At 45.3% G+C, this 574,879-nt stretch overlaps 1 protein-coding gene, 1 long non-coding RNA gene and 1 pseudogene across 4 annotated transcripts; 2 read left to right on the top strand and 1 right to left on the bottom strand.

Moving 5' to 3' along the window:
- The first annotated feature begins 88,303 nt into the window (after positions 1–88,303).
- SLC25A38 (solute carrier family 25 member 38) lies at positions 88,304–366,988 on the top strand. 3 transcript variants are annotated; one of them, XM_063940320.1, is made up of 6 exons: positions 88,304–88,595; positions 88,859–88,940; positions 200,908–201,087; positions 201,478–201,646; positions 203,068–203,234; positions 286,607–286,884. In XM_063940320.1, exons 1-6 carry the CDS (start codon positions 88,423–88,425, stop codon positions 286,694–286,696), a joined length of 861 nt encoding a protein of 286 aa, XP_063796390.1. In that variant the 5' UTR covers positions 88,304–88,422; the 3' UTR covers positions 286,697–286,884. The 3 variants fall into 3 exon arrangements, with proteins under 3 accessions (XP_063796390.1, XP_063796391.1, XP_063796389.1); XM_063940321.1 differs by lacking the exon at positions 286,607–286,884 and adding an exon at positions 221,363–221,461; XM_063940319.1 differs by lacking the exon at positions 286,607–286,884 and adding an exon at positions 366,474–366,988 and having other exon boundaries at positions 88,307–88,595.
- A 55,699-nt stretch (positions 366,989–422,687) lies between these two features.
- On the bottom strand, positions 422,688–422,806 carry LOC134960484 (5S ribosomal RNA; annotated as a pseudogene).
- A 149,795-nt stretch (positions 422,807–572,601) lies between these two features.
- On the top strand, positions 572,602–574,751 carry LOC134958014 (uncharacterized). The gene is made up of 3 exons (XR_010186832.1): positions 572,602–572,682; positions 573,182–573,269; positions 574,555–574,751. It is a non-coding gene; the product is annotated as an uncharacterized LOC134958014 (long non-coding RNA).
- The last annotated feature ends 128 nt before the right edge of the window (positions 574,752–574,879 follow it).

Below are 574,879 nucleotides of genomic sequence, written 5' to 3'. Positions count from 1 at the left end.
CCAACACAACGTTAAGATCCCAGGGTGCCACTGGTGGCACAAAAGGGGGCTGAATATGCAGCACTCCCTTAACAAATGTCTGAACCTCAGGCAGTGAAGCCAGTTCTTTTTGAAAGAAAATGGATAGGGACGAAATCTGGACCTTTATGGACCCCAATTTTAGGCCCATAGTCACCCCTGACTGTAGGAAGTGCAGGAAACGACACAGTTGGAATTCCTCTGTAGGGGCCTTCCTGGCCTCACACCAAGCAACATATTTTCGCCATATACAGTGATAATGCTTTGCTGTCACGTCTTTCCTAGCCTTTATCAGCGTACGAATAACTTCATCCGGAATGCCTTTTTCCGCTAGGATCCGGCGTTCAACCGCCATGCCGTCAAACGCAGCCGCGGTAAGTCTTGGAACAGACAGGGCCCTTGTTGCAGCAGGTCCTGTCTGAGAGGCAGAGGCTATGGGTCCTCTGTGCGCATTTCTTGCAGTTCCGGGTACCAAGTCCTTCTTGGCCAGTCCGGAACAATGAGTATTGTTCTTATTCCTCTCTTTCTTAGTATTCTCAGTACTTTTGGTATGAGAGGAAGAGGAGGAAACACATATACCGACTAGTACACCCACGGAGTCACTAGGGCGTCCACAGCTATCGCCTGAGGGTCCCTTGACCTGGCGCAATATCTTTTTAGCTTTTTGTTGAGGCGGGACGCCATCATGTCCACCTGTGGCAGTTCCCATCGCTTTGCAATCTGTGTGAAGACTTCTTGATGAAGTCCCCACTCTCCCGGGTGGAGGTCGTGTCTGCTGAGGAAGTCTGCTTCCCAGTTGTCCACTCCCGGAATGAACACTGCTGACAGTGCTTGCACGTGATTCTCCGCCCACCGAAGAATCTTTGTGGCTTCCGCCATTGCCATCCTGCTTCTTGTGCTGCCCTGGCGGTTTACATGGGCGACCGCCGTGATGTTGTCTGACTGAATCAGCACTGGCCGGTTTCGAAGCAGGGGCTCTGCTTGACTCAGGGCGTTGTAAATGGCCCTTAGTTCCAGTATATTTATGTGTAGAGAAGTCTCCAGACTTGACCACAGCCCTTGGAAGTTTCTTCCCTGAGTGACTGCCCCCCATCCTCGGAGGCTTGCATCCGTGGTCACCAGGACCCAGTCCTGTATGCCGAACCTGCGGCCCTCGAGAAGGTGAGCACTCTGCAGCCACCACAGAAGAGACACCCCGGCCCTTGGGGACAGGGTGATCAGCCGATGCATCTGAAGATGGGATCCGGACCACTTGTCCAACAGATCCCACTGAAAGATCCTCGCATGGAACCTGCCGAAGGGAATGGCTTCGTATGAAGCCACCATCTTTCCCAGGACTCGCATGCAGTGATGCACCGATACCTGTTTTGGTTTCAGGAGGTCCCTGACCAGCGATGCTAATTCCTGGGCCTTCTCCACCGGGAGAAACATCTTCTTCTGTTCTGTGTCCAGAATCATGCCCAGGAAAAGCAGACGCGTCGTAGGAATCAGCTGCGACTTTGGAACATTCAGAATTCAGCCGTGCTGTTGCAACACTTCCTGAGAGAGTGCTACGCTGATCAACAACTGCTCCCTGGACCTCGCCTTTATGAGGAGATCGTCCAAGTACGGGATAATTATAACTCCCTTCTGCCGAAGGAGTATCATCATTTCGGCCATTACCTTGGTAAATATTCTCGGTGCCGGGGACAGGCCAAACGGCAACGTCTGGAACTGGTAATGACAGTCCTGTACCACAAATCTGAGGTACTCCTGGTGAGGTGGGTAAATGGGGACATGCAAGTAAGCATCCTTGATGTCCAGCGACACCATAAAATCCCCCTCTTCCAGGCTTGCAATAACCGCTCTGAGCGATTCCATTTTGAACTTGAATTTCTTTATATAAGTGTTCAAGGACTTTAAATTCAGAATGGGTCTCACCGAACCGTCCGGTTTCGGTACCACAAACATTGTGGAATAGTAACCCCTTCTCTGTTGAAGGAGGGGGACCCTGACAATCACTTGCTGGAGGTACAGCTTGTGAATTGCCGCCAGCACTACCTCCCTTTCCATGGGGGAAGCTGGCAAGGCTGATTTGAGGTAACGGCGGGGGGGAGTCGCTTCGAACTCCAGCTTGTATCCCTGAGATACAATTTGTATAGCCCAGAGATCCACCTGTGAGCGAACCCACTGGCTGCTGAAGTTTCGGAGACGCGCCCCCACCGCACCTGGCTCCGCCTGTGGAGCCCCAACGTCATGCGGTGGACTTAGTGGAAGCAGGGGAGGACTTTTGTTCCAGGGAACTGGCTGCATGGTGCAGCTTCTTACCTCTACCCCTGCCTCTGGCAAGAAAGGATGCACCCCTGACCCTCTTGCCTTTTTGGGAACGAAAGGACTGCATTTGATAATACGGTGCTTTCTTAGGCTGTGAGGAAACCTGAGGCAAGAAAGTGGACTTTCCAGCTGTCGCTGTAGACACGAGGTCCGACAGACCGTTCCCAAACAATTCCTCACCCTTATAAGGCAAAACCTCCATGTGTTTTTTAGAATCAGCATCTCCTGTCCATTGCCGAGTCCATAAGACCCTCCTGGCAGAAATGGACATAGCATTAATTCTTGAGCCCAGCAGGCAAATGTCCCTCTGAGCATCTCGCATATATAAGACGACGTCTTTGATATGGCCCAGGGTTAGCAAAACAGTATCTCTGTCGAGGGAATCTATGTCGTCTAACAGAGTATCTGTCCACGCTGCTACAGCACTACACATCCAGGCTGAAGCAATAGCAGGTCTCAGTAGAGTACCAGAGTGTGTATACACTGACTTCAGGATAGCTTCCTGCTTTCTATCCGCAGGCTCCTTTAGGGCGGGCGTATCCTGAGACGGCAGGGCCACCTTTTTAGATAAGCGTGTCAGCGCCTTGTCCACCCTAGGGGATGTTTCCCAACGTAACCTGTCCGTTGGCGGGAAAGGGTACGCCATCAGTAACCTCTTAGAAATCACTAATTTCTTATCAGGGGAACTCCACGCTTCTTCACACAATTCATTTAATTCATCAGATGGGGGAAAAGTCACTGGCTGCTTTTTCTCCCCAAACATATAAACTCTCTTGGTATTAACCGGGTTACTCTCAGAAATGTGTAACACATCTTTCATTGCAATAATCATGTATCGGATGGCCTTGGTCATTTTAGACTGTAAATGTGCCTCATCATCGTCGACACTGGAGTCGGACTCCATGTCGACATCTGTGTCAACCATCTGAGATAGAGGGCGTTTATGAGCCCCTGACGGTTTCTGAGTCGCCTGGGCAGGCGCGGGCTGAGACCCCGGCTGTCCCAAGGCTGCAGCGTCATCAAACCTTTTATGTAAGGAGTTTACATTGTCATTTAAGACCTTCCACATATCCATCCAATCAGGTGTCGGCCCCGACGGGGGCGATACCAAACTTATCTGCCCTTGCTCCGCCTCCACGTAACCTTCCTCATCAAACATGTCGACACAGCCGTACCGACACACCGCACACACACACAGGGAATGCTCAGACTGAGGACAGGACCCCACAAAGTCCTTTGGGGAGACAGAGAGAGAGTATGCCAGCACACACCACAGCGCTATATAACACAGGGATTTTCACTGCTAATAAGTGATATACCCAATAGCTGCTTTTTTTGTATTCTTTGTGCCTAAATTTATGTGCCCCCCCTCTCTTTTTAACCCGTCTTGTACCTGGATACTGCAGGGGAGAGCCTGGGGAGCTGCTTCCAGCGGAGCTGTGAAGAAAAAATGGCGCTGGTGTGCTGAGGAAGAAGGCCCCGCCCCCTCAGTGGCGGGCTTCTGTCCCGCTTTCAGTGTAAAATAATAGCGTTTTTTTTTTACATATATACAGTGCTAGACTGTATATATGTATTTCTCTGACGTCCTAGTGGATGCTGGGACTCCGTCAGGACCATGGGGATTAGCGGCTCCGCAGGAGACAGGGCACAAAAATAAAAGCTTTAGGACTAGGTGGTGTGCACTGGCTCCTCCCCCTATGACCCTCCTCCAAGCCTCAGTTAGGTTTTTGTGCCCGTCCGAGCAGGGTGCAATCTAGGTGGCTCTCCTAAAGAGCTGCTTAGAAAAAGTTATTAGGTTTTTTATTTTCAGTGAGTCCTGCTGGCAACAGGCTCACTGCAACGAGGGACTTAGGGGAGAAGAAGTGAACTCACCTGCGTGCAGGATGGATTGGCTTCTTAGGCTACTGGACACCATTAGCTCCAGAGGGATCGAACACAGGCCCAGCCATGGAGTCCGGTCCCGGAGCCACGCCGCCGACCCCCTTGCAGATGCCGAAAAGTGAAGAGGTCCAGAAACCGGCGGCAGAAGACTTTTCAGTCTTCATGAGGTAGCGCACAGCACTGCAGCTGTGCGCCATTGTTGTCAGCACACTTCACACCAGCGGTCACTGAGGGTGCAGGGCGCTGGGGGGGGGGCGCCCTGGGCAGCAATGATAATACCTTGTTCTGGCTAAAAATACATCACATATAGCCCCTGGGGCTATATGGATGTATTTAACCCCTGCCAGGTCTCACAAACACCGGGAGAAGAGCCCGCCGAAATAGGGGGCGGGGCCTATCTCCTCAGCACACAGCGCCATTTTCCTGCACAGCTCCGCTGCGAGGAAGGCTCCCAGGACTCTCCCCTGCACTGCACTACAGAAACAGGGTAAAAAAACAGAGAGGGGGGGCACTTTTTGGGCGATATTGATATATTAAGCTGCTATAAAGGAAACAACACTTCTGTAGGGTTGTTCCTATATATTTATAGCGCTTGGGTGTGTGCTGGCAAACTCTCCCTCTGTCTCCCCAAAGGGCTAGTGGGGTCCTGTCTTCGATAAGAGCATTCCCTGTGTGTCTGCTGTGTGTCGGTACGTGTGTGTCGACATGTATGAGGACGATGTTGGTGTGGAGGCGGAGCAATTGCCGGTAATGGTGATGTCACCCCCTAGGGAGTCGACACCGGAATGGATGGCTTTGTTTATGGAATTACGTGATAATGTCAGCACGTTACAAAAATCAGTTGATGACATGAGACGGCCGGCAAACCAGTTAGTACCTGTCCAGGCGTCTCAGACACCGTCAGGGGCTGTAAAACGCCCTTTACCTCAGTCGGTCGACACAGACCCAGACACGGACACCGAATCTAGTGTCGACGGTGAAGAAACAAACGTATTTTACAGTAGGGCCACACGTTATATGATCACGGCAATGAAGGAGGCTTTGCATATCTCTGATACTGCAAGTACCACAAAAAGGGGTATTATGTGGGGTCTGAAAAAACTACCTGTAGTTTTTCCTGAATCAGAGGAATTGAATGAAGTGTGTGATGAAGCGTGGGTTAACCCCGATAGAAAACTGCTAATTTCAAAGAAGTTATTGGCATTATATCCTTTCCCGCCAGAGGTTAGTGCGCGCTGGGAAACACCCCCTAGGGTGGATAAGGCACTCACACGCTTATCAAAACAAGTGGCGTTACCGTCTCCTGAAACGGCCGCCCTCAAGGATCCAGCTGATAGGAGGCTGGAAACTACCCTGAAAAGTATATACACTCATACTGGTGTTATACTGCGACCAGCCATCGCCTCTGCATGGATGTGCAGTGCTGGGGTGGTTTGGTCGGATTCCCTGACTGAAAATATTGATACCCTGGATAGGGACAGTATTTTATTGACTATAGAGCAATTAAAGGATGCTTTTCTTTATATGCGAGATGCTCAGAGGGATATTTGCACTCTGACATCGAGAGTAAGTGCGATGTCCATATCTGCCAGAAGAAGTTTATGGACACGACAGTGGTCAGGTGATGCGGATTCCAAACGGCATATGGAAGTATTGCCGTATAAAGGGGAGGAATTATTTGGGGTCGGTCTATCGGATTTGGTGGCCACGGCAACAGCCGGGAAATCCACCTTTTTACCTCAGGTCCCCTCCCAACAGAAAAAGACACCGTCTTTTCAGCCGCAGTCCTTTCGTTCCTATAAGAACAAGCGGGCAAAAGGACAGTCATATCTGCCCCGAGGCAAAGGAAAGGGTAAGAGAGTGCACCAAGCAGCTCCCTCCCAGGAGCAGAAGCCCTCCCCGGCTTCTGCAAAGCCCTCAGCATGACGTTGGGGCTTTACAAGCGGACTCAGGGGCGGTGGGGGGTCGACTCAAGAATTTCAGCGCACAGTGGGCTCACTCACAGGTGGACCCCTGGATCCTGCAGGTAGTATCTCAGGGTTACAGGTTGGAATTCGAGAAGTCTCCCCCTCGCCGGTTCCTAAAGTCTGCTCTGCCAACGTCTCCCTCAGACAGGGCGACGGTATTGGAAGCCATTCACAAGCTGTATTCTCAGCAGGTGATAGTCAAGGTACCCCTCCTACAACAGGGAAAGGGGTATTATTCCACACTATTTGTGGTACCGAAGCCGGACGGCTCGGTAAGACCTATTCTAAATCTGAAATCTTTGAACCTGTACATACAAAAATTCAAGTTCAAGATGGAGTCACTCAGAGCAGTGATAGCGAATCTGGAAGAAGGGGACTTTATGGTGTCCCTGGACATCAAGGATGCTTACCTGCATGTCCCAATTTGCCCTTCACATCAAGGGTACCTCAGGTTCGTGGTGCAAAACTGTCATTATCAGTTTCAGACGCTGCCGTTTGGATTGTCCACGGCACCTCGGGTCTTTACCAAGGTAATGGCCGAAATGATGTTTCTTCTGCGAAGAAAAGGCGTATTAATTATCCCTTACTTGGACGATCTCCTGATAAGGGCAAGGTCCAGAGAACAGCTGGGGTACGTAGTAGCACTAACCCAAGTAGTGCTGCAACAGCACGGGTGGATTCTGAATTTTCCAAAATCTCAATTGACCCCGACGACACGTCTGCTGTTCCTGGGAATGATTCTGGACACGGTTCAGAAAAAGGTGTTTCTTCCGGAGGAGAAAGCCAGGGAGTTATCCGAACTTGTCAGGAACCTCCTAAAACCAGGAAAAGTGTCTGTGCATTAATGCACAAGAGTCCTGGGAAAAATGGTGGCTTCTTACGAAGCGATTCCATTCGGCAGATTCCACGCACGAACTTTTCAGTGGGATCTGCTGGACAAATGGTCCGGATCGCATCTGCAGATGTATCAGCGGATAACTTTGTCTCCACGGACAAGGGTGTCTCTTCTGTGGTGGTGCAGAGTGCTCATCTGTTAGAGGGCCGCAGATTCGGCATACAGGACTGGGTCCTGGTGACCACGGATGCCAGTCTGAGAGGCTGGGGAGCGGTCACACAGGGAAGAAACTTCCAGGGAGTGTGGTCAAGCCTGGAGATGTCTCTTCACATAAATATACTGGAGCTAAGAGCGATTTACAATGCTCTAAGCCTGGCAAAACCCCTGCTTCAGGGTCAGCCGGTGTTGATCCAGTCGGACAACATCACGGCAGTCGCCCACGTAAACAGACAGGGCGGCACAAGAAGCAGGAGGGCAATGGCAGAAGCTGCAAGGATTCTTCGCTGGGCGGAAGATCATGTGATAGCACTGTCAGCAGTGTTCATTCCGGGAGTGGACAACTGGGAAGCGGACTTCCTCAGCAGACACGATCTACACCCGGGAGAGTGGGGACTTCATCCAGAAGTCTTCCACATGATTGTGAACCGTTGGGAAAAACCAAAGGTGGATATGATGGCGTCCCGCCTCAACAAAAAACTGGACAGGTATTGCGCCAGGTCAAGAGACCCTCAGGCAATAGCTGTGGACGCTCTGGTAACACCGTGGGTGTTCCAGTCAGTGTATGTGTTTCCTCCTCTGCCTCTCATACCAAAAGTACTGAGAATTATACGGCACAGGGGAGTAAGAACGATACTCGTGGCTCCGGATTGGCCAAGAAGAACTTGGTACCCGGAACTTCAGGAGATGCTCACGGAAGATCCGTGGCCTCTACCTCTAAGACGGGACCTGCTTCAGCAGGGACCGTGTCTATTCCAAGACTTACCGCGGCTGCGTTTGACGGCATGGCGGTTGAACGCCGAATTCTAAGGGAAAAAGGCATTCCGGAAGAGGTCATCCCTACCCTGGTAAAAGCCAGGAAGGAGGTGACTGCACAACATTATCACCGCATTTGGAGAAAATATGTTGCGTGCTGTGAGGCCAGGAAGGCCCCGACGGAGGAATTTCAACTGGGTCGATTCCTACATTTCCTGCAAACAGGATTGTCTATGGGCCTCAAATTAGGGTCCATTAAGGTTCAAATTTCGGCCCTGTCGATTTTCTTCCAGAAAGAATTGGCTTCAGTTCCTGAAGTCCAGACTTTTGTAAAAGGAGTACTACATATACAGCCCCCGGTTGTGCCCCCAGTGGCTCCGTGGGATCTTAATGTAGTTTTGGATTTTCTCAAATCCCATTGGTTTGAGCCACTCAAATCGGTGGATTTGAAATATCTTACATGGAAAGTAACCATGCTACTGGCCCTGGCTTCAGCCAGGAGAGTGTCAGAATTGGCGGCTTTATCGTATAAAAGCCCATATCTGATTTTCCATTCGGACAGGGCAGAACTGCGGACGCGTCCTCAGTTTCTGCCTAAGGTGGTTTCAGCGTTTCACCTGAACCAGCCTATTGTGGTGCCTGCGGCTACTAGCGATTTGGAGGATTCCAAGTTGCTGGACGTTGTCAGGGCATTGAAAATATATATTTCAAGGACGGCTGGAGTCAGAAAATCTGACTCGCTGTTTATACTGTATGCACCCAACAAGCTGGGTGCTCCTGCTTCTAAGCAGACGATTGCTCGTTGGATTTGTAGCACAATTCAACTTGCACATTCTGTGGCAGGCCTGCCACAGCCTAAATCTATCAAGGCCCATTCCACAAGGAAGGTGGGCTCATCTTGGGCGGCTGCCCGAGGGGTCTCGGCATTACAACTCTGCCGAGCAGCTACGTGGTCGGGGGAGAACACGTTTGTAAAATTCTACAAATTTGATACCCTGGCTAAAGAGGACCTGGAGTTCTCTCATTCGGTGCTGCAGAGTCATCCGCACTCTCCCGCCCGTTTGGGAGCTTTGGTATAATCCCCATGGTCCTGACGGAGTCCCAGCATCCACTAGGACGTCAGAGAAAATAAGATTTTACTTACCGATAAATCTATTTCTCGTAGTCCGTAGTGGATGCTGGGCGCCCATCCCAAGTGCGGATTGTCTGCAATACTTGTACATAGTTATTGTTACATAAAAATCGGGTTGTTATTGTTGTGAGCCGTCTGTTCAGAGGCTCCTACGTTTGTCATACTGTTAACTGGGTTCAGATCACAAGTTGTACGGTGTGATTGGTGTGGCTGGTATGAGTCTTACCCGGGATTCAAAATCCTTCCTTATTGTGTACGCTCGTCCGGGCACAGTATCCTAACTGAGGCTTGGAGGAGGGTCATAGGGGGAGGAGCCAGTGCACACCACCTAGTCCTAAAGCTTTTATTTTTGTGCCCTGTCTCCTGCGGAGCCGCTAATCCCCATGGTCCTGACGGAGTCCCAGCATCCACTACGGACTACGAGAAATAGATTTATCGGTAAGTAAAATCTTATTTTTTATGCCAAAGGTACTTCAATTGCAGCCCAGGGCGCCCCCCCCCCCTCCCCCAGCGCCCTGCACCCTACAGTGACCGGAGTGTGTAAGTGTGCTGGGAGCAATGGCGCACAGCTGCGGTGCTGTGCGCTACCTTAATGAAGACAGGAGTCTTCAGCCACCGATTTCGTCGTCTTCTAGCTTCTGTTCTTCTGGCTCTGCAAGGGGGACGGCGGCGCGGCTCCGGGAACGGACGATCGAGGACAGGTGCCTGTGTTCGAACCCTCTGGAGCTAATGGTGTCCAGTAGCCTAAGAAGCACAAGCTAGCTGCAAGCAGGTAGGTTTGCTTCTCTCCCCTTAGTCCCACGTAGCAGTGAGTCTGTTGCCAGCAGAAGCTCACTGAAAATAAAAAACCTAATAAATACTTTCTTTACTAGTAAGCTCAGGAGAGCCCACTAGGAGCACCCAGCTCTGGCCGGGCACAGATTCTAACTGAGGTCTGGAGGAGGGGCATAGAGGGAGGAGCCAGTGCACACCAGATAGTACCTAATCTTTTCTTTAGAGTGCCCAGTCTCCTGCGGAGCCCGTCTATTCCCCATGGTCCTTACGGAGTTCCCAGCATCCACTAGGACGTCAGAGAAAATAGTATTTTAATTACCTACCGGTAAATCCTTTTCTCATAGTCCGTAGAGGATGCTGGGCGCCCGCCCAGCGCTTCGTTATCCTGCAGTGGTTATCTGGTTCAGTACGACTTTGTTCTTAGTTGCGTACTGCCTTGTTACTTGGGTTAATAATGTTTCAGCTGTTGCTGAGTTTCAAGCTAGTTAGCTTGGTTTGCCTTGTTGTGTGAGCTGGTGTGAATCTCGCCACTATCTGTGTGTAATCCTTCTCTCGAAGATGTCCGTCTCCTCGGGCACAGTTTCTAGACTGAGTCTGGTAGGAGGGACATAGAGGAAGGAGCCAGCCCACACTCTCAAACTCTTAAAGTGCCAGTGGCTCCTAGTGGACCCATCTATACCCCATGGTAATAATGTGGACCCCAGCATCCTCTACAGACTACGAGAAAAGGATTTACCGGTAGGTAATTAAAATCCTATTTTTAAAAGCAGAAAAGGTGACTTATTACTCTGAATTTGGGTCTTTCACTTGCATATTATGGAAGTAAAAATTAGTACCAACAATGGGATTAATATTGCAGAGCTAAACATGTCACTATAAGGTTGCTGTACAAGTTATTGCTTTTCTAAAATATATAAAAATCTGACATATTAAACATATCTGATCATTCGAACAAGACTATAACTCGTAAAATGAGAAAATGAGCTAGTATTAGAAATGCCTACTCTACATGTAATAGTCTAGACTAGTTCTAATTCCATTCACTCCTCTCAGTCTTAGAGCCAATGAGTGAAATTATAAACTACATGAACTAATCTTTTGAGTGAACTATATCATAATAAACTAATCACCACATGAAACTAGATTTCCCATCACTACCTGGCTCATGGTTCTCACTGAGGGGAGGGGAGGAGAGTCCACATCCTACCTCGTCGTCACTACAGAAGCCTCCTCCTCCTTGCCATCACTGGAATCCTGCAGCTACACTGGACTTACACCTCTATGTCTGCTTCTGCTGTGGTAACCAAAAGCGAATAGAGATTTTTTTAGAAAAGTTGGTAATATTTTTTTCTTTATTACACAGTAGTTCTTTTCTTAACATAGGAGTCTGTCAGCACTGCTCAGACAGCGCAGCTCCCATCTTCCTTGCGGTCACCTCAGAGCTCCCTAACAGTCTGTAGGTTCTCCCTTTTATAATCTCAGCTGCCCGTTAGAGAACCTTTCCGCTCAATCCACATGCCGGCTTCTCTCCATACACTGATTGCACCCCCCTTATCTTTAGTCATGGAAGAGTCCCTTTTCTACGCAGCCGCACAGTTAACCTAGTACTGGCTATTCTGTAACAACTCCTCTACATGAGGGGGATTAATTAGTAAATATAACTTTCCTCTGTGATGGCAACTTCACTCCTGTACCATCCCTCTGTGAGGGGTACCTGAGTAAACCACAAACTTTAACACTTCTATATTAAATATACCCACAAAACATTTATAATTGTGACACAAGCACTGTTTATACGATTTCACAAATAATCACTTCTGCAGTGTTTCAGTGCTTAATGGGGTGTCACAAATAGGGTTAATGAACAGTATCAAGCAGTGAGAAGAGTGCAGTAGTTTCCCATAGCAACCAAACAGCTAACCAAAATAAGCAGAGAGAGAGAGTCTCATAAAACATAGCCCTAACTACCTGTAACTGTTTTTTTAAATTATTTATATATATATATATATATATATATATATATATATATATATATATGTTACAGGGGCTCTGCAACAACGTTAGCTCTCCAGGGATCAGCTCTTTTTATCACAGCTGCATTCACCCGTCCCCTCAGACTTCCATTAGCTAGTTACAAAGGGGTTTGGGAACCAGGCAGATAAAGCAGGAACATGCCAATTGCTCTGTTCCATGGAGCTGATCCCCAGGGAATTTAGAGTACACACTGCACAGCATGATAAGTTAATTCATGGACATTGCAAATGATAGTAATGCTTGCTAATGGCCCTCATTCAGAGTTGTTCGCTCGCTAGCTGCTTTTAGCAGCATTGCACACGCTAAGCCGCCGCCCTCTGGGAGTGTATCTTAGCTTAGCAGAATTGCGAACGAAAGATTAGCAGAATTGCGAATAGAAAATTCTTAGCAGTTTCTGAGTAGCTTCAGACTTGCTCAGCCATTGCGATCAGTTCAGTCAGTTTCGTTCCCGGCTTGACGTCACAAACACACCCAGCGTTCGCCCAGACACTCCCCCGTTTCTTCAGACACTCCCGCGTTTTTCCCAGAAACGCCAGCGTTTTTTCGCACACACCCAGAAAACGGCCAGTTTCCGCCCAGAAACACCCACTTCCTGTCAATCACAGTACGATCACCAGAACGATGAAAATCCTTGTTATGCCGTGAGTAAAATACCTAACTTTTGTGTAAAATAACTAAGCGCATGCGCTCTGCGAACTAATCGCAATATAGCGAAAATTGGCAACGAGCGAACAACTCGGAATGACCCTCAATGTACATGACATCACCATAGGCGTGCGCAGCACGTTTTATAAGGGGGTGCATGACTGTAGTGGCGTGCCTAGCACCGCCTACTGGGCATGCCTAGCACCGCCTACCGGGCGTGCCTAGCACCATATATTAGCAGTCAGAGAGAAAGAAGGAGTAAAAGAGAGAGGTGAGACAGGGGTTGAGAGAGAGAGAGCCAGGGTAGAGAGAGAGGGGGTACAGATGGCACTGTGTACCTCTTTCTGTCCCCATGCCCCCTAGTACAAGCATTACTGTATGTGTCCCCTTTCAGTAAAAGAGGCATTGGGTACCTGAGGCAGTGGCGGGTCCCCTTTCAGCAGCAGTCCCCTTCTTCTGGTTTCCTGGTTTCCGTTGGAGTGTGACGTTGGGCAACAGCATCAGTGAGGAGAAGAAAAGGTGAGAAGAGGGGCTGAATCGCCTGCTCCTGCTAGTACTGCGTTGACAGTGCTGCTGCATGCCTCTTCAATGCACCACGCTGCCGCAGGTCCCTGCTTTAAAAAATAAATAATTTTTTTTTATATATATATATATATATATATGGAAGAGAGAGAGAGAGAGAGCAAGAGAGAGAGAGAGAGAGAGAGAGAGAGAGAGAGAGAGAGAGAGAAGTGGCACAAACAACATGGGTTTGGAAAGGGCCAGTCTGCCTTCTCCCCCTTACTGGATCAAACAGTGCCTCCAGTCACCCCACACACACATTGTCCCATCCAGTCACCACTCTGCCCCCCCCCCATACTCGCAGAAATAAATATATATATATATATATATATATATATTATAGTGGTCAAAGTGGAAATTTTTAAATGTGCGCGCCAAGGGTGTGGCCACTCAAAATGGAGTGTGCCCTTTAGTGTAGCTTACCACACCATATAACCCTTATACACATTATGCATCACAATAGTAGGAGCCCTTATACCATCTAGTACTGGTGCCCCTTTCACATTATAGCACACGGTATGAGCCTAAATTCACATTATAGCACATGCTATGAGCCAAAATTCATATTACAGCACACAGTATGAGCCAAAATTCATATTACAGCACATGGTATGAGCCGAAATTCACATTATAGCACATGGTATGAGCCGAAATTCACATTATAGCACATGGTATGAGCCGAAATTTACCGTTATGGTAAGAACTTACCGTTGATAACGGGATTTCTCTTATGTCCACAGGTATCCACAGGATAACAGTGGGATATGCTGGAGCGACAGCGGAATTGGCACCAATCGGTCACAAGCTTTCTGGCCTCCCAGGATGCATCGGGGCTTCTCCATATAATCCCGCCCACTGACTCAGTCAAATCAGTTCTTTCCACAGCAATTTAGGCAGGAGCATCAGGCAGAAACCTATTTAGGCGATAAGAACACACACACACCCTTCCATGCAAGAGGGAAGAGGTTTAGTGATTGTCAAGATCCTCAAATCAGGTGCGTCAGGGTGGGACCCCTGTGGATACCTGTGGACATAAGAGAAATCCCGTTATCAACGGTAAGTTCTTACCATAACGGTAAATTTCTCTGGCTGGGTCCACAGGTTATCCACAGGATAACATTGGGATTCCCAAAGCCAGTTTAGTGGTGGGGACGCTCCTGATTAGACAGGAGAATCTTTCGCCCGAATTCAGCAAAAGTATCCACGGCATAATGTCTAATGAAAGTGTTAATAGAAGACCTATGTGGCTGCCTTACCAATCTGTTCTGCTGAAGCACCCTATTGTGCTGCCCATGAAGGACCTACCTTACGTGTAGAGTATGCAGAGACATTAGCTGAAGTAGGGAGATGAGCACGAGAATAAGCTGCTGAAATTACCATTCGGAGCCCTCTTGCCAGCGTCTGTTTACTAGCTGGCCATCCTCTTCTAAATCCATAGAGGATGAAGAGATAATCTGTTTTTCTGATGGCACTAGTACGATCTATGAAGATTCTTACCCGGACCACGTCCAGCGATGCTTCTCCCGCAGAAAGTCCCGATACCTGAAAAAGCTGGGACTACAATCTCCTCGTTAAGGTAAAACTTTAAAACCACCTTCGGAAGATAACCAGATTTATCTGGAAATAATATTAGAAAAGGAGACTTACACTACCGTGCTCCTAAATCTGACACTCTTCTAACTGGCACCCTTGCCAGTAGAAAGAGCACTTTAGCCGTTAACCCTTCAAGATCTGCTCTCTTAAGTGGTTTAAACAGAGGTCCCTGAAAGATTTTAAGAACTAGATTCAAATCCCAGGGAACTGCAGGAGGAATGAATGGAGGTTGAATGTGTACAATTCCCCGAAAGAAAGTACACATAACCTGTAAGTCAGCATCTTTTCTCTGAAACTACCCAGTTAATGCTGATACTTGAACTCTCAAGGAAGGTACTTCCAACTCCTTATCCAATCCTGCTTGAAGAAAAATCCAAAATCCTGGATACTTTAAAAAGATCTTGGATTCAAACTTCTTTCACTATACGAATGAATACATACGAGCTTAAGAAGGTTTTTCTTGCTCTAAGCATAGTTTGAATTACTTGTTTTGAAGATTCTCTAGCTTCTTAAGATAGAGCTTTCAACAGCCACGCCGTCAAAGACAGACGATCCAGATGGCGGTGACAACAAGGACCCTGCATTAGCAGATCTGGACGTTGAGGGAGCAGTATTGGTGCTTCCATGGACATCCTTAGTAGATCTGTGTACCAATGCCTTCTGGGCCAAGCTGGAGCTATTAGAATTATTGCTCCTTTTGCTTGCTTTATTTTTCTCACTACCCTGGGTAACAGGGATGTTGTAGGGAACAGATATGCCAGATGAAATTTCCATTTCACTGACAGTGCGTCTACAAGGACCGCTCCGGGATCCTTTGTTCTTGATCCGTACCTTGGAACCTTGTTGTTTAGACGCGACGCCATGAGATCTAACTCTGGCAGACCCCATCTGTTTACTAGAGTCTGAAACACTTCTGGGTGTAATGCCCATTCGGTTTCCTGAATGGAGTGTCGACTGAGAAAATCCGCTTCCCAGTTCAGTACTCCTGGAACAAACACTGCTGACAATGCTGGAAGATGGAGCTCTGCCCACCTTAGTATGGGAGTTACTTCCTCCATCAATCTTTTGCTGTGAGTTCCTCCCTGATGATTGAGGTACGCTACCGCTGTTGCATTGTCTGAGCGAATCTGGACCGGTCTTCCTTGCAGACTGTCCTTTGCCTGAACTAGCGCCATATAAATGGCCCTTATTTCCAACAGATTTATTGGCAGGCGACTTTCCCTTATGGTCCATTTTCCCTGGAACCAAAGGTTTTCGAACACCACTCCCCAGCCTTGAAGACTGGCATCTGTTGTCAGGACTTGCCATTCTTTTATCCAAAAGGGTCTCCCCTTGTCTAAATGATCTGTCTGTAGCCACCACGCTAGAGACCTTTTTAGGTTTACCGGAAACTTTATCATCTGCTTTTTTATTGTCAGATGATTTCAGTTCCATTTGGTCAGAATAAGGTGCTGTAAAGGTGTGGAGTGGAATTGTGCATATTCCACCATGTCGAAGGTTGACACCATCAGACCCAACAGTCGCATTGCTGCATGGACTGACATTGTCTGAGTGTGCAACGACTCCTGAGTCATGACCTGCACCTTGGCAATCTTTTTCTCTGGCAAGAAAATTCTCTGTAGACCTGAGTCCAATATGCCCCCCCAAATGAACCATCTGTTGTGACGGAATCAGAGACAACTTTTCCCAGTTTATGAGCCACCCGTGTCTCTGTAGACAAACTACTGTCTGTTGAAGATGGCTCAAAAGTAATTCCTGCGAATGTGCTAGGATTAACAAGTCGTCGAGGTATGGAAATATTCTTATCCCCTGCTTGCGAAGATAAGCTGCCATAACCACCATAACTTTGGTAAACACCCTGGGTGCTGTTGCAAAGCTTGGAATAAACTATCAGTATATTTTTTAGATTGTGGGAGGAAACCGGAGTACCCGGAGGAAACCCACGCAGTGGTGGGAAACGAACCCATGACCTCAGTTCTGTGAACCAGTAATGCTAACCATTACACCGTCTGTACTGCCTGGAGGATGGCAAACCTGAGGTAACATTGATGAGACCGTGCTATAGGCACATGTACGTAAGCATCCTGTATCCAGAGATACCATGTAATCTCCCAGTTCCATGGCCAAAATTATGGAGCGTAATGTTTCCATGTGGAACTTTAGAATCCAAATGTATTTGCTTAACCTTTAGAGATTGAGGATTGGTTGGAACGACCCATTCGGCTTCTGAATCAAAAAAAGATTGGAGTAAAAACCCTGTCCCCGTTGCAACGGGGGTACTGGGATAATTACACCAGACTGAAGCAATTTCTGAACTGCTTCTTGCAAGGCCCTGGCTTTCGATTCTATTCGAGTGCTAGTGCAAAAAAATCTTTGAGGAGGCTGCTTCCTGAATGGGAAACCCTAACCGAGAGACACCACCTTCTGCACCCAAGTATCTGTCGACGACTGTTGCCATATGCGTACAAACTGAAAGAGTCGGCCCCCTACCCTGGAATCCTCCAGGCAGAGGCACGTCTCTTCAGGCTGATGGTTTCTGTTCAGGCTTGGAAGCTGGCTTTCTACTAGCCCATTGCTTCCTACCCCTGGCTGATCTATTGAACTGGGGTTGCTTAGACTCCTCTTTAGCCTTTGCTTTGCCTTGCCATCGAAATGGCCGAAACTTTGAACCCCTAGTCTTAGGGTTATAACTAGCCGGAAATCTGACCTTTTTGGATTCAGCTTCCGATTCTAGAATATCTGACAATTGTTTTCCAAACAATATATTACCATTGAAAGGCAATGCTTCCAACTCTTTCTTGGATTTTGCCTCTGCTTTCCAAGCGCGTAGCCAAACTGCTTTACAAGCGGCTACTGTCAAGGCTGATGCTTTAGAAGCAATCGTACCCATATCAAATGCTGCTTCTTCCAAATATTGGGCAGCTTGCCGTATACGACCTAGATGAGACTCCTGCTCCCTGGTAGGAGGGGCGAGGCCATTCTCTAGTTCCTCCCCCATTCCACCATTGCCCTTGCAATCCAAGCCGAGGCCATAGCAGGCCTTACCACTGCTCCTGATAGAGAAAATATATTTTTCAAGAAGCTATCTACCGTTCTGTCAGAGACATCATTTAGTGAGGTAGATGACAATGGCAAAGCAGATTTATGCACAAGTCGCAGTACATGTGCAACTATTCTAGGAGGAACTTCTTTCTTTTTGAACAGTCCGCAGCTGGAAAGGGATAGTAAGAATCCCTAAAACAGTTAACAAAACTGCTCCAGGCAAGGCTTGAATTTACACCCTTTAGCATTGCTGGAGCACTGTTTAAATACAGGTGCCTTAGATTTAGACACTGCTTTGGCATCAATAAGGTCAGCTATATCTGATCATCATATGGGGTATTGGAATTCATCTTGTGTAGTCTGTAACATGGATGTATCTACCCTGATTACCCATCTGTTCTGCTGTTTAATAGCCTGGCTATTTGTAAAAGCTGCCTGCATGGGTTACTAGTGTAACCTATTCCCCTGCTTTGGGTAGAACTGCAGGTGCTAATCTTTGCCAGCAATTGCAAACAAGGTCTGTGCGACCACACCCCTCTAGCAGGGTGTTGCCCCTCATAAGTAAGATACTGAACTATTCCATGCAAAATCACCATACCAGATAAGCATGTTAAGGCTGTAGGGTCACTTTTGCCGCTCACAGACAAGGTAAATAATCAATTTTTACAAATACTACACTCTTTTGTGACTGAAAATCACTTATATAGATATAGAACTGATATCAATCTGACCACAATTATGCCTGATTTGAGGTTCAGAACAGAACTGACAACACTTATAAAAGTCAGCACACATACTAGCAGTCAGTCACATGTTAAAATATTAGACATTGTCATATGAGAATACAATCACCATCATAATAACTTACAAGTAAGTGGGATAACTGAATTTCTGTTTTAAACTGTTTTTTTTTTTTTCAAACATAACATGCAGAACACAGTAATGTACAGGTCTCATATGCAATATGTACCAAAATTAACAATTCATACTAACAAGTAGAGAGAATTTTTAGTACTGTATACCCTTACTCCATAGAGCGGGATACAGGGAGACTCACCACACTTCCATATCCACAAATACGCTTGCAAGACGCTGAGTGGATTTAGACACTACTGATGTACACTACCGCTCCTGATAACTGATGAGAGTCACGGACGCTCACTAACGGACACAGACGCTCAGTGAATGCCACGTGTATGCAGACGCTAAGGTCTGCGACTCGGTCTAGGCGGGATCTCTGGTGTACACAACTGCAGCGTCTAAGCTGCGACCGAGTACCCTCGTGGTAGCGTCTGAGACGGAAGTGAGGTAATTCAGTTCATGGACGGGAGACGCGCGGAAACTGGTCATGAACTTGGGGGAGCGGCGACCAGGAGAGCGTCTGATTCCGCCGTTGACTTAAACCTAGTCCTGGCGCCTATGATCCCTAAAGCATAGCGTTGTCGCAACTGAGAGTGTTCGGCGCATCAACACACTGTTTGTAGTCTCCACCAAATGCAGTGTAGCTGTGTCCGGACCCCCTAGTAAGAGGAAACTGATGACTTACCTTCTCCCCATGCTCCGGCCACAGCCTGGTTACGTCTGCTGGACCTGCTAGAATCATCCGACACAGACGCCCTTCGAGACAGCACTGTACCGCGAAGGTAAGCGTTGTTGCGACCCTGTGGGGAGTTGTTGGAGCGACTCTTTCTAGTATGCGTATAAGACGCTATTAAGAAAAGTCACTCAAGAAAAAATAAAACCATAGTAAGACTATAAAAATAAAATAATAAAAAGCTACAGGCTGCTATAACAAACTGATTTGACTGAGTCAGTGGGCGGGATTATATGGAGAAGCCCCGATGCATCCTGGGAGGCCAGAAAGCTTGTGACTGATTGGTGCCAATTCCGCTGTCGCTCCGGCATATCCCAATGTTATCCTGTGGATAACCTGTGGACCCAGTCAGAGAAATTCCCATTATAGCACACCTCATGAGCTGAAATTCACATTATAGCACACAGCATGAGCCGAAATTCAAATTATAGCACACAGTATGAGCCGAAATTCACGTTACAGCACACATCATGAGCCGAATTTCACATTATAACACACAGCATAAGCCGAGATTCACTTTATAGCACACAGCATGAGCCGAAATTCACATTATAGCACAACAGCATGAGCCGAAATTCACATTATAGCACACAGCATGAGCCGAAATTCACTTTATAGCACACAGCATGAGCCGAAATTCACATTATAGCACAACAGCATGAGCCGAAATTCACGTTATAGCACACAGCATGAGCCGAAATTCACATTATAGCACAACAGCATGAGCTGAAATTCACACTATAGCACACAGAATGAACCAAAATTCAAATTATAGCACACAGTATGAGCCGAAATTCACATTATAGCACAACAGCATGAGCCGAAATTCACGTTATAGCACACAGCATGAGCTGAAATTCACACTATAGCACACAGCATGAGCCAAAATTCACATTATAGCACACAGCATGAGCCGAAATTCACATTATAGCACACAGCATGAGACAACATTCACATTATAGCACACAGCATGAGCTGAAATCACATTATAGCACACAGTATGAGCCAAAATTCACATTATAGCACACAGTGGGGTATATTTACTGAGCTCCCGATTTTGACCGATTTGGTGTTTTTTCTTCAAAGTGTCATCTCAGGAATTTACTAAGCACAAATCACGGCAGTGATGAGAGCATTCGTATTTATTTGGAAGTTCTAGTAAAAAAATACGAATGAATACACCTTCGGTCAAACGCGGCTGTTTAGGTATGAATCACGGTCATTTACTAACCATTCATATTTGTAATGTGTAACGTGAAAATGCATTTGCGGTCGTGAAAAAATACAAATCGTAAAAAAGTCCTAAAAAAAGTAGACCTGCTTTTGATAAGCGTGTTTACATGTGTATTCAATTATCCTGTCACAACTGAGGGCTGGAGACCGTGACTGGGAGCCTCAGTTGTAGGGGCTGATGGGTACTTAAATTTAGGAGGAGCTATGTGACTCCTGGACATACGTATTGACAGCAGCAAAGAATGCCCGAGGGCGTGACCACGACAACTGGGAATTCCTTAAGTGCTTTTATTAAATAAAAAGTCAAATAACGTGCAAAAGAATAATAGAAAGTCACACGTGATAATTAGGTTCACAATCGGTAAAGGCCAGTAACCTGGAATATGGAAGAAAGTCCTGTAAACAATAAATGAGGCTGGGGTTCGCTGGAAGATGAGGAATGAAGCTGGGGTTCGCTGGAAGATGAGGAATGAAGCTGGAGTGCGCAGGAACTGAAGAATGAAGGATGATTATTGCAAAGCAAAAGTTCAAACACAGGAATTCAAAGTAGGCTGTAGGGGGTTAACACTGGAGAGTCGGGTTACACAGCAGAGTGTAATCACCAGGGAAGTCAGGCTGGTCTGCAGAATGGAATTGCAGGAGAAAGTCTGTAGTGAAGCTTGTAGGCTGGAAACACTGTTGACAATGAAGGCACTGACAATCTTTTGGGAGCTGGGACCGGATATTTATACCTGCTGCATAGCAGGGATTGGCTGAGCAATTATGACAAGGCTCCAGCACCGTGGATAGGAGGAATAATGTCATGTGACTGGAGTCTAACATGGCTGCGCCCATGAACAAACAAAGAAGGGGAATTAAGTACTATAGGAAAGGTGCAACACTGGCGATGTAGGCCGCAGTAGCAGAATAACATGCGCCCAGCTGCGCGCGGCGGTCAGCAAGACAGGAGTGGCAGCAGAGGCCCATGGAGGACGTACATCCAGAAGGGAAATGGTGTCTCAGTATCCGGATCGTGACAGTACCCCCCCTTTTAGGAGTGGCCCCAGGACACTTCTTAAGTTTACCTGGCCATCTGGAATGGAACTTCTGGATGAAGACTTGTGCCAACTTGAAAGTGGGGAATCCATGACAGAATCCATCGAGGGATGAGCCCACGGACGATGAGGAACAGACAAGGAAACCAGTTGCCTAGTGGGTGACTGGTGGGATACTTTGTGCTGGGCACATTTTGGGCAGGAGGCCACAAATTCAGCAATGTCCTTTTTTAGGGTCGGCCACCAATTTGACCTGGAGACGAATTTTAAGGTCTTGCGTATGCCCGCGTGTCCGGCAAAGCGAGAGGCATGTGCCCGATGCAAGAGCTTCCTCCTGAAAGCCGGCTTCACAAAATTTTTCCCTGGCGGGGGCATAGAGTCCATCCTCACTGCGGAGAACGCCACTGGATCAACAATACAATGCTTGACAGTAGACTCAGACTCATTTTCTTGCTCCCGGGAGCGGGAAAGGGCATCAGCCTTGTGATTCGGTGACCCTGGACAAAACTGTAGTTTGGAGTCTTGGCACGGAGGAGACAGGACATCAGAAGACTTGTAGGAGGATAGACGAACTGGAAGCTCTTTTTGGAGACAGGTCTCAGAGCAGGAAGGACCCCATGCCAGGATACGGGTCGACTTCCAATCAACTTGAGGATTATGCAGACGTAGCCATGGAAGGCCTAGGACCACAGGATGGGTGGCCCTGGGGATAACCTGGAAAGAAATCAACTCTGTATGCTGATCCCCTACCTTCAGACGGACAGGTAGGGTCTTGGAAGTAATCACCGCATCAGGAATCCTACTGCCGTCCACGGCAGTTAGAGATATCGGTGATGACAGTGTCTCAGTGGGTAGAGACCACTGCTTAACGAACCTCTCTGTAATAAAGTTTCCGGCTGCTCCAGAATCCAATAAGGCAGTGAGATTCTTAGTACGCTGAGCCACCTGCAGAGAAACAGAGAGATTGCAGTTACTTGGAAATGGAGAGAAATTCATCACTCCTAGCTGGTCTTCTCCTTGGTGGGCTAGGACTTGAGGTTGTCCCGGACGCTTGGGACAGGACTTGATAACGTGAGAAGATTCGGCTCAGCAAGACGTCTACTATGCTCTGCCTGAGATAAACGAGAGCGACCTATCTGCATAGGTTCCTCCCTAGACGGAGATGGCTAACGAGGAATGGAAACAGTAGGAATCTTGGGAAATGTGGATCTTCCTCGTTCAACAGCCCTTTCACGGAACCGTAAATCGACCTTAGTGCAGAGGGAAATGAGCTCGTTTAAAGTTAAAGGCAAGTCTCTAGCAGCGAGCTCATCTTTGATACGCTCGGATAGCCCTCCCCAGAAGGCTGCATAAAGAGCGTCATCATTCCAGGAAACTTCAGATGCCAAGGTCTGGAATTGCACCAAATACTGACCGGCAGTTCGCGTCCCCTGACGCAGTCGAAGGATCTCTGAAGAGGCTGATGTCACTCGACCTGGCTCATCGAAAATTCGTCTGAACGTTGTCACGAAGTTAGCATAGGATGACAACAGAGCATCAGACCTTTCCCATATAGGTGAGGCCCAGTCTAGAGCGGCACCAGTGAGTAGAGAAATAAGGTATGCTACCTTAATGCGGTCAGTAGGGAAACTGCTGGGTTGCAATTCAAATTGGATCTCGCACTGGTTTAGGAAACCCCTGCAGGCTTTAGGGGATCCATCATATTTAGCAGGAGTCGGCAAGTGAAGATAGGGAGCAGGAACAGGTATGGTGGGTGGGGACACCACCGGAGGCGCTGGAGTCAGCACACTGGACGCCCCTGATCCACGGAGGGCCGCTTGAATTTCATCCAGCCGGGAGGAAAGGTCCTGGAGACAGCGACCAACATGGCCTACAGCAGCCTCCTGACGTTCAAGGCGGGTTGCCAATTCTTGAAACAGCCTAAGCGCTTGGGCCTGGTCTCCGGCTGGATCCATTAGGTCAGTGCTTACTGTCACAACTGAGGGCTGGAGACCGTGACTGGGAGCCTCAGTTGTAGGGGCTGACGGGTACTTAAATTTAGGAGGAGCTATGTGACTCCTGGACATACGTATTGACAGCAGCAAAGAATGCCCGAGGGCGTGACCATGACAACTGGGAATTCCTTAAGTGCTTTTATTAAATAAAAAGTCAAATAACGTGCAAAAGAATAATAGAAAGTCACACGTGATAATTAGGTTCACAATCGGTAAAGGCCAGTAACCAGGTATATGGAAGAAAGTCCTGTAAACAATAAATGAGGCTGGGGTTCGCTGGAAGATGAGGAATGAAGCTGGGGTTCACTGGAAGATGAGGAATGAAGCTGGAGTGCGCAGGAACTGAAGAATGAAGGATGATTACTGCAAAGCAAAAGTTCAAACACAGGAATCCAAAGTAGGCTGTAGGGGGTTAACACTGGAGAGTCGGGTTACACAGCAGAGTGTAATCACCAGGGAAGTCAGGCTGGTCTGCAGAATGGAATTGCAGGAGAAAGTCTGTAGTGAACCTTGTAGGCTGGAAACACTGTTGACAATGAAAGCACTGACAATCTTTTGGGAGCTGGGACCGGATATTTATACCTGCTGCATAGCAGAGATTGGCTGAGCAATTATGACAAGGCTCCAGCACCGTGGATAGGAGGAATAATGTCATGTGACTGGAGTCTAACATGGCTGCGCCCATGAACAAACAAAGAAGGGGAATTAAGTACTATAGGAAAGGTGCAACACTGGCGATGTAGGCCGCAGTAGCAGAATAACATGCGCCCAGCTGCGCGCGGCGGTCAGCGAGACAGGAGTGGCAGCAGAGGCCCATGGAGGACGTACATCCAGAAGGGAAATGGTGTCTCAGTATCCGGATCGTGACATATCCATTAGTCACACCTGAATGTTTGGCCCTATAAAAGGGTCCCAGGCACATTTTGCATAACTCTCACTCTGAAATGGCTGCTGCTGTGTGTGCTACTGATTTTCTGGTTGCTGGGGGATACCTGAGACTGCTCCTTGAGTCTTCAAGAAATCAGGGCCAGGTAAGTGAACATGGTCAGCAGGTTGTACAGGTGCCGCGGAGGCTGCGCCGGCCTCGTTTTTTTAGGGGGCGTTTAAACTTAAACGCATTGTCTGATGATAGGGTCATACAGATGTTTTGGCTAAATAGAAACAACATTTTCCGTCTGTATGACCTTGTCAAACTGGACCTAGACATATTAGAGGGAAAGAAAAGACAAAAGAAATCCTTTTTGGGAGCACTCTTATTTGAAAATTATTACAATATTAAATCATGATATGCAGTAGGATAATGTGAATATGAATAATCTAAAACTTAACATTTATTCTGTTCCTTAAAATATTGACCAGTATGGTCTTCTGTTCATAGAAATATCGACCTATTTGGTTCAAATAATTAGTATCTCTATCTAAATTTTCAAATAAAGAGATAGAAAGGTGAAAATATGGGTTAAAATAGTGAGAGTGACCAGCATAGAGTTGCTCCACCAGTGTTGTTCAATTGAAAATGTAGGTGATCATCTTGATGATATCCACAGTGCCTGGTATTCCTGAGTGGTCACCCTTCAGAGTACTAGCCAGGTCTATCCTATCAGCTTCCGAGGTTGAAGATCGGGCTACTTTCAGGATAGTACGACCTTGAATGGTAAGATGATATATGAAGGAAGAGAGAACCCACTTCTGCTGTCTGTACTCTGCCTATTATGCGTCACTGGAGAAATTTGCCCCAGGCTTTTCCAGATGAGAGAGTGTTGGAAAAAAGAATCAAGGGTTATCTTTAAATGGAATAGAATCCAGTGCAAAATTTTCTTCCCCCATGATTGGGAGATAGAAAAAGGGAAGAAAGAAGGAAACACTTCTGCTTTCTGTTGTGACAGTAAATGTACGCTGAAAAGGGCAGAACCCTAGCCAGCACTGCTGTCAACCAGATGAGAGAGTGATGAAAAAAAGAGGAAAGAGTGTGGCACAACTGAATTGTTTAATTACTATATAGTCTGAAGAACAACAATAATTGATCTAATAATTCTAAATGAGGAACTGGACTATTTTCACACACTATAAGGTTCAGTTGTATTGCCTGGGTATTAGTTATTCAGCAATTAGTAGTGATCTAATAGTCAAGGCAGGAGTATTGATATCTGTGGAGATGAACGAGCTGTTATTCACCTAGAACACAATAACATGGTGGATCATTTATAAAAACTCTGGTCTCTCACATAAAATGAAACAATGTTGCAAAGACATCCTCAATCATCTGATATATAAACTTAATTCATTAATCAAATGCGTTAGATCTATGTTGATTACACAGAACAGTATCCACACATACAAAAGAGTGTTCAATTGGACTCATTAGATAACACAATATGGTACAAGATGTATCATCAGAAATAATTATTTAGGTTAAATCAATTCAATTCAAGAAATCGACTTGTCCTCTAATGAGCCAAATATAAATTTAAACAAGTTCAGACATTTTGAAAATACTAATCACTAAAAAGGTATCAATGTACATGAACTCTAATCTCTCACATAAACATGAAACACTGTTGCAGAAGCATCCTCAATCAATTATTAAGCAGAATTAATTCATTAATCAAATGCAATGGGTCTGTGTTGATTTCACAAAGGAAATATATCCACATGTGCAGAAGTGCTCAATTGGACTCGTTAAATAGCACAGTACAACAAAAGAAATATCGTCAGAAATGCTTAGCTAGATCAATTAATTCAGTTCAACAAAAATTCATTGATTCATTTATCTTCTGATGAACCAAGTAGATCAATGCAGGTTCTGACACTTTGAAGAATGTTAATGAAAAAGAAAATATCGATGTACATGTATCCTTAATTTATATTCATAAGATATCATATCACTTTGTTGCTAGAGGTATGTAAACAGAGATCATAGAGCTGATTGATTCACATAATTCATTCATCAGATAGCAATTTGGATCTGTAGAGATTCAAGCACTTTTTAAATGCTGATCAACAATGTGAGCAGTTCTAAATCAGAGTCTCTTGCAAGGAGAATTTGCAACATATGTAACAATGTAATAAAGCACCTAAGTGGTGAAAAGAAAATATCAATGTACATGTATCCTTAATTTATATTCATACAATATCATATCACTTTGTTGCTAAAAGTATGTAATCAGAGATCATAGAGCTGATTGATTCACATAATTCATTCATCAGATAGCAATTTGGATCTGTAAAGATTTGAGCACTTTTTAAATGCTGATCAACAATGTGAGCAGTTCTAAATCAGAGTCTCTTGCAAGGAGAATTTGCAACATATGTAACAATGTAATAAAGCACCTAAGTGGTGATAAAGGGGTATGTGTAAATAAACATAAGTCCCAGGTGGTGATCCTAAGCATAGAATAAGGGAGAAGGGAGGAGGAAGCAGGAATAATTATAGCTGTGAATGGGCACTAAAGGGTGACGAGCATTGCGTAACCAGTCGCCGCTCCAAGTATGTTTGGATGCCGGCGTTTAGTCAGTCTCCTCTGCTCCTCTGCTGCTTCGGCATAGCCTGCTTCCACTCGACCTCATGCACCTCTCATGTACACAGAGGTGCAGCGGCTACCCGAACCGAAGAGGGGGGGCGTGGCCGCACAACGTCCTTAATGACGTCAGAGTCCCGACGTACGTTTCACCGCTGGGCTTGTTCACGGGAGCCTCAATCCCACAAGCCCAGCCCTGACTTTATAAGGGAAAAACATGAGTAATCAAATGGTAATTAGAATCAAAAACAACTTGATCAAATGAAATCTCTTCAATTCATATATAGTTTATACTCCAGAAAGATCCCAAAGAGGTAGATAAGTTACAGCCCGTACATGGCGCTGGATTTCATCTGTGTATTCAGAATATGAATCTAGAATAGATCAATCTTAGTTGATAGGTGGATTGATATAATGATTGAAATGACAGACAGATCCAATTTAATTATGATGTAGTTATACCGAGAAGCCAAGGAAAATAAATGTTTCTTCATTGAAAACACTTTTTTAATTATTATGCTTGTTAACTCTGATAGAACAATAATGAAGGCCATATATATGCACACATACAAGAGTGAATGTGGAAGGAGATTATAGCTAATAATAATACATGAGCAGAACTACATGAAATAGATGTCAGAATGACTGGCTCTTATGAAGCTACTAATAGAAGAGAGCATGTGTATGTGGGCATAGGTCAGAGTCTCCAAACACGTAGAATCGGCTGTTGTAAATAAATCAATTTTATGTTTTATATTTTATGTTTTATACTTAGCTCAATTTTGAATCTATAAGTTTATTAAAAAAAAATTATTATATATAATTGCTAATTAATTATTGGGGCGCACTATATAAGTGAACATCAATCAACAAACAGCCAAAATATATAACATATAAAAAAACATTGTCTGATGATAGGGTCATACAGATGTTTTGGCTAAATAGAAACAACATTTTCCGTCTGTATGACCTTGTCAAACTGGACTTAGACCCTGAGACAGCACGCTCTCGCTCTGTCTCAGGCCTGCACAAACTCCTGGCTGTGTTGCACTTTATGGCTACTGGGAGCTTCCAGGTTGTGACAGGCGACGTCATTGGTATCTCCCAGCCCACCTTTTCAAAATATTTGAATCAGGTGAGTTGAAATATACATACACGTCTATGTCTAAGTGTTGCTTCTGTTAGGTCTTAGAACACAGTATTGTATTGATTACAGATCATGACACTCACCTTATATTTATTAATGTCCACTCAGGTTTTGGATGCCTTGGAACCCCATATAGATGCCTCTATCTGCTTCCCTACCCAGGAGTCGCAGTGGCATGCAGTCAGGGTAGCTTTCTATGAGCTTGCTGGCATGCCCAATGTGCTGGGTGCCATAGATTGCACACACGTTGAGCTGAGACCACCTAGGGGCAGGCAATATGTCTTTACCAATCGGCATTCTTGCCCTGGTTGCAGGTTACCCTGGCGGCTGCTATGACTCCTTCATCCTCAGTCAGTCATCCCTCTTTGATAAATTTGAGGACGGACAAATGCCTGATGGCTGGCTGCTGGGTATGTTCCAAGTGTGTTGTGTGTATGTGTTAACTTAAAACTCCTGTTTTTTTTAGGTGTTTTTTCATAATACACATGTACTAATGTTGGCTATATCTGTATTTCAGGTGATGGTGGTTATGGCTGCTACTCTTGGCTACTTACTCCATTGTCCCAACCTGATTCTCCTGCTGAACACAATCACAATCATGCACATAAGTCTACGCGGAATGTGATAGAAAGATGTTTTGGGGTGCTGAAATCTAGGTTTCGGTGTCTGGATAAATCTGCTGGGCTTTTGTTGTATAGTCCCTCAAAGGTGACTAGGATTGTGTTCTGCTGCTGTTTTCTTCATAATCTGTGTTTGACCCAACATCTGCCACATGTTGATGAAGAAAACAGCCAGCAAGTAGGTGAGTTAGAAACATCTGGTGACAGTGTGAGTACAGATGTAGGGAGGCAGGTAAGGCAAGAAGTTATTCAGCGTTATTTTACCGGTAAGTATTGTTTAGTTTAAAATAACCTTGACTAACCACTTTTATTAAATGTATTGTAGGTGTGAATGTTTTTTTTGTTGCGTTAGTGTTTTTTTTTTATACTGGTCTGTACATTTATACTGTAATTTGAATAACTTACAGTGTCACTCATTAGCCCATTAAACCATACACATTGCGTCTTTTAAAATAATTTGCTTGGACACAGGCATTTTTGGGTAAACAATAACAAAAAATGTATTTAGTTACAAACATTTGATGCATCCTTCCTTATTTTTTTTTGTGTGTGCTGGGTGCAGAGGATTGACCAGGTTCGTTGGCCCGTGTTCTGCTGGAGCGTCTAACAGGGGAGGTTACTGGGGTCTGGCTTGGTGTAGTAGTTCCGGAGCTTGAGCTGACTTGTTGGGATGCCAACACATTAATGCTTTGGCTGAGGTTGTGTATGCTTGCATTCAGTTGGTTATTTGTGGCAGTGTTGCTGGCAATAATTCTTGATAAATTGTCGTGGACCACTTGGTTGTGTTGTATTATTTGGATTAGGGCTTGTTGCTGCCGCTGTTGTTCATCGATGATTCTTGTTAAATTGGCAAGCATTTGACTGTTGTCTGCCCTCATTTGTTCCATTGAATTTGCTATTCTGCCAACCTGAACTATCAGTCTGCCTGAGTTCCGACTGATGCGAGGAAGATGATGGGGCAGACTGGCAAGGTGTTGGGTGTGGGTGTTCAGGCAGGCATAGTTTTGTGCCTGTTGTGTGGCCCAAGTGTTCCAAAATTCAGGGGACATTTGTTGCTGGGGTGGTGTTGGCATCAATTGGGGGCTAACGGATGTTTGTGGTGTTTGTGTTATGTCCTGCTGCGGGGTTGGCTGGGTAGGATCGATGGGCTGCAGGTGTAGTGTGTAGGTAGTCTGCTGGTCACTTTCCTGCTGTGCGTCCTTGACCATGATGGGTGGTTCTGTATGGGGTTGATAACAGCCACTATTTAGCAAAAATAATATTTCTTTGCTTGACCAAAACATGGCTTACTTAATAATACTCATGTTGAAAATGTTACAGAGTTTGTGTGCTCAAATTACCTAGGAATCTTACCTTTTGAAACACATATGTGCCTTCTAATTTACAAAACTCAATTGTAAAATTAATTTGTTAGTTCTCGGACTCTAAGCCATAATGAATTTGCAAACACGAAGAACTTTCGCCATTTTACATTAATGCATTTCCAGATTGTGTATGCCCCTTCCTTTTGTGAAACACACACAATGCATAAAATGTGTTTTGTTACACACTCATAAATTGATAAAGCCAGTCAGTGTTGTGTGTGTAACTTTTTTTTTTAAACACTTAAAAAAAAAAAAACACATGTAAATGTCTTAAGGTGGCCTATGTTTCGAAATGGAGATGTTGGACATGGCAAACATTTGGATTAAAGATTACATTTATGTTGCTGGGTTTTTTTTTACAATTAAATAACAATAAATGGTTGCTATGGCCAACATCACATCTGAAAATGTAAACTAAAAAATAAAAAAATAAAAACATGTGCTTGTTGTTTGTGATTATTGCCTGGAATAAGAAATGACACAAATATAATATTTTTGACACTACACAAACAGTGGTGCAGATGAATTAACCTGGAGAAGACCTAAGGATTTAAAAAGCCAATGATATGTGCAAGGTGATAAAGGCACAAGCCAAACAGGGATGAACAGAATTTTTAATGTTTTATTTTACACTTTTTCTGCATAGAACACCTTGCACATATCAGTGGTTTTTCAATTCATTATGCCTTATCCAGGTTAATTCAAGACCACACTGTTTTAAATTTTTGTGACAATTATCTTTTATGTTTACTCACCAGACAGCTGAGGTGATTGTGGCTCCTCGCTTTGTGGACTCGCCAAAATTGCCTGTGGTGGCAGGGGCAACACTGCGGAGATGCGCCGCTGGGGTGGTGATGATGGAGCCGCAGACTCAGCCTCAAGACGACGTCTCTTGGTTGGCCTCCTAGGCACACTCACCGAGCCCTGTGATGGGCGCCTTAGTGGAGGGCGGTTTGCAGAAGAAGAACCTATGTGATAAGAGAAACATTAATATTTTGATCTTCTATGTGTTTGCTGAATATGTGATTACAGTGAATTCTTACCTGCATTCCCACCATCTGCATCACTTGGCAGTGTTGGCTGTGGCCTGGCTGTGGTGCTTCTCTGGCGTACTGTTTCTAGCTAAAGGATATATCTGGTAACTTATGCAGAGGGCTGACCACTGTTTCTAGCTAAAGGATATATTTGGTAACTAATGCAGAGGGCTGACCACTGTTTCTAGCTAAAGGATATATTTGGTAACTAATGCAGAGGGCTGACCACTGTTTCTAGCTAAAGGATATATTTGGTAACTAATGCAGAGGACTGACCACTGTTTCTAGCTAAAGGATATATTTGGTAACTAATGCAGAGGGCTGACCACTGTTTCTAGCTAAAGGATATATTTGGTAACTAATGCAGAGGGCTGACCACTGTTTCTAGCTAAAGGATATATCTGGTAACTAATGCAGAGGGCTGACCACTGTTTCTAGCTAAAGGATATATCTGGTAAATTGTTAAGTGGATTAATATCTGTAGTCAGCAAAAACTTTGTGTTTGACTGGGTTTAGTGATCTCACATTTGGTAGTGATTAACACCTTTTGGAGGAGGGTTGCTGTGTGGGGGAGGGGGTTGTAATCAGAAAGGAAGTGTTTGTAGACTTATTTAGTCAGTATAGCATAGGACACCAGGCCTATTAGGACGCTGCAGTGCCTAGTATATGAAGTGGCTAGTTATTAAGTGGCAGCTAATATCAATAGCAGTGTTATACCTGTGTTAAACCGAAGGAAAACAGAAGGCAAACAAACTAACAAGATAACAGAAGGACTGCATTACCACAAAACTCTGGAACTTTATGTGGCCTCTCCTCGCCTCAAACATGAGAACACCAAGACCAGGCTTACCACCTCTCTGGCTGAGAACATCAAGTCTGCCCCTGGGCCTAACCATCAAGATGAACAGGGAACTGTGGGGGAAGAGGACCAGGATCAGCAGGGACATCACCATTGCGTCTGAGTATGCCCCCCACATTCTCCTTCCCACCCGTACTAAGATCTGATCAAAATGTTATCCCACTCCTACTTCTGCCACTAGTTACCTGCTATTGTGTTTTTGTTTTGTTTTTTCTTTCCTCTTCATTGCTCGCTTCCACCCCACCATGTGTTTTCCTGTAATGTGTACCTCCACTGATTGCACACCTTTCCATTGTGCCCTACATGCAGGGTACATCATACTACTACATAAGCATCAGTTTTCCCATATATGAACTTGGCCCTTGTATGGCTCACCTTCCACAGTGTAACCTCCAAAGTGCGCCCAACATGGCTGCCCCATATGGTACACTTGTGGATGGGATGAAAAATACATGGACCTTGTGGTTTTGTTGGAACCCTACTCTAAACTGTAGGACTCTGAAATCACCCCCATTTTGTGTCATCTCTTCTAGGGGTAGACTATTCCACCCTGGGTAATCCTACGCGGAGCGCCCAAGATGGCTGCTGCACTTGGTACCTGTGAGGGTGGAATACACAACCCTTGGAAGTTATTACTCAAAATACCTGCACCAATCCTGCGTTATGCTTTCTGTGGGCTTAAGGTTTTTCTTTTATGTCTGTGTTGCTTATCTATTGTTGTATTACTCAAATCCTCTGTATCATGTGTATTGTTTTTGATGTCTGTAAAGCGCCTTGAGTCCTGTTGGAGAAAGAGCGCTATATAAATAAAATTATTATTAGATTATTATTATTATTACTGTTGAAAAATGTGAAAAAACCTTATGAACATACTTTGATTTCTCATTGTTATCTGAAATTCCTTATTGTGATGTAAACATCTGGAACCTAATGATAAGTAAACAATTTTATGTTTAATCTTTATTGGATGACTTCATTGGGTGTGTATCCTTTAAATAAGATTCAATTACACTAATTAATCCATACACAAAGCCAAATAATGCACAATATTATAATGTTTTTTTTTTATAAAAACATAGCTTGACTCAACCACAATATTGCACGCTAAGCTTCCAATTTTTAAACAACAAATACAACACTAGCCTCAAATATCTGCATAAAAATGTATTTGTCTAAAAAATATGCCTATAAAAAATATTAAAAAAGGACAACACACAACAACACACAATAAACAGAAATGCAAAGAAAGCATTTATTTGGTTTAAAAAAAAAAAACATCAGTTATGGACAAGCTGGGCCTCTGAATATGTAGTAAAACTACACATACCAGCATGCACTGCAACAGATGTAGCATTCTCTATTATCAAAACTGAGGCAATGCATGATGGGACTTGTAGTTTGCCAACACCTGTAGAGCCACAGGTTGCCCAGGCCTGCACGACATCACCAACACAATGTAACAATTAACAAACTGACAATCAGAATTAGCAGGATTAAATTACAAACAACAAATGACAACACACAGATGTTAACACTTTTAAAATTTTAATAAATACTCACCATCCTGCCTTGGCCGGTCAGAATCCCGGACATGAAGCGCACCAACCACTTCGGGTGGAATAAGGGACCACACAGGCTCCTCCCAATCCCGATAAGAAGCACGGAAGGGGTGTCCACCCCCGGTTTGGTGGGCTGATTTGGCCTCCTTGGCCATCTTTGCCTTGACACGGCGCTTTATATCATAAAAGCGCTTGCGACACGTGTCCTCAGTCCGCCTCACCACACCCTCACTATTCACTGCCGCAATGACTTTCCCCCACAGTACAGGACACCTTGGCAGCATCATGGCCAAACAACTGCCGATGATGCCTCATCAGCTCCCGCACCAAAGCCATGTTTTCAGCATAGCTGAATTTGACATTGCGCCCAGTCTTTGTAGTGGTGCGTGGCTGCGGAGCCACAACACCATCACTATCACTGGAGAACGCAGCAACAGGCACCCCCTCCTCCTCACTAACCTCCTCCACCTCACTCACCTCCTCCCTCTCACTAACCCCCTCCACCTCACTCACCTCCTCCCTCTCACTAACCTCCTCCACCTCACTCACCTCCTCCCTCTCACTCACCTCCTCCAACACACTGATCTCTGACTGGGACATAATCCCGACAAACTACAAATAACACCGAGAAAAAAACCCAGAAAACACACTCCTCCACTACCACTACACACCACACACCCAACACACACACACACACACACACACACACACACACACACACACACACACACACTCACTCACAAACAATTACAATAGACTTGGAAAAAAAAAACAAGGACAAAAAAGTAGACAAACTTTGAAAAAACTACACAAGTATGACAAGACTACTTACACACACAGTACAGCACTCAACAATCGCAAAAATCCGCTACAAATCCACCAAAAACTCCACAAAACTCACCAACTCCTAACACACCTTCCTCTCTCCTCTCCACTAGCTAAACCCACGAGGTGCGGACGGTTTGGGGCGTTTTTATAGTAATGTGCACAGACACTCCTCCATCACGAATCAAACCAATCACGGACGAGTGACAAAAACGAAACTTAAGAAAAAAATGCGGCCGTGAACGGACAAACACTGCCGTGACTAAAATGTGACGCAGTCGTAAAAAAACCACATAACACGGCCGCAAACCCACTAAATCGGCCGCATTCTACCTAACAAAACTACTAATGACATCGACATGGCAAAACACGAAGTAGAAAAATACGACAGCTTAGTAAATTAGTCGTAATAAATTCAAAAAGTTGCAAATACACACTTTCGATGTCATTCGTGTTAGATCTTTAACCTCAGTCGGGAAAATACGAATTTTAGTAAATATACCCCAGTATGAGCCGAAATTCACATTATAGCACACAGTATGAGCCGAAATTCACATTATGCCACACGGAATGAGACAAAATTCAGGGAGAGTAACAGCAGAGACATAGGTACAGGGAGAGTGACAACAGGGACAGGGAGTGTGACAGAGGAACAGGGAGATGGACAGCAGGGACATAGAGAGAGGGAGAGTGACAGAGAGAGGGACAGCAAGAGCATACAGTAGGGACTATGGAGAGAAAAGGCAGCAGGGTAAAATTACCTATTGAACAGCCTTGGTTCGGAGGAGGCTGTGGTCTGTGGTGCGGTGGATGAGGATGCTGTGGTCAGCGCAAGGTGGAGGAGACTGTGGGCGTTGGAGATGATGTGGAGGAGGAGGCTGTGGTAGTTGGCGGGGCGGCAGAGGAGGCTGAGGGCGGTGGTGCAGCGGAGAAGGAGGCAGAGGGCGGAGGCCTTTGGTGGGCTTCATATGACCGCAACTATTTCAAATCTGCTGCGGAACAGCAGCCAAACAGGAGTGGCCGAGCCTGATCGGCTGCCGGTTTAAGAGAGCTCTGTGACCAGCGGATGCAGGGATCTTCAGTCAGTGTTCAAAGTGCCGGTATGCCATACCAGTGTATACCGGCCCACTTCGAGTATATATATATATATATATATACTAGGTGCTTCATCGCGCCCTACGGGTGCTCTTCACACCGTCGCAAGGGGCTATGCCCCTTTAACCCTTGCATGCCTATATGGGGTTCAATATTTGTATTATATGGAGTATTACCTGCATTCCTTTGTTAGTGGTTAAATATTGCACAATGAAAGGGCGTGCGATGGTGAAGGAGGTGCAGCCCCTTGCGACGGCATGAACAGCACCTGCAGGGCATGATATACAGAATGACCGAGTGCGGGGGGGACTGCGGGTGGGGGAGAGACAGAAGAGTGGGGGCTGTAGATGGGGGAGGGGTCCGGAGGCACTGCAGGTGGGGGAGGGGCAGGGGTGCCACGGGGGAGAGGCCGGTGCAGGGATGTTGCGGATGGGTGAAGGGTTCCGGAGGTGCTGTGGGATGGGAAGGGGCGGGGATGCCGGGGGTGGGGTAGGGGGTCCGGAGGCACCGCGGTGGGAGAGAGGCAGGTGCGGGTGGTGCGGCGGACGGGAAAGGGGGTCCGGAGGCGCTGCAGGTGGTGGAGGGGCAGGTGCGGAGGTGCCGTGGGTGGGTGAGGGGGGGACCGCGAATGGAGGAGGGTGTCTGCAGATGCTGTGGATGGAGGGGGGCAGGTGTGGGGGGAGACATATATAGGAGGTGGATGATGGAGGGGGTCTGGAGGTGCTGTGGGTGGTGGAGGGGTGGGGGAGTGGGAGCCGCTGGTGGTGTAGGGGGTCTGGAGGCACAGCGTGTGGGGGAGGGGTGGAGTGTCGCATGTGGTGGAGGGGAAGGTGCGGAGGTGTGGTGCATTGGGGAGGGGTCTGGAGGCGCTGCGGGTACTGTACCTGCCAAAAAGGTAGTTGGAGGGTATGCAGTAACAGGGCCAGGACAGGGGTGACAGGGTCAGAACAGGGGTGACGGGGCCAGGACAGGGGTGACAGGGCAAGGACAGGGGTGACGGGGCCCGGACAGAAATGACAGGTACAGGATAGGGGTGACAGGGCCAGGGTAGGGGTGACAGGGCCAGGGTAGGGGCGGCAGGACCAGGATAGGGGTGACAGGGCCAGGATAGGGGTGACAGGGCCAGGATAAGGGTGAAAGGGCCAGGATAAGGGTGACAGGGCAAGGCCAGGGGTGACAGGGCAAGGCCAGGGGTGACAGGGACATGACAGAACACAGGGCACGGGAGAGATTGGTATTAGGGACAAAACAGTGGTGACAGACAGATGTGTCTTACCAGAGTCACTGCTGCTGGCTGCTGCTGTTCCACTCCAACCTGTTTGGATCTGCTGCTGGTGGAGACTTGGCATGGTTGACTCTCTCAGGCTGGAGTCCTGCTTCCTCTGCCCGTCCGCATCCCTCCCCCCCACTCCTCAGTCACACACCGCGGACCTCGCGCGGCTGCCGTGCACTGTGGTAAGGGGAGACTGGGAGTGACTGGTTAGCCCCCAGGAGACGCTGCGGCTGGAGGGAGGAGAGGGTCATAGCATGCACCCGGCGCGGACCTCGCAGCTGCCGGGCACTGTGGTAAGGGGAGACTGGGAGTGACTGGTTAGCCCCCAGGAGACGCTGCGGCTGGAGGGAGGAGGGGGTCGGAGCCTGCAAGCAGCGCGGACTTCTGCAGCGCTGCCCGCCGGCTAAAGTGTGTGAAGGAGCTGGGCGCACCGCACTGCGGGCGGCAGCGCTGCAGCTAGCAGTGGGGTTGCCGGGGCTGGAGATAACAGAGGCAGTATGTAACCTGCACAGCGGCAGGTGCCCCACAAAACTGCAGCTAAGAAGCGTGGAATGTGCCAGAAAGTGACCCTGCTGAGTATGCTGATGTGGGGGGTCAAGCACACAGTGAGCCGGTGCCCGTCTGTCTGTATGGCATACCCCCTCACACACCCCCATACCTCCCAACTGTCCCATTTTTTGCGGGACAGTCCCACTTTTTTGGGTCTGTCATACTGTTCCACCCGCGGGCCGCAGTGTCCCGCGGTGGGGAGGGGGGGGTCAATTGGGAAGCTCCTGTACTCGCTGTTTGCTTAGCATGCACACAGCGTCTATTTAGTGGAGACAGAGGGAGAGGGGGCATCAGGGGGTACGGATTAAGGGTGGGCCCAGGGGGTACGTACCCCGGGCCTCACAGTTTTAGGGGGGGCCCCAGCTGGAGTAGCTCTGTCCCAGCTCTGAAGCTCCCCCGTCCTGCCAGTAACAGCAGCAGCATTGTCCTACAGTCAGCACACGCTGCTGCGTGTTGGCAGGTCTGTGGTGTTGCAGGGAGGCAGCAGCCTCCCTGCTTTCTTCTGCCTATGCGGGTGTGTAGGGGGGAGCAACCACCCTCTCTGGATTTACCCCTAGCTGAGGGGCCAAAATCCCATTAAAAAAAAGTCCAGGAATTTGCATAAGGGGGCGTGGCCACGAGGACCGCAATTAGGCCACACCTCCAAACCTACAGCAGGCACAGCAATGAGATAGGGTTCCTGGGTGGGATGTACTAATGTACATCGCCGCCCATCGCCTCCCTGCGCCACGATGCTGATCGCATATGTACTAACATATGCGATCAGCATTGCGGAGGACAGCTCTTCTGATAAGAGCTGTCCTCCGCGATGCGCAGCGGCAGCCTGACTTCCGGGGTTCGGCCCCAGAAGTCAGTCTGCGCATGCGCGTGGTGACAGGGGGCGGCCGCAGGGCATGCTGGGAGGGATCCGATCGGATCCATCACACAGCGCCGCAGAGAGAAGCCCATAGGCTTCTATGGACGTACGCCAGCTAAAGCTGGCATACCCCGCCGCGGCGCTGTCCTGCCGGCCGGGGGTTAGTACATCAGGAAAATGCGGTAAACAGGGAGTTTACCGCATTTTCCGCTAAGTACATCCCGCCCCCTGTCTCAAGTGCCCTGGGCCCCCCGGACTCATAATCCGCCGCTGAGGGCATGCCAGCAGTTCACAGAGAGCTGGGCATGCCCCCTCACTGACAAAAACAGGGGCGTGGCTCACGATCGCGGGTCCACCCACAAAGCCACGCCCCCTTTCCCGTTGGCTATGCCCCCTTTTTGCAGTGCGTGTGTCCCTCCTGCCTGAAGAAAGTTGGGAGGTATGCACCCCCCCTGCCTGTGCCATGCCCATACCATCTGCTCCTGCTCCAAGTCTCCTATAGATTTGCCCAGATCTGTGACTCATTTGACTAACTCCACCCAGTGTTTTGACTCCGCCCAGCATTAGCAAATGAAGCACAAAGTCACAGATCTGGGCTATTATATAGGAGATATTATAAGGGCACGGTCGTGCCCCTATATTAAGGCTGAATCGAACAAACGGAATTCTCCCATAGGGAACTTCTGAGATGGGGTCATGTGTCCTACATGTCGCCCTCTTCGCCTTGCGTGTCCCTTTCCCCCGTTACTGACCTGCGCCCTGCATGTCGCTTTCCACCAGTACTGTGCCATGCATGTCACCCCCCCGTACAGTCCCTGTGTGTTGCTCCGCCATACAGTCCTCTGCGTGTCGCCCACCCCTATACTGTCCCCTGCGCCCTGTGTGTTGCCCCCATACAGTTCCTTGTACCCTAGGTGTCACTCCCAATACAGTCCCCTGCTCCCTGCGTGTCATCCCCCCTTACGCAGTTCCCTGCAGCCAATGTGGCCCCCTTTTCAGTACAGTCCTCTGCACCCTGCGTGTTGCTTTCCCCATGTCCTGTGCCCTGCACGTCGTTTTCCCCAGCACTGTCCCCTGCGAGCCCCCCCCCTTACACGTACAGTCCTCTGCGTCCTGAATGTCACCCTACCCCCGTACACTCCCCTGCGTGTTACCCCCACCCAGGGCCGGTTCCGGGGCTTCTGGCGTCTAGTTTCCCTTCCCAGCGGCAGCGGCAGCAGGGGGGCAGTGGGCAGTGGGGGGCACACAGCAGCAGCCCTCAGGATGGCGCCCTGTGCCCTCCGGAAGGCGGCGCCCCGGGCAAAAGTCCTGCTTGCCCGTGGCAAGATCCGCTACTGCCCCCACCCATACAGTACTCTGTACCCTGCCTGTCGCCCCCGTACAGTCCCCTGCATGTCGCTTTCACCCAGTCCTGTGCCCTGCGTGTCCCTTTCCCCTGGTACAGTCCCCTGCGCCCTATGTGTGTCAACCCCACCATACAGTCCCCTGCGCCTTGCGTGTTGCCCACTCCTGTACAGTTAGTCCCCTGCACCCTGCGTGTTTGTTATGATTCCAGCACTCTGGTCTGAGGAGATTTTATAACAAGGACCTGAGCACTGGAACGTAATGCTGGGAAAGGAAGCGGGAATGGAAAATAGCCCCTTGCGCCCTAACTCCGTTGTCTCGCCCGTGCTGTCAGAAATCCCTTGCGAGACTATGGTTGCTTGAGCCCATGGCAGCCGCGTTTGAAGGGCGGATTACGTCTGCCCAACTCCGATGCCCCCTCAGGTTTTAATGGGAGACAAAGGGAAATCCGAGACAGGGTGATAACAAGGGGCCCTCTAACTCAGCAACAAGGCCAGGGGCTACAAGGTAACTTAAAACTAGAATATGTGCGGAAATACCGCCAGGGAAAAGGACAACCAAAATACCACTTGTCCACTCTCCTACCCGGCACCGCCGAGTTCCGGAGAGGACTTGTGGAAGCGGAACCCTCCGCAAATGCTCCGAAACAGAATACAAAAAATATAGCGGGCTGAGCCGCAGCACACGGCAGAGCCGCAACTCACGAACACCACACGAGATTCTCTGGCGACCGTGGCGGACGATAGAGAACCAGAGACTTCTTGGGATGAGATGATAACTCCAAGATTCGGGAACTCTGAAGACAGGAATGACCGGACACAGCAGGACAGGAACTGACGTTCAGCAAAACTAAGCAGCATGCAGGAAGCTATTACCGGCGTCTGTGTGAAGCACTGAGAAAGTATTTAACAAGGAGTCCTCCAATCAGATGTTACAGAGCGAGATTATCAACATGCCGTGCAGCTGCCAGGCTGCACGAGCAAAGACAAGTGTGTGTGTGATTATTTGATTGACCCTGCAACGGGGAACGCGGTCCGCCCGTGGCGTCCCCGTTGCTAGGGTCCGGGCGGCTAAGCACGCCTGGCGTCCCTGCGTTGCTAGGGAGCCGGCGGCTACGCATGCACGGCGTCCCAGCGTTGCTAGGGACCCGGCGGCCAGCCCGCTCGGCGTCCCTAGTAGCTAGGCGCCGGGCCGCGAGGACATCGCAGACCCCGGCGCCTAACAGTACCCCCCCCCCTGAGGAGGGGTCAAGGAACCCCTAAAGCCAGGTTTCTGAGGAAATTCTCGAAAAAATGCCCTCTTGAGCCTAGGGGCATGAAGATCCTTGTCCAGGACCCAAGACCTTTCCTCCGGACCATAGCCTTTCCAGTGAACTAAAAAATAAAGCCGACTCCGGGACAATTTAGAGTCAAGAACTTTCTCTACCAAGAATTCCTGTTGTCCCCGTACCTCCACTGGAGATCTACCCTGAGAGATCCTCCGAGGAAATCTACTGGAAGAAACGTATTGTTTCAACAGGGAACAATGAAAAGTATTTCCAATTTTAAGAGATCTTGGTAAACGTAGCCGAAAGGCAACTGGGTTGACCTTCTTACTAATAAGAAACGGTCCAATAAATTTGGGTCCCAGTCTAGCCGAGGATTGTCGAAGCCTGATGTTGCGAGTCGACAACCACACCTTATCTCCCACCTTAAAAGTGCAAGGACGTCGGAGCCTGTCAGAAAATTTCTTCTCTCGGAAGGCCGCTTTCCTGAGAGCAAGGTGCACTTTTTTCTAAATTGCTCTGAGATGGGAGGTCAAGGTTAGCGAGGAGACTGGAGAATGATGAAAAAAAGAATTGGCTCTGGGGTGAAAACCAAAAACTGAAAAGAACGGAGACTCTTTGGTGGAGGAATGACAAGAGTTATTGTAAGCAAATTCAGCCAAAGGGAGAAACTCAGACCAATCATTCTGGAGTTTGGCTGAATACAGACGCAAATATTGTTTTAATGACTGGTTGACTCATTCGGTTTGCCCGTTAGACTGTGGGTGATAACCAGATGTTAAAGACAGTGTCATCTTCAATGAGGCACAAAAACATTTCCAGAACTGTGCGATGAATTGTGGACCCCGATCAGAAACAATATCAGTGGGCAACCCATGAAGCCTGAACACATGGCGGAGGAACAAGCTGCCAACCCTTGAGCAGAAGGCAATCGGGGAAGAGCGACAAAATGAGCCATTTTACTAAAACGGTCCACTACCACCCAAATGACTCGGAATCCGGCTGAAAGGAGAAGGTCAACCACAAAATCCATGGAAATATGAGACCACGGCCTGAGAGGAACAGCTAAAGGCATGAGTTGCCCGATAGGCAACGAACGAGGAACCTTATGCTGTGCACAAACCTGACATGAATGAACGAATTCCTTAACGTCTTTAGAAAGACTAGGCCACCACACTGAGCGAGAGACTAACTCCAATGTCTTAGTGATTCCCGGATGCCCTGAGACTTTGCTGTCATGAAATTCAGTTAAAACAGTGGCTCTCAAAAATTCAGGGACATAAAGACGACCAGCAGGAGTAAGTCTAGGAGCTTGGTGTTGAAGCTGGTTTAACTGGGTAAATAAATCCTGAGTGAGGCCTGCCCGGATGACTGAAGATGGAAGTATGGAGGTAACAACAGGATTGCTATTGTGAACCAGAAGAAAGCTACGTGACAGGGCATCAGCTTTTGTATTCTTGGAACCAGGCCTGAAAGTAATTATAAACCTGAAACGAGTAAAAAATAATGCCCATCGTGCCTGCCGAGCATTAAGCCGTTTAGCTGACTCAATATATTGCAGGTTCTTATGGTCAGTCAAAACCGAAATAGTATGTTTAGCTCCCTCCAGCCAATGCCTCCACTCCTCGAAAGCCCATTTCACCGCCAGTAACTCCCGATTACCAACATCATAGTTGGAATCAGCGGAGGAGAATTTCCTGGACATAAAGGCACAAGGATGTAACTCCAGAGACTCCGGATCCTCTTGAGAAAGGACAGCCCCCACTCCAACCTCTGAGGCATCAACCTCCACAACAAAAGGCAATTCCGGATTAGGATGTCTGAGGACTGGAGCCGAGACAAAGGCTTGTTTCAAGGCCTGGAAGGACAATTCGGCTTCATGCGACCAGTTGGTAGGATCCGCCCCTTTTTTTGTAAGAGCTACTATGGGAGCAACCAGGTCAGAAAAAGAATGAATGAACCTCCTATAATAATTCGCAAACCCTAAAAAGCGCTGAATTGCTTTTAAATTAGTGGGTTGCGCCCAATTAAGGATAGCCTGGAGCTTCTTTGGTTCCATGGAAAATCCCTGAGGAGAAATTATGTACCCTAAAAAAGATACTTCCGTGACGTGAAAATCACACTTCTCCAGCTTGGCATACAAATGATTCTCACGTAACTTTTGAAGAACCAGACGCACCTGGGTAACATGTTGTTCCATAGATTCAGAAAAAATCAAGATGTCGTCTAAATAAACGACCACGAATTTCCCTAGGAAGTCATGGAGAACATCGTTAATAAGGTCTTGAAAAACCGCTGGAGCGTTAGACAGGCCGAACGGCATCACCAGGTATTCGTAGTGACCTGACTGAGTGCTGAAAGCCGTCTTCCACTCATCCCCGGATTTAATTCGGATGAGGTTGTAAGCTCCTCTAAGGTCAATTTTAGAAAAAATCACAGCAGAACGTAACTGATCAAAAAGTACAGAAATCAACGGCAAAGGATAGGTGTTTTTAACGGAGATCTTATTCAGGGCTCTAAAATCAATGCATGGTCTAAGCGAGCCATCTTTTTTCTCCACAAAGAAAAAACCTGCACTGAAAGGAGATTTTGATGGTCTAATAAATCCCTTCTTTAAGCTTTCCTGAATATAATTATTCATGGCCGTAGTTTCTGGCCCGGACAAAGCATATAATCTCCCCTTTGGCAAAGTGGCACCTGGAACTAGCTCAATTGTACAATCACAAGGCCGATGGGGAGGCAGAATATCCGCATTGCCTTTAGAGAAGACATCGGCAAACTCTTGGTATTCCACAGGAATGAGCTCTGGAATGATTGCTGCAACTCTGACTGGATACGAAATACATTCCTTAGCACAAAATGTACCCCATTGGGAAATCTCCCCGGACCGCCAATCAATGGTGGGATTATGAAAGGCCAGCCAGGGGTGACCCAGAACAACAGGAACTGCCGGGCAATGTGTAAGGTAAAATTCAATATTTTCGGAATGTAAGGCTCCTACGGTAAGTACTACTGGAGGTGTACGGTGAGTAATTATCCCATTAGAAAGCGGACCCCCATCTAAGCCGTGCATGGTGATACATCTATCTAATGGTAACTGCGGAATGCCTAAGGCCTTAGCCCAAGTTAAATCCATAAAGTTTCCTGCAGCTCCACTGTCGACAAAAGCCGACACCAAAAAACTGAGGCTGCCAAAGGAAACCTTAACGGGGACTAAGAGAGAGTTGTTCGAGGAGATAAGCTGCAGACCTAAGTGAACCCCCTCACAATTCACTTGGTCAAAGCGTTTCCCGACTTGTTCGGGCAATTACGAGCAAAATGTCCCTTACAACCACAGTATAAACAAAGACCGGAATTTTGTCTTCTGGTTTTTTCTTCAGGAGACAGCCGGGAGAGACCCATCTGCATGGGCTCCTCGACGTCCTCTGGAATGGAATATACACATGGACTAGACCTTACAGATGCTCCTCTTTCAGCCCTCCGCTCACGGAGATGACGATCAATCTTTATAGCAAGCTCCATAAGTTTATCGAGAGTCTCAGGAGCGGGGTACTGGAGGAGGCTGTCTTTTATAGATTCAGATAAACCGAGGCGAAACTGACTGCGCAGGGCAGGGTCATTCCAGCCACAGTCGTTCGACCAACGGCGAAATTCGGTACAATAAACCTCCGCAGGATTTTTTCCTTGTTTGAGAGCGCGCAGCTGACTCTCAGCGGACGCCTCTCTATCTGGGTCATCATACAAGAGCCCTAAAGACTTAAAAAAGGCATCTACAGATAACAACGCAGGATCCTCTGCTCTTAAACCAAATGCCCAGGTCTGAGGATCCCCCTGGAGTAAAGAAATAATAATCCCAACCCGCTGAGATTCATTACCAGAGGATGTTGGTCTTAAACGAAAATAAAGTTTACAGGATTCTTTAAAATTAAAAAATTCTTTTCTATCACCGGAAAAACGGTCGGGCAAATGCATCTTTGGTTCAGAGACTACCTTCGGGGAGGCTCGCAAAAGATCTTCCTGCGATCTCACCCGAAGAGAAAGATCCTGAACCATCTGAGTAAGTTCTTGAATCTGGTTTACTAAGAGCTGACCGGGATTCGGCCCTAAACCTGACGGATTCATGAGGCCGATAAACTCTCACAAAAACTGAATGAGAAAAAATTAAACCCAGTTTAATTTTAAGTTTTGGTTGGGCCGGTAATAATGTTATGATTCCAGCACTCTGGTCTGAGGAGATTTTATAACAAGGACCTGAGCACTGGAACGTAATGCTGGGAAAGGAAGCGGGAATGGAAAATAGCCCCTGGCGCCCTAACTCCGTTGTCTCGCCCGTGCTGTCATAAATCCCTTGCGAGACTATGGTTGCTTGAGCCCATGGCAGCCGCGTTTGAAGGGCAGATTACGTCTGCCCAACTCCGATGCCCCCTCAGGTCTTAATGGGAGACAAAGGGAAATCCGAGACAGGGTGATAACAAGGGGCCCTCTAACTCAGCAACAAGGCCAGGGGCTACAAGGTAACTTAAAACTAGAATATGTGCGGAAATACCGCCAGGGAAAAGGACAACCAAAATACCACTTGTCCACTCTCCTACCCGGCACCGCCGAGTTCCGGAGAGGACTTGTGGAAGCGGAACCCTCCGCAAATGCTCCGAAACAGAATACAAAAAATATAGCGGGCTGAGCCGCAGCACACGGCAGAGCCGCAACTCACGAACACCACACGAGATTCTCTGGCGACCGTGGTGGACAATAGAGGACCAGAGACTTCTTGGGATGAGATGATAACTCCAAGATTCGGGAACTCTGAAGACAGGAATGACCGGATACAGCAGGACAGGAACTGACGTTCAGCAAACCTAAGCAGCATGCAGGAAGCTATTACCGGCGTCTGTGTGAAGCACTGAGAAAGTATTTAACAAGGAGTCCTCCAATCAGATGTTACAGAGCCAGATTATCAACATGCCGTGCAGCTGCCAGGCTGCACGAGCAAAGACAAGTGTGTGTGTGATTATTTGATTGACCCTGCAACGGGGAACGCGGTCCGCCCGTGGCGTCCCCGTTGCTAGGGTCCGGGCGGCTAAGCACGCCTGGCGTCCCTGCGTTGCTAGGGAGCCGGCGGCTACGCACGGCGTCCCAGCGTTGCTAGGGACCCGGCGGCTAGCCCGCTCGGCGTCCCTAGTAGCTAGGCGCCGGGCCGCGAAGACATCGCGGACCCCGGCGCCTAACAGTGTTGTCCCCTTCAGTATAGTCCCTTGTGCTCTGTGTGTCGCCCCCTTCAGTACAGTCCCCTGCACACTGCATGTTCCTTTCCTCCGGTACTGTCCCCTGCACCCTGCATGTCACCCGCCCCCCGTACAGTACCCTGAGCCCTGCATGTCACCTCCTGTACAGTCCCCTGTGCTCTGCATGTCACCTCCCCCGTATAGTCCCCATGTGACCTGCGTTACTCCCCTCCCTGTAAAATCCCCTGCGCCCTCCGTGTTGCTCCATGTGCAGTCCCATGCGTCCTGCATGTCAGTTCCCGCATAGTCCCCTGCGCCCTGCATGCCACTCCCCCGTACAGTCCCCTCTTCAGTACAGTCCCCTGTAGCCTGAGTGTCGCTTTCCCCTGGTACTGTCCCCTGCACCCTGCATGTCATCCCCCCTTCAGTACAGTCCCCTGCATGTTGCTTTACCCGGTACTGTCCCCTGCGCCCTTCAAGTCACCCCCCCTCCCTGTACAGTCTCCTGCATCCTGCATGTCGTCCTACCACTGTACATTCCCGTGCATGTTGCCCCCACACCCGTACAGTCCCTTGCACCCTGTCTGTTGCCGCACCCTTCCTGTACAGTCCCCTGGCCATGCATGTTGCCCCACTTACAGTACCCTACGCCTTGCATGTTGCCCTCACTGTGCAGTCCCCTGCTCCCTGCATGCCGAGCCCCTCAGTACAGTCCCCTGCACCCAGCGTGTCGCTTACACCCGGTACTGTCCCCTGCAATTGCGTGTCACCACCCAGTACAGTCTACAGTCCCCTGCGTCCTGCATGTCGCCCTACCCCCTTAGTCCTCTGTGTGTCACCCCCCGTACCGCCTGCGTGTTGCTCCACTGTACAGTCCCCAGCGCCTTGCGTGTCACCCCCTGTACAGTCCCCTGTGTCATGCGTGCAGCCTCCCCATACAGTCCCCTGTGCCCCTCGTGTTGCCCCCCTGTACAGTCCCCTGCATGTCGCCCCCACTCTTACAGTCCTCTGCTCCCCCCCCCATAAATCCCTGTGCCCTACGTGTTGACCCCCGTACAGTCCTCCTGCACCTTGCGTGTCACCGCTCCCTAACAGTCCCCTGCACCCTGTGTATCGCCCCCTATACAGTCTTCTGCTCCCTGTGTGTTGCCTACCTGTATAGTCCCATGCGCCCTGTGCATTTCCCCACTGTATAGTCCCCTGCGCCCTGAGTGTCGATCCCCCATACAGTCCTGTGCCTGCGTGCCGCCCCCCGTCCGGTCCCCAGCACCTTGCTCGTTGCCCCCTTCAGAACAGTCCCCTGTGCCCTATATATATATATAATTTCTCTTACGTCCTAGAGCAGCGGTGGCCAACCCGCGGCTCTTTCATTCTCTGCATGCAGCTCTATCCGTTACCGGCCACCGCTGCCCGACACAGCCTGGAACACTTGGTCTCCGGCTGCGGTGATTATCTCAATTCAGTGCTGGCCCGTGAGCCAATCAGTGCTCACAGTACGGCAGCTAAGGGTCCTGATTGGCTGCCGTACCGTGAGCTCTGATTGGCTCACGGCCCGGCGCCGAATTGAAGATAGTCACCGGCGCCGCTGGAGAGTGAGGCTGAGGGGCAGGAGAGACGCATGCTGTGCTCTCCTCCCCTCATATGCAGCAGCGTGGTGAGCAGCTCAAGGGGGGGTGCACTGTGGGGGCATATCTGGCACTGCAGGGACATATGTGGCTGGAACTGGGGGCATATCTGGCACTGCAGGGACATATGTAGCTGGCACTGGGGGCATATCTGGCACTGCAGGGACATATGTGGCTGGCACTGGGGGCATATCTGGCACTGCAGGGTCATATGTAGCGAGCACTGGGGGCATATCGGGCACTGGGGGCATATCTGGCACTGCAGGGCCATATGTAGCGGGCACTGGGGACATATCTGGTACTACAGGGTCATATGTAGCAGGCACTGGGGGCACATCTGGCACTGCGGTGACATATGTAGCTGGCACTGGGGGCATATCTGGCACTGCGGGGACATATGTAGGTATCACTGGGGCATATCTGGCACTGCGGGGACATGTGTATCTGGCACTGAGGGCATATCTGGCACTGCAGGCATATATGTATATGGCACTGCGGGCATATCTGGCATCGTGGGGCATATGTATTACTGGCACTATGTGGCATATCTAGCACTGTGGGGACATGTGTATCTGGCACTGTGGGGACATGTGTATCTGGCACTGGGGGTACATGTATCTGGTACTGTAGGGGCATATGTATCTGGCACTGTGGGGGCATATGTATCTGGCACTGTGGGGGCATATGTATCTGGTACTGTGGGGCATATATTTATCTGGCACTGGGGGCATATATGTATCTGGCACTGTGGAGCATATGTGTACCTGGAACTGTGGGGCACGTGTATCTGGCACAAGGGTCACATATGTATATGGCACAGGGGGCACATATGTATCTGGCACTGTGGGGGCACATATGTATCTGACACTGTGGGGACATATATGTATCTGGCACTGTGGAGGCATATATTTATCTAGCACTGTGGGGGCACACATGTATCTGGCACTGTGGAGGCACCCGTTTGGCGTTTTTATATGTATGTGGCACTGTACTGGGGTATTATATGTATGTGGCACTGTACTGGGGCATTATATGTATGTGGCACTGTACAACATGACTAAAAATGGGGTTATGACACAAGGTCATACTCCTACAAACGTCATACCGAAAGGTGTTCGCACAAAAATGGGGTGTGGCTTTGTGACAACTAGGCCATGCCTTCATTTTTGTGCGCGCGCCCTCGGCGCGTGCATGATAGTGGCTCTTCCCCTTGACTACAGATCTTTTCTGGCTCTTTGACTCTGACTGGTTGGCCACCCCTATCCTAGAGGATTCTGGGGTTCCATTTAGTACCATGGGGTACACACACATACAAACACGCAGCACCTGACACACACATTTACACACAGCACCTGACACACACACCCACGTAGCATTTACGCAGCACCTGGCACACATGCACATATACACAGACGTAGCATTTAACAAACAGACACACATATACACGCACCGCACCTGACACACATACATGCGTGGCGGCACCACAAACACACACACACACGTACATATGTACATGAGTGGCACCTGATACACACACGCGGCCCCTGAAACACACTCACATATATATATATATATGTATGCATGCCACCTGACACACACATATATATACATATATATGGCATACCATATCTGTATTGCGCAAGGAACACGTCCATTAAGGCGTCAGCATAAATTATTGGAATTTCATTGCTTTTTGTAGTTTGAATGGAAGAGTTACAACAGGTTTCTGAAATGCCAGATCATGTGTAAGAAGCCTTAATGGGACATGTGAAACCATAAGGTTTTTTGTCTATGGCATATATATATATATATATATACACAGAAGGAAGTCTGGCACTCCTAGTTGCAGTGTGTAACCTTGGTCGGTGCCCTCACAAATACATGGATATACATAGAAGAAGGTGCAGCACTCGGCTCTCAATAAATATAGCACAGTCCAATATTAGCTTAACAACGTTTCAGTGCCTCCGCACTGTTGTCAGGTTTATTAAGAATAAATGTACAAACATACCTTTATAACGTTGAAACACCCCAGTGAAGGAGCGGGACCACGCAACCGTCCGGCGGCCGTGTCTGATGACATCATCAGTTAGAAAAAATGTGCACACCCAGCAAGCTGTGTTGCCGTGGCAACTATGAAACAAACGGAGAATCAATCAAAAATTCTAGTTCATGTATGACAATAAATAGCAGATATGAACATGCCAATCTATACCAGAAATATGCAAATACCAGGGCATGATAACAATGCTAAATATTCACAATGGGGGAAACGTCAATACCTCTTACAGAAAACAAGCGTAATTAATAACATCATTGAGGCCTTTAGGTGTAACCACATCAAGACGAATGATCCACCGTGTTTTGCATTGTAGCAATTTACGGGCCCTATCTCCCCCTCTTTTAGACAATGGCACACGAGTGCAGTTGGGCGTACCACAGGGGAGGTGCCCAGGACCGTAGACCCAAATTTAGAAGCCGCAGACGCCCAGATGCTGGATTAGAAAACACCAGTGAAGGTAACTCTTCAAGTGAGGTGGAGGGTACAAGCAAGTCAACATCTCATCCAACACGTAAACCCCCTTTAGGGGTAACCACCCGGGCCAAACATGCCCCTTCAAAAAAAGAGCAACCCGTCGCGGCGGCCAGTGGGCAAGGCAAGCAAAAAAAGACATGCAGCAAGAAAGCATAGTCTTTAATTTGTCTACACGGATCTTGACTTTGGATGAAATCAGTGTATTAAACAAAGGACTTTCATATGTGCCAACCAATGTCTTTGACACCTTCAACAGCCAGGTGGATCTTTATCATTTCAGTCGACGATTACGCCTGAAAGAATTCTTTGGTCCTGACTCCCTGAAACTCCATGAACCAACTCCTGTGCACAAGCCATCAGCTTTTGATCCACAATCTGCGAACCCTGCCATTAAGATCTTCACTTCACATATGAGCAATTTTGTGGAATCTATTTCCCAAAATACCAAAGAAGTTGCACACAATTTGTCTACAGCAGAAAGAAAAGCACTTCGCGACTTGGGGGGATACCAGGACATCGTGATCCGCTGTGCGGATAAAGGTGGAGGTATCGTAGTGCAGGATTTGGAAACGTACAAATCGGAAATATACAGACAACTATCTGAACCTCTGGTATATCAACAATTACAACAGGACCCCACTACGGTTTTCAAAAAGGAATTAGATGATATCCTGACTGAAGCAGTTTCCAACAATCTGATTACCAAAAGTACACAAGACAGTCTGACTCAAGAATGGCCTAAAATTCCTGTTCTCTACACAATTCCAAAACTCCACAAGAATGCATCTTCACCACCGGGTCGCCCTATCATTTCTGCTCGCGACTCATTATATTATGGTGTTTCTCAATATCTAGATTTTTATTTACAGCCTTTAGTGCAAAAAGAACATACCTTCCTTAAGGATACCACTGCGTTTCTTTTATTGTTGCAATCCCTCTCTCCATTACCTGACAGAAAATTGATGTGTACCATTGACGTCACAAGCCTCTATACCAGCATTCCGCAAAAAAGAGGCATAGAGGCAGTCCGTAGGTTTTTGACACACAACACTAACTATACTGGACCAGACATCAATTTCTTCATGACACTATTGGAACTCACTTTATCTAGAAATTATTTCGTCTTTGACGGAAAGTTTTTTGCACAAACAGCAGGTTGTGCTATGGGGTCATGTGTGGCCCCTAGTTTCGCCAACATTTTCATGTATGATATTGAAAAATGTTTATTCTTCAGTAATAAGGAAATCTCAAATCATATCTTTGCTTTTTGTCGTTACATCGACGATATTTTTATGTTATGGTCTGGGTCAGAAGAGTCGTTTGTTGAGGCCATAACTCATATCAATCAGTTAGATCCTGATATTAAATTCACATATACAATGAGCTTCTCCGACATACACTTTTTGGACGTGGCAGTCCATCAAGATGATGGCAATTGACTACACACTTCTGTGTACTTCAAAGACACCGACCGGAATACAGCATTACATGCGGATAGTCATCATCCGCCGTCGATGAAATGGGGCTTGCCCTATGGGCAATTTCTCAGAATTTTTCGCATCTGCAGCAGTAAGACGGATGCTGAAACACAGATTGATTTGATGATAATCAAGTTTTTACAGCGGGGTTACCAACTGAAGTTATTGAAAGAAGCAAAAAACAAAGTATTGGCTCTAGATAGACAACAGATGTTATTGAAACATTCTAAAGATCCAGTGCAGAACAAAGTCATTTGGACACAAGACTATTCTACTAGTAGTCCCGAACTCATGAAGAAAGCCAGGACGATCTGGCCTATTATCTCTGATGACAAGGCATTACCTATGATGAGAAAGCAATCCATCCTTCCTTCATACAGACGTGGTAGGAACTTGAAGGATATAGTGGTACACAATGACATTACTCACTTTACCCCAGTTAAACCCACTCATTTTCTGTCTCGCAAACCTGGTAATTTCAGGTGTTTAGGATGTACTACCTGTAGTGCTCTGGAGGTCGGTGACACGTTTAGACATCCACGATCTGGGAAAACATTCAAGATTAGGTATCCCTTGACCTGTACAAGTCGCTACGTTGTCTATTACATCCGTTGCCCATGTGGAAAATTCTATGTGGGCAAAACAACTAGGCAATTTAAGGAGAGAATAGCTTTACACCGCTCCGCGATACGAGCGGCATTAGATGGAAAAGGGTCGGAACAACCGGTGGCTAGACATTTTAAGGAATGCCAACATAGTCTAGCCACCATCAAGTATAAAATGATTGACTGGATACCCCCCAATATTAGGGGTGGCAATCGTGGACGCCAGTTGTTGCAGCGAGAGTCCAGATGGATCCATTGCCTTCAGACTGTCCGACCACATGGTCTTAATGAAATTCTGTCTTTCTCTAGCTTTTTAGGATAATTCTACCGTGGCATTACAGTATTCAGTTATAGTAATTCAAGTAGATTTGCATATAGTATGTCATATATTACAGCAATATATAATTATATATCATGCATCATTAATTTCCTAGATCCATGTGTAATATCCTTAGACATTTCTAACTTTAGTATATTACAGTTGTTCAGATGGATGTTTTACAATGGGAGATATGCTATGCGGTCCAGAGTTAGCGATTATGTTCTTCCTCACGGAGGTGTCATTTATTTGTTTTTGTTTTAGTTCATCACCATGGTGATGGTTTTGCACGCTGCGGTCCCCGCCCCCAATGGGATGCCGGTCCGTAGGCGCCGACGGGAGCCAGTGACGTCATCGGTCCACGACGGGTGCGGGTGCGTACAGCCAGCACGAGGTTTGGGTAAGGTATATATGTCTGTTTGTTGTCTGTATCTGGTTGTCTTGAAAAAAGAAGTAAAATTCTGAAACGTTGACTGCCCACCAGCTTCAGCTGTCTATTTGTTGAATATATCTAGTCTCCGTGAGTGCCGTCCAGCTGGCTTGCTTGCATATATATATATATATATATGTATATATATATATATATATATATATATATATGTATATATATATATACATATGCATATACACACAGTGCCAGATTAAGGCCCACCTGGGCCTGGAGCTGAAATTTACAAAAGGCCTAATTGTGTTCGGCAACAAGGGATATGGCTAGTGATATGGGGGGCATGGGGTGCAGTGATCGCGCTGAGCGAAAAAAGTTGTGGGTCCCAGGGACTCCTCACTTTAAGAAATTGGGGTCCTGCTCCGCGGTTTCTGGGTCCCATCACAATTTATGCATTATAGGCAGTGCTGGGGGAAGGCAGCAGTTGGGGTAGAGCTGGGGGTTGAGACAGGGAACACTTGGGGCAGGGAGGGGGTTAAGGGCAAGCATTGCTGGGGGTAGTGAGGAGGTAAGAGCAGGCAACAGTTTGAGAAGTGCTGTGAGGGGGTAGCAGTTGGGGTAGAGGGAGATAAGGGCATGCTGGAGAAGGTAAGGAAAGACAGCAGCTGGGGCAGTACTGGGGCAATGCTGGGGATAGGAAGGGTGTAAGTGTATGTACTGGGGGCAGTACTGGGGATAGTGGTAGATTGCAGCTGGGGCAGTATTGGGGGCAATGAGTGGGTTAGGGGCAGACAGTACAGTGGTAATGCTGGGGGTAGCAAGGGGGTAAATTTGGAGGGTTGAAAGTACACTTTGTAATTATACCAGTAAATCACGGTGAAAGGTAGTTTTTTATTGCAGCAGTAACTGGCAACAGAAAACCAGAGGTAGAGGGTGATGCCTTGTGGAGACAGAGAGGGCCAGGAGAGAGGGTGATGGGGAGATAGTGATGCAGGGGAGAAGCAGAAGGTGAGGCAGTGGGTGACAGGGAGAGGCAGAGGGTGACGGGAGATTGTGATATTGAGAGGCATTGGGTGACATCCGGGTGTGGGTGACATAGAGGATAACGGGGAGAGGCCGTTGGTGACAGGGGAGTGAGGTGACAAGTAGGTATAGGAGGAGACGGAGAGGCAGTGGGTGACAAGAAAGGGTGATGGGGATAGAGAGGGTGACGGGGAGAGGCAGTGGGTGACAGTGTCATGTCTCCTCTATGCGTGCACAGATGAAGCTTGGGCGTATGCTCCAGCTGCTCCAATTGCGATGGATATGGAACAGACCTAAAAGGGGAGGTAATGGGGTAAGGGACCAGAGATAGGGGGACAAGACAGAGCGGTGGGGATGGAGCCATGATAGAGCAGGGGTAGGGGGGTATGCGGGACAGAGTGAGTTGGGGCAGACACTGGGTGATGGGCCTAATATGCTAATATGCAAAATGTTTCTACATAATAATTAGAACACTGTCAGGATAATTATGGAACCACTGCCTGCTACAATGTCTCACCTGGTGAGTGCACCCCCAGGGCCCCAGCACCCTCAGCTATTCCACTAACTCCAGATGGTGCGAATGCAGCAGTAGAGTCTTCCTCCAATTCTCCCTGAGCTTGGCATTCATGCTGCCTGCTCCGAGTCCTCTCACTCCGCGTCCTGCAGTATCAGATAGAGCAGCAGCACTCCCATCCACACAAACAGTGAACTGGAGCGAGCTACTGCACAGTGCACACAGCTCCTCAGCGACAGCCAGAAGGCTGCAGTGTCGTAAGTTTATTCCCATTGCCCGGAGGCAAATTAGAGTTCGGTGCCCTACAAACGTCATACCGAAAGGTGTTCGCACAAAAATGGGGTGTGGCTTTGTGACAACTAGGCCATGCCTCCATTTTTGTGCGCGCGCGCCTCGGCGCGTGCATGATAGTGGCTCTTCCCCTTGACTACAGATCTTTTCTGGCTCTTTGACTCTGACTGGTTGGCCAGCCCTATCCTAGAGGATGCTGGGGTTCCACTACCCCCCCCCTCCCACACAACTATCTCCCTATTATAGCTATCCCTTCCTCACACAGACACCCCCTCCGCACACACAGCTTTCCCCCCTTAGCTCCCCAGAAACACACATATAGCGCACCACCCTCACACAATCCCCCATCACAAAGCTTCTCCCCCTTCCTGCTGCTCCTTATATACCCTCTGCCTGCTCCCTCCTGACTGGTCAGTGGACATCCTTAGGTGACAAAATGGGATGGGGCTCACTCACCAATCTGCCTAATTTCTCTTACGTCCAAGAGGATGCTGGGGTCCACAATAGTACCATGGGGTATAGACGGGTCCACTAGGAGCCATTGGCACTTTAAGAGTTTGAGAGTGTGGGCTGGCTCCTCCCTCTATGCCCCTCCTACCAGACTCAGTTTAGAAAATATGCCCGGAGGAGCCAGTCACAGCTAGGGGAGCTCTACAGAGCTTCTCTGGAAAAGTGTATTTTTATAGTTTTTTTATTTTACTGGGAGGCTGCTGGCAACATCCTCCCTGCTTCGTGGGACTAAGGGGGGAGTAGTGTCCACCCTGCGGGGTCTGAGCCACTATCTCCACTGACAGGACACTGAGCTCCTGAGGGGGATCGAACGTTCCCCGCTGCTACACGGAGAGAGAGGCCGGACATGCTGCCGCTGACAGAAGGGTGATGCGCGGTGCTGCTGCTAGCCAGGGCAGTGTGAGCTAGGGGACACGCTGCAGGGGAAGAGCAGAGCGACACAGTGGGAGCCGCCAGACACAGCCGGAGAGGAGCGGAGCACGTGAGGCTGCTGCTGATTACCACCGCTGTGTGAGCACCAGACAGCAGGAGGAGTGCAGAGCAGCGCCAGACCGAAGGATCGGGGAGAGCACGGACAGTCACAGGTACTGCTATATAGACAGTTCTCCTGGCCATGCATCCCCTTGTTTTGACAGAGGACATATTGCAGGGACACAAAAACTCTACAACAGCCCCATTGTGAAGCAGTGCCTCCGCAGCGGCAGCCTACAATTTGTGCCTGATCTGCCGTTTTGCCACCTAAGACACGCTGTGCATCCCAACTGTGCTCTATAACCACGGAACCACCACAGTGCCTTGGCCATTATAGTCATTACCCTGTTCAGGGTCGTTATATGGGCACACAACTATACATGGGCAGAGACACTGACCTTAACGGAGTAGCTCTAATCCATCCGATTTGCTTTTCCGTGGATACAAAGATCTTTCAGCACCATTTTCATTGTTGCTGTTAGAGATGAGTGGGTTCGGTTTGATGAGATCCGTACCCGCCCCCACCCCCCCGAACTTCACGTGGTTTTCACGGGTCCGAGGCAGCCTCGGATCTTCCCGCCTTGCTCGGTTAACCCGAACGAGGCCGAACGTCATCATCCCGCTGTCGGATTCTCGTGAGATTCGTATTCCATATAAAGAGCCGTGCGTCGCCGCCATTTTCACTCGTGCATTGGAGATTGAGCGGAGAGTACGTGACTACATTCTCTGCCTGAAAAGCTCAATATCTGTGCTCAGTGTGTTGCAAATATCTGTGCTCAGTGTGCTGCATTGTGGTGACCACCAATATATTATAGTAGTACAGTACAGTAGGCCATTGCTGTATCTTCCAGCTCCGTGTCAGACTCAGTTCTAGACAGTATCCTGATCAGTGCTCAATATCTGCTGCATTGTTATGTGACCAGTATATACTATATATAATATTGTGAGGTGTGAGGAGTTCAGAATAGACTGGAAATGAGTGGAAATTATGGTTATTGAGGTTAATAATACTATAGGATCAAAATTACCCCCAAATTCTATGATTTAAGCTGTTTTTGAGGGTTTTTTGAGAAAAAACACCTGAATCCAAAACACACCCGAATCCACCAAAAAATTTTAAGAGAGGTTTTGCCAAAACGCGTCCAAATCCAAAACACGGCCGTGGAACCGAATCCAAAACCAAAACACAAAACCTGAAAATTTCCGGTGCACATCTCTAGTTGCTGTGTTATATTACAAATAATCCATCCTGCATACATTCCTACAAATACTTACCTGACGTCTCCCCAGGAGATCATTATGAAAGTGCAGGTGTTCTTTTAAAGCGGAGACACTGGCCTCAAATGCCAACCAAGGTGCAGGAACTGAACGTTATTGTATGAGGTGCAGCACCACCCTATGGACAGTATAGGTAGTGCACCAAAATTACTGTCAGGACATTTCTTACTCTAAAATTTGAAGTGGTTCATTACATTTTAATGATTGCCGTTTGATGTGATATATATGATTGTTTGACCAAGCCATTGCCTTTGAAATACATAAGCTGTAGTTGCTGTTATAGACACTAGAGGAATTGGGGTATTGTAATGATGTCAAACCTATGCAATTGTTTCTAACAAGAATTGAGTTACAGCGGTGACTGATAGCTTTCCGTTCAATAAATAGTTGTCACCGTCTCTCTGTGTGGTGGTCCTTGAGCATACTGTGTTTGGGTTGTCCTCCCGGGGTCCACCTTGTCCTTCTGTCCCAGGTATACAGGTGACGTGAAGAATAGTTGCTGGTCTCAACATCGTTGAAGGGTGAATACGGCTGACCACGAACACGACTGAACTTCAGATACGAACACACTCCACCCACTTTACCATGATATCACATATACAGGCTGTGTAACCTATTAAGGTACACAGTCAGCCCTGGTTGGGGTCTCCCATTACCTTAAAAGTGCTGTGTGTGGGTTGGCTCCAATCTCTGTGTCTCTCTTGCCATTCTTGGGGGTGAAACTCTGTCTAGCCTCCCCTGTGTGTGTGTGGAGTGTTTGGGGTCTCCATTTAGCTATGTCCAGGTACTCTGTGTCATATTCTGCAGAGGATATGTCCTCTCAGGATGATCACATTCCATGTAATCAGGATTGCACTGTTTTAGCACAGATACCAGGAAGCCGGCATGAATGGTTATCCTCTATCAAATCTATGATTTCTCAGATTTCTACTAGGGTTGCACAGAATGAATCTGCAACTCAGGTTTTACAGAATTCTATTGCAGTCTGGTCTGATTCTGTTACCTCAGGACCCCACAAACGTGCTCTTGCCCAGATTATGCAAGGTAATATGGATACCGATTCTGACACAGCAGACGGTGATGGTGATGTGCTCAGGGGGGCCGCATCTCTTGCTAAAGGGGTGCAGTTGATAGAGGCTTTGTGTTGAATATTGCTGATACAACTCCTGAGCAGGTTGAGGAGGCTTACTTCACTGACAATAAGAAAGCCTTGCTAACCTTCCCTGCGTCCAAAGAATTAAATGCTATTTTTGAAAAAGCTTGGGAAAACCCAGAGAAAAAATTCCAGATCCCTAAAAGGGTTCTGATTGCTTTCCCGTTCCCTGAGGAGGATAGAAAAATATGGGAAAACCGACCCATAGTGGATACATCTGTATCCAGAATCTCTAAAAATGTGGTTTTACCAGTTCCAGGATCAACCGCCTTAAAGGAGCCGGCTGATCGCAAAGTTGATACTACGCTCAAATCCATATACACGCTTCAAGGGCAATACTATGTCCTACTATTGCCTGTGCATGGATTTCCAAACCTATAGTAAAGTGGTCAGGCACGTCACTTGAGGATTTGGATACACTGGATAAAAGTGATGTTGAATTGTTTTTACGTAACATTCAGGATTCTGCAGTATTTATGGTGGAATCCATGAAAGACCTGGGTTCCATGGCTGCAGGGATATCTTCCATGTCTGTCTCTGCTCGTAGGGGACTTTGGCTGTGCCAGGCGTCTGCTGATGCGGAATCCAGGAGAGGTGTGGAGACCCACCCTACACATGTCAGGCTCTCTTTGGGGAAGCGTTGGATGCGTGGATTTCCACGGCTACAGCAGGTAAGTCTCCTTTTCTTCCCTCAGCTGCACCTGCTACGAAGAAACCCTTTTCTTCAGCTACATCTCAGTCCTTTCGCACTGCCAAAGCAAGAAAGGCCAAGCCATCCAACACCTTCTTTAGCGGAGGTCGGGCAAAATCCAAGAAACCTGCTGCGGAGTGTTCCCAGGAACAGAAACCTACTTCAGGTACGCCAAAGTCCTCAGCATGACAGTGGACCATGCAGCCTGGAGGTGGGGCCGGTGGGTGCGAAACTCAGGCATTTTACTCACGTCTGGGTGTCGTCCGGCCTGGATCCCTGGGTGAAAGATATTGTGGCCGGGGGTACAGGCTGGATCTTCAAGATCTCCCTCCTCACCGGTTCTTAAAATCAGGCTTGCTAGCTTTGCTGGCAGACAAGGCTATCCTACAGGAAGCCATCCAGAAGTTGGCGGAGGCACAGGTTATTATACCAGCTCCACCCCATATGCATGTAACCCCTATTACGTGAATATTTAGTTATGGTTACTAATTTATCTACACATATACAGTGCCTCCACCCAAGTTTATGTTAGATATATGTATATCTTGCTGGGGTAAATTTGGGAAAAACCCCTAAACAACGTGTTGTTATTTTATATTTTTCAGATACCCACGTACCTTCGATTTCTACGATTCTCTTCTAACACCATCACATCAGGTAAGTAATCACAACTCACTGAATTCCTTTTAGTATAATTAAAATATTTATGTATCCTATAACATCACAAGACTATCCTAAATTAATATACTCTAAATATACAGTATTATTTTTATATATTATAACATGACTCATTAATATAATATATATATATCCATACTCATCCAATTCATATTAATACATTTAATTATTATATTGAAACAGATGAATGAAAGTTAATGTCCCAGTCCTGCCATTTATATATATATATGCATATATATCTATCTGTAGGAGCTCTTGCACTTTCTAGTTGTATAGTCTAGGTATAATGGTTTCTTGTTCTAAATGGGGTGTGAACTCCTTTCCATCGATATTTAAAAGAACGAAATATAACTCATTCCATTGACCATATCCATATTATTTGTTACATTCAGATGAAAGCTACTTGTAACACTGTCTTCCTGGTCTGCAACAAAGATGATACTAATGTATCCATATAAATTACTCCTTCAAGGTAAATACTACCATTCAGCAGAGAGGTTATTTCCTTTTCTATCCACTAGATGTCACTGGTGCTGTACTCCTTTATCTTTTTCCAAGTGATAGTTAATCTGTGAATATACCTAAGCCTTTGACGTTGATATCTCTCTAATAATCCTCTTTGTGGGTATCCAACTGCTGACTAATACCGTCTATAATGTATTAGGAAGACTCCTTACTTGAAGAGGTTTGTTATAACTATGGGATGTGTGTAATTATAGGTAGTCCAAAATACTTAATAGTTACTGGCTTTACCATCCCTTTGTTCAGTTGAGTGTACTAGCTATTGTATATACTTCAGGTAACTTATTACACTCACTCCATTTTCATATTACTTGTAAAATCAGTGCATTAAACTCTCTTTTTCGTGTGGTATGGTTTGTTGAGTTAAACTGTTCTCAATACAATAGCTGAGAGTCTGCGTGTGAGGACTTTGTTCCCTCTTGAGATAGTTAATCAACAATAGTTATTAATTCACAGACCTTAGTTGTCTTCACAATGAGCTCCTGCTCATTGCCTTTTCTTTTCAATACTGGCCACTCCCCCTTTCACTCTCATGCGTGGCCACTGTAACTAGAGAGGTCGCTAATACTATGTATGGGGCAGTCAGTTGCCCACACCAGTCAGGATCCACCTCTGGGGAACGGGGCTATCACTAACGCTGCGGCTGTATCCCATACTATCGGGAATATTGGGGCAGGCACCAGCAAACCGGAGTACACAATGGGTAGCGCTTCCTAATGCTATATGGGAGGCGGTTTGTAAGGGGGATCATCTATGAGATGGCTCCATCAGCTAGGGATAGACAGCAGATGCTGGTCTAATTTACAGAGGTAACTAGGCGGCCACTAACAGGCTCTAGTGTAAAGTGCTACCCCCGGGAGGGAGGTGTCGAGGAAACACCTTGTCGCTTATGAGCTCAGATGGCTGCTGATAGGTAAAGTTCCCTGAGGTGGGCAGCGCCAAATAGGGGGAGTGTTAGCCGAGGTGGCTCCTCACGTCGGAGCCTAGGAGGCAGTTAATAAACAAAGTCCCGGAGATGGGCAGCGGCAACAGGTGGAAGGTGTTGCGGAGGCGGCGTCTCAGCTCGGAGCTCAGGAGACGGCTGAATGGCACAGTCCTGGAAATGGGCAGCGGCAACAGGTGGGAGGTGTTGCGGAGGCGGCGTCTCAGCTCGGAGCTCAGGAGGCAGCTGAATAGCAAAGTCCCAGAGATGGGCAGCGGCAACAGGTGGGAGGTGTTGCGGAGGCGGCGTCTCAGCTCGGAGCTCAGGAGGCGGCTGAATAGCAAAGTCCCAGAGATGGGCAGCGGCAACAGGTGGGAGGTGTTGCGGAGGCGGCGTCTCAGCTCGGAGCTCAGGAGGCGGCTGAATGGCAAGTGTCACTGTGGGGGCAGCGCTGGCAGGTGGCAGTGTAATACCGAGGCGGACCCTATCCCCGTGATACCCATACCTGTCCTAGCGGGGGGGCAGTAAACGCTGAGTGACCAGAGAGTCCGTGGGTCAACAGAGGGGTGAGTGTTCTTACCATGATGTACCGCTACATTGTCCGGTCTCTGCGGCGCTCTCCTTCTTCATCCCCACAGTAGACGGCCTCTCCTCCTGCTGCTCACCTCTCGTCCCCTTCGGCGGGTGTCGGCAAACCCGCTTCTTCGCTCTGTCTTCAAGCCGCTGTTCTTCTCCAATCTTCCGGTGCTTTATCTCCGGACTGAGTCACCTTCTTCTCCCCCGCTCCTGCTGAATGTTCACAGCACAGCTCTTTGAAGCAGGGCAGGGAGAGAAAGAAGTCGCGCTCACCAGAAGGGCACCAATCTGTCCCGTAATGTACCGTTATCCTTCCTTTTATACTGGTTACAGGGGGTCTCGAGAGCTCTCCTTTTCCCGCTCAGGTCGCGAGACACCCCTCAATCCTCCGGTCTCGTGCTCCCCCATGAGTGTATTCAGTCATAGTTATCTAATCCATCTCTGACTGAGGCTCGAGACAAGGGTCTTTTCCCGCTTCATAATAAGCATGGCATAGTCTTAGTTACCTCACCACAGGTGTACAATAAATTCCTTCAACATAGCATTATAATCACATATATATATATATATATATATATATATATATATATAGATATACATCTTTAGTCAAATAATGATCAGGTTTACAATAGTCAATATTATATTGTGTCAAAATATATATATTAACCGTTAAGGGTCACATTTCTCCCCCTGGTGATCTGGTAAATACTAACGCTAACTGGAAACTGAGGATAATTTCAAAGATCACCACCATATTCGATTATACTAATTTACTGAATTAACATATAGATATACAGGTTAAAGGATTGGTAGTGGTTAACTAGTTACATGTCTCCTCTATTTAGTATACCCAAAATAAGGCCAGCAATGTACAATATTGGACTGAAGAAGTAAAGGTTTATGAGTTGGATATCCTAACCGGTCATAAGTAAAAACGGTTGGAGGTCTACGCAGTCTTTGTGGTCTAGGACGGCATCTCTCTCCCCCAACTACTGGGGGTTCCATATCTAACCTAGTAGGAGAACAAGTAAATAAGTCACTTCCTTGTGGAGCTAGATTGGGGCTATCATTAAAGTCACTCCAATCATCCTTAATAGGTGTATTTTCTTCATCGGGAGGTGATATATCTTTGAATACTGGAGAAAATTGTACTTCTTTTTCAAAAGAAGCACTTTCCGGACTTCCATGACTATAAAAGTATCCTAATTCGGTTGATGGACATTCATCCACACTATTTTCTTCAACGGACATAGGAGAAGAAGCTGGAGTGAGTTGATTACTATCCTTCAGGTCAGAGCTATTTTCCCTTTCTAGGTCACTTGGAAAATATACATCCTGTCCAACGGGTAACAAATGATTCCGGTGATAGGTGAGTATTGGTCCATCACCTTTTTCTGAGGTAAGTCTATACACCGGAATATCAGGTAACTTTTCCACAATTCCGTAAGGAGTCTCATGCCACTTATTCATTAATTTTTGACGTTTTGGACTTCCAAGTCTTCTAAGGAGTACTCTGTCTCCTGGAAGTAAAATATGTTCAATTACTTTCTGGTTGTACAGTCTCTGATTCTTTTCTCCTTGTTTCTTAGAAGCCAGGGTAGCAACTTCAAAAGCTTCATTAAGTTCTTTTCTGAGTTTCCGGACATATTGAGTGTGAGAGGATGAATTGACCTTATGGGGAGATATTCCTAGACTAATATCGATTGGCAATCTGGCTTCTCGCCCAAACATAAGTACATAGGGGGAATACCCAGTGGCCTCATTTTTGGTACAATTATAGGCATGGACAAGATGAACTATATGATGTTTCCACTGCAGTTTAATAGAGTTCGGTTGAACCTTTCAGGCTGAGGGTCTCCCTGGGGATGATAGGGAGAAGTACGTGACTTCCTTATTCCACAACATTCACATAGCTCTTTAATGAGATTACTTTCAAAGTCACGTCCCTGATCTGTGTGAATTCTGGCTGGTAGCCCATAATGAACAAAAAACTTTTCCCATAGGGTTTTAGCAACGGTTATAGCTTTTTGGTTTGGGGTCACAAAAGCTTGAGCGTATCGAGTGAAGTGATCGGTGATAACCAGTACATTGCTGTCTTGTCCATTGGGTCCTTGAAAAGATAAGAAATCAATGCATACCAGTTCTAATGGTCCAGTACTACTTAGATTTACTAATGGAGCTGCATGCATAGGTAAGGTTTTTCTTAAAATGCAGTTTCGACACTGTTTGCAGTATTGTGCGATCTCGGCATTCATTAGAGGCCAATACATTCTATCACTGATAAGGGCTTGGGTTTTATCATATCCTACATGGCCATGGTTATCATGTAAGGAGGATAAAATTAAAGGAACAAATACTGCAGGAAGGACCAATTGAAATTTTACTTCTCCATTAGCTCTTAGAGTCTTGCGATACAATATTCCTTGTCTAAATATTAATTTCTTTCTTTGTTGGATTAGGGTCTTTAGAGAATTTGACAGAGAACTGAAACTGGTGCTTAAATGACCTGTCTGCAGATACTTGATGATCACTGATATAGTGGGATCATGATGTTGTTCCAGTCTCATTTGTTCCTTGGTGATCATTGGCAGATGTTTTATTTCAGCTTTATTTATCCAACAATACATGGAGGGAAGGACTGTTTCAGATGCTCCCAATGTGCAAACAGTTGCCTTGTAGTAGGTGTTCAGGGTTAGGTTGTCTGCTGACATAGACTACTAAGGGCTGGTGCAGGTACCTCCACCCAATCATCATTATCGCTGGTAGTTGGGGAATGAGGTATTCTTGACAAAGCATCTGCGTCGGTATTGTGAATGCCAGGCTTATATTTTAGGGTGAAATTGTAGTTGGATAAGGCAGCCAACCATCTATGACCCGTGGCATCTAATTTGGCTGTTGTATTTACATATGTAAGCGGATTATTGTCTGTATGAACAGAAAATTTGGCCCCATATAGGTAGTCGTGAAACTTATCAACAATAGCCCATTTAAGTGCAAGAAATTCCAGTTTGTGCACTGCATAGTTTTTTTCACTATTAGATAGTCCTCGGCTGACATAAGCAATAGGTCGACATTTATCCTGTTGTGTTTGATACAAGACTCCCCCCAATCCCTCAAAAGAAGCGTCAATGTGTACTTCATACGGTAACTTTGGATTGGCATACGCTAGTACCGGTGATTGTGTTAAACAAGACTTCAGTTGTTGAAATGCAGCTTCACACTCAGGCGTCCATCTATCACCAAAATTTTCTTGTGGCTTAAAGTACAATCTTTGAGTAGTAAAACTTTTACTGGCCTTGTTTTTTCCTACAGGGGGATATCCCTTGGTCAGTTCAGTGAGGGCCCGAGCTATTTTGGAATAATTGGGTACAAACCGCCTATAATACCCACAAAATCCCAAAAAAGAACGTAGATCTTTTAGATTGGCTGGGCGAGACCATCCCTTCACAGCCTCCACTTTGCCAGGGTCAGTAGATATTCCTTCTCTGTTCACGACATGGCCTAGATAGGTCACTGTACTTTGGCACATTTTGCATTTGTCTATGGATAACTTCAACCCGCGTTGATGTAATCGGTCTAAAACTTTCAAGAGTCTATCATTATGTTCTTCTAGTGTTTTTCCAAACACAATAATGTCATCCAAATATACAATCACTTCTCGGTAGCACATATCCCCAACTGTTTGTTCCATGGTGCGTTGGAAAGTAGCTGGGGCTCCTTTAATCCCTTGGGGCATCTTCAGGAATTCAAAGAAGCCAATGGGACAAATAAATGCAGTTTTAGCGCGATCCTCCGGATGCATCGGAATTTGATAATATCCACATCTGAGATCCAGAATAGAAAACCACTGGCTTCCTTGGAGACAGTCCAACGCTTCTTCTATTTTAGGAACAGTATATTGATCTACTAAAGTCCGATTATTTAAGGTACGATAATCAATACATAAACGGATATCTCCATTTTTCTTTCTAGCTACTACAATTGGTGAGGCGTAGGAACTTTCGGAGTCAGCAATGATGTTATTCTCCAACAGATGCTTTAAATGCTGCCTAACGTCATCAAAATCAGCAGGAGCCAATCGACGAGACCGTTCTCTAAATGGACTCTCATCTTGTAGTTTAATTCTATGTTTAATGCCAGTAGCTGTCCCTAAATCCCAATCTCCAACGGAGAACACAGATTCACGATGGATGAGATGTTGCAATAGTTGGTCTCTTTCTACTTGTGAAATGTCACTGCCGACGAAACAATGTTTCAACTTATTTAGAAAAGATTCATCCTCTACTGAGAATGTTATATTATCTTCTGGAACTATCAGAGAAGTCGACACCTTCATTGTTGTTCCATAAACCTGGCAGATATCTGTTTTCTGAATGTCCTCCTGAAGTCTTGCTTGCTCCATACACCAATCAGATAATGTCCTGAATAAATGGGAGTTGGTTCCTACAATAACAGTTACCACCCCTTGATCAGAAGGAGGGTCAGGACAAACTAGAGCCAGAAATGGGAATGATTGCTTAGGATTTCCTAATTCCATGGGAAATTCAATTTGGGTAACAACATATCCTAAATATGGGTATTTTTGATTACTTAACCCCCATATTACTAGTCCATCAAATGCTAAAATGGGAAGGTGGGATAAATGTTGCTGGTACCAACTTTCAAAAATAATGGATACTTGTGATCCACTATCCAGTAATACATTGCAGGGCTGTCCATCAATAATTGCTTGTACCATGGGAGCCTTTCCTATAATTCCATCTGGAATTACATTAGACCACTGGGTACTCCCCATTGCACACACTTTTACAAGTTGGGCGTCGATGCGGGGTTCATCGGCGTCCCGTTGGAGTTTTCCGTCATTGTTGAAGATCTTTCTACCCTAGAGGGGTTCCGTCGTATACTTCCCACTTGAATGCATTCGAAAGCTCGATGACCAATCTGTCCACAATTATAACAAGTGAAGTTGTTGTAATTACTCCTATTATCATTCCTCCTATTGATCCCCCTTCCTCTTCCCAGGGGAGTTATAGCAGGTGATGCAGATAGATTGGTTTGGAGGGTAATCAATTGATCTAGTTTCCTATTTTGTTCTTCCATTAAGTTATATAATTTTTCAGATGCTAAGGCATTTTCAGCTACCGGCAATACTACTTTGACCCGTTTCACATTTTTTTCTCTATTTTCAATCTGTACTTCCTCCAATTTCACTTCCTTAATCAATTCTCCTAACGTGAAAGGAGGACTCCTGGCCAGACTACACCTCAATCTCTGTGCTACCGGATTGCTGGTAAGAGCTCCACGCAAAAGATGTCTCATCCTCCATTCATCTATATCTTTAGTTTCTATCCCCCCTTTATCCAATAGCTTATACAGGATTTTATCTATTCTATAGATATATTTAGTAAGAGATTCATTTGGTTCTTGATAGGTATGATTTAGTCTTGCCAGAATATCACCAACATCCTCTAATGTTCCGAATGAATAATCTAAGGCCTCAAAGTAATCTTTTAGGGTGGAGTTTGGATTACTTCTTCTTGTAGCATGGATAATGCCCATAGCTGGACCCCTCAAACTCTCAACAATCCTCTGTTTTTTTATGTGTTCGGGGCATCTCCATTCTTCCGACTGTTGAGTAGCTGTCTCTTTCCAAGTATCATAGTTTTCCTCTCCTGCGGGTACTGGCATAATTCCTGAAAATATTCGTAACCTTCTATATCCTCCCTCGTAGTGCCATCGTTCAAAATGACTAACTACTTTATCCATGACTGCATCTACATTTTGTTCGGTACCATCTTCACCTCTAGGAATGTCTGTTTCTGGCTCTCCAGCTATAGAATAACTACCTCCTGTATTCCCTCCTTCTCCTATATTGGTTCTGCTATCACACTCTACTGTGGCTTCTTCACTGAGATCATGGGGAATCATAGGCCAAATAACTTTCAATCTTCTACCTGGCACGTTCTCTAGCATAATGTTAGCAGGGATTAAGGATGGATCTAATTCATTACTGTTAGTTAATAATACAGCACATGACGTTCCCAAATTACCTCGCCATTTATCACATATGTGTGGGTCCTTAATCCCATACCATTTCTTCACTTCTTTAAGTACCTCCTCATCAGATATATCTACTAAATTTCCTCCAATACCCACACTACACTTAAGATCCACCCTCCTCCTTTTACCCCAATTATATATATCCTCTCCATTTATGCACTCCATGTTCGATCTCAGCAGTAGTCTCCAAATGTAACCCCTATTACGTGAATATTTAGTTATGGTTACTAATTTATCTACACATATACAGTGCCTCCACCCAAGTTTATGTTAGATATATGTATATCTTGCTGGGGTAAATTTGGGAAAAACCCCTAAACAACGTGTTGTTATTTTATATTTTTCAGATACCCACGTACCTTCGATTTCTACGATTCTCTTCTAACACCATCACATCAGGTAAGTAATCACAACTCACTGAATTCCTTTTAGTATAATTAAAATATTTATGTATCCTATAACATCACAAGACTATCCTAAATTAATATACTCTAAATATACAGTATTATTTTTATATATTATAACATGACTCATTAATATAATATATATATATCCATACTCATCCAATTCATATTAATACATTTAATTATTATATTGAAACAGATGAATGAAAGTTAATGTCCCAGTCCTGCCATTTATATATATATATGCATATATATCTATCTGTAGGAGCTCTTGCACTTTCTAGTTGTATAGTCTAGGTATAATGGTTTCTTGTTCTAAATGGGGTGTGAACTCCTTTCCATCGATATTTAAAAGAACGAAATATAACTCATTCCATTGACCATATCCATATTATTTGTTACATTCAGATGAAAGCTACTTGTAACACTGTCTTCCTGGTCTGCAACAAAGATGATACTAATGTATCCATATAAATTACTCCTTCAAGGTAAATACTACCATTCAGCAGAGAGGTTATTTCCTTTTCTATCCACTAGATGTCACTGGTGCTGTACTCCTTTATCTTTTTCCAAGTGATAGTTAATCTGTGAATATACCTAAGCCTTTGACGTTGATATCTCTCTAATAATCCTCTTTGTGGGTATCCAACTGCTGACTAATACCGTCTATAATGTATTAGGAAGACTCCTTACTTGAAGAGGTTTGTTATAACTATGGGATGTGTGTAATTATAGGTAGTCCAAAATACTTAATAGTTACTGGCTTTACCATCCCTTTGTTCAGTTGAGTGTACTAGCTATTGTATATACTTCAGGTAACTTATTACACTCACTCCATTTTCATATTACTTGTAAAATCAGTGCATTAAACTCTCTTTTTCGTGTGGTATGGTTTGTTGAGTTAAACTGTTCTCAATACAATAGCTGAGAGTCTGCGTGTGAGGACTTTGTTCCCTCTTGAGATAGTTAATCAACAATAGTTATTAATTCACAGACCTTAGTTGTCTTCACAATGAGCTCCTGCTCATTGCCTTTTCTTTTCAATACTGGCCACTCCCCCTTTCACTCTCATGCGTGGCCACTGTAACTAGAGAGGTCGCTAATACTATGTATGGGGCAGTCAGTTGCCCACACCAGTCAGGATCCACCTCTGGGGAACGGGGCTATCACTAACGCTGCGGCTGTATCCCATACTATCGGGAATATTGGGGCAGGCACCAGCAAACCGGAGTACACAATGGGTAGCGCTTCCTAATGCTATATGGGAGGCGGTTTGTAAGGGGGATCATCTATGAGATGGCTCCATCAGCTAGGGATAGACAGCAGATGCTGGTCTAATTTACAGAGGTAACTAGGCGGCCACTAACAGGCTCTAGTGTAAAGTGCTACCCCCGGGAGGGAGGTGTCGAGGAAACACCTTGTCGCTTATGAGCTCAGATGGCTGCTGATAGGTAAAGTTCCCTGAGGTGGGCAGCGCCAAATAGGGGGAGTGTTAGCCGAGGTGGCTCCTCACGTCGGAGCCTAGGAGGCAGTTAATAAACAAAGTCCCGGAGATGGGCAGCGGCAACAGGTGGAAGGTGTTGCGGAGGCGGCGTCTCAGCTCGGAGCTCAGGAGACGGCTGAATGGCACAGTCCTGGAAATGGGCAGCGGCAACAGGTGGGAGGTGTTGCGGAGGCGGCGTCTCAGCTCGGAGCTCAGGAGGCAGCTGAATAGCAAAGTCCCAGAGATGGGCAGCGGCAACAGGTGGGAGGTGTTGCGGAGGCGGCGTCTCAGCTCGGAGCTCAGGAGGCGGCTGAATAGCAAAGTCCCAGAGATGGGCAGCGGCAACAGGTGGGAGGTGTTGCGGAGGCGGCGTCTCAGATCGGAGCTCAGGAGGCGGCTGAATGGCAAGTGTCACTGTGGGGGCAGCGCTGGCAGGCGGCAGTGTAATACCGAGGCGGACCCTATCCCCGTGATACCCATACCTGTCCTAGCGGGGGGGCAGTAAACGCTGAGTGACCAGAGAGTCCGTGGGTCAACAGAGGGGTGAGTGTTCTTACCATGATGTACCGCTACATTGTCCGGTCTCTGCGGCGCTCTCCTTCATCCCCACAGTAGACGGCCTCTCCTCCTGCTGCTCACCTCTCGTCCCCTTCGGCGGGTGTCAGCAAACCCGCTTCTCCGCTCTGTCTTCAAGCCGCTGTTCTTCTCCAATCTTCCGGTGCTTTATCTCCGGACTGAGTCACCTTCTTCTCCCCCGCTCCTGCTGAATGTTCACAGCACAGCTCTTTGAAGCAGGGCAGGGAGAGAAAGAAGTCGCGCTCACCAGAAGGGCACCAATCTGTCCCGTAATGTACCGTTATCCTTCCTTTTATACTGGTTACAGGGGGTCTCGAGAGCTCTCCTTTTCCCGCTCAGGTCGCGAGACACCCCTCAATCCTCCGGTCTCGTGCTCCCCCATGAGTGTATTCAGTCATAGTTATCTAATCCATCTCTGACTGAGGCTCGAGACAAGGGTCTTTTCCCGCTTCATAATAAGCATGGCATAGTCTTAGTTACCTCACCACAGGTGTACAATAAATTCCTTCAACATAGCATTATAATCACATATATATATATATATAGATATACATCTTTAGTCAAATAATGATCAGGTTTACAATAGTCAATATTATATTGTGTCAAAATATATATATTAACCGTTAAGGGTCACATTTAAAACAAAGGTTACTATTCGAACCTTTTCGTGGTACCGAAATTGGATGGTTCGGTCAGGCCCATTCTGAACATAAAGTCGCTAAACCCCTTTCTGAGGGAGTTCAAGTTCAAAATGGAGTCTCTAAGGGTGGTGATATCAGGTCTGGAGGAGGGGGAATTCCTGGTATCCCTGGATATCAAGGATGCGTTCCTCCACATTTCGATTTGGGCGCCGTATCAAGCTTATCTCCGATTCACACTGTTGGACTGTCATTTTCAATTCCAGGCCCTGCCATTCAGCCTCTCCACAGCACCAAGGGTATTCACCAAGGTGATGGCGGAAATGATGGTTCTCCTCCACAGATAGGTGGTGAACATTATTCTATATCATCATCCAAGGAGAAGCTGTTACAGTCTATTGTTCTCACGACCCATCTACTCAGGGAACACGGTTGGATCCTACATCTTCCAAAATCACATTTGGAACCCACCTGGAGGTTGTCCTTTCTGGGAATGATCCTCGACACGGAAGTGCAGAGGGTGTTTCTTCCAGAGTAAAAAAGCGTTGGTGATACAATGGTCTGGGATGTCCTGAAGCCAGCCAGGGTGTCGGTTCATCAGTACATTCGCCTTCTGGGGAAGATGGTGGCCTCTACAGTATGGGAGGTTTCATGCTCGGTCCTTCCAACTGGATCTCCTGGACAAGTGGTCGGTATCTCATCTACACATGCACCAGAGAATACGTCTGTCGCCAAAGGCCAGGATTTCACTCCTCTGGTGGCTACAATTACCTCACCTTCTGGAGGACCGCAGGTTCGGGATTCAGGACTGGATCCTTCTAACCACGGATGCAAGTCTCCGGGGCTGGGGTGCAGTCACTCAAAGGGAAACCTTCCAAGGAAGGTGGTCAAGTCTGGAAGGCGGCCTACCGATAAACATTCTGGAACTAAGCCATCTACAGCGGTCTTCACCACATAGCCCATCTTCTGAGAAATCGGGCCATTCATGTGCAGTCAGTCAATGTGACAACAGTGGCTTACATAAATCGACAGAGCGGTATGAAGAGCAGAGCTGCAATGTCAGAGGTAACAAGAATCATCCTCTGGGCAGAAAAACACGCATTGGCGCTGTCAGCAATCTTCATTCCGGGAGTAGACAACTGGGAAGTGGACTTCCTCAGCAGACACAATCTCCATCCAGGGGAGTAGGGTCTCCTCCCGGAGGTGTTCAAGGAGGTAACAGATCTTTGGGGTGTACCTCAAATAGACATGATGGCCTCTCGTCTCAACAAGAAGCTTCAGCGATATGGTTCCAGGTCGAGGGACCCGCAAGCAGTGGCGGTGGTTGTCCTAGTGACTCCGTGGGTGTTCCAGTCAGTGTACTTGTTTCCACCACTCCCACTCATTCCAAGAGAGAACAAGGGTTCAAGCAATCCTCAATGCTCCAGACTGGCCAAGAAGGGCTTGGTACGCGGATCTTCTGAATCTACTGCTAGAAGAGCCGAGGCCTCTTCCTCTTCGGGAGGACCTGCTGCAGCAGGGGCAGTTCACCTATCAAGACTTACAATGGCTACATTTGATGGCATGGTGGTTGAACGCCAGATACTAGCTCGGAAAAGCATTCCAAACAAGGTTATTTCTACCCTGATACAGGCTAGGAAAGGAGTAACGGCTAAACATTACCATCGTATTTGGAAAAAATATGTATCTTGGTGTGAGTCCAAGAAGTTTCCTACGGTGGAGTTTCAACTGGGACAATTTCTCTTCTTCCTGCAAGCAGGTGTGGATATAGGCCTGAGGTTAGGATCCGTACAGTTCCAGATTTCAGCCCTATCCATTTTCTTCCAGAAACAGTTGGCTTCCCTCTCTGAGGTTCAGACTTTTTTGAAGGGCGTTCTGCACATCCAGCCTCTCTTTGTGCCACCTTCGGCACCCTGGGATCTTAAAGTGGTGTTATAGTTCCTCCAATAGGATTGGTTCGAGCCTCTACAGGAGGTTGAGGTCAAGTTTCTCACATGGAAGGCTGTCACTTTGTTGGCCTTAGTTTCTGCTAGAAGTGTTAGAGAAGACACCACTTCTGAGAGAGACACTCAGTCGCCAGGTAGGGGGAGTATGTGGGCTGCCCGATCACTGTGACCAGCAGTGATCAGGACACGCTGGAGGCGGAGCTGCAGCTGCAGGGGGACCGACCGAGACTCAGGTGGCGATTAAATGTGGAGATTGGAAGGAGCTGCTGGCAGTGATTGGATGTGGAGACAGGGGGCGCTGCCGGTGGTGATTGGCTGAGACAGGGAATGCTGCTGATTGGTTGGGGAGTCAGAGCGTATCCTGCAGGACCCGCTCATATTTCAAAACTGAGTCCCTCACTGCCTATAGCACATAAAATACACACACACACATACAGTACAGACACACACACACACACACACACACACACACACACACACGTACACCACCTCAACACACACACACACACACACACACACATACCCGTACGTACACACCACATGCACTTACAGTACACACACATGGTACACACTACACACATACTGTACACAGACAGACACACACACACACACACACACACACACACACACACACACACACACACACACCTGCTGCACATACACACACAGCCTAGTTGCCAACTTTCCATCATTCTGCAGGAGACTCCCTGAAATAGTAGCAATCTCCCTCACTCCCTGAATAGTCCATCAATCTCCCTGATTGCACCTTACCCCTATTAAGTAGCTGATACACTCTTGGAAAAAAAAAAAATCAGTGATACATGCATTTTAAACAAGGTTTCTTGTGGGCCACTTACAGTATTCGGCACCTGTCGTAAAACACAATACACGCACAATTGCTGAAAAATATCAGTGTTTTTCGTCAACAAGTAGATCCAAATGTAAATGAGCCCGAAAGTTTGTAAGTCATTTTCATGACACGCCTCTCAGATGTAGCAGTACACGTCAGCGCTTATAGGTGTTACTTTCACATCTCCCTGAAATGCTTTTACTTTCACATCTCCCTGAAATGCTTTTTCAAAAATAGGCAAGTATGACACACAATACACCAACTCACCACCACATATATACAAACATACAGTATACACACACACACACACACACACACACACACACACACACACACACACACACACACACACACACACTACTGCTGCTTATATACACACACACACCACCACATATATACACACAGCAGAGTACACACTACATACATATAGTACACACACACAGGCCCGCCATCAGGGGGTGCTGTGGGCACAGTAGTCCTGGGCCTGGCCTCTCTAACAGAGAGGAGGGGGCCAGGGCTGCTCATGCTGCCGTCCGCCCCGCCACTTTGCTCCTCCCCCTTTTCGTGCCCGAGATCTTACAGTCACAGGAGGGGGAGAGGACGCTGCAGGCATCAATTGTAAGCTCCCCTCCCAAAATAGCCGCCGCCCTATAGGAGGCTCCTCTAGTATCTTTAATAACTGTCTCCTCTGGGGTGGCGGCCATTTTGGGATGGACGTTTTCAATTGAAGTTTGCAGCATCCTCTCCCCCCTCCTGTCTCAGTGTCAGAACTCCGTTATGAAAAGGGGTGGGGCTAACATAATGGAGGGGGCGGGGCTACACGGAACCAGGCTGACTGCTACCACAGGTCACAGGAGAATGCTCTGCAACCGCTCCTGTGAAAGGTAAGTTAGGGAGAGTGAGTAAGAGAGATAAAGTGTGTGTATGGGTGTGTGTGTGTGTGTGTGTGTGTGTGTGTGTGTATGGGTATGTGTGTATCTGAGTGTGTGTGTATCTATGTGTGTGTATGACTGTTTATGTGTGGATGAGGGCGACAGAGCAGCACAGATGGAGAGGGGTGAAAGCAGTTCAGATGAAAGAAACAGTGTCACGGATGAGGGGACAGAGCAGCATGGATAAGAGGAATACAGTCCAGACATCGGAGGTCGCAAGTATTTTCACCTACCCTTGGTGGGTGGCAGCTAGGCCTAATCCTTGGGGTTAGTGGCTAGGGCTAACCCCCCATCCCACCCTGGGTCATAATCTTAACAGTGACCCCGATACTTACCATCATGATGTCGGTGATGTCAGCTACATGAATTGGGTAAGATTTGTGAGGATAGGGGGGAGATTATGCAGCATGTATGGGAAGGGAGACAGAGTGGTGTGGATGAGGGGCAACAATGCATATGGGTTGAAAACACTGTCACAGATGGGTAGAAAACAGGTGCAGATGGGAGAGAAGACAGTGTGGCGTGTTTGGGAGGAGGTAGAATGACATTGAAGAGGGAAACACTGAGCAGCGCAGAGAGAAGAAAATGGTGGTACGGACAAGGTACAGACTGGCAAAGTTGGGAGAACACAACAGTAGGGATTGGGGAAGACAAAGCGGCATAAAAGCGTATAGTGGAAGTAAGTGTAGATGCATAGACCATAGATGGGGTATTATCATTTTAGAAATTAACCAAGATGTTTGAGGGAACTAAATGTGTAGACTAAATGAGATGGATGTATGGAGTAAGAAGGTTGTTGGAACAAGGTGGGATTGTTGTGGTGACTGAATGGGATGGTTGTGGGCACTGAGTGGGATGGGTGCACCACATAACTGCCCCGACCTTCAGTTGCATAGACTGCATTTGTGTATTCCAATGAGCACACAAATCTGTGAATTAGCAGCTCCACCTTTGTGTGAGGGACAGCAATCTCACTCAGTGAGAGTGCTGAATCTGCATTTACCCACAGGCTGTGATGGCATACCATATCTGTATTGTGCAAGGAACACGTCCATTAAAGCGTCAGCCTTAATGAATGGAATTTCATTGCTTTTTGGAGTTTGAGTGGAAGAGTTACAACAAGTTTCTGAAATGCCAGGTCATGTGTAGGAAGACCTTTGATAAAGCAGCAGCCAGCTGTGAAACGCGTCAGATGTGAGCCTGTGTCACCTTCACTGAATACCTACCACCGCTTGGACCTCTGAGGACTCTGCCAAATAGCGCTATTTGCACCCATATCCACTAACAAGGACCGAACACTTTACCACTACGCACTACTGGTGAGGACTTTCCTGTTGTATTGCCACACTACTGGGACAGTTATTCCTCCAGCGTTGTTATTACAAGCACTTCGGCCCGGGGATTGTGCCACAACCCCAGGATACGGGACATTCAAGTGTGCGGGTCCCAGGGGGACATTGGACCAAGCGGCAAGTGAATGACATCATATGTATGGTGACTATGAGCTCAATAATGCAGTGAGACCTATCTTATTTTATCTGTTATTTTTATTGTATTTTAAATATTAAATCATATTGTAATTTTTGACAATCCATCTCAGTCAGCGCTGTCTCTCTTTTTTCGGTTTTTCTTGTTTGTATGATGGTATAGGTGTGACTAGCCTATCCAGACAGCTGCTTAACACATATTATTGGAACCACAGCTTGAGCGCCCCTTCCAACTTGATTGGTTATTTCTATTCATGTGTAGGAAGCCTTAATGGGACATGTGAAACCGTAAAGTTTTTTGTCTATGGAATTTCATAGCTTTTTTTCAATTTATTATTTTAATTCAGAAATGTAATATTTCACTGTAAAAATTAAAATATACATTTGGGGCCAAATGTAATGGAGTGCGATTTTTCAGATGTCTAATAAATCGCATCAAATGCCACATTTGTAAAGTGTGATTTTTTTCACCAAAAATTGCAAATGTAATAGGGTGCAATTTATGGGGTAAAAACGGGAGTCGCATGCTATGTTTCACAATTTTTTTATTAAAGAAAACATGCGGTTTTTAGTAATAAAAACATGCATTTTTTAAGACATGTTTTCATTACTTTATGCACTTAGCCAGTAGCGTGCATAGATCAGTATGATCCATGCATGCTTCTGTTTGGAACAGTAGAGAAATAGTTAAAAATAAAAAAATAAAACATGCAGGTTCCCCCCAAAAGCATAAAAAGCCCTGGGCTCTTTGAGTCGGTCCTGGGTGCAGAAATATGGGAAAAAAATTGACTAGGGGTACCCCGTATTTCAACAACCAGCACCGGGCTCTTGGACCGGTCCTGGCTCCAAAAATAATCCAGCACCAGGATCCACTAGCTAGGGAGGTAATTCTTCTCTAGCTGGCGCAGGCTTCTTCTTAAAGAAGAAAGATGGTGGCCTGCGGCCGTGTATTGACTACCGGGGTCTGAATGACATTACAGTGAAAAATCGGTACCCTCTGCCGCTTATTACAGAGTTGTTTGACCGCGTCAGTGGAGCCACATTTTTACTAAGTTAGATCTAATGGGTGCTTATAATCTCATCCGAATCCAAAAGGGAGACGAGTGGAAGACCTCTTTTAACACCCGTGACGGACATTATGAGTACCTCGTCATGCCCCTCGGTCTCAGCAATGCTCCAGCGGTATTTCAACACTTCGTGAATGAAATCTTTAGGGACATTCTTTATCGACATTTTGTGGTTTATCTCGATGATATCCTTATCTTTGCGAATGATCTGGAGGGACATTGGTTCTGGGTAAAAGAAGTTTTGTCCCGTGTCCATACTAATCATCTATATTGCACACTGGAAAAATGTATCTTTGAAGTTAAATCCATCCCATTCCTGGGGTATATTGTGTCCAGTTCTGGCCTGGAGAGGGATCCCGAGAAGCTTCAAGCTATTCAAGATTGGCCGATTCCTGTAACCCTCATAGGCATCCAGAGATTTCTAGGTTTCGCCAACTATTACAGGAAATTTATTAGAGATTCTCCACCATCGCAGCACCTATTACTGAGCTTACAAAGAAAGGTGCTAATCCTTCCAAGTGGTCAGAAGAAGCCGTTCAAGCCTTCCATCAGTTGAAACAGAGGTTCATCTCTGCTCCAGTATTAAAACAGCCAGATACCAGCTCACCCTTTACCCTAGAGGTGGATGCCTCTTCTGTTGGAGTAGGCGCAGTCCTGTCTCAAAGAGCAAATGATGGTCATCTACACCCCTGTGGGTTTTTATCTCGGAAGTTTTCCCCGGCCAAGCGTAACTATGCCATTGGTGACCAAGAGCTTTTGTTTATCAAACTTGCACTGGAGGAGTGGAGATATTTGTTAGAAGGCGCTTCTCATACCATCACCATTCTGACAGATCACAAGAACCTTTTGTATTTAAAAAACACTCAGTGTCTTAACCCTCGTCAAGCCAGGTGGGCACTCTTTTTCTCCAGATTTGACTTCAAGGGGGAGATTCAAATGTTTGAAAGGTCAGTTGGGAGTCTGTTTTTTCCTGTCTAATAGACAGGAAAAAAAAGACACCCAACCAACTTTTCAAACATTTGAATCTCCCCCCAAATTTCAGTTTTGTCCTGGGTCACAGAATCGAAAGGCTGATGCCCTCTCCCACTCTTGGGAGCCAGAAAATGAGTCTGAGTCTATTGACAAGCATTACATTATTGATCCAGTGGCATTCTCCGCAGTGAGGATGGACTCTATGCCCCATCAGGGAAAAGTTTCGTAAAGCTGGCTTTCAGAAGGAAGCTCTTGCATTGGACACATTCCTCCCGCTTTGCCGGACACGCAGGCATTCAGAAGACCTTAGAATTCATTTCCAGATCATACTGGTGGCCGACCCTGAAGAAGGACATTACTGAGTTTGTTGCGTCATGTCCAAAATGTGCTCAACACAAAGTGCCCCGCCAGTCACCCGCTGGGCAACTGGTTCCGTTATCTGTTCCTCATCGTCCGTGGACTCATTTATCTATGGATTTCATCACGGATCTCCCTAAGATGGTTCATTTCATTCCTCTCACCGGTCTTCCGTCAGCTTCCAAGTTGGCACAAGTCTTCATCCAAGAGATCTTCAGATTACAGGGTCTTCCAGAGGAGATCATTTCCGACAGAGGTGTTCAATTTGTGGCCAAGTTCTGGCGAAGTCTCTGCCAGGCTCTCCAAGTCAAATTGAATTCTCTACAGCCTATCACCCCCAAACCAATGGGTAAACTGAGAGGGTGAATCAGGACTTGGAGGCCTTCCTCCGTATCTATGTTTCATCTTCCCAAGATGATTGGGTTCAACTTCTTCCATGGGCTGAGTTTTGCCACAACAATCAGTACCATTCTTCATCTTCCTCTACACCATTCTTCACCAACTATGGGTTTCACCTGAAAGTTCCTAAGACATTCCATGTTTCACTCCTCAAGCCAGTAATTCTGAATTACTTTCACTCAGCGCTACCCTCTACTCCCAAAGTCCAGACTCAACGTGGTGTTGAGTATGAGGTTGCCAAGATCTTAGATTCACGCCTCAGATATGGTCATCTTCAATATCTGATTGATTGGAAGGGCTATGGTCCTGGGGAACGTTCCTGGACGAATGCATCAGATGTCCATGCTCCTAAATTGGTCCGGAATTTCCATGCCAGATTTCCTTGGAAACCTAAGAGGTGTCCTGTGGCTTCTAAAGGGGGGGGGGGGGGGGGTGCTGTCACGATCCGGGTGTCTGGTCGCCATTTTCTTCCTGTTAGGTGTTTCCTGAGATTGGCTCAGCGTGCCAGGCCCGGGTCATAACTATGTTTGGTTTTAAATTTCATTTCTGTGTTACCCGTAGCGCCGGCTCAGCGGCATTCTTAGTGTTTTCACTTAGCTTAGTATGGCGTTCTCAGCCCCGTCGCGGCGGGCACCGCCGCACCCGTCATCCTGCAGCATGGAGACTGAGTGTGGCATCCTCTGTGAACCGCGGCCGCTGCTGTCATCCCTGTGGCCGCTGCGTGTGTGGCGTGGAGTCTTCTGCTGCCGCGGCCTCCGCCGCCATTGTTGTTTGGCACATGGTTCTTTCCCCTTCAAACTCTGTCAATGGGTGCAGCCATGTTGGATAAAGTCACATGTTATCCTTTACCAATCCGCAGCACTGCTGGTGCCTGTGTCAAGTTGTCAACCAATGCCTGTTCACCAGTGGGTATAAATATCCTGTCTCAGCACCGAGGAAGTGTTCAGTGCTTCAACTGTCTTCCAGTCTTCAGCTTCACTAGAGACTGTCCTTTATTATACTCTGCAGTACAGCCTGACTCCCCTGTGTCTATTCTCTGTGGTGCAGTCTGCTTCTCCTGTGACAACTCTCTCTGGTGCAGCCTGCTTCTCCTGTGACAACTCTCTGCGGTGCAGCCTGCTTCTCCTGCGATAACTCTCTGCGGTGCAGTCTGCTTCTCCTGTTATAACCCAGTGATGCTGCCTGACTTTTCCTGCTATTGCATCCTGAGTTGGCAGAGTATATGTTTTGGCTAACAGTAGCTATTCTCCAGCAGAACTCTGTTCACATTGTTCACATTATCCCACACTACAGCTAAGTGCTGTTCCTGCGATCTCTAGCATCATTCTACTAATTCTTCAACGTTCTCAAGCATCATTCTACTAATTCTTCAACGTTCGCAAGCATCATTAAATACCTTCTACTACTTGCTAAGTTACTGGTCTCAAACCAGTAGGAACCCAGAGACTCTCCCAATTATTATTGTTGTGTTGCACTTTTCTTGACTTTTATTATTTAATAAAAAACACTTAAGCTACTTTCAGCTGTAGTGGTCACGCCTTCGGGCTTTGGTGCTGCAGCTCCTGCTTATGTCTAGGAGTCCCATCTCACCTCCTAAGTTTAAGTACCTGTCAGCCCCTACAATTGAGGCTTCCCGCTACCAACACCAGCCCTCAGTTGTGACACTAGAGGATGAACACATCCTCTTTCCGTTCCAGAAACTCAAGCCATGAGTGAATATATAAAAGAGAATCTAAAAAAAGGATTCATTCGTCCTTCTTCATCTCCAGCAGGGGCAGGGTTTTTCTTCATGAAAAAGAAAGACGGAGGACTATGTCCCTTTATTGATTATAGAGCATTTAATGGAATTACCATCAAAAACAGCTACCCCTTACCGTTAATCACGGAACTGTTTGACAGAATTAAAGGAGCCAGTATCTTTACCAAATTAGATCTTTAGTATCTTGTGATGCCCTTCGGATTAAGTAATGCCCCTGCTGTGTTTCAGAACTTTGTCAATGAAATATTTTGAGATGTTTTGTATAAATACGTGGTAGTTTACCTTGACGACATTCTGATTTTCTCTCAAGATTTAGCCTCTCATCGTCAACAGGTAAAAGAGGTCCTTCAACGCCTACGACAGAATCATCTTTTTATGGGAAGTTGTCTAAGTGTACCTTTGAAGCTCCTTAGATGCACTTCCTCGGGTATATAATCTCTGGTTCAGATCTTCGAATGGACCCTGTTAAATTGGAAGCAATAGAGAACTGGTCTCTTCCTATATCACTCAAGTCTGTTCAACGTTTTATTGGCTTCGCCAATTATTATAGTAAATTCATTAGAGGGTTCTCTACCCTGATAGCCCCAATTACTTGCCTCACACGGAAAGGCGCAAATCCTTTCCAAAAGATTAAACAAGCTTTCATTTCAGCTCCTGTGTTACAGCAACCAGATATCAACAGACCCTTCGGGTTGGAAGTAGACGTCTCAACAGTTGGCGTTGGCATGGTGTTGTCCCAAACCAGCGACGATGGTAAGACTCATCCCTGTGGGTTTGTCTCCCGTAGATTTCTACCTGCTGAGATAAACTACACCATCTGTAACCAGGAGCTGCTGGCAATCAAGCTGGCCCTAGAAGAGTGGAGGTATCTTCTGGAGGGCGCAAGGTTTCCTATTACCATCTTCACCGACCATAAGAACCTTCTTTATTAGGAAGCAGGGCAGTGTTTAAATCCTCGTCAAGCAATGTGGGCTTTATTCTTTTCTCGTTTTAATTTCAAGTTACAGTTCCGTCCTGGTTCTCAGAATGTTAAGGCAGATGCCTTGTCACGCTCCATGAGTTCCATGGAGGAATTTTCTGAACAAGAATCTCATCCAGTTCTCGATCCCGTAGTATTTGCTTCCAATGAAGTGTATCCCATTCCGCCTACTGGCAAAATGTTTGTTTCTCCTGAGCTCCGCCCAAATCTGCTGTCATGGGCTCATATTTCTAAGTTTACCAGACATCCTGGGGTCCTAAAGACTTATAAGTTTTTGTCTCAGTCCTATTGGTGGCCTCATATGAAAGCTTATATTCAGGATTTCAAAGCTTCGTGTCCCAAGTGTGCCCAGCAAAAAGTTCCTCATCAGTCTCCTGCTGGTCAACTGTTACCTAACTCTATACCAAGTCGTCCCTGGTCTCACCTGTCAATGGATTTCATCTCAGACTTACCTCCCTCCAAAGGGTATGATACCATCTGGGTAGTGGTTGACAGGTTTTCAAAGATGGCCCATTTTGTTCCACTCATGGGGTTGCCTTCTGCTCCAAAGCTCACACAAATATTCCTACGTGAAATCTTCAGGTTACATGGAATCCCAATGGAAATTATATCTGATGTGGTGTTCAGTTTGTGGCAAGATTTTGGACGGTCTTATGCTCTGCTTTACAAGTTAAACTCAAATTCTCTACAGCATATCACCCTCAAATGAATGGGCAGACCGAAAGGGTAAACCAAGAGCTTGAAACCTTTTTGAGACTTTATATTTCCTCATCACAGGACGACTGGATAGATTTATTGCCGTGGGCAGAGTTTGCTCATAACTTCCGCTACCATGCAGCCACCCATACTACTCCTTTCTTTGTAGTTTACGGTCAACATCCCAGAGTTCCAGATTTCCAAGATCTTCCAGTGGTTTATGTGTCGGCAGCCACTTCAGCTCTTCAGCAGTTCTCTCAGGTTTGGGCAAAGATTAATCTTTCTCTCAAGAAAGCATCTCGACAGTACGTGACCTTTGCTGATCGGAAAAGATGAGCAGTTCCCAATTTAAAGCCAGGTGATAAAGGTGGTCATTCCCAGTTGTTCGCTCGCTAGCTGCTTTTAGCAGCATTGCAAACGCTAGGCCGCCGCCCTCTGGGAGTGTATCTTAGTTTAGCAGAATAGCGAACGAAAGATTAGCAGAACTGCTACTAAACAATTCCTTGCAGTTTCTGAGTAGCTCCAGACCTACTCCTAGATTGCGATCACCACAGTCCGTTTAGTTCCTGGTTTGATGTCACAAACATGCCCTGCGTTCGGCCAGCCACTCCCCCGTTTCTCCAGCCACTCCTGCGTTTTTACCTGTAATGCCTGCGTTTTTTAGCACACTCCCTGAAAACTGACAGTTTCCGCCCAGAAACACCCACTTCCTGTCAATCACACTACGAACACTCGAGCTATGAAAAAACGTTGTTCGAGCTTGTGCAAATCTTCAAAGTTTTGTGTTAAATTAGTGAACGCATGCGCGCTGCGTACCATGCGCATGCGCATTTTCCACCTAATCGCTCCATTGTGAAAAACGTCAACGAGCGAACTCGGTATGACCCCGGTTATCTACTCGTAATCTCCGCCTTAGAGTTCCCTCTATGAAGTTTGCTCCGCGGTTTATTGGTCCATTTCCAGTTGAACAAGTGATTAATCCAGTGGTTTATAAGCTGGAATTGCTTCCTTATTTGAAAATCCCAAACTCATTTCATATCTCTCTCCTTAGACCCCTGATGCTTAACCATTTTTAGAAAGCTCTTCCAGCAGCTCCAAGAATCCAAACTCATCGTGGGTGTTGAGTACGAGGTTGAGAGAATCCTGGACTCACTTTGTCGGTATGGTCGTCTACAGTACCTGATTGACTGGTCCTGAGGAGAGGAGTTGGGTTAACGCCACTGATGTCCATGCTCCACGGTTAGTCCAAGCTTTTCATAAACTGTTTCCCTCCAAGCCTCGTGGGTGTTCGGTGCCCACCCATAAAAGGGGGGGGGGGGTACTGTCAGGAATCAGCATTCAGTGATGTCTCACTTACTGGCGCGCTGGTGTGCAGGCCTCCGGAGGTTACGGCCCCAGTCTGCGGCTGTATGAGCATCCTGTCTGCGGAGCGCAGTACCCACTATTGTGGTGAACCCCGAAGTCCATTCTGCAGGTGCCCTCCTGTGTACCGGCCATCTGTACAGCATGGGCGCCGTCATGACACTTGCGGTCAGCTGACCGGAGAGCACCCAATACTGCGCTGTGATTGCTCACATGATCCAAGTATTCAATGACTGCCGACCAGGAGGTATAAGTCCAGAGCATTGGCTCAGTCTCATCACCTTGGACAACGCGGCGCATTGCTGCATAACGTCTCCTGGTTCCAGTCTCCAATCTCCAGTTCCAGTTTCCAATCTCCAGTTTCCAGTCTTCAATTTCCTGTTTTCCAGCGATCTCCTATTTCTGGCATCTTCAAGTGATCTCCCAGTTCCAGTATTCCTGTGGAACTATAGGTCCCAGCATTTACTTCAGCTCCAACTTCTGCTACAGTCAGCCTCCACCTTTTGCAGTAAGAGGCTTTCTTCAGGTGCTATTCATTATCCTCACCTGTGTATGGTTGACTTGCATTCAGCATTGTGCTATGGCATCTGGCACTTAATACAACCACTTCATATGTGTTTCAAGTTGTCTTTTGCTTAACCTTGCTTGGTTGTGGACTTTGCATTACAAACTGAGTGTGTGGAGTATCGTTGCTAGTTTCCAAACCAACTGTGGGAGTGATCACCATCTGATTGCTATACTAGTTTCCAGACTAGTTCATTGCCTGTATTTCATTGCCTAATTACTGCACTGGTTTCCAAACCAGTAAAATACCAATAATAATGTGACCAGGGCCGGTTCTTGCCCTTGCGGCGCCCCGGGCAAAAGTTAGGGGCGTGGCTTAACATGGGGGCATGGTCAGTCACGCCCCCCATTTGTAGCGCCGCTGAAAAAAAAAAGAAAAAAAAAAAGTATACTTACTGTACCCCGCTCCTGTTTCCAGACCCTGCAGACCGGCGCCGCTCTTCTCCTCGGATCTATGGGAGAGACGTCAGTCATGACGTCTCTCCCATAGCACAGCATAAGCGCTAGAGGTCAATTATGACCCCTAGCGTCTATGCCACAATGCTGTGCGGTGCGCGATGACGTCATCGCGCACCGCACACCAAAGGTCCTCTCCGTGAAGGGAAACTAGACGCTTAGCGTCTGATTCCCTTCAGAGCGGGGGAGGACCAGCGCCACAAAGGGAAACCAGACGCATAGCGTCTGGTTCCCTTCTCACAGCGGGAGGGGGGGCACAGCGGGGGGACACTGCTGGGGTACACACTGACAGTGGAGGATCTTGCCATGGTGCGGCGCCCTCCGGATGGCGCCGGCGCCCTCCGGAAGGCGGCGCCCCGGGCAAAAGTCCTGCTTGCCCGTGGCAAGATCCGCCACTGAATGTGACTATCATACTGGAACCAATGATGTGACTATCGGACTGGTATAGAGGATAAAACTATCGGACTGGAACCAAATGATGTACTTGAGTCAGGCTGGAACTGACAAGAGCTAAATACTGAGCTGGAATAAGCAGATGGAAGGCTGAAACTGAGAAAAGCTTTGTGCTGAGCTGGAATCAGCAGGCGTTATTTAGGCTGGAACTGAGGATTGCTTAGAGCTGAGCTGGAATCAGCAGATGTAACTTAGGACCTTATTCAGTAAGGATTGCAAATTCTGCTAAAAAGCAGTTGCTGCAATCAAATAGTTGCCGCCCAGAAATAGAGAAGAAACGGCGATTGCAGAAATTGCGAATACATTGCAATATGCAGGCTGATCGCAAAACCATACACAATTACCGGTACATCGAAGATTTTTCCTATCTGCGCCACGAAAGGTTGTACACAATTCTTGTGACACCAGAGGCTGGAAGTGGTCATCGCTGACGTCAGAGGCCCTCCTTAAAAATTCCTGGGCACGCCTGCGTTTTTTCAGACACACCTAGAAAACGTCAGGTTTTCACGCAGAAACGCCGACTTCCTGTCAGTCAAACAGTGGCTGCATTGCGATCATGATCTGGACGCAATGTCTGTTGCCATTTTTGCTCACGCGTGCGCAGTGCCAACGCTGTGCTTGCTCAGTCATTCGATAATCGGCCAGATTGCGAATCGCAAATTTTACAATCCTTACGGAACAAGGTCCTCAGTCAGACTTGAACTGACGAATAACACAGACTGCGGACTAAGGGCCTACTTCAGTAAGGATCGCAAATTCTACTAATTACCAGAATTTGCTATTCTTTTCCTAGCATGTTGGAGGCTGCCCATTGCAGGGCAAGGCCGCCCAGCATGCTGACCGCCACCCCCCCTAGATGAAGCAGAAACTGCAATTGCCTTGCAATTTCTGCTTCACCGTAGAAATTAGTGAAGCCTCCTGCCGGCACAGCTTATCTTCGTCCGCAGGAAGCCCGCTGCGTTCTTCTCGATCGCGGCGGCTGCGTGTGACATCACGCAGCCGCTATGATCACGTCCCCGGCACACTCCTGTTTGTCCGCCTCCGCCCCATTCGCACCGCACCGCCCCCGCAATGCTCCGCCTCCTCCACTGCGATCCAACCTGAATTAGACCCTAACTACAGATAGCAGAGACCAGAAGTTCGGAGCTCGGGACGCTGCTATGTAAGCGACACTGTTCAAGGCACTGGTAACTTATCGGGACTTCCCTTTTATCCCCCTTGGCAGGGCTGTTTCTAGCCAATTTGGCTCCCAGTGCGAGATTTAAAAATGCGCCCCCCCATGACATAAAGAAATGTGCCCCCCCCTCACACACACCTAGATGGAAAAAAAAAACTTGCGCGCTCCCGACAAGGGTGCGTGGCCTCATCTAAATGGGTGTGGCCTCATTTAAATGGGCATGGCCTCGTCTGAAAAGACTACCTCACAATCCAGTTTTTGACCCTGCTCCAACAGATCACGACCACCACAGGAAAAATAAATTCTACCATATTAAGCCCCACACAGTAATGCCCCCTGCACCATATTATGCCACACACCGCAATGCCCTTGATACATTAAATCCCCACATTACGGCAGGCAAGAGTCCCCATTTCACACATTACGGCAGATGTCCCCATTTTACACATTGAGAGAGAGAGAGAGAATACTTACAGAGGCGATTACCGCTCTTCAGCCTGCCTCACCAGTTGCTCCTCGCGCCGGCCTTTCCCTCTTCCTAACTCGAATCCCCCTCTGTACTCCGCTTGAATGGGGGGAGTTTCGCGGAGTGACGTTGTTGCGTCGATATGTAACAATGCAACCGCGTCATTCCGTGAAACTCCGCCCCCCGAGCGGGTTACTCGGGGAGAAATAGGAGAGGGAAGCAGGGAGCCACAGTTAGTGCCGCGGCGGGCGCCCAGTGCGGTTGCACTGCTCGCCTGCCCCAAGAAACGGCCCTGCGCCCTTGGCCAGCGGTGATTGGAGAGCGTAATCAGATGATTGCTGTGGAGGCTGTGATTGGAGAACCTTTAGTCAGCTGACCGCAGGTGTCACTGTAGCGTCCAGTGTCCGGAAAGGCAGGAGAACAGCAGGGTTCACATAATGGGGTACACTGAAGACAGCATCAAATCCTTGGAGACTGGCAGAGAGATTGTACACCTGACCTCTGCAGGTTAACACTCCATCGCACTGGTAAGAACTGTCGAGTCATGCACCGATTCGTGGCACGCTCCTTAGGCATGCTGGGTCTATGACATCGGTTCCACACTGTGATAGTGACACAGCTCTTGATATTATAAAAGTATTTCCACCGTTACTAAAGTATGTTTATCCAGAAATGTCCATTAGTTGTATATTCTTTTAATTCAATGTGTATAGTTGTACATTCTTTTAATTCAATGTGTTCATACATATTTGTGTCCGCCGAATGTATTTGGATGTCATTTCTGGGTTTCCAGTAACTCATAGGCTGCCATTTCCTGGTTATTGGAACACATTTGGAGTGCATTACAATCACTTTCCGGTCCCTAGTGAATTGGCAGCCAAGCAACATGAAAAATCGACCAGTAAGGACAAATAAAAGTAATAAATCATTTTTAAAACAATTTTAAATATTTTAACTAATTGTGCAATAGTTCAAAAGTGCTGGATTGTTGGTGACATATAAGGCAGACTAATATTGATAATTAAATGTCTTATAATACAATATTACCAACCAAACAAAACTATAGGATTTAATATTATTTAAAATTATATCCATAGCGTCATATCTCTATAGAAATACATTAGGGTTATACATACTGTATATTAATATAAGAATCCATAATATATGATACAATCATAAACAAATGTTAGAAAAGCATATTCAGTGTTATTAAAGTTTTAACCACATTCTATCTATCTATCTATCTATCTATCTATCTATCTATCTATCTATCTATCTATCTATCTATCTATCTATCTATCTATCTATATTATAAATATAATTTTTATTATATTTAAAATACACAAATATTACTACAATGAATACTAAGAGAATACTATTTTTGGTATGTAAAAAAGGCTACAAAAACAGGGAATTCTCCAGTGAGTGAGTAAAAAATAAGTAAAACACAATCACGTGGTTTACTGTTGTCAAAAAATGATTCCGGTCACATGACTTTGACGTCATCTTTTTCTCCCCTGTTTTTTCATTCGTACTTCTTCCGTAAGACACCGCAGCCATCACCCAGTGTTGGCGAAATGGGTACATAGGGTCGCCGGGCATAGAAAGGAGATGGCTGGAGAGACCCTGGCGCCCGGTAACCGGCTCACCTCTCCCTCTCAGATGCACCCGGTCTGTAAGGCTTTTGTTTGCGGCTCGCTGAGCGGCACTTGTTCCACACTCCTCTTCCAGCCTCTTGACCTGGTGAAGACTCGGCTACAGACACAGCAGCTCTCAGCCCCAGGGTATAAACAATAAATAACTTTTCTAGTAGAGAAGCAAAGTGGATTATTAGTGGCGGGTTTAGTTGTTTAATATACAAAACATTCGATCTTTTAGATTTAGAAATAGTTTACTCAAAAGTAACTTGGCAGTCTCGTGCTAGGGTACGTGTGTCTGAATGTCAACATTATTTAGGGCAGACACAGCATTATCTGAAATGGGGCACGGGGTGGGTGTTTTTTTCTGTGGATCCATGTAACAATACTAATCCTTTGCTTTCATGCAGGAGAAATGTTGGAATGGTACATATTTTCCTCAAAGTAATTCGTAATGAGAACTTTCTGGGACTATGGAAAGGCGTCTCTGCGGTAAGTAACTAGTATGTGGTTGATCTTTTGTTTAACTATTATTATTGATATGCAGCTAGCTGTTTGTGAAGATTATATTGTAGTGTGCATGAAAGTAATATCGCAGGACAATTTGGTTCATTTTTAGGATTACGCAGCTGCATGACTTTATTAGCGATTATTTATACCCCTTTCAGTCTGCCACCTATGAACAAGGGTTATGGGCTCATGAGCGCGCGTATCTCGTGTTCAGGTGCGGTCTGAAAGGTGCCAGGGTTGAAATACTGGGTCGAGCGACCCGGTATTCCAACTCTGCTAGCGAGCAGGGTTGGTCTCGTGTTCAACCCGGCTTGCTGTGCTGTGTGAACGGGAGCCAGGTTGATCCGACCCGTTTCCAGTTCACTCTCTATGTCCAGGCGGCGCTTGGTGATCGTGTTCTCCAAGTGCCGTGTCACCACTGACGTCACCACCCGGCAATATGCCGGTTTGAGTGCAGCAGGGTGCATGAGGCGGGTTGCACCCTGGGAGCTCCCGAGTCAGGCTCCTGGGTGCGACCCGCCATACGCGGTCTGAAAGGGGTATCATTTAGCGTAGATGTGTTCCTGTGCACATCACTGCTAAATATGGTAACCCAACACTGCCGATTTTCCTGTGTACCTATATGGAGTTTAAGTGAAAATCTTTGGTGGTGGTCATGAGGTACCAGATAAACAGTGGGAATGCTGCCACCTTTCAGCCATAGCAATTTGTGGCAAATCAAATCCCAGCTGATCATAGGCCAACACTGCAGTGTGACTGGATCAGTGGCGGCTGCTGCCTGTGGGCTGTAGCGCCAACCAAAGTGTGCAGGGCGGAGCTGGCCAGCCCATATGAACATATAACACATGTGAAGTTGTATGTAAAATACGGGTGGTATTCATGTGACCGGCGGTCACATGACCTACTCCACCATCCCGACCCCTCACTATCCCGATGGTCGGCATGCCGACCAACGGGGACTATTTCTACTCGTGGGTGTCCACGACACCCATAGAGTAGGAATAGAACCCGTGGCGACCGTAAGGGGCTTGCTGCACTCGCCCCTCCCCGTCGGGATCCTGGCGTCGGTAAGCTGACCGGCGGTCTCCTGACCGCCGGTCAGCCATACTACACCCGTAAAATACTGTAGGTGCTGGCTTCCTTACCTGGGGATCGACAGACACTGCAGCACTGAACACAGGCTGAGCAGTGTGTGCCTATCTATTGTCAATAAGTCTGCACCCAGACTCCGGTGAAACCAACCAATGGGTGTCTGGGGCAGGCTTATTGATAATAGACAGGCTGAGCAGTGTGTGCCTGTGTTCAGTACTGTGGCTGCTACCGATCCCCGGGTAAGGAAGCCAGCACATGTTACATATTTGATACCCCGTTAGTGTAATTACCTGTAATGATATATATTGGCATCACTGTGCATGTATGTACATTTATTAAAAACACTGTTGGTACACTAAAGTTCCTGAAGATACACAGGTATCCCTCTCAGAGGGGAGAATGAGGGTCCGGGTTATACAGAGCAGGGTGCGTAATCTGTCTCTGAGGAGAGAGGTGGAGTGATTTAGGCTGGGGTTGAATTGTCATGTTAGGAGAACTTCTGAGGGAGTAGGCAAGAAGATTATTCCCTGGTCAGAGAGGTGGTTCTCCCTCTGAAGGACAGCAAAAGAAGGTGGCACAAGCCCATGTAAGCCAAGTCTGGGAGTGTGGCATTACAGTGATTGACGGCACCAGCCAGAAACACAGAATTCCCCCAGCTAACAGCTGCTGACGACCCAGACCTCTTATAAAGGCAATGGGAGAGGTGTTTTGAGTGACTGTCCTGACAGACTGGAGCCAAGCACAGTGTCTATAGAATATGTTCTGGGCTATGTGAGTAAATAACTTTTCTCCCCTGCAATCCTGGCAGCTGTGGAGATGAGCTGCATTTTTAAAGCAGATGAGCGATCTGTAATAAACTGTTACAACTACACCAATCACCTAGTGTGGCAGCTTAACCACTTGTCTGGCATGGTCGCATCAGATGCAAGCACACCAGCAAGTGCCTTATCTAACCTGGTCGCACAGGATGTGACCAGTCAGCTACACAATGGGGGTAATTCAGAGTTGATCACAGCAGCAAATTTGTTAGCAGTTGGGCAAAACCATGTGCACTGCAAGGGGGGCAGATATAACATTTGCAGAGAGTTAGATTTGGGTGGGTTATATTGTTTCTGTGCAGGGTAAATACTGGCTACTTTATTTTTTCACTGCAATTTAGATTTCAGTTTGAACACCCCCCCCAAATCTAACTCTCTCTGCACATGTTATATCTGCCCCCCCTGCAGTGCACTTGGTTTTGCCCAACTGCTAACAAATTTGCTGCTGCAATCAACTCTGAATTACCTCCAGTGTTTGCAGCTGCAGGGAAGAGAAACTTCCTACTGCTGCTGTAAAAGGGAGTGGTCCACAAGCGCTGCTAGTATTATAAGGAGATTTTTTCTTACCAATCCCCTGGAGTTTTTGGAAGTCCTATATTCTCCACAGGATTTGAAGAAGAAACGAGAAGACAGCATCAATGGCATATATATATGCTGACTTTTCCATATAGCCAAGAAAAACCCTTCAACTGACCTCATTAAAATGAGATGCGTTCATCAAAAGGCTTCTTTGGGTCTTCATATATGTATCCTAATTCACAGGAGTAATGCATACGGTATTGTATCCCATAAGAAAGACACTCGCCTAGGCAATATGCCCTATGTTCATTCAAAGGTATCTTTATCTGTAATCTTCTACGACAGCGTTCACCACAACGTATCATGACCCTCACACCATTTTTTTTTTTTTTTAACAGAGAGGAACTACCACTATTTTTATCGTGCTTTTAGGTGTTGTTTTTATGTGGATTCAAGTTTTGTTTTTTTTATGTAAAAATAAATATTTTATTGGACATTCTTGAACTCGCTGCGGAGCGAGTTCAAGAATGTCCAAAAAAATATTTATTTTAACATTAAAAAAAACTTGAATCCACATAAAAACACCTAAAAGCATGATAAAAATAGTGGTAGTTCCTCTCTGTTAAAAATAAAAATGGTTTGTTCCAATCTATACTAGAGGTTCCCAAACGCGGTCCTCAAGGCACCCCAACAGTCCAAGATTTAGGTATATCCATGGGTCAGCACAGATTGTTAAATCAAATTGCTGAGGTGCTAATTAAATCACCTGTGGCAATGCATGGATACATTGAAAACCTAGACCGTTGGGGTGCATTGAGGACTGCGTTTGGGAACCTCTGCCCTAGGGTGTTCTAGGCATCCATCAACCCTTTAGAGAGTAGTAATTCTCTCCGGGGAAAATTAACCAAATAAACACCCCAAATCAGGTAAGTATCTGTGGGATAAAATATCAAACCTTGGGTCTCCACTCCAAAACCAATGCGTTTCTGAACACTTTCCTTCCTCAGGGTGTATAGTAGAACAAACCATGTCAGCCATTTTATACCATCTGGCTAGATCATAAGGTTTGGCCCACCAATAGGATTCATAATCTATAAATATAAGGTTTCTGTATATAAACATGCTCCGCACTTATTGGACCTTACATATAAACATTCTAGAAAATATTTTTTTCATATGAGAAAACAGTAATAAAATCACAAATCATATTAAATTGGTAAATTGCAAATTCTTCCATGGATTAACTCTGTGGTTCTCAAACTCGATCCTCAGGACCCCATACGGTTCACAATTTCCATGTCACCCAGCAGGTGCACTGTGTATCACTAACTGTCGCAGGTGACCTGCAAAACATGAACCGTGTGGGGTCCTGAGGACCGAGTTTGAGAACCTGTGGATTAACTAAACAATACTGTCTTAAGGGGGGTACACACGGAGAGATCCGTGCTTAAAATCTAAGCAATCTTGCTAGATTGCTTAGATTTTAAGCACGGATCTGCCGTGTGTATGCCCCCCAGCGATAGCGATGCGTGGCCCCGCGCATCGCTATCGCCGGTGCTAGATTGAGCCTGCATGCAGGCTCAATCTAGCGGGTCGCTCACTTCACCGTTGTGTGAAGTGAGCGGCTCCCCGTCGGCTTTCCCCCTCGCTCAGCACATCGCGCTGTGCTGAGCGGGGAGAGAGATGTGTGCTGAGCGGTCTGTGTTAAGATCGCTCAGCACACATCTCTCCCGTGAGTACCCCCCTTTAATGTCCATATAGTAAATGCTTGTTTCCCGATCCGGATTCAGAGTCCACTTTTTACACTGGCGCGTTATCCAGAGATGCTCCCAGAATGCACCAGTGATGGTCCCACAATCCTCTGTACCAGTCTTGTCACCATTGGCTGCACACACTGTGTATTGGTCTCCATAGCAGCGGCACGTCCACACTGTATTATTCTGTATTCATATTATCAAAACCCGCAACCTGGAAGTCAGTGCCGCACTTCCGGTAGATGGAACGCAAGCCAGAAGTGCTGATGTGGCAAGTGGAACGCATAGCGCACAGCATCTCATCCGTTCCCCGTTTTACACATGCAGCCATGTAAAAGATAAGAGCACCACATTAGAAATATATTCATATTCTTATGGTAATCAACATTCAAGAATACTATATAAAGGCACACAGTAATGTAGATCACATAACAGGATTTCCATAATTTATAATACACACAGCTGAATTACAAGAACCACTTAGTTTCAAATTCTACATTTAGGACCTTGGGAACAAGGGTTCTAAGCTCTTAAATAGTTCTCATTTCAGCTTTTGCTATTTATGAGCTAAGAACCCTTTGTGTACGTTCTAATAAATATTCATGATTCTCCCCTTTATGTGATCTTGTTGGAATAAAAAAATAATACAAAATGTTTTCGGCATGACAGCGCTTCATTACTGTGTTTTTTTTTGCCTTTATATAGAATTCTTAAATGTTGATTACCATAAGAATATGAATATATTTCTAATGTGGTGCTTTTCTTATCTTTTATATGGCTGCATGTGTAAAACGGGGAACGGATGAGATGGTGAGTGCTATGCGTTCCACTGGCGCATCAGCACTCCCAGCTTGCGTTACATCTACCGGAAGTGCGGCGCCTTGACTTCCGGTTGCGGACTTTGATAATATGACTACAGAATAACCCGCAGTGCGGTCGTGCCGCTGCTATGGAGACCGGTACACAGTGTGCTCAACCAATGGGGACAAGACTGGTACAGAGGACTGTGGGACCATCACTGGTGCATTCTGGGAGCATCTCTGGATAATGTACCAGTGTAAAAAGTGGATTCTGATTACGGATCGGGAAACAAGCATTTACTATATGGACATTAAGAAAGGATTGTTTAGTTAATCCATGGAAGAATTTACAGTTTACCAATCTAATATGATTTGTGACTTTATTACTGTTTTCTTATATGAATGAAATATTTTCTAGGAGAAAGCGAGTTCTAGAATGTAAGGTCCAATAAGTGCTGAGCATAGTTATATACAGAAACCTTATATTTATAGATGATGATGATGATTCCTATTGGTGGGTCAAACCATATGATCTAGCCAGATGGTATAAAATGGCTGACATGGTTTGTTCTACTATACACCCTGAGGAAGGAAAGTGTTCCGGAATGTGTTGGTGTTGGAGTGGAGCCCCCAGGTTTGATATTATTTTATCCCACAGATACTTACCTGATTTGGGGTGTTTTTTTTTGGTTAACCTCCCCCGGAGAGAATTACTACTGTCTAATGGGTTGATGGATGCTTAGAACACCCTAGGGCAGAGGTTCCCAAACGCGGTCCTCAATGCACCCCAACGGTCCAGGTTTAGAATGTATCCATGCATTGCCACAGGTGACTTAATTAGCACCTCAGCAATTTGATTTAACCATCTGTGCTGAGCCATGGATATACCTAAATCTTGGACTGTTGGGGTGCTTTGAGGACCGCGTTTGGGACCTTCTGGCCTAGGGTATAGAGTGGAACAAACCATTTTCTTTTACATCCTAGAGGATGCTGGGGTCCATATTAGTACCATGGGTATAGACGGGTCCACCAGGAGCTATTGGCACTTTAAGAGTTTAATAGTGTGGGCTGGCTCCTCCCTCTATGCCCCTCCTACCAGACTCAGTTTAGAAAATGTGCCAGGAGGAGCCGGTCACAGCTAGGGGAGCTCTACAGAGCTTTCTTAGTAAAAGTTTTCTTAGTTTTTTATTTTACAGGAAGGCTGCTGGAAACAGCCTCCCTGCATCGCCGGACTGAGGGGGAAGAGCAGTGTCCGCCCTACGGGGTCTGAGCTACTGTCTCCGCTTACTGGACATTGAGCTCCAGAGGGAATAGATCGCTTCACGCCACAGGGGAACGCTCACCCCAGCAGCATGCCGCCATCCCCTTGCGGTGCTGAAGTGTGGCGAGTGAGTCACCGTTCCCCTCAGCGGTACATAGGTGGGGCGGCCTGAGCCAGCGCCTGACCCTACACTGACCATTTCAGCCTGTCTGGGTCTGCGGATCTCAGCCAGCACACAAAAATCTCAGGCCAGTATAATCTTGAAGAGTGGGAAGACAGTGCCATTAAGGGGCGGAGCTTCTCAGAGCGGACCCAGCAGCGTTTCTCTATCGTCCTAGTGGATGCTGGGGTTCCTGAAAGGACCATGGGGAATAGCGGCTCCGCAGGAGACAGGGCACAAAAAGTAAAGCTTTAGGATCAGGTGGTGTGCACTGGCTCCTCCCCCTATGACCCTCCTCCAAGCCTCAGTTAGATTTTTGTGCCCGGCCGAGAAGGGTGCAATCTAGGTGGCTCTCCTAAAGAGCTGCTTAGAAAAGTTTAGCTTAGGTTTTTTATTTTACAGTGAGTCCTGCTGGCAACAGGATCACTGCAACGAGGGACTTAGGGGAGAAGAAGTGAACTCACCTGCGTGCAGGATGGATTGGCTTCTTTGGCTACTGGACATTAGCTCCAGAGGGACGATCACAGGTACAGCCTGGATGGTCACCGGAGCCTCGCCGCCGGCCCCCTTGCAGATGCTGAAAAGAGAAGAAGGTCCAGAATCGGCGGCAGAAGACTCCTCAGTCTTCTTAAGGTAGCGCACAGCACTGCAGCTGTGCGCCATTGCTCTCAGCACACTTCACATGGCAGTCACTGAGGGTGCAGGGCGCTGGGAGGGGGGCGCCCTGGGAGGCAATGTAAACCTATTTTTTGGCAAAAAATACCTCACATATAGCCTCCGGGGGCTATATGGAGATATTTAACCCCTGCCAGAATCCGTTGAAGAGCGGGAGACGAGCCCGCCGAAAAAGGGGCGGGGCCTATCTCCTCAGCACACAGCGCCATTTTCCCTCACAGAAAGGCTGGAGGGAAGGCTCCCAGGCTCTCCCCTGCACTGCACTACAGAAACAGGGTTAAAACAGAGAGGGGGGGCACTAATTTGGCGTTAGAAATATATAAAAAGATGCTATAAGGGAAAACACTTATATAAGGTTGTCCCTATATAATTATAGCGTTTTTTGGTGTGTGCTGGCAAACTCTCCCTCTGTCTCTCCAAAGGGCTAGTGGGTCCTGTCCTCTATCAGAGCATTCCCTGTGTGTGTGCTGTGTGTCGGTACGTGTGTGTCGACATGTATGAGGACGATGTTGGTGAGGAGGCGGAGCAATTGCCTGTAATGGTGATGTCACTCTCTAGGGAGTCGACACCGGAATGGATGGCTTATTTAGGGAATTACGTGATAATGTCAACACGCTGCAAGGTCGGTTGACGACATGAGACGGCCGACAAACAATTCGTACCGGTCCAGACGTCTCAAAAACACCGTCAGGGGTTTTAAAACGCCCGTTTACCTTAGTCGGTCGACACAGACACGGACACTGAATCCAGTGTCGACGGTGAATAAACAAACGTATTCCTTATTAGGGCCACACGTTAAGGGCAATGAAGGAGGGGTTACATATTTCTGATACTACAAGTACCACAAAAGAGGGTATTATGTGGGATGTGAAAAAACTACCTGTAGTTTTTCCTGAATCAGATAAATTAAATGAAGTGTGTGATGATGCGTGGGTTCCCCCCGATAGAAAATTATTGGCGGTATACCCTTCCCCGCCAGAAGTTAGGGCGCGTTGGGAAACACCCCTTAGGGTGGATAAGGCGCTCACACGCTTATCAAAACAAGTGGCGGTACCGTCTATAGATAGGGCCGTCCTCAAGGAACCAGCTGACAGGAGGCTGGAAAATATCATATAAAAGTATATACACACATACTGGTGTTATACTGCGACCAGCGATCGCCTCAGCCTGGATGTGCAGAGCTGGGGTGGCTTGGTCGGATTCCCTGACTAAAAATATTGATACCCTTGACAGGGACAGTATTTTATTGACTATAGAGCATTTAAAGGATGCATTTCTATATATGCGAGATGCACAGAGGGATATTTGCACTCTGGCATCAAGAGTAAGTGCGATGTCCATATCTGCCAGAAGATGTTTATGGACACGACAGTGGTCAGGTGATGCAGATTCCAAACGGCACAAAGGTGTATTGCCGTATAAAGGAAGAGGAGTTATTTGGGGTCGGTCCATCGGACCTGGTGGCCACGGCAACTGCTGGAAAATCCACCGTTTTTACCCTAAGTCACATCTCTGCAGAAAAAGACACCGTCTTTTCAGCCTCAGTCCTTTCGTCCCTATAAGAGTCATATTTGCCCAGGGATAGAGGAAAGGGAAGAAGACTGCAGCAGGCAGCCCATTCTCAGGAACAGAAGCCTTCCACCGCTTCTGCCAAGCTCTCAGCATGACGCTGGGACCGTACAGGACCCTTGGATCCTACAAGTAGTATCCCAGGGGTACAGATTGGAATGTCGAAACGTTTCCCCCTCGCAGGCTCCTGAAGTCTGCTTTACCAAGGTCTCCCTCCGACAAGGAGGCAGTATGGAAAAAAAATTCACAAGCTGTATTCCCAGCAGGTGATAATCAAATTACCCCTCCTACAACAAGGAAAGGGGTATTATTCCACACTATATTGTGGTACTGAAGCCAGAAGGCTAGGTGTGACCTATTCTAAATCTAAAAAAATTTGAACACTTACAAAGGTTCAAAGCAAGAGGGAGTCACTCAGAGCAGTGATAACGAACCAGGAAGAAGGGGACTATATAGTGTCCCGGGACATCAGGGATGCTTACCTCCATGTCCCAAATTTGCCCTTCTCACTAAGGGTACCTCAGGTTCGTGGTATAGAACTGTCACTATCAGTTTCAGACGCTGCCGTTTGGATTGTCCACGGCACCCCGGGTCTTTACCAAGGTAATGGCCGAAATGATGATTCTTCTTCGAAGAAAAGGCGTCTTAAATTACGCCTTACTTGGACGATCTCCTGATAAGGGCAAAGTCCAGGGAACAGTTGGAGGTCGGAGTAGCACTATCTCGGATACTGCTACAACAGCACGGGTGGATTCTAAATATTCCAAAATAGCAGCTGATCCTGACGACACGTCTGCTGTGCCTAGGGATGATTCTGGACACAGTCCAGAAAAAGGTGTTTCTCCCGGAAGAGAAAGCCAGGGAGTTATCCGAACTAGTCAAGAACCTCCTAAAACCAGGAAAAGTGTCAGTGCATCATTGCACAAGGGTCCTGGTAAAAATGGTGGCTTCCTACGAAGCAATTCCATTCGGCAGATTTCACGCAAGAACTTTTCAGTGGGATCTGCTGGACAAATGGTCCGGATCGCATCTTCAGATGCATCAGCGGATAACCCTATATCCAAGGACAAGGGTGTCTCTCCTGTGGTGGTTACAGAGTGCTCATCTTCTAGAGGGCCGCAGATTCGGCATTCAGGATTGGATGCTGGTGACCACGGAGGCCAGCCCGAGAGGCTGGGGAGCAGTCACACAAGGAAAAAATTTCCAGGGAGTGTGATCAAGTCTGGAGACTTTTCTCCACATAAATATACTGGAGCTAAGGGTAAATTTATAATGCTCTAAGCTTAGCAAGACCTCTGCTTCAAGGTCAGCCGGTATTGATCCAGTGGGAAAAACATCACGGCAGTCGCCCACGTAAACAGACAGGGCGGCACAAGAAGCAGGAGGGCAATGGCAAAAACTGCAAGGACTTTTCGCTGGGCGGAAAATCATGTGATAGCACTGTCAGCAGTGTTTCATTCCGGGAGTGGAAACTGGGAAGCAGACTTCCTCAGCAGGCACGACCTCCACCCGGGAGAGTGGAAAATTCATCGGGAAGTTTTTCCACATGATTGTGAACCGTTGGGAAATACCAAGGTGGACATGATGGCGTCCCGTCTGAACAAAAAACGGGACAGGTATTGCGCCAGGTCAAGAGACCCTCAGGCAATAGCTGTGGACGTTCTGGTAACACCGTGGGTGTACCAGTCGGTGTATGTGTTCCCTACTCTGCTTCTCATACCTAAGGTACTGAGAATTATAAGACGTAGAGGAGTAAGAACTATACTCATGGCTCCGGATTGGCCAAGAAGGACTTGGTACCCGGAACTTCAAGAGATGCTCACAGAGGACTTATGGCCTCTGCCGCTAAGAAGGGACTTGCTTCAGCAAGTACCATGTCTGTTCCAAGACTTACCGCAGCTGCGTTTGACGGCATGGCGGTGGAACGCCGGATCCTAAGGGAAAAAGGCATTCCGGAAGAGGTCATTCCTACCCTGGTCAAAGCCAGGAAGGAGGTGACCGCACAACATTATCACCACATGTGGCGAAAATATGTTGCGTGGTGTGAGGCCAGGAAGGCCCCACGAAGAAATTTCAACTCGGTCGATTCCTGCATTTCCTGCAAACAGGAGTGTCTATGGGCCTCAAATTGGGGCCCATTAAGGTTCAAATTTCGGCCCTGTCGATTTTCTTCCAGAAAGAATTGGCTTCAGTTCCTGAAGTCCAGAAGTTTGTCAAGGGAGTATTGCATATACAACCCCCTTTTGTGCCTCCAGTGGCACTGTGGGATCTCAACGTAGTTCTGGGATTCCTCAAATCACATTGGTTTAAAACCAGTCAAATCTGTGGATTTGAAGCATCTCACATGAAAAGTGACCATGCTCTTGGCCCTGGCCTGGGCCAGGCGAGTGTCAAATTGGTGGTTTTTTTCTCAAAAAAGCCCATATCTGTTTGTCCATTCGGACAGGGCAGAGCTGCGGACTCGTCCCCAGTTCTCTCCCTAAGTTGGTGTCAGTGTTTCACCTGAACCAGCTTATTGTGGTGCCTTGCGCCTACTAGGGACTTGGAGGACTCCAAGTTGCTGGATGTTGTCAGGGCCCTGAAAGTATAGGTTCCAGGACGGCTGGAGTCAGGAAAACTGACTTGCTGTTATCCTGTATGCACCCAACAAACTGGGTGCTCTTGCTTCTAAGCAGACTATTGCTAGTTGGATGTGTAATACAATTCAGCTTGCACATTCTGTGGCAGCCCTGCCACAGCCAAAATATGTAAATGCCCATTCCACAAGGAAGGTGGGCTCATCTTGGGCGGCTGCCCGAGGGGTCTCGGCATTACAACTTTGCCGAGCTGCTACTTGGTCAGGGGCAAACACGTTTGCAAAATTCTACAAATTTGATACCCTGGCTGAGGAGGACCTGGAGTTCTCTCATTCGGTGCTGCAGAGTCATCCGCACTCTCCCGCCCGTTTGGGAGCTTTGGTATAATCCCCATGGTCCTTTCAGGAACCCCAGCATCCACTAGGATGATAGAGAAAATAAGAATTTACTTACCGATAATTCTATTTCTCGGAGTCCGTAGTGGATGCTGGGCGCCCATCCCAAGTGCGGATTATCTGCATTACTTGTACATAGTTACAAAAAATCGGGTTATTATTGTTGTGAGCCATCTTTCAGAGGCTCCACTGTTATCATACTGTTAACTGGGTTCAGATCACAGGTTGTACAGTGTGATTGGTGTGGCTGGTATGAGTCTTACCCGGGATTCAAAATCCTTCCTTATTGTGTACGCTCGTCCGGGCACAGTATCCTAACTGAGGCTTGGAGGAGGGTCATAGGGGGAGGAGCCAGTGCACACCACCTGATCCTAAAGCTTTACTTTTTGTGCCCTGTCTCCTGCGGAGCCGCTATTCCCCATGGTCCTTTCAGGAACCCCAGCATCCACTACGGACTCCGAGAAATAGAATTATCGGTAAGTAAATTCTTATTTTTAACGTCCTTTTCCTGCCTGCAGTCGGATGCAAGTGGAAGATCAGTCCCTCCAGTGCAACTCCAGCTATCTGTACGGTACCAGAAGGGAGGGGAGGCTGTGTAAAGGCTGTGTCACCTATTAAGGGACACAGTCCGCGCTGGTTTAGGGTCTCCCTATACCTGTAGTAGCGCTGTGTGTGGGTTGGCTCCAATCTCTGTGTCTCTCTGCCATTCTTGGGGGGGAAACTCTGTCTGCCCAGTATCCTTTGTGTATGTGGGGTGAGTGGTGTGTATTAGCAAACATGTCTAGAGACTCTGTTTCATATGCTGCAGAGGATTTATCTTCTCAGGAAGATCCCATCCCATGTAATCACGATTGCACTGTTGTAGCGCAGATCCCAGCTAGAGAACCGGAATGGTTAGCCTTTCTTAGGGGGACTATTTCTCAGATTTCTGAAAGGTTTGCAAGAACTGAGCATGCAACTCAGGTATTGCAATCCTCTATGGTTGTATGGTCTGATACTGCTCCCTCAGGGTCCCCCCGCGGTACATTCTCACAAACGTTCACTTGCCAAGATTATGCAGGATGACACGGACACCGATTCTGACACTGCAGATGGTGAGGGGGATGGCATCACTTGCAAAGGGGGTGCAGTTGATGATTGAGGCCGTACGGGACGTGTTGCACTTTTTTGACACAACTCCTGAGCAGGTTGGGGAGGCCTTTTTCACGAATCGTAAAAAGGCCCCTCTCGCCTTCCCAGCATCTAAGGAATTAAATGCTATCTTTGAAAAAGCCTTGGAAAATACGGAGAAAAATTCCAGATCCCTAAGAGGGTCTTGGTTGCTTTTCCCTTCCCAGAGGAAGATAGAAAGAAGTGGGAGTCTCCGCCGATAGTTGACGCCTCTGGCTCCAGGCTGTCAGAACAGTTGGTTTTACCAGTCCCGGGATAAACCGCGTTGAAGGACCTGGCAGATCGCAAGGTGGATGCCTCAGGGGCTATACTGCGGCCTACTATTGCCTGTGCGTGGATTTCTAAAGCTATAGCCAGGTGGTCAATCACTCTGCAGGAGGACTTGACTACGATGGATAAAGGTGACTATTTATTTTTATGTAATATTCAGGATTCTGCAGGTTTCCTTGTAGATTCCATGAAGGACCTGGGTTCCATGGCTGCAGGGATCTCCTCCATGTCCGTCTCAGTTCGCAGGGGTCTCTGGCTGCACAATGGTCTGTGGACACGGAATCCAGGAAAAGTGTGGAGGGCCTACCCTATACAGGTCAGGCCCTCTTTGGGGGGAGTCGCTGGATGCGTGGATTGCCACAGCTACCGCGAGTAAGTCACCTTTTCTTCCCTCAGCTACACCTGCTCTGAAGAAACCCTTTTCTTCAGCTACATCACAGCCCTTTTCGGCCTACCAAGCCCAGAAAGGCCAAGCCATCCAACACCTTCTTTCGGGGAGGTCGACCTAAGTCCAAGAAACCTGCGGCTGCAGGTTCCCAGGAACAAAAACCTGCTTCAGGTACACCAATGTCCTCCGCATGACGGTGGACTGCATTCCCCGGAGGTCGGGCCAATGGGAGCGAGACTCAGGCATTTCAGTCACATCTGGTTGTCATCTGGCCTGGACCCCTGGGTGGAAGATATTGTGTCCCAGGGGTACAGGCTGGAATTTCAAAATCTCCCTCCTCACCGATTTTTCAAATCAGACTTGCCAGCGCTGCTGGCAGACAGGACTTTCCTGCAAGAAGCCATCCAGAAGTTGGTGGAGGCACATGTCATTGTGCCAGTACCATCTCATATGCAAAACAAAGGTTACTATTCGAACCTTTCGTGGTACCGAAACCGGATGGTTCGATCAGGCCCATTCTGAACTTAAGAGAAACCTGTACACAGGTATTGAGGGCGCTGAAGTAGGAGATGCCTCGGTAAGCTGCAGCCCAAAAAATGGGGAAGTCACTCCCACAGAATTACAGAAATGGAAGAGGGGTGGAGGCTGCGCTCATATATCAGTACATAACCATAATATAAAATATCAAGACAATTTAATACAAAACATAGTAATGCATACATACAACAAAGAGTAAAAAATGGTGTGAATTCATATACAGTGGTTTAAAATTAGATATTACCATAGATATCCGGTCAGGACTGAAATAAAACTAAATTGAGGGAATGCCTTTGAAAAAGCTGCAGGCTAAACGCAGCGAAACGTGTTAGGTGTTGTCAGATTATCAGGACGCTTTACTGAATTGGAAACCGAACCAGCCCCGGATTACCACCTTTGAATTACAAGAGATCCAGAGACATTTTGGCCTATTACCGTATTGCATGAGGGACCTATTCACCAAAAAGACATTGCTAAACCATCATTCCTCTAACAGTAAATTGCATGCATCTCTAAATGGATTAACTCTGCAAAGAGACTCTTGTTGCACTGAACTATTAATTCTACAGGGGCTCCATCAATTTAGTTTTATTCCAGTCCTGACCGGATATCTATGGTAATATCTAGTTTCTCTAACGTCCTAGTGGATGCTGGGGACTCCGTAAGGACCATGGGGAATAGACGGGCTCCGCAGGAGACTGGGCACTCTAAAGAAAGATAAGGTACTATCTGGTGTGCACTGGCTCCTCCCTCTATGCCCCTCCTCCTGACCTCAGTTAGAATCTGTGCCCAGCCAGAGCTGGGTGCTCCAAGTAGGCTCTCCTGAGCCTGCTAGTAAAAGAAAGTATTTGTTAGGTTTTTTATTTTCAGTGAGCTTCTGCTGGCAACAGACTCACTGCTACGAGGGACTGAGGGGAGAGAAGCAAACCTACCTATCTGCAGCTAGGTTGCGCTTCTTAGGCTACTGGACACCATTAGCTCCAGAGGGTTCGAACACAGGCATCTGTCCTCGATCGTCCGTTCCCAGAGCCGCGCCGCCGTCCCCCTCGCAGAGCCAGAAGAACAGAAGCTTGAAGACGGCGAAATCGGCAGCTGAAGATTCCTGTCTTCATTTAAGGTAGCGCACAGCACCGCAGCTGTGCGCCATTGCTCCCAGCACACTTTCACGCTCCGGTCACTGTAGGGTGCAGGGCGCTGGGGGGGGGCGCCCTGGGCAGCAATTGAAGTACCTTTTTGGCATAAAATACATATATACAGTCAGGCACTGTATATATGTAAAAAACCCCGCCATTTTTTCACACGGTAAGCGGGACAGAAGCCCGCCGCTGAGGGGGCGGGGCCTTCTTCCTCAGCACACCAGCGCCATTTTTTCTTCACAGCTCCGCTGGAAGCAGCTCCCCAGGCTCTCCCCTGCAGTATCCAGGTACAAGAAGGGTAAAAAAGAGAGGGGGGGCACATAAATTTAGGCGCAAAAGACATAAAATCGGCAGCTATTGGGTAATCCCTTTTCTCTAACGTCCTAGTGGATGCTGGGAACTCCGTAAGGACCATGGGGAATAGACGGGCTCCGCAGGAGACTGGACACTCTAAGAAAGATTTAGGACTACCTGGTGTGCACTGGCTCCTCCCCCTATGACCCTCCTCCAAGCCTCAGTTAGATTTCTGTGCCCGGCCGAGCTGGATGCACACTAGGGGCTCTCCTGAGCTCCTAGAAAGAAAGTATAGTTTAGGTTTTTTATTTTCAGTGAGACCTGCTGGCAACAGGCTCACTGCATCGAGGGACTAAGGGGAGAAGAAGCGAACCTACCTAAGTGGTGGTAGCTTGGGCTTCTTAGGCTACTGGACACCATTAGCTCCAGAGGGATCGAACACAGGACCCGACCTCGTCGTCCGTTCCCGGAGCCGCGCCGCCGTCCCCCTTACAGAGCCAGAAGCAAGAAGGTGGTCCAGAAAATCGGCGGCTGAAGACTTCTGTCTTCTCCAAGGTAGCGCACAGCACTGCAGCTGTGCGCCATTGCTCCTCATGCACACCACACACTGCGGTCACTGATGGGTGCAGGGCGCTGGGGGGGGGGCGCCCTGAGCAGCAATACTAACACCTTGGCTGGCAAACTGGCACCATATATAGCCCCAGGGGCTATATAGGTGCTTTTTAACCCCTGCCAGAACTTTTACATTAGCGGGAGAAAGCCCGCCGAAAAAGGGGCGGAGCCATCTCCCTCAGCACACTGGCGCCATTTTTCCCTCACAGCTTCGCTGGAAGGAAGCTCCCTGGCTCTCCCCTGCAGTCCTGCACTACAGAAAAGGGTAAAAAAGAGAGGGGGGGCACAAATTAGGCGCAGTATAACTATATTTATGCAGCTATAAAGGGAAAACACACTTCTATAGGTGATATCCCTGTGATATATAGCGCTCTGGTGTGTGCTGGCATACTCTCCCTCTGTCTCCCCAAAGGGCTTTGTGGGGTACTGTCCTCTGTAAGAGCATTCCCTGTGTGTCTGCTGTGTGTCGGTACTGCTGTGTCGACATGTATGAGGAGGAAAATGATGTGGAGGCGGAGCAAATGCCTGTGAATGTGGTCACCCCCTGCGGGGTCGACACCTGTGTGGCTGGACTTATGGAAGGAATTGCGTGAAAGTGTCAACTCCTTACACAAAAGGTTTGACGACATAGGACAGCCGGCTACACAGCTTGTGCCTGTTCCAACGTCTCAAATGTCATCAGGGGCTTTAAAACGCCCGCTAACTCAGGTGACAGATACAGACGTCGACACGGATACCGACTCCAGTGTCGACGATGATGAGACAAGTGTACCCTCCAATAGGTCCACCCGTTACATGATTGAGGCAATGAAAAATGTTTTACGCATTTCTGATAATACCCCAGGTACCACAAAAAAGGGTATTATGTTTGGTGAGAAAAAACTACCAGTAGTTTTTCCTGCATCTGAGGAATTAAATGAGGTGTGTGAGGAAGCGTGGACTTCCCCTGATAAGAAATTGATAATTTCAAAACGATTGTTGGCAGCGTACCCTTTCCCGTTAGAGGATAGGTCACGTTGGGAAACACCCCCTAGGGTAGATAAGGCGCTGACACGCTTATCAAAGAAGGTGGCACTACCGTCTCCGGATACGGCCACCCTGAAGGAACCTGCTGATAGAAAGCAGGAGGCTACCCTAAAAGCTATTTACACACACACGGGCATTATATTACGACCAGCGATTGCATCAGCTTGGATGTGCAGTGCTGCTGCTGCGTGGTCAGATTCCCTGTCAGATAATATCGATACCATGGATAGGGACAATATTTTGCTGACGATTGAGCATATAAAAGATGCAGTCTTATACATGCGTGATGCACAGAGGGATATTTACCGGCTGGCATCAAGAATAAGCGCTATGTCCATTGCCGCCAGAAGGGGGTTATGGACTCGGCAATGGGCTGGCGATGCCGACTCAAAACGGCACATGGAGGTTTTGCCCTATAAGGGGGTGGAACTGTTTGGGGATGGTCTTTCGGACCTCGTGTCCACAGCTACTGCTGGGAAATCGACCTTTTTGCCACAGGCTGCCCCACAGCAAAAGAAAGCACCGTATTATCAGGTACAGTCCTTTCGGCCCCAGAAAAGCAAGAGGGCTAGAGGCTCATCCTTTCTGCCGAGAGGCAAAGGTAGAGGAAAAAAGCTGCAACACACAGCTAGTTCCCAAGAGCAGAAGTCCTCCCCTGCGTCCGGTAAGTCCACAGCATGACGCTGGGGCTGCTCAGGCGGACCCGGGTACGGTGGGGGCCCGTCTCAAAAATTTCAGCACACAGTGGGCTCTCTCACAGGTGGATCCCTGGGTCCTTCAAGTAGTACTTCAGGGGTACAGACTGGAATTCGAGACGTCTCCCCCCCGCCGTTTCCTAAAATCTGCCTTACCGGCAACTCCCTCTGCCAGGGAGGCATTGTTGGTGGCATTTCAAAAACTGTATTCACAGCAAGTGATTGTCAAGGTACCCCTCCTTCAGCAAGGAAAGGGTTACTATTCCACAATGTTTGTGGTACCGAAACCGGACGGTTCGGTGAGACCCATCTTAAATTTAAAATCCTTGAACACTTATATCAAAAGGTTCAAGTTCAAGATGGAATCGCTCAGGGCGGTTATTGCGAGCCTGGAGGAGGGGGACTACATGGTCTCCCTGGACATCAAGGATGCGTACCTACATGTCCCCATTTACCCTCCTCACCAGGAGTACCTCAGATTTGTGGTACAGGACTGTCACTATCAGTTCCAGACGCTGCCGTTTGGGTTATCCACGGCACCGAGGGTCTTTACCAAGGTAATGGCCGAAATGATGATACTCCTTCGCAAGAAAGGAGTTTCAATTATCCCGTACTTGGACGATCTCCTGATAAAGGCGAGGTCCAAGGAACAGTTGATAGTAGGGGTAGCACTTGCTCGGGAAGTGCTACAACAGCACGGCTGGATTCTCAATATTCCAAAGTCACAGCTGGTCCCGACGACACGTCTTCTGTTCCTGGGAATGATTCTGGACACAGACCAGAAAAGAGTGTTTCTTCCAGTGGAAAAAGCCGAGGAGTTGTCATCTCTAGTCAGAGACATCCTAAAACCGGGACAGGTGTCGGTACATCAATGCACACGAGTCCTGGGAAAGATGGTAGCTTCGTACGAGGCAATTCCATTCGGAAGGTTCCACGCAAGGACTTTCCAGTGGGACCTGTTGGACAAATGGTCCGGGTCCCATCTCCAGATAAAACAACGGATAACCCTATCGGCAAGAACCAGGGTGTCGCTGCTGTGGTTGCTGCAGACGGCTCATCTACTAGAGGGCCGCAGATTCGGAATACAGGACTGGGTCCTGGTGACCACGGACGCCAGCCTTCGGGGCTGGGGGGCAGTCACACAGGGAAGAAATTTCCAAGGACTATGGTCAAATCAGGAGATTTCACTTCACATAAATATTCTGGAGCTAAGGGCCATTTACAATGCCCTAAGTCAAGCAAGACCCCGGCTTCAGAACCGGCCGGTGCTGATCCAGTCAGACAACATCACGGCGGTCGCCCATGTAAACAGACAGGGCGGCACAAGAAGCAGGAGGGCAATGGCAGAAGCCACAAGGATTCTCCGATGGGCAGAGAATCATGTGTTAGCACTGACAGCAGTATTCATTCCGGGAGTGGACAACTGGGAAGCAGACTTCCTCAGCAGGCACGACCTCCACCCGGGAGAATGGGGACTTCATCCAGAAGTTTTCCCGAATGCTGGTCAACCGTTGGGAAAAACCACAGGTGGATATGATGGCGTCCCGCCTAAACAAAAAGCTAAAAAGGTATTGCGCCAGGTCAAGGGACCCTCAGGCGATCGCTGTGGACGCTCTAGTGACACCGTGGGTGTACCAGTCGGTTTATGTGTTTCCTCCTCTGCCCCTCATACCCAAGGTACTGAGAATAATAAGAAGGCGAGGAGTGAGAACTATTCTCGTGGCTCCGGATTGGCCAAGAAGGACTTGGTACCCGGAACTTCGAGAGATGCTTGCAGAGGACCCTTGGCCTCTGCCGCTCACACAAGAGCTGCTGCAGCAGGGACCCTGTCTGTTCCAAGACTTACCGCGGCTGCGTTTGACGGCATGGCGGTTGAACGCCGGATCCTGAAGGAAAAAGGTATTCCGGAGGAAGTCATCCCTACCCTGATCAAAGCCAGGAAGGATGTCACCGCAAAGCATTATCACCGCATTTGGCGGAAATATGTTGCTTGGTGTGAGGCCAAGAAGGCCCCAACGGAGGAATTTCAACTGGGTCGTTTCTTACACTTCCTGCAAGCAGGTGTGACTTTGGGCCTCAAATTGGGGTCCATTAAGGTCCAGATCTCGGCCCTGTCGATTTTCTTCCAGAAAGAACTGGCTTCACTTCCTGAAGTTCAGACTTTTGTCAAGGGAGTCCTGCATATTCAGCCTCCTTTTGTGCCCCCAGTGGCACCTTGGGATCTCAATGTGGTCTTGGAATTTCTAAAATCACATTGGTTTGAGCCACTTAAGACTGTGGATTTAAAATATCTCACGTGGAAAGTGGTTATGTTGTTGGCTCTGGCTTCAGCCAGACGGGTGTCAGAATTGGCGGCTTTGTCCTGTAAAAGCCCCTATCTGATTTTCCATATGGATAGGGCAGAGTTGAGGACTCGTCCTCCGTTTCTCCCGAAGGTGGTGTCAGCTCTTCACTTGAACCAACCTATTGTGGTGCCTGCGGCTACTAGGGACTTGGAGGATTCCAAGTTTCTGGACGTAGTCAGGGCCCTGAAAATGTATGTTTCCAGGACGGCTGGAGTCAGGAAAACTGACTCGCTGTTTGTTCTATATGCACCCAACAAGCTGGGTGCACCTGCTTCTAAGCAGTCTATCGCGCACTGGATTTGTAGCACTATTCAGCTGGCGCATTCTACGGTGGGACTACCGCAGCCTAAAAATGTGAAAGCCCATTCCACAAGGAAGGTGGGCTCATCTTGGGCGGCTGCCCGAGGGGTCTCGGCTTTACAACTATGCCGAGCTGCTACTTGGTCAGGGGCAAACACGTTTGCAAAATTCTATAAATTTGATACCCTGGCTGAGGAGGACCTGGAGTTCTCTCATTCGGTGCTGCAGAGTCATCCGCACTCTCCCGCCCGTTTGGGAGCTTTGGTATAATCCCCATGGTCCTTACGGAGTTCCCAGCATCCACTAGGACGTTAGAGAAAATAAGAATTTACTCACCGGTAATTCTATTTCTCGTAGTCCGTAGTGGATGCTGGGCGCCCATCCCAAGTGCGGATTGTCTGCAATACTTGTACATAGTTATTGTTACAAAAATCGGGTTGTTATGGCGAGCCATCTGTTCAGAGGCTCCATTGTTATCATACTGTTAACCGGGGTTCCTATCACGAGTTATATGGTGTGATTGGTGTGGCTGGTATGAGTCTTACCCGGGATTCAAAATCCTTCCTTATTGTGTCAGCTCTTCCGGGCACAGTGTCCTAACTGAGGCTTGGAGGAGGGTCATAGGGGGAGGAGCCAGTGCACACCAGGTAGTCCTAAATCTTTCTTAGAGTGCCCAGTCTCCTGCGGAGCCCGTCTATTCCCCATGGTCCTTACGGAGTTCCCAGCATCCACTACGGACTACGAGAAATAGAATTACCGGTGAGTAAATTCTTATTATTATAGTGAAAATCCCTGGGTTATATAGCGCTGTGGTGTGTGCTGGCATACTCTCTCTCTGTCTCCCCAAAGGCCTTTGTGGGGTCCTGTCCTCAGTCAGAGCATTCCCTGTGTGTGTGCTGTGCGTCGGTACGGCTGTGTCGACATGTTTGATGAGGAGGGTTACGTGGAGGCGGAGCAAGTGCAGATAAATGTGGTGTCGGGGCCAACACCTGATTGGATGGATATGTGGAAGGTCTTAAATGATAATGTAAGCTCCTTGCATAAAAGGTTTGATGACGCTGCAGCCTTGGGACAGCCGGGGTCTCAACCCGGGCCTGCCCAGGCGACTCAGAGGCCTTCAGGGTCTCATAAACGCCCACTATCTCAGATGGTTGACACAGATGCCGACACGGAGTCCGACTCCAGTGTCGACGATGATGAGGCACATTTACAGCCTAAGATGACCAAGGCCATCCGCTACATGATTATTGCAATGAAAGATGTATTGCACATTTCAGAGGTTAACCCTGTCCCTGACAAGAGGGTGTATATGTTTGGGGAGAAAAAGCAGGCAGTGACTTTTCCCCCGTCACATGAATTAAATGAGTTATGTGAAGAAGCCTGGAGTTCCCCTGATAAGAAAGTAGTGATTTTCAAAAAATTACTGCTGGAGTACCCTTTCCCACCAACGGACAGGTTACGTTGGGAATCCTCCCCTAGGGTAGACAAGGCGTTGACACGCTTATCTAAGAAGATGGCCCTGCCGTCTCAGGATACGGCCGCCTTAAAGGATCCTGCAGATAGGAAGCAGGAAGCTATCCTGAAGTCAGTGTATACACACTCTGGTACTCTACTGAGACCAGCTATTGCTTCAGCCTGGATGTGTAGCGCTGTAGCAGCATGGACAGATACTCTGTCAGAGGACATAGATGCCCTGGACAGGGATACTGTCTTGCTAACCCTGGGCCATATAGAAGACGCCGTCTTATATATGCGGGATGCCCAGAGGGACATTTGCCTGCTGGGCTCTAGAATTAATGCTATGTCCATTTCTGCCAGGAGGGTCTTATGGACTCGGCAATGGACAGGGGATGCCGATTCTAATAAACACATGGAGGTTTTGCCTTATAAGGGTGAGGAATTGTTTGGGGACGGTCTCTCAGACCTCGTGTCCACAGCGACAGCTGGAAAGTCGACTTTCTTGCCTCAGGTTTCCTCACAGCCTAAGAAAGCACCGTATTATCAAATGCAGTGCTTTCGTTCTCCGAGAAGCAAGAAGGTCAGAGGTGCATCCTTTCTTGCCAGAGGCAGGGGTAGATGAAAGAAGCTGCACCATGCAGCTAGTTCCCAGGAACAAAAGTCCTCCCCGGCTTCCACTAAGTCCACCGCATGACGCTGGGGCTCCACAGGCGGAGCTAGGTGCGGTGGGGGCGCGTCTCCGAAAATTCAGCAACCAGTGGGTTCGCTCGCAAGTGGATCCCTGGGCTGTACAAATTGTATCTCACGGATACAAGCTGGAATTCGAAGTGACTCCCCCTCACTGTTACCTAAAATCAGCCTTGCCAGCTTCCCCCACGGAAAGGGAGGTAGTGCTGGCGGAAATTCACAAGCTGTACCTCCAGCAAGTGATAATAATGGTCCCCCTCCTTCAACAGGGAAGGGGTTACTATTCCACACTGTTTGTGGTACCGAAACCGGACGGTTCGGTAAGACCCATTCTGAATTTAAAATCCTTGAACATTTATATGAAAAAATTCAAGTTCAAAATGGAATCGCTCAGAGCGGTCATTGCAAGCCTGGAAGAGGGGGATTTTATGGTATCTCTGGACATCAAGGATGCTTACTTGCATGTCCCCATTTATCCACCTCACCACGAGTACCTCAGGTTTGTGGTACAGGACTGTCATTACCAATTCCAGACGTTGCCGTTTGGTCTGTCCACGGCACCGAGAATATTTACCAAGGTAATGGCGGAAATGATGGTACTCCTTCGCAAGCAAGGAGTTAGTTATCCCGTACTTGGACGATCTCCTCATAAAGGCGAGGTCCAGGGAGCAGTTGTTGATCAGCGTTGCACACACTCAGGAAGTGTTGCAACAGCACTGCTGGATTCTGAATATTCCAAAGTCGCAGCTGATTCCTACGACGCGTCTGCCCTTCCTGGGTATGATTCTGGACACAGAACAGAAGAAGGTGTTTCTCCCGGAGTAGAATGCCCAGGAGTTAGTGACTCTGGTCAGGGACCTCCTAAATCCAAAACAGGTGTCGGTGCATCACTGCACGCGAGTCCTGGGAAAGATGGTGGCCTCATACGAAGCCATTCCCTTCGGCAGGTTCCATGCGAGGATCTTTCAGTGGGATCTGTTGGACAAGTGGTCCGGATCGCATCTTCAGATGCATCGGCTGATCACCCTGTCCCCGAGGGCCAGGGTGTCTCTTCTGTGGTGGCTGCAGAGTGCTCATCTTCTCGAGGGCCGCAGGTTCGGCATACAGGACTGAGTTCTGGTGACCACGGATGCAAGCCTCCGCGGATGGGGGGCAGTCACTCAGGGAAGAAACTTCCAAGGGCTGTGGTCAAGTCAGGAGACTTGTCTGCACATAAATATACTGGAACTAAGGGCCATATACAACGCCCTGAGTCAAGCGGAGCCCCTGCTTCGAGACCAACCAGTGCTGATTCAGTCAGACAACATCACGTCGGTCGCCCATGTAAACCGCCAGGGCGGCACAAGAAGCAGGGTGGCAATGGCGGAAGCCACAAAGATTCTTTGTTGGGCGGAGAATCACGTGCAAGCACTGTCAACAGTGTTCATTCCGGGAGTGGACAACTGGGAAGCAGACTTCCTCAGCAGACACAACCTCCACCCGGGAGAGTGGGGACTTCATCAAGAAGTCTTCACACAGATTGCAAATCGATGGGAACTGCCACAGGTGGACATGATGGCGTCCCACCTCAACAAAAAGCTAAAAAGATATTGCGCCAGGTCAAGGGACCCTCAGGCGATAGCTGTGGATGCGCTAGTGACACCGTGGGTGTTCCAGTTGGTATATGTGTTTCCTCCTCTTCCTCTCATACCCAAGATACTGAGAATAGTAAGAAAAAGAGGAGTGAGAACAATACTCATCGTTCCGGATTGGCCAAGAAGGACTTGGTACCCCGAACTACAAGAGATGATCACAGAGGACTCATGGCCTCTGCCTCTCAGACAGGACCTGTTGCAACAGGGGCCCTGTCTGTTCCAAGACTTACCGCGGCTGCGTTTGACGGCATGGCGGTTGAACGCCGGATCCTAACGGAAAAGTGCATCCCGGATGAAGTGATTCCTACGCTGATAAGAGCTAGGAAGGATGTGACAGCTAAGCATTATCACCGTATATGGCGAAGATATGTTGCCTGGTGTGAGGCCAGGATGGCCCCTACAGAGGAATTCCAGCTGGGTCGATTTCTGCACTTCCTACAGTCAGGTGTGACTATGGGCCTAAAATTAGGGTCCATAAAGGTCCAGATTTCGGCCCTATCCATTTTCTTTCAAAAAGAACTGGCTTTACTGCCTGAGGTTCAGACGTTTGTAAAGGGAGTGCTGCATATTCAGCCCCCTTTTGTGCCACCAGTGGCACCTTGGGATCTTAACGTTGTGTTGGATTTCCTGAAATCCCACTGGTTTGAGCCACTTAAGACTGTGGAACTAAAGTATCTCACGTGGAAAGTGGTCATGCTGTTGGCCTTAGCATCGGCTAGGCGTGTGTCAGAATTGGCGGCTTTGTCATGTAAAAGCCCCTATCTGATCTTCCATATGGACAGGGCAGAATTGCGGACTCGTCCCCAATTTCTCCCAAAGGTGGTATCATCGTTTCATTTGAACCAACATATTGTGGTGCCTGCGGCTACTCGGGACTTGGAGGACTCCAAGTTGCTGGACATAGTCTAGGCTTTGAAAATATGTTTCCAGAACGGCTGGAGTCAGGAAGACTGACTCGCTGTTTATTCTGTATGCACCCAATAAGCTGGGTGCTCCTGCTTCAAAGCAAACTATTGCTCGCTGGATCTGTAGCACGATTCAGCTGGCTCATTCTGCGGCTGGATTGCCGCATCCAAAATCAGTTAAGGCCCATTCCACAAGGAAGGTGGGCTCTTCTTGGGCGGCTGCCTGAGGAGTCTCGGCTTTACAGCTTTGCCGAGCGGCTACTTGGTCGGGTTCAAACACTTTTGCAAAGTTCTACAAGTTTGATACCCTGGCTGAGGAGGACCTTGTATTTGCTCATTCGGTGCTGCAGAGTCATCCGCACTCTCCCGCCCGTTTGGGAGCTTTGGTATAATCCCCATGGTCCTTACGGAGTCCCCAGCATCCACTAGGGCGTTAGAGAAAATAAGAATTTACTCACCGGTAATTCTACTTCTCGTTGTCCGTAGTGGATGCTGGGCGCCCGTCCCAAGTGCGGACTTTCTGCAATACGTGTATATAGTTATTGCTTAATAAGGGTTATTGTTATGAGCCATCCGTTGAGTGATGCTCCGTTGTTGTTCATACTGTTAACTGGGTAAGGTTATCACAAGTTTATACGGTGTGATTGGTGTGGCTGGTATGAGTCTTACCCTGGATTCCAAAATCCTTTCCTTGTAATGTCAGCTCTTCCGGGCACAGTTTCCCTAACTGAGGTCTGGAGGAGGGGCATAGAGGGAGGAGCCAGTGCACACCAGATAGTACCTAATCTTTCTTTAGAGTGCCCAGTCTCCTGCGGAGCCCGTCTATTCCCCATGGTCCTTACGGAGTCCCCAGCATCCACTACGGACTACGAGAAATAGAATTACCGGTGAGTAAATTCTTATTTTCTCTAACGTCCTAAAGGATGCTGGGGACCACTTCAGTACCATGGGGTATAGACTGTTCCACGGGAGCCATGGGCACTAAGACTTTCAGAGTGTGACCTGGCTCCTCCCTCTATGCCCCTCCTCCAGACCTCCGTTTACAAAATGTGCCCATGCTGACTGGTTGCACTCTAGTGGAGCTCTACTGAGTTTCACTAAAATACTTTGTTAGGTTTTTTTATTTTCAGGGAGGCTGCTGGAAACAGTCTCCCTGCTTCGTGGGACTTAGGGGGAAGAAGTAGGAACCAACTTCCTAAAGAGTTTCATGGCTCTGCTTCTTACTGACAGGACACCATTAGCTCCTGAAGGGTTCTGAACACTAGCTGCGGCTACGCGCTCACTCCCACAGCATGCAGTTATTCCCCTAACAGAGCCAGAAGTCAGAAGACGGGTGAGTTGTATCACCGGAGATCTGCAGAGAGGGATCTTCGGTCATCGTGACGGCTTAAGGTACTGCACAGCGAGCGGGAATGCTGTGCGATCATGCTATCCATAACACAGTGCACAGCAGGGTGCAGGGCAGCATGAAACCTACTCTCACTGGCAAAAGGTAGCATACTTTGTGTTTACACTGTCCTACACCCCCGGCGATATAAATATCTATTCTAAAAGATGAGGAATAACGCGCTGTTACAGGGGGCGGGGCTTCTTCCTCAGGCAGCCAGCACACTGTTCAGGGCCATTTTCACCCAGCAGCTGCAGGGCAAGAAACGCTGATCCTCCTCTCCACTTCTGAATCAAGTATCAGGGTGCAAAAAGGATGGGGGGGGGGGAGTGTAATATTCGGTGCTATAACCTATTATTCATAATATAAAGCGCTTGAGGATCTCTGTGTACAAAGTACGCGGCACAGGGATTTTTTTCTGTAGGCGCTGAGTAGTGAGCTGGCAATTCCTTCTGTGTCCTTCTGACAGACTTTACTGTGGGTCTGTCCCCATTAAGCCCCGGAGTGTCTGTGGTGTGATTGTGCATGTGTGTGACATGTCTGAGGCAGGGAGCTCTTCCCCTGAGGGAGCCATTTTAGGGACACAGTGTGGTGGCGCTGCCGGCACACCACGAGCCTGAATGGGTGAAAGAATTACGTGATAGTGTGAATCATATCAGTAAGAGATTGGATAAGTCTGAGTCTCATGCAGAAACCTGGAGAAAATCCGTGGACGATGTGATCTTTAATAGTTCTGCTCTTTCATCCACAGGGAACCCCTCTGGTAGGGAGGCCAATCCCGGGATTCGGGATTGAAAAATGGTCAATCTTGGGATTCCTGGGATCCTGGGATTGCAGTAGGGATCAGTGAAAGTTTAGGGAGCAGCGCTGGAGGGAGGGTGTAGGGAGTGTGTAGGTAGCAGTGCGGGAGGTAGGGAGGGTGTAGGTAGCGGTGCGGGAGGTAGGAAGAGTGTAGGTAGCGGTGCGGGACTCAGGAGGGATGGTGTTGGTCGCGGCAGGGAGGGTTGGTAGTGGCGTTGGAGGGAGGAAGGCTGTAGGGAGCACCACTGACTGCACGGAGGGAGAGAGGGTGGGTGTAAGTAACTACTTACTATTAGGTGGGCGGCAACCATGGACACACTGAACGCGGCGGTATTTCAAATGAAGCGCCGGCCGCCAGCCAACCAGAGCTGGCGGACCGGCAGCCAATCAGGGAAGCGGCCGCAGCAGTCGCTCCTGATTTGCTGCCGTTGCTGCGGCAGCTTCCCTGATTGGCTGCCGGTCCACCAGCTCTGATTGGCTGGCGGCCGGCGCTACATTTGAAGTGCTGCCGCGTTCAACTTGTTCATGGCTGCCGCCCATCTAATATTAGTAAGTAATATTACTTACGGCCACCCTCCCGCGCATGCGCAGTATAATCCCGTGAATCCCTGGATTGGATGCTGCAATCCCGGGATTCAAATCCCGGCATTTTTGGGCCCAAATCCCGGGATCCTGCCGATCCCGATCCCGGGATTGGCCTCCCTACCCTCTGGATCACATAAAAGGTCATTTGCACATATAGTACAAACTGATACCGACACGGACTCTGATTCCTATGTCGACACTAGTGATTCTAGGGGAATAGATCCTAAATTAGTGAAAAACATTCAATACATGATTGTGGCTATAAAGGAGGTTTTAGAAGTTACGGAGCCCCCTCCTTTACCACAGGAGAAAGCTTACTTTTATAAAGAAAATAAAATTAATGTGACTTTTCCTCCATCTTATGAGCTAAACAGTCTCTTTGAGGGAGTCTGGGCAAACCCTGAAAAGAAATTTCAGATTCCTAAAAGAATTCAGGTAGCTTACCCTTTCCCTACAGAGGACAGGAAAAGGTGGGAGTCACCCCCCGTTTTAGACAGTGCCCTGCCACAGTTAACAAAAAAGGTGATTCTCCCTGCGCCTGGGACGGCTACACTAAAGGAGCCGGCAGACCGCAAGTTAGAGACTACGTTGAAATCTATTTATGTGGCAAATGGGACACTTCGCAGGCCTACCATTGCCTGTGTGTGGGTGAGTAGTGCTATTGAAAAGTGGTCAGAAAACTTGTCATCAGACATTGACACAATCGATAGAGATGAGATACTCCTAACACTAGGTCATATCAAAGACGCTGCTGCGTATATGCTAGAAGCCATGAAAGATATTGGTCTCTTGGGATCAAAAGCCGCTACCATGGCAATCTCAGCACGAAGGGCGTTGTGGATTCGCCAATGTAATGCTGACACAGATTCCAAAAGAAATATGGAGGCTCTCCCATACAAAGGTGAGGCCTTGTTTGGAGAGGGGCTGGATGCTTTAGTCTCTGCGGCTACCGCAGATAAGTCGACATTCTTGCCTTATGCTCCTGCACCGGTGAAAAAGACACATCACGCTCAGATGCAGTCCTTTCGGCCCAATAAATACAAAAAGGGTAAAGGTTCCCCTTTCTTTGCGGGTAGAGGAAGGGGAAAAGGAAAAAAGTCCACAGTGTCTCCAGGATCACAGGAGCAGAAATCAACCTCTGTTCCTGCCAAATCTTCAGCATGACGCTGGGGCTCCCTTCGGGAGTCCGCTTAGGTGGGGGCACGTCTGAAACTCTTCAGTCACTTCTGGGTTTAATCTGGCCTGGACCCGTAGGTCGTACAAATAGTGTCCCAAGGGTACATACTGGAGTTTCAAGGCATTCCCCCATGCCGATTTTTCAAATCGGCCTTACCAGCTTCTGTCCCGGACAGGGAAGTGGTAGCAGCAGCAATACAAAAATTGTGTCAGGATCAAGTTATTGTCCTGGTTCCCTTGTTACAACAAGGAGAAGGGTTTTATTCAAGCCTATTTGTAATTCCGAAGCCGAACGGATTGGTAAGACCGATTCTAAACCTGAAAAATCTGAATCTCTACCTGCAAAGGTTCAAGTTCAAGATGGAATCTCTGAGGGCAGTGATTTCTAGTCTGGAGGAGGGGGAATTCATGGTGTCAGTGGACATAAAAGATGCCTACTTACATGTTCCCATTTATCCTCCGCATCAAGCTTATCTGAGATTCGCAGTGCAGGATTGTCAATACCAATTCAGACGTTGCCGTTCGGACTCTCCACGGCACCGAGAGTGTTCACCAAGGTGATGGCGGAGATGATGGTCCTCCTTCGACAGCAGGGCGTCAATTTAATTCCTTACCTGGACGATCTCCTGATAAAGGCGAGGTCCAGGGAAAGGTTGGTGCAGAACATTGCACTTTCCCTGACAGTTCTTCAACATCACGGTTGGATCATAAATTTTCCAAAGTCACAATTGGAACCGACGACAAGATTGTCCTTTCTGGTGATGATACTTGTAAATACCAAATTGCTTTCTAACAAATATTTAAAATGCCCGCTCTTATATATATTGTAAACGCCTGCACCTCTTATTACCATGTGCCATGAATGTGCGCTATACATAGCAAAACACTGCGTCCCATAAGAGAAAACAATACACCCACACATTATCTGAGTTCCAAAGCTCATTGATTTATATATTTGTTATTAAAAGGATATGGATTCAATATATTACAATGTACAGTATACCTATAGTTAGATGGTTACAACTCATACAGTAAGCAGTTAATACATACAGTTACATACAGTTACAGGCCAGCAATAGAATTACCATATCTTTCTCATATAAATTTGTCCCTCCATATCACTCTCTCTCTCTGTAAAATCATGCAGGAACTGGGCAGACAGCATCTCCATCATTGTCTGAGACAAAACAGCAACTGAGAACTGTGTGTCTCTGCAATGTGTTATCTAGTTTTGGGGAAGGGAACTTTCTCATTCATTATGAGTCACTAGTTTATTTGTATGCTAAACAGGTTCAACCTTGAAGACATCAAAAGGGGCTGGCCTGAGCTTCCTGTCCACTATCCTAATAAAAGTGATTTTAACTTTCATACATTTAATCATAACTCCTTGTTGCAATGTCCTACAGCTTAATAACAAGTATCAAATGAATCTACACATTAATCTGGTTGCTTTAATAGTAAATATGGCAGGTCTATCTTGCTTCTTTCAAATAATACACATACATGACATTACTTCATTATATAATATTAAATCATTATGCTGTCTGGCGCTTTATATTATTATAATGATGTACTGTATGAAATAAGTATCGAATCCATCTCTGCATGTCCGTGTAAATGCGTGTGTTACCATATATTGCTGTGCTCGCTGCGCATATTTGCAAGTATAGCGACTTATATGTGTGTAGAGTTTGTATGTTCTTTCTATGTAATATTTTTGACTTCGACAGTCCACCCTTTGGCAGTAAACAATAACTGCCATCAATTATTAACATAAGAAAAAAAATATTTCGTACAATAATCGGTGACCTAGACACAAGTATGTATTCATTTCACAAATCAGACACTTGACTGTTTTGGGAAAGACAGGGAGGAGGACGAGACATCCTCTATATGCACTCGGCGGTAACGGGACCATTGTTTGGGTGTGGGACAACATTCAACCTATTGAGTATGCTGGGACAGTGCTTTGGCCTATAATGTCTGATTTGCGACGAACATTTCACATATACATGTACCTACGTCTTTGTACACTGATGTTTGGATTCAATTGAGTTCTGCTGGGTAGATTAAGAAGACACAAACAAATCGTGAAAGTGACATATATAATTTTCATGATCTACATATTCTTATCATTTTCTGAACATTGTTTCCATTTCTGGAACGTATGCTAGGTCTGTTTAATAATTGAACAAGGGTTATAAGTAGTGTCCTTCCTAAATAACATAAACCTTTGGAGTTCGGGGAGAGCCACTCATAAACCTTTCTTCCACATATATTAATGAGCTCTTTATCTGCAGTGTGTGAATAGCCATTGTCTGATTGTTCCTGATTACCTCCGAACACCATAACTACTAGACCTTTGATTTTTCTTTGACTTTAACAAACTGATCGTCTAATTCTGGGATCCTATAAGGAAATCACTCCTTCCTCCAGAACCAGTTCCAGTCCCACACTCGACTCCTCATAAAAAAACCTCGCAAAAATAGAATGTCCTGAAAAAAAATGTTTGTCAGCGGGAAAGAGAGAAAAGAGAAATAGAACAAAACAACTCTTGTTCATAACAAATCAATTACAATGACTGGTCTTTCTGCAATCCTTTAGTACGCTCAGGTAGTGTTCAACAGTGCCGCCTCTCAGTCTTCACGTAACAGAGTCTCTGGTGATACTTTTGCGATCTCACTCCATTTACAAGTTCCTTCCGGACTACATACTTTCCTGCAATGGGAATCGTGGACCCAAGTCTCTCTCACGGCTACTTTCACTGGGATAGTGCTGTCAACAAAACTTGGTATGGTCCTTCCCACCTATTAGGCAACCTGAGCGTAAGAACAATCACACAGTCTCTTGGTTCACAATCAAGACAGTATTTGGCATACCAGCAATCAACAGTTTCAAGTTCTTTTGTCAAGTTCTCAAATGCTGGCTCATCTCAATAAGGTACTGTACTGTCACCTCATTGGTGTATTTCTGATCATTGTGCGGATCAATCATGACATGAGGTTGTCTTCCAAAAACAACCCAAAAAGACACAAATACCAAAACAAAAACAAATTTCGAAGAGGGTGATTCGTCAAGTGAAGATCTGGGAGTGGTTCTGATGCTGCATAATACTAGTGGCAGTATCTATGATCACAATAGTACAATTTCAAGCTTTGCTCCTACTTCTAGGGGTACCATTATCTACACATAAATTTCTGCACAATTTTTCTTTGCGGTAAACACAACAGCATTCGTGGCGGCAGGAAATGCTTCTACCCAGTTTGAGAAAACATCAGTGCACACCAATACATAACAATAATTCCTAAAGGGTGTTAACTGTACGAAGTCCGTTTGTATTTCCTGAAAAGATCTGTCTGCAGGAGGGATATGGGATGGCTCTGTTGGTATTGCCTTACCAATATTCTTCCTCAAGCAAGTAAGACAGGTCATTGCTCTCTTACCTGCATGAGAATAGAATCCTGGCGCACACCAGTAGGCTCTCATCAGCTAGACTTGGAAGGTATGCTCTGGGGGCTACTGGCTTACCGTGTCCACCTGCCCACAGTCCTGAGGACTCCTGGCCATACCCCTTTGTCCTCCAGACTGCCTTTTCCTGTAGGGAACACAAATTTTTCATTTTAATTTACTATCGTGTGTTTGCAATGTAGAGTACCATGAGCATAACTCAAAAAAAAAAAGAAAAGAAAAAAGAAACATCTCTAGAAGAGAAAAGGAAGAAGAAAATGAAAAAGAAAATGTCAGGTTTGCCATCACCAACAGGCATATCAGTGTCTATACAAAATTTCCCTTCACCAGTATTCCCATTCTCCACCCTTTGTGCAAGACAAGGCACACTGCAGTAATACTGGTGTTATCATGATGTTGAGATATACTGGGTTTGGGCAGAACTCTGAAGGACCTAGGCATGTGGAGTTTGAACTGTACTTGGGTCCATGTATTGTACCACCCTGTGTAAACGAAAAAGATGAAGAGGAAACTGTAGAGAAACAGAATAGAGGTTGGTGACAGATGAGTTTGTAGAGGTGAAGATTTTATAAAAATTTGACAACTGGATTGGGCACTACGGGGAAGTGATTCTCTACTTGGTCTACTCCCCTTAAAAAAAATTCTGTGTTTATCGTATCGCCATTGGGACTATCCCAGCCATCAATCCAGTTTCCTGTCCATCCTAAGTTCATAGGGAACCCGGTATCTGTGAGATAATTTCCTCTACCTGTGATGGACATGCATCTAGAACAGTAGAATGTGACATTAGCCTTTGAGGGGTGTCTAGTATATCTTGTACTTAAGGAGCATGGTTCTGAGGTATATCCAAGAAGACACCCTGAGGAGTACAATATATGACACACCGCATTTTACACAATAAGTCTCTGCCGAGTAGATTAGTCTGAGCCGATGCAGCCAGCAGAAAAGAATGTTTGGTTTGCAAGGGCCGTATCGTAATCTCTGCAGGTCTACTCAAAGGGTATTGTTGCACCGTTCCTGTTACTCCCATTGCCCGAATCTGTGTTTTCTCTATGGCTCGTGATTCCTTACTATATGTCCCTTGGTCCCATATGTGTGTTTAATAATGTGGCTTGTGTTTTCTGTGTAGGGGGTCTATATTGACTATGTGTTCTACTACTCCTACAATCTCTGGCAAAATGCCCTTCCTTCCTACAAGTGTAACATATTATTGACCATTAGGGATCTGGGGTTTGGACTGATGGGTCTTTCCTGTATGTGCCGGTATACTTACCGTCCTCAACCTCTCCACCTGTTGTTCTCTGCGCCTAGCACTATTCTTGTGATGTTCAATAGCACACTCTCTAAGATTAGCTAATGTGACCCCTTTCCAATTTGGCAAAGAAGTCTGCACCCTGACCCTCAATGCCTTATTGAGCCCGTCCATTAGCATAGAGACAGCCACCTCCCATTTGCCGAATTAGTGTTTACCAGTGATTTTATCCAGATGGAGAGTTTTCTATTACTGCAAAATACAAAAAAAAAAAAGTTTAACAAGCTTCTAGGTCATGCGAAGTATTCATCCAATCCTTCTCATCCCATATTAAGGGTCTGTACATGGTCCAACAAACATTTCCGAGCTCATCTTGACTTAGGGCATTACTAGGAATGAATACTTCTTATATGGTAACTGAAAGAAATACACGGGGGTTACCTTTTCTCTGTCCGCTTTCCTACTGGCAAATACTAATGTGCGGACAGGTTTTTCTCCATTTCTGACGTTACTTTCTTGATTTTTTTTTTGTTTTTGTTTTATTTTTGGGTTTTACTATATATGTACACGAATGATACCATACTTACCTGTTCCACTGGTATCAGCCACTTCCCCCGCAGGCTACTGCTCTTCTTTTACCGTTTGGATGCTCCTCTGGGTGCATGAGAAATGACTGAAAACAATCAGGTCACCTTCTCCTAAATAAACTTCAACATTCATTAGTACATATATAGGTTACAGTTATATTTTTCATATTTTTATTATTTTCTATAGTTTGTATGCTGGCCGTAACTGCTTCCACATCTACATATGGCGGTGTACTTGCATTCTCTTTTTTTTCCTCCTACTTGTTTATTGTTGCTACAAGTTCAAACAGTTCTTATATTTCCATTCTTGTCTTATATGACTTTGGTTAGACATACCACCTGCAATACCTTAGGATCAAACTCACCAACCCCTCTTGCTGCCACAGATTTAAACAATTTGTATATCTGACCCTTTGTTTTCTGGATTTTATCAGACATATTTTTATCCTTAAGTTCTGCAATACCTCTGGTTCAAAGCTGCCCACCCTAGGGAATGGTACCCTATCGTTGTCAGTCATACATACCCGTTCGTCATTGCATAAAACTTCCGTGTGTGAACCATATTTTTCACACATGATAAACCTTGCTGACCCTTTCAGCCGCAATTCTGACCTACTCTGTCCTAACTCTTCTGCTTGAACCCTGCACAAACATTTCTCACTTGAGCAACTGGCTCCCATATTTGTGGGTCTTTTTAATAACTAAAAAAAATTCCCACAAACACCAAAATACTCAATGTAAGTAGACGGTGGAAGTATCTCCGAGCGCCTTCCACTCGCTCTCGCCCACGTTGGCCGATACTACCATACACTGTCGATAACGAAGGCGATGTAACCAACTTAGGGCTCCTATCAGACCTTACAGCATCGTAATTTCTTTCGGTGGAAGTTCTGTTGGAATATTTTCCTGAGAGGGGCAGCGAACAATTCCTTTTCGGTATCTTTCAACTGGAAGTGTGTGTTTGTAGGGTGAAAAACAGAAATTAAATAACTATCCTTCACCCTTTCCAGTGAAGCCCACAAGGGAGATTTCCCGACGTTATCAAAGATAAACCCCTTTGTCTATACAATCACGTCTGCATATGCTCTTCCACAGCGCATATGACACAATGGTATCACATTGTGCTGTGCAGAACACACGGACATGCGATGCAATAGCACAGCCTATAAATACTAGTTATCTGTATGCCCTACGATTGCTGTAGACCACTTAGCCTAGACCACTCCAGACCACTTAGTTGTATGGGATCACTAAGACCACTTCAGACCACTAAGACCACTTAGTTCTAATCACGCAAGTAGTGAACCCTACACCACCGGGCCTCTACTAACACATTGTTACCACTCCAGCCACTTAGACCACTTAGTTCCTGGGTTCAGCTCCACTCACTCCGCTTTCACTCACTCAAATACGCTTTGTTTTTCTATACAGAAAATTTTCACGCATTCTGATTGGCAGCTTTACCCCCAGAGGTGTTTACAGTTTTTAAACTAAATTTAGAGTAACCTGCTTTTGAAATCGGATAGTTATGTGCTATTGTATTAAATGTCTACTATCCCACCTTAATTGAACAAATATCATGTGCTTTTATTATGCGCACACAAGCTTGCGTAATTACGCAACCGTGCGTACCCCTATGCCACATGTGCGGCCTTGCGCCACGTGCACGTTTTTGTACGCTGTCCTCACGTTCCGTACCACGTGTACCAATGTGCGTACGCAATAAAACAAACCACACAGTCTCTATAAATGTGAGCAATACTAACTATAATCGCTCACTTAACACAACACCCAGTTTTTTCTTAACAACTATGCCAGAACTGCGTTTCATGTCTATAATTACTCCCTTAAATAAATTTATTTCAAATTTACCTATATAGCAACAAATGTATCCGATTTCACACAGATCTATAATGACTGCAAGCTATAATTTAAATGATATGATTCAGATTGGATAGCTACTGTATCTTGCAGAACATACACTGATATAAATATACACATAATTATAATATTATATATATGTACCATTCACTGGTCTCCTATGAGACACCTTACCTCTTATTTGCATATCAAAGCTATTTGCTTTTCACTGCAAAAAAAAAGCAGTTGCACAGGTTAATTTGCATTTCAATGGCTATCCTCCCTAGTAAGCAGACTCTACAAGTCTTGGAAGGAAAAAAGAAAAAAAAAACACTTTCTTTCCTTTTTCTATCTGTGTGCAATTACTTACACCAAGCCAAGCATTTATCTCACCATTTACTCTCACTAGGCCCAATTTAAACTATTTGTAGTTGACTATGGCATGAGTTAAATAAATGCATTGGTAACTCATAAATGGTGCTTGATGTGACAAAGGAAACTAATTGTTCTGAGCAGACTGAAAATCAGCTATTTAGAAAATGACCTTCCTAAAATGGGCACTGCTCCTCCCCCTTCCACATCCATGAATTTTACACAAGATGGTGGACAGGCCATGGGGTTGGTCCAAAATGGAGGACAGACCATGCGGCTTCCTTTGTCACAAAGAAATCACACATTATACAAGCACCAGAAGTTATTTTAGGCCTGAGTTAAGAAAAAAAACTATATCAAGGCTATGCAGCAACTTTTAAATGTACTTTTAAACCTACTTAACAGATTATCCAATCTGAATCAAACACAATATGACTTATTTGAACTTTGTTTTGCAACAATAAAAATATATTTTAGCATCTTAAATATTATGAGAAACGCATTGTCCCTTGAATTTTCATATCATTGGCTTACTGATGACACAACAGAACACACGGATATGATTTTCTCAGCTTCACGATGCGTCCACCACAAGCTGATCGACCACAGCGTCGCGTTTATAATGTACAGTGCATCATTAAGACCATGATATCCCGAAAGAGCCCTCATCTGTAAATACCAAATTGCTTTCTAACAAATATTTAAAATGCCCGCTCTAATATATATTTTAAACTCCTGCACCTCTTATTACCATGTGCCATGAATGTGCGCTATACATAGCAAAACACTGCATCCCACAAGAGAAAACAATACACCCACACATTATCTGAGTTCCAAAGCTCATTGATGTATATATTTGTTATTAAAAGGATATGGATTCAATATATTACAATGTACAGTATACCTATATTTACATGGTTACAATTCATATACAGTAAGCAGTTAATACATACAGTTACATACAGTTACAGGCCAGCGATAGAATTACCATATCTTTCTCATATAAATTTGTCCCTCCATATCACTCTTTCTTTCTCTCTCTCTCTCTCTCTGTGTAAAATCATGCAGGAACTGGGCAGACAGCATCTCTATCATCGTCTGAGACAAAACAGCAACTGAGAACTGTGTCTCTGCAATGTGTTATCTAGTTTTGGGGGAGGGAACTTTCTCATTCATGATGAGTCACTAGTTTATTTGTATGCTAAACAGGTTCAACCTTGAAGACATCAAGAGGGGCTGGCCTGAGCTTCCTGTCCACCATCCTAATAAGAGTGATTTTAGCTTTCATACATTTAATTATAACTCCTTGTTGCAATGTCCTACAACTTAATAACAAGTATCAAATGAATCTACACATTAATCTTGTTGCTTTAATAGTAAATATGGCAGGTCTATCTTGCTTCGTTCAAATAATACACATACATGACATTACTTCATTATATAATATTAAATCATTATGATGTCTGGCGCTTGATATTATTATAATGATGTACTGTATGAAATAAGTATCGAATCCATCTCTGTGGCATGTCCGTGTAAATGCGTGTGTTACCATATATTGCTGTGCTCGCTGCGTGTATTTGCAAGTATAGCGACTTTATATGTGTGTAGAGTTTGTATGTTCTTTCTATGTAATATTTTTGACTTCGACACTGGACACAGAAGTACAAAGGGTATTTCTTCCAGTAGAAAGGGCTCTGGAAATCCAGAGAATGGTCAAACAAATTCTGAAACCAACAAGAGTGTCGATTCATCAATGCATTCGGTTGTTGGGAAAGAAGGTAGCGGCCTACAAGGCCATACAGTTTGGCCAATTTCATGCCAGAGTATTCCAGTGGGACCTATTGGACAAGTGGTCCGGATCCCATCTACACATGCATCAGAGGATAATCCTGTCATCCAAAGCCAGAATTTCGCTCCTGTGGTGGCTACACAGTTCTCACCTCCTAGAGGGACGCAGGTTCGGGATTCAAGAGTGGATCCTGGTGACCACGGATGCAAGTCTCCGAGGCTGGGGAGCAGTCACACAGGGGGAAAGCTTCCAAGGAAGGTGGTCAAGTCAAGAAACTTGTCTCCACATAAACGTTCTGGAATTGAGAGCCATTTACAACGGCCTTCTACAAGCGGTGCATCTTCTTCAAGATCAACCCGTACAGATCCAGTCGGACAGTGTAACAGCAGTTGCGTACATAAACCGTCAGGGCGTAACGAAAAGCAGAGCGGCAATGGCAGAGTTGTCAAAGATCCTCCTCTGGGCAGAAAGATATGCAAGAGCTCTGTCGGCGGTCTTCATTCCAGGAGTGGACAACTGGGAAGCAGACTTCCTCAGCAGACACGATCTCCATTCAGGAGAATGGGGCCTCCACCAAGAAGTCTTCGCAGAGGTGACAGGTCTTTGTGGAGTTCCTCAAGTAGACATGATGGCATCTCGTCTCAACAAGAAGCTTCGAGAGACCCTCAAGCAATAGCAGTGGATGCACTATTGACCCAGTGGGTGTTTCGGTCGGTATATGTCTTCCCTCTGCTTCCACTCATTACGAAAGTTCTCAAACTCATAAGAAGAAAAAGCGTTCGAGCGATCCTCATTGTCCCAGACTGGCCAAGGAGTCCTTGGTATTCAGATCTTCAGGAGTTGCTCATAGAAAATCCTCTTCCTCTTTGCGAGTACCTGCTGCAGCAGGGGCCGGGCGTGTATCAAGACTTACCGCAGCAACATTTGACGGCATGGCTGTTGACCGCCGGATCCTAGCCCGAAAGGGTATTCCCAAAGAAGTCATCCCCACTCTTATTCAGGCCAGGAAGAGAGTAACGTCTAAACATTACTACCGTATTTGGAGAAAATATGTGTCTTGGTGTGAAACCAAGAAGGCTCCAACGGACGAGTTTCAGTTAGGACGTTTTCTCCATTTTCTCCAGGCGGGTGTGGATGCAGGCCTACGATTGGTTTCGATCAAGGTCCAGATTTCGGCCTTGTCCGTTTTCTTTCAGAAACAATTGGCCTCCCTTCCAGAAGTTCAGACATTCGTGAAGGGGGTTCTGCACATCCAACCTCCATTTGTGCCTCCTGTGGCACCATGGCATCTTAACGTGGTGTTGCAATTCCTTCAATCGGATTGGTTTGAACCTCTACAGGAGATAGAGTTCAAGTTCCTCACTTGGAAAGTGGTCATGCTGTTGGCCTTGGTATCCGCAAGGCGGGTGTCTGAGTTAGGGGCCTTGTCTCACAAGAGCCCTTATTTGATCTTCCATGAATATAGGGCTGAGCTAAGAACTCGTCAGAAATTTCTTCCAAAGGTGGTTTCTTCTTTCCATATAAACCAACCTATTGTGGTGCCAGTGGCTACTGGCACCTTCGTTGCTTCAAAGTCTCTGGATGTGGCCAGTCCCACACTCGACTCCTCATAAAAAAACCTCGCAAAAATAGAATGTCCTGAAAAAAAATGTTTGTCAGCGGGAAAGAGAGAAAAGCGAAATAGAACAAAACAACTCTTGTTCATAACAAATCAATTACAATGACTGGTCTTTCTGCAATCCTTTAGTACGCTCAGGTAGTGTTCAACAGTGCCGCCTCTCAGTCTTCACGTAACAGAGTCTCTGGTGATACTTTTGCGATCTCACTCCATTTACAAGTTCCTTCCGGACTACATACTTTCCTGCAATGGGAATCGTGGACCCAAGTCTCTCTCACGGCTACTTTCACTGGGATAGTGCTGTCAACAAAACTTGGTATGGTCCTTCCCACCTATTAGGCAACCTGAGCGTAAGAACAATCACACAGTCTCTTGGTTCACAATCAAGACAGTATTTGGCATACCAGCAATCAACAGTTTCAAGTTCTTTTGTCAAGTTCTCAAATGCTGGCTCATCTCAATAAGGTACTGTACTGTCACCTCATTGGTGTATTTCTGATCATTGTGCGGATCAATCATGACATGAGGTTGTCTTCCAAAAACAACCCAAAAAGACACAAATACCAAAACAAAAACAAATTTCGAAGAGGGTGATTCGTCAAGTGAAGATCTGGGAGTGGTTCTGATGCTGCATAATACTAGTGGCAGTATCTATGATCACAATAGTACAATTTCAAGCTTTGCTCCTACTTCTAGGGGTACCATTATCTACACACAAATTTCTGCGCAATTTTTCTTTGCGGTAAACACAACAGCATCCGTGGCGGCAGGAAATGCTTCTACCCAGTTTGAGAAAACATCAGTGCACACCAATACATAACAATAATTCCTAAAGGGTGTTAACTGTACGAAGTCAATTTGTATTTCCTGAAAAGATCTGTCTGCAGGAGGGATATGGGATGGCTCTGTTGGTATTGCCTTACCAATATTCTTCCTCAAGCAAGTAAGACAGGTCATTGCTCTCTTACCTGCATGAGAATAGAATCCTGGCGCACACCAGTAGGCTCTCATCAGCTAGACTTGGAAGATATGCTCTGGGGGCTACTGGCTTACCGTGTCCACCTGCCCACAGTCCTGAGGACTCCTGGCCATACCCCTTTGTCCTCCAGACTGCCTTTTCCTGTAGGGAACACACATTTTTCATTTTAATTTACTATCGTGTGTTTGCAATGTAGAGTACCATGAGCATAACTCAAAGAAAAAAGAAACATCTCTAGAAGAGAAAAGGAAGAAGAAAATGAAAAAGAAAATGTCAGGTTTGCCATCACCAACAGGCATATCAGTGTCTATACAAAATTTCCCTTCACCAGTATTCCCATTCTCCACCCTTTGTGCAAGACAAGGCACACTGCAGTAATACTGGTGTTATCATGCTGTTGAAATATACTGGGTTTGGGCAGAACTCTGAAGGACCTAGGCATGTGGAGTTTGAACTGTACTTGGGTCCATGTATTGTACCACCCTGTGTAAACGAAAAAGATGAAGAGGAAACTGTAGAGAAACAGAATAGAGGTTGGTGACAGATGAGTTTGTAGAGGTGAAGATTTTATAAAAATTTGACAACTGGATTGGGCACTACGGGGAAGTGATTCTCTACTTGGTCTACTCCCCTTAAAAAAAAATTCTGTGTTTATCGTATCGCCATTTGGACTATCCCAGCCATCAATCCAGTTTCCTGTCCATCCTAAGTTCATAGGGAACCCGGTATCTGTGAGATAATTTCCTCTACCTGTGATGGACATGCATCTAGAACAGTAGAATGTGACATTAGCCTTTGAGGGGTGTCTAGTATATCTTGTACTTAAGGAGCATGGTTCTGAGGTATATCCAAGAAGACACCCTGAGGAGTACAATATATGACACACCGCATTTTACACAATAAGTCTCTGCCGAGTAGATTAGTCTGAGCCGATGCAGCCAGCAGAAAAGAATGTTTGGTTTGCAAGGGCCGTATCGTAATCTCTGCAGGTCTACTCAAAGGGTATTGTTGCACCGTTCCTGTTACTCCCATTGCCCGAATCTGTGTTTTCTCTATGGCTCGTGATTCCTTACTATATGTCCCTTGGTCCCATCTGTGTGTTTAATAATGTGGCTTGTGTTTTCTGTTTAGGGGATCTATATTGACTATGTGTTCTACTACTCCTACAATCTCTGGCAAAATGCCCTTCCTTCCTACAAGTGTAACATATTATTGACCATTAGGGATCTGGGGTTTGGACTGATGGGTCTTTCCTGTATGTGCCGGTATACTTACCGTCCTCAACCTCTCCACCTGTTGTTCTCTGCGCCTAGCACTATTCTTGTGATGTTCAATAGCACACTCTCTAAGATTAGCTAATGTGACCCCTTTCCAATTTGGCAAAGAAGTCTGCACCCTGACCCTCAATGCCTTATTGAGCCCGTCCATTAGCATAGAGACAGCCACCTCCCATTTGCCGAATTAGTGTTTACCAGTGATTTTATCCAGATGGAGAGTTTTCTATTACTGCAAAATACAAAAAAAAAAAAGTTTAACAAGCTTCTAGGTCATGCGAAGTATTCATCCAATCCTTCTTATCCCATATTAAGGGTCTGTACATGGTCCAACAAACATTTCCGAGCTCATCTTGACTTAGGGCATTACTAGGAATGAATACTTCTTATATGGTAACTGAAAGAAATACACAGGGGTTACCTTTTCTCTGTCCGCTTTCCTACTGGCAAATACTAATGTGCGGACAGGTTTTTCTCCATTTCTGACGTTACTTTCTTGATTTTTTTTGTTTTTGTTTTATTTTTGGGTTTTACTATATATGTACACGAATGATACCATACTTACCTGTTCCACTGGTATCAGCCACTTCCCCCGCAGGCTACTGCTCTTCTTTTACCGTTTGGATGCTCCTCTGGGTGCATGAGAAATGGCTGAAAACAATCAGGTCACCTTCTCCTAAATAAACTTCAACATTCATTAGTACATATATAGGTTACAGTTATATTTTTCATATTTTTATTATTTTCTATAGTTTGTATGCTGGCCGTAACTGCTTCCACATCTACATATGGCGGTGTACTTGCATTCTCTTTTTTTTTCTCCTACTTGTTTATTGTTGCTACAAGTTCAAACAGTTCTTATATTTCCATTCTTGTCTTATATGACTTTGGTTAGACATACCACCTGCAATACCTTAGGATCAAACTCACCAACCCCTCTTGCTGCCACAGATTTAAACAATTTGTATATCTGACCCTTTGTTTTCTGGATTTTATCAGACATATTTTTATCCTTTAAGTTCTGCAATACCTCTGGTTCAAAGCTGCCCACCCTAGGGAATGGTACCCTATCGTTGTCAGTCATACATACCCGTTCGTCATTGCATAAAACTTCCGTGTGTGAACCATATTTTTCACACATGATAAACCTTGCTGACCCTTTCAGCCGCAATTCTGACCTACTCTGTCCTAACTCTTCTGCTTGAACCCTGCACAAACATTTCTCACTTGAGCAACTGGCTCCCATATTTGTGGGTCTTTTTAATAACTAAAAAAAATTCCCACAAACACCAAAATACTCAATGTAAGTAGACAGTGGAAGTATCTCCGAGCGCCTTCCACTCGCTCTCGCCCACGTTGGCCGATACTACCATACACTGTCGATAACGAAGGCGATGTAACCAACTTAGGGCTCCTATCAGACCTTACAGCATCGTAATTTCTTTCGGTGGAAGTTCTGTTGGAATATTTTCCTGAGAGGGGCAGCGAACAATTCCTTTTCGGTATCTTTCAACTGGAAGTGTGTGTTTGTAGGGTGAAAAACAGAAATTAAATAACTATCCTTCACCCTTTCCAGTGAAGCCCACAAGGGAGATTTCCCGACGTTATCAAAGATAAACCCCTTTGTCTATACAATCACGTCTGCATATGCTCTTCCACAGCGCATATGACACAATGGTATCACATTGTGCTGTGCAGAACACACGGACATGCGATGCAATAGCACAGCCTATAAATACTAGTTATCTGTATGCCCTACGATTGCTGTAGACCACTTAGCCTAGACCACTCCAGACCACTTAGTTGTATGGGATCACTAAGACCACTTCAGACCACTAAGACCACTTAGTTCTAATCACGCAAGGTAGTGAACCCTACACCACCGGGCCTCTACTAACCCATTGTTACCACTCCAGCCACTTAGACCACTTAGTTCCTGGGTTCAGCTCCACTCACTCCGCTTTCACTCACTCAAATACGCTTTGTTTTTCTATACAGAAAATTTTCACGCATTCTGATTGGCAGCTTTACCCCCAGAGGTGTTTACAGTTTTTAAACTAAATTTAGAGTAACCTGCTTTTGAAATCGGATAGTTATGTGCTATTGTATTAAATGTCTACTATCCCACCTTAATTGAACAAATATCATGTGCTTTTATTATGCGCACACAAGCTTGCGTAATTACGCAACCGTGCGTACCCCTATGCCACATGTGCGGCCTTGCGCCACGTGCACGTTTTTGTACGCTGTCCTCACGTTCCGTACCACGTGTACCAATGTGCGTACGCAATAAAACAAACCACACAGTCTCTATAAATGTGAGCAATACTAACTATGGCCCTCATTCCGAGTTGTTCGCTCGCAAGGCGATTTTAGCAGAGTTACACACGCTAAGCCGCCGCCTACTGGGAGTGAATCTTAGCTTCTTAAAATTGCGAACGATGTATTCGCAATATTGCGATTACAAACTACTTAGCAGTTTCAGAGTAGCTTCAGACTTACTCGGCATCTGCGATCAGTTCACTGCTTGTCGTTCCTGGTTTGACGTCATAAACACACCCAGCGTTCGCCCAGACACTCCTCCGTTTCTCCAGCCACTCCCGCGTTTTTTCCGGAAACGGTAGCGTTTTTATCCACACGCCCATAAAACGCAGTGTTTCCGCCCAGTAACACCCATTTCCTGTCAATCATACTACGATCGCCGGAGCGAAGAAAAAGCCGTGAGTAAAAAAACTATCTTCATAGCAAAATTACTTGGCGCAGTCGCAGTGCGAACATTGCGCATGCGTACTAAGCAGAAAACCGCTGCGATGCGAAGAAAATTACCGAGCGAACGACTCGGAATGAGGGCCTATAATCGCTCACTTAACACAACACCCAGTTTTTTCTTAACAACTATGCCAGAACTGCGTTTCATGTCTATAATTACTCCCTTAAATAAATTTATTTCAAATTTACCTATATAGCAACAAATGTATCCGATTTCACACAGATCTATAATGACTGCAAGCTATAATTTAAATGATGATTCAGATTGGATAGCTATCTTGCAGAACATACACTGATATAAATATACACATAATTATAATAATATTATATATATGTACCATTCACTGGTCTCCTATGAGACACCTTACCTCTTATTTGCATATCAAAGCTATTTGCTTTTCACTGCTAAAAAAAAGCAGTTGCACAGGTTAATTTGCATTTCAATGGCTATCCTCCCTAGTAAGCAGATTCTACAAGTCTTGGAAGGAAAAAAAAAAAACAACAACCACTTTCTTTCCTTTTTCTATCTGTGTGCAATTACTTACACCAAGCCAAGCATTTATCTCACCATTTACTCTCACTAGGCCCAATTTAAACTATTTGTAGTTGACTATGGCATGAGTTAAATAAATGCATTGGTAACTCATAAATGGTGCTTGATGTGACAAAGGAAACTAATTGTTCTGAGCAGACTGAATCAGCTATTTAGAAAATGACCTTCCTAAAATGGGCACTGCTCCTCCCCCTTCCACATCCATGAATTTTACACAAGATGGTGGACAGGCCATGTGGTTGGTCCAAAATGGAGGACAGACCATGCGGCTTCCTTTGTCACAAAGAAATCACACATTATACAAGCACCAGAAGTTATTTTAGGCCTGAGTTAAGAAAAAAAACTATATCAAGGCTATGCAGCAACTTTTAAATGTACTTTTAAACCTACTTAACAGATTATCCAATCTGAATCAAACACAATATGACTTATTTGAACTTTGTTTTGCAACAATAAAAATATATTTTAGCATCTTAAATATTATGAGAAACGCATTGTCCCTTGAATTTTCATATCATTGGCTTACTGATGACACAACAGAACACACGGATATGATTTTCTCAGCTTCACGATGCGTCCACCACAAGCTGATCGACCACAGCGTCGCGTTTATAATGTACAGTGCATCATTAAGACCATGATATCCCGAAAGAGCCCTCATCTGTAAATACCAAATTGCTTTCTAACAAATATTTTTTTTTTTAATAATATAATTTTTTATTAAAGATTTTCAAGAAATATCAAGACAAAGACAGCAGGTAAAGATTCAAATTGTAGGTGACATAACAAAATATAGTTGACATTGACAAATCAGTCTAAGCAGTGCACATTCTAAGATAGGAAACATATTAGTCAAGCAGTAGTAGTCTTATATTCAATACAATCCGATAGGGGAGGTTGGACTAGGTCAGACTGAGTGCAACTCAGCAAGATTGTATTGAATCAGAATTAAGCTTAAAGAGTATCATGGTTATACATGTATCAATGAAACCACCTACAAAATGCAAAAAAAATCTTTTTTCAAAAAGGGGCTATTCTAGTTACAAAACAGACGTTAAGGGAATGTAGGATAAAGGTAGAAAGAATAGAAAGAGAGGAGAAGAAAGAAAGGAGAGAAACCAATCTGGCATTCTGTCCAAACTGAGTATCAGTAAGGATCAAGCAGTATTGAGACTACAACAGTACATCAAGTAATTTTAGGAGAAGGGTACGCTTGTTCAAAAACCAACATAATATGATTTTGTATGTGAGCGTCTAGAGTAGTAATAAAAGGCATCCATTTCTGATAAAATTTATGAACACCGGATTGTGCTTCCAATCTAGCATATTTACGTTCAAAATACAATATTTGGAGAAGTTTCTGTTTCACCGCACCCAACTGGGGAGCTGTTTTTTTAGTCCAGTGGGCCAAAATACACTTTCTGGCCACTGTTATAATTGTAATAAGTAAAGGAAAGACAGGTCTCTCCAGTTTTTGTGCAATCCAAACAGAAAAGTTAAGCCCCATGCATGCAAGCGGGTCAAAGGTTAGTTTGGTGTGAAAAAGTGAGTTGACGTAAACAATTAACTTGGACCAAAAGCGCTTCAGCTTATAGCAATTCCACATGCAGTGGGAATAATCTGCTATCATGGTCCTACATTTCAAACAATATCCTTGTTCCTCGAGGACCATATGGCGCCTTTGACTTGGTGTTATATAAGCCCTATGGAGAGTTCGAATATACACCTCTTGGAGATAACTGGACTGTAGAGTTTTCAGGGAAAGAGTGTGTAGAGAAAATACATCACCAATTTGAGTAACAGATGGGATATCTGATGTCCACTTTTGTACCAAAGCCGCCCATTGAGGGTGAGTACTGCAACAGGCCTTCAAAAGGATTGTATACATGTACTTAACCTTGTAGGGTTTATTTAGCAGAAATTCTAGTAGGACATCAATATTCATAAGTTGTGAGGGGAAAATTGGGGTGGGATGTCTAGAAGTCCAGGCTATTTTGACACTGTTTAGGTAGTGTCTGACTTGAAAATACATAAATCTATGAGTGTGTGGCAGTTCAAAGCGGTTGGAAAGGTCTGAAAATGGATATATAGTTCCTCCAGGATCAAAAACCTTATGTGAGGTGTCTAGTCCTCTAGATTTCCAGTAATAGAATAGCGAGTTAGTCAAGGACGGGGAAAAGGAAGGGTTACCCCATAAGGGGAGGAAACGAGAGATGCAGGGATTCCTATGACAAATTTTGTTTAAAGAAACCCAAGCAGCATATGTATCTCTAAACAAAATGTGCGATTTTATCTGGGTAGGAATCTTTGACAATTTGTTCTGAATCAGGGCTCCAGGGGAATATGGGTGAAATATAGCTTGGTCCAGGGTAGAATCTGTATAGGTAGAATTGTTTAGAATCCAATCATTAATATATCTAAAAAAAGTAGCTAAGGAGTAATTTTTTAGATCTGGGCATCCCATTCCTCCATTTGCCCGTGGAGTAATAAGTTTAATTTTAGCAATTCTGGGCCTTTTGCCTTGCCATATAAATTTCGAAAACAAATTTTCCACCTTAGCAATATCCGCTTTGTGCAATGCCAATGGGATCATTTGCATACAGTAGTAAAGCTTCGGGAAGATGATCGACTGGATTATGGCAAGTCTGCCTAGTAAAGAGACCGGCAAGTCCTTCCATGATTCCAGTTTAGTTGTTATTTTGGATATTATGGGGGAAAAATTTAAGGAGTATAATTTAGTTAGATCCGAAGGAATTTGTACACCTAGATAGGGAAAGTGGGAGGAAGCTATTCTAAAAGGGATATCAGCTTTGCCAATAAAGTCTGGGGCGGCTCCTCCGAGCAGCATTATTTCGGATTTTGTCAGGTTGATTTTGAACCCCGACAGAGTTCCAAAGGAGTCAAGAAGGTGTAGCTGGGCAGGTAGAGAGTGTGAAGGTTTAGAGAGGAAAATAAGTGTGTCATCAGCAAATAGAGCTATCTTCAGTTCGAGAGAGTGTATGCAAATTCCATGTATAATGGGGGAGCTACGTACAGCGACAGCAAGGGGTTCAACAGCTAGAGCAAAGAGGAGAGGGGATAAAGGACATCCTTGGCGTGTACCTCTTTGAAGTAGGAAGGGGGAAGATAGAAGACCATTGCAAGATACCAGTGATTTAGGAGAAGTGTATAACGTCTGAATTATCTGTATAAACTGAGGGGGGAAACCAAAATTGTGTAAAGTTTGCAAAAGATGGGGCCACAGTACCAAATCGAAAGCTTTTTCTGCGTCTAACGTAATCACCATGTTGGGAGAGGAAGTGCCAGACATCGAGGAAGTTTGTTGGATGGCCGCTAACAGTCTTCGGACGTTCACTACAGAATGTCTGCCGGTGATAAATCCTGTCTGGTCTGAGTTGATCAAGAGGGGCAATAAAGGCTTCAATCTCTCTGCCAAAATTTTTGTCAATATTTTGTAATCTACGTTTAGCAGAGAGATCGGCCTATATGAACCAGGGAGGCTGAGGTCTCGCCCAGGCTTGGGGATGACCTTTATAATAGCGTCAGAAAAGTATATAGGGAGAGATTGTTGGTCTATTACAAAGTTGAAAGTGTCTGCCAGCGGCTGGGCTATCTGCGGGGACAATATTTTGTAAAATTCATTTGAAAATCCGTCAGGGCCCGGCGCCGAGGCTAGTTTCAACTTTCCAATAGCCCAAGAGATCTCTTCAGGGGAGATGGGATTCGTCAGGGTCGTCATTAACTTTTCTGGCACTTGCGGTAAGGTAAGGGAATTCCAATAAGAAGAAGAAAGAGAAGAGGTAGGGGTTGAAGAGGAGGGGGAAGGCAAAGGGGGGGTTGGGGTAGAGTCCCCTAATGACTCCTCTGGAACCGCTTCCGGGGCTGAGTACAGAGACTGGTAGAAACATTTCATAGTTTCGACTATCTGTGAGTCAGAGTCAGTCTTGGAGCCGTCTGGACGTAACAAAGGGTGAACAACCGTATGCGGTCTAGACCCTTGTAACAGATTTGTTAGGAGTTTTCCAACTTTATTCCCAAACTTATAAAATTTGGAATGCACATTGAAAAGGTATTTGTCTCCTGAAATTTGGAGAAATTCATTATAGGTTAGTTTAGTTTCAAGGTAAGCAGCTTTGTGAGCTGGTGAAGGGTGCGATTTGAACATTTGGAACGCAGTAGAGAGTTTCTCTTGCAACTGCAAATATTCTTGTTTATGGCGCCTTTTGGTATTTGCGACAAAGGCTATCAGTTCGCCTCGAAGGACCGTCTTGGCCGTTTGCCAAAAAAGAGGGGGGTTAGTAGAGGAATGGGATGCATTTATTTCTGCGTAATTGTTCCATGCAGTCAGGAGTTTTTGTTTTAGACCCTGGGATTGAAACATGTGGGAGGGGAATCTCCACATCGGAGGGGCAGATTTAATTTTTGCAAGAACTAATTTCGCTGTGATCAGCGAGTGATCCGATAAAAGGGGGGGTTCTATCTCTACCGAGGTAAGGGAAGGGAACAGGGATTCAGCAAGTAGTATATAGTCTATCCTGGACCAAGTATTGTGGGTTAGTGATAAGCAAGTAAAATCCCTCTCCGTGGGATTGAGTGCCCTCCAAGAATCTATTAAGTTAAGATCTTTGCTGAGATAGGGAACACCCAATCTAGGGAGAGGAGTCTGCCGCTTAGAGGGAGGGGATCTGTCCAGATATTGAGAAGATATTAAATTTAGATCTCCACATACAATCAAGGAGGACATGTTGTATTTATGTAGATGTGTGAGGAGTTCCACAAAAAAGGATTTTTTGTATTGAGTAGGGGCATAAACATTACAAATAGTGAAGGAGGTGCCTGCATGGGAAAGGGATAGAGTAAGGTATCTACCAAGCGGGTCAGCAAAGGCTGAGGTCACCTGCAAATTCAAAGCTTTTTTTGCTAGTACTGCCACACCACATGACTTAGTATTGAAGGACGCTGAACCTAACACTGACCAATTCATAATTTGTAGCTTTTTCACTTCGTCTGGCATCAAATGGGTTTCCTGTAAACATATAAGATCAACATTGTGTTTGTTAAGGTAAGTAAAGAGTTTACGGCGCTTAGCCGGTGTATGGATACCTCTAATATTAAGAGAGCCTATATTAAGAGACATTAAAGTGGTCTTTAAGTGGTAGCTGCAAGCGAAAGTCAGAGAGAGAAAAGTGAAGAAAAAAGAAGGGAAAAACACAGGGGGAGGGGGAGACAAAGGACACGGGAACCAAGCCATTCCTACAAATAGACTAACGGACCTCCAGAAAAATCCCTGGTACCTGAATCGGTGTGATTCTAGATATCAGGGGGGTCTCTTAATAACAGAATTTCAAAACAAACTATGAACGGCAGAGCTCCGCTCTCCGAGCTACTTCTTTAAACATATAGTATTCAAACCCAGGTAAGGACATCCAGACAACATGGACTGCCTTCCCATTATAACATTATTATATTATATAAGTGTATAGAGGGGTGAACAACTTTGCGGTGTTAGACAGGGGTATACACTCATCAGGTCTAAGATTAAACGCATGGCATATGCCTCATTTCAGGGATACCAATAAATGGTAAAGTCAAATTCCAGGTAATAGGTTTACGGGAGTCTCACACAGCCATATCATCAGGTTCTGCAGTGGGATCAGTCCCTATCTCTTCAGACTCTTCTTTGAGATAAGCTGCAGCATCCGCTGCGTTAGAAAAATCAGCAAAGCCTGACGCCGTGAATATTCTGAGTTTGGCCGGGAATAACATATGAAACTTGCGGTTTGTTTGTATCAGCGTGGTGCACACCGTTGAGAAGGAACGTCGCGCTCTGGAAAGTTCTACAGAAAAGTCTTGGTACAGTCGCAGGGTGTGGGATTCCCAAGTGAGAGGGTTGTGTTTTCTAGAAGCAGACCAAAGCACCTGTTTATGCAGGAATTTCAGTGTTTTAAAAATGACAACCCTCGGTTTATGTGCTGAGGCAGTTTTCACTTCTCCCATCCTGTGCACTCTTTCAATCACTATATCCGAGCATTCAGATTCAACATGTAGTAATTTAGGTAGTGTGTGACGGACAAAAAATTCCAACTGCGTCCCTTTGATGGATTCAGGGAGTCCGGTGATACGTAGGTTATTACGTCGTGTCCTGTTTTCAATATTGTCCAGCTTATCAGACATGCGTTTATTCTCTAATAACAAGTCTTTGACTGACTTCTGTAGTGTATGGATATCATCCATGTTCTGGCTTATGTGTGCCTCAGCCCCTGATATGCGATCAGACAAGCGGGAGATCTGTGTGGTAATGTCTGCAACCGCTTTCTGTAATAACGGCGCCATAGTGGCTTGCATAGCTTTAGTGAGTTCTTCATATGTGAGGGAAGCTGTTAGTTTACCGTCTAGCATACCTCCAATCCCTTCCGTGGCTGAGATAGATTTCTTCGCCGCTGGCGTCCCCGGACCCGTGTCTGTGTCGGGCGCCATATTGTGGTCGCCGCGCCGTTTCTCCTGGCGCTGCTGCTGCGGTGCCGGAGGCTTTTTTGCGGGTGGTGGGGGGCCCAAAAACTTGTCCATATCAATGCCCGATCTGTAGGGAGACCGGGAGCGGTGTCTCGCGGAGGCTGACAGGGTTAGAGCTGGGTGAAGCAGCGTGGAGAGCGGAGCTGCAGGGAGAAGCTGTTCACTCTCCCATGCCGGAACCGGAAGTCTCTTCTAACAAATATTTAAAATGCCCGCTCTAATATATATTTCTCTGACGTCCTAAGTGGATGCTGGGGACTCCGTCAGGACCATGGGGAATAGCGGCTCCGCAGGAGACAGGGCACAAAAGTAAAAGCTTTAGGATCAGGTGGTGTGCACTGGCTCCTCCCCCTATGACCCTCCTCCAAGCCTCAGTTAGGTTTTTGTGCCCGGCCGAGAAGGGTGCAATCTAGGTGGCTCTCCTAAAGAGCTGCTTAGAGTAAAAGTTTTGTTAGGTTTTTTATTTTCAGTGAGTCCTGCTGGCAACAGGCTCACTGCAACGAGGGACTTAGGGGAGAAGAAGTGAACTCACCTGCGTGCAGGATGGATTGGCTTCTTAGGCTACTGGACACTAGCTCCAGAGGGACGATCACAGGTACAGCCTGGATGGGTCACCGGAGCCGCGCCGCCGACCCCCTTGCAGATGCTGAAGAGAGAAGAGGTCCAGAAATCGGCGGCTGAAGACTTCTCAGTCTTCATGAGGTAGCGCACAGCACTGCAGCTGTGCGCCATTGCTCTCAGCACACTTCACACCAACGGTCACTGAGGGTGCAGGGCGCTGGGGGGGGCGCCCTGGGCAGCAATGAAAGTACCTATGCTGGCTAAAAATACATCACATATAGCCTCTGGGGCTATATGGATGTATTTAACCCCTGCCAGGTTGTCAGAAAAACGGGAGAAGAAGCCCGCCGAAAAGGGGGCGGGGCCTATTCTCCTCAGCACACAGAAACAGGGTTAAAACAGAGAGGGGGGGCACTTATTTGGCGATATTATTATATATTAAGATGCTATAAGGGAAAACACTTATATAAGGTTGTCCCTGTATAATTATAGCGTTTTGGTGTGTGCTGGCAAACTCTCCCTCTGTCTCCCCAAAGGGCTAGTGGGGTCCTGTCCTCTATCAGAGCATTCCCTGTGTGTGTGCTGTGTGTCGGTACGTGTGTGTCGACATGTATGAGGACGATGTTGGTGAGGAGGCGGAGCAATTGCCTGTAATGGTGATGTCACTCTCTAGGGAGTCGACACCGGAATGGATGGCTTATTTAGGGAATTACGTGATAATGTCAACACGCTGCAAGGTCGGTTGACGACATGAGACGGCCGGCAAACCAATTAGTACCTGTCCAGGCGTCTCAAACACCGTCAGGGGCTTTAAAACGCCCATTTACCTCAGTCGGTCGACACAGACACGGACACTGACTCCAGTGTCGACGGTGAAGAAACAAACGTATTTTCCATTAGGGCCACACGTTACATGTTAAGGGCAATGAAGGAGGTGTTACATATTTCTGATACTACAAGTACCACAAAAAAGGGTATTATGTGGGGTGTGAAAAAACTACCTGTAGTTTTTCCTGAATCAGATAAATTAAATGAAGTGTGTGATGATGCGTGGGTTTCCCCCGATAGAAAATTATTGGCGTTATACCCTTTCCCGCCAGAAGTTAGGGCGCGTTGGGAAACACCCCTTAGGGTGGATAAGGCGCTCACACGCTTATCAAACAAGTGGCGTTACCGTCTCCAGATACGGCCGCCCTCAAGGAGCCAGCTGATAGGAGGCTGGAAAATATCCTAAAAAGTATATACACACATACTGGTGTTATACTGCGACCAGCGATCGCCTCAGCCTGGATGTGCAGCGCTGGGGTGGCTTGGTCGGATTCCCTGACTGAAAATATTGATACCCTTGACAGGGACAGTATTTTATTGACTATAGAGCATTTAAAGGATGCATTTCTATATATGCGAGATGCACAGAGGGATATTTGCACTCTGGCATCAAGAGTAAGTGCGATGTCCATATCTGCCAGAAGATGTTTATGGACACGACAGTGGTCAGGTGATGCAGATTCCAAACGGCACATGGAAGTATTGCCGTATAAAGGGGAGGAGTTATTTGGGGTCGGTCCATCGGACCTGGTGGCCACGGCAACAGCTGGAAAATCCACCTTTTTTACCCCAAGTCACATCTCAGCAGAAAAAGACACCGTCTTTTCAGCCTCAGTCCTTTCGTCCCCATAAGGGCAAGCGGGCAAAAGGCCAGTCATATCTGCCCAGGGATAGAGGAAAGGGAAGAAGACTGCAGCAGGCAGCCCCTTCCCAGGAACAGAAGCCCTCCACCGCTTCTGCCAAGTCCTCAGCATGACGCTGGGGCCGTACAAGCGGACTCAGGTGCGGTGGGGGGTCGTCTCAAGAGTTTCAGCGCGCAGTGGGCTCACTCGCAAGTGGACCCCTGGATCCTACAAGTAGTATCCCAGGGGTACAGATTGGAAATTCGAGATGTCTCCCCCTCGCAGGTTCCTGAAGTCTGCTTTACCAACGTCTCCATCCGACAGGGAGGCAGTATTGGAAACAATTCACAAGCTGTATTCCCAGCAGGTGATAATCAAAGTACCCCTCCTACAACAAGGAAAGGGGTATTATTCCACACTATATTGTGGTACTGCAGCCAGACGGCTCGGTGAGACCTATTCTAAATCTGAAATCTTTGAACACTTACATACAAAGGTTCAAATCAAGATGGAGTCACTCAGAGCAGTGATAGCGAACCAGGAAGAAGGGGACTATATGGTGTCCCTGGACATCAAGGATGCTTACCTCCATGTCCCAATTTGCCCTTCTCACCAAGGGTACCTCAGGTTCGTGGTACAGAACTGTCACTATCAGTTTCAGACGCTGCCGTTTGGATTGTCCACGGCACCCCGGGTCTTTACCAAGGTAATGGACGATCTCCTGATAAGGGCAAGGTCCAGAGAACAGTTGGAGGTCGGAGTAGCACTATCTCAAGTAGTTCTACGACAGCACGGGTGGATTCTAAATATTCCAAAATCGCAGCTGTTCCGACGACACGTCTGCTGTTCCTAGGGATGATTCTGGACACAGTCCAGAAAAAGGTGTTTCTCCTGGAGGAGAAAGCCAGGGAGTTATCCGAGCTAGTCAGAAACCTCCTAAAACCAGGCCAAGTGTCAGTGCATCAATGCACAAGAGTCCTGGGAAAAATGGTGGCTTCTTACGAAGCGATTCCATTCGGCAGATTTCACGCAAGAATTTTTCAGTGGGATCTGCTGGACGAATGGTCCAGATCGCATCTTCAGATGCATCAGCGGATAATCCTGTCTCCAAGGACAAGGGTGTCTCTTCTGTGGTGGCTGCAGAGTGCTCATCTACTAGAGGGCAGCACATTCGGCATTCAGGACTGGGTTCTGGTGACCACGGATGCCAGCCTGAGAGGCTGGGGAGCAGTCACACAGGGAAGAAATTTCCAAGGAGTGTGGTCAAGTCTGGAGACTTCTCTCCACATAAATATACTGGAGCTAAGGGCAATTTACAATGCTCTGAGCCTAGGAAGACCTCTGCTTTAAAGTCAACCGGTGCTGATCCAGTCGGACAACATCACGGCAGTCGCCCACGTAAACAGACAGGGCGGCACAAGAAGCAGGAGGGCAATGGCAGCAAGGATTCTTCGCTGGGCGAAAAATCATGTGATAACACTGTCAGCGGTGTTCATTCCGGGAGTGGACAACTGGGAAGCAGACTTCCTCAGCAGGAACGACCTCCACCCGGGAGAGTGGGGACCTCATCTGGAAGTCTTCCACATGATTGTGAACCGTTGGGAAAGACCAAAGGTGGACATGATGGCGTCCCGTCTGAACAAAAAACTGGATAGGTATTGCGCCAGGTCAAGAGACCCTCAGGCAATAGCTGGGACGCTCTGGTAACACCGTGGGTGTACCAGTCGGTGTATGTGTTCCCTCCTCTGCCTCTCATACCCAAGGTACTGAGAATTATAAGACGGAGAGGAGTAAGAACTATACTCGTGGCTCCGGATTGGCCAAGAAGGACTTGGTACCCGGAACTTCAAGAGATACTAAGAAGGGACTTGCTTCAGCAAGGATCATGTCTGTTCCAAGACTTACCGCGGCTGCGTTTGACGGCATGGCGGTTGAACGCCGGATCCTAAGGAAAAAAGGCATTCCGGAAGAGGTCATCCCTACCCTGGTCAGAGCCAGGAAGGAGGTGACCGCACAACATTATCACCGCATTTGGCGAAAATATGTTGCATGGTGTGAGGCCAGGAAGGCCCCCACGGAGGAATTTCAACTCGGTCGATTCCTGCATTTCCTACAAACAGGAGTGTCTATGGGCCTCAAATTGGGGTCCATTAAGGTTCAAATTTCGTCCCTGTCGATTTTCTTCCAGAAAGAATTGGCTTCAGTTCCTGAAGTCCAGAAGTTTGTCAAGGGAGTACTGCATATACAACCCCCTTTTGTGCCTCCAGTGGCACTGTGGGATCTCAACGTAGTTCTGGGATTCCTCAAATCACATTGGTTTAAACCGCTCAAATCTGTGGATTTGAAATATCTCACATGGAAAGTGACCATGCTGTTGGCCCTGGCCTCGGCCAGGCGAGTGTCAGAATTGGCGGCTTTGTCTCACAAAAGCCCATATCTGATTGTCCATTCGGACAGGGCTGAGCTGCGGACTCGTCCCCAGTTTCTCCCTAAGGTGGTGTCAGCGTTTCACCTGAACCAGCTTATTGTGGTACTGTTATGCACACCAGTGCCTGCAGGAAAGTACTGGTGTCAGGACTGTTATGCACTCCAGTGCCTGCAGGAATGTACTGGTGTTTGAACTGTTATGCAAAACAAATGGACTCACAGACAGACTAGGGAATATGACATAACGTACACAGAAGGTGGTAGGGTAACAAAATACACACAACGTTAACAGAGAAGCCCAGAGGCTAAGGAACTGGGTATCTTCCTTGTATTAGAACTGCTCAGATGTGAAAAGCAAGATGTTGTGTTTTAATACATAGAAAACCCGAAATGCTGTTGCTAAGGGCAACAGCAAAACCCTAAAGGGTTACCAACGGGTGTGGCAGTAAACTCCTTGGTCAGAGATGGAATGATAGACACAAGGAGATTCTCCACAATCCTAATTCTCACTTGCAGTGCACAGGTTCGGTTTACTGCCACTAAACTGACCCCTGACACCTAGCACAGTGAGACAGGATTAGACAGGCAAGTCTTAGAATACAGCCGCAAACTTGCTAAGTTCACAGAGTAGTAACAGAACCCCAGCAAGCTAAACGACTGACTCCAGTCTTACTGCTAGGTCTGGATTGGCAGAGTGTAATACCAAATCCCCAGGCCTATTTGCAGTAAGCAACAAACAAATACAAAGCTACACAGTACTGGCTAACTTTCAGAAACTGACTAACCAACAAAGATTCAGCAGCATCTGCTTACCCTGAAAAGAGGCCTTATAAAGCAGGTGCTGTCCACGCCCCACTCAGACCTCACAGACTGTGAGCACAAAAACCAGCACCGGATCCCCTGCCATGCACAGAGCCTATAACCACTGCACAGCAAAAGACCCGAACCGGAGTATCAGCTGCACTCAGGTTACTCCGCTAGCACTTGTCTCCCGGTTGCCATGACGACGTGGCAGCACAGGGCAGGAGACCCTAACAGTACCCCCCCTCTGACGAGGGGTCAAAGAACCCCTACCACCGGGTTTATCAGGGAACTGCGAGAAGAAAGAGCGTATCAGTCTGGGGGCATGAAGATCACAACTGCGCACCCACGACCGCTCCTCCGGGCCATACCCCTTCCAGTGCACCAAAAATGACAGCCGACCCCGAACCACCTTGGAGTCAAGAATCCTTTCAACAACAAACTCCCTCTGGCCACGTATCAGAAGAGGGGAAGGTCTTCCACTGGAAGAAGGATTACTAATCGCCCGGTTTAAAAGGGAACAATGAAATGTTTTATTGATACCCAAAGAACGGGGCAGATCTAACTGAAATGCCACCGGATTGATAACCCTGGTGATCTTATAAGGGCCGATGAACCGGGGGCCTAACTTATGAGATGGCTGTCTCAACTTCAAATTCTTGGTAGACAACCAGACAAAGTCTCCTAATTTGAAGCTGCAGGGTCTTTTCCGCTTATCAAAAACCCTTTTGGTCACTAATGACACAGACACAAGGGCTTTCTTCACTTTCCGCCAAATACCTCTAAGGACCGAAACCACAGAGGAACCACCAGGCGTGGAGTCCAGGGGGTCAAAAGAATTGGCCTTAGGATGATGCCCATACACACAAAGGAAGGGAGAGATCCCTGTAGCAGAGTGAGCCGCGTTGTTATAGGCAAACTCCGCCATGGACAGATGAGCAACCCAGTCAGTCTGACACTTGGAGACATAACACCTGAGGAACTGCTCCAAGGACTGGTTCACCCTTTCAGTCTGCCCATTAGACTGCGGATGGTAGCCCGACGACAAGCTGACAGAAATCTGGAGATCGGAACAAAATGCCCTCCAGAAATTGGCCACAAACTGGGATCCGCGGTCAGAGACCACATCAAGTGGCAACCCGTGGAGACGCACAACATGCAGCATAAATAATTCAGACAGGCGTCTGGCCGATGGCAGCCCAACCAGTGGAACGAAGTGCGCCATCTTCGAAAACCTGTCAACGACAACCCAGATGGCTGTCATCCCCGAGGATTTGGGCAAGTCCACCACAAAATCCATTGAAATGTGGGTCCATGGCTTAGATGGGATAGAGAGTGGATGTAGTGGGCCAACAGGAACCCCTCTAGGAGTCTTATTTCGGGCACAGATGTCACATGCCCGAACCCACTGATCCACATCCTTAGCCACCGAGGGCCACCACACCACCCTAGATAGCAACTCCCGAGTTCTGGCAATACCCGGGTGACCTGCAGACTTCTTGGCATGGAATTCCAGGAACACTCGCTGTCTTAACCTAGGAGGCACAAACAAAAGACCTACCGGAAGGTCTGGAGGAGCCTGCTCCTGTGCTCTAAGGACTAATGATAAGAGGTCCTGGGTAATGCCCACTTTAATACATGATGGGGAAACAATGGGCAACGGCTCCTCGGTGGTCTCCTGGATTGGAGCAAAACTCAGCGAGAGCGCATCAGCCTTGATGTTTTTTGACCCAGGGCGATATGTTATCAAAAAATTAAAGCGAGCAAAAAACAAAGCCCATCGTGCCTGCCTGGCATTGAGACGCTTCGCTGACTCTAAATATGCCAGATTCTTATGGTCAGTGAGAATTGAGACCACAAACTTAGCCCCCTCAAGCCAGTGTCTCCACTCCTCGAGTGCATCCTTAATAGCCAACAATTCCCGGTTACCCACGTCATAATTCATCTCGGCAGGCGAAAATTTACGGGAAAAGTAAGCACAGGGATGAAGGCGATTATCTGACACTCCCATCTGAGAAAGCACTGCCCCAATACCCATCTCAGAGGCATCCACCTCCACCACAAAAGGACGCTCTGGATCTGGGTGTCGCAGCACCTTGGCCGAAACAAATGCCCTTTTGAGACGGGCAAAAGCCGCTTTAGCCTCACAAGACCAGTGAGCAACATCCGCCCCTTTCTTAGTGAGTGCCACCAAGGGCGCCACTATAGACGAAAATCCAGCGATAAATCGTCTATAAAAATTCGCAAAGCCCAGGAAACGCTGAAGCGCCTTCAAACTAGTGGGCTGCACCCAATCCAGGACTGCCTGTACCTTGGAACCCTCCATTTGGAAACCTTCTGGGGAGATAATATATCCTAGAAATGCGATTTGCTGAACTTCAAATTCGCACTTCTCCAGCTTCGCCCCAAGCCGGTGGTCTCTGAGTTTCTGGAGGACTAAGCGTACATGCTTCCGATGTTCCTCCAGGGAATGGGAGAAGATTAGGATGTCATCTAAGTATACAACTAAAAATCTATCCAAATATTCCCTGAGCACATCATTCATGAAATCCTGGAAGACTGCCGGGGCATTACAGAGCCCAAAAGGCATCACCAAATATTCATAATGCCCCGAGTGGGTATTAAAGGCAGTCTTCCATTCATCCCCCTCTCTTATTCGGATTAGATTGTACGCACCGCGTAGGTCAATCTTAGAAAAAATGGTGGCAGTACGAAGCTGGTCAAACAAGACCGAAATGAGAGGCAGTGGGTATGAGTTTTTAATCGTGATACGGTTCAATTCCCTGAAGTCGATGCAGGGTCGCAACGAACCGTCCTTTTTACCCACGAAGAAGAACCCCGACCCAACTGGAGACTGTGAAGGTCTGATAAATCCCTTAGCCAAGTTCTCCTGAATGTACTCTGCCATAGCCTGAGTCTCAGGACGTGACAGGGAGTACAACCTGCTCTTGGGAAGCTTAGCATTTGGCAACAAATCAATGGCACAGTCATAGGAGCGATGGGGAGGTAGTACCTCTGCAACTTTTTTGGAGAACACGTCCGCAAAATCTGCATAACACCCTGGCAATCCTGGCAAACTTAGCTGCGAGAACCTGACTGGAAGGCTCAAGCAACTCCTGAAACAATCAGTACTCCAACTAAGAATCTCCCCAGAGACCCAGTCAAATTGAGGATTGTGGGCCCTTAACCAGGGTAACCCCAACACCAATGGGGCAAAAGTACAGACAGTCACATAAAAGGACAATTTTTCAGAGTGTGTGGCTCCAATAAACAAAGAAATCTGGCTAGTGCAAGAGGTAATTTTACCTTGGGATAATGGTTCCCCGTTTAACCCACAAATCTCAATTTCCGATGCCAAGGGTACTAAGGGAACAGAGTGTTTCAGGGCGAATTGGCGGTCCATAAAAACCCCGTCGGCCCCACTGTCCACAAAGGCCTCAGTCTTGACAGTTTGACCGAGGATCTTCAAGGTCACCGGAATGATAAAAGTCTTCTTGGGAAATTCTGACTTCTGGCCTGACAGGATATTTCCCATCACCCTCAGGCCCTGAAGTTTTCCGGCTTTTCTGGGCATGATACTACCACATGACCTTTATTCCCACAGTACAAACACAACCCCTGCTGTCTCCTCCGCATCTTCTCACGCGAGGAGAGGCGGGTAGCCCCAATCTGCATAGGCTCCTCGGAAAATTCCTCAGAGTCTGAGGTTCCCTTGGGAAGGAAGGAAATCTCAGTCTCCCTTTCAAGCCTACGCTCTCTCAGCCGTCTATCCACCCGGATGGATAACTGCATGAGCTGATCCAAGCTATCAGGCAAGGGATGTTGTACCAGTTGGTCCTTTATCTGGTTAGAAAGACCTCTTCGGTACTGGTGTCTCAGGGCTGGGTCATTCCACTGGGTATCATGGGCCAACCTCCGAAACTCCGTACAGTAAACCTCAACTGGCCTTCGCCCTTGCTTAAGGATCGAAATCTGAGCCTCGGCTGAGGCCGTCTTGTCAGGGTCATCATACAACATGCCCAGTGCCGTAAAAAAAACATCAACACTTTTAAGCGACGGACAGTCAGGCTGCAACCCATATGCCCAGACCTGTGGGTCTCCTTGTAGCAAGGAAATCACTATGCCCACCCGCTGAATCTCCGACCCAGAAGACTGAGGCCTAAGCCGGAAGTATAGCTTGCAGCTCTCCTTGAAACAAAAGAACTGCGAGCGATCTCCAGAAAAACGATCCGGGAGATTTAATTTCGGCTCCTTAACCCCTGCAGGTGCTGCTGCTGCGGGAGCTCCGCCAGCAGCCTGGGAGGTGTGCATTTTAATGGACAAATCATTACATTTTTGAGTCAGGACCTGCACCTGATCAACCACCTGTTGCAACGTATTTTGAGGGGTATGCTCCATATTCCCACAAAATTTCAACAGGAGTATTGGGCTGCTGAATATGTTATGCACACCAGTGCCTGCAGGAAAGTACTGGTGTCAGGACTGTTATGCACTCCAGTGCCTGCAGGAATGTACTGGTGTTTGAACTGTTATGCAAAACAAATGGACTCACAGACAGACTAGGGAATATGACATAACGTACACAGAAGGTGGTAGGGTAACAAAATACACACAACGTGAACAGAGAAGCCCAGAGGCTAAGGAACTGGGTATCTTCCTTGTATTAGAACTGCTCAGATGTGAAAAGCAAGATGTTGTGTTTTAATACATAGAAAACCCGAAATGCTGTTGCTAAGGGCAACAGCAAAACCCTAAAGGGTTACCAACGGGTGTGGCAGTAAACTCCTTGGTCAGAGATGGAATGATAGACACAAGGAGATTCTCCACAATCCTAATTCTCACTTGCAGTGCACAGGTTCGGTTTACTGCCACTAAACTGACCCCTGACACCTAGCACAGTGAGACAGGATTAGACAGGCAAGTCTTAGAATACAGCCGCAAACTTGCTAAGTTCACAGAGTAGTAACAGAACCCCAGCAAGCTAAACGACTGACTCCAGTCTTACTGCTAGGTCTGGATTGGCAGAGTGTAATACCAAATCCCCAGGCCTATTTGCAGTAAGCAACAAACAAATACAAAGCTACACAGTACTGGCTAACTTTCAGAAACTGACTAACCAACAAAGATTCAGCAGCATCTGCTTACCCTGAAAAGAGGCCTTATAAAGCAGGTGCTGTCCACGCCCCACTCAGACCTCACAGACTGTGAGCACAAAAACCAGCACCGGATCCCCTGCCATGCACAGAGCCTATAACCACTGCACAGCAAAAGACCCGAACCGGAGTATCAGCTGCGCTCAGGTTACTCCGCTAGCACTTGTCTCCCGGTTGCCATGACGACGTGGCAGCACAGGGCAGGAGACCCTAACAGGTACCTGCGGCTACTAGGGACTTGGAGGACTCCAAGTTGCTAGATGTTGTCAGGGCCCTGAAAATATAGGTTTCCAGGACGGCTGGAGTCAGGAAAACTGACTTGCTGTTATCCTGTATGCACCCAACAAACTGGGTGCTCTTGTTTCTAAGCAGACGATTGCTAGTTGGATGTGTAGTACAATTCAGCTTGCACATTCTGTGGCAGGCCTGCCACAGCCAAAATATGTAAATGCCCATTCCACAAGGAAGGTGGGCTCATCTTGGGCGGCTGCCCGAGGGGTCTCGGCTTTACAACTTTGCCGAGCTGCTACTTGGTCAGGGGCAAACACGTTTGAAAAATTCTACAAATTTGATACCCTGGCTGAGGAGGACCTGGAGTTCTCTCATTCGGTGCTGCAGAGTCATCCGCACTCTCCCGCCCGTTCGGGAGCTTTGGTATAATCCCCATGGTCCTGACGGAGTCCCCAGCATCCACTTAGGACGTCAGAGAAAATAAGAATTTACTTACCGATAATTCTATTTCTCGTAGTCCGTAGTGGATGCTGGGCGCCCATCCCAAGTGCGGATTGTCTGCAATACTTGTACATAGTTATTGTTACAAAAATCGGGTTATTATTGTTGTGAGCCATCTTTTCAGAGGCTCCGCTGTTATCATGCTGTTAACTGGGTTCAGATCACAGGTTGTACAGTGTGATTGGTGTGGCTGGTATGAGTCTTACCCGGGATTCAAAATCCTTCCTTATTGTGTACGCTCGTCCGGGCACAGTATCCTAACTGAGGCTTGGAGGAGGGTCATAGGGGGAGGAGCCAGTGCACACCACCTGATCCTAAAGCTTTTACTTTTGTGCCCTGTCTCCTGCGGAGCCGCTATTCCCCATGGTCCTGACGGAGTCCCCAGCATCCACTACGGACTACGAGAAATAGAATTATCGGTAAGTAAATTCTTATTTTTAAACTCCTGCACCTCTTATTACCATGTGCCATGAATGTGCGCTATACATAGCAAAACACTGCATCCCACAAGAGAAAACAATACACCCACACATTATCTGAGTTCCAAAGCTCATTGATGTATATATTTGTTATTAAAAGGATATGGATTCAATATATTACAATGTACAGTATACCTATATTTACATGGTTACAATTCATATACAGTAAGCAGTTAATACATACAGTTACAGGCCAGCGATAGAATTACCATATCTTTCTCATATAAATTTGTCCCTCCATATCACTCTTTCTCTCTCTCTCTCTCTCTCTCTCTCTCTCTCTCTCTCTCTGTGTAAAATCATGCAGGAACTGGGCAAACAGCATCTCTATCATCGTCTGAGACAAAACAGCAACTGAGAACTGTGTCTCTGCAATGTGTTATCTAGTTTTGGGGGAGGGAACTTTCTCATTCATGATGAGTCACTAGTTTATTTGTATGCTAAACAGGTTCAACCTTGAAGACATCAAGAGGGGCTGGCCTGAACTTCCTGTCCACCATCCTAATAAGAGTGATTTTAGCTTTCATACATTTAATTATAACTCCTTGTTGCAATGTCCTACAACTTAATAACAAGTATCAAATGAATCTACACATTAATCTGGTTGCTTTAATAGTAAATATGGCAGGTCTATCTTGCTTCGTTCAAATAATACACATACATGACATTACTTCATTATATAATATTAAATCATTATGATGTCTGGCGCTTGATATTATTATAATGATGTACTGTGAAATAAGTATCGAATCCATCTCTGTGGCATGTCCGTGTAAATGCGTGTGTTACCATATATTGCTGTGCTCGCTGCGTGTTTTGCAAGTATAGTGACTTATATGTGTGTAGAGTTTGTATGTTCTTTCTATGTAATATTTTTGACTTCGACACTGGACACAGAAGTACAAAGGGTATTTCTTCCAGTAGAAAGGGCTCTGGAAATCCAGAGAATGGTCAAACAAATTCTGAAACCAACAAGAGTGTCGATTCATCAATGCATTCGGTTGTTGGGAAAGAAGGTAGCGGCCTACGAGGCCATACAGTTTGGCCAATTTCATGCCAGAGTATTCCAGTGGGACCTATTGGACAAGTGGTCCGGATCCCATCTACACATGCATCAGAGGATAATCCTGTCATCCAAAGCCAGAATTTCACTCCTGTGGTGGCTACACAGTTCTCACCTCCTAGAGGGACGCAGGTTCGGGATTCAAGAGTGGATCCTGGTGACCACGGATGCAAGTCTCCGAGGCTGGGGAGCAGTCACACAGGGGGAAAGCTTCCAAGGAAGGTGGTCAAGTCAAGAAACTTGTCTCCACATAAACGTTCTGGAATTGAGAGCCATTTACAACGGCCTTCTACAAGCGGTGCATCTTCTTCAAGATCAACCCGTACAGATCCAGTCGGACAGTGTAACAGCAGTTGCGTACATAAACCGTCAGGGCGTAACGAAAAGCAGAGCGGCAATGGCAGAGTTGTCAAAGATCCTCCTCTAGGCAGAAAGATATGCAAGAGCTCTGTCGGCGGTCTTCATTCCAGGAGTGGACAACTGGGAAGCAGACTTCCTCAGCAGACACGATCTCCATTCAGGAGAATGGGGCCTCCACCAAGAAGTCTTCGCAGAGGTGACACGTCTTTGTGGAGTTCCTCAAGTAGACATGATGGCATCTCGTCTCAACAAGAAGCTTCGAGAGACCCTCAAGCAATAGCAGTGGATGCACTATTGACCCAGTGGGTGTTTCGGTCGGTATATGTCTTCCCTCTGCTTCCACTCATTACGAAAGTTCTCAAACTCATAAGAAGAACAAGCGTTCGAGCGATCCTCATTGTCTCAGACTGGCCAAGGAGTCCTTGGTATCCAGATCTTCAGGAGTTGCTCATAGAAAATCCTCTTCCTCTTTGCGAGTACCTGCTGCAGCAGGGGCCGGGCGTGTATCAAGACTTACCGCGGCAACATTTGACGGCATGGCTGTTGACCGCCGGATCCTAGCCCGAAAGGGTATTCCCAAAGAAGTCATCCCCACTCTTATTCAGGCCAGGAAGAGAGTAACGTCTAAACATTACTACCGTATTTGGAGAAAATATGTGTCTTGGTGTGAAACCAAGAAGGCTCCAACGGACGAGTTTCAGTTAGGACGTTTTCTCCATTTTCTCCAGGCGGGTGTGGATGCAGGCCTACGATTGGTTTCGATCAAGGTCCAGATTTCGGCCTTGTCCGTTTTCTTTCAGAAACAATTGGCCTCCCTTCCAGAAGTTCAGACATTCGTGAAGGGGGTTCTGCACATCCAACCTCCATTTGTGCCTCCTGTGGCACCATGGCATCTTAACGTGGTGTTGCAATTCCTTCAATCGGATTGGTTTGAACCTCTACAGGAGATAGAGTTCAAGTTCCTCACTTGGAAAGTGGTCATGCCGTTGGCCTTGGTATCCGCAAGGCGGGTGTCTGAGTTAGGGGCCTTGTCTCACAAGAGCCCTTATTTGATCTTCCATGAATATAGGGCTGAGCTAAGAACTCGTCAGAAATTTCTTCCAAAGGTGGTTTCTTCTTTCCATATAAACCAACCTATTGTGGTGCCAGTGGCTACTGGCACCTTCGTTGCTTCAAAGTCTCTGGATGTGGTCAGGGCTTTGAGAATCTATGTTGCAAGAACAGCTCGGATACGGAAAACAGAGGCTCTGTTTGTCCTGTATGCTCCCAACAAGATTTGGTGTCCTGCTTTTAAGCAGACTATTGCGCGCTGGATCAAAGGTACGATTCAGCACACTCATTCTCCGGCAGGATTGCCGATACCGAATTCGGTGACTGCCCATTCTACTAGAGAGGAGGGCTCATCCTGGGCGGCTTCCCCGGATGGTCTCGGCATTACAACTTTGCCGAGCAGCTACTTGGTCAGCGGCAAACACGTTTGCTATATTTTAAAAGTTTGACACCTTGGCGGATGAGGACACCTACAGTTTGGTCAATCGGTGCTGCAGGGTCATCCGCACTCTACCGCCTGTACTGGAGCTTTGGTATAACCTCATGGTACTGAAGTGGACCCCAGCATCCTCTAGGACGTATGAGAAAACAGGATTTTAATACCTACCGGTAAATCCTTTTCTCCTAGTCCGTAGAGGATGCTGAGCACCCAGCCCAGTGCGTACTTTACCTGCAGTTATTTTGTTAAAAATGTTTTGAGCACGGTTGCTGTAATGTTCATGCCAGTTGGCATGTATTTTTGTTGAATGCCATGTGTGCGGCATGGTTGAAGTGTGAGCTGGTATGAATCTCACCATTTAACTTAAAAGTAAATCCTTTTCTCAAAATGTCCGTCTCCCAGGGCACAGTTCCTATACTGAGGTCTGGAGGAGGGGCATAGAGGGAGAAGCCAGTTCACACTCTGAAAAAGTCTTAAAGTGCCCATGGCTCCTGCGGAACCGTCTATACCCCATGGTACTGAAGTGGACCCCAGCATCCTCTACGGACTAGGAGAAAAAGATTTACCGGTAGGTATTAAAATCCTGTATTTTAACCACTGTATATGAATTCATACCATTTTTCTCATACGTCCTAGAGGATGCTGGGGATGCTTCAAGAACCATGGGGTATAGACGGGATCCGCAGGACACATGGGCACACTATAAGACTTTGAATGGGTGTGAACTGGCTCCTCCCTCCATGCCCCTCCTCCAGACTCCAGTTAGATTCTGTGCCCAGTGAGACTGGATGCACACTGAGGAGCTCTCCAGAGTTTCTCAGTAAAATACTTTTTTAGGGTTGTTATTTTCAGGGAGACCTGCTGACAACAGGCTTCCTGCATCGTGGGACTGAGGGGAGAGAAGCAGACCTACTTCTTCTAAGTTCAAGGGCTTTGCTTCTTAGGCTACTGGACACCATTAGCTCCAGAGGGTTCGATCACTTGGTACGCCTAGCTGCTTGTTCCCGGAGCTGCACCGTCACCCCCCTCACAGAGCCAGAAGACAGAAGCCGGGTGAGTATGAAGAAGATCACAAGACTTCAGTGGCGGCAGAAGACGCGTTTGAGGTACCGCGCTGCGCGCCATGCTCCCACACAGATCACGGCACTGCAGGGCGCAGGGGGCGGGGGGGGGGGGGGGGCGTCCTGGGCAGCATGGGGGACCTCAAACACCACTGGCATAGGACATAACAGTGCCCAGGCACTAGTTAAGGGACCCCCGCCAGTATAAAGATTTTTGAGCGGGACTGAAGCGTGCCATGTAGTGGGCGGGGCTTAGCCCGCACAGCTCTGACCAGCACCATTTTTCTCTTCACAGAAAGCTGCAGATACGCTGGCCCTGACCTCCACACTGCTGTGCAAGTAACAGGGTGCAAAGGGGGGGGGGCACTAGCGTTTTGGTGATTTATTATTATATGTAAAAGCGCTAGCAGGTCTGGGCAGTCTTGTGCTGGCTTCAGTGCCGGGATAGGCGCTGGGTGTGAGCTGGGAGAATTCTCTCTCTGTCTCTCTCTGGCAGGCTTTAGTGTGGGTCTGTCTCCTATAGCCTCAGTGTGGTTGTGGCTGTCGGTATGTGTGTGTGTCGATATGTCTGAGGCTGAATGCTCCCAGGAGGAGGCTGGAATGGGGACAGACAATTCTGTGAGAGAGGCAGTGTCTGCTCCGCCGACGGAGGATTGGGTGAATATGTTGAGTGTTTTAAACGCAAATGTGACTATGTTGGCTAAGAGATTAGATAAATCTGAGTCTAAAATCCAGACATGGAGGAAATCCATGGAAGATGCTTTGTCACAGGCCCAAACCCCTTCGGGGTCACAGAAACGTGCATTTACCCAGATAGCAGATACAGATACCGACACGGACTCTGATTCCAGTGTCGACTATAGTGATGACAGATTACATCTGAAACTGGCTAAGAGTATTCAGTACATGATTATGGCGATAAAGGAAATATTACATATCGCTGAGGACCCTGCTGTTCCTGATACTAGGGTCTGTATGTATATAGGAAAGAAACCTGAGGTAACGATTCCTCCCTCTCATGAGCTGAACGCACTTTTTGAAAAAGCTTGGGAAAATCCTGACAAAAGGATTCATGTTCCCAAGAGAATTCCAGTGGCTTATCCGTTCCCTGCTGGCGATAGGGAAAGGTGGGAGTCAATCCCCACGGTAGACAAAGCTTTATCGTGTCTTTCCAAAAAAGTTTTATGTCACTACGGGGGCGCTAATCAGGCCGGCCGTTGCTGCGGCATTGGTGAGTAGCGCTGTTGAAAGGTGTGCAGATAACTTATCATCTGAGGTAGATACCCTAGACAGGGATAGTGTGCTTTTGACTCTGGGTCACATCATGGACGCTGCAGCATATTTAAAAGAAGCTGTGAGGGATATTGGCCTTCTATGAACAAGGGCCAATGCCATGGCAGTCTCAGCGAGAAGAGCGTTGTGGATTCATCAGTGGAATGCTGACGCTGACTCTTAAGAAGGCGATGGAGTCTCTACCGTTTAACGGTAGGGTCTTGTTTGACGACGGCCTCACTGACCTGGTGTCTACGGCTACCGCGGGTAAGTCGTCATTTTTACCTTATGTTCTGGCACAACAGAAGAAAACGCCCCACTATCAGATGCAGTCCTTTCGGCCCAATAAATTAAAAAAAGGACGTGGGTCCTCCTTCCTTGCTGCAAGAGGAAGGGGAAAAAGGTCACAGGCTGTGGCAAGTACCCAAGAGCAGAAGTCCTCTCCGGCTTCTACCAAGTCCACCGCATGACGCTGGGGCTCCTCTGTGGGAGTCTTCACCGGTGGGGGCACGTCTCAAACTCTTCAATCAGGTCTGGGTGCACTCGGACCTGGATCCTTGGATATTGGAAATAATAACCCAAGGGTACAAGTTAGAGTTTCAAGACGTGCCCCCTAACCGATTTTTCAAATCGGCCTTGCCAGCTTCTCTACCAGAAAGGGAGATAGTAAGCGCTGCGATACTAAAGTTGTGTCAAAATCAAGTGATTGTCACGGTACCCCTGGCTCAACAGGGGGAAGGCTTTTATTCGAGCCTGTTTGTGGTCCCAAAGCCGGATGACTTAGTCAGACCGATTCTAAACCTAAAAATCCCTCAATTTCTTTCTCAAAAAATTCAAGTTCAAGATGGAATCTCTACGTGCTGTGATCTCCAGTCTGGAGGAGGGAGATTTTATGGTGTCGGTCGACATAAAAGAAGCCTACTTACATGTCCCCATATATCCTCCACATCAGGCTTACCTGAGATTTGCTGTGCAGCATTGTCATTACCAATTTCAGACGTTGCCATTTGGGCTGTCCACGGCTCCGAGGATTTTCACCAAAGTAATGGCGGAAATGATGGTTCTTCTGCGCAAGCAGGGAATCACAATTATCCCGTACTTGGACGATCTCCTCATAAAGGCGAGGTCCAAGGAACAATTGTTGAAGAATGTTGCTCTTTCACTGACGATTCTGCAACAATACGGTTGGCTCCTAAATTTGCCAAAATCACAGTTGGATCCAACGACACGGCTGTCGTTCCTGGGTATGATTCTGGATACAGAATTGCAGAGAGTTTTTCTTCCAGTGGAAAAAGCTCTGGAAATACAGAACATGGTAAAACAGATTCTGAAACCGGCAAAGGTTTCAGTTCTTCACTGCACTCGGTTGCTGGGGAAGATAGTGGCGGCCTACGAGGCCATTCCGTATGGCAGGTTCCATGGGTGTTTCAGTGGAACCTGTTGGACCAGTGGTCTGGGTCTCACCTGGACATGCACCGGAAAATAATTATATCTCCCAGGACCAGGATTTCCCTTTTGTGGTGGCTGCATAGTTCTCACCTTTTGGAGGGACGCAGGTTCGGGATTAAGGATTGGATCCTGGTGACCACGGATGCAAGCCTCCGAGACTTGGGAGCAGTCACACAGGGAAGAAACTTTCAGGGAAAGTGGTCGAGCCAGGAAGCTTGTCTACACACAAACATTCTGGAATTAAGAGCCATCCACAACGGCATACTGCAAGCAGAACATCTTCGAGGTCTACCGGTCTTGATTCAGTCAGACAACGTGACAGCAGTGGCGTACATAAACCGTCAAGGCGGAACAAAGAGCAGAGCGGCAATGGCCGAGGCCACAAAGATTCGTCGCTGGGCGGAAAAACATGCCAGCGCTCTGTCGGCGGTCTTCATTCCTGGAGTGGACAACTGGGAAGCAGACTTCCTCAGCAGACACGATCTCCATCCAGGAGAGTTGGGTCTTCATCAAGAGGTCTTTGCAGAAGTGACAAGTCGTTGGGGAGTTCCTCAAGTAGACATGATCGCGTCCGCAACAAGAAACTTCAGAGATATTGTTCCAGGTCAAGGGACCCTCAAGCGATAGCACTGGACGCCCTAGTGACACCGTGGGTGTTTCAGTCGGTCTGTGTGTTCCCTCCACTGCCACTCATTCCAAAGGTGATAAAAATTATAAGAAGAACAAGGGTTCAGGCGATCCTCATTGTTCCAGATTGGCCAAAAAGGTCCTGGCATACAGATCTTCAGGAGTTGCTCGTAGAAGATCCCTGGCCTCTTCCTCTTCGGGAGGACCTGTTACAACAGGGGCCGTACGTGTATCAGGACTTACCGCGGCTGCGTTTGACGGCGTGGTGGTTGAACGCCAAATCCTAGCCCGAAAGGGTATTCCCAGTCAAGTCATTCCTACACTTCTTCAGGCTAGAAAAGAAGTAACTGCAAAGCATTACCACCGTATTTGGAGAAAATATGTGTCTTGGTGTGAATCCAAGAAGGATCGTACGGATGAATTTCACCTAGGGCGTTTGCTCCATTTCCTACAAGCAGGTGTGGATGCGGGCCTAAAGTTAGGCTCTATTAAAGTACATATTTCGGCCTTGTCGATCTTTTTTCAAAAATAATTGGCCTCCCTTCCAGAAGTTCAGACCTTCGTAAAAGGCGTGCTGCACTTCCAACCTCCCTTTGTACCCCCAGTGGCACCATGGGACCTTAATGTGGTGTTGCAATTCTTGCAATCACATTGGTTTGAACCTTTGTGCAAGGTTGAGTTAAAATTCCTTACTTGGAAAGTGGTCATGTTGTTGGCCTTGGCGTCTGCAAGGCGAGTGTCTGAGTTGGCGGCTTTATCTCATAAAAGCCCCTATTTGATTTTCCACGCTGATAGAGCGGAGTTGAGAACTCGTCAGCAATTTCTGCCAAAAGTGGTTTCATCATTTCATCTTAACCAGCCAATTGTGGTGCCGGTGGCTACTGACGCCTTGGCGGAGTCAAAGTCTCTCTATGTGGTCAGAGCTTTGAAGATCTATGTCACCAGACCGGCAAAGATTAGGAAAACAGAGGCTCTGTTTGTCCTGTGGCCTCCCAACAAGATTGGGGCTCCTGCTTCTAAGCAGACTATTGCGCGCTGGATTTGTAATACGATTCAGCAGGCTCATTCTACGGCAGGATTGCCGTTACCGAAATCGGTGAAAGCCCATTCTACCAGACAGGTGGGCTTATCCTGGGCGGCTGCCCGAGGAGTCTCAGCGTTACAACTTTGCAGTGCTGCTACTTGGTCGGGTTCAAACACCTTTTTACAAGTTTGATACCCTGGCTAAGGAGGCCCTCTTGTTTGGTCAATCGGTGCTGCAGAGTCATCCACACACTCCCGCCCGTTCTAGAGCTTTGGTATAAACCCCATGGTTCTTGAAGCATCCCCAGCATCCTCTAGGACGTATGAGAAAATAGGATTTTAATACCTACCGGTAAATCCTATTTTCTTAGTCCGTAGAGGATGCTGGGCGCCCGCCCAGTTGGTTATAGTTACGCTTATGTTGCGTTGAGTTCAGTCAATCTGTGACTGTTGGTTATGCCGTTGCATGCGTTGTTGTTGAATGCCATGTTGTACGGCGTGTTAGTGGTGTGAGCTGGTATGTATCTCACCTTAGTTTAAAATAATAAAATAAATCCTTTTCCTCATAGGGGTATATGCAATTGCGGTCGAATTCCCGAAATTGTCGAAACACGGGACTTTTTCGCCCCCCCCAAAAAATTCGACAATGCAATTCAGTACTTTTCGTCAAAAAAACGGACTTTCCAAATTCGACTTTTTGAAATTCGACTTTTGTGAAATTCGACATTTCTGCAATGGTACAAATGCGGCAATTCGCCAAAAGTATATTCAATTGAAGTTTGGAAATTCGACAACAGTGCTTTTAGACAGTAAATTCGTCATTTTCAATCCGCCACACTTTGGTGGCGGAATCTAATAGAAAAAATGTAAAACATGTTTTTGTTGGTGTTTTTTTTATTGGTAATAGCATATCTATTTTTATTAGAAGGGATTAGGTACTTGGTTTGTCTATTTTGGAGGCACACATATTATTTATATATTTTTAAAAATATTATAATTTTTTTAAATGGAATGGTAAAAACCCGAAAAAATTTTGCGTGGGGTCCCCCCTCCTAAGCATAACGAGCCTCGGGCTCTTCGAGCCGGTCCTGGTTCTAAAAATCCGGGGGGGGAAAAAGACAGGGGATCCCCCGTATTTTTAAAACCAGCACCGGGCTCTGCGCCTGGTGCTGGTGCAAAAAATACGGGGGACAAAAAGAGTAGGGGTCCCCTGTATTTTTTACACCAGCATCGGGCTCCACTAGCTGGACAGATAATGCCACAGCCGGGGGTCACTTTTATACAGCGCCCTGCGGCCGTGGCATTAAATATCCAACTAGTCACCCCTGGCCGGGGTCCCCTGGGGGACTGGGGACCCCTTCAATCAAGGGGTCCCCCCCCCAGCCACCCAAGGGCCAGGGGTGAAGCCCGAGGCTGTCCCCCCCCCCCCCATCCAAGGGCTGCGGATGGGGGGCTGATAGCCTTGAGAAATTTGAAAGAATATTGTTTTTTCCAGAAGTACTACAAGTCCCAGCAAGCCTCCCCCGCAAGCTGGTACTTGGAGAACCACAAGTACCAGCATGCGGTAGAAAAACGGGCCCGCTGGTACCTGTAGTTCTACTAAAAAAAAAACCCAAATAAAAACAGGACACGCACACCGTGAGAGTAAAAGTTTATTTCACACAGGTCGACACACACATCCTTACCTATGTTCACACGCCGACCTCTGTCCACTTGTCCAAGTAGAATCCACGTGTACCTGTGAATAAAATTATACTCACCTCAATCCAGTGTCCAGATCTTTTAAAATAATCCTCGTACTTGGCAAATAAAAACAACGAACACCCGAACCAGCCGGACTGAAAGGGGTCCCATGTTTACACATGGAACCCCTTTCCCCGAATGCAGAGACACCCCCGTGACTGCTGTCACAGAAAGGTCTCTTAAGCCAATCAGGAAGCGCTACTTCGTGGCACTCTCCTGATTGTGGCTGTATGCGCGTCTGCTGTCAGACAGCGCATCGCACAGCTCCCTCCATTAGTTTCAATGGTGGGAACTTTGCGGGTAGCGGTGGGGTTACCCGCAGTCAGCGGCTGACCGCGGGTGACCTCACCGCTGACGCAAAGTTCCCACCATTGAATATAATGGAGAGGCTTTGCGATGCGCTGTCTGACAGCTCAGACGCGCATAGCCAATCAGCAGAGTGCCAGGACGTTGCGCTTGCTCATTGGCTGAAGAGACCTTTCTGTGACAGCAGTCACGGGGGGGTCTCTGCATTCGGGGAAAGGGGACCCATGTGTAAACATGGGACCCCATTCAGTCCGGCTGGTTCGGGTGTTCGTTTTTTTTGTGTGCTAAGTACGAGGATTATTTTAAAAGATCCGGACACTGGATTGAGGTGAGTATAATTTTTTTCACAGGTACCCCGGATTCTTCAGTGACGAGGGGGGCGTGGCAGTCGGCGGGTCAACATAGGTAAGTATGTATGTGTTGGCATGTATGAAATAAAGTTTTACTTTCACGGTGTCAGTCTCCTGTTTTTTGGGGGTATTTTTTTTTCAGTAGAACTACAGGTACCAGCGGGCCCGTTTTTCTCCCCACATGCTGGTACTTGCGGTTCTCCAAGTACCAGCTTGCGGGGAGGCTTGCTGGGACTTGTAGTACTACTGGAAAAACTATTCTTTCAAATTTCTCAAGGCAGTCAGCCCCCCATCCGCAGCCCTTGGATGGGGGGGGGGACAGCCTCGGGCTTCACCCCTAGCCCTTGGGTGGCTGGGGGGGGGACCCCTTGATTGAAGGGGTCCCCACTCCCCCAGGGGACCCCGGCCAGGGGTGACTAGTTGGATATTTAATGCCACGGCCGCAGGGCGCTGTATAAAAGTGACCCCCGGCTGTGGCATTATCTGTCCAGCTAGTGGAGCCCGATGCTGGTGTAAAAAATACGGGGGACCCCTACTCTTTTTGTCCCCCGTATTTTTTGCACCAGCACCAGGCGCAGAGCCCGGTGCTGGTTTAAAAAATACGGGGGATCCCCTGTCATTTTCCCCCCCGGATTTTTAGAACCAGGACCAGCTCGAAGAGCCCGAAGCTGGTTATGCTTTGGAGGGTGGACCTCACGCGATTTTTTTTCGGGTTTTTTCCCGTTTTTTAAAAATCGGATCAAAATCCGTCAAATCGGCCGTTTTTCGACAGCGGGACTGTCGAATCCGTTTTTTATTGAATATGGTGAATTTCGGCACCCACTTGCCGGAATTCGATGGTCGAATTGTGTCGAATTAAAAAACGGCCGAAAAATTGCCGCGATTCGCCGCTAATTGCATATACCTCTAAATGTCCGTCTCCCTGGGCACAGTTCCTATAACTGTTGTCTGGAGGAGGGGCATAGAGGGAGGAGCCAGTTCATACCCATTCAAAGTCTTAGTGTGCCCATGTCTCCTGCAGATCCCATGTACACCCCATGGTTCTTGAAGCATCCCCAGCATCCTCTACGGACTAAGAGAAAAGGATTTACCGGTAGGTATTAAAAGCCTATTTTATCACTGACCAAAATAATACTTCACTATTAATGTTCGATTTATGTAGAATCCCTGGAAGAAGTTGGGATTCCTTCAATTTCACCCAATCACAATTTGCACTCACAGTTCCAATCTTTATTATAATAATAACAACACAATCATAACCTTTATATGAGTTATGAAGGAACTTTCGATATTAAACCAATTTATTGGTATTTTGTGCAATAGAAGATTGCATAATCAAATTAGGTAGATACTATAAGACCTATAGAGAGATCTGGAATTTATAGATCTGTATGCAGTAGAAACCATAATGAATTTATAACAAACTTTTCATAAAGAATGAATACTTTTGTTGTTCCTATACCATGGAATAACATATATGATTAGGCTTGACACAGAACGAAATATATTGAACATTCAAAGTAAAAGGAAGATTCAACGGGATACAGATAGAATGGACCAATTGATGGAAAAGAAGATGTGAAAAGATGCTCGGTAATGGATTATTATGTCTGAACAAACTCCAGAAATAATAGATGTTACGCGATATGTCTATATAGGGGACATAAGAGGATACTCTTGCTCATTAATAAATAAGGAATATCCGATAAGTACTTACTCAATATATCATACTTTATAATAAACCATATATTAGAAATGCAGGATGGATCAATTTCGGCAGTCGATTACATAGCTCTGTATACCTCCGTGAACATACCGGTCATATGACCGGAGAGACTAGACCAGTAAGAAGAAACACACGTCATAGAAAAGTGTGGCAATGATTGGTGCCAGGGAGCCTGTGTACCGGTATATATCTCGGATCTGGGAGGCAATCTGGTTAGCCTCAGAAAAAGCAACTGCGAAACGTGCGTCAGGCCTCCCTGCACACGCGGTGTCCGCCATTGTACAATGCCGATGCAGTAGAAAACATCTTAAACACACTCCCGGAAGGGAATGACTATTTAGATAGAAAATGTGTATTTAGATAGTCTTGTGCATTACAGCAACATTACGTGTCCATAACTTAGACTACTATCCTAATACTACACTCCCCAGAATTGTATAGTTATATAGATAAAAAGTGTATTTAGGTAGCCCTGTGAAAAGCAGCATTTCACTTGCAATGTATATCTATATAGCACTGTGCATTATAGCAATATAACGTGTTAACAAGCACAGCATTATAACGTGTCAATAATTTAGACTACTACCCTAATACTACACTCCCCAGAATTGTATAATTATATAGATAAAACGTGTATTTAGGTAGCCCTGTGAAAAGCAGCATTTCATTTACAATGTAAATCTAGATAGCATTGTGCATTATAGCAAAATAACATGTTAACAATTCAGATCACCATCCTAATAGTATACTCTCCAGAAGGGCATAATTATATACATAGAATGTATATTCTGTTAGCTCCATGAAAAACAGCATCTTGTTCATAATATATATTTGGACAGCCCTATGCATTACAGCAATATAACGTGTCAATAATTCAGACTACTATTCCAATGTTACAGCTCTTGGAAGGGTATAATTATATAAAAAGTGTATTTAGGTAGCCTTATGGAGAGCAGCATTTTAATATACTGATAATCCCATTTTTGAACTCAATATACTCCATTATAATACTCAGTGTATGATATATATATATATATATATATATATATATATATATATATATATATATATATATATAGTGAAACATGTCGCAAACAATTACGGAAGGGCACAATTAAATACAGAGAATATGTACGTGTAGATAGCTCTGCTTACAGGAACAGCATTTAAGTGGAACATTTTATAAGAAGGAATATACTAATAATTCATATAATAATACAGTATATTCTGAATCTAAATAAAATCCATCTCAATAGTGTTTTGTGTTGATAGAAACTAATCCCACTGAAGTGGCTCCAATACTGAAACATTTACAGCAATACATGAGTCATAGCTAGACTATACAACTGTGCTGCCAATAAGAAACACAGACACAGTGTATCAATATTCATTGACAGCTGTTTGTGCTGATAGGGATTAAGCTCACAAGAAGAAGTGTTGTAACAGTCACAGCTATTTATGAGTCATAGCTAGAGTGTGTAACTGTGTTACCAATAAAGGACGCAGACACGGTATTACAACTTTTATTAACAGCTACCTGTGTTGATGGAAACGAATCCCACAGAAGTGGCTATAATATTGGAACATGCACAGCATTATACGAGTCCATAGCTAGACTATTTACAGTATTTGTTCTGTCAATAAGGGACACATACATGGTGCTATAATATTTATTAGACCTCCAGCATTGTATCATATCTCTTTAAACTGTGAGATGATGAAATAACCTACAGCGATTTTTTTCTCATGTAATCATAAGTCTGTAAAATACGGACTGGGTTCTGCTGGATGCTATCTATCATATGAAATAAAATCATTGGTGACTACTGTATCACAAATACATATATTTTTATAACAAGCTATTTCACTTACTGACACTGAAACATAATTTTTCAGTATATTGAAAACAAGGAACAATATATGAATAGCTGTTGAGACTATTTGATATACACCAATAAGGGCAATAAAAAATAAGACACGAATGAATTTCTGGGAATTATATAATATTGATGAGCACAAGTAGAACATACGGACATTTGTACATTATAAAGGCATATAGAAGTTGCAGTCTGCTGACACCCTGTGTGCAGGAAGACATATATTTTAAACACCTTTTCTATCTTCTCACGTCTTTATTTTATCCTATATTTCGCAATGTTTGTTAAATAATACGAATTAAAAGTAAAATTTTATTTTATTAGTAGTAGTGTGCACCACTATCAGGCAATCTTTCTTTTCTCTGTGTGTATACATATTACCCATTCTTGCCTGTGGTAGCACCCTCCAGTAAAGATCATCCATGTGAATAAAACAGAAAAACATTTAAGGGGGTTGATTCAAAAGAATAGATGACTTGTGCAACCCCTTTTCTCTCCATTTAATTGTTTTTGCACAAGCCTGGAGTCAGTCGCAAGACTCCTGTTACTTGCTAACTATATATATATATATATATATATATATATATATAAAATAAAAAGAAAGTGGAGGGCGCAGGTGTGAGTAAAGGATTACAATTCAATTTAATAATAAAACAAGCTCACATACGTCTTGGCTTCTGTTAATAGGCTCCATGCTCTCGTGTGGTGGCTGAGCGTCCGGAAAGCTCCCTCCCACACTCGTTCATACAGCAAGCCTCGGATGCCGCGAGCACAGCTCGTTACTATGCGGGGACCGCCCAGATGACGTCAGCACACCCAACGTGTTTCGTCAAGGGACTTCGTCAGGAGGTGTGGCCTCGATCCCACCCACAGTCATTATATACCTATCTCTACATCTGTACGCCATCACATGATTAGTTACAATTACGTGGTTAACATGGATTTATACAAGTTCATCCCCGATCTTGTATCAATTTTAAAAACAACATCTATAAAATGAAATAAAATTATATAAATAATTACTCCATCCAATACTAAACACACAAGCTGTCTGGAGTCATCATCCAAACAAACTATACATTAATATAGTATGCATCTATACCAGATTTTATATTTAACTCCCTACTTAGGTACGTTAGAATTACTTCACAAATAACTTTATTATTTCTAAAAGGAGCACTACTCCTCATTAGAGATGAGCGGGTTCGGTTTCTCTGAATCCGAACCCGCCAGAACTTCATGTTTTTTTTCACGAGTCCGAGCGACTCGGATCTTCCCGCCTTGCTCGGTTAACCCGAGCGCGCCCGAACGTCATCATGACGCTGTCGGATTCTCGCGAGGCTCGGATTCTATCGCGAGACTCGGATTCTATATAAGGAGCCGCGCGTCGCCGCCATTTTCACACGTGCATTGAGATTGATAGGGAGAGGACGTGGCTGGCGTCCTCTCCGTTTAGACACTTGATTTACTAATTTTGGGGAGCATTAGGAGTACTCAGTAGTGTACAGTGCAGAGTTTTGCTGATAGTGACCAGTGACCACCACTTTTATTTATAATCCGTTCTCTGCCTGAAAAAAGCGATACACAGCACACAGTGACTCAGTCACATACATACCATATCTGTGTGCACTGCTCAGGCTCAGGCCAGTGTGCTGCATCATCTATATATATTATATATCTGTCTGACTGCTCAGCTCACACAGCTTATAATTGTGGGGGAGACTGGGGAGCACTACTGCAGTGCCAGTTATAGGTTATAGCAGGAGCCAGGAGTACATAATATTATATTAAAATTAAACAGTGCACACTTTTGCTGCAGGAGTGCCACTGCCAGTGTGACTAGTGACCAGTGACCTGACCACCAGTATATAATATTAGTAGTATACTATCTCTTTATCAACCAGTCTATATTAGCAGCAGACACAGTACAGTGCGGTAGTTCACGGCTGTGGCTACCTCTGTGTCGGCACTCGGCAGCCCGTCCATAATTGTATATACCAGTGACCTAACCGTGGTTTTTTTTTCTTTCTTTATACATACATACTAGTTACGAGTATACTATCTCTTTATCAACCAGTCTATATATTAGCAGCAGACACAGTACAGTGCGGTAGTTCACGGCTGTGGCTACCTCTGTGTCGGCACTCGGCAGCCCGTCCATAATTGTATATACCAGTGACCTAACCGTGGTTTTTTTTTCTTTCTTTATACATACATACTAGTTACGAGTATACTATCTCTTTATCAACCAGTCTATATATTAGCAGCAGACACAGTACAGTGCGGTAGTTCACGGCTGTGGCTACCTCTGTGTCGGCACTCGGCAGCCCGTCCATAATTGTATATACCACCTAACCGTGGTTTTTTTTTCTTTCTTTATACATACATACTAGTTACGAGTATACTATCTCTTTATCAACCAGTCTATATATTAGCAGCAGACACAGTACAGTGCGGTAGTTCACGGCTGTGGCTACCTCTGTGTCGGCACTCCGCAGCCCGTCCATAATTGTATATACCAGTGACCTAACCGTGGTTTTTTTTTCTTTCTTTATACATACATACTAGTTACGAGTATACTATCTCTTTATCAACCAGTCTATACATTAGCAGCAGACACAGTACAGTGCGGTAGTTCACGGCTGTGGCTACCTCTGTGTCGGCACTCGGCAGCCCGTCCATAATTGTATATACCAGTGACCTAACCGTGGTTTTTTTTTCTTTCTTTATACATACATACTAGTTACGAGTATACTATCTCTTTATCAACCAGTCTATATATTAGCAGCAGACACAGTACAGTGCGGTAGTTCACGGCTGTGGCTACCTCTGTGTCGGCACTCGGCAGCCCGTCCATAATTGTATATACCAGTGACCTAACCGTGGTTTTTTTTTCTTTCTTTATACATACATACATACTAGTTACGAGTATACTATCTCTTTATCAACCAGTCTATATATTAGCAGCAGACACAGTACAGTGCGGTAGTTCACGGCTGTGGCTACCTCTGTGTCGGCACTCGGCAGCCCGTCCATAATTGTATATACCACCTAACCGTGGTTTTTTTTTCTTTCTTTATACATACATACTAGTTACGAGTATACTATCTCTTTATCAACCAGTCTATATATTAGCAGCAGACACAGTACAGTGCGGTAGTTCACGGCTGTGGCTACCTCTGTGTCGGCACTCAGCAGCCCGTCCATAATTGTATATACCACCTAACCGTGTTTTTTTTTTCTTTCTTTATACATACATACTAGTTACGAGTATACTATCTCTTTATCAACCAGTCTATATATTAGCAGCAGACACAGTACAGTGCGGTAGTTCACGGCTGTGGCTACCTCTGTGTCGGCACTCCGCAGCCCGTCCATAATTGTATATACCAGTGACCTAACCGTGGTTTTTTTTTCTTTCTTTATACATACATACTAGTTACGAGTATACTATCTCTTTATCAACCAGTCTATATATTAGCAGCAGACACAGTACAGTGCGGTAGTTCACGGCTGTGGCTACCTCTGTGTCGGCACTCGGCAGCCCGTCCATAATTGTATACTAGTATCCAATCCATCCATCTCCATTGTTTACCTGAGGTGCCTTTTAGTTGTGCCTATTAAAATATGGAGAACAAAAATGTTGAGGTTCCAAAATTAGGGAAAGATCAAGATCCACTTCCACCTCGTGCTGAAGCTGCTGCCACTAGTCATGGCCGAGACGATGAAATGCCAGCAACGTCGTCTGCCAAGGCCGATGCCCAATGGCATAGTACAGAGCATGTCAAAACCAAAACACCAAATATCAGTAAAAAAAGGACTCCAAAACCTAAAATAAAATTGTCGGAGGAGAAGCGTAAACTTGCCAATATGCCATTTACCACACGGAGTGGCAAGGAACGGCTGAGGCCCTGGCCTATGTTCATGGCTAGTGGTTCAGCTTCACATGAGGATGGAAGCACTCAGCCTCTCGCTAGAAAACTGAAAAGACTCAAGCTGGCAAAAGCACCGCAAAGAACTGTGCGTTCTTTGAAATCCCAAATCCACAAGGAGAGTCCAATTGTGTCGGTTGCGATGCCTGACCTTCCCAACACTGGACGTGAAGAGCATGCGCCTTCCACCATTTGCACGCCCCCTGCAAGTGCTGGAAGGAGCACCCGCAGTCCAGTTCCTGATAGTCAGATTGAAGATGTCAGTGTTGAAGTACACCAGGATGAGGAGGATATGGGTGTTGCTGGCGCTGGGGAGGAAATTGACCAGGAGGATTCTGATGGTGAGGTGGTTTGTTTAAGTCAGGCACCCGGGGAGACACCTGTTGTCCGTGGGAGGAATATGGCCGTTGACATGCCAGGTGAAAATACCAAAAAAATCAGCTCTTCGGTGTGGAGGTATTTCACCAGAAATGCGGACAACAGGTGTCAAGCCGTGTGTTCCCTTTGTCAAGCTGTAATAAGTAGGGGTAAGGACGTTAACCACCTCGGAACATCCTCCTTTATACGTCACCTGCAGCGCATTCATAATAAGTCAGTGACAAGTTCAAAAACTTTGGGTGACAGCGGAAGCAGTCCACTGACCAGTAAATCCCTTCCTCTTGTAACCAAGCTCACGCAAACCACCCCACCAACTCCCTCAGTGTCAATTTCCTCCTTCCCCAGGAATGCCAATAGTCCTGCAGGCCATGTCACTGGCAAGTCTGACGAGTCCTCTCCTGCCTGGGAGTCCTCCGATGCATCCTTGCGTGTAACGCCTACTGCTGCTGGCGCTGCTGTTGTTGCCGCTGGGAGTCGATGGTCATCCCAGAGGGGAAGTCGTAAGCCCACTTGTACTACTTCCAGTAAGCAATTGACTGTTCAACAGTCCTTTGCGAGGAAGATGAAATATCACAGCAGTCATCCTACTGCAAAGCGGATAACTGAGTCCTTGACAACTATGTTGGTGTTAGACGTGCGTCCGGTATCCGCCGTTAGTTCACAGGGAACTAGACAATTTATTGAGGCAGTGTGCCCCCGTTACCAAATACCATCTAGGTTCCACTTCTCTAGGCAGGCGATACCGAGAATGTACACGGACGTCAGAAAAAGACTCACCAGTCTCCTAAAAAATGCAGTTGTACCCAATGTCCACTTAACCACGGACATGTGGACAAGTGGAGCAGGGCAGGGTCAGGACTATATGACTGTGACAGCCCACTGGGTAGATGTATGGACTCCCGCCGCAAGAACAGCAGCGGCGGCACCAGTAGCAGCATCTCGCAAACGCCAACTCTTTCCTAGGCAGGCTACGCTTTGTATCACCGCTTTCCAGAATACGCACACAGCTGAAAACCTCTTACGGCAACTGAGGAAGATCATCGCGGAATGGCTTACCCCAATTGGACTCTCCTGTGGATTTGTGGCATCGGACAACGCCAGCAATATTGTGTGTGCATTAAATATGGGCAAATTCCAGCACGTCCCATGTTTTGCACATACCTTGAATTTGGTGGTGCAGAATTTTTTTAAAAACGACAGGGGCGTGCAAGAGATGCTGTCGGTGGCCAGAAAAATTGCGGGACACTTTCGGCGTACAGGCACCACGTACAGAAGACTGGAGCACCACCAAAAACTACTGAACCTGCCCTGCCATCATCTGAAGCAAGAAGTGGTAACGAGGTGGAATTCAACCCTCTATATGCTTCAGAGGTTGGAGGAGCAGCAAAAGGCCATTCAAGCCTATACAATTGAGCACGATATAGGAGATGGAATGCACCTGTCTCAAGTGCAGTGGAGAATGATTTCAACGTTGTGCAAGGTTCTGATGCCCTTTGAACTTGCCACACGTGAAGTCAGTTCAGACACTGCCAGCCTGAGTCAGGTCATTCCCCTCATCAGGCTTTTGCAGAAGAAGCTGGAGGCATTGAAGAAGGAGCTAAAAGGGAGCGATTCCGCTAGGCATGTGGGACTTGTGGATGCAGCCCTTAATTCGCTTAACAAGGATTCACGGGTGGTCAATCTGTTGAAATCAGAGCACTACATTTTGGCCACCGTGCTCGATCCTAGATTTAAAGCCTACCTTGGATCTCTCTTTCCGGCAGACACAGGTCTGCTGGGGTTGAAAGACCTGCTGGTGACAAAATTGTCAAGTCAAGCGGAACGCGACCTGTCAACATCTCCTCCTTCACATTCTCCCGCAACTGGGGGTGCGAGGAAAAGGCTCAGAATTCCGAGCCCACCCGCTGGCGGTGATGCAGGGCAGTCTGGAGCGACTGCTGATGCTGACATCTGGTCCGGACTGAAGGACCTGACAACGATTACGGACATGTCGTCTACTGTCACTGCATATGATTCTCTCAACATTGATAGAATGGTGGAGGATTATATGAGTGACCGCATCCAAGTAGGCACGTCACACAGTCCGTACTTATACTGGCAGGAAAAAGAGGCAATTTGGAGGCCCTTGCACAAACTGGCTTTATTCTACCTAAGTTGCCCTCCCACAAGTGTGTACTCCGAAAGAGTGTTTAGTGCCGCCGCTCACCTTGTCAGCAATCGGCGTACGAGGTTACATCCAGAAAATGTGGAGAAGATGATGTTCATTAAAATGAATTATAATCAATTCCTCCGCGGAGACATTGACCAGCAGCAATTGCCTCCACAAAGTACACAGGGAGCTGAGATGGTGGATTCCAGTGGGGACGAATTGATAATCTGTGAGGAGGGGGATGTACACGGTGATATATCGGAGGGTGAAGATGAGGTGGACATCTTGCCTCTGTAGAGCCAGTTTGTGCAAGGAGAGATTAATTGCTTCTTTTTTGGGGGGGGTCCAAACCAACCCGTCATATCAGTCACAGTCGTGTGGCAGACCCTGTCACTGAAATGATGGGTTGGTTAAAGTGTGCATGTCCTGTTTTGTTTATACAACATAAGGGTGGGTGGGAGGGCCCAAGGATAATTCCATCTTGCACCTCTTTTTTCTTTTCTTTTTCTTTGCATCATGTGCTGATTGGGGAGGGTTTTTTGGAAGGGACATCCTGCGTGACACTGCAGTGCCACTCCTAGATGGGCCCGGTGTTTGTGTCGGCCACTAGGGTCGCTAATCTTACTCACACAGCTACCTCATTGCGCCTCTTTTTTTCTTTGCGTCATGTGCTGTTTGGGGAGGGTTTTTTGGAAGGGACATCCTGCGTGACACTGCAGTGCCACTCCTAGATGTGCCCGGTGTTTGTGTCGGCCACTAGGGTCGCTAATCTTACTCACACAGCTACCTCATTGCGCCTCTTTTTTTCTTTGCGTCATGTGCTGTTTGGGGAGGGTTTTTTGGAAGGGACATCCTGCGTGACACTGCAGTGCCACTCCTAGATGGGCCCGGTGTTTGTGTCGGCCACTAGGGTCACTAATCTTACTCACACAGTCAGCTACCTCATTGCGCCTCTTTTTTTCTTTGCGTCATGTGCTGTTTGGGGAGGGTTTTTTGGAAGGGCCATCCTGCGTGACACTGCAGTGCCACTCCTAGATGGGCCCGGTGTTTGTGTCGGCCACTAGGGTCGCTAATCTTACTCACACAGTCAGCTACCTCATTGCGCCTCTTTTTTTCTTTGCGTCATGTGCTGTTTGGGGAGGGTTTTTTGGAAGGGCCATCCTGCGTGACACTGCAGTGCCACTCCTAGATGGGCCCGGTGTTTGTGTCGGCCACTAGGGTCGCTAATCTTACTCACACAGCTACCTCATTGCGCCTCTTTTTTTCTTTGCGTCATGTGCTGTTTGGGGAGGGTTTTTTGGAAGGGACATCCTGCGTGACACTGCAGTGCCACTCCTAGATGGGCCCGGTGTTTGTGTCGGCCACTAGGGTCGCTTATCTTACTCACACAGCGACCTCGGTGCAAATTTTAGGACTAAAAATAATATTGTGAGGTGTGAGGTATTCAGAATAGACTGAAAATGAGTGTAAATTATGGTTTTTGAGGTTAATAATACTTTGGGATCAAAATGACCCCCAAATTCTATGATTTAAGCTGTTTTTTTAGTGTTTTTGGAAAAAAACACCCGAATCCAAAACACACCCGAATCCGACAAAAATAATTCGGTGAGGTTTTGCCAAAACGCGTTCGAACCCAAAACACGGCCGCGGAACCGAACCCAAAACCAAAACACAAAACCCGAAAAATTTCAGGCGCTCATCTCTACTCCTCATATACTATTTCTAGCAGGTGATGTCTCCAAACAGCTCACATGTGCACACTTGAAATCTTATAATCACCTAATGATAACATTCTAAATACTTATTCTAATTTAAAATTTGTATTTTTAATTTATCCGATCATGAGCTAAAACAGAGTGAAATTAAATTATTACAGAGGTGCTTATCTTTCGAACCAAATAAAAAAAACTAATAATTTTGAATTATTCATAGACGCTAATAAATTTGTGAGAACTTTGACATTAAAACGTCATTTAAAAAAAATGAAGCCACTGTAAGTAATAAAGAAACTGACAACAGGACCAGTTTAAAAGCGGGTTCTAATTATTATCCCCTTGAGTCAAGGTGCAGTTACATAGAAACATTTTCTAAATTAATAATGAAAGATTTTGATGAATTATGTAAAAGGGATGTACAAGTTAAGGATAATCTAGGGAAAGATGAAAGGGACGCCATATTAACTTTGAAATAAAATCATGATTTGGTAATTAAAATGGCAGACAAGGGGCGGGGGGGGGGGGGGGCGTGGTTTTGATGAATAGAGTTGATTATTTAGAGGAGGGTGGTAGGCTGTTTAATGATACAACTACTTATTTAAAACTCACCACTGATCCCAGTGGGAGAATATTAGATGAAATTAAACAGTTACTAGATATCGGTCTCCAGAAAGGATGTATCCATAAAGAAGAAATAAGTTACGCCTACAACCCGTACCCTAGATGTGGCAATTTTCTATTTACTCCCGAAGATACACAAAAGGCTTGATAAGCCACCTGGGAGACTGATAATTTCGGGGATAGAATCTGCCACATCTAGAATCTCTGAGTATGTTGATATACACATAAAAAAAAATATGTATCCCATTTAAAATCTTTTGTACAAGATTCCTCACATATATTAAGATATTATGTGAAGTGAATTGGGAAGAAGGGTATAGCTGGTGTACAATTGATGTGGAATCATTGTACACCAGCATGGGTGGTCTTCAGTATGCTGTCGGGATCCCGGCGCACCGTATACCGGCGCCGGAATCCCGACAGCCGGCATACAGACACTTATTCTCCCTTGTGGGGGTCCACGCCCCCCCTGGAGGGAGAATAAAATAGCGTGGCGTGCCACCATGCCCGTAGCGTGGCGTGCGCAACGAGCCCGCAAGGGGCTCATTTGCGCTCGCCACACTGTCGTATGCCGGCGGTCGGGCTCCCGGCGCCGGTATGCTGGTCGCCGGGAGCCCGACTGCCGGCATACCATACTACACCCCACCAGCATACCACATAAGGAGGGCCTTGAAGCCATTTATTTCTTTCTTAGTAAGGATGAAACTCTTAATGAAGATATGAGATGATTTCTGCTACAATGTATTGAGTATGGTCTTAAAAATAATTTTTTCAAATTTCAAGGTCTGTTCTATAATCAGCAGTGCGGGAGCGCAATGGGTACACCTTATGCGCCTTGTTTTGCCAATTTGTATCTAGGAAAATGGGAAGATGTAGTGGTGTTTAACAATAACCCATTCTCAGAGTTTCTGTATTCTTTTAATCGCTGTATAGACGATATATTGGTGGTGTGGAAAGGAGGTAGGGTAGGAGTGTCTTTCATGAATTTATGAGGTACCTGAATGTAAATGATTATAGTTTACTTCAAATTTCCAAAAAGAAAAAATTGAATATTTGGATTTAGTTATAGACACTAGTAAATGGAGTACAGGAAAGAATATAAGTACCTACACATATATAAAGAAAGTAGATAGTAACAATTATATCCATTTTAATAGTTGTCACTATAAAAACTGGATAGCAAACATATACCCTACAGAAAATGAGATGTATGAGCAGCAGATAGAACTATACAAAAATAGGTTCCTGGAGAAAAAGTACCCTCTAGAATAGGTTGAGAAATGCAAAAAGAAAGCAGAGAGAGTGGATAGAAGGAGTTTGTTAACCTATAAAGACAAAACTACAAGAACCAGCACCTCTATGGCCTTTGTTACAGGTTTTAACACTAAAAACCGAGAAATTAAGAATATCCTTACTAAACATTGGGGTATTTTGACAGTAGACCCAGTCTTAAAAGGATTCTTGTCAGAAAAACCACAAGTAGTTTTTAGGAGAGCGAAAACCTTAAAAAGCACTTTAACACATAGTAATCTGTCACAATCAAGGGATAACATCTGGTTAAACAAAACAACCGGATGCTTCCCCTGTGGCAGATGTAAAATGTGTCCATATGTTAGCAAGGAAAGGAAGAAAATTTGGAGTAGAGATAAGACAAGGTCCTGGGATATAAAATAAATGATTAATTGCCAAACTATATGTGTTATTTACTTGGTGGAGTGTATTTGTGGAGCCAGATATGTAGGGAAAACTAAGCGGCAGCTAAAAATACGCATGTTGGAGCATACACGAAGTATAGTCAAGAAATGCGACGAACATAGTGTTCCGAGACATTTCTTGAAGTGCAATAAAGGTAATTTAAGTAAATTTAGTTTTAAGGCGCTTGAACATGTTATAAATTAGATGAGAGAGGAGGGGACGTTCTTAAACAATTAAGTAAAAGGGAAGTATTTTGGATCCATGCGCTAGAAACCCTCAATCCGATGGGACTAAATGAAAATTATGATATTACACCTTTTCTGCACTAGGGTATCCCTTAGATGTCTGCATTTTGGGGCACTGTTATTGGATTATTTAATCCCTTTTCCTCAAGTGGTTGCGGGTATTAAAAGGAATGCTCAGGTGCAGTTTGAAATGTCATGAGTATAAAAACATTTAGGATTCTTCTTCTTTCCTCTCTTCCCTGGTTATATGCGGGTTAAGGGAAGAATCTATGTTTGATATGCCTAACTGTGTGTAGACGTGTAATATATATATATATATATATATATATTGTATGTGTTTTATATTGATTAGTAGTATTTTAAATTTTATATTAGAATAAGTATTTAGAATGTTATCATTAGGTGATTATAAGAGTTCAAGTGTGCACATGTGAGCTGTTTGGAGACATCACCTGCTAGAAATAGTATATGAGGAGTAGTGCTCCTTTTAGAAATAATAATGTTATTTGTGAAGTAATTCTAACGTACCTAAGTAGGGAGTCAAATATAAAATCTGGTATAGATACATACTGTATTAATATATAGTTTGTTTGGATGATGACTCCAGACAGTTTATGTGTTTAGTATTGGACGGAGTATTTATTTATTTAATTTTATTTCATTTTATATATGTTGTATTTAAAATTGATACAAGATCGGGGATGAACTTGTATAAATCCCTGGTAACCACGTAATTGTAACTAATCATGTGATGGAATAAAGATGTAGAGATAGGTATATAATGACTGTGGGTGAGATTGAGGCCACACCCACTGACGAAGTCCCTTGACGAAACGCGTTGGACATGGCTACCTGAGCGTTGGACGTGCTGACGTCATCTGGTCGGTCCCCGCATAGTAACGAGCTGTGCTCGCGACATCTGAGGCTTGCTGTATGAATGAGTGTGGGAGGGAGCTTTCCGGACGCTCAGCCACCACACGAGAGCATGGAGCCTATTAACAGAAGCTAAGATGTATGTGAGCTTGTTTTATTATTAAATGGAATTGTAATCTTTTACTCACACCTGCACCCTCCACTTTCTTTCTATTTGCATGCACAATTGAACCAGTGGCTCTGGTTCTAATACGGAGGAAGCGGCAGGATACATCTTGAAGTGGGACACAGACTGCTTACTAACAGACTTATATGTGAGACTGAACTGGATCTGAGTGTGCAGCTTTTTTAATCTAATATATATATATATATATATATATATATATATATATTACACACACACACACACATACACAGTGGGGCAAAAAAGTATTTGGACAGCCACCGATTGTGAAAGATGATCCACTTAAAAAGATGAGAGGTCTGTAATTCCATCATAGGTACACTTCAACTGTGAGATACAGAATCTGAAAAAAAAAACCCACGAAATCACAATTTATACTTGTATATTCTTGTGGAAAATAAATATTTGGACACCTACCAAGCAGCAAGATTTCTGGCTCTCACAGACCTGTTACTTCTTTAAGAAGCTCTTCTATCCTCCACTAGTTACCTGTATTAATGGCACCTGTTTGAACTGGTTATCGGTATAAAAGATGCCTGTCCACACCCTCAAACAGTCAGACTGCTACCTCTCCACCATGGCCAAGACCAGATAGCTGTCTAAGGACACCAGGGACAAAATTGTAGAGCTGCACAAGGCTGGGATGAGCTACTCGACAATAGGCAAGCTTGGTGAGAAGAGATCAACTGTTGGCACAATTATAAAAAAATGGAAGAAATACAAGATCACTGACAATCTCCCTCGACCTGGGGCTCCATGCAAGATCTCACCTCATGGGGTATCAATGATCTTGAGAACGGTGAGGAATCAGCACAGAACTACACGGGGGGACCTGGTAAATGACCTCGAGAGCTGGGACCACAGTCACAAAGGTTACCATTAGTAACACACTACATCGTCATGGATTGAAATCCTGCAGCGCCCGAAAGGTCCCCCTGCTTAAGCCAGCACATGTCCAGGCCCGTCTAAAGTTTGCCAGTGACCGTCTGGATGATCCAGAGGAGGATTGAGAGAATGTAATGTGGTCAGATGAGAGCAAAATCTTAACTTTTTGGTATAAACTCCACTCGCCATGTTTGGATGGAGAGGAATGATGAATGGCATCCAAGATCACCATACCCACTGTGAAGCATGGGGGTGGAAACATCATGCTTTGGGGCTGCTTTTCTGCAAAGGGGACAGGACGACTGATCCATATTAAGGAGAGGATGAATGGGGCCATGTATCGTGAGACTTTGGGCAAAAACCTCCTTCCCTGAGTATGAGCATTGAAGATGGAACGTGGCTGGGTCTTCCAGCATGACAATGACCCCAAACACACCGCCCAGGCAACTAAGGAGTGGCTCCGTAAGAAGCATTTCAAGGTCCTGGAGTGGCGTAGCCAGTCTCCAGACCTCACACAATAGAAAATCTGTGGAGGGAGTTGAAAGTCCATGTTGCCTGGTGACAGCCCCAAAACATGACAGTTCTAGAGAAGATCTGCATGGAAGAGTGAGCCAAAATACCTGCTACAGTGTGTGCAAACCTGGTCAAGAACTACAGGAAACATTTGACCTCTGTAATTGCCAACCGAGATTATATTACAAAGTATTGAGTTAAACTTTTTGACTGTCCAAATTTTTTTTCCCCGTAAGAATATACAAATAAATTGTTTAAAAATCATACAATGTGATTTCCTAGTTTTTTTTCCCTTCCGATTCTATCTCTCACAGTTGAAGTGTACCTATGATGGAAATTACAGACCTCTCTCATCTTTTTAAGTGGGTCATCTTTCACAATCGGTGGCGGTCCAAATACTTTTTTGCCCCACTGTGTGTGTGAGTGTTATATAGGAGATATATATATATATATATATCTCCTATATATTATCCCAGATCTGTGACTTTGTGGCTCATTTGCTAACTCTGGGCGGAGTCACAACACTGGGCGGAGTTAGTCAAATGAGTCACAGATCTGGGCAAATCTATAGGAGACTAGGAGCAGAAGCAGCTGGTATGGGCATGGCACAGGCAGGGGTGTGTGAGGGGCACCGGCTCACTGTGTGCTTGAGCCCCCACATCAGCATACTCAGCAGGGGCTCTCTGGCGCGGAGGAGCATCACTTTCTGGCACACTCCACGCTCCTTAGCTGCAGTTTTGTGGGGCACCTGCCGCTGTGCAGGTTCCGTACTGCCTCTGTTATCTCCAGCCCCAGCAACCCCACCGCTAGCTGCAGCGCTTCCACCCGCAGTGAGGTGCGCCCAGCTCCTTCACACACTTTAGCCGGCGGGCAGCGCTGCAGAAGTCAGCGCTGCTTGCAGGCTCCGACCCCCTCCTCCAGCCGCAGCATCTCATGGGGGCTAACCAGTCACTCCCAGTCTCCCCTTACCACAGTGCCCGGCTGCCGCGAGGTCCACGCCGCGTGCATGCTACGACCCCCTACTCCCTCCAGCCGCAGCGTCTCCTTGGGACTAACCAGTCACTACCAGTCTCCCTTACCACAGTGCCCGGCAGCCGTGCGAGGTCCGCGGTGTGACTGAGGAGTGGGGGGAGGGATGCGGGCGGGCAGAGGAAGCAGGACTCCAGCCTGAGATAGTCAGCCATGCCAAGTCTCCACCAGCAGCAGATCCCAACAGGTTGGAGTGGAACAGCAGTAGCCAGCAGCAGTGACTGCGGTAAGACACATCTGTCTGTCACCACTGTTTTGTCCCTAATACCAGTCTCTCCCGTGCCCTGTGTTCTGTCATGTCCCTGTCACCCCTGGCCTGGCCCTGTCACCCCTACCCTGGCCCTGTCACCCCTACCCTGGCCCTGTCACCCTTATCCTGGCCCTGTCACCCCTGGCCTTGCCCTATCACCCTTATCCTGGCCCTTTCACCCTTATCCTGGCCCTGTCACCCTTATCCTGACCCTGTTACCCCTATCCTCACCCTGTTACCCCTATCCTGGCCCTGTCCTGGTCCTGCCGCCCCTACCCTGGCCCTGTCACCCCTATCCTGTCCCTTTCATTTCTGTCCTGGCCCCGTCGCCCCTGTTCTGACCCTGTCGCCCCTGTTCTGACCCTGTCACCCCTGTTCTGACCCTGTCACCCCTGTCCTGACCCCGTCACCCCTGTCCTGACCCCGTCACCCCTGTCCTGGCCCCGTTATTGCATACCCTCCAACTACCTTTTTGGCAGGTACAGTACCCGCAGTGCCTTCAGACCCCTCCCCAATGCACCACACCTCCGTACCTTCCCCTCCACCACATGCGGCACCCCACCCCTCCCCCACACGCTGTGCCTCCAGACTCCCTACATCACCCGCAGCTCCCACTCCCCCGCCCATCCACCAACCACAGCACCTCCAGACGCCCTCTACCATCCACCCCCCATATATGTCTCCCCTCACACCTGCCCCCCTCCACCCGCAGCATCTGTAGACACCCTCCCCCATATGCGCCTCCTTCACCATCGCACACCCTTTCATTGTGCAATATTTAACCACTAACAAAGGAATGCAGGTAATACTCCATATAATACAAATATTGAACCCCAGAAAGGCATGCAAGGTTTAAGGGGGCGTAGCTCCTTGCGACGGTGTGAAGAGCGCCCGTAGGGCGTGATGAAGCACCTAGTATGTGTATGTATATATATATATATATATATATACAGATGGAGCCACGCTGGTTGTGGCTCCGTCTGTGCCTGGACGCGCATAATGCCGAGAGCGCACCCCATTCACTAGAATGATAGTGCGTCTCCGTCCGGGACACGCACGTGTCGCTAACGGAGACGCGCCCCATTCAATAGGAGAGCATCTCTGTGCATTCCCGCCGGGGCTAGGTGGATGGATCACCTAGTCACGCTGGGAGTGCACGCCTGCGATGGAGTCGCATTGGATGAGTGCGGCTTCATCTGTATATATTATTTGTAGCATTTGCGGTAATTCAAACTGAGCTCTAGGATTGAAAGCAGTAGGTAGGAAAATTTACCTTAGAGCAAATGCCTTATACTTAAATGTCCAGCCAGTATATTTGGGTTAAAGTCCTATAGTCATTCATAAACAGGGCTGTAGAGAGACACGCCAGGCCCGGTAAACAGGGGGTGCGGCTTAGAAAAGGGTGTGTGATGATGCCCTTTACGCGCGCTCCACAGGGGTGTGCAATTTAATCACGGAGGGATGTGGGGGGTGTCACAGGAGAGTGCACCCACTTCCTACCTTACTTTCTCTGACGTCCTAGTGGATGCTGGGTACTCCGTAAGGACCATGGGGAATAGACGGGCTCCGCAGGAGACTGGGCACTCTTAATAGAAAGATTAGGTACTATATCTGGTGTGCACTGGCTCCTCCCTCTATGCCCCTCCTCCAGACCTCAGTTAGAATCTGTGCCCGGCCAGAGCTGGATGCACTCTAGGGGCTCTCCTGAGCTTCCTAGAAAGAAAGTATTTGTTAGGTTTTTTATTTTCAGTGAGATCTGCTGGCAACAGACTCACTGCTACGTGGGACTGAGGGGAGAGAAGCGAACCTACCTGCTTGCAGCTAACTTGGGCTTCTTAGGCTACTGGACACCATTAGCTCCAGAGGGATCGAACACAGGCCCAGTCCTCGGTCGTCCGGTCCCCGGAGCCGCACCGCCGTCCCCCTTGCAGAGCCAGAAGAACCGAAGAGAAGTTGGAAATCGGCGGCTGAAGACTCCGGTCTTCATTAAGGTAGCGCACAGCATTGCAGCTGTGTGCCATTGCTCCCTCTGCACACCACACACTCCGGTCACTGATGGGTGCAGGGCGCTGGGGGGGGGGGGGGCGCAATTAGAGTACCTTACATGGCTAAATAGCACATAATACAGCTATTAAACTGTATATGTGCATAATCCCCCGCCATAAAGCATATAAAAAAGCGGGAGAAGTCCGCCGAGAAAGGGGCGGGGCTATCTTCCTCAGCACACCGGCGCCATTTTCTCTTCACAGCTCCGCTGGAAGGCAGCTCCCCAGGCTCTCCCCTGCAGTTTCCAGGCTTCAAGGGTAAAAAAGAGAGGGGGGCACTAAATTTAGGCGCAAACTGTGTGTAATAAGCTGCTATAGGGAAAAATCACTCACTTTAGTGTAAATCCCTGGTTATATAGCGCTGTGGTGTGTGCTGGCTTACTCTCTCTCTGTCTCCCCAAAGGACTTTGTGGGGTCCTGTCCTCAGTCAGAGCATTCCCTGTGTGTATGCGGTGTGTCGGTACGGCTGTGTCGACATGTTTGATGAGGGTTACGTGGAGGCGGAGCAAGAGCCGATAAGTGTGATGTCGCCCCCTACGGGGCCGACACCGGAGTGGATGGATATGTGGAAGGTTTTAACCGACAGTGTCAACTCCATACATAAAAGGTTGGATGACGTGACAGCCTTGGGACAGCCGGCATCGCAGCCCGCGCCTGCCCAGGAGTCTCAGAGGCCATCAGGGTCTCAAAAACGCCCGCTACCTCAGATGGCAGACACAGATGTCGACACGGAGTCTGACTCCAGTGTCGACGAGGATGAGACAAATGTACAGTCCACAAGGGCCATCCGATGCATGATTACGGCAATGAAAAATGTATTGAACATTTCTGACACTGACCCCGTTACCGTTAAAAAGGGTATTATGTTTGGGGAGAAAAAGCTTCCAGCGACTTTTCCCCCATCTGAGGAGTTAAATGAATTGTGTGAAGAAGCGTGGTGTTCCCCTGATAAAAAACTGGTAATTCCTAAGAAGTTACTGATGGCGTACCCTCTCCCGCCAACGGATAGGCTACGTTGGGAAACATCCCCTAGGGTGGACAAAGCGCTCACACGCTTATCAAAAAAGGTGGCACTGCCATCTCAGGATACGGCCGCCTTAAAGGAGCCTGCAGATAGAAAGCAGGAAGCTATCCTGAAGTCTGTATATACACAGTCAGGTACTATACTGAGACCTGCTATTCCGTCAGCATGGATGTGTAGTGCTGCAGCAGCTTGGTCTGACACCCTGTCAGATAACATTGATACACTCGACAGGGATACTATTTTGCTAACCATAGACCATATAAAGGACGTAGTCTTATATATGAGAGATGCACAGAGGAATATTTGCCGACTGGCATAGGGAATTAATGCAATGTCCATTTCTGCCAGGAGAGTATTATGGACTCGGCAGTGGACAGGTGATGCTGATTCTAAAAGGCACATGGAGGTTTTGCCTTATAAGGGTGAGGAATTGTTTGGGGACGGTCTCTCGGACCTGGTATCCACAGCAACAGCTGGAAAATCGACTTTTCTACCCCACGTTCCCTCACAACCAAAGAAAGCACCCTATTATCAAGTACAGTCCTTTCGGCCTTAGAAAGGCAAGCGTGTCAGAGGTGCTTCCTTTCTGCCCAGAGGCAGGGGTAGAGAAAAGAAGCTGCATCAGACAGCCAGTTCCCAGGAACAAAAGTCCTCCCCCGCTTCCTCTAAGTCCACCGCATGACGCTGGGGCTCCACAGGCGGAGCCCGGTGCGGTGGGGGCCCGTCTCCGGAACTTCAGCAACCAGTGGGTTCGCTCACAGGTGGATCCCTGGGCCCTACAAGTGGTATCTCAGGGATACATGTTGGAGTTCGAGGCAACTCCCCCTCGCTGTTACCTCAAATCAGCTTTGCCAACTGCTCCCGGGGAAAGGGAGGTAGTGCTGGCGGCTATTCACAAGCTGTACCTGCAGCACGTGATAATCAGGGTTCCCCTCCTTCAACAGGGACGGGGTTACTATTCCACAATGTTTGTGGTACCGAAACCGGACGGTTCGGTAAGACCCATTCTAAATCTAAAATCCTTGAACACTTATCTGAGGAAGTTCAAGTTCAAAATGGAATCGCTCAGGGCGGTTATCGCAAGCCTGGAAGAGGGGGATTTTATGGTATCACTGGACATCAAGGATGCATACCTGCATGTCCCCATTTACCCACCTCACCAGGAGTTCCTCAGGTTTGTGGTACAGGACTGTCATTACCAATTCCAGACGTTGCCGTTTGGTCTCTCAACGGCACCAAGGGTATTTACCAAGGTAATGGCCGAAATGATGATACTCCTCCGGAGGAAGGGAGTTATAATTATCCCATCCTTGGACGATCTCCTGATAAAGGCGAGGTCCAAGGAACAGTTGTTAGCCAGCGTAGCACTATCTCGGGAAGTGCTGCAACAACACGGCTGGATTCTGAACATTCCAAAGTCGCAGCTGATTCCTGCGACACGTCTATTGTTCTTGGGCATGATCCTGGATACAGAACAAAAGAGGGTGTTTCTCCCTGCGGAGAAGGCCCCGGAATTGTCATCTCTGGTCAGGAGTCTCCTGAAACCAAAACAGGTGTCGGTGCATCACTGCACGCGAGTCCTGGGAAAGATGGTGGCTTCTTACGAAACAATTCCCTTCGGCAGGTTTCATGCAAGGATCTTTCAGTGGGATCTGTTAGACAAATGGTCCGGATCACATCTTCAGATGCATCGGTTGCTCACCCTGTCCCCGAGGGCCAGGGTGTCTCTACTGTGGTGGCTGCAGAGTGCCCATCTCCTCGAGGGCCGCAGATTCGGCATACAGGACTGGGTCCTGGTGACCACGGATGCAAGCCTCCGAGGTTGGGGGGCAGTCACTCAGGGAAGAAACTTCCAAGGACAATGGTCAAGTCAGGAGACTTCCCTACACATAAATATTCTGGAACTAAGGGCCATTTACAACGCCCTGAGTCAAGCGGAACCCCCGCTTCAAAACCTACCGGTGCTGATTCAGTCAGACATCACGGCGGTCGCCCATGTAAACCGCCAGGGCGGCACAAGAAGCAGGATGGCAATGGCAGAAGCCACAAGGATTCTTCGATGGGCGGAGAATCACGTACTGGCACTGTCAGCAGTGTTTATTCCGGGAGTGGACAACTGGGAAGCAGACTTCCTCAGCAGACACGACCTCCACCCGGGAGAGTGGGGACTTCATCCAGAAGTCTTCACGCTAATTGTAAATCGTTGGGAACGGCCACAGGTGGACATGATGGCGTCCCGCCTCAACAAAAAGCTAAAAAGATATTGCGCCAGGTCAAGGGACCCTCAGGCGATAGCTGTAGACGCACTAGTGACACCGTGGGTGTACCAGTCGGTTTATGTGTTCCCTCCTCTTCCTCTCATACCCAAGGTACTGAGGATAGTAAGAAGGAGAGGAGTAAGAACAATACTGATCGTTCCGGATTGGCCAAGAAGAACTTGGTACCCAGAACTACAGGAAATGGTCTCAGAGGACCCATGGCCTCTGCCTCTCAGACAGGACCTGTTACAACAGGGGCCCTGTCTGTTCCAAGACTTACCGCGGCTGCGTTTGACGGCATGGCGGTTGAACGCCGGATCCTAACGGAAAAAGGCATTCCAGATGAAGTAATTCCTACGCTGATAAAAGCTAGGAAGGATGTGACAGCAAAACATTATCACCGCATATGGCGTAAATATGTTGCTTGGTTTGAGGCCAGGAAGGCCCCTACAGAGGAATTTCAGCTGGGTCGATTTCTGCACTTCCTCCAGTCAGGAGTGACTATGGGCCTCAAATTGGGATCCATAAAAGTCCAGATTTCGGCCCTGTCTATTTTCTTTCAAAATAACTGGCTTCACTGCCTGAAGTTCAGACTTTTGTCAAGGAAGTGCTGCATATTCAGCCCCCTTTTGTGCCTCCAGTGGCACCTTGGGATCTCAACGTTGTGTTGGATTTCCTTAAATCACATTGGTTTGAGCCACTTAAAACCGTCGAGTTGAAGTATCTCACCTGGAAGGTGGTCATGCTGTTGGCCTTGGCTTCGGCTAGGCGTGTGTCAGAATTGGCGGCTTTATCGTGTAAAAGCCCATATCTGATTTTCCATATGGACAGGGCGGAATTGAGGACTCGTCCCCAATTTCTCCCAAAGGTGGTATCAGCGTTTCATTTGAACCAACCTATTGTGGTGCCTGCGGCTACTAGGGACTTGGAGGATTCCAAGTTGCTGGACGTAGTCCGGGCCCTGAAAATCTATGTTTCCAGGACGGCTAGAGTCAGAAAAACTGACTCGCTATTTATCCTGCATGCACCCAACAAGCTGGGTGCTCCTGCTTCAAAGCAGACTATTGCTCGCTGGATCTGTAGCACGATTCAGCTTGCGCATTCTGCGGCTGGACTGCCGCTTCCTAAATCAGTAAAAGCCCATTCCACGAGGAAGGTGGGCTCTTCTTGGGCGGCTGCCCGAGGGGTCTCGGCTTTACAACTTTGCCGAGCTGCTACTTGGTCAGGTTCAAACACTTTTGCAAAATTCTACAAGTTTGATACCCTGGCTGAGGAGGACCTTGAGTTTGCTCATTCGGTGCTGCAGAGTCATCCGCACTCTCCCGCCCTTTTGGGAGCTTTGGTATAATCCCCATGGTCCTTACGGAGTACCCAGCATCCACTAGGACAGGGGTTCTCAAACTCGGTCCTCAGGACCCCACACAGTGCATGTTTTGCAGGTAACCCAGCAGTTGCACAGGTGTATTAATTACTCCCTGACACATTTTAAAAGGTCCGCAGGTGGAGCTAATTATTTCACTTGCAATTCTGTGAGGAGACCTGCAAAACATGCACTGTGTGGGGTCCTGAGGACCGAGTTTGAGAACCTGTGCACTAGGACGTCAGAGAAAATAAGAATTTACTCACCAGTTATTCTATTTCTCGTAGTCCGTAGTGGATGCTGGGAGCCCGTCCCAAGTGCGGACTCTCTGCAATACATGTATATAGTTATTGCTTAACAAAAGGGTTATTGTTATGAGCCATCTGTTACATGAGGCTCAGTTGTTATTCATACTGTTAACTGGGTATAGTTATCACAAGTTGTACGGTGTGATTGGTGTGGCTGGTATGAGTCTTACCCTGGATTCCAAATCCTTTCCTAGTAATGTCAGCTCTTCCGGGCACAGTTTCCTTAACTGAGGTCTGGAGGAGGGGCATAGAGGGAGGAGCCAGTGCACACCAGATATAGTACCTAATCTTTCTTTTAAGAGTGCCCAGTCTCCTGCGGAGCCCGTCTATTCCCCATGGTCCTTACGGAGTACCCAGCATCCACTACGGACTACGAGAAATAGAATTACCGGTGAGTAAATTCTTATTTTATCAGGAAGTAGGTCCCTCCGCTCCGGCCAGGGCCATCTTACCAGTGATATTTGGGAAGATGATTCTTGCCACGACAGAGCAAAGTCTCTGGCACAGTGCTGTCTGTGTCCGACACCATCTTCCCAAAGAGATCACCGGGAAGATGGCGACGCCGGCAATAGCACAGGTACAGTATATTGGAAGGGGGGAATTTGACCCAGGCCCCATCTAGCAGCCTGGGTAATTTGTACCCCCCCCCTTTCCTCTCGACACTGCTCATATAAGCTATGACACAACTAGGTGTCCATGTAGAGACTCAAGTAGTTGCCCTTGATATAAATCCCTGGTATCCTATTAAAGAGTGGTTGAATGAACTGTTTCTTCTCTCTTACTGACTTTCCCTTAAAGTTAAATGCTACTGAGCCTTTGGTTAGGTACTTACACAGAATTGCAGGTAATGCTTCATTTAGCAGCTACTTGAGCTGGGATATATTGTATTAAACCTGTATGTCCTGCAACCAGTGTATTAGAGTATCACGCTAACCCATATGTATACTCCATTCTCTGCTCTCCTATAACCCTTGAGCTGCCTGTGGTACAGTGCAGATTAATATATATTAAGTTTTCTAGTGGCTATTATGAGCCCTAGTCTTTCTGCTGCATTTACTATATGGTGTGCAGTGTGATTTAACTGTCCTCACCAACTGATGGAACTTTCCTGTCATTGACTGCTTTTACCATGCCCCCTGTCATGTCACATCTCCTCATTGTTTCTGAAGTCATTTTTACTGCTACTGCACTGTTTTACTCCCGTCACAAACTAATTTGTTGGGTAGGGTTGACCGGCGGATTGCATTTCAGTGGTCAGTATGTTGACGCCGGGATCCTGGCCGCCAGAGTGCTGGCAGGGTGCCAAGGACTATTCCCACTCGTGGGTTTCCACCGACCCTGCAGCATGGCGAGCACAATGAGTGGGATGAGCCCACAAAGGGACAGCACTGCTTGTAGCTCTAACTGGACTCCCGGCTCCCTCTCCGACTTCCCCCTTCCTGTGCCTGGCTGCCTGCCTGCAGCTCAGATGTTCACAGCTACCTCACTGCGCATCACATGACCTCATAGAAATCCAGCTAACCTCATAAACATCACATGTCTTCCATCACCCTCCAGATCACTAAAATGTGCCTTATGGAATGCACGCTCTGTTTGTAACAAATCAACATCCATTCATGACCTTTTCATATCTAACAACATCAATCTGCTGGCTATAACAGAAACCTGGCTCACACAATCTGACACAGCCTCCCCTGCAGCACTGGCACATGGTGGTCTCCACTTTACACACACCTCCAGACCCGATAACCATAAAGGAGGAGGAGTTGGACTTTTACTTTCCCAATCTTTGGCATATACTGTTCTACCACAGGTTCCATCACTCACATTTACATCATTTGAAGTACATTCCATTAGGGTTTACTCTCCTTTCTCTCTGCGTGTTGCAGCTATCTACCGCCCACCTGGGCATCCAAAACAATTTTTGGAAGATTTTTCTGCCTGGCTCCCTCACTTCCTATCCTCTGACATCTCCACCATTATCATGGGTGATTTCAATATTGCTATTGATTGTCCAAAATCTGCTGCGCATGCCTCCAAACTACTCTCTCTAACCTCCTCTCTTGGCCTCTCCCAATGGACTGACTCCTCTACTCATCAGGCGGGCCACTGCCTTGATCTAGTATTCACCAGACTATGCTCCATTGCTGAACTCACTAACACTCCTTTCCCCCTCTCAGATCACAACCTTATCACCTGCATGCTTTCCTCTGTTAATTCAAACCCTGTGTTGCGGAAGTTCTCCAATCTTCCTCAAACTTGCAGAAATATTAACACAATTAATCTTCAAGAACTTTCCACTTCACTCCAACAACTGCTTTCACCTATTTCTGCATTCACCTCTCCTGAGATGGCTGTATCACACCTTAATGAGACTCTAGAACTAGCCCTTGATGAAGTGGCTCCAGCTACCCATCACACTCCACGTAGGCCTAGATGTCAACCATGGCACTCCAAATTAACAAGACAACTACAAAAACTCACACGAAAACTTGAACGTCAGTGGCGTAAATCTCGTATTTCAAGTGACTTCCTCACATATAAGACAGTCTACCATTCTTATAAAAATGCCCTGGACACTGCCAAACAAACATATTTCCAAACTCTTATCTCTGCTCAAGCCTCTAACCCCAAACGACTCTTTAATACATTTAAATCACTTCTGAATCCTCCCGCACCTACCCCACCAGCCACTATCAAGGCACAGGATCTTGCTTCCTACTTCAAGGAGAAGATTGCTAAGATCCGAGATGAAATGGTATGCTCTTCGGCAGCCAGTGACCTGCTCCGTTCTTTACCTGAACCCTCTGGCACTCTTTCTTCATTTGATCCCACAAATGAAGATGAAGTATCATCACTCTTCTCATCCTGCTTCTCTACTACCTCTCCTCTTGATCCTTTACCCTCACAAATAAGTAAAGCTCTGTCTCTGGTGCTCATCCCTACCTTAACTAACATCTGTAATCTCTCTCTCTCTACTGGTATTTTTCCTTCACTCTTCAAGCATGCAGTGATTACTCCCATTTTAAAAAAAACAAAATTCTGACCCTAATGCTCTCTCAAACTACCGCCCTATCTCTCAGCTCCCTTGTCTCTCTAAGCTACTTGAGAGACTTGCCTACACTCGACTCACACACTTTCTTAACTCATACACTTTGTTGGACCCACTTCAGTCAGGCTTCCGTTCCCAACATTCCACAGAGACGGCACTGACTAAAGTGGTTAATGATTTGGTCACTACGAAGTCTAAAGGCCACTACTCACTACTTATTCTTCTAGACCTATCTGCTGCATTTGACACTGTAGACCACTCTCTTCTCATACAGACACTACAATCCCTAGGTCTTAAAGACACAGCCCTTTCTTGGTTCCTATCGTACCTATCTAATCGCTCCTTCAGTGTTTGCTTCTCTGAATCTACCTCCTCTTCGCTACCTCTTTCAGTTGGAGTACCGCAAGGCTCAGTCTTGGGTCCTCTGCTTTTCTCTATCTATACCTCATCTCTTGGTAAACTAATCAGCTCTTTTGGTTTTCAGTATCATCTGTACGCAGATGATACTCAAATCTACCTATCCTCCCCTGACTTGTCCCTATCTGTACTGGACCGTGTCACTGAATGCCTTTCTGCCATCTCATCCTGGATGACATCTCGCCACCTCAAACTTAATATTTCAAAGACAGAGTTAATTATATTTCCACCGGCCAATAGTAGGTACCAACCTGATATCTCTATCACTGTTGAAAACTCGACTATCTACCCTACCCCACAAGCTCGCTGCCTAGGTGTCATCCTTGACTCTGATCTGTCCTTTGTTCCCCACATTCAATCTGTCTCAAGATCATGTTACATGCATCTAAAAAACATATCCAAAATACGACCATACCTTACACAAGACACTGTTAAAACTCTAATCCACGCTCTCATTATCTCCCGCATTGATTATTGCAATAGTCTCCTAACTGGTCTTCCCAAAACGAAACTCTCACCACTACAATCCATTCTGAATGCAGCGGCGAGGCTTATCTTCCTCGCTAGACGTTCATCGTCTGCAGATCCACTCTGTCAGTCCCTCCATTGGTTACCTGTACTCTACCGCATTCAATATAAAATACTTTTACTCACACACAAGGCCATTAACCAAACTACACCAACGTACATCACTTCGCTTATCACAAAATATCTCCCAACCCGACCTCTTCGCTCTTCACAAGACCTGCGTCTCTCATCCACACTCATTACTCGCTCCCACTCACGACTGCAGGACTTTCATCGGGCTGCACCCACTCTGTGGAATGCCCTACCACGCACAATAAGACTCTCCTCTAGTCTCCAAACCTTCAAGCGTTCCCTCAAAACTCACCTCTTTAGGCAAGCGTATCAAATTCCTGAACCGCCCACATAACTTTCATAAACCTTCCTATCAAATTACATCCACTCTGTACAGTCCACACATATCCTCACATGTCTGTTCATTCTATGCAATAGATAGCACCTTTCCTTGTGTACATATGCCTATTTCCCTACAGATTGTAAGCTTGCGAGCAGGGCCTTCCTACCTCTATGACTGTTATCACCCAGTTTGTTATTGTTATTTCAAATTGTAAAGCGCAACGGAATTTGCTGCGCTATATAAGAAACTGTTAATAAATAAATAAATAAATAATGACCCCCACTGGGTGATTGACAGCTAGGAGCACAAGGACATCCAGAACCTTTCCCATAGCACTGTCCACCACTGTGTACATTAATAAATGTACTTCACCTAACTATGGGCCTAATTCAAGGTTGATTGCAAAACATTTTCCTCTAATGAGCAAAACCATGTGCAGTGCAGGTGGGGCAGATATAACATGTGCACAGAGAGATAGATGTGGGTGATGTGTGTTCAAACTGAAATCTAAATTGCAATATAAAAATAAAGCAGCCAGTATTTACCCTGCACAGAAACAATATAACCCACCCAAATCTCTCTCTCTCTCTGCACATGTTGTATCTGCCCCACCTGCAGTGCACATTGTTTTGCTAGAGGAAAATGTTGTTTTGCAATCAACCTTGAATTAGCCCATATGTGTATATACTGTAAAGCACCTTTTATATACAATGGCCTACAGTGTAAATCATGTACAGAATATATCTATACGTCCTGACACATGAATATATAAAATAGCTCTCAACATTGCATGCAAATAAATGAAGTTTTCAGTCCTTGTCTTCCTCATATTAGGTGAAATAATATAATTTGATGTGTAAATATGTGACTTATATTTTCACTCTTGATCTACATATATTCATTTTTGTACATAAAACCATAACCAGGTTTACACTGTGGTTTGGCCTTCTACCCTAACTGCAGTCGACAGTTTACATATATTTCTCTGACGTCCTAAGTGGATGCTGGGACTCCGTAAGGACCATGGGGAATAGTGGCTCCGCAGGAGACTGGGCACAACGAAAGAAAGCTTTAGGACTACCTGGTGTGCACTGGCTCCTCCCACTATGACCCTCCTCCAGACCTCAGTTAGAATCTTGTGCCCGGCTGAGCTGGATGCACACTAGGGGCTCTCCTGAGCTCCTAGAAAGAAAGTATATTTTAGGTTTTTTATTTTACACTGAGATCTGCTGGCAACAGACTCACTGCAGCGAGGGACTAAGGGGAGAAGAAGCGAACCTACCTGACTGGAGGTAGCTTGGGCTTCTCAGGCTACTGGACACCATTAGCTCCAGAGGGATCGAACACAGGACCCGACCTCGATCGTTCGGTCCCGGAGCCGCGCCGCCGGCCCCCTTACAGAGCCAGAAGCAAGAAGTGTTCTGGAAAATCGGCGGCAGAAGACTTCTGTCTTCAACAAGGTAGCGCACAGCACTGCAGCTGTGTGCCATTGCTCCTCATGCACACCTCACACTCCGGTCACTGTTGGGTGCAGGGCGCTGGGGGGGGGGGGCGCCCTGAGGGCAATATAATACACCTTGGCTGGCAAATCTACACCATATATAGTCAGGAAGGCTATATAGGTGTAAAAATACCCCTGCCAGAATTCCAGAAAAAGCGGGAGAAGTCCGCCGGAAAAGGGGCGGGGCTAACTCCCTCAGCACACTGGCGCCATTTTTTCTTCACAGTGCAGCTGGAAGACAGCTCCCCAGGCTCTCCCCTGTAGTTTTCAGGCTCAAAGGGTTAAAAAGAGAGGGGGGGGGGGGCACTAAATTTAGGCGCCTTATGTGTATACAAGCAGCTATTGAAGGGGAAAAATCACTCAGTTATAGTGTTAATCCCTGCATTATATAGCGCTCTGGTGTGTGCTGCATACTCTCTCTCTGTCTCCCCAAAGGACTTTGTGGGGTCCTGTCCTCAGTCAGAGCATTCCCTGTGTGTGTGCGGTGTGTCGGTACGGCTGTGTCGACATGTTGGATGAGGAAGGTTACGTGGAGGCGGAGCAGAGGCCGATAAATGGGATGTCGCCCCCTGTGGGGCCGACATCGGAGTGGATGGATAGGTGGAAGGTATTAACCGACAATGTCAACTCCTTACATAAAAGGCTGGATGACGTAACAGCTGTGGGACAGCCGGCTTCTCAGCCCGCGCCTGCCCAGGCGTCTCAAAGGCCATCAGGGGCTCAAAAAACGCCCGTTACCTCAGATGGCAGACACAGATGTCGACACGGAGTTAGACTCCAGTGTCGACGAGATTGAGACATATACACAATCCACTAGGAACATCCGTTGCATGATCTCGGCAATGAAAAATGTGTTACACATTTCTGACATAAACCCAAGTACCACATAAAAGTTTTTTTATGTTTGGGGAGAAAAAGCAGCCAGTGTTTTGTTCCCCCATCAGATGAGTGAATGAAGTGTGTAAAGAAGCATGGGTTCCCCCGATAAGAAACTGGTAATTTCTAAAAAGTTACTGATGGCGTACCCTTTCCCGCCAGAGGATAGGTCACGTTGGGAGATATCCCCTAGGGTGGATAAGGCGCTCACACGTTTGTCAAAAAGGGTGGCACTGCCGTCTTAGGATACGGCCACTTTGAAGGAGCCTGCTGATAAAAAGCAGGAGGCTATCCTGAAGTCTGTATATACACACTCAGGTACTATACTGATACCTGCAATTGCCTCAGCATGAATAGTGCTGCTGCAGCGTGGTCTGATACCCTGTCAATATTAATACCCTAGACAGAGATAATATTTTGCTAACATAGAGCATATTAAAGACGTCGTCTTATATATGAGGGATGCACAGAGGGATATTTGCCGGCTGGCATCCAGAATTAAGGCAATGTCCATTCTGCCAGGAGGGTATTAGAGACCCGGCAGTGGACGGGTGATGCTGACTTTAAAAGGCACATGGAGATTCTGCCTTATAAGGGTGAGGAATTGTTTGGGGATGGTCTCCGGGACCTCGTATCCACAGCAACAGCTGGGAAGAAAATTTTTTACCTCAGGTTTCCTCACAGCCTAAGAAAGCACCGTATTTTCAGGTACAGTCCTTTCGGCTTCAGAAAAGCAAGCGGGTCAAAGGCGCTTCCTTTCTGCACAGAGACAAGGGAAGAAGGAAAAAGCTGCACCAGACAGCCAGTTCCCAGGATCAAAAATCTTCCCCCGCTTCCTCTGAGTCCACCGCATGACGCTGGGGCTCCACAGGTGGAGACAGGTGCGGTGGGGGCGCGTCTCGGGAACTTCAGGGACCAGTGGGCTTGCCCACAGGTGGATCCCTAGGTTCTGCAAGTAGTATCACAGGGATACAAGCTGGAGTTCGAGGCGACTCCCCCTCGCCGTTACCTCACATCAGCCTTGCCTGCTGCCCTCGGAGAAAGGGAGGTAGCACTGGCGGCAATTCACAAGCTGTACTTCCAGCAGGTGAAATCAAGGTACCCCTCCTTCAACAAGGCCGGGGTTACTATTCCAAAATGTTTGTGGTACCGAAACCAGACGGTTCGGTGAGACCCATTCTAAAATTGAACTCCTTGAACACTTACATACGAAGGTTCAAGTTCGAAATGGAATCGCTCAGGGCGATTATTGCAAGCCTGGAGAATTTCATGGTATCACTGGACATCAAGGATGCTTACCTGCATGTCCCTATTTACCCTCCTCACCAGGAGTACCTCAAAATTGTGGTACAGGTTTGTCATTACCAATTCCAGACGTTGCCGTTGGTCTGTCCCCGGCACCGATGGTATTTACCAAGGTAATGGCCGAAATAATTATCCCGTACTTGGACGATCTCCTTATAAAGGCGAGGTCCAGGGAGCAGTTGTTCGTCGGAGTAGCACTATCTCGGGAAGTGCTACAACAGCACGGCTGGATTCTGAATATTCCAAAGTCGCAGCTGGTTCCTACGACGCGTCTACTGTTCCTGGGTACGGTTCTGGACACAGAACAAGAAAAAAGGGTTTCTCCCGGAGGAGAAGTCCAAGGAGTTGTCGTCTCTAGACAGAGACCTCCTAATACAAATACAGGTGTCGGTGCATCAATGCACGCGAGCCCTTGGAAAGATGGTAGCTTCTTACGAAGAAATTCCATTCGGCAGGTTCCATGCAAGGATCTTCCAGTGGGATCTGTTGGTCCGGGTCGCATCTTCAGATGCATCGGCGGATAACCCTGTCTCCAAGGGCCAGGGTGTCGCTGTTGTGGTGGCTGCAGAGTGCTCATCTTCTAGAGGGCCGCAGATTCGGCATACAGGACTGGGTCCTGGTGACCACGGATAACATCCTTCGAGGCTGGGGGGCAGTCACACAGGGAAGAAACTTCCAAGGACTACGGACAAGTCAGGAGACTTCCCTACACATAAATATTCTGGAACTAAGGGCCATTTACAATGCCCTAAGTCAGGCTAGACCCCTGCTTCAACACCGGCCGGTGCTAATCCAGTCAGACAACATCACGGCGGTCGCTCATGTAAACCGACAGGGCGGCACAAGAAGCAGGATGGCGATGGCAGAAGCCACAAGGATTCTCCGATGGGCGGAAAATCATGTGTTAGCACTGTCAGCAGTGTTCATTCCCGGAGTGGACAACTGGGAAGCAGACTTTCTCAGCAGACACGACCTCCACCCGGGAGAGTGGGGACTTCATCCAGAAGTCTTCCAAATGATTGTACATCGTTGGGAAAGGCCACAGGTGGACAGGATGGCGTCCCGCCTCAACAAAAAGCTAAAAAGATATTGCACCAGGTCAAGGGACCCTCAGGCAATAGCTGTGGACGCTCTGGTAACACCGTGGGTGTACCAGTCTGTGTATGTGTTCCCTTCTCTGCCTCTCATACCCAGGGTAATGAGAATAATAAGAAGGAGAGGAGTAAGAACTATACTCATTGTTCCGGATTGGCCAAGAAGAGCTTGGTACCCAGAACTCCAAGAAATGATCTCAGAGGACCCATGGCCTCTGCCGCTCAGACAGGACCTGCTGCAGCAGGGGGCCTGTCTGTTCCAAGACGTACCGCAGCTGCGTTTGACGGCATGGCGGTTGAACGCCGGATCCTGAAGGAAAAGGGCATTCCGGAGGAAGTTATCCCTACGCTAATTAAAGCTAGGAAAGAAGTGAGCGCAAACCATTATCACCGCATATGGTGGAAATATGTTGCGTGCTGTGAGGCCAGGAAGGCCCCAACGGAGGAATTTCAGCTAGGTTGATTTCTGCACTTCCTACAGTCAGGGGTGACTATGGGCCTAAAATTGGGTTCCATTAAGGTCCAGATTTCGGCTCTATCGCTTCTCTTCCAAAATAGAACTGGCTTCACTGCCTGAAGTTCAGACTTTTGTTAAGAGAGTGCTGCATAGTCAGCCCCCGTTTGTGCCTCCAGTGGCACCGTGGGATCTCAACGTGGTGTTGGATTTCCTGAAGTCGCATTGGGTTGAGCCACTTAAATCCGTGGAGCTAAAATACCTCACGTGGAAAGTGGTCATGATGTTGGCCTTGGCGTCGGCCAGGCGTGTATCAGAATTGGCGGCTTTATCATGCAAAAGCCCTTATCTGATTTTTTTATATGGATAGGGCGGAACTGAGGACTCGTTCCCAATTCCTTCCTAAGGTGGTATCAGTGTTTCATGTGAACCAACCTATTGTGGTGCCTGCGGCTACTTGGGACTTGGAGGATTCCAAGTTACTGGACGTAGTCAGGGCCCTGAAAAATATATGTTTCCAGGCGGCTGGAGTCAGGAAAACTGACTCGCTATTTATCCTATATGCACCCAACAAGCGGGGTGCTCCTGCTTCTAAGCAGACTATTGCTCGCTGGATCGGTAGCACGATTCAACTTGCACATTCTGCGGCTGGACTGCCGCACCCTAAATCTGTAAAAGCCCATTCCACGAGGAAAGGGGCTCTTCTTGGGCGGCTGCCCGAGGGGTCTCGGCTTTACAATTTTGCCGAGTTGTTACTTGGTCGGGTTCAAACACTTTTGCAAGAGTCTACAAGTTTGATACCCTGGCTGAGGAGGACCTAGAGTTTGCTCATTCGGTGCTGCAGAGTCATCCGCACTCTCCCACCCGTTTGGGAGCTTTGGTATAATCCCCATGGTCCTTACGGAGTCCCAGCATCCACTTAGGACGTCAGAGAAAATAAGATTTTACTCACCGGTAAATCTATTTCTCGTAGTCCGTAGTGGATGCTGGGCGCCCATCCCAAGTGCGGATTGTCTGCAATACTTGTATATAGTTATTGCCTAACTAAAGGGTTATTGTTGAGCCATCTGTTGAGAGGCTCAGTTATATTTCATACTGTTAACTGGGTATAGTATCACGAGTTATACGGTGTGATTGGTGTGGCTGGTATGAGTCTTACCCGGGATTCAAAATCCTTCCTTATTGTGTCAGCTCTTCCGGGCACAGTATCCTAACTGAGGTCTGGAGGAGGGGCATAGAGGGAGGAGCCAGTGCACACCAGGTAGTCCTAAAGCTTTCTTTAGTTGTGCCCAGTCTCATGCGGAGCCGCTATTCCCCATGGTCCTTACGGAGTCCCAGCATCCACTACGGACTACGAGAAATAGATTTACCGGTGAGTAAAATCTTATTTTTTTTTATACTGTTTATATGTTTGCATTCCACTTTATTTAACTTGTAACCTTGGGCAACATTTGGGATTAGGTCAACAACAACTTTGAATAGTAAGGCCAAAGAAGATCCTAATCATTAAGATTTTCTTTGGCCTTACTATTCAAAGTTGTTGTTTTATTATGATACCAATGTACCCTAGGCTGGCAATAAGGAGTTGGGTGAGTTCTAAGTGGATGTTAAGCTTTGATATGATGTATTTGCACCTGTGTATTTTTCTATTGTACAAAATTCTTGTTATATTGTGGAGGAAAAGGGCGTGGTGACTATCAAATAAAATATCCTCCTTGTCAAGCATTATCCGTATTGTAAGTGGTTGTTTAGTGCACAAAATCATTCACACAACATCTTACCAGGTTTTCCAAATTAGGCCCTTTTATCTAGTAATAAGTCCGATTTACTTGGGTGGAGGCACAATAGTTAATCATTATCCCACATATATCCCTTCTACTGGGATGTGGCTTACTCGTCTCCTATGTGCATGCACAGGGGCTCCCACTGGTAAGGAGATCAGACAGATCTAGCTACAGTGGAGGGGACAGGGCCACTGGAAATTGGGTAATGTTGATGTGGCAGTGATCACACCGGATTCAGTAACACCCGATGCGCTAAATAGCCCCCCGCATGTCTGAAAAGGGGGTGTAACTTCATGGGAAGGCAGTTGACGTCAATCTGGGGCTTGGCCTCAAGTAGGAAGTCCCCGTTTACATTACTCTGGGTGGTGTGCCCTGCATTCCCGTAGATGCTGGGCTGCCCCCTGGAGACTCTGCCTGTGCTGCCAGCTCCTCTTCTTTGACAGAATCCTGGTGCTACACGAGAATGTCACAGTGCAGCACCGGCTCCCAGTCACTGAGGAGAAGCTGGCATTTTGGTGACCCCTCGTGATCCCTCTTGGTGGTGCCAGGGGGGCCTTTCTATACAAAACAGCGAAGTGTAGAGGGGTGGGGGTATAGCCGCACATAGTGGGGGAGCAGGGTAACCTGGCATATGCCGAGTCTCGTTACTAGTCTGTCATAATTAATAAATAATAATCTTAGTTTACACACATGCTGTTATTTTGTAAGTCTTCTAGTGCAAGTAAAGAATGTGTATTTATTACTATATTACATTATATCAGTTTTATTAAACAAATCTGATCCTTGTAGTCATTATGCATTGTTTTGAAATGTTGCATGGTTTAACAGCCTCTCCTCTTATTTTTGCAGTCCTTTCTACGCTGTATTCCTGGTGTTGGTCTGTACTTCAGCACCCTTTATTCATTGAAGGAACATATTTTCTTAGGAAAAGATCTCGCGCCTCTGCAGTCTGTTCTTTTGGGAGCAGGATCCAGGACAGTAGCAGGAGTTTGCATGCTACCCTTCACAGTAGTAAAGACTCGATATGAGGTGGGTCTCAAGTTTCAGTGTAGGTTTTATTATGAAGAGCTCAGAAATAAATTTGAATAATGTGAGATTGATTTCTTTTGAAAGAATGATTGCTTAATCATTTAACATGGGATTAATATTTTCGTTGTTGCTTTTGTTTCGTTTCTGTATGAAGTATGTTACAGTATATCTAAAATAAAAATTGTTTGGATGCTGTTACAAGCTTGATTGCATGGTTCAGTATAGTTATGATACATTAAGTAAGTGTATAATCAGTATTATGGGCATTATGCCAGAAGTATAGTATTAATCTAGTGATTGGGAATGCTACAGTAAGTGCACACGCTACATGACAATTGAATTTGCAGTCTAACAAAATGCTAACTTGTGCTCCTCTAATTTTTCTTGTAGAGTGGGAACTATGGCTATAAAAGTGTATTTGGTGCACTGGGGAATATTTACAGAATTGAGGGTCCTCGTGGTCTCTTCAGTGGTCTTACTGCTACCTTACTGCGTGATGCTCCATTTTCTGGCATTTACTTAATGTTTTACACTCAAACCAAAATGTTTACCATACATAGTAAGTAGCATACACTATTGTTTGTGTGATTCTTTGTGTTTATGGTTGTTTTGTTTTGTTCATTAAAAAAAATTAGAGGATTTAATAGTTTGCCGTACATACACACGTATGTGCCAGATAACTAAGGGGTAGATGTATTAAATCTCGCTATGGGGGAGAAGTGGTATCAGCGCACATGTGTATGTGCACTGATACCACCTCTCCCCTATATATGAATGCAGGGATGTGCGCTAAATTACGGTCTATATCAGCACTGCTATCTACAAGATAGCGTGCCGATGTGCAAGACAATGTACAGTATGTACTCTCAGTAGCACTGACTGTTCCGACACCTGCAGCTATAGGTTTCAACAGCTGCAGGTGTCTTTGCCCATTCACCACAGTAGGGACAGCTCTGTCGCTGACTGTGGTGGCTGCATAGGAGATCTCGCGATACTAGCGAGATCTCGCAAATGCCCAGTCAGCAAGCAGGGGGGAGAGGCACACTAGACTGATTTGCTGTGGGGCTTTAGCAGGGATCCCCGGAGGGAGGAGTTTTCACTCCCCCACTTCATCTGCCGAGACGTTTATACATCTCGGCGCTACTGCTTCCTGCTTCGCTTCGATAATGAGGCGAAGCAGTCAGCGTTATACCTACATGATTCGTGCAGGTATAATACATCTCCCCTTGAGACCATTGTTTCCATTCCTAGTACATGCCAACACACCCCCACATTGAATGGTATGTTCCACAATTTAAGTATTATATATTAGCAGATATCTCTGCAATACACTGTTGTATAGTTTGCAGTGTATCACAATTTAAGCAACTTTGAATGAGGCAATGATTTCCATATAACCATGGGCTAATTGCCCACAATGTAAAATCAGTGAAATTTTCTTAATGTCAGAATGTTCTAACAGTTTTAGGGATGTGGTAGAAAGCGAAAAAATACGTACAACGTAAAGACACACAGATTAAAAAGATGACACTTTTTCACAATAAATAAGCAATATTTAGCAAAATAAAAAATTGTCCGTAGAGGCATGGAATATAGGGGCAGATTTATTAAGCTCGGTGAAGTGATAAATTGGAAGGTGATAAAGGACCAGCCAGTCAGCTCCTAACTGACATTCTTCAAACCCAGCCTGTGACATGGCAGTTAGGATCTGATTGGCTGGTTCTTTATCACCTTCCACTTTATCACTTCGCTGAGCTTAATAAATCTTCCCCATAGTTATCGCGGATGCCAGATTTGTGAAATGTAAATGCATATGAATTATAGTGAGTATATGCATATAGTGAGTCTGAATTGGCAGCACAATTACAATTTTTGAAACGGTTGTCTTTTACTACTTGTTTGGTATGTGTTTTTTTTTCTTCATGTCAGCTTGATCAATTATGTAATATACAACTTGTGAAAGTGTTTTTTTCCCCACAGATAATATTACTACAACATTTACTCCCCTGACGAATTTCAGTTGTGGCATCATAGCTGGTATCCTTGCTTCTGTATCTACTCAGCCTGCTGATGTTATAAAGACCCATATGCAGCTCTCGCGTGCAAAGTACTGCTGGACTGGTCAAGCTGCACTTTGCATTTATCAGGTAACAAATTGTGCTGAAGGTTCATTTTAGTGTATTTATCCCTTTCATTTATATTTATTGAAAGATTCCAATGAACCAAAACCATTACATGTACAATAAACAAAGAAATGATTGTACAAGATAAGCATTACATAAATAAGTATTCAATGTGTCACCCAGCAAGTAACATAGTTAATGAGGTTGAAAGAAGACAAATTATCCATAGAGTTCAACCTGTATTACAATTCTTACACTATTCTGTATGTAACTATACTGGTAAAATAACGAGCGCTGAACAAAGAAACGAAACAAAACAAAAAATAAATGATTAAAAAACAATAATCTAAAGCAAATGTTTACAGCTCTCTTTTGAGATGTAGTGGGATTGCAGGTGTTTTTCTGCAGCTGTTAGATTTTTCACAGTCCCAGTGGTGCTGACCCTGATCTTACCCTAGTCAGTGGTGTCCTCGGAAAACTGTCTCCACTTCCTGGAGCTTCTATCTGGGTCCTAGCTCTCTAGCGGCTCTGACCGCTGCAGCCGCGACAGGCTGATGGTAATGTTAGGTGTCTGTGAGCGGTGTAGTCGTTGGTGGTATAGCGCTGCTCCCGCTGTTGTGAAGTTCAGATTATTTCTAATAAATATTTAAAATGCCAGCGTTAATATATATTGCGGACGCAAGGCGCATCTTATTACCATATATGATAAAAGTGCGCTGTACGTCGCAAACACTACATCCCTTAAGAGAAAACAAGCACTTGTACACGTATTGTGAGTTCCAACGCTCAGTGATGTATATATTTGATATTAAAAGGATATGTATACAATATATCACATGTACAGTATATATCATTACACAAGAAGCAGATAGTTACAAAAGAATCCATTACAGCCAGCATACTTCACCCTATTTGCTCAATGCACATTCCGCTCCATCTTTGAATCTGCCTCAACACCAACAAACCGCAACTGCCAGCAGCAGAAAAAACAGCAAACAACTTTTTGTGTAACTCGAAAAATGCCTATATCCTGTGTATTTTGGGGGAGTACATGACTTCTGTTATTGGGACTGAGTCTTCTGTTATTGGTCCAGGGGAGGGAACTTTCTCATTCATGATGTGTTATTGGTCAGATTCATATACAAGCAACGTCCTGCCTTGAAGACATCATAAGGGTTGACCACTGGTTTCCTGCCCATATCCTTTCTTTGGAATGTTCTTTGTTGTCATTAGAATTGTGGCTTCATATTCCTACATTTATTCATAACTACTCATTGCAATGTGATACAATCTAACCACAGGTATCAAATTAACACATTCATTCCCCTGATTATTTCTCATACGTCCTAGAGGATGCTGGTGTCCACTTCAGTACCATGGGGTATAGACGGTTCCGCAGGAGCCATGACTTTTCATAGGGTGTGAACTGGCTCCTCCCTCTATGCCCCTCCTCCAGACGTCCGTTTTAGAAATGTGCCCAGGCAGACTGGATGCACTCCAGGGGAGCTCTACTGAGCTTCTCTGAAAAAACTCATGTTAGGTTTTTTATTTTCAGGAAGCATTGCTGGCAACAGTCTCCCTGCTTCGTGGGACTGAGGGGGCAGAAGTAGGAACCAACTTCCTGAATAGTTTCATGGCTCTGCTTCTGACTGACAGGACACCATTAGCTCCTGAAGGGTACTGAATGCTAGCTGTGCCTAGATGCTCACTCCCACAGCACGCCGTCACCCCCCTTGCAGAGCCAGAAGTCAGAAGACAGGTGAGTGTTAGAAGAGAGATCTTCAATCAAGGTGACTGCTAAAGGTACCGCGCGGCTGGTGGGAGCGCAGCGCGCCATGTTGCCCACACATACCCAGGCACTGCAGGGTGCAGGGCGCGTGGGGGGGCGCTCTGGGCAGCATGAAACCTTATAAAACTGGCAGAAAAGGGGCATAAGATACCGAGGCACAGCCCTACCGCCGCCAGTATAAATATAAATATCAGAATCTCTGAGGAGAAACGCGCCATTGCGGGGGCGGAGCTTCCTCCTCAGTCAGCCAGCACACTGCTCAGCGCCATTTTCTTTCTCTCCTCAGGCTGCAGAGACAACGCTGGTCCTCCTCCACTACTGAATACAAGTATCAGGGTACAAAACAGGGGGGGCACAGTGAAATTGGTGCTTTATATTGTGTATTGATATTGTAAAAAAGCGCTGCATGTCAGTGGGCATTTTATGTTTCACAGGCATTGTGTTACTGGCGCTGGGTTTGTGAACTGGCTGCTCCTATCTGTGTCCTTCTGACAGATTTTACTGTGGGTCTGTCCCTATAAGTCCCGGAGTGTCTGTGGTGTGTTTGTGCACGTGTGTGACATGTCTGAGGCAGGGAGTTCTTCCCCTGAGGGAGCCATTTTAGGGACACAGTTGTAATGTGGTGGCGCTGCCGGCACACCACCAGCCTGAATGGGTGAAAGAATTTACCTGATAGTGTGAATCATATCAGTAAGAGATTAGATAAGTCTGAGTCTCATGCAGAAAGCTGGAGAAAATCAGTGGAAGATGTGATTTTTCAGGGTTCTGCTTTTTCATCCGCAGGCGACCCCTCTGGGTCACATAAGAGACCATTTGCAAACATTGTACATACTGATACCGACACGGACTCTGATTCCTGTGTCGATGATAGTGATTCCAGGGGGATAGATCCCAAATTGGCAAAAAGCGTACAATATATGATTGTTGCTATAAAGGAGGTCTTAGAAGTTACGGAAGCTCCTACTGTACCTCAGGAGAAGGCTTATTTCTCATACGTCCTAGAGGATGCTGGGGTCACATTAGAACCATGGAGTATAGACAGGATCCGCAGGAGACATGGGCACTTTAAGACTTTGAAATGGTGTGAACTGGCTCCTCCCTCTATGCCCCTCCTCCAGACTCCAGTTTTAGAATTGTGCCCAGGCAGACTGGATGCACTCTAAGGGAGCTCTACTGAGTTTCTCTGACAAGACTTAGGTTTTTTATTTTCAGGGAGGACTGCTGGCAACAGTTTCCCTGCTTCGTGGGACTTAGGGGAGAGAAGTATGTCCAACTTCTGGTGAGTTCAATGGCTCTGCTTCTGGCTGACAGGACACCATTAGCTCCTGATGATCGCTGGGCGCTCCCGGATGCTCACTCCCGCAGCCTGCCGTCACCCCCTTACAGAGCCAGAAGTCAGAAGACAGGTGAGTAGCAGAAGATCAGAAGACTTCTCCAGTGACGGCATTCTGAGGTACCGTGCAGCGAGCGGAACTTTGCGCACCATGCTCCCACACATGCACAGGCACTGCAGGGTGCAGGGCGCAGGGGGGGGTGCCCTGGGCAGCATAAATCCTCATTAAAAGTTTACTGGCAAGAGGGGACATTAGTGCCTGGGCACTGTCCTAACCCCCGCCAGTATAATTATTTGTTAATTTGAGCGGGACAGAAATGCTCCATTACGGGGGGCGGAGCTTCTTCCTCACTCTCTCAGCTCACTGCTCGGCGCCATTTCCTCTCCACAAGGCTGCATAGACTCTGGTCCTTCCTTACACCGCTGACAAGTATCCGGGTGCAAAACGGGGGAGGGGGGGGGGGCGCAGTACATATTGGTGCAGTATATTGGCATTTAAAAGCGCTACAGGTCTGAGGCATTTTTTTTAGTGTTTTCAGAGTTGTTAGTTTGGCGCTGGGTTGTGAACTAGCAAATCCTCTCTGTGTCACTGTGACAGACTTTACTGTGGGTCTGTCCCCTATAAGCCCAGTGTGTCTGTGGGTGTTTGGTGCACGTGTGTCGACATGTATGAGGCTGAGTGCTCTTCCCTGGAGGAGGCTGTATTAGGGACACAGACGACTGCGGGGGTGACCCTGTCGGTACCGCCAACTCCTGACTGAGTGAATGTCTTGAATGTGAATATGGCTCTTATCAGTAAGAGATTAGATAAGTCTGAGTCTCTGAACCAGGCGTGGAAAAAATCTGTGGAGGATATGTTATTGCAAGTCCAGGACCCCTCGGGGTCGCAAAAATGTTCTTTTGCCCAGTTGATGCACACTGATACCGACACGGACACTGATTCCAGTGTCGACTATAGTGATTCCAGATTAGATCCAAAATTGGCAAAGAGCATTCAGTACATGATTGTGGCTATTAAAGATGTATTATATATCACTGAGGACCCTGCTGTTCCTGATAAACGGGTCTGTATGTATAAAGAAAAGAAACCGGAGGTGACGTTTCCTCCCTCTCATGAACGGAACGCTCTATTTGAAAAAGTCTGGGGAAAACCCAGACAGAATGTTTCAAATCCCCAAAAGGATTCCGGTTGCTTATCCTTTTCCCACTGAGGATAGGAAAAAGTGTGAGTCACCCCCCATTTTGGACAAGGCCCTGTCACGTTTGTTTAAAAAGGTGGCTATCCCAGCATCGGGCACGGCGGCCCTTAAGGACCCAGCAGATTGTAAGCAAGAATCTACGTTAAAATCCATTTATGCGACCACGGTTACACTGCTCAGACCTGCCATTGCATTTGCGTTGGTGAGTAGTGCTATTGAAAAGTGGGCAGATAACTTGTCATCTGATATAGATACACTGGATAGGGATAGCATCCTCTTGACGCTGGGTTATATCAAGGATGCTGCAGCATACCTAAAGGAAACTGCGAGAGATATTGGCCTTTTGGGATCAAAAGCCAATGTCATGGCGGTCTTGGCTAGGCGAACATTGTGGATTCACCAATGGAATGCTGATGCAGACTCCAGGAAAAATATGGAGTCTCTCCCATATAAAGGTGGTGTCCTGTTTGGGGATGGCCTCGATGATTTGGTATCTACGGCTTCCGCGGGGAAGTCATCTTTTTTGCCTTATGTTCCTCAGCAACAAAAGAAAACACACCACTATCAAATGCAGTCCTTTCGGCCCAATAAATACAGAAGAGGACGAGGCTCTTCCTTCCTTGCTAGTAGAGGGAGGGGAAGAGGTAAAGGATCAACAACCTTGTCGAGTTCGCAGGAGCAGAAGTCTTCCCCTGCAACTGCCAAATCCACCTCATGACGCTGGGGCTCTCTTGCGGGAGTCCGCACTGGTAAGGGGGCACGTCTAAAACTATTCAGTCAGGTCTGGATCCGTTCGGGCCTAGACCCGTGGGTTTTACAAATAGTGTCCCAAGGGTACAAACTGGAGTTTCAAGACGTTCCCCCTCGCCGATTTTTCAAATCGGCCTTACCAGTTTCTCCTCCGGACAGGGAGGTAGTAAGCGAAGCTATACAAAAGTTGTGTCAGAATCAAGTAATTTTCCTGGTTGCCCCCGTCACAACAGGGAGAAGGCTTTTATTCAAGCCTTTTCGTGGTCCCAAAGTCGGACGGCTCGGTCAGGCCAATCCTAAACCTGAAATCCCTAAATTTCTACCTGAAGAAGTTCAAATTCAAAATGGAATCTCCCAGGGCAGTGATCTCCAGTCTGGAGGAAGGAGATTTCATGGTTTCGGTGAACATAAAGGATGCCTACTTACATGTTCCCATTTATCCTCCGCATCAGGCTTACCTGAGATTTGCGATTCAGGATTGTCATTACCAATTTCAGACGTTGCCGTTTGGTCTATCCACGGCTCCGAGGATTTTCACCAAGGTGATGGCAGAAATGATGGTTCTCCTTCGCAAACAAGGAGTCACTATTATCCCGTACTTGGACGATCTCCTGATAAAGGCGAGATCCAAGGACCAGTTTGTGCGAAACATTGCACTCTCCCTGACAGTTCTTCAACAACATGGTTGGCTCCTAAACTTGCCAAAGTCGCAGTTGCTTCCAACGACGCAATTGTCGTTTTTGGGAATGATACTGGACACAGAACTTCAGAGAGTTTTTCTTCCAGTGGAAAAGTCTCTGGAGATCCAGAGTCTGGTCAAACAAGTTCTGAAACCAGCAAGAGTGTCAATCCATCAATGCATTCGGTTGCTGGGGAAGATGGTTGCAGCCTACGAGGCCATTCAGTTTGGCAGGTTCCATGCCAGAGTGTTCCAGTGGGACCTGTTGGACAAGTGGTCCGAGTCCCACCTACATATGCACCGGAGGATAATCCTGTCCTTCCAAGACCAGGGTCTCACTCCTGTGGTGGCTGCACAGCTCTAACCTCCTAGAGGGGCATAGGTTCGGGATCCAGGACTGGATCCTAGTAACCACGGATGCAAACCTCCGAGGCTGGGGGGTAGTCACACTGGGAGAAAACTTCCAAGGAAGATGGTCAAGTCAGGAAACTTGTCTCCACATAAACGTTCTAGAGTTAAGGGCTATTTGCCACGGCCTTCTGCAAGAGGAACATCTTCTTCGAGATCTACCCGTACTGATCCAGTCGGACAATGTAACAGCAGTAGCGTACATAAACCGTCAGGGCGGAACGAAAAGCAGAGCGGCGATGTCAGAAGCCACAAGGATTCTCCGCTGGGCGGAAAAGCATACAAGCGCTCTTCCAGCGTTCTTCATTCCAGGAGTGGACAACTGGGAAGCAGACTTCCTCAGCAGACACGATCTCCATCCAGGAGAGTGGGGCCTCCACCAAGAAGTCTTTGCAGAGATGACAAGTCGTTGGGGAGTTCCTCAAGTAGACATGATGGCATCTCGTCTCAACAAGAAGCTTCAGAGATATTGTTCCAGGTCAAGGGACCCTCAAGCAATAGCAGTGGATGCACTGGTGACACCGTGGGTGTTTTTTAGTCGGTGTATGTATTCCCTCCACTTCCTCTCATTCCAAAAGTTCTAAAGATCATAAGAACAAAGATTCGGGCGATCCTCATTGTCCCAGACTGGCCAAGGTGGGCTTGGTATCCAAATCTTCAGGAATTACTCATAGGAGATCCTGACCTCTTAATCTGCGCGAGGACCTGTTACAACAGGGGCCGTGTGTGTATCAGGACTTACCGCGGCTACGTTTGACGGCATGGCGATTGAGCGCACAATCCTAGCCCGTAAGGGTATTCCCAGTGAAGTCATTCCCACACTTATTCAGGCCAGAAAAGGGGTAACGTCTAAACATTACCATCGTATTTGGAGAAAATATGTTTCTTGGTGTGAATCTAAGAAGGCTCATATGGAATAGTTTCAGCTAGGATGTTTTCTCCATTTTCTACAAGCAGGGGTGGATGCAGGCCTAAAATTGGGTTCAATTAAGGTACAGATTTCAGCCTTATCGGTTTTCTTTCAGAAACAATTGGCCTCCCTTCCAGAAGTTCAGACTTTCGTGAAAGGCGTGTTGCACATCCAACCTCCATTTGTGCCTCCAGTGGCACCATGGGATCTTAATGTGGTGTTGCAGTTCCTTCAATCACATTGGTTTGAACCTTTGTAGAAGGTGGAGTTGAAGTTCCTCATTTGGAAAGTGGTCATCCTGTTGGCCTTGGCATCTGCAAGGTGGGTGTCTGAGTTAGTGGCCTTGTCTCACAAGAGCCCTTATTCGATCTTCCATGAAGATAGAGCTGAATTGAGGACACGTCAGCAGTTTCTACCAAAGGTGGTTCCTCTTTCCACATGAACCAACCTATTGTGGTGCCAGTGGCTACTATCGCTTTCGCTGAGTCAAAGTCTCTGGATGTGGTCAGAGCTTTGAAGATTTATGTCGCCAGAACGGCTCAGATTAGGAAAATAGAGGCTCTGTTTGTCCTGTGTGATCCCAACAAGATTGGGTGTCCTGCTTCCAAGCAGATCGTTGCGCGCTGGATCTGTGGTACGATTCAGCGTGCTCATTCCACGGCAGGATTGCCGTTACCGAAATCGGTGAAGGCCCATTCTACTAGAAAGGTGGGCTCGTCCTGGGCGGCTGCCCGGGGGATCTTGGCGTTACAGCTTTGCCGAGCAGCTACTTGGTCGGGATCAAACACTTTTGCTAAGTTTTGCAAGTTTGATACCGTGACCGATGATGACCTCAAGTTTGGTCAATCGGTGCTGCAGAGTCATCCGCACTCTCCCGCCCGTTCTAGAGCTTTGGTATAACCCCATGGTTTTAATGTGACCCCAGCATCCTCTAGGACTTATGAGAAAATAGGATTTTAATACCTACCGGTAAATCCTTTTCTCTTAGTCCGTAGAGGATGCTGGGCGCCCGTCCCAGTGCGTACTGTGTCTGCAGTTATTAGTTGTGGTTACACACATGTTGTGTTACGCTTATTGTCAGCATGTTGCTGCAATTGTTCATGCCATTGGCTTGTGTTCTGTTGAATGCCACGTTGTGCGGCATGCCTGAGGTGTGAGCTGGTATGAATCTCACCTTAGTTTAACAATAAATCCTTTCCTCTAAATGTCCGTCTCCCTGGGCACAGTTCCTATAACTGGAGTCTGGAGGAGGGGCATAGAGGGAGGAGCGAGTTCACACCCTTTCAAAGTCTTAAAGTGCCCATGTCTCCTGCGGATCCCGTCTATACCCCATGGTTCTAATGTGACCCTAGCATCCTCTACGGACTAAGAGAAAAGGATTTACCGGTAGGTATTAAAATCCTATTTTCTTTAAGGAAAAGAAATGTAAGGTAACTTTCATTCCTTCCCACGAGCTAAATACTCTTTTTGAGGGAGTTTGGGTGAATCCTGAAAAGAAATTTCATATTCCCAAAAGGATTCAGATTGCTTATCCTTTCCCATTAGAGGACAGGAAAAGATGGGAGTCACCCCCGGTGTTAGACAGTGCACTGTCAAGGTTAACAAAAAGGGTGATTCTCCCTGCACCTGGGACGGCTTCACTAAAGGAGCCGGCAGACCGCAAAATAGAGACTACATTAAAATCTATTTATGTGGCCAATGGTACGCAGTTCAGACACACCATTGCTTGCGCGTGGGTGAGTCTTGCTATCGAAAAATGGTCAGATAACTTGTCATTGGAAATTGACACGGTTGATAGAGACGAGATACTCCTAACGTTAGGTCATATCAAAGACGCTGCCGCATACATGCTGCTGGAAGCTATGAAGGATATTGGACTCTAGGGTTCAAAAGCCGCTACCATGGCAGTATCGGCTCGGAGGGCGTTGTGGATTCGCCAGTGGAATGCTGATGCAGATTCCAAAAGAAATATGAAGGCTCTCCCGTATAAAGGTGAGGCCTTGTTTAGTGATGAGCTGGATGCGTTAGTCTCGGCGGCTACCGCAGGTAAGTCGACATTCTTGCCTTATGCTCCTACACCGGCAAAAAAGACACATCACTCTCACATGCAGTCCTTTCGGCCCAACAAATACAAAAAGGCCAAAGGTTCCCCCTTCTTTGCAGGTAGGGGAAGGGGAAAAGGAAAGAAATCAGCAGCGTCTCCAGGATCAGAAGTCCACCCCTGCTTCTGCCAAATCTTCAGCATGACGCTGGGGCTCCCTTGAAGGAGTCCGCTCGGGTGGGAGCACGTCTGAAACTTTTCAGTCAAATCTGGATTCAATCTGGCCTGGACCAATGGGTCTTACAAATAGTGTCCCATGGGTACAAACTAGAGTTTCAAGACATCCCCCATACCGATTTTTCAAATCGACCTTGCCAGCTTCTCTTCCAGAAAGAGATGCAGTAACAACGGCAATTCAAAAATTATGTCAGGATCAGCGCATTGTCCTGGTACCCTTGTCACAGCAAGGAGAAGGTTTTTATTCAAGCCTCTTCGTAGTTCCGAAGCCGGACGGCTCGGTCAGACCGATTTTAAACCTGAAAAATCTGAAGCTCTACCTGAAAAGGTTCAAGTTCAAGATGGAATCCTTGGGGGCAGTGATTTCCAGTCTGGAGGAGGGGGACTTCATGGTGTCGGTAGACATAAAGGATGCTTACTTGCATCTTACCATTTATCCTCCTCGCCAAGTTTATCTGAGATTCGCAGTACAGGATTGCCATTACCAGTTCCAGACGTTGCCATTCGGACTCTCCAAGGCACCGAGGGTATTCACCAAGGTGATGGCAGAGATGATGGTCCTCCTTCGTCAAAATGGAGTCAATATAATTCCTTATCTGGATGATCTCCTGATAAAAGCGAGATCCAGGGAATAGTTGGTGCAGAACATCGCACTCTCCCTGTCAATACTCCAACAACACGGTTGGATCATGAATTTTCCAAAGTCGCAGTTGGAACCGACGACAAGATTGTCCTTTTTAGAGATGATTCTGGACACAGAAGTACGGAGAGTATTTCTTCCAGTGGAAAAGGCTCTGGAAATCCAGAAAAATGGTCAAACAAATATTGAAACCAACAAGCGTGTTGATCCATCAATGCATTCGGTTGTTGGGGAAAATGGTAGCAGCTTACGAGGCCATACAGTTTGTCTGATTTCATGCCAGAGTATTCCAGTGGGACCTGTTGTCCAAGTGGTCCGGATCCCACCTACACATGCATCGGAAAATAATCCTGTCCCCCAAAGCCAGGATTTCGCTCCTGTGGTGGCTACACAGTTGTTGCCTACTAGAGGTACGCAGGTTTGGGATTTATGACTGGGTCCTAATAACCACGGATGCAAGTCTCCGAGGCTGGGGAGCTGTCAAACGGGGAAAGCTTCCAAGGAAAATTGTCAAGTTAGAAAGCCTGCCTTCACATAAATGTTCTGGAATTGAGAGCCATTTACAACGGCCTTCTACAAGCGGTACATCTTCTTCAAGATCATCCCGTGCAGATCCAGTCGGACAATGTAACAGTAGTCGCGTACATAAACAGGCAAGGCGGAACGAAAAGCAGAGCGCCAATGGCAGAGGTGACAAGGATTCTCCTCTGGGCAGAAAGACATGTAAGAGCTCTGTCAGCAATTTTCATTCGGGGAGTGGACAACTGGGAAGCAGACTTCCTCAGCAGACACGATCTCCATCCAGGAGAGTGGAGCCTCCACCAAGAAGTCTTCGCAGAGGTGACAAGTCTTTGGGTAGTTCCTCAAGTAGACATGGTGGCATCTCGGCTAAACAAGAAGCTTCAGAGATATTGTTCCAGGTCGAGAGACCCTCAAGCAATAGCAGTGGATGCACTGGTGACCCAGTCGGTATATGTTTTCCCTCCACTTCCACTGATTCCAAAAGTTCTCAAAATAATAAGAAGAACAAGAGTTTGTGCAATCTTCATTGCCCCAGACTGGCCAAGGAGGGTTTGGTATCCAGATCTTCAGGAGTTGCTCATAGAAGATCCTCGGCCTCTTCCTCCTTGGGAAGACCTACTACAGCAGGGGCCGTGTGTGTATCGAGACTTACCGCGGCTACGTTTGACGGCATGGCTGTTGAGTGCCGTATCCTAGCCCGAAAGGGTATTGCCAAGGAAGTCATCCCCACTCTAGGACGTATGAGAAAACAGGATTTTAATACCTACAGGTAAATCCTCTTCTCTAACGTCCTAAGTGGATGCTGGGGACTCCGTCAGGACCATGGGGGACAGCGGCTCCGCAGGAGACAGGGCACAAAAATAAACCTTTAGGATTAGGTGGTGTGTACTGGCTCCTCCCCCTATGACCCTCCTCCAAGCCTCAGTTAGGTTTTTGTGCCCGTCCGAGCAGGGTGCAATCTAGGTGGCTCTCTTAAAGAGCTGCTTAGAAAAAGTTTTTTAGGTTTTTTATTTTCAGTGAGTCCTGCTGGCAACAGGCTCACTGCATCGAGGGACTTAGGGGAGAGAATTTCAACTCACCTGCGTGCAGGATGGATTGGATTCTTAGGCTACTGGACACCATTAGCTCCAGAGGGAGTCGGAACACAGGTCTCACCCTGGGGTTCGTCCCGGAGCCGCGCCGCCGACCCCCCTTACAGATGCTGAAGATTGAAGGTCCGGAAACAGGCGGCAGAAGGCTCTTCAGTCTTCATGAAGGTAGCGCACAGCACTGCAGCTGTGCGCCATTGTTGTCACACACTTCACACCAAGCGGTCACGGAGGGTGCAGGGCGCTGCTGGGCAGCAATATTTTAATACCTTATGGCAAAAGAATACATCACATATAGCCATTAAGGCTATATGTATGTATTTAACCCATGCCAGTTATCTAAAACTACGGGAGGAAAGCCCGCCGAAATAGGGGGCGGGGCTTATTCTCCTCAGCACACAGCGCCATTTTCCTGCTCAGCTCCGCTGTGAGGAAGGCTCCCAGGACTCTCCCCTGCACTGCACTACAGAAACAGGTTAAAACAGAGAGGGGGGGGCATTTTTTGGCGATATATTGGATATATTTAAGCTGCTATAAGGAACAACACTTATATAAGGTTGTTCCCATATATATTATAGCGCTTGGGTGTGTGCTGGCAAACTCTCCCTCTGTCTCCCCAAAGGGCTAGTGGGGTCCTGTCTTCGATAAGAGCATTCCCTGTGTGTCTGCTGTGTGTCGGTACGTGTGTGTCGACATGTATGAGGACGATGTTGGCGTGGAGGCAGAGCAATTGCCGATAATGGTGATGTCACCCCCCAGGGAGTCGACACCGGAATGGATGGCTTTGTTTATGGAATTACGTGATAATGTCAGCACATTACAAAAATCAGTTGACGACATGAGACGGCCGGCAAACCAGTTAGTACCTGCCCAGGCGTCTCAGACACCGTCAGGGGCTGTAAAGCGCCCTTTACCTCAGTCGGTCGACACAGACCCAGACACAGACACTGAATCTAGTGTCGACGGTGATGAAACAAACGTATTTTCAAGTAGGGCCACACGTTATATGATCACGGCAATGAAGGAGGCTTTGCATATCTCTGATACTGCAAGTACCACAAAAAGGGGTATTATGTGGGGGGTGAAAAAACTACCTGTAGTTTTTCCTGAATCAGAGGAATTAAATGATGTATGTGATGAAGCGTGGGTTAACCCAGATAGAAAAATGCTAATTTCAAAAAAGTTATTAGCATTATACCCTTTCCCGCCAGAGGTTAGGGTGCGCTGGGAAACACCCCCTAGGGTGGATAAGGCGCTCACACGCTTATCAAAACAAGTGGCGTTACCGTCTCCTGATACGGCCACCCTCAGGGATCCAGCGGATAGGAGACTGGAAACTACCCTAAAAAGTATATACACACATACTGGTGTTATACTGCGACCAGCCATCGCCTCAGCCTGGATGTGCAGTGCTGGGGTCGTCTGGTTGGATTCCCTGACTGAAAATATTGATACCCTGGATAGGGACAGTATTTTATTGACTATAGAGCAATTAAAGGATGCTTTCCTTTATATGCGAGATGCGCAGAGAGATATTTGCACTCTGGCATCGAGAGTAAATGCGATGTCCATATCTGCCAGAAGGAGTTTATGGACGCGACAGTGGTCAGGTGATGCGGATTCCAAACGACATATGGAAGTATTGCCGTATAAAGGGGAGGAATTATTTGGCGTCGGTCTATCGGATCTGGTGGCCACGGCAACTGCCGGAAAATCCAGTTTTTTACCTCAGACCCCCTCCCAACAGAAAAAGACACCGTCTTTTCAGCCGCAGTCCTTTCGGTCCTATAAGAACAAGCGGACAAAAGGACAGTCATATCTGCCTCGGGGCAGAGGAAGGGGTAAGAGAGGGCAGCAAGCAGCCCCTGCCCAGGAACAGAAGCCCTCCCAGGGTTCTGCAAAGCCCTCAGCATGACGCTGGGGCCTTACAAGCGGACTCAGGAGCGGTGGGGGGTCGACTCAAGAATTTCAGCGCACAGTGGGCTTGCTCACAGGTGGACCCCTGGATTCTGCAGGTAGTATCTCAGGGTTACAGGTTGGAATTCGAGAAGTCTCCCCCTCGCCGGTTCCTAAAGTCTGCTTTGCCAACGTCTCCCTCAGACAGGGCGACGGTATTGGAAGCCATTCACAAGCTGTTTTCTCAGCAGGTGATAGTCAAGGTACCCCTCCTACAACAGGGAAAGGGGTATTACTCCACGCTATTTGTGGTACCGAAGCCGGACGGCTCGGTAAGACCTATTCTAAATCTGAAATCTTTGAACCTGTACATACAAAAATTCAAGTTCAAGATGGAGTCACTCAGAGCAGTGATAGCGAATCTGGAAGAAGGGGACTTTATGGTGTCCCTGGACATAAAGGATGCTTACCTGCATGTCCCAATTTGCCCTTCACATCAAGGGTACCTCAGGTTCGTGGTGCAAAACTGTCATTATCAGTTTCAGACGCTGCCGTTTGGATTGTCCACGGCACCTCGGGTCTTTACCAAGGTAATGGCCGAAATGATGATCCTTCTACGAAGAAGAGGCGTATTAATTATCCCTTACTTGGACGATCTCCTGATAAGGGCAAGGTCCAGAGAACAGCTGGAAGACGGAGTAGCACTAACCCAACTAGTGCTGCAACAACACGGGTGGATTCTGAATTTTCCAAAATCTCAGTTGACCCCGACGACACGTCTGCTGTTCCTGGGAATGATTCTGGACACGGTTCAGAAAAAGGTGTTTCTTCCGGAGGAGAAAGCCAGGGAGTTATCCGAACTTGTCAGGAACCTCCTAAAACCAGGGACAGTGTCTGTGCATCAATGCACAAGAGTCCTGGGAAAGATGGTGGCTTCTTACGAAGCGATTCCATTCGGCAGATTCCACGCACGAACTTTTCAGTGGGATCTGCTGGACAAATGGTCCGGATCGCATCTGCAGATGCATCAGCGGATAACCTTATCGCCACGGACAAGGGTGTCTCTTCTGTGGTGGTTGCAGAGTGCTCATCTGTTAGAGGGCCGCAGATTCGGCATACAGGACTGGGTCCTGGTGACCACGGATGCCAGTCTGAGAGGCTGGGGAGCGGTCACACAGGGAAGAAACTTCCAGGGAGTATGGTCAAGCCTAGAGATGTCTCTTCACATAAATATACTGGAGCTAAGAGCGATTTACAATGCTCTAAGTCTGGCAAAACCCCTGCTTCAGGGTCAGCCGGTGTTGATCCAGTCGGACAACATCACGGCAGTCGCCCACGTAAACAGACAGGGCGGCACAAGAAGCAGGACAGCAATGGCAGAAGCTGCAAGGATTCTTCGCTGGGCGGAAGATCATGTGATAGCACTGTCAGCAGTATTAATTCCGGGAGTGGACAACTGGGAAGCAGACTTCCTCAGCAGACACGATCTACACCCGGGAGAGTGGGGACTTCATCCAGAAGTCTTCCACATGATTGTGAACCGTTGGGAAAAACCAATGGTGGATATGATGGCGTCCCGCCTCAACAAAAAACTGGACAGGTATTGCGCCAGGTCAAGAGATCCTCAGGCAATAGCTGTGGACGCTCTGGTAACACCGTGGGTGTTCCAGTCAGTGTATGTGTTCCCTCCTCTGCCTCTCTTACCAAAAGTACTGAGAATTATACGGCAAAAGGGAGTAAGAACGATACTAGTGGCTCCGGATTGGCCAAGAAGAACTTGGTACCCGGAACTTCAAGAGATGCTCACGGAGGATCCGTGGCCTCTACCTCTAAGACGGGACCTGCTTCAGCAGGGACCGTGTCTATTCCAAGACTTACCGCGGCTGCGTTTGACGGCATGGCGGTTGAACGCCGAATTCTAAGGGAAAAAGGCATTCCGGAAGAGGTCATTCCTACACTGGTAAAAGCCAGGAAGGAGGTGACTGCACAACATTATCACCGCATTTGGAGAAAATATGTTGCGTGGTGTGAGGCCAGGAAGGCCCCCACGGAGGAATTTCAACTGGGTCGATTCCTACATTTCCTGCAAACAGGATTGTCTATGGGCCTCAAATTGGGGTCCATTAAGGTTCAAATTTCGGCCCTGTCGATTTTCTTCCAGAAAGAATTGGCTTCAGTTCCTGAAGTCCAGACTTTTGTAAAAGGAGTACTACATATACAGCCCCCGGTTGTGCCCCCAGTGGCACCGTGGGATCTTAATGTAGTCTTGGATTTTCTCAAATCCCATTGGTTTGAGCCGCTCAAATCGGTGGAGTTGAAGTATCTTACATGGAAAGTAACCATGCTACTGGCCCTGGCTTCAGCCAGGAGAGTATCAGAATTGGCGGCTTTATCATATAAGAGCCCATATCTGATTTTCCATACGGACAGGGCAGAACTGCGGACGCGTCCTCATTTTCTGCCTAAGGTGGTGTCAGCTTTTCACCTGAACCAGCCTATTGTGGTGCCTGCGGCTACTAACGAGTTGGAGGATTCCAAGTTGTTGGACGTGGTCCGGGCATTGAAAATATATATTTCAAGAACGGCGGGAGTCAGAAAGTCTGACTCACTGTTTATATTGTATGCACCCAACAAGATGGGTGCTCCTGCTTCTAAGCAGACGATTGCTCGTTGGATTTGTAGCACAATTCAACTTGCACATTCTGTGGCAGGCTTGCCACAACCTAAATCTGTCAAGGCCCATTCCACAAGGAAAGTGGGCTCATCCTGGGCGGCTGCCCGGGGAGTCTCGGCATTACAACTCTGCCGAGCTGCTACTTGGTCAGGGGCAAACACGTTTGCAAAATTCTACAAATTTGATACCCTGGCTGAGGAGGACCTTGAGTTCTCTCATTCGGTGCTGCAGAGTCATCCGCACTCTCCCGCCCGTTTGGGAGCTTTGGTATAATCCCCATGGTCCTGACGGAGTCCCCAGCATCCACTTAGGACGTTAGAGAAAATAAGAATTTACTTACCGATAATTCTATTTCTCGTAGTCCGTAGTGGATGCTGGGCGCCCATCCCAAGTGCGGATTGTCTGCAATACTTGTACATAGTTATTGTTACAAAAAAATCGGGTTGTTATTTGTTGTGAGCCATCTGTTCAGAGGCTCCTACGTTTGTCATACTGTTAACTGGGTTCAGATCACAAGTTATACGGTGTGATTGGTGTGGCTGGTATGAGTCTTACCCGGGGTTCAATATCCTTCCTTATTGTGTACGCTCGTCCGGGCACAGTATCCTAACTGAGGCTTGGAGGAGGGTCATAGGGGGAGGAGCCAGTACACACCACCTAATCCTAAAGCTTTATTTTTGTGCCCTGTCTCCTGCGGAGCCGCTGTCCCCCATGGTCCTGACGGAGTCCCCAGCATCCACTACGGACTACGAGAAATAGAATTATCGGTAAGTAAATTCTTATTTTCTCTTAGTCCATAGAGAATGCTGGGCACCCGACCCAGTGCGTACTTTACCTGCGGTTTGTTCATTATAGTTACACAAGTTGTGTTACATTTGTTTTAAGCATGTTGCTGTAAAGGGTTCATGCCTGTTGGCGTGTGTTATGTTGAATGCCATGTTGTGCGGCATGGTTGAGGTGTGAGCTGGTATGAATCTCACCATTAGTATTAAAGTAAATCCTTTCCTTGAAATGTCCGTCTCCCTGGGCACAGTTCCTATAACTGAGGTCTGGAGGAGGGGCATAGATGGAGGAGCCAGTTCACACCCTTTGAAAAGTCAGTGCCCATGGGTTCTGCACAACCGTCTATACCCCATGGTACTGAAGTGGACCCCAGCATCCTCTACGGACTAGGATAAAAGGATTTACCGGTAGGTATTAAAATCCTGTTTTTGACATAACATGTTTATCTTGTTCCGTTCCTTTTATACATATATATGATGTTATACTCTATTATATAATTTAATACATTATAATGTCTGGTGCTTGACATGTTTAATTTATGTGTGGTGTGAAATATGTGTTGAATATAGCTTTGTGGCTTGTCTGTGTGAATGCATATGCTACCATATATCGCTGTGCACGCTGTGTGTTTTCGCACGCACAGCGACTCATCAGTGTGGAGTTTGTATGTTTTCTGTATGTAATATTTTTGACTTTGACAGTCCATCCTTTGACAGTAGACAATAACTGTCAGAACTGTTGTCACACTAAACATAATTACAAAAAAAAATTCAAACACATAAATCGGTGACCTAGACACACGTATGTATTCATTTAGCAAATCAGACTATTGACTGTATTTGGGAAGACAGGGAGGAGGACGGGACATCCTCTATATGCACTCGGCGGTCACTGGACCACTGGTTGGGTGTGGGACAACATTCAACCTATAGAGTATGCTGGGACAGTGCTATGGCCTATGATGTCTGATTTGAACGAACGTTGCACACATACATGCACCTACGTCTTTGTACACTGGTGATATTAAGGAATACAAGGCTGACATAGCCTGGCTGACATAGACAGGGTGTAGAATTCAAAGTGGAGAAATATAAGTGGTTTTTCAGCCTTTACTGTACTTAGCCTGTACTTCTTATCAATCATATTCAACCCCTGCAAAGACTGATCTAACGTCTATCTTCATTTTCATCTTCTCATCTACAGGTAATTAATTTGAACTACTGCTCCCAGTTAGTGTTTTGTACTTATGTGATGGTATCTGTCCCCCTCAGCATTTGTTTGTTTTAAATCTATTGCTCTACTCACTGACCCTCTGTGGGTGATGGGTAGTGAGGTGTGGCCTTAATCAGGGGAAATGCAAACACTTGGTATTTGGCCTTCATATTAAGGGATACAAGGCTGACATAGCCTGGCTGACATAGGCAGGGTATAGAATTCAAAGTGCAGAAATATGTTTTTTCAGCCTTTACTGTACTTAGCCTATACTTAAACTGTACGAAAACTGAAAGGAAACATCAAGCACCAACAACTATAAATGAACTTCTTTGCAACTTCTCATGTATGTATACATGTAATGATTTGTTTGTAATTGGCATTGCATGTGTGGGGAAGTTGCACAGTGAAACAGTTTATTATTGCATGCTCTCTGGTGTTTACCTCCTTTAATCTTTTGGCCTTTGCGATCAGGTGTACCATATCTTTACATTTAGTGAGGTGTAGTCGTGGTGTAAAGGACAGAGTGTGATTCCTGATTAGTAAAAATAAAATAAAAAACACTGAGCAACATCCCCAAACAGGTAATTTCAACTTTAAACTTGTCATTTATTTTGTACAGTCTGGACATGGCTGCTAATAACAAATGCACAGACAAAATTCTTAAAGCTATGTGTGCAAGTGCTAGGAGCTTAGGAGACAAAATTCCAGAGCTAATTGCGATAATGACAAGGGATAACCTGAATTTTGTGGCAATTACAGAATCATGGTGCAATGAGAATCATGACTGGGACATAGCTATACCAGGATACAATTTATTTAGGAAGGATAGAATAGGAGGAGAGGTAGCAATGTATGTGAAAAAAAGCATAAATGCTGCTTTAATACAAAATATTGAGGACAAAACTGAGAGCCTTTTGGTCACCATAGAAACTGGGGAGAAGGACATTATTTGCATTGGGGTGATCTATAAACCACCATGCCAGAGGCAGGTTTTGGACAGGAACCTATTGTTGGACATCACTAAAATGGCTTTAAAGGGAGAAGTCATAATCATGGGAGACTTTAATTTACCTGATGTAAATTGGGAGGGGTCTTTTGCAAGTTCAGCTACAAGTGGCAAATAGGGAGCATCTCTCAAGCAATTGGTGAGGGAGCCCACTCGCATAGACTCAGTATTACATTTAAGTCTTACAAATGGTGACGGGATATTCAACATATATGTGGGTGAGCACCTGGGATCAAGTGATCATCAAGCAGTATGGTTTAGTATAAAGACAGGATCCAACTCCTGTCACACAAAAACAAAGGTGTTGGATTTTAGAAATGCTGACTTTGCAAAAATGGGGAGATGTTTAAGTGATTCACTGGCGGACTGGAGGAACTTGGAAGAAGTGCAGGAGGGGTGGGAAAAACTGAAAAGTGCACTACTATGTGCAACAGAGCTTTGTATCAAAAGGGTTAGGAAAAGCAACAGGAAAAGGAAGCCAGTGTGGTTCACAAAAGAAGTATCAATTATTGTGAAAGCAAAAAAGATGGCTTTTAGGAAATACAAACAGACTCAAAATAATAATGACAAAGAGGTGTATCTTTACAGACGGAAGGATGCTAACAAAGTGATCAGACATGCAAAGGCAGAAGCTGAGGCGAAAATGGCCCAGTCAGTAGATAAAGGGGGCAACACTTTTTTTTAAGTATATAAGTGAAAGGAGAAAATCAAATGGAGGAATAATAAGACTTAAGACAGAGAGTGAGCATTTGGTGGACGGAGACAAGGCAATAGCAGTCACCTATTTTTGTTGTTTCTACCTAAATAATTATTTTTGCTCTATATTTACTACAGAAGAAGGGATGGGGCCACAGTTAATTTGCAAAGACATTCATAATAAAGTACATTTACAGAGGAGAAGGTCCTAACAGAACTTTCAAAACTAAAAGTGGGTAAATCAATGGGACCAGATGGGATACACCCAAGGATACTCAAAGAACTAATAGATGTGCTGGTTACACCTTTAACAGAATTATTTAACCAGTCACTAAATACAGGTGTCATTCCAGAGGACTAGAGACAAGGAAATGTAGTTCCACTGCACAAAAGTGGAAGCAAAGAAGAAGTAACTAACTACAGGCCATTAGGCCTTACATCAGTAGTAGGGAAAGTAATGGAAAAACTATTAAAATAAAGAGTTGTGGAATATCTTGAATCAAGCAACTTACAGGATCCAAAACAGCATGGATTTACTGGTGGGAGATCATGCCAAACAAATCTTATTGACTTTTTTGACTCTGTGACAAAAATAATAGATCAAGGGAGAGCTGTAGATGTAGCATATCTAGACTTTAGTAAGGCATTTGACACTGTCCCACATCACAGACTCCTAAATAAACTTGAAAGCATGGGGGCGGATTATAAAACAGTTAAATGGATAAGAACCTGGTTGCAGGATAGGAAACAGACAGTTGTAGTTAATGGAGTGCAATCTATGGAGGGAAATGTTACCAGTGGAGTACCCCAGGGATCTGTACTTGGTCCAGTTCTCTTTAATTTCTTTGTTGGTGACATTGCAAATGGTATTGAAGGGAAGGTATGCCTTTTTGCAAATGATACAAAGATATGCAACAGGGTAGACACATCGGGAGGGGTAAAACAAATGATTGATGACCTAGGTAGGCTTGAGAAATGGTCAAGAACGTGGCAACTACAGATTAATACTAAAAAATGCAAAATCATGCACTTGGGTCTCAAAAACCCAAAGGCTAAATATAGCATCAAGGGTACTATAATGGAAACTACTGAGGAGGAAAGGGATTTAGGAGTCACTATTTCAGGTGACTTGAAGGCAGGAAAGCAATTCAACAAAGCAATGAAAGGCTAGTCAGATGCTTGGTTACATAGGGAGAGGAATCAGTAGCAGGAAAAAAGAAGTGATAACGCCACTGTATAGGTCATTGGTACGGCCCTATCTGGAATACTGTGTCCAATTCTCCAAAAGGATATAAATACATTAGAGAGTGTACAAAGAAGGGCAACTAAAATAGTGCATGGCCTACATCACAAAACTTACCCGGAAAGGCTAAAAGATCTTAACATGTATAGTTTGGAGGAGAGATGGGAAAGGGGGGACATGATAGAAACTTTTAAATATATCAAGGGTCTTAAAGTTGAGGAGGGAAACATTCTTCAAAGGAAGAGAGGTATTAGAACTCAAGGACATACACCGAGACTGGAGGGGGAGAGGTTCAGGGGAAATTTAAGGAAAAATTACTTCACAGAAAGGGTAGTGGATAAGTGGAATAGCCTACCATCAGAGGTGGTACAGGCTAAGACTGTAGAGCAATTTAAACATGCTTGGGATAGGCATATGAATATCCTTACAAAGAATTAAGGTTCAAAAAGGATTGAGATTGCCTAAAGGATAAAAAAAAAGGGGCCGACTAAATGGGCCAAGTGGTTCTTATCTGCCGTCAAATTCTAAGTTTCTATGTTCGGATTCGATAAAGGTTTTGCTGGGTAGAGGGAGAAAACACAAACAAATCGTGAAAGAGACATATAAAATTTTCATGGTATATATTCCTATCACTCCCTGAACATTGTTTCCATTTCTGGATCGTATGCTAGGTCTGTTTCATCATTGAGCAAGGGTTATTAGTAGTGTCCTTCCTAGATAACATAAACCTTTGGAGTTCGGGGAGAGCCATTCATAAACCTTTCTTCCACATGTATTAATAAGCTCTTTATCTGCTATGTGTGAATAGCCATTGTCTGGTTTTTCCTGATTACCTCCCAATTTCCTTATTTCCTGAAATTGGTGAGAATTAAACATACCGGGGATTTATCTATGGTACTGGTGGATCTTAAGACTAGGGGGTCTAGTTATATTATATTCCTTGTCCACCGGTCCCCCCCCCCCCTCCCTCTTTCCGTGTTATTCAAGTACCTCAGCTAACTCTAAATAATATGGCACTAATCCTGCATTATTTGGTCTTAGAGGTACCCGTGAGCACATCCAACATTCCGTTTGGTTTAAGACCTTACCCACTAGTGAGTGGTAATCACTCAATGGATGTCTGTTAAATGCTGCCTTATTGCTAGACTGACATCTCTGGATGCGCTCATCTTCAATTATGGGGTCACAATAACTACAAAATACAGTATTCCTCAGACAATAGCTTATCACGTTACCTCCGAACTCCGTAACTACTAGACCTTTGATTTTCTCTGGCTTTAACAAAGTGATAGGCTGATCCTGGGATCCTATAAAGACATCACTCCTTTCTCCAGAACCAGTTCCAGTCCCACACTCGACTCCTCATGAAAACCTCACAAAAATAGAATGTCCTGAAAAAAAAGTTTGTCAACGGGAAAAAAAGAAAGAACAAAACAATTCTTGCCCATAGCAAATCCATTAACGACTGGTCTTTCTGTAATCTTTTAGTACGCTCAGGTAGTGTTCAACAGTGCCGCCTCAGTCTTCACGGAACAGACTCTCGGTTGATACTTCTGCGATCTCACTCCGTTTACGAGTTCCCTCCGGACTACCGATTTTCCTGCGATGGGAATCGTGGACACAAGTCTCCCTCGGCTACTTTCACTGGGATCATTCTGTCAACAAAACTTGGTACGGTCCTTTCCACCGGTCTATTAGGCAACCTGAGCGTAAGAACAATCACACAGTCTCTTAGTTTACAGTCAAGACAGTTAGTAGTTGGCATACCAGGAATCAACAGTTTCAAGTTCTTTTGTTAAGTTCTCAAATGCTGGCTCATCTCGATAAGGTACTGTACTGTCACCTCATTGGTGTATTTCTGATCATGGTGCGGATCAATCATGACATGAGGTTGTCTTCCAAAAAAAAAAAAAATTTAAGAGGGTGATTCGTTAAGTGGGGATCTGGGAGTGGTTCCGATGCTACATAACACTAGTGGCAGTGTATATGACCACAATAGTCCAGTTTCAAGCTATCACTTTGTTCCTACTCCTAAGGATACCATATCTACACACAAATTTCTGCACAATTTTTCTTAGCGGTAAACACAGCAGTATCCGTGGCGGCAGGAAATGCCTCTACCCAGTTTGAGAAAACATCAGTGCGCACCAATACATTTTTCCTTCGTCCTAGAGGATGCTGGGGACTCCAAAAGGACCATGGGGTATAGACGGGATCTGCAGGAGACATGGGCACTTTAAGACTTTATATGGGTGTGAACTGGCTCCTCCCTCTATGCCCCTCCTCCAGACCTCACTTAGATTCTGTGCCTAGAGAAACTGGACACACACTAGGGGAGCTCTTCAGAGTTTCTCTAGAAAATACTTTGTTAGTTTTATTGTTTTCAGGGAGCACTGCTGGCAATAGACTCCCTGCTTCGTGCTTCGTGGGACTGAGGGGAGAGAAGCAGACCTACTTCTGAGAGTTAAAGGCTCTGCTTCTTAGGCTACTGGACACCATTAGCTCCAGAGGGTCTGATCACTTGGTATAGCCTAGCTGCTCGTTCCCGGAGCAGCGCCGCCGTCCCCCTCACAGAGCCAGAAGAGAGAAGCCGGGTGAGTAAACGAAGCAAAGAAGACTTCAGTGAAGGTGGCAGAAGACATCAGTCTCAGAGGTACCACGCAGCGGTCGCGCTGCGCGCCATTGCTCCCGCTCACAAACGGCACTACACGGGTGCAGGGCGTTGGGAGGGCGCCCTGGGCAGCAGTAAAACCTCTTTTAAGATCTGGCACAGAGGTATACAGTGCGCAGGCACTGAATACAGACCCCCGCCAGTATAAAATATAAGCGGGACACAAGTGCGCCATTTAGGGGGTGGGGCTTCGTCCTTCCAGCTCTTACCAGCGCCATCTTTGCCCTTCACAGCAAGCTGCAGAGACGCTGGTCCTGGCCCTTCACTTCTGTCACAAGAAACAGTGCAAAAACAGGGGGGGACAGCATATTTGGTATTTAATATATTTATATATAAAAGCGCTGCAAGGTCTGGGACATTGTATATTTCTTCAGACCAGGTGAGGCGCTGGGTGTGAGCTGGCAAACTCCCTCTCTGTCTCTCTGAAGGGCTTTACTGTGGGTCTGTTCCCTATAGCCCAATGTGATAGTGGCTGTCGGTACGAGTGTGTCGACATGTCTGAGGCTGAGTGCTCTTCCCAGGAGGAGGCTGGTGGGGCAGAACAGAATGTGCGAGTGACTCTGTCGGCACCGCCGACTGCTGATTGGGTAGATATGTGGAGTGTCTTAAATGTAAGCATGGCTTCGTTGCATAAGAGATCAGACAAATCTGAGTCTCAGATCAAGCATGGAGACAATCCATGGAAGATGTTTTGTCACAAACTCAGACCCCCTCAGGGTCACAGAAACGTTTGTTTACCCAGATAGCAGACACAGATACCGACACGGATTCGGACTCCAGTGTCGACTATAGTGATGCCAAATTGAATCCTAAACTGGCTACATATCACGGAAGACCCTGCTGTGCCTGAGACAAGGGTCTGTATGTATAAGGGAAAGTGACCTATGGTAATCCTGCGGATCATAAGCAGGAAACTACCTTGAAATCTATTTATGTCACTAGAGGTACGCTGCTCAGACCTGCCGTGGCAGCGGCATGGGTGAGTAGCGCTATTGAAAAGTGGGCAGATAACTTGTCGTTTGAAATTGACACCCTGGATAGAGATAGCGTGCTTTTGACGCTGGGTCATATCAGGGACGCTGCAGTCTATCTAAAGGAGGCTGCGAGAGATATTGGCCTCTTGGGATCAAGGGCCAATGCCATGGCAATCTCGGCTAGGAGAGCATTGTGGACTCATCAGTGGAATGGTGATGCTGACTCTAAGAAGGCCATGGAGGCTCTGCCCTACAAAGGTGGTGTTTTGTTTGGTGAAGGCCTCGCGGACCTGGTATCTACAGCTACCGCTGGTAAGTCATCTTTTATACCTTTTGTCCCTCCACAGCAAAAGAAAACGCCTCAGTATCAGATGCAGTCGTTTCGGTCTAATAAATTCAAAAAAGGACGAGGGTCCTCCTTCCATCCTGCTAGAGGTAAGGGAAGGGGAAAAAGATCGCCGGCTGTGGCAAGCTCCCAGGAGCTGAAGTCCTCCCCGGCTTCCACCAAGTCCACCGCATGACACTGGGGCTCCGCTGCGGGAGTCCGCACCGGTGGGGGCGCATCTTCAGCTCTTCAGTCGGGTCTGGGCTCACTCAGGCCTGGATCCTTGGGTGCTGGAAATTGTGGCCCAAGGATACAAACTGGAGTTTCAAGACTTGCCCCCCCCCACCGATTTTTCAAATCGGCATTGCCAGCTTCTCTTCCGGAAAGAGAAGTAGTGTGTGCTGCAATACAAAAGCTATGTCAACAGCAAGTCATTGTCACGGTACCCCCGTCACAACGGGGAGAAGGGTTTTATTCAAGCATGTTCATGGTCCCGAAGTCGGATGGCTCGGTCAGACCGATTCTGAACTTAAAATCCCTCAATCTGTATTTGAAAAGATTCAAATTCAAGAGGGAATCTCTCCGAGCAGTGAACTCCAGTCTGGAAGGGGGGGGGGGGGGATTTTATGGTGTCGGTCGAGATAAAGGATGCTTACCTACATGTCCCCATATATCCTCCTCATCAGGCTTACCTGAGGTTTGCTGTTCAGGATTGTCATTACCAATTTCAGACGTTGCTGCTTGGTCTTTCCACGACCCCGAGGATTTTCACCAAAGTAATGGCGGAAATTATGGTGCTCCTGCGCAAGCAGGGTGTCACAATTATCCCGTACTGGGACGATCTCCTGATAAAGGCGAGATCAAAGGAGCAGTTATTAAAAAAACGTTGCGCTCTCCCTGTCAGTTCTGCAACAACATGGTTGGCTCCTAAATTTGCCAAAGTCACTGTTGATTCCGACAACACGGTTGTCGTTCTTGGGCATGATTTTGGACACGGAACTGCAGAGAATTTTTCTCCCGATGGAAAAAGCTCTGGAAATACAGAACATGGTCAAGGGGATTCTGAAACCGGCAAGAGTGTCGATTCATCAATGCATTCGGGTGCTGGGGAAGATGGTGGCAGCCTACGAGGCCATCCCGTTTTGCAGGTTCCATGCCAGGGTTTTTCAGTGGGACCTGTTGGACAAGTGGTCCGGTTCTCACCTACACATGCACCGGAAGATAAGCCTATCTCCCAGGGCCAGGATTTCTCTCCTATGGTGACTCCAAAGTTCTCACCTTCTAGAGGGATGCAGGTTCGGGATCCAAGATTGGATCCTAGTAACCACGAATGCAAGTCTCCGAGGTTGGGGAGCAGTCACACAGGGACAAAATTTCTAGGGAAAATGGTGTAGCCAGGAAGCTTGTCTGCACATAAACATTCTGGAATTAAGTGCCATCTACAACGGCCTTCTACAAGCGGAACATCTTTTTCGCGTCCTTCCCGTCCTGATTCAGTCGGATAACACAACAGCAGTGGCGCGCACAAACCGCCAAAGGCAGAACAAGGAGCATAGCGGCGATGGCGGAGGCCACAAAAGTTCTTCGCTAGGCGGAAAAACAGGCAAGCGCTCTGTCGGCGGTCTTCATTCCAGGCGTGGACAAACTAGGAAGCAGACTTCCTCAGCAGACACGATCTCCATCCAGGAGAGTGGGGTCTTCATCAAGAGGTCTTTGCAGAAGTGACAAGTCGTTGGGGAATTCCTCAAATAGACATGATGGCGTCTCGCCTCAACAAGAAACTTCAGACATATTGTTTCAGGTCGAGGGACCCTCAAGCAGTAGCAGTGGACGCCCTAGTGACACCGTGGGGTTATCAGTCGGTCTATGTGTTCCCTCCACTTCCACTCATCCCAAGGGTGATACGGATCATAAGAAGAACAAGGGTTCAGGCAATACTCGTTGTTCCAGATTGGCCACAGAGGGCCTGGTATCCGGATCTTCAGGAATTACTCATAGGAGATCCCTGGCCTCTTCCTCTAAGAGAGGATCTGTTACAGCAAGGGCCGTGTGTGTTCCAAGACTTACCGCGGTTGCGTTTGATGGCGTGGCGGTTGAACGCAAAATCCTAGCTTGAAAGGGTATTCCCGGTGAGGTCATCCCCACTCTACTGAAAGCTAGAAAGGAGGTAACGGCAAAGCATTACCACCGTATTTGGAGAAAATATGTGTCTTGGTGTGAGTCCAAGAAGGCTCCTACGGAAGAATTTGAGCTGGGTCGGTTTCTCCATTTTTTACAAGCATGTGTGGAAGCGGGCCTAAAGTTAGGCTCCATTAAAGTGCAGATTTCGGCCTTATCAATTTTCTTTCAAAGGGAATTGGCCTCGCTTCCAGAAGTACAGACTTTCGTGAAAGGCGTGCTGCACATCCAACCTCCATTTGTGCCTCCAGTGGCACCATGGGACCTTTAACATGGTGTTACAGTTCCTGATGTCACATTGGTTTGAACCTTTACAAACGGTTGAGTTGAAATTTCTCACTTGGAAAGTGGTCATGCTATTGGCCTTGGCGTCCGCAAGGCGGGTGTCGGAATTGGCGGCTTTGTCTCATAAAAGCCCCTATTTGATTTTCCATGAGGATAGAGCGGAGTTGAGAACTCGTCAACAATTTCTACCAAAGGTGTTTTCTTCGTTTCATATGAACCAACCTAATGTGGTACCTGTGGCTACTGAAGCTTTGGCTGATTCAAAGTGTCTCGATGTGGTCAGAGCTTTGAAAATGTATGTAGCCAGAACGGCTCGTGTTAGGAAAATGGAGGCTCTGTTTGTCCTGTATGCTTCCAACAAGATTGGGCCTCCTGCTTCTAAGCAGACTATTGCACGCTGGATCTGTAATGCGATTCAGCATGCTCATTCTACGGCGGGATTGCCGTTACCGAAGTCAGTGAAGGCCCATTCTACCAGGAAGGTGGGCTCATCTTGGGCGGCTGCCTGGTGAGTCTCGGCGCTACAACTTTGCCGAGCAGCTACTTGGTCGGGTTCAAACACTTTTGCAAAATTCTACAAGTTTGATACCCTGGCTGATGAGGACCTCATTTTGCTCAATCGGTGCTGCAGAGTCATCCGCACTCTCCCGCCCGGTCTGGAGCTTTGGTATAAACCCCATGGTCCTTTTGGAGTCCCCAGCATCCTCTAGGACGAAGGAGAAAATAGGATTTTAATACCTATCGGTAAATCCTTTTCTCTTAGTCCGTAAAGGATGCTGGGCGCCCGTCCCAGTGCGAACTCTATCTGCAGTACTTGTTCATAGTTATTGCTTTTGTTACACAAAGGTTGTGTTTTTGGTTTCGATCAGCCTGTTGCTGATTATTTGGTTCATGCTGTTAACTGGTTTTAGTTAAATGCCATGTTGTACGGTGTGTTGTGGTGTGAGCTGGTATGTTTCTCACCCTTGGTTAAAAAAAATTATTTTCCTCGAAATGTCTGTCTCCCTGGGCACAGTTCCTGTAACTGAGGTCTGGAGGAGGGGCATAGAGGGAGGAGCCAGTTCACACCCACTTAAAGTCTTAAAGTGCCCATGTCTCCTGTGGATCCCTTCTATACCCCATGGTCCTTTTGGTGTCCCCAGCATCCTCTACGGACTAAAAGAAAAGGATTTACCGGTAGGTATTAAAATCCTATTTTTTCTAATTCCTTCAGGGTGTTAACTGTACGAAGTCGATTTGTGTTACCTGATAAAGGTCCATCTGCATGAGGAGTATGGGATGGCTCTGTCGGTACTACCTTACCAAATGTTCTTCCTCATGCAAGTAAGACAGGTCATTGCTTTCCTGCTTGCCTGAGAAGAGAACCCTGGTGCACGACAGTAAGCTCTTACCAATTTGCACATACCTTCCCTACCCTAGGTGAGTCAGACCATGTGCCGCCTCAGCTAGGCCTGGGAGATACGTCCTGCGGGCCACTGGTTTAGCTTGTCCATCTCTCCAGAGTCCTGAGGACTCCTGACCATACCCCTTCGCCTTCCAGACCTCCTTTTCTTGTAGGGAACACAAATTTGCATCTTAATTTAACTGTTGTGTGTTGCAATGTAGAGTACCATGAGCATCACTCAAAAAAAAAAGAAAAAAATCTATCTCTGGAGGAGAAAAAGAAGAAAAAATAATATCAGGTCTGCGTTCAGCAACGGGCTGTCACTTATGTCTGGTCTCGTAGTAAAGGTCTGATTCAGATATTCCATACCATCATGCATATCAGTTTCTATGCAAAAAAAAATTCTTCCCCAGTATTTTCATCCTCCACCCTTTGTGCATGGCAAGGCACACTGCAGTAATATACTGGTGCCATCATGCTGATGAGACATACCGGATTTGGGCAGAACTTTGAAGAACCAATACGGCATGTGGTGTATGAACTGTCAAATCATGTACCAGTATTACGTCCCAGGTATTTGACCCTTGTCCTACACAACTGTGGTTTATCCCTTGAGACCTGGGGGTTTATTTACTAATATTCGTGTTTTTGCCGTTTTTAAGGGTGTTTGAACTCGAATGGTATCGGGTGCATTTTACTGCAACTTTTTGAATCCTGATACGATCATTCACTAAGCTGCCGAGTTTTGCACATTCGTTTTTTCCGATGTCGATATGATGTCAGGCAGTGTTTTACGGGAGTGATGAGTAAAACACTGCCTGACAAAACACAAGGAATCCCGGCCGGATCTGTGAGATCCGTGCAGGGCTTCATTGTGTACCTTAAAAATGTGTTTTAATTGTTTTAAATCTGAAAAAAATTGCGTGGGGTCCCCCCTCCTAAGCATAACCAGCCTCGGGCTCTTTGAGCCGGTCCTGGTTGAAAAAATATGGGGGAAAAATTGACAGGGGTACCCCATATTTGATCAACCAGCACCGGGCTCTGCGCCTAGTCCTGGTGCAAAAAAATATGGGGGACAAAAAGAGTAGGGGTCCCCCGTATTTTTTGTACCAGCACCGGACTCCACTAGCTGGACAGATAATGCCACAGCCAGGGGTCACTTTTATATAGCGCCCTGCGGCCGTGGCATTAAATACCTAACTAGTCACCCCTGGCCAGGGTACCCTGGAGGAGTGGGGACCCCTTCAATCAAGGGGTCCCCCCCAGCCACCCAAGGGCCAGGGGTGAAGCCCGAGGCTGTCCCCCCCCATCCAAGGGCTGCGGATGGGGGGCTGATAGTCTTGTTGCAAATGTAAGAATATTGTTTTTTGCACAAGAACTACAAGTCCAAGCAAGCCTCCCCCGCAAGCCGGTACTTTGAGAACCACAAGTACCAGCATGAGGGGGGAAAACGGGCCCGCTGGTACCTGTACTACTACAAAAAGAAACCCCAAATAAAAACAGGACACAGACACCGTGAAAGTACAACTTTATTACATTCATTCCGACACACACATTCTCACCTATGTTGACACGCCGACTCTAGCCTCATCTTCGTCTGTCGACGTCTCCAAGTCGAATCCGGGGTACCTGGAAATAAAATTATACTTACCTAAATCCAGTGTGTCCTGTTCTTCTTTTTGTAATCCACGTACTTGGCAAAAAAAAAACGGAAACCCGACCACGCACTGAAAGGGGACCCATGTTTTCAGATGGGACCCCTTTCCCCGACTGCCAGGACCCCCCCTGACTACTGTCAAAGAGGGTCCCTTCTGCCAATCAGGGAGCGCTACGTCGTGGCACCCTCCTGATTGGCTGTGTGCTCCTGTAGTGTCTGTCAGGCAGCACACGGCAGATATACAATGTAGCGCCTATGCGCTACATTGTATCCAATGGTGGGAACTTTGCGGTCAGCGGTGAGGTTACTTTCGGTCAACCGGTACCAGCGGGCCCGTTTCCCCGTGCATGCTGGTACTTGTGGTTCTCCAAGTACCGGCTTGCGGGGGAGGCTTGCTTGGACTTGTAGCTCTTGTGCCAAAAACAATATTCTTACATTTTCAACAAGGTTATCAGCCCCCCATCCGCAGCCCTTGGATGGGGGGGACAGCCTCGGGCTTCACCCCTGGCCTTTGGGTGGCTGGGGGGGGACCCCTTGATTGAAGGGGTCCCCACTCCTCCAGGGTACCCCGGCCAGGGGTGACTAGTTGGGTATTTAATGCCACAGCCGCAGGGCGCTGTATAAAAGTGACCCCCGGCTGTGGCATTATCTGTCCAGCTAGTGGAGCCCGGTGCTGGTACAAAAAATACCCCTAGGGGACCCCTACTCTTTTTGTCCCCCGTATTTTTTGCACCAGGCGCAGAGCCTGGTGCTGGTTGATCAAATATGGGGGAACCACTGTCAATTTTTTCCCCATATTTTTTCAACCAGGACCGGCTCAAAGAGCCCAAGGCTGGTTATGCTTAGGAGGGGGGACCCCACGCAATTTTCCCCCCACGTTTTTAGAGTAAACAGACCCTTTCCCATAGATAAACATGCACAGATCTCGCTGATCCGTGCATGATTATCCAAACTCGCCTGGAAAAAGCAGATCTATTTTTTTGCTGCTTTTTTTAACGAATCGCAAAAAAACAGACCCGCACTTGAGCACTCAGAGATTAACACCCAAATACGAATGAATAGTGAATGCCCATATTGTATGAAATAACAGCCGTGTTTGACCGATGGTCTATTCATTCGTATTTCTGAACTTTGCTAATCAAACCATTACGAATAGTCCAAACACTGCCAAGATTGGTGCTTAGTGAATTCCCGGATGGGACTTTGAAAAACCCCCACAAATCGGACAAACTCGAATTCTTAGTAAATATTGGCCCTGGTGTCCTGTTTGGAAGAGACGAAACAGAAACTGCTTCGTATCTGCCAGGGACGACTCAAATGAATCAGCGCACAACAAGTCATCAACATATTGAATCAGCACCGACCCATTTTCAGGCTGAAAGGATTGTGAACAGTCATGTAGGGTTTGGGAGACAATACTTAGGCTGTCACTCGAAACCTTGGGATTGTCGGGTCCATGGTTTGTACCCCCTTCTGTGAACGCAAAAGAAGAGGAAACTGTAAAGAAAAACAGAATAGAGGTTGGTGACAGATAAGTTTGTATAGGTGGAGAGGATTTTATTAAAATGACAACTGGACTGGGCACTACAGGGAATTGATTAACTACTTGGTCTACCCCCTTGAAGCTTGCGCTTGCTGTTTCACTACTGGGACTACCTCAGCCATCAATCCAGTGTCCTGTCCATCCTAAGTTCCCGGTATCTGTGAGGTAATTTCCTCTACCTGTGATGGACATGAATCTAGAACAGTGGAATGCAACATTAGTCTTTGAGGGTATCTAACATACCGTCTACTTCCTGAGTGGGAGTACAATATATGTATTTCACATTTCAATTTAGTCAGGGGCCATTGCCGCAAGGAAAAAAAAGAAAAAGGTTTAGCATCATAGAGGTCCAATCGTAACTTCAGCATGTTTTGTCAAAGGGTAATGTTGCACTTCTCTCGTTCCTCCCATTTGCCGAATTAGTGTTTACCAGTGATCTTATCCTGATGAAGAATTTTCTACTACTGCAAAAAAAACAACAACAACAAGCTTCTAGGTCATGCAAAGTATTCATTCAATCCTTCTCATCCTGTATTAAGGGTCTGTACATTTTCCAACAAACATTTCCGAGCTTATCTAGACTGGGGCATTACTAGAAATGAATACTTCTTATGTGGTAATTTAAAAGAAATACGCAGGGGTTACCCTATCTCTGTCCGCTTTCCTACTGGTAAATACTTATGTGCAGACAGGATATTCTCCATTTCTCTATCGTCCTAGTGGATGCTGGGGTTCCTGAAAGGACCATGGGGAATAGCGGCTCCGCAGGAGACAGGGCACAAAAGTAAAGCTTTCCGATCAGGTGGTGTGCACTGGCTCCTCCCCCTATGACCCTCCTCCAAGCCAGTTAGATTTTTGTGCCCGGCCGAGAAGGGTGCAATCTAGGTGGCTCTCCTAAAGAGCTGCTTAGAAAAGTTTAGCTTAGGTTTTTTATTTTACAGTGAGTCCTGCTGGCAACAGGATCACTGCAACGAGGGACTTAGGGGAGAAGAAGTGAACTCACCTGCGTGCAGGATGGATTGGCTTCTTGGCTACTGGACATCAGCTCCAGAGGGACGATCACAGGTACAGCCTGGATGGTCACCGGAGCCTTGCCGCCGGCCCCCTTGCAGATGCTGAAGTAAGAAGAGATCCAGAATCGGCGGCAGAAGACTCCTCAGTCTTCTAAAGGTAGCGCACAGCACTGCAGCTGTGCGCCATTTTCCTCTCAGCACACTTCACACGGCAGTCACTGAGGGTGCAGGGCGCTGGGAGGGGGGCGCCCTGGGAGGCAAATGAATACCTATTTTGGCTAAAAATACCTCACATATAGCCTCCGGAGGCTATATGGAGATATTTAACCCCTGCCAGAATCCGTTAAGAGCGGGAGACGAGGCCGCCGAAAAAGGGGCGGGGCCTATCTCCTCAGCACACAGCGCCATTTTCCCTCACAGAAAGGCTGGAGGGAAGGCTCCCAGGCTCTCCCCTGCACTGCACTACAGAAACAGGGTTAAAACAGAGAGGGGGGGGCACTAATTTGGCGTTAGAAATATATAAAAAAGATGCTATAAGGGAAACACTTATATAAGGTTGTCCCTATATAATTATAGCGTTTTTGGTGTGTGCTGGTAAACTCTCCCTCTGTCTCTCCAAAGGGCTAGTGGGTCCTGTCCTCTATCAGAGCATTCCCTGTGTGTGTGCTGTGTGTCGGTACGTGTGTGTCGACATGTATGAGGACGATGTTGGTGAGGAGGCGGAGCAATTGCCTGTAATGGTGATGTCACTCTCTAGGGAGTCGACACCGGAATGGATGGCTTATTTAGGGAATTACGTGATAATGTCAACACGCTGCAAGGTCGGTTGACGACATGAGACGGCCGACAAACAATTAGTACCGGTCCAGACGTCTCAAAAACACCGTCAGGGGTTTTTAAAACGCCCGTTTACTTTAGTCGGTCGACACAGACACAGACAGGGACACTGAATCCAGTGTCGACGGTGAATAAACAAACGTATTCCTTATTAGGGCCACACGTTAAAGGCAATGAAGGAGGTGTTTCATATTTCTGATACTACAAGTACCACAAAAGAGGGTATTATGTGGGATGTGAAAAAACTACCGTAGTTTTTCCTGAATCAGATAAATTAAATAAAGTGTGTGATGATGCGTGGGTTCCCCCCGATAGAAAATTATGGGCGGTATACCCTTTCCCGCCAGAAGTTAGGGCGCGTTGGGAAACACCCCTTAGGGTGGATAAGGCGCTCACACGCTTATCAAAACAAGTGGCGGTACCGTCTATAGATAGGGCCGTCCTCAAGGACCAGCTGACAGGAGGCTGGAAAATATCATAAAAAGTATATACACACATACTGGTGTTATACTGCGACCAGCGATCGCCTCAGCCTGGATGTGCAGAGCTGGGGTGGCTTGGTCGGATTCCCTGACTAAAAATATTGATACCCTTGACAGGGACAGTATTTTATTGACTATAGAGCATTTAAAGGATGCATTTCTATATATGCGAGATGCACAGAGGGATATTTGCACTCTGGCATCAAGAGTAAATGCGATGTCCATATCTGCCAGAAGATGTTATGGACACGACAGTGGTCAGGTGATGCAGATTCCAAACGGCACAAAGTATTGCCGTATAAAGGAAGAGGAGTTATTTGGGGTCGGTCCATCGGACCTGGTGGCCACGGCAACTGCTGGAAAATCCGCCGTTTTTACCCTAAGTCACATCTCTGCAGAAAAAGACACCGTCTTTTCAGCCTCAGTCCTTTCGTCCCTATAAGATCATATCTGCCCAGGGATAGAGGAAAGGGAAGAAGACTGCAGCAGGCAGCCCATTCCCAGGAACAGAAGCGTTCCACCGCTTCTGACAAGTTCTCAGCATGGCGCTGAGACCGTACAGGACCCCTGGATCCTACAAGTAGTATCCCAGGGGTACAGATTGGAATGTCGAGACGTTTCCCCTTCGCAGGCTCCTGAAGTCTGCTTTACCAAGGTCTCCCTCCGACAAGGAGGCAGTATGGGAAAAAATTCACAAGCTGTATTCCCAGCAGGTGATAATTAAATTACCCCTCCTACTACAAGAAAAGGGGTATTATTCCACACTATATTGTGGTACTGAAGCCAGAAGGCTAGGTGAGACTTATTCTAAAAAATTTTTTGAACACTTACAAAGGTTCAAATCAAGATGGAGTCACTCAGAGCAGTGATAACGAACCAGGAAGAAGGGGACTATATAGTGTCCCGGGACATCAGGGATGCTTACCTCTATGTCCCAAATTTGCCCTTCTCACTAAGGGTACCTCAGGTTCGTGGTGCAGAACTGTCACTATCAGTTTCAGACGCTGCCGTTTGGATTGTCCACGGCACCCCGGGTCTTTACCAAGGTAATGGCCGAAATGATGATTCTTCTTCGAAGAAAAGGCGTCTTAATTATCCCTTACTTGGACGATCTCCTGATAAGGGCATAGTCCAGGGAACAGTTGGAGGTCGGAGTAGCACTATCTCGGATACTGCTACAACAGCACGGGTGGATTCTAAATATTCCAAAATCGCAGCTGATCCCGACGACACGTCTGCTGTGCCTAGGGATGATTCTGGACACAGTCCAGAAAAAGGTGTTTCTCCCGGAAGAGAAAGCCAGGGAGTTATCCGAGCTAGTCAGGAACCTCCTAAAAACAGTGCATCATTGCACAAGGGTCCTGGTAAAAATGGTGGCTTCCTACGAAGCAATTCCATTCGGCAGATTTCACGCAAGAACTTTTCAGTGGGATCTGCTGGACAAATGGTCCGGATCGCATCTTCAGATGCATCAGCGGATAACCCTATATCCAAGGACAAGGGTGTCTCTCCTGTGGTGGTTATAGAGTGCTCATCTTCTAGAGGGCCGCAGATTCGGCATTCAGGATTGGATGCTGGTGACCACGGAGCCCAGCCCGAGAGGCTGGGGAGCAGTCACACAAGGAAAAAATTTCCAGGGAGTGTGATCAAGTCTGGAGACTTTTCTCCACATAAATATACTGGAGCTAAGGGTAAATTTATAATGCTCTAAGCTTAGCAAGACCTCTGCTTCAAGGTCAGCCGGTATTGATCCAGTGGGAAAAACATCACGGCAGTCGCCCACGTAAACAGACAGGGCGACACAAGAAGCAGGAGGGCAATGGCAAAAACTGCAAGGACTTTTCGCTGGGCGGAAAATCATGTGATAGCACTGTCAGCAGTGTTTCATCCCGGGAATGGAAACTGGGAAGCAGACTTCCTCAGCAGGCACGACCTCCACCCGGGAGAGTGGAAACTTCATCGGGAATTTTTTCCACATGATTGTAAACCGTTGGGAAATACCAAAGGTGGACATGATGGCGTCCCGTCTGAACAAAAAAACGGGACAGGTATTGCGCCAGGTCAAGAGACCCTCAGGCAATAGCTGTGGACGTTCTGGTAACACCGTGGGTGTACCAGTCGGTGTATGTGTTCCCTCCTCTGCTTCTCATACCTAAGGTGCTGAGAATTATAAGACGTAGAGGAGTAAGAACTATACTCATGGCTCCGGATTGGCCAAGAAGGACTTGGTACCCGGAACTTCAAGAGATGCTTATAGAGGTCTTATGGCCTCTGCCGCTAAGAAGGGACTTGCTTCAGCAAGTACCATGTCTGTTCCAAGACTTACCGCAGCTGCGTTTGTCGGTATGGCGGTGGAAAGCCGGATCCTAAGGGATAAAGGCATTCCGGAAGAGGTCATTCCTACCCTGGTCAAAGCCAGAAAGGAGGTGACCGCACAACATTATCACCACATGTGGCGAAAATATGTTGCCTGGTGTGAGGCCAGGAAGGCCCCACAAAGAAATTTCAACTCGGTCGTTTCCTGCATTTCCTGCAAACAGGAGTGTCTATGGGCCTCAAATTGGGGTCCATTAAGGTTCAAATTTCGGCCCTGTCAATTTTCTTCCAGAAAGAATTGGCTTCAGTTCCTGAAGTCCAGAAGTTTGTCAAGGGAGTATTGCATATACAACCCCCTTTTTTGTGCCTCCAGTGGCACTGTGGGATCTCAACGTAGTTCTGGGATTCCTCAAATCACATTGGTTTAAAACCAGTCAAATCTGTGGATTTGAAGCATCTCACATGAAAAGTGACCATGCTCTTGGCCCTGGCCTGGACCAGGCGAGTGTCAAATTGGTGGTTTTTTCTCAAAAAAGCCCATATCTGTTTGTCCATTCGGACAGGGCAGAGCTGCGGACTCGTCCCCAGTTCTCTCCCTAAGGTGGTGTCAGTGTTTCACCTGAACCAGCTTATTGTGGTGCCTTGCACCTACTAGGGACTTGGAGGACTCCAAGTTGCTAGATGTTGTCAGGGCCCTGAAAATATGTTCCAGGACGGCTGGAGTCAGGAAAACTGACTTGCTGTTATCCTGTATGCACCCAACAAACTGGGTGCTCTTGCTTCTAAGCAGACTATTGCTAGTTGGATGTGTAATACAATTCAGCTTGCACATTCTGTGGCAGGCCTGCCACAGCCAAAATATGTAAATGCCCATTCCACAAGGAAGGTGGGCTCATCTTGGGCGGCTGCCCGAGGGGTCTCGGCTTTACAACTTTGCCGAGCAGCTACTTGGTCAGGGGCAAACACGTTTGCTAAATTCTACAAATTTGATACCCTGGCTAAGGAGGACCTGGAGTTCTCTCATTCGGTGCTGCAGAGTCATCCGCACTCTCCCGCCCGTTTGGGAGCTTTGGTATAATCCCCATGGTCCTTTCAGGAACCCCAGCATCCACTAGGACGATAGAGAAAATAAGAATTTACTTACCGATAATTCTATTTCTCGGAGTCCGTAGTGGATGCTGGGCGCCCATCCCAAGTGCGGATTATCTGCAATACTTGTACATAGTTACAAAAATCGGGTTATTATTGTTGTGAGCCATCTTTTCAGAGGCTCCGCTGTTATCATACTGTTAACTGGGTTTAGATCACAAGTTGTACGGTGTGATTGGTGTGGCTGGTATGAGTCTTACCCGGGATTCAAAATTCCTCCCTTATTGTGTACGCTCGTCCGGGCACAGTACCTAACTGGCTTGGAGGAGGGTCATAGGGGGAGGAGCCAGTGCACACCACCTGATCGGAAAGCTTTACTTTTGTGCCCTGTCTCCTGCGGAGCCGCTATTCCCCATGGTCCTTTCAGGAACCCCAGCATCCACTACGGACTCCGAGAAATAGAATTATCGGTAAGTAAATTCTTATTTTATGACTTTCTTGGTTTTTATTTTATTTTGGGGTTTTACTATTTATGTACTTGAATGACTCCATACTTACCAGTTCCACTGGTCTCAGCCACTTCCCCTGCAGGCTACTGCTCCTCTTTTACCAGTTGGATACTCCTCTGAGTGCATGAGAAATGGCTGAAACCAGTCAGGTCGCCTTCTCCTCCTAAATAAAACTTTGACATTCATTAGTACATATATAGGTTACATTCATATTTTTCATATTTTTATTATTTTCTATAGTTTGTATGCTGGCTGTAACTGTTTCCACATCCACATATGGCGGTGTACTTGCTTTCTCCTTTTTTAAATTTATTGTTGCTACAAATTCAAACAGTTATGTTTTCGTTCTTGGCTTATATGACTTTGGTTAAACATACTACCTGCAATACCTCAGGATCAAAACCACCAACTCTAGGAAATGATGCCCTATCATCCACTGTCATTCGCAACCATTCATCACAAAAAGCCTCTCCGTGTGGACCATACTTCCCACACATTATCAACCGAGCGGCCCCTCTTGGCCTCAGCTCTCCAGCCTGAACCCTGGCTTCCGAACGTTTCTCGCTTGTGCACTTGGCTCCCATCGTGGACTTTTGACACAATCCCCAAATGAACAATACGAACAAACGGTGAAAGTCCTGTGAGTTCTCTCACCAACTCCTCCGCTGTCAGTACCACGACTCACTCCAATAGTGACTACCGCGTACCCAGTGAGGATCCCTACCAGGCCCCTCTTCACTGTAAGTATTGATGTATTAACAGCAGTAAATCAATATGCCACCTTTTTCAGTGGAGGTTAAACATCAGCCTGATCTTTGTGGTTTCTTTCCACAGGAATTCCGCCTGGAAACGTAACCAAGCCTTCACATGGACCTCCACATGGAATATTTCCTGTGAGAGAGTCAGTGAAAAATTCCTTCTACTTTACACAAATCACGTCTGCGTATGCGCCACACAGCACATATGGTGATGCAATTGCAAATAAAGAATGCAAATGATATCACGTTGCGCCGCGTATCACATACACAGACGTGCGGTCCAATCGCACTTGTATTCTATGCGCCCTACGATCACAGGAGTCGAATTCACAAGCTGCGCTTCACAGTCAGAGCGTAACACTAAAACCTTAAATCAATTCTTCACAATCTATCATGCTCCTCCGCACGTTTTAAAACACACAGTACATGTCTCAATACTAGTCAATACGCAAGATTGCGACCCTTACACGCCACCAAGCCTCTGCCAACTCAGCGTCTACCACGGGATCCCGGTTTCCCCGGGTTAAATACATCCAAACCTACTTTCAGCTCACACTAACACACAAGGTTTTCTGTACAGAAAAATATCACTCGCTTTGATTGATAGCTTGTCCCAGAGGTAGTACACTTTAAACAAAATATTATAGTAATCTGCTTTTAAAATCGGATAGTTACTTGCTATTGTATAAATGTCTTTTATCCCGCCTTTAAATTTATTTCTATTGTGTGGTAAAACTTGCGCTCGCTACTTCACGCAACCTTGCGTAAGTACGCAACCGTGCGAAATATTGCACCACGTGCGCTTTTCCGTACGCTTGCCTCACGTACCGTACCATGTGTACACCGTGTGTTCGCAACTGAATATACCACACTTATCACGATCAATGTAAGCAAAAATTCTACTGCTCACTACACAATACACTTTTTGTTCCTTACACCAGCTGGAAGTCGCCCACACGGGTAATCCTCCTTTGAGTGCTACCTAAAATTTTAGGCCGGAATTGCGTTTTGTGTTTTACAATTTACCCACTTAAACAAATGCACAAAATTTATAACAAATAAACGTATCCGATTCTATGCAGATCTATAATGACTATTGACTATAATTTAAATGCTATGATTCAAACTGGATAGCTATCTTGCAGCACATACGCTGATATAAATATACACATAATATTTTATATAATATATATATATATATATGTATATATAAGTTCGATTAGAAGGTGTGCAGGTGCGCTGGCAGTCCTTTTTCTCTCAACAGTAGAGAAAATTACAAGCACCAGAAACCTCTGATGAAGTGTGATACAAAACGCGTTGGGGCGTGGCCTGTCTGACGCACTGTGTCCACCTGTGCAGCTGCTCCCACTGTCTTATCCAGAGAGGTTTCCTGACGAGTCACGGCTATACCATAGCCGGCGGCGCGGTGTGTGGTCCCGGGTGGCAGCCAGCGGGTATGCAGTTTGTGCCAGTGGATTTTCTTCGAACCGTGTGGTAACCAGCCCACAGCGTGTGCTATGTGGTACGAGTCCTATACAATTTGTCTGTGGACCTGTTACTGTTTTTAAATTGAATAAACAGTCTGCACTATGAGCGCCTTTTCCATTATGTTTTATTCTTTTATATATATATATATATATATATATATATACACACACACACACACACACACACACACACACACACACACACACACACACACACACACACATTAACTACTACACTTCCATGAAACCCCTCACCCCTTCAGTGCCTCTAATTTGCATATCTGCAAATTGTTTACATGCTTGTGTTCAGGAGGGTGGTTGAACAGATTAATTAACATTTCAATGCCTATCTTGTAGCAGACAATAAGAATTTACTTACCGATAATTCTATTTCTCGGAGTCCGTAGTGGATGCTGGGGTTCCTGAAAGGACCATGGGGAATAGCGGCTCCGCAGGAGACAGGGCACAAAAAGTAAAGCTTTAGGATCAGGTGGTGTGCACTGGCTCCTCCCCCTATGACCCTCCTCCAAGCCTCAGTTAGATACTGTGCCCGGACGAGCGTACACAATAAGGAAGGATTTATGAATCCCGGGTAAGACTCATACCAGCCACACCAATCACACTGTACAACCTGTGATCTGAACCCAGTTAACAGTATGATAACAGCGGAGCCTCTGAAAAGATGGCTCACAACAATAATAACCCGATTTTTGTAACTATGTACAAGTAATGCAGATAATCCGCACTTGGGATGGGCGCCCAGCATCCACTACGGACTCCGAGAAATAGAATTATCGGTAAGTAAATTCTTATTTTCTCTATCGTCCTAGTGGATGCTGGGGTTCCTGAAAGGACCATGGGGATTATACCAAAGCTCCCAAACGGGCGGGAGAGTGCGGATGACTCTGCAGCACCGAATGAGAGAACTCCAGGTCCTCCTTAGCCAGGGTATCAAATTTGTAGGATTTTACAAACGTGTTTGCCCCTGACTAAATAGCCGCTCGGCAAAGTTGTAAAGCCGAGACCCCTCGGGCAGCCGCCCAAGATGAGCCCACCTTCCTTGTGGAATGGGCATTTACATATTTTGGCTGTGGCAGGCCTGCCACAGAATGTGCAAGCTGAATTGTATTACACATCCAACTAGCAAAAGTCTGCTTAAAAGCAAGAGCACCCAGTTTGTTGGGTGCATACAGGATAACAGCAAGTCAGTTTTCCTGACTCCAGCCGTCCTGGAACCTATATTTCTCTATCGTCCTTGTGGATGCTGGGGTTCCTGAAAGGACCATGGGGGAATAGCGGCTCCGCAGGAGACAGGGCACAAAAAGTAAAGCTTTCCGATCAGGTGGTGTGCACTGGCTCCTCCCCCTATGACCCTCCTCCAGACTCCAGTTAGATTTTTGTGCCCGGCCGAGAAGGGTGCAATCTAGGTGGCTCTCCTAAAGAGCTGCTTAGAGAAAGTTTAGCTTAGGTTTTTTATTTTACAGTGAGTCCTGCTGGCAACAGGATCACTGCAACGAGGGACTTAGGGGAGAAGGAGTGAACTCACCTGCGTGCAGGATGGATTGGCTTCTTGGCTACTGGACATCAGCTCCAGAGGGACGATCACAGGTACAGCCTGGATGGTCACCGGAGCCGCGCCGCCGGCCCCCTTGCAGATGCTGAAGTAAGAAGAGGTCCAGAATCGGCGGCTGAAGACTCCTGCAGTCTTCTAAAGGTAGCGCACAGCACTGCAGCTGTGCGCCATTTTCCTCTCAGCACACTTCACACGGCAGTCACTGAGGGTGCAGGGCGCTGGGAGGGGGGCGCCCTGGGAGGCAAATGAAAACCTTTTTTGGCGAAAAATACCTCACATATAGCCCCCAGAGGCTATATGGAGATATTTAACCCCTGCCAAGATTCACTAAATAGCGGGAGACGAGCCCGCCGAAAAAGGGGCGGGGCCTATCTCCTCAGCACACAGCGCCATTTTCTCTCACAGAAAGCCTGGAGAGAAGGCTCCCAGGCTCTCCCCTGCACTGCACTACAGAAACAGGGTTAAAACAGAGAGGGGGGGCACTGATTTTGGCGATATTGAGATATATATAAAGATGCTATAAGGGAAAACACTTATATAAGGTTGTCCCTATATAATTATAGCGTTTTGATGTGTGCTGGCAAACTCTCCCTCTGTCTCCCCAAAGGGCTAGTGTGGGTCCTGTCCTCTGTCAGAGCATTCCCGGTGTGTGTGCTGTGTGTCGGTACGTGTGTGTCGACATGTATGAGGACGATGTTGGTGAGGAGGCGGAGAAATTGCCTGTAATGGTGATGTCACTCTCTAGGGAGTCGACACCGGAATGGATGGCTTATTTAGGGAATTACGTGAGAATGTCAACACGCTGCAAGGTCGGTTGACGACGTGAGACGGCCGACAAACTATTAGTACCGGTCCAGGCGTCTCAGAAACACCGTCAGGGGCGTTAAAAACGCCCATTTACCTCAGTCGGTCGACACAGACACAGACACGGACACTGAATCCAGTGTCGACGGTGAATAAACAAACGTATTTCTCATTAGGGCCACACGTTAAGGGCAATGAAGGAGGTGTTGCATATTTCTGATACTACAAGTACCACAAAAAAGGGTATTATGTGGGAGTAAAAAAACTACCTGTAGTTTTTCCTGAATCAGATAAAATAAAATGAAGTGTGTGATGATGCGTGGGGTTACCCCGATAGCAAATATTGGCGTTATACCCTTTCCCGCCAGAAATTAGGGCGCGTTGGGAAACACCCCTTAGGGTGATAAGGCGCTCACACGCTTATCAAGTGGCGTTACCGTCTCCAGATACGGCCGCCCTCAAGGAGCCAGCTGATAGGAAGCTGGAAAGATATCCTAAAAAGTATATACACACATACGGTGGTTATACTGCGACCAGCGATCGCCATCAGCCTGGAGATGCAGTGCTGGGTTGGCTTGGTCGGATTCCCTGACTGAAAATATTTTATTCATATAGAGCATTTAATAGGATGCATTCTATATATATGTACGTGAGATGCACAGAGGGATATTTGCTCTCTGGCATCAAGATAAGTACGTTGTCCATATCACCCAGAAGATGTCATGGACACGACAGTGGTCAGGTGATACAGATCCCATACGGCACATGGAAGTATTGCCGTATAAAGGGAAGGAGTTAGTTGGGGTCGGTCCATCGGACCTGGGGACCACGGCAACAGCTGGGAAATCCAACCTTTTTACCCCAAGTTACATCTCAGCTGAAAAAGACACCGTCTTTTCAGCCTCAATCCTTCCTTTCCCATGAGGGCATGCAGGCAAAAGGCCAGTCATATCTGCCCAGACATAGAGGTAAGGGAAGTAGACTGCAGCAGGCAGCCCCTTCCCAGGAAAAGAAGCCCTCCACCGCGTCTGCCAAGTCCTCAGCATGACGCTGGGGCCGTGCAAGCGGACTCAAGGTGGGGGGGTAGTCTCAAGAGTCTCAGCGCGCAGTGGGATCACTCGCAGGTTGACCCCTAGATAGTACAAGTATTATCCCAGGGGTACAGATTGGAGAGTCGAGACATCTTCTCCTCGCAGGTTTCTGAAGTCTGCTTTACCAACGGCTCCCTCCGACAGGGAGGCAGCATTGGAAACAATTCACAAGCTGTATATCCAGCAGGTGATAATCAAAGTACCCCTCCTACAACAAGGAAAAGGGTATTATTTTTCCACACTATATTGTGGTACTGAAGCCAGACGGCTTGATGAGACATAGTCTAAACTGAAATCTTTGAACACTTACATAAAAGGTTCAAATCGAGATGGAGTCACTCAGAGCAGTGATAGCGAACCGGAAAGAAGGGGACTATATGGTGTCCCTGGACATCAAGGATTACCTCCATGTCCAAATTTGCCCTTCTCAACAAGGGTACCTCTGGTTCGTGGTACAGAACTGTCAATATCAGTTTCAGACGATGCCGTTTGAATTATCCACGGCACCCCGGGCCTTTTACCAAGGTAATGGCCGAAAAGATGTTTCTTCAAAGAAAAAAGGCATCTAAATTATCCCTTACTTGGACGATATCCTGAAAAGGGCAAGTTCCAGAGAACAGTTGGAGGTCGGAAGAGCACTATCTGAAGTAGTTCTACGACAGCACGACTGGATTCTAAATATTCCAAAAATCGCAGCTGTTTTCCGACGATACGTCTGCTGTTCCTAAGAATGATTCTGGGCATAGTCCAGAAAAAGGTGTTCCTCCGGGAGGAAAAAGCCAAGGAGTTATTCGACCTAGTCAGAAACCTCCTAAAACCAGGCCAAGTATCAGTGCATCAATGCACAGGAGTCCTGGGAAAAATGGTGGCTTCTTACGAAGCGATTCCATTCGGCAGATCTCAGGGGATTTGCTGGACGAATGGTCCGGATCGCATTTTCAGATGCATCAGCGGATAATCCTGTCTCCAAGGACAAGGGTGTCTCTTCTGTGGGGGCTGCAGAGTGCTCATCTTTTAGAGGGCAGCACACTCAGCATTCAGGACTGTGTTCTGGGGACCACGGATACCAGCCTGAGAGGCTGGGGAGTAGTCACACAGGGAAAAAATTTCCAAGGAAGTGTGGTCAAGTCTGGAGACTTCTCTCCACATGAATATACTGGAGCTAAGGGCAATTTACAATGCTCTGAGCCTAGGAAGACTCCTGCTTCAAAGTCAACCGGTGCTGATCCAGTAGGACATCATCATGGCGGTCGCCCACGTTATCAGACGGGGCGACACAAGAAGCAGGAGGGCAATGACAGCAAGGATTCTTCGCTGGGCGGAAAATCATGTGATAACACTGTCAGCAGTGTTCATTCCGGGAGTGGGCAACTGGGAAGATTTCCTCAGCATAAATGAATTCCACCCGGAAAAGTGGAAACTTAATCTGGAAGTTTCCACATGATTGTAAACCGTTGGGAAAGACCAAAGGTGGTTATGATGGCGTCCCACCTGAAGCGCCAGGTCAAGAGACACTCAGGCAATAGCTGGGACGCTCTGGTAACACCGTCGGTGTACCAGTCGGTGTATGTGTTCCATCCTCTGCTTTTCATACCCAATGTATTGAAAATGATAGGAAGGAGAGGAGTAAGAACTATACTCGTGGCTCCGGTTTGGCCAAGAAGGACTTGGTTCCCGGAACTTCAAGAGATACTAAGAAGGGTCTTGATTCGGCAAGAACCGTGTCTGTTCCGGGACTTACCGCAGCTGCGTTGACGCCAAGGCGGGTGAACGCCGGATCCTAAGGGAAAGAGGCATTCCGGAAGAGGTCATCCCTACCCTGGTCAGAGCCAGGAAGGAGGTGACCGCACAACATTATCACCACTTAGGTGAAAATATGTGCCAGGGTGTGAGTCCAGGAAGGCTCCACGGAAGAATTTCAACTAGGTTAATTTCTACATTTCCTGCAAACAGGAGTGTCTATGGGTCTCAAATTGGGTCCATTAAGGTTCAAATTTCGGCCTGTTGATTTTCTTCCAGAAAGAAATTGGCTTCAGTTCCTGAAGTCCAGAAGTTGTTAAGGGAGTACTGCATATACAGCCCCGTTGATGTCTCCAGTGGCACTGGGCGATCTCAACGTAGTTTTGGGATTCCTAAAAAATCACATTGGTTTAAACAACTCAAATCTGTGGATTTGATATATCTCACATGGAAAATGACCATGCTGTTGGTCCTGGCCTCGGCCAGGCGAGTGTCAGAATTGGCGGCTTTATCTCACAAAGCCATATCTGATTGTCCATTCGGACAGAGCAAAGCTGCGGACTCGTCCCCAGTTTCTCCTTAAGGTGGTGTCAGCGTTTCACCTGAACCAGCTTATTGTGGTACCTGCGGCTACTAGGGACTTGGAGGACTCCAAGTTGCTGGATGTTATCAGGGCCCTGAAAATATAGTTTCCAGGTTGGCTGGAGTCAGGAAATCTGACTTGCTGTTTATCCTGTATGCACCCAACAATGCTGGGTGCTTCTGCTTCTAAGCAGTCGATTGCTCGTGGGATTGGTAGCACAATTCAACTTGCACATTCTGTGGCAGGCCTGCCACAGTCTAAATCTGTTAAGGCCCATTCCACAAGGAAGGTGGGCTCATCTTGGGCGGCTGCCCGAGGGGTCTCGGCATTACAACTTTGCCGAGCAGCTACGTGGTCGGGGGAGAACACGTTTGTAAAATTCTACAAATTTGATACCCTGGCAAAAGAGGACCTGGAGTTCTCTCATTCGGTGCTGCAGAGTCATCCGCACTCTCCCGCCCGTTTGGGAGCTTTGGTATAATCCCCATGGTCCTTTCAGGAACCCCAGCATCCACAAGGACGATAGAGAAAATAAGAATTTACTTACCGATAATTCTATTTCTCGGAGTCCGTAGTGGATGCTGGGCGCCCATCCCAAGTGCGGATTATCTGCAATACTTGTACATAGTTATTGCTAACTAAATCGGGTTATTGTTGTTGTGAGCCATCTTTTCAGAGGCTCCGCTGTTATCATACTGTTAACTGGGTTCAGATCACAGGTTGTACAGTGTGATTGGTGTGGCTGGTATGAGTCTTACCCGGGATTCAAAATTCCTCCCTTATTGTGTACGCTCGTCCGGGCACAGTACCTAGCTGGAGTCTGGAGGAGGGTCATAGGGGGAGGAGCCAGTGCACACCACCTGATCGGAAAGCTTTACTTTTTGTGCCCTGTCTCCTGCGGAGCCGCTATTCCCCCATGGTCCTTTCAGGAACCCCAGCATCCACTACGGACTCCGAGAAATAGAATTATCGGTAAGTAAATTCTTATTTTTCAGGGCCCTGACCACATCTAGCAACTTGGAGTCCTCCAAGTCCCTAGTAGGCGCAAGACACCACAATAAGCTGGTTCAGGTGAAACACTGACACCACCTTAGGGAGAGAACTGGGGACGAGTCCGCAGCTCTGCCCTGTCCGAATGGACAAACAGATATGGGCTTTTTTGAGAAAAAAACCACCAATTTGACACTCGCCTGGTCCAGGCCAGGTCCAAGAGCATGTTCACTTTTCATGTGAGATGCTTCAAATCCACAGATTTGACTGGTTTTAAACCAATGTGTTTTGAGGAATCCCAGAACTACGTTGAGATCCCACAGTGCCACTGGAGGCACAAAAGGGGGTTGTATATGCAATACTCCCTTGACAAACTTCTGGACTTCAGGAACTGAAGCCAATTCTTTCTGGAAGAAAAATCGACAGGGCCGAAATTTGAACCTTAATGGACCCCAATTTGAGGCCCATAGACACTCCTGTTTGCAAGAAATGCAGGAATCGACCGAGTTGAAATTTCTTTGTGGGGCCTTCCTGGCCTCACACCACGCAACATATTTTCGCCACATGTGGTGATAATGTTGTGCGGTCACCTCCTTTCTGGCTTTGACCAGGGTAGGAATGACCTCTTCCTGAATGCCTTTTCCCTTAGGATCCGGCGTTCCACCGCCATGCCGTCAAACGCAGCTGCGGTAAGTCTTGGAACAGACATGGTACTTGCTGAAACAAGTCCCTTCTTAGCGGCAGAGGCCATAAGTCCTCTGTGAGCATCTCTTGAAGTTCCGGGTACCAAGTCCTTCTTGGCCAATCCGGAGCCATGAGTATAGTTCTTACTCCTCTACGTCTTATAATTCTCAGTACCTTAGGTATGAAAAGCAGAGGATGGAACACATACACCGACTGGTACACCCACGGTGTTACCAGAACGTCCACAGCTATTGCCTGAGGGTCTCTTAACCTGGCGCAATACCTGTCCCGTTTTTTGTTCAGACGGAACGCCATCATGTCCACCTTTGGTAATTCCCAACGGTTTACAATTATGTGGAAAACTTCCCCATGAAGTTCCCACTCTGCCGGGTGGAGGTCGTGCCTACTGAGGAAGTCTGCTTCCCAGTTTCCATTCCCGGAATGAAACACTGCTGACAGTGCTATCACATGATTTTCCGCCCAGCGAAAAGTCCTTGCAGTTTTTGCCACTGCCCTCCTGCTTCTTGTGCCGCCCTGTCTATTTACGTGGGCGACTGCCGTGATGTTTTATCCCACTGGATCAATACCGGCTGACCTTGAAGCAGAGGTCTTGCTAAGCTTAGAGCATTATAAATTTACCCTTAGCTATATTTATGTGGAGAAAAATCTCCAGACTTGATCACACTCCCTGGAAATTTTTTTTTTTTTTTTCTTGTGTGACTGCTCCCCAGCCTCTCGGGCTGGCCTCCGTGGTCACCAACATCCAAAACTGAATGCCGAATCTGCGGCCCTCTAGAAGATGAGCACTCTGTAACCACCACAGGAGAGACACCCTTGTCCTTGGATATAGGGTTATCCGCTGATGCATCTGAAGATGCGATCCGGACCATTTGTCCAGCAGATCCCACTGAAAAGTTCTTGCATGAAAACTGCCGACTGGAATTGCTTCGAAGGAAGTCACCATTTTTTTACCATGGCCCTTGTGCAATGATGCACTGATTTTAGGAGGTTCCTGACTAGCTCGGATAACTCCCTGGCTTTCTCTTCCGGGAGAAACACCTTTTTCTGGACTGTGTCCAGAATCATCCCTAAGCACAGGAGACTTGTTGTCGGGATCAGCTGCGATTTTGGAATCTTTAGAATCCACCCCTGCTGTTGTAACAGTATCCGAGATAGTGCTACTCCGACCTCCAACTGTTCCCTGGACTTTGCCCTTATCAGGAGATCGTCCAAGTAAGGGATAATTAAGACGCCTTTTCTTCGAAGAAGAACCATCATTTCGGCCATTACCTTGGTAAAGACCCGGGGTGCCGTAGACAATCCAAACGGCAGCGTCTGAAACTGATAGTGACAGTTCTGTACCACGAACCTGAGGTACCCTTAGTGAAAAGGGCAAATTTGGGACATGGAGGTAAGCATCCCTGATGTCTCGGGACACCAGATAGTCCCCTTCTTCCCGGTTCGTTATCACTGCTCTGAGTGACTCCATCTTGATTTGAACCTTTGTAAGTGTTCAAATTTTTTTAGATTTAGAATAGGTCTCACCTAGCCTTCTGGCTTCAGTACCACAATATAGTGTGGAATAATACCCCTTTTCTTGTTGTAGGAGGGGTAATTTAATTATCACCTGCTGGGAATACAGCTCGTGAATTTTTTCCCATACTGCCTCCTTGTCGGAGGGAGACCTTGGTAAAGCAGCCTTCGTCTCGACATTCCAAACTGTACCCCTGGGATACTACTTGTAGGATCCAGGGGTCCTGTACGGTCTCAGCGTCATGCTGAGAGCTTGTCAGAAGCGGTGGAACGCTTCTGTTCCTGGGAATGGGCTGCCTGCTGCAGTCTTCTTCCCTTTCCTCTATCCCTGGGCAGATATGACTCTTATAGGGACGAAAGGACTGAAGCTGAAAAGACGGTGTCTTTTTCTGCAGAGATGTGACTTAGGGTAAAAACGGTGGATTTTCCAGCAGTTGCCGTGGCCACCAGGTCCGATGGACCGACCCCAAATAACTCCTCTTCCTTTATACGGCAATACACCTTTGTGCCGTTTGGAATCTGCATCACCTGACCACTGTCGTGTCCATAAACATCTTCTGGCAGATATGGACATCGCACTTACTCTTGATGCCAGAGTGCAAATATCCCTCTGTGCATCTCGCATATATAGAAATACATCCTTTAAATGCTCTATAGTCAATAAAATACTGTCCCTGTCAAGGGTATCAATATTTTTAGTCAGGGAATCCGACCAAGCCACCCCAGCTCTGCACATCCAGGCTGAGGCGATCGCTGGTCGCAGTATAACACCAGTATGTGTGTATATACTTTTTATGATATTTTTCCAGCCTCCTGTCAGCTGGCTCCTTGAGGACGGCCCTATCTATAGACGGTACCGCCACTTGTTCTGATAAGCGTGTGAGCGCCTTATCCACCCTAAGGGGTGTTTCCCAACTCGCCCTAACTTCTGGCGGGAAAGGGTATACCGCCCCTATTTTCTATCGGGGGGAACCCACGCATCATCACACACTTCATTTAATTTATCTGATTCAGGAAAAACTACGGTAGTTTTTTCACATCCCACATAATACCCTCTTTTGTGGTACTTGTAGTATCAGAAATATGTAACACCTCCTTCATTGCCCTTAACGTGTGGCCCTAATAAGGAATACGTTTGTTTATTCACCGTCGACACTGGATTCAGTGTCCCTGTCTGTGTCTGTGTCGACCGACTAAAGTAAACGGGCGTTTTAAAACCCCTGACGGTGTTTTTGAGACGTCTGGACCGGTACTAATTGTTTGTCGGCCGTCTCATGTCGTCAACCGACCTTGGCGCGTGTTGACATTATCACGTAATTCCCTAAATAAGCCATCCATTCCGGTGTCGACTCCCTAGAGAGTGACATCACCATTACAGGCAATTGCTCCGCCTCCTCACCAACATCGTCCTCATACATGTCGACACACACGTACCGACACACAGCACACACACAGGGAATGCTCTGATAGAGGACAGGACCCACTAGCCCTTTGGAGAGACAGAGGGAGAGTTTGCCAGCACACACCAAAAACGCTATAATTATATAGGGACAACCTTATATAAGTGTTTTCCCTTATAGCATCTTTTTTATATATTTCTAACGCCAAATTAGTGCCCCCCCTCTCTGTTTTAACCCTGTTTCTGTAGTGCAGTGCAGGGGAGAGCCTGGGAGCCTTCCCTCCAGCCTTTCTGTGAGGGAAAATGGCGCTGTGTGCTGAGGAGATAGGCCCCGCCCCTTTTTCGGCGGCCTCGTCTCCCGCTCTTAACGGATTCTGGCAGGGGTTAAATATCTCCATATAGCCCCCGGAGGCTATATGTGAGGTATTTTTAGCCAAAAAAGGTTTTCATTTGCCTCCCAGGGCGCCCCCCTCCCAGCGCCCTGCACCCTCAGTGACTGCCGTGTGAAGTGTGCTGAGAGGAAAATGGCGCACAGCTGCAGTGCTGTGCGCTACCTTAAGAAGACTGAGGAGTCTTCTGCCGCCGATTCTGGACCTCTTCTCGTTTCAGCATCTGCAAGGGGGCCGGCGGCGAGGCTCCGGTGACCATCCAGGCTGTACCTGTGATCGTCCCTCTGGAGCTAATGTCCAGTAGCCAAGAAGCCAATCCATCCTGCACGCAGGTGAGTTCACTTCTTCTCCCCTAAGTCCCTCGTTGCAGTGATCCTGTTGCCAGCAGGACTCACTGTAAAATAAAAAACCTAAGCTAAACTTTTCTAAGCAGCTCTTTAGGAGAGCCACCTAGATTGCACCCTTCTCGGCCGGGCACAAAAATCTAACTGAGGCTTGGAGGAGGGTCATAGGGGGAGGAGCCAGTGCACACCACCTGATCCTAAAGCTTTACTTTTTGTGCCCTGTCTCCTGCGGAGCCGCTATTCCCCATGGTCCTTTCAGGAACCCCAGCATCCACTAGGACGATAGAGAAAGAGAGTTAACGAATCCTGGGAAAGACAAAAAACAAAACTTTTTTTATATCTGTGTGTAATTCTTACATCAAGTATTCATCTCACTATTAACTCTCCCTAGGCTCAATTGAAACTATTTGTAATTGACTATGGCATGGGTTTGTTAAATTCATTGGTAGCTTTTAAATGGTGTTGGATTTGTACATATATATTGTTTATTTGTGACAAAGGAAACTGATTGTTTTAAACACACTGAAAATCATCTGTTAGCCAGGTGGATAGAGTGACCTTCCTAAAATGGCCACTGCTCCTCCCCCTTTTCCCAGCCATGTGCATGGACAAAATGGCGGACAGACCATGCGGCTAGCTCTTTTGTCACAAATAAATCACAAATTATACAATCATCGGAAGTTTGTTACTTTAGGCCTGTGTTAGTATGCGAATAGGACGCAGCATGCTAACACAGCTATATCCTACCTATGCACCAACTTTCAAATGCTATTTAAATTTACTTAACAGATAAACAATCCAATCTGAATCAAACACAATATGACTTATTTGAACTTTGTTTTGCAACAATAAATATACGCTGTAGCATTTTCAAATAATGTGCATGTCACTCCCACAACAAAGAAATATATATTGTCCCTTGAATTTCATATCAGCGCCTTACTGATAGCACAAAAAAATAAACTGTGTGTGGTTCAGCAGCATATAGATGCGTCCATCGTTAGCTGGTAGACCACAGCGGCGTCTGTACAGTGCATCATTAAGTACGTGATATCAACTGTGAAGTTCAGATTATTTCTAATAAATATTTAAAATGCCAGCGTTAATATATGTTGCGGACGCAAGGCGCATCTTATTACCATATACGATAAAAGTGTGCTGTACGTTGCAAACACTACGTCCCTTAAGAGAAAACAAGCATTTGCACACATTGTATGAGTTCCAACGCTCAGTGATGTATATATTTGATATTAAAAGGATATGTATACAATATATCACATGTACAGTATATATCATTCAGTTATAATGCTACAATTACACAAGAAGCAGATAGTTACAAAATAATCCATTACAGTTACAGCCAGCATACTTCACCCTATTTGCTCAGTGCACATTCCGCTCCATCTTTGAATCTGTCTCAACACCAACGAACAGCAACTGCCAGCAGCAGAAATGACAGCAAACAGAACTTCTTGCGTGACTCAAAAATGCCTTTATCCTATGTATTTTGGGGGAGTACATGTCTGGGACTGAGTCTTCTGTTATTGGTCCAGGGGAGGGAACTTTCTCATTCATGTTGTGTTATTGGTCAGTTCATATGCAAGAAACATCCAGCCTTGAAGAAGACATCATAGGGGTTAACCACTGGTTTCCTGCCCACATGCTTTCTTTGGAATGTTCTTTGTTGTCATTAGAATTGTGGCTTCATATTCCTACATTTAATCATAACTACTCATTGCAATGTGCTACAATATAACCACAGGTATCAAATTAACACACTCATTCCCCTGATTATTTTGACACCAAGCATGACATGTTTAGCTTGTACCGTTCCATTAATACATATATATATATATATATATATATATATACATTATACAGAGACTTGGCTGTCAGCACTGCACCACTGGAGGGTCTACCACGTGTTCTAAATTGGTTAGACAGTATACCCATTTGAATTGCCTTCACTCCTGAGTCTCTGAGTGTCAGGTTCAAGCTGCTGACCGACGAGGTTCCTTATGCTTGCGAACCAGTTAGATTCTATACACATATGAATCTTCCCCATATTCGAATATCTGAATGTCAGACTCAAGCTGATGATATATGAGGTATGGTCCTCGCTGTATCAATCAAGTCCCATTGAAATATTGAAACGTTGTTCATACATCTTTGAATGACCTTTTATGTGCTGACAATATGTTCTGAAATTAAGAGATTTTACCCCTGATGAAGTCTTGGAAGAAGACGAAACGCGTTGGGTTATTTATCTATCTATTATCTGATGTTACCTCCGAATCTACAATAAGGAGAAGGAGGAAATCGTAGTGATATATCTACGCTTTTTCCTCATCACTACAAACTGATTGTTCAAATTGTGCGACAAATGTAAATGTATCAACTCTGTATACTTATGAACATTTGTGTCGGGTTTATATGTTGTTTTAATAAATTTTTATGTTAGTATTTGTTATCTGACGTAATTTATCCCTTGGCGCCATCTCCTCTATTTCGTTTCATATTTTCACACATTTAGTTCCTCCTAACAGGGAACTTAGAGGATACAGGCAGCCATATAATTAATTAATTTTAGTGTTTTATTTGAAATAGCGCAGTGGGAGAGTAATTCTTGTCATATATATATATATATATATATATATATGATGTAATACTCTATTATTTAATTTAATACATTATAATGTCTGATGCTTGACATGTTTAATTTATGTGTGGTGTGAAATATGTGTTGAATATATCTTTGTGGCTTGTCTGTGTGAATGCGTATGCTACCATATATCGCTGTGCACGCTGCATATATTCGCACGCACAGCGACTCATCGGTGTGGAGTTTGTATGTTTTCTGTATGTAATATTTTTTACTTCAACAGTGTCTCACCTTATAGCTCTGATGGCTGCGGCCGCGACTGGCTGATGTTGACGTCAGACGATGTGAGCGGTATTACCGCTTGTAGTGTGAATGCTGCTCCCGCTGTCTCACTGTTGAGTTACCAACGCATTTCGTAGCTATATTCAACTATTTCAAGAATGTATCCACGTTGTTTAGGTCCTTATTTAAAGGGTCTATGCAAATAAATAAAAAGTATTCTTCTGATTTAAAAAAGAAAAAAAAATGTGTTCATAATGTGTATTAGTCAGTAATTGTGTGTGTGTGTGTATATATATATATATATATATATATATATATAATTTGTCACAGAAAGGGATTTAATTCAAACTCCACATTTTACCAAACGATTGAAGAGTCTTCAAATAATGAATCCAGCGTATTTCTATTTTTTACGAAGCATTCACTAAACTTCTTCCTCTCCAGTTTTGTTTCACTTTTTGAATTCCTACAAATATTAGTCCTTTTGGATTCTTCTTGTTGCATAAAATGCTGTGGCACACTGGGTTGTTAATCCTTTTTATGTTGTTTATGTGTTCTGCAACTCTCTCCTCTTTTTTCCTTTTTGTCTGCCCTACATATTGAAAGCCACAATGGCATTCTAGTAGGTAGATGAAGGCTTCACTGTCGCATGTTATATGGTCTTTAATTTTATATTTCTTCTTTGTTTTGATTGAAATTCTTCCAAAGGTTTTGTTGTTCTTATGTGATTTCTACACCCTACACAATTTAGACAGAAGTAGAAACCTTTTTGGTCTGTATCTTTTGGTGTCTCAATGGAATACAACTTCTTGTTAGATCCTGTTTTATTGTTCTTGCTTTCTTGTAAATAACGCTGGATTTATTATTTGAAGACTCTTCAACCGTTTGGTATGAATGTGGACTTCAAATTAAATCCCTTTCTGTAACAAATTTAATATATATATATATATATATATATATATATATATGTATATATATTCCATAGACAAAAAACCTTACGGTTTCACATGTCCCATTAAGGCTTCTTATACATGATCTGGCATTTCAGAAACCTGCTACAACTCTTTCACTCAAACTCCAAAAAGCAATGAAATTCCGATCATTAAGGCTGACGCCATAATGGACGTGTTCCTTGCGCAATACAGATATGGTATGCATCACAGCCTGTGGGTAAGTGCAGATTCAGCACTCTCACAGAGTGAGATTGCTGTCACTCACACAATGGTGGAGCTGCTAATTCACAGATTTGTGTGCTCATTGGAATACACACATGCAGTCTATGCAACTGAAGGTCTGAGCGGAAGACAAAGCTGCTCAGATGAGGTAAGAGTGTTGTTGATTGGAGGGAGGAGACAGAGCAGTGTGGATGGGGGAACAGAAGTGTGTGGATAGAGGGAACACTAAGCAGCACTGATGGGGGGGACAAAGAAACACAGGAGGTAAATCAGGCGGCAGTGATCGCAGTCTGAATTAGTTTGTGGGGTGCGCACGTGCAATGGCCGCACTGCACGTGCGTACCCCGGGAGCTCAGTGAGATGCTATCAGCATCTCACTGGCTGTGATCACCCTGTCTGATTGACAGGCAGAGGCGGTTGCGGGGAAGGAAGGGGGGGCGTGCCAACGGTGTTAGAATGCCGTTGGCGGGGCATGGTCTGCACAACGTAAGGCGTTTCCGGACATTTGGGGGGGGGTGCGGGCTGCGGTGGTTATCCCCCTGCCAAGAGCGCAGGAGCTGCGCTGCCAGGGAGATACTTGTCAGATACAAAAGCATCGCCGCCGTGCATTGCTTTTATACCTGTGGGGGTGGGGGGTAGGGCCTGACATGCGGGGTGGACTAGTCCTGTGCACCCCCCCCCCCACATGTCAGAGTAAATGATCGTAGATGTGCTAAATTTAGCACATCTACGATCAACTCTGAATTACCCCCACAATTGGGGGGAGGTAAGACAGAGTGCAACAGATGGGGGAAAGACAGTGGCACAGATGGTGGGGAGACAGAGCTGTGTGGATGGGTGGACAGTGCCGTGTGGATGAGGGGGAAAGAGCAGCAGAGATGTGGGAGGGGTAAGAGCAGTACAGATGAAAAGAAACAGCGCGCATGAGGAAGGCAGAGCAGCATGGATGAGGGGAATACAGTCCCAACATCGGAGGGGATAAGTATTTTTTCCTTACCTTGGGGGGTGGCAGCTAGGCCTAATCCTCGGGTGGGTTGGATAGGGCAACCCCCCCCCCCCCAATAGTGACCCATGAAACTTACCTTCAGGATGTCAGCTACTTGAATAGGGTAAGAGTGGTGTGGATAAGGGGGTAGATTAAACAGCAAGTATGGGAAGGGAGATAGAGTGGTGCGGATGAGGGCAACGATGCAGATGGGTTGAAAACACTGGCATGGATGTGTAGAAAACTGGTGCAGATGGGAGAGTAGACAGTGTGCCATGTATTGGAGGAGGCAGAGTGACGTTGAAGAGGGAAACACTGAGCAGCACAGAGAGAAGGAAACGGTGGTACAGACAAGGCACAGGTGGGGAAAGACAGATGGTGCAGATAAGTTAGTACAGACTAGCACAGATGGGAGAACACAGCAGTAGGGATTGGGGAAGACAGAGCAGCATGGGGGTGTATAGGGGAAGTAGTGTAGATGCATAGACCGTAGATGGGGTATTATAGTTTTAGCAATTAACCAAGATGTTTGAGGGAGCTAAATGTGTATACTAAGTGAGATGGATGTATGGAGTGAGAAGCTGTTGTAACAAGGTGGGATTGTTGTGGTGACCGAATGGGATGGTTGTGGGCACTGTGTGGGATGGGAGCACCACAAAACTGCTCAGACCTTCAGTTGCATAGACTGCATGTGTGTATTCCAATGAGAACACAAATCTGTGAATTAGCAGCTCCACCATTGTGTGAGTGACAGCAATCTCACTCTGTGAGAGTGCTGAATCTGCACTTATCCATAGGCTGTGATGGCATACCATATATGTATTGCGCAAGGAACACGTCCATTAAGGCATCAGCCTTAATGATCGGAATTTCATTGCTTTTTGGAGTTTGAGTGGAAGAGTTTTAGCAGGTTTCTGAAATGCCAGATCATGTGTAAGAAGCCTTAATGGAACATGTGAAACCGTAAGGTTTTTTGTCTATGGAATTTCATAGCTTTTTTTAAATAAATTTTTTTCCATTCAGAAATGTAATATTTCACTGTAAAAATAAATATTTGGGGCCAAATGTAATGGAGTGCGATTTTTCGGGTTTCCAAAAAAATTGCATCAAATCGCACGTTTGTAACGTCTGATTTTATGCTAAAAATCACAATTGTAATAGGGTGCGATTTTTTTGGGCAAAAACGGGAGTCGCATGCAATGTTTTACAATTTTTTAGTAAAGGAAACATGCGGTTTTTAGTAATAAATTTAAGACATGTTTTCATTACTTTGTGCACTTAGCCAGCACCATGCACAGATCACTGTGATTCGTGCATGCTTCTGTATGGAACATTGAAGAAATTGTTTAAAAAATAAATAAAAAATTATGTGCAGGTCTCCCCCAAAAGCACAACCAGCCCCAAGCTCTTTGAGCCCGTCCTGGTTGCAAAAATACGGGAAAAATATTAACTAGGGGTTCCCCGTATTTCAACATCCAGCACTGGGGTCTTGGACCAGTCCTGGCTCCAAAAATACGGGGGACAAAATAAATAGGGGTCCCCCGTATTTTTAAAACCAGCACCAGCCTCCCCTAGACAGGGAGGTAATGCCACAGCCGGGGGACACTTTTATACAGGTTGCTGAGGCCGCAGCAACGCACACCCCAACTAGTCACCACTGAGCGGGTTCCCTGGGGGAGTGGGGACCCCTTAAATAAAGGGGTCCCCCCAACAGGCACCCAAGGGCCAGGGATGAAGCCCAAGCCTGTCCCCAGCACCCAAGGCCTTTGGGTGCCAGGCTGATAGCCATTGAAAGTGTAAACAAAAGTAATTAAATAAACATGGTCTTTTGTTGTGGAACTACAGGTCACAGCGAGCTTCCCCCACATGCTGGTACTTGGAGAACCACAATGCTGGTACTTGGAGAACCACAAGTACCAGCATGCATCTTACCTGTAGTTCCAAAACAGCTTGTACCTGTAGTTACAAAACAAAAGAAATATTTAAATAAAGAAACACACCGTGACCATATAAGTTTATTGAAACACACACATACTTACCTACATCCCACGCTGCCATTTACGTCCCCATCTCCAGTAGAATCCATTAGGGTACCTGTAAAAAAAGAAAAAAAATACTCACCAACAATCTGGCGGCGATCGGTCCTCTTTGTTCCAAGTAGGCATCCACAGGGTAAAAAAAAACCCAAAACAACCCGAACCTCGCAACTAAAGGGGATCCGTGTGCTTTCCCCAAATGCCAGGACCCCTCATGACGTCTGTCAGTTGGGGTCCCGTCAGCCAATCAGGGAGCGCCAGGTCATAGCGCTCTCCTGATTAGCTATGCGCTCCTGGCCTGCCAATCAAGCGGAGTGCATATCCCCATTATCGCCTGTGGTGGGAACCTTGCTGTCTTTGCGTGACAGGGAGATAGTAGGCGACTGGGGAGGTTGGGATGACAGGAAGATAGTGGGTGACTAGGGAGGCAGATGTGACAGGGAGATAGTGGGTGACCGCTGTGAGGTAGATGCACCCAGATACATTCATAAATGTACTTCTTGGGCGGAGTGTAGATCAACACGGATTGGCTGGCCGGGTCCAGATCAGCATGGCTTGGATGGGCAGTGAGATGGTCTGGCTCTGCAGGCAAAGCTATTCCTCCTATCTGCCTGGCTGTTATCACCGGCGGCACTGCCTCTCATTATCAGCCAGCCACCCCTTGACACTCAGAAAGCAGAGGATAGAGCAGGGAAGAGATGAGACATCACAATCAATGGCCCATAGGGCCCATAATGATGATCTGCTTTTGCAAGGAACCACACATTCCACTGATTCCTTGCTTTTGCAAGGAATCAGCACAGACAGGGTTGGATAGGGGTAAAACTAGGATTTTGGTTGCCTACCGTTAAAATCCTTTTCTCGTAGTCTGTAGAGCATTAGTTCCCAAACTGTTTGCTGTGGCACCCTGGGGCGCCTCGGGACACAAGCAGGGGTGCCTTGGATTGGTGGTCAAGGACCAATTCAAATTATTTATGGTCAATATTATAGGCAAAACCAGTGCTGGTGGCTGTCAGTCATAAAATATGTGGACAAACAGAAGTGAATCCTGTCCCTCACCACATAACTGACCCTAAGGATGACATATAAACACAATTTACCTAATTTAACATTTTTCAAAATTTCCCAATAAGAAACTTTTCGCCTAGGGGTGCCCTGAAAAAAATTCTGATACTGTAGGGCACCGTAATTCAATAAAGTTTGGGAACCACTGCCGTAGAGCATGCTGGGGTCCACATTAGTACCATGGGGTATAGATGGGTCCACCAGGAGCCATTGGCACTTTATTGAGTTTGAGAGTGTGGGCTAGCTCCTCCCTCTATGCCCCTCCTACCAGACTCAGTCTAGAAACTGTGCCCGAGGAGACTGACATCTTCGAGAGAAGAATTTAACACAGACAGTGGCGAGATTCACACCAGCTCACACACAAAGCACATCAAGTTAACCTAGCTTGAACATTTAGCAACAGCTGAAACATTACTTACCAAGTAACAATGCAGTACTCAACTAAAACGACATTGTACTGAACCAAATAACATTTGCAGGAAAATGAAGCGCTGGGCGGGCGCCCAGCATCCTCTACGGACTACGAGAAAAGGATTTACCGGTAGGTACCAAAATCCTATTTTCTCTTACGTTCTAGAGGATGCTGGGGTCCACATTAGTACCATGGGGATGTACCAAAGCTCCCAGAACGGGAGGGAGAGCGTTGAGGCTCCTTCAGAACTGATTGACTGAACTTCAGATCATCAGAGGCCAAAGAATCAAACCTGTAAAACTTTGCAAACGTGTTCGACCCAGACCAAGTTGCAGCTCGGGAAAGTTGCACTGCCGAGACACCCCGGGCAGCCGCCCAGGAAGACCCCACCATACGAGTAGAGTGGGCCTTAACAGATTTTGGACATGGCAGTCCTGCCGTAGAATAAGCGTGCTGGATAGTGAACCAAATCCAGCAAGAAATAGTCTGCTTAGAAGCAGGACACCCAATTTTCTTGGGATCATATAGGACAAACAGAGAGTCTGACTTTCTGTGACGAGAAGTTCTCTTCACATATATCTTCAGAGCCCTTATAAACATCCAAGGACTTTGATGTAATTCAGGAGTCAGTAGCCACTGGCACCACAATAGGTTGGCTGATATGAAATGGTGACGCAACCTTCGGAAGAAACGGCTGACGTGTCCGGAGCTCAGCTCTATCTCCGTGGAAGATCAAGTAAGGGCTTTTAAAGGATAAAGCCCCTAATTCGGACATACGTCTAGCAGAAGCTAAGGCCAACAACGTGACCACCTTCCATGTAAGAAATTTGACCTCAACCTCCTGTAGAGGCTCAAACCAATCCGACTGGAGGAACTGCAACACCATGTTAAGGTGCCAAGGCGCCGCAGGCGGTACAAAGGGAGGTTGGATGTGCAGAACTCCCTTCAAAAAAGTCTGAACCTCAGGGAGAGCAGCCAATTGTTTCTGAACGAAAATGGATAAGGCCGAAATCTGGACCTTCACAGATCCCAATTTCAGGCCCATATCCACACCCGATTGCAGGAAGAGGAGAAAACGTCAGAGTTGAAACTCCACCATAGGAAACTTCTTGCATTCACACCAAGAGACATATTTCTTCCAAATACGATGGTAATGTTTAGACGTTACCCCTTTCCTAGCCTGGATGAGGGTAGGAATGACCTTTTTCGGAATGCCCTTCCGAGCAAGTACCAGGCGTTCAACTTCCATGCCGTCAAACGTAGCCGCGGCAATTCTTGATAGGTGAATGGCCCCTGCTGCAGCAGGTCCTCCCGAAGAGGAAGAGGCCTCAGTCTTCTCGCAGTAGATTCAGAAGGTCCGCGTACCAAGCCCTTCTTGGCCAGTCTGGGGCAATGAGGATCGCTTGAGCCCTTGTTCTCCTTATGAGCTTTAGGATTCTCGGGGTGAGTGGAAGTGGAGGAAACACGTACACCGACTGGAACACCCACGGAGACACCAGGACGTCCACTGCCACTGCCTGTGGGTCCCTCGACCTGGAACAATAATGCTGAAGCTTCTTGTTGAGACGAGAGGCCATCATGTGTATTTGGAGTAATCCCCAAAGGTCTGTTATTTCCTTGAACACCTCCGGATGGAGACCCCACTCCCCTGGATGGAGATTGTGTCTGCTGAGGAAGTCTGCTTCCCAGTTGTCTACTCCCGGAATGAAGATGGCTAATAGCGCCAACGCGTGTTTTTCTGTCCAGAGGAGTATTCTTGTCACCTCTGACATTGCTGCTCTGGTCTTCATTCCGCCTTGTTGGTTTATGTAAGCCACTGTTGTTACGTTGTCCGACTGCACTTGAATGGCCCGATTTCTTAGAAGAGGGGCCGCCTGAAGAAGACCGTTGTAGACGGCTCTTAGTTCCAGAATGTTGATGGGCAGGCCGGATTCCAGGCTTGACCACCGTCCTTGGAAGGTTACTCCTTGAGTGACTGTTCCCCAGCCCCGAATGCTCGCATCCGCTGTTAGAAGGACCCATTCCTGAATCCCGAACCTGCAGCCCTCCAGAAGGTGAGGTCATTGCAACCACCAGAGGAGCGAAATCCTGGCCCTTGGTGACAGACGAATTCTCTGGTGCATGTGGAGATGAGATCCCGACCACTTGTCCAGGAGATCCAGTTGGAAGTTCCGAGCGTGAAACCTCCCACCATCTTTCCCAACAGGCGAATGCATTGATGAACCGACACCCGGGCTGGCTTCAGGACATCCCGGACCATAGTTGTATCACCAACGCCTTTTCCTGCGGAAGAAACACCTTCTTCACTTCTGTGTCCAGGATCATTCCCAGAAACGACAACCTTTGGGTTGGTTCCAAATGTGACTTTGGAAGGTTCAGAATCAAACCATGACTCTTGAGCAGGCGTGTTGTGAGAACAATGGACTGCAGCTGCTTCTCCTTGGACGATGCCTTTTTCAGCAGATCGTCCAAATATAGAATGATGTTCACCCCTTGTTTGCGGAGGAAAACTATAATTTCTGCCATTACCTTGGTAAACACCCTCGGTGCTGTGGAGAGGCCGAATGGCAGGGCCTAGAACTGGAAATGACAGTCCAGCAATGCGAAACATAGATAAGCCTGATGCGGCAGCCATATCGGAATGTGGAGGTACGCGTCCTTGATATCCAGGGATACCAGGAATTCCCCCTCTTCCAGACCTAATATCACCGCCCCGAGGAACTCCATCTTGAACTCCTTTAGAAAGGGGTTCAGTGATTTTAGGTTCAGAATGGGCCTGACCGAACCATCCGGTTTCGGTACCACGAAAAGATTCGAATAGTAACCTGTGGTTTGTAAATGAGGAGGAACTGGTACAATGACCTGTGCCGCCACCAACTTCTGGACAGCTTCCTGTAGTACAGTTCGGTCTGCAAGTAGAACTGGCAAGCCTGATTTGAAAAATCGGTGAGGAGGGAGATTTTGAAATACCAGCCTGTATCCCTGGGACACAATATCTATCACCCAGGAATCCAGGCCAGACGATACCCAGACGTGACTGAATTGTCTGAGTCTCACTCCGACCGGCCCCACTTCCAGGACGCGCGGTCCACCGTCATGCGGAGGACTTTGGCGTACCTTGGTCCTGGGAACCTGCAGCGGCAGGTTTCTTGGGCTTAACTCGACCTCCCCTAAAAAAAGGTATTGGACGTTCTGGCCTTTCTAGGCTTGTAAGGCCGAAAGGACTGCGTTGCAGATGAAGAGAAGGATTTCTTTGGAGCAGGTGCTGCTGAGGGAAAAAACGGAGACTTACCCGCTGTAGCCGTGGATATCCACGCGTCTAGAGCTTCCCCAAAGAGAGCCTGACCTGTATAGGGTAGGGACTCCACACTCTTTCTGGATTCCGCGCCGGCCGACCACTGGCGCAGCCACAATCCCAGACGAGCTGAAACAGACATGGAAGAGATTCCCGCAGCCATGGAACCAAGGTCTTTCATGGATTCTACCATAAAACTTGCTGAATCATGTATGTTGCGTAAATATGATGCAACATCATCTGTATCCATCGTATCCAAATCCTCAAGTAAGGTAGCCGACCACTTTACTATTGCTTTTGCAATCCATGCAGTAGCAAAAGTGGGACGTAACATGGCCCCTGAAGCAGTGTATATTGATTTTAGGGTGTTATCAATTTTTCTATCAGCCGGCTCCTTTAAGGCTGTCGATCCTGGAACAGGCAAAACCACCTTCTTTGAGACAAAAAACAAAATGGCACTTCCCTGCGCTGGACGTGTTACAGCTGCAAATATAGATATACTCCGGAGTTATCAACCGGAAAAACAACAATGTCACAATGTAAAAGGTTATATCATATGCGCTACAACACTTGATGGGTATATAAACACAAAATATCAGACCGGTTTGTTTTCGAAAGGAGCTTGGTGAGGCTTACGATTACATCTGGAACGCACGCCAAAGACCTGCGTTCCAAATACCGGAAATGTGAATGACAAACTTCCTCTATATTGCGTTCCACGGGTCCCACTATCCAGGAAGTAAGCATTTTGTACTGGTGACCCATCACACATTTCGGGTGGTCCTTTAATATCTCATAAGACACAAAGGAAAAAGGGTTATATTTTAACTCGTATATCTCATCTACTTATAATACATGGTTCAAGAGAACCACTACACATTGGAATTTTCTCTTTTCCTTTATATACCATTATCTGGAGATAAGCAAGTTATCCAGTGAAAGGGGTGTTCTTTGGAAAAATTGAAAGAAACCGTTATAGGAGTTCGTTCATGCATTCAAAAGTAAGCAAGAAAGTGAGCATTCTGTGTTTTTAACCAAAACACTCTCCGGGTGGTCCCATAACACCATATAAAGACACAAAGTAGTGGATAATCGATACCCCATAGTTACGCCATATTTCTCACATTCTGAAAAGAACTACTACACATTGGAGATCTTTGTTTTTGTTTTTTTCACATGTACCTGTCTATGGAGAAATCCTATTGAGACTGCAATTGCGATCTTTGGGACATTCGAAAACAAACCGGTCTGATATTTTGTGTTTATATACCCATCAAGTGTTGTAGCGCATATGATATAACCTTTTACATTGTGACACCTTCTTTGAGAGTCTGGACACAGATGCGTCAACAATCGGCGGGTTTTCCCATTTTTTCCTATACTCCTCAGGGAAAGAAAACGCAACCTGGACCCTTTTAGGGACCTGGAATTTTTTCTCAGGGTTTTACCATGCTTTCTCAAATATAACATTCAGCTCTTTTGATGCAGGGAAGGTTAGCGAGGCTTTTCTTGTTTTCAGTGAAGAAAGCCTCCTCAACCTGCTCAGGTGTGACATCATTAAAATTCAACACATCCCTGATAGCCTCTATCAACTATTGCACCCCCTTTGCAAGAGATGCGGACCCCCGCAACACATCCCCATCACCGTCTGTGGTGTCAGAGTCTGTATCCGTGTCGTCTTGTGTGACAGGCACAAGTGCACGCTTAAGGGGGTATATAACGGATATCCTGAGGTACCAGAAACTGGCTATACTGCCATAGAGCTCTATAATACCCGGGTTGCAGATTCATTACTTGCAACCCTGTCAGAAATCTGATAGATCCAAGATTTGATAGAGGAAAACCACTCAGGCTCCCTTGCTGGTATCTGTGCTAAACCAGTGCCATCCTGATTACATGGAATGGGATCATCCTGGGAGGACAAATCCTCTGCAGCATATGACACAGTATCCCTGGACATAGCTAAAGGAGACCATCAAACACTCTATATACACACACACACACACACACACACACACACACACGTGAGGGCAGACAGAGTTTCCCCCCCAAGAACGGCAAGAGAGACACAGATTGGAGCCAACCCACACAAAGCACTTTTGCCCAAGGTAGACCCCTTGTCAGCGCTGACTGTGCACCTTAATAGGACACACAGTCGTATTACAGCCTGCCCACCCTTCTACAACCCCCTGGTACCGTGTACTGATAGCTGGAGTTGTGTTTCTACTTAGCACTGTGCAGGCAGGAAAATGGTGCTGAAACGCTGCTGGGTCCGCTCTGAGGAGAAGCTCCACCCCCTTAATGGCGCCGTCTTCCCACTCTTCATGGATTATACTGGCCTGAGGAATTAGTGCTGGCTGAGATCCGGGGACCCCAATAGGCTTCAGGACTAGTGTAGGGTGTCTGCGCTGGCTCAGGGCGCCCCTCACAGCGCCGCACCATGTACCGCTGAGCCATCCCCGGAGCGCAGTTAATACTGCGCTCCTACCCTGTACCGCCATCTTCACACCGATCCCCCGCTTGCTAGGGGGGTCGGTGACTCACTCGGCACCGATTCTTCAGCTCTGCAAGGGGGTGGCGGCATGCTGCTGGGGCGAGCGGTCCCCTGTGGCGGAGAACGATCCGACCCCTCTGGTGCTCAGTGTCCAGTCAGTGGAGATAGTGGCTCAGACCCCGCAGGGCGGACACTACTCCCCCCATCAGTCCCTCGCTGCAGGGAGGCTGTTTCCAGCAACCTCCCTGTAAAATAATAAACTCTAAAAAATAACTTTTCTAGGAAAACTCAGGAGAGCTCCCCTAGCTGTGACCGGCTCCTCCGGGCACATTTTCTAAACTGAGTCTGGTAGGAGGGGCATAGATGGAGGAGCCAGCCCACACTCTCAAACTCTTAAAGTGCCAATGGCTCCTGGTGGACCCGTCTATACCCCATGATACTAATGTGGACCCCAGCATCCTCTAGACGTAAGAGAAATAACTGATGGATGGCATCAAAGGGGTCAGGATACAAGTGCCACCCATGTGGGAGGGCAAAGGTGCAGGTTGGGAGCTTTGCCATGATTTCTTGCACCCTCACACAAAGGTGTGTGTAAGGTCAAAGTGCGGGACATAGGCGAAACTACAGTTTTGGTTATGGGTGGTCCCAGTTGGGTCCCCCCTCCCAAAAAGACCAGTAAAGTAAGTCATGTGCGTGTGGCCAAATACCAGAAGGGGCGTGGTCACTGAAATTGGGGCGTGTCAACATGACACGCCACCTGTTTCTCGTCACACTGAGAACATTCTTTTCAATTCCACATGCACCTTACCTATAGTAACATAGTATCTAAGGTTGAAAAAAGACAATTGTCCATCGAGTTCAACCTATTTGTGGTCTCCTATGCACGATTATTTTGTATAAAATATTGACTAAAGTTGCTGACTGCCGTTCCGATTAACTCCTCTCTTTTATAATAACCATAGTGCGTGACTATGCCCCGTAACCCCAGTATATGATGGTTTATCACAATGTGGAACCTCTGAAGAACTGTATCCTTTGAGGCAGAAGGAGTCTTCAGCCGGTATTCAGTATTCATGTAGGAGATCATATCGTCCAGAAGATGCCTGTTTGTGTAGAAATATTAATAAGGTCATCATCATACAACAGCGGTTCAACCAGACTCGTGTCACCTCCTGCCCTCTGCGTCACTCAGCCACACCATCACCTTCCCCCTGCATCGTCTCTAAGCACACCATCACCTTCCCCCTGCATCGTCTCTCAGCACACTATCACCTACCCCCTACATCATCTCTCAGCACACCATCACCTTCCCCCTGCATTGTCTCTCAGCACACCATCACCTACCACTGCATTGTCTCTCAGCACACCATCCCCTCCCACTGCATCGTCTCTTAGCACACCATCACTTCCCCCTGGGTCATCTCTCGGCACACTATCACCTCCCCCTGCGTCATCTCTAAGCACACTATCACCTCCCCCTGCGTCATCTCTCAGCACACCATCACCTCTCCCTGCGTCATCTCTCAGCACACTATCACCTCCCGCTGCGTCATCTCTAAGCACACTATCACCTCCCCCTGCATCGTCTCTCAGCACACCATCACCTTCCACTTGTGTCGTTTCTCAGCACACCATCACCTTCCCCTTGTGTCGTTTCTCAGCACACCATCACCTTCCCCCTACATCGTCTCTCAGCACACCATCACCTTCCCCCTGCATTGACTCTCAGCACACCATCACCTCCCACTGCATCGTCTCTCAGCACACCATCACCTCCCACTGCATCGTCTCTCAGCACACCATCACCTTCCCACTGCATCGTCTCTCAGCACACCATCACCTTCCCCTCGTGTCATTTCTCAGTCACATCATCACCTACCCCTGCATTCAGCACACCATCACCTACCGCCCACATCATCTCTCAGCACGCAATCACCTCCCCCTGTGTCATCTCTCAGAACACCATCACCTACCCCGTGTCATCTCTCAGCACACCATCACCTACCCAGTGTCATCTCTTAGCACACCATCACCTACCCCGTGTCATCTCTCAGCACACCATCACCTACCCCGTGTCATCTCTCAGCACACAATCACCTCCCCCTGTGTTGTCTCTCAGAACACCATCACCTACCCAGTGTCATCTCTCAGCACACCATCACCTCCTGTCGAGTGCGGCATGACGTCATCAAGTCACGCCATGCACATACACAGAGGACTCAGTACATAGATTAACACAGTAGGAGGCAGAGTTGGGGAGCTGCAATGCGGCCATTGTCCTCCCAGTCAGTAAATGCATTCCTGACCTGGCGGACACTGATTAAAGCAATGCAACTAATTAAAGATTAAATGTTTAGTCTGCAAAGGTTGGCAATTATTTCAGTGAACATTGAAGGGTAGTACACAAAATATCTTGTATAAACAATACCGTTCCCAGCTCCCCTCCCTCCCTCCATGGGCACAGTTCCCAGCTCCCCTCCCTCCCTCCATGGGCACAATTCCCAGCTCCCCTCCCTCCATGGGCACAGTTCCCAGCTCCCCTCCCTCCATGGGCACAGTTCCCAGCTCCCCTCCCTCCCTCCCTCCCTCCAAGGGCACAGTTCCCAGCTCCCCACCCTCCCTCCATGGGCACAGTTCCCAGCTCCCCCTCTCTTCCTCTCTCTCTCCCTAGGCACAGTTCTCAGCTCCCCTCCCTGGGCACAGTTCCCAGCTCCCCTCCATCTATCTCTCACTGGGCACAGTTCCCAGCTTCCCCTCCCTCTCTCCCTGGGCACAGTTCCCAGTGTCCCCTCCCTCTCTCCCTGGGCACAGTTCCCAGCTCCCTCCCTCCCTCCCTCCCTCCCTGGGCACAGTTCCCAGCTCCCCTCCCTCCCTCCCTGGGCACAGTTCCCAGCTCCCCCTCCCTCCCTGGGCACAGTTCCCAGCTCCCCTCCCTCCCTGGGCACAGTTCCCAGCTCCCCTCCCTCCATCTATCTCTCACTGGGCACAGTTCCTAGCTCCCCCTCCCTCTCTCCCTGGGCACAGTTCCCAGGTCCCCTCCCTCCATGGGCACAGTTCCCAGGTCCCCTCCCTCCCTGGGCACAGTTCCCAGGTCCCCTCCCTCCCTCTCTGGGCACAGTTCCCAGGTCTCCTCCCTCCCTGGGCACAGTTCCCAGGTCCCCTCCCTCCCTCCCTGGGCTCAGTTCCCAGCTCCCCTCCCTGGGCACAGTTCCCAGCTCCCCTTCCTCCCTCCCTGGGCACGGTTCCCAGTTCCCCTCCCTCCAGGGGCTGGCAACTTTCGGTCAGGGGGGCAAATGCAACCAAGTTGCCCTGGCTTTTCAGATTGACATACAGGACCGGGCACACTGACACACATACAGACAGACAGGACTGGGCCCACAGATAAATTTACAGAGACTCGAGACCGGCCACACTGACAGATATACAGAGACGGGACGGGCCACACTGACAGATATACAGAGACGGAACCGGCCACACTGACAGATATACAGATATACAGAGACGGAACCGGCCACACTGACAGATATACAGAGATGGAACCCGCCACACTGACAGATATACAGAGACGGGACCGGCCACACTGACAGATATACAGAGACGGGACCGGACTCACAGACAGATATACAGAGACTGAACCGGACTCACAGACAGATATACAGAGACTGAATCGGACTCACAGATAGATATACAGAGACTGAACCGGACTCACAGACAGATTTATAGAGACTGAACCGGACTCACAGATACCCCTTTCACACTGCGCAAATAACCCTGTTTTGACCTTGTATATTGCCGAGTCGACACGGGTTACTGTGCGGTGTGAAAGGGTACATGGACGAATTTCCGGGTCTCCTGACCCGGTAATTCAACCCGGGGTATAAAAAGGGGTATTCCCAGGTAATTACTGGGTCAGGCGCCGCGTGAACAGGTTACCCGGGTCGATGTGACCCGGTACCCGTTCACTGCATAGGGAGAGGCACCTGCCTCTGATCCCGGCTCCGTCCCCGCCCCCATATGGCAACTTGACCCGGCAAATTGCTGGGTTGGGATTGCGGTGTGTAGGGTCCAATGCCAGGTCCCACCCGGGAAGGACCCGTTTCCAATTCCCGGGTGGGACCCGGCATTGCGATCTGAAAGCGGTAAGACAGATATACAGAGACGGAACCAGCTACACTGACACGCATAACTGCCACACTGACACATAGACACGCAGGACTGGCCACACTGATAGACACAGCCTCTCCAATTATCACACAACAGGACCTCCCACAGCAGCATAAGCAAACTTACTTTGGCCTAATCTCCCTTTCTTCTGTGGCTGCACAGCTGTTCCTGCCCAGCATCAGTATGACAGTTCAGTGATCGCAAAATACGCGTTATAGCGCGTTTTTGCGCGCTACAGAAGAAGAGGGACTCACTTTTTAAAAATGAGCGGGTCCTGCAGGAAGCGCTATGATGCAGAGTCCTGTGTGCGCCTCAACCAATACTGAAATGCTATTGGCTGAGGCGCGCACAGGACTCACAGCGCGTACTGCAGGACCTGCTTATTCCTCAGTAGCCGTCCTCCCTGTCACGCGCCGCTGGCAACATGCCCCATCCGTCCTTATTGTAACGTAGATGAGGGGGCGGGCCCGTGTGTGTGTGTGTGTGAAACCAATAGCACATCCCCGCACACACGCTCATCATTCTGGTCCAGCCCTGCGCTCCACCCGCCGTCTGCTGCTCCGGGTTGCTGTGGCCGGGGTAATGAGCGTCTGTGCGGGGATGTGCCCGGCTCCTGAGACCATTCCACTGCTCCGTCTGCCGGCGGAGCTGAGTCAAGCAGGCGTAATGACATGCTGCTGTGCGCACTGCAGGGGAGAGTGTAGCGGCTGCACCGCGTGGTCTACTTCCCGGAAGACGTGCACTGGTGAGTACGGGCCCAGGCAGTTGGGTGGTGTGATTCTGGCTGGGCACTGACTGGCAGCATGGGCAACTGGCTGGTTCAGAGCTGCACGTAGGTCCGCATGAGCAGAGATTGGCAAACACTGTGCTGTATGTATCTGCCTCTGCCATATACAGGCTGCTTGATCATGTGTGTATCATATCAGGGTGGGAACCTGGATTGGTCCAGGCCGTTGGTTGACAGTAGATGCTAGATGCAAGTGACCTAAGGGACCTTTTACGTCAGGGGAGGAGCCACGACACAAGGGGGAGGAGCTAGCACACCGGGATAGTTTCTCTACTATCCACGCCACCAACAATCGCTCGCCACCGAGCCCGCAAGGGTACATATCGGGTACCCTGTTCAGCCGTAGCTCCTCCCCCTGGTGACGTGTCTCCTCCCCTAGTGACATCAGAAGGTCCCTTCTCCCACTCCGATTTAGAACCAACCGTTGGTTGACCCTGCAGTAGCTGACAGCAAGCGGGGAGCGGTATTTGTGGTGCGCTGTGCGGATTCTGTAGGTTTGGTTCTAAATTAGAGTGGGAGAAGGGATCTTCTGATGTCACTAGGGGAGGAGACACGTCAACAAAAAACAAAGTAGCAGCGCAGGTGTTTGAATCAGGATCACCTCCAGCAATTGGGAGCAGCATTTGCCATATCCGGACCTTTAGTGGACTTCTACAAACATCTGCAGAGAAACAGGCAAACAATTCTGCCAACTGGTAACACAGTCTTGCCACTCAGCATTGAGGACTCCGCATTCTGGTGAGGACATAAGATCTGCATGGTTCTACCCGCTTAAAGGGACGCTACTCAGAGAACCCCCTCCTCCAGCGGTAACTACTGTGGTATTATTGCCATCAGGACTGTGCCATCAGCCCAGTTTTTACTTCATTGATTACCTATAGTCCACATAAATTAAGGAATGGATAGCATGAATGAGGCAGCTCCATGGTGATTCTGTTTTCTATTTTTAATCATTCTTTTTTACTGATACATTGTATGTATTTTTATTAAATAATTGTTTTTTTCACCTTTAATCCATTCAACTCCACGTGTCTTAATCTCCACCACGATCATGGGATTTATATGTTGATTATTATACCATTAATGTACAGCGCTGCTACTTTGTTTTTTGTTTATTGTTTCCAGTACTTACAGGATTGACTAGTCCTGTTTTATAGCAGCTGCTATAATTAGAACACCAGCCCATTTGCGCCTGATTTTAACCTCGGTTAAAATCCCATTTTTTGCAGGAGACACGTCACCAGGGGGAGGAGCTATGGCCAAACAGGGTACCCGAAAAGTACCCTTGCGGGCTTGCTTCGCTTGCCATGCTTCGGGCTCGGTGGCTCGCTCATGCTCTGCTTCGCTCGCCACCTGATTACTAAAGGTAAAAGTTAGTGGCGTGGATAGTAGAGGAACTATCCCGCTGGCCTAGCTCCTCCCCCTTGTATCGTTGCTCCTCTCCCTGACGTAAAAGGTCTCTTAGGCCACTTGAATTTAGCATCAACCGATTCTGTAGCGCTGTGGGGGAGTGTGTCTATCTCACCACTGCAACGTGAACAGAAGGGCCTGGTAACAGGGGGTATGGCGACACTGTCACCCATTCATGTGACCACGGGGCACACATACATGCATACAGCCGTCCCTGGTCCCTTTCCAATGCTGCTCTGTTCTCTTCCTCTCTGTCCTGTACAGCAGGAGGCAACCTGTGGCTCTCTCAGGCAATTAGTATGTAATGCCAGCACATGGGATCCCGGCATTCATGATACAAATGCCAGGATCTCGATGTATAAAATCCCAACAGGGATGAGTATTTTCCCCTGCTCCCTACCCCCTCACGCTAACAATCTGTTACCACAGCCTAACCTCCCCCTTTACTGCCCATAATCCCCCCTTCCTTTTCCTAAACCTAACCCACAGGTTGTGATTAAAGTCAGGATTCCAGCGTTGGTCTCCTGCCCCTGTAGAGTTCCAGCCTCCAAATTCTAACGGGTGTCGGGATTCCGACATCTTCACCGTATCACACCTACAGTACTTTGTGGGTTTTTTCTATAGATAGTACCTCAGGTAATTCTGGATGTTAGAATAGAGAAAGCCTTTTACTGTCGGCATGCTGGCCATTGTATTTTCTCTGACGTCCTAGTGGATGCTGGGGACTCCGTAAGGACCATGGGGAATAGCGGCTCCGCAGGAGACTGGGCACAAAAGTAAAGCTTTAGAACTACCTGGTGTGCACTGGCTCCTCCCCCTATGACCCTCCTCCAAGCCTCAGTTAGATTTTTGTGCCCGAACGAGAAGGGTGCACACTAGGTGGCTCTCCTGAGCTGCTTAGTGAAAAGTTTAGTTTTAGGTTTTTTATGTTCAGTGAGACCTGCTGGGAACAGGCTCACTGCATCGAGAGACTAAGGGGAGAAGAAGCGAACTCACCTGCGTGCAGAGTGGATTGGGCTTCTTAGGCTACTGGACATTAGCTCCAGAGGGACCGATCACAGGCCCAGCCATGGATAGGTCCCAGAGCCGCACCGCCGGCCCCCTTACAGAGCCAGAAGACAGAAGAGGTCCGGAAAATCGGCGGCAGAAGACGTCCTGTCTTCAACAAGGTAGCGCACAGCACTGCAGCTGTGCGCCATTGCTCTCAGCACACTTCACACTCCGGTCACTGAGGGTGCAGGGCGCTGGGGGGGGCGCCCTGAGACGCAATAAAAACACCTTGGATGGCAAAAAAATGCATCACATATAGCTCCTGGGCTATATGGATGAATTTAACCCCTGCCAGAATACACAGAAAAACGGGAGATAAGGCCGCCGAGAAGGAGGTGGAGCCTATCTCCTCAGCACACTGGCGCCATTTTCCCTCACAGCTCCGTTGGAGGGAAGCTCCCTGGCTCTCCCCTGCAGTCACTACACTACAGAAAGGGTTAAAAAAGAGAGGGGGGCACTAATTACGCGCAGTATTAAAAATACAGCAGCTATAAGGGGAAAAACACTTATATAAGGTTATCCCTGTATATATATATAGCGCTCTGGTGTGTGCTGGCAAACTCTCCCTCTGTCTCCCCAAAGGGCTAGTGGTGTCCTGTCCTCTATCAGAGCATTCCCTGTGTGTGTGCTGTGTGTCGGTACGTTTGTGTCGACATGTATGAGGAGAAAAAATGTGGAGACGGAGCAGATTGCCTGTAATAGTGATGTCACCCCCTAGGGGGTCGACACCTGAGTGGATGAACTGTTGGAAGGAATTACGTGACAGTGTCAGCTCTGTATAAAAGACAGTGGTTAACATGAGACAGCCGGCTACTCAGCTTGTGCCTGTCCAGACGTCTCATAGGCCGTCAGGGGCTCTAAAGCGCCCGTTACCTCAGATGGCAGATATAGACGCCGACACGGATACTGACTCCAGTGTCGACGGTGAAGAGACAAATGTGACTTCCAGTAGGGCCACACGTTACATGATTGAGGCAATGAAAAATGTTTTACACATTTCTGATAATACGAGTACCACCAAAAAGGGGTATTATGTTCGGTGAAGAAAAAACTACCTGTAGTTTTCCTGAATCTGAGAAATTAAATGAGGTGTGTGATGATGCGTGGGTTTCCCCCGATAACAACTGATAATTTCTAAAATGTTATTGGCATTATATCCTTTCCCGCCAGAGGTTAGGGTGCGTTGGGAAACACCCCCTAGGGTGGATAAAGCGCTCACACGCTTGTTAGAACAAGGGCTCTACCCTCTCCTGAGATGGCCGCCCTTAAGGATCCTGCTGATAGAAAGCAGGAGGGTATCCTAAAATGTATTTACACACATACTGGTGTTATACTGCGACCAGCAATCGCCTCAGCCTGGATGTGCAGTGCTGGGTTGGCGTGGTCGGATTCCCTGACTGAAAATATTGATACCCTAGATAGGGACAGTATATTATTGCCTATAGAGCATTTAAAAGATGCATTTCTATATATGCGTGATGCACAGCGGAATATTTGCCGACTGGCATCAAGTCTAAGTGCGTTGTCCATTTCTGCCAGTAGAGGGTTATGGACACGACAGTGGTCAGGTGATGCGGATTCAAAACGGCATTTGGAAGTATTGCCTTATTAAGAGGAGGAGTTATTTGGGGTCGGTCTTTCAGACCTGGTGGCCACGGCAACAGCTGGGAAATCCACGTTTGTACCCCAGGTCGCCTCTCAACATAAGAAGACGCCGTATTATCAGGCGCAGTCCTTTCGTGGGCAAGCGGGCAAAAGGTTCCTCATTTCTGCCCCGTGACAGAGGGAGAGGAAAAAGGCTGCAGAAATCAGCCAGTTCCCAGAAACAGAAGCCCTCTCCCGCCTCTGCCAAGCCCTCAGTATGACGCTGGGGCTTTACAAGCAGAATCAGGCACGGTGGGGGCCCGTCTCAATGAATTTCAGCGCGCAGTGGGCTCACTCGCAATTAGACCCCTGGATCCTTCAGGTGATATCTCAGGGGTACAAATTGGAATTCGAGACGTCTCCCCCTCGCCGTTTCCTAAAGTCGGCTTTACCGATGTCTCCCTCTGACAGGGAGGCAGTTTTGGAAGCCATTCACAAGCTGTATTCCCAGCAGGTGATAATCAAGGTACCCCTCCTGCAACAGGGAACGGGGTATTATTCCACACTGTTGTGGTACCGAAGCCGGACGGCTCGGTGAGACCGATTCTAAATCTAAAATCTTGAACACTTACATACGGAGGTTCAAATTCAAGATTGAGTCACGCAGAGCAGTGATTGCGAACCTGGAAGAAGGGGACTACATGATGTCTCGGGACATCAAGGATGCTTACCTTCATGTCCCAATTTACCCTTCTCACCAAGGGTACCTCAGTTTTGTGGTACAGAACTGTCACTATCAGTTTCAGACGCTGCCGTATGGATGGTCCACGGCACCCCGGGTCTTTACCAAGGTAATGGCCGAAATGATGATACTCTTTCGAAGGAAGGGAATTTTAGTTATCCCTTACTTGGACGATTCCCTGATAAGGGTAAGATCCAGGGAACAGTTGGAGGTCGGTGTAGCACTATCTCAGGTAGTGTTGCGGCAGCACGATTGGATTCTCAATATTCCAAAATCGCAGCTGATTCCGACGACTCGTCTTCTGTTCCTAGGGATGATCCTGGACACAGTCCAGAAAAAGGTGTTTCTCCCGGAGGAGAAAGTCAGGGAGTTATCCGAGCTAGTCGGGAACCTCCTATAACCGAGCCAAGTCTCAGTACATCAATGAAAGGGTTCTGGGAAAAATGGTGGCTTCCTACGAAGCAATCCCATTCGGCAGATTCCACGCAAGAACTTTCCAGTGGGACCTGCTGGACAAATGGTCCGGGTCGCATCTTCAGATGCATCAGCGGATAACCCTGTCACCAAGCACAAGGGTGTCTCTCCTGTGGTGGTTGCAGAGTGCTCATCTTCTAGAGGGCCGCAGATTCGACATTCAGGACTGGGTCCTGGTGACCACGGATGCCAGCCTGCGAGGCTGGGGAGCAGTCACACAGGGAAGGAATTTCCAGAGCTTATGGTCAAGCCTGGAGACATCACTTCACATAAATATCCTGAAGCTAAGGGCCATTTACAATGCTCTAAGCTCAGCAAGACCTCTGCTTCAAGGTCACCCGGAGTTGATCCATTCGGACAACATCACGGCAGTCACCCACGTAAACAGACAGGGTGACACAAGAAGCAGGAGGGCAAGGCAGAAGCTGCAAGGATTCTTCGCTGGGCGGAAAATCAGGTGATAGCACTGTCAACAGTATTCATTCCGGGAGTGGACAACTGGGAAGCAGACTTCCTCAGCAGACACGACCCCCACCCGGGAGAGTGGGGACTTCATCCAGAAGTCTTCCACATGTTTATAAAACTCGACAAGTATTGCGCCAGGTCAAGGGACCCTCAGGCAATAGCTGTAGACGCTCTGGTAACACAGTGGGTGTACCAGTCAGTGTATGTGTTCCCTCCTCTGCCTCTCACACCCAAGGTACTGAGAATTATAAGATGGAGAGGAGTAAGCACTATATTCGTGGCTCCGGATTGGCCAAGAAGGACTTGGTAACCGGAACTTCAAGAGATGCTCACGGAGGATCCGTGGCCTCTACCTCTAAGAAGGGACCTGCTCCAGCAAGGACCCTGTCTGTTCCAAGACTTACCGCGGCTGCGTTTGACGGCATGGCGGTTGAACGCCGGATCCTGAAGGAGAAAGGCATTCCGGATGAAGTCATTCCTATCCTGATCAAAGCCAGGAAAGATATAACCGCAAAATATTATCACCGCATTTGGCGAAAATATGTTGCGTGGTGCGAGGCCAGTAAGGCCCCGACGGAGGAATTTTCAACTAGGTCGATTCCTACATTTCCTGCAAACAGGAGTGTCTATGGGCCTGAAATGGGGGTCCATTAAGGTTCAAATTTCGGCCCTGTCAATTTTCTTCCAAAAAGAACTAGCTTCAGTCCCTGAAGGTCAGACGTTTGTGAAAGGGGTACTGTATATACAGTCTCCTTTTGTGCCTCCAGTGGCACCTTGGGATCTAAATGTAGTTTTTGGGTTCCAAAAGTCACATTGGTTTGAACCACTTAAATATGTGGAGTTAAAATATCTCACAGGGAAAGTGGTCATGCTGTTGGCCCTGGCCTGGGCCAGGTGCGTGTCAGAATTGGCGGCTTTATCCTGTAAAAGCCCTCATCTGATTTTCCATTCGGACAGGGCGGAATTGAGGACTTGTCCTCAGTTTCTCCCTAAGGTGGTTTTTCAGCGTTTCACGTGAATCAACCTATTGTGGTGCCTGCGGCTACTAGGGACTTGGAGGACTCCAAGTTGCTAGACGTTGTCAGGGCCCTGGAAATATAGGTTTCCAGGACGGCTGGAGTCAGAAAATCTGACTCGTTGTTTATTCTGTATGCACCCAACAAGCTGGGTGCTCCTGCTTCTAAGCAGACTATTGCTCGTTGGATTTGTAGTACAATTCAGCTTGCACATTCTGTGGCAGGCCTGCCACAGCCAAAATCTGTAAAAGCCCATTCCACAAGGAAGGTGGGCTCATCTTGGGCGGCTGCCCGAGGGGTCTCGGCTTTACAACTTTGCCGAGCAGCTACTTGGTCAGGAGCAAATACGTTTGTAAAATTCTACAAATTTGATACCCTGGCTGAGGAGGACCTGGAGTTCTATCATTTGGTGCTGCAGAGTCATCCGCACTCTCCCGCCCGTTTGGGAGCTTTGGTATAATCCCCATGGTCCTTACGGAGTCCCCAGCATCCACTAGGACGTCAGAGAAAATAAGAATTTACTTACCGATAATTCTATTTCTCGTAGTCCGTAGTGGATGCTGGGCGCCCATCCCAAGTGCGGATTGTCTGCAATACTGGTACATAGTTATTGTTACCAAAAAATCGGGTTATTGCTGTAGTGAGCCATCTTTTCTAGAGGCTCCTCTGTTATCATGCTGTTAACTGGGTTTAGATCACAAGTTATATGGTGTGATTGGTGTGGCTGGTATGAGTCTTACCCGGGATTCAAAATCCTTCCTTATTGTGTACGCTCGTCCGGGCACAGTATCCTAACTGAGGCTTGGAGGAGGGTCATAGGGGGAGGAGCCAGTGCACACCAGGTAGTTCTAAAGCTTTACTTTTGTGCCCAGTCTCCTGCGGAGCCGCTATTCCCCATGGTCCTTACGGAGTCCCCAGCATCCACTACGGACTACGAGAAATAGAATTATCGGTAAGTAAATTCTTATTATTATCATTTATTTATAGCTCTACAATAATTAGAGGACAACAGACTGGCACCTGCAGGACATGCTGTGAGTCAGAGTCCTGAGGAATGGTATTGGATGAGTTGCACACAGGACTCTGACTCACAGGGTGTAATGCAGCACCCGGTCATTCCTCAGTGGCCATATCCCCTGTTAATCACCTCCTTTCCCACGAGTACTGTCCAAACTGCTTTCTACCCTTACCCCCAGCACATTTTGCCCCTAACCTCCTCTTGCACTGAGTACTGGCCCGACTGCTATCTACCTTTACCCCCTCCCTACCCCCATCACAACCACCTTTTTGCCTGGCCCTAACCCTTCGCCGCCAGCACTGCCCCAATTGGTATCAGCCCCTACCCCCAGCACTACTTGCCCCTAAAACTCTCCTTGTCCCCCAGCACTGTCCCATCTGTTTTCTGCCCTCATCCCCCCATAATATGTGACGGGACCCAGAAATTGTGGAATAGGACCCCAATCTTTTGAAGTGAGGGGTCCCTGGGACCCACAAATATTTTCGCTCTGCGCGATCACTGATGCTCAGCTCCCCAGCAGCCCGAAGCGCGTGGGCACTACTGCCCTCCTTACCAGGCAGGTCCCACAGCCAAGCAGTCAGTGCTGTGGCGAGATCTGCATACCTTCAGGCTTCCAGCTGCCCGCATCCACCCTCCCTTTGGTTTCACCCCCCGACGTCACAACATAATTCCAGGCTGGCTGCACCCGGCTGCATCTGACAGTGACCATGGGCGGCTGCGATTTAGAGCTAGTGACGGCTGCTTGTCATTGCGCACTGGCGGAAGGCAATAGGCCGGGCATCATCATATCACAGACTGCATCCGCCCCATATTTTGTCCAACCCTAGCTGCTAGTCCGGTGCACCCCTAGACCACCCCCAATTTTGCCTAGGGTGGGGGGTAATGGAGAGTGGCCAAACTAGTAGCACCCAGTACCCCTGCAGGAGAGGGTCCCCTGGGCACCCGCACAAAGGAAGATGTAATGCAAGAATTATAAGTCAATCATGATCTTTTCTCCAGCAGCCCTTCTCCATCCACTCACCTCTACAGCCAGAAGCAGGGTGACATGGCTGAAGCACAGCGAAGTACTGGGAGCCTGCTATGTGCGATGACTGCAGCGGATCACATGCTGGGAGGTGGGTTGAGGGGGGATTCCACTGCACACACACAAACTCCTAATGTTGACAAAAGACAGCAGGAGCCATGAAATAGACACAACCATGAGCAGAAGACGAATTCTGGCAAAGTTGGGGGCATGGCCTAATTGTGGAGTTGTGGCCACGCCCCCTTTAAATAAGTTTAATTTAAAAAAAACAAAACCTTATACCTTACCATGCGAGCCATCCCAGGACCAGCCCAGCAGGAGAGTCTCTTGCTATGGTGCTGCTGCATCGGCTGCTGCTAACGTGTGCGATGATCTCTGATGGCATATGTGTGCTCAGCTGTGGATGGTCGAATATATGCTGGGGGCCATGGCTGCAGCATCTCACTGAGGAGGAGCAGTCGGATCACATGGTGGGAGTAGGGTTGCCGGGGATCCCGCGGCTCGTGCGAACAAATCTAAAACAGTCTACTTCAGGTGCAGGAGCTTGTTTACACTTCGCAAAGCACTTTTAAATTTCACGCTGGTGACGTCACTGAAGTGGGTGCGGCTATGTTAATACCTGCCCAACCACCGCACAGACTCAAAGTCTTTAATGTGAGCACTGCTAGCGTAAAATCACAGTTTGCATAGCACAGTTAAAAAACACCCCACCCCTTTCTCTGCAATATGACACAAAAATGTCTCTAAAGCCTCTACTACACACGGATAAAATTAGCTAAATGGGTGACGTCGGCCATGTTTGTACACCCAAGTGAAGCTATTCTCTGTACACCCCCTGCTGGCAGCCACTGCGCAGGCGCAACAAATTGAAAAGCCCTATCTTTAAAATGGGGCATATTTTACTAAATGAAAAAAAATCTGTAACTTTCTGAAAAACCTTAACCCCAAAAGGCACTACACTGGGACATGCTCTATATAATAAAACAAACCCCAAGTCTTTATTTGTCCTCTACCCTGAGTTATGCCTTCCCAAAAATCTTTTCATAGACTATATGGGAAAACCATCCTCAAAAGCCAAATAGGAAGTCGCAGAAAAAAACTGACAGTTGAAACTTTAGGTTACTCCCAATTCCTTTTGCCCTGAAATTTGGCATGCAGCACCAGGTGACAATTCTACGCGTTCATGCCAAATTTCAGCTCAGTACGTCCAATCACTTTTGAGGTGTAGCCCCTCAAACACCATGCCCCCATCTCAGAAGTTCCCTATGTGAGAATTCTGTTTGTTCGATTCAGCCTTAATATAAGGGCACGACCCTTTAAATAAGGACCTAGAACAATGTGGATACATCCTAAAAAAGTAGCACATAGATACGAAACGCATTGGAGACTCAACAGTGGGAGAGCGGGAGCAGTGTTCACACATTACCAGCGGTAATACCGCTCACATCGTCTGACGTCAACATCAGCCAGCCATGGCCGCAGCCATCAGAGCTATAAGGTGAGACAGCGCTATACCACCAACGACTACATCGCTCACAGACACCTAACGTGACCATCAGCCTGCTGCGACCAGAGCGGTCAGAGCCACTAGAGAGCCAGGCACCGGATAAAAGCTCCAGGATGTGGAATTGTTTTCCGAGGACAACACTGACTAGGGTAAGATCAGAGTCGGTACAACTGGGACTGTGAAAAATCTAACAGCTGCAAAAAAATACCTGCAACCCCACTACATCTCAAAAAAAAGCTGTAAACATTTGCTTTACACTATTGTTTTTTTAATAATTTATTTTTTTGTGCTTTATATGTTTCTTTTTTTGTGTGCACCCGTTATTTTATCAGTTCATTTATTTATCTAAACTGAGCAGCTTTTTAAATATACAAACATAGCGCAGTTAGCTGTTTTACTAATTCATTGTATGTAACTATCGTTTAACTGTAATGACCCATATTAAGTTATTTTTTTAAGTCTTACAACTATAATTCGCCATGTATTGTCCCTTTATATATTTTTAAATATTAGTAATGTCTCCTCTTAGATGCTTCTTTTCTCATGTAAACATATCTAACCTAGTAAACCTTTCATAATCCAATGCCTCTATCCCCTTAATCAATTTAGCGGCTCATCTCTGAACCGTTTCAAGTTCCAAGATATTTTTTTTATGGTGCGGTGCCCAGAACTGTGCACAATAGTCAAGGTGTGGCCGTACCAATGATTTATACAGTGGAAGGATTACGCTTTTTTTCCTTGTTTCAATACCGCGCTTTATGCATGCTAACACCTTATTTGCCTTTGTTGCTGCACTTTGATATTGGGTTCTGCTACTAAGTCTATTTTCAATGAGCACCCCCAAATCTTTTTCAACTACCATTACCCCTACATTTTCTCCATTTAATTTATAGGTAGCATGTTTGTTTTAAGTTCATAACTTTACATTTTTCTATGTTGAACCTCACTCTCCATTTATCTGCCCAAACTTCCAGTTTACATAAGTCTTTCTGTAGAGACTTAACATCCATGTATGAATGAATTACCCTACACCGTTTATTATCACCTGCAAAACTTGACACTGTGCTTTCCAGACCTACTCCTACGTCATTAATAAATATGTTGAACAGTAGTGGCTCGAGTATGGACCCTAGCGGTATTCCACTGTATACTGAGGCCCAGTTGGAAAACATCCCATTAACCACCACTCGCTGTTCCCTGTTATCCAGCCAATTTCTTACCCAAGTACAAATAGTGTTTCCTAAACCAAGATCTCGCGTGGCACTGTGTCGAATGCTTTAGCAAAATCTAAATAGACCACGCCGACTGCTTTTCCCTGGTCAAGGTTATTGCTCACTTTCTCATAGAAGCTAATTTGACATGACCTACCCTTCACAAAACCATGTTGGTTCCTATTAATAATCTTGGTGGTTTCCAAGTACTCCTGTATGCTATCCCTTTATTATGCCTTCCAATAATTTCCCCACTATTGATGTCAAACTTACCGGTATATAGTTACCAGGATGAATTTTGATTCCCTTTTTCAAAAGTGGCCTACCTCTGCTATACACCAGTCCTTTGGTGCCGCGTCTATCTTATCCCCCTGTTACCGCTGCTATGCGGCTAGTCTGTACTGGGACGTCCCGCTCTCCTATTCCACTCCTGCAGGACGTGTGTTTTATCACAGACGCACCAGAGTGGAATAGGAGAGCGGGACGTCCCAGTACAGACTAGCCGCATAGCAGCGGTAACAGGGGGATAAGATAGACGCCTCACGTGCAGTGAGACCGGAGGACGTGTAACGGTGGTGAAGCCCTCAGACGCATAGCTCCGGCAAAAGCAACATCTCCGGTAGCAGAGGGAAGGCCAGAGCAATCCGTCCAACATCCGGGAGGTCCGGTGAGATAAACCCCTTTCTTTTTGTCTGGTGACTAACGCTGATCCGTGAAAATCATCTGATTAGTTGTGACGTTTGAGCCAAGGATTTTTTAGTGACATTTTAAATAATAAACTTTCTTTTTTGGTTTTTAAATTTGGATGGACATGTTGTATTCTTCGGACTGATATTTCCTTTTCTTCTAAGAAAGAAGAACTGAACATATTTAAAATCATTCAAGAAATAGCGCTGCATACATCACCAAGATTTTTCCTTGTTCTGAGTAAAGTTTCATGAGAACCCTTGGGTGAAGTCCATCTGGACCAGGAGATTTATTTATGTTAATTTTGCTTAGTCTCTCCCGGACTACTTCTTCACCCTTAACAAGTACACAGCAACGGGACATTATCATTGCTTTTGTTGTGCACTACTCCCACCATCCGGTCTTCTATAGTAAATACTGATAAAAAAAAATGTATTCAATATTTCTGCTTTATCTTTGTCATCATTAATCAAGATTAGTCGTATTTAAATGATTTGAAAGCACGCCACTTTTTATCCATTTCTGCCATTTATCCATTTCTTCCTTAACCTACTTTTCTGCAGCGGGGTACACAGGGATTCCACAGGGATAACATCGGGGTGTAGAGTTGGGTCTTGATCCGAGGCACCAACAGGCTAAAAGCTTTGACTGTTCTCAAGATGCACAGCACCGTCTCCTCTATAGCCCCGCCTCATTGCACAGGAGCTCAGTTTGTAAGTTGGTGCCTGCAGTGCAGGCATCTAACAGGGAAAATAGCTTTTTATGAAGAAAGAAGACTTCAAGGGCCACAGCATAGGCACTTGAGTGCTATATGTCTTATTTGACATATGCTGCGGCTCCCTCACCTCCCAGCGGCGCTGTATACTCCCGCGCCCTGGTTGCCGGGTACTTACAGCGGAGGGCTCTGGTGATTCATTAGGGCACACACACACATTGACCGCCACTCTCTGGGATTGTATGGCTGCTTTCAGGAGGAGGTAAAAGGGTCCCCCAGGCGGGACTAGCTGCTAATCGCTATCCGGCACGGTCTCTAGAAGACGGACCGCGTTCGCTGGCATGGACACGGTGGCCGTGCAGGGACCCCACTGGACCACCAGGGTTTGCGCACAGGTCGAATTCTGTATATAATTGATTTTTACAAGGCCTGCAGTACCCAGGGGTGAAGTCCAGCAAGGGTATAAGGCTCTGACCTGTAGCCTCTCCCCCAGCCCCAGGGTGCCATTTACTGCCAATGTTCCCGGCCTGGAACTGCATCTCTCTCTCTTCCTCACTCCCTGTCAGCGCTTGGGCTCCATTACACACACAGCTGCGCTGAGCTGGGACTGCTGAGCAAAGTCTCCTCTGTAAAGCCGCCTGCATCATCAGCGCTGTGCATTTACAGGACACTTAAGTATTCTACATGTCTATTGACAGTTAGTTAAGAAAGAGTGCATTACTACAGGGATATTTTGTACAAGTACCCTGTGATATACATCCAGTCTTTACCGTGCATTGTTATATCTCTACCTATATAGCTTTACTTAGTGGTACAGACTGTACTTAGTATTGCTAGTCCAGTGCAGTCTTATTGTTTGTAATAATTTCTGCATTGTACATGTGACTGAGTTGTGCCAATAGCTGCATTGTGGTCTCTCTTGTATCTCACACATATTGCTATCCCTATATACTGTACCCTGACGGGGGGGCTAAGTGCATCAAGGTTACCATATAATATAGTGTTTCACAGTATATACTACTTTGGTATTTTTCTCTGTGTTTTTCAGTCATCACATACGTCTTAAATCATCTGTTTGTGCTCGGCATTGCAGTCGCATTATACAGGGGATTTTTTGTCAAGTAGTTTGTCTGCTTATATTGTACTATTGCACCCTATGGTTACACTTACATATGTCTGCTACACAGGGTGATAAATCTGGGGCTGATCCTGCACCATGCAGTGCTGATGCCACAGATTACTTGGAGGAAAACGTAGCAGCTGAGGGTACAGGTACTGGGGGTCCTATACCCCATCGTCAGTCTGCAGCAACGGGGAAAAATCAAGACCCATCTTGGGCTGTTTTCTCTAATTTACTGACAACACTAGTAACTAGACTTGCGACCCCTGTGGGACCTCCTGTGCCATTACAGCCACATATTGTCCCTGCAGTTAATCCGCCATGGGCAGATACTCTGTCCTCTCAGTTACAGCAGTTAAATCAGTCACTAGCTAAGCAAAATCCTGACTCTCGCCCGCCTAAGACCAAAGGGTCATCTAAACGGGCCATTACTTCCTCACAATCCACACATGTTTCGGATACCTCATCCGATGAAGATGACTCTTACACTGACCCTTCAGACACTGATGCAGATGCTTCTGATGAGGAATCTGACACAGGTGGATGTTCCTGACCTCTTGGAGACTATCAGACTGATACTTCAAATCGACGAAGATGAAGAGCTTCCAGCTACCTCTAAGAAACCAGATAAGTTTAAACGTCAGAAGGTCACTAAATTAGTTTTACCTCATTCTGACCACCTAGTTGATAATTCGTCAGGAATCCTGGGAAAATCCAGGAAAGAAGTTTTTCCTTGTTTAAGAAAATGCTAGCTCATTATCCTCTCACTGCAGAGTTGAGTAAAAAATCGGAAACGCCACCGCCGGTGGACTCACAAGTTGTGCGTCTGGTGGGCTCCTCTACTCTGCCTGTCACTACCATTTCCTCCCTGAAGGAACCAACGGATAAGCGTGTGCAGGGTTGCTTAAAGTCTGTTTACACTCTTGCTGGAGTTGTGCATAGGCCTACTATTGCGGCCTCTTGGGCTGCTAAAGCGATAGAGGCCTGGGTTCAGGAAGTTGAAGTGGAACTGCCGTCTAATTTCTCTGACGTCCTAGTGGATGCTGGGTACTCCGTAAGGACCATGGGGAATAGACGGGCTCCGCAGGAGACTGGGCACTCTTAAAACAAAGATTAGGTACTATATCTGGTGTGCACTGGCTCCTCCCTCTATGCCCCCCCTCCAGACCTCAGTTAGAATCTGTGCCCGGCCAGAGCTGGATGCACCCTAGGGGCTCTCCTGAGCTTCCTAGAAAAGAAAGTATTTGTTAGGTTTTTTATTTTCAGTGAGATCTGCTGGCAACAGACTCACTGCTACGTGGGACTGAGGGGAGAGAAGCGAACCTACCTGCTTGCAGCTAGCTTGGGCTTCTAAGGCTACTGGACACCATTAGCTCCAGAGGGATCGAACACAGGCCCAGTCCTCGGTCGTCCGGTACCGGAGCCGCGCCGCCGTCTCCCTTGCAGAGCCAGAAGAACCGAAGAGAAGTTGAAAATCGGCGGCTGAAGACTCCGGTCTTCATTAAGGTAGCGCACAGCACTGCAGCTGTGCGCCATTGCTCCCTTAGCACACCACACACTCCGGTCACTGATGGGTGCAGGGCGCTGGGGGGGGGGGGCGCCCTGGGCAGCAATTAGATTACCTTTATTGGCGAAAAGCACATAATACAGTCTGATAAACTGTATATGTGCATTAACCCCCGCCATTATACATTTAAAAACGCGGGAGAAGCCCGCCGCTGAGGGGGCGGGGCTATCTTCCTTAGCACACCAGCGCCATTTTCTCTTCACAGCTCCGCTGGAAGGACGCTCCCCAGATTCTCCCCTGCAGTTCCAGACTTCAAGGGTAAAAAAGAGAGGGGGGGCACATAAATTTAGGCGCAAAACTGTGTAAATAAGCTGCTATAGGGGAAAAATCACTCAGTATAGTGTACATCCCTGTATTATATAGCGCTGTGGTGTGTGCTGGCATACTCTCTCTCTGTCTCCCCAAAGGACTTGGTGAGGTCCTGTCCTCAGTCAGAGCATTCCCTGTGTGTGTGCGGTGTGTCGGTACGGCTGTGTCGACATGTTTGATGAGGGTTACGTGGAGGCGGAGCAGGAGCCGATAAGTGTGATGTCGCCCCCTACGGGGCCGACACCGGAGTGGATGGATATGTGGAAGGTTTTAACCGACAGTGTCAACTCCATACATAAAAGGTTGGACGACGTGACAGCCTTGGGACAGCCGGCATCTCAGCCCGCGCCTGCCCAGGCGTCTCAGAGTCCATCAGGGGCTCAAAAACGTCCGCTACCTCAGATGGCAGACACAGATGTCGACACAGAGTCTGACTCCAGTGTCGACGAGGATGAGACAAATGTACAGTCCACAAGGGCCATCCGATGCATGATTACGGCAATGAAAAATGTATTGAACATTTCTGACATTAACCCCGTTACCATTAAAAAGGGTATTATGTTTGGGGAGAAAAAGCAACCAGTGACTTTTCCCCCATCTGATGAGTTAAATGAATTGTGTGAAGAAGCGTGGTGTTCCCCTGATAAGAAACTGGTAATTCCTAAGAAGTTACTGATGGCGTACCCTTTCCCGCCAACGAATAAGGTACGGTGGGAAACATCCCCTAGGGTGGACAAAGCGCTCACACGCTTATCAAAAAAGGTGGCACTGCCGTCTCAGGATACGGCCGCCTTAAAGGAGCCTGCAGATAGAAAGCAGGAGGCTATCCTGAAGTCTGTATATACACACTCAGGTACTATACTGAGACCTGCAATTGCGTCAGCATGGATGTGTAGTGCTACAGCAGCTTGGTCCGACACCCTGTCAGACAACATTGATACACTCGACAGGGATACTATTTTGCTAACCATAGACCATATAAAGGACGTAGTCTTATATATGAGAGATGCACAGAGGAATATTTGCCGACTGGCATCGGGAATTAATGCAATGTCCATTTCTGCCAGGAGAGTATTATGGACTCGGCAGTGGACAGGTGATGCTGATTCTAAAAGGCACATGGAGGTTTTGCCTTATAAGGGTGAGGAATTGTTTGGGGACGGTCTCTCGGACCTGGTATCCACAGCGACAGCTGGAAAATCGACTTTTCTACCTCACGTTCCCTCACAGCCTAAGAAAGCACCGTATTATCAAGTACAGTCCTTTCGGCCTCAGAAAGGCAAGCGTGTCAAAGGCGCTTCCTTTCTGCCCAGAGGCAGGGGTAGAGGAAAAAAGCTGCATCAGACAGCCAGTTCCCAGGAACAAAATTCCTCCCCTGCTTCCACTAAGTCCACCGCATGACGCTGGGGCTCCACAGGCGGAGCCCGGTGCGGTGGGGGCCCGTCTCCGGACCTTCAGCAACCAGTGGGTTCGCTCACAGGTGGATCCCTGGGCCCTACAAGTGGTATCTCAGGGATACATGCTGGAGTTCGAGGCGACTCCCCCTCGCCGTTACCTCAAATCAGCTTTGCCGACTGCTCCCGGGGAAAGGGAGGTAGTGCTGGCGGCTATTCACAAGCTGTACCTTCAGCAAGTGATAATCAAGGTTCCCCTCCTTCAACAGGGACGGGGTTACTATTCCACAATGTTTGTGGTACCGAAACCGGACGGTTCGGTAAGACCCATTCTAAATTTAAAATCCTTGAACACTTATCTGAGGAAGTTCAAGTTCAAAATGGAATCGCTCAGGGCGGTTATCGCAAGCCTGGAAGAGGGGGATTTTATGGTATCACTGGACATCAAGGATGCCTACCTGCATGTGCCCATTTACCCACCTCACCAGGAGTACCTCAGGTTTGTGGTACAGGATTGTCATTACCAATTCCAGACGTTGCCGTTTGGTCTGTCAACGGCACCGAGGGTATTTACCAAGGTACTGGCCGAAATGATGATACTCCTTCGGAAGAAGGGAGTTATAATTATCCCGTACTTGGACGATCTCCTTATAAAGGCGAGGTCCGAGGAACAGTTGTTAGCCAGTGTGGCACTATCTCGGGAAGTGCTGCAACAACACGGCTGGATTCTGAACATTCCAAAGTCGCAGCTGATTCCTGCGACGCGTCTGTTGTTCTTGGGCATGATCCTGGATACAGAACAAAAGAAGGTGTTTCTCCCTGCGGAGAAGGCCCAGGAATTGTCATCTCTGGTCAGGGATCTCCTGAAACCAAAACAGGTATCGGTGCATCACTGCACGCGAGTCCTGGGAAAGATGGTGGCTTCTTACGAAGCAATTCCCTTCGGCAGGTTCCATGCAAGGATCTTTCAGTGGGATCTGTTGGACAAAGGGTCCGGATCGCATCTTCAGATGCATCGGTTGCTCACCCTGTCCCCGAGGCCCAGGGTGTCTCTACTGTGGTGGCTGCAGAGTGCCCATCTTCTCGAGGGCCGCAGATTCGGCATACAGGACTGGGTCCTGGTGACCACGGATGCAAGCCTCCGAGGTTGGGGGGCAGTCACTCAGGGAAGAAACTTCCAAGGACAGTGGTCAAGTCAGGAGACTTCCCTACACATAAATATTTTGGAACTAAGGGCCATTTACAACGCCCTGAGTCAAGCGGAACCCCTGCTTCGAAACCAACCGGTGCTGATTCAGTCAGACAACATCACGGCGGTCGCCCATGTAAACCGCCAGGGCGGCACAAGAAGCAGGATGGCAATGGCAGAAGCCACAAGGATTCTTCGATGGGCGGAGAATCACGTACTTGCACTGTCAGCAGTGTTCATTCCGGGAGTGGACAACTGGGAAGCAGACTTCCTCAGCAGGCACGACCTCCACCTGGGAGAGTGGGGACTTCATCCCGAAGTTTTCACACTGATTGTAAATCGTTGGGAACGGCCACAGGTGGACATGATGGCGTCCCGCCTCAACAAAAAGCTAAAAAGATATTGCGCCAGGTCAAGGGACCCTCAGGCGATAGCTGTGGACGCGCTAGTGACACCGTGGGTGTACCAGTCGGTTTATGTGTTCCCTCCTCTTCCTCTCATACCCAAGGTACTGAGGATAGTAAGAAGGAGAGGAGTAAGAACAATACTCATCGTTCCGGATTGGCCAAGAAGAACTTGGTACCCAGAACTACAGGAAATGATCTCAGAGGACCCATGGCCTCTGCCTCTCAGACAGGACCTGTTACAGCAGGGCCCCTGTCTGTTCCAAGACTTACCGCGGCTGCGTTTGACGGCATGGCGGTTGAACGCCGGATCCTAACGGAAAAGGGCATTCCGGATGAAGTAATACCTACGCTGATAAAAGCTAGGAAGGATGTGACAGCAAAACATTATCACCGCATATGGCGAAAATATGTTGCTTGGTGTGAGGCCAGGAAGGCCCCTACAGAGGAATTTCAGCTGGGTCGATTTCTGCACTTCCTCCAGTCAGGAGTGACTATGGGCCTCAAATTGGGATCCATAAAAGTCCAGATTTCGGCCCTGTCTATTTTCTTTCAAAAAGAACTGGCTTCACTGCCTGAAGTTCAGACTTTTGTTAAAGGAGTGCTGCATATTCAGCCCCCTTTTGTGCCTCCAGTGGCACCTTGGGATCTCAACGTTGTGTTGGATTTCCTTAAATCACATTGGTTTGAGCCACTTAAAACCGTGGAGTTGAAGTACCTCACCTGGAAGGTGGTCATGCTGTTGGCCTTGGCTTCGGCTAGGCATGTGTCAGAATTGGCGGCTTTGTCATGTAAAAGCCCATATCTGATTTTCCATATGGACAGGGCGGAATTGAGGACTCGTCCCCAATTTCTCCCAAAGGTGGTATCAGCGTTTCATTTGAACCAACCTATTGTGGTGCCTGCGGCTACAAGTGACTTGGAGGATTCCAAGTTGCTGGACGTAGTCCGGGCCCTGAAAATCTACGTTTCCAGGACGGCTAGAGTCAGAAAGACTGACTCGCTGTTTATCCTGCATGCACCCAACAAGCTGGGTGCTCCTGCTTCAAAGCAGACTATTGCTCGCTGGATCTGTAGCACGATTCAGCTGGCACATTCTGCGGCTGGACTGCCGCATCCTAAATCAGTAAAGGCCCATTCCACGAGGTAGGTGGGCTCTTCTTGGGCGGCTGCCCGAGGGGTCTCGGCTTTACAACTTTGCCGAGCTGCTACTTGGTCGGGTTCAAACACTTTTGCAAAATTCTACAAGTTTGATACCCTGGCTGAGGAGGACCTTGAGTTTGCTCATTCGGTGCTGCAGAGTCATCCGCACTCTCCCGCCCGTTTGGGAGCTTTGGTATAATCCCCATGGTCCTTACGGAGTACCCAGCATCCACTAGGACGTCAGAGAAAATAAGAATTTACTCACCGGTAATTCTATTTCTCGTAGTCCGTAGTGGATGCTGGGCGCCCGTCCCAAGTGCGGACTCTCTGCAATACATGTATATAGTTATTGCTTAACTTAAGGGTTATTGTTATGAGCCATCTGTTAAATGAGGCTCAGTTGTTGTTCATACTGTTAACTGGGTATAGTTATCACAAGTTGTACGGTGTGATTGGTGTGGCTGGTATGAGTCTTACCCTGGATTCCAAATCCTTTCCTAGTAATGTCAGCTCTTCCGGGGACAGTTTCCTTAACTGAGGTCTGGAGGAGGGGCATAGAGGGAGGAGCCAGTGCACACCAGATATAGTACCTAATCTTTCTTTTAAGAGTGCCCAGTCTCCTGCGGAGCCCGTCTATTCCCCATGGTCCTTACGGAGTACCCAGCATCCACTACGGACTACGAGAAATAGAATTACCGGTGAGTAAATTCTTATTTTTCCTGATAATGCTAGACAATGTCTTTCATATTTTATTACAGCCTTTCATTATATTCTTGAGGCGGCATCCGATGCAGGTGTCCTGGCGGCCATGACATCTACTACATCCATTCTGGTTTGCCAAATTCTCTGGATGCGGTCCTGGTCAGTAGATCAGGAATCTAAAAAGACCTTGGAGGTAATCCCTTTTAAGGGAAACATTCTTTTTGGGGGAAGATCTCAACAAGATTGTAGCTGACTTGGCATCAGCTAAGACTGCATGCCTGCCTAGTACTTCTCCTTCGGCTTTAAAGGCTGAGTACTTCCTTTCATTCCTTTCGACTTCCAGGTAAAGTAAAGGGTCAAATCTGGTAAGCCCAAACCTAAACGTGCCTGGGCTGCCCGTCAGCCTGCTTCCAAAACAGACAAGCCTGCTGCATGATGGGGCAGGCCTCCCTCTGGGGGATCCCAGGGTGGGAGGCCGATGTCTACGGTTTGCTCAGGCATGGTTACAGACCCCTTTGGACGCCTGGGTAAGGGAAGTTGTCACTCACGGATATGCCATCTCTTTCAAGAAACGTCCCTCTTGCCAGTTTTGCTCAACAAACATCCCTTCGGATCAGGTAAAAGCAAAAACTCTCCACTTGGTGTTGCAATCTCTCCTGGATACAGGAGTGATAGTTCCGGTGCCTCTGGCTCAGAGAGGCAGGGGATACTATTCCACGCTGTTCCTAGTACCGAAACCGAATGGGTCCTCGCGGCCCATTCTCAACCTCAAGTCTTTGAACAAGTTTGTGAAAGTTTCCAAATTCCGTATGGAAACGCTTCGCTGTATTGTTCTGGCTTTGGAGCCCAAGGACTATATGGTATCCCTGGACATACAGGATGCTTACCTGCATATACCTATTGCAGTGTCGCATTAACAATACCTACGGTTTGCTATTGGCAACCTACATTTTCAATTCCAGGCCTTACTTTTTGGTCTGACCACGGCTCCATGAATTTTCACCAAGGTCATGACAGCTCTACTCCGCTATCAGAGTATCATCTTCCTGCCATATCTGGACGACTGTTGATCCTGGCGATCTCTCGAGAGGTTCTCCTCCATCATCTGGAACTGACGGTCCAATTCCTGCAAGCCTACGGGTGGCTCATCAACTGGAAGAAATCTTCCCTGGTCCTGCTCAGAGCATGGTGCACCTGGGAGCACTATTGGACACCCACAACCAGTGGTTGTTTGTCTCCGGAGAAAGTCCTGAAACTTCAGGACAAGATAAAATGCTTCCTCTCTCACCCACGTGTCGATACACTCGGCAATTCAAGAACTGGGCCTCATTGTGTCGGCTTTCAACAGGGTGGAGTACGCTCAATTTAATTCCTGCCCTCTGGAGAGGTTTATACTTTTCCAATGGAATGGCCTGCCTCATCGGATCAGGACTCACATAATGTCCTTGACTCTGGAGGTCTGCATGTCACTGAGCTAGTGGCTACAGGACCAGCAACTGAGCAGGAGTCCCTTCTGGATCTCCAACTGGGTCCTTCTGACGACGGATGCCACTCTGCGGGATTGGGGCGCGGTGTTGGAGCAACACTCTCTTCAGGGTCGGTAGACCAGGGAGGAATCTCTCCTCCCGATACGCATTCTGGAATTGCGGGCAGTGTTCAATGCATTGACTCTAGCCCTGCTTCTGGTACAGAACAGGACTGTTCAAGTACAATCGGACGCCACCACGGTGGCATACATAAATCATCAAGGCACTTGAAGCCACACAGCAATGATGGAAGTATCAAAAATCCTTCATTGGGCGGAACGCCATCTGCCAGCCATATCGGCAATGTTCATTCCGGGAGTCCTCAACTGGGAAGCAGACTTCCTCAGTCGTCAGGACGTACAAGCCGGAGAATGGAGCCTTCATCCAGAAGTCTTTCAACTTCTAGTGGACAAGTGGGACCTACCAGATGTGAACCTGGTGGCATCTCGACACAATCACAAGGTATCGGTCTTCGGAGCAAGGACAAGGGATCCTCAAGCAGCATTTGTGGATGCGCTGGCAATTCCATTGAACTTTCGGCTGACGTACGTGTTCCGGTGTCTCTTCTGCCCAGGGTGATCCTGAAGTTCAAGCAAGAAGGAGGACTACTACTTCTAGTCGCTCCAGCGTGGCCCAGATGGCATTGGTTCTCAGACCTGTAGGGTCTCTCGATAGAGCGTCCTCTTCTAAATCCTCAATGCCCAGTCCTCCTCGTTCTGGGCCCTTATGTCTACCCGGACCTGGCCAGACTAGCTTTGACAGTGTGGCTCTTGAAGCTTAACTCCTGAGGGCCAAGGGATTCTCTGGCAGTCGTTCAAACTGTTGAAAGCCTGCAAACTGGCTTTGGCTCGGATTTATTATAGGGTCTGGAATTCTTACTTCACCTGGTGTGCTAATAAGAATTATGATGCATACAGGTTCAGCACTGCCAGACTTTTGGCTTTTCTGCAACATGGCCTGAACTTAGGCCTTTGTTTGGCCTCCCTCGAGGTTCATATATCTGCTTTGTGAGTGTGGTTTCAGAGAAAGATTGCGTCTCTTCCTGATGTTCATACTTTCACTGAAGGTGTTTTACGGATTCAGATGTGTCTACTAAGTCAGTGGTCTAGATCACATCTGTTTTTTCATCAAAGGGTGACTCTATCACTGAAAGCTCGAATCTCGCTTCTCTGGTGGCTGAACTCAACACACCTGTTCAAAGGCAAGAGTTTCAGAATTTGGGAGTGGACTCTCCTCCCCACAGACGCAAGTCTGCGAGGATGGGGTACGGTGACCATTGAAAACCAGTATCAGGGGCGATCGACCCCCCCCCCCAAGAATCTACCCTACCCATAAACATCCTTGAATTAAGGGCAGTATTCTACACTCTGCAACAGGTGGATCATCCACTTCGAGGGGCGGGCCATCTCAGTGCAGTTGGACGACACCATGGCGATGGCTTACATCAACCAACATGGTGGCACTTGCAACCTGCTCTGGGCTGAGAAATACGCACAGGCTATGTCAGCTATCTTCATACCAGGTGTAGAAAATTGGGAGGCCGATTATCTCATCCGCCATGACATTCACCAGGGTCTGTGGGCACTCCATCCCCAGGTATTCCAACAGCTCATCCGTTGGTGGGGTCTTCCACAGATCGACCTCATGACATCCCGGCACATCCCCCAACTGCCGCTATACTGCTCTCGGACGAGGGACCCGGTGGCAATGGCAGTGGATGCCCTCACGACACCTTGGCAGTTCCAATTTGTCTATCTGTTTCCACCATTTCCTCTATTGTCTCGTCCACTGCAGCACATAAAGAGAGAAGACTCAATGGTACTACTAATAGCTCTGGACTGGCCTTGAAGAGCCTTGTACTCCAGCCTATGCTTTCAGACGATAGACGATCCCTGGCCTCTACCGCTGCGAGGCAGTACTTAAGGCAGCTAGGCATCTACGTTTGACGGCGCGGCTGTTGAAAAGGCCATCTTAAGACAGAAGGCTATTCCTTCACCGTGATCCCTACCATGCTTCAAGCCCGTAAGGAGGTCACTTGTAGACATTACCACCGTATCTGGAAGGCCTATGTAGCCTGGTGTGAACGACACGGGGCTCCTACAGTTTTCAAGGTGGCCAGACTCTTGCTTTTCCTACAGACAGTCTTTTCTGCAGGCCTGCGTCTCGGATCTCTGAAAGTTCCGGTATCCACACTTTCTATTTCCTTCCAGAAGAGGTTTGCTTTACTTCCGCCACCTCATCAGGAGCATGCCCAAGCGTTGTAGGGAGGTCATACAGGCACGTGGAGGCCACACACACTACTGAGCCTCATTTTGACTTGTTTTAAGAACATTACATCAAAGTTGGATCAGCCTGTAGTGTGTTTTTCCACTTTAATTTTGAGTGTGACTCCAAATCCAGACCTCCATGGGTTAATAAATTTGATTTCCATTGATAATTTGTGTGATTTTGTTGTCAGCACATTCAACTATGTAAAGAACAAAGTATTTAATAAGAATATTTAATTCATTCAGATCTAGGATGTGTTGTTTAAGTGTTCCCTTTATTTTTTTGAGTAGTGTATATATATTATATATATATATATATATATATATATATGTATAATATGTGACTGACTGCTAGTGTGATGCTGACTTAATAATAAATGATTGTCGGTTGATACTTCGGATCCTTAACGCAGGTGCATGGGAAGGGTCACACATATCACTTTAGAGAAAGGTGATTACAGTCACAAAATTGTGTAGTACACTGTGAAAGTGCTGAGTATTTATCATAGCTAAGGGCAGCAGAACACTTATATGTTGTTGTTCGGTAAAAACTGTATTATCCTATATGATTACAGGATGGTTATGTGTAAAAATGATTTGCTGTTTAGTATAATACATTCCTGATTATATCAGGTATAGGTAGACCCATTGAGGGTGATGTTTGCACAGACCTTGTACAGTTTAGCTGAAATGTTAATTCTTGCAATATTAACACATGCTGCTCACTGATTATGGTATATCCCTAACAGCGTCTTCAATAAGACAAGCTGATGAACCGAATGTAAATAAATCATTGACTTCACATACTACACATGATAATCATCAGATGATGAAAGCTCCATATACTCTACTTCAGCATACAAAGAACAAGTAAAAGATATCAGCTAAATGAATAAGATGAATAAATTAGAGAAAAAATAGGCTATCTGTCAATAAGGCAGCAGTGCCTGGGGTAAGAATAAGGCACTTCTGTTTAAATGTCCCATGAGAGCAGAATTCTGGAAAAAGGTTTGGGTCACACCCAGTAAAGTAGAATTTCCAGTAAATGGGATTCGGATATCTTTTTCAAAAAAAGGGACGGTTTTAAATGAGGAAGTGCCTCCCAAAAATAGATATGCATATCATTGGATAATGCAAAAGTCTATAGGGCCTCTGCCATCAAAAGAATAAGACCATATGGTCTTTGGGGCAGTTACAAGGCCAGCCAGGACTTCACCTTGTAGTCTACAGCACCACACTGGATAGGCTCAATCTCAATAGATTTGGAAGCTAAGCAGTGCTCGGCCTGGTTAAGTTCTTGGATGGAAAACCACCTTGAAATACCAGGTGCTATATGTACATTGGGCTGAGGTACTGGAAAACAGGTTTCAGCGCCTGTAAGGGAGAGAATCCCATGTAGCTCATATGGACACTAAGGTTCTAGGGCATAAGCAAAACAATAGCTGTTCTAGAACAGCTTGGTTCACGTATATATGGGGCCACGGCTATCTTGAATAGTTATGTGCCTAGGCACAACATAAACCCCTCATCTGTACATGGGAAGCTGATTCAGAATCAAGTAAGGTTCTGCAATTTTTTGCTTTGGCTGGAAGTTTCTTTTTGAATTTACAGTTATTCCGTAGTCAGAAACAGACTCCAGGAAGGTCACATTCCTTTCCACATATAATCCCAAATATACAGGTCTTAATTGGCCTTGTCAGTCATAAAAGAACGTGACAGCCTTGATACAATTAGTTTGGTAAGGCAAAGAAACAAAGGTAACCACAGGTCGGCTTCGAAACCAGAGACAACAGTATGATGGTGCAGGTCTCCTTCTGGTGGATTGGATAAGGATGGGGGGGCCAACTTCTTCAGGCACAGAGTTGATAGCGGTTTACAAATAGATGCCTTGGTGCAAGAAGCGGTATCTCTAGGGTTATACTTTCCCTTCTGGAACCATTCTCCTAAAAGGTATTCGGTTTCAGCCCGTCTCGGGTAGAGACATAGGCGAGGGATTTGCATGAAGCAATTCAGAAAATGTTTTGTCAGGAATTGTCATTCCAGTAATCCATGCACTATGGAGGGTTTATTCCCACCTGGGTTAAAAATCCCTCGCCCCATTATCAATTTCAAAAACAGAGAAATTTTGGTAATACAGTTCACGTGGAGGGAACTCCATAGTTGGGTGAGGAGCCAATATAATACATGGTATTCCTGGATAAGTCAGGAACTTTACCTTCAGGCTCCTATAACACTGTCATTCAGTGTTATCTCAAGGTTACCATCCTTCAGTAAAAATTCAGTTAGGCCTTACCCTTTGGGTTAGCCACAGCCCCAGAGTACCAAAATGATTATGGCAATTTATCTCCGTTAGTAGAGATAAGAAAAATTGCCATACCTTGACCACTTTCCTATCCTGACACAAATACAGGAAAGGTTCTGTGTCATCTATAACATACAAATTACTTGTCTGCAGAGGCACGGGTGGTTCGTGAATGGGATCATTTCTGGTTCCATAACATAACTCATGGTGGGGTTATACTGAATTCGAGTTTGCAGAAAGTAGTTACCTCGGAACAAGATATCCAAGGCAAAACTAGGAGATGATTACAATGTCAAACAATATCAATTCACGCAGCAGTGCGAATGGTGGGTTTGATGGGGTTAACAATACACATGATGGAGAGGGCATTTTTTCACTCAAGATTTTTTCAGCATCTCCTCTATCTAAGGCAGCATCACACTGGATATGTGCAATCTCAATGAGGTTGGAAGTCAAGCAGTGTTGTACCTGGTTAAAATCTCAGAGCTCAAGACCGTCTGTGAATACCAGGTGGCGTAGATGGGCCAGATGGACAGTACACAAACAAGATGTGGTACTGGCAGAAAAAGGTGAGAAGTAGCCTGGGAGCTACAGACATTCCATCTAGATGAGAGGATACCTTTTTCTTTTTGGATATCGTGTGGAGAAATCTTGACAACAAATACAAGTCATCTCGACTATTGAGGCCTTTTTTTCGGAAAAATATGATTCCGGGGATTATGGACCACAGAAAAAATGTACCTGCTAATAAATCTGTTAGCACTTCAGGCCATATACTGAGTCCTGATTCAGGCACGAGACATTCCTAAAGGAAGATCGGTCCAGATCCGCAAGGACAAGCAAAGGACAGTAGCGTACCCTTATTTTCAGACAGGAACATGCAGATAAATAGCGAGGAAGGAGGTAAATCACATACTATGTGCAGAACTCCATCTTCCAGCCTTGTCCTCTGGGTTTGTTCCGGGAGTCCTAAACGGAAGCGCTGATTTCTCAGTCGACGCGCCATTCAGGTAAATGAATGGGCTTTGAACCCTAAAGTCATTTCAGACTCGGGTAGACAAATGGGCTTGGCCAGAGATAATTCTCATGAAGTCCCATCTGAACAACAAAAGCCATAATTGGGTCAGGAACAAAAGAAGTGATCTTATGAATATCTTTTTAATGGGAATTGTATTTCCCTTATGTGTTTCTCAAATCATTCTGTTACTCAGGATAGTGAGGAAAACACAATAAAGATGCTGGGATCCTAATAAGCTCCGGCTTGACCCAGAAGGGGTTGGTACACAGATCCACAGAAAATGTTGATTACCTCTTTCTGTTTCCTCTACGTGCAGACTAAAACAGGGTCCTTGATTATCACAGATATCTGGATCTACTGTTTTAATGGCGTGGCTTTTGAAATCTATATACTGAGGTCCACAGGATTTTCACAAGGACTCAGAGCAAGGAAAAACTTCCTTAACTCGTATTTATCATTAAATATGGCAAGCTTCTATGCATTGGTGCAATAAGTGAGGTGTGGACCCGAAATCTTGCAGAGTTTATGCAGGGTTTTTGTCATTCCTTTAAACAGGAATAAATGAAGGTTTAACGGTGGCTTCATTTGGATATAAAAGTGTCAGCATTGACTGTATGGTTCCGAACGAGAAATGCCAAATTGCAGAATTTGCACACTTTACCCAGGGAATGCTGCGCACTCAACCTTCCCCTTTTCCTACTTCAGGGTCAGGGAATCTAAATCTAGTCCTCAAAGACTGTCAAGTTGCTCTGTTTAAACCACTAAGTGAAGTGGATTTTAAAGGGTTGACAGCTAAAGTTCAGCTGACTATGGCATCAGTTAGAAGAAAGTCAGATTTAGGAGCACTTTCATGCTAATCTCCTTTTTCTGATGTTATCCAGATAAAGTAGTTCTCAGAACTAGGTCTGGGCATCTTTCTAAGGGGTAATCTATATTCCACCTTAACGAAGATAATATAGTCCAGGTTTTTCAGTAATCTGGATTTTCTGCGGGAGATGCGTCGCTGGACGTAGTCCGGGCATTTAGTACTTACATGGATTGTACCAGTGCCATTAGAAAGACAAATTCTCTTTTCATCCTCTACGGTTTTCACAAGAGGAGATGGCCTGCTACTAAACAGATGCTAGAAAGATGGCTTTGAATGAAAATTTCAGAAGCATATTCTTAAGCTGATCTCCCTTTCCCGGCTAATGTCTCTGCTTACTTTACATGCAAGGAAGATCTTTCATGGTTAGCACAATATTGTGCTTGAGCAGAACAGATATGTAAGGCAGCCACATGGCTTCCAGTAAACACATTCAATCAGACATTATGCCTGGGATATCTTTGCCTCTCATGATGCTCAATTCGGGCATAGGGTTCTCCTATTAATCGGGAGCATCCCCACCACTAAAAATTGCTTTGGGAAATCCCAATGTTATCCTGTGGATAAACTGTGGACCCTGCCGGAGAAATATACATTATGGTAAGAACTTACTGTTGATAACGGTATTTCTCTGACGTCCTAGTGGATGCTGGGAACTCCGTAAGGACCATGGGGAATAGCGGCTCCGCAGGAGACTGGGCACAACTAAAGAAAGCTTTAGGACTACCTGGTGTGCACTGGCTCCTCCCACTATGACCCTCCTCCAGACCTCAGTTAGAATTTTGTGCCCGGATGAGCTGGATGCACACTAGGGGCTCTCCTGAGCTCCTAGAAAAAGAAAGTATATTTTAGGTTTTTTATTTTCAGTGAGATCTGCTGGCAACAGACTCACTGCTACGAGGGACTTAGGGGAGAGAAGCGAACCTACCTGCTTGCAGCTAGCTTGGGCTTCTTAGGCTACTGGACACCATTAGCTCCAGAGGGATCGAACACTGGGCCCGTCCATGATCGTCCGGTCCCGGAGCCGCGCCGCCGTCCCCCTTGCAGAGCCAGAAGCAAGAAGATCTTCCTCAAAATCGGCGGCTGAAGACTCCTGTCTTCATTAAGGTAGCGCACAGCACTGCAGCTGTGCGCCATTGCTCCCTGTGCACACCACACACTCCGGTCACTATGGGTGAAGGGCGCTGGGGGGGGGGGGGGGCACCCTGGGCAGCAATTTGATTACCTTACAGGTGGCAAACACATAATATAGCTTACTAGGCTATATATGTGTAAAATACCCCTGCCACATTAATTTAATAAAAGCGGGAGAAGTCCGCCGAAAAAGGGGCGGGGCTATCTCCCTCAGCACACTGGCGCCATTTCCTCTCACAGCTCCGCTGGAAGGATCGCTCCCAGGCTCTCCCCTGCAGTTTCAGACTACATAAGGGTAAAAAAGAGAGGGGGGGGCATTAAATTTAGGCGCAATTCTGTGTAATAAGCAGCTATAAGGGAAATCACTGTGAGTAGTGTAAATCCCGGCATTATATAGCGCTCTGGTGTGTGCTGGCATACTCTCTCTCTGTCTCCCCAAAGGGCTTTGTGGGGTCCTGTCCTCAGTCAGAGCATTCCCTGTGTGTGTGCGGTGTGTCGGTACGGCTGTGTCGACATGTTTGATGAGGAGGCTTATGTGGAGGCGGAGCAGGTGCCTATAAATGTGATGTCACCCCCTGCGGGGTCGACACCTGAGTGGATGGATATGTGGAAGGAAGTACGTGAAAATGTTTGACGACATGACAGATGTGGGACAGCCGGCTTCTCAGCCCGTGCCTGCCCAGGCGTCTCAAAAGCCATCGAGGGCCCTAAAACGCCCGCTACCGCAGATGGCAGATACAGACGTCGACACGGATACTGACTCCAGTGTCGACGACGGTGAGACCACGGTACATTCCAATAGGGCCATCCGTTACATGATTACGGCAATGAAAGATGTGTTGCACATTTCTGATCGTTACCCAGGTACCACAAAAAAGGGTATTATGTTTGGGGAGAAAAAGCAACCAGTGGTTTTTCCCCCATCTGATGAGTTGAATGAAGTGTGTGATGAAGCGTGGGCTTCCCCCGATAAGAAACTGGTGATTTCTAAAAGATTACTAATGGCGTACCCTTTCCCGCCAGAGGATGGGTCACGTTGGGAGACATCCCCTAAGGTGGATAAAGCGCTCACACGCTTGTCAAAAAAGGTGGCACTACCGTCTCCGGATACGGCCGCCCTAAAGGAGCCTGCAGATAGAAAGCAGGAGGCTATCCTGAAGTCTGTGTATACACACTCAGGTTTTATACTGCGACCGGCTATTGCTTCAGCATGGATGTGCAGTGCTGCAGCCGCGTGGTCAGATTCCCTGTCTGATAACATTGATACCCTGGACAGGGACACTATATTGCTAAACATAGAGCATATTAAGGATGCACTCTTATATATGAGAGATGCCCAGAGGGATATTTGCCGGCTGGCATCTAGAGTAAATGCAATGTCCATATCTGCCAGGAGGGTATTGTGGACCCGGCAATGGACAGGTGATGCAGATTCTAAAAGGCACATGGAGGTTTTGCCTTACAAAGGTGAGGAATTGTTTGGGGAGGGTCTCTCGGACCTTGTCTCCACAGCAACTGCTGGAAAGTCGACATTTTTACCCCATGTTCCCTCACAGCCAAAGAAAGCACCGTATTATCAGGTACAGTCCTTTCGGCCACAGAAAGGCAAGCGGGTTAAAGGCGCGTCCTTTCTGCCCAGAGGCAGGGGGAAAAAGCTGCACCATACAGCCAGTTCCCAGGAGCAAAAGCCCTCTCCCGCTTCCTCTAAGTCCACCGCATGACGCTGGGGCTCCACAGGCGGAGCCAGGTGCGGTGGGGGCCCGTCTCCGGAACTTCAGCGACCAGTGGGCTCGCTCACAGATAGATCCCTGGATTCTACAAGTGGTATCTCAGGGTTACAAGCTGGAATTCGAGACATCTCCCCCTCGCCGTTTCCTCAAATCAGCTTTGCCAACAACTCCCCTAGACAGGGAGGCAGTGCTGGAGGCAATTCACAAGCTGTACTCTCAGCAGGTGATAATCAAGGTACCCCTCCTGCAACAGGGAAGGGGTTATTATTCCACGTTGTTTGTGGTACCGAAACCGGACGGTTCGGTGAGACCCATTTTAAATCTAAAATCACTGAACACTTACATAAGAAGGTTCAAGTTCAAAATGGAATCGCTCAGAGCGGTTATTGCGAGCCTGGACGAGGGGGATTACATGGTATCACTGGACATCAAGGATGCTTACCTGCATGTCCCCATTTACCCTCCTCACCAGGAGTACCTCAGATTTTTGGTACAGGACTGTCATTACCAATTCCAGACGTTGCCGTTTGGTCTATCCACGGCTCCGAGGGTATTTACCAAGGTAATGGCAGAAATGATGATACTCCTTCGAAAAAAGGGAGTCATAATTATCCCGTACTTGGACGATCTCCTTATAAAGGCGAGGTCCAGGGAACAGTTGTTGATCGGAGTAGCACTAGCTCAGACAGTGCTACAACAGCACGGCTGGATCCTGAATATCCCGAAGTCGCAGCTGGTTCCTACAACGCGTCTACTGTTCCTGGGGATGGTTCTGGACACAGAACAGAAAAAAGTGTTTCTCCCGGAGGAGAAGGCCAGGGAGTTGTCATCTCTTGTAAGAGACCTCCTAAAACCAAAACAGGTGTCGGTGCATCACTGCACGCGAGTCCTGGGAAAGATGGTAGCTTCTTACGAAGCAATTCCATTCGGCAGGTTCCATGCAAGGATCTTTCAGTGGGATCTGCTGGACAAGTGGTCCGGATCGCATCTTCAGATGCATCGGCTGATAACCTTGTCCCCAAGGGCCAGGGTGTCTCTACTGTGGTGGCTGCAGAGTGCTCATCTTCTAGAGGGCCACAGATTCGGCATACAGGACTGGGTCCTAGTGACCATGGATGCCAGCCTTCGAGGCTGGGGGGCAGTCACTCAGGAAAGAAATTTCCAAGGACTATAGTCAAGTCAGGAGACTGCCCTACACATAAATATTCTGGAACTAAGGGCCATTTACAATGCCCTAAGTCAGGCAAGGCCCCTGCTTCAACACCAGCCGGTACTGATTCAGTCAGACATCACGGCGGTCGCCCATGTAAACCGATAGGGCGGCACAAGAAGCAGGATGGCAATGGCAGAAGCCACAAGGATTCTCCGTTGGGCGGAGAATCACGTGTTAGCACTGTCAGCAGTGTTCATTCCGGGAGTGGACAACTGGGAAGCAGACTTCCTCAGCAGGCACGACCTCCACCCGGGAGAGTGGGGACTTCATCCAGAAGTCTTCCAAATGATTGTACACCAGTGGGAAAGGCCACAGGTGGACATGATGGCGTCCCGCCTCAACAAAAAGCTAAAAAGATATTGCGCCAGGTCAAGGGACCCTCAGGCGATAGCTGTGGACGCTCTGATAACACCGTGGGTGTACCAGTCGGTGTATGTGTTCCCTCCTCTGCCTCTCATACCCAAGGTACTGAGAATAATAATAAAGAGAGGAGTACGAACTATACTCGTGGTTCCTGATTGGCCAAGAAGATCTTGGTACCCAGAACTTCAAGAAATGATCTCAGAGGACCCATGACCTCTGCCGCTCAGACAGGACCTGCTGCAGCAGGGACCCTGTCTGTTCCAAGACTTACCGCGGCTGCGTTTGACAGCATGGCGGTTGAACACCGGATCCTAAAGGAAAAAGGCATTCCGGAGGAAGTCATTCCTACGCTGATTAAGGCGAGGAAAGATGTGACCGTAACACATTATCACCGTATTGGCGAAAATATGTTGCTTGGTGTGAGGCCAGAAAGGCCCCAATGGAGGAATTTCAACTGGGTCGTTTTCTGCACTTCCTACAGTCAGGAGTGTCTATGGGCCTAAAATTGGGTTCCATTAAGGTCCAGATTTCGGCTCTGTCCATTTTCTTCCAAAAAGAACTGGCTTCACTGCCTGAAGTTCAGACTTTTGTTAAGGGAGTGCTGCATATTCAGCCCCCGTTTGTGCCTCCAGTGGCACCGTGGGATCTCAACGTTGTGTTGGATTTCCTGAAGTCTCATTGGTTTGAGCCACTTAAAACCGTGGAGCTAAAATACCTCACGTGGAAAGTGGTCATGCTGTTGGCCTTGGCGTCGGCCAGGCGTGTATCAGAATTGGCGGCTTTGTCATGCAAAAGCCCTTATCTGATTTTTCATGTGGATAGGGCGGAATTGAGGACGCGTTCCCAATTCCTTCCCAGGTGGTATCAGCTTTTCATGTGAACCAACCTATTGTGGTGCCTGCGGCTACTCTGGACTTGGAGGACTCCAAGTTGCTGGACGTAGTCAGGGCCCTGAAAATATATGTTTCCAGGACGGCTGGAGTCAGAAAAACGGACTCGCTATTTATCCTGTAAGCACCCAACAAGCTGGGTGCTCCTGCTTCTAAGCAGACTATTGCTCGCTGGATCTGTAGCACGATTCAACTTGCACATTCTGCGGCTGGACTGCCGCATCCTAAATCTGTGAAGGCCCATTCCACGAGGAAAGTGAGCTCTTCTTGGGCGGCTGCCCGTGGGGTCTCGGCTTTACAACTTTGCAGAGCTGCTACTTGGTCGGGTTCAAACACTTTTGCAAGATTCTACAAGTTTGATACCCTGGCTAAGGAGGACCTTGAGTTTGCTCATTCGGTGCTGCAGAGTCATCCGCACTCTCCCGCCCGTTTGGGAGCTTTGGTATAATCCCCATGGTCTTTACGGAGTTCCCAGCATCCACTAGGACGTCAGAGAAAATAAGATTTTACTCACCGGTAAATCTATTTCTCGTAGTCCGTAGTGGATGCTGGGCGCCCATCCCAAGTGCGGATTGTCTGCAAAACTTGTATATAGTTATTGCTTAACTAAAGGGTTATTGTTATGAGCCATCTGTTGGTGAGGCTCAGTTGTTATTCATACTGTTAACTGGGTATAGCATCACGAGTTATACGGTGTGATTGGTGTGGCTGGTATGAGTCTTACCCGGGATTCAAAATCCTTCCTTATTGTGTCAGCTCTTCCGGGCACAGTATCCTAACTGAGGTCTGGAGGAGGGTCATAGTGGGAGGAGCCAGTGCACACCAGGTAGTCCTAAAGCTTTCTTTAGTTGTGCCCAGTCTCCTGCGGAGCCGCTATTCCCCATGGTCCTTACGGAGTTCCCAGCATCCACTACGGACTACGAGAAATAGATTCTTATTTTCTCCTAAACCCACAGGTATCCACAGGGACCCCCCCCCCGACGCACCTGATTTGAGAATCTGTATACTCACTAAACTCTTCCCTCTTGATGGAAGAGTGTACATGTGTTTTTTTTTCGCCTGAATAGGTTTCTACATAATGCTCCTGCCTATATGCTTTGGAAACAACTGATTTGACTGAGTCAGTGGGCGGGATTATATGGACGAGCCCGATGCATTCTGGGAGGCCTGAAAGCTTGTGATCGTTGGTGCCAATCTGCTGTCACTCCATCATATCCCAATGTTATCCTGTGGATACCTGTGGATTTAGGAGAAATACCGTTATCAACGGTAAGTTCTTACCATAACGTATATTTTATATATATATCCCTATCTTTTTCCTCTGCCCTGTAAAGGACCAGGTGTTTTCAGGGGTAATCTTTATACAGTTTCAGAGTTACTGCTGAACATTGTCACATACTATATCAGGCTACTGCTACTGCAGCTATGTCTGCCAAAGGTAAAAGTCACAAACAGCCTAACACCCCAGTATTGCTGTAGTGTAGATTGTGCTCTGCATAATTAACTGCACAAGATGTGGTGCAGGATGGACTGTGTAAACTACTATGCACCTCCTACCCAGTCCATATCCCCAGCACCTACCCAAGAACCTCCATGGGCTTCTTTTACTCAGTTACTGGGTATCTTGGTGGATCAGTGAACTCCCCCCTATGGGACCCCCAATGTTATAACCACCTAATATTGTCCCTGTGGCTAACCCACCTTTGGTGGATACCCTGAATACTACAGTTAAGAGCTTAGCCCAAACGTCCCTAGCATTACAAAGGATGTTACCTTGGACTAAACCATCCTCTTAAGTCCACTACTTGGATTCCCTCATCTCAGTCCACTGCTATATCCGACTCAAATGAGTCATTGGCTGAGGAAGGACAAGACACAGTCTGTCACTGATTCCTGCAGTATCGCAGGGGATTCTCCAAGCTTAGTGGAGGTGGCTCCGGCTCCTTTAATTGAGGCCATTAAACACATCCTTGAACTCACTGAGGATGAGTCTGAGCCAGTTGCTAAGAAAACTAAAGTTTTTAAGTGACAAAATATAATTAAGTCTGAATTCCCTCATTGTGATCATCATATGGATATTAGGCAGGAACCCTGGAAAACTCCAGGTAAAAAATTCCCTGTGTCTTTACCCCATTCCGGTGGAGGATTGTGCTGAGTAGGAGGCTCCCCCTCCAGTAGATTCTCATATTGCACTTCTGGTTAAGAAGTACACTCTTTCTATCACTACACTTGCCTCACTGAAGGAACCCACTGATAGACAGATTGAAAATTGCCTTAAGTCTATTTTCTCTCTCACCGGTGCTGTTACCAGACCAACCGTGGCTGCCTCCTGGGCTGCAAAAACCATGGAATCATGGTTGCAGGCCATAGTGGAGGAATTACCCTCAGATATCTCTGTGGATTGCTTGTCATACTTAGCTCTTATACGGCAAGCAGCTGCCTATATCCATGAGGTCTCATCTGATGCTGGACTATTGGCAGCTAAGGTGTCTACCACTCCAGTACTAGCACAACACATTATCTGTCTCTTTTCTTGGAAGGCTGACCTTGATCCCAAATAAATGTTGGCAATTCTACCCTTCACTGGTGAAGTGTTGGTTGGGGAAGAGTTAAACAAAATTGTCACTGCACTCGCTGCTGCTAAGACTGCTTTTCTTCCATCCACACCAACTCTGCATACTCTGAGTTCAAATTTTCGTACCTTTCGCCCTCAAGGCAAAGCACAAAGGATCAAGCTTTCCTCAGGCAAGCTTCCACTAAAGCTAACCCCGAGGCCAAGCAACCCTGGGCTGCATGTCAACCTCCTGCAAAACCTGACAATCACGTAGCCTGAAGGGGCAGGCCACTCCTGGGGGATCCCAGCATGGTAGACCGTCTTTTGCACTTTGTGCATGTCTGGACTCTGACCACTTCAGACGCCTGGGTGCAAGAAGTGGTCTTTCACGGGTACACCATCTCATTCAAGAGATGCCCACCCCACAGTTCATTTGCACAGGCCTTCCCTCAGGTCCACAAAAGGCCCAAATTCTGCAACAGGTTTTGCAATGACTCCTGCACTCAGAAGTGATCATACCAGTTCCTCTGTCTCAATGCCGACTGGGCTATTATTATTCTTCTCTATTTCTAGTGCTTAAACCAAACTGGTCACACAGACCCATACTCAACCTCAAATCTCTAAACAAATATGTCAAGGTTCCCAAAGTCTGCATGGAGACTCTCTGATCAATAGTCCTGGCTATGGAACTGGGGGACTTTATGGCATCCCTGGATATACAGGATGCCTATCTGCATATCCCTATTGCTCTCTCACATCAGCAATATCTGTGTTTTGCTATTGGCAATCAACATTATCAATTCCAGGCATTGCCATTTGGACTGTCTACTGCGGCCAGAATTTTCACCAAAGTTATGGCAGTCATGACAGCACGGCTGTGTCGTCAGGGAGTCAGTCTACTTCCCTATCTGGACGACTTACTACTGCTGGCTACTTCACAAGAAGTATTGCACAGCCACCTTCAATTCACGATGACCTTCCTTCAGATGCATGGTTGGCTCATCAATTGGAAAAAGTCCTCCCTAATACCATCCCAGCAGATGTTACACTTGGGAGCCCTCTTAGTCTTGGTCAGCAAGAATCTCTTTCTGCCAGTAGACAAAATACCCAATATGCAGGACAAGGTTTGCCAGCTGCCCCAGCCATGCCGAGTGTCCATTCACTCAGCCATGCATGTCATAGGACTGATCGTTTCAACTTTCCATGTGGTGGAGTACGCTCAGTTCCATTCTTGTCTTCTACAACAGCTTATACTGGTCAAATGGAATGGCCAATCTCATCTGATCAGATCTCAACTAATAATTTTTACTCTAGAGGTTCACTTGTCCCTCACTTGGTGGCTCCACACGGCCCACTTGGACAAAGGTCGTCCCTTTTGTATTCCAGACTGGGTACTTCTTACCACAGACGCCAGCCTCCGCTGTTGTGGATCAGTAACGGAACAGCACTTATTTCAGGGTCGTTGGACGCTGTCGAAGGCCTATCTCACGATCATTGTCCTGGAACTACGAACTGTCTACAAAGCCTTATCTCTGGTGCAAACTGTTTTTCAAGGCAGACCTGTTCAGGTTCAGTCTGACAATGCCACCAGATGGCCATGCAGGTGGCTGTCATTCTCAGGTGGGCAGAACATCACTATCCAGCCATCTTTGCCGTATACATTCCGAGAACCCTCAACTTAGAAGCAGACTTCCTCAATTGGCCGGACATTCATGCAGGAGAATGGTCCCTTGATCCAGAAGTCTTCCAACTTCTAGTGGACAAGTGGGGTCTCCCAGATGTCGACTTCATTGCCTTGCAACATATCCACAGGGTTCCGGTGTACGGATCCTAATCCCTGTAGCCACAAGCAGTGTTCGTGGACAGTCTCTCCATCAAGTGGACCTTCCGTCTCATGTACATCTTTCCTTCGGTATCCTTTCTGCCAAGGGTTCTGCGGAAACTCAAACAGGAAGGAGGCAACCTCATTGTTGTAGCCCCAGCGTGGCCCAGACCTACAAGCCTGTCAATGGGTGTTCTCCTTTCACTTACTCTGCGCCAAGAACTCTTGTCTCAGGGACCGTGTCTACACCCGGAACTGCCACGTGTTCTTTGACGGCGTTGCTCTTGAGTCTTCCATCGTGAGGATGAAAGTTTTTTTCTAGCCCAGTAGGGCAAACCATGCTTAAGGCACATAAACCGGCCTCTGCCCGCATCGACTACCGAATTTGGCATACTTACTTCCAGTGGTGTGATTCCGGCTTCATGACCCTGCTGTCTTCCAAATTTCCATAATTCTGGTTTTCCTGCAATGGGGATTAAACCTTGGCCTTTGCCTGGCTTCTCTCAAAATGCATATCTTTGCTTTGTCTGCATAGTTTCAATGCAGGATTGCTCCTCTAACATAGTAACATAGTATCCGAGGTTGAAAAAAGACAATTGTCCATCGAGTTCAACCTATTTGTGGTGTCCTATGCATGATGATTTGACTAAAATTTCTGACTGATGTTGCAGTTAGCCATTGCATTTTATCCCTATTTAATTGCATTTTATCCCTATTTAATTGCATTTTATCCCTATTTAACGGATGTCCACACCTTCCTACAGGGCGTCCCCCGGGTCCAGCCTCCATACATTCCTCCTGTGGCTCTGTGGGATCTTTCTGGGGTTCTGGACGCTCTTCAAGAGGCTCCTTTTGAACCTTTGGAAACAATTGACCTAAAATGGCTAACTGCTAGACCTTATTCCTCCTGGCCATTGCATCTGCCAGACGGCTGTCTGACTTGGGTGCTCTTTCCTGTCACCCTCCTTTCCTGATTTTTCATCCAGATAGAGCTGTACTTCGTACCAGGTCAAGTTACCTACCTACGGTGGTCTTCCATGAGGATATTGTGGTTCCAGCCTTCATTTCCTGGGATCTCTCACCAGCTGAGCATTCTTTGGACGTGGTTCATGCTCTCTGTATCTATGTTGTCCGAACCAGTTCCTATAAAGATCGGATTCTCTCTTCATCCTTGTATGGTTTTCACAAACGTGGTTGGCCAGCTAACAAACAGACTCTAGCCAGATGGATTGGAATGGTAATCACACAAGCATACTCTCATGCTGGTCATTCAGTCCCAACTTCGGTCTCTGCTCATTCGACTTGGTCTGTTGGACCGTCATGGGCGGCACACCGGGGTGCGTCCGCTGGACAATTGTGCATGGTGGCAACGTGATCTTCAGTCCACACCTTTCTTACATTCTATGCCTTTGATACATTCGCCTCCCAGGATACTTCATTTGGACTCCAGATTCTACTATCCTCTTTGGAGCGTCCCGACCCTTTAAGCTTTAGGACATCCCCGATGTTATCCCTGTGGAGCCCTTTGGAGCCCAAAGAAGAAAAGGAGAGTTATGATAGACTTACCTTTGTTAACTCTCTTTCTTTGAGGACCACAGGGCGCCCATCCTATCACACCCGGTCTATATGGGGTTGTGGCCTTGTTCACTGGTTCCCTTCTCCTGTTTGTGAGAGTGTGTTCTTATGTGTACCATGTCTTCCTTCTCTGCTTCCACTTCCTTCTTTGGGCTTGTTAACAAAACTGACCTGCCTGAGCATGGGGTGGGGTTTTAGTGAGAGTGACCGGAGCATCCTGGGATATCTGAAAGGCTTAACTGTATGGTGCACCGGAGCTTATCCTACCACCTATAATCCTGATGTTATCCCTGTGGACCCTATGGACCTCACAGAAAGAGAGTTAACAAAGGGATGTCTACCATAACTCTCCTTTTTGCTGGCTTGTCTCAACAGGATTTTGTGCAAGATGGTTTGTGCATAAGGTGTTATGTTCCTGTAAAACAAACTGCATCAGCAGCTATTCTAGAACCACCTTGGATGTCTTACTTATCTCGGGTAATGCCTCCTATGGTGAGATTTCCTCAACAGGTACAACCCGCTTATGCTGCCCACCATTTGCAGCCTCCCTGGATGGATACCTTCACACATTCTGTTCAGAGTGTATGCTTTTCAACAGATGTTACAGGACGACAGACAGCCTAAAGAGCATAGATGTGCGGCTCCTTCCTTATAGCTTATGTATGCTTCAGATTCTGAAGGGTCATCTGATCAGGAAGGTACAGATGCCTCTGATCCCGAGTATGTTTGGTTCAAGAGATACATAGTTCAAAAGTGGATGTTCCAGCTCTTGTAAGAACGGTCAAATCAATTTTGAATATTGAGGAGGAGGAGCAGGCTCCTAGGCTATTTAGGCTGCTAGGCTATCCTAGGTTATTTAAACAACAGAAAGTTGTTAAAATAGAGTTTCCTCCTTCAGATTGTCTTTCTACAGTAGGCCTGAACTATGCCTACCAAGCGGATCCAGACACCAAGGAGGCTGAAATCTTTCTGTCCTCGTCAGTAGACATGCATGTAGCTCATTTGGTAAGGAGCTCTACATTACCTATTACCACAGAATCCTCACTCAAGAATTCTATGGACAAAAAGATGGAAACGTCTTTGAAATGTACAGATCTTACGGCAGATTCTATCAAGGCCTTGTCTCTGCAAAAGTCCATTTGGGTCCTTTTACAATCATGAGTCATTATGCCAGTGCCTCCACTACAACAGGGGACAGATTTTTACTCCACACTGTTCCTGGTCCGCAAACCAGATGTCTCTATCCGACTCGTACTCAACCTCAAGGCACTCATCAAATTTATATGAGTACTATACAGAAAAAACTTTTTGGGCACAAACACTAGCAGCATTCACTTTGTAAGACAAACAAGATGTGTACAGTAAATACCATTAACTGTATTAACAGAGCTTGGTCTTTCAATCGAATGCTTTCTCCAATAAATGTGGACAATGGTGGTCATTCCGACTTGTTTGCTCATTGCCGTTTTTCGCAACGCAGCGAATAGGTGGAAAATGCGCATGGTACACAGTGCGCATGTGCTAAGTTATTTAACACAAAACTTAGTAGATTTGCTGGTGTTCGTACGGCGCTTTTCAGTCGCACTGCTGATCGGTGAGTGATTGACAGGAAAGGGGCGTTTCTGGGAGGTAACTGAGCGTTTTCCGGGAGTGTGCTTCAAACGCAGGCGTGCCAGGGAAAAACACAGGAGTGGCTGGAGAAACGGGGGAGTGGCTGGCCGAACGCAGGGCGTGTTTGTGACGTTAAACCAGGAACTAAACGGACTGAGGTGATCGCAATCTAGTAGTAGGTCTGGAGCTACTCAGAAACTGCTTGAAAATTTTTAGTAGCAATTCTGCTAATCTTTCGTTCGCAATTCTGATAAGCTAAGATACACTCCCAGAGGGCGGCGGCTTAGCGTTTGCACTGCTGCTAAAAGCAGCTAGCGAGCGAACAATTCGGAATGACCACCCATGAGTATGGCAAATGTCTTTCTCCATTCAGTATCCCTCATGTTGAATTCCTCAGTACAGGTTGAGTATCCCTTATCCAAAATGCTTGGGACCAGAGGTATTTTGGATATGGGATTTTTCCGTATTTTGGAATAATTGCATACCATAGTGAGATATCATGGTGATGGGACCTAAATCTAAGCACAGAATGCGTTTATGTTTCATATACACCTTATACACACAGCCTGAAGGTCATTTTAGCCAATATTTTTTTATAACTTTGTGCATTAAACAAAGTGTGTATACATTCACACAATTCATTTATGTTTCATATACACCTTATACACACAGCCTGAAGGTCATTTAATACAATATTTTTAATAACTTTGTGTATTAAACAAAGTTTGTGTACATTGAGCCATCAAAAAACAAAGGTTTCACTATTTCACTCTCAATCAAAAAAGTCCGTATTTCGGAATATTCCATATTTCGGAATATTTGGATATGGGATACTCAACCTGTAATATAAAATGCAAAAGAAGAGGGAACACATATAGTGTAATACTGCTTAGTTCACGTCAAGTATTTACTCCAACAAAGTAAAAAGTCTTTTCAATCACCAATGGAGTGCTTAAAAAATAATATTGTACTGACTTACACCATAGTGGAGTAGATTGCTCCTATAAAGGTATCTTTTTACTTATTCTACGACACTACGTCTTGATGGTGAGTTCTTCACTTTCTATAGGACCACCCCACAGTGCACGGCAAAAATAATGACCAATGGGTGTACCCGACTTACGGCAATGAATACTGTAACCTACACGTAAAGGTATCTCTTTTTGACCAGGGATATCTCGTCTGGTTCCTAATCCTCCCTTGGAAAGAATGGGATGTCTTTGTCAGGACTTGTGTCTTTTAAAACTTCACATTTATTTCACACAAATCCCAAATATAGGGTATATTTAAAACATTAAACAGCTTTGCATAGGTGAGACTCCTAGAGTATGAAGATGTTATAAAAAGGTACACCAACTGATGGGGATGAAATGTCCGGACTGATCCCACCAAAATAATGAACACCTTATCACCTCCAGAGTCCAAGTCCCAAAGCACTGTCCACCGACGCGTTTCAACTAGTAAGTCTTCGGTTGTGAGAAGAGAGCTGTGGTTAAGGGTATTTATACCATGTTAAGTCCCTCCCTGAATAGGGGCGGGACCTGTACGGATAGCTGGTGAACCCTCTGAATTCACAACAAATAACTATAACATTCAAATATAGATAATAACCAACAAGGCATTGTTGTTGTTCCTTGTGGGGGGCCACATATTTGAAATTTTTACAAAGTGGTTAAATCACGTAAACTTACTTATAAAAACAATTTTGTCTCAAATTCCAAATTCATACCTCCAGGGTGTAGTGTACCTAAACTGAAGATGGCTTGCATTTCTTTTTTTTTTGCTAGCATCTCCCCGGCATTAGTTTTACACCAGCTACTATTGGCAATTTGGATTCCACAAAAAGATACCAAGTCTGACGTTCTACATCCATGGGCATTCTTAAAATTTGCCAACACACTGTGGGTCATCAAACCTTTACGTATATTTCGTAGGTGTTTTGCCATTCTTTCCTTCAATTTTCTACTTGTATTTCCTGTGTATTGCTTACCACATGAACATTCTAAAAGCTATATTACGTTTTTACTGTGACGTAATAAAGTCCTTGATCTGAAAATCCCTGTTTTTTTGTTTGGATCTATGGGGGTAATTCCAAGTTGATCGCAGCAGGATTTTTGTTAGCAATTGGGCAAAGCCATGTGCACTGCAGGTGGGGCAGATGTAACATGTGCAGAGAGAGTTAGATTTGGGTGTGGTGTGTTCAATCTGCAATCTAAATTGCAGTGTAAAAATAAAGCAGCCAGTATTAACCCACCCAAAGCTAACTCTCTCTGCAAATGTTATATCTGCCCCCCCTGCAGTGCACATGGTTTTGCCCAATTGCTATCAAAAATCCTGCTGCGATCAACTTGGAATTACCCCCTATATGCAATGATTTTCACAGTTTCACTCTTGCAGTTCTTACACATGGTGCATGTGCCACATCTATAAAAATGTTTCGATTTCACAAATCCTTTATTGTCCATATCTCTCATTGCGCTTTTAATGATCTAATTTTTCACATTTTCCGCCTCTTCTTTTTCTTCTTTTCTTTTTCTTCTTTTTATTTTTCTTCTTCTTTTTCTTCTTTTTCTTTTACTTCTTTTTCTTTTACTTCTTCTTCTTTTTCTTTTTCTTTCTTTTTCTTCTTTTTTTTCTTCTTTTTCTTTCTTTTTTTCTTTTTCTTCTTTTTCTTCATCTTTTTCTTTTTTTTCTTTTTCTTCTTCATCATCTTCTTCTTCTTCTTTTCTGATATCTTCTTTATAATTGTATTTCTATTGCAGGGTCTTAAACTTTCCAAATGCTGTATTCACGCTTTCAGCTCTTTAGTCCTTCTTGATGAATTGTTCTTTTAATAATAATCCTTGGCTCTGAAAGTCATCATCCATGCCAGCGCAACCCGCTCAGCAAAGGGATGCAGAGCAGGTAGGCGCCAGGAGGGAGAGGCGCTGTCCCTGCTCTGCATCCCCACTGACTGTTGTCGCCGGCTGCCGCTGCGCCCTCTCATTGAGGACAATCACGGCCTTAAAAGTAGGCGGAGCCACGTCATATCAGGGGGCACAGCTACACGGACTTATAGGGACGGAGCTACACGGACCTGAGGTGGCGGAGCTACATAGACGGGACCAGGCCAGGGCTGCATGTAACAGAATGATGATCTGCTGTTACCTGGACTGGAGGAAGAGTAATGGTGGGTACACACTGATAGATATATCTGCAGATCAATTGATCTGCAGATATATCTATGGACGGATTGGGCAGTGTGCTGTGCATGAACTGGGCAGACGGGTACACACGCCTGTCCAGTTCAGCTGTCAATCACCGCCGGCTACCGCAGCATGTGTACGGGCGGTCGGCTGGTCGCCCGTACACACACAGTGCCAATATATCAGTAGGTGTTCACAGACTTCGATGAAGTTCACAGATATATCACCCATACACACTGGCCGACGGCCCCGCGATATATAGGCCGTTTAATAGAACAGCGGATATATTGGCCCGTGTGTATGGGCCTTAAGTGAGGGAGGAAGGGGGGAGCGGTGTGTGTAGGCTTGCACTGGTGTATGTGTGTGTGTTGCACCAGTACTGTGTGCATTTTGTGTATAACTGGCACCAGTACTGTGTGCATTTTGTGTATAACTGGCACCAGTACTGTGTGCATATTTTGTATAAGTGGCACCAATACTGTGTGCATTTTGTGTATAGTCGGCGCTGTTGCTGTGTGCATTATGTGTGTAGGCGATGCTGCTGCTGTGTGCATTATGTGTGTAGGCAGTGCTGCTGCTGTGGGCATTATGTATGTAGGCGGTGCTGCTGCTGTGGGCATTGTGTAGCCGGTGCTGCTGCTGTGGGCATTGTATGTAGTCGGCGCTGCTGCTGTGGGAAATGTGTGTAGACGGCGCTGCTGCTGTGGGCATTATGTTTGTAGTTGGCACTGTTGTGGGCATTATGTGTGTAGGCGGCACTGCTACTGTGGGCATTTGTGTGTAGGCGGCGCTGCTGCTGTGGGCATTGCACCTTAGCCGCGAGCTTACCTTTAGTAAAGTGTGGGAGGGCGCAATTTTATAGTTTGCAAGAGGGCCCTGGTCATCATCCTTTGTGCAATTCCTTTGAAGTCTATGGAATTTGCTGCTAGGAATAGATGCAAGCCAACTAAAGTGATGATTGGTATCAGCCTGAATGTAAGAATTGCAATCCGTCGATTTATTATAGGTTTTCGTACAAATCTCGTTTTCTTCAATAAAAATTGTTAGATCCAAAAAAATACACTTTTTGATTGCTTATACCAAAAGTCCTTATACAGGTCTTATATGTATGTGTGTGTGTATGTATGTATGTATGTATATATATATAAATAAATACATTTTTTTTTTTTTTTATTAATTATGTGCTACCATGTTTTTATGTAAAGGGATGTAGTACACACTATGCTAATCATCTTCACTGGGAGTTTTGGGAAATAAGTTTTTATAGATTTTGTTACTTTATATGCATTATTGTCCGAAATACGTGTGTGTGTGTGTGTGTGTGTGTGTGTGTGTGTGTGTGTGTGTGTGTGTGTGTGTGTGTATATATATATATATATATATATATACTGTATGTGTGTGTGTGTGTGTGTGTATATATAAATATATATAGGAAAAAATGTATGAGCGCAAAGGACAAGGAAAGGTTAAAAGTCCCGTGGAACTACAAGTCCCAGACTGAACAAGAATCAACAGTTTCTCACAATCACTGACACCCAGTCTCACTGGTCGATTAGTCTTTATCAGTGTGCACCTCTGGGATTTCCAGCTGTCGCTTCCCCACCAGAGACCCGATTCCGGACGGGTAATGATCCTGCCGAGAAATTTTGAAAGAAGCAGGGAGCGCCAATAGTGCATTAAAAGTGTAACAATTTTTTTATAACACATCCAAATACGATGATCAAATAAAACCCGTACCATAAAAGGCGGTTAAACCACCGCTTGTATAACCAGCATGAAATTATCCCACAATACAACTCAGCATACGTGATTCAGTATCCATACGTCAGACCACGCCCATACGCGTTTCGTCATCAGACTTCGTCAGTGGGCTTGGTCTGAAGTCACAATCTCATTATTTAAATACACCCTGCAGCACTCTGATTGGCCTATGCAAGATGTCTTAGAACAGCTACAAATCATCTATACAGCAGCTGATCCATATTAAACCAATGGATTAATTTATCAAATAGTACATTTTGGCCCTCATTCCGAGTCGTTCGCTCGTTCTTTTTTTTCGCATCGCAGTGAAAATCAGCTTAGAGCGCATGCGCAATGTTCGCACTGCGACTGCGCTAAGTAATTCTGCTATGAAGAAAGGATTTTTACTCACGGCTTTTTGTTCGCACCGGCGAACGTAGTGTGATTGACAGGAAATGGGTGTTTCTGGGCGGAAACACGGCGTTTTATGGGCGTGTGGCTGAAAACGCTACCGTTTCCGGAAAAAACGCAGGAGTGGCCGGAGAAACGGGGGAGTGTCTGGGCGAACGCTGGGTGTGTTGGTGACGTCAAACCAGGAACGACAAGCACTGAACTGATCGCACAGGCAGAGTAAGTCTGGAGCTACTCTAAAACTGCTAAGTTTTTTTTGTTCGCAATATTGCGTAAACTTCGTTCGCACTTTTAGGATGCTAAGATACACTCCCAGTAGGCGTAGACTAAGCGTGTGTAACTCTGCTAAATTCGCCTTGCGACCGATCAACTCGGAATGAGGGCCTTTATACGTGTCTAAACGATTAGGAGAGAATTCATAAAGGCATCAAAGTACATGAATATGTACGGAATATTAAAAAATAAAACCTATCTAAAAAAAAAAATTTGTTTGTTGAAATGTAATCATGTAAATGCAATATAAAAATATTCATGCACTCTAATAGGTAATATTCACACTACCCATAGACACATTGTTATTCATAAACCAATAACTATATTAGAGTAAAATAAGCAATATTCCAAACTTCTATATATCACATAGTGACCAACCCTATATTCATTGTACTCTTGTTACCATTGGCAACCACAGCAGGGTAATTAAGCAGACAGGAGTTTTTCCCAACACCAACAGGTTTAGATGATGGACTAATTATAATGGCACAGCAACTATGCACATACTAAAAAGCCTCTTGCTTGTATGGTATATATCGACTCAAGAGGGAATTAAAAGGTCAATTCAAGCATCTTATAAAGAAAATTTTTAATTTGAAGCATGTTATTAGAGCAAATGATACTAATAGGAACACCACATGAAACTGGCTATTTAGGCCAGCTGCACACTTAACGGAGAGATGTAACCTATTTGAGAAACGGAGTAAGTTCATACCCCTCATTCAATCCCTTTGGATGCAAAGTGTTCAATGTAAATATCCAGAATGTCTCTCTTTTATTCAATATGTTTTCTCTATCTCCGCCACGCTTGTCAAGTGGTATGTATTCCAGCCCTATAAATTTTAATGAGGCTGGATTGCTGCAATGATGCTGTTTAAAATGACGTGGAACACTATGATTTTCTACATTGTTCCTGATGTTTCTTAGGTGCTCTAAAATTCTCAACTTTAGCACTCTCTTCGTCTTGCCAATATAACGCATCCCGCATCCACATTCCAGCAGATATACAACATATGTAGTGTCACAATTAATAAAGTTATTTATTCTGAACTTTTTATCCGTATTTAAACCACTGAAGGTTTTCGTACCTTTTAACCCATACTGGCACACTTTACACTTGCCACATGTATAAAATCCTTCTACTCTGGGCAATAGGGTACTATTGGATGGACAGTCATCCTTCTTGTCCAAAACAGGCAACAAACTAGGTGCTAGATGAGTTTTTAAAGTCTTTGCTCGTCTAAACACCATATCTGGTCTTACTGGTATATGTTGTGATAATACCGGATCCATTTGCAAGATATGCCAATTTCGTTTAAGGCTCTTCTGGATTTCATAGTTAGATGAATTGAATTGAGTCACGAACGGACAAAACATCTTCTCATTTTTGACTGAATTCTTATCATCGCGTTTTTTATACTTAATAAGTTCTGTTCTATCCAGCGCCCTCGCTTTTTTGATGGCCGCTTCAATCAAGGACAGAGGGTAACCTTTTTCTAAAAATCTCCTTTTGTACTCTAAAGCTTGTTCCTCAAATTTAACTATTGAAGTACAGTTTCTTTTCAAACGTATTAGTTGAGAGAAAGGTAGATTGCTCTTCCATTTTTTTAAATGGCAGCTGTTGAAATCCAAATAATTATTACTATCTACCTCTTTAAAGAACGTGAAAGTTTCTATAGAATTAGTAGACACATAGTCCCTAGTGTCAAGGACTAGGTCTAAAAACTCTATTTCTCTGACGTCCTAGTGGATGCTGGGAACTCCGTAAGGACCATGGGGAATAGCGTCTCCGCAGGAGACTGGGCACAAAAGTAAAGCTTTAGGACTACCTGGTGTGCACTGGCTCCTCCCCCTATGACCCTCCTCCAAGCCTCAGTTAGTTAGATTTTTGTGCCCGGCCGAGAAGGGTGCACACTAGGGGCTCTCCTGAGCTTCTTAGTGAAAGTTTAGTTTTAGGTTTTTTATTTTCAGTGAGACCTGCTGGCAACAGGCTCACTGCATCGAGGGACTAAGGGGAGAAGAAGCGAACTCACCTGCGTGCAGAGTGGATTGGGCTTCTTAGGCTACTGGACACCATTAGCTCCAGAGGGACCGAACACAGGCCCAGCCTCGGAGCTCGGTCCCAGAGCCGCGCCGCTGGCCCCCTTACAGAGCCAGAAGCAAGAAGAGGTCCGGAAAAATCGGCGGCAGAAGACATCCTGTCTTCACCAAGGTAGCGCACAGCACTGCAGCTGTGCGCCATTGCTCCTCAGCACACTTCACACTTCGGTCACTGAGGGTGCAGGGCGCTAGGGGGGGGGCGCCCTGAGCAGCAATAAAAACACCTTGGCTGGTGAAAATACATCACATATAGCCCCCAGGGCTATATGGATGAATTTTAACCCCTGCCAGATTCCACAGAAAAACGGGAGAAAAGGCCGCCGAGAAGGGGGCGGAGCCTATCTCCTCAGCACACTGGCACCATTTTGTCTCACAGCTCCGTTGGAGGGAAGCTCCCTGGCTCTCCCCTGCAGTTACTACACTACAGAAAGGGGTTAAAAAAGAGAGGGGGGCACTAATTAGTAATTAGTAATATAACAATACAGCAGCTATAAGGGGAAAAACACTTATATAAGGTTATCTCTGTATATATATATAGCGCTCTGGTGTGTGCTGGCATACTCTCCCTCTGTCTCCCCAAAGGGCTAGTGGGGTCCTGTCCTCTATCAGAGCATTCCCTGTGTGTGTACTGTGTGTCGGTACATTGTGTCGACATGTATGAGGAGGAAAATGAGGTGGAGGCGGAGCAATTGCCTGTAACAGAGATATCACCCCCTAGGGAGTCGACACCTGAGTGGATGAGCTTATGGAAGGAATTATGTGACAGTGTCAGCTCTTTACAAAAGATTGATGACATGAGACAGCCGGCGACTCAGCCTGTGCCTGTCCAGGTGTCTCAAAAGCCATCTGGGGCTCTAAAACGCCCGTTACCGCAGATGGCAGATATAGACGCCGACACGGATACTGACTCCAGTGTCGACGATTAAGAGACGAATGTGACTTCCAGTAGGGCCACACGTTACATGATTGAGGCTATGGAAAATGTTTTTACACATTTCTGATAATACCAGTACCACTAATAAGGGTATTATGTTGGGTGAGAAAAAACTGCCTGTAGTTTTTCCTGCATCTGAGGAATTAAATGAAGTGTGTGATGATGCGTGGGTTTCCCCCGATAAAAACTGTTAATTCCTAAAAAGTTATTAGCATCATACCCCTTCCCGCCAGAGGATAGGGCACGTTGGGAAAAACCCCTTAGGGTGAATAAAGCGCTCACACGCTTGTCTAAACAGGTGGCACTACCGTCCCCGGATACGGCCGCCCTTAAGGAACCTGCTGACAGAAAGCAGTAAAATATCCTAAAATGTATATACACTCACACGGGTGTGATACTGCGACCAGCAATCGCCTCAGCCTGGATGTGCAGTGCTGGGGTGGCTTGGTCGGATTCCCTGACTGACAATATTGATACCCTAGATAGGGACAGTATATTACTAACTATAGAGCATTTAAAAGATGCATTTCTATATATGCGTGATGCACAGAGGGATATTTGCCGACTGGCATCAAGAGTAAGTGCGCTGTCCATTTCTGCCAGAAGAGGGTTATGGACAAGACAGTGGTCAGGTGATGCTGATTCCAAAAGGCATATGGAAGTATCGCCTTATAAAAGGGAGGAGTTATTTGGGGTAGGTCTAACAGACCTGGTGGCCACGGCAACGGCTGGAAAATCCACATTTTTACCCCAGGTAGCTTCTCAACCTAAGAAGACGCCGTATTATCAGGCGCAGTCCTTTCGACCCCATAAGGGCAAGCGGGCAAAAGGCGCCTCATTTCTGCCCCGTGGCAGAGGGAGAGGAAAAAGGCTGCAGCAAACAGCCAATTCCCAGGAACAAAAGCCCTCTCCCGCCTCCGCAAAGTCCTCAGCATGATGCTGGGGGTTTACAAGCGGTCTCAGGCACGGTGGGGGCCCGTCTCAAGAAATTCGAGACGTCTCCCCCTCGCCGTTTCATAAAGTCTGCTTTACCGACGTCTCCCTCAGACAGGGAGACAGTATTGCAAGCCATTCACAGGCTGTATTCGCAGCAGGTGATAATCAAGGTACCCCTCCTGCAACAAGGAAAGGGGTACTATTCCACACTATTTGTGGTACCGAAGCCGGACGGCTCGGTGAGACCAATTTTAAATCTAAAATCCTTGAACACTTACATACAAAGGTTCAAATGCAAGATGGAGTCACTCAGAGCAGTGATTGCAAACCTGGAAGAAGGGGACTATATGCTCTCTCTGGACATCAAAGATGCTTACCTACATGTCCCAATGTACCCTTCTCCAAGGGTACCTTAGGTTTGTGGTACAGAACTGTCACTATCAGTTTCAGACGCTGCCGTTTGGATTGTCCACGGCACCCCGGGTCTTTAACAAGGTAATGGCCGAAATGATGATACTCCTTCGAAAGAAGGGAGTTTTAGTTATCCCTTACTTGGACGATCTCCTGATAAGGGCAAGATCCAGGGAACAGTTGGAAGTCGGGGTAGCACTATCTCAGATAGTGCTGCGGCAGCACGGTTGGATTCTCAATATTCCAAAATCGCAGCTGATCCCGACGACACGCCTTCTATTCCTAGGGATGATCCTGGACACAGTCCAGAAAAAGGTGTTTTCTTCCGGAGGAGAAAGCCAGGGAGTTATTCGAACTAGTCAGAAACCTCCTAAAACCAGGCCAAGTGTCAGTGCATCAGTGCACAAGGGTCCTGGGAAAAATGGTGGCTTCCTACGAAGCAATTCCATTCGGCAGATTCCACGCAAGAACTTTCCAGTGGGACCTGCTGGACAAATGGTCCGGATCGCATCTTCAGATGCATCAGCGGATAACCCTGTCACCAAAGACAAGGGTGTCTCTCCTGTGGTGGTTGCAGAGTGCTCATCTTCTAGAGGGCCGCAGATTCGGCATTCAGGACTGGGTCCTGCTGACCACGGATGCCAGCCGGCGAGGCTGGGGAGCAGTCACACAGGGAAGAAATTTCCAGGGCTTGTGGTCAAGCCTGGAGACATCACTTCATAAATATTTTGGAGCTAAGGGCCATTTACAATGCCCTAAGCCAAGCAAGACCTCTGCTTCAAGGTCAGCCGGTGCTGATCCAGTCGGACAACATCACGGCAGTCGCCCACGTAAACAGACAGGGCGGCACAAGAAGCAGGAGGGCAATGGCAGAAGCTGCAAGGATTTTTCGCTGGGCGGAAAATCATGTGATAGCACTGTCAGCAGTGTTCATTCCGGGAGTGGACAACTGGGAAGCAGACTTCCTCAGCAGGCACGACCTCCACCCGGGAGAGTGGGGACTTCACCCAGAAGTCTTCCACATGATTGTAAACCATTGGGAAAAACCAAAGGTGGACATGATGGCGTCCCGCCTAAACAAAAAATTGGACAGGTATTGCGCCAGGTCAAGGGACCCTCAGGCAATAGCTGTGGACGCTCTGGTAACACCGTGGGTGTACCAGTCAGTGTATGTGTTCCCTCCTCTTCCTCTCATACCAAAAGTACTGAGAATTATAAGACGGAGGGGAGTAAGAACTATACTCGTGGCTCCGGATTGGCCAAGAAGGACTTGGTACCCGGAACTTCAAGAGATGCTCACGGAGGACCCGTGGCCTCTACCTCTAAGAAGGGACCTGCTCCAGCAAGGACCCTGTCTATTCCAAGACTTACCGCGGCTGCGTTTGACGGCAGGGCGGTTGAACACCGGATCCTGAAGGAAAAAGGCATTCCGGATGAAGTCATCCCTACCCTGGGCAAGCCAGGAAGGATGTAACCGCAAAGCATTATCACCGCATTTGGCGAAAATATGTTGCGTGGTGCGAGGCCAGTAAGGCCCCGATGGAGGAATTTCAACTAGGTCGATTCCTGCATTTCCTGTAAACAGGAGTGTCTATAGGCCTAAAATTGGGGTCCATTAAGGTTCAAATTTCGGCCCTGTCAATTTTCTTCCAGAAAGAACTAGCTTCACTACCTGAAGTTCAGACGTCTGTAAAAGGGGTACTGCATATACAGCCTCCTTTTGTGCCTCCAGTGGCACCTTGGGATCTCAATGTAGTTTTGGGGTTCCTAAAGTCACATTGGTTTGAACCACTTGAATCTGTGGAGTTAAAATATCTCACATGGAAAGTGGTCATGTTGTTGGCCCTGGCCTCGGCCAGGCACGTGTCAGAATTGGCGGGCTTTATCCTGTAAAAGCCCTTATCTGATCTTCCATTCAGACAGGGCGGAATTGAGGACTCGTCCTCATTTTCTCCCTAAGGTGGTTTCAGGGTTTCATCTGAACCAACCTATTGTGGTACCTGCGGCTACTAGTGACTTGGAGGACTCCAAGTTGTTGGACGTAGTCAGGGCCTTGAAAATATATGTTTCCAGGACGGCTGGAGTCAGGAAATCTGACTCGCTGTTTATCCTGTATGCACCCAACAAGCTGGGTGCTCCTGCTTCTAAGCAGACTATTGCTCGTTGGATTTGTAGTACAATTCAGCTTGCACATTCTGTGGCAGGCCTGCCACAGCCAAAATCTGTAAAAGCCCATTCCACAAGGAAGGTGGGCTCATCTTGGGCGGCTGCCCGAGGGGTCTCGGCGTTACAACTTTGCCGAGTAGCTACATGGTCAGGGGCAAACACGTTTGCTAAATTCTACAAATTTGATACCCTGGCTGAGGAGGACCTGGAGTTCTCTCATTCGGTGCTGCAGAGTCATCCGCACTCTCCTGCCCGTTTGGGAGCTTTGGTATAATCCCCATGGTCCTTACGGAGTTCCCAGCATCCACTAGGACGTCAGAGAAAATAAGAATTTACTTACCGATAATTCTATTTCTCGTAGTCCGTAGTGGATGCTGGGCGCCCATCCCAAGTGCGGATTGTCTGCAATACTTGTACATAGTTATTGTTACAAAAATCGGGTTATTATTGTTGTGAGCCATCTTTTCAGAGGCTCCTCTGTTATCATGCTGTTAACTGGGTTCAGATCACAGGTTGTACGGTGTGATTGGTGTGGCTGGTATGAGTCTTACCCGGGATTCAAAATCCTTCCTTATTGTGTACGCTCGTCCGGGCACAGTATCCTAACTGAGGCTTGGAGGAGGGTCATAGGGGGAGGAGCCAGTGCACACCAGGTAGTCCTAAAGCTTTACTTTTGTGCCCAGTCTCCTGCGGAGCCGCTATTCCCCATGGTCCCTACGGAGTTCTTAGCATCCACTACGGACTACGAGAAATAGAATTATCGGTAAGTAAATTCTTATTTTTTTCTTTTTGTAAATTGGATGTAAATCGAAGATTGAATTCGTTGATATTTAAATACTGTACGAACTCATTGAATTCGTCATTTGTTCCACGCCAAATGACCAAGACGTCATCGATATAGCATTTGAACATGACGATTTTATCGAAAAAGGGATTATTAGCTAGTATATAACCCTTTTCCCACTCACCCATGTACAAATTGGCGACACTGGGGGCACAAATCGTCCCCATCGCCACACCACATACCTGTATAAAGGATTCTTCCAAAAAGGTGAAGTAATTATGTTTAAAAATGTACTTGACACAATCTAAGAGGAACTGTTGTACTCTAGACGTATTCATCTCAGGGTCACTCTTCAAAATCTCTTCCAAACAAGATAGACATTTTTCATGTGGTATTGAAGTATAGAGTGAGGTAACATCAATTGTTCCCCACCTATAATCATCACACCAAACAATATTCTCCAGTAACTGTAAAATGTGGATTGAATCTTTTACATATGTCTCTAATAAAGGGACATATTTCTTTAAAAAAATATCTACATATTCGGACACACGGGAGGTAAGAGAGCCAATCCCCGATATTATGGGGCAACCAGGGGGGTTAGTTTGATTTTTATGGATCTTAGGTAAGTAATATATTGTGGCAATCCTAGGATGTTCATTCCACAAATATCCAAATTCTGCCTCACTTAAAACTCCCTTTTTGCAACCTTCTTTCAATAAATCGAGGAGTTCTGACAAAAATTCTTTAGTGGGGTCATTTTTTAACTTAAAATATGAAGCAGGGTCTGACAATAGCCTGTACATTTCAGCTTCATAGTCAGATCGATTCAATAGAACCAAGCCTCCCCCCTTATCGGCCTGCTTGATTACTAGTGCCGTATTTCCCTTTAATTTATCTAAGGACAACTGTTCTATTTTCGTCAGATTTGAAATTATTTTACCCTTTTCATTAATTTTGTCAAAATCTTTCTTGACCAACTGAGCAAATAGATCAAGGTGAGTACCTCGTGATTCTACCGGGTAAAAAGTGGACCTTTTTTTCAACCCCGAGACATTCAACATTTCCTCACTTATATGATTTTTTAGGGGAGCCAGGGACTTATTACCTTGTCTTATGTAATGTCTCTTTAAGGTCATTTTACGTACATAGAGATTAAGATCCATATATAAGCTAAATTTATTTACTCCTGCCGTGGGCGCAAAAGATAAACCTTTTTGTAATACATTTACATCTGTGGCCGTGAGTTTCACGTCTGAAAGGTTAAAAATACCCACTTTTTCCTTAACTAATGGGGCTGCATTAGAGCCTTTTTGTGGGGCGCTCTGTCCTCCTCTCTTCCCTCTTCGTCTCTGATTCTTTTTCCCCACATGCGTAGCGGTACCTGACTCAACCCTTGTTCCCTCTCTTGTCTCATGAATTCTTCTCGTTTCCCTAAAAAAGACCCCTGTTTCGGGAAGTAGTCTTGGCCCTGTAATTGTTGGAGAGTATCAAATCTATTATTGGTTGTGAACTTGGGTGAGCCCACCCATGCCGTTTGTGGTTTCCATGGTTTATCTCTCCCTACCTTCTGCCATCGCTGCCCAGATCTCTCACGCTGGGGTTTAGGTCTAGAATACTCAATATTCCATTTACCCCTTTTATCATTATTATACCCCCAATTATTGGTGTATTCATTAACATAGGTCTGTGCTCTTTGTCTCGATTGATCTCTCTGTCTAGAGGCAGGCCTTGGTCTCTGTTGGAATTTGGGTTTTCTCACCTGCTCATTATCCCATTTGGCCTGTGCCCAGTTTCTCACATTGCCTGACTCATAATCGGTTTTGTCTCTAATGAATTTTTTTTCTCTTAGTTTGTAGTATATCACCCTCAATCTTAGCAATTTTCTGTTCCATATATAATGAGAATTCCTTAAATTCAACATCCTCCCTTTTAGTATCATATTGTTTTTCAACAGCAATTAATTCTTTTTCTATCTCCTGTAGCAATTTCTTCTTTTCATATACAATGAGTCTCATAAGTTCTAACGAACATTCATCTAAAATACGATGCCATTCTCTCATAAATTTCTCATTAGAAGATCCGAATGTGGGGGTTTTTGTGATTCGTAGTCCACGAGGAACTCTTTCGCATTTAATATAATTTTCTAAACCCACAATATCCCACCACATTCGGGTTTCCTTAATTAACAGGCATTCCGCCTTGGAATAATCATCCTCAGTTGTACAAGCATCATCAGTGATTTTCTCTGATATTTTTTTTACATTGTAAAGATCTCTTTGTTCTTAAATCTGTAAATTTAAACATGATCCTTGAATTGCAGCTACCAATACACGGAAGAAAAACACAAAGTAACAGGAAAAAATGTATGAGCGCAAAGGACAAGGAAAGGTTAAAAGTCCCGTGGAACTACAAGTCCCAGACTGAACAAGAATCAACAGTTTCTCACAATCACTGACACCCAGTCTCACTGGTCGATTAGTCTTTATCAGTGTGCACCTCTGGGATTTCCAGCTGTCGCTTCACCACCAGAGACCCGATTCCGGACGGGTAATGATCCTGCCGAGAAATTTTGAAAGAAGCAGGGAGCGCCAATAGTGCATTAAAAGTGTAACAATTTTTTTACAACACATCCAAATACGATGATCAAATAAAACCCGTACCATAAAAGGCGGTTAAACCACCGCTTGTATAACCAGCTGGGCAGCGATGGCAGAAGGTAGGGAGAGATAAACCATGGAGACCACAAACGGCATGGGTGGGCTCACCCAAGTTCACAACCAATAATAGATTTGATACTCTCCAACAATTACAGGGCCAAGACTACTTCCCGAAACAGGGGTCTTTTTTAGGGAAACGAGAAGAATTCATGAGACAAGAGAGGGAACAAGGGTTGAGTCAGGTACCGCTACGCATGTGGGGAAAAAGAATCAGAGACGAAGAGGGAAGAGAGGAGGACAGAGCGCCCCACAAAAAGGCTCTAATGCAGCCCCATTAGTTAAGGAAAAAGTGGGTATTTTTAACCTTTCAGACGTGAAACTCACGGCCACAGATGTAAATGTATTACAAAAAGGTTTATCTTTTGCGCCCACGGCAGGAGTAATTAAATTTAGCTTATATATGGATCTTAATCTCTATGTACGTAAAATGACCTTAAAGAGACATTACATAAGACAAGGTAATAAGTCCCTGGCTCCCCTAAAAAATCATATAAGTGAGGAAATGTTGAATGTCTCAGGGTTGAAAAAAAGGTCCACTTTTTACCCGGTAGAATCACGAGGTACTCACCTTGATCTATTTGCTCAGTTGGTCAAGAAAGATTTTGACAAAATTAATGAAAAGGATAAAATAATTTCAAATCTGACGAAAATAGAACAGTTGTCCTTAGATAAATTAAAGGGAAATACGGCACTAGTAATCAAGCAGGCCGATAAGGGGGGAGGCTTGGTTCTATTGAATCGATCTGACTATGAAGCTGAAATGTACAGGCTATTGTCAGACCCTGCTTCATATTTTAAGTTAAAAAATGACCCCACTAAAGAATTTTTGTCAGAGCTCCTCGATTTATTGAAAGAAGGTTGCAAAAAGGGAGTTTTAAGTGAGGCAGAATTTGGATATTTGTGGAATGAACATCCTAGGATTGCCACAATATATTACTTACCTAAGATCCATAAAAATCAAACTAACCCCCCCTGGTCGCCCCATAATATCGGGGATTGACTCTCTTACCTCCCGTGTGTCCGAATATGTAGATATTTTTTTAAAGAAATATGTCCCTTTATTAGAGCCATATGTAAAAGATTCAACCCACATTTTACAGTTATTGGAGAATATTGTTTGGTGTGATGATTATAGGTGGGGAACAATTGATGTTACCTCACTCTATACTTCAATACCACATGAAAAATGTCTATCTTGTTTGGAAGAGATTTTGAAGAGTGACCCTGAGATGAATACGTCTAGAGTACAGTTCCTCTTAGATTGTGTCAAGTACATTTTTAAACATAATTACTTCACATTTTTGGAAGAATCCTTTATACAGGTATGTGGTGTGGCGATGGGGAAGATTTGTGCCCCCCAGTGTCGCCAATTTGTACATGGGTGAGTGGGAAAAGGGTTATATACTAGCTAATAATCCCTTTTTCGATAAAATCGTCATGTTCAAACGCTATATCGATGACGTCTTGGTCATTTGGCGTGGAACAAATTACGAATTCAATTAGTTCGTACAGTATTTAAATATCAACGAATTCAATCTTCGATTTACATCCAATTTACAAAAAGAAAAAATAGAGTTTTTAGACCTAGTCCTTGACACTAGGGACTATGTGTCTACTAATTCTATAGAAACTTTCACGTTCTTTAAAGAGTTAGATAGTAATAATTATTTGGATTTCAACAGCTGCCATTTAAAAAAATGGAAGAGCAATCTACCTTTCTCTCAACTAATACGTTTGAAAAGAAACTGTACTTCAATAGTTAAATTTGAGGAACAAGCTTTAGAGTACAAAAGGAGATTTTTAGAAAAAGGTTACCCTCTGTCCTTGATTGAAGCGGCCATCAAAAAAGCGAGGGCGCTGGATAGAACAGAACTTATTAAGTATAAAAAACGCGATGATAAGAATTCAGTCAAAAATGAGAAGATGTTTTGTCCGTTCGTGACTCAATTCAATTCATCTAACTATGAAATCCAGAAGAGCCTTAAACGAAATTGGCATATCTTGCAAATGGATCCGGTATTATCACAACATATACCAGTAAGACCAGATATGGTGTTTAGACGAGCAAAGACTTTAAAAACTCATCTAGCACCTAGTTTGTTGCCTGTTTTGGACAAGAAGGATGACTGTCCATCCAATAGTACCCTATTGCCCAGAGTAGAAGGATTTTGTACATGTGGCAAGTGTAAAGTGTGCCAGTATGGGTTAAAAGGTACGAAAACCTTCAGTGGTTTAAATACGGATAAAAAGTTCAGAATAAATAACTTTATTAATTGTAACACTACATATGTTGTATATCTGCTGGAATGTGGATGCGGGATGCGTTATATTGGCAAGACGAAGAGAGTGCTAAAGTTGAGAATTTTAGAGCACCTAAGAAACATCAGGAACAGTGTAGAAAATCATAGTGTTCCACGTCATTTTAAACAGCATCATTGCAGCAATCCAGCCTCATTAAAATTTATAGGGCTGGAACACATACCACTTGACAAGCGTGGCGGAGATAGAGAAAACATATTGAATAAAAGAGAGACATTCTGGATATTTACATTGAACACTTTGCATCCAAAGGGATTGAATGAGGGGTATGAACTTACTCCGTTTCTCAAATAGGTTACATCTCTCCGTTAAGTGTGCAGCTGGCCTAAATAGCCAGTTTCATGTGGTGTTCCTATTAGTATCATTTGCTCTAATAACATGCTTCAAATTAAAAATTTTCTTTATAAGATGCTTGAATTGACCTTTTAATTCCCTCTTGAGTCGATATATACCATACAAGCAAGAGGCTTTTTAGTATGTGCATAGTTGCTGTGCCATTATAATTAGTCCATCATCTAAACCTGTTGGTGTTGGGAAAAACTCCTGTCTGCTTAATTACCCTGCTGTGGTTGCCAATGGTAACAAGAGTACAATGAATATAGGGTTGGTCACTATGTGATATATAGAAGTTTGGAATATTGCTTATTTTACTCTAATATAGTTATTGGTTTATGAATAACAATGTGTCTATGGGTAGTGTGAATATTACCTATTAGAGTGCATGAATATTTTTATATTGCATTTACATGATTACATTTCAACAAACCAAACTTTTTTTTTTAGATAGGTTTTATTTTTTAATATTCCGTACATATTCATGTACTTTGATGCCTTTATGAATTCTCTCCTAATCGTTTAGACACGTATAAAATGTACTATTTGATAAATGAATCCATTGGTTTAATATGGATCAGCTGCTGTATAGATGATTTGTAGCTGTTCTAAGACATCTTGCATAGGCCAATCAGAGTGCTGCAGGGTGTATTTAAATAATGAGATTGTGACTTCAGACCAAGCCCACTGACGAAGTCTGATGACGAAACGCGTATGGGCGTGGTCTGACGTATGGATACTGAATCACGTATGCTGAGTTGTATTGTGGGATAATTTCATGCTGGTTATACAAGCGGTGGTTTAACCGCCTTTTATGGTACGGGTTTTATTTGATCATCGTATTTGGATGTGTTATAAAAAAAATTGTTACACTTTTAATGCACTATTGGCGCTCCCTGCTTCTTTCAAAATTTCTCGGCAATATAAATATATATATTTATATATATATATTGCTTATCGAAATGTTTTTCCTGCATCTGAATGTTTCTATGCAGGATTGTAAGTACCCCAGTATGAATATTATTTATAGGAGAAAGGGAAGTACCAGGCGCGTTCCACTGAAGATAAACGTGGTAGCGCTGCGTTCCAAGGAGGAGAGACGCTTGCTTGCGTCATCTCACATATACAGATGTCCGCTGCAAGGGAAAGTCATGCGGTCTGTGACTTCCGGCGGAAGCACTGTGGAACGCATGGCATGGCGTCTATTTAAGATGGTTTTATAGCCCGGGGAAGGGTGTTTTATGTCTCTTAGCAGAGAAAATGAATAGCGCCTTGTTGGTTATTATCTATATTTGAATGTTATTTGTTGTGAATTGAGAGGGTTCACCAGCTATCCGTACAGGTCCCGCCCCTATTCAGGGAGGAACTTAACATGTGTAAATACCCTTAACCACAGCTCTCGCCTCACACCCTAAGACTTAATAGTTGAAACGTGTTGGTGGATAGAGCTGTGGGACTCTGGAGGTGATAAGGTGGTGTACCTTTTTATAACCTCTTCATACTCTAGGAGTCTCACCTATGCAAAGCTGTTTAATGTTTTAAATATAGCCTATATTTGGAATTTGTGTGAAATAACTGTGAAGTTTTAAAAGACACAAGTCCTGACAAAGATGTCCCTTTCTTTCCTTGTGATATCTCATTGAGAGCACGAGGACTCCAAGGGAGGATAAGGAACCAGATGAGAGATCCCTGATCAAAAAAATAAACCTTTACGTGCGGGTTACAGTATTCATTGTCATAAGTCGGGTACGCCCATTGGTCATTATAGTTGACGTGCACTGTGAGGTGACCCTATAGAAAGTTAAGAACTCATCGTCAAGACGTGGTGTCGTACAATGAAGTAAAAAGATACCTTTTATATGAGTAAACTACCTTTTTTTTTATAGAAAATACTTGACGTGAACTAGGCAGTGCCCTCCTGGACTCTCGGAAACAGGATTTTTCTGCCACCAAACAAGATATATACACTTCAATTGCGTGGTCATTCACTCCAGACCTCTGCAACTACTGATTGTCTCAATGGAACATACAGCATCATAATCTCAGATCACAGACAATGATATTGACACCAGAGGTTCAGATCTTTCTCTTGTGGTGGCTACAGACATCCCACCTAGACAGGTGACACCCATTTTGCATTTCGGACAAGGTACTACTCACCACGGATGCCAGCCTCCGCGGGTGGGGTGCAGTGACCATTCAACAGTCCTTTTAGGGACGGTGGACAGTATTTAAGGGACACCTGCCCATCGATATACTGGAAGTCAGGGCAGAATACAAGGCGCTCTGTCTGGCGCAGGGCCTTCTTCAAGGCTGGCCAGTCCAGATCCAATCTGACAATACAACAGTAGCCTACCTCAGCCATCAGGGAGGCACGCGTAATCTAGCCATCATGATAGAATTGTTGCACATCTTCAATTGGGCAGAACATCAGTTTCCGGGGATATCAGTAGTGTTCATCCCAGGAGTTCTCAACTGGGAAGCAGACTACCTAAGCTGACAGGACATACACCTGGGAGAGTGGGCACTATATCCAGAAGTCTTTCAGAATCTAGTGGACAGATGGGGTCTGCCACAAGTGTATCACATGGCATCTAGTCACAATCACAAACTTCCAGTATACACCTTCATGGATGCTCTGGCGGTACAGTTGAACGTCAACCTGATGTACATCTTTCCACCAATCACTTATTATTATTTCCAATAAGTACTTCGCAAGTTCAAGCAGAAAGGGGGCACAATGCTCCTCATAGTGCCAGATTGGCAGAGACATCCTTGGTTTACAGAGCTGCAGGGTCTGTCAACCGACACACCTCTCAGACTTCCTCTAAGGTGAGATCTGTTAATACAGGGTCCATGTCTACACCAGGATCTGGCTCATCTGTTTTTGACAGCATGGCCCTTAAAACATCCCTCTTAAAATCAAAAGGTTTCTCAAGCTCCATTATCCAGACAATGCTTAAAGCCCAAAAAACAGCTTCTGGCAGAATTTATTAAAGGATTTAGTATACCTTTTTTCAGTGGTGTTCAGCTAGAGGCTACAATCCTTCTGATTTTAGAGTGGCAATGGTGCTTGGACCAGACTTGGGTCTTCATCTAGCGTCCCTCAGCGTACAGTTATCTGCTCTGTCCATATGGTTTCCGAAAAAGATTACTTTCTTACCAGATATCAGAATTTTTTTTCAGGGAGTCCTCCTTATTCAGCCTCCATTTGTCCCTCCGGTGGCGCAGCACTGTTTGAACCTTTGGACACAGCAGAATTAAAGTGGCTGACACAAAAGACTTTCTTTTTACTGCCCATTGCCTCTGCTCGCAGTGTATCTGATTTTGCGGCGCTATCATGTAGCCCCCCATTTTTTATTTTTCATCCAGACAAAGCTGTCCTCAGGACTAGGTGCCTAATTGACACCTGATCACAGCAGCAAACTTTTTCTCTAATGGGCAAAACCATGTGCAGTGCAGGATTTGCATTACAAGCAGCTCTTTTATACCCCTCACTATGCATCACATGACCCTCACTAGGTGATTGACATCTAGGAGCATGAGGACATCCAAAACCTTCCCCATAGCACTAGCCACCACCGTGTACATTAATAAATTTACCTAACTATGGGCCTAATTCAGGGTTGATTGCAAAACAACATTCCCCTCTAATGGGCAAAACCATGTGCAGTGCAGGTGGGGCAGATATAACATGTGTAGACAGATTAGATTTGGGTAGGGTGTGTTCAAACTGAAATCTAAATTGCAGTGTAAAAGTAAAGCAGAAAGTATTTACCCTCCACAGAAACAATATAACTCATCCAAATCTAGCTATCTCTGCACATGTTACAGCTGCCCCCCTGCAGTGCACATGGTTTTGCCAATTAGAGATTTTGCTGCTGCGATCATGTCTGCAATAGGCCCTAGGTCTGGATACCTTCTTAAGCTGGTCTCAAAATTTCGTATCAATAAAAAAATAGTGGTTCCAGCTTTCAAACACCTAACCCTTCCACAAGTGATGCTTTGTTAGAAGTGTTTTCGTACATCCAATGCTCTTTTTGTATTATACGGTTTTCACAATAAAGGCTGACCAGCTAATAAGCAGACCTTAGCCAGATGGAACCGTATGACTATTTCTCAGGCATACATGGAAGCAGGTCTTCCTGTTCCCCATGTGCTTAAGGCCCATTCCACTTGGTCAGTGGGGCCTTTGTGGGCTGCTAGCCATGGGGCGTCTGCTGAGCAGCTGTGCAGAGCTGCCACATGGTCTTCCGTCCATACTTTTCTACTCCTTTGATACATTTGCTTCTCAGGATGCTGCCTTTGGGAGAAAAGTTCTCCAGGCCCAGGCACTTCCCCACCCTTAGGGGAAACTGCTTTGGGACATCCCCATGGTATTACTGTTGTAATTGACAAATTGCTTTCTCACAAAAATTTAAAATGCCAACTCTAATATATATTGCAGACGCAAGGCGCATCTTATTACCATATACGATAAAAGTGCGCTGTACATCGCAAAACACTGCATCCCATAAGAGAAAACAATACACCCACACATTATCTGAGTTCCAAAGCTCATTGATGTATATATTTGTTATTAAAAGGATATGGATTAAATACATTACAAAGTACAGTATACCTATAGTTACATGGTTACAACTCACACAGTAAGCAATTAAAATATACAGTTACAGTCAGTTACATACAGTTACAGGCCAGCATACAATACCATTATCCTTAAGTTATATAAATTCGTTTTCCATATCACTCTCTCTCTCTCTCTCTGTAAATAAATGCAGGAACTGGTCTGCCAGCAACTCCTTCATCCTCTGGTACCAAAAAGCAATTGGCCTCCTGTTTGGTCAGCAATGTGTTATCTAGTTTCTGGGGAGGGGACTCACTCATTCATGATGAGTCACTAGTCTCTTTGTATATGCTGAACAGGTTCAGCCTTGGGGATGTCCAAAGGGGCTGGCCTGAGCTTCCTGTCCACTACCTGTTTGGAATATCTATTCTAATAAAAGTGATTTTAGCTTACATACATTTAATCATAATTATTTGTTGCAATGTCCTGCAACTTTATAACAAGTATCAAATGAATCTACACATTAATCTGGTTGCTTTAATAGTAAATGTGACCGGTCTATCATGTTTCGTTCAAATAATACACATACATGACACCACTTCATTACATAATTCCAAATCACCATGATGTCCGGCGCTTGACACTATCATAATTATGTACTGCATGAAATAAGTGTAGAATCCATCTCTGTGGCATGTCTGTGTAAATGCATGTGTTACCATATATTGCTGTGCTCGCTGCGCGTACTTGCAAGTATAGCGACTTATATGTGTGTGGTTTGTATGTTCTTTTTATGTAATATTTTTGACTTCGACAGTCCACCCTTTGGCAGCAAACAATAACTGCCATCAATTATTAACATAAGAAAAAATATTTCATACAAAAATCGGTGACCTAGACACAAGTATGTATGCATTTCGCAAATCAGACACTTGACTATATTTGGGGAAGACGGGGAGGAGGACGAGACATCCTCTATATGCACTCGGCGGTCACGGGACCACTGGTTGGGTGTGGGACAACATTCAACCTATAGAGTATGCTGGGACAGTGCTTTGGCCTATAATGTCTGATTTGCGATGAACATTTCACACATACATGTACCTACATCTTTGTACACTGATGTTTGGATTCGATTGAGGTTCTGCTGGGTACATGAAGAAGACACAAACAAATCGTGACAGTGACATATAAAATTTTCATGATCTACATATTCCTATCATTTTCTGAACATTGTTTCCATTTCTAGGAATGTATGCTAGGTCTTTTTAATCATTGAACAAGGGTTATAAGTAGTATCCTTCCTAAATAACATAAACCTTCGGAGTTCGGGGAGAGCCACTCATAAACCTTTCTACCACATATATTAATGAGCTCTTTATCTGCAATGTGTGAATAGCCATTGTCTGATTGTTCCTGATTACCTCTGAACTCCATAACTACTAGAACTTTGATTTTTTTTCTCTGACTTTAACAAACTGATCAGCTAATCCTGGGATCCTATAAGGAAATCACTCCTTCCTCCAGAACCAGTTCCAGTCCCACACTCGACTCCTCATAAAAAAAAGCTCGCAAAAATAGAATATCCTGAAAGAAAATGTTTGTCAGCGGGAAAGAGAGAAAAGAGAAATAGAACAAAACAACTCTTGTTCATAACAAATCAATTACAATGACCGGTCTTTCTGCGGTCCTTTAGTACGCTTAGGTAGTGTTCAACAGTGCCGCCTCTCAGTCTTCACGGAACAGAGTCTCTAGTGATACGAGGTTCTCTTTGCCTTGCTCTTTGAACACTCAGTTCACTTGGAACACACAGTTCACTTGGAACACACAGTTCACTTTGCTCTCCACCTTGCTCTTTGAACACACAGTTCACTTGGAACACACAGTTCACTTCGAACACACAGTTACCAAACTACACAAACTCGATGAATGTGAGCAATAAACTACTTTGTCACGAGTTCTCTCCGATTCAGCGACCTTCTTGCAGTGGGACGAGTGGACCCAAGTCTCTCTTTCGGCGACCTTTAGTGCTGTCAAGAAAACTTGGTATGGTCCTTCCCACCTGTCTATTAGGCAACCTGAGCGTAAGAACAATCACACAGTCTCTTGGTTCACAATCAAGACAGTTAGTATTTGGCATACCAGCAATCAACAGTTTCAAGTTCTTTTCTCAAGTTCTCAAATGCTGGCTCATCTCAATAAGGTACTGTACTGTCACCTCATTGGTGTATTTCTGATCATTGTGCGGATCAATCATGACATGAGGTTGTCTTCCAAAAACAACCCATAAAAGACACAAATAACAAAACAAAAACAAATTTCGGAGAGGGTGATTCATTGAGTGAAGATCTGGGAGTGGTTCCGAAGCTACATAATACTAGTGGCAGTATCTATGATCACAATAGTACATTTTCAAGCTTTGCTCCTACTTCTAGGGGTACCATTATCTACACACAAATTTATGCGCAATTTTTCTTTGCGGTAAACACAGCAGCATCCGTGGCGGCAGGAAGTGCCTCTACCCAGTTTGAGAAAACATCAGTGCACACCAATACATAACAATGATTCCTAAAGGGTGTTAACTGTACAAAGTCGATTTGTATTTCCTGAAAAGATCCGTCTGCAGGAGGGATATGGGATGGCTCTGTTGGTATTGCTTTACCAATATTCTTCCTCAAGCAAGCAAGACAGGTCATTGCTCTCTTACCTGCATGAGAATAGAATCCTGACGCACACCAGTAGGCTCTCATCAGCCTGCACCTACCCACTTTGCCTAGATGAGTCAGACTGTGTGCCACCTCAGCTAGACTTGGAAGGTATGCTCTAGGGGCTACTGGCTTACCGTGTCCACCTGCCCACAGTCCTGAGGACTCCTGGCCATACCCCTTTGTTCTCCAGACTGCCTTTTCCTGTAGGGAACACAAATTTTTTGTATCTTAATTTAACTATCGTGTATTTGCAATGTAGAGTACCGTGAGCATAACTCAAAAAAAAAAAAAGAAACATCTCTAGAGGAGAGAAAGAAGAAGAAAATGAAAAAGAAAATGTCAGGTTTGCCATTCACCAACAGACATATCAGTGTCTATACAAAATTTCCCTTCACCAGTATTCCCATTCTCCACCCTTTGTGCATGACAAGGCACTTCAGTAATACTGGTGTCATCGTGCTGTTGAGATATACTGGGTTCGGTCAGAACTCTGAAGGACCTAGGCATGTGGAGTTTGAACTGTACTTGGGTCCATGTATTGTACCACCCTGTGTGAATGCAAAAGATGAAGAGGAAACTGTAGAGAAACAGAATAGAGCTTGGTGACGGATGAGTTTGTAGAGGTGAAGAAGATTTTATAAAAATTTGACAACTGGATTGGGCACTACGGGGAAGTAATTCTCTACTTGGTCTACTCCCCTTAAAAAAAAATTCTGCGTTTATCATATCGCTATTGGAACTATCCCAGCCATCAATCCAGTGTCCTGTCCATCCTAAGTTCATAGGGAACCCGGTATCTGTGAGATAATTTCCTCTACCTGTGATGGACATGCATCTAGAACAGTAGAATGCGACATTAGACTTCGTGGGAGCACAGTATATGTATATCATATCTAACAAAATTAAGTTAATCAGGGGCCATTTCTGCTAGGAAAAAGAAGCAAAAGTTTAGAGGCCCCATCTTAACCCCAGCAAGTTTTGTCAAAGGGTAATGTTGCATTTATTTTGTTCTTCCCATTAGCCGAATCTACTCAAAGGGTATTGTTGCACCGTTCCTGTTACTCCCATTGCCCGAATCTGTGTTTTCTATATGGCTCGTGATTCCTTACTATATGTCTCTTGGTCCCGTCTGTGTGTTTAATAATGTGGCTTCTGTTTTCTGTCTAGGGGGTCTATATTGACTATGTGTTCTACTACTCCTACTATCTCTGGTGTCAAAGTCAGAAAAATGTCTCTATGCACGTTGCCATATTTGCACCGCACACTGGTCCATGCTGCGCATGCGTGCGCTTTCCCGTGTCTGCGCATACCCGCTAGTGCGTGCACCCGCTCGCACGGTATGTGCATTTACGGTAAAGAGTATGTAGTCGTAGCGTGCGACTCAGTCGTTACAAATGTTCAATATTAATGTAGTTTATAGATCATGGTCCCTTTGATAGATTCTGAAAGTTTGGTTAAAATAGAACGTCCCTGAGCCGAGGAATCCCTCTTTACATCGTACGAAGGGTCTAACAGGAATCATACAGCAGTGTTTGGTACCCATCGGAAGAGTATTTAATCAGCAATATTCCGGTGTTGGTTTGGAGCGGATTAATCGCTCGTGCGAATAGTTATGGACATAACAAGTTATGTCTATTTTCTATTATCATTTGTTCTTACTTAGTCATGCATCAGTGGGTCTCAAATGGCTCTTTGACCTCAGAGATCCCCCAAACAATAGTTTGCATGTTAAGAGGGCCTCATATCTACACATGCATAAGGTAATCACAAGAATAGTAATTGAAGATCAATTGTACTCCAAATCAGTATCTTTCCCGCAGACGGAGTGCAATAGTCTTTAATTACACTGAGCTTTGAGACTCAATGAGGAAGGCCAACACCTGTGTTTACAAATGGGGCTGGATTTGTATACAGGAGAATGAGGGCTGAGATGTCATTGTCTCAACTGAAAGTGGACATCATGAATATAGAACAAAACCCAGACAGGATTCTGGGTTTGTATTCGCCAAACAATAGCTTCTCACTAGACAGGAATGTGTTGGTCATCACCCATTGTGTTACATAGCCAAGGCCACTGATGCAGCTGGCTCACATGCTGGGAGGGACACACACTTCTTGTGGTTGACACACCCCCACAGCTGGAATGCAGGTATGATATACCCACTGGAGATCACAGGGCTGACTCTCTCACTCAGAACTAAGCTAGCATCAAGCAGCATGGCGGCTACATCCCCAGGACAGAATTCCTTCCCAAAGGCTAAGTATTGAACTTCACATGGCTAGATAAGGAAACAGATAGATTGCTTTCTGGTTTAAATAGGATATTGTAACTTGGTTGTATGATTGTTGGGTGTTTGTGTTGGTGCCCTGTGGAATCTGTGATGGTAGCTGGGATCTTGTTAATCATAAATACCACCATGCAGTACTTTTGAATATGTGCTGGTAGCAATGGCAGGCTGATACTTGTGAGTACCTGGTGGTCTGGTCTTGTGATAACTCATATGCTCTGGTTATAGAGATACTGAAGTTGTTTGGGATGTGAAATTATGAGATGGTTCTAGGAAGTTGGATTACATTGTGAAAGGTGATTTAGATTGTTTGGAATTGTAAAATCAGAACATATGCATTGTTTTGAGGCTTGGACATTTTGGAATAAAATGGAGTCTAGCTTCTGCCCCATGCGGCATTGTAGGGACGATTGTGTAGCTGGGTGTTGTGTATATAGGGACAGGCAGCATGGGTAAGCTCAAGTACTTTCTAAACAAAGATTCTCAGCATTTATTAACTGCGCAGCGATTGTTCCTCACATGTGTAAGCTTCGCTGCAACCATATTGTTTTTTAATGTTATTGTGAGCCAATTTCTCTCATCTCTCTCCGTCTCTCCGTCTCTCTCTCTCTCTCTCTCTCTCTCTCTCTCCTCTTTTCTCTTATATCTCTCATAGTATTATAGTATTGTACTGTATTGCATTTAGGTCAGTGTAGTATTGTCTTTTTGTATTTATTGTTTAGATCTGTGGTTAGGAAGTCTCTGTTATATTGTAGTGTATCATATGTACTGTTATCCTTTTTTTTACAAGTATATTAGATATAATACAGTTAATAGGCTTTGGAACCCTAAACCAGTATCTGTGTATTTTCTATAGTGTTAAGTGTTCACTTGAGCGTCGGTGACGCACAAGCAGCTTTGTAGTTAGTCAGGTTACACAAGGTTGCACTTACACCCTGTACTCACATTAAGGTATGCAGTGTATTTCATTGATATAAGGTTTTACATAAAGGTATAGTGTTGTGAGCGTCTGCATCGCTGGTGACCTCCTCGTGGTCTCGAGCGTAAGCTACGCCATAGCGAATCATTTCCCTAGACATAACCAATAACGTGTCCTGTGATCACTGGGCCGCGAGCGAACGTGACGCTTGAGCGTCTCGCCTACGGCTGAGCGATCGTTACGCAAATAGCGTACCATTACGGTACTTCTTAAGTAAACAGCGTACAGTGTTCTTAGACTTCTTAAGGTGTTTTATACGACAAAGGAATTCAGCATTGTCAATTGCGGGCTCGTCCTATACTTCTCATATCTGCACTAGGTAGATCAGCAGACATTATCCCTCCAGCAAAGGGTGGGAGGTTGTCTCACAGTGCTGACGGGATAAGCGTCTGCTTCGCTTAGATAAAGAGTGCTGAAGGAACCCGGTAACCGGAGGTAAGAACAGTACGCTATTGTCTTTGAAAATCTGGTTTTTATTTCAATTTGGTGCCAACTACACACTCAGGCCTAGAATAACTTTAGGAGTTTTGAATGATGACTTTCTTTGTGACAAGAGGCCGCATGGTCTGTCCACCATTTTGTGTGACCCTCATGGAGGTGGAAGGGGGAGGAGCAGCGGCCATTTTGGGAAGGTCATTTTTTTTTTTTTTTTCTGAGCGGCTGGTTTTCAGTTGACTCAGGAAACAATCAGCCATCCACTGTCAAAAAGAAATCATCATTTAATGAGTTTTTTTTAATGCATTTATTTAATCTATATCATAGTCAATCATAAGTAATAGTGATTGGTACTTATATGTAATTTCATATGCGTGTGCTTACATCAATGTATGTTATTAGATTAAATTTAGAATTGCATTTTTATCTGTGTAAGTTTCACATCTCACCTTCCTGTTTGCCATTTGCATTGATAACGTGCTGAGAAAAAACAAGCACACAGCATAGAAGATACTGTGTGGTGTTTGGTAAGCGTTTATATAGTGAAATATCGCTTATAGTAAGGCGATACAGAAGCCACAAGACAATAGCACACATTTGTTCAGTTTCCAAAATTTAGTTTAAATACCTTACTTTACTGTAACGCCTCTGGGGAGAGCTATCAGACTACGGGAAATGATTTTTCTGATCAGAAAACTATAAGAATGATAGTGGGTTGAAAACGGTATGAGTGTATTGAATCCCGCTTTGTGGACTTTGTGATCTATGTGATAAAACGGTATTGAATTCCGCTTTGTGGACTTTGTGATCTGTGTGATCTATGTGGAACGTGATGAGCACGATCTGAGTGAAAACGTGCAACAGAGTGTGATAAAGTTTTCGTTGTATTACGCTCTGGCTGTTTTGGAGCACAGTAGGGAGACTCCAATGATCCTACCATTTATGGGCAACAAGTGTCTATAAGTGGTACGATTGGACCGCACGGTTGTATGTGTGACCAATAACGCAACGTGATATGAGGTCGTATATCCATGCGTAAATCTTGCCCTCATACGTGTTGTAGGGAGCACATGCAAGCGTGATTTGTGTAAAGAAAAAGGAAGGGAATTTTCTCAGGAAAATCTCTAGAGATAGGGCCTGCAACGGCTACACGTGTCTGCTAGAAGGCGGAACGGGGATACCCGGAGCAGAAGAAGTTCAGTGGAAGAGCTTTAAGGATTTCCAACGAAGTTCTGTGTTTGGTGCATTTTAGGAAGTTTTTCTGTGTTAAAAAGGTCCACAATGGCAGCCAAGTGCACAACACAGAGACGGTCGGAGGTCAGGATTCAGACTCCAGAGGCTTGCAGACACCGAGGGTCTGCTCGGTTAGTAATGTGGGGGAAATATGGTCCCCACACTGAGACCTTTTGTGATGAATGGACACGAATGACTGCGGGGGATAAGGCACCATTTCCCGGGATAGGTAGTTTTGACTCAGAGGTGTTGCATAATTTAAGGCAAAGGATCAGTCTCATAAAATCCTGGAAACAACGAGTTAAACATGATGATTGTTTACAGTTATGGCAACAGGAAAGTGAATTACAAAAAGAGTCTATTGACTTTTCTGACTCTTATCTTGAGAGGAGAGATATGGCAGCAGGAGAGGAGTTGATTGCGGAGAGAAAAGCACAAAGGTGGAACAATAAAAACGCTCTTAGCAACTGTAATATAGATTATAAGAATAAGTGTAATAAATGTAACAATGATTATTGTAATACTGTTGAATGTACAACTATTAACCCATGCAAGTCGCACCCCATGTTAAACTTTCCTCAGGAATACAAACAAGAAAGTGAGCCCAGAACGATGTCGGCACCTCTTCCAGAAGCCATCCTACAAGACATCCAGGTGGACGCGACCAAATTGGTAAAGGCAATAATCAAACCCCCTAACGGAGGGTCAGGTGAGGTCGTGTCCACAGGTACGTACAATGTTTTATATCACGCACAAACAAATGTACCCCATATTGTAAGACCAAAACAAGGTGATGTGATTGAGTTTAGTCCTGTCAGGGTGATCACAGTCCCCAATGGGAAGACTGATGATCAGGGAACCATTCCCGTCAAGGACAGTGCAATGCGCCATCCCTGGTCCCGGACAGAATTGAGATCAATCATGTCTGATTACCCAGATCCTAGGAAAGATCTAACTGTATGATCAAAGATTCACAGAAGGCATACCAACCCCCTAGACATGAAAATGAGCAAAAGTTATGACACACCAAATTACAAGCAGGGATCACATAGGAAGAATTTTGGGCCACACCCATGATATGTGGTCAGGAAAGGTGATCATTAGGACTGATGGTAAGCCTGAGGTAACGGTTAATGAAGTGGGAGGTCATTCCCTGAAGACACAGGAATGACCGGGTGAAAAGTTGTAAATGTATTCGTGAAAATCTTTTTCTCTTTTCTCACTCTCTATCCCCATCTCTGACGAGTATTGGTAAGAATTCACACATTGCATACCCACTTGGTCCTTGCAGAAGTCTACCAAACCCCAGCATGACCTATCCGCCACTATGTATTCTGGCCAGATACGGACAGTGGAGTAATGCAAGTGCTGGTGGGGAGGGACTGCTCAAGGAGACCAGTAGATACATAGATATGACAGCCTAATAAGTCTGACAATGTTTTTCTAATGCTAACAATGTTTTCTTACAATGTTTAAAAATGCTTTGTTTCTCTTTTCTTATTGATGGTTATTGTCGAGTTATGTAATGTATATATGCACATGAATTGTTCTCTATCTCTTTTGTTTTTTTTTTATTTTCTCTCTCTTCTCACTCATGTTTCCATGGTTTAAAGATGGTATGTCACCCCTCAGTTGGACCAATGGTAATGCCAGATTTTTTTTTTCTCCTTACAGAAAGATCGCCGGTTAGGAAGGAATATTGCATCACCAGAATGTTCGTTTGGAAGACTGAGAGACAGCACCTTTTGAGAGGACAGCAGAACAAGAAGAACAACAAAACGAGAGAACTTATTATCGTAACGAGTTCTCTCCCCCTCAAACTGATTTTCTTATACCCCCTTTACAAATTTCTTCTTTTCTCCTCCTGTAAGATGGACTTGCCCCAAGAGACTGTGATATGGATTTTCCTGTTGACCATGATGTTGACCAGAGCAGTCTGTTTCGGTGAGAGTACCAGTGAGGTCGAGAAAGGATCCAGAAAGGTCCTGATGACTGAGACGGAGGTGTAAATTTCCAATAGCAACCCAATCACCAAGCAAAGGCGAGTACCGGGCACGATCTAACAACCATGTTATTTGTAAACAACTGTGAAGGAATGTTAGTTCAAAAAGAAAGTTGTATCTGTAGGCTCTGTAACAAAGAAATGCCAATCTAGTTTTAATATCCATATGGACCGGCATCCATTGAGTGACTATCACTCCTTAGTGGGTAACGTATTAAACAAGACCGATTGTTGGGTATGCTCTCAAGTACCTCAGGGACACAGCAAATCAGGGCTAGTACCATTTCCTTTAACGTTAGGGGAGGTACTTGAGCTAAGTGGTGGGAGACCGGTGGACCGGAGGTTTAACATCTCCAGCCCTCCTAGTTTGAAGCTCCACCAATACCATGTGGATAGGTCCCTCTTATGTTTTAATATCTCCAATCCCCGTAAGCCGGGAAATTGGGAAGTGTCATGGAGCAACCTTACCATGACCTTTTCACACAGAGCAGATAGAATGCCTACAGATACAGAGCTCGTACGCCACATAGCCAGTAGAGGAAAATCTTTCCGGTATCGATATACCTTAGGGAATAGGATTACTAGAGTTGGAGAGGTATCACCAGGATACTGTGCACATATCGTACAAACTGATACGTGCATTAGACAGATGGAAGAATTAGGGTCAGGAGATTTCACCTGGAAGGTTTGTAACACGGTCATGTCCTTCTCCGTCCCTTATGTTCTCCCCGATGATGCATATTTCATATGCGGGAGAAAGGCGTACAAGTGGCTTGCCCCAAACTCTGAAGGATTGTGTTATATTGGAAAAGTATTGCCTGAAGTGATGACTGTTACACATGACAAAATGAAGGACATACACCGTGGTGCCCAAGCTCCTTATACTCACACTCATTACGAACACAGAGTTAAAAGACAACTGTCAGAAAGATTAGAGCATCCGGCCTCTGATCTTATCCATGAATCCACCGGGATTCAGGTTCTGGTAGCGTTAGATTTCACTCGCACCGCTCGAGGTGTGATGAATTATAAATACATTTCCGCACTCGCCAATTTGTTAGATAATATCACTGAAATGTATGATGACACGTTTAGATACACTGGAAGAGAACTTCAAGCTTACAAAACAGAACTAGTTCAGCATAGGATGGTTCTTAATTATCTTACAGCAGTAACAGGCGGATATTGTGTTACATTGGCAACACAGTACGGCATAAAGTGTTGCACGTATATCACAAATAGCACCGAGGATCCGGTAGAGGTCATAGACCAAAAGATGGACGATATTCTCCAATTGAAGCGGGAATTTCGTCGAAAACACAATCTCACCCTTGCTGCTGTAGGTAATGAGCTGACTGGTTGGGTGTCATGGTTGAACCCGCGAAATTGGTTCTCCGGTTTGGGAGACTGGGCTCAAGGAGTCATAATGGATGTTGGAAAGTTTCTACTATGTATCTTGGGTGTCATTATATCGATTGGATTGATATTTAGATGCGGGCAGGCTTTAATGAGGTGCAAACAAAGTACAAAAGTGATGAGCTTGAGGAGCGAGGAAACTGTAATTAACCTGGATTTGATTTATGACCCAATGCTAGAAACCATGACGTGATGATGTAATGAGTATACGGTCCGTCTTTCACCCATTTCTATGTTTTCCTCCGAGGTACAAAGACCCACGTAGACGAAGGATTTGATGAGCCAAGGGGCCGACAACGGAAAGATGGAAAGAAGAAGAGCAGACGACCTGATATACAAGATTTTGATGGACAATGCCATGGGTACCCCAGTTTCCCTAGGAACTTTAAAATCACGCTAGCCCAACATTTTTTGTAAATCCATGGACGTTGTTTGCTTTACTCACGATTTATGAGCAAAAGCACAAAGAAGAAGACTCCAATCAACCGACACCAATCAAGACCTCAATCGACGAACGTACATTAACCTGACATAGAATATCATTGCATTTTCCGTAAGTGTTCTTTATCTTCATCTCTACAACCCTCAGGTAATGACACACATAGTCGATAGGGAATACAGGCACAGATATCAGCAACCACATACCTCCCCCATTCATGTATCATCAACTAAAATGTGCATCCCCATTTTGTTACAACTGTAAGCCGAAATGAGCTCGGTAGAGTTTGACAGCCCATCCACAGACCCTTAGTACGGGATAAGAAGGAATTCAAATGTATACTTCGCAATACCTCGAAGCTTGATTTACCACACGTACGGCACGATGATACATGACCCTCCAAACATGGACTCATACACACATGCTTCTGCTTTCTCACTAGGTCATACCCTTTTCACACCTACTCCTCTCTTCTTCCTTACCCCACCATGGAAATCAATTAACCCCTGACTTACATTTTTCTCCTTAAACGTTTTGTGGCAGTTATTATTGACTGCCAAAGGGTGGACTGTCAAAGTCAGAAAAATGTCTCTATGCACGTTGCCATATTTGCACCGCACACTGGTCCATGCTGCGCATGCGTGCGCTTTCCCGTGTCTGCGCATACCCGCTAGTGCGTGCACCCGCTCGCACGGTATGTGCATTTACGGTAAAGAGTATGTAGTCGTAGCGTGCGACTCAGTTGTTACAAATGTTCAATATTAATGTAGTTTATAGATCATGGTCCCTTTGATAGATTCTGAAAGTTTGGTTAAAATAGAACGTCCCTGAGCCGAGGAATCCCTCTTTACATCGTACGAAGGGTCTAACAGGAATCATACAGCAGTGTTTGGTACCCATCGGAAGAGTATTTAATCAGCAATATTCCGGTGTTGGTTTGGAGCGGATTAATCGCTCGTGCGAATAGTTATGGACATAACAAGTTATGTCTATTTTCTATTATCATTTGTTCTTACTTAGTCATGCATCAGTGGGTCTCAAATGGCTCTTTGACCTCAGAGATCCCCCAAACAATAGTTTGCATGTTAAGAGGGCCTCATATCTACACATGCATAAGGTAATCACAAGAATAGTAATTGAAGATCAATTGTACTCCAAATCAGTATCTTTCCCGCAGACGGAGTGCAATAGTCTTTAATTACACTGAGCTTTGAGACTCAATGAGGAAGGCCAACACCTGTGTTTACAAATGGGGCTGGATTTGTATACAGGAGAATGAGGGCTGAGATGTCATTGTCTCAACTGAAAGTGGACATCATGAATATAGAACAAAACCCAGACAGGATTCTGGGTTTGTATTCGCCAAACAATAGCTTCTCACTAGACAGGAATGTGTTGGTCATCACCCATTGTGTTACATAACCAAGGCCACTGATGCAGCTGGCTCACATGCTGGGAGGGACACACACTTCTTGTGGTTGACACACCCCCACAGCTGGAATGCAGGTATGATATACCCACTGGAGATCACAGGGCTGACTCTCTCACTCAGAACTAAGCTAGCATCAAGCAGCATGGCGGCTACATCCCCAGGACAGAATTCCTTCCCAAAGGCTAAGTATTGAACTTCACATGGCTAGATAAGGAAACAGATAGATTGCTTTCTGGTTTAAATAGGATATTGTAACTTGGTTGTATGATTGTTGGGTGTTTGTGTTGGTGCCCTGTGGAATCTGTGATGGTAGCTGGGATCTTGTTAATCATAAATACCACCATGCAGTACTTTTGAATATGTGCTGGTAGCAATGGCAGGCTGATACTTGTGAGTACCTGGTGGTCTGGTCTTGTGATAACTCATATGCTCTGGTTATAGAGATACTGAAGTTGTTTGGGATGTGAAATTATGAGATGGTTCTAGGAAGTTGGATTACATTGTGAAAGGTGATTTAGATTGTTTGGAATTGTAAAATCAGAACATATGCATTGTTTTGAGGCTTGGACATTTTGGAATAAAATGGAGTCTAGCTTCTGCCCCATGCGGCATTGTAGGGACGATTGTGTAGCTGGGTGTTGTGTATATAGGGACAGGCAGCATGGGTAAGCTCAAGTACTTTCTAAACAAAGATTCTCAGCATTTATTAACTGCGCAGCGATTGTTCCTCACATGTGTAAGCTTCGCTGCAACCATATTGTTTTTTAATGTTATTGTGAGCCAATTTCTCTCATCTCTCTCCGTCTCTCCGTCTCTCTCTCTCTCTCTCTCTCTCTCTCTCTCTCCTCTTTTCTCTTATATCTCTCATAGTATTATAGTATTGTACTGTATTGCATTTAGGTCAGTGTAGTATTGTCTTTTTGTATTTATTGTTTAGATCTGTGGTTAGGAAGTCTCTGTTATATTGTAGTGTATCATATGTACTGTTATCCTTTTTTTTACAAGTATATTAGATATAATACAGTTAATAGGCTTTGGAACCCTAAACCAGTATCTGTGTATTTTCTATAGTGTTAAGTGTTCACTTGAGCGTCGGTGACGCACAAGCAGCTTTGTAGTTAGTCAGGTTACACAAGGTTGCACTTACACCCTGTACTCACATTAAGGTATGCAGTGTATTTCATTGATATAAGGTTTTACATAAAGGTATAGTGTTGTGAGCGTCTGCATCGCTGGTGACCTCCTCGTGGTCTCGAGCGTAAGCTACGCCATAGCGAATCATTTCCCTAGACATAACCAATAACGTGTCCTGTGATCACTGGGCCGCGAGCGAACGTGACGCTTGAGCGTCTCGCCTACGGCTGAGCGATCGTTACGCAAATAGCGTACCATTACGGTACTTCTTAAGTAAACAGCGTACAGTGTTCTTAGACTTCTTAAGGTGTTTTATACGACAAAGGAATTCAGCATTGTCACTGGCAAAATGCCCTTCCTTCCTACAAGTGTAACATATTATTGACCATTTGGGATCTGGGGTTTGGACTGATGGGTCTTTCCTGTATGTGCCAGTATACTTACCGTCCTCAACCTCTCCACCTGTTGTTCTCTGCGCCTAGCACTATTCTTGTGATGTTCAATAGCACACTATCTAAGATTAGCTACTGTGACCCCTTTCCAATTTTGCAAAGAAGTCTGCACCCTGACACTCAATGCCTTTTCTCTATCGTCCTAGTGGATGCTGGGGTTCCTGAAAGGACCATGGGGAATAGCGGCTCCGCAGGAGACAGGGCACAAAAAGTAAAGCTTTTCCAGATCAGGTGGTGTGCACTGGCTCCTCCCCCTATGACCCTCCTCCAGACTCCAGTTAGATTTTTGTGCCCGGCCGAGAAGGGTGCAATCTAGGTGGCTCTCCTAAAGAGCTGCTTAGAAAAAGTTTAGCTAGGTTTTTTTATTTTACAGTGATTCCTGCTGGCAACAGGATCACTGCAGCGAGGGACTGAGGGGAGAAGGAGTCAACTCACCTGCGTGCAGGATGGATTGGCTTCTTGGCTACTGGACATCAAGCTCCAGAGGGACGATCACAGGTACAGCCTGGATGGTCACCGGAGCCGCGCCGCCGGCCCCCTTGCAGATGCTGAAGTCAGAAGAGGTCCAGAATCGGCGGCTGAAGACTCCTGCAGTCTTCTAAAGGTAGCGCACAGCACTGCAGCTGTGCGCCATTTTCCTCTCAGCACACTTCACACGCGGTCACTGAGGGTGCAGGGCGCTGGGGGGGGGCGCCCTGGGAGGCAAATGTAACCTATATAAAGGCTAAAAATACCTCACATATAGCCCCCAGAGGCTATATGGAGATATTTAACCCCTGCCTGATTTCTCTAAATAGCGGGAGACGAGCCCGCCAGAAAAGGGGCGGGGCCTATCTCCTCAGCACACGGCGCCATTTCCTCTCACAGCTCAGCTGGTCAGGACGGCTCCCAAGTCTCTCCCCTGCACTGCACTACAGAAACAGGGTAAAACAGAGAGGGGGGGCAAATTTATGGCGATATTTTGATATAACAAAGCAGCTATAAGGGAGCACTTATTATAAGGCTATCCCTGATATATATATAGCGCTTTTGGTGTGTGCTGGCCACCTCCCATTTGCCGAATTAGTGTTTACCAGTGGTCTTATCCAGATGGAGAGTTTTCTATTACTGCAAGAGACAAAAAAAAAAAAAAAGTTTAACAAGCTTCTAGGTCATGCAAAGTATTTCATTCAATCTTTCTCATCCCGTATTAAGGGTCTGTACATGGTCCAACAAACATTTCTCTGGCTGTGTCCACAGGATTATCCACAGGATAACATTGGGATATTGTCGAGCGACAGCGAAAATGGCACCAACACGGTCACAAGCTTTCTGGCCTCCCAGGATGCATTGGGGCCTCCACTATATAGTCCCGCCAACTGACTCAGTCAGATCAATTTTTTGCTTGGTGCGGCAGGAAGCCGCATGGTCACAGGGCTGCTGTGAAAGCAGCCTCAAGTTTTCATTACTTTATTTTTATAGACTTACTGTTTTGGTTTGAGCGACTTCTCTTAACAGCATCTTAAACGCAAGAGTCGTTCCAACAACTCCCCACCGGGTCGCAACAACACTTACCTTCGCGGTACAGTGCTGTCTCGACGGGCGTCTGTGTCGGATGTTCTAGCAGGTCCAGCAGACGTTACCAGGCTGTGGCCGGAGCATGGGGAGACGGTGAGTCTATGGACTTCCTCTTACTAGAGGGGTCAGGACACAGCTACACTGATTTGGTGGAGACTGCAAACAGTGTGTTTATGCGCCGAACATCTCGAGTGTGACAGCGCTACGCTCTGGGGATCATAGGCGCCAGGACTAGCTGAGGCCGCGATCCTGGGAGTTTAAGTCAACAGAGGGTTTCAGACGCTCTCCTGGCCGTCTCTCCTCCGAGTTCATGGCCAGTTCCCGCGTGTCTCTCGTTTCATGAACTGAATGACCTCACTTCCGGCTTAGACGCTACCACGAGGGTACTCGGTCGCAGCTTAGATGCTGCGGTTGTGTACACTGGATATAAACCCGCCCAGACCGAGTCAGCGTCTGCATGCACGTGGAGTCGCTCAGCGTCCGTGTCCGTTGGTGAGCGTCCGTGTCCGTTATCAGTTACCAAGAGCGGCAGTGTACACCAGTAGCGTCTGAATCCACTCAGCGTCTTACGAGCGTCTTTGCTTGGATATGGAAGTGTGGTGAGTTTCCCTGTATCCCGCTCTCTGGAGGCAGGGTATACAGTACTAAAAATTCCTTCTACTTCTTAGTGTGCATTGTTAATTTTTAGTACCTATTTCATATGAGACCTGTATATTACTGTGTTTTCTGCATGTTATGTTGAAAAAAGAACCAGTTAAACAGAAGTACAATTTTCCTACTTATGTATAAGTTATTATGGAGGTTGTATTCTCACATGACAATGTCTAATGCTTTAACATGTGACTGACTGCTAGTATGCGTGCTGACTTTTCTGTGTAATGTCAGTCCTGTTCTGACCCTCAAATCAGGTGCACTGTGGTCAGATTGATTTCACCTCTATATACTGATTATAGGGTGTTTTTCAGTCACAAAATTGTGTAGTCCATATCAGAAAAAATGTCTGTGAGCAGCAAAAGTGATGAGGAGAATTTGTCAAGCACTCCCATAGCCCTAACATGCTTATCTTGTAAGTCAGGGGTAATTGATATGAATCAATTGGTCACTTATGAGGGTTTGTGTGCAAACTGTTTCGCTTTTCAGCGAAGTAAAAAACAGGAGTTAGTTCAACCTCCAGTAGAGCCACCATGGAATATGTTCGCAAAGACTCTGTCTTCAATAGCGGACAGGTTAGCTCCAGTTGCACCACCTCAAGGGTTAGGTTACACTATGAACCCATACATGCAGCTCCCTTCCTATGGTTTGGTTCCAGTAGCCTCTACAAGCAACCAAGGGGCAGGTAAGACTAAGACAGATACATCTGTATGGCAGACTACACAAGAGGATACATCGGATGATGATGCGGAAACAATAGATTAAACTCCGTATGATGATCAGTCGCAGAGCTTTAGTTCAGATGATGTAGCTGAACTCATTAATGCAGTAAAGGCTGTGCTTTCTCTGGAAGAACCAGCCAAGACAGCGTTAAAAGCAAAAGCACCTGTATTCAAACGAACAAAGTCAGTGAAAGCTGAATTTCCAGCGTCAGAGGAGTTGACGGAAATGATGGATGAGTCTTGGGCAGCGCCCAGTAAAAAGTATAAGATTCCTAGGAGATGGGATTCTTATTATCCATTTCCTGCTGGAGATTGTTCGAAGAGAGAAGTTCCTCCAAAAGTAGATACACATGTTCTGCGACTCGTGCATAAATCTGCTTTGCCACTGTCATCTACCTCTTTGAATGATGTCACAGACAGGAGGGTAGAGAGCCTATTGAAAAATATTTTTTCTCTTGTGGGTGCAGTGGTAAGACCTGCTATGGCTTCGGCCTGGGTAACAAAGGCAATGGGCGAATGGATAGAGGAACTAGAGAATGACATCCCCTCTCCTACTAGGGAGCAAGAGGATCGTCTTTGCCGTTTAAGACAATCTGCCCAGTATTTAGAAGAAGCAGCCATTGATGTAGGCACTGTTGCTTCTAAAGCTTCAGCCCTGGCAGTAGTCGCTCGCAGAGCAGTCTGACTACGGACCTGGAAGGCAGATGCGGAGTCCAAGAAGGAATTGGAAGCATTGCCTTTCGTGGGTAATATATTATTTGGAAAACCTTTATCGGATATCCTAGAGTCAGAGGCTGAATCGAAAAAGGTCAGATTTCCGGCTACCTATAACCCTAAATCCAAGGGTTTAAAATTTCGCTCATTTCGCTGGCAAAGCAAAGCGAAAGGTAAAGAGTACCCTAAACAACCCCAGTTTAAATCCAGGGGTAGGAAGCAGTGGGCTAGCAAAAAGCCAGCTTCCAAACCTGAACAGAAACCCTCAGCCTGAAGAGACGGGCCTCTGCCTGGAGGATTCCAGGGTTGGGGGCCGACTCCTGCAATTTGCACACACATGGCAACAGTCAACAGAAGATGCCTGGGTGCAGAAGGTAGTATCTCAGGGGTATGGGTTCCCATTCAGGAGGCAGTCTCCTCAAAGATTTTTTTGCACCAGCCCGTCTCGTATAGAGTCGAAGGCCAATGCCCTGCAAGAAGCAGTCCAAAAATTACTGCAGTCAGGTGTGATTGTCCCAGTACCTCCATCACAAAAGGGACAGGGGTATTACTCCAATCTGTTTCTAATCCAGAAACCAAATGGGTCATATCGACCAATTCTAAATCTGAAGATGTTGAACAATTACATATGGATCCCGAAGTTCCACATGGAGACGTTACGCTCCATAATGTTGGCTATGGAACCGGGAGACTATATGGTATCTCTGGATGTACGGGATACTTACCTACATGTGCCTATAGCACTATCACATCAGTGTTACCTCAGGTTTGCCATCCTCAAGGAACACTTCCAGTTCCAAGCTCTACCCTTCGGGCTAGCTACAGCACCCAGGGTGTTTACCAAGATCATGGTGGTTATGGCAGCTTGTCTGCGCAAACAAGGGATAAGAATATTCCCATACCTAGACGACCTATTAATCTTAGCACAGTCGCAAGATTTACTGTTGAGCCATCTCCAACAGACAATAGTTTGTTTACAGAGATACGGGTGGCTCATAAATTGGGAGAAGTCGTCCCTGAATCCGTCACAGCGGATGGTTCATTTGGGAGTCATATTGGATTCAGACCTACAGAGAGTTCTCTTACCAGAGAAGAAAATAGTCAAGGTGCAGGTCATGGCTCAGGAAGCGTTGCAAGCCCAGACAATGTCAGTCCATGCAGCAATGCGACTGTTGGGTCTGATGGTATCAACGTTCGTCATGGTGAAATATGCGCAATTCCACTCCAGACCGTTGCAGCATCTCATTTTGACCAAATGGAACGGAAATCATCAAACGATAAAAAAACAGATGAAAAAGATTCCAGTAAATGTAAAAAGGTCTCTAGTATGGTGGCTACAGACAGACCATTTAAACAAGGGGAGACCCTTTTGGATAAAAGAGTGGCAAGTCCTGACGACAGATGCCTGCCTGCAAGGCTGGGGGGAGGTACTCGGAAGCCTATGGTTCCAGGGAAAATGGACCGCAAGGGAAAGTCGCCTGCTGATAAATCTGTTAGAAATAAGAGCCATTTACTTGGCCCTAGTTCAGGCAAAGGACAATCTACAAGGAAAACCAGTCCAGATCCGCTCAGACAATGCGACGGCAGTAGCATATCTCAATCATCAAGGAGGAACTCACAGCAAGAGTCTGATGGAAGAATTAACTCCCATTCTAAAATGGGCGGAACTCCATCTCCCGGCATTGTCTGCAGTATTTGTCCCGGGTGTACTAAATTGGGAAGCGGATTTTCTCAGTCGGCACACCATTCAGGAAACCGAATGGGCACTACACCCAGAAGTGTTTCAGACACTGGTGAACAGATGGGGTCTACCGGAGATAGACCTTATGGCGTCTCGTCTAAACAACAAAGTTCTGAGGTACGGATCAAGAACAAGGGACCCAGGAGCGGTCCTGGTAGACGCACTGTCAGTGGAATGGAGGTTTCAGCTGGCATATCTGTTCCCTCCAATATCTCTGTTACCCAGAGTAGTGAGAAGGATAAAACAGGCAAAAGGAGCAATCATTCTAATAGCTCCAGCTTGGCCAAGAAGGCATTGGTACACAGATCTGTTGAGAATGTCCGTGGAAGCACCGATACTGCTCCCTCAACGTCCAGATCTGTTAATGCAGGGTCCTTGTTGTCACAGTCATCTGGATCGCCTGTCTTTGACGGTGTGGCTGTTGAAACCTCTATCTTAGAGGCTAAAGGATTTTCAAAGCAAGTAATCCAAACCATGCTTAGAGCAAGAAAGCCTTCTTCGGCCCGTGTATATCATAGAATATGGCAAGCCTATATTCATTGGTGTTCTGGAAAAAATTACAATCCGAGATCTTTGAAAGTAGCTAGAATTTTGGATTTCCTGCAGGCAGGATTGGATAAAGGGTTGAAGGTTGCTTCCTTGAGGGTGCAAGTCTCAGCGTTGACTGTATGGTTTCAGCAGAAGATTGCTGACCTACAGGATGTACGTACATTTTTCCAAGGAGTAGTACATATTCAACCTCCATTTGTTCCTCCTGCAGCTCCCTGGGATTTTAATTTAGTTCTTAAATTTCTCCAGGGTCCTTTGTTTGAACCACTTGAGAGAGCGGATATTAAGTGGTTAACGGTTAAAGTTCTTTTTTTACTGGCAATGGCGTCAGCCAGAAGAGTGTCAGATTTGGGAGCATTATCATGTAAGTCTCCTTTCCTAAGTTTTTTTCCAGACAAGGCAGTTCTCAGAACGAGATCTAGCTATCTTCCAAAGGTGGTATCAAAATTTCACCTGAATGAAGAGATTGTAGTTCCCGCTTTTCAGGTATCGGGACTATCTGCGGGAGAAGCGTCACTGGACATGGCCCGGGCTTTAAAAATCTACATAGATCGTACTAGTGCCATCAGGAAAACAGATTCCCTCTTCATCCTCTACGGATTCCATAGGAGAGGTTGGCCTGCTAGTAAACAGACGCTGGCGAGATGGCTCCGAATGGTAATATCTGAAGCTTATTCTCATGCAGATCTCCCTATTCCGGCTAATGTCTCTGCATACTCTACACGTAAGGTAGGTCCTTCTTGGGCAGCACAACAGGGTGCATCAGCAGAACAGATATGTAGGGCAGCCACATGGTCTTCCATAAACACATTCATCAGACGTTATGCCTTGGATACTTTTGCCTCTCATGACGCAGACTTCGGGCGAAAGGTCCTCCTGTGCAATCAGGAGCGTCCCCACCACTAAAATGGCTTTGGGAATCCCAATGTTATCCTGTGGATAATCCTGTGGACCCAGCCAGAGAAATAGACGTTATGGTAAGAACTTACCGTTGATAACGTGATTTCTCTTATGTCCACAGGTATCCACAGGGATCCCACCCTGACGCATCTGATTTGAGGATCTAGACAAACACTAAAAACCTCTTCCTTCTTGTTTGGAAGGGTGTGCATGTGTGTTCTTATCGCCTGTACAGGTCTCTACCTAATGTTCCTGCCTAAGATCGCTGTGGAAAGAACTGATCTGACTGAGTCAGTGGGCGGGACTATATAGTGGAGGCCCCAATGCATCCTGGGAGGCCAGAAAGCTCGTGACCGTGTTGGTGCCATTTTCGCTGTCGCTCGACAATATCCCAATGTTATCCTGTGGATACCTGTGGACATAAGAGAAATCACGTTATCAACGGTAAGTTCTTACCATAACGTCTATTTCCGAGCTCATCTTTACTAGGGGCATTACTAGGAATGAATACTTCTTATATGGTAACTGAAAGAAATACCCTGGGGTTACCTTGTCTCGGTCCGCTTTCCTACTGGCAAATACTAATGTGCGGACAGTTTTTCTCCATTTCTGACGTTACTTTCTTGATTTTTTTGTTTTGTTTTTGTTTTACTATATATGTACACGAATGATACCATACTTACCTGCTCCACTGGTCTCAGCCACTTCCCCCACAGGCTACTGCTCTTCTTTTACTGGTTGGATACTCCTCTGGGTACATGAGGAATGGCTGAAAACAATCAGGTCACCTTCTCCTAAATAAAACTTCAACATTCATTAGTACATATATAGGTTACAGTCATATTTTTCATAATTTTATTATTTTCTATAGTTTGTATGCTGGCCATAACTGCTTCGACATCTACATAAGGCGGTGTACTTGCATTCTCTTTTTTTTCTTCCTACTTGTTTATTGTTGCTACAAGTTCAAACAGTTCTTATATTTCCATTCTTGTCTTATATGACTTTGGTTAGACATACCACCTGCAATACCTTAGGATCAAACTCACCAACCCCTCTTGCTGCCACAGATTTAAACAATTTGTATGTCTGACGCTTTGTTTTCGGGATTTTATCAGACATATCCTTATCCTTAAGTTCTGCAATACCTCTGGTTCAAAGCTGCTCACCTTAGGGAATGGTACCCTATCTTTGTCAGTCATACATAACGATTCATTGCAAAAAGCCTCTGTGTGTGAACCATACTTTTCACACATAATAAACCTTGCTGACCCTCTCGGTCGCAATTCTGACCTTCTCGGTCCCGATTCTGACCTTCTCGGTCCCAACTCTTCTTCAGCTTGAACCCTAGCTACCAAACGCCCACTGCTTGTGCAATTGGATCCCATTGCGGACTTTTTGCCAATAAACGCAATCCCCAATGCACACTGCAAATAGACGGTGAATGACACCTAGCGCTTTCACTCGCTCCTTCTCCGCTGAGTACCACGACTCACTCCAATAGTGAACCCAGTGAGGCCCTATCTAGTTTCTATTTACTGGAAGTGTTAGGAGTGACTTACCTTTTCCAGTAAATATCCGCCGCTGGAGATTTTCCTGAGAGACACCAGCGAAAACTCCCTATACACTTTTTATACACAAATCATGCTTGCGTATGTTCTATACAGCGCTAATGATACCGCGATTTTATGCAAAAGCTCGTAAAAGGGGTATCAAGTTGCGCTATCTATCGCACCCACAAACACGTGGTCTGATCGCACAGCGTATAGGTACTTGTTACCTATCTGCCGTACAACCACGGGTCAATGTACAAACTGTGACCCTCAGCTCGGAACGTAACAAAAACCCTTTTTACTTCAATATTGCACAATGCACAATTCCCTATTACGCTTCTCTGCAAATCTCACGATTTGCGTATTTCAATCTATATTAACATGAGTCAGCCGCCTCACGCCACCAAGCCTCCACTTACAAGATGTACCACACTACGGGATCCCGAATTCCCTGGGTTCAATATCCATTCATTCCAACATTCGCTCACTCAAATACACTTTGTTTTTTTGTTTTTTTTCTTTTACAGAAAATTTCAATTCATTCAGATAGGCAGCTTTACCCCAAAGGCAATACAGTTTTTAAACTAAATTTAGAGTAACCTGCTTTTGAAATCTGATAGTTATGTGCTATTGTATTAAATGTCTACTATCCCACCTTTGAACTAAACAACACTATTGTATAATTTGTACTCAGCGCCCGCATTCTTACGCACTTTGCATAAACATGCGACCGTGCGTGTCCCTTACGCTGCATGCGCAGTCCTTTACTTTGTCCGAGACACGTGTACAAAACCCTGCGTCCGCAATAAATCACACAGCTCTATAAATGTGAACAATACTAATTACTATTGCCCACTAGTCACAACTTGTTCTGTATAAACTTTTATGCAGACCTGCGTTTGTGTCTTTACACTTACTTCCTTAAAATACTGTTATTTAAAATTTACCTATAAAGCAACAAATGTATCCTATTTCACACAGATCTATAATGACTCTAGCAATAATCAATAATTTAAATGATATGATTCAGATTTGATAGCTATCTTGCAGAACATACACTGATATAAATATACACATAATTATAATAATATATATATGTACCATTCACTGGTCTCCTATGAGACACCTTACCTCTTATTTGCATATCAAAGCTATTTGGTTTTCACTGCTAAGAAAAAGTAGTTACACAGGTTAATTTGCATTTCAATGGCTATCCTATAGCAAACAGAGAGTTAACTAAATCCTGGGAAAGAAGAAGAAAAAAAAAGTTTTTGCTTTGTTTTTTTGTTTTTTTCCCTTCAATTTCTAACAGTAAGCCAAGCATTTATCTCACCATTTACTCTCACTAGGCCCAACTGAAACTATTTGTAATTTACTATGGCATGGGATAAATAAATGCATTAGTAACTCATAAATGGTGTTTGATGTGACCAAGGAAACTGATTATTCTTAGCAGACTGAAAATCAGCTATTTAGAAAATGACCTTCCTAAAATGGCCACTGCTCCTCCCCCTTCCACATGCACGAGGTTTACACAAAATGGTGGACAGGCCATGTGATTAGTCCAAAATGGAGGACAGACCATGCGGCTTCCTTTGTCACAATGAAATCACACATTATACAAGCACCAGAAGTTATTTTAGGCCTGAGTTAAAAAAAAACTATATCAAGGCTATGCAGCAACTTTTAAACGTACTTTTAAACCTACTTAACAGATAAACAATCCAATCTGAATCAAACACAATATGACTTATTTGAACTTTGTTTTGCAACAATAAAAATACATGTTAGCATCTTAAATATTATGAGAAACACATTGTCCCTTGAAATTTCATATCATTAGCTTACTGATATCACAGCAATACACGTGGATGTTATTTTCATCAGCGTCGCGATGTGTCCATCGGAGCCGGTCGATTACAGCCGCGTTTGTAATGTACAGTGCATCATTAAGACCCTGATATCCCGTAAGAGCTCCCATCTGTGAATGCTAAATTGCTTTCTCACAAATATTTAAAATGCCCACTCTAATATATATTGCAGACGCCAGGGCAATCTTATTACCATATACGATAAAAGTGCGCTGTACATCACAAAACACTGCATCCCATAAGAGAAAACAATACACCCACACATTATGTGAGTTCCAAAGCTCATTGATGTATATATTTGTTATTAAAAGGATATGGATTCAATATATTACAAAGTACAGTATACCTTTAGTTACATGGTTACAACTCACACAGTAAGCAGTTAAAACATACAGTTACAGGCCAGCATACAATACCATTATCCTTAAGTTATATAAATTCGTCTGGGTGCTCCTGCTTCTAAGCAGACTATTGCTCGCTGGATTTGTAGTACAATTCAGCTTGCGCATTCTGTGGCAGGCCCGCCACAGCCAAAATCTGTAAAAGCCCACTCCACAAGGAAGGTGGGCTCATCTTGGGCGGCTGCCCGAGTGGTCTCGGCTTTACAACTTTGCCGAGCTGCTACTTGGTCAGGGTCAAATACTTTTGTGAAATTTTACAAATTTGACACTCTGGCTGAGGAGGACCTGGAGTTTTCTCACTCGGTGCTGCAGAGTCATCCGCACTCTCCCGCCCGTTTGGGAGCTTTGGTATAATCCCCATGGTCCTTACGGAGTTCCCAGCATCCACTAGGACGTCAGAGAAAATAAGAATTTACTTACCGATAATTCTATTTCTCGTAGTCCGTAGTGGATGCTGGGCGCCCATCCCAAGTGCGGATTATCTGCAATACTTGTACATAGTTATTGTTAACAAATCGGGTAATTGTTGTTGTGAGCCATCTATCCAGAGGCTCCTCTGTTGTCATGCTGTTAACTGGGTTCATATCACAAGTTGTACGGTGTGATTGGTGTGGCTGGTATGAGTCTTACCCGGGATTCAAAATCCTTCCTTATTGTGTACGCTCGTCCGGGCACAGTATCCTAACTGAGGCTTGGAGGAGGGTCATAGGGGGAGGAGCCAGTGCACACCAGGTAGTCCTAAAGCTTTTCTTTTGTGCCCAGTCTCCTGCGGAGCCGCTATTCCCCATGGTCCTTACGGAGTTCCCAGCATCCACTACGGACTACGAGAAATAGAATTATCGGTAAGTAAATTCTTATTATTTGTTGCAATGTCCTACAACTTTATAACAAGTATCAAATGAATCTACACATTAATCTGGTTGCTTTAATAGTAAATGTGACCGGTCTATCATGTTTCGTTCAAATAATACACATACATGACACCACTTCATTACATAATTCCAAATCACTGTGATGTCCGGCGCTTGACACTATCATAATTATGTACTGCATGAAATAAGTGTCGAATCCATCTCTGGCAAGTCCGTGTAAATGCATGTGTTACCATGTATTGCTCTGCTCGCTGCGCATACTTGCAAGTATAGCGACTTATATGTGTGTAGTTTGTATGTTCTTTTTGTGTAATATTTTTGACTTCGACACTGTGGACCCCCTATGGACTCTGAAGAAGAAATAAGAGTTATGGTATAACTTACTTTTGTTAACTCTTTTTTTTTAAAGTCCATAGGGTCCACAGGGTACCCACTCTGACGCACCTGGCTTCTTAGGGTATCTCTTTCGGTCACTAAGTTCTCCTCTACTGTGAACATGTTTCTTGGTTGTACCATTCTTCCTACTACTCTGCCTGCTCCTGCCTTAGGACTTGTTAACTATACTGACTAGGCCTTGACTGGAGATGGGGTTATAGGGGAACAAGACCAGTTAAAAGCTTGGGAGTTGAAGCTTTTAACTGTTTGGTGCCCGGTCCTCAACCACTACAACCCCATGGTATTCTTGTGGACCCTATAGACTTTGAAGAAAAATAGTTAAAGGTAGGTTATACCATAACTCTTCTATTCTAAGCGGAAGAGTAGTAAAGGTAAAGTTAGACAATCAGATGTTTTTCAGGAGTTGGGGTTCAACTGGACATAAACATGATGGCATCCGTTTGAACCACAAACTAAGGAATTTCTGTGCCGGTACAAGGGATCCTGGAGCATCAGATCTAGATGCCTTTGTGTTTCCTTTTGAAAAGTCCATAATCATTTTTGTAGCTCCAGATTGGCCCAGAAGGTTATGATATTAGGATCTTCTGAGCATGCTCCTAGATCTTCCATGACTTCTGCCTTCACAGATGATTTTGATGTCTTGGCTACTGAAACTGCTGTATTTAATGCCAATGGCTTTTCTGAGGGTGTTGTCGATGCATTACTGAGTGCAAGGAAATTTGTTTCAGCCAGAAATTATTATTTGAAATATTTTTGGAAAACTAATTCGTAGTGGGAGAACAAAGGTGTTCCTGTTTTAGCTTTCAAATTTCTTTTCTTTTTACAAGATGGTTCTGTGGGATGGCAGTGATGCAGGATGTCTCAGTTGAATAGTTATGCAGAGCATCCACTAGCCCTTCTTTGCACATGGTCACAAAATCAATATATTTGTATTAAATTGCCCACTTCATGTTCTGCTTTTCTGAGTGGAAATGGTTTATGTTTATTTGTATTTAATTTTCTATTGTATTAGAAAAAAAAGTTGAAAGTTAGTGAAAAATGTTGTCAACAAATAGGAAAACTGTAGTCTCTGGAAGTATTCATACCTTGATTTTCTGCATTAATATTCTGGCACAAAATGTATTCCTCATTTAGTTTTCAGTAAAAAGTTTCCCATAATTCTTTATATCCATACCTGACCACTGAAAAGCATAAGTATGTAATATGTACCTTGGCTAATGTGATTGTGAAAGAGAAGGGAATTTAAAAATGTTTTACCTTCATTATATGAAATAATTATTTATTTTATTTTTAGAATCATGGTATGAGTGGATTTTTTCGTGGAGGCCTACCTCGAGCCTTACGCCGGACTCTTATGGCAGCAATGGCATGGACCGTATATGAACAGATGATGGATAAAATGGGCCTGAAATCTTGAGCAAGCTATGTGATCTATAGTACTCGCTTCCTTTTAAGATAGGACCATTTGTGCAGTGGATGCCAAAATGTAGAGAACTGTTTACAACAAAAGATTTTAAATTAATAAAAATATTTACAGCCCTAAAGAAATGAATACGTTGCTGAGATAACATGCAGATTACTTCATTGATGTCTGCACATAAGTAGATAGTGAATAAAAGTCAATTTTAAATGATGTGCAAACAATATTTCGAGATCTTCACGTTTGCACTAGTTGTGGGGGGAAAAAATATGAAAGATGAGTATCTACTTTATCATCTTCTGGGTCTTAGTATTTTGGGATATTTCACTCTCTACTGTAACCATATAAAAGTATGAGTCGTCACGCTATTAAACATGTCATAGGTAAAACTAGTGACTTCTGACATAATAGTTTTCCTGTTGAATGGTGAATTGGTGCCATCCGAACCGACTTCATACAAATATTTTCATGTGTATAGGTATATTAACATCTAATAATATAATAATGTTATTTAAATATCCATTTTCTCCCAATATGACTCAAAGGGGTAAATTTAGTAAGAAGTTTAAACTCGGCTGGTTACAAATATATACTGATCTATTTTTGAAAAAAAAATTCTGGTAATTTACTAAGCTCCCATGTTTGCTGGATTCATGTCTGCAGATGGTCTATGCAATTGTTTTGCTGCCGAGTTTGCCGGCAGCCAAACACTTCCTAACATAAAGCCCACACGGATCAGTCAGATCTGTGCAGTGCTTCGTTGTGTAAAAGTTAACAAAAGCTTTAAAATGGGGTGTTTTTTTTGGAAAATACTTTATTGGACAACTGCACATAATTTCAATCAATAGATAAACATAATAAATGTTTCAGATGATACATAAGGAATTATATAGCATACCAAGCATGTGGAACAAAGAAATCTACAAACATGTTAAAAGGCTGGATGACCTAGGGCGAGTACCTCAAGATTGTTACCAAGAGGTGAGAATCACTGCCCGTCTATAAGAGTCTTTTACTGAATCATGTAGCGTTTTGAAATATGGGAGCCATATCTCAAAGAATCTCTCTACTCTTTTCCTTATTGACTGCCATCTCCAACCATTCTATATGAAAAAGATATGATAAACGGGGTAATAGAGCTAAAGATAAAGTATCTGTGGATACCCATTGTGAAAGAATAGATTTCTTCACGGCAGCAGCCACTTTGGCCAATAAGGTGCGTTGCCCTAACAATAGTTTGGGGGTGTGGAGAGGAAAGTAAATGTCCCAAAAAGCCCATTCAGGGGAAACATCAATATTTATACCCAACTTTTCTGTAATAAAGGAATGAATTGAACTCAAAAATGTAAAAACCTCTGGGCAACTCCACAGACAATGATAGATATCAGCGTCTGCCCTTCCACATTTAAAACATTTGGAATCTGTTGATAAAACCATTTGAAATCGTAGTTTTGGGTTGATATATGAGCGGTGTAGAATTTGATAGTTCATTTCAGCATATGAGGCGGATATAAGGTATTTATTCAAGCGTTTAAAAGCGGTGAGTATAGTACATAACTACGTATTTGAAAGTATGTGAACAATGGAATTTTAACTTGTGGCTATTTCTCACATAAAGTAGTATAGGAATGGATTTGGAGTGTACTTGGATCTAATACTTGGTATAGTGATCTGGCACTGAGTCGTGACAAAGCTGTCAGCGTTGAATAGACAGTAGTCCCTCTAAATTCTGTATAGTGAGTTAATGGGAAAATAGAGTATTAAAGCTGGGGATGCCCATTCTAGAGCGTGCCAATCTCCAAGCAGCACATGTGGAAGTTATCAAAATATTATCTGCGATGGAGTTCGGGAAAGTAGAAGGGCTCATGTATAACAAAGCAACAAGAGGGACATCAGGACAAAAGGCCTGTTCCAAGCCGGTGCTGGTGAAATGTTCCATCTCATATATCCAATCCACAGCATAGCGGTAATTCGCGGCCAACATATAACTTTTAAGACAGGGAAGGTTGATGCCCCCCAATTTTGGGGATTGACTCAATTTAAATAGAGATATCCTAGGTTTTATATTCGCCCAGATGAACCCACTGAAGGCCCTGTTCAGAATAGTCAAATCTGCATCCGACAACAACAAGGGTAACATTTGCAGGGGATATAACAATCTTGGAAAGAGGATCATTTTAATCAAGTGACACCTTCCAAGGAAAGAGAGCGGTAAGTGCTTCCAGGCCTGGAAATCAGCTAATGTGCAGGTAAGGAGTCGCAGGAAATTGGAGTTGTATAGGTTAGAGGGGTTGGCAGGTATTTGAAGACCCAGGTATGTTATCTTTTGGTCTGCCCATCGGAAGGGGAAATTGAATATTCCAACCCTGGGATGCCATTGGATGTAGGGCTAACGCTTCTGTTTTAGATTTGTTAATCAAAAACCGTCAGTAGACGTAAAAAATCTGGAAAAGCTATCTGAGGATTCGAGAAATATAACAATAAGTCGGCAGCATTAGCCTAGACTTTAAGATGGTGAGATCCAATTTTAATCTATTTCCAGGTGTCAGTCAGATGGCAATGTCTAATAAATGGATCTAAGGTGAGGTTAAAAAGGAGTGGGGACAGTGGGCAACCCTGTCTGGTGCCCCTGTGCAAATTAAAGGTATTCGTATTCATCCCATTCACAGTAAGGAATGCAGAGGGTGAAGCATATAGTGTGCGGAAAAGTTTGATAAAAGTAGTACCAAATCGTTGCCAATGAAGCACTCTCAGGAGGTGAGACCAAGACACCCCATCGCAGCTCACCGTATGGCAATTTGCTCATTGCGGTCAAAGCAGCCACCAACTGACGTAGATTATGTACCGATGTTCTCCCCTATACGAAACCGGTTTGGGACGGGTGAAGCTGTCTACACAAAATAATTTGCAGTCTATTTGCCATAAGGGCGGATAAAAGTTTAAAGTCTTGATTTAATAGTGATATTGGGTGATAAGATTGTAGTAAAATAGAGTCCTTGCACGGTTTTGACAAGAATATTATTCTGGCTTGGTTAAAGGAGAGAGGAGCAACGCTACCAGATAATATAGAATTAAACAAGGCCAGCAGGTGTGGGGATGACATGAGGTAATAATAGCTTATAGTACTCAAGCCATCCGGGCCTGGAGACTTGCCATTGGCAAGTTGTTTAAGTGTTGTCCGCTCTAGTTCAGTAATAGGTTCCGAAAGAGAGTCTCTCTCCTCTGATAACACAGGAGAGCCAGCCAACCTGAGGAAGGCCATGCCCTCAGTGGGGTCATCCAAGGGGCGGTATATAACCCTTTGTAATAATCGAGGAATGAATTAGCAATATCTACTGAGTCAGATAACGAATGGGTAGCAGTGTTGAGGGTAAAAACGTGAGATGTAGGACGCTGTCCACAAACCACATTTGCCAATAATTTCCCGGCTTTGCTGCTCCATTTAAAATACCTATGTTACTGATGATCTAGAGTATATTGAGCCCTTTCCGTGCAAAGAGTATCGTAAAGCTGTTTCGTTTCTGGATATGTTCTACGATTTTCAGTCGTCGGTGATGACAAGAAAGTGGCATATGAATCTGTGCGTTCCGCACCCAGTTCCTGAAACTGACGTGTGAGCGTTCTACGTTTATTCGTGACATATGCTATAATGTGGCCTCTCATCACCGGCTTGGAAGCCGACTGAAATAGATTGATGTCATCCAGATGTTGAACGTTATCATCTACATAATTTAGAAAATTAGTTTCCAGATAAGATTTAAAATCAGTGGAGGATGTGAATAAATAAGAGGAGAACCTCCAGTTGAAAGAAACCATTTTAAGGGTAATTAAATTAAGGGGGAAACAAGTGGGTGCGTGGTCCGAAATAGCTGTTTTCCACCTTCATATCTCGTATTCGAGAGGACAGCCCAGTAGAAATTAACCAATAATCTATACTTGTGGAAGTATTGTGAGGGTGCGAATAAAAAGTATATTCTCGACTATCAGGATGTTGATACCTCCAAGGGTCAAATAATTGTAAAGCAGAAACCAAGTGTTGAAAGGCTGCCGAGGTGGTGGGATTCCTACCCTGAGGAGTACCGGACCTATCTAAAATCGGATGGAGTGTTAAGTTAAAATCCTCTCCCAAGATCAGTCTACCCTCTACCCAGTCCTGTAGTCGAACATATAGGTCAGTGAAGAATGCATTGCTGTCCGTGTTAGGAGCACATATAGTCGCTATGGTGTACAATTCCCCTTCTAAACATAGTTTTATAAACAGATATCTACCTTCACTATCTATAAGGGTGTCTAAAATAGAATATCTGAGAGATTTATGAAATATAATCACCACCCCTCTTTTCTTAGTGGTAAAAGAGGCTGATTTATATTCATTAATCCAGTTGTCTCTGAGTACATTGGGGTCCCCTAACTTCCAATGAGTCTCTTGTAGCACCGCTATGTCTGGTTTCAGGCGCTTCAGATGTTGTAGAATTTTCCTACGTTTTATCGGTGTGTTTAGGCCCTCTGCGTTCAATGTAAGGAACTTCAGACATTGTTTAGTGTTGGAAGAAGTAATCATAGAAAGTCCCTAAGTCACCCAATACCCGTCCTATCGGACTCGGTCAGCAGTAATATAACCAATCGTGCAGATCCCCCTGTCCCAGCAAGCAGGGAAACCCGGCGAGAAGTGAAGAAAAATATGCTAATCCACATGCAAAACAACAGAAACATTATGAAGTAAAATAGGGCATTATGTCCATTTTTCAACATTTGTACCCAAAGCAAAGGTCCATCAGACCTAATATTAATCCAAAACAGTATTCTGAATAAAAAGAAAAGGGGGGGGGGGGTACAGTGGAGTGGGGAATAAGAAAGGGGGAGGGAGGAAAAAGGAAAGAAATATATATTGAATGATACAAGAAGGACCCACAGTCACAAAATGAAGCAAGAGCACAGTGTGAGTCAGAGCAAAAGCGTTAAGCATCAGTAACCATACAGTACCACACACAGGTGCGATAAGGAAGACAAAGCTAATGTGGTGTTTGTAGACAGAGTATAGAATTAGTCTCCAAATCCAGAGGTGGGTGAAGCCGGGCTCCGTAAAGAATCAGTAAAAGTATTTGCAGCATCCGTTGAGTCGAACAGGTGAGATTTACCATTGTACTGCACTCAAAGTTTTGCTGGATAGAGTAAGGCAAAGCGGATCCCCGCCGCAAACAGAACCTTGCAGACAGGTGAGGACTCCCGTCTCCGCATAGCGACGTTATAGGAAAAGTCTTGGAAGAGGAGCAATTTGTCGCCCTTATAAGAGAGTTCTTGTGCTTTGCGATATGCCTCCATAACTTTAACTTTATCCATATAGTTGAGGAATTTGAATATGTCTGGGCGGGGCCTGCGGCGGTCATTCTGATGGTCAGGGCCGACACGGTGAGCCCGTTCAATGAGTAGGGGTGATTCTCCACTGGTCAGGCAGCCCAGCTCAGCCTGGAGCCAGGTAGAAACTAAGGATAACAGCTCCCTGGGTTTGACAGACTCAGGCAGGCCAATCAGGCGGAGGTTGTTACGATGATTATGATTCTCTAAATCTTCAAGTTTGTAATACATAGCAGCGATGGAGGCTTCCTGGGTATCGATGACGGAGCGAGCAGTAGTGAGATCATCTTCAAGATTGGATACACGTTGTTCAACTTCATCAAGGCGCATGCTATGTTCTTTCAGCTGCGTCATGGCAGAGTTGATGGCCTCCTTCAATCCAGCCAGCTTCTTATCCAATGTGCCTTAGCCACCAAGGCCGTCGTATACTTGGAAGGGTCAGCCACACCCTCCAGAACATCAACACCAGGTGAAGAGGGTGGGGGGCTAGAGGAAGCAGACGCCCGCATGTCCCTGACTTTCACATTAAAAGCTCCTCGCCCCCCTCTAGAGGATTTCGCCACAAACTTCTCCATTAGGATAGGGGCAATGCGGCACTGATCCAAGTAATCAGCCAGAGCAAAAATCAAGATCCTGCCCAGCAGGTAGTATTACGCCACCAGGAGCAGTCGCGTGGGAGAAAGTTAATTGCAGGAGGTAGAGTCTTGTGCGAGGTTGCGTATACACTCCCACACAGCCACCTCTGCGGAAAGTGGCCCAACTGAAACGTATAAATCTGAGGATGAGCCCCTATGTGAGTTGTAGTAGTTGGGAATTGGTATGTAGGGTAGGACTAGGTAGCAAAAGGAGGGGGCAGCCCAGGAAAAACTAGTACAAGGAGTCAGGGCAAAAGTGTAGCAGGAGATCATCTGATAATCAAATGGGTGTAGTTAAATAGGGACTATGACTGCTGTGGAAGCAAGCAGCCCTGTGCTGAGAGGGAGGGGGTGCCCAGGGCACCGGAGACAGTACCTCAGGAGCTGCGGGGGGGTCCACCACTGGCAGTGTAATGAACAGTACAGCTGACATGGCACCGCAGAGGAGAACCATCGGCTGGCAGGGGCGCCGTCACACAGTAGTGTGGCTCCAGAGGGAGGCGACAGAAGACCTAGATCAGTGGCTGGGGAGAGCCGCACAGCAACCGCCAGTGCTTGCGGCAGATCTGATCGCGGCATAGTAGAGCCACAGCAGGGAAGAAGCAGCCTCTCGTTAGATATCAGTGGCAGGCGGCATGCCACCCCCAGTGCACGGCTCAGAGCAGTCAAAATGGTCCGGGTTGCAGGTCACCGGGGAGGTACGTTCCACCCACGCCCAGGCTGATGGCTCTGATGCTTGTGGTGCAGGGAGTAGTGAAGGGGACATCTGGCCGTGGTCAAGATGGCGAGCAGTATGCACAGTAGCAGGTGCTGGGACTCCGGGGAAGAAGGCGGTGGGGAGCCAGGGAGTTGGTCACCTCTTGCCAACCAGTATCTCCTCCGATCGCCGGGGCAGAGTCCTGTCCCTGGTCACGGTACACTCCATGCCAGCAGGTAATTCAGCAGTGGGAGATGGAGAGCTCAGTTAAAACGCAGCCATTCCCAGGTTTGTTTGTTTTTTAACTGAGATCCCGCCTCCCAAGCATAATTAGCCCCGGGCCCTTTGAGTCAGTCTTTGTTCCAATAATACAGGGGAAAATTGCGTGAGGTTCCCCTGTACTTAAAGAACCAGCACTGGCCTCTTGGACTGGTCCTGGTTCCAAAAATATGGTGGGAAAATGACGTAGGTGTCCCCGGTATTTTTAAAAACCAACACTGGGCTCCACTAGCCAAGGAGTGTAATGCCGCAGTGGGGGACACTTTGCTACAACTGCGGGAACCAGTATAATTACCCCAAACTAGTCAGCCCTGGTCAGGGTTCCCTGGCGGAGTGTGGACCCCCCAATAAAGGGCCCCCCTCCACTGCACCAGGGCCGTAGGAATTGTAAAATTTAGAATTATTGTTGCCAGAAGTACCAGCATGCGGGCATTAAAGGGCATGCTGGTACGTGTAGTCCCACCAGTAAAACAAATAATATTACAATAAAGACAGAACACAGACACCGCACAAAGTACAACATTAATAAAACACCCTTGCACACTTACATACACACACTCACACATACTTACCTACCATCCCCCATAGTGTTTTAATCTCCTCCAGTAACCTGTAAAAAACAAACTCACCTATTCTCTATGTAGATTGGTCCTCTTTGGTCCATGTAGGCATCCCAGGGGTTAAAGATTTAAAAAAAAATTGAAAATCCCAAACCAGCAGTCTTGAGGAAATGTGTACCAGAATGACTGGCCTCCATGTGACATCTGTCACTAGGAGAAAGGAGAACGTTTCTAGCGCTTCCCTTGTATTAACTATTATTATCAATTTATAAACACAGTTTTATAATTATAAAGTTTTTATTCATATTCGTATATCTGTTTTCATAGATATTTCTTGAAAGGTTTGTCCAAGATTAATAAAATACTTGTGATCACAAGAATGTACTGATAATACTATTAAATAACGGTATATCTATTCACAAACATAAATACACATAAACACAGACACAAATTAGAAACATGTAGCTTGAGACGGACACAGTTGTTTCAATTGGCAGGGTAATTGATACACTTAGTAGCATTTTACTCTTCTCCTTTTTTATCCTGTTAAAAATACACTGGTTCCTCTTTCCAAACTGGGAACATTAGAATGATGGTAGTCTCTATTTTTACAATTTGTTTTTATTCCCCGCTGTGAAGTATATCTCGTCACAGTCAATTTCTCTGGCTGGGTCCACAGGATAACATTGGGATATGGTTGAGCGACAGCGGAAATGGCACCAACATGGTCACGAGCTTTCTGGCCACCCAGGATGCATCGGGGCCTCATATTTGACTCAGTCAAATCAGTTTTTTGCTTGGTGCGGCAGGAAGCGCATGGTCACAGGGCTCCTATAGTAAAGCAGCCTCAAGCTTTTTATTATTTTATTTTTATAGACTTACTATATTTTTTGGAGTGACTTTTCTTAAAGCCTCCTAAACGCATACTAGAAAAGAGTCGCTCCAACAACCCCCCACCGGGTCGAAACAACACTTACCTTCGCAGTATTAGTGCTGTCTCGTTGGGCGTCTGTGTCGGATGTTCTAGCAGGTCCAGCAGACGTAACCAGGCTGTGTGGCCGGAGCATGGGGGGATGGTAAGTCTATGGATTTCCTCTTACTAGAGGGGTCAGGACACCGCTACACTGATTTGGTGAACATCTCGAGTGCGACAGCGCTATGCTCCAGGGGGATCATAGGCGCCAGGACTAGGAGAGGCCGCGATCCTTAGAGTTTAAGTCAACAGGGGGATTCAGACGCTCTCCTGGCCGTCCCTCCTCCGAGTTCATGACCAGTTCCCGCGTGTCTCTCGTCCATGAACTGAATGACCACTTCCGGCTCAGACGCTACCACGAGGGTACTCGGTCGCAGCTTAGACGCTGCAGTTGTGTACACTAAAAATCCCGCCTAGACCGAGTCGCAGGACTTAGCGTCTGCATACACGTGGAAGTCGCTGAGTGTCCGTGTCCGTCAGTGAGCGACCGTGTCCGTTATCACTTATCAAGAGTGGTAGTGTACATCAGTAGCATCTGAATCCACTCAGCGTCTTACGAGCGTATTAGCTTGGATATGGAAGTGTGGTGAGTCTCCCTGTATCCCGCTCTCCGGAGGCAGGGTATACAGTACTAAAAATTCTCTCTACTTCTTAGTATGAACTGTTAATTTTTAGTACCTATTGCATATGAGGTCTATGGCCCTCATTCCGAGTTGTTCGCTCGCAAGGCGATTTTAGCAGAGTTACACACGCTAAGCCGCCGCCTACTGGGAGTGAATCTTAGCTTCTTAAAATTGCGAACGATGTATTCGCAATATTGCGATTACAAACTACTTAGCAGTTTCAGAGTAGCTTCAGACTTACTCGGCATCTGCGATCAGTTCAGTGCTTGTCGTTCCTGGTTTGACGTCACAAACACACCCAGCGTTCGCCCAGACACTCCTCCGTTTCTCCAGCCACTCCCGCATTTTTTCCGGAAACGGTAGCGTTTTTATCTACACGCCCATAAAACGCCGTGTTTCCGCCCAGTAACACCCATTTCCTGTCAATCACACTACGATCGCCGGAGCGAAGAAAAAGCCGTGAGTAAAAATACTATCTTCATAGCAAAATTACTTGGCGCAGTCGCAGTGCGAACATTGCGCATGCGTACTAAGCAGAAAAACGCTGCGATGCGAAGAAAATTACCGAGCGAACGACTCGGAATGAGGGCCTATATATTACTGTGTTTTCTGCATGTTATGTTGAAAAAGAACCAGTTAAAAACAGAAGTACAATTTCCCTACTTATGTATAAGTTGTTATGGGGGTTGTATTCTCATATGACAATGTCTAATGCTTTAACATGTGACTGACTGCTAGTATGTGTGCTGACTTTTCTGTGTAATTGTTAGTCCTGTTCTGACCCTCAATTCAGGTGTACTGTGGTCAGATTGATCTCACTTCTATATACTCATATATAGGTGATTTTCAGTCACAAATTGTGTAGTCATTAACAGATTTTCTCTTACGTCCTAGAAGATGCTGGGGACTCCGTAAGGACCATGGGGTATAGACGGGCTCCGCAGGAGACATGGGCACTATAAAGAACTTTTAGTATGGGTGTGCACTGGCTCCTCCCTCTATGCCCCTCCTCCAGACCTCAGTTAGATTTTGTGCCCAGAGAAGATAGGGTGCATTACAGGGGAGCTCTCCTGAGTTTCTCTGAAAAGGAATTTTGTTAGGTTTTTTATTTTCAGGGAGCACTGCTGCCAACAGGCTCCCTGCATTGTGGGACTGAGGAGAGAGAAGCAGACCTACTTAAGTGATAGGCTCTGCTTCTTAGGCTACTGGACACCATTAGCTGCAGAGGGAGTCGGAATGCAGGTCTCACCCCGCCGTTCGTCCCAGAGCCGAGCCGCCGTCCTACTCGCAGAGCCAGAAGGTTGAAGCTGGGTGAGTATAAGAAGAAAAAAAGACTTCAAGGCGGCAGAATTCGGATCTTCACTGAGGTAAGCGCGCAGCGGTAATGCTTCGCGCCATTGCTCCCACCCACTACACACACGGAACAGGCACTGATGGGTGCAGGGCGCAGTGGGGGCGCCCTGGGCAGCAATAAACCTCTGGACTGGCAATAAGGGTACATTAGGCTGCGGAGGCAGTAAATGCAGAGATCCCCCGCCATTTTTTGTATATTGAAGTGGGACCGAAGCCCGCCGCTGGAGGGGGCGGAGCTTGATCCCTCAGCACTAACAGCGCCATTTTCTCCACAGAACGCTGCAGAGAAGCTGGCTCCCCGGACTCTACCCCGCTGAACTCTGTGACAGAGGGCTGAAAAGAGGGAAGGGGGCATTTTTAAGGCGCAGTGAGTGTATACACATTGATTATATATATAAAAAGCGCTATCTGGGTTTTATTCCAGTGTCAGTTGGCGCTGGTTGTGTACTGGCATACTCTCTGTCTCTCCAAAGGGCCTTGTTGGGGAATTGTCCCCTTATAGATATAGTCCTGTGTGTTTGGGGGTGTCGGTACGTGCGTGTCGGCATGTATGAAGCGGAAGGCTCGTCCAAGGAGGAGGTGGCGCAGTGAGTGGTGTGTCTCCGTCGGCAATGCTGACTCATGATTGGATGGACATGTGGCATATGTTAAATGCAAGTGTGGCCTCATTACAGAAGAGACTGTACAAAGCAGAGTCCATGGAGAAAGCAGGGAGTCAATCCACAGATTGGACTGGGTCACAGGGCCCCTCTGGGTCTCAAAAACGTCCCCTATACCAAATAGTAGACACTGGTACTGACACGGATTCTGACTCCAGTGTTGACTACAATGATGCAAAATTACACCCAAGGCTGGCAAAAAGTATTCAGTGTATGATTATTGCAATAAAAGATATTTTGCATATCACTGATGACCCCTCTGCCCCTGACATGAGGGTGCGCATGTATAAGGAAAATAAACCTGAGGTAACCTTTCCCCCATCCCATGAGCTTAACGAGTTATTTGAAAAAGCTTGGGAAACTCCAGATAAAAAACTGCAGATACCCAAGAGGGTTTTTATGGCGTATCCTTTCGCTGCACAGGACAGGGTACGTTTGGAATCCTCTCCCAGGGTGGACAAGGCTTTAACACGCCTGTCCAAGAAGGTGGCGCCACCGTCTCTGGACACGGCAGCCCTCAAGGATCCTGCTGATCGCAGACAGGAGACTACTTTAAAGTCTATGCGCATACAAGTGCTTTGCTCAGACCGGCAATAGCATCGGCATGGGTATGTAGCGCAGTTGCAGCATGGACAGATACCTTGTCAGCTGACCTTGATACCCTAGACAGGGATACCATTGTATTAACCTTAGCCCACATTAAAGACGCAGTCTTCTATATGAGGGACGCTCAAAGAGACGTTGGGCTGCTGGGTTCCAGAGCCAATGCCATGGCTATTTCTGCGAGATGAGCTCTATGGACCCGCCAATGGACGGGTGATGCAGACTCAAAGAAGCATATGGAGGTTTTACCTTACAAGGGTAAAGTGTTGTTTGAAGAGGGGCTCGCGGTCCTGGTTTCACAGCTACCGCTGGTAAATCTACCTTTTGTTCCACAACAGCAAAAGAAAACTCCATAGTATCAGATGCAGTCCTTTCGGTCGCATAAGTCTAGAAGAGGTCGGGGCTCCTCCTTCCTTGCCAGAGGTAAGGGTAGAAGAAAGAGAACACCTGCTTCGGCTAGTTCCCAGGAGCAGAAGTCCTCCCCGGCTTCTACAAAATCCACCGCATGACGCTGGGGCTCCCCTAAGAGAGTCCGCACCAGTGGGGGCACGCCTTCGACTTTTCAGCCAGATCTGGGTTCTTTCAGACGTGGATCCTTGGGTGATGGAAATTGTTTCCCAAGGCTACAAGCTGGAATTCGAAGAGGTGCCCCCTCGCCGATTTTTCAAGTCGGCCTTGCCAGCTTCACCCCCGGAGTGGGAAGTAGTGTTAACTGCAATTCAAAAGCTGTGTCAACAGCAAGTGGTTGTCAAGGTTCCCCTGGTCCAACAGGGAAAAGGGTATTATTCAACCCTGTTTGTGGTCCCGAAGCCGGGTGGTTCGGTCAGACCCATTTTAAATCTAAAATCCCTAAACCTGTACTTGAAAAAATTCAAATTCAAGATGGAATCGCTCCAAGCTGTAATATCCAGCCTGGAAGGGAGGGATTTTATGGTGTCACTAGACATAAAGGATGCATACCTTCATGTCCCCATATATCCCCCTCATCAGGAGTACCTGAGATTCGCTGTACAGGACTGTCATTACCAGTTTCAGACGTTGCCGTTTGGGCTTTCCACGGCCCCGAGGATTTTCACCAAGGTAATGGCGGAGATGATGGTGCTCCTGCGCAGGCAGGGAGTCACAATTATCCCATACTAGGACAATCTCCTGATAAAGGCGAGATCGAGAGATCAATTGCTGAAGAGCGTGTCGCTCTCCCTGAGAGTGCTGCAACAGCACGGTTGGATTCTCAATCTGCCAAAGTCACAATTGGTTCCAACGACTCGGCTATCATTCCTAGGCATGGTTCTGGACACGGAACAAAAGAGGGTTTTTCTCCCATTGGAAAAAGCCCAGGATCTCCAGAACATGGTCAGAGACCTGCTAAAACCAAAAAGAGTGTCTGTTCAACAATGCATTCGAGTTCTGGGAAAAATGGTGGCAGCCTACGAGGCCATCCCCTTTGGCAGGTTTCATGCGAGGACTTTTCAGTGGGACCTTCTGAACAAGTGCTCCGGGTCCCATCTACAAATACATCAGAAAATAACTCTCCCCCAGGGCCAGGGTGTCTCTCCTGTGGTGGCTGCAGAGTGCTCACCTTCTAGAGGGTCTCAGGTTCGGCATTCAAGACTGGGTTCTGGTGACCACGGACGCGAACCTCTGAGGATGGGGAGCAGTCACTCAAGGAAGAACTTTCAGGGACTATGGTCAAGCCAGGAGGCTTGTCTACACATCAACATACTGGAATTGAGGGCCATATACAACGGCCTAGCGGAGAATCTTCTTCGCGACCTACCGGTTCTGATTCAATCAGACGTCACAGCCGTGGCTCATGTAAACCGCCAAGGCGGGACAAGGAGCAGAATGGTGATTCCGGAAGCCACCAGGATTCTTTGCTGGGCGGAAAATCACGTAAGCGCTCTGTCAGCTGTCTTCATTCCGGGAGTGGACAACTGGGAAGCAGACTTCCTCAGCAGACACTATCTCCATCCAGGAGACTGGGGACTTCATCAAGAAGTTTTTGCAGAGATAACAAGTCTTTGGGGAATTCCTCAAATAGACATGATGGCGTCACGCCTCAACAAGAAGCTTCGGAGGTATTGTGCCAGGTCACGGGACCCTCAGGCAGTAGCAGTAGACGCCCTGGTGACACCATGGGTGTTTCAGTCGGTCTATGTGTTTCCTCCTCTTCCTCTCATCTCAAAAATATTGAGAATCATAAGACAAAAAAGAGTGCAGACAATACTCATTGTTTCAGATTGGCCTCGAAGGGCCTGGTACTCAGATCTTCAGGAAATGCTCACAGAAGATCCATGGCCTCTTCCTCTCAGGGAGGACCTGTTACAGCAGGGGCCCTGCGTGTTCCAAGACTTACCGCGGTTACGTTTGACGGCATGGCGGTTGAACACCGAATCCAAGCTGGGAAGGGTATTCCGGAGAAAGTCATCCCTACTCTGATAAAGGCTAGGAAGGACGTGACGGCAAAGCATTATCACAATTTTTTAGCAGTTGGGCAAAACCATGTGCACTGCAGGGGAGGCAGATATAACATGTGCAGAGAGAGAGAGATTTGGGTGTGGTGAGTTCAATCTGCAATCTAAATTGCAGTGTAAAAAAAAAGCAGCCAGTATTTACCCTGCACAGAAACAAAATAACCCAGCCGAATCTAACTCTCTGCAAATGTTTTATCTGCCCCCCTGCAGTGCACATGGTTTTGCCCAACTGCTAAAAAATATCCTGCTGCGATCAACTTGGCATTATCCCCTATATTCTTTCCCAGAAGTTCAGACGTTTGTGAAGGGAGTGCTGCACATCCAGCCCCCCTTTGTGCCCCCAGTGGCACCGTGGGACCTTAACGTGGTGTTAAGTTTCCTGAAATCTAACTGGTTTGAGCCTCTTCAAACGGTTGAATTAAAGTTTCTCACGTGGAAGGTGGTCATATTATTGGCCTTGTCATCTGCAAGCCGGGTGTCCGAATTGGCGGCTTTGTCCCACAAGAGCCCTTATTTGATTTTCCATGTGGATAGAGCGGAGTTGAGGACTCGTCCTCAATTTTTTTCCTAAGGTGGTTTCTTCATTTCATATGAACCAACTTATTGTGGTGCCTGTGGCTATGGGGGACTGGGAGAATTCCAAGTCCCTGGATGTAGTCAGGGCCTTAAAGATTTATGTAGCCAGGACGGCTTGGGTTAGGAAACCAGAGGCTCTGTTTGTCCTGTATGCAGCCAACAAGGTTGGCGCTCCTGCTTCTAAGCAGACTATTGCTCACTGCATCTGTAACACGATTCAGCAGGCTCATTCTACGGCTTGATTGCCGTTACCAAATTCTGTAAAGGCCCATTCCTCTAGAAAGGTGGGCTCTTCTTGGGCGGCTGCCCGAGGCGTCTCGGCATTACAGCTTTGCCGAGCAGCTACTTGGTTGTGTCAAAGTCGAAAAATATCATGATTCACATGCCTTGTACTAACCCCATGCACATGCCCGCTGCGCGTGCACACGCTCTGCCGTGCGTGCGCATATTCGCACTTTGCGTAATAGAGCTTCTACGGCCGTGCGCTTTGGCGCGTGGTATGCGCATTTACGGTAGAGTTTGTGAGCGTCTAGCGGGCGACTCGATCGCAACATATTTAACCCAAATAGCGTATATTATAGTTAATATTCCCCTAGACAATGTCAGCAAGTATGTTTAGTTTAAATGGTTCCTGGACAGGGATTCCTCTTTACATGATAGGAAGGGCCAGATAAAGGTTGAAAGGTGGTGTCTAGTATCCAGCTGTAGGGTATTTTAAGGGTAACATTCTGATGTTAGTTAGGAAAAGACCGCTCGCTCCTGCGTATAGTTATGTACAAAAGTAGTTTATGGACATTAATTGTATTTGCTGTTTATTACACATGCGGCGGGAATCCTGAGGATACCTCCCACCTGAGCAGTTGGAGAAAGACACAGCCCACCTGTTCAAATCCACCTATGACCTTTTGTTATAATGCAGAGACACATTCCTGTGTCCAATGAACAATGAGATTGTAGGGACCATTGTATTGTGAATGTATGATGTGTATATAAAGACCACCATTGCTGGGCCAGCCACTCACTCTCTCTGAAGGCTTTCTCTTTGAATGCTGAGGGCTGGAATCCAGGACGCGCTTGCGAATCATCCCCACGTATGTATATTTCTCTGTAGCCATTTTGTTATCCTTTCTGTTTGCCATTTGTTCTCATTCTGTTTGCTCGCGTTTGCGATCGTTCGCTATTGTTCATATTATTCTTTGTCATTCTGTTTAGATATCTATGTTAGTTTGTAGTGTATAACCTGTACTGTTTTTCCCCTTTTTACTCTAAATCATCCACGAAGGTGTTAGAGCCGGAGTGGTTTTTAAATCCAAACAAGGTCTTGCGTTTTCACTAGTTACTACAAAGGGCTTTTCTTAGCGTCTCAATCGCTCAAACAGCTTACACATTATCAAGGTTAATAAGCGTTACATCATTGTAGTATTCGATTACTAAGGTTTAGCGTATAAGCATATCCTTACTGTATCTTGTTAATAAGGTTTACTGTGTATCATTCTGTGAGCGTCTGCGCCGCTCGTGTCTCACTCTCACGGCGCAGCATCCGCTACGCCAATAGCGTAGCATTACGGTACTCGGTACGCCTATAGCGTGCTCGATACTAAGCGTGAGTCCGTGAGCGTGCGTGTCGCTCGAGCGTCGCGCCCACGGCCTAGCGTCTGCTACGCTAAGTGCATACCCTTATGGTACTCAGTGCGCCAATTGCGTACTTAGTCCGTACTAGTATATAGCTTATGTTTAAAGGTAATATTTAACAATATCAATTGAGGGCTCGTCCGGTCCTCCTCATATCCGCAACCTAGCAGGACAAGGCAGACTTTATCCATCAGCAAAGGGCGGGAAGGTAGTATCCCTTGTTAGCCGTTTGGTGGTCAGGGATACAGTGGTGCTGATTAGATAAGCGTCTGCTCCGCTTGGTTTGTAGGGATGCTGGTGGGATCCGGATCCGAAAGGTAAGAATGTTAAGCTATTGTCTTTTAAATCTGTTTAAATTTCTGTTTTGTGCCAATTGCGCACGCAACACACGTAACACACGCACACATCGGTATTTCATTTGTGTATTTTCGCATATCTACCTCTCTGTCTGCCATTCGCATTGATCACGTGCTTGGAAATTTGTTGCTATTTCGTGAAAAGTAAAATTAATATTTAAGGGAGTAATTGTAAAACGCAACACAAGACCTAAGAGGCTGTGTGTGTGCTTGGTAAGCGATCATAGTTAAATATCGTTTACATTTATAGAAGCGTGTTATTTGTGTTACTGCGGGAGTATCTGGCCTGTGTACACGTGTCTCGTACCACGTGCGAGACTGCGTACGCAACACAAAGGCCTACACACGTGGCGTATATTACGCAACGTGCGTACAGATACGCCCACTGAATACAAATCACACGATAGCATTGTTTTAGTAAGTGATACAGTAGCCACGCGATAATAGCACAAATTTGTTCAGTTTCCAAAATTTAGTTAAAAGATCCTTCTCCTATTGCATTATCTCTGGGATTAGCCTGCCCACCTGAATGAAATAAATTTTCTGTACAGAAAAATCAAAGTGCATATGAGTGAGCAGGAGTGAGTGTGAAAATAAAGTTTTTTTTTGTGAACCCACAATTCGGGATCCCGTCAGAGACCACATCAGGTGAGTGGACACTTGGTGGCGTGGGAGAAGGCCATCTCACGTTAACATTGTATAACGTATAAAGGAGCAAGATAGCATACAGCAGACCAAAAGGTCAGCGAAAGTCAGAAATCCGTTAAAAGAAAGTAATGAAGTTCTGAAAACCCTGACTTAAGAAAGGTCAGAGGTAGTGAGCGCAGCCCCGGGGGTTTGCGTAGTACCCATATAGGCCCGTTTGAGAATACGCTCCGGCTGAGGTTTCGCAGATTAAACAACCGATTCCGTTGGTCGTTCAGCGGATAAGTAATAGCTACTTATACGCAGTGCGACTGGACCGCACGCTACTGTGTACATTAGTTAGTTCACCTTGATACCCACTAAAATTGCTGCGGGATCATCGACGCTAATTGTACAGGTAAACGTGATTTGTGTAGGTTTTTGTTATTTTAAGGGAGTTTCGCTGTTCACTCAGGAAATCTCCAACAACTGATATTTACTGGGAGGGGTAGCATACTCCCACACGCTCTCAGTAAATAGAGGTTACAAAAGAACCACAGATTGGGTACAACCGGCACTGGACACAGGGCTTGGTGTATTGCCCAATAGGGGCGAAAGTGAGTGAGAGCACTTGGAGAACTTTCACCGTCGCCTTACCACTGAGTAAGTTGGTTTTTGTAAGGGTTCGCTGAGAAGGCAATACCTGCAAAGAATGGGGGCCAGTTGCTCAAGTAAGGGACGATCAACAAGGGTTCACGTTGATATATGTCGGCCCAAAGGGTCGGCGAGGTACATAATGTGTGAGAAATATGGATCACACGCAGAGGTCTTGTGCAATGAGTGGGAACGTATGACTGTGAACTATGGGGAACAGTTCCCTAGGGTAGGCAGTTTTAGTCCTGAGGTATTGCAAAATCTAAGGAGAAGGATATGTCTGATAAAATCCGGGAAGCAACGGATTAGACATTATGATTATTTACAGTTATGGCAACAGGTAGGTGAGATACAACGGGGATTAGCTCAAGCAGCTGGTTCCAACCCTATCAGAAAACTGATAGCTACAGCACCACCATACATAACAGGAGAGAAAGTGGCTACAGAGAATGGCATACTGGTATATGATAAAAGTGCACTTAATAAATGTATTAATGATAAGAGTAAAGTAGATAAGTGTATTGATGCTAATGCTAACCCGTGCAAGTTATATCCCATCCTAAACTTCTCTCAGGACTGCGACCAGGAAGATGAGCCCACAACGATATCAGCACTTTCTTTAGCAGCCACCATACAAGAGACTACAGTGGGCACGGCCCAACCAGTAAGAGGAGTAGCGAAGGCCCCTAGTGGAGGGATAGGTGAGGTTGTGTCCACGGGTAAGTACGGAACTGTACACTATGCAGAAACAATTACACCACACATTGTAGAAGAAACACAGAGTGACGTAATTGAACTTAATCCTGTGAGGGTGATCGCAGTCCCAAATGGAAAGACTGGTGCTCTGGGAGTCACTCCCGTCAGGAACATTGCAATGCATTGTCCCTTTTCCAGGACTGAATTAAGGACAATTATGTCTGAATTCCCAGATCCAAGGAAAGATCTAGCCGCATGCCAAAGGTTCATTAAAGAACTAGGTAACGCCACTGAACCCATTAACAAAGATTGGCGGACAATACTACGGGCATGTTTGCCCTCTACTATGGACCCTTTGAAATTAATTTCTGATTGTAAGTTAGACGAAGAGAGACCTCTCACTGATGCATACAATCAGGAAAATGTTAAACAGATCAATATGCAGTTAGGAGCATATTTCCCAACTGTTGTCAAGTGGAACAAAATTTTCTCCATTAGACAAAAAGAAGGTGAAACTGCTTCTGACTATTTCCATTGTGCATTAGAGGAAATGGCTAGGTACACGGGAGTTGTAGACATTGAGGAAAATGTGCACCATAGGGAAGTAGCAGTTTCTGTATTAATGGATGGCTTAAAGGACGTGTTGAGAAATAGGGTACAAACCACTCAACCTAACTGGAGAGGTATGTCGGTGACTGCTTTAAGAGAGACCGCTGTTGGGCATGATCGGAACATCATTAGACACAGGGAGTCACAGGGCGATAAGCTGACGGCAATAAGTATACAGGCCCTTACAACAAGGCCACCTCAGCCTAAGCCCCAGACCCCTGACGGTAAGTCGTATGTGGTAAAATGTTATAACTGTCAGAGAGAGGGACATTTTGCACGAAACTGCACCTATGGAAACCCACAGAAGGTATATCAAACCCCTAGACAACCACGTGACACACAGTATGACACACGTAATTGGGATCAGGGACCGCAGAGGAGGAGTTATGAGCCACATACAGGGGAAACAAAAAGGTACCCACCAAGAAGAGACTGGCAGGTCTCTGAAAATTCTCTGTTACCCTCCTCACATGTTGCCAGCGCGCTGCGGGGAGGTCACCACATACAATAGGGGTTGGGCCACACCTGTAGTCTGCAGCCAGTGAAATTAATTGCTAGCCTTGGAAGTGAACCCGAGGTCACAATTGATGTAGCTGGTAGATCTCTACCTTTCCTTGTAGATACGGGGGCGGCCAAGTCAGTGTTAAATTCAACGGTGGGTATGAAGACCACTGGTAAAACAATTCCAGCAATGGGAGTAACTGGAGTAGTAAGTTTACCCTTTAAGCAAACCAGCAGAGATTACGATAGGGCCTTTGCAGACCAAGCACTCCTTTTTGCTAGCTGCATCGGCTCCGACTAATCTACTTGGGAGAGATTTACTGTGCAAGATGGGGTGCGTCATACATTGTACTCCTGGAGGTGTTTTCTTAGACATACTCGAGAATCACGCTCAGGAAGTGCAGGATATGCTAGACTCCCCACAGAGGTTAATGTCACACACTGCTGTTACAGACAGGTGTCCATCCAAGGTAGAGGAAATGATTTCCCAGATACCGGAGTCACTTTGGACCAAGGATTGACAAGACACTGGATTAATGGCAAATGTAGCTCCTGTAGTAGTTCAAGTAAAAGATGGTAGGATAGCTCCAAAAATCCCACAGTATCCTCTGAAGCCAGAGGTGGAGTTAGGAGTTTACCCAGTAATAGAGCACTTGCTACAACAGGGCATTCTGGTTAGGACGTCCAGCACTGCCAATATTCCCATCTTCCCTGTGAAAAAGAGTGGGGGGAGGGGTTACAGGCTAGTGCAGGATCTAAGGGGGATCAACAAAATAGTTGAGAGCCAATTTCCCGTAGTGCCAAATCCAGCTGTCATCTTTATGCAAATCCCTCCCACTGCAAAATTTTTCACTGTGATTGACCTCTGCTACGCTTTCTTTTCGGTTCCTCTGCACCCTGACAGCCAATACTTGTTTGCATTCACGTACAGAGGAGTACAGTACACCTGGACTCGTTTACCACATGGTTTCATTGACAGCCCAAGTATTTTCTCACAGGCTTTGCATGATTGTTTACAGTCTTTTCAACCTGAGAGCGGATCAGTATTAATACAGTATGTAGATGACTTACTGCTGTGTTCTGATTCACTCAAATCGTCCTTGAGAGACACAAAACAACTTCTGTTTCATCTTTCTGATACGGGACACAAGGTTTCAAAGGATAAGTTGCAATTATGCCAGACCAAGGTAAAATATTTGGGACATTGCTTGACACAAGGACTGAGACACCTCACCGCTGATAGAATACAGGCGATTCGCGACTGCCACAGACCCAGCAACAGATTCGCACTTTCCTAGGAATGTGTGGGTACTGCCGTAACTGGATCCCAGGGTTTTCCATACTAGCCTTACCTTTACAAGAGATGGTCTCATCAAACAAACCAGATCGGATTTCGCACACAGATGAGTCCGAACTGGCATTTGAGAGACTCAAACAGTGCCTAACGCAGGCACCAGCATTGGGTATGCCAGATTATGGGAAACCCTTAGAACTGTACGGTACGGAAAGGGCTTGGTGTGCGGCAGGTGTTTTAACCCAGAAACATGGTGATGCCAGCAGGCCGGTAGCCTACTACAGCGCTCAGCTAGATACCGTAGCACGATCCCTCCCCACATGCTTGCGAAGTGTTGCAGCGATAGCATTGCTAGTGAGTAAAAGCGAAGATGTAGTGTTAGGACACAACCTGACCATTCATACACCTCATGCAGTGTCAGCCTTACTGAATTCTGCCCAAACCAGACACGTCTCATCTGCACGGTTTACAAGGTGGGAATTAGCACTAATGGCCCCTGTAAACATCACCATAAGGAGATGCAGCGCACTAAATCCTGCAACGTATCTCCCAGGTGTGCCTGGACAGGCACAAAGGGTGAGGGATGAGAGTGATGGTGAAGGAGGATTTAGTACGGACACTGACACACATGATTGTATGGAATATTCGATCCAAAATTTCACTGCAAGGCCCGACATCAGTGACAACCCACTGGAAGGTGTAGATTTTACTTTTTACAGTGACGGTAGTTGCCACAGACAGATGGACTCGGGAGACTTGTGTACTGGATATGCAGTCGTAGATGACAAAGGTACCATAGAAGCGGAACCCCTGGGCCCACCTCACTCAGCACAAGTTGCTGAGCTGGTCGCCCTAACCAGAGCGTGTGAATTGGCTAAAGGTAAGTCAGCCAATATCTACACGGATTCTAGGTACGCCTTTGGAGTAGTGCATGATTTCGGGGCCCTATGGCGCCTCAGAAATTTCATGACGGCAGCTGGCACACCCGTGGCGCATGCAACCCACATCAAAAGGCTTCTAGCAGCGATACAGGAACCCGACAGAGTGGCTGTTATCAAGTGTAAAGCCCACACATACAGCCAAGACCCAGTGTCACTTGGTAACAGCCGGGCAGACGAAGCTGCTAAATCAGCAGCCAGTACCCCCATACAGACAGACATCACACAACTGATGGTATTCAATACCGTCAGCACACAGAAATTGAGTGAAATGCAAAATTTGAGTTCTCCACAGAAAAAGGCAGTCTGGAGGTCAAAAGGATATGGCCAGGGGTCCTCAGGACTCTGGACAGATGGACAGGGTAAGCCAGTGGCACCCAGAGCATACCTTCCAAGTTTAGCGGAGGCGGCACATGGTTTAACTCATCTTGGCAAAGAAGGTATGTGCAAGTTGGTAAGAGCCTACTGGTGCGCACCAGGATTTTCTTCCCATGCGGGTAAGAGGGCAATGACATGCCTCACCTGCTTGAGGAAGAACATTGGAAAGGCAATACCAACAGAACCATCCCATATCCCGCCAACGGACGGCCCTTTTCAGGTAATACAAATTAATTTCATACAATTGCCACCTTGTAGAAATTTAAAGTAAGTATTGGTTTGTATTGATGTGTTTTCAAATTGGGTTGAAGCGTACCCCGCTGCAACAAATACCGCTATGTTTACTGCAAAGAAAATTGTGCAGGAATTTGTGTGCAGGTATGGTATCCCTAGGATAATTGAAAGTGATAGGGGTACCCATTTCACAGGTGAAGTCTTTCAGGTAATGTGCAAATTAATGGGAATTAATAGTAAGCTGCATACTCCGTACCGCCCACAGGCGAGTGCGAAAGTGGAAAGAGTAAACAGCACTATTAAGAACAAGTTGAGCAAAGTAATGGCTGAAACTGGATTGTTGTGGCCAGAAGCTTTTCCACTTGTACTGTACAGCATCAGAACCACTCCCAGGTCCCCTCTTAATCTGTCACCCTTTGAAATTCTTTTTGGTCGACAACCCCATGTAATGATTGACCCCCAGGATGATTTGAAATGTAACAATGAAGTAACTGTAAAATATTTGGTTAAGATGAGCAAGCAGTTGAGGAATCAGAATAGCAATCTAAAGCTGGTGATTGTGATCTGCCGGACAGTAATTGCCATGACATTGAACCTGGGGATTATGTAATGATTCAGAATTTTCTACGCTCAGGTTGCCTGATTGACCGGTGGGAAGGAACGTACCAAGTCTTTTTGACCAGCACGACAGCATTGAAGGTTGCCGAGAGAGAGACTTGGGTCCACTCATCCCACTGTAAGAAGGTCGCTGACCCAGAGAGAGCCTGTGACAAAGAGCAGAGTGTGGAGGAAACCATATCACTGGAGTGTCTGTTCCGGGAAGGCTGAGAGGCAGGACTGTTGTCACGGCACCTGAGAACTACAAGATCAGAGGCGGTTGTCGCGCCAAGTTTTTTTTCCCTCCTAGCTATTTTCCCTTCCCCCATTACAACTCTTTCTTTCTCCTCCTGTAAGATGGACTTGCCCCAAGAGACTGCAGTCCGTGTTTTCCTGTTGACCCTGTTGTTGACCAGAGCAGTCTGTTTCGGTGAGAATACCAGTGAGGTCGAGAAAGGATCTGGAATGGGTTCTGATGACCAGGATGGATTCGTAGAATTCCAAGGGCAACACAATCACTGAGTAAAGGCGAGTATCAGAAAACGATCTGGTAGCCTTGACACTAGTAGACATTGTGAAGGATTGTTAGCTGAAGAGAACTGTATCTGTAGGAATTGTGACAACATAGTTGAGGACGGGTGCATCCAGAGATGTCAGTCCAGCTTTAATATCGATATGGACCGTCATCCATTGAGTGACTACCACTCATTAGTGGGAAAGGTTTTAAACCAAACGGAATGCTGGGTGTGCTCACAAGTACCTCAAGGTCATAGAAAGTCAGGACTAGTGCCATACGCTTTAACGATAGATGAGGTACTTGAATTAAGGGGTGGGAGACCGGTGGACAAGAAATTTAATATTTCTAGGCCTCCTAGTTTGAAGCTCCACCAATATCATGTGGATAGGTCCTTGATATGTTTTAACATCTCCAATCCCCGAAAGCCGGGAAATTGGGAAGTGACATGGAACAACCAAACCATGACATTCTCACACAGAGCCGATAGAATGCCCGTAGACTCAGAGCTTATACGCCAAATAGCCAACGGTGGGAGGTATTTTCAATATAGGTACACTCTAGGAAGTAGGACCATGCGGGTTGGTGAAGAATCACCAGGATACTGTGCGCATATCATACAGCCTGATACGTGTACTAGACAAATGAGAGAGTTAGGGATATGATTTTTCACCTGGAAGGTTTGTAATATGGTGATGTCATATTCTGTCCCATATGTCCTCCCCGATGATGCATATTTCATATGTGGGAGGAAGGCGTATAAGTGGCTTGCCCCAAACTCAGAGGGATTGTGTTACATTGGAAGAGTGTTGCCGGAAGTAATGACCATTACCCATGATAAAATGAAAGACGTTCACCGCAATGCTCAAACTCCTTACACTCACACCCATTACGAACACATTGTAAAGAGACACCTTATAGATAGGACAGAGCACGCAGCCTCTGATTTAATCCACGAATCCACCGGGATTCAATTCCTACTCGCGCTAGATATCACCCGTACCGCCAGAGGAGTTATAAATTTTAGGTATATAACTGCGCTAGCGTACCTGATAGACAATATCACCGAGATGTATTATGACACCTTCAGGTATACTGGGAGAGAATTGCAAGCTTACAAAACGGAACTGATCCAGCACAGGATGGTTCTCAATTACATCACAGCGGTGACAGGCGGGTTTTTGTGTCACCCTAGCAACTCAGTATGGTGTGAAGTGCTGTACGTATATCACAAACAGCACCGAGGACCCAACAGAGGTCATAGATCAAAAGATGGACGATATCTTGCAATTGAAATGGGAGTTCCGAAGGAGGCTCAACCTTACCCTTACTTCTGTGAGTAATAAACTGACCGGCTGGGTATCATGGTTGAACCCACGCAATTGGTTCTCAGGTTTAGGAGAATGGGCTCAAAATGTTATCGTTAATGTAGGGAAATTCCTCTTATGTATCCTAGGAGTTGTCATAATGATTGGTTTGATATTCAGATGTGTTCGGATTTTAATGAATTGCAAGCAAAGTACCAAATTGATGAGTTTGAGGAGCGAGGGCATTGTAACAACTGGTTTAATTTATGACCCATCAATCGAGACAATGTTGTGATAAAACGTGATTCCACGGTCCGTTTCTTTCACCCGTTTCTCCTTTGTTTTTCTCCAATGTAAAAAGACATCCACTCGGAAGAAGATTTTGATGACCCTTTATACAGACCATTGATGAACTTTGTCACAGACACTTGATGAACTTTTAGAGACTTTAACTTTTATGGACACTTGAAAAACTTTGCTTGCCACTTACAGCAAAGATACAACAGCCCGGACAAGACATCAACAAAACTTCAACAAGACATCCAAGGACGACCACACATATTATCATATGAATGCATTTATAACGCATGTTTCTTATCTTCATCTCTACTATCTTCAGGTAGTGACACACATAGTCGACAGGCAATATAGACACATATATTAGCACTCACATATTTTTTTCCCCTTCATGTATCATCAACTAATGTGCACCCCATTTGTTGGAACTAAAAGCCGAAAAGAGCTCGGTAGAGTTTGTTAGCCCACTTACAGACCCTTAATACGGGATAAGAAGGATTCAATGTATACTTCGCAATACCTCAAAGCTTATTTTAGAACATGTACGGCACGATGATACATGACCCCTCAGACATGAATTTCATACACACATGCTTTTTACTATCTCACTAGGTCATACATTTCCCACCTTCTCCTCTTCTCCCTACTCCCAATCATAAATAGGTATTTCATGGTATATATATTTTTCTGCTTAAATTGTTTAGATAGTGGCAGTTATTGGTGACTGCCAAAGGGTGGACTGTCAAAGTCGAAAAATATCATGATTCACATGCCTTGTACTAACCCCATGCACATGCCCGCTGCGCGTGCACACGCTCTGCCGTGCGTGCACATATTCGCACTTTGCGTAATAGAGCTTCTACGGCCGTGCGCTTTGGCGCGTGGTATGCGCATTTACGGTAGAGTTTGTGAGCGTCTAGCGGGCGACTAGATCGCAACATATTTAACCCAAATAGCGTATATTATAGTTAATATTCCCCTAGACAATGTCAGCAAGTATGTTTAGTTTAAATGGTTCCTGGACAGAGGGATTCCTCTTTACATGATAGGAAGGGTCAGATAAAGGTTGAAAGGTGGTGTCTAGTATCCAGCTGTAGGGTATTTTAAGGGTAACATTCTGATGTTAGTTAGGAAAAGATCGCTCGCTCCTGCGTATAGTTATGTACAAAAGTAGTTTATGGACATTAATTGTATTTGCTGTTTATTACACATGCGGCGGGAATCCTGAGGATACCTCCCACCTGAGCAGTTGGAGAAAGACACAGCCCACCTGTTCAAATCCACCTATGACCTTTTGTTATAATGCAGAGACACATTCCTGTGTCCAATGAACAATGAGATTGTAGGGACCATTGTATTGTGAATGTATGATGTGTATATAAAGACCACCATTGCTGGGCCAGCCACTCACTCTCTCTGAAGGCTTTCTCTTTGAATGCTGAGGGCTGGAATCCAGGACGCGCTTGCGAATCATCCCCACGTATGTATATTTCTCTGTAGCCATTTTGTTATCCTTTCTGTTTGCCATTTGTTCTCATTCTGTTTGCTCGCGTTTGCGATCGTTCGCTATTGTTCATATTATTCTTTGTCATTCTGTTTAGATTTCTATGTTAGTTTGTAGTGTATAACCTGTACTGTTTTTCCCCTTTTTACTCTAAATCATCCACGAAGGTGTTAGAGCCGGAGTGGTTTTTAAATCCAAACAAGGTCTTGCGTTTTCATTAGTTACTACAAAGGGCTTTTCTTAGCGTCTCAATCGCTCAAACAGCTTACACATTATCAAGGTTAATAAGCGTTACATCATTGTAGTATTCGATTACTAAGGTTTAGAGTATAAGCATATCCTTACTGTATCTTGTTAATAAGGTTTACTGTGTATCATTCTGTGAGCGTCTGCGCCGCTCGTGTCTCACTCTCACGGCGCAGCGTCCGCTACGCCAATAGCGTAGCATTACGGTACTCGGTACGCCTATAGTGTGCTCGATACTAAGCGTGAGTCCGTGAGCGTGCGTGTCGCTCGAGCGTGGCGCCCACGGCCTAGCGTCTGCTACGCTAAGTGCGTACCCTTACGGTACTCAGTGCGCCAAATGCGTACTTAGTCCGTACTAGTATATAGCTTATGTTTAAAGGTAATATTTGACATTATCAGTTGGGTTCAAACACTTTTGCAAGATTCTACAAGTTTGATACCCTGGCTGATGAGGACCTTGCGTTTGCTCAGTCGGTGCTGCAGAGTCATCCGCACTCTCCCGCCCGGTTGGGAGCTGTGGTATAAACCCCATGGTCCTTACGGAGTCCCCAGCATCCTCTAGAACGTAAGAGAAAATAAGATTTTAAACCTACCGGTAAATCTTTTTCTCCTAGTCCGTAGAGGATGCTGGGCGCCCGTCCCAGTGCGGACTACATCTGCAAGACTTGTATATAGTTTTTGCTTTCATAAGGGTTATGTTACAGTTGGAATCGGTCTTTGACTGATACTGTTTTTTGTTCATACTGTTAACTGGTTGCGTATATTCCAGGTTATATGGTTTGATTGGTATGGGCTGGTATGAATTTTGCCCTTAGATTAAAAAAATCCTTTCCTCATATTGTCCATCTCCTCTGGGCACAGTTCTCTAACTGAGGTCTGGAGGAGGGGCATAGAGGGAGGAGCCAGTGCACACGGATGCTAAAAGTTCTTTATAGTGCCCATGTCTCCTTCTGAGCCCGTCTATACCCCATGGTCCTTTCTGGAGTCCCCAGCATCCTCTACGGACTAGGAGAAAAAGATTTACTGGTAGGTTTAAAATCTTATTATTACCATGTCTGTGAGCGACAAAAGTGACGAGGAGAATTTATCGAGCAGTCCTACATCCCTAACATGCTTATCTTGTAAGACAGGGTTAATTGGTATGGACCAATTGGTCACTTATGAGGGCTTGTGTGCGAACTGTTTTGCTTTTCAGCAAAGTAAAAAACAGGAGTTGGTTCAACCATCAACAGAGCCACCATGGAATATGTTCGCAAAGACTCTATCTTCAATAGCGGACAGGTAAACTCCGGTAGCACCACCTCAAGGGTTAGGTTACACTATTAACCCATACATGCAGCTCCCTTCCTATGGCTTGGTTCCAGTAGCCTCTACAAGCAACCAAGCGACAGGTAAGACTTAAGGTGGGTACACACTAACAGATATATACATAGTAACATAGTATCTGAGGTTGAAAAAAGACAATTGTCCATCGAGTTCAACCTATTTGTGGTGTCCTATGCATGATGATTTGACTAAAATTTCTGACTGATGCTGTCAGCCATTGCATTTTATCCCTATTTATAGTAACTATAATGCATGACTATGCACCATACTTTTGGATATCCTTTTCCAATAGGAATTTATCTAACCCATTCTTAAAGGTGTTGACAGATTCCGCCATTACAACTCCCTCGGGCAGGGAATTCCAAACACGTATTGTCCTTACCGTGAAAAAGCCTTTACGCCGTATTGTGCGGAATCTCCTCTCCTGTAATCTGAGCGAGTGTCAATTGATCAATTGATCTGCGGATATATCTATGGCCGACGGTCCCGCAATATATCGGCCGTTCAGGAGAACGGCCGATATATCGACCAGTGTGTACGGGCCTTAAGACAGATATGTCTATGTGGCAGACTACACAAGATGATACAACAGATGATGATACAGTTGATTCAAATACTCCGTATGATGATCAGTCGCAGAGTTTTAGTTCAGAAGATGTAGCTGAACTTATTAATGCTGTGAAGGCTGTTCTCTCGTTGGAAGAGCCAGCCAAGACAGTGTTAAAATCTAAAGCACCTGTGTTTAAACGAACAAACTCAGCGAAAGCTGAATTCCCAGTGTCAGATGAGCTGACAGAAATGATGGATGAGTCTTGGGCGATGCCCAGTAAGAAATATAAGATTCCTAAAAGATGGGATTCTTATTATCCATTTCCAGCTGTGGAGTGTTCGAAAAAGAGAAGTTCCGCCAAAAGTAGATGCACATGTTCTGCGACTTGTGCATAAATCTGCCTTACCACTGTCATATACCTCACTAAATGATGTCACAGACAGAAGGGTAGATAGCCTTTTGAAAAATATATTTTCTCTAGTAGGAGCAGTGGTAAGACCTGCTATGGCTTCGGCCTGGGTAGCAAAGGCAGTGGGCGAATGGATAGAGGAACTAGAGAATGACATATCTTCTCCTACTAGGGAGCAAGAGGATTGTTTTAGCCGTTTAAGATAATCTGCCCAATACTTGGAAGAAGTAGCAATTGATGTAGGAGTTGCTTCTAAAGCTTCAGCCTTGACAGTAGTCGCTCGCAGAGCAGTTTGGCTATGTACCTGGAAGGCAGATGCGGAATCCAAGAAGGAATTGGAAGCATTGCCTTTCATTGGTAATATATTATTTGGAAAACCTTTATCGGATATCCTAGAATCAGAGGCTGAATCGAAAAAGGTCAGATTTCTGGCTACCTATAACCCTAAGTCCAAGGGTCTAAAATGTCACTCTTTTCGTTGGCAAAGCGAAAGCTAAAAAGGAGCCTAAGCAACCCCAGTTTAAAACCAGGGGTAGGAAGTAGTGGGCTAACAAAAAGCCAGCTTCCAAGCATGAACAGAAACCGTCAGCCTGAAGAGATGGGCCTCCGCCTGGAGGATTCCAGGTTTGGGGGCCGACTTCTTCATTTTTCACACATATGGCAACAGTCGATGACAGATGCTTGGGTGCAGAAGGTGGTATCTCAGGGGTATGGGTTCCCATTCAGGAGGCAGCCTCCTCAAAGATTTTTTTGCACCAGCCCGTCTCGTATAGAGTTGAAGGCCAATGCCCTGCAAGAAGCAGTCCAAAAATTACTGCAGTCAGGTGTGATTTGTCCCAGTACCTCCATCACAAAGGGGACAGGGGTTTTACTCCAATCTGTTTCTAATCCAGAAGCCAAATGGGTCATATCGACCAACTCTCAATCTGAAAATGTTGAACAAATACATTTGGATCCCGAAGTTCCATATGGAGACGTTACGCTCTATAATGTTGGCTATGGAACCGGGAGATTACATAGTATCTCTGGATGTACGGGATGCTTACCTACATGTGCCTACAGCACTGTCACATCAGTGTTACCTCAGGTTTGCCATCCTCCAGGAACATTTTCAGTTCCAAGCTTTGCCCTTCTGGCAAGCAACAGCACCCAGGGTGTTTACCAAGATCATGGTGGTTATGGCAGCTTGTCTAAACAAACAGGGGATAAGAATATTCCCATACCTCGACGACCTGTTAATCTTAGCACATTCACAAGATTTACTGTTGAGCCATCTTCAACAGACGATAGTTTGTTTACAGAGACACGGGTGGCTCATAAATTGGGAAAAGTCATCCCTGAATCCGTCACAGTGGATGGTTCATTTGGGGGCCATATTGGATTCAGACCTACAGAAAGTTTTCTTAACAGACAAAAAGATAGTCAAGATGCAGGTCATGACTCAGGAAGCGTTGCACGCCCAGACAATGTCAGTCCATGCAGCAATGCGACTGTTGGGTCTGATGGTATCAACCTTCGACATGGTGGAATATGCACAATTCCACTCCAGACCATTGCGGCACCTTATTCTGACCAAATGGAATGGAAATCATCAGACGATAAAAAAGCAGATGATAAAGTTTCCAGTAAACGTAAAAAGGTCTCTAGCGTGGTGGCTACAGACAGACCATTTAAACAAGGGGAGACCCTTTTGGATAAATGAGTGGCAAGTCCTGACAACAGATGCCAGCCTGCAAGGTTGGTGTGCGGTACTCAGAAGCCTGTGGTTCCAGGGAAAATGGACCGCAAGGGAAAGTCGCCTGCCAATAAATCTGTTAGAAATAAGGGCCATTTACTTGGCTCTAGTTCAGGCAAAGGACAGTCTGCAAGGAAGACCAGTCCAGATTCGCTCAGACAGTGCGTCAGCAGTAGCATACCTCAATCATCAAGGAACTCACAGCAAGAGACTGATGGAGTAAGTAACTCCCATTCTAAGATGGGCAGAACTCCATCTCCCAGCATTGTCAGCAGTATTTGTCCCGGGTGTACTGAACTGGGAAGCGGATTTTCTCAGTCGACACACCATTCAGGAAACCGAATGGGCATTACACCCAGAAGTGTTTCAGGCACTGGTGAACAGATGGGGTCTACCAGAGATAGACCTTATGGCGTCTCGTCTAAACAACAAAGTTCCAAGGTACGGATCGAGAACAAGGGAATCAGGAGCGGTCCTTGTAGACGCACTGTCAGTAGAATGGAGGTTTCAGCTGACATATCTGTTCCCTCCAATATCTCTGTTACCCAGAGTAGTGAGAAAAGTGAAGCAAGCAAAGGGAGCAATAGTTCTAATAGCTCCAGCTTAACAAAGAAGGCATTGGTACACAGATCTGCTAAGAATGTCAGTGGAAGCACCGATATTGCTTCCTCAACGTCCAGATCTGCTAATGCAGGGTCTTTGTTGTCACCTCCATCTGGATCGCCTGTCTTTGACGGCGTGGCTGTTGAAACCTCTATCTTAGAGGCTAGAGGATTTTCGAAACAAGTAATCCAACTATGCTTAGAGCAAGAAAGCCTTCTTCAGTGCGTGTGTATCATAGAATATGGCAAGCCTATATTCATTGGTGTACTGGAAAAAAATTGAATCCAAGATCTTTTAAAGTATCCAGGATTTTGGATTTCCTTCAAGCAGGATTGGATAAAGGTTTGAAAGTTGCTTCCTTGAGAGTTCAAGTATCAGCGTTAACTGTATGGTTACCAACACGAGAAGAAAAAAAGGGCTGTATTGTCGGTGCACATAGGGAGCAGTGGATTGATTTCCACTCTACCATAAAACTTAACCTTTATTAATATCCTCTTAAAACAATGGATTATTTTTATTTAAACTACAAGGTGAGGCGAAACATAGAGGTTAAAATCATTGACATAGACAAACATATAGAGTGCAATGGAATTTAATAGATGTGAATAAAGATTTAAAAATGTGTGTATCGGCGTACTTTATTCTAATGTCCAGTCCACAGATAATATTAAAGTATTTATCCTGTGTTAAACCAGCATCCAATTTTTCTTTAATTTATCTCTATTCATATATTTGTAGGTATAGATCACATTATATATTCATTGTGAGATCTTAATTGGAAGGAAAAGATATATTGGTTCTTATTAGATCCAAGATCACAGCACTTTATGATGTCAGACACCTTTAATCATTATCTCATAGGTAGTGATGATACTGGTGACATAGCAAAATTTAATGTTCATAAATGTAGTGAGCGTTATTTGAGTATATAACCTGTTATGGGTATATAACCCTCCTTCTGGGGAATATATGCATATAATAATGATTTATGTGATAGTGATAGTAGCCCGGTGTACACAGATTTATTGTCTCTATAGGAGAAGCATCCTCATTTATTTAAGACTAGTGACACCCTCTCAACTAATCACATATGCCTTTGTCTACGTACGGAGAAGTATAATATTCGTGAGTGTAGTAAGCGTTATAGGGTATATAACCTATTATAAGTATATAACACACCTTCTAGAGGATATATACATGCGTTATTTATTTGTGTGGTAGTGATAGTAACCCGGTGTACATGAATTCATTGTCTCTAGAGGAGAAGCATCCTCATTTATTAAGACTAGTGACACCCTCTCAGCTAACCACATAAATTAAATATATTAGTTCTTATTAGATCCAAGATCACAGCACTTTATGATGTCAGACACCTTTAATCATTATCTCATAGGTAGTGATGATATTGGTGACATAGCAAAATTTAATATTCATGAATGTAGTGAGCGTTATTGAGTATATAACCTGTTATGGGTATATAACCCTCCTTCTGGGGGATATATGCATATAATAATTATTTATGTGATAGTGATAATAACCCGGTGCACACAGATTTATTGTCTCTAGAGGAGAAGCATCCTCATTTATTTAAGACTAGTGACACCCTCTCAACTGATCACATATGCCTTTATCTATGTACAGAAAGGTATAATATTCGTGAATGTAGTAAGCGTTATAGGGTATATAACCTATTATAAGCCTATAATACACCTTCTAGAGGATATATACATGCATTATTTCTTTATGTGGTAGTGATAGTAACCCGGTGTACATGAATTCATTGTCTCTAGAGGAGAAGCATCCTCATTTATTAAGACTAGTGACACCCTCTCAACTAACCACATAAATTAGTTATATAGTAGTAGTCATTATATAGTGCTCACACAATTATTATCCTTTAGAGGAAAAAGCCTCCTCATTTATTTAGGATTACTGACACTGTTTTCCACCAATTGCATTCTAATTCATGCATATGAAGATAATGAATATAATTCCAATGATATTTAATATTGCCTCTTTATAAGGTGTGTTATTATACCACTGAGTCATATATACCTCTTAAATATCTAGGATGTACCATTTATGAGAGAAATCTCTCTATAAATCCAATAGGGTACATTAATTCAGATTTTGATTTTATTAATATTCACTGCTCGCATGCCACAGCTATGTGCTTGTTAGGTGATTGTGCACAGTAGCATTGAAACATTCATTATATCTATCAGTACTTTTCAGGTTTTGATTTTATTATTAATCACTGCTCACATATCACAGCTGCGTGCTAATTAGATGATTATGCACAATAGCTTTGAAACATTTATTATACCTATCAGTTTTGTTTCTGTCACCAGTGTACATCAGTTTGTCTAAACTTCTCCTATATCTAAACAATGTCTCAATTTTAAACTGACATTGTTGCCATCTATTGGCAACAGTGGTGTCTACACATTCATTTAAATAATGCAGGAGGTTAAAAATGATACATTTGTTGCACCCTTAGGGGAATAGCTATACCACAGGTCTATCGCATCAATCACATATTCCTCCCATTCTATTACTTAGGTGCTGAGTACTCTATATAGTATAGATAATTCTCTTTCGTGCTGTGGTCTGACTATCTAGCTACATTTCACATCCAAATCTGACTTCCATTCTATCTACTAAATTTTTTTGCTGGCTAGATAACAATTTGGTTTAGGAGTTTGGACATAGAAAAGACGCCGAACACACGCTGCCCACACGCGTGTTCCGCCGTTCCTCTGACAGCTTCATCAGGGCTTGAACCCGAATGCCTCTCCCAGCATATTATTTAAGCTTTTCCCCGCTGTCCAATCCGCGGAGATCCCTAAGTCACATGTACTTCATAGCCAATCTCAGTATAGGTCCAGTAATCACATGATTCTGTGAGCCAATTGTATGGCTTCCTCATTGCCATAGTAACGTTTATCATTCTAGTGGAGTCCCGTACGCATCGCTCGCCGGCGCTCCGTCGGAGGTCACGTGACTTTGTAAGCCAGTGACCACACTCCCCCATTGTCATGACAACAGTTCTGTTTATGTGTGATCACGGGCGACATCATTCCTTGGCGCTCTGTTATGTCTGTATCCAAGACCATAAGTGTATTCCCTACTTGGTATACTATCCCCAGGATCCTCCCAGCTATGCCCGTTTTATTATTGAGTCAGAGCCCTGCATGTTCCATTCATATTATTAACATGTTTATATCCCGTGCTTGCAGGAACCCTAGGTTATATATGAAGTCCAGATCTTCAGTATTTATGTAAATTAGTGCTAAATCTCCTTCATATGGGGACAACAAAATAAGACTGCATGAATATTCATAATTTTTATTTTTCACATACGTCTATTCATCAATATATAATATGCCATAATAATCCTCATTAGTGTTGTAGTATAGTCATCCTCAATTCTATGCTAATATAAATATTCCTTCTTTAATTAATTTATTCATATATCATTTAATTTGTTTTGAATTCATGCCTAATTGGTGATGAATGTGATGTGGGGGGGGGGGGGGAATTATCTAAAAAAGAGAAAAAAAAATTATTTTTATTTTTTTTAAATTGAAGAGAAAGAGATGCAGTGTGATAATCTGTTATAGCCAGATAAATTTATAATAGTGTTGAATTGTGTTAATCATTGATGTGAAGGAAGGATTAAAAAGAAAGTGTGTATGGCTTCCAAGGTAATTGTCAAGCTGTGAGTATGAAAGTGATTGAAAAATTTGTTTTTGAAAAATTTATGTATTATGAATTAATCTGTTTGTGCTGGATGATTTATAGTGTTCCTATTCTTTACTAATTAGTTGATCACGTACCCTCAAAGTGAAATCTGGTTGTGACAGAGGGGGATTATTAATGAATAAGTGAAGGTACGTGATCAACTAATTAGTAAAGAATAGGAACACTATAAATCATCCAGCACAAACAGATTAATTCATAATACAAAAATATTTCAAAAACAAATTTTTCAATCACTTTCATACTCACAGCTTGACAATTACCTTGGAAGCCATACACACTTTCTTTTTAATCCTTCCTTCACATCAATGATTAACACAATTCAACACTATTATAAATTTATCTGGCTATAACAGATTATCACACTGCATCTCTTTCTCTTCAATTTAAAAAAAATAAAAATACATTTTTTTTCTCTTTTTTTAGATAATTCCCCCCCCCCCCCCCACATCACATTCATCACCAATTAGGCATGAATTCAAAACAAATTAAATGATATATGAATAAGTTAATTAAAGAAGGAATATTTATATTAGCATAGAATTGAGGATGACTATACTACAACACTAATGAGGATTATTATGGCATATTATATATTGATGAATAGACGTATGTGAAAAATAAAAATTATGAATATTCATGCAGTCTTATTTTGTTGTCCCCATATGAAGGAGATTTAGCACTAATTTACATAAATACTGAAGATCTGGACTTCATATATAACCTAGGGTTCCTGCAAGCACGGGATATAAACATGTTAATAATATGAATGGAACATGCAGGGCTCTGACTCAATAATAAAACGGGCATAGCTGGGAGGATCCTGGGGATAGTATACCAAGTAGGGAATACACTTATGGTCTTGGATACAGACATAACAGAGCGCCAAGGAATGATGTCGCCCGTGATCACACATAAACAGAACTGTTGTCATGACAATGGGGGAGTGTGGTCACTGGCTTACAAAGTCACGTGACCTCCGACGGAGCGCCGGCGAGCGATGCGTACGGGACTCCACTAGAATGATAAACGTTACTATGGCAATGAGGAAGCCATACAATTGGCTCACAGAATCATGTGATTACTGGACCTATACTGAGATTGGCTATGAAGTACATGTGACTTAGGGATCTCCGCGGATTGGACAGCGGGGAAAAGCTTAAATAATATGCTGGGAGAGGCATTCGGGTTCAAGCCCTGATGAAGCTGTCAGAGGAACGGCGGAACACGCGTGTGGGCAGCGTGTGTTCGGCGTCTTTTCTATGTCCAAACTCCTAAACCAAATTGTTATCTAGCCAGCAAAAAAATTTAGTAGATAGAATGGAAGTCAGATTTGGATGTGAAATGTAGCTAGATAGTCAGACCACAGCACGAAAGAGAATTATCTATACTATATAGAGTACTCAGCACCTAAGTAATAGAATGGGAGGAATATGTGATTGATGTGATAGACCTGTGGTATAGCTATTCCCCTAAGGGTGCAACAAATGTATCATTTCTAACCTCCTGCATTATTTAAATGAATGTGCAGACACCACTGTTGCCAATAGATGGCAACAATGTCAGTTTAAAATTGAGACATTGTTTAGATATAGGAGAAGTTTAGACAAACTGATGTACACTGGTGACAGAAACAAAACTGATAGGTATAATAAATGTTTCAAAGCTATTGTGCATAATCATCTAATTAGCACGCAGCTGTGATATGTGAGCAGTGATTAATAATAAAATCAAAACCTGAAAAGTACTGATAGATATAATGAATGTTTCAATGCTACTGTGCACAATCACCTAACAAGCACATAGCTGTGGCATGCGAGCAGTGAATATTAATAAAATCAAAATCTGAATTAATGTACCCTATTGGATTTATAGAGAGATTTCTCTCATAAATGGTACATCCTAGATATTTAAGAGGTATATATGACTCAGTGGTATAATAACACACCTTATAAAGAGGCAATATTAAATATCATTGGAATTATATTCATTATCTTCATATGCATGAATTAGAATGCAATTGGTGGAAAACAGTGTCAGTAATCCTAAATAAATGAGGAGGCTTTTTCCTCTAAAGGATAATAATTGTGTGAGCACTATATAATGACTACTACTATATAACTAATTTATGTGGTTAGTTGAGAGGGTGTCACTAGTCTTAATAAATGAGGATGCTTCTCCTCTAGAGACAATGAATTCATGTACACCGGGTTACTATCACTACCACATAAAGAAATAATGCATGTATATATCCTCTAGAAGGTGTATTATATGCTTATAATAGGTTATATACCCTATAACGCTTACTACATTCACGAATATTATACCTTTCTGTACATAGATAAAGGCATATGTGATCAGTTGAGAGGGTGTCACTAGTCTTAAATAAATGAGGATGCTTCTCCTCTAGAGACAATAAATCTGTGTGCACCGGGTTATTATCACTATCACATAAATAATTATTATATGCATATATCCCCCAGAAGGAGGGTTATATACCCATAACAGGTTATATACTCAATAACGCTCACTACATTCATGAATATTAAATTTTGCTATGTCACCAATATCATCACTACCTATGAGATAATGATTAAAGGTGTCTGACATCATAAAGTGCTGTGATCTTGGATCTAATAAGAACTAATATATTTAATTTATGTGGTTAGCTGAGAGGGTGTCACTAGTCTTAATAAATGAGGATGCTTCTCCTCTAGAGACAATGAATTCATGTACACCGGGTTACTATCACTACCACACAAATAAATAACGCATGTATATATCCTCTAGAAGGTGTGTTATATACTTATAATAGGTTATATACCCTATAACGCTCACTACACTCACGGATATTATACCTCTCCGTACGTAGACAAAGGCATATGTGATCAGTTGAGAGGGTGTCACTAGTCTTAAATAAATGAGGATGCTTCTCCTCTAGAGACAATAAATCTGTGTACACCGGGCTACTATCACTATCACATAAATAATTATTATATGCATATATTCCCCAGAAGGAGGGTTATATACCCATAACAGGTTATATACTCAAATATTGCTCACTACATTTATGAACATTAAATTTTGCTATGTCACCAGTATCATCACTACCTATGAGATAATGATTAAAGGTGTCTGACATCATAAAGTGCTGTGATCCTGGATCTAATAAGAACCAATATATCTTTTCCTTCCAATTAAGATCTCACAATGAATATATAATGTGATCTATACCTACAAATATTTGAATAGAGATAAATTAAAGAAAAATTGGATGCTGGTTTAACACAGGATAAATACTTTAATATTATCTGTGGACATTAGAATAAAGTACGCCGATACACACATTTTTAAATCTTTTCACATCTATTAAATTCCATTGCACTCTATATGTTTGTCTATGTCAATGATTTTAACCTCTATGTTTCTCCTCACCTTGTAGTTTAAATAAAAATAATCCATTGTTTTAAGAGGATATTAATAAAGGTTAAGTTTTATGGTAGAGTGGAAATCAATCCACTGCTCCCTATGTGCACCGACAATACAGCCCTTTTTTTCTTCTCGTGTTGGTGCTCATTCTAGCTGTAGTTGGTAGCACCCCCAATACAAATGGTAATTACCAATAAATTATAGGGGTTCTATAGAGGAACTTAGGTTCCATAATAATTATTTTTGGCTAATTGTGAGTGTGCAGATACACCCCCAATTAACTGTATGGTTTCAAGCGAAAGATTGCTGATTTACAGGATGTACGTGCTTTCTTTCAGGGAGTTGTACATATTCAACCTCCATTTGTTCCTCCTGCAGCTCCCTGGAATTTGAATTTAGTTCTTAAATATCTCCAGGGTCCTCTGTTTGAACCACTTAAGAGAGCAGATCTTAAGTGGTTAACGGCTAAAGTGCTTTTTCTACTGGCAATGGCGTCATCCAGAAGAGTGTCAGTATATAGGCAAGACATCCAGGAAATTAACCATAAGAGTACCAGCACACATCATAAAATATCATGGAAATGACCCATCATTATTACAATTTGTGGGACTTAAACAAATAAAACAACCATGGAGAGGAGGTGATTTAGAGGATCTCCTTTTAAAAGAAGAAACTGGACTTATTTATGAACTGGGAACATTAAGTCCAAATGGGCTTAATATAAATTTTGAACTAAAACCGTTTCGTGTAAGTCTCCTTTCCTAAGTTTTTTCCAGGCAGAGCAGTTCTCAGAACGAGATCTGGTTATCTTCCAAAGGTGGTTTCAAAGTTTCACCTGAATGAAGAGATTGTAGTCCCATCTTTTCAGGTATCGGGACTATCTGCGGGAGAAGCGTCACTGGACGTGGTCCGAGCTTTAAGAATCTACATAGATCATACTAGTGCCATCAGGAAAACAGATTCTCTCTTCATCCTCTATGATGGAAGAAGATAGAAGAATAGAAGAAGATGGCCTGCTAGTAAACAGACGCTGGTGAGATGGCTCTGAGTGGTAATATCAGAAGCTTATTCTCATGCAGATCTCCCTACTCCGGCTAATGTCTCTGCACACTCTACATGTAAGGTAGGTCCTTCATGGGAAGCACAACAATGTGCTTCAGCAGAACAGATATGTAAGGCAGCCACAGGGTCTTCCATATACACATTCATCAGACATTATGCCTTGGATACTTTTGCCTCTCATGACGCAGACTTTGGGCGAAAGGTCCTCCTGTGTAATCAGGAGCGTCCCCACCACTAGAATCGGCTTTGGGAATCCCAATGTTATCCTGTGGACCCAGCCAGAGAAATATACGTTATGGTAAGAACTTACCGTTGATAAAGTGATTTCTCTTATATCCATAGGGATCCCACCCTGATTTGAGGATCTTGACAATCACTAAAACCTCTTCCTTCTTGTATGGAAGGGTGTGCATGTGTGTTCTTATCGCCTAAACAGGTCTCTACCTGATGCTCCTGCCTAAATCGCTGTGGAAAGAATTGATTTGACTGAGTCAGTGGGCGGGACTATATTTTGAAGGCCCCGATGCATCCTGGGAGGCCGGAAAGCTTGTGACCGTGTTGGTGCCATTTCCGCTGTCGCTCAACCATATCCCAATGTTATCCTGTGGATACCCGTGGACATAAGAGAAATCACGTTATCAACGGTAAGTTCTTACCATAACGTATATATCTTATACAGGTGTTGGATTCAACTGGTTTAAATGTCAGCTGCGGCTCTAATTAGTCTGTTTTCTAAACGTCCTGTGAGCTGCTCCGTAACAAAACAATAGTCTGCCGGCAGACTTATCTCCGCTTACCGCATCCTCCTTGTTCCTGGGCTCTCCGTTTTCGGTGTCCGGCATCAGGCGAGGATCAGCGGGCTGGCGGTGATCGATACTCTCTGCAATCTACGCGTTTCACCTTGCAGCTTCATCAGGATGCTCGAGTAAGTCGATTTCATTACGGGGCTGCTTTTCATCTTGTGTGTGCTTCATTCTTAATTGACACCTGTGTTCTATTAATGGTTGTTACACAAAGGGGGCGACCCGGCACCGGTCTGAAAATAGTTTTTGATTACATAAAAACCAAATTTGGACAATTTTAAAGTAAAATCTTTAATATAATGTCCAGTTTGGGGGTGCGCCCAGAGCCAGTGACATATGCATAAACAAAAGGGAGAAAGAAGAAGGCTCTTGTGTGGGCGCACTCATTAATGGTAGTTAAATAACTAGAATGAATAACACTAGGTTGATTAGTCAGCAGATAAAACAAAATTTATTTGGAAATATTAAGAATATAATTGCCCCTGGTTGAGGAGATGTGAATGATCCCAGATAAAAATGTTCTGGTCCTGCCTCAGGAAATGAGATGGAGAGGGGTAGAGACACTGCAAGTCATAAACCCTTTCTCACCCGGCCAGTACAGATGATCTGTATTAATGAGATCAATTAAGTCAATTGATTTTAGATTCTGTCATAATCCTAATGAAGGAATAACAGCTGTTATGGCAATAAGTAATAATAGAAACAAATCAAAGGATATACCAGGGTAAAGAAAGAAAAGGATAGGAACAAATGGTGATGCTGCTGTTGGAGTCACATACCACACATCATATGCAATGATTGATGTTCTACAACACTGAGTATTCCCTGTGAGTCTCCACCTCAGGTACTAACTCAGCCCACACTGTTTCGCTTCCAAGATCGGACGAGATCGGGCATTAGCAGTGTGGTTTGATAGTAGAAGGATTTGGTCAGACGTCCAATGAGAGTGCACCTATATAGGGGGGGATAATTAGCTGGGTCTTATAGATATAGTGTGGATCTGCTTTTTGTGTTAGGCAGGAGACATCAAGTCCCACACCGGTGGTATTGTGTCCCTGGATCACAAATGAGAGTCCACGAAAAAGGAAGATATATAGATTTATGAAAAAAACGAAGATATATAGATTTATGAAAAAAAACCTAAAAAGGATAATGGAGATCAATTAGGCTGTAGTTATTAGGAACGGGTGATAAAAATTACCCGTCCGTATAGATACAAATGGATAAAGAAACACGGATATCTGCCCCATTCCAAAATGGCGGTTTTTGTTCCGTCCTTTTGGACCTAAAAACACCGCTGACAGCTATTATATCTGAAGGCGCACTAATCGCCTATATGTACGCTGCCCGGTGAATGCTGACAGGGCAGAGGGTCAGGCCATGTCAGTCATCTCAGACTGCTGCGATCACGTGGCCGCAAGCAATGGACTCCTTTTTTCAGGTCCATTTTCATATACAGTCCAGTCGCAGACCTATCGCACACTGCACACCAGGTCTGTTCTTCGTTCATTTATTTTTATTTTATTTATATTTTCATCATTATAGAACCATGGCCATACAACTAAGGGCTAACTGCCCTCTTCCAAAATGGCGCCGCGGACCTCAGTGTTTCCTTTCCGTCCCAGCACTTCCCCTGGCTGCAGATATCAGCTGTTCACAGCATCCACTCACACCAATTACCCAGCCTCCTTTTTCATTGGATACAGTCCTAATCAGGAGGTATAAATCTCCTAGCTTTTCACACACAGACCCAGGAAGTGAGCAAGCCCCACAGGGGTGAAACATGTTTTCCATTCCAATGGGTCCTGTTTTGTCCAACTGCAAGTGATTCACTCCTAGCCTCAGGTCAGATCATTCCATCCTGCCATTTTGGGCTAATTTTTGCCCAGCTGTCATAGAAATTGTATCTATATCCGTGCAGCTTCATTTATGCCTTTTTCCAGGCTTATGCATCTTAGTTTATTGCATCAGGATTAAAAACTGCATTTTTAGGAAAGAAATACTGCATTCTTCTTTGACTTTCCTCCTGCAGATCCTGTTGTCATATTGCTGCATGGGTTATATGAGAATTTCATGTCTATTTTCCTATATCCTAATGATTATAACAGCTCCAATTCACACAAAGTGTTTCTAATGACACCCATGTCACTAGTGATTATTTCATTGCATATACCAGTACTATTTATTTGTATCTACAATTATCTTTGACATATTTTCTGTTCCTTACACCAGTACCAATGTACACATATATATAAAAAAAAAAAAAAAAAAATTCTTGATCCGTGTTTCTTTATCCATTTGTATCTATACGGACGGGTAATTTTTATCACCCGTTCCTAATAACTACAGCCTAATTGATCTCCATTATCCTTTTTAGGTTTTTTTTCATAAATCTATATATCTTCGTTTTTTTCATAAATCTATATATCTTCCTTTTTCGTGGACTCTCATTTGTGATCCAGGGACACAATACCACCGGTGTGGGACTTGATGTCTCCTGCCTAACACAAAAAGCAGATCCACACTATATCTATAAGACCCAGCTAATTATCCCCCCCTATATAGGTGCACTCTCATTGGACGTCTGACCAAATCCTTCTACTATCAAACCACACTGCTAATGCCCGATCTCGTCCGATCTTGGAAGCGAAACAGTGTGGGCTGAGTTAGTACCTGAGGTGGAGACTCACAGGGAATACTCAGTGTTGTAGAACATCAATCATTGCATATGATGTGTGGTATGTGACTCCAACAGCAGCATCACCATTTGTTCCTATCCTTTTCTTTCTTTACCCTGGTATATCCTTTGATTTGTTTCTATTATTACTTATTGCCATAACAGCTGTTATTCCTTCATTAGGATTATGACAGAATCTAAAATCAATTGACTTAATTGATCTCATTAATACAGATCATCTGTACTGGCCGGGTGAGAAAGGGTTTATGACTTGCAGTGTCTCTACCCCTCTCCATCTCATTTCCTGAGGCAGGACCAGAACATTTTTATCTGGGATCATTCACATCTCCTCAACCAGGGGCAATTATATTCTTAATATTTCCAAATAAATTTTGTTTTATCTGCTGACTAATCAACCTAGTGTTATTCATTCTAGTTATTTAACTACCATTAATGAGTGCGCCCACACAAGAGCCTTCTTCTTTCTCCCCTTCTATTAATGGTTGTCTGTTTTATCAGGATGCACAATGATTGTTCAATAATTAAGTCCTTGTTACTTATATTTATTATGCAAAAGACATGACAATACAAAAACGTAGACACACATTTAACATAAATTGGGATTAAACATTAACTTCCTTATCTTATAGTGGATATCTATTTTTATATATAATAAAATTTGTAGTTAATTAGTGTGTTCTAAAATAAATGAAATGCATTTAACTATACACTGGATTCTTCAATCTTTTAAAAACGGTTTTAGTTCAAAATCTATATTAAGCCCATTTGGACTTAATGTTCCCAGTTCATAAATAAGTCCAGTTTCTTCTTTTTATTATTATTATCCTTTATTTATATGGCGCCACAAGGGTTCCGCAGCGCCCAATTACAGAGTACATATGCACATAATCAAAACAGGAAAACAGTGACTTACAGTTGAAGACAATATAGGACAAGTACAGGGCAACTAAGCATAACTACACCAGTAAACATAGAGATAAGTTCCAGGTGGCCAAAAACTGCGGGATCTGGGCAGTTGAGGATTATTAAAGTAAGAAAAGTATAAGCACATGAGGGAAGAGGGCCCTACTTGTGAGAGCTTACATTCTAAGGGGAGGGGTAGACAGACAGGGGTGACACAGATGGGGTACATAGAGAGCATGGAATAGAAGGTTAGGTTGAGATTTGGCTAGGTTTGGTAAAGAAATGGGTCTTAAGAGCCCGTTTGAAGTTTTGTAGAGAGGTGGAGAGTCTGAGGGGGAGAGGTAAAGAATTCCAGAGAAAGGGAGCAGCACGTGAAAAATCTTGGAGATAGGAGTGGGAGGAAGTAATCAGAAGACAGGAGAGTCGGTGTGCATTAGCAGAGCGAAGAGGACGGGTGGGAGAGTAAAGGGAGATAAGGTCAGAGATGTAGATGGGAGAGGAGTGGGTGAGAGCTTTGTAAGTGAGTGTGAGAAGTTTGAATTGGATTCTGAAAGGGAAGGGAAGCCAGTGGAGGGCCTGTAGGAGAGGGGAGGTAGACGTAGTGCGTTTGGTGAGGAAGATGAGCCGGGCAGCAGCATTGAGGATAGATTGGAGTGGAGAGAGGTAATTGTCAGGGAGGCCAGTTAGGAGGAGATTACAGTAGTCCAGTCTGGAAATAATCAGTGAGTGAATAATGATCTTAGTGGCAGAGGCGTAGCTAGGGTTTTCGGAGCCCAGGGCAAGATGGAAACAGGCGCCCCCCCCCCCCCCCCCAAAAAAAAAAGAATCATGTGCGTGCACCAAAAATGGGCGTGGCCACACTCCATAAGGGGTGTGGCCATGCACCAGAAGGGGTGTGGCCACTGAAAATGGCCCACAGTGCCAGTTACATTGCCCCACAGTGCCAGATACAATGCCCCACAGTGCCGGATACATGCCCCACAGTGCCAGAAACATTGCCCCACAGTGCCAGTTACATGCCCCACGGTGCCAGTTACATTGCCCCACAGTGCCAGTTCCATTGCCCCACTGTGCCAGATACATTGCCCCACAGTGCCAGTTACATTGCCCCACAGTGCCAGATACATTGCCCCATAGTGCCAGTTACATTGCCCCACAGTGCCAGATACATTGCCCCACAGTGCCAGTTACATTGCCCCACAGTGCCAGATACATGTCCCACAGTGCCAGATACATGTCCCACAGTGCCAGATACATGCCCCACTGTGCCAGATACATGCCCCACTGTACCAGTTACATGCCCCACTGTGCCAGATACATTGCCCCACAGTTCCAGATACATTGCCCCACAGTTCCAGATACATTGCCCCACAGTGCCAGTTACATTGCCCCACAGTGCCAGTTACATTGCCCCACAGTGCCAGATACATGCCCCACTGTGCCAGATACATGCCCCACAGTGCCAGTTACATTGCCCCACAGTGCCAGATACATTGCCCCACAGTGCCAGTTACATTGCCCCACAGTGCCAGATACATGCCCCACAGTGCCAGATACATGCCCCACTGTGCCAGATACATGCCCCACTGTGCCAGATACATGCCCCACTGTGCCAGTTACATGCCCCACTGTGCCAGATACATGCCCCACTGTGCCAGATACATGCCCCACTGTGCTCGCCCGAGTCGTCGTCGTCCCCCCTGGTCACACACTGCTTGTGTTGATATGTGATGTGAGGGGAGGAGAGCGCAGCGCAATGCCTCTCCTTCCCCTCACCGCTCCAGGTCTCCGGTGGCTGTGTGGCGCCGGTTCGCTAGCCAATCAGAGCTCGTGGATCGGCAGCCAATCAGGAGCCGGTCCGCAAGCTCTGATTGGCTAACGCCGGAGACCGGATACACGCAGCGCTGCTGGCAGCGGCGGTGAGGGGAGGGAGAGATGCTGCGCTCTCCTCCCCTCACATTTTGGCGTGACGGGGGCGAGTGGGGCATGATGACCTGGCCGCCGGTGGCGCCCCCCTCTCCTGGGCCTGCCAAGGCGCCCAGGGCATGTGCCCCACTCGCCCTACCCTAGTTACGCCTCTGCTTAGTGGCATCCTGGGTGAGAAAAGGTCTGATTCTAGAAATGTTTTTGAGATGAAAATGACAGGTTTGTGAGAGGTGCTGAATGTGTGGTTTGAAGGAGAGGGAGGAGTCAAGGATTACACCAAGACAGCGTACTTGGGGGCTAGGGGAGATAGTCGTGCCATCAATGAATAATGAGATTGTGGGAGGTGAGGCTGTGCGGGAGGGTGGGAAGATGATCAGCTCAGTCTTAGACATGTTGAGTTTAAGAAAGCGCTGAGACATCCAGGAAGAGATAGCAGAAAGACAGTTTGAGGTCCGAGTGAGGAGAGCCGTGGAGATATCAGGGGAGGAGAGGTAGATTTGAGTGTCATCAGCATAGAGGTGGTATTGGAAGTTAAAAGAACTAATGAGTTCACCTAAAGAGGACGTATAGAGAGAGAAAAGGAAAGGACCAAGAACAGAGCCTTGGGGGACACCAACAGTTAGTGGAAGTGGGGGGGAGATAGCATCATGAGAGGAGACAGAGAAGGAACAATCAGAGAGGTAGGAGGACAGCCAGGAGAGGGCAGTATCACGCAGACCAAGAGAGTGAAGGATTTGCAGAAGGAGAGGGTGGTCCACAGTGTCAAAAGCAGCAGAGAGGTCAAGAAGAATAAGCAGAGAGTAGTGGCCCTTAGATTTGGCTGCATGGAGGTCATTGCAGACTTTTGTGAGGGCAGTTTCAGTGGAGTGGAGAGAACGGAAACCAGACTGGAATGGGTCAAGCAGTGAGTGAGAGGAAAGAAAGGCAGTGAGGCGATTATAGACAATACGCTCAAGAAGTTTGGAGGCAAAGGGGAGGAGAGAGATGGGTCGATAGTTGGAGAGAGTGTTAGGATCAAGGGTAGGTTTTTTAAGAATAGGGGAGACAAGAGCATGCTTGAAGGCAGAGGGGACAGTGCCTGATGAAAGGGAGAGATTGAGAAGGTGGGCAAGATGGGAACAGGCAGAAGGAGAGAGGTAGCGGAGGAGGTGGGAGGGGATAGGGTCGAGCGGTGAGGTTGGGGGGGAGGAACGGATGAGGGCCATGACTTCCTCGCCAGATACATGGGAGAAAGATGTCAGAGTTGGTAAGAGGGAAGGGGAGGGGTGGCAAGGGATGGGTGGTGGCTGGTTGCTTGTCTGGTGGGATGTGATATCCTGACGTATGGAGTCAATCTTGGATGTGAAATAAGTGGCAAAGTCAAGAGCAGACAATGAGGAAGGGAGAGGAGGTGGTGGTGGGCAGAGGAGGGAGTTAACAGTGGCAAAGAGGCGCCGGGGGTTGGAAGACTGGGTAGAAATGAGGATTTTGAAGTATGATTGTTTAGCAAGGGAAAGGGCAGTACTGAAGGATGAGAGCATGAATTTGAAATGGAGGAAGTCTGCTTTAGAGCGTGATTTCCTCCACTGTCGCTCGGCAGTACGTGAGCATTTTTGTAGATATCCGGTGCATTTGTTGTGCCAGGGTTGAGGTGTTGATTTGCGAGGGTGAATAGTGGTTGGCGGAGCAACAGAGTCAAGGGCAGAAGTAAGAGATGCATTGTATAGGGATGTGGCTTGTTCAGGGCATGTGAGAGAGAGAAGAGGAGAGAGAAGGGAGTCAAACAGGGAGGATAGGGATGAGGTGTCAATAGCCTCAATGTTACGCTTCGTGGTGGTAGCCTTAGGAGGGAGAGATGGGGAAGCAGAGATAGATAAGTTGAAAGAGAGCAAGTGGTGGTCAGAGAGGGGAAAAGGGGAATTGGAGAAATTAGAAATGTCACAGCGGTGAGTGAAAACCAGATCCAGTGAGCTCCCGTTCACATGGGAGGGTGAGGTGGTCCACTGGGAGAGACCAAGTGAAGAGGTGAGGTTAAGGAGTTTAGAGGCAGGTGATTTTGTGGGGTTATCGATAGGGATGTTGAAATCACCTAGAATAATGGAGGGAATGTCAGAAGAGAGGAAGTGAGGTAGCCAGGAAGCAAAGTTGTCGAGGAATTTGGAGGAAATGCCAGGTGGACGGTAAATGACAGCAACTCGAAGATTAGTAGGTTGGTAGAGGCATATTGCATGGACCTCAAATGTAGAGAATGTAAGAGAAGGTTCTGGAGGTATAAGTTGGTATGTGTAGCTTGAGGGTAAAAGGATCCCAACACCACCCCCATGGCGACCCCCGGGTCGGGGTGTGTGTGAGAATGTGAGGCCCCCAGCAGAGAGAGCAGCAGGAGAAGTGGTGTCATGAGGAGTAATCCAGGTTTCAGTAATGGCCAGGAGGTGCAGGGAGTTGGAAATGAAAAGGTCATGAGTGGGGGCCAGTTTGTTGCAAATAGATCTGGCATTCCAGAGTGCACAGGATAGGGGGTATGAGTTTGTGGGAGAGATGTGAATGAGATTATCAGGATTACTGTAGCGTTGAGGTAGGAGTAATTTGGAAGGAAAGGATAAAGAGGGTGTGATGATGGTGCTGGGGCCTTGGCTAGGAAGGGAGACTGCATGAGTGAGACAGGGAGGGAGTGCAGTTTGATACTGGTGGAGGAGAGGTGAGGAGACAGGCAGAGGAGGGAGAGAGCAGGGTTGAGTGGTGGGGTATAAATGGTGTGAAGGGGCAGAAGTGAATTGCAATGGGGAAACAGAAGAGGGGTAGGGAGGCAGACAGAGGAGAGGATGAGATGTAAGAGACTGGGAGAGAGGGATAGAGGTGGTAACAGGGGACAGAATAAAGGATTAGAAAGACAATGAGTAATGGGGTTTGCCAGCCTGGCCATAGTGTGGATGGGGTGTAAACTGGTAGTAAAATGAGAATAGGAGGAGGAGTGGTGGCTGTATGAGAGAGCAGTGACGTTTGCAGAAAGAAATACGATTTGCAAGTATTTAAAATGATGTTAATATCTACAGATTACCAGTAAATAAAATATTTGTTGATGTTAGATGGAAAATTACACAGTGTTGGCAAACCACAAGTCAGTGTTACTTCATCAAATATGCTTCTCAATAAAACATTTGTTTTCCAGGTATTTGCAGGGTCAGAGTAAAAGTTGTATTGCAGGTGTTTTTGCAGAAAGTGAGTGTATAGTTTCCTGGATAAGTGAGGTTTGGAGAATAATAGGTGTGTACAAACATTTGTAGCTGCAGTCCAAGTATTGGTGGATTGTGGTGATTTATTTGCTGTTTTTTGTGTTTCCATGCAGTTTCCGTCCAGTTAAAGTCCAGTATAAGTCCCAGACGACACCCTTAGAAATTTTCTCCCTTTGAAGTCTTTCTCCCAAAAATGATTCAGCTACGCTAATTCAGCTAAACTACACACTAATATAAAGCCCAAACATGTGTATGTAAGCACATTGATTGATTGGACCCTCCCCTAGCCCATCACCCATTTGGAGCAATAAAACTTAAACAAATGGTGAGTAGGGATGAGACCATTACACATTCCCCAAATAACTACAAATAAAACTTGAATAAATCTGCTAATAATATTTAATACACTAGACATACCTATGGCTAGGCATTCATGATAATCCTATATGATAATTAGCAGACTCAGTACAGCTTGCTGGGAATTGTTGTTCCACTAGACATACCTATGGCTAGGCATTCATGATAATCCTATATGATAATTAGCAGACTCAGTACAGCTTGCTGGGAATTGTTGTTCCACTAGACATACCTATGGCTAGGCATTCATGATAATCCTATATGATAATTAGCAGACTCAGTACAGCTTGCTGGGAATTGTTGTTCCACTAGACATACCTATGGCTAGGCATTCATGATAATCCTATATGATAATTAGCAGACTCAGTACAGCTTGCTGGGAATTGTTGTTCCACTAGACATACCTATGGCTAGGCATTCATGATAATCCTATATGATAATTAGCAGACTCAGTACAGCTTGCTGGGAATTGTTGTTCCACTAGACATACCTATGGCTAGGCATTCATGATAATCCTATATGATAATTAGCAGACTCAGTACAGCTTGCTGGGAATTGTTGTTCCACTAGACCAGGAATTCCCAACCACGGTCGGTCCTCAAGGCACACCAACAGTGCAGGTTTTAGTGATATCCAGGCTGCAGCACAGATGGTTAAATCAAAATAACTGAGCTACTAATTAAGTCACTTGTGCTGAAGCCTGGATATCACTAAAACCTGCACTGTTGGTGTGCCTCGAGGACCGTGGTTGGGAATGCCTGCACTAGACATACCTATGGCTAGGCATTCATGATAATCCTATATGATAATTAGCAGACTCAGTACAGCTTGCTGGGAATTGTTGTTCCACTAGACATACCTATGGCTAGGCATTCATGATAATCCTATATGATAATTAGCAGACTCAGTACAGCTTGCTGGGAATTGTTGTTCCACTAGACATACCTATGGCTTTTAAAAGGAGATCCTCTAAATCACCTCCTCTGCATGGTTGTTTTATTTGTTTAAGTCCCACAAATTGTAATAATGATGGGTCACTTCCATGATATTTTATGATGTGTGCTGGTACTCTTATGGTTAATTTCCTGGATGTCTTGCCTATATACTGGAGGCCACATGGGCATGATAGCAAATAGACCACTCCTTTTGTATGACAAGTTATTTTGTTTCTTATAGTGTAAGTAGTTTTATTTGAGGTTGCTGTAATTGTTGTTATTGCCTTATTAGACATATTACGTACTTTTTTGCATGCCGCACACATTCTGCAATGATAGAAGCCTTTCATGTTGTCATTCAACCAGGTGTTCTTTTCTTCTTTCTTATTGGTAATATGGCTTCTTACGAGGTTTGTTCTTATAGTGGGGGGTCTTCTATATATCATCTTCGGTTTTTCTGGTATTATATCCTTTAGTTCTTCATCCATGAAGAGGATATGCCAATGTTCTTTCAGTATATTTTCTAAATTTTTACTCTGGGCTGAATATTCAGTTATAAAATTAAAATTTTGTTCCAAATTTACCTGTGTCTTCTTTATATTATCTTCTAGAAGTGAGTCCCTCTTTAGGGTGTCAGTATAATTCTTATCTTTTTTGACTTTCTCCTTCTTATAGTGTTTTTCCTCAAAGTTTCTAATTAAAAATTCAGATTGTTTTTCATATTCTGTTTCTTTTGAACAGTTCCTCTTATCCGTCGTAATTGGTCTCTAGGGATATTTGCCAACCAGTTAGGATGATGGTTGCACCTAGCATCCAAATAGTTGTTGCAATCTACCGGTTTTGTGTAATTCTTCATTTCTACCTGTCCTCCTTCTGTGTAAATTGTGAGATCCAGGAAATTTATGGTATTTTTATTAATTTCACTGGTGAATTCCAGTTTTTCTTTGTTGATATTTAAGGTGCTAATGAAGTCTTTTTCATCTCACCATTCCAGATGATGATCACATCATCTATGTACCTAGCCCACAAGATTAGATTTTTCTCAAAGATGTTGTTCTTCCATATTCTTTCTTTTTCCCACTGTGACAAGAATAGATTTGCATACGCCGGAGCGAATTTCATTCCCATAGCGGTTCCTCTCTCTTGGCTGTAGAATCTATCTTCGAACCAGAAATCATTATGCTTTAAGATGAAATGTATTCCGCTGACTATAAACTCTATCTGTGCAGGATGTAATTTTGAGTCTTCCTCCAAATTTTTTCTGATATTGTCACATCCTTGTTGGTGTTCGATACATGTATATAAGGATTTTATATCGCATGTTGCCATACAATAGGTGTTTTTCCACTCTAATTTTTGGAGCATCTTTAATATTTGTGTGGTATCTCTAAGATGACTACACTGTTGTATTACAATTGGTTGTAACAGTTGATCTATGTATTCTGATAATTTAGCTGCAAGAGATCCTATGCCCGCCACTATCGGTCTACCCGGTGGCTCTTGTTGATTTTTGTGTAGTTTCGGAAGATGGTAAAATACCAGAATTTTTGGACATTTCGGGTATAGGAACTCATATTCAGTATTCATCAAGAACTTCCTTTCCAGGCCAGTTTTTAATATTTTAACCAGTTCCAATTGATATTGGTTAGTTGAATCTTTCTTTAATATTTTATACATTGACGAGTCACTGAGTAACTTCTTGCCTTCTGCGATGTATTTGTCCTTATCCATAATACATATTCCACCGCCTTTATCGGCTTGCTTTATAACAATTTATTATTTGCCATTGTGTTTAAAGCCTTTCTTTCCACGTTAGTTATATTGTTTTTCACGTTTCTATTTAATTTTCATTTGTTTGCGGAATTCTTTGTTTCCTTCAACTTCCTAAGATCTCTTTCTACTAATTTCTGAAAAGTCGCCAGTTGTGATCCTTTTATATACTGAGGGTAGAAGGTTGACTTTTGTCTTAGAGTAGTGTGTGCAAAGTTATCCTCTTCAACTACTTTCTGAGGGACATCTATCGTATCTTTCTGTTTTCTCCTGAAAAACTTTTTGAGTGTTATTTTTCTCATAAATTTCTCCAGATCAATAAACGTTTCAAATTCTCTTAATTCATTAGTTGGTGCGAATTTTAAGCCCTTTGTGAGAACTCTTATTTCCGCATCTGTCAGTTTATGTTGACTGAGGTTGTAGATTACCAACGGTATTGTTACTTCTTTCTGCCTTTTTCTTTCTTAGATTTCGTTTTTGCCCCTCCTCGTGTTCCTCGCTGGTTGCGCTGCTTCTTCTTCCCCTTTTCTTCTTGTCCTGATTTTCCAGAAGGCTTGATGTTTTCTTCGGAATGGCCCTTGTGTTTGTGAAGGAGCAGTTTTTTTGTACCAATTCTAAAAAAGCATTTTAGTAAGCATCTAAGTAATCATCTGCATCACATTCATCTAAATCTGTTTCAGTTATTTTTGCTTCTTGTTGTTCTTTTTCTGTTCTTTCCTTTAGGCGTTCCATCAAGGTTCTTGCAAACAGATCCATTTGATTTTGACTGTATTTTTGACCTTGTTTATAGGATTCTCTGATTCTATCTTCATCTAGGTATCTTCCTCTTTCCAATTTCTTGGTTCTTTCTGGTCTTAAATACTGTCATCTTTCTGGCAAAGGATATTTTCTTCTTTCTTCTATAACTTCTCTTGGGTCATCTTTAGCCCTTAGATTAGAATAATTATCTGTTTGAAACTCCATAATTCCGATTTCTGGACTCATGTCTAGGTTCATATCTATTGTTCCTATTGCCTTCAAATCTCCTTTGCTCCCCTTCAGGCCTCCTATTCTCCCACATTCTCTCTCTTCGGGGGTTTTCTTTGATCTTCTTTAGTTGCCAATTCCTGTAATCATATCTATAATCCTCCATATGTCTTTGATATTTTTTCTTTTTTTCGTTTCACCACTACAACTTCTATTTTTCTTAATTTACTTTAAGAGAAAGATACGATAGATGTCCCTCAGAACGTAGTTGAAGAGGATAACTTTGAACACACTACTCTAAGACAAAAGTCAACCTTCTACCCTCAGTAAATAAAAGGATCACAACTGGCAACTTTTCAGAAATTAGTAGAAAGAGATCTTAGGAAGTTGAAGGAAACAAAGAATTCCACAAACAAAAGAGTGGTGAGTACAGTGCTGGGGTCCCGGTTAGCAGGTCACTGGTGGGTATGGCGGCACAAGGGTTGGAGCGCAGCTCTGCGGAGTTGCACTCCGGGAAGGCTCAGCAACATCACAGCATGTAGAGGCTGCAGGGGCATCCTGAGTCAGCTGATTTAACCCTACACTGGCATAGAGTTAAAGGGGCAAATTTAGCTGTTAACACAAAAATCGTCAAACCAGTTCAAATATTAAGTGCGGGAAGCTGCGCGCCATTACAGGGGGTGGGGCTTCCTCTCAGAGCGGATCCAGCACTCACCAGCGCCATTTCCTCCCTTCAGATTATACAGACAGGACACTAACAAGGAGCACTGCCCTCCACATAACTCCAGTACTAGGGTGTTATAGACAGGGGGGGGGGGGAGTGTGATAACAGTACTAACTACCCTATTAAGGGTAGTTAGTAAGTGCCGTGCTTTTATCATAATTGCCTACAGAGGTGCTTTGTGGCTGGCTCCTTATACTGTGCTTCTCTGAAGGTGCTCTGGGGGAAACTGTATCTGACATATTCCTGTGTGTGTGTAAGTGTATATCCCAAATTACCATGTCTAAGGACTCTGTGTCCTGCGCTGCAGAGTGTTTATCTTCTCCAGAGGAGTCTATTCCATGTACTCAGGACTGCAATATGCTTTCTCAGCCATCCGAACCCGCATGGGTGGATTCTTTAAGGGGCATGATTTCCCAGATTTCAACTAGGATGTCACATACTGAGAAAGAGACACAGTTTTTGAGGAAGACTGTGGAGGGTTTGCAGTACTCGGCCCTCACTACTTCGAAAACCCCACCTACATTACCTGCAAAAAAGTACGCTTGCACAGATAATGCATGCTGACACTGATACCGACTCTGATACAGGGGACGGTGATGGTGATATGCAGGGGGAGAACCCTCCCTTGCTAAAGGGGTGCAACTAATGATTGAAGCCATTAGGGATGTTTTGCACATTACTGAGAAGATACCTGAGGAGGAAGAGGAGATTTATTTTACTGTAAATAAGACATCCTCGCTTACCTACCCTGCTTCTAAGGAGTTAAACTCCTTGTTTGAAAAATCCTGTGAAAACCCAGAGAAAAAATTCCAAATCCCTAAAAGAATTCTCATTGCTTTTCCTTTCCCTGAAGAGGACAGGAAAAAGTGAGAAAACCCACCTATAGTAGACGGTTCTGTATCTAGATTGTTATAAAAAGTGGTTTTACCTGTCCCCGAATCAACTGCCTTAAAGGAGCCGGCTGACCGCAAGATTGAGACTACGCTCAAATCACTATACACTGCTGCAGGCATGGCTTGAAGCCCCACTATTACTAGTGTGTGGATTTCTAAAGCCATAGTAAAGCGATCAGGCACATTACTAGAGGAAATATCGAAACAAGAAGAGCGACCGTGCACCGGTATGTTATGAATTGCAAGAATTGTAAGAAACCAACAAATGGACAATTATAGTATTGGAAAGGAGATTTAAGCCTTTCAAAATGTGGTCCCTATTGGTGGTGCGCCCAGAGCTAGAAAGTACAGATACTAATGAGAGGAGAGAGAGAAAGCTCTTGTGTGGGCGCACTCTTGAAGAAAGAAGAAAGAATTCTTCAGTTATTAGTAATAATAAAAACGTATTTTTATTGATCAACAATTAAAAAATTATTACCCCTCTACGATCCAAGAAAAGGTGTAGGCATAGGAAAGACGTGAGAAAATATAAAATGTTCTGGTCTGTTAATCACACGAGAAGGATTAGAAAGGCTGCAGACACTTGATAGTCTGACACCCGTTTCTCCTGACCATTACAGATAATCTGTATTAATGAGACCGACCAGGGAGGTCAATAGTGTGTCTTAGAGAACCACTTAAATCTGGTTAATACTAAGCAGTTGAGTATTCACCTGTTATTCCATATTGTGCAGAATTAGAAATATCTATATTGACATGATCTGGACGCGGCAAGGATAGAAAGAAGTTTTTGAAAGAACAAATAGTGGTGATACTGCTGTTGGTGTCCACCCTTCAAAAGAAGGGGAATAGTCCCTACTCTACAACACCAGGTATTCCCAGGGAGTCTCCTCTCAAGGTACTGACCCGGCCCGACGCTGTTTAGCTTCCAAGATCGGACGAGATCGGGCATTAGCAGCGTGGTATGATAGTAGAGAGGCTATCTACCAATGAGAGTGCACCTATATGAAGATGGTAGAGTAGAGATTTAGAAAGATAAAGCCATATAGTGTGTAGATCTGCTTTCCACGTTAGGCAGGGTGAAACAATTGTCACTCAGTGGCAAAGTACATCCTAGGATCGTGGATGAGAGTCTACGGAAATTAGTAAATAGTGAAAAAAGAGAGAAAAAATGTTTTTTAGAATTTGGACTAGTGGTTACTCTCCCTGAGGGAAAAAAAACCTTGTCACAAAATATGCAGCGTCAGGTAAATTAATACATGTAGGTATAATTCGCACATATGTATTCCTTTTTGTGCAAGGCAGAAAAACATTGTTTTTAGAAAAACAACCTAAAGGGTATAGTACCCTGCATACATAGGGAATGAAACAATGTGTACAAAAATAAGTATATCCTGCAATCTATAGTGTTATGAGGCTATATTGTGCACAAGAAATCCCAAATGCAGGCTTATAATATTAATTGGTGAGCCAAATGAAAAGTGCACCTATTGCAGTTGTAATAATCTGCAATCTATAGGACTACCAAACTGTAATATGCGCGAGAGATCCTCAGTATGCACCATGCAGTATTGAATAGTGTGCCAAATATAATGAGCACATATACCAATAATACTGGCCTGCAATATGTAGGATTATAATGCTGTAAAGAGCACAAAAAATCCTAACTGCATGATATGCAGCGTTGGTGGATATGCTATAGAAATGAGAATTCAAATCTAAATTACACATAGAAAAATACAGGTAGAAAAGTGATACTCAAAGTGTCAGGATAAGGAAATAGATGATAATAGAGGGTCCTCCAAGGACAGGTCCCACGCTGTAGTCCGTGGAAAACGCGTTTCGCCCGTTGGGCTTGTTCACTTCCGGGATTACTAGAGGAATTAGATACTATGGATAGGAGTGACATTGACTTGTTTTTACGTTACATACAGGATTCGGCAGGTTTCATGGTGGAAGCCATGAAGGACATTGGCCTGCTTAATGCAAGGGCTACTTCCATGGCAGTCTCAACATGCAGAGGACTCTGGCTAAACCAATGGACAGCGGATGCAGAATCCAAGAAGACCCTTCACAGGTCAGGCCCTGTTTGAGGAAGCACTCGATGCGTGGATATCCACGGCAACTGCGGGTAAGTCGACCTTTCTTCCCTCCGCAGCTGCACTGGCTCGGAAATTTTATCCTACATTGCAGTCCTTTCGGAACGCAAAATTTAAAAATACCAAGGGCCCCCCCCCCCACCTTCTTTAGGGGAGGTCGGGGAAAGTCCAGAAAACTTGCACCAACAGGTTCCCAGGAACAGAAACCTGGTTCTGCTTCCTCCAAGTCTTCAGCATGACGGTGGACCTCCCAGCCTGGGGATCGGACAGGTGGGAGCGAGATTAAAAGATTTCAGTCACGTCTGGGCGGCATCGTGCCTAGACCCCTGAGAAAAAACGATATTGTTGCCCAGGGGTAGAGACTGGAGTTTCAGGTACTCCGACCTCACAGATTCTTCAAATCAGGCTTACCAGCTTCGCTGACAGAAAGTGCAATCCTGCAGGAAGCCATTAAAAAATTGGTACAAACAAATGTCATTGTTCCAGTTCCACCTCATCTAAGAAACAGGGGTTATTACTCAAACCTGTTTGTGGTACCGAAGCTGGACGGTTCGGTGAGGCCAATATTGAACCTAAAGTCCTGGAACCCATACTTACAAGTATTCAAGTTCAAGATGGAGTCTCTGAGAGCAGTGATCTCAGGTCTGGAGGAGGGGGAATTCCTGGAATCCCTAGGATATCAAGGATGCGTACCTTCACATTCCGATCTGGCCGCCTCACCATGCCTATCTAACGTTTGCACTACAGGACTGTCACTATCAGTTCCAGACATTTGCATTTGGCCTCTCCACTGCACCAAGGGTGTTTACCAAGGTCATGGCAGAGATGATGTTCCTCCTCCGCAAGCAGGGAGTGAACATAATTCTATATCTGGATGATCTACTGAGTAAGGCATCTTCCAGGGAGAGGCTGTTGCAGAGTATTTCTCTCTCAATTCAACTATTCCAGGATCATGGGTGGATCCTGAACCTTCCAAAATGTAATTTGGAACCGACCTGAGGATGATACTCGACACAAAAGTGCAGTGGATGTTTCTACCAATAGAGAAAGCGTTGGTGATACAAGCAATGGTCTGGGATGTCTTGAAGCCGGCCTGGGTGTCGGTTCATCAGTGCATTTGCCTTCTGGGAAAGATAGTAGCCTCCTACGAATCTCTACAGTACGGAAGATTCCATACACGGTTCTTCCAGCTGGATCTCCTGGACAAGTGGTCGGGATCACATCTTCACATGCACCAACGGATACACCTGTCACCGAAAACCAGAATTTCACTCCTCTGGTGGCTCCAAACTTCTCACCTACTCGAGGGCCGCAGGTTCAGAATTCAGAATTGGAATCTTCTAACCATGGATGCAAGTCTCAGAGGTTGGAGAGCAGTTGCCCAAGGGGAAAACTTCCAAGGAAGGTGGTCCAGTCAGGAATCTCTCATCCAGTCAGGAAACGTTCTGGAACTGCGGGCCATTTACAATGGCCTTCTACAGGCGGCACATCATCTGCAAAATGAAGCCATTCAGGTTCAGTCGGACGTCACAGCAGTGCCCTACATAAACAGGCAGGGCGGAATGAAGAGCAGAGCTGCGATGTCAGAGGTAACAAGAATCCTCATCTGAGCAGAAAGACGCGGTGGCGCTGTCAGTGATTTTCAATCCGGGAGTGGACAACTGGGAAGCGGACTTCCTCAGCAGACACGATCTCCATCCAGGAGAATGGGGCCTCCACTCGGAGGTATTTGCAGAGGTAACAAGTCGATGGGGTATACCTCAAGTAGACATGATGACCTCTCACCTCAACAAGAAGCTTTGGAGATACTGTTCCAGGTCACGAGACCCACAAGCAGTGGCGGTGGACGCCCTGGTAACTGCGTGGTTGTTCCGGTCAGTGTATGTGTTTCCTCCGCTTCCACTCATCCCAAGGGTTCTCAAACTAATAAAAAGAACAAGAGTTCAGGCTATCCTCATTGCTCCGGACTGGCCACGGCGAGCTTGGTACGTGGATCTCCTGGAATTACTGCTGGAGCATCCGAGGCTTCTTCCTCTTCGTGAGGACTGTCTACAACAGGGGTCGTTCGCCTATCAAGACATACCGCGGCTACGTTTGACGGCATGGAGGTTGAACGCTAGATCTTAGCTCGGAAGGGCATTCCGAACAAGGTCATTCCTACTCTGATCCAAGCTACGAAGGGAGTAATGTCTAAGCGTTACCATTGGATTTGGAAAAAGTATGTGTCTTGGTGTGAATCCAGGAAGTTTCCAATGGTGGAGTTTCATCTAGGAGGTTTTCTCCTCTTTCTACAAGCAGGCGTGGATCTGGGCCTTCGCTTGGGTTCCATAAAGATCCAGATTTCTGCCTTTTTCTTCCAGAAAGAATTGGCTGCTCTCCCTAAGGTTCAGACATTCTTGAAAGGAGTTCTGCACATCCAGCCTCCCTTTGTGCCTCCTACGGCAACTTGGGATCTTAATGTGGTGCTGCAGTTCCTGCAATCAGATTGGTTCAAACCTTTACAGGAGATGCACGTAAAGTTTCTTACTTGGAAGGCAGTCACACTGTTGGCATTAGATCCGCAAAACGTGTGTCAGAATTGGGGGCATTGTCACACAAGAGCCCCTACTTGATTTTCCATGAGGATAGAGCTGAGCTCAGAACGCGTCAGCACTTTCTTCCAAAAGTACTATCGGCTTTTTATATTAACCAACCTATTGTGGTGCCAGTGGCTACTGACACCTCGATTACCTCAAAGTCCTTGGATGTTGTGCGGGCTTTGAAAATATATGTGAAGAGAACTCGTCACAGTAAGTCAGACGCACTGTTTGTTGTTTATGATCCCAACAAGATTGGGTGTCCTGCTTCAAAGCAGACAATTTCTTGCTGGATCAGACTTGCTATCCAGCATGCTTATTCTACGGTAGGATTGCCGATTCCAAAATCTGTCCAGGCCCACTCTACCCATAAAGTGGGTTTTTCGTGGGCGGCTGCCAGGGGTGTCTCGGCTCTTCAGCTTTGCAGAGCAGCTACTTGGACAGGGTCGAACACGTTTGCTAAGCTCTACAAGTTCGCTACTTTGGCATCTGAGGACCTAAAGTTTGGTCAATCTGTTCTGCAGGAACCTCACCATTCTCCCTCCCATACTGGGAGCTTTGGTACATCCCCATAGTACTAAATGGACCCCAGCATCCTCTAGGACGTAAGAGAAAACAGGATTTTATATTCCTACCGGTAAATCCTCTCGTAGTCCGTAGAGGATGCTGGGCGCCCGCCCAGTGCTTCGTGTTTCCTGCAGTTACTTGGTTAAGTATTGTTGGTTCAGCCATTTCTGAATCGTTTCACGTTGGTTAGCTTGAGCTTTCCTTTTGTTCTGTGTGAGCTGGTGTGAATCCCACCACTATCTGTGTATTTCCTTCTCTCAAAGTATGTCTCCTCGGGCACAGTTTCTAGAATGGGTCAGGTAGGAGGGGCATAGAGGGAGGAGCCAGCCCACACTATTAAACTCTTAAAGTGCCAGTGGCTCCTAGTGGACCCGTCTATACCCCATGGTACTAAATTGACCCCAGCATCCTCTACGGACTACGAGAAAAGGATTTATGGGTAGGTATATAAAATCCTGTTGTTTTTTTCTACTGGATAGTGTAGCAACAAAGGAATTAAAAGATAATGTAGCCATTTTTTTATGTGGCTACAGAGATTCCTAATAATAGATTATGCTGTTTTATTATGAAATCATGATTTATTTTTAATTTTTTTTAAGTTTGGTTACTTCACCTGTAGTTTTTTAAAACTCCAGTTTTATGAAAAGCAAAGCGCCGTTTTAAAAGCCACTAGCAAAAACGCTGTTTTCATTAATAAACCCCCTGGGTCTTTTGAACTGAAGGTCCATTATATACCTGGAGAACAAAGAATAAGATATTTAAACTATGCTGACCCATTTGAAGTGAAAATTGGGATTGATTATCTACTTAATTGATGTTATATAAAATGATGCAATGCCCCAAATGATTTTTTAGCAAGGCTACATTTAATAACATATGTATTTGGATGCTTATAATTTGAAAGAATTATGGTGTTATGTATTAGTTTCAAGGTTCCTAATGGATTAAGGGCCTAATTCCAACCTGATCACTGTGCTGCAAATTACACTGTCCTGCGATCAAATAGTCACTGCCCAGGGGGAGTGAAATTTGCCCCGTGCAAGTGTGCGATGCATGTGTACGCTGTGCGAAAATTCCCCTTGGTCAGTAGACAGCTGCAAAACCATTCGCATCACACTTGCCATCGAATGTTTTTCCCATTCTGTGCAGTCTGTGCGTAGCTCAATACTTCCTCCTCCAGTGCGAAGAAATCAGGCTGATCAAGTCCGGAGCTGACGTCACACACCCTCCCTGAAAAGGCTTGTGAACGCCTGCGTTTTTCCAGAGACTCACAGAATATGGCCAGTTACCACCCACAAACACCCTCTTCCTGTCAATCACCTTGCAAATAGCCATGTGACAGGAATTTTTGCACCATGCTGTCGCTGTTTGGCAACGCGTGTGCGCATTGTGGTGCATGCACAGTAGTTCAATAATCGCCCACTGTGCGAAAACACCCAACAGCGATCAGGTCTGAATCGGGCCCTAAGTTTTGAGAAAGGACATGTAGCATGATTCCACATTCCTTTAGGAACCTGTGTAGCAACAGTCTTGCAAAAAAATGTTTTCCAGATAAGCTAGTTTATGCACATCTTTTACACAATTATCCCCCTTATGTATAAAAAATTTCTACTGGTACAGCCCTCTCATACCCCTTTCACATCACACAGATATCCCACTATCGACCCGGCATATTGCCAGGTCGACACGGGTCAGTGTGCGGTGTGAAAGCGCCAAGTCCAAATTCCCGGGTCGCCTGACCCGGTAATTCAACCCAGGTTATAAGCAGTGTTATTCCCGGGTTGAATATCGGATCAGTGGCTGCATAAACGGGTTCCCGGGGTCGATGCGACCCGTTTACTAGATAGGGAGAGGTGGCGCGGAGATGAGCTTATCTCCCAGCGACGTCTCCACATCCACCCCCGACTCCGCCCCCCCGCCGATATGGCAACCTGTCCGGCATATTGCCATTTCTGGAAGCCAGCAAAAGGGTAGGAGAGTCTCGAATGCTGGATCCCACCCGGGAAGAACCCATTTCCAGTTCCCGGGTGCGATCTGGCATTGGAGATGTGAAAGAGGTATCAGTAACATGCTGTCTGTGAAATCCAAATGTATTTATTATTTAATAACAGTTTCTTTTTATTTATTTTTTATAAGTGTTTATTATTTCTCTTACATCCTAGAGGATGCTGGGGTCCACATTAGTACCATGGGGTATAGACGTGTCCACCAGGAGCTATTGGCACTTCAAGAGTTTGAGAGTGTGGGCTGGCTCCTCCCTCCAGACTCCATTTAGAAAATGTGCCCGGAGGAGCCGGTCACAGCTAGGAGAGCTCTCCAGAGTTTCTCTAGTAAAGTTTATTTTTAGAGTTTATTATTTCACAGGGAGGCTGCTGGCATCAGCCTCCCTGCTTCGTGGGACTGTGGGGGGAGTAGTGTCCGCCCTGCGGTGTCTGAGCCACTGTGTCCGCTGACAGGACACTGAGCTCCTGAGGGGATAGATTGTTCCCTGCTACAGGGGATCGTTCACCCCAACAGCATGCCGCCACCTGCTTACAGAGCTGAAGATCAGTGGCGAGTGAGTCACTGACCTCCCTAGCAAGCGGGGGGCTGATGTGAAAATGGCGGTATCAGGGTAGGAGCACAGTATTAATTGCGCTCCGGAGGCTCAGTGGTACATAGTGCGGTGCTGTGAGGGGCGCCCTGAGCCAGCGCCTACACCCTACACTGGTCACACAACCTGTCTGGGTCCCGGGATCTCAGCCAGCATAAATCCTCTGGCTAGTATAATCCTAGGAAGAGCTAGAAGACAGCGCCATTTTGGAGGCGGAGCTTCTCAGAGCGGACCCAGCAGCATTCAGTGCCATTTTCTTTCCTGCACAGCGCTGGCCGGGAAGAGCAAGTCCCTCCAAAGCAACTCCAGCTATCTCTCATGGTGCCAGGGGGTTGTAGAAGGGGAAAAAGGCTGCAAAACAACTGTGTAACCTATTAAGGTGCACAGTCAGTGCTGATAGAGGGTCTCCCTTTATCTTAATAGCGCTGTGTGTGGGTTGGCTCCAATCTCTGTGTCTCTCTTTCCATTCTTGGGGGTGAAACTCTGTCTGTCCTTCCCTTTGTGTGTGTGTGGAGTGTCTGTGTTCTCCATTGAGCAATGTCCAGGGACTCTGTGTCATATGGTCCAGAGGATATGTCCTCTCAGGATGATGCCATTCCATGTAATAAGGATTGCACTGGTTTAGCACAGATTCCAGCAAGGGAGTCTGAGTGGTTATCCTCTATCAAATCTATGATTTCTCAGGTTTCAAATAGGGTTGCACAAAATTAATCTGAAACTCAGGCTTTACAGAACTCTATGGCAGTCTGGCCCAGTTCTGGTACATCAGGGCTCCCCGCTGTATATTCACATAAACGTGTTCTTGCACAGATCATGCAGGATGATACCGATTCTGATACTTCAGATGGTGATGGGGATGTGTTACGGTGGGCAGCATCTCTTGCAAAGGGGGTGCAGTTGATGACAGAGGCTATTAGGGATGTGTTGAATATTGCTGATACAACCCCTGAGCAGGTTGAGGAGGCTTACTTCACTGAAAATAAGAAAGCCTCGCTAACCTTCACTGTGTCAAAGGAATTAAATGCTATTTTTGAAAAGGCTTGGGAAAACCCGGATAAAAAATTACAGATGCCTAAAAGGATTCTAGTAGCATTTCCTTTCCCGGTAGAGGATAGGGAAAAAATGGGAAAACCCGCCTATTGTTGACACGTCAGTACCCAGACTCTCAAAGAAGGTGGTTTTACCTGTTCCAGGATCTACCACCTTGAAAGAGCCAGCTGATCGTAAAATTAATAATACACTCAAATCCATGTACACGGCTTCTGGGGCAATACTACGTCCCACTATTGCCAGTGCTTGGATTGCCAAAGCTATTGTAAAGTGGTCAGGCACGTTACTTGAAGACTTGGATACTAGGGAAAAATGTGATGTTGAATTCTTTTTACGTAACATTCAGGATTCGGCAGGATTTCTGGTAGAATCCATGAAAGACCTGGGTTCCATGGCTGCGGGAGTTTCTTCCAGTCAGCTCGTCGAGGACTGTTGTTGCGCCAGTGGTTTGCCGACGTGGAATCCAGGAGAAGTGTGGAGACTCTACCCTACACAGATCAGGCTCTCTTTGGGGAAGCGTTAGATGCGTGGATCTCTACGGCTACGGCTGGTAAGTCACCCTGTCTTCCCTCAGCTGCATCTGCTCCGAAGAAACCCTTTTCTTCAGCTACATCACAGCCCTTTCGGTCTACCAAGCCCAGAAAGGCCAAGCCGTCCAACATCTTCTTTTGGGGAGGTCAGCCCAAGTTCAAGAAACCTGCGGCCGCAGGTTCCCCAGAACATAAACCTGCTTTAGATACACCAAAGTCCTCTGCATGACGGTGGACTGCATGCCCCGGAGGTGGGCCGGTGGGAGCGAGACTCAGGCATTTCAGTCACATCTGGGTGTCATCCGGCCTGGACCCCTGGGTGCAAGATATTGTGTCTCAGGGGTACAGGCTTGAATTTCAAAATCTCCCTCCACCATTTTTTCAAATCAGGCTTGCCAGCTCTGCTGGTGGACGGGACTGTCCTGCAAGAAGCCATCCAGAAGTTGGTGGAGGCACAGGTCATTGAGCCAGTACCACCTCATATGCAAAACAGAGATTACTATTCGAACCTTTTCATGGTACCGAAACCAGAGGTTTTCGGTCAGGCCCATTCTGAACTTAAAATCACTAAACCTCTTTCTGAGGGAGTTCAAGTTCAAAATGGAGTCTGTAAGGGCAGTGATTTCAGGTCTGGAGGAGGGGGATTTCCTGGTACCCCTGGATATCAAGGAGTCATACCTCCACATTCCGATTTGGATGCCGCATCAAGCTTATCTTCGATTCGTACTGTTGGACTGTCATTTTCAGTTCCAGGCCCTACCATTCGGCCTCTCCATAGCACCGAGGGTATTCACCAAGGTGATGGCGGAAATGATGGTTCTACTCCGCAGACAGGGGGTGAACATAATTCCATATCTGGATGATCTGCTGATAAAGGCATCATCCAAGGAGAAGCTGTTACGGTCCATAGCTCTCATGACACAGCTTCTCAGGGAACATGGTTGGATCCTGAATCTTTTGAAATCACATTTGTTACCAACCAGGAGGTTGTCCTTTCTGGGAATGATTCTCGACACGGAAGTGCAGAGGGTTTTTCTTCCGGAGGAAAAAGCGTTGGTGATACAAACAATTGTCCGGGATGTCCTGAAGCCAACCCGGGTGTCGGTTCATCAGTGCATTCGCCTTCTGTGGAAGATGGTGGCCTCTTACGAGGCTCTGCAGTATGGGAGGTTTCACGCTTGGTCCTTCCAACTGGATCTCCTGGATAAGTGGTCGGGATCCCATCTACACATGCACCAGAAAATACGTCTGTCACCAAAGGCCAAGATTTCACTCCTCTGGTGACGGCAATTACCTCACCTACTGGAGGGCCGCAGGTTCTGGATTCAGGACTGAATCCTTCTAACCGTGGATGCTAGTTTCCGGTGCTGGGGCGCAGTCACTCAAGGGAAACCTTCCAAGGAAGGTGGTTAAGTGTGGAAGCCGGCCTGCCTAGAAACATTCCGGAACTAAGAACCGCCTACAACGGTCTTCTCCAAGCGGCCCATCTTCGGAGAAATCGGGCCGTACAAGTACAATCGGACAATTTGACAACAGTCACTTACATAAACCAACAGGGCGGAATGAAGAGCAGAGCTGCAATGTCAGAGGTAACAAAAATCATCCTCTGGGCAGAAAAACACGCATTGGCACTGTCAGCAATCTTCATTCCGGGAGTAGACAACTGGGAAGCGGATTTCCTCAGCAGGCACAATCTCCATCCAGGGGAGTGGGCTCTCCATCTGGAGGTGTTCAAGGAAGTAACAGATCTTTGGGGCGTACCCCAGATCGACATGATGACCTCTCGTCTCAACAAGAAGCTTCGGCGGTATTGTTCCAGGTCGAGGGACCCGCAGGCAGTGGCGATGGATGCCCATGTGACTCCGTGGGTGTTCCAGTCAGTGTACATGTTTCCTCCGCTTCCACTCATTCCAAGAGTTCTCAAACTCATAAGGAGAACAAGGGGTCAAGTGTTCCTCATTGCTCCAGACTGGCCAAGATGGGCTTGGTACGCGGCTCTTCTGGATCTACTGCAAGAAGAGCCGAGGCCTCTTCCTCTTCGGGAGGACCTGCTGCAGCAGGGGCCATTCGCCTATCAAGACTTACCGCGGCTACGTTTGACGGCATGGTGGTTGAATGCCTGATACTCGCTCGAAAGGGCATTCCGAACAAGGTCATTCCTACCCTGATACAGGCTAGGAAAGGAGTAATGTCTAAACATTACCATCGACTTTGGAAAAAATATGTATCTTGGTGTGAGTTCAAGAAATTTCTTGTGGTGGAGTTTCAACTGGGACGAATTCTCCTCTTCCTACAAGCCATTGTGGATATGGGCTTGAGGTTGGGATCTCTGAAGGTCCAGATTTCGGCCCTATCGATTTTCTTCCAGAAACAACTGGCTGCCCTCCCTGAGTTTCAGACCTTTTTGAAGGGAGTTCTGCACATCCAACCTCCCTTTGTACCACCTACGGTGCCTTGGGACCTTAACGTGGTGTTGCAGTTCCTCCAATCAGACTGGTTTGAGCCTCTACATGAGGTTAAGGTCAAATTTCTTACGTGGAAGCCTGTCACATTGTTGGCCTTAGCTTCTGCTAGACATTTGTCGGAGTTGGGGGCTTTGTCCTGTAAAAGCCCATACTTGATCTTCCATGAAGATAGAGCTGAGCTCCGGACATGTCAGCAGTTTCTTCCAAAGGTTGTGTCGGCATTTCATATCAACCTACCTATTGTGGTGCCAGTGGCTACTGACTCCTCAAATTCATCAAAGTCCTTGGATGTTGTAAGGGCTCTGAAAATCAATGTGAAGAGGACTGCTCGTCACAGAAAATTGGACTCTCTGTCCTGTATGATTGTGGCTTAGAGACTGGTGTAGGAAAGAGGGATTTGTGTTCTTGGAATGCTGGGCGGACTTCTCAGTCAAGCGCGATCTCTTTTGTCATGATGGATTGCACCTGAATGAGGTGGGGGCTGCAGTGCTGGGGGGAAGGATGGTTAGTAGGTTGGAAGAGCTATTAAACTAGGAACCTGGGGGGAGGGTTTAGTTAGAAACTATGGGTCATGCAGTGAGAATAATAGGGATGGTGGTAGTGAGTTAATTGGGGTGGAGAAGGGGAGAGGGAAAGAGCAGCCGGTAAGGGTACTTACATGGGTTCTAAAAAGGGTATTAACGAAGGTATTGCCAAAACATTAACTAACAAAAATCTTGTGTCATCATTACAGCATATAGAAAATGAGGTACGGAACATAAGGGAAAATACTTATGTCGGGATGGAGAATTTAGCTTGAAACATTGGGTTGCTCAAAGGGAAGAATAAGGTGGGCATTAAGTGGGGTGGGGGTGGAGAGGGAGCGAGAGGGACAGTCAGTAAGAGTAACTCTAGGGACGCACTAGTAAACCACGATAGGTTACCTTAAAAAAACAAATGGACAAGGGAACCGCTAAACTAAAATGTATGCTTGCAAACGCAAGAAGTCTAGCAGGTAAAATGGGGGAATTGGAATTTTTAGCATCAAAGGCTGAGTATGACATTATAGGTATTACGGATACATGGTGGGACGACTCTCACGACTGGGTTGTAAACTTGGAGGGGTATTCTCTTTTCAGGAGGGACAGGGCAAGCAATAGAAGAGGAGGTGTATGTCTTTATGTTAAACCATCTCTTAAACCATACTTAAAGGAGATTGTTTATGAGGGGACTGGCGATAATGTGGAATCACTATGAGTTGAAATCTCAAGTGGGGGTATTGATGCAAAAAAACTAGTCATAGGCACGTGCTACAAACAGCTGGATATTAGCATACATGAGGAAGAACAACTCTTGCAGCAAATCAAAAGGGCTGCGGGATTGGGGGACATCAAAGTGACGGGATTCTAATTATCCTGATATAAATTGGAGTAACGATTCCTGTGTTAAGGCGAGGGGTAACAGGTTCTTAAATATGTTAAAGGATCAATACTTGTCGCAATTAGTCGAGGACCCAACTAGGAGTAAAGCTACTCTAGATCTAGTAATTACTAATAATGCAGATATTATATCAAATACCAAAGTTGGAGAGTCTTTGGGTAACAGTGATCACTATATGATTACATTTGACATCAGTTTCAGGAAACATAGCTATAAGGGTTCAACCAAAACATTTAACTTTAGGAAGGCTAATTTCAGTATGCTGAGATGTGCAATTAAAGACATGGGGGGTCATTCTGAGTTGTTCGTTCGTTGCTGATTTTCACAACGGAGCGATTAAGGCAAAAATGCGCATGGTACGCAGTGCGGATGCGGTTAGTATTTTAACACAAAACTTAGTAGATTTACTCACGCCCGAACAAAGATTTTTCATTGTTGAAGTGATCGTAGTGTGATTGACAGGAAGTGGGTGTTTCTGGGTGGAAACTGTCCGTTTTCTGGGAGTGTGCGGAAAAACGCAGGCGTGCCAGGGAAAAATGTGGGAGTGTCTGGAGAAACGGAGGAGTGGCTGGCCGAAAGCTGGGCGTGTGTGTGACGTCAAACCAGGAACGAAACTGACTGAACTGATCGCTATTTGTGAGTAAGTCTCGAGCTACTCAGAAACTGCTAAGAATTTTCTATTCGCAATTCTGCTAATCTTTTGTTCGTAATTCTGCTAAGACACTCCCAGAGGGAGGCGGCTTAGCGTGTGCAATGCTGCTAAAAGCAGCTAGCGAGCTAACAACTCGGAATCACCCCCATTGAGTGGGAAGATTTGTTTCATAACAAGTACACTTCGAAAATGTGGGATACTTTAAAAGGGTTGCTAGATAGCAATATTCATAAATTTATCCCTATGAGCAGTAAACGCAGGAGTACTAAACTGAAACCAATGTGGCTTAACAAGAAGGTCAAGGTAGAAATGGATAACAAGAAGTGTGCTTTCAGAGCATTTAAATCTAATGGAAAGGAGGAGTCATTCAAGTATTACAAGGAATGCAATAAAAAATGCAAAAAAGCAATAAGAGCAGCTAAAATGGAAAATGAAAAGCAAATCGCTATAGAGCGTAAAACCAATCCTAAAAAGTTTTTAAAATACATAAACAGTAGAAGGTTATAAAAGGAGAACATAGGTCCTATAAAAGGTGAATTTGGAGTATTAATAAATGATGATGAAATAAAAGTGGAAATACTGAATACATTTTTTTTCTCATCAGTGTTCACCAGAGAAGAATTGATGGTGGGAGGAGTGCATAACGACAGTGACAGTAATGATTGGTGGTTAGATACTTGTTAAAGTGAAGTAGTAGTCCGGGAGAGACTAAGCAAAATTAAGATTAATAAATCACCTGGTCCTAATGGACTTCACCCGAGGGTTCTTATGGAGCTTAGGTCAGAACTAACTAGACCCCTATACTTGATTTTCAATAGTTCAATCAGATCAGGCATGGTACCGAAGGTTTGACGTATAGCTGAGGTAGTGCCATTATTTAAAAAGGAATCCAAAAATCACCTGGGTAACTACAGACCGGAAAGTTTGACATCTATAGTGGGAAAAATATTGGAAGGAATTCTAAGGGATAGCATACAGGAGTATCTACAGACCGCTATGATTATTAGCAAGAACCAGCATGGGTTTGTGAGGGACAGATCTTGTCAAACTAACTTAATTAGCTTCTACGAGGAAGTGAGCAATAATCTCAACCAGGGAAAAGCAGTGTACAGGTATGTGGTCTACTTAGATTTTGCAAAAACCTTCAATACAGTGCCTCACAGGAGACAGATCATCAAATTATAGGAGCTTGGCCTAGGAAAAACTTTGCACATGGATAAGTCTCAATCTAGGGAAACAGGGAAAAGGGAAAACTACTGCACTAGTTTATTTTATGTTCTATTGTATGTTGATTGACCCCATATTACATAATATTTCATTAATATGAATCCGTTAGGGGGTGCTGCCACGTACTATGTTGTTACCAACAGCTGAAAACTAATTTACAAAAGAAAGGAAAGAATTGGTCTTGGGTGGCGCACACGAATAAATGACTTCATAAAATGTAACTTTTAATTCATAATTATTAATAAGACCTGTACCTGTGAAATATTAAAAACCAGCAAAACAATGACAAGACAAAGTGTTACATATATTAAAAATACACACTGTACTCCATGTGTCGTGCACTGTTCACCTATAATCCTTTATTAATGGGTACTATGACCTCTATTGGTGTTGTATGTACTGTCAATTTATTTATGTGAATGCAGATTAATTTCCGTTAATTATATTGCAATTATAGGTTATTTACCAGTAATTAGACAACATTCAAATAATTCATTAACTGCTGGCTCGTGTTACCTCTTCATATATCCTCACATATAGTGATCATCTAAAGTTTATGAGTAATTCATCAATGCCCACATACTGTTGCTGGAAAATACCAGTTATGAATTATAACAAATAAGTTGGGTCTATTAACCCACTCTACAATAACTGGTATCCTGATCTTCAAATTCTGTTGTATCTAAGCCTCTGGTCAGCGCTCTCAAACTCTTGTTGTCAGCGCTTGACACTAATGTACGTCAATCTATTATCAGGGTGTACTGATTGTTACATGTCACCGTTGGCGTGCTCAGCCTTTTATAACAGTGATTGCAGTGTATATCCTGGGTTTAAATATTGTTCTAAGCCTTTAGTCAGTGCTCTCAATCTCCGTTGTCAGCGGATGACAGTACTAAACATCAATCTGTTATCAGGGTATACTACTTGTCATATATCACCGTTGGCGTACTCAGCCTTTTATTACAGTGATTGAAATGTATATCCTGAATTCAAATATTATTCTTATGATAGCAGATCAGCATTGCTGCATTATATACACTACATATGATGTAGTAACTTATCAACAGAATTGTTTCTCATATATATTTATTGTGAGGATTTCCTGAGGAGGATCCACTGCACTATTATCGCAGTTAAAAAGCAGTGAATTATATTACTCACTCCCAATGTGATAAATGGTGTTGTCTAACAGGCTTAACCACTGTGGTAACTTCTATACTGCAAGTGTCTATGTTTCATGTGTAGCCTAACAGTAGATAAATTATAACTTCTGCCACCCTCGTCTATTGTTACAATGTTGCTCACTCTGTGTTCTGAGCAGCTGCGTGTAACAAATATAATGTATGACGTCCTCCTATTCACTGAGTGGCAGGTAATTGTTTGAAACTTTCACTGAGTCTTGCATAACTTTAATACATTGTATTCATTCCAAGTGATCACACATATTCACATGCCATGTGTCAGTACTAAAAAGCTATCTTTTGAACACTCTGGTCTCAGTTAGTAACTGTCTGTTTTATTTTAATTATGCCATATGCGGCTACATGTAGTGATCACTGAATATAACAGATAATGCTGTTCAATTCACTTGGAGGGGGCAGTCACTTAATATATCTACTGTGGTATTAATTATACTATGTCCTTTTCACTGCAGTATAGACAAGTGTGTAAGGGTACATACACAGGTACTGGGCGTTGGATTATAGTCTGATATTAAGCCCTTATCATATCTTCGGGCTGCTAGATCTCCTATACTGCTCAGTAATTACTTCCATTACACATAGGTATAGTCTGAGTTTAACATGTTTCATTGCATAACACGTCTACATCCTAGACCAGGCATTCCCAACCGCGGTCCTCAAGGCACACCAACAGTGCAGGTTTTAGTGATATCCAGACTTCAGAACAGATGGTTAAATCAAAATAACTGAGGTACTAATTAAGTCACCTGTGTTCAAGCCTGGATTTCACTAAAACCAGGACTGTTAGTGTGCCTTGAGGACCGAGGTTGGGAAACACTGTCCTAGACTCTTTCACATTTAGACAGTCACACACAATACTAGCTAGCACGAGTTATTAGCACAGTGGTACAGTGTGAACCACCGACGCGCGTTTCACAGATCGTTTTTTCAGGGCTAACCCGAATGTCATCAGTAAACTAAATTTAACCATAATACCGCTCCAATCACGGAGAGAGTTCCCGATCACGTGAGTTATTCATCCTATCACGTTACAGTGCTCCTTTCTGAGGAGTTTGTTCTACAGCAGTCCGGTCACATGAGCTAACTAAGCCTATCCCGGAGCCTGTACACCATTTACTAGGGGAAGAGATAACGTTATACGCTTGTCTTCTGCTATGTATTCCGCTTTCTAGTCACATGGCCTGATTAGACCAATGGGAGAGTATCGTGGATCTTCATGCTCTGTAATTTGGTAAAATTCAGTGACATAATTGATTAATGGTAAAAATACTCACAGACAATGGTCTACTTTTACGTGTAAATAATAACAAAATTCATAATTGAGACAATATTTATAATTAAAGTTGACACTATATTATCTTAATAATGTGGTTGTGGGCCCAACCACCTTTAATTTTTATGTACAAAATTATTCACAGTAAGTTATTTGCACATCACATATAATTATGACACTTACAATGCACTAGTTAATTATCATAAGTTCACCATTATAATTAGTCACTCAAAGGATGTAACTCACATTTCACGAATTAGTCATGATTTATGAAGTAAGACGACACAACTGTATTTATGTTTGGTCACACATCTATCATTTTTTTGTTGCATGTACACGTTTGTAATTTTAATTTATTTTATTTGATTTGAATTTCACATTGAGCTGCGTTTTTTTCTGGAATTCATAAATACAAGAAACACTGACATTACACATGGGTCTCATAAATGAAAGGATCGATTAACAATACACACCTACACTGTAATAGTAATGAGAAAGACCATGCTAAATAAGAGTAATGTAATTTATATATACTACAGAGCATGAAGATCCACGATACTCTCCCATTGTTCTAATCAGGCCATGTGACCAGAAAGCGGAATACATAGCAGAAGACAAGAGTATAACGTTATCTCTTCCCCTAGTAAATGGTGTACAGGCTCCGGGATAGGCTTAGATAGCTCATGTGACCGGACTGCTGTAGAATAAACTCCTCAGAAAGGAGCACTGTAACGTGATAGGATGAATCACTCACGTGATCGGGAACTCGCTCTGTGATTGGAGCGGTAATATGGTTAAATTTAGTTTACTGATGACATTCGGGTTAGCCCTGAAAAAACGATCTGTGAAACGTGCGTCGGTGGTTCACACTGTACCACTGTGCTAATAACTCGTGCTAGCTAGTATTGTGTGTGACTGTCTAAATGTGAGAGTCTAGGACAGCGGTGGCCAACCTGTGGCTCTTGAGCCGCATGTGGCTCTTTCTTTATTCAGATGTGGCTCCCTACACTCTAAATCATGTGACCACAACAGGTACAGAAACCGCTGCACTCCAGCCAGACACACAGCAGCACTACAGGGACTAAAAACTGGAGGAGTCAGATACTAGAGGTGAGACACCCACAAGCAAACAGAGGACACATTAGGGACTGCTGCAATGGCACGAGTTGATGGGGGAGCTGTAGTGATACATGAGGGTGGGCTAGAGTGACACATGGCAGAGCTGGCTGGAGAGACACAGGAGGGTCCTGGCAGGAGTGACGTGGGAGGGTGCTGGAAGTATTGACACGGGAGAGCTGGCTGGAGTGACACGTGGGGGAGCTGGCTGGAGTGATATAGGAGTGTGGTAGCAGGAGTGACACATGGGGGCTCTGGCTGGAGTGATATAGGAGTGTGGTAGCAGGAGTGACACATGGGGGTGCTGGAAGTAGTGACACATGGGAGAGCTGGCTGGAGTGACATAAGAGGGTGGTAGCAGGAGTGACACATGGAAGAGCTGGCTGGAGTGACATAGGAGTGTGGTAGCAGTAGTGACACATGGGGTTGCTGGCTGGAGTGACAGGAGGGTGCTGGAAGTAGTGACACATGGGAGAGCTGGCTGGAGTGACATAGGAGGGTGGTAGTAGGAGTGACACATGGGGGAGCTGGCTGGAGTGACACAGCAGGGTCTGGGCAGTAGTGACACATGGGAGACCTGGCTGGAGTGACACAGGAGAGTGTCTTGGCCGTAGTGACACATGGGAGAGTTGGCTGGAATGACATAGGAGGGTGCTAGCAGGAGTGACACATGGGGTTGCTGGCTGGAGTGACAGGAGGGTGCTGGAAGTAGTGACACATGGGAGAGCTGGCTGGAGTGACATAGGAGAGTGGTAGTAGGAGTGACACATGGGGGAGCTGGCTTGAGTGACACAGCAGGGTCTTGGCAGTAGTGAACATGGGAGACCTGGCTAGAGTGACACAGGAGAGTGTCTTGGCAGTAGTGACACATGGGACAGCTGGCTGGAATGACATAGGAGGGTGCTAGCAGGAGTGACACATGGGGGAGCTGGCTGGAGTGACAGGAGGGTGCTGGCTGGAGTGACACATGGGGGAGCTGAAGTTTATTATGTAAATCTGGCTTTTTCAATTATTTTTTTGTGAAAGTGGCTTTTTCAATGGATCTGGCTTAAAAAAAATTATTTTATGTCGTTCTGGCTTTTTCAATGTATTTTATACCAGGGGTGTGGTCTAGCAGGCACAAGGCCACATTCCATTTTTGCATGTGTGCCATCGGCTCAATGTCGGCTCTTTGACGTACCTAACAAGATTTTTTGGCTCTTTGTCACTGACTGGTTAGCCACCCCTGGTCTAGGATGTAGATGTGTTATGCAATGAAACATGTTAAACTCAGACTATACCTATGTGTAATGGAAGTAATTACTGAGCAGTATAGGAGATCTAGCAGCCCGAAGATATGATAAGGGCTTAATATCAGACTATAATCCAACGCCCAGTACCTGTGTATGTACCCTTACACACTTATCTATACTGCAGTAAAAAGGGCATAGTATAATTAATACCACAGTAGATCATACTTGCCTACCTGACCCTCTCCATGAGGGAGAAAATGCTCTGTTCCTGGACTTTCCTGGTAATGTTTGATTGCCATCACCTGTGGTGAAACACATTTCTTATCAATTAACTAGCTCACCACAGGTGATGGCAATCATACATTACCAGGAAAGTCCAGGAACAGAGCATTTTCTTCCTCATGGAGAAGGTCAGGTAGGCAAGTATGCAGTAGATATATTAAGTGACTGCCCACTCCAAGTGAATTGAACAGCATTATCTGTTATATTCAGTGATCACTACATGTAGCCGCATATGGCATAATTAAAATAAAACAGCCAGTTACTAACTGAGACCAGAGTGTTCAAAAGATAGCTTTTTAGTACTGACACATGGCATGTGAATATGTGTGATCACTTGGAATGAATACAATGTATTAAAGTTATGCAAGACTCAGTGAAAGTTTCAAACAATTACCTGCCACTCAGTGAATAGGAGGACGTCATACATTATATTTGTTACACGCAGCTGCTCAGAACACAGAGTGAGCAACATTGTAACAATAGACGAGGGTGGCAGAAGTTATAATTTATCTACTGTTAGGCTACACATGAAACATAGACACTTGCAGTATAGAAGTTACCACAGTGGTTAAGCCTGTTAGACAACACCATTTATCACATTGGGAGTGAGTAATATAATTCACTGCTTTTTAACTGCGATAATAGTGCAGTGGATCCTCCTCAGGAAATCCTCACAATAAATATATATGAGAAACAATTCTGTTGATAATAAGTTACTACATCATATGTAGTGTATATAATGCAGCAATGCTGATCTGCTATCATAAGAATAATATTTGAATTCAGGATATACATTTCAATCACTGTAATAAAAGGCTGAGTACGCCAACGGTGATATATGACAAGTAGTATACCCTGATAACAGATTGATGTTTAGTACTGTCATCCGCTGACAACGGAGATTGAGAGCACTGACTAAAGGCTTAGAACAATATTTAAACCCAGGATATACACTGCAATCACTGTTATAAAAGGCTGAGCACGCCAACGGTGACATGTAACAATCAGTACACCCTGATAATAGATTGACGTACATTAGTGTCAAGCGCTGACAACAAGAGTTTGAGAGCGCTGACCAGAGGCTTAGATACAACAGAATTTGAAGATCAGGATACCAGTTATTGTAGAGTGGGTTAATAGACCCAACTTATTTGTTATAATTCATAACTGGTATTTTCCAGCAACAGTATGTGGGCATTGATGAATTACTCATAAACTTTAGATGATCACTATATGTGAGGATATATGAAGAGGTAACACGAGCCAGCAGTTAATGAATTATTTGAATGTTGTCTAATTACTGGTAAATAACCTATAATTGCAATATAATTAACGGAAATTAATCTGCATTCACATAAATAAATTGACAGTACATACAACACCAATAGAGGTCATAGTACCCATTAATAAAGGATTACAGGTGAACAGTACACGACACATGGAGTACAGTGTGTATTTTTAATATATGTAACACTTTGTCTTGTCATTGTTTTGTTGGTTTATAATATTTCACAGGTACAGGTCTTATTAATAATTATGAATTAAAAGTTATATTTTATGAAGTAATTTATTCATGTGCGCCACCCAAGACCAATTCTTTCCTTTCTTTTGCACATGGATAAGTAACTGGCTGGATAACAGGGTACAGAGAGTATTGGTCAATGGGAAGTCCTCAATCTGGACCCCAGTAGTCAGCGGAATACCACGAGGGTCCGTACTCGGGCCACTACTGTCCAACATATTTATCAATGACCTAGAAATAGGCCTGGAAAGCACAGTATCAATCTTTGCATATGTTACTAAACTGTGTAGGGTAATTAATTTGGAAATAGATGTGGAGTCTCTGAAGAATGATTTATCTAAACTTGAAACCTGGGCGGCTGAATGGAGAATGAGGTTCAATATAGAAAAATGCAAGATTATGCATTTCGGGACTAAAAACAAACTTGCATCCTACATATTAAATGGGGAAAGTCTAGGGGTAACAGTACTGGAAAAAGATTTGGGAGTGCTCATTGATAATAGGCTTAATAAACATACACAATTTCAAAGCGCAGTAAAAGAATGCAAGTAAGGTGCTAGCGTGTATTAAATGGTGAATTGAGACAAAAGACAAGGATGTAATCCTGCAGCTGTATAAATCATTGGTACGTCCGCACCTGGAATATTCTGTTCAGTTTTGCGCACCACTGTATAAAAAAGATATCGGTGAACTCGAAAGGGTTCAAAGATGAGCTACTAAATTGATTAAAGGGCTAGAGGGGCTGGACTACGAGGAAGGGCTAACTAGGTTGAATATGTATACACTGGAAAAGAGGCGTCTAAGAGGAGACATTATTAATATCTTCAAATATGTAAAAGGGCATTACAAAGAGTTATCAGAGGAATTATTTATTAAAAGAATACTGTTTAGGACACGTGAGCACTCGCTGAGGCTGGAGGAGAGGAAATTCCATACGCAATGGAGGAAAGAGTTCTTCACTGTTAGGGCAATAAGGATTTGGAATTCACTGCCAGGGAAGGTAGTAATGGCGGACTCTGTAAATGCACTTAAAAAAGGATTGGATACATTTCTGACTGAAAATTATATCCAAGGTTATAACATTTAAAATACTGACGTTAATTTGGGTGTAACATGATTTATAGTTGTTAACTAGTCATAAAACATTACTTCAGCAGGTACATTATAATCAACACAATTTAATACAGGTTGAACACGATGGGCATTTTGCCTCTTTTCAACCTCAGTTACTATGTTACTATGATCCCAAGAAAATTGTGTGTCCTTCTTCTAAGCAGACGATCTCTCACTGGATCAGGTTCACTATCCAGCATGCATATTCTACGGCAGGATTACCGTGTCCTACGTCTGTCAATGCCCACTCTACTCGTAAGGTGGGGTCTTCCTGGGAGGCTGCCCGGGGTGTCTCGGTGTTACAACTTGGCTGAGCTGCAACTTGGTCTGGGTCGAACACGTTTGCAAAGTTCAAGAAGTTCGATACTTTGGCCTCTGATGATCTGAAGTTCAGTCAATCGGTCCTGCAGGAGCCTCCGCGCTCTCCCTCCCATTCTGGGAGCTTTGGTACATCCCCATGGTACTAATGTGGACCTCAGCATCCTCTAGGACGTAAGAGAAAATTAGGATTTTGGTTACCTACCGGTAAATCCTTTTCTCGTAGTCCATAGATCCTCTGGGCGCCCACTCTGCGCTTCTTTTTCCTGCAATTGTTATCTGGTTCAGTACAACTTTGTTTTTAGTTAAGTACTGCATTGTTACTTGGTAAGTACTTTTTCAGCGGTTGCTGAGTTTTCAAGCTAAGTTAGCTTGATGTGCCTTGTATTTGTGAGCTGGTATGAATCTCGCCACTATCTGTGTTAAATCCTTCTCTTGAAGATGTCCGTCTCCTCGAGCACAGTTTCTAGATGGAGTCTGGTGGGAGGGGCATGGAGGGAGGAGCCAGTCCACCCACTCAAACTCTTGAAGTGCCAATGGCTCCTGGTGGACCCGTCTATACCCCATGGTACTAATGTGGACTACGAGAAAAGGATTAACCAGTAGGTAACCAAAATCCTATTATTTTAATATATAAAACAAATGTCAAAAATACATGTCAATGGGAGGGGCAATATTGCACCAACGAACAGGGATCACCGCTTTAGCTGCACTATTAAATTTCAAAAGGATTTTTTAGAAGTTATCGGAGGTCCAGTAACTAAATTAAGAAGCCAGAAGCAGGTACAGAGGAAACCTCAGGTCCCACAATCCGTTTAGAATTTGAGATTACATTAATCCAAAAGGAGAGAAGCAATTGACAAGCCCACCAGATATGCAGTGGGGAGCCTGTTTTGGTGTTACAGCGCCAGCACAGATCTGGTACACCAGGAAACATTTTGGCAAGTGTCAGGGGGCATCTGTACCAATGCATTAAAACTTTAAATTGTGTCTCGAGCACAGAGTAGCTAATCGAGCTAACAGAGGTGGCCTGAAAACAATTAGTCCAACCTTCATATCCTTACCCCAATCACTAGTGTATATAAGGAGGGCCGGGAATTTATTTTCAATCAGGAGTTTATAACATTTGGAAAGGAAATGTGCTGGGCGGGATGAATCGAGACACATACTCTCAAATATTGTCGTGGGTCTAGTGGCATCAGAACGAACTTTGCTCCCCGCTACAAAATGCTTCAACTGAAGGTACCTCCAAATCTCTGATGACGAAAGACTCCATTTCAACTGCAGGGTAGGGAAAGGGAGTATCTACCCGCTCTCCACCAGCTGGCCGCCACGTGAGACCCCCTTCAAAGACCATGCCTCAAACCCCCGACCGGAGGCCCCCGGGGGAAAATCTGGGTTGTGAAAAAGTGGGGTCGGGGGACAATTTGGAAGACATGTGGGAGGGCCTGCAACCTGCTCCATCGTGTTAGTGTAGGGCCAACAGTGGGATGCGTGACAACAGGAAGTCTAGAGCTACAAGGACAATTGTGTATTGGTGAGGCTACAGTGGCGTTTTCTATAAGCCCCCATTGTTTGTCGGTCGTGCGGGACCATTCCATTATTTTGTTAAGAACAATGGTGTCGTGATATAAAGAGAAATGGGGTAACTGAAGGCCTCCCATGTGTTTGCGGCGAAAAAGTATGCATGTTGAAAATGTGTCCTCTTGCGGCCCCACACAAAGTCTCTGATTGCATTGTGTAGCTCCCTAATCCAAGTCTTAGGGATGTGTACTGGTAACATCTGCAACAGGTATAGGACCCTAGAGAGTACATTCATCTTAATTACACTGAGCCTCCCCAGCCAAGAGAGCCTCCTGTTGCCCCAATCTCTAAATTCTGAGCGAAGTGTGGCGAATAGGTTTTTGAAATTCTAGTCAAAGAGGCGTGTGAGATAAGTATGTATAACGACTCCCAGGTACTTAAAACTATTGTGGTGCCAATTAAATGGAAAGGACTGTTTGAGACTCGCCAGCAATTGAGAAGGAGCTGACACTTTAACTGCCACCGAATTAGAAAATGTAATTTTAACATTTGACAGGGCCCCAAAATTATTGAATTTGTGCATGAGGTTGGGATTCGAGATTCGGATTCAATAGGACAACCAACAGATCGTCCACAAATAATGCTAGTTTATATTCCCTGCCATCAACTTCCAGGCTGGAAATATCGGGATTGCATCTAACAGAACCAGCCAGGGCCTCCATGCATAGAATAAAAATGAGGGGTGAGAGGGGGCAGCCCTGTCTGGTACCGTTTCTGATCAAAACTGGTGCAGATAAGGCTCCATTAATTTTAATCCTAGCTGTGGGGGAGCTATAGAGTGCCAGGATGTGGCTGAAACTAACCGCACCTACACTCAAATGTCTCAAAACCCCTTTCATGAAGATCCAGCTGATTCTGTCAAACGCCTTCTTGGCATCGGTAGACCGCACCACTGTGGGGACACGGCTCGAAGAGGCTAGATGTATTAGGTCAATAATTTTATTTGTATTGTCTCGTGCCTCCCTCCCAGGGACGAATTCCACCTGATCCGAATTAACAATATTAGGGAGCAACCGCTTCAACCTGTTTGCTATAAGTTTGGCAAACAGTTTGATGTCTGTGTTGAGGAGTGAGATTGGGTGGTAACTTGCACACTGCAATGGATCTTTTCCATCCTTAGGTATGATTGTGATGAAGGCCTCCAAAGCATTGGGCGGGAACCCACAGTCCCCAGAAATTCCATTGAAGGCCAACAGCATTTTGGGTAATAGAGAGTCTCTAAATAATTTATAATACGAAATGGTGAAGCCATCTGGTCGTGGGCTCTTCCAAGAGAATGTTTCCTTATAGGCCTGTTCTAATTCTGGAAGGGAAAACGGAGAGTCCAACCAAGCGCTATCATCGGTAGACAACCTTGGAAGGCCTGAATCGCATAAATATTTATCAGGTCTGTAGTAGCCAGTAAGTACTCCGGGTACTTGGGGCCCTGGAGGTTATACAGGCTAGTGTAGTAGGAGTGAATTGTGTCGGCTATATCTCTTGTTAGAGTATGGTGAGTCCCTTTCATGTCCGCTATTGTTTGAATGTAGAGGGGTAGCCCTTTGTGAATGTAGTGATCTAGCCAATAATTTCACCAGTTTGTTACCCCACTGGAAACAGCGGTTTCTGCATATCCTATAATCCTTTCTGATATCCTCAAAAAGGAAGGCGTTAAAGGCTGACCTCATCTTGTTTAGCTCAGTTAAGAGTTGGGAGGACGGTCCCATTCTATGCGCAGTCTCAAGGTCCTTCAGCCGCTGGAGCAAGACAATTTTTTCCCCTATTTTTTCTTTTTTCCTCAGGGAGCCTATTTGAATGAGTTTCCTGCGTATGACGCATTTGTGAGCCTCCCACACCGTGACTCCGGAGACGTCCGGACTCTCGTTATTCTCAAAGTAATCCTTGATGGCCTCAGTTAATTGTGGAGTAAACCGTGAGTCCATTAAAAGTTGCTCATTTAGTCGCAAAGTACAGTGTTTGAAATGAGGGCAGGACGTCTCCAGAGTCAGGGAGACGGGAGCATGGTCTGACCAGTTGATCAGCCCAATGTTGGTATTTCAGATTAGATGTAAAATCCGGTGGGCAGCAAAAAATAATCCAATCTGGAGTAGATATCATGTGGCCAGGAGTAAAATGTATAGTCCCTATCTCCCGAATGCTGGAGCCACCACATGTCGACCAACTGGTGTTCATGTAGTGCGTGGCGGACTCTGCGATGCAAAGCTAGTGAAGGCCTGACCGGTGTACCAGAGATGTCCACCTCCGGCTGGAGAGACCAGTTCAGGTCCCCACCCAAAATTGGGATACCCTCAATCATGGGGGCAATCCGATTCACAACTTTCAACAGAAATTGAGGTTGGGATTGATTGAGGACATACAGATTAATAAAAGTATACAATTGATCAAACAATTTACATTTAACTAGGCGTGTTCTGCCCTCAAGGACTATGGATGTCATATCTGAAAATGGCAATTGTTTGGATAGCAGGATAGCAACTCCCAAGGATTTACTTTTGCTACTATTGTTATAGAAAGAGAACGGGTTGTTGCGGTCCTTGGGAGTAGGGGCAGCTCCGGCTTTAAAGTGCATCTCCTGAAGAAATGCCACATCGGACCTGAAGGCCCTTTGCATTGACGGAAACAAATTTTATGGCCGTTGTCTTAGGATCAGCCGCCATTGTCTATAGTGTACAGAGCAGGAGGAAGGTCATCGAGGAGGGCATCAACTCTGCCAGGATTAAGGACCGCACAACGGGGGGAGAGAAGAAGAAAGAGAAAGCAAAATGACAGGGAGGAGTATAGAGAAATAAGTCAAAAAAGGCAACATCTTAAGCAAAAAGTAAACCTGCAAAAAGAAAAACGAGTACAGCACACAACCGCCACTTGGGAGCTCGTGCATGCGAGACACGTCGGAGATCGAGAAAACTAGGGTGGTGAGGGGGTAACTGGGGATTAATGATGGCATCAGCCCTAATGTCAAAATTTGGAGAACTATAAGAAAATTAAGTAACTTCCCAAACACGTAACAGGTGGGGGACACAGGGTCAGGCAATATGCACCGGACCCATCTAAACCAGGTGGGCCAAATGAGGGCTGACCAATCTTAGGTAATGCAAATGTCACAGATAAGTCACAAATTAACGAAGCACATTACGACAAAAGGAAACAATGTCAGGCCAATGAAGGTCAGCTCAGTACTGTAGAATCATCTATGAGGAAAATAGCGGACCTTCTTGATGCTATCACGTAGTTGTTGGTGTTGAAGGTATTCTTTGTTCCCTAGGTGGTTTTGGATTACGCTGGACAAGGTGCCAGTCATTGTCAGGGTGAGATAGTTCCAGTGGAACAGAGCGGACCAGGGGCTTCTGTCAGTCCGGAAGGGAAACTTCCGAAATACAGAGTGCTCAGCAGAAAGGGGGCAAATTGACTGAGTCTTTAAGTGTGAGGTACTTCCCATTATGCGAGACTTGCAGTCTGAACGGAAATCCCCATCTTTACTTAATTCCCGTCTTGCGGAGTTCTGAGGTTAGTGGTTGCAGAGCTCTGCATTTTTGAAGGCATGACCAGGACAGATCTTGAAAAATCTGGACGCGTTGATCGTCAATCTCTATGACATCCAGACTGTGGACCTTGCGAACGATATCCTCTTTCTGTAGGAAGTAATGAAGGCGGCAAATAATGTCCCTTGGCCAGTCACAGGGGGCTCCCCTGGGCCTTAAGGCCCAGTGAGACCTGTCAAATTGAATTTTGGAAAAATAGTCCTGACACACGAGCTCATTGAAGGTCCTCATCAGAAAGTCGATAAGTCCCTGGGGTGGGATGTCCTCCGAGACCCCTCTGATCCTGAGGTTGTTACGTATTCCACGATTGTACAAGTCGTCAAGGTGCTCTTGCAGTTGTTGAATGTCAGTCGTCTGTGTAATGACTGTACTCCTAAGAGCGTTGTGGGCTTCATCTGAGTCATAGGAGAAGCCTTCCAGTGAAGTGAGTCGGGACCCAATAGTGGACACCTCCGAATGGACAGTGGCAATCTCCGAGCGAACTGTTTCCCTGAGACTACTCTCTAGACGTTCAAAATCTTGCCTTGTCAGCATGGAACGGAGTAGGTGTGGGATCTGTGAAATGCCAGCCATCTCTGGCGTCATATTCAAGGCCATTTCCTGATCTTCAACTCAAGAGGTTGAGAAAGTGCCTCTTGTCTGCCGAGGAAGGAGTTCCAATGAGATGTGCAGGGGTTCCCTTGTGTGAGGAATACCCCACACCTTGTGGGCCCTTCTTCTTACCACTCCTCACCATGAGGCAAATGGGAACCACCGAGGGAACACCTGTATGCGTCACGTGATTAGAGAAGCATGCAGTCAGGACCAACGTCATCACATTCCCCAGAACTAATCGTGGCTAGCCGGGCATCATACATAGGCAGATGTGCCCTGGAGAGCAAGATAATCACAGTTTGGTACAAGATGGCATCATGGTGGCGTATATAAGAAATTGCGACAGGAATAGGGAGAACTCCGGACTGCAGTGGTGCACATAAATACAGGGATATCTGGTGCCCGGGTAATGATGCACCATGTACAGTAGGAGGGTAGAGTACATATATATATATAACTGCCTGGGGTATGGAGAGAGAAGGAGAAGAGGGGGGTCATAGGCAGGTAATACAAGTGGATGGGCAGCCAGGCAGGCAACTGTGGGTAGAGGGAGATCACCCGATGTCCAGATTACTGCAGGGAGACTTGGACTGCAGGGGGGGCGGGAGACGCAGGTCACGGTCCAGCCAGTGACCACTGCGCCTCTGAAACCACCCAGCCGTACAGCAGAATGGAGCAGAGATCCAGGGTGTCTGCTTTTAATGTTACCTCCACAGGGTTGCAGTGCAGGAGCAGGGAGAGGTGGGACCCGCTGACTGCCTCCTGGCCGTGTAGAGAATTGGGTCCACAGGGGCACAGCAGCTGCCCGTCTGGGTTTCCCCCCCTCGCAATCCCCCTCTCCACCGCACTGAGCCAGAGAAAAGCAAGATTGTGGTCGCCACACCTCCCCGGGAGTCCAGCTGTGGAGAGTCCTCTGATACATGAAGCGGCAAAGCAGGAGGGTCCAGTGGGAGGTTCAGGCACAGACAGGGCAGCCAATCATCAGGAAGCCGCTGTGTAGAGCCGTTGAGCCGCGCCTCGGGAGGCTCCGCTGTGAGGGTCGGACAAGTACACTAATTGAGGTCCCAGCTTGCAATCATGGGGTAGGCCGCAACCCACAGAGAAGCCTAGAGCTTCTCCCGGCTCCGTGGTCACTAACCCCGGTGGGGAGGCAGGTGCGGGGACCCTATAGGGACAATATAGATACTGTATTATTATGGGCGCAACAATGGGGCAAAGGAGCTTACTTTAGTGCACTTTGTAGAGGAGCTCAAGAGGTGCACATCTGCTCCCACTGCCCGCCAAGCCATGCCTATTAACAGTTTCTTATATAGCGCAGCATATTCCGTTGCGCTTTACAATTAGAACAACAGTGATAGAACAAAACTGACAGACATAACGGTAGGAAGGCCCTGCTTGCAAGCTTACAATCTATAGGGAAATAGGCATTGATACACATGAATAGATGCTACCTATTGCATAATGGTCCACCAGATTGCTAGGTTCTTAATGGGTTGTATGTTATGATCACCCAGCAATGTTGGCCAAGGGTCAGGAGGGCGTGAGAGTAAAGAAAGACAAATATGTGAGGTATGTTTACTGTACAGATAGCATGTAATTAGATAGGGAAGCACTGAAGGTTATGTGGGTGGGTCTGAAATTTGATAGGCTTCTCTGAAGAGGTGTGTTTTCAGGGAACGTTTAAAGGTTTGGAAACGAGAGGTGAGTCTTATTGTGCATGGGAGGGCATTACACAGAGTGGGTGAAGCCCAGATAAAGTCCTGTAATTTTTAGTGTGAACAAGTAATATGTGTGGATGAGAGACGTAGATCTTGTGCAGAGGGGAGAGGTCAGGTAGGGAGATATTTTGAGATGAGTGAAGAGATGTATGTTGGTGCAGTTTGGTTAATAGCCTTGTATGTAAGTAAAAGTATTTACCGGTAACCAATGGAGGGACTGACAGAGCAGATCTGCAGATGAACGTCTAGCAAGGATATTTTTCTTAGATGTATGTAACATGATCTTGAGACAGATTGACTGTGGGGAACAAAGGACAGTTCAGAGTCAAGAATGACACCTAGGCAGTGAGCTTGTGGTGTAGGGATGATTGCTGAGTTATCAAGAGTGATAGAGATATCAGGTTGGTAACTACTATTGGCCAGTGGAAAATAGGATTTTAATTACCTACAGGTAAATCCTTTTCTCGTAGTCCGTAGGGGATACTGGGAATCCATTTAGTACCATGGGGGGTATAGACGGGTCCACTAGGAGCCATAGGCACTTTAAGAAATTGACAGTGTGCGCTGGCTCCTTCCTCTATGCCCCTCCTACCAGACTCAGTCTAGGAAACTGTGCCCAAGGAGACGGACATACTTTGAGAGAAAGCTATAAAAGGATAGTGGTGAGATTCCGAACCAGCACACACAAACAAGAGGAAAGCCATGCTAACCCAACTTGAAACCAGGAACAGCAACATCTGAACCAAACAAAATTATTAACTAAGTCACAGTGCAGGAAAAACAAAGCACTGGGCAGGCGCCCAGTATCCCCTATGGACTACGAGAAAAGGATTTACCGGTAGGTAATTAAAATCCTATATTCTCTTAAATCCTAGGGGATACTGGGAATCCATTTAGTACCATGGGGATGTACCAAAGCTCCCAAACTGGGTGGGAGAGTGCTGAGGTTCCTGCAGGACAGATTGACCAAACTGAAGGTCCTCAGAGGCCAAGGTACGGAACTTGTAAAACTTTGCAATCGTGTTCGAACCTGACCAAGTAGCTACTCTGTAGAGCTGCAAAGCCGTGACACCCCGGGCAGCAACCCAAGAAGAACCCACCAACCTAGTAGAGTGGGCCTGTACAGATTTTGGAACCGATAATCCTGCCGTGGAATAAGCATGCTGGATAGTGAGGCTGATCCAGCGTGCAATTGACTGCTTTGAAGCAGTACACCCAATCTTATTGGGATCATAAAGAACGAACAGTAAGTCCAATTTTCTGTTACAAGCTGTTCGTTTTACATACACCTTCAAAACCCTCACAACATCCAAAGACTTTGAAGTAGCAGTGGTGTCGTTAACAACCAGAATCACAATAGATTGGTTGATGTGAAACGCAGACACCACTTTAGGGAGAAATTTCTGACGAGTTCTGAGTTCAGCTCTGTCCTCATGAAAAAATAAATAGGGGCTCTTGTGAGACAATGCCCCCAGCTCCGACACGTCTTGCTGAAGCCAAGGCCAACAGTGTGACGGTCTTCCACGTAAGATATTTTATGTCTACCTCCTGTAACTGTTCAAACCAGTCCGATTAGAAGAACTGCAACACCAAATTGAGATCCCAAGGTGCCGTGGGAGTCACAAAGGGAGGTTGGATGTGCAGAACATCTTTCAAGAACATCTGGACCTCGGGGAGAGAAGCCAATTGTTTCTGAAAGAAAATAAACAAGGCCGAAATCTGGGCTTTTATGGAGCCTAGATGTAGGCCCACATCCACACCTGACTGCAGAAAAAGCAGGAAACGTCCCAGATGAAATCCACCGCAGAATATTGTCTACTCTCACACCAAGAGATGTATTTCTTCCAAATATGGTGGTAATGATTAGACGTTACCCCCTTTCTGGCTTGGATCATAGTTGGGATGACCTTGTCAGGGATACCTCTCCTGGCTAGAATCAGCCGTTCAACTTCCATTCCGCGGTAATTCTTGATAGACGAATGCGCCCTGTTGCAGAAGATCCTCGCGAAGAGGTAGAGTCCACGGATCTTCGAGGAGCATCTCCAGAAGATCCGCGTACCAGGCCCTTCTTGGCCAGTCCGGAGCAATGAGTATTGCTTGAACCTTTTCCCTTTTTATTCTTTTTAAAATTCTTGGGATTAGGAGAAGTGGAGGAAACACGTACACCATCTGATAGACCCATGGAGTCGTCAGAGCGTCTACCGCCACTGCCTGTGGGTCTCTCGACCTGGAACAATACCGCTTGAGCTTTTTGTTGAGACGAGAGGCCAACATGTCGATTTGTGGATATCCCCACTGATGTGTCAAGCACCTGAACACCTCCAGGTGAAGGCCCCGCTTTCCCGGGTGCAGGTCGTGTCTGCTGAGGAAGTCTGCTTCCCAGTTGTCTACTCCCAGAATGAAGATCGCTGACAACGCCATGGCGTGTTTTTCTGCCCAGAGGAGAATTCTTGACACCTCTGACATTGCTGCTCTGCTTTTCATTCCGCCCTGTCGGTTTATGTACATCACTGCCGTCACATTGTCCGACTTGACCCGAATGGCCGATCTTGAAGAAGAGATGAGGCCTGTAGAAGGGCATTGTATATATCCCTGAGTTCCAGGATGATGATTGGAAGGAAGGCTTCCTGACTTGACCATCTTCCTTGAAACTGCACCCCCTGGGTGACTGCTCTCCATCCTCTGAGGCTTGCGTCTGTGGTTAGCAGAATCCAATTCTGAATCCCGAACCGTTGACCCCTGGTTAAGTGAGAAGTCTGAAGCCACCATAGAAGAGAGATCCTGGCTTTTGGTGACAGACGGATCCTCTGGTGCATGTGAAGATGTGATCCGGACCATTTATCCAACAGATCGAGCTGGAAGGGTCTTTGCGTGAAACCTTCCGGCACCTCGTAAGAGGCCACCGTTTTCCCCAGAAGGCGAATAAACAGATGCACCGAGATCCAGGTTGACTTCAGGACAGCCCAAACCATAGACTGGATTACAAATGCCTTTTCCAAAGGAAGGAATACCTTCTGAGACTCTGTGTCCAGTATTATTCGCAGGAAAGGAAGCCTCCGTGTTGGCTCTAGATGAGATTTCGGAAGGTTCAGAATCCACCCGTGATCCAGGAGTAGTCTGGTTGAGAGGCCAATGCTGTCCAACAACCACTCCCTGGATGGCGCCTTTAGATAAGCTTGATGAGGAGTCCAGATCGGAATGTGAAGGTACGCATCCTTGATGTCCAGAGACACTAGGTATTCCCACTCATCCAGACCTGATATCACCACTCTCAGAGACTCTATCTTGAATTTGAACACTCTTAAGTATGGGTTCAATGACTTGAGGTTCAGAATTGGTCTTACCGAACCATCCAGTTTTAGTACTACAAACAAGTTGTACCCCTTGTTTCGCACGTGGTGTAGAACTGGACCAATGACCTGAGTCTGTACCAGTGTGTGAATGTCATCCTGTAAAGTTATACTTGCCTCTTGTGAAACTGGGAAGCCTGATTTGAAGAATCTCTGAGGTGGAATCTCCTGGAATTCCAGTCTGTAGCCCTGGGATATAAGAGCTATGACCCAGGGATCCTGGCATGATCCCATCCAGACGTGACTGAAGAATTTTAACTGGGCTCCCACCTGACAATCTTCCAGGTGTCGCTGTCCACCATCATGCAGAAGGCTTTGTGAAAGCAGTTCCGCAGCTCTGTTCCTGTGAACCGGCAGATGCTGGTTTGCGTGGTTTACCTCTAGCACCTTTGACGGCAGTAGAAGAACCTCTGGCCTTGCCCTTAAAATTGTCAGTCCGATAGGACTGCAAATTAGGTCCTGAGTAGGCCTTCCTAGTTGCAGGACCTGCCGATGGAAGATATATAGACTTACCCACCGTAGCTTTGGAGATCCATTTGTCAAGTTCATCTCCAAATAAGGCCTCCCCTGTGAAAGGTAGGCCCTCCACGGCTTTCCTGGAGTCCGCATCCGCAGTCTACTTGCGTGGCCATAGACCCCTGCATGCAGACACTGCCATAGCTGTAGTACATGGATTAAGAAAGCCTATTTCTTTTATGGCTTCCACCATAAAGTTCCCTGTATATTTTGCAGGAACAAGACAACCTCCTCTTGAGGTAAGGTGTTTAACCCCTCAATCAGATTACCCGACCATTTAGCAATGGTTTTTGTAATCCACCCACAAGCTATAGTGGGTCTTTGGGCCACCCCATCAGCTGTATACAAAGATTTGAGTATAGTCTCAATTTTGCGGTCAGCCGCATCTTTTAGGGAGGCTGCACCCAGGCCAGGCAATACAATTTTTTGTGAGAGCCTGGATACCGATGCTTACACTATTGGTGGATTTTCCCATTTCTTCCTATCATCAGGAGGGAAAGGGAAAGATGATAACAACCGTTTAGGGATGTAACATTTTTATCAGGATTAACCCATGGTTCTTCAAACAGTATGTTTAGTTCCTTTGATGCAGGAAAAGTGGCTGAGGATTTCTTCTTTATATTAAAATAGCATTCCTCACTTTCCCCTGTCACTTTATCAGGGTGAATCATAACCTCTCTGATAGCCTCTATAAGAGCCTCTATTCCCTTTGACAGAGTACCATCGTCCACCTCACCCTACAAAGTACATTTTTGTGGACAGATGGCGAGAGACTGAGATGCTGGCTTGGGTACTGAGTCCTTTTTAATCAACTCATCCATAGACTGCCTTAAGTATTGTGTCTCTTTCTCATTTCGAGATAACTTAGTAGAAATGGATGAAAGCATTCCCTTAATGGAGTCCAGCCATGCTGGTTCTGCCCCACTAGCCTGGGAAGGGGCACTACACTGAGTACACACTAGTGAACCCCCTGGGGAAGAGGAACACTGTGCCTTATATGAAACACACTCTTTGTCTGACATACTGTATAGTGACAGCACACACACAGGAAAAGGTTAAATTCACAATTAACCTACAAAGAGCCCTTCCAGGAAGTCACAGAGAGAGTCTGGATCCAGCACACGGTGCACTTATAACTAATACAAAGCTTAGCTGGGTCGCAGACTAAGTACCTAGATTAGCGACTTAGTACACTAATAACCGGTCGCCCCCCTGCTATGACCCCCTGATACCACTGAGGTAGTCTGGAGTCTCTCCGGAGGAGCTGCATATCCCTGTCAGTCAGCATCTGTGTCAGCTGCAGAGGGAAAATGGTGCTGGTGAGCTGCTGGGTCTGCTCATAGTGAAGCCCCGCCCCTTCAATGGCACACGGTCTTCCCGCTCTTTTTTTATACTGTATTGTATGTGTCTGAGTGCATAAAATGGAGACAGACTCCTTTTATGGCTTTGTTGCCAGTCTGGGTACTGTGTCCGCTGTTCAGTGTCTGTGTCTTACACAGGCAGGAGATGCAGTCCGCCCCGGTGAGAAGCCATGCGTCTCCATACCCTCTTGCCACCATAATAGCCGGCTACCCGCTAACCAGGATGCCGGCTTAGTACTCACCACTCTTCTGGCTCTGTTAAGGGTGGTGGCGTGCTTCGGGAATGTACGCTCACTGTGGTGGGGCTTGCAAATAGTTTCCTCAGAAGCTAGTGTCCTGTCAGCGGGGAATGGGACCATTAACCCTTTGGGAGGTTGGGTCGTTCTCCCCCTAAGTCCCACGAAACAGGCAGGCTGGTGCCATCCAGCCCTGCCTGAAAATAACAAATTTAGAAATTAAATGTAGAAAACTCTTCAGGAGCTTCCATAAATGTGACCGGCTCCTCCGAACACATTTTCTAAACTGAATCTGGTAGGAAGGGCATAGAGGGAGAAGCCAGCGCACACTGTCAATTTCTTAAAATGCCCATGGCTCCTAGTGTACCCGTCTATACCCCCCATGGTACTAAATGGATTACCAGTATCCCCTAGGACGTAAGAGAAATATAATTAATTCAGTTTTGGAAATATTAAGTTTGAAGTGGCGAGATGTCATCCAAGATGAATTGTTAGAAAGGCATTCAGTGACACGGCTCAATATATATGGTGACAAATTTGGGGAGGATAGGTAGATTTGAGTATCATCTGCATACAGATGATACTGAAATCCGAAAGAGTTGATTAGTTTGCCAAGAGATGTGGTATAGATAGAGAAAAGCAGAGGACCTAAGACTGAGCCTTGCGGTACTCCAACTGAGAGAGGTTGCAAAGAGGAGGTGGAATCAGAGAAACGAACACTGAAGGAGCGATTAAATAAGTAGGATGAGAACCAAGAAAGGGCTGTGTCCTGAAGACCTAGGGATTGTAGTGTTTGTATGAGAAGAGAGTGATCAACAGTGTCAAAAGCAGCAGAGCGATCAAGGAGAATAAGTAGTGCGTAATGGCCTTTAGATTTAGCAGTGACCAAATAATTTACTACCTTAGTGCTGTCTGTGGAGTGTTGGGCACAAAATCCTGACTGAAAACGGTCCACTAAGCTATGTGAGTTAAGAAAATGTGTGAGGCGAGTGTAAGCAAGTCTCTCAAGTAGCTTGGAGAGGCATGGGAGATGAGAGATGGGACGGCATTTTGATCTCTAGTTAGGGTCAGAATTTTGTTTTTTTAGAATGGGAGTAATCACTGCATGCTTGTACAGAGGAAAGATACAAGTAGACAGAGAGATTACAGATTTTAGTTAAGGTTGGGATGAACACAGCAGACAGAGCTTTTCTAATTTGTGAGGGTATAGAGTCAAGGGGAGAGGTAGTAGAGTAGGCAGATGAGAGGAGTGCACATACTTGATCTTCATTTGTGGGATCAAATGAAGTGAAGGTGTTAGAGGGTTCAGGAAGGGAATTGAGCAGGTCACTGGCTGTGGAAGAGCATACCATTTCATTTCTGATCTTATCAATCTTGTCCTTGAAATAGGAAGCAAGATCTTGTGCACTGATAGTGGCTGGTGGGTTGGGTGAGGGAGGTACAAAAAGTGATTTAAATGTATTAAAAACTCGCTTGGGGTTAGAAGCTTGAGCAGAGATGAGAGATTGGAAATATGTTTGTTTGGCAGCGTCCAGAGCATTACGATAAGAGTGATACATGGTCGTATATGTGAGGAAGTCACATGAACTACAAGATTTACGCGACTGGCGTTCTACTTTACGTGAGAGTTTTTATAGGTGTCTTGTGTATTTAGAGTGCCACATTGACATCTAAGTGTACGTGGAGTGTGATAGGTAGCCGAAGCCACTTCATCGAGTGCTGTTTCTAGAGTTTGGTTAAGGTGTGATACAGTAGTCTCAGGAGAGGTGAATGTAGAAATTGGTGAAAGCAGTGGTTGCAGTGAGGTAAATAGTTATTTAAAATCAATTTGGTTAATATTTTTGCGGGTTAGAGGAGGCTTTGTAGACTTCAGGGACATTGAGTTTGAAGTAATGGAGGAGAGCATGCAGGTGATGTATCACAAAGGGGCAGCGGCGGCCGCCGCGCTTACCTCTACGCTGTGTGCTCCATCGCTGGGCCAGTGATGTGTGTCAGCCGCCATGTGACCGCAGCGGCCAATAGGAACAGAGCAGGAAGTTTAAAGGGAGACGCCGAGCAAAGCTCCAGTGCCTTAGTATCATTGCTTCACAGCATTTCCCATCTCACGCTGCAGTTCAGGAAGGAGTGTTCCCTAGCCCTCCGTGTCTCAGCCCTCCAATATTGCAAAGGTGTTTCCAGTCTCCAGCCTTGCAAGTGTGTTTCCAGTCTCCAGCATTGCAAGTGTGTTTCCAGTCTCCAGCATTGCAAGTGTTTTTCTAGTCTCCAGCATTTCAAGTGTGTTCCCAGTCTCCAGCATTGCAAATGTGTTTCCAGTCTCCAGCATTGCAAATGTGTTTCCAGTCTCCAGCCTTGCAAGCGTGATCCCAGTCTCCAGCATTTCAAGTGTGTTCCCAGTCTCTAGCAGTGCAAGTGTGTTCCCAGTCTCCAGCCTTGCAAGTGCATTCCCAGTCTCCAGCCTTGCAAGTGCATTCCCAGTCTCCAGCATGGCAAGTGGATTCCCAGTCTCCAGCATTGCAAGTGGGTTTCCAGTCTCCAGCATTGCAAGTGGGTTTCCAGTCTCCAGCATTGCAAGTGGGTTTCCAGTCTCCAGCATTGCAAGTGTGTTCCCAGACTCCAGCATTGCATGTTTGTTTCCAATCTCCAGCATTGCATGTGTGTTTCCAATCTCCAGCATTGCAAGTGTGTTTCCAGTCTGCAGCATTGCAAGTGTTTTTCCAATCTCCAGCATTACAAGTCTGTTCTAAGGTGGTCATTCCGAGTTGATCGCAGTCTGCAACTTTTTGCTGCTGCTGCGATCAATAGTCCATGCCTATGGGGGAGTGTATTTTAGCTTAGCAGGGCTGCGATCACTTGTGCAGCCCTGCTAAGAAAAAAAAATTCACTCAAAACAAGACTAGGCCTATACCTACTTACCCTGTGCGATGGATCCAGCGATGATGGGCCCCGGCTTTGACGTCACTCCTCCGCCCTCCGTTCACCTGGGCACGCCTGCGTTTTACTTACCACTCCCCGAAAACGGCTCCAAACGGTCCGGATCCACCCTGTCCTCTTCCTGTCGATCTTTTTTGCGGTCCGGCCTGTGACCGCTTTCTTCTTTAGCCGCGACGTAACCCGGCGACCACTGTTGCCGGGCAATGTCTTCACTGCGGCCGCCGCGCATGCACATTCCACACCCGTTCGCACCGCAGCGATAAACCGCTGTGTGCGAGCAGGTCGGAATGACCCCCTCAGTCTACAACATTGCAAGTGCATTCCCAGACTCTCAGCATTGCGAGTGCGATTTCAGTTCTCACTGACATAAAGAGTTCTTCAGCATCGTTCTCAAATCAGCATTCTTTTCTTCATACAGAGTTCTTCAGCATCTTTCTCAAATCATTCTATTCTTCATAAAGAGTTCTTCAGCATCGTTCTCAAATCATTATTTGCTTCATACAGAGTTCTTCAGCATTGTTCTCAAATCATCTGTTATTTCTACAGTCAGAATTCTTCAGCACCGCTTTCAAGTAATCAATCCTTCATTCCGTGATCCCAACATTGGGGGTCATTCCGAGTTGATCGCTCGTAGCTATTTTTAGCAGCCGTGCAAACGGTATGCCGCCGCCCACTGGGGTGTGTATTTTAGCTTAGCAGAAGTGCGAACGCATGTGCAGCCGAGCTCTGCAAAAACAGTTTGTGCAGTTTCAGAGTAGCTCTGAACCTACTCAGCGCTTTCGATCACCTCAGCCTATTCGTGTCCAGATTTGACATAATACACCCGCCCAGCGAACGCCCAGCCATGCCTGCGTTTTTCCAGACACAAGTAGACAAACAATTTGGAAGCTGCTCAATCATACCTGGAGATAATTATATATCAGGTGCAGGAAGGGGGAGCGGTCACAAACAACAGACAAGAGGAAGGGGGGTGCAAATCCCCACCCCTAAATTCCCTTCCGCACACTGAAAATTACCTGTAACCATCCCTGAACCTATCTGGTAATAAAATTCAGAGAATTAGTCACAAATGTTTGCAAACACATGTTTAGCTGCTGGCCACTTCACGGCTTCTCTGATACAGCAGTCCTAACCTACATAATAGCAGTGCCCACATAGGGCCATGTAATTCGTCACATGTGTTTGCAAACATTTGTGACTAATTCTCTGAATTTTATTACCAGATAGGTTCAGGGATGGTTACAGGTAATTTTCAGTGTGCGGAAGGGAATTTAGGTGTGGGGATTTGCACCCCCTTCCTCTTTGTCTGTTGTTTGTCTGTGACCCCTCCCCCTTCCAGCACCTGATATATAATTATCTCCAGGTATGATTGAGCAGCTTCCAAATTGTTTGCTTGTGTGCAAGAGGCATTGAATGGGAGCAGCATTTGGAAGGCATGCTGTTCCTTGTAGTGCCAATGAGAGATCCTGGGGGTGGCTCCCGGGTAAGTTAGCTCTCTGTCTGGAAGTGTTTTAGTAATAGCCTTTATTATGAGGTCTACTGTGACAAATTACATGGCCCTATGTGGGCACTGCTATTATGTAGGTTAGGACTGCTGTAGCAGAGAAGCCGTGAAGTGGCCAGCAGCTAAACATATGTTTGCAAACATTTGTGACTAATTCTCTGAATTTTATTACCAGATAGGTTCAGGGATGGTTACAGATAATTTTCAGTGTGCAGAAGGGAATTTAGGGGTGGGGATTTGCACCCCCCTTCCTCTTTGTCTGTTGTTTTTCCAGACACACCTGCATTTTTGCAAACACTCCCTGAAAAAGGTCAGTTGACACCCAGTAACGCCCCCTTCCTGTCAATCTTCTTGCGGCCGCCAGTGCGAAGAAAAATTTGCTAGAACCTGAGCACAACCCCAAAGGACTTTGTACCCATATGTCGCGCGTGCGCATTGCGGGGCATATACATGCGCATAAATGCTATTTTTTCACCTGATCGCTGCGCTGCGAAAATTGGCAGCGAGCAATCAACTCGGAATGACCGCCATTGTTCATTCATTATCACCCATTTCCTTACATGGTTTCTGGCATTGTTCTCAAGTATCTATTGTTAATAAAGCTGCATGAGGAAATCCTACATCCGTCCATCTTTATTGCGACCCAGCTACGGTTCCTCTTCCCGACCTTCGGAAGAATCCCCGAGTACCCAATTCTCTCAGCCCAGGTCAGTGACAATAAGGTTGTGATCTGAGAGAGGGAAAGTGTTAGTGAGTTCAGAAACTGAGCACAGTTTGGTGAATACAAGATCAAGGCAGTGGCCCTCCTGATGAGTAGGGGAGTCAGTTCATTGAGAGAGGCCAAGAGAGGAGGTTAAAGAGTAGTTTGGAGACATGGGCAGATTGTGGACTGTCAATAGAGATATTGAAATCACCCATAATGATGGTGGAGATATCAGAAGATAAAAAGTGAGGGAGCCAAGCAGAAAAATCACACAGAAACTTTGTGGGTTGCACAACACGCAGATAGAAAGGGGTTAAAACCCTAATGGAATGTACTTCAAATTATGTAAATGTGAGTGAAGGAACAGGTGGTAAAACTGTGTGTGTAGGATTTGGACAGTAATATTCCAACCCCCCCTCCTTTGCTGTTACCAGGCCTGGGGGGAGGGGAGTGAAGTGGAGGCCACCATGTGACAGTGCTGCAGGGGAGGCCATGTCTGATTGTGTGAGCCATGTTTCTGTTAGCATATTGAGGTTTTTTAAATGAAAAGGTCATGAATAAAGCACATTTTAGTGACTTGGATAGAGATGGGAGACTCGTGATATTTATAAAGTTTGTTGGATTTATATTCCGTTTTGAATCAGCTGAATGTGAGCATGGTATGTGGATGGGACCTGGATTAGGGGAAATGTCACCAGCTAATAGAAGCAGAAAAGAGATAGGTATAGTTGGGGGAGGTGTGTGATAGTTTCTTATGGTGACAGGTTGAGGATGTTACAATTAGTGTACATAGATAGGTTAAAAGCTGATGAGTGTTAATAAGAGGTGAGTGGACTAATGAGGCTGCAATGAGTATGGAGTGATGAATAACAGTAATGAAGGATGTTGCCATTTTATAGAGGATACCATGAAGTGCTATTAGGAAAAATAGTTTCTGCAGCGGGGTACACTGGTATTCCACGGGGAATAACATTGGGGTGTAGAGTTGGATCTTGATCCGAGGCACCAACAGGCTAAAAGCTTTGACTGTTACCAGAATGCATAGTGCCGCTTCCTCTATATCACCACCTCCAGGCTCTGGAGCTCAGTTTGTAAGTTGGTTCCTGCAGTGCAGGCAGCTAACGGGGAGGTCTGCGCTAGGCAGCCCTGAAAAGAGCTTTTATTAAAGAAAGAAGACTTCAAGGGCCACAGCACAGGCACTTAGAAGTGCTATGTGCTGCTGCTCCCTCACCTCCCTCAGAAGCGCTGTATACTCCCATGCCCTGGTTGCCAGGTACTTACAGTGGAGGCGCTGCGCTAACTTCAGGCACACACACCGCCACTGCTCTCCTGGATCGCATGGCCGCATCTTCGGGAGGAGGTAAGAGGGTCCCCCAGGCGGGACCCACCAAAATCACTATCTGGCGCGGTCTCTGGAGATGAACCGTGCCACTGGCGTGGACACTGTGGACATACAGGGACCCCACTAGACCATCAGGGCAAGGGGCACAGGTCAGATTTCTTAAAAACCATTGGCAATAGGCCCCACAGTACCCGGTGGTGAAGTCCAGCAGAGGGGATATGGCTCTGACCTGTAGCTCCTCCCTCAGTCCCAGGCGCCATCTACAGCAGATGTTCCCGCCCTGGAGCTGCATCTCTCTCCCTCACTCCCTGTCAGCATTTGGGTGCCATTACACACAGCTGCGCTGATTCTGGGACTGCTGGGCAATCTCTTCTCTGTAAAGCTGCCTGCCTCATCAGCGTTGTGCATTTACAGGACACTTAAGTATTCTACATGTCGTTTAGACAGTGTTAGTTAAGAACAAGTGCATACCTACAGGGATATTTAGTACAAGTATCCTCTGATATTCATCCAGTATTTACTGTGCATTGTTATATCTGTATACATACATAGCTTTACTAAGTATTGCTAGTCCAGTGCAGTTTTATTGTTGTTCGTAATAATTTCTGCATTGTACATGTGACTGTGTTTGTGCCAAATAGCTGCTGTGTGGTTTCTATTCCATGTAGCTCACAAATATTGCTATCCCTACATTCTGTACCCTGAAGGGGGCTAAGTGCATCAGTGTTTTCATATATATATATATATATATATATATATTTATATATTTATATATATATATATTATATATATATATATATATATATATATATTGTAGAGTAGCCCGGCACTCACTGGATACAGTATATGATGGTCCTGGGTGCCCTCCGTGATAATGTTGATAAGAAAAAAGGAATCAGCGGCACTCCAGGGTTTAGTCAATCAAAGTGAATGTATTCAAAGCATCACAAGATACATAAGTAAACCGACGTTTCGGGGCCCAACGCCCCTTCTTCAAGGTGTATGTATATTGTTGAAGTAAAAAAAGTTACATAAAGAGAACATACAAACTCTACACACATATAAGTCACTATACTTGCAAATACGCGCAGCGAGCACAGCAATATATGGTAACACACGCATTTACACTGACATGCCACAGAGATAGATTCGACACTTATTTCATGCAGTACATAATTGTGGTGGTATCAAGCGCCAGACATCATGATGATTTAGAATTGTATATGATGGAGTGGTGTCATGTATGTGTATTATTTGAACGAAACAAGATAGACCGGTCATGTTTACTATTGAAACGACCAGATTAATGTGTGGATTAATTTGATACTTGTTATTAAATTGTAGGACATTGCAACACGGAATTATGATTAAATGTATAAAAGCTAAAATCACTTTTATTAGAACAATAGATATTCCAAACAGGTAATGAACAGGAAACTCAGGCCAGCCCTTTGGATGTCTTCAAGTCTGAACCTGATTAGCATATACAAAGGGACTGGTGACTCATCGTGAATCCCTCCCCCAAAAACTAGATTACACTTATTGATCACACAGGAGCTCAGTGGCTTTTTGGTCTCAGAGGATGATGGACTTGCTGCCAGATCAGTTCCTGTATTTATTTACAAAGAGAGAGAGAGACATAAGATGTATTGGAGGGAATGGTAATTGTATCGCTGGCCTGTAACTGAAACTGTATGTAATGGCATGTAACTGTATGTAACTATATGTTTTAACTGCTTACTGTGTGAGTGTAACCATGTAACTATAGGTATACTGTACTTTGTAATATATATTGAATCCATATCCTTTTTAATATCAAATATATACATCAATGAGCTTTGGAACTCAGATAATGTGTGGGTGTATTGTTTTATGTATAGCGCACATTCATGGGATATGGCAATAAGAGGTGCAGGCATTTACAATATATATTAGAGTGGGCATTTTAAATATTTGTGAGAAAACAATTTGGCATTCATAGATGAGGGTTCTTACGGGATATCGGGGTCTTAATGATGCACTGTACATTACAAATGCGGCTGTAATTGACCAGCTCCGATTGACGCATTGCGAAGCTGATGAAAATAACATCCACGTTAATGTATTGTTGTGTTATCAGTAAGCCAATGATATGAAATTTCAAGGGACAATGCATTTCTCATAATATTTAAGATGCTAAAATGTATTTTTATTGTTGCAAAACAAGGTTCAAATAAGTCATATTGTGTTTGATTCAGATTGGATTGTTTATCTGTTTAAGTAGGTTTAAAAGTATATTTTAAAGTTGCTGCATAGCCTTGGTATAGTTTTTATTTTTAACTCAGGCCTAAAATAACTTCCGGTGCTTGTATGATGTGTGATTTCTTTGTGACAAAGGAAGCCGCATGGTCTGTCCTCCATTTTGGACTAACCACATGGCCTGCCCACCATTTTGTGTAACCCTCATGGATGTGGAAGGGGAGGAGCAGCGGCCATTTTGGGAAGGTCATTTTCTAAATGGCTAATTTTCACTGCTCAGAATAATCAGCTTTCCTTGGTCACATCAAACACCATTTATGAGTTACCAATGCATTTATTTAACCCATGCCATAGTCAATTACAAATAGTTTCAGCTGGGCCTAGTGAGAGTTAATAGATGAATACTTGATGTAAGAGTTACACACAGATATAAACAAAGTTTTTTTCTTTTTCCTCCAGGATTTAGTTAAATCTGCTTGCTAGTTTAGGATAGCCATTGAAATGTTAATTAACCTGTGTAACTGCTTTTTCTTAGCAGTGAAAACCACTTCTACAGGCAGCCAAAGCACATAGCTTTGATATGCAAATTAGAAGCACTGAATGGGTAAGGTGTCTCATAGGAGACCAGTGAATGGTATATTATATATAATATTATTATAATTATGTGTGTGTTTATATCAGTGTATGTTCTGCAAGATAGCTATCCAATCTGAATCATATCATTTAAATTATTGATTATTGCTAGATTCATTATAGATCTGTGTGAAACTGAATACATTTGTTGCTATATAGTTAAAACTAAAATAAATGTTTAAGGAAGTAAGTGTAAAGCACAAATGCAGTCTGGCCTGGTTGTAAAGGTTTATACAGAAAGAAACTGTGTGTTGTGTTAAGTGAGCGATTATAGTTTTATTGCTCACATTTATCAAAGTTGTGTGAGTTGTTTTATTGCGTATGCACATTGGTACACGTGATACGGAACGTGAGAACAGCGTACAAAAACGTGCACGTGGCGCAAGGCCGCACACGTGGCATAGAAATACGCACGGTTGCGTAATTACGCAAGCTTGCGTAGGGTTGTGTGCGCATAATTAAACCACACAATAATTCGTTTAGTTAAAGGTGGGACAGTAGAAATGCTACAATAGCACAAAACTGCCCGGTTTCTAAAGCAGATTAATATAAAACAAATTTTTTAGTATAAAAACATTTTTTTTAAATTGCCTCTGGGGTAAAGCTGCCAACCTGAATGAATCCAAATTTTCTGTACAGAAAAACAAAGTGTATTTGAGTGAGCGAACATAGGAGTGAGTGGATATTCGAACCCATGGAATTCGGGATCCCATCGTGTGGTACACCGAGTGAGTGGAGGCTTGGTGGCGTGAGGCGGCTGACTCACGTTAGTATAAGGTTTAATATGTAAGTCATGAGGAGACTTACACAGGAGCATGGTAGGGAATTGTGAATTGTGTTGTGACCCATATAATTTTTGATACGCTCCAGCTGAGGTTTCGCAGCTTGTGATTCGATTCCAGTGGTCGTACGGCAGATAAGTAACAAGTACCTATATGCTGTGCGATTGGACCGCGCGTTTGTGGGTGCGATATATAGCGCAACGTGATATCCTTTTTACAAGCTTTTGCGTAAAATTGCGGTATCATTAGCGCTGTATAGAGCATTGATTTGTGTATAATAAAGCGCATAGGGAGTTTTCGCTGGTCTCTCTCAGGAAAATCTCCAACGACAGATACTTTACTGGAAAGGGTAAGTTTTTCCTAAAAACTTCCAGTAAATATAGGTCAATAGGGGCCCTAAGTTGGGTACATTGCCTTTGCTATCGACAGTGTATGGTAGTACTGGCCAACGTGGGCGTGAGCGGGTGAAGAGCAATCGGAGAACTTTCACCGTCACCTTATATTGAGTATTTTGGTGTTTGTGGGAAAAGGCCCACAATTATGGGAGCCAGTTGCTCAAGTAAGGTACGTTTAACCAGGGTTCAGGTTGAAGAGCTGCGGCCCAGGGGGTCAGCGAAGTTTAAAGGAAAAAGTATTATGTGTGGGAAATATGGTCCACACGCTGAAGACTTTTTGTCTGAATGGGAACGTATGACTGACAAAGATAGGGAACCATTCCCTAGGGTGGGCAGCTTTGAACCAGAGGTATTGCAGCACTTAAGGATAAGAATATGTCTGATAAAATCCCGAAAACAAAGTGTCAGACATACAAATTGTTTAAACCTGTGACAGCAAGAGGGGTTGGTGAGTTTGATCCTAAGGTATTGCAGGTGGTATGTTTAACCAAAGTCATATAAGACAAGAATGGAAATATAAGAACTGTTTGAACTTGTAGCAACAATAAATAAGTAGGAAGAAAAAAAAAGAGAATGCAAGTACACCGCCTTATGTAGATGTGGAAGCAGTTACGGCCAGCATACAAACTATAGAAAATAATAAAAATATGACTGTAACCTATATATGTACTAATGAATGTTGAAGTTTTATTTAGGAGGAGAAGGTAACCTGATTGTTTTCAGCCATTTCTCATGTACCCACAGGAGTATCCAACCGGTAAAAGAAGAGCAGTAGCCTGTGGGGGAAGTGGCTGAGACCAGTGGAACAGGTAAGTATGGTATCATTTGTGTACATATATAGTAAAACCCCAAAATAAAACAAAAAAAAAATCAAGAAAGTAACGTCAGAAATGGAGAAAAAAAACCTGTCCGCACATTAGTATTTACCAGTAGGAAAGCGGACAGAGACAAGGTAACCCCAGGGTATTTCTTTCAGTTACCATATAAGAAGTATTCGTTCCTAGTAATGCCCCTAGTAAAGATGAGCTCGGAAATGTTTGTTGGATCATGTACAGACCCTTAATACGGGATGAGAAGGATTGAATGAAATACTGTACTTTGCATGACCTAGAAGCTTGTTAAACTTTTTTTTTGTTTTTGTCTCGTGCAGTAATAGAAAACTCTCCATCTGGATAAGACCACTGGTAAACACTAATTCAGCAAATGGGAGATGGCTGTCTTTGTGCAAATGGACGGGCTCAATAAGGCATTGAGTGTCCGGGTGCAGACTTCTTTGCAAAATTAGAAAGGTCACAGTAGCTAATTTTAGATAGTGTGCTATTGAACATCACCAGAATAGTGCTAGGCGCAGAGAACAACAGGTGGAGAGGTTAAGGACGGTAAGTATACTGGCACATACAGGAAAGACCCATCAGTCCAAACCCCAGATCCCTAATGGTCAATAATATGTTACACTTGTAGGAAGGAAGCGCATTTTGCCAGAGATTGTAGGAGTAGTAGGACACATAGTCAATATAGATCCCCTAGACAGAAAACACAAGCCACCTTATTAAACACATAGACGGGACCAAGGGACATATAGTAAGGAATCATAAGCCATATAGAAAACACAGATTCGGGCAATGGGAGTAACGGAAACGATGCAACAATACCCTTTGAGTAGACCTGCAGAGATTACGATACGGCCCTTGCAAACCAAACAGTCTTTTCTGCTGGCTGCATCGGCTCCGACTAATCTACTCGGCAGAGACTTAGTGTGTAAAATGCGGTGTGTCATATATTGTACTCCTGAGGGTGTCTTCTTGGATATACCTGAGAACCATGCTCAAGAAGTACAAAATTTACTAGACACCCCACAAAGGCTAATGTCGCATTCTACTGTTCTAGATGCATGTCCATCACAGGTAGAGGAAATTATATCACAGATACCGGGTTCCCTATGAACTTAGGATGGACAGGACACTGGATTGATGGCTGGGATAGTCCCAGTAGAGATAATACACACAGAATTTTTTTTTAGGGGTATAGACCAAGTAGAGAATCACTTGCCCGTAGTGCCCAATCCAGTTGTCAAATTTTTATAAAATCTTCTTCACCTCTACAAATTCATCTGTCACCAACCTCTATTCTATTTCTCTACAGTTTCCTCTTCATCTTTTGCATTCACACAGGGTGGTACAATACATGGACCCAAGTACAGTTCAAACTCCACATGCCCAGGTCCTTCAGAGTTCTGCCCGAACCCAGTATATCTCAACAGCACGATGACACCAGTATTACTGCAGTGTGCCTTGTCATGCACAAAGGGTGGAGAATGGGAATACTGGTGAAGGGAAATTTTGTATAGACACTGATATGTCTGTTGGTGAATGGCAAACCTGACATTTTCTTTTTCATTTTCTTCTTCTTTCTCTCCTCTAGAGATGTTTCTTTTTTCTTTTTTTGAGTTATGCTCATGGTACTCTACATTGCAAACACATGATAGTTAAATTAAGATACAAAAATTTGTGTTCCCTGCAGGAAGAGGCAGTCTGGAGGACAAAGGGGTATGGCCAGGAGTCCTCAGGACTGTGGACAGGTGGACACGGTAAACCAGTAGCCCCCAGAGCATACCTTCCAAGTCTAGCTGAGGTGGCACACGGTCTGACTCCTCTAGGCAAAGATGGTAGGTGCAGGCTGATGAGAGCCTACTGGTGTGCGCCAGGATTCTATTCTCATGCAGGTAAGCGAGCAATGACCTGTCTTACTTGCTGGAGGAAGAATATTGGTAAAGCAATACCAACAGAGCCATCTCATATCCCTCCTGCAGACGGATCTTTTCAGGTAATACAAATTGACTTCGTACAGTAAACACCCTTTAGGAATTATTGTTATGTATTGGTGTGCACTGATCTTTTCTCAAACTGGGTAGAGGCATTTCCTGCCGCCACGGATGCTGCTGTGTTTACCCCAAAGGAAAATTGCGCAGAAATTTGTGTGTAGATAATGGTACCCCTAGAAGTAGGATCAAAGCTTGAAATTGTACTATTGTGATCATAGATACTGCCACAAGTATTATGTAGCTTCGGAACCATTCCCAGATCTTCACTTAACGAATCACCCTCTTCGAAATTTGTTTTTGTTATATTTGTGTTTTTTTGGGGTTGTTTTTGGAAGACAACCTCATGTCATGATTGATCCGCACAATGATCAGAAATACACCAATGAGATGACAGTACAGTACCTTATTGAGATGAGCCAGCATTTGAGAATTTGACAAAAGAACTTGAAACTGTTGATTGCTGGTATGCCAAATACTAACTGTCTTGATTGTGAACCAAGAGACTGTGTGATTGTTCTTACGCTCAGGTTGCCTAATAGACAGGTGGGAAGGACCATACCAAGATTTGTTGACAGCACTAAAGGTCGCCGAAAGAGAGACTTGGGTCCACTCGTCCCACTGCAAGAAGGTCGCTGACCCGGAGAGAACTCGTGACAAAGTAGTTTATTGCTCACATTCATCGAGTTTGTGTGTTCGAAGTGAACTGTGTGTTCCAAGTGAACTGTGTGTTCAAAGAGCAAGGTGGAGAGCAAAGTGAACTGTGTGTTCCAAGTGAACTGTGTGTCCAAAGAGCAAGGCAAAGAGAACCTTGTATAACCAGAGACTCTGTTCCGTGAAGACTGAGAGGCGGCACTGTTGAACACTACCTGAGCGAACTAAAGGACTGCAGAAAGACCAGTCATTGTAATTGATTTTTAATGAACAAGAGTTGTTTTGTTCTATTTCTCTTTTCTCTCTTTCCCGCTGACAAACATTTTCTTTCAGGATATTCTATTTTGCGAGGTTTTTTATGAGGAGTCGAGTGTGGGACTGGAACTGGTTCTGTAGGAAGGAGTGATTTCCTTATAGGATCCCAGGATTAGCCGATCAGTTTGTTAAAATCAGAGAAAAATCAAAGGTCTAGTAGTTATGGAGTTCAGAGGTAATCAGAAAAAAATCAGACAATGGCTGTTCACACATTGCGGATAAAGAGCTCATTAATATATGTGGAAGAATGTGTGGAGAGTGGCTCTCCCCGAACTCCAAAGGTTTATGTTATTTAGGAAGGACACTACTTATAACCCTTGTTCAATTATTAAACAGACCTAGCATACGTTCCAGAAATTGAAACAATGTTCAGAAAATTATAGGAATATGTAGATCATGAAAATTTTATATGTCACTGTCACGATTTGTTTGTGTCTTCTTCATCTACCCAGCAGAACCTCAATTGAATCCAAACATCAGTGTACAAAGACGTAGGTACATGTATGTGTGAAATGTTCGTCGCAAATCAGATATTATAGGCCAAAGCACTGTCCCAGCATACTCTATAGGTTGAATGTTGTCCCACACCCAACCAGTGGTCCCGTGACCGCCGAGTGCATATAGAGGATGTCTCGTCCTCCTCCCTGTCTTCCCCAAATATAGTCAAGTGTCCGATTTGCGAAATGCATACATACTTGTGTCTAGGTCACCGATTATTGTATGAAATATTTTTTTCCTAAGTTAATAATTGATGGCAATTATTGTTTACTGCCAAATGGTGGACTGTCGAAGTAAAAAAAAAATCACATAAAGAGAACATACAAACTCTACACACATATAAGTCGCTATACTTGCAAATACGCGCAGCGAACACAGCAATATATGGTAACACACGCATTTACACGGACATGCCACAGAGATGGATTCAACATTTATTTCATGCAGTACATAATTGTGGTGGTATCAAGCGCCACACATCATGATGATTTAGAATTGTATATGATGGAGTGGTGTCATGTATGTGTATTATTTGAATGAAACAAGATAGACCGGTCATGTTTACTATTGAAACGACCAGATTAATGTGTGGATTCATTTGATACTTGTTATTAAGTTGTAGGACATTGCAACACGGAATTATGATTAAATGTATAAAAGCTAAAATTACTTATTAGAACAATAGATATTCCAAACAGGTAATGAACTGGAAACTCATGCCAGCCCTTTGGATTTCTTCAAGGCTGAACCCGATTAGCATATACAAAGGGACTGGTGACTCATCGTGAATCCCTCCCCCAAAAACCGGATAACACTTATTGATCACACAGGAGCTCAGTGGCTTTTTGGTCTCAGAGGATGATGGACTTGCTGCCAGATCAGTTCCTGTATTTATTTACAAAGAGAGAGAGAGACATAAGATGCATTGGAGGGAATGGTAATTGTATCGCTGGCCTGAAACTGTATGTAATGGCATGTAACTGTATGTAACTATATGTTTTAACTGCTTACTGTGTGAGTGTAACCATGTAACTATAGGTATACTGTACTTTGTAATATATATTGAATCCATATCCTTTTTAATAACAAATATATACATCAATGAGCTTTGGGACTCAGATAATGTGTGGGTGTATTGTTTTATGTATAGCGCACATTCATGGGATATGGCAATAAGAGGTGCAGGCGTTTACAATATATATTAGAGCGGGCATTTTAAATATTTGTGAGAAATCAATTTGGCATTCATAGATGAGGGTTCTTACGGGATATCAGGGTCTTAATGATGCACTGTACATTACAAATGCGGCTGTAATTGACCGGCTACGATGGATGCATTGCGAAGCTGATGAAAATAACATCCACGTTAATGTATTGTTGTGTTATCAGTAAGCCAATGATATGAAATTTCAAGGGACAATGTGTTTCTCATAATATTTAAGATGCTAAAATGTATTTTTATTGTTACAAAACAAGGTTCAAATAAGTCATATTGTGTTTGATTCAGATTGGATTGTTTATCTGTTTAAGTAGGTTTAAAAGTATATTTAAAAGTTGCTGCATAGCCTTGACATAGTTTTTATTTTTAACTCAGGCCTAAAATAACTTCTGGTGCTTGTATGATGTGTGATTTCTTTGTGACAAAGGAAGCCGCATGGTCTGTCCTCCATTTTGGACTAACCACATGGCAGGTCCACCACTTTGTGTAACCCTCATGGATGTGGAAGGGGGAGGAGCAGCGGCCATTTTGGGAAGGTCATTTTCTAAATGGCTAATTTTCACTGCTCAGAATAATCAGCTTTCCTTGGTCACATCAAACACTATTTATGAGTTACCAATGCATTTATTTAACCCATGCCATAGTCAATTACAAATAGTTTCAGCTGGGCCTAGTGAGAGTTAATAGATGAATACTTGATGTAAGAATTACACACAGATATAAACAAAGTTTTTTTCTTTTTCCTCCAGGATTTAGTTAAATCTGCTTGCTAGTTTAGGATAGCCATTGAAATGTTAATTAACCTGTGTAACTGCTTTTTCTTAGCAGTGAAAACCACTTTTACAGGCAGCCAAAGCACATAGCTTTGATATGCAAATTAGAAGCACTGAATGGGTAAGGTGTCTCATAGGAGACCAGTGAATGGTATATTATATATAATATTATAATTATGTGTGTGTTTATATCAGTGTATGTTCTGCAAGATAGCTATCCAATCTGAATCATATCATTTAAATTATTGATTGCTAGATTCATTATAGATCTGTGTGAAACCGAATACATTTGTTGCTATATAGTTAAAACTAAAATAAATGTTTAAGAAAGTAAGTGTAAAGCGCAAATGCAGTCTGGCCTGGTTGTAAAGGTTTATACAGAAAGAAACTGTGTGTTGTGTTAAGTGAGCGATTATAGTTTTATTGCTCACATTTATCGAAGTTGTGTGAGTTGTTTTATTGCGTACGCACATTGGTACACGTGATACGGAACGTGAGGACAGCGTACAAAAACGTGCACGTGGCGCAAGGCCGCACACTTGGCATAGAGGTACGCACGGTTGCGTAATTACGCAAGCTTGCGTAGGGTTCTGTGTGCATAATTAAACCACACGATAGTTCGTTTAGTAAAAGGTGGGACAGTAGCCATGCTACAATAGCACAAAACTGCCCGGTTTCTAAAGCAGATTAATATAAAAAAAAATTAGTATAAAAACATTTTTTTTAAATTGCCTCTGGGGTAAAGCTGCCAACCTGAATGAATCCAAATTTTCTGTACAGAAAAACAAAGTGTATTTGAGTGAGTGAACGTAGGAGTGAGTGGATATTCGAACCCAGGGAATTCGGGATCCCGTCGTGTGGTACACCAAGTGAGTGGAGGCTTGGTGGCGTGAGGCGGCAGACTCACGTTAGTATAAGGTTTAATATGCAAGTCGTGGGGAGACTTACACAGGAGCATGGTAGGGAATTGTGAATTGTGTTGTGACCCATATAGTTTTTGATACGCTCCGGCTGAGGTTTCGCAGCTTGTAATTCGATTCCAGTGGTCGTACGGCAGATAAGTAACAAGTACCTATATGCTGTGCGATTGGGCCGCGCGTTTGTGGGTACGATATATAGCGCAACGTGATATCGCTTTTACAAGCTTTTGCGTAAAATCGCGGTATCATTAGCGCTGTATAGAGCATACGCAAGCATGATTTGTGTATAATGAAGCGCATAGGGAGTTTTCGCTGGTCTCAGGAAAATCTCCAACGACAGATACTTTACTGGAAAGGGTAAGTTATTCCTAAAAACTTCTAGTAAATATAGGTCAATAGGGGCCCTAAGTTGCGTACATTGCCTTCGCTATCGACAGTGTATGGTAGTACTGGCCAACGGGGGCGTGAGCGGGTGAAGAGTGATCGGAGAACTTTCACCGTCACCTTATATTGAGTATTTTGGTGTTTGTGGGAAAAGGCCCACAATTATGGGAGCCAGTTGCTCAAGTAAGGGACGTTTAACCAGGGTTCAGGTTGAAGAGCCGCGGCCCAGGGGGTCAGCGAAGTTTAAAGGAAAAAGTATTATGTGTGGGAAATATGGTCCACACGCTGAAGACTTTTTGTCTGAATGGGAACGTATGACTGACAAAGATAGGGAACCATTCCCTAGGGTGGGCAGCTTTGAACCAGAGGTATTGCAGAACTTAAGGATAAGAATATGTCTGATAAAATCCCAAAAACAAAGTGTCAGACATACAAATTGTTTAAACCTGTGACAGCTAGAGGGGTTGGTGAGTTTGATCCTTTGGTATTGCAGGTGGTATGTTTAACCAAAGTCATATAAGACAAGAATGGAAATATAAGAACTGTTTGAACTTGTAGCAACAATAAATAAGTAGGAAGAAAAAAAAGAGAATGCAAGTACACCGCCTTATGTAGATGTGGAAGCAGTTACGGCCAGTATACAAACTATAGAAAATAATAAAAATATGACTAACCTATATATGTACTAATGAATGTTGAAGTTTTATTTAGGAGGAAAAGGTGACCTGATTGTTTTCAGCCATTTCTCATGTACACAGAGGAGTATCCAACCGGTAAAAGAAGAGGAGTAGCCTGTGGGGGAAGTGGCTGTGACCAGTGGAACAGGTAAGTATGCTATCATTTGTGTACATATATAGTAAAACCCAAAAATAAAACAAAAAAAAATCAAGAAAGTAACGTCAGAAATGGAGAAAAAAAACCTGTCCGCACATTAGTATTTGCCAGTAGGAAAGCGGACAGAGGCAAGGTAACCCCAGGGTATTTCTTTCAGTTACCATATAAGAAGTATTCGTTCCTAGTAATGCCCCTAGTAAAGATGAGCTCGGAAATGTTTGTTGGATCATGTACAGACCCTTAATACGGGATGAGAAGGATTGAATGAAATACTTCGCATGACCTAGAAGCTTGTTAAACTTTTTTTTTGTTTTTGTCTCTTGCAGTAATAGAAAACTCTCCATGTGGATAAGACCACTGGTAAACACTAATTCGGCAAATGAGAGATAGCTGTCTCTGTGCAAATGGACGGGCTCAATAAGGCATTGAGTGTCCGGTTGCAGACTACTTTGCAAAATTGGAAAGGTCACAGTAGCAAATCTTAGATAGTGTGCTATTGAACATCACCAGAATAGTGCTAGGAGCAGAGAACAACAGGTGGAGAGGTTAAGGACGGTAAGTATACTGGCACATACAGGAAAGACCCATCAGTCCAAACCCCTGATCCCTAATGGTCAATAATATGTTACACTTGTAGGAAGGAAGGGCATTTTGCCCGAGATTGTAGGAGTAGTAGGACACATAGTCAATATAGATCCCCTAGACAGAAAACACAAGCCACATTATTAAACACATAGACGGGACCAAGGGACATATAGTAAGGAATCATAAGCCATATAGAAAACACAGATTCGGGCAATGGGAGTAACGGAAACGATGCAACAATACCCTTTGAGTAGACCTGCAGAGATTACGATACGGCCCTTGCAAACCAAACAGTCTTTTCTGCTGGCTGCATCGGCTCTGACTAATCTACTCGGCAGAGACTTAGTGTGTAAAATGCGGTGTGTCATATATTGTACTCCTGAGGGTGTCTTCTTGGATATACCTGAGAACCATGCTCAAGAAGTACAAAATATACTAGACACCCCACAAAGGCTAATGTCGCATTCTACTGTTCTAGATGCATGTCCATCACAGGTAGAGGAAATTATCTCACAGATACCGGGTTCCCTATGAACTTAGGATGGACAGGACACTGGGATAGTCCCAGTAGAGATAATACACACAGAATTTTTTTTAGGGGTATAGACCAAGTAGAGAATCACTTCCCCGTAGTGCCCAATCCAGTTGTCAAATTTTTATAAAATCTTCTTCACCTCTACAAACTCATCTGTCACCAACCTCTATTCTGTTTCTCTACAGTTTCCTCTTCATCTTTTGCGTTCACACAGGGTGGTACAATACATGGACCCAAGTACAGTTCAAACTCCACATGCCCAGGTCCTTCAGAGTTCTGCCCGAACCCAGTATATCTCAACAGCACGATGACACCAGTATTACTGCAGTGTGCCTTGTCATGCACAAAGGGTGGAGAATGGGAATACTGGTGAAGGGAAATTTTGTATAGACACTGATATGTCTGGTGGTGAATGGCAAACCTGACATTTTCTTTTTCATTTTCTTCTTCTTTCTCTCCTCTAGAGATGCTTCTTTTTTCTTTTTTGAGTTATGCTCATGGTACTCTACATTGCAAACACACGATAGTTAAATTAAGATACAAAAATTTGTGTTCCCTGCAGGAAGAGGCAGTCTGGTGGACAAAGGGGTATGGCCAGGAGTCCTCAGGACTGTGGACAGGTGGACACGGTAAACCAGTAGCCCCCAGAGCATACCTTCCAAGTCTAGCTGAGGTGGCACACGATACTAAAAAAAGACACTAAAAAAAGATTTAGATCTCCTATCCACTGCGCTCCCCAAAGTTTTTTTAGATATATGAAGGAGGGAGTAAACCTCTACTTATCTTAGGAGGTCGACGCACGTCCCACCTTCTTCTCGTTAGGTTCTAATGTGTGTGTTTAATAGGTGATGTTAATCCAGAAAGGTCCAACAACTCATGCAAGAGAAAGACAAGACACAATCTAGTGTATTAACTTCATACAAATCCCTTCCTTAAGGAATGCAACGTGGGTCTATGGATTTAGACCAATAACACATATGATCCACACGTATATATAAAATACAAAAAAAATTTTTTTAATGCTAAAAAGATTCCAATAATGTATTGAACTTCAGTCACATTGATATGACACATATACACTTTTACATCCAGTAAAAATGTGAGGGTGGCTTCCTACCAGATTTTGGATTTTTGAAGTGCTTATAAAAAAGCTGTGCAGATGTTTCAGCAGCCCCAGGGAAAATCAGCTTCAATGGTCCGCACCCCGTCCACTCCTTGTCTGGTATGTCCGTCACAAATCCTCACCATCAGCCAACGCGTTTCGATCAAAATCGCTGATCTTTGTCAAGGCATAATCCTAATGACCTCCTCGTCCAGCTCTTTATACCCTTGTGAATTAATGTTCCTAATTGCTGGGAGGAGCCACTCTCACTTACAATTCATAACATCTTTTTACATTCATTAGATCATCCTAGACTAATCTAACATAGAGAAACTACTCTATAGGGTGATATAGTACCTGTATCATTCATTTTCCAAAATATCAACACAATACTAAATCAAATAAAACCATAAAAATATAAAATTTCGTTGACCGGAAGTGTCCTGTGCAGACAGGATCAACTTCCGTCTATGCTGTTATTGAAGTTCCACACACCGGAAGAACGAAGTCCTGTCCTCCTCTCACACCATAACTTCCTGTCACGTGATCGCTCCGTCACGTGACCGCTACAGTTCCATACATCGGAAAGACGGAATCCTCTCCTTCTACCATAACATTGCTTCCTGTCACGTGATCGCCCAATCACGTGACCGCTGCGGTCCGTCCCGGTGTGTCTCATATTTAGCCCTAGGAACAGTCCGGTCACGTGATGTTATGTGACCGGAAGTCCATCGGCAGCCATTTTTAAAAGTCCAGAAAAGGAATTTACACGGCACATCTCCTTATTAATACAGTGTTATAGATATAGAAGGGCGGAAGTAGATATTCCGCCATGTTGCTTCCTGGAAGAAATGAATTTCCTTTATTATCATGACAGAAAAAGCGATTTTATAGAAACAAACTATAATATATACAATCTGTATTCTTTCAGTTACTATTAGATAATAGGTTAGAGAAAAAAAGTTAGAGAAAAATCGCTGACATCACATTTCCCCATTACTATAATGTTGTAAAGTAGAGGAGGGCGGAAATATATATAACGCCATGTTGCTTTCTGGAAAAAAGGGGGGACAAGTTCCTTTTATAATAGTAAAAAAAGGGGGCTATTTTATCCAAACAGATTTTATATACAGATTGTATATATTATAGTTTGTTTCTATAAAATCGCTTTTTCTGTCATGATAATAAAGGAAATTCATTTCTTCCAGGAAGCAACATGGCGGAATATCTACTTCCGCCCTTCTATATCTATAACACTGTATTAATAAGGAGATGTGCCGTGTAAATTCCTTTTCTGGACTTTTAAAAATGGCTGCCGATGGACTTCCGGTCACATAACATCACGTGACCGGACTGTTCCTAGGGCTAAATATGAGACACACCGGGACGGACCGCAGCGGTCACGTGATTGGGCGATCACGTGACAGGAAGCAATGTTATGGTAGAAGGAGAGGATTCCGTCTTTCCGATGTATGGAACTGTAGCGGTCACGTGACGGAGCGATCACGTGACAGGAAGTTATGGTGTGAGAGGAGGACAGGACTTCGTTCTTCCGGTGTGTGGAACTTCAATAACAGCATAGACGGAAGTTGATCCTGTCTGCACAGGACACTTCCGGTCAACGAAATTTTTATGGTTTTATTTGATTTAGTATTGTGTTGATATTTTGGAAAATGAATGATACAGGTACTATATCACCCTATAGAGTAGTTTCTCTATGTTAGATTAGTCTAGGATGATCTAATGAATGTAAAAAGATGTTATGAATTGTAAGTGAGAGTGGCTCCTCCCAGCAATTAGGAACATTAATTCACAAGGGTATAAAGAGCTGGACGAGGAGGTCATTAGGATTATGCCTTGACAAAGATCAGCGATTTTGATCGAAACGCGTTGGCTGATGGTGAGGATTTGTGACGGACATACCAGACAAGGAGTGGACGGGGTGCGGACCATTGAAGCTGATTTTCCCTGGGGCTGCTGAAACATCTGCACAGCTTTTTTATAAGCACTTCAAAAATCCAAAATCTGGTAGGAAGCCACCCTCACATTTTTACTGGATGTAAAAGTGTATATGTGTCATATCAATGTGACTGAAGTTCAATACATTATTGGAATCTTTTTAGCATTAAAAACATTTTTTTTGTATTTTATATATACGTGTGGATCATATGTGTTATTGGTCTAAATCCATAGACCCACGTTGCATTCCTTAAGGAAGGGATTTGTATGAAGTTAATACACTAGATTGTGTCTTGTCTTTCTCTTGCATGAGTTGTTGGACCTTTCTGGATTAACATCACCTATTAAACACACACATTAGAACCTAACGAGAAGAAGGTGGGACGTGCGTCGACCTCCTAAGATAAGTAGAGGTTTACTCCCTCCTTCATATATCTAAAAAAACTTTGGGGAGCGCAGTGGATAGGAGATCTAAATCTTTTTTTAGTATCTAGTTAATTACATTGGGGTGAGGGTAACACCCCTCTTTTGGATCTCCATTCCCTTGCTGCTAAATAAGCGCATTTTTTACAGGTGTTTTTCCTTTTCTTTTCACTTGATCCTTACCTTTAACACCAGTAGATTTTGCTGCTTACAGTCATGTTCTCAGTAAGAGAGAATAGACTTAATATGTGTACGAAATTGTTCGAGGGAGACGAGGATATTGTCTCCATAGAAGATGATGATCTTGAGAGTAGCATGAAAAAAATGGAAAAACTATTGCTAAAAGAAGGAAGGTTGTGGTGGGAAGTGACCTCCCTAGAAAAGTATTTGTCTAGTAAATTGATCCCGAGAGGTTTAAAAATAAATAAAACCTCCAGCTTCTCTGATTCCACTGAGGAATTCAAGAGAGAATGGGAAAAAATAATTGACGACTGTTCATTCCGTCTAATGGGATTAATAATACAGGAAAGGAAAGGAGATTTGAGAGCTGTAGAAGAGGAAATTGATTTATTAAGAACATTGATTGCACCATTCTCTAAACAGCCGGAATATAGAGAGTTTGAAAGAAATATTACGTCTAGGTTGCAGAGAAATGAAAAAGAACTAATAACAAAAAAATCCAGAAAATTCAATAGAGATAAGAAAGGGATTGAGGATACCCCTAATGAATCTACTAAACCTGTCCCCCCAATGAGAAGGGAAAATGGCTATAAGAGAGAGCCAAAGGACTACTATACTGCCCAATCTGGGGATAGGAGGAAATTTCAGAACAGAGAGGAAATACAACAGGGATGGAGGAGGAATAGGGGGAGAATTCCCTCTAGAAATGTTTATAACGATGTACCACGTGATCGACAAGATTATTACCCCACTACAAGAGATTATAGTAGATACAGGTCCAATAATTGGAGAGGAGATGGTGTACCTACTAATCAGAGAAGGGAAAGAAAAGAATTGAATAATTCCCCATACCGCCGGAATCATTTCAGTCGATTCCAAAATGATGATTATTTTTTAGAGGATGGGATGAGGAAACAAAGATACATATAACAGGTAGGAAACATAGAGGTAAAAGGGGAGGAAAAAGAGGAAGAAAGATAAGAAGGAACATCAAGAATAAAAAAAATAGGAAAAAGAAAAGGAAGGGTCATGAGACAGGGGTGAGGGATCCACAAGAGATCGAGTCCTCAAAAGTGGAAAACAAGGTTAAGATCTTTAATTTGAGCAATCACATACTGGGGGAGTCGGAAATTTCACTACTTGAGAAAGGGTTAAAATTTGCCCCGGTAGCTAAGCTCAATAAATTTGAGGTCTATGTAGATCTTCAAAAATATGTAAGAAAATTATCCCTAAAAAGGTTTTTTTCAGGAAAACAGCAACCAGAGGCGGAACTAATAGAAGATTCCCCACTCAGAAAAACATTTAGACCGAAGTCCGTCTTTAACCCGATTTATATGCGGGGAAACTATGTGGAAACCTTTTTTTCTCTAGTTAACAAAGATATTGAAGCAATCACACCACCAAAAATTCATTATAATTTAACAAAAAAAGAAAATGAGGCTTTAAAAGATCTGAAATCGAATAAAAATATCATAATAAAACCAACAGATAAGGGTGGAGGAGTCGTAATAATGGACATAGACAAATATGAGAACGAGGTGATAAGACAACTAAGTGATGGATATACCTACAAAAAACTGAGAGGAGATCCAACCAAAAGGATCATGACTGGCCTCACAACATTGGTTAAAACCTATGTAGATAATGGCACCATCAGTGAGGCAGAAGGCCAGTTTTTGATACCCACAGATCCAAGTATCCCTGTTATTTATATTTTGCCAAAAGTCCATAAGGACCCACATAATCCCCCCGGGAGACCTATAGTCTCGGGAATTAATTCGGTGACTGCTAATATGTCGGAATTCATAGACTTCCACCTTCAACCTTTAGTACAAAAAAATCGTTCGCATTTAAAGGACACCAGAGATGCTTTGAATGTAATTAATAGTATACAGTGGGATGAGGACTGTTTCATAGTCACAGCAGATGTCACTTCATTGTATACTGTTATAAACCACGATCTAGGAATAGAAGCAGTGGTGACATATCTATCAGATAGTAATTATGAATCAGAACTATGTGATTTCTTGGTAAAAGGTGTTGATTTTATTTTGCGAAATAATTATTTTCACTTTAGGGATAGTTTCTACCTACAAAAGGTGGGCACGGCCATGGGTACCAGGTTCGCCCCAAGCTATGCCAACATGTTTATGGGCATGTGGGAGGCCCAACATGTATGGCAAAACCATCAGGCTGGGGCAAACCTGGTATCCTGGTCCAGATATATAGATGACATCATCTTTGTTTGGAGAGGAGATAGAGAAACCTTGACCACTTTTTGTGATCAGCTAAATGAAAATGATTACAATATTTTACTGACATTTGAAGTCAGTAATAACAGTGTAAATTTCCTGGATCTAAATATCTATGTGGAGAATGGACAATTAAAAACCCGCAATTATATAAAGTCTACTGACTCAGGAACATATATTCATACCACGAGCTGCCACCATGTCAACTGGCTTGAGTCCATACCAAATAGTCAACTACAGAGACTAAAGAGAAACTGTACAGATAATGAGGTGTATAAAGAACAAGCCGATGTAATGATCAAAAAGTTTAGAAGTAGTGGCTATAGTGATATAAGTATTGAGAGGGCAGTCACTAAGTGCGAAATTAAAGATAGAAAGGATTTATTACTTCCAACAAAAAAGATACCCCCATTGGATGGGAATAAGAATCATTCCTTAGCATTTATTACGGGCTATAATGCCCAACACAGACAAATAGAGAAGATTTTTAGGAACCATTGGAGCATCCTGAAGGGCGACCCTTTATTGGAAAAATTGTTACCAGATAGACCTAAATTTATCTACCGGAAAGCTAAGAACATAAAAGATAAATTAGTTAGGAGTGCTATGTCACCACCAAAAGCAAATATCCGCACTCTATCAAAAGGTTTTTTTAGGTGCGGTATTTGTTGTATGTGTAAAGAGGTTAAAGGTGCAGCAAAGTGCATGGAAATTGAAATAAATGGACAAAATAATAAAATTAACGAGTTCATAACGTGCACCTCAAGAAATGTGGTTTACTATCTGGGATGTAGCTGTGATTTATTTTACATCGGCAGGACCAGTAGGAATTTAAAAACAAGATTTACAGAGCATCTCCGTAATATAAGGAATGGTGTGGAGACACATGCACTCTCACACCATTTCAAACAAATTCATGGTCAGGACACTAAACAGTTAAAAGTATTTGGAGCATTAACACAGATAAAGGGGAATTGGAGACGCAATAACACAGCTGCAATATTAGCAAAAACCGAGATGCAATATATCTACTCACTAAAAACTCTAATCCCGGGAGGCCTGAATAAGGATTTTGAGGTGAAATGGTTTCTGAGCTAGGGGACATATAGAAGTAATTAAATATGTCTAACTATTAGTGATTTTCCTTAACCCATTATCTTGTATTAATTAGATAAATATAGACTCAAAGCATGGCAATCTCTAAAAAAATCTGTTTGGATAAAATAGCCCCCTTTTTTTTACTATTATAAAAGGAACTTGTCCCCCCTTTTTTCCAGAAAGCAACATGGCGTTATATATATTTCCGCCCTCCTCTACTTTACAACATTATAGTAATGGGGAAATGTGATGTCAGCGATTTTTCTCTAACTTTTTTTCTCTAACCTATTATCTAATAGTAACTGAAAGAATACAGATTGTATATATTATAGTTTGTTTCTATAAAATCGCTTTTTCTGTCATGATAATAAAGGAAATTCATTTCTTCCAGGAAGCAACATGGCGGAATATCTACTTCCGCCCTTCTATATCTATAACACTGTATTAATAAGGAGATGTGCCGTGTAAATTCCTTTTCTGGACTTTTAAAAATGGCTGCCGATGGACTTCCGGTCACATAACATCACGTGACCGGACTGTTCCTAGGGCTAAATATGAGACACACCGGGACGGACCGCAGCGGTCACGTGATTGGGCGATCACGTGACAGGAAGCAATGTTATGGTAGAAGGAGAGGATTCCGTCTTTCCGATGTATGGAACTGTAGCGGTCACGTGACGGAGCGATCACGTGACAGGAAGTTATGGTGTGAGAGGAGGACAGGACTTCGTTCTTCCGGTGTGTGGAACTTCAATAACAGCATAGACGGAAGTTGATCCTGTCTGCACAGGACACTTCCGGTCAACGAAATTTTATATTTTTATGGTTTTATTTGATTTAGTATTGTGTTGATATTTTGGAAAATGAATGATACAGGTACTATATCACCCTATAGAGTAGTTTCTCTATGTTAGATTAGTCTAGGATGATCTAATGAATGTAAAAAGATGTTATGAATTGTAAGTGAGAGTGGCTCCTCCCAGCAATTAGGAACATTAATTCACAAGGGTATAAAGAGCTGGACGAGGAGGTCATTAGGATTATGCCTTGACAAAGATCAGCGATTTTGATCGAAACGCGTTGGCTGATGGTGAGGATTTGTGACGGACATACCAGACAAGGAGTGGACGGGGTGCGGACCATTGAAGCTGATTTTCCCTGGGGCTGCTGAAACATCTGCACAGCTTTTTTATAAGCACTTCAAAAATCCAAAATCTGGTAGGAAGCCACCCTCACATTTTTACTGGATGTAAAAGTGTATATGTGTCATATCAATGTGACTGAAGTTCAATACATTATTGGAATCTTTTTAGCATTAAAAAAAAAATTTTTGTATTTTATATATACGTGTGGATCATATGTGTTATTGGTCTAAATCCATAGACCCACGTTGCATTCCTTAAGGAAGGGATTTGTATGAAGTTAATACACTAGATTGTGTCTTGTCTTTCTCTTGCATGAGTTGTTGGACCTTTCTGGATTAACATCACCTATTAAACACACACATTAGAACCTAACGAGAAGAAGGTGGGACGTGCGTCGACCTCCTAAGATAAGTAGAGGTTTACTCCCTCCTTCATATATCTAAAAAAACTTTGGGGAGCGCAGTGGATAGGAGATCTAAATCTTTTTTTAGTATCTAGTTAATTACATTGGGGTGAGGGTAACACCCCTCTTTTGGATCTCCATTCCCTTGCTGCTAAATAAGCGCATTTTTTACAGGTGTTTTTCCTTTTCTTTTCACCTGAGGTGGCACACGGTCTGACTCCTCTAGGCAAAGAGGGTAGGTGCAGGCTGATGAGAGCCTACTGGTGTGCGCCAGGATTCTATTCTCATGCAGGTAAGCGAGCATTGACCTGTCTTACTTGCTTGATGAAGAATATTGGTAAAGCAATACCAACAGAGCCATCTCATATCCCTCCTGCAGATGGATCTTTTCAGGAAATACAAATCGACTTCGTACAGTTAACACCCTTTAGGAATTATTGTTATGTGCACTGATCTTTTCTCAAACTGGGTAGAGGCATTTCCTGCCGCCACGGATGCTGCTGTGTTTACCCCAAAGGAAAATTGCGCAGAAATTTGTGTGTAGATAATGGTACCCCTAGAAGTAGGAGCAAAGCTTGAAATTGTACTATTGTGATCATAGATACTGCCACAAGTATTATGTAGCTTCGGAACCACTCCCAGATCTTCACTTAACGAATCACCCTCTTCGAAATTTGTTTTTGTTATGGTATTTGTGTTTTTTTGGGGTTGTTTTTGGAAGACAACCTCATGTCATGATTGATCCGCACAATGATCAGAAATACACCAATGAGGTGACAGTACAGTACCTTATTGAGATGAGCCAGCATTTGAGAACTTGACAAAAGAACTTGAAACTGTTGATTGCTGGTATGCCAAATACTAACTGTCTTGATTGTGAACCAAGAGACTGTGTGATTGCTCTTACGCTCAGGTTGCCTAATAGACAGGTGGGAAGGACCATACCAAGATTTGTTGACAGCACTAAAGGTCGCCGAAAGAGAGACTTGGGTCCACTCGTCCCACTGCAAGAAGGTCGCTGACCCGGAGAGAACTCGTGACAAAGTAGTTTATTGCTCACATTCATCGAGTTTGTGTGTTCGAAGTGAACTGTGTGTTCAAAGAGCAAGATGGAGAGCAAAGTGAACTGTGTGTTCCAAGTGAACTGTGTGTCCAAAGAGCAAGGCAAAGAGAACCTTGTATAACCAGAGACTCTGTTCCGTGAAGACTGAGAGGCGGCACTGTTGAACACTACCTGAGCGAACTAAAGGACTGCAGAAAGACCAGTCATTGTAATTGATTTTTAATGAACAAGAGTTGTTTTGTTCTATTTCTCTTTTCTCTCTTTCCCGCTGACAAACATTTTCTTTCAGGATATTCTATTTTGCGAGGTTTTTTATGAGGAGTCGAGTGTGGGACTGGAACTTGTTCTGTAGGAAGGAGTGATTTCCTTATAGGATCCCAGGATTAGCCGATCAGTTTGTTAAAATCAGAGAAAAATCAAAGGTCTAGTAGTTATGGAGTTCAGAGGTAATCAGAAAAAATCAGACAATGGCTGTTCACACATTGCAGATAAAGAGCTCATTAATATATGTGGAAGAAAGGTTTATGAGTGGCTCTCCCCGAACTCCGAAGGTTTATGTTATTTAGGAAGGACACTACTTATAACCCTTGTTCTATTATTAAACAGACCTAGCATACGTTCCAGAAATGGAAACAATGTTCAGAAAATTATAGGAATATGTAGATCATGAAAATTTTATATGTCACTGTCACGATTTGTTTGTGTCTTCTTCATCTACCCAGCAGAACCTCAATCGAATCCAAACATCAGTGTACAAAGACGTAGCTACTAGTGATGTGCACCGGAAATTTTTCGGGTTTTGTGTTTTGGGTTCGGTTCCGCGGCCGTGTTTTGGATTCAGACGCGTTTTGGCAAAACCTGACTGAAATTTTTTTGTCGGATTCAGGTGTGTTTTGGATTCGGGTGTTTTTTTAAAAAAACCCTAAAAAACAGCTTAAATCATAGAATTTGGGGGTCATTTTGATCCCATAGTATTATTAACCTCAATAACCATAATTTCCACTCATTTCCAGTCTATTCTGAACACCTCACAATATTATTTTTAGTCCTAAAATTTGCACCGAGGTCGCTGGATGGCAAAGCTAAGCGACACAAGTGGCCGACACAAACACCTGGCCCATCCAGGAAGTGAGCAAGCCCCACAGGGGTGAAACATGTTTTCCATTCCAATGGGTCCTGTTTTGTCCAACTGCAAGTGATTCACTCCTAGCCTCAGGTCAGATCATTCCATCCTGCCATTTTGGGCTAATTTTTGCCCAGCTGTCATAGAAATTGTATCTATATCCGTGCAGCTTCATTTATGCCTTTTTCCAGGCTTATGCATCTTAGTTCATTGCATCAGGATTAAAAACTGCATTTTATAGGAAAGAAATACTGCATTCTTCTTTGACTTTCCTCCTGCAGATCCTGTTGTCATATTGCTGCATGGGTTATATGAGAATTTCATGTCTATTTCCCTATATCCTAATGATTATAACAGCTCCAATTCACACAAAGTGTTTCTAATGACACCCATGTCACTAGTGATTATTTCATTGCATATACCAGTACTATTTATTTGTATCTACAATTATCTTTGACATATTTTCTGTTCCTTACACCAGTACCAATGTACACATATATATAAAAAAAAAAAAAAAAATTTTGATCCGTGTTTCTTTATCCATTTGTATCTATACGGACGGGTAATTTTTATCACCCGTTCCTAATAACTACAGCCTAATTGATCTCCATTATCCTTTTTAGGGTTTTTTTTTTTTTTTTTTTTTTTTTTTCATAAATCTATATATCTTCGTTTTTTTCTCATAAATCCATATATCTTCCTTTTTCGTGGACTCTCATTTGTGATCCAGGGACACAATACCACCGGTGTGGGACTTGATGTCTCCTGCCTAACACAAAAAGCAGATCCACACTATATCTATAAGACCCAGCTAATTATCCCCCCCTATATAGGTGCACTCTCATTGGACGTCTGACCAAATCCTTCTACTATCAAACCACACTGCTAATGCCCGATCTCGTCCGATCTTGGAAGCGAAACAGTGTGGGCTGAGTTAGTACCTGAGGTGGAGACTCACAGGGAATACTCAGTGTTGTAGAACATCAATCATTGCATATGATGTGTGGTATGTGACTCCAACAGCAGCATCACCATTTGTTCCTATCCTTTTCTTTCTTTACCCTGGTATATCCTTTGATTTGTTTCTATTATTACTTATTGCCAAACAGCTGTTATTCCTTCATTAGGATTATGACAGAATCTAAAATCAATTGACTTAATTGATCTCATTAATACAGATCATCTGTACTGGCCGGGTGAGAAAGGGTTTATGACTTGCAGTGTCTCTACCCCTCTCCATCTCATTTCCTGAGGCAGGACCAGAACATTTTTATCTGGGATCATTCACATCTCCTCAACCAGGGGCAATTATATTCTTAATATTTCCAAATAAATTTTGTTTTATCTGCTGACTAATCAACCTAGTGTTATTCATTCTAGTTATTTAACTACCATTAATGAGTGCGCCCACACAAGAGCCTTCTTCTTTCTCCCTTTTGTTTATCCATCTAGGAGTGGCACTGCAGTGTCAGGCAGGATGGCGCTTCAAAAAATTGTCCCCAAACAGCACATGATGCAAAGAAAAAAAGAGGTGCACCAAGGTCGCTGTGTGACTAAGCTAAGCGACCCAAGTGGCCGACACAAACACCTGGCCCATCTAGGAGTGGCACTGCAGTGTCAGGCAGGATGGCACTTCCAAAAATTTGTCCCCAAACAGCACATGATGCAAAGAAAAATAGAGGTGCACCAAGGTCGCTGTGTGACTAAGCTAAGCGACCCAAGTGGCCGACACAAACACCTGGCCCATCTAGGAGTGGCACTGCAGTGTCAGGCAGGATGGCACTTCCAAAAAATTGTCCCCAAACAGCACATGATGCAAAGAAAAATGAAAGAAAAAAGATGTGCAAGATGGAATTGTCCTTGGGCCCTCCCACCCACCCTTATGTTGTATAAACAGGACATGCACACTTTAACGAACCCATCATTTCAGCGACAGGGTCTGCCACACGACTGTGACTGAAATGACTGGTTGGTTTGGGCCCCCACCAAAAAAGAAGCAATCAATCTCTCCTTGCACAAACTGGCTCTACAGAAGCAAGATGTCCACCTCATCATCATCCTCCGATTCCTCACCCCTTTCACTGTGTACATCCCCCTCCTCACAGATTATTAATTCGTCCCCACTGGAATCCACCATCTCAGGTCCCCGTGTACTTTCTGGAGGCAACTGCTGCTGGTGAATGTCTCCACGGAGGAATTGATTATAATTCATTTTGATGAACATCATCTTCTCCACATTTTCTGGAAGTAACCTCGTACGCCGATTGCTGACAAGGTGAGCGGCTGCACTAAACACTCTTTCGGAGTACACACTGGAGGGAGGGCAACTTAGGTAGAATAAAGCCAGTTTGTGCAAGGGCCTCCAAATTGCCTCTTTTTCCTGCCAGTATATGTACGGACTGTCTGACGTGCCTACTTGAATGCGGTCACTCATATAATCCTCCACCATTCTTTCCATGGTGAGAGAATCATATGCAGTGACAGTAGACGACATGTCAGTAATCATTGGCAGGTCCTTCAGTCCGGACCAGATGTCAGCACTCACTCCAGACTGCCCTGCATCACCGCCAGCAGGTGGGCTAGGTATTCTTAGCCTTTTCCTCGCACCCCCAGTTGCGGGAGAATGTGAAGGAGGAGATGTTGATGGGTCACGTTCCGCTTGACTTGACAATTTTCTCACCAGCAGGTCTTTGAACCTCTGCAGACTTGTGTCTGCCGGAAAGAGAGATACAACGTAGGTTTTAAATCTAGGATCGAGCACGGTGGCCAAAATGTAGTGCTCTGATTTCAACAGATTGACCACCCGTGAATCCTGGTTAAGCGAATTAAGGGCTCCATCCACAAGTCCCACATGCCTAGCGGAATCGCTCTGTTTTAGCTCCTCCTTCAATGTCTCCAGCTTCTTCTGCAAAAGCCTGATGAGGGGAATGACCTGACTCAGGCTGGCAGTGTCTGAACTGACTTCACATGTGGCAAGTTCAAAGGGTTGCAGAACCTTGCACAACGTTGAAATCATTCTCCACTGCGCTTGAGTCAGGTGCATTCCACCTCCTTTGCCTATATCGTGGCCAGATGTATAGGCTTGAATGGCCTTTTGCTGCTCCTCCATCCTCTGAAGCATATAGAGGGTTGAATTCCACCTCGTTACCACCTCTTGCTTCAGATGATGGCAGGGCAGGTTCAGGAATGTTTGGTGGTGCTCCAGTCTTCTGTACGCGGTGCCTGAATGCCGAAAGTGGCCCGTAATTCTTCGGGCCACCGACAGCATCTCTTGCACGCTCCTGTCGTTTTTTAAATAATTCTGCACCACCAAATTCAATGTATGTGCAAAACATGGGACGTGCTGGAATTTGCCCAGATGTAATGCACGCACAATATTGCTGGCGTTGTCCGATGTCACAAATCCCCAGGAGAGTCCAATTGGGGTAAGCCATTCTGCGATGATCTTCCTCAGTTGCCGTAAGAGGTTGTCAGCTGTGTGCCTATTCTGGAAAGCGGTGATACAAAGCGTAGCCTGCCTAGGAACGAGTTGGCGTTTGCAAGATGCTGCTACTGGTGCCGCCGCTGCTGTTCTTGCTGCGGGAGGCAATACATCTACCCAGTGGGCTGTCACAGTCATATAGTCCTGAGTCTGCCCTGCTCCACTTGTCCACATGTCCGTGGTTAAGTGGACATTGGGTACAACTGCATTTTTTAGGACACTGGTGAGTCTTTTTCTGAGGTCTGTGTACATTTTCGGTATCGCCTGCCTAGAGAAATGGAACCTAGATGGTATTTGGTACCGGGGACACAGTACCTCAATCAAGTCTATAGTTGCCTCTGAATTAACGATGGATACCGGAACCACGTTTCTCACCGCCCAGGCTGCCAAAGTCTGAGTTATCTGCTTTGCAGCAGGATGACTGCTGTGATATTTCATCTTCCTCGCAAAGGACTGTTGGACAGTCAATTGCTTACTGGAAGTAGTACAAGTGGTCTTCCGACTTCCCCTCTGGGATGACGATCGACTCCCAGCAGCAACAACAGCAGCGCCAGCAGCAGTAGGCGTTACACTCAAGGATGCATCGGAGGAATCCCAGGCAGGAGAGGACTCGTCAGACTTGACAGTGACATGGCCTGCAGGACTATTGGCTTTCCTGGGTAAGGAGGAAATTGACACTGAGGGAGTTGGTGGTGTGGTTTGCAGGAGCTTGGTTACAAGAGGAAGGGATTTAGTGGTCAGTGGACTGCTTCCGCTGTCACCCAAAGTTTTTGAACTTGTCACTGACTTATGATGAATGCGCTGCAGGTGACGTATAAGGGAGGATGTTCCGAGGTGGTTAACGTCCTTACCCCTACTTATTACAGCTTGACAAAGGCAACACACGGCTTGACACCTGTTGTCCGCATTTGTGTTGAAATAATTCCACACCGAAGAGCTGATTTTTTTTGTATTTTGACCAGGCATGTCAATGGCCATATTCCTCCCACGGACAACAGGTGTCTCCCCGGGTGCCTGACTTAAACAAACCACCTCACCATCAGAATCCTCCTTGTCAATTTCCTCCCCAGCGCCAGCAACACCCATATCCTCATACTGGTGTACTTCAACAGTGATATCTTCAATTTGACTATCAGGAACTGGACTGCGGGTGCTCCTTCCAGCACTTGCAGGGGGCGTGCAAATGGTGGAAGGCGCAAGCTCTTCCCGTCCAGTGTTGGGAAGGTCAGGCATCGCAACCGACACAATTGGACTCTCCTTGGGGATTTGGGATTTCGAAGAACGCACAGTTCTTTGCTGTGCTTTTGCCAGCTTAAGTCTTTTCTTTTTTCTAGCGAGAGGATGAGTGCTTCCATCCTCATGTGAAGCTGAACCACTAGCCATGAACATAGGCCAGGGCCTCAGCCGTTCCTTGCCACTCCGTGTCGTAAATGGCATATTGGCAAGTTTACGCTTCTCCTCAGACGCTTTTAATTTTGATTTTTGGGTCATTTTACTGAACTTTTGTGTTTTGGATTTTACATGCTCTCTACTATGACATTGGGCATCGGCCTTGGCAGACGACGTTGATGGCATTTCATCGTCTCGGCCATGACTAGTGGCAGCAGCTTCAGCACGAGGTGGAAGTGGATCTTGATCTTTCCCTATTTTAACCTCCACATTTTTGTTCTCCATATTTTAATGTGTGGAATTATATGCCAGTATCAATAGCAATGGCCTACTACTATATATACTGCGCACAACTAAAATGCACCACAGGTATAGAATGTAGATGGATAGTATACTTAATGGATGATGAGTGACGACACAGAGGTAGGTACAGCAGTGGCCTACCGTACAGCTATATATAGTATACTAGTGGACACTGTCAGCAAACTGCAAAACTAAAATGCACCACAGGTATAGAATGTAGATGGATAGTATACTTAATGGATGACGAGTGACGACACAGAGGTAGGTACAGCAGTGGCCTACCGTACTGCTATATATAGTATACTGGTGGACACTGTCAGCAAACTGCAAAACTAAAATGCACCACAGGTATAGAATGTAGATGGATAGTATACTTAATGGATGACGAGTGACGACACAGAGGTAGGTACAGCAGTGGCCTACCGTACTGCTATATATAGTATACTGGTGGACACTGTCAGCAAACTGCAAAACTAAAATGCACCACAGGTATAGAATGTAGATGGATAGTATACTTAATGGATGACGAGTGACGACACAGAGGTAGGTACAGCAGTGGCCTACCGTACTGCTATATATAGTATACTGGTGGACACTGTCAGCAAACTGCAAAACTAAAATGCACCACAGGTATAGAATGTAGATGGATAGTATACTTAATGGATGACGAGTGACGACACAGAGGTAGGTACAGCAGTGGCCTACCGTACTGCTATATATAGTATACTGGTGGACACTGTCAGCAAACTACAAAACTAAAATGCACCACAGGTATAATAATGTAGATGGATAGTATACTTAATGGATGACGACACAGAGGTGGGTACAGCAGTGCACTCTGCACTGTACTCCTCCTATATAATATTAATTATACTGGTGGTCCCCAGTCCCCACAATAAAGCAGCACACTGAGCACACATATGGAGTGTTTTTCAGGCAGACAACATATACTGGTGGTCACTGTCAGCAAAACTCTGCACTGTACTCCTGCTATAGCTGCTCCCCAGTCCCCACAATTAAGCAGTGTGAGCACTCAGCACAGATATATTATGCAGCACACTGAGCACAGATATGGTATGGAGCGTTTTTTTCAGGCAGAGAACGGATAAAAACTGGTGGTCACTTAGCAGCAAAACTCTGCACTGTACTCCTAACAGCTGCTCCCCAATCCTCCCCACAATTAAGCAATAAACAACCAATCAACTTCTACAATAAACGGAGAGGACACCAGCCACGTCCTCTCCCTATCATCTCCAATGCACGAGTGAAAATGGCGGCGACGCGCGGCTGCTTATATAGAATCCGAATCTCGCGAGAATCCGACCGCGGGATGATGACGTTCGGGCACGCTCGGGTTAGCCGAGCAAGGCGGGAAGGTTCTAACCTGCCTCGGACCCGTGTAAAAAAGGTGAAGTTCGGGGGGGTTCGGTTTCTGAGAAACCGAACCCGCTCATCACTAGTAGCTACATGTATGTGTGAAATGTTCGTCGCAAATCAGACATTATGGGCCAAAGCACTGTCCCAGCATACTCTATAGCAGAGGTTCTCAAACTCAGTCCTCGGGGGCCCACACAGTGCATGTTTTGCAGGTAACCCAGCAGGTGCACAGGTGTATTAAATACTCACTGACACAATTTAAAAGATCCACAGGTGGAGCTAATTTTTTCACTTGCGATTCTGTGAGGAGACCTGCAAAACATGCACTGTGTGGGCCCCCGAGGACCGTGTTTGAGAATCTCTGCTCTATAGGTTGAATGTTGTCCCACACCCAACCAGTGGTCCCGTGACCGCCGAGTGCATATAGAGGATGTCTCATCCTCCTCCCTGTCTTCCCCAAATATAGTCAAGTGTCTGATTTGCGAAATGCATACATACTTGTGTCTAGGTCACCGATTATGGTATGAATTTTTTTTTTCATATGTTAATAATTGATGGCAGTTATTGTTTACTGCCAAAGGGTGGACTGTCGAAGTAAAAAAAATTACATAAAGAGAACATACAAACTCTACACACCTATAAGTCGCTATACTTGCAAATACGCGCAGCGAGAACAGCAATATATGGTAACACACGCATTTACACGGACATGCCACAGAGATGGATTCGACACTTATTTCATGCAGTACATAATTGTGGTGGTATCAAGTGCCAGACATCATGATGATTTAGAATTGTATATGACGGAGTGTTGTCATGTATGTGTATTATTTGAATGAAACAAGATAGACCGGTCATGTTTACTATTGAAACGACCAGATTAATGTGTGGATTCATTTGATACTTGTTATTAAGTTGTAGGACATTGCAACATGGAATTATGATTAAATGTATAAAAGCTAAAATCACTTTTATTAGAACAATAGATATTCCAAACAGGTAATGAACAGGAAACTCAGGCCAGCCCTTTGGATGTCTTCAAGGCTGAACCTGATTAGCATATAAATAAGGGACTGGTGACTCATCGTGAATCCCTCCCCCAAAAACTAGATAACACTTATTGATCATACAGGAGCTCAGTGGCTTTTTGGTCTCAGAGGATGATGGACTTGCTGCCAGATCAGTTCCTGTATTTATTTACAAAGAGAGAGAGACATAAGATGCATTTGGAGGAGAATGGTAATTGTATCGCTGGCCTGTAACTGAGACTATGTAATTTCATGTAACTGTATGTAACTATATGTTTTAACTGCTTACTGTGTGAGTGTAACCATGTAACTATAGGTATACTGTACTTTGTAATATATATTGAATCCATATCCTTTTTAATAACAAATATATATATCAATGAGCTTTGGAACTCAGATAATGTGTGGGTGTATTGTTTTATGTATAGCGCACATTCATGGGATATGGCAAGAAGAGATGCAGGCGTTTACAATATATATTAGAGCGGGCATTTTAAATATTTGTGAGAAATCAATTTGGCATTCATAGATGAGGGTTCTTACGGGATATCAGGGTCTTAATGATGCACTATACATTACAAATGCGGCTGTAATTGACCGGCTCTCATGGACGCATTGCAAAGCTGATGAAAATAACATCCACGTTAATGTATTGTTGTGTTATCAGTAAGCCAATGATATGAAATTTCAAGGGACAATGCGTTTCTCATAATATTTAAGATGCTAAAATGTATTTTTATTGTTGCAAAACAAGGTTCAAATAAGTCATATTGTGTTTGATTCAGATTGGATTGTTTATCTGTTTAAGTAGGTTTAAAAGTATATTTAAAAGTTGCTGCATAGCCTTGATATAATTTTTATTTTTAACTCAGGCCTAAAATAACTTCTGGTGCTTGTATGATGTGTGATTTCTTTGTGACAAAGGAAGCCGCATGGTCTGTCCTCCATTTTGGACTAACCACATGGCCTGTCCACCATTTTGTGTAACCCTCATGGATGTGGAAGGGGGAGGAGCAGTGGTCATTTTGGGAAGGTCATTTTCTAAATGGCTGATTTTCACTGCTCAGAATAATCAGCTTTCCTTGGTCACATCAAACACCATTTATGAGTTACCAATGCATTTATTTAACCCATTCCATAGTCAATTACAAATAGTTTCAGCTGGGCCTAGTGTGAGCTAATAGATGAATACTTGATGTAAGAATTACACACAGATATAAACAAAGTTTTTTTTTTCCCTCCAGGATTTAGTTAAATCTGCTTGCTAGTTTAGGATAGCCATTGAAATGTTAATTAACCTGTGTAACTGCTTTGTCTTAGCAGTGAAAAACCACTTTTATAGGCAGGCAAAAGCACATAGCTTTGGTATGTAAATTAGAAGCACTGAATGGGTAAGATGTCTCATAGGAAACCAGTGACTGGTATATTAAATATAATATTATTATAGTTATGTGTGTGTTTATATCAGTGTATGTTCTGCAAGATAGCTATCCAATCTGAATCATATTTAAATTATTGATTATTGCTAGATTCATTATAGATCTGTGTGAAACCGAATACATTTGTTGCTATATAGTTAAAACTAAAATAAATGTTTAAGGAATAAAGTGTAAAGCACAAATGCAGTCTGGCCTGGTTGTAAAGGTTTATACAGAAAGAAACTGTGTGTTGTGTTAAGTGAACGATTATAGTTTTATTGCTCACATTTATCGAAGTTGTGTGAGTTGTTTTATTGCGTACGCACATTGGTACATGTGATACGGAACATGAGAACAGCGTACAAAAACGTGCACGTGGCGCAAGGTCGCACACGTGGCATAGAGGTACGCACGGTTGCGTAATTACGCAAGCTTGCGTAGGGTTGTGTGCGCATAATTAAACCACACAATAGTTCGTTTAGTTAAAGGTGGGACAGTAGCCATGCTACAATAGTACAAAACTGCCTGGTTTCTAAAGCAGATTAATTGAAAAAAAAATTTTAGTATAAAAACATTTTTTTTAAATTGCCTCTGGGGTAAAGCTGCCAACCTGAATGAATCCAAATTTTCTGTACAGAAAAACAAAGTGTATTTGAGTGAGCGAACGTAGGAGTGAGTGGATATTCGAACCCAGGGAATTCGGGATCCCGTTGTGTGGTACACCGAGTGAGTGGAGGCTTGGTGGCGTGAGGCGGCTGACTCATGTTAGTATAAGGTTTAATACGTATGTCGTGAGGAGACTTACACAGGAGCATGGTAGGGAATTGTGAATTGTGTTGTGACCCATATAGTTTTTGATACTCTCCGGCTGAGGTTTCGCAGCTTGTGATTCGATTCCAGTGGTTGTACGGCAGATAAGTAACAAGTACCTATATGCTGTGTGATTGGACCGCGCGTATGTGGGTGCGATATATAGCGCAACGTGATATCCTTTTTACAAGCTTTTGCGTAAAATCACGGTATCATTGGCGCTATATAGAGCATACGTAAGCGTGATTTGTGTATAATAAAGCGCATAAGGAGTTTTCGCTGGTCTCTCTCAGGAAAATCTCCAACGACAGATACTTTACTGGAAAGGGTAGTTATTCCTAAAAACTTCCAGTAAATATAGGTCAATAGGGGCCCTAAGTTGGATACATTGCCATCGCTAACGACAGTGTATGGTAGTACTGGCCAACGTGGGCGTGAGCGGGTGAAGAGCGATCGGATAACTTTCACCGTCACCTTATATTGAGTATTTTGGTGTTTGTGGGAAAAGGCCCACAATCATGGGAGCCAGTTGCTCAAGTAAGGGACGTTTAACCAGGGTTCAGGTTGAAGAGCCGCAGCCCAGGGGGTCAGCGAAGTTTAAAGGAAAAAGTATTGTGTGGGAAATATGGTCCACACGCTGAAGACTTTTTGTTTGAATGGGAACGTATGACTGACAAAGATGGGGAACCATTCCCTAGGGTGGGCAGCTTTGAACCAGAGGTATTGCAGAACTTAAGGATAAGAATATGTCTGATAAAATCCCGAAAACAAAGTGTCAGACATACAAATTGTTTAAACCTGTGACAGCAAGAGGGGTTGGTGAGCTTGATCCTAAGGTATTGCAGGTGGTATGTTTAACCAAAGTCATATAAGACAAGAATGGAAATATAAGAACTGTTTGAACTTGTAGCAACAATAAATAAGTAGGAAGAAAAAAAAAGAGAATGCAAGTACACCACCTTATGTAGATGTGGAAGCAGTTACGGCCAGCATACAAACTATAGAAAATAATAAAAATATGACTGTAACCTATATATGTACTAATGAATGTTGAAGTTTTATTTAGGAGGAGAAGGTGACCTGATTGTTTTCAGCCATTTCTCATGTACCCAGAGGAGTATCCAACTGGTAAAAGAAGAGCAGTAGCCTGTGGGGGAAGTGGCTGAGACCAGTGGAACAGGTAAGTATGGTATCATTTGTGTACATATATAGTAAAACCCAAAAATAAAACAAAAAAATCAAGAAAGTAACGTCAGAAATGGAGAAAAAAACCCTGTCCGCACATTAGTATTTGCCAGTAGGAAAGCGGACAGAGACAAGGTAACCCCAGGGTATTTCTTTCAGTTACCATATAAGAAGTATTAGTTCCTAGTAATGCCCCTAGTAAAGATGAGCTCGAAAATGTTTGTTGGACCATGTACAGACCCTTAATACGGGATGAGAAGGATTGAATGAAATACTTCGCATGACCTAGAAGCTTGTTAACCTTTTTTTTGTTTTAGTCTCTTGCAGTATTAGAAAACTCTCCATCTGGATAAGACCACTGGTAAACACTAATTTGGCAAATGGGAGATGGCTGTCTCTGTGCAAATGGACGGGCTCAATAAGGCATTGAGTGTCAGGGTGCAGACTTCTTTGCAAAATTGGAAAGGTCACAGTAGCTAATCTTAGATAGTGTGCTATTGAACATCACCAGAATAGTGCTAGGCGCAGAGAACAACAGGTGGAGAGGTTAAGGACGGTAAGTATACTGGCACATACAGGAAAGACCCATCAGTCCAAACCCCAGATCCCTAATGGTCAATAATATGTTACACTTGTAGGAAGGAAGGGCATTTTGCCAGAGATTGTAGGAGTAGGACACATAGTCAATATAGATCCCCTAGACAGAAAACACAAGCCACATTATTAAACACATAGACTGTTCTAGATGCATGTCCATCACAGGTAGAGGAAATTATCTCACAGATACCGGGTTCCCTATGAACTTAGGATGGACAGGACACTGGATTGATGGCTGGGATAGTCCCAGTAGAGATAATACACACAGAATTTTTTTTTAGGGGTATAGACCAAGTAGAGAATCACTTGCCCGTAGTGCCCAATCCAGTAGTCAAATTTTTATAAAATCTTCCTCACCTCTACAAACTCATCTGTCACCAACCTCTATTCTGTTTCTCTACAGTTTCCTCTTCATCTTTTGCGTTCACACAGGGTGGTACAATACATGGACCCAAGTACAGTTCAAACTCCACATGCCCAGGTCCTTCAGAGTTCTGCCCGAACCCAGTATATCTCAACAGCATGATGACACCAGTATTACTGCAGTGTGCCTTGTCATGCACAAAGGGTGGAGAATGGGATTACTGGTGAAGGGAAATTTTGTATAGACACTGATATGTCTGTTGGTGAATGGCAAACCTGACATTTTCTTTTTCATTTTCTTCTTCTTTCTCTCCTCTAGAGATGTTTCTTTTTTCTTTTTTGAGTTATGCTCAACATTGCAAACACACGATAGTTAAATTAAGATACAAAAATTTGTGTTCCCTGCAGGAAGAGGCAGTCTGGAGGACAAAGGGGTAAGGCCAGGAGTCCTCAGGACTGTGGACAGGTGGACATGGTAAACCAGTAGCCCCCAGAGCATACCTTCCAAGTCTAGCTGAGGTGGCACACGGTCTGACTCCTCTAGGCAAAGAAGGTAGGTGCAGGCTGATGAGAGCCTACTGGTGTGCGCCAGGATTCTATTCTCATGCAGGTAAGCGAGCATTGACCTGTCTTACTTGCTTGATGAAGAATATTGGTAAAGCAATACCAACAGAGCCATCTCATATCCCTCCTGCAGATGGATATTTTCAGGAAATACAAATCGACTTCGTACAGTTAACACCCTTTAGGAATTATTGTTATGTGCACTGATCTTTTCTCAAACTGGGTAGAGGTATTTCCTGCCGCCACGGATGCTGCTGTGTTTACCCCAAAGGAAAATTGCGCAGAAATTTGTGTGTAGATAATGGTACCCCTAGAAGTAGGAGCAAAGCTTGAAATTGTACTATTGTGATCATAGATACTGTATTATGTAGCTTCGGAACCACTCCCAGATCTTCACTTAACGAATCACCCTCTTCGAAATTTGTTTTTGTTATGGTATTTGTGTTTTTTTGTGGTTGTTTTTGGAAGACAACCTCATGTCATGATTGATCCGCACAATGATCAGAAATACACCAATGAGGTGACAGTACAGTACCTTATTGAGATGAGCCAGCATTTGAGAACTTGACAAAAGAACTTGAAACTGTTGATTGTTGGTATGCCAAATACTAACTGTCTTGATTGTGAACCAAGAGACTGTGTGATTGTTCTTACGCTCAGGTTGCCTAATAGACAGGTGGGAAGGACCATACCAAGATTTGTTGACAGCACTAAAGGTCGCCGAAAGAGAGACTTGGGTCCACTCGTCCCACTGCAAGAAGGTCGCTGATCCGGAGAGAACTCGTGACAAAGTAGTTTATTGCTCACATTCATCGAGTTTGTGTGTTCGAAGTGAACTGTGTGTTCCAAGTGAACTGTGTGTTCAAAGAGCAAGGTGGAGAGCAAAGTGAACTGTGTGTTCCAAGTGAACTGTGTGTCCAAAGAGCAAGGCAAAGAGAACCTTGTATAACCAGAGACTCTGTTCCGTGAAGACTGAGAGGCGGCACTGTTGAACACTACCTGAGCAAACTAAAGGACTGCAGAAAGACCGGTCATTGTAATTGATTTTTAATGAACAAGAGTTGTTTTGTTCTATTTCTCTTTTCTCTCTTTCCCGCTGACAAACATTTTCTTTCAGGATATTCTATTTTGTGAGGTTTTTTTATGAGGAGTCGAGTGTGGGACTGGAACTGGTTCTGTAGGAAGGAGTGATTTTCTTATAGGATCTCAGGATTAGCCGATCAGTTTGTTAAAATCAGAGAAAAATAAAAGGTCTAGTAGTTATGGAGTTCAGAGGTAATCAGAAAAAATCAGATAATGGCTGTTCACACATTGCAGATAAAAAGCTCATTAATATATGTGGAAGAAAGGTTTATGAGTGGCTCTCCCCGAACTCCGAAGGTTTATGTTATTTAGGAAGGACACTACTTATAACCCTTGTTCAATTATTAAACAGACCTAGCATACGTTCCAGAAATGGAAACAATGTTCAGAAAATTATAGGAATATGTAGATCATGAAAATTTTATATGTCACTGTCACGATTTGTTTGTGTCTTCTTCATCTACCCAGCAGAACCTCAATCGAATCCAAACATCAGTGTACAAAGACGTAGCTACTAGTGATGTGCACCGGAAATTTTTCGGGTTTTGTGTTTTGGTTTTGGGTTCGGTTTGGCAAAACCTCACCGAAAAATTTTTGTCGGATTCGGGTGTGTTTTGGATTCGGGTGTTGTTTTCAAAAAACCCTAAAAAACATCTTAAATCATAGAATTTGGGGGTCATTTTGATCCCGTAGTATTATTAACCTCAATAACCATAATTTCCACTCATTTCCAGTCTATTCTGAACACCTCACAATATTATTTTTAGTCCTAAAATTTGCACCGAGGCCGCTGGATGGCAAAGCTAAGCGACACAAGTGGCCGACACAAACACCTGGCCCATCTAGGAGTGGCACTGCAGTGTCAGGCAGGATGGCACTTCAAAAAATTTGTCCCCAAACAGCACATGATGCAAAGCAAAAAAGAGGCGCACCAAGGTCGCTGTGTGACTAAGCTAAGCGACCCAAGTGGCCGACACAAACACCTGGCCCATCTAGGAGTGGCACACCAGTGTCAGGCAGGATGGCACTTCCAAAAATTTGTCCCCAAACAGCACATGATGCAAAGAAAAAAAGAGGTGCACCAAGGTCGCTGTGTGACTAAGCTAAGCGACCCAAGTGGCCAACACAAACACCTGGCCCATCTAGGAGTGGCACTGCAGTGTCAGGCAGGATGGCACTTCCAAAAAATTGTCCCTAAACAGCACATGATGCAAAGAAAAATGAAAGAAAAAAGAGGTGCAAGATGGAATTGTCTTTGGGCCCTCCCACCCACCCTTATGTTGTATAAACAGGACATGCACACTTTAACGAACCCATCATTTCAGCGACAGGGTCTGCCACACGACTGTGACTGAAATGACTGGTTGGTTTGGGCCCCCACCAAAAAAGAAGCAATCAATCTCTCCTTGCACAAACTGGCTCTACAGAAGCAAGATGTCCACCTCATCATCATCCTCCGATTCCTCACCCCTTTCACTGTGTACATCCCCCTCCTCACAGATTATTAATTCGTCCCCACTGGAATCCACCATCTCAGGTCCCCGTGTACTTTCTGGAGGCAATCAATTGCTGCTGGTGAATGTCTCCACGGAGGAATTGATTATAATTCATTTTGATGAACATCATCTTCTCCACATTTTCTGGAAGTAACCTCGTACGCCGATTGCTGACAAGGTGAGCGGCTGCACTAAACACTCTTTCGGAGTACACACTGGAGGGAGGGCAACTTAGGTAGAATAAAGCCAGTTTGTGCAAGGGCCTCCAAATTGCCTCTTTTTCCTGCCAGTATACGTACGGACTGTCTGACGTGCCTACTTGGATGCGGTCATTTATATAATCCTCCACCATTCTTTCCATGGTGAGAGAATCATATGCAGTGACAGTAGACGACATGTCAGTAATCATTGGCAGGTCCTTCAGTCCGGACCAGATGTCAGCACTCGCTCCAGACTGCCCTGCATCACCGCCAGCGGGTGGGCTAGGAATTCTTAGCCTTTTCCTCGCACCCCCAGTTGCGGGAGAATGTGAAGGAGGAGATGTTGACGGGTCACGTTCCGCTTGACTTGACAATTTTCTCACCAGCAGGTCTTTGAACCTCTGCAGACTTGTGTCTTCCGGAAAGAGAGATACAACGTAGGTTTTAAATCTAGGATCGAGCACAGTGGCCAAAATGTAGTGCTCTGATTTCAACAGATTGACCACCCGTGAATCCTGGTTAAGCGAATTAAGGGCTCCATCCACAAGTCCCACATGCCTAGCGGAATCGCTCTGTTTTAGCTCCTCCTTCAATGTCTCCAGCTTCTTCTGCAAAAGCCTGATGAGGGGAATGACCTGACTCAGGCTGGCAGTGTCTGAACTGACTTCACATGTGGCAAGTTCAAAGGGTTGCAGAACCTTGCACAACGTTGAAATCATTCTCCACTGCGCTTGAGTCAGGTGCATTCCACCTCCTTTGCCTATATCGTGGCCAGATGTATAGGCTTGAATGGCCTTCTGCTGCTCCTCCATCCTCTGAAGCATATAGAGGGTTGAATTCCACCTCGTTACTACCTCTTGCTTCAGATGATGGCAGGGCAGGTTCAGGAATGTTTGGTGGTGCTCCAGTCTTCTATACGCGGTGCCTGAATGCCGAAAGTGGCCCGTAATTCTTCAGGCCACCGACAGCATCTCTTGCACGCCCCTGTAGTTTTTTAAATAATTCTGCACCACCAAATTCAATGTATGTGCAAAACATGGGACGTGCTGGAATTTGCCCAGATGTAATGCACGCACAATATTGCTGGCGTTGTCCGATGTCACAAATCCCCAGGAGAGTCCAATTGGGGTAAGCCATTCTGCGATGATCTTCCTCAGTTGCCGTAAGAGGTTGTCAGCTGTGTGCCTATTCTGGAAAGCGGTGATACAAAGCATAGCCTGCCTAGGAACAAGTTGGTGTTTGCAAGATGCTGCTACTGGTGCCGCCGCTGCTGTTCTTGCTGCGGGAGGCAATACATCTACCCAGTGGGCTGTCACAGTCATATAGTCCTGAGTCTGCCCTGCTCCACTTGTCCACATGTCCGTGGTTAAGTGGACATTGGGTACAACTGCATTTTTTATGACACTGGTGAGTCTTTTTCTGAGGTCTGTATACATTTTCGGTATCGCCTGCCTAGAGAAATGGAACCTAGATGGTATTTGGTACCAGGGACACAGTACCTCAATCAAGTCTATAGTTGCCTCTGAATTAACGATGGATACCGGAACCACGTTTCTCACCGCCCAGGCTGCCAAAGTCTGAGTTATCTGCTTTGCAGCAGGATGACTGCTGTGATATTTCATCTTCCTCGCAAAGGACTGTTGGACAGTCAATTGCTTACTGGAAGTAGTACAAGTGGTCTTCCGACTTCCCCTCTGGGATGACGATCGACTCCCAGCAGCAACAACAGCAGCGCCAGCAGCAGTAGGCGTTACACTCAAGGATGCATCGGAGGAATCCCAGGCAGGAGAGGACTCGTCAGACTTGACAGTGACATGGCCTGCAGGACTATTGGCTTTCCTGGGTAAGGAGGAAATTGACACTGAGGGAGTTGGTGGTGTGGTTTGCAGGAGCTTGGTTACAAGAGGAAGGGATTTAGTGGTCAGTGGACTGCTTCCGCTGTCACCCAAAGTTTTTGAACTTGTCACTGACTTATGATAAATGCGCTGCAGGTGACGTATAAGGGAGGATGTTCCGAGGTGGTTAACGTCCTTACCCCTACTTATTACAGCTTGACAAAGGCAACACACGGCTTGACACCTGTTGTCCGCATTTGTGTTGAAATAATTCCACACCGAAGAGCTGATTTTTTTTGTATTTTGACCAGGCATGTCAATGGCCATATTCCTCCCACGGACAACAGGTGTCTCCCCGGGTGCCTGACTTAAACAAACCACCTCACCATCAGAATCCTCCTTGTCAATTTCCTCCCCAGCGCCAGCAACACCCATATCCTCATCCTGGTGTACTTCAACAGTGATATCTTCAATTTGACTATCAGGAACTGGACTGCGGGTGCTCCTTCCAGCACTTGCAGGGGGCGTGCAAATGGTGGAAGGCGCAAGCTCTTCCCGTCCAGTGTTGGGAAGGTCAGGCATCGCAACCGACATAATTGGACTCTCCTTGGGGATTTGGGATTTCGAAGAACGCACAGTTCTTTGCTGTGCTTTTGCCAGCTTAAGTCTTTTCTTTTTTCTAGCGAGAGGATGAGTGCTTCCATCCTCATGTGAAGCTGAACCACTAGCCATGAACATAGGCCAGGGCCTCAGCCGTTCCTTGCCACTCCGTGTCGTAAATGGCATATTGGCAAGTTTATGCTTCTCCTCAGACGCTTTTAATTTTGATTTTTGGGTCATTTTACTGAACTTTTGTGTTTTGGATTTTACATGCTCTCTACTATGACATTGGGCATCGGCCTTGGCAGACGACGTTGATGGCATTTCATCGTCTCGGCCATGACTAGTGGCAGCAGCTTCAGCACGAGGTGGAAGTGGATCTTGATCTTTCCCTATTTTAACCTCCACATTTTTGTTCTCCATATTTTAATGTGTGGAATTATATGCCAGTATCAATAGCAATGGCCTACTACTATATATACTGCGCACAACTAAAATGCACCACAGGTATAGAATGTAGATGGATAGTATACTTAATGGATGATGAGTGACGACACAGAGGTAGGTACAGCAGTGGCCTACCGTACTGCTATATATAGTATACTGGTGGACACTGTCAGCAAACTGCAAAACTAAAATGCACCACAGGTATAGAATGTAGATGGATAGTATACTTAATGGATGACGAATGACGACACAGAGGTAGGTACAGCAGTGGCCTACCGTACTGCTATATATAGTATACTGGTGGACACTGTCAGCAAACTGCAAAACTAAAATGCACCACAGGTATAGAATATAGATGGATAGTATACTTAATGGATGACGAGTGACGACACAGAGGTAGGTACAGAAGTGGCCTACCGTACTGCTATATATAGTATACTGGTGGACACTGTCAGCAAACTGCAAAACTAAAATGCACCACAGGTATAGAATGTAGATGGATAGTATACTTTATGGAAGACGAGTGACGACACAGAGGTAGGTACAGCAGTGGCCTACCGTACTGCTATATACAGTATACTGGTGGACACTGTCAGCAAACTACAAAACTAAAATGCACCACAGGTATAGAATGTAGATGGATAGTATACTTAATGGATGACGACACAGAGGTAGGTACAGCAGTGCACTCTGCACTGTACTCCTCCTATATAATATTAATTATACTGGTGGTCCCCAGTCCGCACAATAAAGCAGCACACTGAGCACAGATATGGAGTGTTTTTCAGGCAGACAACGTATACTGGTGGTCACTGTCAGCAAAACTCTGCACTGTACTCCTGCTATAGCTGCTCCCCAGTCCCCACAATTAAGCAGTGTGAGCACTCAGCACAGATATATTATGCAGCACACTGAGGACAGATATGATATGGAGCGTTTTTTTCAGGCAGAGAACGGATAAAAACTGGTGGTCACTTATCAGCAAAACTCTGCACTGTACTCCTAACAGCTGCTACCCAATCCTCCCCACAATTAAGCAATAAACAAGCAATCAACTTCTACAATAAACGGAGAGGACGCCAGCCACGTCCTCTCCCTATCATCTCCAATGCACGAGTGAAAATGGCGGCGACGCGCTGCTGCTTATATAGAATCCGAATCTCGCGAGAATCCGACAGCGAGATGATGACATTCGGGCGCGCTCGGGTTAGCCGAGCAAGGCGGGAAGGTTCTAACCTGCCTCGGACCCGTGTAAAAAAGGTGAAGTTCGGGGGGGTTCGGTTTCCAAGAAACCGAACCCTCTCATCACTAGTTCCTACATGTATGTGTGAAATGTTCGTCGCAAATCAGACATTATAGGCCAAAGCACTGTCCCAGCATACTCTATAGCAGAGGTTCTCAAACTCAGTCCTCGGGGGCCCACACAGTGCATGTTTTGCAGGTAACCCAGCAGGTGCACAGGTGTATTAATTACTCACTGACACAATTTAAAAGATCCACAGGTGGAGCTAATTTTTTCACTTGCGATTCTGTGAGGAGACCTGCAAAACATGCACTGTGTGGGCCCCCGAGGACCGTGTTTGAGAATCTCTGCTCTATATGTTGAATGTTGTCCCACACCCAACCAGTGGTCCCGTGACCGCCGAGTGCATATAGAGGATGTCTCGTCCTCCTCCCTGTCTTCCCCAAATATAGTCAAGTGTCTGATTTGCGAAATGCATACATACTTGTGTCTAGGTCACCGATTATGGTATGAATTTTTTTTTCATATGTTAATAATTGATGGCAGTTATTGTTTACTGCCAAAGGGTGGACTGTCGAAGTAAAAAAAATTACATAAAGAGAACATACAAACTCTACACACCTATAAGTCGCTATACTTGCAAATACGCGCAGCGAGAACAGCAATATATGGTAACACACGCATTTACACGGACATGCCACAGAGATGGATTCGACACTTATTTCATGCAGTACATAATTGTGGTGGTATCAAGTGCCAGACATCATGATGATTTAGAATTGTATATGACGGAGTGTTGTCATGTATGTGTATTATTTGAATGAAACAAGATAGACCGGTCATGTTTACTATTGAAACGACCAGATTAATGTGTGGATTCATTTGATACTTGTTATTAAGTTGTAGGACATTGCAACATGGAATTATGATTAAATGTATAAAAGCTAAAATCACTTTTATTAGAACAATAGATATTCCAAACAGGTAATGAACAGGAAACTCAGGCCAGCCCTTTGGATGTCTTCAAGGCTGAACCTGATTAGCATATACAAAGGGACTGGTGACTCATCGTGAATCCCTCCCCCAAAAACTAGATAACACTTATTGATCATACAGGAGCTCAGTGGCTTTTTGGTCTCAGAGGATGATGGACTTGCTGCCAGATCAGTTCCTGTATTTATTTACAAAGAGAGAGACATAAGATGCATTTGGAGGAGAATGGTAATTGTATCGCTGGCCTGTATCTGAGACTGTATGTAATGGCATATAACTGTATGTAACTATATGTTTTAACTGCTTACTGTGTGAGTGTAACCATGTAACTATAGGTATACTGTACTTTGTAATATATATTGAATCCATATCCTTTTTAATAACAAATATATATATCGATGAGCTTTGGAACTCAGATAATGTGTGGGTGTATTGTTTTATGTATAGCGCACATTCATGGGATATGGCAAGAAGAGATGCAGGCGTTTACAATATATATTAGAGTGGGCATTTTAAATATTTGTGAGAAATCAATTTGGCATTCATAGATGAGGGTTCTTACGGGATATCAGGGTCTTAATGATGCACTATACATTACAAATGCGGCTGTAATTGACCGGCTCTGATGGACGCATTGCAAAGCTGATGAAAATAACATCCACGTTAATGTATTGTTGTGTTATCAGTAAGCCAATGATATGAAATTTCAAGGGACAATGCCTTTCTCATAATATTTAAGATGCTAAAATGTATTTTTATTGTTGCAAAACAAGGTTCAAATAAGTCATATTGTGTTTGATTCAGATTGGATTGTTTATCTGTTTAAGTAGGTTATAAAGTATATTTAAAAGTTCCTGCATAGCCTTGATATAGTTTTTATTTTTAACTCAGGCCTAAAATAACTTCTCGTGCTTGTATGATGTGTGATTTCTTTGTGACAAAGGAAGCCGCATGGTCTGTCCTCCATTTTGGACTAACCACATGGCCTGTCCACCATTTTGTGTAACCCTCATGGATGTGGAAGGGGGAGGAGCAGCGGCCATTTTGGGAAGGTCATTTTCTAAATGGCTGATTTTCACTGCTCAGAATAATCAGCTTTCCTTGGTCACATCAAACACCATTTATGCGTTACCAATGCATTTATTTAACCCATTCCATAGTCAATTACAAATAGTTTCAGCTGGGCCTTGTGAGAGCTAATAGATGAATACTTGATGTAAGAATTACACACAGATATAAACAAAGTTTTTTATTTTTCCTCCAGGATTTAGTTAAATCTGCTTGCTAGTTTAGGATAGCCATTGAAATGTTAATTAACCTGTGTAACTGCTTTGTCTTAGCAGTGAAAACCACTTTTACAGGCAGGCAAAAGCACATAGCTTTGATATGCAAATAAGAAGCACTGAATGGGTAAGATGTCTCATAGGAAACCAGTGACTGGTATATTAAATATAATATTATTATAGTTATGTGTGTGTTTATATCAGTGTATGTTCTGCAAGATAGCTATCCAATCTGAATCATATTTAAATTATTGATTATTGCTAGATTCATTATAGATCTGTGTGAAACCGAATACATTTGTTGCTATATAGTTAAAACTAAAATAAATGTTTAAGGAATAAAGTGTAAAGCACAAATGCAGTCTGGCCTGGTTGTAAAGGTTTATACAGAAAGAAACTGTGTGTTGTGTTAAGTGAACGATTATAGTTTTATTGCTCACATTTATCGAAGTTGTGTGAGTTGTTTTATTGCGTATGCACATTGGTACATGTGATACGGAACATGAGAACAGCGTACAAAAACGTGCACGTGGCGCAAGGTCGCACACGTGGCATAGAGGTACGCACGGTTGCGTAATTACGCAAGCTTGCATAGGGTTGTGTGCACACAATTAAACCACACAATAGTTCATTTAGTTAAAGGTGGGACAGTAGCCATGCTACAATAGCACAAAACTGCCTGGTTTCTAAAGCAGATTAATTGAAAAAAAATTTTTTGTATAAAAACATTTTTTTTAAATTGCCTCTGGGGTAAAGCTGCCAACCTGAATGAATCCAAATTTTCTGTACAGAAAAACAAAGTGTATTTGAGTGAGCGAACGTAGGAGTGAGTGGATATTCGAACCCAGGGAATTCGGGATCCCGTTGTGTGGTACACCGAGTGAGTTGAGGCTTGGTGGCGTGAGGCGGCTGACTCACGTTAGTATAAGGTTTAATACGTATGTCATGAGGAGACTTACACAGGAGCATGGTAGGGAATTGTGAATTGTGTTGTGACCCATATAGTTTTTGATACGCTCCGCCTGAGGTTTCGCAGCTTGTGATTCGATTCCAGTGGTTGTACGGCAGATAAGTAACAAGTACCTATATGCTGTGCGATTGGGCCGCGCGTTTGTGGGTGCGATATATAGCGCAACGTGATATCCTTTTTACAAGCTTTTGCGTAAAATCACGGTATCATTGGCGCTGTATAGAGCATACGCAAGCGTGATTTGTGTATAATAAAGCGCATAGGGAGTTTTCGCTGGTCTCTCTCAGGAAAATCTCCAACGACAGATACTTTACTGGAAAGGGTAGTTATTCCTAAAAACTTCCAGTAAATATAGGTCAATAGGGGCCCTAAGTTGGATACATTGCCATCGCTAACGACAGTGTATGGTAGTACTGGCCAACGTGGGCGTGAGCGGGTGAAGAGCGATCGGATAACTTTCACCGTCACCTTATATTGAGTATTTTGGTATTTGTGGGAAAAGGCCCACAATCATGGGAGCCAGTTGCTCAAGTAAGGGACGTTTAACCAGGGTTCAGGTTGAAGAGCTGCGGCCCAGGGGGTCAGCGAAGTTTAAAGGAAAAAGTATTATGTGTGGGAAATATGGTCCACACGCTGAAGACTTTTTGTCTGAATGGGAACATATGACTGACAAAGATGGGGAAGCATTCCCTAGGGTGGGCAGCTTTGAACCAGAGGTATTGCAGAACTTAAGGATAAGAATATGTCTGATAAAATCCCGAAAACAAAGTGTCAGACATACAAATTGTTTAAACCTGTGACAGCAAGAGGGGTTGGTGAGTTTGATCCTAAGGTATTGCAGGTGGTATGTTTAACCAAAGTCATATAAGACAAGAATGGAAATATAAGAACTGTTTGAACTTGTAGCAACAATAAATAAGTAGGAAGAAAAAAAAAAGAGAATGCAAGTACACCACCTTATGTAGATGTGGAAGCAGTTACGGCCAGCATACAAACTATAGAAAATAATAAAAATATGACTGTAACCTATATATGTACTAATGAATGTTGAAGTTTTATTTAGGAGGAGAAGGTGACCTGATTGTTTTCAGCCATTTCTCATGTACCCAGAGGAGTATCCAACTGGTAAAAGAAGAGCAGTAGCCTGTGGGGGAAGTGGCTGAGACCAGTGGAACAGGTAAGTATGGTATCATTTGTGTACATATATAGTAAAACCCAAAAATAAAACAAAAAAATCAAGAAAGTAACGTCAGAAATGGAGAAAAAAACCCTGTCCGCACATTAGTATTTGCCAGTAGGAAAGCGGACAGAGACAAGGTAACCCCAGGGTATTTCTTTCAGTTACCATATAAGAAGTATTAGTTCCTAGTAATGCCCCTAGTAAAGATGAGCTCGGAAATGTTTGTTGGACCATGTACAGACCCTTAATACGGGATGAGAAGGATTGAATGAAATATTTCTCATCACCTAGAAGCTTGTTAAACTTTTTTTTGTTTTTGTCTCTTGCAGTAATAGAAAACTCTCCATCTGGATAAGACCACTGGTAAACACTAATTCGGCAAATGGGAGATGGCTGTCTCTGTGCAAATGGACGGGCTCAATAAGGCATTGAGTGTCAGGGTGCAGACTTCTTTGCAAAATTGGAAAGGTCACAGTAGCTAATCTTAGATAGTGTTCTATTGAACATCACCAGAATAGTGCTAGGCGCAGAGAAAAACAGGTGGAGAGGTTAAGGATGGTAAGTATACTGGCACATACAGGAAAGACCCATCAGTCCAAACCCCAGATCCCTAATGGTTAATAATATGTTACACTTGTAGGAAGGAAGGGCATTTTGCCAGAGATTGTAGGAGTAGTAGGACACATAGTCAATAAAGATCCCCTAGACAGAAAACACAAGCCACATTATTAAACACATAGACTGTTCTAGATGCATGTCCATCACAGGTAGAGGAAATTATCTCATAGATACCGGGTTCCCTATGAACTTAGGATGGACAGGACACTGGATTGATGGCTGGGATAGTCCCAGTAGAGATAATACACACAGATTTTTTTTTTAGGGGTATAGACCAAGTAGAGAATCACTTGCCCGTAGTGCCCAATCCAGTTGTCAAATTTTTATAAAATCTTCTTCACCTCTACAAACTCATCTGTCACCAACCTCTATTCTGTTTCTCTACAGTTTCCTCTTCATCTTTTGCGTTCACACAGGGTGGTACAATACATGGACCCAAGTACAGTTCAAACTCCACATGCCCAGGTCCTTCAGAGTTCTGCCCGAACCCAGTATATCTCAACAGCACGATGACACCAGTATTACTGCAGTGTGCCTTGTCATGCACAAAGGGTGGAGAATGGGAATACTGGTGAAGGGAAATTTTGTATAGACACTGATATGTCTGTTGGTGAATGGCAAACCTGACATTTTCTTTTTCATTTTCTTCTTCTTTCTCTCCTCTAGAGATGTTTCTTTTTTTCTTTTTTTGAGTTATGCTCAACATTGCAAACACACGATAGTTAAATTAAGATACAAAAATTTGTGTTCCCTGCAGGAAGAGGCAGTCTGGAGGACAAAGGGGTATGGCCAGGAGTCCTCAGGACTGTGGACAGGTGGACATGGTAAACCAGTAGCCCCCAGAGCATACCTTCCAAGTCTAGCTGAGGTGGCACACGGTCTGACTCCTCTAGGCAAAGAGGGTAGGTGCAGGCTGATGAGAGCCTACTGGTGTGCGCCAGGATTCTATTCTCATGCAGGTAAGCGTGCAATGACCTGTCTTACTTGCTGGAGGAAGAATATTGGTAAAGCAATACCAACAGAGCCATCTCATATCCCTCCTGCAGACGGATCTTTTCAGGAAATACAAATCGACTTCGTACAGTTAACACCCTTTAGGAATTATTGTTATGTATTGGTGTGCACTGATCTTTTCTCAAACTGGGTAGAGGCATTTCCTGCCGCCACGGATGCTGCTGTGTTTACCCCAAAGGAAAATTGCACAGAAATTTGTGTGTAGATAATGGTACCCCTAGAAGTAGGAGCAAAGCTTGAAATTGTACTATTGTGATCATAGATACTGCCAATAGTATTATGTAGCTTCGGAACCTCTCCCAGATCTTCACTTAACGAATCACCCTCTTCGAAATTTGTTTTTGTTTTGGTATTTGTGTTTTTTTGGGGTTGTTTTTGGAAGACAACCTCATGTCATGATTGATCCGCACAATGATCAGAAATACACCAATAAGGTAACAGTACAGTACCTTATTGAGATGAGCCAGCATTTGAGAACTTGACAAAAGAACTTGAAACTGTTGATTGCTGGTATGCCAAATACTAACTGTCTTGACTGTGAACCAAGAGACTGTGTGATTGTTCTTACGCTCAGGTTGCCTAATAGACAGGTGGGAAGGACCATACCAAGATTTGTTGACAGCACTAAAGGTCGCCGAAAGAGAGACTTGGGTCCACTCGTCCCACTGCCAGAAGGTTGGTGACCCGGAGAGAACTTGTGACAAAGTAGTTTATTGCTCACATTCATCGAGTTTGTGTGTTCGAAGTGAACTGTATGTTCGAAGTGAACTGTGTGTTCAAAGAGCAAGGTGGAGAGCAAAATGAACTGTGTGTTCCAAGTGAACTGTGTGTCCAAAGAGCAAGGCAAAGAGAACCTCGTATAACCAGAGACTCTGTTCCGTGAAGACTGAGAGGCGGCACTGTTGAACACTACCTGAGCGAACTAAAGGACTGCAGAAAGACCAGTCATTGTAATTGATTTTTTATGAACAAGACTTGTTTTGTTCTATTTCTCTTTTCTCTCTTTCCCGCTGACAAACATTTTCTTTCAGGATGTTCTATTTTTGCGAGGTTTTTTTTATGAGGAGTTGAGTGTGGGACTGGAACTGGTTCTGTAGGAAGGAGTGATTTCCTTATAGGATCCCAGGATTAGCCGATCAGTTTGTTAAAATCAGAGAAAAATCAAAGGTCTAGTAGTTATGGAGTTCATAGGTAATCAGAAAAAAATCAGACAATGGCTGTTCACACATTGCAGATAAAGAGCTCATTAATATATGTGGAAGAAAGGTTTATGAGTGGCTCTCCCTGAACTTTGAAGGTTTATGTTATTTAGGAAGGACACTACTTATAACCCTTGTTCAATTATTAAACAGACCTAGCATACGTTCCAGAAATGGAAACAATGTTCAGAAAATGATAGGAATATGTAGATCATGAAAATTTTATATGTCACTGTCACGATTTGTTTGTGTCTTCTTCATCTACCCAGCAGAACCTCAATCGAATCCAAACATCAGTGTACAAAGACGTAGGTACATGTATGTGTGAAATGTTTGTCGCAAATCAGACATTATAGGCCAAAGCACTGTCCCAGCATACTCTATAGGTTGAATGTTGTCCCACACCCAACCAGTGGTCCCGTGACTGCCGAGAGCATATAGAGGATGTCTCGTCCTCCCCTCTGTCTTCCCCAAATATAGTCAAGTGACTGATTTGTGAAATGCATACATACTTGTGTCTAGGTCACCGATTATGGTATGAAATATTTTTTTCTTATGTTAATAATTGATGGCAGTTATTGTTTACTGCCAAATGGTGGACTGTCGAAGTAAAAAAAATCACATAAAGAGAACATACAAACTCTACACACATATAAGTCGCTATACTTGCAAATACGCGCAGCGAGCACAGCAATATATGGTAACACACGCATTTACACGGACATGCCACAGAGATGGATTCGACACTTATTTCATGCAGTACATAATTGTGGTGGTATCAAGTGCCAGACATCATGATGATTTAGAATTGTATATGATGGAGTGGTGTCATGTATGTGTATTATTTGAATGAAACAAGACAGACCGGTCATGTTTACTATTGAAACGACCAGATTAATGTGTGGATTAATTTGATACTTGTTATTAAGTTGTCGGACATTGCAACACGGAATTATGATTAAATGTATAAAAGCTAAAATCACTTTTATTAGAACAATAAATATTCCAAACAGGTAATGAACAGGAAACTCAAGCCAGCCCTTTGGATGTCTTCAAGGCTGAACCTGATTAGCATATACAAAGGGACTGGTGACTCATCGTGAATCCCTCCCCCAAAAACTAGATAACACTTATTGATCACACAGGAGCTCAGTGGCTTTTTGGTCTCAGAGGGTGATGGACTTGCTGCCAGATCAGTTCCTGTATTTATTTACAAAGAGAGACATAAGATGCATTGGAGGAGAATTGTAATTGTATCGCTGGCCTGTAACTGAAACTGTATGTAATGGCATGTAACTGTATGTAACTATATGTTTTAACTGCTTACTGTGTGAGTGTAACCATGTAACTATAGGTATACTGTACTTTGTAATATATATTGGATCCATATCCTTTTTAATAACAAATATATACATCAATGAGCTTTGGAACTCAGATAATGTGTGGGTGTATTGTTTTATGTATAGCGCACATTCATGGGATATGGCAATAAGAGGTGCAGGCGTTTACAATATATATTAGAGCGGGCATTTTAAATATTTGTGAGAAATCAATTTGGCATTCATAATATATATATATATATATATATATATATATATATATATATATATATATAGTATTTCACAGGATTTACTACCTTGGTATTTTTCTCTGTACTTCAGTCACCATATACCTCTTAAATCCTAAATCCTCTGTTTGTGCTCTGCATTTGCAGTCACACTCCACAGGGTTTTTTTGTCAGGTACTTTGGCTATATTGTATTATTATACCTTAAGGCTACATTTTTATATAATGTCTGCTTCACAGGGCGGTGGATCCGTGGCTGATTATGCAGTGCCGACGCCACGGATTTATATGAGGAAAATGTTGCAGCTGAGGGTCCAGGTAGCTGGGTTTCTATACCCCTCAGTCAGTCTGCAGCACAGGTGGCACACCAAAACCCTTAGGCTGCTTTTTCTAATCTACTGACTAAGCTTGTAGCGAGGCTTGTGCCCCCGTGGGACCTCCTGTGCCATTGCAGCCACATATTGTCCCTGCAGTTAATCCACCATGGGCAGATAATCTGTCCACTCAGTTACAGCAATTAAATCAGTCTTTGGTTGAACAAAAACCTAACCCTCGCCCTCCTAGGACCAATGGGTCTTCTAAGCGGGCCACTACTTCCACACAATCCACGCATGTTTCGGATGCTTCATCCGATGAAGACTGTGAATATACTGCCCCTCATACACTGTGTCAGGCTCCGGAGCCTTACCGCCTGCTGGTTGGCGTTGTTGTGGTGACAGGGAGCTGCTGGCGGCGGGTCCTTCTGGACGGATGTGTGGCTGCTAAAGGCAGGGGGCTGAGGGTCTGGAGAGCCAGGTGCTGCGGCAGGGATCGCTGCGGTTTGGTCCTCTAGTGGTGACACAGTATAGTGTGTCAGAGACAGAAGCTGGCTAAAGCTGTGTGCTAACAGCTAAGTATGTCTCCTGTGCTGGGGTCAGCCATGTTGGAGACCAGAGTATAACCAATGAAGTTCCCAATCTGTGTCCAGCCAATCATGCGTGTTCTCCCCTTACAAAAGGGGCCTGGCTCAGAGGGAGAGTGCCACTGCTTCAAGTTACCTCCTTATGAAAGTTTCTCCAGCTCTGTGCTCCCAGGTTACTTCTGGTTCCCTGGTCCTGGTAGCTCTCATCCATTGGTTACCTAAACGCTGCTGCAGTCCTTCTGTCTAAGTTCGTTGCCACTCGTGGAAGCGCTCACGGAGTTCCAGGTCATAGAGTAGCTCCAGGTGCAAACCGCAGTTCCCGCTGACGTCTTAATTTCTTAAAAATCCAAGTTCTTCAGCTTCATCTTTCAATCACAAACCACAGTCTTAATTTCTTCAAAGTCCAAGTTCTTCAGCCTCATCTTTCAATCACAAACAACGTCTTCATTTCTTCAAAGCCCAAGTTCTTCAGCCTCATCTTTCAATCACAAACAATGTCTTCATTTCTTCAAAGCCCAAGTTCTTCAGCCTCGTCTTTTAATCATAAAACACAGTCTTCAGTTCTTCTTTACCGGAGTTCTTCAGCTTCACTCTTCAAGTCATTTAACCATAGACTCTAATTCTTCCAGTTTGTTCAATTGCTCCAATATTCGTGTACAGCCTGATTATTCATTAAAACTACAGTTATCTTCCTACGAAGTCCTCCTTTTCTTTACGCCCTCCGGCCAACGTTAACACTTACTGTAGTTTGGCTTCCACCCCATGAGGAGGAATTACGGCCCTCATTCCAAGTTGTTCGCTCGGTAAATTTCATCGCATCGCAGCGATTTTCCGCTTAGTGCGCATGAGCAATGTCCGCACTGCGACTGAGCCAAGTAAATTTGCTATGAAGTTAGGATTTTTACTCACGGCTTTTTCTTCGCTCAGGCGATCGTAGTGCGATTGACAGGAAATGGGTGTTTCTGGGCGGAAACAGGCCGTTTTATGGGCGTGTGGGAAAAAACGCTACCGTTTCCGGAAAAAACGCAGGAGTGGCCGGAGAAACGGAGGAGTGTCTGGGCGAACGCTGGGAGTGTTTGTGACGTCAATCCAGGAACGACAAGCACTGAACTGATCGCAGATGCCGAGTAAGTCTGAAGCTACTCAGAAACTGCTACGAGGTGTGTAATCGCAATATTGCAAATACATCGTTCGCAATTTTAAGATGCTAAGATTCACTCCCAGTAGGCGGCGGCTTAGCGTGAGCAACTCTGCTAAAATCGCCTTGCGAGCGAACAACTCGGAATGACCTCCTACATTCAGCCACCTCGTTTACTCTCCTCACAGGTAGCTGTCCCTTCAGCCAAAACTCTGTTGTCGGAACCCCAACTTATGCCGAGTGTGACAGTAAGCACTGGCCCAATGGATCCGGCAAGTGAATAGGCTACCAGGGGCGATGCCTCTGTGTATATTACAGTTAAGAACAGATACTCCTTGCCCTTGATTCCCAAACTATTTGACCGAGTAAAGGGGGCTACCATTTTCACCAAATTGGACCTGCAGCTTATAACCTTATACACATTCGCACAGGAGACGAGTGGAAGACTGCGTTCAATACTTGCGGTGGGCATTACGAATATCTGGTGATGCCCTTTGGCTTATGCAACGCTCCAGCAGTCTTCCAGAATTATGTCAATGAGTTATTCCGAGATCTCCTCTATAAGTGCCTGGTTGTGTATCTGGACGATATTCTAATATTTTGCAAAGATCTGAAAGTCCATCGGGAACAAGTCAGAGAAGTCTTGAGACGTCTAAGGGAAAATCGACTCTTGTAAACTGGAGAAGTGCACGTTTGAGGTTCCCTCCATCCCTTTTTTAGGTTACATCATTTCCAGGAGGGAATTACAGATGGATCCTGCCAAAGTTCAAGCAATCAGAGATTGGACCCTTCCTACCACTCTGAAGGGAATCCAGCATTTTTTAGGCTTCGCCAATTTGTATAGGAAGTTTATTAAAGATTATGCCTCCATCATTGCCCCAATTACAGCACTAACAAGAAAAGGGTCTAATTCTTCAGCTTGGCCACCTGAGGCACTGAAAGCTTTTTTGTTTCTAAAAGAGGCCTTCATGGGGTAAATTTACTAAGACAGGAGTTCTATTTAAAATGGGATGTTGCCCATAGCAACCAATCAGAATCTACTTCTCATTTATCTAGCACCTTTTAGAAGATAATACCTGTAATCTGATTGGTTGCTATAGGCAACATCCCATCTTAAATACAACTCCCATTTTAGTAAATTTGCCCCCTTGTCTGCTTCTGCCCTTCGGCAACCTGATCTCAGTCGTCCTTTTCAGGTGGAGGTGGATGCTTCAGTAGGAGTGGGGGCCGTCTTATCCCAGTACCTCGAGGATCAGAAAGCTCATCCTTGTGCTTATTTTTCCCGAAGATTCTCTCCGCAGAACAAAACTACGCCATTGGAGAACAAGAATTGCTTGCCATAAAACTTGCTTTTGAAAGTGGAGGTACTTACTGGAAGGAGCTCAGCAACAAATCTCAGTAACCACAGATCACAAAAATCTTTTATATCTTCAGACTGCCCAATGTTTAAACCCACGGCAAGCCAGGTTGGCACTGTTCTTCTCACGTTTTTCTTTCAAGCTCAGTTATCGTCCAGGGTCTCTTATTCGGAAAGCAGATGCGCTCTCTCATTCATTGAGTTCAGATGAGTCCACAGATCTTCCGGACAGACAATTCATCCTAGATCCTGCCTCCTTTGCTGCAACTCGTACTACTCTGCTTCTTTCACCGGGAAAAACCTTAGTTGCACCAGAACTCCGGAAAAAAACTGCTCACGTGGGCTCATACCTCACCGTGTATGGGACACGCAGGTAGCTTCAAGACTTAAGTTCATCCAACGCTCCTATTGGTGGCCTCATCTGAAGACGGATGTTTTGGAATGCCTGCCCAAAGTGCGCCCAACATAAAAGTCCAAGAGGATCACCATCTTCTTCATCCGCTATCGGTTCCACAAAAACCCTGGACACACATCTCCATGGATTTTATTCTGAGCCTAACTGTGCTCGACCCCTACAGCAGTGTCTGCTTCAGAATTAATTGTGCAAAAGAATGGTAACTGATTAAGTACACTGGGTTGTAATAGATCAAAATAGCGGGTATTTAATAAATTGGAATTGACCTGGGTAGGTAAATTTTAATGAGCTTTAAAACAAAGGTAAAAGAAAACTTAGGTTATGGAAAAATAAAGAAAGAATAGATAAACCTGTAATGCAAGAGTGACTGTAAATCACAGGACTCCCTGACGAAGGCCAACACTGGCCGATACGCGTTGGAGCACATAAGCACAAAACAAGCAATTTCACAAATAGACTTCTAAATTGAACAACAGAGCGAGCGATTTGAGACCCAGAGGAGGAAGGACGAGAGAAGAAAGAGACCGCACCCAGTGAGATCTCAACCCGATCACGTGGACGGACCAACCCGGAAGTGCGGGAGGGCACCGGGAGCAGCAGCAACTACGGAGCAGACCGCTGGTGGAGGGACAGGAGACGGAGCAGAAGCTAGAAGGTAAGGGACTCTGTAGGAGAGGAGGAGGCGCGGCAGACAGCCAGAGCAGGGCTAGAAGCAGTCCCTTTCTCCCTCTCCAAGACACACGATCGATCCCCTTCTACCCGGGACACCACGCTACGCTCACTAGAGCGACATCGGGGTGGTTCAGGGCGTAGAGGGGTACGGTCTGTCCGGAGTCCTCATTACTAACAGCAACAGCCCTACCCTGACCCCTTACCGCCAGCGGCAACTCGGGGGTACCCCTTGTTCTCTCTTTTTTTTGGATCCCACCTGTACCAAAGACATTTTACAGTATAACTACCAGCTCTGGACATTTTCCATTCAAGTTAGTTTCCACTCAGAGGTGGGACGCCACCTTTTCTGAAGTGGAACACCAGCACTTATATTCTTATTTTTTATTCATTCAAGAACTTTATCACTGCTTTATCCATAGCAGTGGTACCCGCCTTCCCTCCCTTTTTCTCCCCCCCCCCATATCCTATAGCAGCAGATATTTCATTGTAATTACACAAAAATAAAAAACACGATTTTACTTTAGCATTACTGTCTATTGTCAGTATTTATATCATAGCTTTCATTGTTCAGCAGCACCATCTTATTGAATGCACAAACAATTAGGAAGAGACTAGTACACAATTCTTTTCAGGCATAATCCTTTTCAGGCGCACTTGTAAAAACCCATTAATAATTCTGTTTATGCGAAGTCTTGGAGGTGTTTCATTTACAGGTTGCAGCCCACACTAAATATCCGTACACATGAGCGCCATTTATCTAACTTGTAAAATCACAGAATATGCACGTGAGCACTTGTGAATGATTTCTTCACAGGTGCTCTGTCCTTATACCAATGTGGCTTATAATAAGTCCCTTGTGGTATTGTCAATGACAAACAGAATGAATGAATAGAAAGTCTGTGCAACTAATTTTGACTCCCCTATGAGTCGCCAAATATTATGGATATATTGAGTGTCCTAGTCCTCAACGGACTGTTAATTGTCCTTATAAGTTTCTTCTTAAATAGAGGACGGCGTCCCGTACCTCTATCGTTAAATGCAAGTGATGGTGCACTGTCGTTGCGGCCGTAAAGATAAGGGGCACAGGTGCGGGAGGGCTGCGGGATCTCCTGGCGGCTCCAAACCGATTTACTCCTCTGCGTCTGTGCCCTCTCTCGGTTCGTCCTTTTTCGGATCTCAAGTCATTAAATTTACCTACCCAGGTCAATTCCAATTTATTAAATAACCGCTATTTTGATCTATTACAACCCAGTGTACTTAATCAGTTACCATTCTTTTGCACAATTAATTCCGAACCAGACACTGCTGTAGGGGTCGAGCGCAGTTAGGTTTAGTAGCCACTTGTCAGAATATTAAAAAGAGGGTAAGGACACCCTTCAACTAGCAGCACATCCTGAACAGCAAGAATATATCACCGCAGTGCACAGATTACCCCTGTTATTCCATGGATTTTATAACTGACCTACCTGTCTCCAGAGGACGAAACACGATTTGTGTCATTGTGGACCAATTTTCAAAAATGGCACACTTTGACCCACTCACAGGTCTTCCAACCACTCCACAACTATCAAAAATGTTTATATCAGACATCTCCCGGTTACATGGACTTCCACAAGAGAGAGTTTCTGATCGAGGGCCTCAGCTTGTGGCTAAATTCTGGAGAGCACTGAGTTCTGCTCTTGGAATGGAATTTTCTCCTCTGCATACCATCCCCAAACGGATGGCCAGACAGAGAGTGAACCAAGACTTAGAGTCTTTCCTACGACTCTTCATGTCTTCTTCTTACAACGATTGGCTGGACTATCTTCCATTTGCTGAATTTGCTCACAATAATCTCTACCATTCTGCTACCCATTCCACGCCCTTTTATGTGAATTATGGACTTCATCCACGTGTTCCTGCTTTCCAATCTCTTTCAGCTCTCGAAGTACCTGCCGCAGAGTTAGCCCTACAGCAATTCACTAGGATGTGGAAACAAGTTCATGAGGCTCTGCTTAAAACGTCCAATAAATACACATTTTTTGCAGATCAGAAACGGAAGGCTGTCCCTAGTCTCAAAGTGGATTTCTACTTGAAACTTAAGACTCAAGGTCCCTTCCAAGAAATTTGCCCCCAGATTCATTGGACTATATCCTGTTGAAAAAGTATTGAATCCTGTGGCATACAAAGTGACGTTGCCTCTGTACTTGAAGATCCCAAATGCATTTCATATCTCCTTACTAAAGCCTCTCATACTGAACCGTTTTCGGGCTGCGCTCCCTAGACCTCCCAAGGTGCAAGCTGCTCAGGGAGAAGAATTTGAAGTTCATAGGATCCTTGACTGTCGTAAAAGATATGGTCGTCTCCAATATCTTATTGATTGGAAGGGCTATGGACCGGAGGAAAGGTCCTGGGTTTCTGAAGAGGACGTCCATGCTCCAAGATTAGTCCGGGCCTTTCATACCAAGAATCCAATGAAAGCACAAGGGTGTTCAGAGCCTTCCCTAAAAAGGGGGGGGGGTCCTGTCAGGCTCCGGAGCCTTACCTCCAGCGGGTACTTACGAGGGTTACCATCCCGCTGGTTGGCGCGGTTGCGGCAGGAGGGAGCTGCTGGCGGCGGGTCTTTCTGGATGCATGTGCAGCTGCCAAGGGCCGGGGGCCGAGGGTCTGGAGAGCCAGTCGCTGCGGCGGGGATCACTGCGGTAAGGTCCTCACCTCCTAGTGGTGACAGAGTATAGGGGGTAATTCCAAGTTGATCGCAGCAGGATTTTTTTTTAGCAATTGGGCAAAACCATGTGCACTGCAGGGGAGGCAGATCTAACATGTGCAGAAAGAGTTAGATTTGGGTCCATTGCCACTCGTGGAAGCGCTCACGGGGTCCCAGGTCATAGAGGAGCTCCAGGTGCTAACGGCGGTTCCCGCAGACGTCTTCATTTCTTCAAAGTCCAAGTTCTTCAGCCTCGTCTTTCAATCACAAACGACGTCTTCATTTCTTCAAAGTCCAAGTTCTTCAGCCTCGTCTTTCAATCACAAAACACAGTCTTCATTTCTTCAAAGTCCAAGTTCTTCAGCCTCGTCTTTTAATCATAAAACACAGTCTTCAGTTCTTCTTTACCAGAGTTCTACAGCTTCACTCTTCAAGTCATTTAACCATAGACTCTAATTCTTCCAGTTTGTTCAATTGCTCCAATATTCGTGTACAGCCTGATTATTCATTAAAACTACAGTTATCTTCCTACGGAGTCCTCCTTTTCTTTACGCCCTCCGGCCAACGTTAACACTTACTGTAGTTTGGCTTCCACCCCATGAGGAGGAATTACATTCAGCCACCTCGTTTACTCTCCTCACAGGTAGCTGTCCCTTCAGCCAAAACTCGGTTGTCGGAACCCCAACTTACGCCGAGCGGGACACACTGATGCAGATGCTTCTGATGGGGAATCTATTACACAGGTGGATGTTCCTGACCTCTTGGAGGCTATCAGGCTGATTCTTCAAATTGATGATGGCTCTGAACCTCCAGATACATCTAAGAAACCCGATAAGTTCAAGCGTCTGAAAGTTACTAAATTAGTTTTGCCCCATTCTGACCATTTAGTCGACATACGTCAGGAATCCTGGTAGACTCCAGGAAAGAAATTCTCCCTGTCTAAGAAGATGCTAGCTCGTTATCACCACAGCTTTTAGCCTGTTGGTGCCTCGGCTCAAGATACAACTCTATACCCCGATGTTATTCCCTGTGGAATCCAGTGTACCTCGCAGAGATTTAGCAAAGGTAAGTTATTACCATAAATCTCCTTTTGTGGTTACATGGTGTTTTTTAAATAAAAGTATAGATAAATAGGTAAGTGCATAAGGAAAATGCAAGTTAAGTGGTGTAATCACCTAGTTTCCAATGTTTTTCAATGTGTGTTCAGCTGTTGGTTTAACCATTATTTTTTAATTTTCCAAATTTTGTCATTCCAATCTTCGTATATTTTCAAACTCAGGCAACTGCCCCATAACTGAATGCAAACAAATACTAGGTCTAATTAACAAAGGCTTCAGCTAAAGCCAATTGGACATCTAATCAAAGGACTTAAATTACCCTGGGTTAAGTAAAAACCAGTCCATGTATGCTCAATAAACTTCACTCCACTGAACATCTTCAGAAGAGATAATATCGCTACAAGCAAGTACTAATATTATACAAATACATTTACATACACTGCTAAATTATACATTAGTGGGAATTCAGATTAGGAGTTGTAGTTTGCAGGATGCCAATGAGAAATCACATACATTGAATACACAGCTGAGTGTGTGTGTGTGTGTGTGTGTGTGTGTGTGTGTGTGTCTTAATGAACAGAGATGCAGGGATCATCAATGAAAAATCACATACTGTACATTGAATACACAGCTGAGGGTGTGTGTGCTTAATGCACAGAAGCAGGGATCATCAATGTGAAATCACATACCTGTGAGATGAAAAGATATAGAAATCTGATCAGTCCATATTCAGCGAGATACATGTAGAATAACTGTTGATTTAACTGTTCTTTTTACATTTTCCTAATTTTGTAATTTCTAAACTTCATATATTTTCAAACTCAGACAACTGCCCCATAATTTATGAATTCTCAAAAAGAATCACCTCACTTCTCTTTATGGCTCATGCTACCTGTTCAACACCAGCATTGTTGACATACAGACACATTGGGATCTAGACCTCTATAAGAGCTGATGCCACATAAATTATTCAGATATATAGTATATCTGCCACAAAATAAAACGTGGCTTAACAGAAGTACTGATTGTCATATCACTGTTGATTTATATGCAGTACAGGGCTACAGAAAAAAAGCACTTGATAATTCCAAGTGCATATAAATATAGATTGACTATAATAAGAGTTGTTGATAATTACTAATATATATTCATAAGCTTGTGAAAAGTACATGTAAATAGTTTGAACTGTGGCTGTGAGTACAGTGCTGTAAAACTGCTGGAATACAGACACAGTGGGAACCAGTACACTGAGGCAACTGATAATACTGTATATAAATTATATGGATGTGTATCAACTTTCCATCAACTCATCCACACATAAAACTTGGACACTGCATTTACCTTATGAAAATCATTGCAGATGCGTAGCCTGCCATCTGGCTTCGAAATTAAAACTATGGGGCTGGACCATTTAATGTTAGAATCCTCGATGACACCAAGTTCTAGCATATTCTGAATCTCTTTATAGGCAACCTCTCGCTGTGCTTAAGGAATTTTATATGACTTTATGTTGACCTTGACCCCTGGTTCTGTGCTTTATAATGCCCATTTGTTTGGGAAGCACTGAGAACACATCCCTGTTACTAATATGGAATTCTTTAGTCTTGTTCCTTTTAGTAGATGACAGTGTCTCTGACAACTTTACTGCGGGAACAGTTGGGATTGACATTACTGGTGGGCAAGGTTCAGCTGCTAGGTCTACCCTATCCTTCCAAGGTTTAATTAGGTTAACATGGTAAATTTGTTCAGGCTTTATTTTGCCTGGTTGGTATACTTTACAGTTAACCTCATACACTTTCTCCCTGATCTGAAAAGGACCTTGCCATTTAGCCAAAAACTTGCTTTCCACTGTGGGTATCAAAACAAGAACTCTATCCCCAGGGACAAATGTATGTACCCAGGCATTCCGATTGTATACTCTCTGTTGAGATTGTGGGGCCTGTTCAATATGTTCCTTGACAATGGGCACCATGGCTGCAATCCTGTCCTGCATCTGCGATATATGTTCCATTACACATTTAAAGGGTGTAGACTGCCCTTCCATGTCTCTTTAGCAACATCTAGCAACCCTCTGGGATGTCTCCCATACAACTGATCAAAAAGAAAGAATCCTGCAGAAGACTGAGGTACTTCTCTAATAGCGAGAATCAAATATGGCAATAAAGAATCCTAGTTTTTCCCATCCTTATCAACAACCTTTTTTCAGCATACTTTTTAAGGTTTTGTTGAACCTCTCTACCAACCCATCTATTTGGAGATGATAAACTGAGGTTCTCATGGGGAGTAACTTTAAACAAATTGCATAATTTCTTCATAATTCTAAACATACTGTAAAATGGGTACCTTGTCCAGTCAAAATTTCTTTTGGTATTCCCACCCTACTAAAAACATGCACCAGCTCTCTAGCTATTGTCTTGGTTGACATATTATGCAAAGGGATTGCCTCAGGATTTCAAGTACCATAATCCACTATTACAAAAATATACTGATGACCCCAAGCAGATTTTAACAAGGGCCCATCCAGATCAATGGCTAATCCTGTTTCTTGTCCTACAGGTAAACTTTCATGTGTACAGGGTTGGGCTCATTTCATTTAGGGCCTGGTATAGGTTTCATCCTCTCTTGCGAGGATTCTGGATTTAGCTTCTAACTCCTGACCTCAGAAATGCCAGGTTCCAAATATTTTCTGTTCATAAGAGAATTTTACATAAGGACTTTCTTCCCAAGTGGATTTTTTTGGAAAATTTAGACCTAAATATTTCATTCCTCCTCAAGATGACCTTGAAGCCATTCCGAGTGCTGAGGCATTGATTTAAGTAGTTAAACAAGATTCTGTGGAACATCTGTGGATATTGGAAAAAATATGTGGAAAAAGTAGATTGTTAATTTATAAATGGAACATAAACTAGAATCATTGACAATAAAGCAGATGGCTTTACTGCCATCTGGACACCAATGCCTCTTATTGAAAATCTTTCATTCCATCATACATTAACTGCATTATTTTGTGTGAGAAAGTAGTTCTCTTACCCTTTCTACTGAATGACTGTTAGGGTCTCCTGCCCTGTGCTGCCACGTCGTCATGGCAACCGGGAGACAAGTGCTAGTGGAGTAACCTGAGCGCAGCTGATACTCCGGTTCGGGTCTTTTGCTGTGCAGTGGTTATAGGCTCTGTGCACGGCAGGGGATCCGGTGCTGGTTTTTGTGCTCACAGTCTGTGAGGTCTGAGTGGGGCGTGGACAGCACCTGCTTTATAAGGCCTCTTTTCAGGGTAAGCAGATGCTGCTGAATCTTTGTTGGTTAGTCAGTTCATGAACGTTAGCCAGTACTGTGTAGCTTTGTATTTGTTTGTTGCTTACTGCAAATAGGCCTGGGAATTTGGTATTACACTCTGCCAATCCAGACCTAGCAGTAAGACTGGAGTCAGTCGTTTAGCTTGCTGGGGTTCTGTTACTACCCTGTGAACTTAGCAAGTTTGCGGCTGTATTCTAAGACTTGCCTGTCTAATCCTGTCTCACTGTGCTAGGTGTCAGGGGTCAGTTTAGTGGCAGTAAGCTAAAACCTGTGCACTGCAAGTGAGAATTTGGATTGTGGAGATTCTCCTTGTGTCTATCATTCCATCTCTGACCAAGGAGTTTACTGCCACACCCGTTGGTAACCCTTTAGGGTTTTGCTGTTGCCCTTAGCAACAGCATTTCGGGTACTCTACGTATTAAAACACAACATCTTGCTTTTTCCATCTTAGCAGTTCTAATACAAGGGAGATACCCAGTTCCTTAGCCTCTGGGCTTCTCTGTTCACTTTGTGTGTATTTTGTTACCCTATCACCTTCTGTGTACGTTATGTCATATCCCCCAGTTTGTCTGTGAGTCCATCTGTTTTGCATAACAGTTCTGACACCAGTACTTTCCTGCTGGCACTGGTGTGCATAACAATGACCTTAATGTTTCATATGGTATGTGGTCAATTTACCTACAATCAAAATACTAACGGTCAAAATACTGACAACCATTGACCAACAGTCAAAATCCCGACATGGTCAAAATACCAACAAGGTCAAAATACCAACATTTAAAATGTTGACAGGTCAAAAAGTCGACGAGTTTTTCATTGAAACCAACTTGTTCATAATTTACCATCCCAGTGGACCTGGAGGAGGAATATAATAGTGTGCCAAGTACAGCGAGGGAAAGCGGTACACTTATCCGGTTTCCATGTCGACCTATGTCGACATACACACAAACAGAAATGTCTACTTTTTGACCTGTCGACATTTTAAATGTCTGTATTTTGACCCTGACGGTATTTTAAATGTCGGTATTTTGACCGTCGGTCAATTGTTGTTGGTATTTTGACCTTTGCGATTTTGATTGTAGGTAAACCCTTTCATATATATATATATATATATATATATATATATATATATATATATATATATATATATATTTCCAAATTAAGGGAGCACTCACCAGTCTTCAAATAGATCAAGGCAAGGTCAGAATTGTGACCGAAACGTCGACATAAACTATATGCTGATGGTCTGAATAAATTGCCTTGATCTATTTGAAGACTGGTGAGTGCTCCCTTAATTTGGAAATATATTGGAGTGAGATTTCTCCCTCATTGGAAGTCACCCTAGCACTTTCTTCATAAACAAACGTGAGTGTGGACCCTCTATGTTTATATATATATATATATATATATATATATATACAGTATATATGTATGTGTGTGTGTGTATGTATGTGTGTGTATATAAATACAAAAAACTGCGCAATAAGACCTGCTTCCAATAAGTCCAATAATATAGTCTGTGGTCTTTATAAGATGCTTCCGTGCAGCCAATTCCTTGGAGCCATCCCACCGGTTCAATACATGTAAAAAAAAGCATAGAATGAATGGCGCACACGTGAGTATAATTAAAAGCTTTTACTAGTGTGGCCGTAGAGATCCCCACACGTGGACAATGGCAGCCACAGCACTGAAGGGGTTAACCCTCAGTGCCCGGTGCCATATTTATAGACAATAGGTGCCCGGCGCCATATTTAAAATGTAATCGGCGCTAGGCACCGTGTGTTTAAATGGTTAAAAATTTATTTTTAAATGGTGCGGCGGTCCCGGACCTCTCCGGCGACCGCGACAGTGAGGGATCCCCCCTGGTGCACTGATCAGTGTGTGCACGCTGGGGGAGAGGGGAACCGCTGCAGCCGGGAGTTCAGCTCCCGCTGCAGTGATCTGTGTGAGCCACTGACCGCTGGAGTCCGGGAGCTCCGCTCTCGGCAACGGCAGCGGTGAGCACAGCCCCCCGGCGCACTGAGCTGTGTGTGCACCGGGGGAGAAGGGGGAGCCGCTGCGGCTGGGCACTCAGCTCCCGCTGCAGCGTGCTCTGTGGTTGCCTCTGTTGGGGGGCAGGGAGCTCTGCTCCCGGTGCTTCGGCACACTGGAGGTAGCCAGCCACGGCAGCCGGGATGAACAGCCCGGGCTGCTGGGTGGCAAGTGGGGTGCACCGCAGCCCGGCTCCCCACCGGACGCTGTGGCGAGGCCACAGATCTCAGTGCTGCATACAGGGGACCGGGCTAGCCGGCCCCCTGCGCGGCGAGGGCACCAGAGCGCACCACTCATGGGGGACCGGGCTAGCTGGCTCGCTAGCGGCGGGGGTGAGCAGGATGGTGAATGCTGGGGTCCGGGAGTGTCAGAGTCGAAAAATATTGTAAGGCATACCCCATGTACTAACCCCACACACATGCCCACTGCGCAGGCGCATATTCCACCGTGAGGGCGCATATCCGCAATTTGCGTAAAGTAGCTCACCACGGCTATGCGCCTTGACGCGTGGTCTGCGCATTTACGGTGGGGTTTGTGAACGCGTAGAGGGTTATTAGAACATGACATATTTAACCCAAATAATGTACATTTTAGAGATAGCTCCCCTGCACCACATCAACAAGTATCAACAGTTTAAATGATTCCAGAACAAAGGGATTCACCTTTGCAGGATAAGAGGTGACAGACTAAGGCTATAAGGTGATGTTTGGTATCCAGCTGTAGGGTATTTTAAGGGAAACATTCTGGTGTTGGTTAGAGAAAGATCGCATGTTCCTGCGTATAGTTATGTGCAGAAGTAGAATATAGATATAAATTGTATTTACTGTATATTATGTATGTGGAGGGAAAGAGAATGAATCTCAGTCACACATAAATTAAATCTCCCAGAGACTAGAATACAATGACCTTATTTACACTAAGCTTTGAGATTCTATGAAGACGGCAAACACCTTTGTTTACTAAGATGGCCAGGCTTCTATTTGAAACAATGAGTGCTGAGTTGTCATTGTCTCACCTGAAAGGAAGGGACAAACAGGGTGACAATGCCCAGGAACCAAGGCTGTTTGGAAGATCAGAAACAATAGCTAACCACAACACAAAACCAGACAGATAGGAATTTAAGATATTAACATTCCTAGTCTAAAACCCATGGAGATAAAGGTGTTCGTTTATATATATGTATATATTATTGTCCCATTTTTTAGAATGTTTTTCTTTTAATTATTTTACATCTATCCTGTAATATTCATGTGAATAAATATCTATTTTACATCTATTTGGCAACTATATACCTTTTATATTGACACCTAGGTCGCTATATCCTTCATTTCCCCCGCTTTCAATATATATATATATAAATTATTATTACTAGTGCAAATTATTTTGCAGCATCTATCCCGGTGAGGATATTGCAGCATGGAGACAGTACAAGAGGGAGTCTCGGGGTTCCGCATAGCCAACATGCCTCAAGGAGAATTGCTGTCACTCTCTGACGTAGATGCCGACAGAATACTCATTAAAGAAAAATTATCTTCCACCATGGCGGCTGATTCACCTGAGCAACTATATCTGCATCTATTAAGATTGAAAAACAAAGAAACCGATTTTTATCTCCACGGGGTCTGTTTGTCGGACTATTACCGGGAACGGCTGCTGCCTAGGGGGTTTCGGATACGGAACACCCCCACCATAGGCCGCTACAATCCTGAGTTTTGCCGCAGATGGGCCGCGGTGCTTAATAAAGCATCCTTTGATCTAATCCTTCTAGTGATAGAGGAAGCGACGAGGGAATTAGGAGTGACACGCACAAAGATTCAAGATCTGGAATTGACCACATTACCAGTCCTCTCTGAAGACACCAGTGGTGACTGGATCACGAAATTGGCAATACAAGTTGAGAAATATAAATCTGATCTGGTGAAATTTAAAGCAAAGAAATTTGCCACAGTCAGAAAGGACTATTTGGAGAATAAGGTATACATTTGGGCTAACAACACCAGTAAACCCAATTTCTCCAGGCCAAGGTCTAACAGAAGAAACCGCCGCCCAAATTCAGATATTGATACCTCTAGCGGCACCTCGAATAGTGAAACTGACCGTGCCAATCCAAGACGACGTCCTACCGCACCATTGGTCCCTTTAGGGGTCCAAACCAGGGCCCGGAGGGATTCACCCGCAGAGCCAGAACCAGACGCGGCGGGCAGTGTGAAAGGGAAGGGCTCAAAAGGCGCAAAACCAAAGAAGTGATTTACAACTTATCTTCAAGATTTTTCACAGAGGATGAGTTAAGCGTGCTGTCTAAAGGCTTAAATTTTGTTCCTACTAATGAACACAATGATCTGGACAGCAGAATTGACCTTAGCAGGTTTAATAGACAGCTACGCTTGAAGGAATTCTTCAATGTTAAATCTGATTTGACCTCCAATCAATCTGATTGTCCTATTAGATCCAGGTCCGCTTTTGACCCATACTCAAGCAATCCAGCTATCAAGGTCTTCACCAGGACTTTATTAAGCTGCATTGATAGTTGTGGCAACTTATCTAATTCATCTAATACTAATGTTAAAAATCTCACCAAAGCACAGCGTCTGGCTTTACGTGATCTGTCAACTTATCCTGATATCACGGTGCGTCCTGCCGACAAGGGAGGGGGCATCGTGATTCAGGATTTGGCAGATTACAAATCAGAGGCTTATCGCCAACTTGATGATGTGTCTGTGTATAGCAGATTAAAAGAGGACCCTACTTCTGAATATTCTGGTGAATTAAAATTAATTCTATCACAGGCTGAGACTGATGGTATTATTACTGAAACCACCAAAAAGGCTCTAGTGGTTTCTTGTCCATATGTGCCTGTGTTTTACACGATCCCAAAGCTGCATAAAAACCCAGTTTGCCCACCAGGGCGTCCCATCATAGCAGCTAGGGGATCGTTATATTCCAATATTGCGAAATATGTTGATCATTATCTTCAACCAGTTATCCAGAATCAGGGTACTTACCTTAAGGACACCACTACCTTTCTGCAAAAATTACGTGAAGTGAAGTTGACCGCAGGTGAATGCTGGTTGTGTACAGCGGACGTTGTTAGCTTATACACCAGCATTCCCCATGCGCGGGGTTTGGCGGCTGTCAAATCCTTGATAGATGGTAATCCATATTACACTGGTCCAGAAATTAATTTCTTTATGTCATTGTTGTATTTAACTTTACACAGGAATTATTTTCTGTTTAATAATGAGTTTTTCAAACAGGTGCGTGGCTGTGCCATGGGTTCTTGTGCCGCACCGGCGTATGCGAATTCGTTTATGTTCGGTGTGGAACAATTACTTTTCTTTTCCAGAGATGAATTTAAATCTTGTATAGCCATGTACACACGCTACATCGATGATGTATTCATTTTGTGGACAGGCACACGTGAAGGCTTTATTCAGATGATGAGAGAAGCAAATTTGAGTGATGAGTCCATCAAATTTACTTATGACATCCAGCCTGTTAGCATCAATTTTTTGGATGTTAACATTAGTTTTTCAGAGGGTCAATTTAAAACGTCGATTTATAGTAAACCCACAGATGTGAATAGTCTCTTAATGTCCTCTAGCCATCACCCCCAGTCTTTGAGAAATGGATTACCATATTCTCAATTCTTACGTGTCCATCGCATTTGCAGCGATTTGGGAGAAGAAAAAGCACAGATGGACCTCATGACCAAGAAATTCTTGGAACGAGGTTACAAAAACGAATTGCTTCGAGCAGCCAGGGCTAAGGCTTTGAGCCAACCTAAGATCCCAATACCTAAGATCACTGACACAACAAGTTCGCCCAAAGTGGTGGCATATGTTTCAAACTTTACCACTTCTAGTCACCTCCTCACTAAAACAGCCAAGAGAATCTGGCCGGTAATTCAATCCGATTCAGATTTGAGTAGTCTGAAATCCTCCAGATTCATGCCCAGTTATAGGAGGGGTAAAAACATCAGGGACATGATAGTGCATAATGACATCTCGCAACTATCTACTATTGACACCAGTACTTTTTTGTCGAGAAAACCAGGCAATTACAAGTGTACAGGATGCACCACCTGTCTTTATTTAGAGACGGGTGACTATGTGGTTCATCCACATACAGGCAAAAGAATTAGAATCAAACAGGTTCTCACCTGCACTAGTAAATTTGTAGTATACTGTATTAGATGTCCATGTGGCCTATTTTACATAGGCAAAACTAGTTGTCAATTTAAAGAGCGCATGTCCCAGCATAGAAGCGCAATTAAACAAATCCTAGAGGGTAAAAATATTGACCAGCCAGTGGCTAAGCATTTTAAAACACATCAGCACGGATTAGCCACATTGCGCTATAAGATGTTAGAACAGGTATTGGTATCTAAAAGAGGGGGTGATAGACACAGGATCCTTTTACAAAAAGAAGCCAGGTGGATACACCGTTTAAATACGGTATCACCCAATGGCTTAAATGAGACTTTGCCACTAACATGCTTTTTGTAGCATTAATTTTATTATTATCTTGACCTTCTGTGGATGTCAACTTGACATGAGTACTACATTGTGTATACACATAGAGGTTTGCACATTTGATCAGCATGAGGCTTTTGCGTTCACTGAGTCTCCTTCCTGCATTTTTGTTTTTAAGTTGTCATGGTGATGGGTTTGTCACACTAGCCGGATGTTTTGCGTTGTCAGGACAACCGAGTCCATGTATGATGACGTAACCGGAAGTAGGTCCCGGCGTGGACGCCGAGGACAAGGCACTCGTGGTGATTTTAGCATGTATAAAGGTAAGAGCTTTTTGTATTCTTATGTATGTTCTTCTGATGACGGTTGGATTAAAACCGAAACGTTAAAACACATCTCTTGAGTCAGCTCGAGTTTTGTCAGATGAAGAGTCCGTGAGTGCCGCCTATTTCTCGTTTGCATGTCTGTTCCCGTTTGGAAGGCACCCGGCAAGTTGATTTTTACCATTCATTTGGAGTGCCGAATATATATTTGTTCTCTATATATAAATGAATAAATATATAATTCCTAAAAATTGTAATAGCAGGAGTATGTGTGTACGTATATATATATATATATATATATATATATATGTGTGTGTGAATATGTGGATATATGTATATCTTGAAGATTGAAATAGATACTCATATCATGTGTGGGATCATATTGTTCAGAGTCACGTGAACATTAATCTGGTGGGAATAAGAACATTATTAAATCTTACCTCATTAAATTATTAATAATACCAGATTTATGATTAATGTGATGGGTTTAACTGATCATGGGGCGGGAACTCAGATGTAAACAACAGAAACCACATCTCAAGTCCTAGCCATCGCCCACTTCTTGAACTGACCAATGGTCCCCGGTGCACAGGACATGTCCCACCCCCTAACCAATGGAAGAAGAGCACACAGTGTCTATTGTATTATGCCTTGATCTACTGAATAAAGAGCGAGCTGCAGGCCAGGTCACTATCACAGACTCTTAACGCTTTCAACCTGATTAGCGGAGGACCGGATCCGGGAAGCGCTTGCGAATATTCACACGTATGTACATTGACTGTAGCCATTATTCTGTTTAGATTTATCTTGTTAGCCTGTAGTGTATAATTTGTACTGTTTTACCTTTTTTTTAAATAATCCACGGTGGCCTTAGAACCCTGTGGTTTCAACTACAGAACAGTGTTGTGTCCTCACTTTCCTGCAAGGGTTTAAAGCGTATTTAACTGTATAAGGTTTATAAGTATTGATAAGGTGTACGCACTGCGGGTACTTTATACCGTCAGCGCTACTTAAGGTTTAAGGTGTAACATCATTGCAGTGCTTTGCTGCATAAGGTTTAAGGTGTAACATCATTGCAGTGCTTTGCTGCATAAGGTTTAAGGTGTAACATCATTGCAGAGCTTTGCTGCATAAGGTTTAAAGTGTAATCATATCATTGCATTGTATAACTGTATAAGGTTTTAAGGTGTATTAATTGGGTGCAAACTTTGTACCCGCAGTGCAGCGTTTGTATGCTAAGTGCGTACACGGTACGGGACTCTGTGCGCAAATAGCGTACGAAGTACGTAGCGTGAGCTAGCGACTGCAGCAGCTCCATGGTAAAGGTGTGTTTAAAGGTATAGCTTTACGGTTTAAGATAATAACAACATTATCAATTGGGGGCATCGTCTTGGTTTTCCTCATACCCACAGCCTAGCAGGGTACAGCAGAATTTATCTATCAACAAAGGGCGGGAAGGTATCCCACATAAACCTTCTCTTGGTTGGTGGATACACTAGTGCTGATTAGATAAGCGTCTGCCCTGCATGGTTTGTAGGGATGCTGGAGGGATCCGTAAGGTAAGAACGCAAAGCTATTTTTAAATCTGTGAAATTTCTGTTTTGGCGCCAAATGCGCACACATCACACCCATACACCTGTATTTTGTACTTTGCATATCTGCTCGCATTATTGCCATAATTAGCGATTACTAGATTCATTCTGACCTGTACTGAAAAATTTGTTGCTATTTAGTTAAAATATAGAGTTAATATTTAAGGAAGTAAGTGTAAGACGCGCACACAGCCTGGCCTAGTTGTAAAGGTTTATGCAGAAAGAAACTGTGTGTAGTGTTAAGTGAGCGATTATAGTTAAATATTGCTTACATTTATAGAAGTGTGGGATTTGTAGTACTGCGGACGTACGGCCTTTGTACACGTGTCTCGGACAAAGTACGGGACTGCGTACATAACGTAAAGGCCTACGCACGTGGCATGTTTATGCAACGTGCGTACAGGTACGCCCACTAAGTACAAATCACACAATAGCATTGCTTTAGTTTAGGCGCGAGATGGTAGCCACGCGATAATAGCACAAATTTGTTCAGTTTCCAATATTTAGTTTAAATACCTTTTTCTTACTGTATCACCTCTGGTACTAAGGCTGTTTTATCTGAATGAAAGTTAATTTTCTGTACAGAAAAACCAAAGTGCATATGAGTGAACGAGCGTGAGTGTGCAAACAATAAAGGTTTTTGTGGACCCAGGGAATTCGGGATCCCGTAGTAGACCACACCAGGTGAGTGGACACTTGGTGGCGTGAGAGTGGCTTGCTCACGTTAACATTGATTAGAGTACAAAGGAGCAAAGTAGTGGAGAACAGCAGACCAAGAGGTCAGCGAAGTCAGAAAACCGCTGACAAAGTCAAGCGAAGCTCTGAATACCGCGGCCTAAAAGGCCAGCGAGGTTTTTTGTGTAGAGAGCGCAGCCCAGGTGGTTGGCGTAGAACCCATATAGGCCCGTTCAGATACGCTCCGGCTGAGGTTTCGCAGCCTGAAAAACGATTCCATTGGTCGTACAGCGGATAAGTAACAGTTACCTATACGCTGTGTGATTGTACCGAGCGTTAGCGGGTGCAATACTTAGCTCAACGTGATACCCTTTTACGAAATTTCCATAAAATCACGGGATCATAGGCGCTAAGTGTGGCACACGCAACGTGATTTGTGTAACAGTTTTTTTTTTATTTTAAGGGAGTTTCGCTGGTCACTCAGGAAATTTCCAACGACCAATATTTACTGGGAAAGGGTAAGTCACTCCCATATTTTTCCAGTAAATAAAGGTTACACAGGGGCCCTAGGTTGGGTACGACCGGTGCTGACGACAGTGTTTAGGTGTATTGGCCAACGTGGGCGTGAGTGGGTGAGAGCACTCGTTGCACTTTCACCGTTGCCTTATTATTGAGTATTTTGTTTTTTTGTAGGAATAAGCTGAGAAGGCAATACCTGCAAAAGATGGGGGCCAGTTGCTCAAGTAAGGGACGATCAACCAGGGTTCAGGTTGATATTCCGCGGCCCAAGGGGTCGGCGAGGTACATAATGTGTGAGAAATATGGATCAAAATCAGAGGTTTTATGCAATGAATGGGAACGTATGACTGCGGAAGATAGGGAACCATTCCCTAAGGTAGGCAGTTTTGAACCAGAGTTGTTGCAGAATTTAAGGGTTAGGATATGTCTGTTAAAATCCCGAAAACAAAGGATCAGACACACAAACTGTTTAAATTTATGGGAGCAAGAGAGCGATATGCAAGCCGGTTCCAAACCTAGCGGGAATGAGAACACAAACACACCATTATCGACACAGGTCGAAGGGGAACAGAAGGCTACAGTCAATGATACATCCGTAAATGACAGAAATATGAAAGAGCAATGTATTAACCCTAACTTTTGCAAAATGTATCCGGTTTTGAAGTCTCTCCAAGGTTTTAGGTCACAGGGAGATGAAGGATTAAGCCAAATCGCAGCTCTCCTCCAAACAGTCATGTTGCAGGAAACTCAGGTGGGACCAGTCCAACCAGGTATAGCATTAACTGTATTCCCCAATGAAAGAACTGGTGAGGTCACAGCTACAGGTAAGTATGAGATAGTTCATTGCACGGAAACAACAATACCACACAGTAAACAGATTAGGAACGAAATGGTAGGATTACACCCTGTCTTGGAAATGGTAACTCCCAATGGGGAAACCGATAGTCAGGAAGTAGTCCTCACCGAGAATAATGCAATGTATTGCCCGTGGCCCAGAGATGAGCTGCGATCAATTATTTCAGAATTCCCCAACCCTCGGAGCCAAATGTCAGAAATTTATCAGAGATCTGGGTAATGTGTATGAACCAACAAACCAACATTGGCAGACATTCTTGAAAGCTAATATTGACACCCAAAAATTTACCACTGATTGTAGATTAGAGTCAGATATTCCTGTGACTGACAGAAACAACCAGGAAAATATAAAACGAATTAATAGGCAACTAGAGTTGTGTTCTCCCCCTGAGTGGAGAAGAATTTTCTCCATAAAACAGAGAAAAAATGAAATAACATCTGAATATTTCCACCGAGCACTAGAGGAAATGGATAGATACATGGGGGTATTAGATACAGAGAACGATGAAAATTACAGACAGGTAGCGGTGTCTGTGCTAATGGACGGACTCGATCAGACAGTAAGGAACAAAGTACAAACATCTTTGCCAAATTGGAAAGGGGTCACAGTAGCTTGCCTTAGAGAGTGCGCAATTGAACACCATAAAAATATTGCTAGGCATAGAATAGTGCAAGAGGAGAGGCTGAGGATTTAAAGTATGCAGGCTCTTACACCAAAGTCCCATCAGCCCGAACCCCAAAACCCTAGTAGTAATAAAAGACTGATAATATGTTACATGTGTGAAAATAAAGGACATTTTGCAAGAAACTGTAGGAGGAGTAGAGCACATAGCCAATATAGACCCCCTAGACAGAGTAAACAAGCCACGTTATTAAACACATAGACGGGATCAAGGGACATATAGTAAGGAATCACGAGCAGTATAGAAAAACACAGATTCGGTTAATGGGAAGAACAGAATAAATGCAACTTTACCACTTTGACAGAATTTACGGAGATTAGGAGGAGGCATCTAAACTTCTGCTTCTCTCTCTCTAGCAGAAGTGACCTCTAAGTAATTTAACAGGAGTTTTGTTAGAGATGGTATACATATAGAGTGCTCCCACCCAGGAAGCACAAAATATGTTAAAATACCCACGAAGACTAATATTGCATTTCACTGTTTTAGAAACATGTCCATCACAGGTAGAGGAAATTATCTCAAAGATACCGGGTTCCCTATGAACTTAGAATGGACAAGACACTGGATTGATGGCTGGGATAGTCCCAGTAGAGATATAACACACATAGATTTTTTTTTTAAGGGAACAGCCTAATTAGGGAATCATTCCCCATAGTGCCCAATCCAGATGTCAAGCTTTGTAAAATCTTCTTTGTTACTAAACTCTGTGATCTGTCTTCAAGGTTTCCTCTTCATCTCTGACGTTCACCGACAGAATTACAGCTCAAACGTCACATGTCTACTCGGTCTTTTCAGAGGTCTGCCCAAACCCAGTATATCTCACCAGCATCGCTGTGCCTGGCCATGCACAAAGGGTGGAGAGTGGAAATACTGGTGAAGGGAGACTGTGCAGAGATACCGATAGACATGTTGGTGTGACAGCCTGATGGTGAACGCAAATCTGACAAATTTTCTTTTTATTATTCTCTCTCTTTCTCTCTCTTTCATTTTCCACGGATGGTTTACTTTACACAACAGTTAAACACATTTATGTTCCCTACAGAAAGGTCGCTGACCCAGAGAAAGCCCGTGACAAAGAGCAGACTGTAGAGAACATCGTATCACTGGAGTGTCTGTTCCAGGAAGATTGAGGCGGCACCTGAGCAAGGAGAATAACAAGATCAGAGGCGGCTGTCGCACCAGCTTTCTCTTTCCCTTTTTGTTATTTTCTCCATCTCCCATTACCCTCCTTTCCTCCCCCTCCTTGTTTCCTTTCTCTCCCCCTTAACAAGATGGACTTACCCCAAGAGACTACGTTCCGGGTTTTCCTGTTGACCCTGTTGTTGACCAGAGCAGTCTGTTTCGGTGAGAGTACCAGAGAGGTCGAGAAAGGATCTGGAATGGGTTCTGATGACAAGGACAGATTTGTAGAATTCCAAGAGCAACACATCCATCGAGCAAAGGAGAGTATCAGAAAACGATCTGGTAGTCAGGAACCTAGGAGACACTGTGAAGGGTTATTGGCTGAGGAAAATTGTATCTGTAGAAATTGTGAAAACATAGTTGAGGACGGGTGCATCCAGAGATGTCAGTCCAGCCTTAATATCAACATGGACCGTCATCCATTGAGTGACTATCACTCATTAGTGGGTAAGGTTTTAAACCAAACAGAATGCTGGGTGTGCTCACAAGTACCTCAAGGTCAGAGCAAGTCAGGACTAGTACCGTATCCTTTAGCAATAGATGAGGTACTTGAATTACGGGGTGGGAGACCGGTGGACAAGAAATTTAATATTTCTAAGCCCCATAGTCTGAAGCTCCACCAATATCATGTGGATAGGTCCTTAGTATGTTTTAACATTTCCAATTCCCGAAAGCCGGGAAATTGGGAAGTGACATGGAATAACCAACCATGGCATTTTCACACAGAGCTGACAGAATGCCTGTAGACCCTGAACTTCTACGCCAAATAGCCAATGGTGGAAGGTATTTTCGGTATAGGTAAACTCTAGGAAGTAAGGCCATGCGGGTTGGAGAAGTATCACCAGGGTACTGTGTACATATCATATAGCCTGATATGTGTACTGAACAGATGAGATAGGGATAGGATTTTTCACTTGGAAAGTTTGCAATATGATGTCATATTCTGTCCCATATGTTCTCCCCGATGATGCCTATTTCCTATGCGGGAGGAAGTGGCTTGCCCCGAACTCAGAGGGATTGTGTTACATTGGAAGAGTGTTGCCTGAGGTTATGACCATAACCCATAATAAGATGAAAGACGTTCACCGCAGTGCTCAAGCTCCTTACACTCATACTCACTATGAACACATCGTTAAGAGACGCCTTATAGATAGGACAGAGCACGCAGCCTCTGATTTGATCCCCGAATCCACCGGGATTCAATTCCTACTCGCGTTAGACATCACCCTTACCGCCAGAGGAATTATAAATTATAGGTATATCCATGCGCTAGCAAACCTAATAGATAATATCACCGAGATTTATGATGACACCTTCAGGTATACAGGGAGGGAGTTGCAAGCTTACAAAACGGAACTGATCCAGCACAGGATGGTCCTCAATTATATCACAGCGGTGACAGGCGGATACTGCGTCACATTAGCAACTCAGTATGGTGTGAAGTGCTGCACGTATATTACAAACAGCACTGATGACCCAACCAAGGTCATAGATCAAAAGATGGACGATATCTTACAGTTGAAGTGGGAGTTCCGAAGGAGACACAACCTTACCCTTACTGCTGTGAGTAATGAACTGACCGGCTTTGTCTCATGGTTGAACCCACGCAATTGGTTCTCAGGTTTAGGAGAATGGGCTCAAAATGTTATTGTGAGTGTAGGAAAGTTTCTCCTTTGTATCCTGGGAGTTGTCATAATGATTGGCTTGATATTTAGGTGTGTTCGAGTTTTAACGCGGCGCAAGCACGGTACCAAAGTGATGAGTTTAAGGAGCGGGGGCATTGTTACAACAACTGATTTAATTTATGACCCATCAATAGAGACAATGTTGTGATAAGACGTGATTCCACGGTCCATTTCTTTCACCCGTTTTTCCTCTGTTTTCCCTCAGCAAAAATACACCCATCCAGAAAAGACTTTGATGAACACTCTCAGCAAAAATACACCCATCCAGAAAAGACTTTGATGAACACTCTCAGCAAAAATACACCCATCCGGACAAGACTTCGATCAACACCCAAGAACGATTGCACAAATGTTATGTGATTGTATTTGTGACACGTGTCTTATCTTCTTCTCTACAACCTTCAGGTAGTGACACACATAGTCGACAGGTGATATATATACATATATTAGCACTCACATGTGTCCCCCCTTCATGTATCATCAACTAAATGTGCACCCCATTTGTTGGAACAAAAAAAGCCGAAAAGAGCTCGGTAGTGTTTGTTGGCCCACTTACAGACCCTTAATATGGGATAAGAAGGATTTAATGTATACTTCGCAATACCTCGCAGCTTATTTAGAACATATACGGCACAATGATACATGCCCCTCAGACACGGATTCATACATACATGCTTTTTACTATCCCACTAGGCCATACATTTCCCACCTACACCTCTCCTCCTACCATCCAATTATCTGTAGATAATTTGTATTGTATGTTTTTATCCTATCATCTGTAGATATTGTATTGTATATTTTTCTGTTTGGATAGTGGCAGTTATTGTTGACTGCCAAAGGGTGGACTGTCAAAGTCGAAAAATATTGTAATGCATACCCCATGTACTAACCCCACACATGTGCGCATATTCCACCGTGAGGGCGCATACCCGCAATTTGCGTAAAGTAGCTCCCCACGGCCATGCGCCTTGGCGCGTGGTCTACGCATTTACGGTGGGGTTTGTGAACGCGTAGAGGGTTATTAGAACATTACATATTTAACCCAAATAATGTACATTTTAGAGATAGCTCCCCTGCACCACATCAACAAGTATCAACAGTTTAAATGATTCCAGAACAAAGGGATTCACCTTTGCAGGATAAGAGGGGACAGACTAAGACTATAAGGTGATGTTTGGTATCCAGCTGTAGGGTATTTTAAGGGAAACATTCTGGTGTTGGTTAGAGAAAGATTGCATGTGCCTGCGTATAGTTATGTGCAGAAGTAGAATATAGATATAAATTATATTTACTGTATATTATGTATGTGGAGGGAAAGAGAATGAATCTCAGTCACACATAAATTAAATCTCCCAGAGACTAGAATACAATGGCCTTATTTACACTAAGCTTTGAGATTCTATGAAGATGGCAAACACCTTTGTTTACTAAGATGGCCAGGCTTCTATTTGAAACAATGAGTGCTGAGTTGTCATTGTCTCACCTGAAAGGAAGGGACAAACAGGGTGACAAGGCCCAGGAGCCAAGGCTGTTTGGAAGATCAGAAACAATAGCTAACCACAACACAAAACCAGACAGATAGGAATTTAAGATATTAACATTCCTAGTCTAAAACCCATGGAGATAAAGGTGTTCGTTTATATATATGTAATATATATTATATATATATATATATATAAATATATAAATGAATAAATATATAATTCCTAAAAATTGTAATAGCAGGAGTATGTGTGTACGTACGTACGTACGTACGTACGTACGTACGTACGTACGTATATATATATATATGTGTGAATATGTGGATATATGTATATCTTGAAGATTGAAATAGATACTCATATCATGTGTGGGATCATATTGTTCAGAGTCACGTGAACATTAATCTGGTGGGAATAAGAACATTATTAAATCTTACCTCATTAAGTTATTAATAATACCAGATTTATGATTAATGTGATGGGTTTAACTAATCATGGGGCGGGAACTCAGATGTAAACAACAGAAACCACATCTCAAGTCCTTGCCATCGCCCACTTCTTGAACTGACCAATGGTCCCCGGTGCACAGGACATGTCGCACCCCCTAACCAATGGAAGAAGAGCACACAGTGTCTATTGTATTATGCCTTGATCTACTGAATAAAGAGCGAGCTGCAGGCCAGGTCACTATCACAGACTCTTAATGCTTTTAACCTGATTAGCGGAGGACCGGATCCGGGAAAAGCTTGCGAATATTCACACGTATGTACATTGACTGTAGCCATTATTCTGTTTAGATTTATCTTGTTAGCCTGTAGTGTATAATTTGTACTGTTTTACCTTTTTTTGAATTAATCCATGGTGGCCTTAGAACCCTGTGGTTTCAACTACAGAATGGTGTTGTGTCCTCACTTTCCTGCAAGGGTTTAAAGCGTATTTAACTGTATAAGGTTTATAAGTATTGATAAGGTGTATGTACTGCGGGTACTTTATACCGTCAGCGCTACTTAAGGTTTAAGGTGTAACATCATTGCAGTGCTTTGCTGCATAAGGTTTAAGGTGTAACATCATTGCAGAGCTTTGCTGCATAAGGTTTAAAGTGTAAACATATCATTGCATTGTATAACTGTATAAGGTTTTAAGGAGTATTAATTGGGTGCGAACGCACTGCGTGTACTTTGTACCCGCAGTGAGGCGTTTGTACGCTAAGTGCATACACGGTACGGGACTCTGTATGCAAATAGCGTACGAAGTACGTAGCGTGAGCTTGCGACCGCAGCAGCTCCATGGTAAAGGTGTGTTTAAAGGTATAGCTTTACGGTTTAAGATAATAACAACATTATCAGGAGCTACGCTCCCGGCACCTCAGCGCTGCCAAAGACACAGAGCCACGGTGGCCGGGACAAGTGTCCCGGGCTGCCGGGCTTTAGATTAGGGGGGTGCGGCGAGGCCACAAAGTGTATGCCGCTCTGGGGGGACAGGGAGAGCCAGCTCCCTGGACCCCAGTGGCAGGCTGGAGGATGTGGGAAGCCAATCCCATACCTCCAGCACTGAGAGAACCCTAGCAGCCATGCTGCAGGGCTAGCGGAGCCCAGTGCTGAGCACTGGGCAGAATAGATACAAAACAATGTTGTTGTTTTTTTGTAATAGAAAACAAATATATTGTGATATGAGGCACTGCAGTGCCTGGGTATGTGGAGCCTGTGCAGGGCACAGGCTCAGTGTATATTTAAAGGGGAATGTATAGTGTATTTTAAATGTGATGTATTTAAAGGTAAAATGCACTTACTTGGTTTTGTGTCCCAGGAGGGGGGGAATCCATGGCTGTGCAGGCTGATGGATTGTCCCAGACTTTTCCCCCCAAAACGGAATACTTTCCCTTCCAGCCTCACACTTGAAAGTGGCATTGTAAGAGAGAGGAGAAGCTCAGCTTTGAAACAAGCTGAGTAGTTTTCTGGAGCTCCATAAGGATCACCCGTAGTAGGCAGGAAACCCTGACCGGGAATCTAGGCTGCCCAGCACTGGAGCCTGAATCCAGGCTGCAGACAGTGGGCTAGATCCCGGGCAGGTTTCTGGAAGTCAGTTTAGGCAGGAAAACTTCCCCCAGCCTAGACTGAACGACACCAGTTGTGGTTAATGGATCTTTTTCAACTTGGACTGAAGTGCTAAGTGGTGTGCCGCAAGGCTCAGTATTAGGACCGCTATTGTTCAATATTTTCATTAACGACCTAACAGAAGGTCTAGAGAGCATGGTGTCAATTTTTGCAGATGATACCAAATTGTGTAAGGCTATAAATACAGAGGAGGATGCCGAGTCTCTTCAGAACGACTTAGTTAAATTAGAAGCATGGGCATCCAAATGGAGAATGCGCTTCAACACAGACAAGTGTAAGGTAATGCACTGTGGTAACAAGAACAAAAATTACACCTACCTACTAAATGGGGTAAAATTAGGGGATTCTGTACTGGAAAAGGACTTAGGTGTCCTCATAGATAGCAAGCTAAGCAGTAGTACCCAAAGTAGGACTGCAGCAAAGAAGGCTAATAAGATATTAGCATGCATAAAACGGGGTATTGATGCTAGGGACGAGAGTATTATTCTCCCGTTATATAAATCACTAGTGAGGCCACACCTTGAATACTGTGTACAGTTCTGGGCACCGTACTACAAAAAGGATATCCTGGAGCTTGAAAAGGTACAGAGGAGGGCGACCAAACTAATTAAGGGCATGGAGACGATGGAATACAAGGAAAGGCTTGAAAGACTAGGCATGTTTACATTGGAAAAGTGGAGACTAAGAGGGGATATGATCAACATCTACAAATATATAAGGGGACAATACACAGAGCTTGCGCGGGACCTGTTTTTGGTTAGATCAACACAGAGGACTCGTGGACACTCGCTCAGGTTAGAGGAGAGGAGATTCCGCACAAAACGGCGTAAAGGCTTTTTCACGGTAAGGACAATACGTGTTTGGAATTCCCTGCCCGAGGGAGTTGTAATGGCGGAATCTGTCAACACCTTTAAAAATGGGTTAGATAAATTCCTAATGGATAAGGACATCCAGGGGTATGGTGCATAGTCATGCATTATAGTTACTATAAATAGGGATAAAATGCAACGGCTGACAGCAGCATCAGTCAGAAAGTTTAGTCAAATCATCATGCATAGGAGACCACAAATAGGTTGAACTCGATGGACAATTGTCTTTTTTCAACCTCAGATACTATGTTACTATGTTACCAGGGTGCATCCTGATCCTCCAGGATGGGACAGAGAAAGGAGAGTGACCACTCCCCACTGTCCATAGAGAACAATGTTAGCTGTGCATTTGACCAAGGCATGCACAGCCCATGGGTAAACACTGATTGGTTGTACACCACAGGGCGGGCTTACCCCCTGTGATAATGTGTATTGGAGTAGGATAAAAGGAGGGCAGTTGCCCCATGATAATTGTATTTGTACCATCTTCATTCTGCTGGAACATCTTGCTGTATGCTGTTGACCCTAGCAATAGGGAAGAGTCTTTTTTAAGACTATTATTGAGCAAAGAAACATCATCTGCCTCAAGAAGATTGCTTCATCTTGTGACCTACAGTGTTATGCCAAACATAGCCCCGTCCTCCGGCTGTCCAGGGAAGCACCTAACGTCTCCAAGTCCCGCCTTCCGCCAGCTATCGGTAGAGGCCTAGCAAGTGGCTAGTGGGAATTCGTCAACATCACACGGGTGAGGAAAGTCAGCGTGTCGGCACATACAGAGCAGAACCGTGGTTCCAAACGCCACGGCAGGTTAGGAGTTTGATGGTGGCAGCATAAACCTGCCCACAGCGCAGTGGGTGGAGTCAGTAACAGGCGGTTACTGACGGTAAGCGGGAATCCCCTATGTAGTCAGGTCCCGTGTGACCTAACCTTCCATTCTGTGCACTGGGGACGAAACGTGAACGAAAGGCGTCCAGTCACAACTAGCACAAAGTATTAAGCTCACATACATCAAAGTTTAAAATCACCGGCTTTGATCACAATCTCCCACATTAGCACTTCCGGACGCATTCAGCAGTAAGAACGGGATTTGAGAACGCCAGGTGTAAACGCACTGGAACCACAGGAAGAAAGTGTTGTCACCTCCCCTGACAAAGTCCAGTGTGATGAAACCGGTCGTGATCAGTGAAATTGAGCAGTGGACAAGTGACTTTCTTCCTGTGGTTCCAGTGCGGTAAATTCGTGCGTTTCCACCCGATATTCTCAAATCCCGTTCTTACTGCTGAGCGTGTCCGGAAGCATTAATGTCGGAGATTGTGATCGAAGCCGGTGATTTTAAACTTTGATGTATGTGAGCTTGTGCTAGTAAAAGCTTTTAATTATACTCACGTGTGCGCCATTTATTCTGTGCTATTCTACGTGTGTGTGTGTGTGTGTGTGTGTGTGTGTATATATATATATATATATATATATATATGAAAGAGAATATATATAATTGCCCAAAATGTCCTGATTCAATATAGCACAGGTAGACTGGAGCTGTGCCTGCTGGAGTATATGTGTCTAAACCATGTGGTAGCCAGCCCACACAGTGGATATTGGGGGTCATTCCGAGTTGATCACTCGCTGCCGATTTTTGCAGTGTAGCGATCAGTTTAAAAAATGGCAAAACTGTGCATGTGTATGCTCCGCAATGCACACGCGCGTCGTATGGGTACAAAGAGCATCGTTGCTGTGCAATGCTTCTAGCGATGAATCCATTCGCACAGCCGATCGCAAGGAGATTGACAGGAAGAGGGCGTTTATGGGTGTCAACTAATCATTTTCTGGGAGTGGTAAGGAAAACACAGGTATGTCCAGAGTCTTCCTGGCTAGGTACAATCAAAAATACTGTATGTCTGATATGTCATCTCTACGGTAAACCTGTCTGTGTGACTTTACTTGCCCCCACCTGCTTATCTGTTACCTACTTGGCTGTTGTATAGCTAACCGAAGACAAATTCCTAGTATGCGCAAGTATACCTGGCCAATAAAGCTGATTCTGATTCAGCTCACTGCTAATGCCAATAAAACTCAACAATTACAGCAGGCTGTTGCAGACCTGGCTGCTAGGACAGGTGTCACCCGTCACCCCAGTTCTTCAGGTCCACAAAAATGTGGATTGCCTGCCTTACTCTCAGATTCTGAGGAAGAAATACAAGAAGATGGGGAGGAAGTGGACTTTATTGGTGGGGATCCCCCTTCAGCATGGAGTATAGAACCCCTCATTTTAGCTATACGGGATGTGTTAAAACTCCCTCTAGAGGACGCTGCGACACAACAGTCATTTTTCCTCGCACAAAACAAACTGAGTGTCACTTTCCCTGATTCTGCAGAATTAGACGACCTATTTAAGTTAGCCTGAAAGAATCCAGACAAAAAATACCAAGTGTCAAAATGGTTTTTGCACACTTTCCCATTTGCTCCTGAAGGTAGAAAATCGTCGGAGGTACCCCCGGCTGTGGACGTATCAGTCTCTCGCCTCTCCAAGAAGACGGTACTACCTGCCCCGGGCTCCTTCACCATAAAGGACACTGGGAATAGAAAAATAGAGACCACACTGAAGTCTATCTACACAGCGGCAGGTATGTCTCAGTGGCCGGTCATAGCAGGTTGATGGATGGTACATGCTATTCATACGTGGGCTACTCAGACACAGGAGAACCTCTCTGGATAATTCCCTGGTTACTACGGTGACTCTCGTAAAACACATTGAGGACACCACTCGTGTATTGTGTGACTCTCTAAAAGAGATGGGCAATATCCTACCCGGGGCCGTCTACTCAGTCCTTTCAGTCCACCAGATTTTGATCTAAGGCCAGAGGTGCCACCAATGCGGCTAGAGGCACCAGAGGTAAGCCTAAGAAACCGTCCATTACCAGTTCTCAGGAACAGAACACCAGTTCAGCTTCCACTAAAGCCTCAGCATGACGGTGCATGCCCACCCTGAGGGGACCTCAAGTTGGGAGCTCAGTTGCGTCACTTCAGCCACATCTGGGAAAGTTCCTTCCAGGATGCCTGGGTAAGAGAACTCATCTCTCAAGGATACAAGCTGGAGTTCGACGGTGCTCCTCCCCAACTATTTTTTAAATCAAGCTTACCAGCTTTGGAAGATACGTGTGCTACGCTGCTGCTGGCCATCAAAAAATAAGAATTTACTTACCGATAATTCTATTTCTCATAGTCCGTAGTGGATGCTGGGGACTCCGAAAGGACCATGGGGAATAGCGGCTCCGCAGGAGACTGGGCACAAAAGTAAAAGCTTTAAGACTACCTGGTGTGCACTGGCTCCTCCCCCTATGACCCTCCTCCAAGCCTCAGGATACTGTGCCCGGACGAGCGTACACAATAAGGAAGGATTTTGAATCCCGGGTAAGACTCATACCAGCCACACCAATCACACCGTACAACTTGTGATCTGAACCCAGTTAACAGCATGATAACAGAGGAGCCTCTGAAAAGATGGCTCACAACAATAATAACCCGATTTTTTGTAACAATAACTATGTACAAGTATTGCAGACAATCCGCACTTGGGATGGGCGCCCAGCATCCACTACGGACTATGAGAAATAGAATTATCGGTAAGTAAATTCTTATTTTCTCTGACGTCCTAGTGGATGCTGGGGACTCCGAAAGGACCATGGGGATTATACCAAAGCTCCCAAACGGGCGGGAGAGTGCGGATGACTCTGCAGCACCGAATGAGAGAACTCCAGGTCCTCCTCAGCCAGGGTATCAAATTTGTAGAATTTAGCAAACGTGTTTGCCCCTGACCAAGTAGCTGCTCTGCAAAGTTGTAAAGCCGAGACCCCTCGGGCAGCCGCCCAAGATGAGCCCACTTTCCGTGTGGAATGGGCTTTTACAGATTTTGGCTGTGGCAGGCCTGCCACAGAATGTGCAAGCTGAATTGTACTACAAATCCAACGAGCAATAGTCTGCTTAGAAGCAGGAGCACCCAGCTTGTTGGGTGCATACAGGATAAACAGCGAGTCAGATTTTCTGACTCCAGCCGTCCTGGAAACATATATTTTCAGGGCCCTGACTACGTCCAGCAACTTGGAATCCTCCAAGTCCCTAGTAGCCGCAGGCACCACAATAGGCTGGTTTAAGTGAAATGCTGAAACCACCTTAGGGAGAAATTGAGGACGAGTCCTCAATTCTGCCCTGTCCGTATGGAAAATTAGGTAAGGGCTTTTATAGGATAAAGCCGCCAATTCTGAGACACGCCTGGCTGAGGCCAGGGCTAACAGCATTACCACTTTCCATGTGAGATATTTTAAGTCCACAGTGGTGAGTGGTTCAAACCAATGTGATTTTAGGAACCCCAAAACTACATTGAGATCCCAAGGTGCCACTGGAGGCACAAAAGGAGGCTGTATATGCAGTACCCCCTTGACAAACGTCTGAACTTCAGGAACTGAAGCTAGTTCTTTTTGGAAGAATATTGACAGGGCCGAAATTTGAACCTTAATGGACCCTAATTTTAGGCCCATAGACAGTCCTGTTTGCAGGAAATGCAGGAAACGACCCAGTTGAAATTCCTCTGTAGGGGCCTTCCTGGCCTCACACCACGCAACATATTTACGCCAAATACGGTGATAATGTTGCACAGTTACATCCTTCCTGGCTTTGATCAGGGTAGGGATGACTTCATCCGGAATGCCTTTTTCCTTCAGGATCCGGCGTTCAACCGCCATGCCGTCAAACGCAGCCGCGGTAAGTCTTGGAACAGACATGGTCCCTGCTGGAGCAGGTCCTTTCTTAGAGGTAGAGGCCACGGGTCTTCCGTGAGCATCTCTTGAAGTTCCGGGTACCAAGTCCTTCTTGGCCAATCCGGAGCCACGAGTATAGTCCTTACTTCTCTCCTTCTTATGATTCTCAGTACCTTGGGTATGAAAGGCAGAGGAGGGAACACATACACTGACTGGTACACCCACGGTGTTACCAGAGCGTCCACAGCTATTGCCTGAGGGTCCCTTGACCTGGCGCAATATCTGTCCAGTTTTTTGTTGAGGCGGGACGCCATCATGTCCACCTTTGGTTTTTCCCAACGGTTCACAATCATGTGGAAGACTTCTGGGTGAAGTCCCCACTCCCCCGGGTGGAGATCGTGTCTGCTGAGGAAGTCTGCTTCCCAGTTGTCCACTCCCGGAATGAACACTGCTGACAGTGCTATCACATGATTTTCCGCCCAGCGAAGAATCCTTGCAACTTCCGTCATTGCCCTCCTGCTTCTTGTGCCGCCCTGTCTGTTTACGTGGGCGACTGCCGTGATGTTGTCCGACTGGATCAGCACCGGCTGACCCTGAAGCAGAGGCCTTGCCTGACTTAGGGCATTGTAAATGGCCCTTAGTTCCAGGATATTTATGTGAAGTGACGTTTCCATGCTTGACCACAAGCCCTGGAAATTTCTTCCCTGTGTGACTGCTCCCCAGCCTCTCAGGCTGGCATCCGTGGTCACCAGGACCCAGTCCTGAATGCCGAATCTGCGGCCCTCTAGAAGATGAGCACTCTGCAACCACCACAGGAGAGACACCCTTGTCCTTGGAGACAGGGTTATCCGCTGATGCATTTGAAGATGCGATCCGGACCATTTGTCCAGCAGATCCCACTGAAAAGTTCTTGCGTGGAATCTGCCGAATGGAATCGCTTCGTAAGAAGCCACCATTTTTCCCAGGACCCTTGTGCATTGATGCACTGACACTTGGCCTGGTTTTAGGAGGTTCCTGACTAGGTCGGATAACTCCCTGGCTTTCTCCTCCGGGAGAAACACCTTTTTCTGTACTGTGTCCAGAATCATCCCTAGGAACAGCAGACGTGTCGTCGGAATCAGCTGCGATTTTGGAATATTTAGAATCCATCCGTGCTGTCGTAGTACTACTTGAGATAGTGCTACTCCGACCTCTAACTGTTCTCTGGACCTTGCCCTTATCAGGAGATCGTCCAAGTAAGGGATAATTAAGACGCCTTTTCTTCGAAGAAGAATCATCATTTCGGCCATTACCTTGGTAAAGACCCGGGGTGCCGTGGACAATCCAAACGGCAGCGTCTGAAACTGATAGTGACAGTTCTGTACCACAAACCTGAGGTACCCTTGGTGAGAAGGGCAAATTGGGACATGGAGGTAAGCATCCTTGATGTCCAGAGACACCATATAGTCCCCTTCTTCCAGGTTCGCTATCACTGCTCTGAGTGATTCCATCTTGAATTTGAACCTTTGTATGTAAGTGTTAAAGGATTTCAGATTTAAAATAGGTCTCACCGAGCCGTCCGGCTTCGGTACCACAAACAGCATGGAATAATACCCCTTTCCCTGTTGTAGGAGGGGTACCTTGATTATCACCTGCTGGGAATACAGCTTGTGAATGGCTTCCAATACCGCCTCCCTGTCGGGGGGAGACGTTGGTAAAGCAGACTTCAGGAACCGGCGAGGGGGAGACGTCTCGAATTCCAATTTGTACCCCTGAGATACTACCTGCAGGATCCAGGGGTCCACTTGTGAGTGAGCCCACTGCGCGCTGAAATTCTTGAGACGGGCCCCCACCATGCCTGAGTCCGCTTGTAAGGCCCCAGCGTCATGCTGAGGACTTGGCAGAAGCGGGGGAGGGCTTCTGTTCCTGGGAAGAGGCAGTCTGCTGCAGTCTTTTTCCCCTTCCTCTGCCCCGGGGCAGATACGAGTGGCCTTTTGCCCGCTTGCCCTTATGGGGACGAAAGGACTGAGCCTGAAAAGACGGTGTCTTTTTCTGCTGGGAGGTGACCTGGGGTAAAAAGGTGGATTTCCCAGCCGTTGCCGTGGCCACCAGGTCCGATAGACCGACCCCAAATAACTCCTCCCCTTTATACGGCAGTACTTCCATATGCCGTTTGGAATCCGCATCACCTGACCACTGTCGCGTCCATAACCCTCTTCTGGCAGAAATGGACAGCGCACTTACTCTTGATGCCAGAGTGCAAATATCCCTCTGTGCATCTCTCATATATAGAAATGCATCCTTTAAATGCTCTATAGTCAATAATATATTGTCCCTGTCCAGGGTATCAATATTTTCAGTCAGGGAATCCGAACAAGCCACCCCAGCACTGCACATCCAGGCTGAGGCGATTGCTGGTCGCAGTATAATACCAGTATGTGTGTATATACTTTTTAGGATATTTTCCAGCTTCCTATCAGCTGGTTCCTTGAGGGCGGCCGTATCAGGAGACGGTAACGCCACTTGTTTTGATAAGCGTGTGAGCGCCTTATCTACCCTAGGGGGTGTTTCCCAACGCGCCCTAACCTCTGGCGGGAAAGGGTATAATGCCAATAATTTTTTAGAAATTAGCAGTTTTTTATCGGGGGAAACCCACGCTTCATCACACACCTCATTTAATTCATCTGATTCAGGAAAAACTACGGGTAGTTTTTTCACACCCCACATAATACCCTTTTTTGTGGTACTTGTAGTATCAGAAATGTTCAAAACCTCCTTCATTGCCGTGATCATGTAACGTGTGGCCCTACTGGAAAATACGTTTGTTTCCTCACCGTCGACACTGGAGTCAGTGTCCGTGTCTGGGTCTGTGTCGACCACCTGAGGTAACGGGCGCTTTAGAGCCCCTGACGGTGTTTGAGACGCCTGTACAGGTATTAACTGATTTGCCGGCTGTCTCATGTCATCAACAGTCTTTTGTAAAGTGCTGACACTATCACGTAATTCCTTCCATAAGACCATCCAGTCAGGTGTCGACTCCCTAGGGGGTGACATCACTAATACAGGCAATTGCTCCGCCTCCATACCATTTTCCTCCTCATACATGTCGACACAACGTACCGACACACAGCACACACACAGGGAATGCTCTGATAGAGGACAGGACCCCACTAGCCCTTTGGGGAGACAGAGGGAGAGTTTGCCAGCACACACCAGAGCGCTATATATATACAGGGATAACCTTATATAAGTGTTTTTCCCTTATATAGCTGCTGTATAGATTTATCTGCCAAATTAGTGCCCCCCCTCTCTTGTTTTACCCTGTTTCTGTAGTGCAGGACTGCAGGGGAGAGTCAGGGAGCTTCCCTCCAACGGAGCTGTGAGGAAAAATGGCGCCAGTGTGCTGAGGAGATAGGCTCCGCCCCCTTCTCGGCGGCCGTTCTCTCGCTTTTTTATGGAAAAACAGGCATGAGTTAAATGCATCCATATAGCCCAGGAGCTATATGTGATGCATTTTTTGCCCCCTAAGGTGTTTATATTGCGTCTCAGGGCGCCCCCACCCAGCGCCCTGCACCCTCAGTGACCGGAGTGTGAAGTGTGCTGAGAGCAATGGCGCACAGCTGCGGTGCTGTGCGCTACCTTATTGAAGACAGGACGCCTTCTGCCGCCGATTTTTCCGGACCTCTTCTGCTCTTCTGGCTCTGTAAGGGGGACGGCGGCGCGGCTCTGGGACCCATCCATGGCTGGGCCTGTGATCGTCCCTCTGGAGCTAATGTCCAGTAGCCTAAGAAGCCCAATCCACTCTGCACGCAGGTGAGTTCGCTTCTTCTCCCCTTAGTCCCTCGATGCAGTGAGCCTGTTGCCAGCAGGTCTCACTGAAAATAAAAAACCTAAAACTAAACTTTTTTCTAAGCAGCTCAGGAGAGCCACCTAGACTGCACCCTTCTCGTTCGGGCACAAAAATCTAACTGAGGCTTGGAGGAGGAGCCAGTGCACACCAGGTAGTCTTAAAGCTTTTACTTTTGTGCCCAGTCTCCTGCGGAGCCGCTATTCCCCATGGTCCTTTCGGAGTCCCCAGCATCCACTAGGACGTCAGAGAAAGTTGGCTCAGTCACAACCCATTGTTCCAGTGCCACTACAACAATAAGGAAAGGGTTATTACTCAAACTGTTCATAGTGCCGAAACCAGACAGGTCAGTAAGACCCATTTTGAATCTGAAGTCCCGAACCCTTACCTAAAGATTTTCAAGTTCAAGATGGAATCTTTGTGAGCAGTGATTGCTGGCCTGGAAGAACAGGAATTCCTGGTATCCCTGGAGGTTTGCCCTGCTGAACAATCACTACCAGTTCCAGGCGTTACCCTTCGGCCTGTCTACAGCTCTGAGGGTGTTCACGAAGGTGATGGTGAAGATGATATTTCAGCTCCGAGTCCAGGGGGTCAAAATTGTTCCTTACCTGGACGATCTCCTGATAAAGGCAAAATCCAGGGAGCTTCTATTGCTCCAAACAGATAGCACTATCCAACTTCTTTCACACCATGGGTGGATCCTCAATTTAGAGAAGTCCAACCTGGAGCCATCTCAGCGGCTCCTGTTCTGGGAATGCTACTGGATACTGTTGCACAGAAAGTGTTCCTCCCAGACGACAAAGCGAGAACACTCCAGCAGATGGTCTACATGGTGCTCCAAACTGCTTGAATATCAATCCATCTTTGCATAAGATTGTTGGGGAAGATGGTGGCCTCGTACGAAGCAATCCAGTATGGCATATTCCACGCCAGAACATTTCAATTGGATGTCCTGAGCAAGTGGTCCGGGTCACATCTGCAGATGCACCGGATATTTTAACTATCGCCTCAAGCCAGGATTTCACTTCTGTGGTGGCTGCAGTCTTCCAACCCCCTGGAAGGCCGAAGCTTCGGGATTCAAGATTGGATCCTCCTCACGATGGATGCAATTCTGAGAGGATAGGTTGCTGTCTCCCAGGGGACTCTGTTCCAGGGCAGATGGTCTGCCCATGAAGCCCTACTTCTGATCAACATTCTGAAGCTTCGGACTATCTACAATGCTCTGATGCAGGCGTCTCCTCTTCTAAGGGATGAGGCGATTCAGGTTCAGTCAGACAATGCCACGGAAGTGGCGTACATCAATCGACAAGGAGGGACAAAAAGCAGGGCCTGTATGTGAGAAGTGTCAAGGATACACCTCTGGGCAGAAATAAATGCAAGAGTACTGTCCGCAATTTTCATTCCGGGAGTGGACAACTGGGAATCGATCTCCACCCAGGAGAGTGGGGGCTACACCTTCAGGTGTTTCAACAAATCATAGACCAGTGAGGATGCCCACAAATTGAAATTATGGTGTCTCGCCTCAACAAGAAGCTTATATGCTATTGCTTGCGAACTATGGACGCTCAGGCGAGCGCAGTAGATGCACTGACATCGCCTTGGCCGTTTTGGCTGGTCTGCCTATTTCCTCCAATTCTGTTGATCCCGTGGGTGCTCAAGAGGATCAGACATCAGGGTGTTCAGGCAATCCTGATTGCCCTGGAGAACTTGGTACGCAGATCTTCTGGACATGTCCGTAGAAGACCCTTGGCCTTCTGGTTTGAACATCTCATGTCGGTAGAAGACAAGTATCTCACGTGGAAGACAGTGATGTTACTGGCCCTGGCTTCTGCTAGGCATGTCTTGGAATTAGGTGCCTTTATCGTGTAAAAGTCAGTACTTGGTCTTTTATGAGAACAGAGCAAAGCTCAGGACTAGACTGAGAGCCTTGAAGAGCTATGTCAAGAGGACTGCTCAAATCAGAAAGATGGATTCCTTGTTCATGCTGTATGATGCGCAGAAAAAAGGTTACCCTGCTTCAAAGCAGTCCATTGCTCTTTGGCTAGGGCTCACTATCCAACAGGCTTATGTGTCGGCAGCCTTACCTGTTCCACAGTCTCTGAAGTTCCACTCTACAAGATCGGTGGTGTCTTCCTGGGCGGCTGCCCGTGGAGTCTCGGCACTGCAACTGTGCCTAACTGATACATGGTCAGGGAAGAACACCTTTGTGAAGTTCTGCAGATTTGATACCCTGGCCAAAGAGGATACCCAGTTTGGGCAGGCGGTGCTGCAGACATCTCCACCCGTTTCCGCCCTTTCTGGAAGCTTTGGGACGTCCCCATTGAGCTAATGTGTCCCAAGGGTGAGATGGGTGCAGGGAGTGCAGCTGCTATGTGGCCCGAGACATTTAAGGGCCCGCCTCCCCTGCACCCATCTCACCTCACAATTATTCACACACTGATCACATACAATGCCTACTGGGAGTGACGACTGTTACATCCATGCCTCCAGACGTAACTTTGTGGGGCAACAGGAGGATGCAAGGGAGGAGCAGATTCATGAGAGAGAATTTTGGGCTGCTGTACGGCATTCTCTCATACTTGTACTACATGATATTGGCTGCAAACATAGCAGCAGGTCTTACAAGTTGCAGTCATGGCACGCTTTCCCCTACCCCATTGTGATCCATCTTTCCATGCATACTCTGCTCTGTCTTTTACTGCCTGCCTGGGCTTCACTGACCTCTGCACTGGCCTCAGCACAGATGCCGATCCCCAGCTCTCCTTCCCTTCTCCCCCTTCCTCCTCTCCTCTTCTAGGATCCATCATCCAGCTGCCGGGCTGACAGTATGTATATTTATATTTTTTATATATGTGTACCTATGCATATGAGTATATGTGTACATATATGTACCCATGAATATATGTATCTAGTAGTATCTATATATGGATATATGAGTGTATGTACCTACAGTATGTATACGTGCACCTAGTGTCGCTGTCTGCATGTACATATGTATGTACCATATATAAATGCACCTGGTATGACTGACTGTATGTATGTACCTACCTATGTATAAGGGTAGGTATATATATATATATATATATATATATTGTGTGTGTATGTATATATATAAATCCCTGTGTATATGTGTCCATATTTAATTCTGTCTGTCTGTATGTATGTAGTGTACCATTGTCAGAGGCGTGCGGTGAGGTCAGTGGCTGGTGAGGCACTACAGCCATAATGTCCGCCGGATCCTGCCGATGACCCCTACCGCCACCGAGCCAATGCCCGCTACTGCCTCTGAGCTGATGCCCACTGCCACCGCCAATGGCTTACAAACTTGCCCACCATCAACTGACCCAGACCTCCGCTACAAATTTGCATCTCAGTCCGTTGCCGCCAATGCCCGCTGCCTGCCTGCTCATCATACTTGTGATTTATTGTACATTTTTATAGAAAATAAAAATAATAATTAGTGTTTGGTACTGGGAAGGGAGTGGGAGGAGGACACAAATCCAATTTTGTTGTCCAGGGCTTCCATTAACTTAATGGAGAAGGGTCTGAATGGGTTAAAAAATGTTTTAAAAAAATGCGTGAGGTCTTCCCTCCTAAGTATAACCTGCCTCGGGCTCTTTGAGCCGGTCCTGGTTGTATAAATACTGGGAAAAAATTGGACAGGGGTTCCCCGTATTTAGACAACCAGCACCGGGCTCTTAATCCGGTCCTGGTTCCAAAAATATGGGGGACAAAAGATGTAGGGGTCCCCCGTATTTTTAAAACCAGCACCGGGCTCCACTAGCCAGGGACATAATGCCAAAGCCGGGGGACACATTTATGTAGGTCCCTGCGGCCGTGGCATTACCCCCCCCCCAACTAGTCATCCCTGGCCGGGGTTCCCTGGAGGAGTAGGGATCCCTTAAATCAAGGGGTCCCCCCCCTCCAGGCACCCAAGGGCCAGGGGTGAAGCCCGAGGCTGTCCCCAGCACCCCTGGGCGGTGGGTGCCGGGCTGATAGCCATAAGTGTGTAAAAAAAGAATATTGTTTTTTGTTGTGGAACTACAAGGCCCAGCAAGCCTCCCCCGCTTGCTGGTACTTGGAGAACCTCAAGTACCAGCATGTGGGGAAATAACAGGCCCGCTGGTACCTGTAGTTCTACAACAAAAAAAATACCCAAAGAAAAACACAACACACACACCGTGTAAGTAAAAATTTATTATAACACACTTACACACACACATACTTACCTACATCCCACGCTGAGATTCACATCCACTTGTCCAGTAGAATCCAATAGGGGTACCTATAAAAATGAGAGAGATCACTTACCTACATCCCACGCCGATCACGTCCACTTGTCCAGTAGAATCCAATAGGGCCGGTGCCTGTAAAAATGAACATTAAACTTACAAACAAAGTAATCCACAGGAGTGGGGGGGGGGGGAGAGAGAGAGAGAGATTAATGAATATTATGCACTCGCTGACGCAGGAAGACATTAGCACAGACAGGGGAGAGTGCTGCTGCTGGCTTGGAGGATGGAGCAGGCGCCCCCAGTAGTTGTGACCCCTCTAGCTGTGCCCCCAGTAGAAGTGCCTGAGTAGTTGTGCCTGCTGTCGCTGTGCCCCGAGTAGTTGTGACCCCTGTAGCTTTGCCCCCAGTAGCTGTGCCCCCAGTAGCAGTGCCTGAGTAGTTGTGCCCCCTGTCGCTGTGCCCCGAGTAGTTGTGACCCCTGTAGCTTTTCCCCTTGTGGCTGTGCCCCCAGTAGTTGTGACCCCTGTAATTGTGCCCCCAGTCGCTGTGCCCCAAGTAGCAGTACCCCCAGTCACTGTGCCCCTTCGCTGTGCCTCCTGTAGCTGTGCCCCTTGTAACAGTGCCCCTGTAGTTGTGCCCACAGTCGCTGTGCCCCAAGTAGCAGTGTCCCCTTTAGCTGTGCTCCTTGTGGCTGTGCCCCCAGTAGTTGTGACCCCTGTGATTGTGCCCCCAGTCGCTGTGCCCCGAGTAGCAGTGCCCCCAGTCGCTGTGCCCCAAGCAGTTGTGACCCCTGTAGCTTTGCCCCCAGTAGCTGTGCCCCTTGTGGCTATGCCCCCAGTAGTTGTGACCCCTGTAATTGTGCCCCCAGTCGCTGTGCCCTGAGTAGCAGTGCACCCAGTCGCTGTGCCCCCTGTAGCTGTGCCCCTTGTGGCTGTGCCCCCAGTAGTTGTGACCCCTGTGATTGTGCCCCCAGTCACTGTGCCCCGAGAAGCAGTGCCCCAGTCACTGTGCCCCAAGCAGTTGTGACCCCTGTAGCTTTGCCCCCAGTGGCCGTGCCCCTTGTGGCTGTGCCCCCAGTAGTTGTGACCCCTGTAATTGTGCCCCCAGTCGCTGTGCCTTGAGTAGCAGTGCCCCCAGTCGCTGTGCCCCGAGTAGCAGTGCCCCCAGTCATTGTGCCCCGTCACTGTGCCCCCTCTGTAGCTGTGCCCCTTATAGCAGTGCCCCTGTAGTTGTGCCCCGAGTAGCAGTGCCCCCAGTCACTGTGCCCCCTGTAGTTGTGTCCCCAGTCGCTGTGCCCCATGTAGTTGTGACCCGTCACTGTGCCCCTTGTAGCTGTGCCTCTTGAAGCTCTGCCCCCAGTCACTGTGCCCCTTATAGTTGTGCCCCCAGTCACTGTGCCCCTTGTAGTTGTGCCCCCAGTCGCTGTGCCCCTTGTAGTTGCGCCCCCTGTAGTTGTGCCCCCAGTCACTGTGCCCCTTGTAGCTCTGCCCCCAATAGCTATGCCCCCAGTCACTGTGCCCCTTGTAGTTGTGCCCCCTGTCGCTGTGCCCCCGTAGTTGTGCCCCCAGTCACTGTGCCCCTTGTAGCATTACCCCTTGTGGTGGAGCCCCCCAAAGCCCAAACACATAAAAATAAAAATAAAACACCCACATACTTACCGATCCTACAGCGCGCTGTCCTCCGTCTCCATCCGCCGGGCGGCTCCTCTCTGTACTATGGGAGAGACGTCATGACTCACGACATCTCTCCCATAGTAGCGCCGCTGAGACACTAGGGGTCAATTAGGACCTCTAATGTCAGTCAGCGGCGCTGGCTGCAGCGGGCGCCCACACAGCCCACGGCGCCTGCTGCAGCCGGGAAGGGGAGATCGCTTGTGATTGGACAGCGGATCCAGCACTGGATCCGCTGGGCCAATCACATCTGGGGGACTGACAGGGGCGTACATTCATCGGGGCTGAATGCACGCCCCTGTCATTGCGGCACCAGTAAAGGTGCTGCTTCCCCATGCATTTTCAATGGGCTTTTACAGCCCATTGCTGCGCCCCGCCCCCTGCCCGCCCCCGCTGCCTCACATGCAGCCACACACAGTAACAGGGGACAATGGTTAATAATAGAAGAAGATATTTATAACAGACGCTGTGTCATAAATATCTTCTTTTTATTATTTAAATCATTATGACAGGGGAGGCACTGCCTCCCCTGACTGCACGTCCCTGACCATTGTATATTGAAATACATAGAGGTGTCTATAATGTAATGGCAGGTATAGAGGAGACAGTGATGTAGTGGCATGGTGGACCATTGCGGAGAGGGGTGTGTCTGAATAAGTATTAGGGGGCCCTTAAAAATTTTGCTACAGGGCCCATAAAGTTCTTGCTACGCCCCTGATGTGTCCCGAATATCCCTTAAGGATGCTAGAGAAAATAGTATTTTAATACCTATCGGTAAATCCTTTTCTCGTAGTCCATAAGGGATATTGGGCGCCCGCCTCAGTGCGGTGACTTTTCTGCAGGTTCTTTTTAGTTGTTACCTGTTCAGCATTGCTGGTTTTTCCCGTTTCAGCTGTTGCTGTTTTTTTGCCAGCCGTTGCTGGTCTTGTTCATGTTGTTGGTGTGCTAGTGTATAAATCTCACCACTCTTTGTTCTTAAATATCCTTCTCTCGAGTATGTAATTTCTCCTTCGGGCACTGTTTTACCTAAAAATGCCTGTGGGAGGGGGCTTAGAGGGGAGGAGCCAGCTCACCCAGTTGAAGAAATTGAAAGTGCACTGGCTCCTTTGGACCTCGTCTATACCCCATTGTACTAATGTGTCCCCAATATCCCTTATGGACTATGAGAAAAGGATTTACCGGTAGGTAGTAAAATCCTATTTTTTCTAACAGATCTGCATTGCACGGTGGATTACAGGATTTAATAGAGGAGAGGACATGGGTCAGAAAGTTAATTCTATTGGATTAATGGGACTCTGGTGACATTTAAGAATTTATTCAGATGAAAGAATTCATTCTTCACCCGTCTTAAAGTGTGGACAATTGTTTTAGAATAATTTTTGAATCATTTGGGTGCAGTGAGCATATGTTATTTTTTTTATATATATATATATATATATATATATATATATATATATATATATATATATATATTGTAACACTGTAGGGGTGCAAGGCGCCTTTTCCTGGGGAATATGGCCGCACGCAGCAGCTGAGGAACAACACAAGTCCAGTTTCTGGTACAACTGACCCCGGCCAGATTTATTGAAACAGAAAATAAAACAAAACCCAAAAATAAAAATACCTTGCCTGTTCGGCACTAACTAAACATAAGATATTCCTAACTGTCACTAAACAAAACACAGAGTTCTTCAGTACATACTGTGTAGCTTACTTGCATCAGAAAGCGTGTCTCTCACACACAGATCCTCCAGCCTTCCCAGGCAGTCTGCCCATACTAATCAGGTTAGAAGCACTATAACACTCTTACACAGCTGAAACCCTGATTAGCCCTCTGTGAGGCCAAAGACGCGAACTGGGCCCAATGTCTAGAACTCGCCTTATCTCTCTCTCAGAGCCTTTACCCAGCTTTTACAGCAAACTGAAAAGGTTCAGACAAAACAAAAAGCATTTTTCCTAGAAGTTAACATTTTCTAAAACATGTAAGACAAGAACCTGGGACAAATATACCTGCCCTCAAACACTATCCCAGTGTTCTTGTCACATATCCCCCTCCCCTGTTTCGACCTAGGGGCCGGAACACTTGTAGCCCCCAAACAGAAGATGCGAGACAATGCATCTGCGTTGGCCAATTGTGTTCCCGGTCTATGTTCGACAGTAAACTTAAAGTCCTGCAACGCTAGAAACCATCTAGTTACACGAGCATTCTTGCCTCTATTTACATACATCCATTTTAAAGGGGCATGGTCTGTCACTAGTCTGAATTGTCTACCCAAGAGGTAATACCTCAAGGTATCTAGTGCCCACTTAATGGCCAAAGCCTCCTTTTCCACAATGGCATACCTTTTTTCATGCTCATTGAGTTTCCTACTCAAATAAATGATAGGGTGTTCGTCCCCATCTCTGGTTTGGGACAGCACAGCACCTATCCCTACCTCTGAGGCATCTGTCTGTACCACAAATTCTTTTGAAAAATCTGGTGTTATCAACACCGGTTGTGAACACAAAGCCACTTTTAACGCTTGGAACGCCTTTTCTGCATCAGGGTTCCATTTCACCACATTTGACTGCTTCCCTTTGGTAAGGTCTGACAACGGCACCGCTGTGGTCGCAAAATTAGGAATAAACCGTCTATAGTACCCAGTAATTCCCAAAAAAGCCCTTACCTGTTTTTTATTCACTGGACGAGGCCAGTTTTGAATAGCATCAACTTTATTCAATTGGGGCCTAATCAGACCTCTGCCTATGGTGAAGCCCAAGTATTTGACCTCCTCCATTGCGAGGCAGCACTTTTTTGGGTTAGCAGTTAACCCTGCCTCTCTGATTGAGTCCAGTACTGCTTGTACTTTAACCAAATGGGACCCCCAGTCTGTACTGTGAATTACCACATCATCCAAATAGGCAGCTGCATATTTTCTATGGGGCCTCAAAATTTTATCCATCGCCCGTTGAAAGGTTGCTGGAGCCCCATGCAACCCAAAGGGTAACATCTTATACTGGTACAGCCCCTCCGGAACCGAAAAGGCTGTTTTTTCTTTGGCGCTATCAGATAAAGGTATTTGCCAGTAACCTTTGGTCAGGTCCAATGTGGTGAGAAACCTGGCTGTTCCCAGCCTTTCTACAAGCTCATCCACACGGGGCATGGGGTATGCGTCAAACTTGGACACCTCATTTAACTTACGAAAGTCATTACAGAAGCGTATGCTACCGTCGGGCTTCGGGATGAGCACTATGGGACTGGACCACTCACTGTTAGACTCCTCTATGACTCCCAGTTCTAACATGGTTTTAACTTCCTTAGAAATAGCTTCTCGCTGAGCTTCAGGAATCCTATATGGCTTTAAATGAACCCTGACCCCTGGTTCTGTGACAATGTCATGTTTTATTATGGTCGTTCGGCCAGGCAGCTCTGAAAATACCTCCCTATTTTGGATGAGAAATTCTTTAACCTGATTGTTCTGATCAGCTGATAATGTCTCTGACACCTTCACTGCGGGAAGCAACCGGGGTGAAGACACCGAAGGGCAAGGCTCCGCTGACAGAGACAACCTATCTTTCCAGGGTTTGATTAAGTTAACATGGTAGATCTGTTCGGGTTTTCTCTTTCCCGGCTGGTATACTTTGTAATTAACCTCATTCACTTTTTCCCTAATCTCAAATGGACCCTGCCATTTAGCTAGGAATTTGCTTTCCACAGTGGGTACCAAAACAAGAACTCTATCGCCAGGAGCAAATTCCCGTATCTTGGCACTCCGGTTATAGACCCTCTGTTGAGCACTTTGGGCCTGTTCCATGTGCTCTCTGACAACAGGTACCACGGCTGCAATCCTATCCTGCATTTGTGTTACATGCTCAATAACGCTTCTATAAGGAGTGGGCTGTCCTTCCCACGTCTCTTTGGCAATATCCAACAGCCCTCTGGGGTGTCTACCATACAACAAATCAAATGGAGAAAACCCCGTAGAGGACTGAGGAACTTCTCTGATGGCCATTAACAAGTAGGGCAACAAACAATCCCAGTTTTTCCCATCTCTCTCAACAACCTTTTTTAACATACTTTTTAATGTTTTATTAAACCTTTCCACCAACCCGTCAGTTTGGGGATGGTAGATGGACGTCCTGAGGTGAGTGACCTTAAATAACTTGCACAACTCTTTCATGATCCTTGACATAAATGGAGTACCTTGGTCAGTCAAAATTTCTTTTGGTATTCCCACTCTACTAAATACCTGCACCAGCTCCCTAGCTATCGCCTTGGTTGTGATAGTGCGTAAAGGGACAGCCTCAGGATATCGAGTGGCATAGTCCATAATTACCAGGATATACTGATGGCCCCGAGCAGACTTTAACAAGGGCCCCACGAGATCCATGGCTATTCTGTCAAACGGGACCTCTATAATAGGCATGGGAACTAGTGGGCTCCTGAAATGGGGTCTAGGGGCATGATACTGGCATTCAGGACAGGAAGAACAATATTCAGACACTTCTTTATAAACCCCTGGCCAAAAGAACCTTTGTAAAACTCTTTCAGTGGTTTTTTCTGCCCCTAAATGTCCTGCGGTAACGTGACTATGAGCTAAATCTAGTACCGTTCTCCGATAAGGCTGGGGAACTACCAGCTGTTCCACCACATCCTCACCCCTTTTGACAATGTGGTACAAGAGCTCATTACAGATGGCCATGTGGGGATACGTAACCCTGTCACCTGGTACCACAGGTTCCCCATTAACAATCTTAACATTCTCTCTAGCCTTTATTAAGGTAGGATCCTTTAACTGTTCAGACGCAAACAGATCCTTCTTTACCTCCAGGTCAGGCACGCTTTCAGTTCTAACTACTATGTCTCTGTTCCCGGCAAGAGGGTCCTCACTGGACTCCCCATCTGTCACTTCCCCAGCCAAACTAGCAAAAGGCAAAGGGCCAGAAAGTTCCGAAGACCCACGTACATCCATAAAATCACCGGTATTATCAACTGGTTTTTTACTTCTCACATCTGTTGATAACCGTGATTCCCACAGTTTCCAAAAATGAGGAAAATCCCTCCCTATTATGGCCTCATGCACCAAGGTAGGGACCAGTCCCACTTTAACCATTGCTGACCCACAACAAGTTTCTATATTCACCTCAGCAGTGGCATAATGTTGGGTATCCCCATGTATGCAAGTTACCCCAATAGGTATTTGCTGGACCTTTAAGGGGTTCACTAACCCAGCTTTCACGAGGGTAACTAAACTTCCTGAATCTAGCAAGGCCTCTACCCGGTTACCCTCTAAGAACACATCACACATTTGTTTTTCCAGCTCAGGTGAAGGTACCACAGTACAGGCTAACCTAGCAAAGAAAGACATTCTGCGACATTCAAAGGCAGCATCACATTGCATGGGTTCTTGCGTGACTGGGCAATTGGCAATAACATGACCTGGCATACCACACCTAAAACATTTAACCACACGATTATCAACCCGTTTGGGCAGCATAGACCGTTCTAGCCCCATTGGCCTGTCTCCAGGGCCAGTGTTTACAGTCTCTCCAGCCCTGCGTTCTCTTAACCGCCCAGCAACGTTTTCCCACGGAACAGTCTTACCAGTCTTTACTGAAGGGCGCTGTCGAGGATCTATGGGTTGCTGGGTGGTCATCAGTAGTTCCTCTGCTGCCAAATACCTCTCTACCATGTCCACTAATTGGTCAGCAGTACCCGGGTTTCCATGGCTCACCCACTTGCGCAGGACCATGGGCAAAGATCTCAAGTAGCGGTCCATGACGACTCTTTCCACCATCTGGGGACCAGTTAATGTCTCTGGCTGTAGCCATTTTTTTGTTAGCTGAATAAGGTTGTGCATCTGGGAGCGCGGAGGCTTCTCCATGGCGTACAGCCAACGGTGCACCCGTTGTGCTCGTACTGACAGCGTGACTCCCAGGCGGGTCAGGATCTCAGTCTTTAGTTTATCATAGTCCCGAGCCTCAGCAGGGCTTAAATCAAAGTAAGCTTTTTGGGGCTCACCTGACAGGAAAGGTGCCAGCAGACTGGCCCACTGTGCTTTTGGCCAGTTCTCACGCTCTGCAGTCCTTTCAAACGTGGTCAAGTAGGCCTCCACATCATCAGCCTCTGTCATTTTCTGCAGGAAGTGACTGGCCCGTATAGAACTAGAGCTGGTCGGAGCACTGACGGCCACATCTCCAATCCGGGCTGCAAGGCTCTGCACCACTTCTGTTAAGGCCTGTCTATCCTGACGCTGTTGCCTGTAAAGTTCATCAACAACTGCCTGCTGTTGTCTCTTATTTTCCTCCATTGCCACCTGCTGCTGTCTTATATTTTCCTCCATTGCCACCTGCTGCTGTCTGTTGGCCTCCTGCTGTAGTCTCCAATTTTCTTCCATTGCCACCTGCTGCTGTCGGTTGGCCTCCTGCTGAGCCGCTGTAGCTTGCAGCAAGGCTTTAAGCAGATCCTCCATGTCGACAGATTTTTCAGGCGGCTTTGTAGCTGCTTTCACCCAGGACATATCAAACCCTCAGGGGTGAGTCTCAGTAACTTCACACTGGGCTGTATCTGCATAAACCACCGTTTTCTGCAGGCCTCACAAAGCTGCTGCTTTCACTTATGCGCAGAACGGTGTGCTCGCATTCTCCACCAAGTTGTAACACTGTAGGGGTGCAAGGCGCCTTTTCCTGGGGAATATGGCCGCACGCAGCAGCTGAGGAACAACACAAGTCCAGTTTCTGGTACAACTGACCCCGGCCAGATTTATTGAAACAGAAAATAAAACAAAACCCAAAAATAAAAATACCTTGCCTGTCCGGCACTAACTAAACATAAGATATTCCTAACTGTCACTAAACAAAACACAGAGTTCTTCAGTACATACTGTGTAGCTTACTTGCATCAGAAAGCGTGTCTCTCACACACAGATCCTCCAGCCTTCCCAGGCAGTCTGCCCATACTAATCAGGTTAGAAGCACTATAACACTCTTACACAGCTGAAACCCTGATTAGCCCTCTGTGAGGCCAAAGACCCGAACTGGGCCCAATGTCTAGAACTCGCCTTATCTCTCTCTCAGAGCCTTTACCCAGCTTTTACAGCAAACTGAAAAGGTTCAGACAAAACAAAAAGCATTTTTCCTAGAAGTTAACATTTTCTAAAACATGTAAGACAAGAACCTGGGACAAATATACCTGCCCTCAAACACTATCCCAGTGTTCTTGTCACAATATATATATATAAATATATATATATACAGCAAATCCCATGTATATGGGAAGGATGGCACTCCACGGACTTCTTAAACAAGATACATTTATTGTCCAACGTTTCAAGGCTTAAACAGCCTTTTTGTCAAGGTGCTGAAAAACAAAACATAAAAGGTGCTTACCTTAAATAGCAGAGTGAAACTACAGCAGCTTCCATGCAGCCCGCCTTCCGGACGCCGTCCTCGAGGTCCCTGATGTCATCATTCACGGACCAACTGCGGTACAGTGCATTATGGGGCGGTTACCATGGGAACCCGTGTGTAGCACGGTCCCGGCGCCCTCTATGGCAGATCTTGTGTATAAAGTTGCTAAGCAGCGATCAGTTGCTATGGTGAGGAAGGGAGGTCCCAGGCGCGCTGCAGGGATGCATCTGCAGAGAAACAAACATAGTGGGTGGAATAAAGGTTAAACATAGTGTGTGGGGCTAGCAAACGTCCTAGAATACAACTGAACACTCTCACCAGGCTGCGCAGCGACGGAGGTCTGGCCTTGCCAAACTTTCAGATGTACTACTATGCCGCTCAGCTGTCTCATATTAGTGCATGGGTACAGGATACTGGCGTCACTTCTCTACACTGGGTATTTGTCCAATGCTACTTCCCCGACTTATCCCCCCTGCAGGTGTTGCTGAGTGGGAGCTTGGCCCGGTTCCTCCCTCCTCTTATATACCAAGCCATGAAGGTGTGGCAGGCACTAAAAATTCTTTTGAAATTTGATGGATTGGACCCGGACACCCCCCTCTGGTATTCTAAATGGCTCCCTGAACTGTATGCGCTCGAGGGGAGGGAAGTTTGGGCCCCTAAATCAGTGATTTCCATAAATCACCTTTATACGGATAATACGCTCAAATCCTTCCAACAACTAAAAGATGAGTTTAATTTGCCTAACTCCTATTTTTTTAGATACCTCCAGCTCAGACATGCCTTGCAGTCCCAATTCGCCAATTCCCCCCCTAAAATTATACCATTTCCCATTAAGACCTTTGTAAGTATGCTGGGTCGAGTTAAGATGATTTCCCATGCTTATGGTTATCTACTCGCCAAACTCCATATAGATCCTTTGACACGTCTCCGTGTCAAATGGGAGCAGGATCTGGGCCCCATAGATGAAGAGAACTGGGCCCTTGCTTTGGAAACTCCGTGCACGGTTACCAAATCCATCAGGTATCAACAGATACAATACTTCCTTTTGCATAGAATATATATGACCCCGGCCAGAATGGCCAAATTTGGGACGGGTCGTGTGGGTGACTGCCCTAAGTGTGGGATGACTGCAGGTACTTTTTGGCACCTCATTTGGGATTGTCCGGTGCTGCGGGCTTTCTGGGCGGGGGTCGGATCGATTCTGGGGAACACAGGGGTGGACGAGGCCATGCTTACTCCGCAATTTTGCATCCTGGGAATGGGTAGCTCTGACTTTGTGTCTGGTCCAGAGGGCCTATATGCTCGCAACATATGTGCAATGGCGAAGGTGAGCATTGCGAGGCTATGGATGGCCCCTAAGGGCCCTACACTCCCCGCTCTTAAGGCACTAATAAACGACACTGTTTTTAAGGAACGATACATTTATATGAAACACAATGCCTCCGCTAAATTTGAAAGAATTTGGTCTCCATGGCTGGAATCCATATACTCCGTCCCAGACCCTACAACTTAATGGTGATAGGGTTACTAACAGGTCCTGGATTGGGTTCACTACGGCTGGCCGGCGGTCGGGCTCCCGGCGACCAGCATCCCGGCGCCGGGAGCCCGACCGCCGGCTTACCGACAGCTTGGCGAGCGCAAATGAGCCCCTTGCGGGCTCTCTGCGCTCGCCACGCTACGGGCACGGTGGCGCGCTACGCGCGCCACACTATTTTATTCTCCCTCTATGGGGGTCGTGGACCCCCACGAGGGAAAATAAGTGTCGGTGTGCCGGCTGTCGGGCTCCCGGCGCCGGTATGCTGAGCGCCGGGAGCCCAACCGCCGGCAAACAGAAGACCACCCCCTGGATTTGCCAAGTTATGATCTTCTAGGGCCATAGGCTTCCCTCTCACCCAATGGGTTGTGAATGAGAGAGTGGCTCTGTGCCCATCTGGACAGGGTAGGATTTAGAGTGCTAGTATCCCCCAATGCGTCCTCTTCCCCATAATGTTTTTTGTCTCTTTGTTTTTTTATTTCTTTTTATTTCTGGGGTTCTCTGTGTTTGGTTTCTGATTGTTTTCTTCTCTTTTAAAGGGTTTTACTCGGACGGATTGTCCGTAAGAGTTATATTTGAGGGGGGGGGGGGGGAAACAAAACAAAGTATAATGTGATTTCATGAATACTAGAGTGTACGGATAATGCAAAATAATGGTATATATAACTGTACATTCCTATGCGCCTATGAGCAAATGACATAGTTTGAAAATAAGTCGAAAGTGAATGCTGTTCCCCGATGAGGACATGTCATTACGTGTTTAATGTGTTCCTGTTATGCAATGTCTGTATGCAAACTACTCTCCTTCGAAATAAAAATACTTTATTTAAAAAAAAAAAAAACATAGTGTGTGAAATAATGATTAAAAACATCAGATAAGGGAATTACAATGGAACTATATCTATTAAGACAGTTAACTTTTGATCTATCATATGCAGGGAACAATATATGTTGAATAAATTAGCCAGTTTATTCTAGAAGAGTGTTCCAATATATATATAAATACACAATAAAGATCAGAGGGCTACACAATAAAGATCAGAGATAGAAGTAAGATAATTCTAAATCTCACCTACAATTTCATAAAAATATTATAAAACATTGATTTAAAAAATGTATTCACAAATTCAATCCATGAGATTTACAGAAATATAACAACTTATTCAGATGTACATTCCCCAGATCGACACTCAGTCCAAGTACATTTCCTTGTCATAGATACAGTATACATCAATAGGATGGATCAGAAGAAGAACCCAACGCGTTTCATCCCATAGGACTTCCTCAGGGGTACTAGATCTGAATAATGAAAATGAGGCCACTTGGTGTAAGTTGATCTTAAACAGATAGCTTTTTTTTAATATATAAAATAATTATGTATATATATATATACATATATATATATATGGTTTTTGGTCACTAGCGGGACCTGTTAGAACATACTATCTGAGGTTTGGGATTGTCGGTGGAACGCAAACAGGAATTGCATTCCACCTTCGTATCCCTTATTCTTGTTCTAGTTAATTGAATATGCCTCAACATTTTGTGGAATGCCTGATTGGAAGTCCGCGGCTGTTGGTAGAATGCACGTTGGTAATACATGTATCCCACATAATTTAGTTTATGTTCTTGTAATGTCTTTCTGTATCTTACTTAGTTGGTTCTGTCCCATATGATAAGGCACTCTTGTTTTGAGGTACTAATTATGTTTGAAATTAGGGTTAATTGCACCATCTGAAACCCCAAATTGGAAGCAGAAAGCCCTTATATACTTTTATATTATAAATTTAAGATATGCTATGTTTGAATAGTTCCCTGTCACGAGCAGGACCCGGTGGAACGCACGACCGGAAGTTCGGGAACGTGGGTGGAATGCAAACAGGAAGTGCGTTCCACCACCCTTTCCCTCACCTCCATCACAGTTTGTTGAATGTACCGCGATAACTAGCGGGACCCGGTGGAACGCAAGGCCGGAAGTCCGCGGCTGTGTGGTGGAACGCATGCCGGAAGCATGTGTTTCCATGCTTATATAAACCTAAAAAAATTGTCAAAATAGGCGAATTGTTTAAGCGCTGTGTACTTCTAGCATATACTACCCTGTCCTCCTTTTTTGTAAAGTGGAGGAGGGTATATTGGTTTTAGCTTGTAATCAACCAATTAGATTCTATAGGAAGTGATGTCACCTCAGGAGGTATAAGTAAGAGGTTTGGAATTCTCTCTGTCATTCACTGGATTGTGAGAGAAGCACTTGTATCAATTGTAGGTACTATTTGAAGTCTTGTTCACTGTTCCTACATATTGATGGTTATCTAAATGTATTGAAATTCATTTTGGTGCCTCTGTTTATTTAAGTTTTTATAAAATGATTATTTTATTTTTTATTATACCCATTTGTTTGTGGGCTCGTTATAATATATGTAAAATCCGTAAAGAGTATTGTAATATATTGATTTTATATGGTAAATATTGTAACCATACTCCTTTGGGATTTGGATACAAAGTATTTAGGTAGTACACTTAAGGTCTAATTCTCTAAATTTGACAGACCGTTCATAGGAATAATTATTAACTATATGTATTTATAATTTTCATAGGCGCTTTATCTTTAAAAAAATTTAAAGACTTGGCACCAGTTACTAAATATCCAGTGTTGCTTTTTATTGCAAAACGTACTGGTATGTCTTTTTTCTACTCACTACACACTGGTGGAATCTTATTAAGGAGGGTTTCATCTCTAAATGTATACTTTTTGCTTTAGGTCTGTTTTAGATCACAGGTCTAACTTTTTAAGACCTTCTATCCACTAAAAGATATTGTCAAGAGTTAGCTGACTCAGACGCATGTTGGTATGTATCATTTACGCTCTACCACTACCTGTTCCATCCTGCTTTTCCACACTGGCACGACTCTTTATGATAAATGTATTCACTGATCTTTTAAGATTAATCTGAATCATTATACTCAGTGATGTATTCACTTTTTCAAGTCTACCCTAATCACGTATCTAACCAATTGGTATGTATGGCTTTAAGAGATCATTCATTGTACGGATTGTTTGTATACCGCATATTGATTTATGGAATCATATTTATGAATATTAATATTTAATATATATCATATGTGGTATTTAATATATGGATATATTTTAATTAATATGCGTTTATCATATATATCTGCAAATATATTATGTCAGGCTTACAAACTAAATGGCTGATAAATATATGCAGTCCTTATATATATGACTTATGAAATTATGAAGTTATGATTCCTTAAAGAAAGTTCAAACTTGAGATTACCGCTCCTTTTATATGATTATTTATTTACAGGCAGATCAAATCGTACAGAATAAGATATATACAGTAGTGATATATATACTAGTATTATTTTATGCTTCCTTAATTATAGAACAAACATAACAAAACACAGTTTCGATTACGTTGACAATTACTAACATAAAGTGTATACTTGCAAGTTACAGTTCCTTTACTTCTGCATATTCGCTCCTCCTCCTTTTCATGACTTCTTCTCCTCCTGACTACTCTACCACTGACAGAACTCAAGTATATATATCTCCAAATTAACCATCTGCTGGTATTTTCTCATATTGTTCTCAGTGCAAAAGATAAAACATGTCCAATTGTTCTGCCTTGAGGTGGCAAACAGGACATGTAATCTTGGGTCATAAAGTTTGTTACTTCCTTAATCAAAGATCTTGTGTTGTCCTTGTCTCTGGCCTGCAATATAACTAGACAATACAATAGGCCAGCTAGTTTATAATTGACAAATCTTCATTCTGATCTAAATGTACACCTGTGGATTCCAGTGTCCAAGTGACCAAAAGATTTCTCAGTCACATACCTAACTTCATTTATAACCTGTTCAGACAACAGTTATTCTTAATATTTACACAATGTAGTTTTGTAAATTACCTAAACATTTAACTTATACATATACTATTCCTTACTATTTATATATACACACTATTCTATTCACTATGGTTACATCACCTTATTTATAATGAATTATATTTTAATTCAGACAATATCTATTGCCCTAATATTATGTTAAGTGCGGACAATTACCTATATGGCAACACGCAACATTTTTACCTGTTGTATTTTCATTATTCAGATCTAATAACCCTGAGGAAGTCCTACGGGACGAAAAGTGTTGGGTTCTTCTTCTGATCCATCCTATTGATGTATACTGAATCTATGACAACAAGGAAATGTACTCTGAGTGTCAGTCTGGGGAATGTACATCTGAATAAGTTGTTATATTTCTGTAAATCTCATGGATTGAATTTGTGAATACATTTTTTAAATCAATGTTTTATAATAATTTTATGAAATTGTAGGTGAGATTTAGAATTATCTTACCTCTATTAGCACCCTTTGATCTTTATTGTGTATATTATTTTTCTGAATCTTTGCTAACAGAAGGTTTATCTAGAGGA

The sequence above is a fragment of the Pseudophryne corroboree genome, chromosome 9, assembly GCF_028390025.1.
Source record: "Pseudophryne corroboree isolate aPseCor3 chromosome 9, aPseCor3.hap2, whole genome shotgun sequence".
Taxonomy (NCBI): domain Eukaryota; kingdom Metazoa; phylum Chordata; class Amphibia; order Anura; family Myobatrachidae; genus Pseudophryne; species Pseudophryne corroboree.
The sequence above is the reverse complement of the archived record's forward strand: the minus strand, read 5'-3'. Positions and strand labels throughout refer to the sequence as shown.

Bases quoted from the DNA above. Each gene is read 5' to 3' on its own strand.
- SLC25A38 (XM_063940319.1), top strand. From the start codon at position 88,423: ATGGCTGGAGAGACCCTGGCGCCCGGTAACCGGCTCACCTCTCCCTCT. The intron at 88,596-88,858 runs GTATAAACAATA...GCTTTCATGCAG, and splicing joins CAGCAGCTCTCAGCCCCAGG to GAGAAATGTTGGAATGGTAC. The intron at 201,088-201,477 runs GTGGGTCTCAAG...TTTTTCTTGTAG, and splicing joins TAGTAAAGACTCGATATGAG to AGTGGGAACTATGGCTATAA.